This window comes from Symphodus melops (genome assembly GCF_947650265.1).
Source record: "Symphodus melops genome assembly, chromosome: 1".
In the NCBI taxonomy this organism is placed as follows: Eukaryota; Metazoa; Chordata; class Actinopteri; order Labriformes; family Labridae; genus Symphodus; species Symphodus melops.
In genome coordinates, this window is record NC_136691.1 from 31495335 (window position 1) to 32072050 (window position 576716).

Below are 576716 nucleotides of genomic sequence, written 5' to 3' on the forward strand. Positions count from 1 at the left end.
TGGTAATCAAGCAATAAGTTGGGGTTCAACAGTACATTTTTACCACTGTGCTAATATGTTTTGCTGTATGTTGTAGTCTGCTGTTTATGAAGCACTGAAATTCTTTTCTTACAGTTGAAAATTATCAAGAAATCAAAATGTAGGTTAGGACCTTTGAAACATGGAAAACATTGTTTAACAAGAAAGTTTCACTTTTTCTGAACACTAAACTTCCAATACTGTGAAAATGTTCAAATAAAAACATTGCCAGTTATTTGTATCATTTTATTTCTCAAAAGGTATTTAATATACTCCAGCTGATAGCCCTGTCGCTTGTCTTAGCCAAAGGAAGACTGGTGAGGTGTTTTAAAGATGTCACTTGCTCACTCCCCTCCCATCCTCTGTCTGATGAGAACTTCGTATATCTCATTTGCCTCTGCAAATGTACAGGGTGTAGGAATTGTATTCTTGTTCATGGCAGTGGTGAATTCTTGGACTATCATGAGGTATGCAGCAAGACAACCATCTGCTGTGTTTGGAAAATGACTGCTTTCCAAAATGGCATGGCACATGTCTCGGAACTCCTGGTTTGCCACCATTGATGGTTCATCTTTCTCACTGACAAGTTCTTTAGCGTAGTCGAGGAGGTCTGTGTCGACTGGGCACAGCATGTCAGCAAAACCTGCAATTGGGGGAACATTTTCCATTAGAATGACAAGTACATCAATAATTGCAAAGCTGTTTCAGAGCATGCATATAAATCAGTTCACCATGACCTACAATGCTTTAAGCTGAAGCTTCAATGTCTTTCCTGCATGTTAATTTAAATATGAAATGTTTTAAGTAGGTTTACAGATTTAGTAATATGAAATTAAAAAGATAGGTAGCCAACACTAAAACATAAACAAATATTTACAAATTTCAGAATTTGTTCCTATAATCTGTCAGTCTGATGCAATGGTGTGATTACATTGGCAAATGACGTGTGTTTTGTTACGTTAGAATTAAGTTAAATAAAGATTATCAACTTTTGTTGCAACTTGCAAGTAACATACCAGGAGGTGGGGACGTGTAGAGAACATCTGGCTTCCCAAATGGACCTGCAGCATAGCGTTGTTTGCGGATGTCATGGGTGTTCCATGTTATCTGCTCAGTTTTCAAATCTTTCTGAAGGAGTGGAAGGTGTGTGTACTGCAAGCAGTTGCTTTGGAGAAAGAAATGGAACTCAATGTTAACATTAAATCTGTTAGTGACATGCAATTAATCTGATCATTATTGACTTACATGTGTACAGGGTTGTCAAGCTCAAGGATGCCAGACTCCATCATGGCCTAAGCATGTGATTTTGAAAAAGACAGAAGTTGTATGTTTTAGCATTACATCAGTGAACCAAATTCTAAATTTATGTCAATCAAGTCTATGATTACAATAAGAGTGAGGAAATGCCCAAAAACTACAAGATTTTAATTCCCAAAGATGAGTGGGTTTTTTAAATAAAAATAAAGTCATGTAGCAAAGTAACTAGAAAATCAGGGTATGCAGCATTTATTTTCTTTTATATTAAGTCAAAACATCCTCATGCTTTTCCTTAAATACGCATACACAACAGTTAGGATCACTTCAGAAGGCAATAGAATAAAGCAAATGCTCCTGCTTGACGAGGACTTTTTTGATCTTATACTCTACAGTTTATATGTGTTTCTTGGGGACAGATTCAATCAGCCTTGACTAGCAACACATTACATTTAGAAAACTATCTAATCCAAGATATGGTCCAAAAACAAAAGAAAGTCAAACATCTAAATTGTCAGTTGGTGTTGGATGTTCATTTTACATCAAGCTGGTGTAAATGTCAAGCAAAAAAACATTAAACTTTAGGAGCGTACTTTTTTTATTACGTCTGTATTGTTAAATCATTTGCTTTTATACCTCAAATGTTATCAGCCATTTCTTGATCCATGCCCTCTTTAAAATGCTGTTGAACCATTCGGCTCTCTAAACAATGAAAAATTACACTATTATTTTGAATGCCATCAGTGCCGGTCTAAAAATATTTGTGTATAAATGTAAAAACTTTCCTGGTTGTGCACTGATGTCCCCATTCTGAAGCACTGCTGTGCCTGGTTCCCCTGCTCACGCATGTGAAATGCCATCTGCATTTGACCAACAACAAGGTTCTCCTTTCCTCTGTCACCTCGAATCAATTTGGGACAGCCTGAGCATACAAAAAGAAAATCTTTTGTTTGTGCCATAACTGTTTGGTATTTGAAACCATATCAAGGACATTCTATTGTTACCAAAACTTAAATCTTTCGCTTGGTAACTGTTTTCTAGGAATTCCAACCAATTAAAAACAATACAGTGCATACCACCCTGCTCCTGAACAGCATCGTAGAAGTATCTTGCAACAAATCTTTGCTTGCGGTTGGAAGTGCCTAGCTTCAACCAAAGAAGTTTCCTAGAAAAACTGAGTGGACAACAACAGAAAAGGTGCACATATTCACATTACTATAATAGGACTGAATTACTGTTATGGCACGTGTAATCATAGCAAGACTTTTACTGAAAGTCTACATGGCCATATGTGACAAAATCTACATCAACACCTAATCTTCATGGAACATTAAATTATCAATGAATTTACAGACTGCGAAGAAAATGCAACATACCCATCAATACCTAGATGTATCCACATGCCAAAGAACTTCAGTTTGTCATTACCTGTATGGAACAATGTATGTTTCTGAATGAGTATAAACTTACCATCTTAGAAGTTGATCACTTAAATTTAAAAGATAAGATATGTACCATCAATGTGCCAGGTGTCATTTGGGCCATGGCAGAAGTAATTCCTCCGGTGAATTTTCTTCTTGCCAGGAGCTCTTTTTTGAAGACCACTTGCATCCAGATCCCTCATTATTTCAGCAACATCATTTCTATATTAACAGGAGATTACAAATTAATTAAAATGACCTACAAATTAATTGAAATGAGCTTCTACCTCATAACATTAACAGCAAAGTATAGAGACCAACCTGTAGCAAGGCTGCACTCCTCTGATATCCCGAACCCGTTTCAGCATTGCCCTGATGCCTTGTTCAGGTGACCACTGTCTCATCTCACTCTGTAAATCAACACATTGCACAACATATTAAACCATTTGAATTATCATAAGGAAAAACACTGCAAATACAACCTGAGCAACTAACATTTCATTACATGTATTCAATATATCGGCAAAAATCCTGCAACAAAGGTTCCAGAAAAACATATTAATATCTTAGCCTTATTGACGATACTTGTTTTATTAAGGCTTACCTCCACAGCTTTGCGGATTTCAGTGAGAGGTCGCTGGGGGTCTCTCCGCCTCAATCCCAGAACTTTCAAAATCCTTCTCATGTGTCTCTCACTGTTAGGTCACAAAACAACCACAATACATGCTTTCCTTATAAAAGCACATGCATTGTGTCTTGTCCACAAGGAAAAGACTTTTGTAATTATAAGACAATGTGCATATCAGAGATGTGTCATGTCAATGGTATCTGATACAGCAACACATTTCTCAAAATGCAGGCCTACCTGATTTCATGTCCAGATGAAGCCAATACAGAGCGTATTTCCTTCTGTTTCAAGCCATTTCTGAATAACAATATTATCATATCCTCTACAAAACGTTAAGTGTGACAACCATAGGTTGAATGATATTCTAACACCTGTACTGATGCAAAATAGCTAGCCAGTGGAATTATGGACATTTCTGGGTGTGAACATTCTACTTAAGAGGTAGTAACTTTATTCAGCTAAAACTCATACATACATAGCCTCATAAGTATATTGATGATTGTGGATACTCCTTTCACTCTTGCTGTCAGTTGACATCTTGCACCAATGTCTGAAAAAAAGTAAACAACAAAAATGTTATTGCAAAATAATAGCGTTAGGCAATTAGTAGAAATCCACAACTGACAGCTTTCTATACAATACGTCATTTGAAATTTAACGAGCTATAATTTTAGGACTAATGGTCAGTATTTACACTTGGTTCATTTTAAATATCAAACAAAATGTGAGAATTTGATTTACTACAATACACGACCTAATCACTTCACTGTTTTAAGTGCTTTAATAGCCTCACAGCGTTAATCATTTAAAGCCTCCCATAATCATTTAAGGGAGCTCAAATATGTGTCTGCTACAAACGTATGCTATGTACATTTGTAGCAATTGCTACTACTGAAGCTAGCTACGATTAGCAAGACACAATAGTATCGGCCTAATTTTACAATTTAAAAAATATAATATAACGCTAGCTCTCTTCCTACCTTTTAACCATAAGTCAATAAATCAATATATATAACAATGGCATAAGCAAAAGAAACAGAACGGCGAACGTTAACTAAAACTTACTTACTGTATTTTCATTCCGCGCCCATAGACGCGCCAGGGTTGTTGTGGTCGCATCTTGATGACGTTTCATGTTCCCCGGCAACGCTCCGCTTCCCCCCCAATTTAAAAATATATAAATAAATAAAATAATTATATCTGAGGCCGTTTAGTCACCCCCCCACCCCTCGAATTTAAAAATAAATAAAATAAATATGTCTGAGGCCGTTTCGTCTGAGGCTTTTTCGTCTGAGGCTTTTTCGTCTGAGGCCGTTTCGTCTGAGGCTTTTTCGTCTGAGGCTTTTTCGTCTGAGGCCGTTTCGTCTGAGGCTTTTTCGTCTGAGGCTTTTTCGTCTGAGGCCGTTCAGTCTGAGGCCGTTTCGTCTGAGGCTTTTTCGTCTGAGGCCGTTTCGTCTGAGGCTTTTTCGTCTGAGGCCGTTTCGTCTGAGGCTTTTTCGTCTGAGGCTTTTTCGTCTGAGGCCGTTTCGTCTGAGGCTTTTTCGTCTGAGGCTTTTTCGTCTGAGGCCGTTTCGTCTGAGGCTTTTTCGTCTGAGGCTTTTTCGTCTGAGGCCGTTCAGTCTGAGGCCGTTTCGTCTGAGGCTTTTTCGTCTGAGGCCGTTTCGTCTGAGGCTTTTTCGTCTGAGGCCGTTTCGTCTGAGGCTTTTTCGTCTGAGGCTTTTTCGTCTGAGGCCGTTTCGTCTGAGGCTTTTTCGTCTGAGGCTTTTTCGTCTGAGGCCGTTTCGTCTGAGGTCTGACGCCGTTTAGTCTGAGACAGTTTCATCTGAGGCCGTTTAGTCTGAGGTCTGACACCCGACGGAGGTTTTCCTGAGAACTGATGCTTTTTCGTCTGAGGTCTGACACCTTCGTCTGAGACCTGAGGATGTCCTAAAATGTATGCCGTAAGACAGACAGTGGAGAAGAAAGGAGAAAGGTGGAAAGGAGGTAAAGCCCTTTAATGTTTTTGTGGAGGTGCTGAACTTTTGGAGTTTTTTGCCTTGGTTCTCTGGATCTTTCAACCACTGTGGGTTCTACTGGGATTGTTGAGGGCTGGGATCTGCATGATCCAGTCGGCATGGATCAGTTCATGTTTGAATGACTGGGAGAAGACGACTGTCAACTCAACCTCTCTACTCCAAAAAACCCTGGACAGGTGATATCCCCCCCCCTCTCTCTCCTACCTCATCTCCAGACTTCCCCTGTTTTCCCAAACCAGGCTCCCCTTCCTTTTTCCCCACTATAAGATACCCACACACACACACTCCCCCACACACACCCTCTCAGCTCTCAAGCCCCTTTTGCTTCATTAATGTATTTTTTCCTTTTTTGAACGGACATAAACTTTGGACTGTTTTTTGAGGGTTATAAAACCCCAAAGTGTTGGGACATTTTTGGTTATGTTGTGTTTCAAAAGTTACCCAAAGAATGAAATGTTTGTTTGTCCTGAATTGTGTTAAATATATGGATTTCAACTTGATTTAATTTTGCTTCGTAGTGTGCTTTAATTTACTTTCATATAATGTATTGACGGACTTAGTGGTCTGTCTGGCGCCCAATTTAATACACCCTTAAGTTACGCTACAGCGTGTAAACAGATACGAGTTATTCAGATCGAGGTAATCCTCTCCACTAGATGATATGTAAAACTCAATAGGTCCTGTGTCTGTTATAGCTGAAATCGGGGGGATTTCAACAAATGTTGATTTCTCTATTGACGTTTGAGTGAACGGCACAGTGAATAGATCCAATTCAGTCTTTGTGCATTCTTTTGACTGATTGTGAATGAGTGCCATGGCTGCTCACAATAATTTGTCTAAAATATATCTTTTGACAAAACTCTACAGCGGCTGGCAGATGATCTGTTGACACTGGCGGCACGCTTTCTTTTGACACCTCTCCGAGTGTTACAAGGTGTTTTAGCCTTTTTAGAGGTCGAACGGCTACGCCCCTGCGTACTCCTGGCTGGCGTTTTTTTTAAAGGCCTTCTAGTATACATCATCATCCCGTTCCCCTCCTGTTGTCTCGAAAAAGCCTTTTTAGTGATATTTGAAACAACGTCACCCACAATATTTGTAGCAGCGGTTTTTAAATGAGGCTTCACGATATTAAACCCCTTCTTTAACAGCGGCACAGCCACTCTAAAAAAGCTTCGAAATATACCCCATAAACCCTGACCATATTGTGTACTAGCACCGATAAAACCAGGTAGTTCACCTCCGGCCTGATTCATATAATAAGAGACATATCGCCCCTCATCACAAGTGTACGGGGTACGCATTATGTCGATTTACTCATTTAAAAGTTGTGTTTTACAGGTCTGAAGTGTAGTTTAACAATTACTTTCCCGTATTGAAATGGTATATATTTGTTTTGATCGTTTTTTATCGAGATTTCTATGTCACCTATAACTGACTTGGACAACGATGTGTAATGCGGTCGGTCATACATGAGAGTGGAGATACGACGGTCGTTGTCGGCCACATTTATACAACGCAGCAGTGGAACAAATGAGTCGCCTACTAACTGATAGTCCACAACATCACTATAGAGAAACAGGTTGTAGCTCCCCCCATGGATATCTGCAGGGTGGGATGCGAAAGTGCGCGTTTTATGGACAACTGAATCAGGCACGTAAAAAGCCACACCGGGATCAAACCCCAGGAAGGCTGCTAGTTTTCCTTTAAATGTTATTTCTGTGCCTCCTAAACTATTAAAACAAACGTAATTTTTGTTGTGATGTAACATGTTGGATGATGAAGTGGCCTCAAAGTATCTTGTATTAAATTCTTTTACTATGCTGTGGACAGTTTCGTAAAAGCCAACAGTAAGTGTTATGATTAATGTCGTCTTTCTATTTATATCAACAATAGTAACATCACAATCTGACTGTGGAAAAGTAACCCATGCTCTAGGGTATTGGAATTCGATTACCCCACCTCGTATGGCTCGGTGAAAATGAGAGGCTTTGCTAATTTTGTTCGATAATTCCATGTTTTGTTTTTTGGAAAAACATCCAATGAGGCATTACTTGGCAGTGTTACAAAAAAAAACGTTTTTGTTATCCAGTCTTACTCCCTCAATATGGTATCGCTACTGATGTGTAAATCACAAACACTGTTCTTTTAAGCACTATCAACAATGTCATTTTCAGAGATGCAAGAGTTGAATTTAGCCGGCCATCCAAGCCATTTCACCAGGACGAGATTTCGTCTCCCTACTTTTTTCTACTCTACTTTTAGCATTGTTCACCCCACAAGTCCTGGACTGCCAGATCAAAAAAGTGGTGGAGCACTGTTTTCACACCGTGATACAGACTGCTTTTTGCGCATGTGCTGGCACATACAGCTTCCTGTAACCACTCTAGGTGTGCAGCGTCTGAGATGGGTCCATGGACAGGGATCTGCTGCTGTGGTGAAGGGGGTGGGAGTGTTGGGTCGGCTGGTGAGAGGAGGTGGGGGGTGAGGTCATTCAGTACAGCCCCAGGGGGGATCATCAGCTGCTGGAGTTGACTGGGTGAATTAGGAGGGGTCGGAGGCGTCTGCACTCCATCCTGTAGAGAAAAAGAAGATACATTTTATATGCTGTTAAACCATTCACTCCAATGCTTGTGATACAAAGCATACTAAAATAAAGCAACCCACCTAGCGGTTAATCAGAAGTGGGTGATGATCTTCGGGGTACACAGAGGAAGAGGTCTCGAATTTTGCGTGACAGGCGTGACATCACCAAAAAAAAGACGTTTTCGAATGCTCTCATAGCAAGTATTGATTCTGTCTCGTCTGATAATCTCATCAATTTCACTGAACACTCTTTGCAAACTCCTCCAATCACACCACTGGATGAAAAAGAATATTTTAAACCAAGAGTCACTTTCTTGAGGTGTCAAAGGATATGGGTGTAATCTCCATTCTTCATTGCCTCTGCCGGCGATTGCTTTTCCCCGATCATCACACACATGCAGGAATATAAACCCCTCTGAACTTCTTGTGTAGCGATCAGCTTCAACTCTGTAAAGCTCAGGCCCTGTGGTACTCATCCACTGTGCAGCATACACTGTCTCAGGGAATCCACACTGCTCCAGGTCTGGGCACACAGTGAAACACTTTCCAATCTTTCACTGACAGCGATGCACAGTTCGGATAACCGTCTGACAAATCTGCATCGTTACCACCCCTAACCCGCATTTTAACATAGCCATCCCTATATTCAACAGAGTACGCATACCCATTCAGCCCGACAGTGTCAATTGATACTGGCACCGATGAAGTAAGCCCCCGCTCTCTACGCCGTCTATGTGGTGCGTCATTACATGTCTCAAACGGCTTGTCACCGGTAGACATACCTGCAGCATGGTTGTGAGCGAGGAGATCCAAACTTCCAGAAGCTGTCATGATCAGTGTACTTTTCGGTCCTTGTCCAAAAATAGGAAAAAAGGCTTGAAAAAGAGAAAGTGTGTTGAAGATGCCAAAACTGCTTGTTTATATTGTCTGTAAAATTCAAACACAGCCACTAAGGAAACTATCCTTGTTGACATGCATTCTGATTGGTGGATAGAAATTCTACTCCTCCCCTTCCTGATCTAAAGATTTTTAAAGATTTTTAGGCCTTTACATGTGGGCTTTGGTCATACAGAGGCTGCATCTTCTCCCCCCGGTCCTGCGTCCCTGTCACTCCTCAGGACATTTGACTTTCACTTACCTCAGAGTTACCTCAGTTTCCACAGGATGTATGACATCAAAAGGTCACAAATCACGGGGGTGTAGCTTCTTCACTCTCCCCCCAATGTATCCTATGGGTCTACCTTTTACTCAAATAATAGCAAAATGTTTATCTTCCACAGGATGTATGACCTCAAAGGTCACAAATCACAGGGGGGTTGGGCCCTCAGGGCACACACACCGGAAATGCCAAAATAGATAACCAGGATGACGTCATGAAATAACGTCATGAAATAACGTCATGAAATCCCCCCCCCCCCCTCCCAGAAAAGTCACCATTCTTATTCTTCTCATTCAGTTGGTATAGTGTTCTCTCGTTGACAACTTTGGTTTTTATCGGGTGACATGAAGGTAAGTATTTATAGTCAAGATTAAAGTACATTATTGTTGGATAATGATCAGATATATCAATGAGTAAAGCTCCTGATTCAAGTTTGGCATTTCACACATTTGTGATGATGTTATCTATGATACTTCTTGAGGTATTTGTGACTCTAGTATAGATATTTATGGTTGGAAAGGAAGAGGAGGAGTGCAGTGTGTTAATGAAGTCATTCTTTGCTGCATCATCCTTGGAGACATCAATATTGAAGTCTCCGAGGAGGACGCAGTCTTTGTTTAATCTATTTATATATAGTAGGATTTCTTCCAGTTTGGTATTAAAATTTTTTAGATCAGAGTTTGGGGAGCGGTAAATTACACCCACAATAGTGTTTTTTCCGTTGTCATTTTTTGTTTCAATAAAAAGAGAGTCAATGTGATGAGTCATCAATAGAGAGATCGCATACATCGGCATGCATATTAGAACGTACATAAAGGCATACACCACCACCGGTTCTGCCGAGTCTGTCCTTATGATGTAATTTATAGCCTTTGAGGTTCAAGGCATCTATGTACGATTTTTCATTTAACCACGTCTCACTACAGCCGATTATGTTAAAGCAGCATTCAGTATTTAAGAGTAGGGAGGCAAGCTCATCGTGATGTTTAGTCAAGCTTCTTATGTTTAGATGCAGAAGAGAAAAGTTATTTACCAAATTCAGACATTTTACATGTTCAGGGTTATAGTATTTACATGTTATGTTATTATCAACATTGATACATTGGTGAATGTCATCTCCATCGTACATCAAGTCGTTAAATCCCATGTAAAATTAAAGAAAAACATTTTTCCGGGATCTCACAGACACAAACAGGCACACGCACACACACACACACACACATACAAGGCCACACTTGACCTTAGGAATGCCTATCACCCTCTGCACATCAGGGAGGGGGATGAGTGGAAAAATGCATTCAACACTCCCCTTGGACACTGAATATTTGGTAATGCCCTTTGGTTTAACTAATGCCCCAGCATACTTTCAAGCCATGGTTAATGATGTGCTCCAGGACTTCCTCAATCGCTCAGTTTTTGTTTACCTTGATGATATTTTGATTTTCTCTCGCACCAAGGAAGAACACACCCAACATGTCCGTCAGAGGTTACTTGAGAACAAACTTTACATTAAAGCTGAGAAATGTGACTTTAACGTGGCCTCTGTAAGTTTTTTTGGTTACATCATTGAAGGCGAGCAGGTGAAGATGGACCCAGCCAAGATTCAGGCAGTGGAGAACTGGCCAAGACCTAACTCTGTTAAACAGCTCCAGCGTTTTTAGGGATTTGCAAACTTTTATCGTCGTTTTCTGAAGGACTATAGCCAGGTGGCAGTGCCACTCACTCATCTAACCTCCCCAGCTGTCCCCTAAAGTGGAGAGGGCCTTTATGGAGCTAAAAAGACGCTTCACAACAGCCCCCATTCTGGTCCAGCGTGATCCTACCTTATTGTGGAAGTTGATGCCTCTGATACTGGAGTTGGAGCAGTCCTCTCCCAGCATTCTGGGCCCAACCAGAAACTCCATCCTTGAGCACAATTATGATATAGGCAACCGGGAGCTGCTGGCAGTCAAACTAGCTTTGAAGGAGTGGAGACACTGGCTTGAGGGAGCGGAACACCCCTTCATCGTATGGACTGATCACAAGAATTTGTCATACATTCAAACGGCTAAATGCCTGAACTCTCGCCAGGCTCGTTGTTCCCTGTTTTTTGGACAGTTCAGGTTTACCATCACCTACCGTCCAGGGTCCAGAAATATTAAACCTGATGCTCTCTCTCTCTGCAGTTTCTCACAGAAGAAGTAACTTTGAGGCCTGAAACCATCCTCCCTCCATCCTGTATCGTGGCTGTCATTACCTGGGAAATTGACACTAAGATCAGAGAGGCACAACATACACAACCTGACCCAGGTACTGGACCCGCTAACCGCCTTTTTGTGCCCGACTCTGTGCTCACCTTCCTCAAGCGACACTTTTGGTGGCCTACTATGGATGCTGACACTAGATAGATAGATAGATAGATAGATAGATAGATAGATAGATAGATAGATAGATAGATAGATAGATAGATAGATAGATAGATAGATAGATAGATAGATAGATAGATAGATAGATAGATAGATAGATAGATAGATAGATAGATAGATACTTTATTGATCCCGAGGGAAATTCAGGCTTTTAAAAAAGCTGTGCACTTCATACCTCTACCTAAACTCCCCTCTGCTATTGAGACTGCAGACATTGTCGTTCAGCAAGTGTTCAGGCTGCATGGCATTCCTTTGGATATTGTGTCTGACCGGGGACCCCAGTTTACCTCTCAGGTATGGCATGCCTTTTGCCGTACTTTGGGGGCCTCAATGAGTTTAAGCTCTGGTTTTCACCCACAGACAAATGGACAGTGTGAGAGATCTAATCAGGACCTTGAGGCTGCTCTCCGTTGTGTCTCTGCTAAGAATCCTTCTGGAGTGACCACATTGCATGGATTGAATACGCCCACAACTCGTTGATTAGCTCAGCAACTGGTAGATTACCATTTGAGGTGATGTTGGGTTATCAGCCTCCCTTGTTCCCTGTGCAGGGGGATGATGTGGCAGTTCCTTCTGTCCAAACTCTGCTTCGTCGCTGCCGCAAGGTCTGGAGGTACACCAGGGCCGCCCTTATTCGCACTGCGGCTCGTAATTGTCAGATTGTTGATCGCCATCAGGTTCCTGCCCCTGCTTATGAACCAGGTCAGAAAGTTTGGTTATCGTCCAAGAATATACCTCTAAAGACTGAGTCCAGAAAGCTTTCGCCAAGGTTTATTGGCCCTTATGAAATTACCTCTGTGATTCACCCCACTGCTGTCAAACTGAAACTGCCCAGGTACCTTAGGAGACACCCCACTTTTCATGTCTCCCAAATCAAGCCAGTCTCATCCAGCAACCTGTGCCCTCCTGCCGATCCCCCTCCACCGTACTTCACAGTACGACGTTTGTTGGATTGCTTATTGGATCCCACTCTCATCTGGGATTTCTATGAGGCTCATCCTGATAAGCCCGGCAGATCACCAAGAGGCTCCCGTTGAAGGGGGGGTACTGCTACAGCCTTGGCTGCTACATCAGCCTTTCCTGTGTTGCTTACCCCCGCTTGTGTCTGTCTGTTCCTGTTTGTGTGGCAGGTGTGGCTCATCACTCTCCGGTCCTGCCTCCTCGTTACCTGGTCAAGACTCTCCACCTCCTCCTTGCTGCTCACCTGTTTCCAATGCCACTATCAAGCCTGCAGTGTTCATAAGCCCAGTTTTTCCTCCACTCTCTGCCAGATCGTCTGCTCACCACCAGTGGTAGATAGAGTCGGCTTCTTTGAGAACCAGTTGTATCTTTGATGGTTTATGAAGAATTGTTCCTGTCATCTAATACTTGTTTTCTTTTTTGTTGTAGTTGTCTGCCTGCCTACCTCAACCTCTTTTCTTGGATTCTTTTTGGACAATAAACACCCCTTACGCCAACCACTGTGTTTGTCTGTTGCACTTGGGTCCCAAAGTAGAAATCCTAACAAAAATGACTCATTCTTGACACAAGCCAAAAGAGCTGTGCGTGTGTGCACATAATAATGTTGGGCTATAAACTGTACATAAGTAACCAACTGAGAGTTTCATGGCGATATGTATTATTTAAAAATAAAATCCCTATTCACCTGTCGTGTCTCACCTTAAGTTCAAAATACAGGACTTGTTTGTTCATAAGATATCAGTGTTTGATATCCTAAAAAAAAAAAGCCTGGTCATAAAATACGTTTACTAACCTGTAAATCAATTTTATGTAATTGTAATTTTCTTCATTATTTATTTTCATATGTAAATTATTATACTGAGTATTGTATTGTATATTTTGCTTTTGGAACACGTCATGCCAATAAACCCATTTGAATTTAAATTTGACAGAGAGAGAGAGAGAGGTCTCTCTGAACTAAAGAAACAAATCAGAAGTGGACCAATGACTGTTAGAACCACACTCATAAGGTTTAATCCAGATTAAGTCATCAGATTTGATTATCCAGAATCAGGTGACATGGCTCACTTTGATCCTGTTCAGATCACCCTGATCCAGTTAGAGATTTAAAATGGAAATCAAATCCAGTATTATTAGAGCTTTTTTGTCACTTATTTTATTGATTGGGGAGATCAGCACAATAAACACAACATAGAAGGTGGTTCATTGTTTTTCTGTAATGTACAGTACAACATTTTACCCCCATTCACACCACCTCCCCTCATTACCATGCCCACCAACCATGCAACAGACCAACTGAACTGAGTTGATCTTCAATCAGCAGTGTTTCTCACAGGCTGACACAGGCCACAGAGACACAGAAGAATCATGAGACCAGAACATAAACCCAGGAAAAAGAGGTTCGGTGAACGTGGTGTTGAAAGTGTGGAGGTGGATCAGTGTGTCAGAGGAGACTTTGTAGAAGGACAGAGAGCCAGCAGGACAGTCCACATACACTGCGACTCTGTGAGAGACAGAGGAGATGGAGGAGGAGGAGGAGGAGATAGGTTTTGTTCTTTTATTATGACAGACGGAGTAACCTTCATTAGAGTAGAACAGACTCCAGGACTGATCATTATGTCCAAACACACATTCATCGCTGTCTCCTTTCCTTCTGATTCCTCTGTAAGTCACTGCTACATCAACATCTCCTCTGCACTCCACCTCCCAGTAACAGCGACCAGTCAGTCCAGTCCTACACAGCAGCTGAGGACAACAGTATTCAAATCTGTCTGAATGGTCAGGATATAACTGATTCTCCTCCACACGTGTCACCTTCCTGTTGTTGTCAGACAGTTTGAGGTATCTGTTCACTGTGTTTGTGTCCAGTTCCAGCTCACAGGTGTCTGATGGAGAGAACAAGACAACACAGTTTCAGGTTAGCATCTGTTCATTCATCGACAACTTCACCAACACTTACTTCATATTCAACACTGAATAATGTTTGACACCACTGAAATGTAATTTGCCAGCTCTACTCAAGTTTAAATAGCATGTCATGGCAGTCAGGATGTGTGGAGCTGGGAAGAATGGAGATCCAAATCAACAAATGCATGCAATCATTAACGTATGACTAATCAAAGTGCAGCACAAAGAAGTTGTGAACCATCTGCTGTTCTGTTCTCAGAGGTTTCCCGAGGAAAATTCAAGGCATCCAGTCGCAGTACAAGACATGCAGAACACAAGACATTAGTTTCAATAAACAGTAAACAGCCGCTGTCCCCCCCTCATGTCAGTATATAATAACCCCAAACAAAATTTAGGAGGCCCCCTATGTGACTAAGAGTAAAAAATTACAAATTAAAGTTCTGCAATTAAAAATAAACTCATACTTATATAAAGAAATGTACATAACCTAAGCAGAAGAAAATGTGTGATTTAAGAGAGACCTCTAAACAGTTAAGGGACCTCAGAACAATTGTAATTATGCCTGTGCATAACCATTAAAGAGTGCTGATCTTCTGAAAGCATGTGCTGTATACATGTACAGTGGTGTTTGAGATGTGGGTAGTGTAAAAAGTGTGAGAACAGACATTAAACTGTCAGTGCAGACGGAGCATCATCAGGAACCTCATTCCCACTTTCAATGTCACAAACGATGTGAATGTGCATGTGTGCTGATGACCTCAGCACACATGCTCACACCAGAGATCTTCATTGATATTTATTTGGATTCATATTTTTTAAAAATGACGTCATCATAATTTAATATGAGCAAGCCTTGTTGACCCGTCAGTGAACAGAAAGATTTAGAAGAAGAAGAGAATTTTCAACCCACTGTGATACATCAGCTGTTTCATGATAATTTATTCTATTAACTAAACACATTTATTACTTAGATAGATAGATAGATAGATAGATAGATAGATAGATAGATAGATACTTTATTGATCCCGAGGGGACTCTAATGTCATATATGTTGTAGTTGGGATCACTGTGTTCTAAAATCTTACAATCCTCAGAGATAAAAACTAAATGTCAATTCTGACTGAAATGTATCTTTTGACTTGAATTCAAAAGTGAAGAGTCCTCTCAACAAATACCAACATAGACATTTAAAGAAGTTCAGGTGGATTTGATCCAAATGGTTTGATGAAAATAAAGCCAAATGTAATCATTATCATTGTCTTTCATTCATCATGGATCATTCTTAACACAAACTTGCTCTGTGCCTCGTGGGTGGAAGTCACAAAAAGTAAATGATAAAAAGGAGATTAAAACTCATGATTTGAAATATTAAGCAGTAAATGGGTTTGTTTTCTGTCTATATACAGTGCACCCTTAAACTTGTGACATGGCCACAATGGTTAGGAAGGAGTCTGCTGTATTGTTATATAAAGGTGATTAACTCATTCCCCGCCATTGACGAAATTTTCCGTCATTTGGAACCCAACCGTTACCCGCCATTGACGGAAATTTCCGTCAATTGGTGTTTTCAGTGAAATATGATAGGGGGCGCTCTGACGGATGTTGTGAAAAAGTTACAGGACTGTGGGGTCAAAAACCAACAAACAAGAACACCCGCGGGAAAGTAGAGAAAAAAACAACATCTTCTTCCTCTTTATTTTCCAGCGGGCAGAGTTCTATCAATCTGTATGTGAGTTTGACGCGCGTCATAAAGTCAACATTAGCCGTATAGATATGAGATAAAAGCTCTTGAACAGTTCAAACATGCTGGCGCCAGCAAGGAGATATTCGGCTGCGGAAGCTACAGAGTTAATTATCGATACAGACTCTGATAATTCATTTTTTGACCTCCGTGAAACTGATCTGGATGAAGGCAGCAGCGGAGGGATTCAGGACGTGTCAGAGGTAAGATATGATCACGTTATTTTTTGATTCACCGTGATAGCAGACGCATCTGCTAATTCATGAGATAATGTGACGTCGAAATAACATATCTCTCAGTTTTGTACATAAACTATGTACCAAACGAATTTTTGACGGACTTTTTATTGTAATTTCCAGACACAGAGTCCAGGTCTCCAAGGTCCAGGTCTCCAAGATCCAGGTCTCCAAGGTCCAGACATACACGTAGGTGCAAGAGGTGAGTCATGATAACATATTTTATTTAGTTTGATAGTATGTTACTTGGATTGTATGATTATTAGATACTACAAGACAAGAGCATCTGCTAACTTGTGAGAGAAGATAAAAAATAAATAATTTAGCTTTCATTTTGTACACAAACTATTTACCAAATGAATATTTGTATGACATTTTACTGTCATTTTACACACAGAGTCCAGGGATTCAAGGCCCAGGTGTCCTTTATACAGAACTACCCAAGGTGAAAGAGGTAAGATATGATACGAAGAGGCCGAAAAATAACGTTCCTCTCTTTGTGCACATCACACTGTTGAATAAAAAAAATGTCATTCTAATTATTTACAGGTCGAACACAGCAAAGAGGCAGAGGTCGGACCTGTGGATCTTATGGGTGTGGTGGAGGTCAAATACCTGCTGACCAAGCAAGAGGCCCTGTAAACCAGCCAGGTGCAGGTCCTGGTCCAGGTAATCTGATGTGGAAAGAAATGAACTGGCAGCCAAAAGACTTTTTTTCACTGAGAATCCTGGACCTCTAAATGATGCTGTTGCTCTTCATCATATCATTCGTAAGCCTGACCTTGAAATGTACTGGTCTACAGATGACCTTTAGGCCACCCCCTACTTCAACAAGGTCATGTCCCGCAACCGGTTTGAAATCATATGGAGATTTCTACACTCCAATGATTATGAATCAAGGCCAGCAAATAGCACTGACAGGTTGTACAAAGTCCGCCCTGTCTCATATTACCTTATATCTAAATTCAGTCAAATGTATCAACCTAACACCAACCTTTGCATTGATGAGGGTATGCTTCTGTGGCGTGGACGGCTAGCGTTCAGGGTATACAATCCCCAAAAACCAGTCAAATATGGGTTCAAATCCTTCATCCTTTGCGATTCTGACGCAGGTGTTACAACATGAAACCCTGTTGCAGAGAAGGCACTTCCCTGGGAGACACAATTGTCTCTCTTCTTGATCAGGTTTTTGTTCAACTAATGTTTTATTATTGAAAATAATAATGATATTTAAGTGTTTGTAAAAACAAAGTATTTCTGAGTGTATAAGAGAAGAAAAATGTATAATATAGTTTGTAAATGTTGTAGTGCTACACTATTCAAAGAAAATTTATAATTTTATGTAATCATTTGTATTTATTTTAGTTATTTATTCTAAAATATAACTGTAGTTGTCAAATGAAAGTAAAAAGAATCCAAATGTAAACTCAAAATCACTTTTTTTTCTTGAAAATAAATGTGTTTTACAAAAGTGCTGTTTTCTCAGCTTTTTGTCTGGAATGTTGTTTTTTTGTGAAAATGGCCGATATTCAAGCGCTGATAAAAAAAGATTGAATGAAGTTTGAATTAAATAGTTTTTTGTATATGAAAGCAGAGACTCTGATCTTTCTTTTGATGTATTCAATATTTACATATTCAAAGAACAAAATATTCTGTGAGTCTTGAAAGATTGGTGAAAAAGGCTGGCGCTGGCTGGCAACAATTCTAGAATTCTCTGGCGGGGAAAGAGTTAATTCCTTGCTCGGTTAAATCCCTTTGTGATGTCTCTTTCCCTGTATATCATGGTCTTTTTAAGTCTGCTATCAGCCTTGTCATGGTACTGGCTTCAGCCAGGTAGACACAGATGTGTAGGAGAGCAAAGGGAGAGGAAAAAATGTTTGTGGGTATATTTACTCTGTGAAGAGGGCAGAGGAGAGTCTTGGAGGACACCTTGGATTTTGAGAGCCGCTCACAAAGAGACCGCAATTGTGGGACAGGAGAGTGCAATTTTTGCAGATTTTTGGCAATAGATTGCTTGCCATATTTGCGTTTGCTTGGATTACCTTTGTGAGTTTTTGAGACCCATCCATCGAAACTGTATGGATAACAGGAAAGTTTCCAGGAAGGAATTGAGACATTAAATGTGGACAATATTTGTTTTTCGAAGACAGTTTTTTTGGTTGGTATTGCTGATTAAATTGACTGATTAAGTTGTCTTTTTGGAATTATTTACTGCTAACAGGGTGACTCCTTCTTTCTCTACTGAATTCCTTCTTGTTTAAGTTCCTTATCAGTTTATCATCAATTTCAGTAGATTCGAATTAAATATTACAACTCATGCTTGAAAATTAAGCTGATTGTTATAAAGTAATACATTTATAAAGCTCCAACACATTGAGAATGTGGGACATTGTTGTCACATTTAGAAAACAACCTGTGCTTGTCAAAGATTCATGTAGCTCATTTAATGTTGCTGTTGGCCTCTTTGTAGCCTCAATTTTCCTGTTCTTGATAGTGTCACTGTTGTGCCATAATTTCGTCACTTGCCGATGACTGTGTTCCATGGTATAGCTAATACTTTGGAAAAAAATCGTGTACACTTGTGCTGATCAATACCTTTCAACAATGAGATCCCGCTGCTTCTTTAAGATCTTTGCGGACTATGACTTTTGTGATAAGATGCAGCTCATTGAATGTCATGAAGGTCCTACCTGAACAGCTAAACCTTAATTATGCTTAGTCAGTTGAATTTATGGCAAGCGTGTACTGATTATTTAACCTGAATATGAACGTAATTGGTTAAAGATTGAATGCAACCATATCCCCAGTAGTTAGAGGGGGTGTGCACTTCTAAAATACTTTTTTTTTTTTTTTTCGTGGAATAGCACAGGTTACAGGTCACACTAAAGGTGGAAAAGGTTTGGAAAGGATCTATCTTGGTCTCTTTTTTTTCATCACAAAAACTGACATTTTAACAGGGTGTGTAGATGTTTTATACCCACTGTATGAAGTGTTGAAATTATTGTAAATTGAGATTCAAAGTGATAATCCCCATTCATCACATCCAGTTTAAAAGAAGATTTTCTAATCACTAAATTTTGTATTTTTGCTTTCACCATAACTTTGTGTTACTTCCAGCCCTTGTCCAACATGTGAAGCTGTGTTCTGATGGATAGATAGGAAAAAAAATGCTCACACTTGATCAGATCAGGATCCAGTCTGTGCAGTCCACCATGGTCCAACCTGGAGGAAGACATCAGATCAGAATCTACTTCATCTTCATTTAAATCCACCATCATAAAAGAAGCAGAGTTCATCATTCAGAAACAGTGAGAAAGATTCTGTCTGTCGGTCTGTACCTCAGTGTCTCCAGTCTGCAGTTGGGATCCTCCAGTCTAGCAAACAGCAGCTTCTCTCCTCGTTCTCCTGGATGATTGTAACTCAGGTCCAGCTCTCTCAGGTGGGAGGAGGAGCTCAGAGCTGAGGCCAGAGATGCACAACCTTCTCCTGTGATCAGACATTTTGACAGACTACACATACACACGCGCGCACACACACACAGTGATAATTTGGTAACATACAGTAACTAAACCATTATTACAGGAACATTTAATACATGATCAATCAAGAAAACATGATCTTAGAGGAATAATCTGGATCAGCTACCTGAGAGTGTCCAGTCTACAGACTGGACTCTTTAGTCCAGCAGACAGCAGCTTCACTCCTGAATCATGCAGGTTGTTGTTGCTCAGGTCAAGCTCTCTCAGACTTGACTGGGAGCTGAGGACTGAGGACAGAGCTTCACAGCTACTCTCTGAGAGATTACAGACACTGAGCCTGGAGAGGATTTTAAACCAATCATTACGTTTGATTAATGCATGAAGTGATTAAGTGCTTAGATTGTCATTATTTTGCTAAACCTGCACAACAACCTCAGAGTGTCCAGTTTACAGAGTGGACTCTTTAGTCCAACAGACAGAAGATTCACTCCTGAATCATGCAGGTTATTGTTGGTCAGGTCCAGCTCTCTCAGACTAGACTGGGAGCTGAGGACTGAGGAAAGATCTTCACAGCTTCTTGCAGACAGCTTACATCCACTCAGCCTGAAGAGAGGTTTTGTGTAGGTAAATGAACTTATCAATTAAAAGAAGTACATGCACACTAACTGGGTAACCCTCTGTCTGAACAAGTCCTGACCTGGCTGTTTTCAGTGCACAGTGCAGAGTCTCTAATCCATTACACAGCAGCTTCACTCCTGAATCCTGAAGGTTGTTGTTGCTCAGGTCAAGCTCTCTCAGACTGGAGGAGTGAGAGCTTAGGACTGAGGACAGAGCTTCACAGCTTCTCTCTGAGAGGTTACAGACACTTAGCCTGAAGAGGAGATTGAACCGTTCAATAATTGGGTTAATACATGAAGTGATAAAGAACTTGCAATTTAATTACTTCAAAAAACCTGCACACTAACCTAAGAGTGTCCAGTTTACAGAATGGACTCTTCAGTCCAGCAGACAGCAGCTTCACTCCTGAATCCTGCAGGCTGTTGTTGCTCAGGTCCAGCTCTCTCAGACTAGAGGACTGGGAGCTGAGGACTGAGGACAGAGCTTCACAGCTTCTTTCCGAGAGGTTACAGCAACTCAGCCTGAAGAGGATTCAGAAGAGGACAAATGAACACAAATTCAATAGTTATTTCTGAATAAAAAGAACTACATTTGACCTTGATTGTTATGTCAGCACGTACAGAGCTTTGTTTGAAGCTTTGATCACCGGAAGCAGTTTCAGAAGAGCCTCCACTGAAACAGAGTATTTCTTCAGGTCAAATACATCCAGATCTTTTTCTGATGACAGTAAGATGAAGACCAGAGCCGACCACTGAGCAGGAGAAAGTTTATCTGTGGAGAGACGTCCTGATCTCAGGGACTCTTGGATCTCCTTCACTAGAGAACGATCATTCAGTTCATTCAGACAGTGGAACAGATTGATGCTTTTCTCTGCAGACAGATCCTCACTGATCTGCTTCTTGATGTACTCGACTGTTTTCTGATTGGTCTGTAAGCTTCTTCCTCTGTGTGCCAGCAGACGTCGTATGTCATTCTGATTGGTCTCCAGAGAAAGACCGAGGAGGAAGCGGAGGAACAAGTCCAAGTGTCCATTTGGACTCTGTAAGGCCTGATCCACAGCACTCTGATATAAAAATGTTGGGTCAGGTATTTTTCTGAATACTATAGACCACCATGAGGTTGTTTGTTCTTTTAACATCAGATTGACTCCAGAGATGATAAAGGTCAGATGGACATGAAGGGCAGCCAGAAACTCCTGAATACTCAGATGGATGAAGCAGAACACCTTGTCCTGGTACAGTCCTCTCTCCTCTTTGAAGATCTGTGTGAACACTCCTGAGTACACTGAGGCTGCTCTGATATCGATGCCACACTCTGTCAGGTCTGACTCATAGAAGATCAGGTTTCCTTTCTGCAGCTGCTCAAAAGCCAGTTTTCCCAGAGACTCAATCATCTTCCTGCTGTCTGGACTACAGTGTGCATCTGTGTCAGCTCCTCCATCATACTTGATGTTCTTCAGTTTGGACTGAACCACCAGGAAGTGGATGTACATCTCAGTCAGGGTCTTGGGCAGCTCTTTTCCCTCTCTGGTCTTCAGCATGTTCTCCAGAACTGTAGCAGTGATCCAGCAGAAGACTGGGATGTGGCACATGATGTGGAGGCTTCGGGATGTCTTGATGTGGGAGATGATTCTGTTGGCCTCGACCTCATCTCTGAATCTCTTCTTGAAGTACTCATCCTTCTGTGGGTCAGTGAACCCTCTGACCTCTGTCACAATGTCAACACACTCAGAAGGTATCTGATTGGCTGCTGCAGGCCGTGTGGTTATCCAGAGGCGAGCAGAGGGAAGCAGTTTCCCCCTGATAAGGTTGGTCAGCAGCACATCCACTGAGGTGGACTCTGTGACATCAGTCAGACTCTCGTTGTTTTTAAAGTCCAGAGGAAGTCGACACTCATCCAGACCGTCAAAGATGAACACGACCTGCAACTCTTCAAACCTGCAGATTCCTGCTTCTTTGGTTTCAGGAAAAAAATAATGAACAAGTTCTATCAAGCTGAACTTTTTCTCCATCAGCACATTCAGCTCTCTAAAAGTGAATGGAAATGTGAAGTGTATGTCCTGGTTGGCTTTGTCTTCAGCCCAGTCCAGAGTGAACTTCTGTGTTAAGACTGTTTTGCCGATGCCAGCCACTCCCTTTGTGATGACTTTTCTGATTGGATCATCTCTTCCAAGTGAGGCTTTAAAGATATTTTCTTGTCTGATGGTTGTTTCTGGTCTCTCTGGTTTCCTGGATGCTGTTTCAATCTGTCTGACCTCGTGTTCATCATTGACCTCTCCAGTCCCTCCCATTGTGATGAAGAGCTCTGTGAACATCTGGTTCAGAAGGGTTGGGTTTCCTGCTTTAGCAATCCCCTCAAATACACACTCAAACTTCTTCTTCAGGTTGGATTTGAGTTTACGACACGACTCTGCAGCAACTGTTCCTGAATAAAGAAAAAACTGAAATCAATGAACAGATCCTGATATACAGTAGGTACGGAAAGTATTCAGACCCCTTTTTCACTCATTGTTTCATTGCAGCCATTTACTAAAATGAAAAAGTTCCTTTTCTTTCTCATTCATGTACACTCAGCACCCCATCTTGACAGAAAAAAACCCCAGAAATGTAGAAATGTTTGCCAATTTATTAAAAAAGAAAAACTGAAATATCACATGGTCATACGTTTTCAGACCCTTAGCTCAATATTAAGAAGATAGATAGATAGATAGATAGATAGATACTTTATTGATCCCGAGGGAAATTCACTGCATCCAGTAGCAGTATACAGACAGGCAGGACACAAGACATTGGTTACAATGCACACCCGCTGTCCCCCCTCCCCCTGTATACAATAATCCCCCAAACAACATTTAGCAGCCCCTATGTGACTAAGAGTAAAGGTTAAACCTGTGCAGTTGGCATTAGCATTAGACTTAAAACTTATATAGCATAATGTACATAACCTGTGAAGGAGAGAAAAACATGTGCTGATTAAAAGAGACCTGTAAACAGTTAAAGAACCTTGGAAACAAGGGCTGACCTTCTAGAAACTAGTTACATGTGTATGTACAGAGGTCTTTGAGGTAGTGCCAGAGGTGTGAGTACAGTCATTAAACAGTCAATGCAGGAATGCAATTGGGCTCAGCAACATAAAGGAGCAGTGATTAGCATTAAGTGTCCAAAACAATAAGGTGAAACCAGGAGTGATTAGGGTGATTGCCATTAAAGTACCCAACTATTGAGGAGCAGATTAGCATTAAGTGTTGAAGACAATAGAGTGAAACTTGACCTAGTTAGGGTGATCATGTCAACCATTACAAATGTAGCATAACACAACAGTAGGATGAAACCAGACATGATTAGGGTGATTATCATTAAAGTGACCAGTGCTCAGAAAGGTGACTATCCATATGCATTAAAGTGTCCAACTGGGGGCTGACTCTGAGGTCAGCAGTGCAGATGAGGAGTGGGAAAAAAAGTGGGGGTTCACCGTGTGCTTCTTCCCTGCCGTGACAGTGAAGTGTTGTACAGTCTTATGGCCAGGGGGACAAAAGAGTTCTTGAGTCTGTCCGTGGCGCACGACTGTGACAGCAGTCTGTCACTGAACATGCTCCTCTGACCGGTGAAGGTGCTGTGCAGAGGGTGGTGTGTGTTGTCCATGATGGAGAGCATTTTTGTCCAGAGACCTCCTCTCTACCACTGTCACCAGTGAGTCCAGCTCTGTACCCACCACAGAGCCAGCCCTCCTCACCAGTCTGTCCAGGCGTGCTGCGTCCCTCTTCCTGCAGCTTCCTCCCCAGCACACCACTGCGTAGAAGAGGACGCTGGACACCACAGACTGGTAGAACATCTGCAGCAGCTTTTTGCAGAAGGACCCTTTTGAGCTAGTACAGCCATGAGTCTTCTTGGGAATGATGCCACAAGTTTTCCACACTTGCATTTGGGGATCCTCTGCCATCCTCTCCAGTTCTGTCAGGTTGGATGGTGAACGTTGGTGGACAGCCATTTGCAGGTCTCTCCAGAGATGCTCAATTGGATTTTGGTCAGGGTTCTGGCTGGGCCAGTCAAGAATGGTCACAGAGTTTTTCTGAAGCCCCTCCTTTGTTATGTTGTTTGTTTATGGAGATTATAGAGGCCACTGTGCTCTTAGGAACCTTGAGTGCTGCATAAATTGTTTTATAACCTTGGCCAGATCTGTGCCTTGCCACAATTCTGTCTCTGAGCTGCTTGGGCAGTTCCTTCAACCTCTTGATTCTCATTTGCTCTGACATGCACTGTGAGCTGTGAGACAGGCACACACCTGTCTATATAAGACAGGTGTGTGCCTTTACTAATCCAGTCCAATCAATTTAATTAAACACAGCTGGACTCAAGTGAAGGAGCAGAACCATCTCAAGGAGGATCTGAAGAAATGGACAGCATGTAAGTTAAGTGTAAGTGTCACAGCAAAAAGTCTTAATACTTATGACCATGTGATATTTCAAATTTTCTTTTTTAACTCATTCCCCGCCATTGACGGAATTTTCCGTCATTTGGATCCAACCGTTACCCGCCATTGACGGAAATCTCCGTCAATTGGTGTTTTCAGTGTAATACGATAGGGGGCGCTCTGACGGATGTTGTGAAAAAGTTACAGGACTGTGGGGTCAAAAACCAACAAACAAGACCACCCGCGGGAAAGTAGAGAGAAAAAAAACAAACATTTTCTTCGTCCTTATTTTCTAGCGGTCGGAGTTCGATCAGTCTGTATGTGAGTTTGACGCGCGTCAAAAAGTAAACATTAGCCGTATAGATATGAGATAAAAGCTCTTGAACAGTACAAACATGCCGGCGCCAGCAAGGAGATATTCGGCTGCGGAAGCTACAGAGTTAATTATCGATACAGACTCTGATAATTCATTTTTTGACCTCCGTGAAACTGATCAGGACGTGTAAGAGGTAAGATATGATCACGTTATTTTTTGATTCACCGTGATAGCATATGCATCTGATAATTCATGAGATAACGTGACGTCGAAATAACATATCTCTCATTTTTGTACATAAACTATGTACCAAACGAACTTTTGACAGACATTTTATTGTAATTTCCAGACACAGAGTCCAGGTCTCCAAGGTCCAGACATACACGTAGGTGCAAGAGGTGAGTCATGATAACATATTTTATTTAGTTTGATAGTATGTTACTTGGATTGTATGATTATTAGATACTACAAGACAAGAGCATCTGCTAATTTGTGAGAGAAGATAAAAAAAGAAATAATTTAGCTTTCATTTTGTACACAAACTATTTACCAAATGAAAATTTGTTTGACATTTTACTGTCATTTTACACACAGAGTCCAGGGATTCAAGGCCCAGGTGTCCTTTATACAGAACTACCCAAGGTGAAAGAGGTAAGATATGATATGAAGAGGCCGAAAAATAACGTTCCTCTCTTTGTGCACATCACACTGTTGAATAAAAAAATTGTCTTTCTAATTATTTACAGGTCGAACACAGCAAAGAGGCAGAGGTCGGACCTGTGGATCTTATGGGTGTGGTGGAGGTCAAGTACCTGGTGACCAAGCAAGAGGGTCTTTAAACCAGCCAGGTGCAGGTCCTGGTCCAGGTAATCTGATGTGGAAAGAAATGAACTGGCAGCCAAAAGACTTTCCTTTCACTGAGAATCCTAGACCTCTGAATGATGCTGCTGCTCTTGATCATATCATTCCTAAGCCTGACCTTGAAATGTACTGGTCTACAGATGACACTTTGGTCACCCCCTACTTCAACAAGGTCATGTCCCGCAACCGGTTTGAAATCATATGGAGATTTCTACACTCCAATGATTATGAATCAAGGCCAGCAAATAGCACTGACAGGTTGTACAAAGTCCGCCCTGTCTCATATTACCTTATATCTAAATTCAGTCAAATGTATCAACCTAACACCAACATTTGCATTGATGAGGGTATGCTTCTGTGGCGTGGACGGCTAGCGTTCAGGGTATACAATCCCCAAAAACCAGTCAAATATGGGTTCAAATCCTTCATCCTTTGCGATTCTGACACAGGGTATTACAACATGAAACCCTATTGCGGAGAAGGCACTTCCCTGGGAGACACAGTTGTCTCTCTTCTTGATCAGGTTTTTGTTCAACTAATGTTTTATTATTGAAAATAATAATGATATTTAAGTGTTTGTAAAAACAAAGTATTTCTGAGTGTATAAGAGAAGAAAAATGTATAATATAGTTTGTAAATGTTGTAGTGCTACACTATTCAAAGAAAATTTATAATTTTATGTAATCATTTGTATTTATTTTAGTTATTTGGTTTAAAATATAACTGTAGTTGTCAAATGAAAGTAAAAAGAATCCAAATGTAAACTCAAAATCACTTTTTTTTCTTGAAAATAAGTGTGTTTTACAAAAGTGCTGTTTTCTCAGCTTTTTGTCCGGAATGTTGTTTTTTTGTGAAAATGGCCGATATTCAAGTGCTGATAAAAAAAGATTGAATGAAGTTTGAATAAAATAGTTTTTTGTATATGAAAGCAGAGGCTCTGATCTTTCTTTTGATGTATTCAATATTTACATATTCAAAGAACAAAATATTCTGTGAGTCTTGAAAGATTGGTGAAAATGGTGAAAAAGGCTGGCGCTGGCTGGCAAACATTCTAGAATTCTCTGGCGGGGAAAGAGTTAATAAATTTGCAAAAATTTCAACATTTTAGTTTTTTTTCTGTCAAGATAGAGTGCTGAATGTACATTAATGACAAATAAAATGAACCTTTTTTGATTTTAGCAAATGGCTGCAATGAAACAAAGAGTGAAAAATTTAAAGGGGTCTGAATACTTTCCGTACCCACTGTAGGTCACATGACTATATGAATTTGGAATTTTAACCCTCTTTGTTCTTTTTCTAAAATACTGTTCTGGCCAGCAAGACAGGCCTGTATCCCCTTTTAGAAGCCCGACTAGAGATATTTGGAGGAAAATACAAAGAGTCTTAATGGACTCGTACTCCCAGCATCCCCTGCAATACCTTACACCTACATGTAAGAAAAAGGGTGAGCCCAAATTGTCTATCTTCTCATTGTAGTAGACGTAAGGTAAAGCCCGAGAGGGGTTCCCATGAGGCATGTATTTTTGTATTGGACCGCCGTGGTTTGGGTTTTACATGTTTAAAACCCTTCCGTTTCTTTATTGGGCCGCTGCATCCAATGTGTTTTACCATGAAGTTCTGCTTTATAACCTGGGGAAGACCTGCATGATCAGATACTACTTTCATACTCAGAAAGACCAGTGTAAATATAATCTAACTTGAATTTGACCATTGGCTGGTGGCAAAATGAATCTTTGAATTTGAGATTCTTCAGGCATCTCTTTTCCTTCTTCTCCAACTAATGCACAGACACCTACACACACCCTGCCCCATAGGCGCACATCTGGAAACCAACTCTGCAACCGTGCCAGCACCCACACGCATCTTGCTCTCTATTTGTATTAAATTCATTAAAGACTGATTTTGTAATATTTGGCTATTTTTCCCTGATTTCAGGGTGGTACCCTATTTTTATTAACTCGGTTTAATAGTCTTGTTCATTTATAGAAATAATTAATTTGACTATCTAAAAGCCAACATAATTGTTGGCCAGGTATTAGCTCCGCAAAATCTTAACAATACTAAATCTGTTAAAATGGTCTTACGGCTCTGCAGACAGTTAGCCAGATCCTCCTGCTTCATGCTCCTCAGGAAGTGGAGAGTGATCTTCAAAAATTCGTCTTTGCAGCTTCTCCCCTGCTCTTCATCCTGACTCTGAATCTCTAAATATTTTGGGTAATCTGGACTCAGAACTCTCTGGACTGTCTTCAGCTCGTTCTTCACAAAGGTGACGATGTTCTCCTCCAGCAGCTGGAACACAAGGAGACACTGTATATTTAATATAAACTGATGGAGCTCAACATGTCAGTTGGTGGAAAAAAAGCATTACATTCTTGTATTGATAGTATATTAAATAATAGTATGTTGAACACACCATAAAAATGGATTCCAGGTCTGGATTCTGCTGGTCCAATTGATCTATTTGAACTTCCGAGCTCTTCTGTTGAACTCTGTGACAGGACATATTATTCAAGAAAATAATGGCTTATATATTACGAAGCTGTGAGCCAAGATATGAGTCGTTGTGAAACAAAGATATTACATTAACTTGATTTGTAATTCTTACCCTCCATTAGCAAGATGTCCATCTTTAAAGTCAATAAGACGACCCTTAGACCGGTCACTCTTCATGGACACACAGCTGGGTCCAGGACAGTCTGGTCTTTGTTCCAGCAACCTGATAGGAAGAAACTGCATATTATTGTCTCTGAAGTCAGCTGCTGCTCTCATTACTGGATGAGATGTTGTCAAAGACTCTGTCATGGTTTGGTTTTGTTTCTGTATTTGAGCTTGTTTTCATTTTCCTTCTATCCCTCGTGTTCTGTGTATGTATGATTCCTAGTGTGGTTAATTTAGTCCTTAGTCTTTCCCTGTGTCCTTGTGTCCTTCTATGTTGTCTGTAGGCTTGTTTCCTGTTGCTTGTGTTTTTACTTTGGTGTTTAATGTATCCTAGTCTTGTTTTAAGTGTTTCCAGTTTTATTTTGTGATATCTTGTTTTAGTTCTAGGGTGCGTTCGGATTGTCCCTCCTATCTACATTCACTATCCACTTTACCTTAACCCTGTGAAAACGTCACAGGGTTAAGGTAAGGTGTTAGTAGAATTCATGAAGGACTTAGGAAAAGGCGATTTTGACAATACGACCGCACTTTCACTAGGTGACATCATAATAGTCTAACGGCGGCGGAGGTTAGTGACGCGAGTCTGCCATGGTGGAACTACAGTTTACATCTTAGTCTTAGTTTACATCTTAGTTTACTCTTCGTCACATAGGGGCTGCTAAAATCTTGTTTGGGGATTATTGTATACAGAGGAGGGGGGACAGCGGGTGTGTATTGTAACTAATGTCTTGTGTCCTGCCTGTCTGTATACTGCTACTGGATGCCTTGAATTTCCCTCGGGATCAATAAAGTATCTATCTATCTATCTTTATCTACAGAAAATGGACAACAAAAAGCTCATCTACAAATGTTGCCCTTGTGCCTTCTTACCGGTGAAATAATCCTAAAAACCACAGGGTGTGAATAAAAATAAAAGGTAGGCTTTATTAGATACCAGGAAACTTCACTTTGATGGTTTTAATAACATAACTATGATCTGCGTCTCTTTTCCTTTTTTTATAAACAAGGTTTTATAGACCTATTACAATTTCACGTATTAAATCATCAAATAACAGCAAATAATCTCCACAAACATGATACAAGAATGTATAAAAGCAATGCTCACCTTCCACACACACAGACACACACACACACACACACACACACAAAAATGACAAATACAAAGGCTGTAAATAATAAGTCAAATCTATGTGCAGATTGTCTCCACATTTCTCCTCTGACAGATCGTTAGTTGTCGTGAACGCTCTGATATGGGTCGGATGTGCGAGTCACTTTAAAAGTTGCGGCCGCAATGAATTGTGGGGCAGCACTTTCTTATCTTCTTTCGTAAAGGATGGTCCAGTGTTTCCTATGCAAAAGGAGGTTATAAAGGAAGCATTGAGCCACCTTTCCTTAACTTTTAGAGAATTCGAACGGCTCTTAACATGGCCGCCACTTAACTGCTTCCGGGGGGTAAAGGAAAAAACGCTAGTGAAAGTGGATAGGAGGGACAATCCGAACGCACCCCTAGTCTTTTCAGTGTCAGGTTTTACTTTGTACTTGTCCTCAGTTGTTCTGGTCTTGTGTTCTTTGTTCCTTGTGTTTCCCGCCTTTGTGATTACCCTGATTGTCTTCACCTGTCTGAGTAGTCTCACCTGTGTCTGATTACCCCTTGTCTATTTAGTCTCTGTGTTTTTCCTCAGTCCCCTGTCGGTTCATTGTCTTTTGTAGTTTGTCATGTATGGTCCGAGTCTGTCGTGTCTGCTCCCTGAATTTACTTTGTTTTTCTCATCGTGGATTTTGGATTATTGTTTGTGTAGCAAAGATCACTAGTTCCCCACAAGTTTCCTCCTTATTATTTTACTGCACCTCACTTCAGAACACTTCCTGGTGTCTCCCTCCTCCCTGATTGCATGTGGATGCACTCTGTCACTAATTAGTTCAATTGCATTCACCTGTTCACGGCTTATTTAAGATGGCACTCCCCATCACTCACGTTTGGATCTTCACATGGGGTGGCAGTTCAGAGCTGGTAAGGTGTTCTTTTTCCTCATTACTGTTTTTAGTTATCTAGTCTACTTTAATTTTGCTTAAGTACTTTATTTCCTTTTAAAAGAAATTCTAAGTTGAACAGTCCTGTTTTAATTATTCTAATATTGTTTTATTTTGTCTTTCAGAGCTGCACCAACATTTCATGTGTTTTTTTCTCCTGTGGTCATTATTATTTAACGAAATAAACCCTTTTGAACCTGCTACGGTCTCCAACTCGTGCATTCTGGCAGATGCCCATGGTGACAGCCCCTCTCCCCCTGAACCCCCTTCAAAACATGGTCCTTCGAGCCGGAGCTTGACTGTTTACTATGGATTCCTCAACAAACAATGAGTTTTTAAGACGCTCTGAGCGTACCCCTCGCCTTCCAACTTATCTTCAGGACTATGACGTACAATATCCTCAAGTTAAAGGTGCGTCATGCCAAACTGAATGTACCCATCCGGTAACAGACCAACCACAGGAAAACACACATGAGATGCAGGACAGACTACAAGAGCTCCAGAGACATGAACCTGACGATAAATATGAAGAGCATTCTCCACATCCTGTACCAACTGATCAGACTGAACTACTGAAAGAACTGCTTGTAACTATGAGGAATGTCCAAAGTTTCATGGATAGATCGTGTACTCCATATTCCTCAAAATCCGCTTCATCCTCAAGAAATCGACCCTATGTATGTAGCGAACCAACAGTTTCTCCAGTAGATCAACAGAATGTCAGGTCTCTGGGTGCTATACCCAAACAGTACCATTCCTCCTCCTGTCCACCAGAGGTCAAGCGTCATCCTGCTGCTGTTTCTTCTGCCCTACCCCATATCCAAAATGTATCAATCCTGGATGCTGCAGTTCCTTTAACTGGTTTACCTCAACCTATCCTTTCTGCAGAAGAATTGCCAAGATCCGGCCGACCTGCAGCACCCCAAGATTGCAATCCTCAATTTCCTAGTTCTGAGCCATTGAATCCTTGTTTTAACCCTACACAGCCTCTAGTTCCCCTTTCTCCCCTGCCAGATATTTCATCCTCAGTTCTTCAGCCCCCTATATCTAGTGCTCGCCAGGAGCAGAGACTCTTGGCGTCCACTGCTGGCCGAGCTCATGTTTACAAAGTTGAAGGTCCATCTTTCCCCGACCTAAGAAAAGAAGATGAGATGCAGTACAGAATGTTACGTATGGCACAAAGTAATCTCCTAGACCCCAATGAGACAGAACACTTCAAATATCACATTCTTCTCGATCATCTTAAAGTGGATCAAGCCAAAAGACTGGCACTTGCTTTCTCCTTTGCTCCTGACCCTTATACACAAGCACTCAAAGCACTGGATGAACGATATGGACAGCCGAGACAACTGGCATTGAAAGAACTTCGAAACATCATGGATCTTCCCCCCATAAGAGCTGGTGACGGCCACACTCTGGATGACTTTGCTCTTCGTGTTCAAGCACTAGTTGGTCTTCTTAGCACAATGAAAAATGAAGGACATGCTGAACTTCTCTGCGGGTCTCATGTAGATCGCCTCCTAGAAAAACTTCCAGCAGAACATTCCAGTCGTTTTAAACGCCATGTATGCCGCAATCAGGGTATCCTAACATACGATTTACAGATGTTTTCATCCTGGTTACAAACTGAAGCCCGTTGTCAACCTAGAAAGGAAAACTCCATCCCATATCTCAATCAACAGAAACAGCCCTATAAGTCAATACCAGCAATGACAACAATTCTACATGGAATAAACAAACCCAATGAGACCAGACAATCATCAGAGCTCTTTCAGAAGTCTACAGCAACTTGTGCATATTGTCATTCAACAGAACACCACATCAGCAGATGTCCAGAGTTTACTGTTATGACCAAGGATCAGAAGATCAACTGGATAAAGGAGAACAGACGTTGTTGGCGTTGTGCTCGGACTCATCAATCTGTAAAGTGTGATCTAAAGAAATTCTGTGCCACCTGCAAAAGGAGACATCTGCAGATTCTCTGTGACGTAAATCAGAGAACCAACAACTTCCCTGGTCCTGCTGTCAAGACACTGTACCTCGACAGACCAGGTGACAGTAATGGTGTCCTCCTGAAAGTCGTCAATGTGATTCTTCGCAATGGGGACCGAACCTTAAAAACATGTGCTGTTCTTGATGATGGTTCACAAAGAACAATTCTGCTTCAATCAGCTGCTCAAAGCCTTCACCTGGTTGGACAATCAGAAAAATTATCACTGAGAACAGTTCGCCAGGATGTTGAAACTCTTCATGGTTCATCTGTCAGTTTTCAGATCTCTCCTGCTGCACACCCAGAGAAGACCTTTACCATCCAACATGCTTTCACTGCAAGCCAGTTGGCACTTTCCGACCACACTTATCCCGTACAAACCCTCCAGCGAAAATACAAGCATCTAAGAGACATTCCGCTACCATCCATGGAAAAGGCATCACCTCTACTGTTCATTGGCTCAGATCACATCCACCTCATTACTCCTACAGCTCCAATCCAGTTAGGCCCTTCTGGATCCCCTGCAGCTGTCAAAACTCTGTTAGGATGGACACTCCAAGGTCCCATCAGAGAAGTTCAGTTGCGCAATTCCTCAGTGTCTACCCAATGCTTGTTCTTGTCCATTGGATCCCCTGCAGAAGAGTTGCGCTACCATGTTGAAAAACTTTGGAAACTTGACACCCTTCCTGTACACAGTGAGAAAGTTGTCATCAGGTCAAGGCAAGACAAACAAGCCATGGAGCTTCTTGAAACAGCAACAAGAAGAATTCTAGTTAATGGTGTTCAACACTATGCCACTCCTCTTCTCAGGTTAACAAACTCACCCCTTCTGAATATACCTCAAACAGCAGTAATGTCAAGACTCCATAACACAGAATCTCGACTATTCAAGGATCCAGACAAAGCAAGCTCATACTGTGAGCAAATTTCAAAGCTAGAGGAAGCTGGATATGTGGTGAAGCTGACCCCTGACGAAGTTTACAACACCAAAGAAGCTTGGTATATTCCTCATCACAATGTTACTCACAATGAAAAGGATTGGATTGTTTTTGATTGTTCATTCACTTTCCAAGGACAATGCCTCAATAAATATCTCTTACCTGGACCTATCCTGGGACCATCCCTCCTTGGTGTGCTACTACGCTTCAGACAACATGCTGTAGCAATAAGTGGAGACATTAAAGGCATGTTTCACCAAATCCGCCTCCTGCCCCAAGACAAGCCCCTTCTTCGATTCCTCTGGCGTGATATGAAAAAGGATGTTCCTCCAACAGTGTATCAATGGCAAGTTCTTCCTTTGGTACCACCTGTAGTCCCTGCTGTGCGATTTATGCCCTGCAAACCCATGTGAAAGATGACCATCAATCAGACAAAGACGTGCTGTATTCAGTAAACAAATGTTTCTATGTCGATAATTGCTTGCAAAGTTTTCCTTCAGCTGTGGAAGCTCGAACCCTCCTTGATAAACTAAGAGCCACTCTCTCAGCAGGAGGCTTCGACCTCTGTCAATGGGCAAGCAATGATCCTAATGTCATCAACCACTTACCTGCAGAAGCAAGGTCTGAAAGCAGTGAACATTGGCTGTCTGAAGAAAGGGCTGATCCCCAGGAGCGCACACTTGGACTGCTCTGGAACTGCAAACCTGACCGATTTGGTTACAAATTCAAGTCTGTGGAGACACACCTCATAACCATGCGGCACATCTATAGAGTCTTGGCACATCTGTATGACCCTTTAGGTTACCTCCTACCTTTCACAACTCGTGCAAAACTCCTGGTTCAACAACTGTGGAGGAAAGAGAGGGATTGGGATGATCCCCTTCTTCCACATGACATTCTTACAGCTTGGAATTCCTGGGAGCAAGAACTACACCTATCTCAAATCACCTTTCCTCGCTGTTATACTTCCAAGAAGATGGATACAACAGAAACAATTCAAGACATCCACATCTTTTGTGACGCTTCTGAACAAGCCTACGGAGCGGTTGCATATTTGCGATCAGAGGATTGTAAAGGCCAAGTGGAGCTGAGTTTCCTACTCGCTCGTTCCCGTGTCTCGCCAAAACGGCAGCTGTCAGTGCCGAGACTGGAACTATGTGCAGCATTATCCGGTGCTCACATCTGTGACCTATTAAGAAAGGAACTGACACTACCAATAAACAACATAACACTTTAGACCGATTCAACAACTGTCCTTCATTGGCTGCAGGCAGACTCCTGCCGATTTGAAGTGTTTGTAGGAGCAAGAGTGTCGGAAATCCAAAATCTTACAAACTCACATGATTGGAATTATGTTGATTCAGCTAACAACCCCGCAGACGACGTTACAAGAGGCAAATCCTTGCAAGAAATCCTCAGTCCTGGCAGATGGACAAATGGGCCATCATTCCTGTATGAATCATCAGAAAATTGGCCCAAGCTCAAATCTGCAGAACTGGATAGTGATCAAACAGAGTTGAAAAGGTCTCACTTTTGTGGTGTCATCAACACGATTGCTGATGCTTCTAATGGTAATAGCTTCAAGACTTTTCAAGAGCTTCTGGATTGCCACAGCCAAAGCTCTCTCTGTTCCAACATCTGGAAATCCATCAGCAGCTGACTACCTGAAGGCAGAACAGGACATTCTGCGTAACGCACAGTTGGAAAGCTTTGGTGAGGACCTAGTTTGTCTTCAATCAAATAAACCCCTTCCCTCACATAGTCGTTTACTTTGCCTATCCCCTGAGCTCTGTAAAACCTCTGGACTCATTCATGTGGGAGGGCGATTAAGACAAAGTCATAATCTTGAATCTGTATCGATGCATCCAATTCTACTTGATCCTACACACTATATCACAGGATTGATCATTCAAGATTATGATGAGAAATTACACCACACTGGTTCAGAAAGACTCTTTGCTGAGATACGTCGAAAGTATTGGATCTTGAGAGGACGAGAAGCAGTGAGAGAACATCAGCACCGCTGTGTATCATGTCAGAAGTGGCGTGCAAACCCAATCATCCCAAAAATGGCTGACTTGCCTGCTGCTCGTCTCAGGCTTCTTGAACCGCCTTTCTATTCCACTGGAGTAGACTGTTTTGGTCCATACAATGTCAAGGTTGGCCGCAGATGTGAAAAGAGGTGGGGTTTAATATTCAAATGTCTCACAACCAAATGTGTACATCTCAACCTCGTCAATAGCTTGGACACTGACTCTTTCCTGATGGCTCGTCGAAGATTCACCTCCCGAAGAGGAACGCCAAACGAGATCTTGTGTGATCAAGGAACCAACTTCAGAGGAGGAAACAAGGAATTACAGGAAACCTTTAACAACCTCTGTCCCACTCTCCAATCAGTACTAGCTAAAGGGAAAATTGACTTCTGTTTCAATCCACCTCATGCCCCCCACTTTGGTGGAGTTTGGGAATGTGAAATACGTTCAGTCAAGAATGCTCTAAAGACGACCATTGGTGCACAGATGGTCACTGAAGAGGTTCTGAGAACAGTCCTAATTGAAATAGAAGGAATCCTTAATTCTAAACCACTTGGCTATGTATCTTCAGATATCGCAGATGTTGATCCAGTCACCCCCAACCTTCTTGTTATGGGACGACATGATGCATCACTCCCTCTGGTATCCTATCCAGATTCTGAACTCCTCAGTCGACGGCTTCGGCGCCATACACAGATACTGTCCGATCATTTCTGGAAACATTTCACTAAATCCTACCTACCATCACTACAACCACAGCAGAAATGGAAAAGGGACAAACCAGAGTTGAAGTTGAACTCTGTCGTTATGATCCTTGATCCCCAACTACCAAGAGCTCTTTGGCCAGTAGGAGAAGTGACCCGGCTTATCCCAAGTAAAGATGAACTCATTAGGGCAGCTGAAGTTCTAGTAAAAGGAAAGACCTATATCAGACCAGTTGCAAAACTAATCCCACTTCCTGCCCTTCCTGAGGACGTTGTTTAGTGATCTTTTTTTTAAATGTATATTTCTCTCTAGAAATATGGGGCGATTGTAGCAAAGATCACTAGTTCCCCACAGGTTTCCTCCTTATTATTTTACTGCACCTCACTTCAGAACACTTCCTGCTGTCTCCCTCCTCCCTTATTGCATGTGGATGCACTCTGTCACTAATTAGTTCAATTGCATTCACGTGTTCACGGCTTATTTAAGATGGCACTCCTCATCACTCACGTTTGGATCTTCACATGGGGTGGCAGTTCAGAGCTGGTAAGGTGTTCTTTTTCCTCATTACTGTTTTTAGTTATCTAGTCTACTTTAATTTTGCTTAAGTACTTTATTTCCTTTTAAAAGAAATTCTAAGTTGAACAGTCCTGTTTTAATTATTCTAATATTGTTTTATTTTGTCTTTCAGAGCTGCACCAACATTTCATGTGTGTTTTTTCTCCTGTGGTCATTATTATTTAACGAAATAAACCCTTTTGAACCTGCTACGGTCTCCAACTCGTGCATTCTGGCAGATGCCCATGGTGACAGCCCCTCTCCCCCTGAACCCCCTTCAAAATATTTGAGTAAGTTTTAGTTTGTTGTCCTGGTATTTTAGTTTAAATCACTTCTTTTTATCTGCACATCGGTCCTCCTCCCTGTTTTTCCTACTTCTGATCGTGACACAAACACATTGGCATCATGGTTTATCATGATGAGTTTAATCACTATTTTTTTTGAAAGGTGACTGCTGTACAGGTAAACTATGGGCTGCCATCTCCAACATTATATACAACATCTGTCTTAAAACAAAGTCAGAAGATCTCACCTTCCATCACCAGGAAGTCCATTGTTAAAGTTAACAGAATGACCCTTAGACCAGTCACTCTTCATGGACACACCGCTAGGTCCAGGACAGTCTAGTTTCTTTTCTTGCATCCTGATACGAAAAAAATGCAGATTATCGAAAGCATTTCGAACAAAGATTTTTTATCAGATGGTTCCTGCTAAAAGTTTCAGATGGATCATCAGTAATAAAGAGGCAGAGCTGAAGTTCTCCGCAGTTCTCTGTTTCTATCAGAACAGTATCTCACTCAGAATACAGCTTACACTGTCCTCAAATTGTTTATACTGATGAAATCAAAGTGAACAGACGATGACTTTAACATAAAAACAGCTCAGAAAGATAACACCATGAACAATAAGGCCAAGAACTCAGGCTAGTCACAGACAGATGTTCATGAAGATACTGTCAGTGGCCACCAGGAGAGGGGCAGAAGGAAGACCTTGACATGATGAGCCCCAGGACAAGGATGTATTAAAGAATGAATGAATTACAGATCAAATGATTCCCCAGTAAGGCCCACAACTGCAGTTCAGAAGGTAGGGTAAGATTTCCACGAATATCATGAATACATACCTTACTGTAAGTCCACAAGCTGCCCTCAACTACAATTAGGCTACAGAATAGATCAAGGACTTGTCCATAAAAACTTCATTGACCTCAGCCTGGAACTTCTGGGACAAAGTCTTCAGACTAACACCACTTCTGATGGGAATAAACGCTGCTTGCACCATCACAATAGTTTTTATCTTATTGATCCAACAGGTCCTTTGTTCTTCATAAATACAGAGTTTTGTTTCAACTGCAGGGTGCCGGTTAGATTCAGCTCAACAGTTAAACGTCCCCCATATTTAGCAGCTAAAGTCCTCAACACAACAGCCACTGGTAACATTCCCAGTCACAACCCCCTGCTACATGTCATGTCACACTTTTTTCTCCTCACAGTTCTCGTCACTCCTCAGCTGTCCTGTGGCAAATCCAGTAAATAAAGCTTTATCTGTGCTAATACCTTTGGATCAGATTATTTTTAGTGTTCACAGTTCAGTCATTTGTTCACTCAGTTGTTTAAACCAAAACTCTATAACATGATAACCTCTGATCAGCATGTTCTCTCTTTGCAGTCAGCTGCTGCTCTCATTACTGGATGTGATGTTTTCAAAGACTCACAAACACATTGGCATATGGTTATGTTGAGTTTAATCACTAATATCTTTGACATTTGACTGTCAGACCTGTACAGTTGCTGTACAGGTAAACAACGGGCTGCCACCTCCACCATTATAAACTGATGATATTACAAAGTGCTGAACCACCACATCAGTTTTCAGATCTTACCTTCCATCAACTGGAAGTCCATCTTTAAAGGAAATAGGAAGACCTTTAGACCGGTCACTCTTCATAGAAACACAGCTGGGTCCAGGAGAGTCTGGTCTCTGTTCCTGCATCCTGATACAAACAAACATTATTAGTTGCCACAGATGATGATGGAGTGATAAAGGCGGAAAGATGCTGAGTTGTGACATGGTGAAAAGTAATGGACAGTTAGAGATCCTCATCTCACCTTAGAGCTTCATTTTCCCCACACAGAGAGGTTTCAGAGGGAGGGACTCTCTCCTCTGGGTCCTCACGTGGATTCATAGCTTCCTGCTGGAAGAGTTGCACTCTGAGAAGAACAATAATTACACAATAGTTAATCCATTTTCCTATGAAACTTTTCAAACCCTTCTAAATCATCCTAAACTCATCATGTCTGGAGCTTGACTGGGACAAAAATAAACAGCCCTGTATTTGCACTGGACCCTCCAATCAGTACTGTGATCCATTACCACACCATCCTTTCAGCCCCCTTAAATTCACATACTGCAGTATGCCACAAAACCACTGTGCAGCTGAACTGTTAGCAGCACGGACAAGAGAAGCAGTGGTTACTCTCTCTTTTGACTGACTTCCTGAGCACCAATTTATTTTTCTGAGATTTATGGGCAGCAGTCAACACTATAGATCATGCCATTTTAATTCATGATGAGTGACTAATTTTGAGCTTCCTTCATTTTCTGAACTATCTCAGATTGTGAGTTCATCACACTCAACAACCTGCTCATTGGATCCTCTCCCTTCTTGGGTCATAAAGGAGCTCTGGTCTACACTTGGCCCCTATGTTTTATCGATTTTAAATTACTCCTTGTCTACAGGTGTTTTTCCGTAGTGTTTTAAATTAGCAGTGTTTTAAAACCATTACTAAAGAAGTCTGGACTAGATGCTGAAACACCATCTAATTACAGACCTATATCAAACCTTGCTTTTCTATCAAAAGTGGTTTCAAAGCAGTTGGTCCAATATCTGACTGAAAATAATCTCTTTGAGCCTCTTCAGTCTGCTTTTAGGACAAATCACTCCACTGAGACTGCACTGATCAAGGTGGTTAAGGATTTGTTGATGACCGCCGACTCTGATTGTACTTCAGTTTTATTGTTGTTGGACCTCAGTGCTGCTTTCGATACAGTTGATCGCTGTATTTAAATTGAAAGACTTGTAAAACATTTTGGCATCTCGGGCAAGGTGCTGTCATGGTTAAAATATCTGACAGATATAAAATATATGTCAGGAAGATCTCGATGTTTTATTTAATAATGTCCTGTCTGAGCCCTGCGCAGTGAAGCATGGGGTTCCTCAAGGTTCTGTCTCTGCTTTTTTCACTGTATCTTGCACCGGTAAATTATTACATTCCTTTGAAATTCATTTTCACTGTTATGCAGATTACTTGCAATTATACATGCCTTTGAAATATGATATTGGGTCAAAACTTTTAAAAATCTAGTGTTGTCTTTCAGCTGTCAGGAATAGGCTCTCTGAAAATTTCCTTTTCCTTAACTCAGCAAAGACTGAAATGATGACCACTGGATGCCAGAAGTTACATAATGCATTCAATAATGTTTCTTTGTCTCTTGATGACTGTGTCGTTCTTGGCAGGGACAAGAGGAAAAATCGTGGCATTATATTTGATCAGACACTTGCTTTTGATAAGCACTTCAAGGAGGTCACTAAAATATCATTTTTCCATCTCAGAAGGATCGCATAGATCAGGCCAATCCTGAGTGAAAAAGATGCTAAAGTCCTCATCTGTGCTTTTATTACTCGTTTGAACTATTGTAACGCTCTTCTGTCAGGATTACCCAAAAAAAGTTTCCGAGTCTTGCAGATGGTTCAAAATGCTGTGACTTGGGTTCTGACAGGAGCCGGAAAATATGAACATAATTATCCCAGTGTTGGCCTCTCTTCACTGGCTTCCATGTCAGGTTTGTGTCACGGTTCGTGTCACGGTTCAGATGAGGAGACCCAAACGCACGACTCCAGGGCAAAAGGCAGTGTCAAAATCAGTATGCGTCGCCGCTCTAACGCCAGTATCCACTGGCGCCCCCGGTAAGCCCTCAGCCCACGCAGTTGCACAGACGGAAAAGAACTAGGAAGTCTGGCCCGTCCCAAACTCAACAACCCAAAAGAAGGACCCTCGTCTCCCCCTTCAGGTCTCCCATCCCGCCGGCTGCGTCAGACAAGCTTCTACAAGCAGCAGCTTGGACGGCGCCTTATACGCAATAGCCAGCTCAATGAAACAAATAGACGCTCGTTTGTGCTCATAAGAGCAGGCTGCTCCGACCGGCACAAGGCCAGTGGGGGATTCCTCAATCCCATCCTTTTCACTGATCCCCGTCATTAATCCTTCACAGCCATCCACTTCTTCAAGAACCGGAACAAGCATCCATTCACTCGCCTCAGCCGTGCCAGCCCCTGCTTTAGGTAGGCCTTACATGACTGCTTACATTTCTTCCAAGATGAGAAAAAAAAATATTAGATGGGAAGGACATAAACTTAGTAAGCTTTCTCCTTCCATCTCTCGAATGTTAGAAAAGCGTAGCGACGGGAGAAAACTTCACAAACTTTTTTAAAGCTTCAGATCCCTGGCTCACAAAAGACCTAAACTTCGGGCAATTCGTAGTAGCCTTCTGAGTTTTCAGGGAGGTAATTTGTTCTGTGTATGAGGACAGAAGGAAAGAGCTGGACGCTTACTTAGCGCTAATCGGGGATTTGAATCTCAATTATGGGAGAAACATCTTCTACCTTTACCATAAATCATTCTCTCGTAAAGCCGCTCTGTATATCGCGCAGCACACCATCTGCTTGGACTGGTCTGTTCTGGACACCGAACTACTAGTAATGGTCGCCGGAGGCACCCAGGTCCTCTCCTGCAACTCGTGCGGGGTTTTGGGACATCCCCGGTCAGTCTGCCCCTGCCGGATTGTTTCAGCTCGGACAAATCAGCGGCATATGAACAGACACGGTTCAAAGAAATTCTGAGCAAGCATCCCTCAACACCAATAAACACTAAGTTACTAGCAGCAGAACTTTCATCTCATCCCGATTCTGTCTTTGTTGATCATGTACTTACAGGGCTCTCTCAAGGTTTTCAAATTGGAGTATTAAAACTGCCTACCGTAACTTTCACAACAGAGAGTTGTGTGGTTGAAAACGGAACCCCCCCATGGGAGTGTTATAAGTCCGACGCTATTTTTAATCATGATCAATGACATTTTTGAGAACACCCCAGCAGGTATGGGCTGAACGCTTTTTGCGGATGATGGAGCGCTGTCGAAAAGGGGAGGAAATGTGGAACATACAGTTAAGAAGCTCCAAGAAGAGATAAGTAGAGTGGAAAGGGGGGGCTTTGAATGGGGTTTTAAGTTCTCGGTGGAAAAAACAAAAGTAATGTTCTTTTCAAATAGGAAACTCAAAGAAGGTGTAACATTGAAATTGTATGGGAAAGATCGAGAGAAAGTAGACTGTGTCTGCTTCTTGGAAGTAAAATTTGACACTAGGTTAACTTGGAGAGAGCAGGTGAAAAGTATAGCAGAAAAATCAAAGAAGGTAATTAATATCATGAGTTATCTGACAGGGTTAAAATGGGGGGCAGATATTGTGTCTTTGAGGTACATATATATTGCGTTAATTAGATCAATAATAGATTATGGATGCACAGCATATGGATCGGCAGCAAAGTCAGTGTTGGTGGATCTGGAGGTGATTCAGGCGAGGGCCCTGAGAATCTGTTTAGGGGCAGTGAAAACAGCCCCAGTGTGTGCCATGCAAGTTGACTTCGGAGAAATGCCACTGTGGCTCAGAAAGAAACAACTCATAGCAAACTATTGGGTAAATTTAAGAGGACATGAGGGTAATCACCCAACAAAGAAGGTTTTAGAGGCTTGCTGGGAGAGGGGGAAAAAGCAGAAATCAAGCGTTGGGTGGATAGGAAACGATGTCGCTAAAGAAATGAAAGTGCATGAAATTAAGTTTAGTCCAAATGTGCTCTGGCCTGCAAGACCGGAGTGGAGAATGAAAAGTGCGGTTGTAGATATGGAGCAATTACATCTTAAGCACACAAGCAGAACAGTGGATCTTGTAAATGAATTCTATTATCATAGAGAAAGATATTACAGTAAATACTAACAGATCTTTACAGATGGGTCAAAGGATGCTATGACGGGAAAAACGGGGGCAGCAGTAATTGTTTCCAGCCTTCAGTACGAAGTGAGTAAGAGAACCTCAGATGATTTGAGCGTCTATGCTGTAGAGTTAGGTGCACTTCTATTGGCAGTACAATGGGTGGAAAACAGTAGAGCAGAAAAAATTCTCATATGCAGTGATTCAGTTTCAGCATTATCAACTGTCAAGACCGGAGCAGCCACATAACGATTTGGTGTATGAGATATTATATATGATAAATGGAGTAGCAGAACAAGGAAAAGATATTGTATTTATGTGGGTTCCAGCTCACATTGGAATTTCAGGAAATGAAAAAGCAGACAAGCTAGCAAAGGAAGCAGTAAAGAGGGAGTACGTAGAGTTCGAGATAAAACTTTCAAAATCTGAGGGAAAAAGCAAAATCAGAAAGGAGATGGAGAAAATATGGCAACAGTACTGGGATGGTAATACAAAGGGGAGGCATTTTTATAAAGTTCAGAAAACCATAGGAAAAGGTATAAGTAAAGGAAGGAACAGGAAAGAGGAGCTTATAATGAGTAGACTGAGGATGTGGCACAGTATGCTTAACAGCACTCTTTACATAATGGGAAAACATCCTACAGGAGAGTGTCAGTGTGGGAAGAAGGAGACTGTGAATCATGTGTTAATGGAATGCAGGAAATATGAAGGACAAAGAAAAGATATGATAAACGCAGTCTCACTTCGGTGTGGAAGTGAGGATGAAGGGAGGAAAGTGATCGTCAGATTTTTGTTAAAGACTGGACTTATCAAGAGACTGTAACTCCAATAATTCAAAAGGTGGAGAAGACATTAAATTCAGCAGAGGGCAGTAATGCAAGGATGCCAACTGCCGTAAAACTCCAGAAGAAGAAGAGTCTCTTGTCAGATCGTTGTCTTTTCTAGTTTGTCATGTATGGTCCGAGTCTGTCTGTCTGCTCGCTGGATTTACTTTGTTTTTCTCATCATGGATTTTAGATATTTTGGGTTATTGTTTGAGGAAGTTTTTGTTTGTTGTCCTGGTATTTTAGTTTAAATAAATCACTTCCTTTTTCTCACATGGGTCCTCCTCCCTGTTTTTCTACTTCTGATCATGGCAGTAACAAGGTTTGTTAAGACTGAAATGTAGATGTCTGACATTGACATGTCCAGCTAATATCCCTTTTCAGGTTTTCAGAAGTGTGTCCAAATGGACAGGAATCTGCTGGCTGTACCTATCTTAATACTAAATTAGATTAAATCAGAATTGATTCATGACATGAAGCTTGTACTTTAACTTGCTTTGTTTTCCGAACCGAACATACATACATCTTTCATGTGACTTGTCTAACAAATACATGATATTCCTCCTTTTCTTGGAAATCGAACTTTGTCTAAACTTTCAAAGTCCTCTTTTGGTCTCTGAGTGACCCATTGTCTGCGTGCCTGCTTTCAGCACAGTGTCCTCAGTTCCTCTTTCCTTGTCCACTCTGTGTAAAAATCAGATTTTCTCTAAATGTTTTAACTCTTTTAAATGTATCCCTTTCTGTATTAATTTTACTTTAATCTTTATTAAAGTAAAATTATAAAGTAAAATTTGACTTTAGTCTTTATTAATTCCTCATCCTTTTAAGGTTTAACTATTTAGCCTTCTTGCTTTATATATTCATTTTAACCATCTCCCGTTTATTCCTTCTTTTTATCTTCATTCTGTGTTTACAGCCTGTGATGTGACGTCGTCTCACTCTCCTTCAATGTGTATTTCAATTGTGTTCTCTCCAGTTTGACTTTTAACGAATTTTCCTTCATTGTATTTTTTTTACATCATTAACTGCTTCTTCATACCTGCCTGTTGTATCTCTCTTAATCCCATTATTTGCATTTATTATTTATATTTATTGTTGTCCTCTTTGTTTGGCCCGTCTGTTGATGTCTGTTCTGTTATTGTGCTGACTGTTGATGTATTTACTTTGTCTGTCAAAGCACTTTGTAAAAGTGCCATATAAATAAAGTTATTATTATTCTAGGTGATCACACACTTTCCACCTCCACCTGTGGCTGCATGTTAGTAGGTACTGCTGCAGAAGAAGAGTATGTTAAACTAGCACTGTCTCTATAGCTATTTTGGCACCCAGGCGGGATTTTATGATTAGCTGGCCAAAACATCCCAACCCCAGCTTCTCATCATTGCCTTGGAGAAAGAAATGACACTCAGTAATGCTAGCAAAGCATTTTCTTTGTAACAACGACTTGCACAGTAAAATCCAAACACAAGAATTCAATCTAGACCTATTAGTTTTCTGCTTTCTGTGATGTGTAACACTACGAGGACATCATTGAACCTTTTGAGGGTATAGGAAGGGGGGTCTGGGGGAGTTTCAATGTTAATTTATCCCTCTGATTACTTGTGTTAGCATATAGCTAACTGTAATATTTGATTATTATGCTTGTTTACTCCTCGACACTCAAACTCACATATTCAGATACAATTTCTGTGGTGCAGTGTTGCACTGTTGACCTTCTGTTAATGGCCACTATTTGTATTTCAGCTCTCTTACATCTTATACTGACAGCTCATCTTCAGAGATCATAGGTTAAGAAACAAGATGGGCTCACTTTTCTGGGAATATCAGATTTTACAATTTGTCACTCATTGTGTTTCATTTGAGCGCACAGTAATCCAGAATCACCTAAATAAAGCTGATATCTATCGTACAATGTTCTATAGTGTGAACACATGGAGGGGCTTTCTGAGGGTGAAGTTTTCTATCATCACTCTCTACTTCGATGCTAATTTATGCACTGTGCTCACCTTATTTAAATTCAAATACATTTACATGAGGTTATTTAATCATGGATGCCTACCAGCTGTCATTAAACATTTAATGATGAGGGTTGAACATAAAGTTAAAAGCCTTAAATTACAGTTGCTTTAATAACCATTAATTTGTTCCTATAATCACACATTTCCAGATAAGATTTCATCAAAAGAATCTGTTTACAGTTTATTTTATATTTGTTTGCCCATCAGGCAGACAGACAGTCTGTGTCTGCATATCTGTTTGTCTCATGTAACAGCGCACTTGTCAATACTTGCTCTCATCTCAAAAAACGTATTACATCATCATTAAACGTTCTCATGTTACTTCAGGGTTCAACTTCTCACCCTCACTAGTATTTTTTTTTATCTGCAAGGTTCTGAATGCTCTCACATTTCTCCTCTCTTCCCACTGCAGAGTGAGCGAGAGCTGGGGCAAATCAGAGAGTTGTCCCATTCCCTTCATAACATGTGGTATGCAAGATGGTCAGTCCAGCTGTGAACTTATCAATAAGAAAGATCTCCTTATGTAACAGATTACAGGTCAACATTACACTGTTTCTTCAAACTGAACAGAATCAGAGACCCGCAGTCCTGTCTGAAGAGAACACGCTCCCCTTTCTCACTCTGCTGTATAACTAGCCTGCATGCTAACTGAGAGTTATTGTGTTTCCTGCATTTCTCCTGTAATAAGAGCAGCTAATGAACCTGGTGACTTACTGTTAGCTTCCAGCTCTTTTGCCACCTAAATCAAACAGAGAAAGATGAGTCTTAGCAACAGTGAAAAAAGTCTCTTACCTTCAACACGGAGAACGGAGAACAGATCTGAGTTACGACAGGAGAAAGTGAAAGCAAAAAGTCCTGCCAAGAGGAAATACCACGAAGTGTTTCAGGTCACTTCAGTTTATTGCCATTTGCAGTATAACATCACACTGGAAAGCCCGTACATGAGGTAAAACAGTACAACTGGGCATAGACACAGGACATTAAGTTTAAAAAGCAGACAATATAAATATAGATCAGAAAGAGAAATAAGAAAGTAGGGCCACATGAAAAAACATATTTATAGATCATACAAGCTGTTTATCATCATAGAAAGGGGTTTCAAATGTTCCAGCCTTCATTTTAATTTCTTAGAGATAAAAGTCAATCAAACACTGACAATAATGAGAAAATGAAAACAATCATTCAGTTATAAATGCACCTTCAGTCTGTACTTTATGAGGTAGGATAGGTTCAAATCTTCCTACCATATTAACAGTTCATGTGTGTGTTTGGGTGACTTGAATCTTCAGCCAAACATGTCTCACTTGCAGCTGTAGAATCGTCACACTACTGCTGTGGCATCGAGTTTCAATATAAGCAACAACAACGCAAAGTGAAATAAAGGACTTCACCTTCTTGTTGTTGCTCTCTTCTGGTGGTGCAGTGTTTAGTGTGTGCCCCCATGTATGGAAGCTATGGTCCTGGAAGCGGGTGGCCTGGATTCAGGTTCAACCTGTGGCTCCTTTCCCGGATGTCACTCTCTCCCTGATTTCTGACTCTATCCACTGTCCTGTCTCTCCAATAAGAGCACAAAAGGCCCTGAAATAACTATAACACCAATAAAACTTAAAGTTGCTCCTTGATATTTTTACCCCCTGTTGCCAAGAAATTGTCCACAGTGCAATGAATTAGAAAACGTAATAAAAGTTGTACTGTAGACAAGATAGACATGATCAGTACATCTGTAATCTTCATTGTCGTTCAGTTAGACTATTTGACCGTTTAATACAAGTTAAATATTTATTCTCTGCTGTAATCCTAATTTCAGAATAAGCAGGGTACACATTAAAGACATTTGTTACCTAATTTGTGTGTTGTACCATTGAATGCCTTTATCATTGTGTGTATGTGGCCAGCAGAGGGCGCTGTTTGCTAACATTACAGTCACAGCAGCCACTTTCCGACGAAATGAGTTGACCTGTCATCCTGTTGTCTGTTAGTATACATTTTTATGAATTCATTTATCTTGGTGATTTTGTGGACATCATTTTAAGTCTGTCAAAAATCAAATCAAATGAACTTTATTTATCCGTTAGGAACTTCATTGCAGGGAAAGCGCCAGTACAGAACACAAGACACAACACACACAACATTTACACTTTAAAAATAAATAAATAAATAAATACAAATTCTGATTGGTCATGAAGTCCCTAATAAATAGCTTAAAAAATAAAATTTTAAGTCTGTGTACCATCTGTGGGTCGTTCTTTGTTTAGGTCTGTGTATCTGTAGCAGTATGTGTAAGACTCTCTTAGCAGCAGATCAACATTTGGAGAGGAGCAGAGTGTATGTTGTGAGCTGAAAAAGGTAACTGTCATGGTTTGGTTTGGTTTAGGTTATAGTTCAGAGTTTTGATTTTGGTTTGATTTAATCTCTAGTGTTTTTCCGTGTTACTGTGTTCCCTGCCTCTCTGGTTTCCCTCCTGCGTTAATTGTTTCCTTTGTGTGCTTTAATGTTTCATAGTCTTGTGTTTACTTTAGTTACTTTAGTTTCCCTGTGTCCTCCTATGTTACCTGAAAGTTTATTTCTTGTGTTTTGTTTTAAGTCTAGTCTTTAGTGTTTCCTGTTTTATTTTGTAATATCTGGTTTAGGTGGTGTTGTCAGTGTTGAGTTTCACTTTGTACTTGTCCTCTAGTGTTCTGGTCTTGTGTTTCCCGCCTGTATGATTGCCCTGATTGTCCTCACCTGTCTGATTAGTGTCTGATTACCCCTATCTATATAGTCTCTGTGTTTTCCTGAGTCTCTTGTCAGATCATCAATATAATTATGTTTACTCTTAGTCACATAGGGGCTGCTAAATCTTGTTTGGGGGATTATTGTGTACAGAGGGGAGGGGGGACAGCGGGTGTGTATTGTAACTAATGTCTTGTGTCCTGCCTGTCTGTATACTGCTACTGGATGCCTTGAATTTCCCTCGGGATCAATAAAGTATCTATCTATCTATCTATCTATCATCTATTGTCTTTTCTAGTTTGTCATGTATGGTCCGAGTCTGTCGTGTCTGCTCGCTGGATTTACTTTGTTTTTCTCATCATGGATTTTAGATATTTTGGTTTATTGTTTGAGGAAGTTTTTGTTTGTTGTCCTGGTATTTTAGTTTAAATAAATCACTTCTTTTTTCTCACATGGGTCCTCCTCCCTGTTTTTCTACTTCTGATCATGACAGTAACAAGGTTTGTTAAGACTGAAATGTAGATGTCTGACATTGACATGTCAAGCTAATATCCCTTTTCAGGTTTTCAGAAGTGTGTCCAAATGGACAGGAATCTGCTGGCTGTACCTATCTTAATACTAAATTAGATTAAATCAGAATTGATTCATGACATGAAGCTTGTACTTTAACTTGCTTTGTTTTCCGAACCGAACATACATACATCTTTCATGTGACTATTAGAATAATAGGCCTCTTTCTACTTATAATCAAAGTGTTTACTGCAATAATGTATTGTTGTATAAAGGTTTGATCACCAAATACAAAGGAATGATTAGATATCCATTGTATGAATGATTGTTGCTCACATTTATATTATATCAGTTATTATATCATGTTTTACTCTAAGTGTTTTAATCTAATTGATTGAGATTTTAGTTCAAGGTTAAAGGTATTCTGTGAAGAGGGCTTGCAGAAGTGAGTGCACATTCCAACATCTGTTTGATGTGACCCTTTAAACTGAATCACTCACCACCGCACATTCTCAAATGCATTATTTGGTTAGATATTCTCTGTGTAATGTATAAAAGGGTTCAGGGAAAGATAGTCGGGGCTCAGACTTCATGAACTGACCAGGTATCTGTCTGTTGTCAGGGACGCGTAGTGTTGAACCCAGAGACTCTGTAACTTCTATACTTGATTCATCGGGTTAATAAACTCTGTTAACCTGAAAGAGACGTCTCCAGTCATTCCTCTCATCCCATCAAAAGAATGTGCAGAGAGATTTGAGGTAATTATTTAGAGGAGTCAGATTTCTATTAACAACATAGGAAAAGGATTAAATAGCAACTTTTATCCTTATGACTTGTCTAACAAATACATGATATTCCTCCTTTTCTTGGAAATCGAACTTTGTCTAAACTTTCAAAGTCCTCTTTTGGTCTCTGAGTGACCCATTGTCTGCGTGTCTGCTTTCAGCACAGTGTCCTCAGTTCCTCTTTCCTTTTGTGTACGTTGTAATTTTACTTATATCTTTTTACAGGCGTTCTCCAATAGCATGCTCTACTACAGCTTGATTTCTTGTCTTGCTCACTATTCTATCTGACTTTGTGTTGAGCAGGGTTGTGAACTTGTCCACTCTGTGTAAAAATCAGATTTTTATTTTTTGCTCAGCATCTCAATCACGGAACTCCAGTTTTGCTGTGCATGATGTCTGGTAACTCTCTGCTTATTTTTGAGTTAACGAAAAGCTCAGCAGGACTTTTCCCTGTTGTAGCATATTCTATGCTTCCATATACAGTCACTTATTTTCTCAGTTCAGTCCCTGTGCTTGATCAATTTTTATTCTTTTCGTCAGTGATGCATTTTGCGCTAAACTTCATTTGCTTGATGCCATTTTGGAGTACTTCTGATGTGCTTAATTTCTTTAGTTTTGCAATAGTGTTTAAGTAATTCAGACTTCAATGGTGGTCTGTTATCTGTCGTGCAGGTGACAGGTAATCCATGTCTGTTGACAGTGTTTCCTGGCTGTTCATAACCTTTTCTGCATTTGTAGAAGTCAAAACATTCTACTCATAGTTATGGCTGTAGTCGTGGTCTATGGCGACATCCTACCAGGGTTTGTCTGGTAGGGGTGTGGGTGTCAGTCATTCTGGTCTGCATGGCTTCAATCTAACAGTTCCAACATGCTTTACAATATTTCTCAGCTGCTTAGTCCATACCAGGCCACCAAACATTAGTTCTGATATATTGTTTTGTTCTCACTGAGTGCGTTTACATGGACTTAAGTATCCCGGTTATGAGCCTTATCCCGGTTTTGATCATATTCGGGATATGACGTTTACATGCTCACAGAGAAACCTGGTTATTTATATTCCTGTATACATGATCATTTTTCTTTTTTACAACACAACACCGTGGACATTTAGAAATATACAAGACATGAAAACACAGTGGCTTGTAACAAAAATATCACTTCAATTTATCCCTTTATGAATCCGAAATAAACTAAAAGTCCCAAACAAATGTAAAACTAAAGTTAAAATTGTCTTTTTAGTCCAAAGAAAAATAAGACATCCGCCAACGCAGCCGTTTGCTCATCCAAAACAAACTCAGTCCATCCACAAAGTAAAAAAAAAAAAATCAATATAACAAAGGTCAATCTCTGATGTACCAGAATGAAAAAGAAGCGATCTCACCAGGATGCGTGTCGGACGAGCCGTATTTATTTTGCCTGCATGCTCTATATTATAGCCCACCTTCAATTATGTTTTATTAGCGAAACATAAGTTATTCCTCTCTCTAGAATAAGACGCACTCGTTGGCACCGTCATGTTAGTTTTGCGTGTACGTCACTTGGCTGAGTGCGCAGGTGTTGACAGCTGTCAGAAATCAGGGTAAGGCGTTTACATGCCACAGTCTCCCGTTTTCTATCGGAGTTCTCCAGGTAGCAAAACCAAGTTTCTCACAGGATACTGCAGTGTCCCGGTTTCTGAAATTGGGATATGATGTTTACATGCACAAATACAACAACGGGATATTTAAAACCCCAATCATTACCGGGATACTCGAGTCAAGTCAATTTAAACGCACGCCGTTTTGGCCGGGAAACTCCTGTACCCTAAAAACTAAAACTTCAGGTATGATCGGAGATGTTATGTTTCTGCATACTCAATGCATCATTTTAACCATGATCTTTCCTAACTATTTAACAGATAGTTAAAGCAATGGCTACACACACAATGTTACATTAGTAACTTATAGTATAATTATAACTAAATACATAACAGTGAAATATCATCTATATGCATCTATTTTAGATATAAACATGTTACAGCTGGGTGGAGCAGAGAAGGAACAGCATTTGTTTAAAATAACTATTGAAATGAAAAGAATTCACAGAGATATTGAATAATGTACAATCCATTGACTGAGGGTTTTTTTTCGGTATCAAACCACACCATGCCCATGTTCTCCTGCCGACTCCCTAAAGTAAACAAACAAACAAAAACCCATTAAAAATCCAAAGATAAAATTTAAATAACAGCTCATACTGCACACATCTGCAATTAATTATTTAGCCTGACGCTTACTGTATTTTATTTCTTTCAGGAACGGCTAAAACATGTAGACAGTAGGTTAAAGATATACTGCAAGTCTGAGGTCAACTTTGTAATGTAACTACAAGGTGTCAGGCCTGGACAATAAAAGTCTTTATTTTTCTTGCACGCATATGACCACAAGACAGAGAGATAAATAAAAAGGCTATGAAAACCTGAATATATAATCCAAAACGCTGGAAAAAAAACAAAATCCCTGTAGAAGGCAGGCAAACAAGGCATGAAAATTTATCCAAATTTAAAAAAAAGATTCAAACAAAATCACTGCACGAGGCAGGAAGGAAAAAGGCTATGAAAAAACTAATCTCTATAACTAAAATCTATCGAAAATAAAACTAGCCACTGCAAGGCAGGATGAGAAGGCTAAGAGAAATAAACTATCAGTAAACTATCAAACACAAAAATCGCTGCAAAAGGCAGGAGACTAAGGCTAATAAAACATGAACAAAACTTACAACAAAAAATCACTTTCCTTAAGAGGCAAAATGCAAAAACAATAGATACTTAACAAAGACAAGACAGGAACGTGACGAGGGCTATGGACGAGACGCCGGAGGTACATGGATCACACAAGAAACTGGCAAAGAACAAAGGGAGACAGACGATAATAAGAAACATGAGGATAATGAGCAACAGGTGGAAACAATCAGGAATCAGGGGAGACATCAGACTGGTGATACAAGAGGAAGGGCAAGTGACCTGAAACGAAAGGAGTATTACTTTTAAAAATAAAATATGAAATTCACAAGACAGACAAATCATGACAAAACAACCTCACCGCTGTGTGACACAAGGTGCACCCATAGAAGCATCTAAGCCAAGTTAAACAGCTAATAAAGACAACAATATTCACAAAGACAGACAGACAACAATTAAGTTGTATTAAAACTGTATTGGTTCATAGTTTTTCGAGAGCAAAAACAGCAATTTCAACACATATGAACATCATGTGTCATTCTACGTATAAAAAGGTTTGTAATAAAGCAAACCGTTTGTAAAGCCGTCAAGTTTTTTTTTGTTTAAGCTTATCACTCACCTTCCATCTGCTACCATAGAGCACGACCCGTCAGCTGCCTGACCCAAGATGGCCGCTGTGTAGCTATGCTGGAGAATCCCGTATGTGCCATCTTGTGTTTATATATATATATATATATATATATATATATATATATATATATCTTTGGATCAGGCAATGAAGGAAGCTCAAAATCAGTTGATCCTTGTCCATTGCTAAAAGAAGGAGCAGAAACATAATAGATCAAACTGAAGAGACTGTGGAACTTGCCGCCTTATGTCCATAAGCTTATTATTAAAGAATTAAAGTAAGTCTTGTGCTGTCAGTTATGAACAGACAACCTCCTGATGATCTGGGTGAGTTTTGACATAGTATCAAACAACAACTTAGGATCATGTCTATTACTATCAATCAGATGTGAATAAAATGATGCCATTGCAGCTGACATGGTAGACTGATATGTTGTGAGACTGTCCTTGCAGGCTGGGTAAAAAACATCTAACCTGGATTGATGCCACTGACGCTCAGCTTTCCTGCAGGGTTTTTTTTTAAGGCATAAAACATTGTCATTTAGTCAAGGGCTCTTTTTTAAGACTCTTCTTAACCTTTGCTGGGGCCACCGAATCCAGTAGGTTTAAAAGGACAAGATTAAATTGTTCAGACAGATTATCGACTGAACAGGCAATACTGAAAACAATCAGCCAAATCAGGCAGTCTTGAATTCAAATTATGTAAGGCATTTGAAAGGATTCACCGAGATGTCCTTGGTGTCGCCGTTCCACTTCCTGAGATTGATGGGATTGGAATTAAAATGTCAAATAAAATTTGGTAAAACGCAGAGGTCATTAACTGAAACAGACAGTCGAGAGCCTAAGATGAGATCCAGAGAATGTCCACGGCAATGAGTTGGTCCAGACACAAACTGTGTAAAATTAAAATAAATTAAGTTAAAAAAGTCTTTGAGCAGTGGCTTGTCCTCAGAGCATAATTGAATATTAAAATAATCCACAATTAAAATCCTACTTCTCACCTGTGCGCTGACACGAGTGGCCGCACATTCAGTAGCTCCGTCCCTGTCGTACTCGTCTTGATATGTTATTCGTTTGTCTTGGCTCTGTGCCAACTTCTACTTTTATAGTTTTTATAGTACACTTTCAGTGTATAACTTTATGTATCCTATGGATACTTTTTCGTGTTTTCGTGGAAATAGCAGAAAACTTGCTTATTCAAGGGAGAAGCTGCTCTCACTCCGGACAGCGGGACAAGCCGGCATCGTTCACCCGATACCTGAGGAGGCGGTATAGAGGCTGTAGAGCCGGCGCGAAGCTAAAGGCTAGGCTAGCGGTTAACCGATGGAGGTACAAGCCCCCGGTTCCGGTGATAGTTATGGGGAACGTAAACTGTCTAACCAACAAGACAGACGAGCTGGCTGCTCTCGTGAGGAACAACCGGACATTTAGAGAGTGCAGTTTAATGTGCCTCACAGACACCTGGCTGACTCAAAACACCCCGGACGCTAACGTAGATCTACCGGGTTTCACTACAGTGAGAGAGGACAGAGACACGAAACGCAGCGGCAAACGGAAAGGAGGAGGACTCGTGCTGTTTATTAACACCAGATGGTGCCACCATGGACATGTTACTGTGAAGGAGGCATCGTGCAGCAAAGACATCGAGCTGCTGGCGGTAGGTCTCCATCCTTACTACATGCCCAGGGAGTTCTCCCACGCCATTGTTGTTTGTGTTTACATTCCTCCGCGAGCGCACGTAGAGACTGCGTGTGACGTCATCCACTCGAACACTACCGGACTTTCACCAGTTTGTAAGCTGTCCCACCAGGAAGAACAGGACAATAGACCTCCTGTATGCAAACGTGAAGGACGCCTACACTGCCACCCCCTTACCACCTCTGGGTAAGTCCGATCACAACCTGGTCCTACTCAAGCCACAGTACAAGACAAAGATCCAGAGACAATCGGTAAACACACGCACCTTCAGAAAGTGGTCTCCTGAGGCAAAGGAGGCTCTCAGAGACTGTTTTGAGACCACCGACTCGAGTGCCCTGCAAGAGACTCATGGTGAGGACATTGAGGGGGTCACACTGCACAACTGACTACATGAACTTATGTATGGACGTTGTGGTTCCCACTAAAACTGTACGCTGCTTCCCGAACAACAAGCCCTGGATCACCAGCGATGTCAAGGAGATCCTTAACAGGAAGAAAAGTGCATTCAAGGAGGGAGAGCAGGCAGAGCTGAAGCGTGTGCAGGGGGAACTCAAGGTCAGACTCCGAGAGGCAAAGGAAGGAGTACAGAAGACTGAACTTTATTGATCCTTTTGGGATGACTCCCTCAAGGAACGTAGGTAGAGAGAGGTCAGAGGCGTGGCTAAATGACTCAGTGGCTAAATGACTCAGTGGCGCCCCCTTGAAAATTTCAAAAAGGCCTCCCCATTGAGGTTTTTTTGTCCTACATACACACATTTTTTTATGCTCATTGGGCATGTCAGGAGCTACATAAAATCCTCTTACACCTATCGTCATAACCAAACAGGAAGTCCGCCATATTTTTTTGAATGCAACAAAAATGGCCGAAATTCACGTTTCACAGGTTAGCTATTTGAACGAACTCCTACAACAGTGTTTATCCGATCATCGTAAACTCAGTGTCAGTGTATTCTAGACATGTTGAAGATCTCTCGTTGTGCTCCGCACGTTATTTCGTTTAAGGGCGTGGCCATGGCGTACCATCAAACATTGATGTCTCGGCTCACCCCTATTTTACCTTTCTGAAAGACCTCCCCATAGAGGTTTTCTTCTCTGACATGCATGACAATTTTTTGGTATGTTAATAGTGTCAGGAACTACAATAAATCCTCTTGCACACAGTCAAAACTAAACCGGAAGTCCGCCATATTTTTTTTTAATGGCGAAAATTCGCGTTTCACAGGTTACCTATTTGAAAGAACTCCTATAAAAGCGTTTATCCGATTGACAAAACGTCATGGTCTGTGTGTTCTAGACATGTTGAAGATCTCTCGTTGTGCTCTGCACGTTATTTCCTCAAAGGGCGTGGTCATACGGACGCGTTGTTCGTCACAAACAGGAAGTAGTTTGTTATGGGTCTTAATATAGGTGTAGAGTCACCAAACATCAGACACATGATCCCTGTAGAAAAATTAAACTTGTCATGTTGTTATGATAAGTGGGCGTGGCTAAATGACTCAGTGGCGCCCCCATGAAATCTTAAAAATGGCCTCCCCATTGAGGTTTCTTTGTCCTACATGCATTAGATTTTTTATACTCATTGGGCATGTCAGGAGCTACATAAAATCTTCTTACACCCATAGTCAAAACTACACAGGAAGTCCACCATATTTTTTTTAATGCAAGAAAAACGGCCGAAATTCCTTTTTCACAGGTTAGCTATTTGAACAAACTCCTACAACAGCATTTATCCGATCATTGTAAACTCTGTGTCAGTATGTTCTAGACATGTTGAAGATCTCTCGTTGTGCTCCGCACGTTATTTCGTTAAAGGGCTTGGCAACTGTATATCATCAAACTTTTATGCCTAGGCGCACCGCTTTTTCACCTTCAAAAATAAGGCAATGCTTCCATCTTGTGGTTAAAACCGGAAATCACCGTAAAAAACTGAAGTGGCTGTAATTCTTTTATATGTAGCACGGCGTATCTGGCTCAATTTTAAACCTACAGCAGATATATAGATATCTATTGAAAGTCTGTGAAGTCCTGAATCCAATGCTACCAAAAATGACATGGTATCATGTCAAGAACAGGGGTTAATAATGCCCTAGATTCATGATATGTTCAATAGGCACTTTTGCTCCTTTACACAAATCAAAGCGTAAGGCCTGCTGCTTGGCCACGTGTCGTGGCTGCACTCCCGCGGTCGCACTCTCGCGGTCGCGACACACGCCGACATGCGCGGGGTGCTTCGGTCCCTTCATCACCGCTTGCGGTTTTAATTATGTTTACTCTTAGTCACATAGGGGGATTATTGTATACAGAGGGGAGGGGGGACAGCGGGTGTGTATTGTAACTAATGTCTTGTGTCCTGCCTGTCTGTATACTGCTACTGGATGCCTTGAATTTCCCTCGGGATCAATAAAGTATCTATCTATCTATCATAGCAAACGCTTCTTGAGCCAGCTAATCAAGAATTTCCATTTCAATTATTTTTTTATACACATCCTTGTCCTTACACAGCTGTAACTCAACATCATATGAAAAAGAGGGGACCAGAAATGGAAACAACCACTCTGAAATTCAAAGATGAGCTGTGGGAAGAGGCTGGAGAAGTGACACTGGCTGTATCAAGTGAAGAGATGGGGGATGCTTGGGGTGGTATTTGTGAGTCATCTCTCCAAATAATGTGCAAGACTGCCCTTTCTGCAGGCAACTCTGCAATGTCCATCAAGTCAAAATAGATACTAAAGTTTACAAAAATCAACAAACCATATACATCAAATTTCACAAGAAACAACAAACAAATGCAATTTCAAGACAAAAAGCCAGCTTACTTGACATGCCACTCTTTGACGCAGTTCCTCTTTGGTGTAAGGCAGAGAGGGACCTGGAATTTTACATTTTTGAACCCAGCCTCCTGGCATCTCATGCAATACCTCCTAGATGTTTTTCCATCGTCCCCATAATAATCTGGGAGGCTGGTGGCGGGGTGGGTTGTGCTTGGGCCTTCGCAAACTGAAGCATCTCTGCGGCAAGTACTTCTCTGAAGCGCTTCTGTCTTATAGGTTTTGTTTTTGAGGGGTCAGTCTGTTTTTTACAGAGTTCATTGTGGATTATGAAACTATTTACAACAGCATTGTCCATAAAGTGGAAAAAAAAAAACCCTGTTTTGTACCATTTCATTGTCTTGTGGTGTACACTGTAATATCCGATCAGAGCGTCTGATAAATCCACCACACCCATGCTCTGATTGTATGACTGGATAGCATCAGGAATTGCCACTTTCTTTACCTGCCAAGCCCCAGCCTCCTTGACTTTTGTCTTTGCAGTCTTACCACTAAACGCTTCATGTACTGTGGAGCAAACAGTCACTTCCCGTGTGTCCATCCATTTTACAAATAACAATTTGTCATTTCTGATCCAGCGGATATCTCCCTGCTGTGCATTTTCAGGGAGGTCATTATTGTTCGTTTTAGGAAAACCAATGCATTTTTTTCTAATTGTACCACAAGCGCCTGTGTTGTGCGTTTCCAGTTTTTAATAAATAATTGTCCACAAAGAGTGTAACCCTGACCGAGGAGAAAGAACTTCATGAGGTTCATTACAGAAGTGAAGCTCAGACCTTGACCTGGAACACATAAAGTCTTGCCCTCCCTGTGTAGGCAGTGGAAGAGTCAGCCAGTATAACCCCATTGTGTTGGCTTTGCCTTCATGTACTGACTCATGCTGATTCGGGCCTTTGATGCTACCATTCGTTCATCAATTGCAATGTTTTGATGTGGTTGAAAGTTTGCCATGCAAGCATTCACAATGTCAGTATATAATGGCTTGATTTTGAACAGCCGGTCGTACCCTGCATTGTTTTTCTTGCAATTGTTGTCCTCATTCTCTGCGGGGTCACAAAGATGCAATGACCACAAAATGGCTTCAAAGCGATCATGTGCCATGGTATCACTGGGGAACCAGAAGTTGTATGGCCACTCCTTCCTCCAGTAATCACCTCTTTCATGCACCTTGACAAGACCAGAGAAAAGTATAATGGCCCGAACAATGTAAAACTCCCTGAGAGTAAGAGTCCTGCAAAGAAACGTCTTTTTTGAGCGTTTGAATTTGCGTACAACAGAGCAGCTGATAAAAAGCTGAAAGAGGGTCAGTGGAGGCCATGAGGCGTACAGGTTAAGGGTGGGACCAGGATCCTCTACGGGCAAGAACTCTGCTGCTGGAGATGGCTGTGATGGGGAGGTGGAGGGGCACACGAACGTTTTGTGGATCACTTAAAGTCTTCCTTACTGAACTTACGCTAAGCTTCTCATGTGCACCAAGTAGAGCTGCGTTGCTTTGACCGAAAGGTTGGAGCAGAAAAAGGCCCTAGAAGGTTGTCATCATCATTGTCTTCCCTTTGAGAAAAGGGAAAAATTTAAATTTAAATTTATATTTTTATTGCCCAATGCATGTGTAAACGTCTGCTGACGATTTCTGCCTGTTAAAGGGAAGTTCTTCTGAAGAAGAGCTGTGCTTGAAACGTTACTCACGGGATGTTCTTAACATAAATGCACAAAAAGGGAGCAAGTGTGCAAGAGGCTTGGACTCAAATCTCATAGTCCTCAAATTCACTGGAGGTCCAAAGCAACGTCTGTGACGTGCACACTGTTCAATAAAGTTATGTTAAAAAAGACACCTGAAGTCAGGAAAGGTTTTAAGAAGTAGCTTCCAACGGTCAGATACTTTACCCTCCAGATAACACAGTATTTCATCTGACAGTGTAGTAGAGACAATAATCTCTAAAATTCTGTTCCAATCACAAGAGGTAGTAAACGTAAAAGTGTCCAATTTTCATGTCCATTGCCACTTATTCTACAAATACTTCACAAAGCTGGCTTTTGTGATTTGATGTGGTTTGTTGACCATATCAGAATATTTATATTGGAACAGCTTTATGCATCTGTTTTGTCACATCAAATGTAATGAATCCTTTTCTTACCAATTCTTTCAGACAGAAACAATTCTACTGAGATTACACCTTCAAAGAATTCATGTAAAATATCTGATACCCAGTAACAGGATGGAAATATGACAAATGCTTACTGAGAACACAGGTCTGTTTAACTCCATTAGCACTTTTTTTTATCACTAGATTCTTGCTCCTCTAAAAAGGTGTTGTGTTCTTCGACCGATCTCAGTTGACAATACCTTGCCTTAACAGTTGTAATTTGGTTTCGACTGAATCTGCAAAATTTTTCAACATTGAAAAACTCATGAAATCCTGCTAGGCTGCGGACTCCAAGGTTATCTACCTTTTACAAACTTGTCCAAAACCTCAACAAACACCCCATTCTTTTCCAGAGACTGTATATCTTTGATTAGTGGATAGAAAAATGCATCAGTTTAATATCAACACTCTTTCCAAGGGCAACAAGATGCAAAGTAGAGCGCAACTTTGCTGGAAAATTGAGCAAAACCCAATAAACAGCAGTTATCTAATGCATTTTTAGATGTCCCCAAAAGATCACATACCTCAAAATCATCAGTGTATAGTCCAATTAAAGTGAATTATGAACTGCTGATGAGCAAGGAAACAAACACGAGGAGTTAAGTACAGGAATCTTCAACAAATAACCTTGTCTAACAAAGTACGGGAGCCAAGATACTAATTACCACTTTTGTTGACAATAATCCAGCAGGGACTGACAGTTGAGCTCAGGCTTATATACTGGGGTTGATGAGAATGAGCTGCACCTGGTACCACGCCTGCTGCTGCTGCTACAGACCGGGGGAGGAGACACAGGAGGAACAGACAGACATGGGGAAAACAGACAACTGTTGCGTTTAAAAGTATTATTTATTACGTGTTAAAATGATTAACACACCTCGTAAGAAAAAGGGGCACCACCTGGCTTACCAGGAACAATTGTATTAATTATGGAAATTAATAAATTTTTATTAATTATGAAAATCAATAAATTTATGGATTTATCATTTTTAATCAATCTCAAATCTCAGTTATGAGTTACCCAAAACGGTCAACCACTATGAATCAATACGAACACACTTCTGAATTTTAAGCGTGGTATTTTAATGAGTACAAATAAACAAGAACAGAAAAAAAACGGAACGATCTTTAAGATGCATCAGATATATGAAGAAAAACCAGGAATTACAGATACTATCCTAACTAATTGAGTATGGTATGGTGTTTAACGTCTGTCTAACAAAATTATTGATTAGATTCGGATCAAAAGTACCGGACGGCAAAAAAAATAAAAAGAAAAGAGTTGAAGCTATATTACGGATGAGATGAGCTCGGTAGATTGGACAGTGAACGCCTCATGACACGGAGTTCTAAGTTGACAACAAGCTGCGATGTGTCTTACTCACTGAACCAAGAGTCCGCCAAGATGGTACTGAAGTCAAGAGAATGGGTTTTGGACGGTCCTTTCCCCTTCCTACAGCCCGGGGTCACTTTAGTGAACAGGTCGGAGTCGGGTCAGCTCTTCATTCAGAGATGTGTCGGAGCGTTCACGTCCTTTTTTCGAAGCTCGGATGATTTGTCCAGAAAAAGTTTGATGATAAACGATCGTCAACTTTTGCCACTGAATTGGCCGGTTCAGTTGGTTCAGGTAACGAGTCGTTTCAAGTCACTTGTTGGAAAGAAAATCCAAAAATTGTCCAGAGTAAAAAAAACTTTCAATTAGAAGCTGCGCGTTCACGAGCCTCAATATAATGTCTCTTAAGCGTGTAAATATTGAATCAAACAAGAAGCAATTAACGTCCAAAAATATAAATCGAACAAGAACCAGAGTTAGAAAAACAAAAGCAATCGCTCTGGCGTCAAAGTTCAAACAAAAACGGAGAAAAACAAGGAAAAGTATACGAGTTGCAAAAAAGAATTACTAAAAGAAAAGTCGGGACCAGCCTAGCGACAGAGAGGCGCGCTGGGCATTTTAAGAGAGTACCGAGGATGACACGCCCACCTCGATGACACGTGTCTTTAGGCGGACCGGAAACATGAACTCTCTAAAGTTTCAAAAAAAATAAAAATCTAAATTAAACGTAAACACTGCACCATACCCGAGTTCTTAATTCTATTTTATATAAAAGTGAACATGTACAGTTTTAAAATTGAAAAGGAACATAACATCAAACCATGAATTGATTTATTAACGTAGAAGTGATGTCCAGTCTAAAGGACTAAACATCGATTTAAAAGAACCAATAGATGGCAGTAGTATTCCATGTAAATCTTTGAACCAAGACAGTGAGATGACAAATGAAAGAGTGATTTCTCATAACTTCGCGATAAATGGTCCGATTTGAGTCCTGTTTGGATGAAAACGTTAGTTTAAATGTTCTTAGAAAGATTATTCACCTGAAAATTCAACTCACAAGATGTAACAGGCTTGAGTTGGGAAACGTGGAAAGTAGGATGAATCCTGAGGGCAGGAGGCAGTCTGAGGCGGACAGCCGAGGGATTAATAATTTCCACAACTTCATAGAGACCAATATAACGAGGAGCCAGTTTCTTAGACGCTACATTGAGCGGAATGTCTCGAGAGCTAAGCCAAACCTTCTGCCCAGGGACGTACGTAGGTGCAGGAACTCTGCGGCGGTCCGCCAGTCTCTGGTTGCGCTCTTTTGTCCTCAAGAGAGCCGCCCGAGCCTCCCTCCAGACTTTACGGATCCGCCGAAGGTGGGTTTGCACAGAAGGAACGTCAATATCCTCTTCCTGGGCAGGGAACAGAGGAGGTAAGTAACCCAATGAACACTTAAAGGGTGCCATACCTGTGGCCGAGGAGGTGAGGGAGTTGTGGCCGTACTCCACCCAGGCCAAGTGCTGGCTCCAGAAGGTGGGTTTCTGGGCGCAGACGCATCTGAGGGTCGCCTCCAGATCCTGGTTAGCTCTCTCAGTCTGACCATTGGTTTGTGGGTGGTAACCTGACGATAAACTGACTGTTGCCCCCATTGCCTGACAAAATGCCCTCCAAACCTGAGATGTGAACTGTGGTCCCCGGTCCGACACAATATCCACAAGAATGCCATGTAGTCGGAAGACATGTATAGTTATCAACTCAGCAGTCTCTGTGGCAGATGGCAGTTTGGAGAGAGCAACGAAATGGGCAGACTTTGAGAACCGGTCAACAATGGTGAGTATGAAAGTCTTACCGTCAGAGGGTGGTAGGCCAGTGATGAAATCCAGTGCGATGTGCGACCACGGACGACCAGGCACTGGGAGCGGATGGAGGAGACCCACAGGGGGACGATGAGAGGCTTTACTCCGGGAGCACACAGAACAAGCTAACACAAACTCCTTAACGTCCCTAGCCATAGTTGGCCACCAGAAATGTCTTTTTAGCAGGTCCAGGGTCCGAGACCCTGGATGACAAGCAAACCTCGAAGAATGACCCCACTGGAGTACTTGCGAATCTGGGACAAAGAGGCAGTTAGCAGGGCCCCCACCAGGATCGGTTGATTGTTTTGAGCCGCCCTCACTACTGACTCAATCTCCCAGGTGACTGCTGCCACCAGGCACTACGCAGGGAGAATAGTGTCAGTGTGGCTCGGAGTGTCGTTCCCAATGTCGAACTGTCTCGACAAAGCGTCAAAAGCGAGAAAAGAACGCACAAGGATGAAGCTTGTGGTCCCCTGGCGATCTCTGTGACAGGACTGCGCCTACTCCTACATCCGATGCATCTACTTCAACAATGAATTGGCGCTTGGGGTCGGATTGAATGAGAATGGGTGCCGATGAGAACCTCTCCTTGAGGTCCCTAAATGCGCTCTCGGCTACGGGAGACCATGAAAAGGGAGTGGAGAGTGAGGTAAGTCTAGTGAGAGGGGCTACTACCTGACTGTAGTTTCGGATGAAATGTCGATAAAAGTTGGCGAATCCCAGAAAACGTTGTAGCTGTTTACGAGAAGTCGGTGTGTCCCACTCCATCACCACCTCGATTTTAGCTGGATCCGTCTTCACCTGCCCGCTCTCTAAAATGTATCCTAAAAAAGACAGATGATGAATGGAACTTGCATTTCTCTGCCTTGACAAACAGTCTGTTCTCCAAAAGTCTCTGTAAAACCTTGCGGACATTGACGATGTGCTCTTCCATGTTGCGAGAAAAGATCATTATGTCGTCCAAGTACACAAAAACTGAGTGGTTTAATAAGTCTCTGAGCACGTCATTCACCAACGCCTGGAAAACGGCTGGAGCATTGGTTAGCAAGAATGGCATGACCAAGTATTCAAAATGTCCGAGAAGTGTGTTGAACGCCGTTTTCCATTCGTCCCCCTTCCGGATGCGAACAAGATGATAGGCATTACGGAGATCTAGTTTAGTGAATATGGTAGCCCCATGGAGGGGTTCGAATGCGGAACTGATGAGTGGTAATGGGTATTTGTTCTTTACAGTTATGTGGTTCAGACTTCTGTAGTCAATACAGGGTCGTAATGATTTGTCTTTCTTATCTACGAAGAAAAACCCGGCACCGAGTGGAGACGATGGAGATGCTCGAGTTAAGAGACTCTGTGATGTATGTCTCCATTGCCTCACGTTCTGGTGCCGAGATGTTGAATAGTCTACTCGTGGTCAGAGGAGCCCCCGGTAGTAAATAAATAGCGCAGTCATACGGTCGATGTGGAGGAAGTGAGAGAGCTCTCTCCTTGTTGAAGACCTCACAAAGATCGTAGTAAACTGAGGGAACCGAGGAAATGTCAGGGGTACTGAAGGATGTGAACACGAAGGAAGTTTATATAAGGGAGAGGCTGAGGTGAGACAGTTTGCAAGACAGTGATTGCTCCAATTGATTATCTTACCCGCTGCCCAGTCAATGAGGGGATTATGCAGTTGTAGCCAGGGTAGGCCTAACACCATGGGTGCATGGGATGACGGCATGATGTGAAAAGTTAATTGTTCGCGGTGATTACCAACGAGGAGTAATGGCAATGTTTCAGTCTCAGCTTCGACACGAGCGAGCTGTTGACCATTTAAGACATCGACTATAAGGGGCTGAGAGATAGGTCGAATATGGATGTGAGCTTGTTTAACTAGTTCACTGTCTAGAAAATTAGAGTCTGCACCTAAATCAACTAGGGCTAACATGGTTAGGGGTTTACCCTCATCAAAAATACTAGCCTCTAGATTGAGGCGTCTACGGGGAGAACAAAGAACAGCAGCTCTACTCACCAGAACCCCGGCTGTGACTGGTGAGTCTAGTAGTTTAACCGGCTGGGACAGTTTGTTAGTCGGTGACCCTCCGCGCCACAATAAATACAAAGCCGACGCTGGAAACGTCTGTTTCTCTCAGCAGGGGTCAGTCGATTCCGCCCAAGCTGCATCGGGACCTCGGTTTGGTTCTCAGAGCATGAGAACTCTCTACTGTGGTTATCGGAGTCTCTGGCTCCACCAGTAGTGGATGAGCAGGAGGGAGCTGGACAAGGATCTTGTATCGGGAACTCCTGTCCCTTTTCACGCCGTCTCTCCCGGAGTTGGTTATCTCAGCTAAAATGATTAGTTCCTGCAGATTGCTGGTTTCAGGTCGACCCACTAAGCCAGACCTGGGCAAACTACGGCCCGAAGGCCACACCCGGCCCGTTGTGCATCCCTGTCTGGCCCACGCGATGCCAATCATAAATCAATATATACTGTATATTTAAGCCGTGCATGCAATACAACGCTGACGCTACGTTCGTATTACTTCCGTATGGACGGACGCAGTGCGCGTGCGAGTGAAGGTAAACTACGTTGCTAGCAAAGCTGCAAACCCAACAAGGGGTTTTTACAAAACGTTACACAGCCAGACCATAGACTGTAAAAATAATGGACGGGACAAGGTCCCCTGTGAAGTGAAGCTTTTTTTTTTAGATCGCCCCCTACTGACTGGCTGCAGTATAGGTCATAAACCCCGCCTCCTCAATGATAACAGACGGGACTTGGGTCAAACTGTTAAGTTAAAATACTCGTCACATAATTTTTTTCCAGACCTAAACTCTGCTGTGATCATTAGATATTATCACCCTACATGGTGTTCAAGTGCTCATTTTTCTGTGAAGTTTGTTTTAAATAAGTTATTTGAGGTTAAAAAACGGGATTTGACGTCATACATGGCGATGATTGACAGCCGCGGATCTTGCGTATCGCTCTTGGTAAATAAGTAGTTACGTCGTGAAGTGAAGCCGAGACTCCACGGAGCTTTTCTGTTGAGTTTTTTCGTCTTTTTTGAGCTGGTGAAAGCTGTTTTTTCTGCAGTAAACTAATGTCACGGACCTGTGGACTCTAAGGGAGCTTTGCAGTTTTTACAGTAAGTAATAAAGTTTGATTTATGTGTCATTGCTTAAAGCGCTATCGAGCGAGCTAACATATTAGCAGGCTAAGCTAGGTTAGTTATCAGGTATGATTTATCCATTTATTTTACTTTTTAATATGAGCAAACCTAAGAACTGACATGATATGTTTCTTGATATTGTTATATCGTTTTTGTGAGTGGAATTGTATTTAAAATAAAAAACATGGTAATTAAAATCAGCTCATAGATGCCGTTCATTGACTGTACAGTTATGTTTCAGTAAATAAGAAATAGGTCTGGTAAGGTTTTTAAAAAACTAAGTGTACATGTTTACAGTCTGTGTAAAGAGTGTGTTATGCAGAGATTAACATGTCACCATGCAGGCTGATATTTATAATACTGTATAATGAGGTAGAATATTTCTCTAGATATCAGGATCAAACTAAAGTAAGCTCTGATTTAACTTCTGTCTGATTTAAGAGACTGACAGAAACGTGAACACAAACAATCAGCGGTGGTGTAATATAATATTAACCAAGCATCACGCTGCTTAAAAATGCCAAATATTCAGCATGAGTTTACACACACACTACCAATCCAATAATCACATGTTGATCATGTTGTACATTTAATGACGCTTATTAATAAATGGTGTTATAACTTGACAAAACCTGACACAGACTACAAAACAGGCTGCTTGTTATGGTGGTTAGGAGGAGACAGACAGGCTCAATAAAAGAAGGCATAAAGATCACGTTTCTCACAAAATTATATATTAATGTTTCTTATTTTGCATATATAATCATTAATGAAGATTTTATGTCTTTTAATAGGTATTTCCCTGTTTTCACCAACATATTATACATTAAACTGAGGATTTCCTTTTTCTCATGTTGTCTCTCTCTTCCAGCTCGTCCTCGGAGGATTGCAGGACCTGACCACTGCTTCTCTTACCAGGGCGTTTGGTCTGATCTTACACTGGACAGCGGTCTGATGTGAAACAGTGGGCCGAGTGTCGCGCCTGAGCCACAGAGGACGCAGCTCGCACGTCCTGAGCAATGTTTGACTATTCATTCAAAAGATGAACGGAAGAAAAGAGAGGCTGTTTAATACCGAGGTTTTTCTTATAAGCCACATTTTGTTTTTGTTATTTTTAGATTAATCTGCTTTAACTTTAACATACTGTGCATTCATTTGCCTCTTTCAAACCTGTATAACCCACAAAAACCTTAAATACTACATTCATCTAACTGAACAATCAAGTGAAAGAAAGTATCTTAAAATACCACACTATGTTTTTAAGCACAATATGTATTTGTTAAAGTTACAAGACTAGTGTTACATTTCATGTGATTGAATAAAATATAATAATGTAATTGCCTTCTCAGTCGTGTCTGTATCATACCACTCTACTGTCTTTATGTGCATGCTGTCTTTAACACTAACCTGCATTAAATGTTCAGCACTCGAGTGTTGATGTACTTTTAAAGCTGATTGTTTCCCAGCTGTGACTTCTGTCATTGCCCTACAAGAACATGAGACATTCTATGTTTTTACAGCTTAAAACAGGAGAGAAAAGGTTTAAATCAATAAACACTTTATTTGATTTATAACACATAGTGTGAATGATGGTTCAGTTATAAAAGTGAGGAGGTTACTGGTTTGAATCCCTGTCTGACAGGAGTCTCTCTGTGAGTAGTTTGCATGCTCTCTTCCTTCCACAGTCCAAAGGTGTTCACCCAGAGGAGAACAAAGTAAGGGAGACCATCAGGTGAGCTGGCAGGGGTATCTGTATCAGCCATCTTTCTTCTTCCTTGTGTCTAAAATGAGGATAATAAAAAAACAATGAGATAAACATCTTAGACAAGGAAAAGAACCAGAGAAAAGGTCCATACAAACAGAAACCTTAATGAAACAGATTCATTTACCAACTCCACAGTTATGCACAGAAACACATACTCTGTAAATGTACATAGAACTGAAGTAACTACTGACAGCAGATATAACTTTAGTACTATGTGCATCACTACTTTCAATCATATAACATATTTTCACCAGCATATGTTCGATCTGTACACAGCTTATGTTGCTAACTTAGCTTAAAATAGTTTTAGTTCGTTTTTTGCCAAAAATAAAAGGTTTAATAACCCACACAGTTAAAGAAGATAGATAGATAGATAGATAGATAGATCCTGAGGGAAATTCAAGGCATCCAGTAGCAATAAACAAGACATACAGGACACGAAAAAACGTTTAAATTCAATAATTAATATAAAAAGTGTGATTTTCTTAATTTCTGAATGAACTACGTTTAGATATTTGACTTGAAATATATGGTGGTTTTGTACTCACGTTTATGGTCGGTAGATGAATTTCTCTCCGTAAAGATTCTTAAGTTCTTGGCGTAGCTGGGCTGCGTAAGCTATCAGAGCGGTACGCAAAGTGGGCGGGGCGTGTTGCCAGGGCTCCTCCCGCCGGACCCTACTGCGCAGACTCTGGTTGCAAAATTCCAAGATGACAGCGCCCATGAGGGCCGTAAAAAAGCTTCACGAACGTAGAACGGAAACAGCTACAGTCCACACCCACTGAGCCAGACATGCAGCCGTCAGGACGAGTCACCGGAAACAGTAAGGCCTTTTTTGACGGAGAGTTTTTTAAGGAGTGTTAATTGGACTCTTTTGCACTGACGGAGAAAAAGGAGCACTTGACAACGTGCCACTCTCCTGACGCACTGTAAGGAGGCGGGTTGAGGACATCGCTGTAAACTTGGAGCTTCAGCTGAAGGACTATGACTATAATAATTTTCAGAAGATGCTTGTCCTTTTTGTGCACAAACATTCTCAGTGATGAAGTTCAACAAATCCAAACACAGATCCTCTATCAGTGATGAGCACCTCTCAGCTGTCATTTACAGAGCCAGATTTAAATGTCCTTGTAGAAGCCCAAGATAGAATCAGAAATCAGTTTTATTGACCAGGTATGTTTAACAAAAAGGGAATTTATTTTTGGTAGCCTGTGCATCTGTGTACAATTTAACATTAAATAATAACAATGAACTAAAAATAAACAGGTAATTAATGACTAATGTGTACAAGACTAAGAGACTGGATGAAAATATACTGGATTATTCTCACTGAAGTGAATGAGATGAAAAACAAAGTTATTGTTTGGACTTGTTATAAAGTTTTTATAAGCAGTCCCCCATGTTCTCGCCTTACCCGAAAGCAACCCTAACACATAAGCTATTTTGGCGCGGTCGTTAGCATAAGTTTCTGAGTTGGCTGGGTCCATGTTGGCCGGATTATTCTGTTACGGTACACTCACGTGTGAACAATTTCGGACCCAGACGCACAACTCAGAGACAGGTAACGGTGTAACAAGTCGTTTTAATAAACAACTAAACAAACAATGCACGGTGAAAGGTGCAAAGTCCTCGCTCTCCAGTGAGCGGTGAAGGTGCGTGAAATCCCGGTGACCGTACTCAATTCCCAAACGCGTGAGGTGAAGGCTTGAACTGAAGAGCAGCAGGCAGGCAGGCAGGCGAGCAGGAGTGAATTATTAACTGCTGATGAGCAAGGAAACAAACACGAGGAGTTAAGCACAGGAATCTTCAACAAATAACCTTGTCTAACAAAGTACGGGAGCCAAGATACTAATTACTACTTGTGTTGACAATAATCCAGCAGGGACTGACAGTTGAGCTCAGGTTTATATACTGGGGTTGATGAGAACGAGCTGCACCTGGTACCACACCTGTTGCTGCTGCTACAGACCAGGGGAGGAGACACAGGAGGAACAGACAGACATGGGGAAAACAGACAACACACACAAGTGGGAGGGCACTAACAGAACCAGATCATGACAGGAAGTGCATCTTAAAATAGAGATTCCTCCTGTGATCAGTAGACGGTGCACTTTGTGTCTCATTAGCTAAGATTAGTAGGGTTATTGCATCATTAATTTCTTGAACAATACAATGTACCTCACTCAATCTACCTCAATACTTGGTTTAGTAAGCACGTCTTTGATTGTTTAAAGGGAATGGAATTTAGAGAGGTGCAGAATATCATTAAATACACTGTACATGTTTGCATATTTTTATTAGATTATTGATTTTATTTTCTGAGATAACATATCACTATGAAAACATTGTACACGAATTATTGAGCTACCTCGCCTCCGTGCTGAATTTGTTTTCGTAGTGTGCTGCCCGTGTGCGCTTCAACACGAGCCGAACTTATTGTCTGTGTGAACAGACAAGCGAGCCTTCGCTCTTTACTCTCCACACAACGCAGAGTCGAGGGGTTTAATGAACAAACCAGCTGCTATGGACAACAGGAGTGTGGAGAACAAGAAATCCTTCCTGCATCTTATCCCATCTTCCCCTTTATCATTTTTCTTTTGTAACACGAGTAAGGTCTTCTACCTGCTCGATTAAAAAATGAATTAGCGCTACTCAAATATTTATTGATTAAAAACAAGACCATCGTAACTATACTTTTACAAAGGGCAGGTTGACACATTTTGTCTTTCTCTTGCACCTTTTTGTTCTTTGTAAAGGCCGAAGTGAAAAGAAAGTATTCCTCTCTATTGTTTATGAAACACCCAAAGTCTTTTCTTTAAAACAAACTGTTTTTATTGTAATACAGTTGACAGAGAAACACCTGCTGTTCATCCAGTTATAAACAAACAAAACAAAACAAACTTAACTTACACAGGCATTCTTTAGAAGGTCAGTGGTTTAGTATGCTGCTGTGGCAAAGGGGGCAGGTTGGGGCTGGGGGACGTGGGGTTGGGGCGGGTACAACAGTAACTACTTCTCTAGATTTGGCCCGTTCAAACACGATCATCAACATAAGCATAGAGACCTCACAATGTCGAATGGAGTTCAAATTTCAAATTAACCCTTTTTCTTTTTCATGTATTCATGAGCATCTCGAGTGTCGACAACACATAGCATTCTCGTGCTCCACATATATATATATATGCACTGTATTCACATTTTGCAAAGAGGAGGGAGATGTGATCACGTCATTTCTATGATATAATTCAAAACAGGCCCCGCCTTGGATTCATAAGAGAAAAGAAATAAGTGAAGCTTTTCTTTGATCTTCTTAACTTTTTTTTTTTTTTTTTTTAAACACAATACTGTGGTTCGAGCATGATGCATTCAAGCGCTCACATAATAAATGGAAACACTTTCCATCTACTTTGACATGGGATGTGGCAGGTTAAAATACGTTTTCATACAAGATTGTTTTTTGTTGCTGTTGTTGTTGGCTTGTTCTGCAGGAGGGGAGGAAACCCGGCGAGGATAAAGTGACACTTAGACGAGTAAAGTTGCACAAAGACAAACAAATGGCAAGTTAGATGGAGAAATCTGTCGTCTGAGCAATGCCATCTAAGGAGTTTCCTTTTTTTCGAATCTTTAATTCAGATACATGTACAGTACTGTACAAGGAATTGAATTTCTATGACAATCCAGTTGAAATGTCAACGCATTATCTGCTCGAGCAAAGAGGCCATGAACCTAAACAAGACCACATTGTTCTTCAAACAGCCTGTCCATTCTGTGAAACCCCAAACGTGGCGTGAAATAGAGAACTGTGTTAATTACTGTACACAACAAAAGACCCAAGCTGCACTTCTCCTCCACACAAATGCTGCAACATGAGAGTCAGAATCAGGTGAGATGGATTTGCTCTTTTTGGTGCATGTGTAGAACCTGTGTGGGCTTGATTTAAGTCCAGTTTGTAACATGCACATCATTTCATTTCCGCACTGGAAGCATTTCCACAACCATAACACAGAGGGAGGGGCTCATGGAGTCGATGCTGATCTGAGAGCAGATGGGAGGAGGGAAGATGTGTTTGGGCTCTTGGCAGAGGCTTTGGTCGCTGCAGGGTGTGTGGGTGTTGGAGTCGAGGTGGTTTCTGGGTAGTCCGGACAGAGTAGTAGCGTGTTGTTGTTCTTCTTCTTCTTGCTGTTCCTGTTGGTGATGGTGGCTCGTTTATGATCGTTTCCTCCTGCCCTCCAGGTTTCTGAAGTTGGATGGCCTGATCTTCATCTCAGCAAACTCAATCGAGTGCTCGTGGCCTTTCCAGTGGAACCAGTTCACCCCCTGCAAGAAACAGGATAATGATGATGTTCACTTTACAGACAACCAGCAGGGAACTTTGGCAATCACTCGCCTGCAAAGGACAACCATTAAAAAAGCCATGAGATCGTAAACCCTCATAGCTGATGTGACCTTTGACTCCAATGCAGTGTAGTGCAGTAACCACATTTGGGATTAAAAATAGCACAAAGTACAGCAAAGGCAGTTACTTACCAGCCATTTCAGTTAATGAAAATCAGTCAGATTAAAACTTTCAATAATAAATTATTTACCTGTGCGCCGTGACACCTGAGTAACTCCCTCATAAGGACTCTATAGGAATGACTACACCGCCGCACTTATTAAGTAAAGTTCAAGCAGGAAGACTGATTATATAGTCTCACTCATTTTTTATTCATTCAAATTAGACGCTCCGTCTCCTTGCTCTGGTGATCAGCTGATTAAAGGCTTTTGACTTGTTAAGTAATAATCCAACCAGTTCTGTCACAAGCTCTCTCAGCCAATCACCCTGCTGCAGTGCAGTCACATTGTAAAACCTGTTTTCTCTCTTCTGCAGGAAGTTTGTCATTTCAGCGATATCGCTGTGACCCTCCTCCGCCCCGGTCATTTCCATTCAGCTCAGCAAAGTTCAGATACAGCCTCATCACATCCCGCATGCTTCTGTCACTACCACCAACACCAGACTCTAGACTCCAAGGGAGGTATCCTATCCTGCTGTGGACATCACTAAATGGATCTAAGGTAAGGACCCTTGATGACCCCAGTAAGCATTAAAGAAACTGTCTATATTAGAGGACATGCAGTGACTGCACTATGAATTGTGTTGTATGTTAAACAAAACGTTACCTTGCTGTGACTGTTATCTCCATATCGTCCCATGAGGTTGACACGGTGGCAGTTTTTATACCAGAAAGCTCCCTTGTAGGACAGGGCACAGTTGGTGACGGCAATGTCGTTGTCGTGGTCATAAGTGGAGAAGGGACGGCCATGATGGTAGGTCATGGAGTCGCCTGCAAAAATACACAGCAGAGAGATGGTTGGTCTGTTACTGTCGGTATGAATATTTCTACTGAGATTTAAAAATCTAGTCCGCGTCCAATTTACCATTCGATGGTTTAACCCATTCAGACCCAAAGACACCTAAATAACACCCTCTTAAACATAAATAACATTTGAAATCAACCTCCCAGAACCTGAGGGTTTTCAGAAAAACTGCACAGAATTTAAACGTTTACTAAAGTCTTTGCTTAAAAATAAAACATTTGAAAGCTTCAAACTGCTGGCTTTAGATTTACTCTGTAAATTGAAATTTCCTTTGCACTCATGTTCAACTCATGCTCATTGCTTTACGAGACATAGACATCTTAAAGGTTCCATATTCTTCTTTTTCAGGTTTTAGATGCTCTACAGTGTGTTTTCCAGGTGCCATGTTCATGTTTAGGCACATCTATGTGCACAAATTCTAAGTCCGCAGAAACACGGCTTCTCATACCTCCTCCTGTTAGCAGTAGAAGCATGTAACGCGAAGTCCCTAGCACCCCCCCGACTGAAATTTGCGAGTGTGATATCACTGATTAAAGCCCTTTGGCTCGTAATAGCAAGACCAAGCTCATGCTGCACGACCATTTGACATCCAAACTGAGCGACTGACCAATTACGTCAGAGCAGAATGGCCGACCAATCTGATCAGACGAGGTCCACGTGTGGACCCTGATTGTGGGGGATTTACTAACTAACATACTTTCGTAGACACACAAATTAGATATATAAACCCCCAAAAGAGTATAATATAGGACCTTTAAAGGAAGAAACACATTTGCTTCTCATCAGGTCTAAATGGCTAATCCTGACAAATATTTAAAACCACCATTGCAGCATGCAGTAACTTATTTTGCATCACATTTGACGTATTCCATATTCTAAATGTAGGTGTATGTAGTACACACTTTGCATGCCTTTTAAAACAACCTTGACTTTAGAAAGACTGTAAATAATTAAATCACGGTTCCGTCCTGTCGTTTACCAACTGAAGTTTGTGTACCACTTTGCACCTCTGGAAAAGTCTCAGTGGGTCCATTCTGCTCAAATAAAGGACAAATGAAAATAACACACCTGCTGATCCACTGTATCCTCCTACATGGACCTTGTAGCGTGTCCGCGGTTCAGAGACAGAGAACTTGTCATACTGAGCGTAGGCTGTTTCTCCCTTATCTCGCAGGTCGACTCGGAGCTCATACTGACCTCCAGCTGTTATCTTATGCAGGTTGGACAGACCTGAGAGAGGAAAGCCGTGAGAAAAACTTGACGGACACTTCTACTAAAAACATAATCATGGCTTTACAAGTTATTATTATGCTTATGTAACAATAGTACATTACCCTTCATTTGAATAAATGAAAACACATCACCTAGTAAAATACTTTAGGACAGAAAATATTTAAATAATAGAGTTGACGCCATTTAAAATGTATAAAAATCGAATTAAATTGGGTAGCATTATCTCAGTCCGTAGAGACTTGGGTTGGGAACCCAAGGTTCTCCAGTTCAAGTCCTGGTATGGACCAGGTCTGGAAATGATAGCTGCAGGTGCCCACTCACTTCCTGAAGTACCCTTGAGCAAGACACAGAACAACCACTAGCTCAGGAGTGCTCGCTGTGGCAGCCCCCTCGCTCTGTTTTTCTCCATTAGTGCATGTGTGTACTTCAGCCGATGTGTGTTTAGCATGTTCAACAACAGAGTGTAAAATTGCATTTTCCCTCACAGGACCTTTTAAGTATAAAAACATGTTGTGTGTCTTCCATGGACTGCACATGACAGGTGGAAGAAGATGATGGATCAGAAGACTTTTTTAAGGTAGAAGTGATTGTACCACTTAAAAAGCCTTGTTTCTAATAATCTCCAGCAGCAGAAACCTGCTCAAATTAGGATCACTGTTGTAAATGCTTTTGAAAAAATGGAGAGAGGTTAGAACACAGAAAGGTTTACAGACCGATGCAGAACTGGCTAAACACTGAAGCTTCAGTGCCCTTCACATGGTGACCTGCGTGAGCATCCACTCTAGAGAGGAAGGTGTGGAGGGAGATAGATCTCTACAATGTTTTAAACTCAGACTACATAACTCATTTTAAATACTAGCCAGAGTTTAATGACAGTTGATTAATATAAATCACTTAATGTGTGGCCAAACACTGGTGTGTGCTCTGATGTTTGCTCATAATTACCCAGCCAGAATTCATCATTCATATCACCAAAGCCAGCAGTGTAATTCTTCCAGTTGCGGAAAAACTCCAGTCTACCACTCTGACGTCTGAGGAAAATCTGAAAGTCAGAGACAAAAATACAATTATTTTATTTTTTTGTTTTTCATTTTCTTAATTATGAGACATTCACTCTGCAAATGTGCAATGTATAACTGTTAGCATTGAATGTTTTTTTTCAACTAATCACAATCACAATTTCTCAGGAAAATAATAAAATTTGTTGTAAAAATGTTAAATAATTCTTCATGATGTTAAAGCTGCATTTTGTGCAAATCACTGTATATTCAACATGAAAGGTATTTTTCCAACCATTTTGCCTGTGAGCTGAAGAGAGACGGGAAGCATTTGACAGGGGAGAGAGAGTGGGCTAAAAATGCAGCTGAACCCATAAAAAGCATAACATACTTATTGTAATAATATATTATAATAATTATAATGATGCTTATTTGAAGGACACATAAGTGTGCTTAGATCTCAGTCATTTGGTGTTAAATAATGTTAAAAATGAAGCTATGAATTTAAAGTGTGCTAACATTAGCATGCTAACAACAATGCAGGCCACAGGTGCTTAATTATGGAGCCTTCTAATTGATAACTCCTGGTGTGTCGCTGGAGGAGAACGGAGGCTTCAGGATGGCGGAGGTGACGCCTCAACAGCAGTTTGTTGTTTGTTTTGGTTTCATGCTGGTGCTCAAGAGCGGCATCTACTGGATCAAAAAGTCTCACATTATTCCTTATAAAGCAGCATCTTTGTGTGTTGTGATCATCAGCAAATCACTGACAATGTTTGTCATCGTGCTGGCAGCATACAGGAGCTTAGTTTGCTGTATAACAGTAGCCTGCTTTGATGATCTATGTTTTTTGATCGAAAGAAAATATTTTAAAAATAACGGGAAGTAGCGGGAAGGTCCTAAAATGTCCCACATATAACTAAGATCACTCTTTGTGGGTTTTTTTTTTTTTACTGTGATGAACCTCTTTTAAGTCGTTGTTACTAAAACGTTGTAACTGTATAAATACTGAATAATGTGCTTGCTGGCTGCTGACTTACTATCCATCCACCTCCATCAGTCGTCATATCACAGTACACTTGGATTGGCTGGCTCTCATCTCCACCCAGATAGATGGTGTACAAGTCTGATGTGGTGTCGCCATTCAACAGGGCCTGGGAACAGTCCTTGGGGAATTTGTAGAGCACGCCAGCTTCTCACACACACACACACACACACACACACACACACACACAAAGACACAATAATCACACCAGTGGATAAGACAGACTCTGCAACTAATGAACAACAACAAAACAAAACAGAATGACTGCAAATTATTATGTTTGCTGATATATCCAGTCTAAATTTATCTTTGTGAACGGAGTTCAATCCACATAGGCAGCAGCTTACTTTTCACTTTTATTATTTTTGGGTTAATGTGAAGCATTTCTGACACCGAGCTTATGTGCAGCCCTGACAAGAAGAACAGTTCCTAGTTGCTCTGAGTTACCTAACTATCAAATTCCAATTCCTTTCAATGGTAATAAAATCTAAGCAGATGTTAAGTTTCTTTTTTGTTTAACAAACATGTCTTGCACTGATTGTCACCTATATGTCATGATACGGCCTGAAACGTACTTAATGTTTCACAGCTGGTCAGTGTCAGCTAAAAGAAGTAGACATGTAATTGAATTATCCTTCAATATTACAATTTATACAGTTTTTCTTTCTTTGATGTTGTCCCTCCCCCATGATGAAGAGGAATTGAGACTGTATCTCACAGTTTAGGGTCGTCACTCTGTTTTTTGCTGGTCTTTTCTGTCATTCAGAACGTTTGGCTTCAGTAATTGCTAATAAATGACAATGAAAAATGAATCCTTTAAAGGAAAAGCAGAAATAGTCAGTTTTACATAAGTCAATGCTTGCTGGTCATTGGAATTTAAAGCAAAATACACTTCACTATTTTTCTCTTATACTAATATGTGTCTGTAGTCTGTCTACAACCTCCCTCCCAATTACAAACAAATTCCTCTCTGCCTCTTGCCTGCTCCACTTTTCAGAAAATGTGTGCTCAAACAGGCTGTTTGGAGATTTTCCCTATATGACATCACAAAGGGCAGTAACCCCTCCCCCAGGTGGGTGACACTCCCACAGCTAGGTGTTTGTTCTGTCCTCTGAGTCTGCCTTCTCACCGTAAACAATACGACATGGAGCGAGAAAGCCAGAGTACACCCGAGCTCTTCCAGTGACGGGGTGTGGCTGACACTCATTTACATATTTAAAGCTACGGGCACAGAAACAGCCTGTTCTGAGCAGGGCTGAAATGGAGGGGTGTTTAGGCAAGATCAAATACAGGATCAGAGTGGATTTACAACAGGAAACGTCACAGACATGTTTTGAGGAGCTCTGAGACTTTTTTAAAGTGGTTGAAAAGGAGGAGAATATGTGACCCTTGCTAGTTTGATTAAAGGGAAAGCTTTCTGGGGCCCACTCCCATGGGGAGTGTCCATGGAGGTAAGCAAAAAAAATATTGTTTTAATTTAAACTAACAATGAACACATTTTATTTATTTGTATGTTTCAAAATATAAACCCTCTCTTCTTCAATTAATCTGAGACTTATTTGTAATTTTATAAACATAAGCGGCTCCAGTGAATTTAACTGTTATGTTAATTATGTTGTAATCAGTACAGCCATAACAAAAGAAGGAGAAAAAAAATGAGGGGGCTGGCTCGCACATTTGAGCCCAATATGAACTTGTTAATAAACTTAATAGGTCAGCTCCAAAGGCTGATTGCAGCTAATGTTAGCCTAGCGTTAACAGTACTGATAGAAAGTACTTATTAAAAATATGAAATTAAATCAAATCCTGAGAGGGACCATTCCCTGAGGGGCCCTGCCATTATTGCTTCAAAATTAAGTCTGAAAAATCTAACTGCTGTATTTGTATGTGTTTTACACTAGACACACACCCTACCAGTGTTGGAACGAGTAAAGTGTTAGTGTGAATCCACTCACTAGTAGTGAAGACAGTCGTGATGACTCTGCTTCTCTTTGGTCCCGCGATGGCCTGCAGCTTGACCGAGTACTCTGTGGATGCGCTGAGCTGCGCCATGTTATAGGAGACAGCAGTGGGACTCAGGACCACCTCCTGCAGTAGAAAGATGTAGTCTAGTAAACATCTTGTAAATGTTTCATGCAGTTAGACCATTATCTGTGTAGTTCTGGACTCACCCGGATCATGCCGTCTGCAGACTCGAAGCTCAGGATGTATCCTGTGATGTCAGCGCGGGGAGGCTTCCAGGTCAGCAAGCCGTTCTCAGTCTGGATGTTACTGGCTGCCAGGTCCTGAGGGGCATCCACGTCTGAAAACACAGCAGCAGTTTAGACACTTTCATATTTCACATAATCTGTTTCAGTCTCATCCAATGTAATCCCTTTTTACTGATGTTTTTTATTCCTTTTAAATAAAATTATTTACTTCCTTAAAAAAAGAAGTAAGGATTCTATCATGAATATGTTGCTATAAATTACTACAAACATCTTCTTAAGAATGAAATGCAGTTTGTTCAAAAGATTCTCTTTCACGAAGATGATACACAATAAGTAACGTCAACGATCATAAAGGGTTTACACTTTCTTTGTCTTTAGTGGTTTTTCTTCTTCTGCACAAAAACACTTTGATAATAACGTAATTTTACTATTTTTCCTTCAGGTGAAGTTTAATTCATGATTAATATCTAAGTCCTTGTAAATGTCTGTGTACGTGTCCTGCTGAATCCACAAGGTCTCATGTGAAGTCACATTCTCGTGACCCGTGTGTCCTGATATTTTGTTTTCCAGGATAAACCTGGGTGACTATACAGGGATTAAACAATTATAGACAGTGGTGTAGTGCAACCAGGTATACGGACTAGTCCCACTTATCTTTTATTCTTCATAAATTGTTGTTGAAATCAGGTGGGGTTTTATGAATTAAATTTCAATCAGTTGGAATCAGGTGGGGTTGTTGAACAACAATTCAAACGATTCAAAAATGAAATGACATCATGGATTTTCTCTCTTTCATGGTAACAATGGGGGCAGGGGAAATATTTTAAAGTCTGTTTGCTTATTTCAAAATGTAACTGAATAACTTGTTAACTCAATTGCATACCACTGTGACATGTATCTCGTTCTAACACAAAGTAATCTGAGTACTATAGTGTAGTGCTTCCCAAAGTGTGGGTTGCAGCCCCCTGGTGGGCTAAGTGGGAACTGCATGCCAGACGAAAAATAAAATAAATATCACAAAAATTAGGATTTACCATGACTCCGCCCTCCATGTGATGAGTAAGACCTTTTCGTGGCTATTTACGTACAACAATTTACCTTATTAAAAAGGACAGCCACAGTCTTGAAACATAATGTTCCCATTTCTTCAGGCACCACAACACCACTCGTTAAGCTTATGCTCAAATTCATTTCTCCTATTCGAGTAAGTGAATAACAAGGACCTTCTGCTGGTCTCCAGCCAACAGACAACATTTGGGATGTTCAATAACTAAAGTACAAAAAAGAGAAACAGTGAAACTTTCAGATGGATGTCCTCACCAGTGGTAAACACAGTTGTAGTGGCTGCACTCTTGGCCAAGTCTCTCACAGCGTAGACCTTAACAGTGTAGAAAGTTGCTGGGGTCAGAGAGTTCATGTCGAACTCAACCACGTTTCCTGAGACACGCTCCATCACTGGAGCCACTGGAATGACATACGCAGGCAGAGCTTAAGTGAAAACATCAACGAGAAGGAAGCAGGAAGGAAAAAAAGAGAGACTGGATTGATGTTTTAGAGAACTCTGGTTTCAAACTGAAACTGAACTATGTTCGATGTTGTTCCCCCTTGGATCAAGATGTCTCCCTTCTACCTGGAGAACTTCAAATGAAATGATTTCAAAAGTCAAAGGCAGAATTTTAAAACTTGATAATCAGTGGAGTTTTCAGCTTCTTAATCCTGATTATAACTTTAATTCCATTTCATTTTAAAATGTGCATTATTTTCTATCATGTGTTTATTCCTGTATCTATGTGGTACATTTACTGTATATCACACATGATATGCACATGCATCAGATACCTGAGTCTGCACTGTACGTGATGACGTATCCGTCCACAGTGGCGATGGCAGGCTGCCAGAGCAGTAAAGCTTCTGTGTCTGTGATGTTGACTGCCGTCAGGCCACGAGGCTTATCGAGAGCTGTGACACAAACACATACACACACACACACACAGTTGATGAAAAATGGAAAACGTATGTTGTCTCAATGAAGTACAGAAATTCCCTGAATATCTTTGTGAGTTCTGAATATTTGACACTAAACTGACTTTTGATGTACAGGCAGCTGATAGGACATCCCTGGTGATGTTATAGTCTAATTTTGAAAACTCTTCTGACTCTTCCGTTATTGCAGGCTGCTCAGCACGATCCCGACGGGCTGCTGTTGGCAAAGGTTGTGAGTTTAAGACCCAGTGACTACAATAACACATCTTCTGGGCACTGTGCTGCATGAATTAGAGATTAGAGGCCATCGACAGTATAAAACAATGATGAAGTCTCAGTACGTTACACTTTTGTTTCTGAAGCCAGAGGCTGTCAGTCACCATACTGAAAATGCTATCTTAACCTAACATTTGATCGGTCTTCAAAACGGATATATTCATTAAAAAAAAAACCTGTGAGTTTGTCCTAGAAAGAATGAAAAACATTTTTTTTTAACAAGCCAAATGTTTAGTACTGTTGTAAAAATGTTTACATTTAAAAATGGGTGTGTTTGTGACTTTCAGAGATTTTGAAGCTAATGTGGGCACTCGAGGAACTGCAGTTTTTTTCTCGCAGAACTCCGTTGACGTCATTTTCAATAACATAGTTTTCCACTTGTTAGAGTCACATAAGTATACTGACCAGACTAATTCTAACCATTGAGTTAGAATTTCCATTAAATTGTTCAACCTGTCAGTTATTCCATTGATAGTTGTGATGGTACATTTTAAAACTGTCCAAAAAGCAAACTATCAATGACATGTTACTTCTGGGTAGAATAGTGTATTTGAATGTTACTTAATCATGATAACAAACACACAATGAGACATTCAGTAATGTTTGTGTTGGTGTCGTATACCTGTGGTGACGCTGTCTGATCCAGGCTCACTCTCCCTCTGACCCTTGAGCGCAACCACGGTGACCTCATAGGTGACCCCGGGTGTCAGGTTGGGCAGCACAGTGTGAGACTCAGAGCCATCTACCGTCAGTGTCTTTGCAGTACCTGAAAGTAAGAAAAACGAAGGTAAGACTGCAGCACTGTCATGATGTGATTTTGATTATGTTGTATTTCAGTGTTTTGAGATCTGTTTTATTAATTCCTTAGTGTGGCCTCTTGTGTGTTTCTTAGTTCAGTCTTTAGTGTTTCCTGTTTTAAGTTGTAGTTCTGGTCTTCAGTTTTGTCTGGTTTCCTGCCTCTCTGTGTTTCCCTCCTGTCTTGATTACCCTGATTGTCCTCACCTGTCTGATTAGTCTCACCTGTGTCTGATTACCCCTGTTTATTTAGTCACTGTGTTCCTGCTCTCATGTTGTCAGTTCATTTTTGTTTGTAGTTTTTCATGTGTGGTCTAAGCATATCATCTCCCTTCTCCTGTGGATTTACTTTGTTTCTTCTCCGTTTGGTTTTTGGAATGTTTTGGATTTATTTTGAGTGATTTTTTGTTTTTGCCTTTTGTTTAATTGAACCTCTTTTTACCTGCAATTGGGTCCTCCCTCCCTGTTTTTCTACCTGGAACATAACAAGCACAGAGCTTTGGAGCTGACTTTTTAACTCACAGAGGGCTTTTTGCTCATGAAGAGATGAGACACAACTGATGCTGCTTTTAGTTTATTTCGTTTTTTCCTTTAAATTTTTTTAAAAAAACATTAATTTTCCAGATAGTGTTAAATTCATAAACCATTTAATTGATGTAATTATAAGTTGCATGTATATGTCACTATTAAAATGTCTATAATGCTGACGGAGAGACAGTTTATTGCTTCATTGGTCCCTGTTACTGAGAGGCTGGCTCGGTCGAGGCTGTCAAAATGTACGACACATAAGTCTGAAACTGGCTCTCATACCAGTGTTCTTTTGAAATGTGTCAAAATACAAGATGAAGTGGTCACCTTGACTGGATAGGATTTGAAGCAAACACATCTTCAATGTATGCTAGCAGCTAAAGTGGACAGCGTAAGGAACAACCACTATGACAAACTGATGGGGAATTTTCTTCCATGGAAGTCTATTCTCATGTCCTGGATTTCTGAGGACGCCCAAACATTGGTCAATTGATACAAAGAGCTTCTGGGAAAACTCCTCCTGGAAAAGCTAACATACGCTGTACACCCTTCAGGACAACTAAGACAGATTTGTTAACATATGGCAACCAGTTTTGGAAATGGATGATAACTCTGGACTGGACTTTGCTCTGCCTGGTTAAAAACACTGACACTGGTGAGGTCGAGTCGATTTTAAAACTATGAAATTATAAAACTGTTCAAACTTTGTTTTGTCAAAAGCAAAAAGACATCTTGCACCCTGCAGGGCTCCGATATTTCAAAAATGGAGTTTACCAGGTTAATGTTTTGAGCAAACCTGCTCTTCATCACACTACGATTACAATGTACAGAGACAAAGTCAGGTGATCAGTCACATGATGAAACCGAGGTAAATCACATGTATGTCACAGAAAAATGTGTACCGACAAATTGTTTTGATTTTATGTTTTTTTGTGGGATTTAAATTGGAAAAGATTTGAATATGTAGGTACACATCTTTCTGTGACTACTCTGATTCATGACCATGACGTTGACGTTTCTCAAAGTGGTGATGACCTTGTTATTTTATGGCAGCATACTCTTTATTTTCATTTTCATTCTATAATGCTTGTTTTGTTACTACTGACCCTCTGATTATTTTAGTTTTTGTTTTTGTCCTGGTCTTTCAGTTCCTAAAAAAGTAGAAGTATCCATAACCTGCCACAAGGGGGCAGTCTCATTCAATCCTGCAAAAAATGAGCATTCAAGTAAAGGCAACATAAGAGACGATAAAGCAGCAGGATGTGTTTTCTGTCATGTCATTAACATGGAACAAGTTTTTGTTCAATATCTCATCAATTTATTGGTAGAAATAAAATCATAACTTAGAAGAGTCCTTTTCTTTTTGAAGTTAGAATATCATTGTAAAACAGCTCAGAAGCTTCTTCTGTCTTTTTGAATAACAGTCTTTATTGTTGTAGCACTCAAAGTCGGTCTAGGTCTCGAGACCACTTTTTGAAGGTCTTGTCACGGACTTGAAAGCATTTTTACTCGACCTCGTCTCAGTCTCAGACTGGGCAGACTCCAGATTTTAAATCAAGACCTCCACTGACAGGCAACTTTTCCACTCCATTACCGTGATTAGAAAGAAAATGCCACTTTCTTGAGGTACAAATAACTTCAATTCATTTTAAGTTTGGTTTGTATCCCCTTGTTACAGCTGCAACCTTTCCTGTGTAACAGTCTAAGAAACTGGCACACCTCCCTGAACACAAGATGAGAATTTTTCTGTGATACTTATGGTCTTGGTCCTGATCCCTAAATGTCTCGGTCTTGTCTCTGTCTCAAAGCATTCTGGTCTCTGGTATGTCTTGGTCTCGGTGAGTGTGGTCTAGACCACAACACTAGCTTTTCGTGTTTCTCTAGTTCAGTTCCACTTTAGGGTAACTTTATACAGTGTGACTGTGCTACAATAATTGGCTGCAGAGTTGTTTCCACTTGAGGACACTGACCTCCATGTGCAGGCACAAACGTGACCCTGTAGCTGTCCACCCGTGCTCTTGGCACCACCCAGTGCACCGTGGCAGATGTGTCGGTGACATCAGAGAAGCGGATGGCTTTGGGTGGACCCAGATCTGGCACAAACAACAGGGAGACAGCAAATAGGGACAAAGACACACAAATGTTATAGTTAACATGTCTACTCATCTTCGAGGGGTGAGGACTTTAGTTTAGTGAGCGTTTTCCTCTTTAGACAGAAGCAGCAGACAACAAAAGACACACAGATTGTGTTATTACAGACAGGAGCGCTCCACCACTGAAAGGCACTGGTTTTAGGACAGACAGAAGAGAGAGAGAGTGTAAAAGAGAGAGGTAGACAGACAAAGGGGGCCAGGGGTGGCCCGGGCTCTCAGAGAGAGAGACCCTTCCCAGGCTAACTGTGAGCCACAGTATCTTGCGTGACAGACCTGAGGAGATTAACTTGCCCCCATTTCATGGCAACACAAAAGTGAAACATGCGCCACGCAACCCAAGAGTAAAGCTTTTGCCCCCAGGGAGGACAGGGGGCACAGCCATAGACACCCGTTCTATGTTACACAGGCACCACCCCCCCCCCCCCCCCCCCCCCCCCCGACCCACACACACACACACACACACACACAATCTACAAAGAGCGACTCTGACACATGGGGCCAGGCAGTCAAAAAAAGACAACATTTGGGAGGACGACCGGAAAGAGACCACACAAAGAAAGGAGCAGAGTAACTGTCCTGAGTGGGGGGTTGGCTGGTATGAGTTTTCAAAGCTCTTCTGATGGTTATGTCTGAGTCCAATTTAGTTAAAACCCTGAAATGATTCTTGAAATTAAAAAAAGTCAGCTAGTTGCTTTTTAGCATGCTAATTATTAGCATACTGGCTGCTTATTAGTACTTCATAGTGTAAGGCCATTTGTCTGTAGCTGATAGGACACAAAGAGTTTGCCCTCCTATATTACTGTTAATTGATAAAGAGTTACAACGTTGTTGAACATGAATAATGATCTTAACATGCTTTGCTTAGCATAAATCTGGAAAACACCAACATATTGAAAATGACTACAGTGTTATTTGAAATGTGCACAGCTTAATTCTGCCAAAGCTGATTAATGTGACCATTAATATTATGAGGATTGAAGCAAATAAAGAAACGTTTAAGTTATTTTCTCATGCAACTCGTCCCTTTTATAAAGCAGTAACTCTGTTATTAACTCAGTTCTCTTTTGAGTCTTGACTAAAACAAATTACTTTTTCTTAGGAACGTGCCCAAGACTGCAAGCCGCCAGCAGCATGCTAATAAGTAACACGTTTATGGTGAATATTGTGACCTTGATTTAAAGTGTTTAAAAATTAAATCTGAGTGAAAACATAAACTGTGAGACAATCTGTAGAGCAGATTGGAAATGTCTCAGTTTACTGCTTAGACTTTCTCTCGAGAAATTCCTCTGTGTGTTCTGCACACAGCAGTGGTACGTGCCAATTAGCCTAACATGGCTCTCTGACTACAGTCTGATTTATAAGAGCAAGCAGAAACCCTGACATCTGAACTTATTATTTTCACTCACTAATCACTGAATAGTTACAAAAGTTTAAAAATGCTTTAAAAATGCCAAGGCCACTATTGTTCCTTAATGATGTAAGCTATAAATGATGGCCTACCAGAACTTAAATCCCCCTGATGCCAAAAAATAGATGACCGAAGTTTAAAGCCAATACAAATGAGTGTTAACTTGCTTGGCCTACAGATAACTCTAATGCTTGTGTAAACACCTCAATAGCCCCAAAATGACTTTACCCACTATGTTAAACTAATTGTGTTTCCTCGAAATCCAAGCTCTGGCAGGTCCAAATCAGAAACTTAATTTTTGTAATCTTTTGGGTATATTTTCTAACAGATAGTTAGTCTACGGTACATACCGTAAGACCTACAGTACATTACAGAGGCCTTAACATCTTCTGTGGACATTTTTCCAAACCCAGGATCCATCCAAAAACATTTAGACCATCATGGGAGGAAAAAATGAGAATTTTTCCAAATAAGTTTGATTTCAGTGAAACAATTTATCAGCCAAATTTTGATCGAGTACCAGTCTGGTGTCCAGAGATCAGCAGCACGTGGTCTGTCTGAACCCAGAATGGTCCACGTTACTGCTGGAACCCTGCTTTCTGCTGGAGCCACTCAAGAGCACAGACACACAGGTTTTAAACACTGAACACTCAACACATAACAAAGGCAAACAATGACACCAGAGGTGGACATCACTGACAAATACTCTACATTAATACAAATTTACTTTTGTCAATTTGGAGCATTCAGCAGCTTGGACGAACACCACACTTTTGTTACCAGGTTAGTGAACAAAACATCTGTGATACAAAGGACAAATGTTAGATCACGAGTATTAATCACCTTGCTCCATGCTGTTACCATAAAAGACATCCACATTGACCATGTAGATAAGACCTGAGCAGCTCAAATTTCAGCTCATAATTCTTGTTTCCATCTGCTCTGCATGTACCTGTTCTGACCTGCTCCCTTACAGACATGGAGCGTCTCCCCAAAATGAGCCCAAAGACTTCGACTTTGTACTCTGTGTCCTCGTCGAGTTCTATGATGGTCGTGCTTCGCTCATCCCCACCCAGCACCAGCTCTTTTGGTTGGCCAGGGTCCTCAGTCTTGCTGACCATAACGACAAAAGTGTCAAAGGAGTCCTCTTCAGCCGTCCAGGACAGACTAAAGCTCTCTGTCGTGAGGTCGGAGATTAGGAGAGCCTGCACCACTGGTTCAGCCTCTGAGCAACAGGAAAAAGTCAGTTGTTCTTCTCTGAGTCAAAGTGCTTTGACATTTGAGGAACATGGAATCGGAAGAGAATGCATCAGTGAACGTGCAAAATACAAGCATTGTTTGTGTGTTTTTAAATACGAGCAACAGTCAACAATAGAAGAGTTTGCAGGACAGAAAGAGAAAACCTTCACTGCATTCTGATCAAAAATCACAGAAGGAAGAACTGAACAGCAGGCAACAAGGAGAGGGTTGCTAAGTCAAAAAAAGAAATGCTTAATAATGTTATTAAACCTATATTATCTGTGTAATTTACAGTGTTCAAGAGCAACAGACTGTGTTTCTTGCTGACTACACAGGGCTGTGTCCATTGGGTGTCCAGGGGGGAATGAACCTTACTCTTATTGGTCACCCAGATGCCTCCCAAAAAATCCTAAAATGTGATTGGCTTTTTACCCTATTAGAAACAAGACTTCAACCAGTAATCAAGTATTCTTGCTTCTTATTCAAGTGGCTGCTCGTAGTTTAGTTTAAATGTTAATGTACCATATTTCCTTTAGTTATTATTAACTTGTAAATAAAATACTTTGCACATTCATCTCTTTGTTTTACTTGCAAAGAGGTAATCAGCAATGTGTCACCACCAACAAATTGCTAGTAAATTATCTATTCTTGCAATTTAGACAGTGAGCAAGAGAGATGAATTAAGCTAAGAACACAAACATGTGATATGATGGATAAGATTGGTGGTGTAAGAAAGGCTATGTAATTGATCAGGCCAGTTGTACCACCCCAGTCAAAAAGTCTGGACACGCCCCTGTTACTACATAACCATAAATCAGGTTAACAAAGGTCTGTGTAGTCATGCGAGGAAGGTTTGGGGCTTGTAAAGCACAGATTTTCCTGCCAATAAAATGTGGATATCGCAGTTAGGATAATTCAATGTAAGAGGAAACATACACATTCACATTGATTTATATTAATTGAATTACTCTACATTGTTGGGTAACTCAGAGTTTTAAACTTAAAGAGTTTTTGTCAAACAACAGCCGCTGGTCAGAATAGTTCTCAAAGTAACTAGTTGCATACAGATAAGAATGTGTGCATGTGGTGCTGGAGAAGCTGGTAGTTAAGCAGTCATTAGCAGCAGCAAATAATGGCGGTGATAGGAAGAGAGGCTGAGAGAGCACAAGACTACAGCTGTTGAAGAAAAAAAAAGCTCTGTTTCTCCAGAGGATGAGTCTGCTGAAGCTAATTAGCTGGTGAAGCTTCCGGTAACACAGATGGATGCACGGACCGGACAGACCTTTTAAAGCAGTCTTGGATAGAAGCACATATAAGTGGGCTCAGGAAAGCCTCAATAAAGCCCAGCGCCACTGCTCATTAAAACACTACACCAAATGTGAGGGTCTCAGGGGTCCTTGAACTAGCCTGAAACCCCCTTTTATATTGTGAGGAAAAAACGCATGAGGCATTTGTTTTGAGAAGAAGCAGTGGAAACGAGAAGCAAAGCAGACAAATCCGAGGGAGCTGTCACTCTTCATTAGCCGCCGGGCAGCTTTAGCTGGTCAGTGGAAGAGAGGGAGGGCCACATCCATCAGCTAACATGTGCTAGCTCGCTACTGATTTCACCCTCCCTCCACCACGTCTACCCCTCTATCCCATGTCCCTCTACACCCCCCAAGGCCTGAGGGAACACAATCCCCACTCACAAAAGCAAGCCTGTTACTGGAGGAGGTAAGCGGCGGCGCCAGCTAACCTGCTGAAAACGGGGTCTGCAAGCAGAGCTGGTTCCAGTCTTGCCTGATAACTTTACGAGAGGAGCTTGTGGTCACATGAATCACAGCTGAGTTGAGCTTGTTCCATGTGCTGTCTACATTTCTTTGTGAGTCCATCAGTCAGTCGATGTATTTAACTCCCTCTCTGTTCATCAAAGTTTCCTTGCTCCCCTTTGAGAGGAGGACTTTATCTTTCCTAGCTCTCTCCGGCAGAGTGACGAAGACCACCGTGCATAACATAATGAAATTAGTCAGTGCTTGTATTCACAAGCTGGAATGTTTTATTTATTAACTGATGCTAATGAAATATGTTAAGATGGTTTCACCAGTCATTAGCATGCAGACAATGGGCCGTGTTGAGCTCATGCCATTTTCTGCGTGGCCCCAGAAGCCCCTGGCACCCTAGCACCAGAGCCCAGGGGCAATGGCAGCATGAGAATGAAGAGCGGTCCAGGCTCGGGGGAAGTGGGGATGCATACAGAAGAGAGGCCTCACACAAAGTGACAAAAGCGCCTCAGGGATTTTTTTTTGTCCTCTGTCAGTCCTCCCATCTTTCTTCCACTTGACTGATCCTCGTCAGTGAAATGCTGAATGATAATTCTGTAAAAGTTGCTCACATAAAAGAAATTGTCAGCTCACCAGAAACTGTTTATTTTTGACCTTCTACTCTAGTCAAAACAGTCCCATGAGGTCACAGTGAGGATATCAGTCCTTTAAAAGGTAAATAGTTTTGCGTATACAAAGAATGCTCAGAGGCATCATCCGAAGATTGTAGTTTCACTGTTAACAGCCTCTTATTAGGCACGTACTATAATTGACACTATGTTAATCACTGATAATGACTAGGGTGGGTGGAGAGGGTGGGAAACCAGCACACCTGTAGGGCCACAGTTAAAGAGCACACTGACTTTTTTATGTGTTTCTGCTTGTTCACATAATAAACCAGGTGTTCGTTCAGCTGGACTTGTTAGGTGTTGAAAAATGACGCCAATGAGGAAGTGCAGACAAATGAAGTTCCTCCAGTACCCACTCGCTCCAGAAGACCCCGAAGTTATGACGGAGACTCGTGTTTAAAGGTAAGAGTTTTTCATAATTAGTGCACTGTAACTGTTTATGGCTCAGCTGAAGCTCTTTGTCTGTTACGAGCTTGATCCAAAGTTAGTTAGAGACAACTTCTCGAATATGGCGGCTGCAATCAGTGACCTTAAAAAGCCCCACTCAGAAACCAATTGGTGACGTAATTTAAACTTAATCCATGTACTGTATATACAGTACATGGTATAAGGACCGCATCTACTTTTACAAATGTTTTTCCAACCATGAAGCAAGTCATTTATACCCAGAAAATCAGAGCTGAGATTGTCCTTGTCCATCGATATGAGCAGAGCAAGATAAGCATCTATCTCTAAGTAAGCATGAAGAATGAAACACTATAGTCCAATGGTTTCATGTCCATTTCTGCTGGATCCCCACAAGATGAGATATTGAAGAAGAACAAGTGTTTTTATCAGAGGCAATGTTACTGTAACAACCCGTCTCATGGCCAGTCTTAGAAATTGTTAAAAATGTTGTTCAGGTTGAAAAATGGAGAATCCTGAACACGGGCACATTTGCGTGTCTTTGACATGGGCATGAATTTCAATGAAACATCAACTTTCACTTTGTCATTTGCCTGCAAATTGATTATCAATTCACTAAGCACATTACCAGCTCAGCAGCCTTAAATATTTTCTGTTGCAAATTTTCCTTTTCATTTCATTTTCTCTTCATTTTATTCTGTTTAAGCAGTACAATGTAGATGCTTCCTTCCTTATCATTTCATTTCTCCCTTTGTTACCACTGCTCTTGCATGAATGAAACTAACCAAAAGCTGCTCTCATGGTATCTTATCCCAAACAAAACACTTTTGTTTGGTTTGTGTTTGTTCAGAAAGTGTTTTTTTTTTTTTTTGTATGACATGATGAAATGGGAAATGTTTCTGAATACCATTATTTAAGAACTATTTGTACAAACGGCCATGTGACAGAGTTGCACTTGGACAGTGCTCAAGAAAGAGGCTAAGACCATTGGGAAAGGTGGAATAGAGAAACACTGGATATCTCACTTTGTTCAGCAGAAGAAGAAGGAACAAAGGAAAGAGTGAGGCTCAAGCGTTGACGGCGTGGATACCTGTGATGGTGTCTGCAAACACAGGGTCTAAGAGGGCCCCCCTGAACTGCCCGTACAGATTGGCCCTGTACCAGGTGGTGGGGGTGAGGCCAGAGACGGCAAAGCTGCGAGCATCGGCGGGCACCGTGTGGTTTTGCCACTCGGCACCCGACTCTGCGTCAGTAACCTCGATCAAAAAGGCTTCGAAAGCCCCATCCTCGGCAGACCAGGACAGGAGGAAGCTGTCCCACGATACATCGCTGACGGTGACATTGGTCACCACAGGTTTCTCCTCCTCTGGGTGATGACAAACACATCAACATGAGTTACATGACTGGAACGACATACAGAATGAGGACAAAAGGTTGGACTGAAAACGTTTCCTCGAACCAATCCTGGAATATTTTCCCGAACTGAAACTCAGCAATGAGTTGACGGCAGAGATAATCGACGACAATCAGCATCAGGTGTCAGTCCAACCTTGACAAACAAACATTTACAGGTGAAATAAATACTTGAAGTTGTTTTGAACCATACTTTTGACAAAATGTTGAAACATAGAACACACACGATGGAGCATCTGTTCAACAGGAAGAGTCCTCAGTGACATTGATGATCTCTCATTTGTATTTCAAACATTTCATTTTGCTGTCATGAGGGGGAAAAGAAGAAAGGCCTCCTCTTTGTCTGGAGTGGAAATATTCCCTTATTTCCACCACAAAAGGCCAGAGGGAGAAAACAGCCTCATTATTAACGGCTGCCTATAGCCATCTCCTCTGTATTTCCATATAAGTGGGAAGACTTAAAGGTAGAAGCAGCAGGCAGACATGCTGATGCAGCTCGTGCACATTAATGGCTGTGAATGAGCCATTAACATTTGAAGGCACAGCGTAGCCCTGCCAGAATGGCAGAAGTACGCCGTCCACTTCAAACCTATATTGAGAGCCACGTGCAGCAGCCTGTAATTGGAATCCATTGAGTGTGCAAGCATTCAGAGTGCAGATTAGAAAGAGACGGAGATAGACGGTGCAGGTAAACATCAAGGCTTCCATTATCCTCTTTTCACTGTGTGGCAGAGAGGAGCACAAATGGGATGGTAGACAATGTAATGCGGTGGGGAGGAAGCTATGCTGGAATCGGCTGATCATCACTTGTGAAGCTCAAATTGACGAGAAAAGGCATTTGCTGTATGGTGTGTGTGAAGAGTTCCTGGACCTGTAGTGCTTTGGAGGATTTGAGTCAGCATTGTATTTACAGCTGTAAAATGTCTCCTGAAATCATAAGTTCTTGTTGTTGTGAAATGTCACATAAAACGGCAACACTTGACTCGGTTAAGAAAGGACAAACATTGGGGTGCTGGTGGTCTAGTGGTTAGTTCAGGGACCCCATGTACAGAGGCTGTTGCACTTAAAGCTGACAGCCAAGGTTGAAATCAGACCTCTGGCTCTTTTCCTGTCTGCAGTGTCCATACTGTCTACCGCGATTCAGGATGAATTGCTTTGCGGAAATTGGTGTTCTTATTTATGTGTGGCTCTTTCATAGAGAGCAACAAATGAAACTGGACCGCTGACATCCTGAAATACACCTGGAAGTGATTGGGAGAATTCTGCAGCTCTTTATCAAAAGGAAAAATTCCATGTGACACATGAAACTTTTTTCACTGCATGTGGACCGACACCAATGTTTGTTTGTTTTTTATTAATGGAGTGAAAGAACCACAACATCAACTGACTGCTCGACCACTCTGCGCGAAGAGTGCGAGACGTTTGCTCAAATACAGCAAATTTTTGCAATGAATGGGAAAATTAACGCACGTGTGCACGATGCCTGTGTTTTTTTTTGTTTTTGTTTTTTTTTCTGATTACAGATCCAAAATAAGATGCATCCAAAAAGAAAACAAACTCAGTGTGCAAAGGCCCTCAGGGTCAGTGTGACCAAATCACAAATGATAACGTTTGTTTTCAGAGAAATGTAATGATGCTGACTTGTTGTTGTTTCATTTATTATAACATATATTGTTCAGAAAACTGGCCACATTTGAGTCAGTTCAAAGAAAATGAATGCCATATGCCTAATATACTGTACCTTATTCTTCTAAGAAAATAACATCTGAAATTTGAACTGCAGGCTGTCTGCCAGAAACATACCTCAGTAAACATTTTATGCTGACTTTAACCTACCATTTCTGACAGCAGCCAGTTTTATGGGAACTAGAGGCATTGGGAAAGCACCATAAATAAATCAAATAATACTGAAGTAAAGCTAAGATACCAACAGGTGTAGACCTGTAAACCAATCCTTTCAGGAAGTCTTTAGTTCTGGTGTCACATGCAGGGGAACATAAGTGTCGGGACTAATCAAATGGTCTCCTGAGATATCAGCGTCTCATTGGGATATCTGCCATTTGATACACATTCTTTCATATCAAACTACAGCCGAGCATTCATCAGGGTGAGAATTGAGCCTCTCACCCAGGCAACGTCTGTGCTTTTGTCTACTGCTGCCCAGATCATGTCAGTGCATGCAGGACAATGATCGGGCTTTTGACATGCTTTGTATTTTCGCTCCAGAATAGTCAGCTGCTCATGCAAGATCAGCGTATAAACTAAGACATTTAAAAGATGTATACATCGACTGTTGTGTTTGAAATTGTTGTGAAATTCAATGGAAAATGTTTACATTGCACTCAAAAGGACACTGAAAATCGAGATAACTGCTGATGGTATCAAATCCAACTGTTGTTTCCTGAATCCTAAGACTGATTATATACTTCTGAGTTGAATCATTCAGACAATTTAGTGATAATCAGTTAAAGTTATGATAATATGTGCTGTCATTCTACATTGTTCTCTGTTTTAAAATGTGTATCATTTCCGTTTCTTCTGGTCTCCTTGACATTTATCTTTATTAAGGCTTTGAACTGATTCTCACAAACACCTGAAGAAGAAAAAAAAAAAAAAAAAAAAAACCTTTAATGTTATTTATAACCTGCAGGGCCAAGAGAACCCCCCGCCTGAAAACTTCAAATTCGTCTCATTCAGCTCCACCCCTCGTCTTTTCTTCAGTCCCTCCTGTAAAGCCAGCGTGATCCGTGTTTGCGCTACGTGTCAGGAGACGATAAAGAGTGAAGATTGGCCGGGCCGGCTGTGGATTAGACGGCTGCTGCTGATTTTGGAGACAATGTTTTAACAGGAGTCCCAGCATGTGGCCTTTTATCTGAGACCCACAGTTCATCGTGGTCAAATCACACAAAACCAGAGGGGAGCAGGGCTCACGCCAACAATTATCACATGAATGAACATTGTGCAGGGCGCACACATGTCCATACCCCCCCCCCCCCCCCCCCCCCCCCCCCCCCAACCCCCCAACACACACACACACATAAAAACACACACACCTTCAGTTTCACTCATTCTGACTCTTTTTAGCCACTCAGTCTCTCAGTCATATGTGCGACACGTGAAAACACAGACAAGAGGACATCCGGTTTGCACACTTATGCACTTGTGCACTCATCCACCCAGCCACAACACAAACACACAGTCGGTGTTCTGTTCTTGTTGGCAGAGTGAAGTCCAATAAATGCAACTAAAGGCAGTTTTGCTGCTGCTCAATGATGTCTCCTTCATGCCATCGATTTGTGACTGTGGCCATGTGTTTAATGGGCGTTCATTGCATAACAAGAAGATTTGCTTGTGAAATGTTTGTCTTGGATTCACTCTGGCTGTAGCATGAAAAAATATGGCACAATCGCCTCATTTGTCTTTTCTTGTTTTTGTTTAAAAAAAAAAAGAAGAAGGGGAAAAAAAAAAAATCCCACATGCTTTAAATGAGCCTTGGGGGAGGGAGGGGAAGGCGGGTAGAGACAGAGTGACTTACATTGAGTAGCTAACAATGAATTCAATTCATTGCCGCGGTTTGGCTGCAGTACTGAAGGACAAAAAAATGAACCTTTGGTTAATGAGTACTTCTCTTATTCCCGCGGCTTGTGCCACCAGCTCGAACGCTCATGGAAACAGTGGGCTACATTCAGAGAAGCGTCTGTTTCAGACACATTGTGAACACCATATCTGACACGCGAGGTCACAGCGTAGCTACTAATACAATCAAGGTAACTCCTGCAGCTCAGCTATATTTTTAAGGCACCCTTTTTATATGTAGTCAATATAGTAAAGATAACGGGAAACTGGAACCTCTGTTTCCTAAGAAAACACTTTGGATACAGTTTGGAAAGTGGTACAAACCAACAGTTTGTTCTAAGGGCCTGATTCACTAAGAATGGATCGCGGCTGGTTAAACTCCAAACAATTCTGCATCATCTGCTCAGTCTTGAAGTCTAATTGATAAAGCACATAGCATTAATGATATCAGGCCCAAACATCCCCAGACAGTCTGTCCAGTTTGCTCTTGTTTTGCGTCTGAGTGTGGAGAGAAGCTGTCTGCACTTTAACTCTGCGTGTGCGCTCATGCTGACGGAGCTGCTTTGTCCACATAAAGATTATGAGCGAGGAGGGGAAGGTGAAACTTTTTATATACTAGACTTGAAAAATGAGATGCAAGTTTCACTCTTTACAACCAAACTTCAACTTTGAATAGAGCATGCAAAGGGCACCGGTGTTGAGCCACTAGCTGCCAGAAGGATTTAAATCCTTGTCATATTAATAGCAGTAATGTCAAAATCATATTTATAAACGTGATATAAAGATAATTTATTTAGGAATAGTTTTCTGACCACTGGATAGTTTGTGCAGGACATCTCTTATAAATAATGCAACGCAGTTACCTCCACCACAGTTTTTGCTTCATTTTAATTGTGCGTGCCAATCGGCACCAGTGTTTGTGTTTTGTGTTTAGTTTTATTTGCAATGCAGCTTATCACATATACACAGACTGTGTTGCGTTGTCTTTATGAAAAGTATTTGTTGTTCGCTTGGTGCCTGTTCTCACGTAATGTTGATGAAGCGATGAAAATACAATCTTGCTTCTGTATATTTTATTTGACTTCCTGTCTGGGTTGTCATATTCTGTCCAGCTTGATGGAAACCTGCAGCATATTCAGGTGAGAATAGACTGAGCGTATTTGATACTGAGCAGAGCGTAGTGGCGCTGGTGGCACGCTCCAGAGACAGAACGCTGATGGACCGCAGTGTGCACAGTGTAAACTGGAAATTGGGGGTTACGGGTGCATTAAACGCCCTGTGTGTGTTTTGTTAATTAGAAGGTTTCATATGGATTTCGTTGCACAACTTTAATGGCCGCCAAAGGCACCCAAGCCTTCTGTGAATCAGACCCTGACAATGATCCTGAAGGGCTTCAACTGGAGATTAAAACCTCAGAGTTACTAGGAAACTAGAACTGTCAGCATCACTGCCACCTGAGGCGATGGGAAAAACAGAGTTTTTTGATAAAAAAAAAATGTTATAATGATGGACATTTTGAGGTGTACAGGGTATAATTCAAAGTCTGCTGCAAAAGTCAAGACATTTGTGAAAAAAAAATCTACTCAGTCTTCCACTGTTTCCTCCCAAACATTATAGACACAGCAATATAGAACACTTTACTGACCTGTGGGGGCTGAGATCGAGGTGGGTGCACTGGTCCTGCGGCCCCTCTCAGCAGTGACACTGATTGTGTACAGCATGCCGGGTGTAAGGCTTCTCAGGGTGTAGGACTCAGAGCTGCTGGGGACCACCTCCTCCTCTCTGTGGCCATCAGCTGATACATAAACCAATCTGTAGGAGTCCAGTTTGGCTAGTGGGCGCTTCCACTCCAGCATCATGGTGGTCTCTGTCACCTCTGCAACCGTCAGGTCCTTGGGAGCATCCAGGGCTAACGGGAGACGTAGAGAAAAGGGGAGGGGGGGTCATGCTGACATCTCTAAAAATTGCTGTTGCATTTCTTTCTTTTTCTTATCTTCACGTTTTTATCTTTTTCCATATTTTTGTCCTGTTGGTTTTTGCTGCTCCAATTACCGGCTCACTGACTAAACGTTTGTCCAATGTACATCTCTTAACACTCACTATTATTTCTATGAATCAATAAACACTTCTGTTTTTATTTTATTATCATTATTATTATTATTATTATTATTATTATTATTATTATTATTATTATTACTGATATTCTTCTTTTATTTTGATTTTGAATACATGACAAAGACTGTGGATGTAGCTATTATGAGGAAGATGCAAAGCTCACCCGTCACTGCGTTGGTGGTTGTCGGCAGACTCTCCCGCTCATCCTTCACCGCTGTCACACCCATCCCGTACTCAGTCCCAGGTCTCAGGCCTACATCACCAAGCAAATTAAGAGCACTGTGATGTAGAAATTAAAAGCTATGTCATGTTTCGTGTGTCACCAAATAAACGATGGGGAGGCTCTGTAGTCAAGTGGCCAGCTGTTTCGGTTGAAGGCTTCCGTGCCTGTGGCATATAAAAACTCTCAGATGGCCTGATTGCACAATACTTTGCAGCCTAATTGCATTTCATGGTAAGCCTGTGCTCACTGTGTGTTGTGTTTCCATTGATGGCTCTATAGGGTCCTTGTCGCGGAGCAGAAACACTACTTGCTATGATACAGCAGGCTCTGGAGGCCCTTTGGTCTCTACAATTAAGCCCTCTCTCAGCCTGATCGCCTCTAATTCCTTTATTAACTCCCACAGAGGTCATCACACACAGAGTCTTGCAGCATGAAATTACACCTAATGCCCAGGAAACTCATTATCAATAAAATCACGAGCGTGAAGGCAATTACAGATAATAACTGTGTGAAAGAAGTGCTGAGGTGTGTGGGGCGGAGCGGGACGTCGGCTGAATGGACACAGTGCTTTATTTCCATGAGATGGGCCCCCCAAGGACAAAGAATTGGTCCAGACAAAGACACTACGAGGACGTTTTTTGGAAGCTTTTTTTGTTTTTTTCATGGTGTCTAATCCGACCACGCTGCAGCACAGTTTCAGGAAAGAAAAAAAAAAAAAAAAAAACACATCCGCCTCAAAGCATGGCTTTATAATGTCAGCGGTGCAGATAGATGAAACACACCCGCTTTCCTCCCTTAAACAAGATCTCACAGTGAAACAAGCGGCAGTGTTATTCAATTTAAAGTCTGAATGCCAAACCCCCCTGGGTGGTTTTCTAATAAAGTGGACCTTTTGTAGTCGAGCAAACATTTCACAACACCAAACAAAGGCAACCCTTTTTGGAATGAGCAGGCTGAGTATAACACTGACCATTTAAGCACAACAAACACTTGCCTGCAGAATTAAGAGAATAAACACTTCACACTGTATTTTTTTTCCCACAGACACTTTTCAGCTGTGTCATTTGGATGCAAAGTGCTAATGTGCTGGTGTGAACCAAAGCACACAAAAGAATGAAAACACTGAGTATGTCTGCTATGAAGCAGCCTAATGGTTTTGACTTAGCAAGATTTTGTTTTTCAGTGTTGTAACCATTATGGTCTTGGCCTAATTGCACTGGCATGGCTGCCGGATCATACATTAGTTAAACTGAAGTTACTGCAAAATCCCTCAAGCCTTCAACACTGAAACATACTAACACCAAACATTCCTGCGTCACATACCCTGGCCTCCTCGTTAAAGAATATAAGGACCACTTTACAATGAAATGTATAAAACAACCCTTCTTTGATCGTAATGCTTAATATCAGAATGGACATTAGAGACATTTTAAAATAAACAAATAACCTCATTTATCACCCAATGACGACCTTGGGATGTTGAAACCATGGGAAAACTGCAGGTACGTTATGATGGCGGAACTTTGTAAAGGTGCTGTTGTGGAATTGCAATGTGTAATGGACTTGGATGTTTGTGTGTCTGTACCGATGATTTTGGCCTGACTGCTGTCCTTTGGCCCCGGCGGGAAAAGCAGCTCCCCATGCTCGCCTCCAGACAGAGGGCCATACTTTATGCGGTAGTTTTCAACGTGGGCCCGGCTGTTCTTCCACTCCAGGGTGATGCTCTCATCCGTCAGCTCCACTGTCTGCAGGTCCGTGGGAGCATCAAGGTCTGAAACACAGGAACTGACTTTAGATAGATATAACCTAAAACTTAAAGATGACACTTAAATGAATCCTTTTGAGAAACCAAGGCTTGGTGATTTCCTCATTGTTGAATTTTGGTCCTCCATCCAGGATGTCCTCCTTCGTAGATGCATAGACCTATGTAAAGTCTGTGTGGTCCAGTCCCCCACCCCCCCAGCTGACACACAGCTCATTAAACCTGGCTAAAATAATCAGTTGATGGCTGGGACTGTTTTTCATCCGGAGAGAGGGTTGTAAAGTTTGATGTCAAAATTCAGGTTAATGTTTGCCCTGAAGGAACAGCACTTTAAATCTTATTACCTGTGAGGAAAGATTCATAGACAGGAGCGCTGGTTTGCTCCCCTCGACGAGCGGTCAGAGACACCTCGTACTCGGTGTCAGGGTGGAGGCCACCCAGGTGGTACTGGGTGTCAGTAGATGACAGTTCCACCACGTTACGATCAGCAGGTTCAGAGCTGGGTCCATATGCAATGCTGACCCCGTCCACCTGAGCAATGGGCTGGAACCATGTCACCAGCGCTGTGGTGTCAGTCACATCTCGCACATTCACCTGGCTGGGGGCATCGATCACTGCAGATTTAAGGGGTTACATAGGTGGTTGTTATGGGAGCTTCAGAAAGACGGTTGATGATTTCGCACAACAATAGATCCATCGTAAACAGCTGAGTAGAAGTCAGAAAGTGAAAATGTTCTCATCAGGTGATCTCTTTCTACCATTGTCTGCCATTGATTCATGATGATGATTTACAGAACACCACAAACAATATGCAGTTGTTTTTGCTTTTAAAATAATTGTGATTTAAAGGTAGGTTTAGGTATAGTACACAGCCTACGATTGCTGGGACTGATGTTTTCACATATTGGGTCATCAAATATTATAGCCCCTTTGCCCCCCATCCGCCCAACCAGGATTGATTGGTGGCAATACCTATATCCTTGTCCAGTTATGGTCATTTCCTGCCTCCTAAAAGCCATGATGGCAGCAACCCAAAAAGACTGACAAGTTGTAAAATGTGGGATCAGTCAACAATGGGTGACACCCCGTGTGGTCACGTCCACTTCCCATCGACAGTCTGCTGTTAGAAATGTACTGTGTGGACTTTTTGTTTCAAAGCATTGTGTCTTCGATGCAGAAATTATATGTTTCCTTGTATGTTTATTTGAGACACTGAGGGGCTTAGAAAAGTGCTGGCATCTGACAACTACGGCATCACAACAGGCTGGCTCCCAGCTCCGATTACTGAGTAATAAACAGTCTCTAAATAGAATGTAAATGGTTCTTTTTATTGTATATTGAAATAATGTCATTTCTTGGTAAGAAAAAATAGAACTTCTTTCTAGATCCACTCTCTGGGCCATGAAGGGCGCCTTCTTACCAATAAAATTGATTTGTCACATGCGAGCAACTCCAGGGGAAGTCAACACTCTGTGCAACGTTGATAAAACACAGAATTTGCATTAAAGCTTAACACTGATTTGTCTTTAGAGAGGGCTGAGAGGGTTTTTTTTTTTTTATTGGAGTCACGATACCATTCTCCTGGGAGGTTTGTGTCCCTCTGAACATGACTGGTGACTGACTGGTGCCTCCCACACATGGTGGATTCAGTTGCATGGGGAGAAGAGGGGAGGGGTGGGACCAAGAATTAGTGCCTCAGCATGCAAATCATATAGTTCAATATTGCAAGCCGTTGTAATGGGAAATGTTGAGACACCCTTACTGACACGATGAACTCTGAACCTCATAAGTACCGACAAATCTACAAGTGGGCAAACACAAGAGGAGTATATATGAAACAGTCAGTGCTTATTTTGGACAAACAGAATATGAATCATGAAGAAAATATATTTTTTGTTTAAACCTTTTAAAATTGTCTATTCAACAAATATGGTCTATCTCCTGACTTTGCTCCGCATTTGCGCAATAATGTGTGCATACTTGTGCAACATGCAGAACATTTTCAAGCTATTTAAACTTAATGTTGACACTGTCATGAATAGTGCTGTGCCTCTCTTGAATCTGCTGTGCTGAAAAGAAGGACTTTCCAAGGGGTAAGAGCTACATGTAGCTCAGTTTGAGTGAAGGTTTAAGTTTCACCCTGGGGAGCCAGCTGCTGAGGCTACGTTTGAAAGAAAAAACACATTTAATCGCTTCAACAAGACCAGTATATTTACCTAATCCCTCAAGTGAAGATACCTTAAAAACACCTACAACAGTGAAGCAGTGGTCTTCTGTCTCTTTACTGATCCCTGACTCCTTCACCCAATTGCCAATGGACGTTACTGGCATTTATAGCCTGATAAGATGATATAGATGTCTTATAACCTGCCAATAGGGCTGGAAATTCACATCACTTTTTATTGCCCTTGCAAAATCACCACAATGCAATGAAATTTAATGAGCCAATCAGTCAAGGTTGGCATGTCTGGCTGTTTTCAATATGCGGTTGGGGTCCACAAGATGGATTGCCCGTATTCCACTGATCCAACCTGGTAGATGTAAAGAAGTTATCCTGCTTTTGCTGCTTCAACCGAAAATATATTTCACAAAAAAAGTCATTTGAAAAAGTCACCTATCATTCTGCAGCACAGACTCAGAACAATCAAAGGATTAATTTAAGTAAGGATAAATTTAAAGGTGGGAAACCCACATTTGAAAAAAACGTCGATAATGGAAGAGACCAATGAATTGGATTGAGAATGAATGGAACATTCCCAAATGTGCAGATTACCCATGCCTGGTGCACTAGTACACCGCTATACCATCACAGAAGCTGGCTTTTGAACGTAACACTGGTAACAAGCTGGATGGTTTCTCTCCTCTTAAGCCCAGAGGACAAGGCATCCACTTGCTTTTGGATCTGGTCAATATGTGGTTTCCTCTCAGCATGGTAAAATTTCCAGTTGCCTTTTTGGATGCAATGGTGAACTGTGTTGTGTTCACAGACTATGTTTTAGTTCATAGGCTCATGTAGGGATGTCCACAACAGAACCATGTCTTTTTTTCATGCTGTAAATCTAAGGGCGAAAGAACCCTTAGTTTATTTTATTTCAAATAATATTTGGCCTTGCAGATGATGAAATCTTCAGATTCTTTGTAATCTTATTTTAAAAAACAAAAAACTGTTTAGAAATTGGGGTTGTAAGGCATCGAAGTAAGTCTAGAGAAAAAGAATGGTAAGCCAGTTAACAATGGGGATGCATAAACTTACTAGTGATGACGTTTTTGGAGGCAGGCCTTCCAAGCTTGTTGTTCTTCACCACCTGCAGTTTGACCTCGTACTCCTGGCCAGGACCCAGGCCTGACTGCTCAAAGGTGGTCTCTGGACGGCCCAGGGAGTTAAGAATCTCACCATCCTCCTCTTTCTGCCAGTACCCAAAAAAACATCAGTCATCAACCACTACAAAGCCTAGCTCTGGCATCATGTGTGGAGTGGGAAGAGAAAACTGTCAAATCATACATAATGGTGCTCTGGGTACCATTTGCATGCAAGGCTTGACAGAGGGCTCAGTTTAACAGAGTGTGACTTTAAGCAGAACCCAGTAGCACTGTTTGAAAGAGTTGCTATATGCTCTCAAAAAGTAAAATAAATAGAGTAACATTGGCTCGGTGCTGTATTGTCATTGGCACTGTTGGATGTGCTAACAGTTTAAGCTGCTGTGTTTTTGCCTTCTGGCTTGGCAGCAGGTTTTTCCACAGTGCACTCAACTTGATCCTCATGTATCCACATATTGCAATCACTGAGTTTGAAGCAGGGGTTCTGCAGTGGGTCTTTATGTATTTTTACCAAGGGATGACATGGACAATGAGTCAGGCTCTAGAGTTCAAAAACCTCACAGAATACAAAAGCTCTATTGACATATCTAGTAGTAGGACTCACCGTGTTTCTGAAGATGAGGTTCCAGCCATCAAAGGAAATGTCCAATGGGTCCCACTGCACCTCCACTGATGTGTCCCGTACCGACTTAAACTTGAGTCCCTCAGGCTCAGGCAGATCTAGGAGGGCACAAAATATAACTCTCACTACACTACATCTGGATGTATACATCGCTTTAAGAAAAAACTGATATAGAGAAGATTGACATACGTGTCGCCACCCTAGCACTGACAGGGACACTTCTCTTGTTGTTAAGCACAGCGTAGACACTGATCAAGTACTCCACACCAGGCTCAAGTTCTCGAATAGTGGCCACCTTCTGGTCTCCAGGCACCTGCATGTCCAGCTCCAGACCTCCCGGGGCAGTGGGCATGTAGGTGATCAGATACTCGGTCACACGCATCTCATTCTCCCAGGTCAAGTCAACAGTCTCTGGGCTTACCTCCACAACTGTTAGATCCTTTGGCGGTGAGACTGTGGAGAGACACTTAGAATCAGTCTTTTGTAGCACTGTACAATTGTATTGTTTGGTAAGACATGTTAAAATGGGTCGAAATTTGATTGCTGAATATTTACATGAGGGACTTGATAATACAGACAAGTTGATGACTGAAGAACTTGGAAAAAGTAACTTCAACTCAACTCCTACTTTTGACATGTTGATACATCCATCAATACCACCAAATTCTTTTTGTTAATATTTAACATTAGTTATTACAAAGACCCTTATTTAGTTCTATTCCATTTGTTTTTATTGTGATTCCACTTTAATTACTTTCACAATCAAAGAAATATCCCACTGCTTGTACAATAAACAAACAATATGGCAAACAGCAGATAATTACATTCTGTAGACTTAAACTGTTGGGCTTAAAGAGCAGATGTCTATATTTTAATTATGCATGCTGTCTTACCTCCAGAGCAGTCCTCTCCAATGAAGCCCTCGTCACAAACACACACACCATTTTCACAACGTCCCTGGTCCTGGCAGTCGTCTGGGCAGGTCAGTATGGAGCAATCCGGCCCAGTGAAACCTTCATAGCATACACATTTGCCATCGACACAGTACCCTCTATCAAGACAGTTCATGGGACACGTCTTCTCACTGCAGTCCTCACCAGTGAAACCTTTATGACATACACACTGTCCATTCACACAGTGACCACGGTCCAGGCAGTCATTGGGGCAGGTCAACTCACCACAGTCCTTCCCAGTGAAGCCAACAAAGCATATACACTTTCCATCAACGCACTCTCCGCGTCCCATGCAATCTTTTGGACAGGTCTTGATGCTGCAGTCCTCCCCAGCATAGCCTTTGTCACATATGCAGAGTCCGTAAACGCAGCGACCACGATCTTGACAGTTGTTAGGGCAGGAGAGGTCACTGCAGTCTTCACCTTGATATCCTGCATCGCATACACATTCTCCATTTATGCACTGGCCCCTATTGTTGCAGTTGTCAGGGCAGGAGAGTATAGCGCAATCTTCACCCTCAAATCCTGGATCACAGATACACTTTCCATTGAAGCAATGGCCCCTCTCATTGCAGTTCTTCGGACAGGTGAGCTTTGAGCAGTCCTCTCCAGTGTAGCCGGTTGGACACACACACTGGCCGTTCACGCACATGCCACGGTTGTTACAGTTACCAGGACAGGTAATCTCTCCACAGTCTTCACCACTGAAGCCCTCATCACAGAAACAGGTTCCGTTGACGCAGCGTCCGCGGTCATAGCAGTCGTTAGGACAGATGAGTTCTGAGCAGTCAAAACCTGTCCAAGGCTCATCACAAACACACTCGTCTTCCACACAGCGACCACGGCCCAGGCAGTTGTTGAGGCAGTTGGTCTGACCACAGTCTTCGCCAATGAAGCCATCCTCACAGAGGCAGGATCCTTCAACACAGTGACCATAGTCACCGCAGTCCAGCAGGCAGAGCTCAACACTGCAGTCGTCTCCACCAAAGCCCTCAAAGCACTCGCATTTGCCATCCACACAGCGACCCTGGTCCTGGCAGTCACTGGGGCACTCAGGTTCTGTGCAGTTGGGGCCCTTCCATCCAGGTTCACACACACAGCTGCAGGTTTCTGTGCTCCAGTTTCCACGGCCATTACAGAACGGTTTTGTGGACACTTCACCTGAAAAAGAGAAAAATAGAACATTTTTACATTTCTAATTTTTATAATTAGGCAGCTTTCCCTGTTATCAGCGATTACCGTAGGGAAGTAGCCCAAAAGACAGACATTGTTCAAACTGATTTAATACACAGCACTTGTTGAAGTTGTGGCACTGCTTTGTCTTTTCTAAAATAAATCTTTTAAAGGTATTGTTTGCCTTCACATGGTCATTGTCATGCATGCAGTATTACCCGGAAGTTTCCTCCAACCATATCTTTTCCTGCATTCTGATCAATGATTGACCAGTTTTATAATCTATATAAATGTGTCGTCTTTCTATCGTAATGATGATCTGAAACATTTTTTACATCAGTGACTAATACATTCATGTTTTTTTGTTATTATTGCAGCATGTCACCACCCTGATTATATATTTTTTAACAGTATTATTAACAGTATTATTGGCAACATTTTTCCTGATCACAACAGATGAACCTTGTGTGAGAAGATATTATTATTATTATACATTATTGATAGCGTAGCTGCATAGGTCAGCTGCACAAAACGATTAAAACAGCAGCCTTAGTCGTTTCGTATTTAACATGAGACACCGCACCCCAATCAATCCATTAAAGGTAGGAAATAATAGCAGCACACATTTCCTGTCTGTTCAAGTTCAGAACATGCAGCCTATCAGAAGTTACTGGCAGAAAAATACTGAAGTATCTCATCCCTTGCCTCGGCATTTGTAATGCTTTGCAGCATTTTCTCTTTCATTTAAAACCTGAGTCCACTACATGCATTGTAAACTGTAAACACACCACCATTGTAAGACATTTAATCACCGTACAACAGCATATAGAGTACAGGTATAGACTTACCTGTAACTGGAGCCCCACAGCAGCTGGACCCACTGCTGCACTGCTCTCTCAGACTAGACAGCTCCGACTCCAGCATCTCCAGCCTGTTTAGGATATCCTTGATGTCTGGCAGCTGGTTGTCACACCCACATGCTTGCTTGGGTATACTGATGCGGTGTGTGAAAACAATCTGATTATCTCCATCCTCTGTGTGCTCAATGTGCTCGGTGTTCTGCATATCCATTGGAGCGCTCTTGTGTTGGACTTCAGAGCCTCCTGGGGAGTCAAGGTCTACGGTGCAGAGGGAAGTTGAGGGCACGTTGATGTTGTAGACATGGTTAAATACTACAGGCTGGTCCGGGTGGGGTAGGGTGAGGTTCTCCTGGGAATTCTTGGGGATGAGAGCCTCTCTACGGTGGCGGATTATCTTTTTTACCAGACCAGCATTGGAGAGCTCGAGCAGCAGTCCAATGGTCAGACAGCCTAAGAGCAAGCTCTTCATCCACATGATGACTCCCTGGTAGTGCAGCTTCTGTCTTGTGTGCAGAATAGAGTCTATCAGGCGTCGAATGGGGTTCCTTTTAAATCCTTGAGTGAATCAATAGAAAGACAAAGGGATGGTATGAGGAATTAGAATTTACTTCTCAGACATATAACTCATTTCTTTATGTGAAACATACTCATAAAGTAATCCATGCAGAATTCTGTTTGATATCTTCTTTAGTTGGTTGATCTTGCCAATTGGGATAGCTTCATCAACACAATCCTACCACACATAGACATGATCGTTTAAATAACTTACAACAGATTGTTTTAAGTTTTTGTGGAACCTAGAGTAGAAACCATATCTAATAGTGAAAAGGAAAAGAAGTAGTATCTTTAAATGGGTTTCTTCTTTACAGCCCAAACACTGTAGCATCCTGTAGCATTCACTTACACAAGAGAGAGGTGTCATGGCATGCCACTTGGTTCTCTAATTATTTGAGCTAAATGCATTGAGCCTACAGGCCGCAACTTCTGATCACTGTTAAATGGCCTAGATTAACTTCAGCTCATATGTAGCTTTTCTAACTTTGTGACTACTCAACATGCTTTTTGCACTGCAGGTTAAACCTACTGTATACATTCACATCTGTTCACACACTGAAGGCAGAGGTTGCTACAGGATGTAACGAGTCCATCAGAAATAGCTAATCCTATTCAGAGACATTCATTACACAATTTCTCCAAAGAACAAGAACTGCAGTTACTGCAGACGCACATCTGATGCTTTCTGTTGCTAACCATGCTGTGTTGTCAAAGCCAGTCCCAGCAACACCTGCATGCTGAAACCAAGACCACATCCAAGGTCCAAAGAATAATGGTTAGACCATCTGTAGGCTTGCTATAAAGCACAGAGGTCTGCACAAACTTTGCTCACTGACAAGTCAGCATTCCCGGCTGTTTCTCTTCAGAGCCACTGGGTTAATTTTATTTCTGTAACATGATTCTTATTGCATTTACCCTGCTTGACATGATTGTTTTAAAAGGTCTGCAAGGAAAACATGCTGACTTTGTTGTCACCTTAAAACCTGATGTGTTATTTTTTTGCCATTTTTTTTTATTTTAATGAAGTAAGCGGTTTGGTCAAGAACTGCTGTTGCTTCTTCAAATGTCTGCTACACGTAACATTTTAAGGAGTATTTTATATATTCTGATTCTGAGAACCAGAATGAGGGAAGGTTTTTTAGCATCTGGCTTGGCCTGATCTTATATAATTCCACTTTCCCTTACCTTGTCTGAGATGCTGACACCAATCATTTTATACTTCTTAAAAAACCACTGTGTGCTTTGGCTGACTTAAAGGTTAACGTTGGCTGCAAGCAGCCAACAAAAAAATGTCTGAATAAGCAGACGTAAAAATCCACTACTGCAGGAACACATACAGTATTTAACCCCTGCAGTGGAATATGTATGAAGTAGTTTAATTTTCTCTGCTACATCTGACTTATTCACACTGATGCATAAAAACAGGGCATCTTTGCTGTCCATTTCCATATGGCAGGAAGAGGGAGGCTGCCTGTCAGCAGGTAATATTCCAGGAAGAGGTACTTGGTCTCCTCATCCCGGCCTGACATGTGATTAGGCAAGCTGACAGATGAGCTCAGCTTGCAGGGATCCCACGGCTTCACTTCAACCCCCCCCACCCCCCCACCAAGCTCTCCCCAGCCCTCTGATTAGACAGGCAGGGATGAGCGCCTCCATGATGGGTAGACTGTAAAAGTGCTAATGTAGCTTGCTGATGGGAGCGCTGAGGATCTGGGCCCTAAGGGGTCCGACAACAACCCTCAACCCCCCCGACACACACACGCACACCAATACAGTCACACTGCTGTGCTCAATCTTCACAAACTAGGGATTAAATCAACAAAATAGCCAGAAAATTGCTTTGAGTTGCTGCTAAGGTTTTAGTTCTGGGCGGTTGGTTGGCTTTCTCACTCTGAAGGCTGGCTGCTCTCCACATGGACCTCTGAGCGAGGCAACCCCGAGAGACCAAAGCAGGCCTTTGTGTGAGAATCTGTGGCTCTGGCAAAATTCAGCTTAATTCAAAAATAGATAAAGAAAAGACACTTCTACAGAGTTGGAGTAAGAGTCTGATTTGTAATCTTTCTCCTCTTATCTGCAATCCACTATTCTTCAATATAAACATGAATCTGAGAGTGATCCTAAGAAACATAGAGCTGATCCATGGGTTTGGACTTCCTTCATGAGGACCCTGTGGCCCTGGCTCTATGTTAATGCAGCTGGTAGCTGGCACTGTAGACAAGGCCTTGATACAATCTGACTGCTGCTGCTTTGTTACTTTCTTACTTGGTTTCGGTCTATAGTTAGCTTCTCAAACAGCAACAAAGCTTCTAGCATGCCTTGTAATTGAATGTGAGGAGAATTATACCAAGGTAATCTTATTGGCACACACATTTTGTGCAAGAGACATCAAATAAACCTGATGTGAACAAGTACTATAGCAAAACTCTTTTTATTCCTTACACAGTGAAGACACTTGACACTCTTCAAATGAATTTGGGAACCATTGAAGAAGCTCTCTTATTGTAGAGTTAAATTAATTTGATTATATAGTTTGTTAGCGATTCAAGAGAATAGTCAGGATAAATAATCAAAAAACATATACCATGACGTGGATCTCAACAAACCCTAATTTAAAAAATGAGCTGATAATTGGTTGGGAACCGGAGGGTTATCAGTTCAATTCTTGGTCCGGACCAAAATATGGAGGATGTTCCTTGTGTAGCAGCCTCCTGACTATGACATCTTCCAACTAATGCATGTCCACAGGTCCTGATTGTGCATGTGTGTGTCTGTGCCTATGTGTGTCCCTCAATAACAGTGTATACACAAGTATGTAAAAAAAATAAAATAAAAAAGATCATAACAGGCAGGTTGTTAAATCAAAAGCAAAGGTAATATTGTGTGACAAGCGCCCCCCCCCCCCCCCCCCCCCCCCAAAAAAAAAGCAATACATCTAAACGATTCTCTGACTCCCAACATCCAACATCCAACAATCAAACCTGAGACTCTGAGCAACAGAGACAGTAATTGGTTTATTAAAATGGAAAAACAAACAAACATGTAAACCACTAAAAGACCAAAAACCCTCTTAAAGAAGGAAATAAACCCAAATGGAAACCCATTAGTTCAGGCCCAATGGCCCTTCAGATCTACAGGCAGAAAGAAACAGAGAAGTCCATAATTTACAAGCAGTCCCTTTACATAACTATGCTCTGACAGACTTGATTTTTTCCATTAGTATAATGTAAAAACCATTTCCCCTCGAACCCGCTGAGGCAGCTGAAAACCATTCCTAGAAGAACAAGTGTTTTAAGCTTCTGTTCCACATTTTCAGGCCAAGAACCAGGAGAAAAAAAACAGGAGAGTCCAGTTTGTACAAGTGTTCATAATCCACAGTCCCAACAGGCGTGCAAACATCTTTCTATTGGTCTATCACTAAGTATCAAGGTTGTTTCAATTTGACAAGCTGTGGTTCAGTGGAATTCAATAAATACCCAACTGATGATCAGTTTGTTCATTTCTATATATTTCCTCCCATCTTTCATTTTGGTTGGTTGAGAGGTTGATGAGCTGACTTTCTGTGTTTGGACGTTTGCACACATCATGCATGCATGCTTGGACCCAGAAGTCTGGGTTTCTTTCAAACTCAGCCAACCCCCCAAGGCTGACAAACTTAATCGTCACTGCGTTTCACCTTTGCTGAGTCTACCATATGGTGGGTCCAAGATAAATCAGAAAGAAAAACTCTCAGTCTGCAGGCGTTATCTGTGTTGCTGCTCTGAAGAGAAAAAGCAATTTGACTTGGCACAATGACGGCAAGTGTTATCAGGCTGTACAACAGCAACGTAGTGGTAAGTTATTTAAAGCAGTCCAGGATGGAGGTGCATTGAGTGTGTTTTATGAAGGGAGAAGAAAGATTAGCTAACCGTCGGTGGATAATCGCAGCAGTGTGAACAGACAACGCACCATCAGTCTGATAACTCGACAACAAACAAACTGAATAATGAAGCAGCTTGGCCCACTTGGTGTGTAAAAGCTGTAAATATTCAATGGCTACAACTACAACTCAAGTCCCAGGACTGTATGTTAAACAGGTCTGATAGGATGCACATGCTCTCTTTTCAATTCTGAAGAATTTATCAAGCTTGCTTAATTTTGTAGGTCATCTATGACAAAAACTCAGCTTGCCTTCTTTGGTACAGAATCTAAATGTGGGTCGCTGGAATAAGGACTCAATGAAGGGTTATTGTCTGGGGCTATTCTCACCTTGAAATACAGTAACACTCAAACAAGAGGGAAATGATAAGGAAATGGGGCTCGCTCTCGTACACTCACTCACAACAGTGTCACTGAATCCTGCTGATAAACATATTTATCACAATCAACCTGCCAGCGAGGAAAATGAAACCTGCCACATGTATGTCTTGAGCTAGATCTAGTGAGTATTGATTGTGATCCTGTATCTCCATCAAGGTCGTTGCCAGTAAGATAGTAAGATGCTGAGGACAGCACTATGGCCGTGAGTTGTTATCATCATCAAACACAGAAATTAATTTCCAGGAAGAGGCATAGCTTGAGTTGACTGCCGATGTGCGATCAATTGTTCTGTTGTTGCTGCTGCTCAGAAGAAAGGTTTTTCAAATTTTATAGTTCACACTCTGAAAGGTCGGAGGTTTGTGCTGACCTAAACACAACCTTCATCTCAGAGTGAAGCAATAAAGTGTTCACTTTAAGGCTGATATGAGGGCTAGAAAACAATACCAACAGCCAATCAGTTTCAACTCTTTCATGTAAGGGAAATAACTGAGCAGCCGACACAAGGTGAAGAGTAGGATTTGGTGTCAGATATATAGCAGTCATGTAGCCAGGCGTGTATCAGATGTTGATGAGAAGTCGGGATTTTGATTGGTTGAAGAGGGAGAAGTGACATTGATGAGCGCCGTGCTGCTGAGAGCACTGTGAGCACAGCGTGAAAAAACAGCTGACCCTGAGGTGTTTTACTATTCTGGATGCTCAAAAAAGCTAAAAAAAAAAAGAAGCTGGTCCAGAAAATGGTCCAGCTTCTGTCCCGTTTGACAGATGGTTACTTCTAGGGCAAGTTGGGTTCAGCAGGTCAGTGCATGCTCCACAGAGCAACATGAATGGCCATAACAGATAATATCTGAGCTCACACATCTCTTCTTTCCACAGTAATGGAACCAGCTTCATCGATATTTCATTCAATAGTATGTTTAAAGTCTGCAGCCTGTCACATCTCAAGTTGCCAAAGAAACCAAGCAGGAAAATGGTCTGGCTTTTTAGAATGTGACTGGAAGTATCACTTGAAAGTCCCGATATGCTTCATCTTTTCATTGACAATATTTGATACCAAACCAATAGTGAAGCCCGTCACAGGGTAACACATAGACAGAACAGGAGTTACATCCAAAACTGTGACCATAATGCCTCTACTCAAAGCGTCCCTGAGTGGGTGGGGTCGTCCCTCCTCCTCTACGTGTTATTCACATGAATGAAACATGTTTGAGCCTCAGAGCGAATCACACGGAAGCAACAAACCCCGCCCCGATGACGCAGAGCCGAGAACAACAAGCCCAGAGGGAGTTTGACTTCACTCTTTTTTAGAAAGGAATTATATTTAAACATATTTACTTAGAATATATTTCAAATCTGCTATGATGACGTTTAAATTGTTGCATTTTATACTTTTAAATGTTTTGTTTCAAACAAACACGGGACAGTTAGTCATCAATAAAGACACACTTTCCAAGTGAGGCTTTTTTTCTCAACCAATACTTTAAGGACTCTTCAAAACAACATGTGGTGCATTTTCTAAATTATAGCTTTTTAAGTAAATTAGATGATTCAAGTTCTAAACTGTTTTAAGTTTTCTGTCACCACTTTAGTCAACCTCATTATCTGTGAGACAGATCAGACAAACCTGCAGTATGAGTCCTTCCCGTCACTGAACAGAACAAAGACTGAGACTTGTTAGCTTTAAAAACTGGACTTACAAGTTGTGAAGAAGCATAGTTTCCAAAAGTGAAAGTGTGGATATCATTTCAAAAAGCTGGGAAGAAAATCAGATACTTTTCTTGAACATTTCACAGAAAGAGTGCAAAGAAAGATGATGATTAAGGAAAATTACTTAGCACAGCCTCATAGACTTACAGGTATTTTTCATTTGATTGATTGATTGATTTGATGATTTGCAATCTTTTATATTTCTCATTGATGAGAGGGTTCTAAAAGGTTCTACTCAAAGATATTTTTTGGATTAACATCTTCATCTCTCCTCCCACCAACTAAAGGCACTGGCACAAAATCAGTGGAGCATAATAATAACATTTGCACTTCAACACTTTCTAATTTTTTCTCCCAAACGGTTAAAAAAAGGGAAAAAAACGCAATTTGACTTGCAAAACAGAAATGAGATTCTTTTCTTTTTTTGGATGGATGAAAAGAAGACTGGTTTCATCAACCCAAGCCTGCCCTCATTGGCTCTCCGCTGTGACCCCATTGGATCTGATGACACAGATAGTGCAGGAGTGGTGGGGGTTAGTGTGTTCATGGCTGATAAGACAGACAGGGAGGCTGGATCTAGGATTCCTGCAGAAGCACTTATCTAGATACTGGGAGAAAACGCTCTGCCAAGGCTGAGCTGTATCACTCTCACAGAACCGCCAGAGTGATTTGGAGGCAGAGTTGACATCTCTGACTGATTCTGCCCCCAAAAACTATATTTCTTCAAGCAAAACCAATTTCCGACTTTGACACTGAGATACGGAGAAAATAAATGTTGATCGAAAGGGGTCAATCGTACAGCAGACAGTTGTATCTCCATTTAGATTTCATTGCATTTAACTGGTGGCCTGCCGTGACGCCCATCAATATTCTTTATTGCTTCTGTCCCTTGCTGCCGCCATCTAATGCTGCAGTGCTTGTTGGGTCCAGATGGAGAGCTTGGATGCAACTCATTGTTCAGGAGCTTTTTAACATGCTGGGTGCTTGTGACCTACTGTTTATTGGCCTAACCCCTTGGTGGTGTGAAAGCTGGGAAGCCTCATGCACATCATTTTCTGCACATACACCTGCTGTTTTCTCCCGACGCTGGTAATCGCGTTACACATCGTTCTACTTCCTGTCCTCAGCTTTCACACTGCATTGCAAAAACTATAAAAATGTGTCTCGTACCTGTCAGCTGCCTGTGTCGTAATGAGGTGTTGATGTCAATTTCAGGTAGCTGTCTAAACTTACCATGTAACTAACACCTTTCCTCTCAGGTTATCAGCTTTAGATGAGAACACAATGACTTAATCTCAATAGAGCTTTTGGTTGGTCGATGTAGCATGATGTCATTTTCTGAGCGTTCAACGTTTCATTCACAGGGATCATTTCCATGAACGAAGAAAGTCAGCGATGCAGAGATCTAGAGTTTTCTTATACCCCTACCACTGAAGGAGGACGTTTTTTTTTTTGCCATTTTTTGGTCTAAAACGTTGGGTGAACATGCAAGAACGTTTGAAAGGTTGTTTCAAAGACTGCATATTTCAGCACTTTACAAAGGAGGTTTATTGGTTACTTCCATTCAAACAGGATTTTCTCTCTCCACTAGACATTGAAGCATGTTGGCTGTGGTACCCGGACATCTGTTTGTCCTTGTCTGTGATGAAAGCCTGAAGCGTGTTGCGTGTCCAAATTGGGAGTGCCTTCCATTCAGACACTTGTATGAGCTTAATGACCCCCGGCCCCGGTGGAGGCTCTTCATTGGCTTCCCCGTTTTTAACCATTTTCCCCAATTTAAATTGTCTGTCCCTCTCAAAAGGGCCCCCATCTTGTTCCAAGAACATTATGGCTCATGCATTCCAATGTGCGAGGTCACTGGTAGAGGCAGAGTGTCAGAGCAAAGAGTCTACCACATGTGCTCATCTATTGGATGGCACCAATGGAGGGCTGGGCAATACAAAGGCATCCCGGATCCCACAACTCCAACACTTCCACTCCTTTCCCGTCACAAATTCTTTAAAACCATCTGGGATGCTTAGTACCGAGGGGGTCTGAGTTCTGTGGTAATGACACATCTGAGTGGGACAGAGGAAAATATTAGGGTGACTTTGGTGGAGTTCAAGCAAATTCACAACCTTACAAGCAATTTTAAGAACGAAAAATTACACATTAATAATTGACGTAATCCCTAAATTCAGCCAGAGTTAGATAAAAATTATTTTCCTCCCATAACCACATCTATCAAAGACAAACTAATTAATCGTTAGAGTAAGATCGTTTGAGATATACTCAAGAAGGATTTGGCCTCTCTCCCTCAGTACGTAGTATGTTTAGCAACCCAATGTAGTTGTGTCAAAATTTACTATTTTTTGAAGGTGTATATCTGGACTTTTTATGTCTTTATTTGGAGACAGGACAGAGGACAGAGTTGGAAATCAGGGACAGAGAGAGTGGGGAATGACATGTAGAAAAGGAGCCACAGGTTGGATTTGAAACCAGGCCTTGCTAAATGGGGCTCACGCACTAACCACCCGCTGCCCTTGAATGGAACTACTTTTGCAGGTTTTTTGTGACCAAGTAAATTATTTTGCTTGCTGTAATGATTAGAGGTTGAACAGTACGATCTCTAATCACCTCTAATCATTCATCTTAAAAATGTCTGTTGATACCTGAACTAAAGGTAAAGTTCACTGATCTACTGTTAGACCAAACTCTTTAAATCTCACCCCCTCCCTTTAAACACTACCTCCCTTTCAATGGGCTAAAGACAAATTCCAGGGGGGACGGACGTTGACAAGCAGCAATTACTGCGGCTGCAGATGGTGTATGTTGTTGTGAACAATTTTCTACTACGACCATTTCTTTCTATGTAACTCAACTTTGAACAACAATAGAAAAGACCTCAGGGAGAACTTTTGGAGTCCTCAGCTTCCCTAACAGGCGTCAAAAATGTTAAAATATGAGCACAGAAGACAGAGTTTGTAAGTGGACACTTAACACACATTCACTGACTGCGTAGAGGACTGAGATGTTCTTCAGAGGTGAATCAAGAGATGAATTTTATAAATATAAGTTATTGTTGCTCTCTGACAGACCTGAAGATGGTATTTAGTTGTTTAGTTGTTCAACAAATGGTTTCTGAAGAAATCTAAACAAAGCAGGTGAAGACCTTACTCTTTGTAAAATATCGACAAAGACCCAACAGTGATCCATCATGAGAACAGCAACACAACTATACAATACAAAGAAAATACTTTCTAAATCGATATCTAAAAAACTTTGATGATTAAAATAGCAGTTGAATAACATAAGCCTATATGACAGCACTTCTTCCCAATTTTGTAGTCAATGGTTGAGTCTTTGATATTCAGATTGGTGTTGTAATATATTAATTAATTAATAATTAATTTCATATATTAAATCTAAACATTAGCTCTCATGGTTAAGATACCTTCATCAGTGTCTGTGTGACACTTTTCATCTATCCATGCTACAGACCCATCACAGACAGCAGCAGACGCCGTGGTTATGGGTGGTTATCACAAGATGGAAGCGCCCACAAATCAGTCGTCAGATTCGCCTATGTTTCTTTTGTATTTCTATATTCAAGATATTGAGAACCTTGTTGACCACAGGTGGTTATTTTTTTTTTATTTCCAGAAATTCCAGTTTACACTGTAATTAAGATACAAATTATGTAAAATTGGACATGCATTATAGAGAGACGTCGGAGTAGGGCTACATTACCACCCAGGGGACCAACTTCCATATTTTGGTCTGCGCTAGGACTTGAACCGGCAACTCTCCCAGCCCAAGTTCCTACAGACAAAACTGTTGCTGCATGAAAATATATATTTACTGGACAGCAAAGTCACATTGAAATGAGCTAAAAACATTGCCAAGAAAGGTAATCAACTCTCTCTAAATTTCCTTTACCATCATCGTATCAAGAGCCAGCGAGACTTCTCAGCAGAAACCGAGAGCAACGTCAGGAGGGGAGCAGCAATGGGAGTTTTGATCTTACTGACTGGACATGACATTTGTTTTGTTCCAACCAAAACATCTCTGACTCTCCTGAGTCTTGCCCAGCATGGGTTGTCTTGAACACCCATGATCACTGTTTGCTCTACATCACCAGTGGAGGAGCTAATAAGTGGGGTTAAAGACAGTCATCCTCTACAGAGAGAATTGTCAGGCATTGAGCATTGGAGACCAACAGCTGTCCAAACAAAGGCCTGTTTCCCACTCAGTGTTACACCGAGTGTCACTGTCACTGGCTACTCATACGCGTAGCCAAACATCATGAAATATTAATTGGCCAAGCCTTCACTGCCACCTACCATGGGGCAACCTGCCTGTCACGCAGGCGTAGCCAGCAGCCTTTTTGATTTTTTAGTATGTGAGAAGACACTTGTGTTGGACATGTTCATATAAGTGATGAAAATGAATCAAAATCAACAAAAACTCTTTCAAACAAGCCTCCAGATATCCTGAATTCAAAGCTCCCAAAACATAGCCAGCCTCCTTCAGCGTGTCAGCATCTCCTCGTCATACACAATTACCATCCAGCAGACGCTACCCTGGTATCCTGTGGGTCTCCTCCATCACAGCCCACCCTATAACTCCACACACACCCACTTCTCCCTACCGCTCTCCCTCCCTCTAACACTCACATAGGGTTCTGTTATCATGTGGATATGATTTTCCTCAAACAGCTTCAGGGGTATACAGTGTAATAAATCCTGCTTTGCTCTGCCTTAAAGAACTGCTGACTTACGATAAAGAGCTTTCAGGGGAGAATCCCACTCAAAGTATACGATTTGGGGCTAAACATTTAAGTGGGACTTAAAATCAATTTTGAAGAAGAACCAGGACATTTCATGCAGCTAAAATGTCAAACTTGAGCTCAGTAAAAAATGCACCGCTTCTCATTCAGTGGACTCAACAGTGTACTCCTTTACATCTGCTATGATCCAAAGGAGTGTGTTTAAATATGTTAGTGAGCATTTCTGACGTGTAATCTTTTGAAACACTCTCTATGAAAACTCTTCATGATGAGTTCACACATCCTGTAATCGATCCCTAAAGGTTCTGTTGGCTAATCAGCATTTGTAAAATGTTTTTAGGAAACATTTGAATTCACATGACAGGCAATACAAAACCAGCTCTTAAACACAATAATCAGTGAATTTCTCAGTGATCCATCTCAAACCCCGTCCTACATGTCCTTTTTCTCTTTGTGCAGTCTTCACTGTAGGACACAACTGACAGACAAACTGACCTGATGAAAGGAGACTGGCAAGGACATGGAGATGAAGAGTCACTGAGTGTGGCGTGTGCATGCATATGTGTGTGTGTGTGTGTGTGTGTGTGTGTGTGTGTGAGAGAGAGAGAGAGAGAGAGACAGAGAGAGAGAGTGAGACAGAGAGAGAGAGAAGCTGCTAGTTTACAGGCAGCAGTGTGTAGGCTGGAGAGGAACCAACCAGCAGCATCTAATGCAGAGCAGCTGTCTGTCTCCTGGGTTACACAAGCCCACTGTCTGCTGGCAACCATAAAGTGTACAGCTGGACCTTCTCCGAGCAGTCCACACACTCACACACACACAAATACATGGACGAACATGCACACACTACCCATCGCTCCTCTGCTATCCCGTCAGATGAAAACTCGCCCTAATGCATCAAGAATAATTCAGTAGCTCATCATGGACTTCCATCTCTGCACACATCACTCTTTTTTTTCACCAGCTCTATTAAAAAAGGAAATTGCCAACAAGAGGGAAAACTTTCACAGTAAAACCTAATTGGCATCCAGGTGCATGCAGTAAAGAGCAACATTCAAAGCAGTCGATAGGCTTGTAAAACATGAGGATGAATTAAATCGGCTGCTTTGATGAATGGAAATGATTGTTAAATTCAATCAGCCCACATTTTTCACTAAAGGTGAGAAAACGGTATCCAGCTTGGTTACAGACAGCGGATCAGCCAGGAAAACCCTGAGTTGATTAATTTATGACTAAATAGTCCACGAATAATTACATTCAGTCATCAAGCAGAAAGGTCAAATGTCAGGTTTTGTCCCGTTTATATCATTGAAAATTCAATAATTTGACTTTTTTCACAAGGATTACGTGAGCAGAAAATAATTCCTCCAAAAACTTTTTATTCCAGTTCTTATAAGTTGAAACAAAGCTCAGAATATGTAGTTAATAAGTTGTCGAGCGATTTAATTCAATCATCTCTGCTGTCTTAATTGGATAAAGCAATTGGCTCATTCATTCTGCTTCCATTCACACTCTCCGGCAACATGCAGGTAAAGAAAGTGACTTACCTCACACACAATGCTCAGAGCGTTCCCACTGATTAATAAAAAAAAAGAACCAGGAGCAGTGCTGAAGGGAGAGCCTCGTCAGCCAACCCTGACAAATGTTCTCACCAGTGTGTATCTCTCAGAGCGCTGACAGCTCTGTCATCTTCCCTCTCCTCTCTGTTCTCTTAGAGTGTTTACTCGAGCCTACCTAGAGAGCCGGCTGATGTTGTGCAGCCAGTAAGGAGAGACACAGAGAGAGAGAGAGAGAGAGAGAGAGAGAGAGAGAGCAAGGAGGAGGAGAGGGTGAGACTGGCGGAGGTAGAGAGACGAAGAGCAGCAGAGAGAGAGAGGAGAGAGAGGGGGAGAGTGAGTGAAAGAGAGAATTCCCTTTCTCTTAAACAGTAGACCCTCTGCGGTCAGACTCCACTCCCACCTACTGCTCTCTTAAATGCCCCCCACCCATTCACCCTCTCCACAGCATTGTAACTGAAAGCAAAGGAGCTGAAACGGGACGCCTCAAGGCTGGAAAGAAAGAGAGAGGGTGACTGAGAGAAAGAGAGTAGGAAGGGAAAATGGGGAGGGGAGCTGATGGTGGGGGGGTTGTTGGACCATTAGCAGCAAATTTCAGCAGGCAAGCCGATGGAAAACAAGATATGAATGAGCAGTGTCTGCATTAACATAGTATTAAAGAACTTGAAAGTAAGAAGTAATCAGGGACCTACACTGCTTTATCGCTGAGACTGATGAGATTACAGAGCCATGTAAAACACTGAATATATGTTTAATTAAAAAATCTTCTAAACATGTTAAGAGAAAAAAATGAAAGTCTTGTAATTTTGTAGCCTCTTTTTGTTGTTTTAGTCTCCAAACTATAACCCACCTTTGATTTGAAGCCAAAGGGACTCGTCTTCTCAAGGTTTGTTTTTCTTCGTGTTGGTTTGCCTACACGTGGGAACACTTTTTAGTTTAAAAGTTTATCCAAATATGTCATTTGTATCACCACTTGTCTACTTTGCATAACCCCAGTCCCATTACAAACTGGCTGTGAGATGAGTTGACAGGCGTGCTTTAAAGCTAGCATGTTAGACTATAATTTCACTTTTTCCTCAGAAAGAAATCCCCAACAATTTGAGGAGGATGCAGAGCCCACTGAACTCTGAAACTTTCGTCCATCATTATTTTGTTGATGAGAAGGTTTCTGAAATTTGTTTTTCTGGACCAAATATGCAAATATGGCACCAACATGAAAGTTGTAAAAAGGTAAAGCTCTTTATTAATGTGTGGCATTATGTGTGGGCCTTATTGGCCTGTGCTCACCCATTTGTGCAATCAGCCCGCCCCACACTTCACTATCCTTACGTTAACATTGTATTTGATAGCTTTGAGTGCAGTTTCGCACCTAAAACATGCTTACTGCTTACATGCATACTGTAGATCCATGCAGGACAGAGGGGTCTGACTGGAGAGAGAGGGACTCACACTGTACTCTGGTAAGAGTTTGTCAAGTTCTCAAGAACTCATCCACGGTGACTGTGGCTGCTTCTGGTGAGAGTAACGTCTAACTTCATAAATATTCTTCACATGTCCATTTTCCTACGATTGGCCAATTTCGTAGGACATTTGAGTGAGCTTTCAGGTGGCCTGTCTTTCAAAGAGCTGCCAGAGTGAGCATGTCCTACAGCTTTGCTGCTTTGCTCCAATACATCAGCAGAACTGGATGTATAACCGCACAAAGTCCGTCAGTACCACCGTTTTGCTCCGTGGAACGCGTACCCTGCCTCACTGGATGATGCAAGAATAAAAAGAAAAACGTGTGACTTTTTCTTTCTGAGGTCTTTGTTCGTTTGGTGTCTGTTTTGACATAATGTTGTCACTACTCGAAAAATAGACCTGCAGAAAGGGTGTAGAGCTTGGCGGGGCTGGTGGCACGCTCCAGAGACGGACCACAGTGCTCGCTGTGGAGAAACAATGTTTGATTTGAGCGGCAGAGAATGGCGGTGTTGAGTGTTGTGCTGACGGACCAAAGTATGTGGAAGTTGGGGGTTAACACATGTAAATGTGTTTCTATTATATTCTACTCAGTTGAATTTCTTAGTTTGGACTGACATACCTTCTGTAGATAACACAGTTGGGGATCCATTTTCACTTACATGTAAGGATCTCAATCTGACCCAAATTGGTCTCGGCATTCTGTGCATGCTCTACTGTCATCGTGCCAGGCTTTAACCCTGAAGTGAAACAGCATAAATCTGTAGCAGAGCAGAAGTTGCGCTGTTGTATGCCTTCAGATATCACTAGAGTGCAAAGCATGCATCACATTTATACCAAAAGAAAAGCAGAGAGTGTATGAGATGAACAGAGCTGTAAGGTTGTACATTTGTCCTGTCAAACATAAAACTAGTTTTGCCACTTGGTAGCTTGTTAGCGAGGTCATCAAGCTGAAGGTCCAAAAGAAACCAGCTGAAATGAGACAAATTGCCATCTCGTGTTTGGAAGTGAACATACTTCAATTAATCAATTTTCCCCTGGTGATTGGAAAAGGACAGTAGTCAATTTAAATGGTCTATTTGAGAGATAATGGTAGCTCGACGTAACTTTGTACGTAAATGTAATGATTGGAAATTATCCCCAAAGACACACGTCATCAAATAGCAGTGGAAACCAATGCTCATCAACATTTTCTTAGCTGACTAAGTTGATGGAATAGATGAATATTGGTTTTTAAGTAACAGACTCATCCGTTTAACTGCTCAGGCAGCGACCACCTAGTAGAGTCATGGCTCAGACGATCAAACAGTTGGGTCATAGCCACCTCTATAGAGATTGCTCGGGGACGTTAATGTATGCTGGTTGCAATTAGCAGCCGTTGTGCGCTCAAGAATATGATGTAAACAGTCAGGACAGCCTCAAATAAACAAACAAAACAAAGAGCTCAGGAGCCTCCTGTTCCATATGGCTCATATCGACCCCAAGTTCTGAGGGGAAAAAACACTGACTTCAAAGGGCAGAGAAATGCTCATCAAAAGAGCCTCGACGGGAGCCAGCCAGGAGGATGGTGTGACACTCATTAAGTCAGAAGATGACCCCTCGCACTGATCATAAAAGGCTGGTGGGGAATGATAAAGTCCTTCACAATCACACCTTTTCTTTTATGTATGATCATTTGAGCCAACACTGAAAGGTGCAGATGGGATGGATGATACATGTCTAGATAAACACGGCATGTTTAAGCTGAATATATATTTCTTTGTCAAATATTTGAGGAAACCCTTAAAGGAAATGTGTTCTTTCCAACCTTACCACTTAAAATGAGGATGTGAATGAAGATCCACACTGAACATCTGAAGGGTATGTGCTGAGGGGTTTTGTCTAGAAAAGGAAGAGAAGCCGAGCAGAGGATTCTCATCTTGTCGCTGAGAGCTGGTAGCTAGTCAAGCAGAAAAGATCCTCTCTAATCCTATACACAGCACAATGGCACATATGTAGCGCGGCTATCGGGCGATAAAAAGCAAATTCAATGACTTGAGGGGCATTAAATTCATTTTCATCCCAGCTCCCCAGGGAGAGGGAGGAAATCTATACAGTCTGGGGGCACAGCTCTTTTTTAATGACTCCTGGCTGTAATGATATCATTTAGATGAGATGATGGGTGGAAAGCTTGGCTATGTATAGCACCTGTTTTAAATGACTGTAAAGGCAGATTCCCTGCATCCCTCCATCTGTTCCTCTTCTCACCTTCCTGTCACACTCTTTCTCTCCCTCTCCTTCCTTCACAGCCTCGCCAGGTTTCGCAGAGAATTGCTGTGGGAGTTCTCCCGCCTCCCTGTTTGCAAAGGCGTACCTGTTCACCGACTTTCAGAGCAAGTGAACTGAGCAGGTTTGATTTCCCAGATGACATCCCGTACGTGCATCCTTGCCTGTCATCCAATTTCTTCAGCTCCGGAACCAGACGTCTGCTTGAGGGAACCCATTTTATTTCCATTAGAGCAGCAACAATGTTCACTTTTATCGACTGTCATTTAACATATACACCGCCGGAGACATGCTACAATAATATGCCAAGCGAAAAGAGAGAACTACCTGCTACTTGCTCTGAGTGCTGCAGTTGCATAAGATTTGAAAAATCACCAGGTACTGAAAGAACAGCTTTTTCTTTTCTTGTTAAAACATGGTTTGAATGAAACATTCCTATTTGAAATTCTGTTTATGTGCACCCAAAGTGCGATGAAACTGATTATGGCACCAAACACAGCAACTTAATCGTGGTGCTGGTATTCACAGTGTATCACACACAGCTGCAAAACTTCATCTAGCGGCAGCAAGAGGAAAAGTGAGACACAAGGTTGCCTGGAGCACTAATAATAAGGTCTTCTTGCTACTGTGTAATTGGTGGCGCCTCACTTGAAGGAAAGGAAAGGGACTCAGTAGCAAGAGAGGCAACTACTGTCAATGACAGAGAGACCTAATTATACTATGGAGCCCCTGCAGCCATGAAGGATGTCAAAGCGGGCAGCAATAAGGAAGGCACACCACCCGCGATGGGTGTGTGTAAGCTCACAGGTGACCTGGAAAGACCTGTTTATCTCATTAAAAATGAATCACAAGGTAATAAGGGCCCCGCTCCTATTCCACCTCCCCACCCTCCCAAAGTCTGTCCTTCATCCATAATGCAGAAGTGAGGTGGGACAGTGTGGGTTAAGTCCTCAGGGAGGGTCACTTGGCCAGAGACCTGCTCTACCTCCTCCTCCCTCAACATCTGAAGCCCCCGGTCTCTGTAATGCAATAATAATAGAATAACATAGTGATAGGAAGTATAATGTATGCGATGCACACTGAGGTTGTGAGTCCAAGTAGAGGCAGCCATCAGTAAAAAGCTTGTGACCACAATAAGTTAAACAAGAGAGAAATTGCCTATTAGCAGTGATCCATTATTCATAAGTCAGGGAAAAGGATGGACCCGGCAGTAGCTTTCATGAGACCTGAAGCACAGACAAGCCAAGCTTTTGTTTTTCTTTCTAGCGTGTGTTTGAATAGCAATATGCATGATGTTTGTGAAAGAGACTGTCTCGTTGAAAAGGGATTTTTTTAGGGGTCATGGACACAGATCTGAAGTCTGGAGGTCACTTGTTAGGATATCTGCAATCCTTTTTTTCGTAGAACAAATGTATTATGAGACATCTGTACCATGGTCTGTATAAAACACGTAGTCTTAGGGATGTAAGCCCTTGGTTTCTGAAGAAGAATTTTAAAGCTGAATGACGGCAGAGCCACCGCCATTACATCATTTAATTAACTTTCGCTCAGAGGAGTCCATTAAATCCACCAGCCTATCTTCTACCAGCGATGGTTCTGTACCCTTTCATCGCAACCCTTTTGGGCAGTCAGCTTTCTGTGTGAAAGCAACAACTCAGCGGTCTCGCCTCTTTGGGCTTTTTATGCCATTATTTTAGAGATAGGACAGTAAGACAGAGCCACAAATCAGAGAGAGAGAGAGTGAAGTATGAGATGTGGGAAAGGAGCCACAGGTCGGATTAGAACCTGGTCGGCCCGCTCCAGAGGATATAAGCCTCTGTACGTGAGGCATGCGCACTAACCGCTAGGCTACCATCGCCCCAACCATGTGATGTTTTAATTGGACCTGCTGAGGGACAGCAGATGGAAACTAGCTTGAAGCTAATTCTGGTACAATCATCAAATAGCAATATTTAGGTTTATTACTGTCATATACCCCTAAAAAGAAATTAAATTGAATTAATTATGCCAAAAGTAGCCATTCTTAAACACTATCTCTGCTGTACTACTGTCCTTAGATGACAGACAGACTGAGGGAAGAGGAAACTCCTCATTAAAGTACAAGCAGTCATTTTAATGTTTGGGTTATAGAATACATGACTCATCAGGATGAAGCACGTCAACATGCTGTGTCGATGTATTTTACTGTTGAAGAAAGTCAATGAAGCTGTCCCGCTCTGTCTCCAGTTAATAACAAGCCAGGCAGAACACGGTCTGAAACGTGCTCAGAAAGAGAGAAAATGACTACATTTTCAAATGTGAAATGAGGTTCTCTGCACAGTGTGGCCTGAAAATAAAGACTTTACTTTCTATTCGTCAAAACTGTCATGTCTGGAGCATGCAAGGGCACTGATTGTTCAGACCACACACAGTCACAACTGCTGTCCGTCTGCATTAATGGCCAATAAACATCCTCAGCACAGCGTCAGCACCTTGTTTCTGTGCTGCGGTCCCTGACCTTTGACCCTGCAATCATTCTCCACAAACCTTTTGTGTTGCTACAGTTGGCACCCTCTTCCAGTGACCCTGGCTGTGTTTGACAGCTGCTTCAGCCATCCAAGCTAACACTGCTCATTAAATATATCCACAGTGAAACTATTTGATACAACAGACATGATGCCTTAAATATGGTCAGGATCTTCAGGCTGATTTATGAGCCCAGGTACAGCATTTAGTCTGGTCCTACGGCTCATAAATGCTTTTTATTTCATTTCAATTAATATTATTATTATACAGGTAAAGATTAAGTCAAGGAAGGCTTTATTTACATTTCATACACAAGGCAACACAAAGTCATTAAAATGACAAATGTTCAAAGTCTGCCAGCTCATGTTGCAGGCTGCAGAAAATCAGTTGATGCATTTTCATCTCAATAGATAAGACGATGCGGGTTGTTTATTCATTTGATAGTGTAAAGTTTTTATTATCGTGTCATACATCCATTTATATGCCCAGCCTACATAGATTTACATGACTTTAAATATTCCAGGATCAGAGTGTATTGTAGGTCATTTCATGGCCATGGAACAGATAAAGAAAGCTGAATATTGAATCTTCTTTTCAAAGCTTAAACACACACTGCCACCTTTAATTCATGAAACAATAATTCTCTTCAGTCATTATCTTTTGCAAATAATGCAAAAATAAAATTGGACTCTGTTTCCACTTTATCCAAAATCAAACAACTCACATACTGTAGCTGTTTTCACATACACTCCTGAACAAATATCCAGATAAGGAGACCATCCCTGTCAGACAGGAGGGGTCTCCTGAGGTATCAGTCCAAAGTGTAGTCCAATGAAGACACAATATCAAAAAAAGAAACACATAAACATCGCTTCCCACCTCCCATTGGCTCGAGGTGAATTCTCCTGATTGTATCCTGCTGCGTACTCACATCAGCTCACTCATAAAACAACATATCTCCAGGTGAAGCATGAGTGAAAAATGTTGCTGTGTGCGTTCACACATACAGCTCCTCTGGGATTTATCAGGAGTTTTTCAGTGTTTTCTGCAAGTGTGAAAGCCATATATCTGTTTTCTTGTTGGATATTTTTGAATTGTCTGACCTCGACAGCGAGAGGAAGAACAGCAGATCTTAGTTAAATATGCGACCGAGGATCTTTGCCGTCTCGATGAGCGAAGTGTTACATATATCTCAGGCATAAAGTTCTGTTTGATGTGCACATATTTACATAGTTTGGAAATAAGATGGGATGAACCACTGAAGCAGTAGGAGAAGCAATTATTTTGCTGGTTTATTGAAAAGCTTTTTATTTCGCTCATTAGTGTTTCGTGTTGTTGAAACGATCAAATGTTCAGCCTGACTTCACTGGGAATTCATTTCATTCACTGGAAAACTGAATTTTCCTTTAAATGGCTTTAAGATAAAAGGGAACTTTAGGGTAGAGATCTGTTTAATAAGAAAAACAACTGCTGTGTATGATGCTATTTAGTTATTGGTGGTTTGTAATACCAAGTAGACTCTATTTTGCATGAGCAGAGTTATCTCTAGAAACCTCTCATTTTCAGCTCACAATTCTGCGCGCCTCATTTCTACATATATCATCATCCCACATCTCTTTTTTTTATTTTGTAATATGTAACAGCATGTATGCCTCCTGAGACTGGGTCCTTATCTCTTCTATTTTAAGCTGTGCTGAGCAGCCCCTATAGAACAGTATGGCAGATCCCACCCGTTGTCTCCTAGCTGAACCCAGCTCATATTTTACACCACACAGGTGGAGACAGATACACAGCTACTGCATATGTCAGCCTGAATTGCTTTGTAGATTACCATGTCGGGGAGTTCAGAGTATTTCTACAAGCCTATAAAGCCTGAGCTACAGTAATGTAGCTTATGGTTTAAATATGATGTGATTTGTGCCACACACCATAACAGCTGCATAAGCTGCAGGATTCAATCTGACAACAAGGATCCAGGGTTGAAATTTCACTATCACAAGCAAGTTGCTCTGTCGCAGAAAAAAGGATTTAAAGTCTTGTATCTTGCTTCCTCAGCACACTAACACAGAGCGCAAACACTCATCACTGTTTGCCACGGTGGCCCTGAGAACTTGACACTGAGATTTTATATTTAGAAAAAAAAAACACGTCTAAATAGACAAGTCACAAGAAATGTAGATAATCTTCTCCAAGTCGACAGGTCAGCATTTTTTAAAGAACATGGAAGAAATTGTTTCACGATGCAGTTTCAAAAATAAATCAGAAATAAACATGTTTATACTGCTGCTTGATCAGAAGGTCATGGGATAGGATATACATATATATACAGGGCGCAAGAAGGCTGCTCTATGTCCCTTGATTGTCCAAATGTGTTTTGGGAATATCATGAATAAAACCAATCAGGGTGTCAGCTCTCATTCTCTTTAGAGCCAGCTGCTCCTGCATGCTGCATGTGCGTTGTTACACACAGATTTCATTCCTTACTCTGAAGTATGACCCAACCAGTGCCGGCTCATTCCAAGTCTCTCCATTCATTGTGCACATGAACACACAGGACACACACAGTGTGAACTATGTATGAAATATGTTGATGGCAGAAGTTTCTCAGAATCATTTCCACAACACCAGGACATTCTCAGACTAAAGGCAGGGTTGGTCATTTTCAAAAAACTAGTTGCTTCACAAGTTGAGTTGACCTCAGCTCATCGCTTGCGTTGCATCTTCTCATGTCTCATTCAGCGGAAAGTAACCTTGCAGTATAAACTCTGTCAAAGGTGATGTGCTTTGAGTGCACGCAAGGGTTAGAGGGCGAGCAGGGAGACAGGGAGGCGTATGATTGGTTCATCAGATTGGTACCTCATCGAGCATCAAGCTTTTAGAGTCTTACAACTGCTACAGATGATGAATTTCCTTTGTTCCTTATTGGAGCTCATGATTAATGTCTGTGAGGACTTAAAGACAAATTCAACTGAAATCTTTCCTCTTTATTCATTGAAGTGTCGATACAGACCGACAGATAATAACATGATCTATGTTTAAATGTTCTGTGTGCTCAACATCAAATGAAGGTAGACTGTAAACATTAATGAATCTCAGCTTAGACCATATGATACCTGTTCTCTAATGAGGGCATATTGGACATAGTTTCAATATCTGTGGGCTCGATGGTTGGTGGCATGCACTCATAGTTTTGTGTACGAGTTTATATTATAAATCCAACTTTCCACTGTATGAGAACATGTGTGTGTGTGTAGACTGAACGTGCTCTGGAGTGAGTGTGGAGGGTAGGAAGCTTGTTATCTGTCACTCTGTCTTGCTGACATTCAAAACTCAATTTGAATGTATCAGTAAATGCTAAATGTTATACAAGTGAGCGATGGGATCACTGCTGTGTCTCCCTGTGCGTATGAGCGGTAGAGTGGAAGTCTCTTATGAACTCATATGTGTCTGCCTAACTTTCTTATATGTGTCTTCTAAAAAGCAGAAACACACTGAGACATACTTAGTCTATTAGCAGTCGCTTTCTGCATCCTCAAGATATGGACCTGTGCACCTGACCACACCTCGGTTTGAGACAAACACAATCCTAGATGCTAACATCGGTGCAGGCATATTTGCTTTTTGCACATTGTGAGCGCTGCATGAGAAAATGACAACTGTGTCAGGTGGAAAACCTGAAAGCTACCTTCACTGCAGGCTCAGAAGCTTAGCGCCTGGTAGAAGAGAGGACTCTGTAGGTTCAGAACAACTTCTTATTCAGGTGACAACAGAATACCTCTGGTTTCATCTTTGTTTGGTTTGAAGAGCTTTAAGACAGACAGTCTGCTGGTTGTCCATCCCTTTATTTGGGCCACCGACACAAAATGCATTTGTGCTAAGTGACAAGAAAAGACTCTCATGTTTACGGAGAAGAATTCATTTTCAACTGAAAGTAGTTTAACATTTGAGCAGAGTGACACAAATATGGCAAGTAGATGTTTGTTTTATATCTGTTTCTAAGCTTGTATCCAAACTGCTCTTATCATTGTAGGTGATTAAGGTGATCAAATGCTCCTGGTGTAAGGGTTAAGTCAAGATGACCTCTACAGTACACACACAATTATGATACGGAGCAGCGATGTGTGGTTAACAGCAGTACTATAACAAACCAATCACATGTGAGAACCTTCACAGCTCCTCCTGTATGTGTGGCAGCACACTGTTGAGTGATTAAAACCGCTCAACATCGTCCATCCCATATGGGATTATTATGATGCATTTAATGACTTTTTTTTCTCTAGTGCAATCATTGTCAAATGTGTTTTGAATGTTGTCAAATGTGTCGTCTTTGATGCAGTGCATTGAGTGATTACAGCGAGCGAAAACATGCCCCCAACAATTGGCACCTCCTTCAACACAAATTGCAGATATGAGAAGGGGAGGACATCCTCACAGACAGAGGCTATAGTTCAAGATAGAGACCCCATCACAGCGCAGCTCCATTCAAGCCCAGCATCTCTTTATGGTCGCTTTACCACAGTCTGTCTGGGCAAAGGGTTCAGGCCTGTGTCTTTTCCTCTTTTGTCTGCTCTCCTGGGGGACATGAATGGGAGGTTGGGGCCCGAACAAAAGGCAGATCATGGGTCTATTGGGGGGGACAAATGAGCTTAGTTTGGGTAATGGCAGCCAAAAGGGAAGGGAGGTCTGGGGAAGTATTGAGGCTCACCTAGGACCGGAACGGGAGGGGAGATGAGTTCCCTGGGATGAACAGCTGAGATCCTCCTTCCCACACTACACATGCTCCGTCACTATCTGACAACAACAGGGCCTGTAGTGTCTACAGGCAGCAGGAAGGGAGCTAAACGGAGGAGCGGGCTGGGGAGAGAGGGAGAGGGAACACCAGCTGATTGCATGCTTCTCCATAGTTACGGTCTGTGTTGATTTGTCATGTTGGATAAAAAGAGTTGGGAGGCTGAACTATGACCCCCTCATCAAAACAAAACCAATTACACAAAATTATTTCTGCCTGCCTTTTACATGCTTAAATTTTCAGCCATGACACTCAATGTTACTACTATAATCAATACCGGATGATCGTAATGAATAATAAAGATCATCACTTTTCTTCCAGCTAAAAGAGCAACAATATTCTCAGGATAAAAAGGAGACAACAGACATCAAGCAGAGAGTCATTTGTGGGTTTACTGATTCTTCAAGCTTTCTGGACAATTATATGATCCAACTGTTCAAAATGTCTCTTGGTTGAATGTATGAACCTTTACCACCAGCAGCTCAGGAACAAAAAAAAAAAACAGCTTTTTTTTCCTGAATCAAGATAAGACCTTTTTTCATTTAAAGGAGATAGAGTTCAGATATCTGTAAATGTCACCTTATCACAAATGCCATTTCAAATTCCAGCCTTCCATTCGCCTTTGCTGCTTCACACTTTTTTATATTGTTGTTGTGAGAAAAAAATCTTAGTGCACACCCCTACACCTCCATTACAGACACACAGACACCCCCCCCCCCCCCCCCCACACACACACACACACACACACACACACACACACACACACACACACACACACAAAAACACACACACTCAAAACCACATCTCCCTTGTGTCTGCTGCTTGCCTCCGAGTCCTTCTCCTGGAGCAATAATCCTGCAGAAAGATGCACAAAGAGCAGATTTACAGCCTATATGAGCAGAATCTTGACTGAGCGTGATACAAAGAGAGGAAAACATGAACATGAAGAAGAGCGTGGTTCCCCTCATGTGTAATGTGTATTAGTGTTTAACTTATTATAAATCTGTTGTTGAATCTTTCTTGTTCCATATAGGCAACCTCTTTACCTAGAACATACCTGAATGAAGGTGTCATCAACACAATAATAAATTTGGCTTTTCTAGAGATTTAGAAGCTTAACAAGGACTTACAACAAAAACAAAACAAAATGGTGAAACATTACAACAAAGACATAATGTGAAGGAGGACGAGAGTTGAGATTGTTGGTGGTTGTAGGCGATGTTGAAGAGGGGAGTTTTTAAGGATTGCTTGAAGGAAGAAGTAAAACATTAATAATTTGACTACAGGACATGTGACTTCATCTGGTATTTTTTCAAATGTCTTTAACAAATTTTATTTTCCCCACAAAATCTCAAAAGAATTATCTATACATTTTCTGCTCTCTTAGCTGAATTTTAAGGTCCTCTCAACGTGGAAGTTCTCCTGACGCCTTGTGTTCATGTGATAAAGGTTTTGTAATCCATAAGAGAAAAGCAGCAACACAAACCCATCCAGTGTATCTCCACAGCAGGTTTTTATTCAGTCTTGTCTTTCTTTATGATAATAATCACCTTTTTTATATAAACCATTTAAAGACACGGTATTACTAAGTGCTTTAAAATGTAGCACAAGAGAAAGAAGCAAAATAACCCAACCCACAGAAGTTTACCCAGAGGAGGATAAACAACAGCAGGAATATAGACAACGCAAAATAACAAGGACAAAAAACAAACAAACAAAAAAAAAAACAGATCGCAAAAGAGCACGGCAAGATACCCGAAGAAGCTAGGCAGCACAAGAACCCAACAACAGAATATTGCGTCAGATGTGCTTCTTTTTTGTGGTCAGATTATTTATAACATGATGATGATGATGATGAAGACGAGGTGAAGCGGCCTCTTGTGGTCAACCGTCTAAATAGTGTTTCTCAAAGTCTCTGGCTGGAAGTCAATCATCTGCAGATTTACATTTTTAAGACGTGAAGAAATTTTGACTTAAATAAAATATTTTAGTGAAATGGATGTCGAGTTATTTGTTGAACCAGTAGAGTCAGCTGTTGCTTTTGGTGTTAATTGATAGTGTCTTACTGTCCTGCACTCCTGAGTGACATTTAATAGCACCTTGTTAAACAGATGAAAACACAGCCTGGAGCCTGGCTATAATGATTTCAGTGATGTGACCGATGGCGACCTCTGCCTACGAGGCTGGCTGACGGGCTGACAGGTGATGTGTGAAGCGACAGCAGATGAGCTGCTGAATAATGGACCCTTGTCAAAGTCTTTTTTTTCTCTTTCCCTTAGAAGAGCGAGCACAGAAGGAAGCGCAGCCTGAACTCTCATGATTGATGTCCGCAGCTCAGGACTGCGCTGTGATAGGCTGCTGGTGGTCCCTGATTGTGATTGAAATGTAGCTCTCACAAAACAACAGCTATCGAAAACATCTTCATGTTGCATTGTGGAGAAGGCACTAAAAAAAGGTGCAATGTTTTGCAAATCCTTTGACGCCCTGTAAGGAAGTCTGTTAGGGAAACGGTCTAAGTGAATTTTAATGAACGTCACTCTCTACTATAAGAGCGAGGTATTTTAAATGGAAACAGATGCATGGGGATGTTAACTTTTAAAGCTTATCTACACTGTTTATATGACCCAGCAGCAGAGCAGGAGAGACGTACACAGCGAGGAAGCCTTTGTTTACCTTCTCTTCCTTTTTTTTTGTTTCTCTGGCCATCCTTATGTTCTCCTTTCTTAACTTTACATTACCATCTTTTCTCTCTTTGCTTTCATCAAGCTGGGAATAAACCCAGCATGAGCCAGACCTTATAATATTCCACAGCTCGGCACTGTTATTTACCACTGTCTGTCTTGAATAAATATCCTCCAGCTACAGAAGAACAGAGAAGCCTTTCTCTCTCTTAAGAAAACTCAGTTCATCATAACAGTGCTGCAGCTGTGATGCTGTGATGGATGGAGGTGAAAGGTGAGGGCAGGCAGGTCAGTGGGAGCAGAAGGTCCAGCGGACAATAGAGTGGAGAGCTTGGTCTGAAGAGGCAGTGTTGGACTAATCACATTAAGCAGCTGTGAAGAGGTTTCGAGTGCTGCTCTATACTTCCTACATCCATTTAATTTTCTCCACCAGTTTCTGGGATGACCTGTTAGGGATGTTGCTCCATGTGTCATCATTGTGCTCTCCAGAAAGACCAGAACAGATGCTCTCACAATAATTAAATGAAGGTCATTTGAAGCTCATGAGTCACACTTCATATTCTGCCATCTTTGTCAAGTGCATCATTTCAGCCTTTCATAACAAAATGTCTAAACCTAAACATATTGAGTTATTTTATTTTTAAACAGATAACTCTTGTTTTTTATTCTAATGATGTCTGTATCTTCAGTGGTTTCATTGAGTGAGTAGTTATATTTAGATGTAAATGGAAGCTGAAGGGGATTTTTTTCCCCCAGAGATACGTCTAAGGAAAATGTGTAATTTGTTATCATAAACTAACCGTGTATTCTCTTCTAAACAGTTGTGTGTGAAGCTAAATCAAGTCAGGTATAAAGCTGGAGGAAGTGTGGCTCACATCGTGTTCAGATCAGTGAATGTAGTCAGTGTAAAATAGGTACAATGTGCTACCAGGGGCCCCGCCAGGGATTTTGGGCCCCTATAAACAGATGAAATTAATTTGATTTCAAGACAAATTAAATACTGTTCCATTATTGTGTATGGACCCTTAGAATCGTCCTTACCCCCTATTCGAGTAAGAAGGTGGAACAGAAAACACGAATCAAAGGAAACCATTTTTGCCTTTTAATAGCATGAACTAATGCAATCATTTCCCATAAAAATACCTTAAAGATATTTATATAAGACATGAACTTCTTAAATTGTACAATAACAGCTGACTTTAGATTTAGAAGATAATCTGCATTGTTAGCTCCAGGAGTGGACCCTGGGGTTAAATTAAATGCCACCACGCCTGCTCTATGGGCTAAATGATCAGACACTATCTGTAAGAGGAGGGTGATAAAGTCATTTTCCACTCAGCAGCTTTTATAAGAATGAATCAGACCCATCGTCCAACTGTGTATCATGTTCTCTTTAAAAGTAATTAAATGTCCCCCTGATCTTACTCTCAGCAGAAATTCAAAGATCCACATCATGAACCATTTCTACCAATCATTAAACTGTATCTAAAAAAAAAATTAAATTGGCCACCAGAGTGAGAAAGTTGCATCCTTGTTCTTATAAACAATAGCACATTGTCATGGCAAACCCATACCAAGGCAGATATTGTGGTATAATGTATGTAGCAACAGACTGGTTACACATTGTTGTCTGTGCCAAGGTCATGGTTTCCATCTTCACAGCAGATTATTCACAGCCACTGTGAGATACTTAAGCATTCCTGATCAGACAACATCACAAATAAAACTGCTGTTTGCAGATAAGTGTGGACTGATAAGGACAGTTTTGTCTTTGTTGTGTGTTAGGAAACAAACTCTGTGATTGACTTGCAAACAGTCCAGGGTGTGCTCCGCCTCTCGCCCAGTAAGAGCTGGGATTGGCTGCAGCCCTATGCAGCACAAACAGAATAAGTGCTACCAATAACTAAAAGATGAATAAATAAACTCGTTGATAAATGGTGTGCTCCATTTACCTTGAAAGTTAAATGACAGAGCTGGAGAGGGCGTCACACCAGTTGACCAAGTTCCAGTTAAGAGTTGGAAACAAGCAGAGGTGTAAAGTAACAAATTACATTTACTCACGTTACTGTACTTGAGTTGTTTTTCGGTGTACTTTCTACTTTTAAGTCGTTTTTCAAAAAAGTACTTTTACTTTTGCAGAAGTCGGCTTTCTGTTAAGTATTGTAATTCGCTACATTTTAAATCACATCCGTTACTGAGAAGAAAATGTCGGCGTGAAAGCTCATGTATTGTCTTTTTTGTAATACAGTGCTATTCATCATCTGTAGCAGTCGTAAGCCTTTAAAAACTTCTGTCAATGTCTGCCATGAGGGAGCAATTTAATGAACCAATCATGAACCTCTGTGTCTTCCCTTGTGTTCACTAGTCCGCATTCAAAGCAACTTTATACTTTGAGTTTCTCATTAGCCTATGCGAGTAATGAAATATCCCCCTTAGTCACATGTATTATACTAAAGTTTAGTGTTTACTTACCGCTGAATGAGACGATGCAGTTTTAACACAATGCAAATGATAAGCAGAGGACTAGTTCTGGAGAAGCGGCACTCGTGCATGTAAATGAGGGGCGTGGCTTCTGAGAAAGCACAAAGGAGATAAGGTGGGTGTAGATGGAGCACTTAGGGAATGCCACTTACAAAATCTAATGACCAACTCTTCCTTTAAACGACCGATAGCATAATACAGAAGATTTGGCTCTGGGAGTGTAGAACGATTCACTCAAGCACGTCACACCTACACAGTTATTCACTTGTTTTTTTGTTTTTTATAATTTATTTGTACATTTTCAGTTTTATAAACTCAATGTACAACAATAAAATGTTCCTAAGAAAAAGTGGAATTAGAGAAATAAGAAACATAGGACAGGGCGAAAATAAAACAAAACAACAACAAAGACAAGCTCTTGTAGGATATCTTATAACACAGTAAGTCACAATTTCAAAGAATGATCACCAACTGATAAGAGGTCATGGTATGTCTCATCGGCTTTGGTAATGTGTAAGTACATGGTGTCTACAGTATCATAAAAGTAGTGTGGACAACTAGTTACACAAAGTTTTTTCAGCAAAATAAAACTTCAGGTTGTCTTTGATAAGTAAGACAAGAATGGTTTCCACATTTTATCAAAGGTCGAAGAGACTCTATATCGAACCCTCTCCATGTGTAACAAGTTGGTCATTTCATGTCCTGAAGTAGGTACATCTCCAATCTTCCAGAGAGACATGATGTTCCTCTTTGTCACAAACATGCTGTATTGTAGTGATTTTGGTTGTAAAAAAGACAAGTTTAGCGAGTGTTGAGTTCTGCCACAGATGGCTGTTAAAGGATCCAGTGTAAAGTCAAAGCCATACATAACCGAGAGGCAATTAACCAGAACTTGTTTACTTTAGGGCAAGACCAGAACAGGTGACCCAGAGTGCCCTCAGCTGATTTACACTTTCGACAGGTTGGAGAAACAGACGGGTCAAAGGAGTGTAATTTGGTGCAGGAGTAATGAAGCCAGTGGAAGTATTTTAAATTGAATAAGTTGGTGTCTGGAATTTATTGAACAACTATAAATGTTTTTAAGGTAGGTTTCCCAGGACTTGTGACCAATTGAAACACAATGTGCTTTCACACTTATGTGCTGTGAAAAGATATACAAATATGGAGACTAATCGTTTGGAGTCAGGACTCTGGTTCATAAGATTACAAAATTCGCTGGGGGATGGCATCGACTGAAAGTTAGAAATATTTGTGCAGATGTCTCTAATCTGGAGAAAGATGCATCTGGCAGTGTATATTTTTCTTTCAACAGTAAACAAGTGGCAAAAGTTTTATGAACATATACGTCTGTGATGGTGATGATGCCTTTATTCCTCCAGAGAATGGAAGTGTTATCTGTAAGGGAGGGAGGGAAGGCATGGCTGCAGAAAACAGGCATATAAACTGAAGTTTCAGGTAATTTAAATGATTTCCGTATTTGGTACCAAATTCTCAAAGAGTTTATGATTATGAAGTTATTGTCTGTAATGGCTTCCGGTCGATCTGTTTCTTTTTGTTCTGTCTTTTGATTCTTTGTCTTTAATTTTTCCTCTTCCTCCCAGCTGGACAACATGAATTCAAAGTTTGCACTTCACATAAATCTAAATCAAGCTTTCCAAGGCACCCTTGCTTCTTCCTTCGCCAGCAAAGTTTTGATAAGAGTTAGATGAAGGTGGTGGGCGCTGGTGGCATTGACTTTGTGTGTGCTGACTGTCTGCATGTGTATTGTTAATTCCTGCTAGTACCTGCTTATCTGCTTGTTGATTTGGTTGGATTTGTGCATTTAAAAAGTAATTTATTTCTCTGGATTATTATTATTATTAACTTTATATTTCAAAATAGATCCATTCAACACTAATCTACAGTCTGAAGAAGCCAGATCCTGCAGGAAAGATGTGGACCTGTCAGCCCTGCTGGCTTTTAAAGAACAACAGAAAGAGTCACCTTTTTTTACTGATGGTCTCATTTCTTTTGTAGGTCATATGGAGACATTTTGTTATTGCCGCCTCCTCATAGTACATTAAAATGTCATGTTAACACTCAACTCATAGTTGTGAGCGACACACAACTATTACCACCACACCCCTTCCTTTGCACTTAACCCACTATAAAGGGTTATTGGAATGGTGCATTAGACTCAAAGCTGAAGTTACACTTTAACTGATTTCCCAGGTGTTGTATTTTTATATTCTTCTTCATGCTAAATACGTAGATGAAAATGTTGCCTTTGCTGTATGGATGTGTATAGCACTCTCTTTCCTCTCTCAGCTTGTAGGCATGTTCGTCTGTAGAAAACACTGTTAATGATTCATCTCCTATGCGGAGATGGAGACTTGGAGGTACAGAGGCGGAGAGGGAAGGATGGAGGGAAATGGGGACTACTAAGTGTTTATTAATGATAAACTAGCTTCAGAGACTCCAGAGGGCTCAGTGATCTCCCGAGGTGCAGAGTCTGCTCTATTTATTCTCACAACCTGTCAGCCATTTGAAACAAAGAGAAAATATCTGGAGCCCTGCTGTTCTCACTTATAGCGCATCGCAAACGTCTCACAAACATGAATTACATCCAAAATTTACCCCAGAGCTTTTCTGTAATGATGGCTTGGATTCTAATAGATTCACATTATAGATGGAAACATGGATGGAGTGACGATGAACACAAATGCAGGCTTTCAGTCATAATGGTAGGGTTACTCGTTTTACTGATGCAGCTTCAAAAGTCATGTGATCTCAGCACATTGAATACAAGCAATATTCAAAGCTGGTTTGAGGAACCAACACTGGCCCAACATGGCATCTTCACTCAGTGTCAGTTTGTGTCTGTTGTCCTCAGGACTGAGTGTCCTGCTGCATGTCGTTGTATCCATTTAATCAAGAACAGAGGAGGATGTAATTAATTACCTGATGGTACAGAAAAGCACTTTCTGCACCATCAAGTAACTAATTACAACTTCTGTTCTCGATTAAAGGTCCAATCTGTAAGATACTGAATTAAATCATAAAATTACTTTACTATATCATCAGATTTAAGACAAGATGAAGTGCTGGCTTCTCTGACGAGAATGCAGCAGCCACTATGTCCTCCTCCTTAGTTTTGATTCTGGTCCTGAATCATCTGGATTTGTTTGGACCAGAGAAGGTAGGTGCCCCCCACGGTTTTTTAATTTTACTGTTATCAACCTTTTACTTTGAATGTGATGTTACGTTGTCATAGCTTGGTCTACATACTGAGCTCTGCATCTTTTATCTCGAGAGTCTTTTATGTTGACTTTTTTTACTTTTCACCAGAATAATGTTAGTGGTAGATACTCGCTAGTTAACCAGTTGTGTTATGCAGAGAAAGCAACGCCCAAAGTCGCCAAACAATTTGCAGTTCTCGACCTCAGAACCAAATCATTTGGGCTCAATATGAAGGTAGGAAAACTTACCAATCTACATTAGATTCCTCCTACCTCTTATAAAGGAGAGATTCACTCCCCTCCTGAGTGTACATTTAAATATTTGTTCGTTGTTTTACTCTCACCGCTCACCCTTGTCTGACCTGGATCTCTATAGTCCACATCTGTATGCTGCCTGCGCTGTCAGCCTGAAGCACGGGGAAAGCAGTCTGAACACAACACAGAGAATAGCTGAAGGTTTCTGTGCTGCCCGTTCAGGATAATAATCACACACTGCTGAGATGCAGTCTTTGGAACAGCAGCAGGGAATGTAATGGCTTCCATGTGCATGTGTAACATACACTATGCTGCTGCTGCTGCTGCTGCAACAGTCATTTGTCTCAGCCATGTCTTGTTGTCTTTATCTTCACACTGACAGCACATGGGATTATGTGCATGTAGAGTTGACCTGTATGAATGATGTGTCCATAATTTCCTACACATTCCTCAGCTCTCTCTCTCTCTCTCTCTCTCTCTCTCTCTCTCTCTCTCTCTCTCTCTCTCTGTGTGTGTTCATGGACATCTGTGTGTGCACATATATACGTTTCATACACAAGTCTGGTCGGCTGAGAGAGAAGCCATAGGCTCGCTACCAGCAGCCTATAATTACAGAGGCAGCGTCAGTGTGAGAGCAGAGAGCCTGCTGGGTAATTGCCACTAAGAGCAAGAGGAGGAAGTGTGGCTCCTTTACGTCCAGCACTTATTCAAATGGATCAGCTCAGTCGTTGAGCAGAGAGGAAAAACACCTCTGCAGCTCTTTGAGACTGATTGCATGATGAGCAGAAAAGTCAGCGGAAGTCAACTTTGTCACTAATCACTAATAAATAATGAACATCAAATTAACTACTACTTCTTTGGTTAAAAGAGACAACATTTCGAGGCTTAAAGGTATATTATTATTAAACTGTTTACATTAAATTAACAAAAAATTTAATTAAATATATATGTTATATATATTTCGTTGTTGAGTACTTACATTACCTTAAATATTTCAAACAGTGTCCTGTTGTGGCGGCCATGACAGATTTCCATTACAGACGTATGTGTGCTACTCTGAGTGCTTTAAGTCATCATGTCCGTTTAAGAACACTAATCTACTGTCATTAATTGTTGTTTCTTGATAACGTATATAAAGTATTAAGTGCTACCATGTTAACTGGCGACATGTTTTGATGCATCTGTGATGATCGTGGTTATTACAGAGGTTGAAGAAAGAAACTGTCTCTGCCATGAGTGTGTACAAAAAATGTCTGTAACTAAGACACCCACAGACACATTCGCCTGAGAGTCACCAGTTAGCAAAGTATCTCTTTATTTCATAACACCAGTTAACATTCATGCTAATGAATGTATTGACTGTTTTCCAGAGTAGATCTGAAAAAAGACGATATCTTAGTGTTTCAGGAGAAACTTGTAATTTGTGCACACAAGCTCAATATACATGTTTTACTGTTTTGTGGTGATTAAGCTGTTACCATCCTAAATATGTTGAGAAACACATTGAAATTGTGATTGATTTGGAGACTCTGAGTGAAAGGAGCATTTGAATGCAGGCATATTGATTGAAAAATGACTTATGAGCTGAATAAAAAACAGTCCAAGCCGAGTGTCGATCCAGGTGCCAATACAGCCGCAGGACTGTGTTATTAAAGAAGGTCTCGTGGGAATTTAGTGCTGCAGCTCCATAAAGATGATATAGATTTAATGAGGATGGAAACTGAGGCAGCAGTGGACATGGTCACCTGTCTTTCAGTCGCTAGTATGGTCTGTGTGGTTGGTTCCTTTTTCGCATAGTGATATATTTAACTGCAGCATTTGTACTTGTATATTCCTATTTTGCAGCTCAGTACTTCACAACAACTTCAGCAGGTCAGTATTGTTTGTAAGTCCTCTCACTCTTCCAGCTGCCTCGGGGTCTAAACACAGCTTTCTGCTCACTTCTACATCTATTTGTTGTTTTATTCTGCTGATGTAAGAAAGCATCGCCTGAGGCTCTGAGGCGAGAAGTTCTTCTTCTTTTCAACTGTTTGGTAACTTTTTTCTGAATGATACTTCAGATGGAGCACTATACTTTTATAGGCCCCAATAATAAGGTGACAATAATACCACTGGACTAAGGTTACTATTGTCTCAGTATTTAAATGGTAAATGAACTTTCACATTAACACTTACACATCCGGTGTGGATGTGTAAGTGTTATGTATGTACACACTCATGGCAGAGGCTGCTATACATGGAGTTAAGTGTCTTTCCAAAGGAAACATGGGACATTTGGCTGAAGGAGCTGGTGATCGAACCCCTGACCTTCCTGTTGAGAAACGACAGACTCCACCACTGATCCACAGCTACAATGAAACCCAGCCCCATGTAGACCAGTTACAGCTACAGTTTGGGGATGAATTGAATTTCACAATCAAATAGAGTGTTAGAAAACAAACCAACCTCGATTTTCTCTTAAACTCTGATAATCATGGTCCGCTGTGCAACAGCTGCGTCCCTGAGCCCCGCTTCATCACTGTAACATTAATGTGTTCTCTTCAAATGCAGGTTGATTAAGAGCAACATAGTAACTTAGTTATTAGAGCCCTGATCAGAGAACTGTTATACATCTCCAGGGAGCCGATCAAACATTTGCCTCAGAGTTGTTGCTGAATGGTTTAGTCCTGAAATGTAGCCGTGGAGTTTCAGAGCTGCTCAGATTAAATGTGTCAGCGCTTGTAAACACCAGCCCATGTTAGATCATATTCCATGTAAACAGTTGACCTAAAAATTTTCAGCTGGAGAGATTTCAATCAGAGTAGAAAAAATATGCATGAAACTGCAGCTAGTGAAATGTTAATAACACACTGATGCAGCAGCAGGGTGAAAAGATCACATCATAACTGATGTCAGTCAGAACATCCAGGACTTATATTTGCTGTTTCTGTGGACTTTTTGTAAATATTTCCCCTTCATGGCTGGTAACTCAAGAGTTTTTGATATCCAACCCTCCATGTTTGTAACGCAGGATGTCATGGTTTGATAGTAACCCTATTCAGACGTAGACATTTCAAGCCGCTATATTTACCCCCTTGGGAAGTTTCGCTTTCATTACGACTATCATGGAGGCGTAATGGGGAGATGAAGAGATCTCCAATCTGTACCGTCTGAGGTGGTAAAGTAGGTGTTACAGAGATGAGATGTTACAGCTGAGCCAGCGGGGGAGCGCAGCGCTCTGTGAGTGTTCATACCTGATTGGTGTATATATGGAACTCCAGCTGTACCTGTTCTGTCTCGTGCTGCAGCAACGGCGAGATACAATGTGAATCCACAGACTAGAACACTTCATTTTCTGACTCTCTTCAGATGTCCTGTTTAATAAAGGCAAAAATGCCAGAAATGTATCTTTACATTTTATTTTAAAAATATAGCAGGATAAGCCCATATTTGAAACATTTTTCGCCCTGGAGAACTCCAGTAGCAGTTTGCGTTGTAAAAATTAAGTGCCTGCACAAGTACGAGTAATCAGAAACTGGGATTTTAACATTTATCATACAGGGAAATAAATAATAAGGTTTCTTTGTGTGCATCTGGCACCATAACATAAATATGATCAAAACCAGGAAGGGGCTCATAACTGGGATTTGTGTGTCTTTATGTGCAAGACTGATTCCATCAAGTGTCTGTGAAGGGACTGTATTTGAGATGCCTTTTATGTATTAAGCACTCATGATGCTGTTAGGGAGTATACAGTATATAAGAGCAGTATAGTGTATGCTCCATGAAACATGCAGTGAACACATGTTCACACACACACACACACACACACACACACACACACACACTCTTAAAGAAACCCTCTTGGGGTCTAATTTGCACCAGCACCACTCAGACGACTTTGTCTCGAGTTACCAGCAGAATCCTTTGAGCTGCGTAAGCAATAAAACGGCACAGAGTGACCTCCATCCTTCCTGCTCTGACCCTGAACCCTTTCACAAAAACTGGTTCGTTCTACATCAGGACCCCTCAATCTGGACGGCAGTAAATCGTGTTCTATCGCTCTGCCATAAAAAGACAGACAGGGCACTGAAACAAAGATCCACACAGGTGAGGCCGAAGCCTGGAGAGGATGAAGGAGATCAGGTTCAACAGCAGTATGAGGGATTTATGAGGGACACTGATGTGAATGTAAAACACTGAAGGCAGCCCTCCGCTCGCCTAAGCTTTCAGCAGCACTTTAAGCACAGCTGCAGACACAACTCAATGACTCTTCTGACTTTCCCACTTTCTATATCCAGACATATTTCACAATAAGTCACAATTTAGAGTCGGGGTTTGATTCAAAGCTTTGCATGCATTCACAGCTATTACGGTGAATAGATGTAATCACGGATATTCCACTTTTATCTGTTTTTTTTTACGCTTAACATTTACAGCCGTGAAGACGAAATTATCCAGAAAGCCGTTTTACAGTTAGAAATAAGTTTAAAAAAACTTAAAGTATAAATTAAAGGAGGCAAGTATGACATGTAAATAAATAAATAAACATCAAAAACATATTCTTTCTGCGCTTTCTGAAGCAGTCATTAACAAAATACAATACATAACAGATTTCAAATTTGTGTCAACAGAGACTTTTTTGAAACTCCAAAAAAATTGTAAAGTTTGTATTGTTAAACCTCAATCTAAAATACAGTTTTTTAAATTAAATTGATTGGTTTGAAACTCCAAATAAACTGTTCTATCTCTCTCTCTCTCTCTCTGTCTGTCTGTCTGTCTGTCTGTCTGTCTGTCTGTCTGTCTGTCTGTCTGTCTGTCTGTCTGTCTGTCTGTCTGTCTGTCTGTCTGTCTGTCTGTCTGTCTGTCTGTCTGTCTATCTACCTACCTATCTACCTACCTGCCTACCCACCCACCCACCCACATAACCATCCATCCAGGTGGTCAAGGAAGACAAACTAAGTACAGATTGACTGCAGATTCCTTTCTGACCAATCAGCTCCTTTGTCTTAACCCTGTGACTATGACTGAGGTAGCTCGTGGTCATAATTTGGATGGTTACGACATAATGGCGAATATCCAAATGGAAAAAAATGGATTTAGGGAAACAGGATTTTTACTTCCAGAACCAGACTGAGCCCTACTGGATTTATGCTCTTTAACAGTTTCTTCTTTCCATGGCGGACGATCAGTTTACTGTTTAACATGATAGCTATTCATTGGGATTGTTTCGCTCTGTCAGGGAGTAAATGTTGTAATGTTATGCTAAATTAGCCTAATAGCTCTTGAAGAGTTTCAGCTAACGTTTACATTAGCTCATGTTATGGCATATGTTAGCAGCTGAGTGTTTGAATAGTAACTTCAGTCCACAGTCATGTCAGACAGACTGTGGTCATCTGTTCACTGGTCTGAGTCCGTGATGGACAGAAAGAGACAGTTGGTTAGTGTTCATAAACACAAACACTCTACAGTCAGTACTGTTAATCACTTCATGCACACTATGTAGGAAGTTATGTTTAAGATTAAGAACCAACACAGGAATATTACATGCTTGTTTAAACTTTACCATCTGATTATTATGCCAATTAGGAAAGCCAAAGCTACTACTTCAGCCAAGCAGGAAGATTTTCCAGCTCAGTCAAACCGTTTTTTCTTTTGGTCTTTGTTGTCTGGGACTTCACGAGTGACCTGGTGTCTTCAAAAATGCAACTGTAGGCAAACAGTAAAGGCTATGCTTTCTGCTGAAGTATTTTTCTATTTGGACAAGCTTGAATTACTAAAATATTTATTAACTGATCCATCATTTTGATACATAAATTAAATTAACGTAATACTGTCTACATAAACAAAAGTTCACAGGCACTATTGCATCTATACTCTGAGGGCCTGATTCACAAAAAGAGTGAAAGGCTTTCCGACTGTTAAACCTGTGCAAAAGAGTCAAGGATCATCTAATCACGAAGCAGGCCCAAACACTAACACTGTGTCCTTCTGCAACAGAATGACAAGAGTGTTGAACAACAGAAACAACAATGGCGTACCGCGTCACTTACAGGCTTTTAGGAGACTCAAATAGGGAGCAATAGAATCCGGCTGATTCTGTCACTAACGCTTGCTAGTGTCATGAGCATGTTGAGATTTGAAAATGTTGTATTTTTGTCCTCCTTAACTTGGAATTTGAGATGTGCCATCTTTAATTTATTGAATATTTTGGGCATATTTGCACCTGCATATCATTCGCTCTTTATGTTGGATGAACTAGACAAAAGGATCCATTTTTATTTAATCAGGATCTGAGTGTGCTAAGAGTACTGCAAAGAAAAAGTAGGCTTTTACATCCTTTGAGAAGCTCTGTACAAACCTGTGAGTTATTCTACTGATATTATGGCCTGGGCTTGAAAAGCAGAAAACTCAAAATCAGGTATAGTGTGAAACCAGCTGGGATTTGTTGAATCAATGTATTTTCAGCAGTTCATCTTTGCAAAGTGAGTCTGCGATGGGCTTTTGAGCCTCGCAACATGATCTCACCCCACTGGGCCACAGCAACGGTTGAAAGCATAAACTTGAGCAAACTTCTGCAAAACCCTGGAGAGGCAAAACTTTAGCCTCAACTGCAGCACATTCATAACACAGCGGTGCATGCTAATCTTAACTTTCAAACTGCGTGGTCACCCTTAGATGACTACGCTGCCGCTTAAATCACCCATGAATATTCATGCCTTTCTATGTGTGTGTTCTCATATATAAACGCTTCAACAAGTCTGCATATTTCATTGTTTTTTCATCAGTGAGCACCCAGGAGGGTCGGGTATCACTCCGACTCCTGTTGTGTGATTGGCAAGCACTGCTGCGTCTGTAATCTCATTGCATGGCTGACTGGTGCGACCTGTGGAGTCAAACAGAATAAGGCCTTTACATTGACATGCCAGGAGAGTCCCAGGACTGAATGGACAGAGACCAGTGGTTTCCTTGCTGTGAGTTCCCCTTTCTATACCATAGAGCCAGGCTAATGCCTGATGATACAAAGAGTTCAGTGTGTGAATGTCGAAATAGAGAAAAGACGAAGGATCTTGATGTATACAGTACACTGGTTCAATCTTAAACATAGATAAACTTTTAGTATGAAGACACATGACTGAACAGATGGTAAAGGATTTCAAACACCACAATACACTCACAGCTACTAGCTTTTTTTTTGAGAGATTTGGACAATTTCTACATGTTTCAGCATTGGATTTCAAGGTTGTTAGATCTAGGGAACACACCATGCATGATTAGTTGCATCTGCGGATTATATAACGACCCAAGTTCTGATCCTGTACAACCCATAATTCTCTGGAAAAACTCCTGATGCTTCACCAAACTGATTTAACTCTGTAACCAGCTTACGCTACAGATGGCATTTTTTAAAATAAATGCATTGGAATTAGGAAGGAGAGATCAGAGACTTGAACCTTTACACAATGACGTCTCATTTTGAGAATCAGGTTTGGCTAAAATGTTGCCACGAGTCCTTTAAGTTGTGCAGGCTCATCATGGAGATTGTTCAGATTGATCACATACATTTTAACCTAACTGAACCCTGTGAAAACTACATTAAAAATTGAGACATGTATGTATAAAAAGGAACAAATGGTCAAAGATTCACAGCCAATTCAAATTCAATGCACAAAATCACAATGACTTAAAAGTCCCATATTCAGCTGTTTCTGGTTTTAGATGCTCTTTGCTCTTTCGTGTGTTTCCAGGTGCGTTGTGCATGTTTAGTTACATCTATTTGCAAAAATCCAAAGTCCCCGGAAATGCGGCCTCTCCTACCTCCTCCTGTTAGCAGTAGCAATAGTCGCATGAAACCCCCTCGTTGAAAATGTGACATCACAAGTCAAAGGCGTCACTGATCCAAGCCCATTGGGTCGTTGTAGCAAGCACAAGCTCCCCTCTGACTGACTGTAGCATTCCCAATATACATTGGGACATATCCGAGAGCAAAGCTGGACGACTGATCAATTACGAGAGAGCAGATCGGCCGACCAATCAAAGAGCCTGCATGGAACAGCAATACATGAAAACAGACACTATTTTTCAAACATTAGCAAATGCAGATCCCTCGTGGTGCCCATTTGAAGACTGAATTCATTACAGTGCCACGTCAAAGGCTCTCTTTTCAAATATGGCCGATAATTGTGTCCTTTTCCAGCCAACTAACGAACGATCAGGTGCATCGTGCGGGGCACAGCATATCCATAGATCTATGGTCTGTCTCTGTATGTTATGAAAAGCTGAATCCTTCACAGGCTGCTAAGCTGAATTGAGACACCGTGTATTTCACAGACAAAGTCCCATATTTTCTTTTCTTCTTAGTTTGGTATCCTTCAAAAGATCTGCCATTTAGAAACTGAGCTAACAGTTACAGCCTCACTCTTTAGATGACCAACACAATCTGAGCAATTGATAATGCTTTTTTATATTCATATTTAAAACAGACAAACACACAGTGTGACAGAACAGTCACACTGCAGTGAGTCAGGAGGAGTAGATCTGCTTCCACCGCAGCAGGATAGAAATGGGATATCTGGTCAAATAGCTGTGAGCACCCAGCCGTGTCTGATTGAGGGGCTCTTCACCGGCTAAGCAAAGAGCCTTTTCCCAGAACTGATCCGCTGTGATGATGTGTCAGCCTGAGCTGAGATGGATCATCCAATGTCTCTTCAATGCCCCGTTACCAAAAGACTGGCTCATCGATTCAGACTCCATCCTCATACATGCAGGCCAACAGTAAAATAATTTATAAAAGAAAACAATCTGGATTGTGTCACGAGAGCTGACACATCGTGCTATGTTGTGTTTCCTCCTTCACATACCCACTCATCTTTTCTTTCATCGTACTAAGACGAAAAGAGCAAAAAGAGCGAAACTCTTGCACATTTATACCAGAAGACGTCCCTCTGGACTTGGCAGCAATATCCCACCTTTCTGGAATCTGATCATTTGTGGACATATGAAGCTTTTTGATCCCTAAAGCTATTATTGTATGAGCGCTGCATTAACCATTTCTCCAACAGGAAACAAAAAGGAAACATCACTGAAACCTTTTAGAGCTTTGTGTTGTTTGGTGTTGTTGGTATAAATGGTATTATAATGTGTTTTTTAGGGAAGGCAGGTATAAAAAAGGTTCCATCTTAGAGCAGCATGTGTCCGATAGATATTTACATATGGTCGGGACGTGAGCTTTAAGCCTTTAAACATAGCCAGTCGGCTGCTACAGAGCAGCATTGTTCACATGCTTGGTCAGGCTCAGCACAGCTTGCCGTCTTATTTCTTGGATGAACACCAACATTCCTGTTTATCATCTTAGCTGCAGAGCGCCTGTAGCCATTAAGTCTACCTGTCATCCAGGATAAGGATGTGACCTGTGTCCACTCAGTCATTAAAATTGGCTGATTCTGGCTCCAAAAATAAATGAGACTGCTACGACCAAATTGCGAAGCTCAATGCTAAAGGGTGTTTAACAAACTACCAGGTGATGTCAGTGTAGTTTCATCAGAGGTGGGCACAGTTTATCAGACATGTAACATCTTTAACTGATGATCCAAGGCGCTGACTTCAAAAGCAGTTCATCCGTTATGGTTTAAAGAGTGACTGTGTTCACTGGTGACACATTTAGCTAAAAGTTTCCAATTAACACTTTTAAACCTTAACACCAAAAAACAACATCAGCTCTTTTCAAAGTCAACAGATTTAAGTCAAATAAGTCGTTATGAATGAGAAAACTCAAAATGACTCGTGTCTGAATGGAAAATAAACCAAAAAAAAATGAAATTAAGAAGCAACACATTTGACTCCGGTCTTATACTCCCCTCCCACACAGACACCTATGACTATCTTTATAACTTTTTATTCCAGCAGTGAGCAGGGATGTAGGACAAAGAAGTGATTAGTACCAGCTCCTTAAAGCAAAGTCTTTATAGAGTTCAACACATTTTAAAAACACCCTGGGTCTGGGTGAGGAACAAAAATCTGCTGTCTCCTGCAACCGCTACGTCCTACATTATACGTCATGACAGAAGGAAAATAAACATGTGGTGTTTCTGTTTTGTTCTGGATAGAGTCTCTTCAAACATCCAAGTGGCATAACAACAAGCAGTGTTAAATGTTGAATCATGCAGCTGCACGTGTAAGAGTAGCTCAGTCATTAAACCTGCTAGTTTAAATATAGAGTTCAAGTGTGTAATCACCAACCATGAGTCTTAATCTTATTATTAATCTTATCGGACCAGTCACATGGGGGACTCTCAGTTATTATTCAATAGAAAAATGAAAACATATTTCACACCTAGAGAAAAGTTCTTTTTCAGACTTCACTCTTTCAACTGCCTGCAAGTTTAAGGACAGCTTAAAGCATTTTGTAAGTTATGTTGTTCATTGTGGAAAGTTGTGAAAGCTTTCCTGTGCAGACAGCCGCTACATCGAGTGTCAAGACTGCTACGATTCTGTTCTGTATAGTGCCCTCCCACTTGTGTGTTGTCTGTTTTCCCTGTCTGTCTTGATCCTCCTGTTTCTCATCCCATGTGTGTCTCTGTGTGCAATCAGCCAGCTGATCTTCATCAACTCATCAACCTCCTTCAACCACTCCCTGCCGGATTGTTGTACTATGTAAGTGGTAGCGTACTCAAATCTTGGCTCCAGAACTTCTTTGTGAAGATATTAGTTTTACATGTTCCTCATTACTAATTTCTTTTTTTTCTCGTGTTTCTTCCCTGCGTCATCAGTGTGTGACAACTGGTCTCACCTGCTGCCTGTCTGCCTGCTGCTCTGCGGATCCACACTCCCTGCACGTGTGTTTTTTTCCTGTGGACTTCATCAAGACACTCACAGTGATCTCACTTCACCTCCCTGGTTACTCACTGTTCACTTTGGAACATTAAAGAACACTGTTTATCTTGTAGCCTGTCTCTGAGTCCAAATATTAATCACCTCTGTGCATCATAACACAAGACCACACGAACCGACCGTTCGAGTTACAGTCATGACGTGGATGAATAGCCTTTCAGTGGGGTAAAATCCAGAATCCACGCAGTCTGGGACCATACTAAGACTGCAGAAAATGATTTTGAATCTGAGACGAGGTGTGAGACCTTCAAAAATTACACTCAAGACCGGTCTTGAGACCAACCCTGATTTTGAGTATAAACATTGGATCTAAGTGTGCAGTGTCTTTAAATATTTTGGGTAACCAAGTAGCTTGCAAAGTAAGTTTAGAATCTATGTGAAAAGAAGTTTATAGTCCATGGCAACACAACATCTATCGACTCTTCTTCTACTGTATCTGGGTATCAAGGTGAAGCAGCAAAGGCACAGTATTTCATCAGCCTGTTCTGCACGTTGTGCTTCAGCTCCTGAAGCCTCTTGCCTAAATAATGAAAAAAAATGAATCCCTCTGATAAGATCCCAAGAGTTGTATGCAGGTGTTTATTATGTGTATTTATATAACTATTAAATTACACTTGAATACAGCTGTTACCCCACAGGCTGCCTCCGCTCTCAGGTGCTGGGGGGTTGAAGGTACATATGTCGTGACTGGCTCAAAGGCCATGGCAAATAATGGGAGAGACACCGAAGTAATGCTTAAATAAATAGATTTATTTACAAAAAATATGAATTAAATTGCAAAAGGAATGAAGTGTGGATGTTAGCAGTGATGAGTGAGTGGGTGTGTGAAAATGTATTGTGCCAGTGTTGGATGGAGAAGAAAGACAAAGTAAGAAAACAAGGCGCTAACAGAAAGTCTTCTCAAGCCGACTGACAGGCAGCTTTTATCAGGACTGTGAGCTCCAGGTGCTCTCAGTCAGACAACCCAACAGGCCACAGAGTCCTCACACGTACAACCAAAACATAAATGACTCATGGCACACTGAGAATATTTTTTCTGGCATTTCATTGTGTGCGAACAACACGCTTCGTCAATAGCTTCCTCAGGATCGGCCAGCATAATCACATAAGCAAACACTGGTGTAACGAATGATCGCATGACCAGTCATCACAATAACATGTTTTCAAGGATAACAAGAAAAGTAAATAGGTTCAGCTTGTAGCGAATCTTCTGACTACTCACAGCTCTTTTACATGGCAGGTCACATCCCCACACTGACAAAGGCCGCTTTGTAAAGTGACCAGAAGTAACTAATCCCGTTCTTACACACTCACACATGTGGCTGCAGAAGCTGGGACTCAAACCCTCGACCTTTCTGTTGAAGAAGACAGACTCAGCCTCGACTGTATAAGAACCAGCTTTTACAAATGTGAACATTTGTTTTTTTAAAGAGTTTCATCTCATGTCAAAATACATAAATCTGACAATATTATGTGAAACGTGATCCCTCATTGGAGCAGCCAGCAGTACAGGAGCATCCTAACTGCTCTGTCAGTAGAGCAGGAACAAAGCAAATCCTGTTTGGCCTGTGCAGCAGACTGATTGGATCTGTGAGTGCAGCTCTGCTCCAAACATGAGTGCTGAAGGCAATACACATCAGAGGGAACGACAGTGATCAGCAGGCAGGCCGGTCACACCAACACACACTGGGCCACTGGCAACGCAGCCTACTGTCTGACCTTCCGCACATCATCACTTGGCCATTAACCAGGCGGAGAGGAGCAGAAGGGGCCGGCTTTCAACAGCCACTTAGTGAGAATGCACTGTGAACCAAGCGTGCTATGTAAACACATTTATCCAGGGACGTGTGTGTGTGTGTCTGTTTGCTCGTGTTGGTGCATCAACACTTCACAGCAGCACTCGGATATCACTCAGGCTTACACTGTCCAATAAATCAGCAGACAGCGTCCCGCAATGCCACGGTTAAAGATGTGAGAGTGATCCTCTGGCACATGCCTTTAGATCAGCACAGTAAAATATTGCCCCGAAATGGACTCTGCTGAAAAGACACATCTTCTAACGAGAACAGCAAACATATCTGTTGGTAAGTGTGGACCCAAGCAGCCTGGCAGGACGATAGACGATCCATTCTAGAGAGATGGCAGCCTGAATAATGCAGGCGTTTGTTCGTCTGACTGAAAAAAAGAGTTGGCACCGGTCTAACTCTGCTGGCAGATGATCCGATGGCAGAGTGCCGCCCTCTCTCACGGAGAGGAGAGGGGGTAAAAAAAATAGTTTAAGAACAGAGTCTGCCTTCAGACTGAAGGAGGAATGAAAAGATCACACATTCCAGCAGTCCTCACCTTGCTGATAAGTGAAATAAAACCTACAAAGACGTGATTGAGCACAGAGGAGGTCACACTGGAGTATATACCTGTTAGGCTCCGACATTATCCCCCCTGGAGGGCTTGTGCCCATGGAAACACAAGCCTGAGAAAAGCGCCGTGTAAGGTGCTTTATTGCGACCCTTTTCCTTCCCCTTTGCTAACATTAATTGGTTGCCAGCAGCACTTGACTGTAGCGAGTTGAGGCCTCCATCTCGGCAGGTCTTTAGCTCAGTCCAGAGAAAGCCGGGGGCCAGATGAGTCGGGGGATTTGCCAGCTCCCAGCGCCAAACCACCAGGGAGCCGGATCGTTTGCATTCAGCGTGATTAGATATCTGTTTTGTGCAACACAAGCCTCGGCTAAGTCTGGTGCTACTTTTCTTTCTTGGTGTTGTGTAGTGGAGGAAATTATTTTATCTCTTAGTCTCTCACAACTGGTGACAAGGTGGGGGAGATCATCAGCTTCCTCCAAACTAGGTCACTGTGCTATTCAAGTCCAGCAGGAGCCTGGAAGCAGCATTAGACTGAATGTTTAAACTCCTCCTCACCCACCACTGCAGATCTTGTTAAAAGATGACACACAAAACTAAGAGGGGAAAATGGAACAACCTAAATTCGAAAACGAACATACACGTAAAAATGGCTCTGTTGTGTGCACCGAGCACAGATCATCCAAATGAACCTGTACAGTAACCTGCCAAGAATCAGTATCAGGAAAAGGTGCCATTCACCATCACATAGTCTTTAAACTGATGTGCTTTTCTGGCTTCTCTGAACTCTTTAAGGTCAGTATTCTCGTCAAGCTGAGGATCATTTTACAGAAAAGCACCAGACGGCTGTCACTGTCAAGAGCCTCGTCTGGAGCTTAGAGCCAAAAGTGAAATCATTAGCAGTCTTTGGCTGGCCAGTCAGAAAGCCCCCATTTTTCATGTGAATCATTTATGATAGAAAATAAACCTCTTCACAAACAGCCGACAGCCGGCGTCTCCTGCTTCAGGTGCCGGTGCCTCTGAAAAGAAACACTAAATTGCCTGTAATAAGGTCGCTCTCCAGTTAAACGCTGTACCTCTCTGCACGATCGTCTTTCGCCACAGTGGCTCGAGAAAACTTCCTTTTAACAGGCAGAAATCTTCAGCAGACCCGGGCTCATGACATGACAGGAACAGCCATCTGCTAAACTGTGCTGGAGTGGAGTGGGATGGGGGAGATGGGACAAGAAACAAGTGACAGTGTTTGTAGTGTTTATGCTTCGTATTATTTAATTCTATTGTATTACTTTTCTTTATTTATTTGATTAATATAAACTTGCTTGTAGCTGTTTTTCTTTACTTTTGTGCAATGGATGGGTTTTTTTTAGCTGCTGTAACACCCAAATTTCTTCTTTTCTGGTAGTTTACTTGGACTGTAATATTGTTCCTCCAGTCATGCTCATCACTCTAGGCTGTAAAACTTTGCAGCAGTCACCATGATCTGACATTTTGCTGCTTCTTTCTTTGGCTGATCAGTGGTCTGATCGGGATCAGAGCTGACCAATGGAGATGTCCTTCTCTCCCAACACTCTGAGTAAACAATGTTTGCAAAAGCTTGTCGCCTCCTGAGCCAGCACTGCCTCCCCCAAGGATGCCCACCCCCAGAAGTTGGTGCAGCTTAGAGGCATGCAAAGGTAAGGGGGGGGGGGGGTTTCCTATGCCTGCAGCGCTCTCCCAGCTTTGTTCTGCCTGTTATCTTTTGCGACAGATAATCCTGTATGTGCTGCATGGATCACAGCTGCTTCGCCAGGAATCAACCACCAGCTCATCATGCATGTTAAACTCATTACATATTCAAAAGGGAACTAAATCTCATGCATATCTGCTCGCTGAAGGGGCCTGTGCTTAGTGTGCGCTAGCCCCAAACAGACTTTGCTCACGGCGTTTTTTCACCCCTCGTTATAACCTTCTGCTTTCATCCCTCCCCTTGCTCCCCAAAGACTTGGAAATCATTTTGTCTCAAAAGTTTACTCTGTGGAATTTTTTGAGCGATGAGCTAATACAAAGTAGCCGTTGACACACGATGTGGAGATATCGATAGATGAGTGTGTGTGGGTGTGTTACGCAGGGTCAAGACTCCAAGCACAATGTGCTCCCGAGGGACATGAGAGTATCTGGACAGATTGGAGTGTAACTGATCCCTCAGGGGTCAAAAGCCAATCAGACCAACTTCTGGGTTTCACATCATCAGGTTTGAGACATTTAGTGACATGCAGCTTGTGAGTGCAATTCAGTGTTCACAGGACATGATTTGAAAACTTCAGCTTCACTGATGAATGATTTTCACACAGAATGAATATCCGCAAACATTCAAACAACAACATGCAGGTTTAAAGTGTCAGTCAGGGTGTCACACACACAAGAGACTACAGAGCCCTCATCCACAAGTGCCATTCTTCTGTGCATTGTTCTGCTTTTAACAGTCTATAGCTTTCCTGCCATCATATCCCAGCTCTCCATTCAGCCGAGCATTTCAGATGCAACAAGCTGATGTTTTCAGCTAATTAGCTCCCTTATATAACGTTACTCTACCTGCCGTCACCAAACAGCAGGCACACAAAGTTAGTCAAAAACATCAGATATCCACAAATCTCCCGCAGGAGTCGATGGGACCTTCTTATAAAACATAGATAACACATTAGCTGGCGTCTACAGTTTGTTTGTCTACAGTTTGTAACTCTAAACACAAACTGTCCTCAGAGGAAAAGGTAATCCTTGTGACTCAGTTTGAAGATAAAATGCTTTGTGAGAAGTTCTGGTGAGGGGCCAGAACAGTGAAATCATAACTCCTGGTCGCCTTTTAGCTCCAAACAGTGTTCAGGGACACATTTGTTCCTTTAAATAAAGTTTGTGTATTGAGTTCAGAAAATACACATTCACGTGTGGCTGACGAAGCAGCTGGAGCTGGGCTTAAGTGTCTTGCCCAAGGACACATCGGACCTGTTGCTGCAGGAGCTGGGGGATCAAACCCCCAACCTGCACTCTACCACTGAACCACAGCCGTCCACATTTACGAGTCACATGGCCAACTTTTGTGCAAACATGAACAAGCTGAATGGAGCTCCGTCCATCCTGTAAGAACGTAAAACAACAAGCTCAGACAGCGTCTGAATTCTGTCTTTTATAAAACGGCGTTACCCACCGACATATTAAGTTTAAATATATGTGATAACTGCCATGTGAACGTTCACGTAACACCACATACCTGTATTAGACCTTCAGCATGAAGCATGTAACTCGCTCTTCACTATCCAGTGTTGTGCAGTGCTTGCAGAAAAGCTTCATGTGTGTACTTTATTTAATTAGTTACTGAGATGTTTTCGGGATACTTTGACTATTAGCAGAGAACCTCAATTAATGAGGACAGCTAAAGCCAGGCCTTAAATGAGATAAGGTGAATACACGCTCTGTATCCCATCTAATTACACTCTATCCCAGCTAGATCTTATTTGGATTCTTCATAAGCAGGATGAAGGCTAATCTGGGCTTTGAAACAACAAAATGATCATGACATCGGCTAATTCTAAAATGTAATAAGTGGATGTGCTCAACAATAATAATATCTTAGAAGAACAGAAGAGACATTTAGTGTATTGACCACATTTGGTTCAAGACATTAAATGAATGACAGTAGATTACTACACCTACAGAAAAACTTTATGTGACTGTTTTAGCATGGTGTGTAAGTTTACTGATAGCCAATACATTTTCTGTGCTCGCAGTAATCACATCACATGCTGAGATCTGCAGCGAGGGGATTAGATCGACGTACAGCGGACATGTGCTGCCTAACGTTAGGTAAATTAGCCCTGTTGATAATGCGTTTGTTTGCATGTGCAGCTCAGTCACTGGCCGTTTATTTTTCTGCAAGTCTTCACCTCCACACTCAGCCTCTAATCCTGTCCCCAGACAGGCTGATGCCAGATCAACAGTGACTTCAGGCTTGAGGGACCCCATGTCTCCACAAATAAGCCCTCTGCCCTGAGGATCAGCCTCCATGAGTTACCACTGTAATGTTTATTTGTCAAGATCGAGAGAGAGAGAGAGACACAGGTCTTCTATTTATGAAAACAAACAGGGATCAACTGAACGCCCTGACATGACTCCTCTCCTTACAGAAAATGTTTCAAATAACTCCTAAAATAACCGTCTTCAATGCTGATTCTTCTGCTCACGGTCTATTCACTATAGTCTCTGGAGGTGTCACTACAGAATCATCTGTTTCGATAAAGACTCTCTGAGGTTGTGTTCAGGAAATCAGGGCCCGACAAAGTGCTCAGACCAGATAAATTCACCAAATTACAAATGAAAGGTTATTGATGTATTTTACATTTTAGCATCTTTTGTCTGCTCAATTTCACGTTTCTGTATTTCTTTTGTCTCTTTCTTGTTTATATCTTGTATTTTCACATTTAATCTTCTCTGTGATTATCAACGTTTTGTTTTAAGGATTTTAAAATGACTTGACTATTGTGCTTTTTTACTTTTGAATAGTTTATCATTAATCATGATAGCGAGTCCTCACAAAGGAGCATTATGGCCACATTAAGGGGGCATAAATCGTACATTTACGAGAATAAAGTCTGTTTCCTTGAGTCGTGTGAAGTTATACTTTAGTAACAGTGAAATGAAATAAGGAGATCCTTCTTTGCATCGCCTGTGGAATGACCTGCTGTCAGGTCTCTAAATCTCTGATTAGTGCTTTAAATCAGTTCATCGACGTCACTCTGGCAGCTAGAGTTGAAGAGTTTTTTTTAACAAAAGTTATTCTTGTTTTTTAAACAGCACGATTAATCTCTTATTTAACCAGGTTTTTTTTTTTTTTAGCTTTTTACCTTTTCAGGATTTTATACCAAACACCCCGTGTGTCTGTCAGATGTCGTGACAGAGCCACAGTATATTGGCATTCAGCCACGCTAACACACATCAAACCTACTTCTCCAATCTAAAGGCTCAAATCTAAAGATTTAACATTCCACCCAGGTCTGCTGTCATTACGCTCCCTACACCATCCATAACTCAAGGCTGAAAGACACCCAAATCTGTCAAAACACACAAAGCAAAAGTCTATAGCACAGGATCAATTTTACCTCCTGACATTTGGTTTTTACGAGCTCTTATTGGCTGCTCGAAGATAAGCAGAGGCACTTGCCCACGAGAAACTCAGAGTGTGTGTGAGCAGAATAAAATTGTCTTGAACTGAGAGCAAAAGAGCAAACAATGGGGAAGAGAAACCTAGAACTGCCTCCAACACAAAGCTGTTTTTATTGTGTGCAGGACTTAGTAAACCCTCGGCTTCTTAAGTACTTCTGAACATGCACACAGATCAGAGATACTGCATGCTTGTGTTTTGGTTTTAAATGAAACAGCCGTCCTTCTTCATTAAAGACTTCCTTCCTTGTTTAAATAGGTCAGATTACAGTGATGAGATGAAGGATTCTTTCATTTATAAGACACATATGGGCTGGGATTCACCAGCACCCAGTGCATGCCCAGAATTCCTATCAGGTGCTCCTGTCAGACAAACACCCCCCCCCCCCCCAATCTACACCCTCAGTTCAACATAAATATGTCATGCCACTCTTGCCATCATATTATAATCTGTTGTTTGCGGAGCTCACAGAAGGATCAATATCCAATAAGAGCAAACAGCCAGTGTAAGGCTTTTGAATTTAAAAGCTTGTCAGACGCTGCATCCAAGCTGCCAGAATTAAATGTAGGCTACATCTGCTATATCTGCTTAGCACAGGTTAGAGGCTCCACAGAGCCTTTGATTACACTACAAAGTCTTTAAAAATGCACCCGGGTCAATGTAACACAAACTTGGATCGATAGCGCGTCTGAATCAACAGCCTTGAGGGTTTGTCTTGTCAGCCTGATTGGATTCAGAGGAAAGTGGGTTGATGAGTAAACATGACAGCATCAATATTGCATGAGACTGAACATCCAACGATTTCTTTCTTTAATGTTTGTAAGAGATCTGGGTCGAATCCTCTTAATACTTTGACATGAAACGCACTTTTTTTCTCCTCCTGGATTAAGCAGCCACATTGCAAATAGACATGGAACACATAAAAGTGTCAAAAGCAAGAAACAGCAATAAATGAACCACAAAGTGTGCGATATGCAGAATGTAAAGTCAAGTGCTGATACAGCTGCAAAATCAAACCATCTGCATCAGTCGAGTACAGAGTCAACATTGATAAAAGAATAAAAAGCCTGAAACAGAAATCCTTTTAAATTAATCCCAAAAAGGAAATGAGGCATCGCCTCTCATTTGGAAAACTCCAGAGCCATAAGAAGTTGAAAGAAAAGTCTACCTTGTTTATATGGATCCGGGGCACTTCAGTGGCATTGTCAGGGCAGTAGCTGCAGGGTGCTTGTGTTTCCCCAGTGAACTGAGGCAGATGTCAGCAGAGACACCTGCTCTGGCTCAGCCTCCTCCTCCGCTGCCTGCCAGCCCGGGTGTCGGGGGTCGCCGCCCTGCCCCAAAATACACCCATCGCTCAGCCCCCTGGCATGCTATTGTCTTAAGCACAGCCACGGATTAATGGACTCATTAAGACATTTTTCAGCATTTCTCATCTGTTGCAGGACTTTTTAAATGTTAAACATTGAGGGAAAGACAGTTGTGAACTTGGATGCAAAGAGGGGCATCATGAATGTTGTTGTCGCTTCAAACAATATCACAATGATCGCTTTGATGAAGAGACCTAAATTAGTGAGAAGCATGAAAAAAAATCTAAGGAGCTTACAGTCTCTTACCAAGGGACTAGGTCCGGGCTCGGGCTGAGTGGGGGTGCAGGCGTGTGGTAGTGGCTGGCCATCTGTTTGGGATGTTTCCTGGTGGGCTTGTATCATCGCCTGCATGATTGATTGACAGCTGGGTAATCCAATCTCTGCTTTTCTAAGTGGTAGTGGAGGAGGCGCGGCACTAGGATTGTAATGGGGGGGGGGGGGGGGGGTATTGAATCACGCAGCCTTCGTAAATGCAAAAAAAAAAAAGTCAAATGTTGTGTAACTTGGCAGAGATGGTCGGGCAGAGATCTTAGGCCATAGGTTGCTGCTTTAATCAGACCCCTGCTCAGCAAAGACACTAGCAACCGTGACCTACATTCATCCTCATCTGAATGACAGATGTCCCCAGTGTCTTTGCTGCAGAGTAGTACTATGTGCTCATTCTTTAGTGATTAACGCTGCACGCCATATAGCTCAGGCATTCACAGCTTCTACAGCAGCCCAGACTCTGAAGAAGCTGACAAGTGTAAATACACATGATGGTCAAAGGACACTTTCACAACATCATGTCGAATGTTAACATATTTTTATTAAAAAATCGATACGTCTTATTTCTCTTTTGCTAAGTAAATAATCAGAGAACAGCACCATGGACCCAGGGGGGCGAAGGTTTTAAATTTAAAATGACTTTTTTGTAAGATTTCATTCTCAACTGAAGTGAAAAAAAGCCTGTTGTCCACCAAGTGTTTTTTTCTAAGAGCCAGCGTCTTTATTTGGTTGTTTTTTCAATGAGGACGAGCCTTCGCAGCAGAAATCGTGCGTGGAGAAAAAGCAAAGTGCCTTTTTCTGAGCACTCTGCTTTTTTTGTGCAGCCTTTACGAGCACTCAAATTGAAAATCTTTCATCTTTTCAGAAAGGTGCTGTTGCCGTCACCGGCCACCTTTTCCTAATGTACTGATGTTCACCGTAGTTCTGTCGTCTGCTAACAGATTGCTAGCAGACTGCTCATGAACCCACATCCTCTTTGCGGGGTAAACAAAAAAAAACATCTCATATGAAAAACATGCACTAAAAGTACCAGAGCGGTGTCAGTCATACAGAGGCCATTGTCAATAGACAGTTGTCATGGTGACAGGACGAGCGTGCAGCACTTTTGATCTCATCGCACAAACTCTGCATGCAAACACTCCAGAGCGCACAGCCAACACTTTTCTGAAGAAAAAGACACAAGATGGAAACAGGAAATGATTGAATTATTTATGAGGACGTGGATGCTTGGACAAGTCGAGCTTTAGAGAGTTGATGCTTTACGTGCAGTAGTGAACGAAGAAAAATGTTTTTTTATCACGTGTGCATAGAGCAAAAACAGCAGACTGAGGAAGAAGATGTGACCGCACACTCGCACGAGAGCCACCAAAACTTATTTTTTCCATCACAATCACAACAATTCAACCAGAGGTCTTCTGCAGGTGATGACTTGAATCAAAGTTTAGATCTCGCTGGTGAAATGTGAAAGATGGAGCGTTTCACCACTCAGCCGTACACACTTTAAACTACAAAGAGAAGAAGAAGAAAGGATATGAACACCTCACTGTTGTAAGACAATACATCTGCCACTCTTTATGGCTGAGCTTCTGTTACTTTTCCCCAGCTTTCATGTCACAGCTTGTAAGTCATGATAAACGTCATGGCTTTTTTTTTTATTATTCTTTTCAAACGACTGAACTGCTTCATTCATCTCCACAGTCATTACATCAGAAATCTGGCTGTTCAAAATGCCCGGCTACTCTGTGGGCCTTCAAGTAAGGGGATCACATCTATCATGTTACACACCTGTGCTGCTGTTCTTCACTGAAGAGGCAAGGTCAGGTTTCACACAACACACACACACACACACACACACACACACACACACACACACACACACATACACACACAACACACATGCACATGAAAAGTAAGTCTCAAGCACTCTACAGGTGGCCAGTGGATGAAAAAGAGCACTTTGTTTACAACTTTTCTTTCTACTTCAAGCTGTCAGCCGATAACTAATGCTATCTGCTGCTGCCGTAAACACTGTGTCCCAAAGCAAGCCAGTGTCTGGGTACTGCATCAGACTTAGAAAGGAAAGGAAAGACAGCCCTGCCTGAAGTTGCCTTCATTTTTACTGTCTTCCTGTTTTGACCATGCACATACTGGTTTTTGTCAAGAAAGTCTCAGTCTGTAATTTCAGACCTTACAAAGGTTTGATTTCATAACAGCACAGGACAAAGTAAATTAAAATGAGACTAAGTTTTACCTTATTATTTTCAAAGCATCAGCCTCTTCATATTCTCATTGTCAACATGTTAGCGTGTCGATGCACCACTCAGCCAGAATCATTCTTGAATCAGCTCATGCAGCAACATGTCCAATGTGTCCTTGGGTAAGACGCTGTACAAGTCCATTTACCATTTACCACATCTCGCCAGATGATTTAGAGCTCCCCCTGCTGACTGGCTGCAGTTTTAACAGATGGGACTTGTGTATTTTAACTGTATACAGTTAAAATACTGTATACAGTTAAAATACAGGACAAATACGTTTCTATCAAACCTGTCTGTTGTGATTAATCATGCTGATTGATGAAGTGCTTTTGTTTTAATTAAAGTAGTTATTTGATGTAAAACGGCGGATTTAACGTCCTGATCGACAGCTTTGTTGACGAATGGAGCTTCTTGAAGTGTTAGCCTGAATTGCAAAGCAGATGAGGAAAGGCGAAAGATAATGTTACAACAACTAACAATCCAATCATTTAGCTTTCCTTAAGTGTCGGCTTGCAAACAGAAATAAGTATCTGTTCTGCTAAAGACTGTATCGACCTCAGGGCTCTTGGTGAGTGCAATGTGTGCTTCGGTTACAGAAGGGACATGATGTTTATTCCACAGTTTCACCAGCCAGCCACCTTCTGCACGTCTGGACAAGAAATAATTCATAGGGATTGTTTTAGCCTCACTTTTTAACAACAGGAGGAGACAGAGACATGTAGTCCATTTTAGTATCCAGTCCATAGCGTAAATCGAGGCTATTGAGGCTTTGACTCTGGAACATTGTTGGGCTGAGTGGCCGACCAGCCTGTAACCGGCTGCCTTAGGGTGCGATCACACTGACTCTCCGTACTTTGCCCAAGCACGCTTCATCCTTAAAGTCCAGTTGGTTTGGCCAGTGTGACCGCTTCATGCAGGTCACACTGACAGCCTTTATTATGGAGAAACAGAGTTTTATGTATCTGACAAACATGACTCAAAATAAGTCAGTAAAGTAGCTGCCATGTTCTCCGATGATCGGACATGGTACGGATGGTTGGTGTGACCGCGTCCTTAAAGGCAGAGTTTGACCTTTTAAAAAAAAACAACTAGGATGATTTTGAAAGTCGTATTCCCCCAGTGCTCCGTCCACACCCCTCCTCTCTGCACTCTCCTTAAAAGCCACGCCCAATGCCATCGCTCCACAAGTGGACCTTGCTCATCACTTGAATTGAATAGAAACTGTTTCCAAGTGGTAGAGAACGTGCAGGGAGACAGGGAGGCGTGTGATTGGTTCATCAGATTGGTAGACATTGGTTGAAGTCTTTACAGGCTTACAGCTGCTACAGACGATGGAATTTTCTTTGTTCCTTTTTCAGAGCACATGAGTTATTAAAGTCAGTTAGGACCTTAAAATATCAACCAAAGTATTCAAATATCTGAAGACAACAATGTCTTAAATTGGGGGAGAAAAAATGGGATTAAAAAGACAAATATTTAAAAAGATTAAATATTATTAAAGATTAAAAAGACAAATATTTGCTCAGATAAAGGACAATTGAACTGGAAAGAACTGTTTATTAAAGACATGTTGGTTCATCAATGTTGACATTTGAACAAAAATCTTCTTTCCTCACATTTACATGTACATTATTTCAGAGCCAGGGACATACAACAAGCAGAGCCTGCAGGAAATAACTGAGTTACTCTGTGAATTGTTGGACAAATTGAACATTTAATAACCTGTTGGGGCCAGATGATATGCTGTTCCATGTTAATTGAGAGATATTGAATCAGTAGATTATCTAAACTTCTCAGGTTTGTAAATTAATTTTAAGGCGAAGCTGTTGGAGTAGATTGCATACACACAGATAACCTGAGCCTGATTTTTACTACTCTCTACTTTACCAGGGAGGAATAAAAGTGATGTATTTATCAAGTCCAATGCTAGGTCAACAACGCCGAGTGAGAACGTATTCCTCCTATTTCAATCTGCATAAAACACACACCTCACTCCTCTATCTCTGAGCTCCAGTCAGTGGGTCTTTGTTTCTGAACCACACGACATTACTTAACCAACATTTAATACAAGACGTTTAACATCTAGACATCACGATAAAAGATAAAATGTTCAGAAATATTCCCTCAGAAGTGGAAAGCACAGCTGTCGTTGCTGCTCAGCTTTAGCGCTGAGGGTCATCAGTGTCCTGACACAAACTGGCCAAGCAGATGGTCATTTGTGAAATAAATTACCCACCATGCATCTCCCAAACGAGGAAGGCCTGAATAGGTGGAGGAGAATTTATGATGCAAGAGGTTTCCAGTCCAGCTCATGAGGCTGTTGGAAGAGGTAAGAGGGGATTATACTTTAAGAAATGACGATCAATCAATCAATGATCATTTGTATAGTTGTTGTCTTCGCGTCCTTGCCGCTGAGATGGAGCTCGGAGCGGGCTGTGCATGAGTGAGGCTGCCGGTGGTTGGGGACAACACTGTCCAACGAATGAGACTGGGTGTCAGGGACGACGGGGGGTATTAGTGCCCGATCACCTCGCTGAAGATGTTCTGGTTATTCAGTGATATTAATGTCATATCATATTTTACACATACACACTTTGGATGAATTGTATTTGTTATAATTTATATGAATTGTTAATTGTGAATTGTTTTTCTAGTTCAATACATATACATATTTATTCAATTAATTTCCCACTTATCCTTAAAGCAGGTGGCCTTGGTCTGAATCCCACCTGGCTCCTTTACTGCGTGTCATTTCCCATTCTCTCTCCCTACACGATTTCTGACTCTACCCACTGTCCTGTCTCTAAAATAAAGAGTACGGGTTAGCTTAAAGAAGAAATGAAGCCACATACTCAAAACATAATCCTTTAAATGTCCACATCACTGACCGTTCTAAACATCAACTCTCACAGTGTGTTCACAGCTTTGTTGAAGTCCACACTTCATGTCCTGCATACGCACACATACATACAGGCCTTCATACAGATTGTGATGCACGTTTGCACTGGTATAAATACTGAATGTGAAAGAGAACAGTGTGAAGGAGTAGGACGAAAAGATATGAAACAAGTTATTGAACATCTGTTCTTACAGAGCTACAGTCGGTGAGCTTCAATAATAAAACTAACTTTAGCTGCCTCGAGTTCTAACCCTTAATTCTCTGCTGCAGTCGACAGACCTGGACTTCTTCATCAACCTGAGGCGTTCCTCAGACAACTTTTTTATTAACCAATAATATTACATATAGGAGGCGTGTTCATAGGTCAGTGGAGATACTGATGAACTTCTTTTTGTTTCTTTTTGTCTTACCCCCCTGACTGAACGGCCTCTCCTCACCGTCTGTCAGGAAACAGGACATGAAATACAAAGGACGCTGCAGAGGTCACTGTGCAATGCCTACAACACATGAGTCTAGCCCAACAATGGCTGTTTGTTTGTGCTTGTATATGAATACTCTGTGTAATTGGACTTATTCAAGAAGCTCCACAACCTCCACAAAGATTGCTTCAGTTTGTGTGAAGGTTGCAGGATTTCAACGCCATCACCAACGCTCCTGGTCCAAACGCTCACAGTGAAATGGATATAACCTGCTGCGTTCAGCTCAACCGTACTTACTGTGCAAATTGTACGAAGAGGCTGGATGGAAAGTGTGCTGAAACAAATCATACGGTTGTATTCACAAATGCCGCCCACAGCAATGTTTGTAAATGTTTATGAGTGCAGAGCATGTAGAAAAGGGGCATTACATATAACACCTACTGGTGACGTAAACAGGGGCCTTCTGAAAAGTTGGGAGATTTCCAACTTGAAGATTTCAGAGCAGCACCACAAAAAAGGATGAAGCCCTCCGAAAAATGACACTAAGCGCTGCGCTTTTCTCTGCGAGGCTGCCTGCTTCTGCAAACGCTCTCTCCTCATTAGTAACTGTAGCCACAAAAAAAGGTCGATGGACAGATCGTCATTTGAGAAAAAAATATCCCCTTTGTATGCAAATAAGCCTCAATGCAAAGAGCCTGTAATTGACAAACAAGCAGGTCTAAAGGTCAGTCACAGGCGGCACAGAGGCGTAATGATGGCGTGAAGTCGTTCCTCCCCTGATCCGCTATCAAAGGTAGTGACAGAGGTGTAATGGGAGGCGGTGATGTCGGAGCCGGTGAGGCAGAACGGCGCTGTGTGTGTGAGTGTGTGTGTGTGTGTGTGTGTGTGTGTGCATGCCATGAATGTGTGTGAGTGTGTAGAGCTCTCGCTGTGGGCAAACACGCAGTTCCTCTTGTGCCACTCTGCACGTTATGCAAGTGTGCATGCAGTATGTGAGGCCTTCCTGTCACCAGTAGGTTCAGAACAAATCTATAAAAGCATCAAACTCGGACGTGCCTCTTTTATAGGATAGTTATTAAACCTGTAAACAGAAATATTGCAGAACAAAGCAACATTACTGGTTTTTCACCTTATTGTCTTTTAGAAAAGATTAAATGTCTCGAGGCTATCGGCTTGTCATTTCCAAACAAGGTTGGAAAAAGGGAATGAGCGTTGACAGCTGCAGACAGAGCTGTATCAGAATCACATTAAAATGAATGAGCTGCTGGGGTCAAATGTTTTCTATCTGCAGCCTGTGGGAATTACAAATTGATTGAAAAATCTCAGATCTCATGACTGGTCTTGCTGACTCCAAATTTCATTTTCATTCACAGATATGAAGCTCTTCATTGATTGTTCTTAATCAATGAGAGATCAATGCGAATTCAAGCCCACTCTAATGAAAGACAAGGATTTATAAAAGATGATCTATTTATAGAATCACCTCAGACAACAAAAGGACTGAAGACAAAGGTTTATGATTTTCTTTAAATGATCTTTCCTTCATTAGCGTCGTTGTACTCGAAATCTGTCTGTAGTGGTCTTAAGACCACTTCTGGAAGATCTCTCAGAATCGAAAGCATGTTTCTCGGTCTGGTTTTGGTTTCAGACTCTGCAGACTTGACTCAGATTTTGAGACTGATCAATACCTTCTCTTACTATTTTTCTATGTTAGAAGGAAAACACTCTTTTCTAAAAGAACAAGTAACTTAAATTCATATTAACCCCCGGTCCCAGTGTTACGGTCTTAGTAAGTGACACACCTGATGCACACACAGTGATACTTATGGGCTGGGTCTTGTCTCGGTCTCGCGCTGCCTTGATCTTTGACCGCTTTGAAAATGACACTTTGAAATAAATATACTGTATCTATCAAAATATATCTTGGACGTTACTCGACTTAAATGATCCCTAAATGTCTCAGTCTCGGAGAACTCTGGGTATGTCTTGGTCTTAGTTTGGTCTTGACTACAACACTATCCTTCATTCACACCTGTCAGGTTCTACACTTAGCGTCACACAGCTTTAAAAACTCCATGGATGATTGACAGCTTCTCTCAATCACCACATTGAATAGGACCTAATAATAGACACCTATAAGTATAGGTCTCTCCATCCGAACACTTACAAATTGAATAGAAATCCAATCACACTCAATGGCTGGGTTTTTGTTCATCACGTTCTTTCACAGTTTATATCGAGACACAGAGAAAAACCATCATGCTTCATATACAGTACTTTGTTTCTTTGTGCTCAACCAACAAAACGTACCTGACAGGGTTGTTGTGATATGGAGAGTTGATCCATGCATTAACTTCCAAATGAATTTTAATATAGTCTAAATATAGTAGGGTTTTTTTATTCCAAATTTAGGTCAGTGGGACACAGAGAAGTGTCTTGTCTTAAGCTGTTCTCCCTCAGGGTTTGTATTCTCGACATCAAAGAACTGGCAGCGGGAGCTTCAGAAGACGATGCACAGTTTTCTTAAACACACACTTACGTTTCTTTCGTTCTCTCGTGTGAAGAGAACAAGCCTGCGGGCAAATTCAGCAAAGGAAATCTGCATGAAAGCTATTAGATAATACAATACGTTTGGATTTTTATCAAGCCTATCAAATATTCACACTACGCTGTTAAAATGTTATTTTTCATATTACTTCTTCATACAGACTTTATTGCTCGTGCTGCCATGTTTCCCTGAATTTTGACACTCCGTCTAGACTTGAAGACATGACCCTTGTTTTCCAAACCGTCTACTATGGTGGTATAATACTAGTGTTGTAGTCAAGACCACGCTAATGGAGACCAAGACATATTCGAGACAAGAGGGCTCCAACACCAAGACCAAAATCATCAGGAGAAAAAATCATCACTTTGTGTGCAGTGGACGTGTAACTCACTCAGACCGGAACACCGGGAAGGTTTGCCATAGTAACCAGGGGGGGATAAAAATCAAACTACAAATGAATAGAAGTTAACTATTCTCTTTGAAACACTTTTACGAGAACTGAGACAAAGAGAGCAGAAGAGTTTTACAAACAAATTCATAAACGACAGAATCTTGACAGGGAATGTGCCAAATGCCGAAGTGCACATCCTTTCGTCTCATCAATGTCCTTTAAAAGTTCGAGAGACCGTCCACATGAAAAGAGAAACTGACTCAAGTGAGTTCAACAAAACGGCCAAAAGATCTTTCTGTCTGCACAAACTCTGCATCACTTCACTGTTCCACAAAACTAAACAAAATGACCCTTCACTCAATCATTTCCAAAGTTCTGTGTTAGAAAAGCTTCCAGGTCTTCCATAGATATAAAACATGCATACAATTGTTTGTTATAACGATGCTTCTTGGTCATAAATCTTTGCCATTGGGAAGCCTGTTTATTTCCATTTTAAATGGTGCCACATTTGTGAGGAACAGCATGTTTGGGATGTCTGTTGATTCTTGGTTAGTGGATTGGATTATTGAAGCCTGAAGAAACTAGACATACTGTCAAGATTATGTTGTATGTAAATGTGTTTAGGGACTGGTAAATGTGTTTTGCGAAAATTTAAAAATGTGTTTCACACTTTGTAATTTTGTTTTACACTTTCCAGCCACGGTGAATATGCACGTTTAAAGATCAATCGTATTTCTATCTGTTCAACGAAGCAAACACAGAAAGCAACATCAGTGTGAACAAACTCACTGACAAAGACTTTATTCCTCTTTAAGACAGAAGCCCTACAAGTCACCGGAGTTGTCTATTCATGCCTCTTCCCAAAACTAATGAGTGTGTGCATATCCCTGACATGTTGGTCTACGTTCAACAGAAGAGTGTTATATGTCCCTCCAGAGAGATGCAGCAAATTAAATTACTCGATGAGATCAGATTTTGTCCAAATTTCTGAACAAGAAACTCAAAATCTCAGCCTTCACGAAACAGACACGACCTCCAGCAAAGTCCAAACACCGAAAAACAAAAGTGCCATTGTGATGAAAGTAATGTAGGCCAAAGGAATAAGGTCACACTTTAGAAATGATAAATCCACATGGCTTTTATTACTCTATTCAATCTTGAAACAGGTAATATGATGCCCAAGCTTCCCATCTGCTTGCTCAAAGTTTGCCTCAGCAGCTCTTCTGTACTTCAGCTCGTCAGACGGTGTGATTCATGCACGATGACTGCATAGTCTGACTCACACACAGTAGACGAGTCCGACCGCAGCTCATATTTCAAAATCATTCATGCTTTCATCCAACAAAGGCCATTCATGTTGAAAGTTTCCTCTGCAAAGACAGATTGGCTGTGTGTCTTTGCCTAAAAATACATTTCCATGTCATGAACTTGAGGAGTGTATGACGTGTCTCCTTGAAGTTAAACCAGTAGAATTTATATCTTCCAGGCTTTGTTAACCACACCAGGCCAGCACAAGGCTCTCTTTTAATAATATAAAATGTTTAATTATATGGTCATTAGACTCAGCATCTGACTTCCCTTCAAACTAGGCTGATTAGCAACTGTCTTGATTGGATGTTGACCATAATTTGGGTAAAAAACAACAACTTCCTGATTAGTAAAACCTTGTTAAAATGGATGAGGTCAATGTGAAGTACCCAGTTAGCAACATCAGATGTTCCACAATCGTGTTCTTCGTGTTTGTCTCCAAGCAAATAATCTCAGCCTTTAAAATGTTGTCTGTGATGGAAAAAACAACATTGTTGATGTCAACGATTATATTTTATTGAGAATCCAGAAAAATCTGACTGAAGCAAAATGTTCACATAAACTTAAAAACAACAACAATTTTCTTGATTCATTATTTCTTAACATCAATCAATCTTTATTTCCATATCGTCAATTCATAAAACATGTTATCTCGAGACACTTTGCAGAAAGCAGATAAAAAACTCATTCTTACTCATTCTTATGTTACAACATAACAATGGGATGGGGGAGGTGGGATGAGATGCAGGAAGAAGGACTGGGTGGATTCTATGTGACTATATGTAACATGCATATGTTACATATGCATGTTACATAGCAACATGCATATATATGATGTGAGTGCACGGAGAGAGAGAGAGCACTGAAAGTGCCAGTGCCCCCGTAGTCTAAGCCTGTAGCAGGGTATGCAACATAGTGTGGTGTCGATATTGTCAATATTGTGATTCATTTTAATATTGTAAATATCTGAACGTTAAAGCAGTCTTGTTAAGGAGGTACAGGTGGTTTCACCCTTAGGCTAAGGTAAGCTGTTGGTGCCTCGTGCCTTAAGGGTCCTCAAAGTTATGGGAGATGGTCGCCCAGGATGCAACAGAGCCCGCTGAGGGGGCGCTGTTGTAAAACTGAAACATTTTGATTTAGCCTAAAATATTGAAGTCTACAATTTGCTAAGAACATCATATCAAATGTAAATCTACGGCCAAATTCTCCACTCCTTTTTCTTGCCTCTGCTCATTCAGTGTCAGTTTGCTGCTCTCTCTCTCTCTCTCTCTCTCTCTCTCTCTCTCTCTCTCTCTCTCTCTCTCTCTCTCTCTCTTATTTCACTCACACGACATGCGTGACGACACAAAAGGAGAAGTGACATGTTGAAGCTTTCATGTCCTTCAGTCTTTTATGACTCTTCCAAAATAGAGGCAGTCTAAAAGTCAGAAGTTAGATCCTCAAGTAACTTTTTCCAAAACAGACAAATGAGATTGTTAATATAGACACTCAGATTCATTCATTCATACGGACGGACAGACAGCAGATAGAAAACAGAGAAACCCCAACAGGTGACGGATACAGACACAGAAGAGAAGTAAAGAACAGACTGAATTTCATCTAATATGTTTTAATAAGCTGATGTTTGCACAAATGCACTGAGCTTACTCATCAACACACATTAAATATTTCATGTAAAAAAAAATGTTTTAAAAAATGTGAGGAACACCTGTCAGAGTATTTTCAATTATGTGCATTTTTATTTATATAAGGCACACAGTGCACTAAAAAGCACCAAAATATATGTGTACAATAATCTCTGGGAATGGCCCCGCCTCCCAGCTGGTTCAAGCCCCTTCAAAACAATTACAAAATCACACGATTTACTCTTCTGGGAGGTAATATAGATGAATTATGTATCTTTATTAGGGCTGAACATTTGGTTTGTTCTGTAAGTTTTTGGCTGGAGGGGGGTCCATTATTCTCTTCCTGGTGCCTCAAAATTACTTAAACCGCCACAGGATGGGTGTAAAGTGTTTGTATTTTCATTTATTTGAGGTTATTTGTTTGTTTGCTCTTCCGTGGGAGTAATGAAGCTGAGTAATAAGTTCTTACCTTATCTAAATTCATCTTATACATGATGTGAAAAAATATGATAGGCCCAGTGCATGTCTGAGTACACATACACAACTCATCAGTCGTTAAGCCAGAAGAATTTAATCAGAAACAAAATTTGTAATAAAACGGAGCCTAGTGTTTGTTTAGGAAGAACCTTGATGTCATGTGTATCAAAACATTTTGAGTCTTTTTTTTTAATTCATACTTCAGAAAAATCTGTATTTTACATTATTCAAACCCAAACTGAGGAGAAAACACAACTTCCTGTTGAGGAGAGTCAAGAGAAAACCGGCCGAACCATTCAACACATCTGCTGCAGGAAAGAGATGTCTTAACTTTCTGTTCCATTTTGTTGTTTTAAGCCTTTATAAATATGAGCCCCAGTTTTTGCTTATTCGTGGATTTCACACGGTGAGTAATCACTTTGAATATTTCACACTACTGGAGAGGCCCTGAGACTGTCCTCCCCTCTGCTGAATCCTCATGTCAGCTTTTGTCTGCGTCATATGTTTTTCTCATTTACAGCGCCCACCTGCCGGAAAATGCCAAAAGACGACTTGACCATCAAGCCGGAGCGGAAAGCCCAAGGATGGACTACTGAGTCCTCCTGGGAGGCCGTCATCCTCAGGTTACCTCACCGAACATAACTCTCAGTTTGGACTAAAGAGGCAGATTAAAGCCAGAGACAGAGGAATGCAGAGCGAGACAGAAGCTGGAGAGCTGAAAGGAAGAGAAAAGAACTCAGATGAACTCAAGGCAAATCTTCAAACAGTGGCAATGAGTCAAAGGTGAATCATTGTGTCTCCTTCTGTCTTTCTGTTAACACTAAAAGACAAACTGGAAAAGGAAAGTTCCTCTTATTGGCAAAAAAAAAGACATTTTTAAACAGTAATGGAAAATTGAACATCATCCAGGCGTCAGCGTTTCAATGCATGCAGTCATGCAACCAATACATCTGAGTAGATCAAAGAGCGTTCTCACATGGTAGCAAGGTGCCAGTAATGCTCACAATGGTTTTCCAAATGCTATTTATTGTCACATAGAATCATCCTTTTTCAACCAAACGTGTGTGGGAAGTTTCTTGTTCTAAATCCACTTTGATCCTGTGTTTGATCATGTCTATAAACCCCTCTATTTCAGCCCTGCTCAGAACAGGCTGTTTCTGTGTCTGTAGCTTTAAATATGTAAATGAGCGGTGTCTGACCACGCCCTCTCTCTGGAAGGGCTTGGGCTTTTGTCACTCCATGTCCTATTGTTTACGGTGAGAAGGCAGACTCAGAGGGCAGAACAAACACCTAGCTGTGGGAGTGTCACCCACCTGGGGGAGGGGCTACTGCCCTTTGTGATGTCATCAAGGTAAAATCTCCAAACAGCCTGTTTGAGCACACATTTTCTGAAAAGTGGAGCAGGCTAAAGATGGAGAGGATGGACTTTTCTCATCATTGGAGAATCTGTAGACGGACTAGGGTCATATGTTAATGTTAGAAAACCATGGTAAAGTGTACTATAAATATTATGTAACCTTTAAGAAACAAATACAAAAGAAGAAGAGTAAAATAAAATGATGACATGGAGGAGACCTGCCTACTTATTTAAATCAGTAGACAAATCAAACATCCAAGATTCTGACAATCATGATCAGCAGAGATCTTCATGGCAAAGGACTAAAAACAGGTCCACAATTTATCACTGCTGTTTTTAAAAAAATCTCTGGATTTGAAAGCAGAGAGGGTTAAAGACATTTACCAAGCTTGTATCTTATTATATCTGTCGAATGGCTAGACATTTTTAATCATTTTGTTTATTTTTTTTCTCTGTTTTTGTGTAATGTTCAAAGGAGACATCTGCAAGATATCTACTGACTTTACCTTCTGGTCGTGGATGGTCTGGATTTGTTTGGACCAGAGAAGGGAGGCGGTTTTAAGGCACCCCCACCATTTTGGGGGAGACAGCTCTCTCCTATTGGAACTTGGAGTTTAGTAGCTATTTTAAACTCTACATGTCAGAGTTAAATATTGCTCCTTTATAACACCACAGGCTGTATAACTTACAAAGGTATTTCTAAACAACAAACCATTGCTTTTACTACTGTTGATAAAAAAATACATTCTCGAATGTGTGTTTAAGAATTTTTTACACTTCTTCTTGTGCAGAGATGAAATGTGATCTTTGAGAACTCTTATAACGTGTGCTGCTGGCCCCTTGGCCCCTTATTACTGCTTGTCACTATCTTTATATTCTAACCTCTCCTTTTTCTGGGAGCTCCTGAGCTCTCTTAGGTTCCTTGGGACTGTTGATGAGGATGGCCTGCCCAAACAACCCCCCCCCCCCCCCCCCCCCCCCCCCCCGCCCCCACACGAGGATGGCTTGCCCAAACAACCCCCCCCCCAACCTATTCTATCCTATCCTTCTTTCTGCATCTTGTCCCATCTCCCCCATCCCATTTTCAAGCCCAGCACAGTTTAGCAGATGGCTGTTCCGTCATGAGCCCGGGTCTGCTGAAGATTTCTACCTGTTAAAAGGAAGTTTTTTCTTGCCACGCCATGACGGATTAAGCTGGGCTCTTGTAATATAGCCATAAATAAGGTCCTTTACCTGCTTTTTGTAAACATAACAATGAGCATGGTCTTGTTACCTGCTCTTTTGTTAATGTTAACAGACAAACAGTAAGGTCCTTTACCTGCTTTTGTAAAGTGTCTCGAGATAACACCTGATATGAATTGATGCTATACAAATAAAGATTGATTGATTGATTGATTGATTGAAAGGGATGTGAATGGGTTAATTACCCGGTTATATTGAAAAAAAAAGTATCACACCCTTAAAAAGTAGACTTAAGCCTAAATACACTAACGGCTACAAATAAACACAACTTATTTTTCAGCTATAAACACACGGCGAGTTTCTTCTCTCTCCATCACTCCTCTCCTTGTGCTTGTTTCCTGAAGTGTGCCTTACGAGAATATGAACGAGGTTTCCATTTAGACCTGTTAATCCTCATCCTCCACCCCAGGAGACCAGTCGTGTAAGTCTCATGCCTCACCTACCCTCAAATGCTTTTTTAACATGTGTGACTGGGACTAATTTGTGACCTCAGCCAGTCCTATAAGGAGAGGAGGAAGGTGTTAACTTGTACCTCCAAGAACTTCTCTGGTGTATGATAAATGATGAGGGTTAGTTGTGGTTAACATCTGGCAGGAGGACAAGGAACTAAGGGAGACCTGAAAGAACTGGGTCAGGTAGTAGCAGCAAATCATCCGGTATGTGTTTAAGTCTGCATTCACTGCCAGATGGTTGAGTTTTACTTCAGCTCAGGCAGTTTTCAATCAGAGGAACGTGCACTTATGTGACTTTCCTCTTATTAGAGTGATTTCCGGCACTTACACAGAGTCATAGCTCAGTTCAAGGCTGGACAGAGGAGAGGTTAGCACACATTTTAAATGTAAAACATTAGTTTTTTTACAAAGGCAGCTAAATGAAACAAGGTGAAATCCAAATAAGAGAGGGCCATTGACTGATTGGAACAAGATTTCATTGTAAGAAGGAGAGCCTCCAACCTCTTGTTTTTAGTTCATATTGTCTGTTGTTTGTCAGCACCACTGAAAAACTGTTACCTTTATTCTCATATAACAAAATAGAGGAGTTATTTACAACTTTTGAAGTCAGCACGATAAAGGAAAATACATTTCTTTTTTTTTTGACGTACCCTCATTGTCTGTTTGCTCTCTGAGGGTGCACTCTCACACAACACTTCATACTCAGGCCCAGTTACTCCTGGAGCAGTGTGAGTGCAGGCCAGGGGGGGAATGAGGATGGAGAGACTTAAGCACGGGACGACTGGGCCTAGTGTAAATGTGCCCAAAAACTATGTGGTTAATAGGCTATACCTCCAATGTCTGATTGATAACCGACGTTTAAAAATGGTCCAGATATAATGTAACATACAGAAAACGGATATTACATTTTAAATCTTAATATATCCTTATACTAAGTCGTGTGCTGGGCCATCAGACCAAGTGTCTCATTTTAACATGAAACAGAACAATAGGGGACTACTTTACACCTCTCCTGGACTTTAATCAGACTGTCTGACTGGAGGAAATGGACTGTAAACTGTAAGCTCAACATGGACTGCTTGTTCTGCATATTTGCACCATAGACTCAGATAAGCATATAGAAGAGCCCTCGTGAGAGCAGTTTGAGTACGCTTCCTTTCAGTGGACAAAAAGATGACAAACTTTACACCAGATGTCTCTGCATAGATCCAATCTGCTTTAAACAGTAATTCTGACAACCTTAAAGTGCTGCTGGAAAGCCAGCTCGCAGATCCCCCGTCTCTTGGTACATTTATAAAGCGTCAAAGTCAGCAAATGACACAACGTCTTTTTGTCTTTGCTTCCCGCTACATTTTTCAATCAATTTTCCACTGGTGTCAGCCTTTTTATATATTCTTTACCAGTCTCAAAGGATGTTCATATTTGTAGATCCTGCAAGCGTGCACTCAAAATGTCTGATTTCTTGAAAGTCATTTAATCCTGCAGATTTGTGAATTTCAAAGCTTTGTCATTCAACTAAGCTTTCATTTAGCATTCTGATACACTGGTGAAGGGACGGATTAGCTTAACCCGATTACTGACTTGTCCTATGTATAAGAGCGTTTTCTTATTTTAATGTACACAAGACAAAGTTCCTAATTAGTATGCGTTGCATTCTCCAGAGGTTATATGCTGTTAATAACATCAAAGGTTAAACATGCTTCATTTCTTCAATCAATAATTTAACAGTCACATATCCGTTTGTGTTTGAAGTGTCTCTGTCCTTCTTCTTTTCGCTGAACTTTAGAATCTGTAGTTGCTTTTTTTAATTAGACATATTTTAAGACAGTTTTGTGCTTCTGTCAAGTTTGAATGAAGAGTGAGCCGCTGGTTAAACTCAGTCGGGAAAGCAATAGATGCTTAAGCCCCGTTTCCACCAAGCGGTCCAGCTCGGTTCGTCTCGGTACGGCGCACATTTTGCGGCGTTTCCATAGACTAATCCCGGGAAAGATTCCCAAATAACTGATCCGTACCGTCCCACTTTTTGGGGTCTGCTGTGTGGAAACGGGGCTTTAGATAGTCGTCTGGTTGCAGGATAAACTCCTGAGTGTGTTAGTACTTACGCCCACAGACTCTTACTAGTTTGATACAACAGACCACTTCCTTCTTTTGCTGTGTTAGGAGACCCCACTACCAAAGTTGCACACGACTACCAGGACAGTGTTTGAGGAGACAATGCTCACACACAAAAAAACGAGGTTTCTAGTGATAGTTGGTGGATGGCCTGCCTGGTCTCTATTCTTCTTCCTGCATCTTTTCCTATGTCCCCCATCCCCATTTTTCCACTGACACAGTTTTGGTAGATGGCTGTTCATCATGTGCCTGGATTGGATGGGCCCAAGATTTCTGCCTTTGAAAAGGACGTTTTTTTCTTGCCCCTGGAGCTTTACTAAATGTCGGTAAGTTCTTCAATCATGATGGATTAACACTGGATCTTTGTTACATAACAATGAGTCTTTTCCTGCTTTTTAGAAAGCTTCTCGAGATAATGTGTAGCCTAATGAATTGGCGATAGACAAGTAAAGATTGATTGATCGATAGTTTTTTGTTTTTTTTTATCCACAACAGCACACATTTCAGACCAGGGATGTTTCAATTATTAACCTTAAACCTTAGCAAGCTAATTAGCATGTCAATTCAATTAAAAAAAACTCTATTTGTCCCCGGGGCGCAATTCAAGGGCACACAGAGCAGCAGATAACAACAGTCCAACTATACTAACAATTAACCAATCAACAAAGAATAAAGTGTCAAAGAAGAATAAGTGTCAGGGGTGTTTGTCCAATCACAGAGTTAGATACGAAGAACAGCAGAGAGTAAAGTGTCTAGATGTTAGTACAAGTTAAAAAAACACAAGTCGCAGAGTTAGATTCAGAGGACAGCGACGACTTGAGATGTAAAAGGGCATGCATGTAACATGAGAGCAAGCAAAATAAACAACCTAACCAAGTTAACATTATTGAACTGTTTAAAGTAAGACAACAAAAAAGCAACATTGATCAATACACCTAATGAAAATTACATTAAGAGTCATATGTTTAGATATGAAACATAATGTTTCCTCGATAATTCAAAGTTTCAACCACTATGCAGTTGTAACTTCATGTTAGTGTCATCCAGCCTGCTGGTGCTCCTGTGTGATGTGTCTTTGGGTCGTTTACAGTGTGTGGCCTATTCTTAATACTACAGTCCAAACTACTATCACTAAATATTTCACACGAACCTTCACATATTTTTGCCTTTTTAGAAGTCAATGTCACCTGTTTCAGGAACTCTGATAAAACAGCAAGGGAAGTATGTTACAGGACAGCAAAACATTGTCTTTGACATTTTCCATGTGTTTTCCATGACTGGAAAATAGATTTTCTAGGATGCGTGTAGACCCTGAGCAGGACCTGAAAAATGATGACACAAAGAGTGAAGGAGACCTTCAGAAAGACAGATGTGTAGATTGTGACTGTTATGTCGGTTGCTTGCTTGAAATGGTGAACATAGTCTGAACCACAAGAACTTTCTACCAATGTACAGAAGAGTGGTACAGACAGAACAGCAGTTGTTTGGATGGTGTGAAATGTGTAAAAAACAAACTAACAGCTGGGAGTGGTGATCAAAACGTTTCTATTGTTTGTGGATCTTCAATACAGATATGTAAGTCATCATGGCCTCTTAAGATTTATTTTAAGTTAACACATTAGTTAATAGAAAACAACTAACAGAGGTCACTTATTGATTAACTGTGCCCACTTCTGGAGTTCATGTTGCATTAGGGTGGAGCCGAAGCCCAACCTGTGATGAAACAGCAGGGGGTTACACAACATACACACACTAGGACTTTCACACACACTTTTCTCTCTCACTGGCTCAGCTGTCCAAAGGTGATCATGTCTCTCAACCTTCGATGCCGGGTTTAAATGTTACGCCTTAAACTGGAAATATGAAAAGGATAAAAACGTCAGAGTACTACAGGGCTGCATCTGCTTTGCTGCAGAAGTTATCGAGATGATGTTCGATTTGTTTAAAATTTAAAAAAAGATTCTGCAATGTGGAGTTAGAGACCATTTCATCAACGATTGATAGGCTGCACTGTGTATAATGTGGGAGAAACAAAATAGTCGATACTCTGATCTTCCTCAGGTGGCTAAGGAGGCAGACACAGTCAACTATCAGGAATGACTGGAAGGAAGAGACAGTTGCTATGGTAACAAGTCTGCAGATAGCTTTTATAGAGGGAGCTGAAGTACTTAAAAGTAGAGAAAAAGGACAGTTTTAAACACAGAACAAAATATGTGTAATTTACTCTTCTCTTTGACATGTTAGGCTGTCAAAAAGTCTCCCGAAGAATTTTGCTGAGTAAAATATGAACCCCGCAAGTATCTCTGAATCATACTCAGCAGGGACCCTTGAAAATTTTCATTAGAGGCGTGAGTCCTGTGTGGGGTCACAGCGGTGGCATCGGGAAAGCAAGGGGGGCGGCCCAATTTTTGGCATGTCTTTCATATTATCATTGAACTTGCCCTGGATAATGACCTAATTCTCATTGAGCTTCCCAGCGCGCCACTGTGCTTCCTTCTCCAGCAGCTGCCCTCATCCCTGCATTCATCGACTTCCAAAAGATGCAAGAGGACGCTCAGCTCGATAACGGCAGCATGGGAGGCAACACTCACGTGTGTTGGGTCAGTGAAGACCGTCACGCCTGGCTTCATCATCATAGCTCTGCCCAGCTGTAAGGGATGTGTTGTGAAAATCAAGTGCGGCGGGGCAGGAGGAACGACCTTCTCCTGCTGTGAGTTAAAGGACATTGTGTGATTGAGAGGCCTCTATCTCTGTGAGTGCCACTTACATCTACTCACACATTGTCATCATATCTAACACCACCCTGTCATAAGATGTAATATTAAGTGATTTACTGCAGAAGAAGACTCCATCCGATCCAAGTGTGTAAGCTCTTTTCTTTGTCTGAAAGCCTCATCATTCCTCAGTCATGCAGCAGTGTTTGTGATGAAGCACCCTGATATTTCCACGCTGAAGACTGGAGGAGTAATCAAAGAATAAATTGTCCAGACTGCGGGCGACCCCCTGCCTGTCTCGCTGCCTGTCGTTTGGACTAATCCCCTGTCATCGTTTGGAAAGTGTAATGGACGGGAATCCTCTGAAGCATTCCACCAAGTAATATTCTCAGTGATGAGACTATCTTCAAAGAGAAGAATAACACTGACACCTCAAATCCCCTTACATTTCTCACTATAAATCATAGTATGTTTCTTATGCTCTAGTTTAGATTTTTTTAAGGTGTGTGTGTGTGGGGGGGGGGGGGGGGTCAGGAGGCACATTATCAACTGCTGCTGACAAAGCGTGTGTCAAATTGATAAAGAATGTATTTAAAACGGCAGCGCGGGTGTACAAAGGGAGCGAGATCGTCATAATCCTCCGATAGCAGGAATCCCATTAGCTACGGGTCTGTGACTTACAATAAGAAGGGTCAGATTATTGCTGCGATCCTTCATCATAAGCTGCTGACACCATTCTGCAGACTTTCTGACATACACTGTCCGATTTCAGGCTGATTTGGGGTCGTACCGAATTTTAGCCCGATGGCACTTCATTAGTCGTGTAATGTACAGTGTGGGCACAATGGCTGATCGCAGCCCAGTTAGCTCCAGACCGGTGGGATTTTTTCATATGTTTGAAATTTTGGTCATACAGCTGCACATGTACAGTGTGAGCAAAGCAACGAGATGACTCCCCAACTTTCTTTCCCTGATTGTGCAAGCACAAAATGCTCAAGTTCAATCAGGAAGCCTTCATAGTTGTATTCAGCATCGTGTGTCTCATTCATCCCTTTTTGTACGCTCACTCACGTTTCATGTTGTAATCCTCGATCCTCATCTGGTCTCATCAAGTCATCGGCTTCACCAGCAGCAGGGTCTGGACTCCACGTGGGGGATTTATTCTGTCCACGCTCAGACCGTCAACCATAGAGTCCAAGCGCCAAAGTATTTTTGTCAAGACACATTTCCATGTTATTCATTGTCACAACTTATTTTCCTAGTTCACGTGTTTCTCCTGACTGAATTGACAGACAGTCTGAGCATTCACCATGGCAACAGCAGGCATGAATGGAAAGCGTGTTAATCCTGCTCCTGTATCAAAAAAGAAACATTGGCAGGAAATATCTACCTCCAGCTGAATAATTGTTCTGATTTCGCTGCTTTCGGCTGTGTTTATTGGTTATGGAGTTCGTGGCTGTGAGAAAAAGTGAGAGTGTTTCCTATATGGTAAAAATGAGACAGCTGAAACACACGTAGATCTAACACTCAGTCCTGATTTATAGCAGACAAAAACAGAATAAACAAACTCAGGAAGACCAGTTCTATCATCAGGACTGAAATTAATCTGAGAGGAATGCTTTCAAAAAGTCCATTTAAATAAACGTGGCCCACCCACTCCACACTCTGGATGTGATTCAACAGAGCATTTTTAGTCACAGCTTCATCACACCGAGGTGAACGACTGAACGCTACAGGAAGTCCTTTCTCTAGCTGCCATCAGACGGCCTGCTCCGACCTCCAGCTCAGCAGCAAGGAAGTGGGATCAACAGGAATGCGAGGAATACAAAGGAGAAACTCCTCCTGCTTATTATCCCTTCTGCTCTTATATAATGCGTCTCAAGGTAATACTTACTGTGAATTGGTGCTATACAAATAACGATTGATCAGAAAAACAACAAGGCACACAGCTGTTTGCAGGACATGTTTATGCATTCACTTCTACACACAATATTCTTGTTTTATTGTAGGATATATGAGAAAAGAAAAAAATTTTAATGTCTACCAAAGGTGGAAATTTGCCTTCAAGCTCTCCAGATAAATAAAACAGCTTAAAAAAACATTCAGGCTGCCAGTAACAAAGACGAGCTGCAACCTTCACTCATAAAGCTATACACAGTAAATATACAGTATGTAAGGGGTTAGAGATTTAAACCCAATAAGCTGAATCAGGAAGATTTGTGTTTTATACATTTCTTGTACTTCATTACCTGTTATTGATAAAGGATAAATGTTGAATATTTCTTATAAAAGTACTTAGTTTAAGTTACAAATGCAGGGTAACTTATTCATCTCCATTAACACGCGGCCTGCAGCTGACATCACTCTGGCCCACAGATCAGTTCTATTTACAGTTAAAAAATAAATAAATGATAAACTTGTAAACGACTGTCATTGTTGCCACAGTGAAGTGTTAAGAGCAGGAGAGCACTCCTGTTTAATAGAACATCTTTGGTCCTGTGCTTGCAGCCTATCACAGGCTTTTTTTTTTTCTTCAGCTGGACAGTGACATCTCTGAAATGACCTTTTTTATTGTATTGTTGTACACACTTTTCCAGCTGTGCAGTGTGGCGTGTTGCCAATTTAAAATCTGTATGTGTGGAAATGTCGTCTCCATGTGGATTTACTATTTCCTTTCAAAAGGAGGTCTTACATAACAGAGGAGACTCCCTGACGGCTGTCTTGCACTTTCCCCTCTTCCGCAGCTCAGACATGCATGGAGGACTGTATGTATGGCAGCAGGAACTGGAGTCTGGAGAAGAGGTGGGGGAAATGATATTAGAGAGTTCTGTTCTCTCTCTGCAGGGATAATAACCAGACCAGACTTCTGGCAGTTTTCAAGCCAACTAATTCCCACTTGGCCAAGACCAAAGCCAGAAGGCTGGAAGCTGAGGTACACTGCTACTGTGTATTGAGCAGGAAAAAAACAGTACAGTTTGTTCACTGAAGTGAGGAATCAGGTGGGATTATAAACAGAGACATTTTATCCATTATTTACCAAAAGTAGAAATCAGTTTATAGGACAACCAAAAACTTGACCCTCATTGCTCACCTTGCCCTTCTCTTCCCTTCTTTGCATTTATGTGCATGCTTTGAATCACCGTCATGAAGAGTCAGAAGATCAACAATGTGCTTAAACCTAGGTGTGCAGGGTATCATGGGAGTGATTCTCTGCAACCCCCATGAAAATGTGGGATAATTAAGGATCATACGTCTGCAAAATGTCATGGAAACCAGTCAGGATAAAAGTGGTGCTAACCATTTAATGTCTGATCAAAATTGTGTTCTTTTATTTGGTGTTTGCACACTGCTGATGTCTTTATGTACAAAGGCAACACTGACTGAATATTAAAGATGGAACTCATTCAGATTTTCTGTTCACTTTAGAAATGTTTTAAATACAAACTCTCTTCAACCCCTTTGAAATACAACTGAGCATGTTTAATACAGAAACTGTAAATATTAATGGAAGTCAGAGTGACGTCGGCCATCTGTTCCTGCAGGGGGCGACGGAGGCTCTGTTGGAAATCCTGTCACAGAAGTGAAGCTGACTCTTGACGAACCATTACATTGTGCCCAACTGTCAATCATGTCAGCTCCATGCCTCACTATTGATAACCTGTGCAGTGTGTGTCAGTGATGACAGTAACTAATCAGACCCATTTGATTTCTTTTGTACCAGGCTGTAAACATGTTTATTTATGCTGTAACGCTCTTTTAGCAGTGTTTTGAATCTGACCTCCAGTGATCCTGGAGACAGCCTCAAGCGGACACTCGACAAACTGCAGCATTTTAGACTTTTGCGTTGGCTGATATTTTTAACACCAAAGGCTTGGTTAGATATTGAATCATCATCATAATGTATTTCTCTAATAAGGAAAACAAAGTTTGATCTGTTCTTCTTATAGGTGTGTTATTATGGAACTGAATACATTCTTTCAGTCGTATTTAGGATCCATGTACTTCTATTATTCTAAATATTTTAACTATTTATGATGATTTTACTATTTAAATGTGTCACCTTGTCTTTGTTATTCTTCTTATAAAGACTATGCTAATACGTGCTTTGTGCTGTGTGTACTGTATGCCTGCATTTAAAATAAAGCAGACAGTCAGAGAGGACAGTATTTAATAAACTGAAACAATGAGAGCCAGTGTGCGATCTGGAATCTCATTTAATCCTCAAAATGTGTGCTATTGTACAAATCCCCTACCAATATACCGTTAATCTCTTGAAGGCTGGTTTTAATATAGAGCTGGGTATCAGGCACAACACAAGTCACCAATAAGCTCTCTCCATTTCCTCAGTCAGTTTGCAAGAGGTTCAACAGGATGCTGAGTTTGTAGCCGGAAGCTCTGAGACAGGCCGAACTCAGTAATCCTGTTCATGCTAGCCGAAGGGCAGAGAGCAGGTCTGGGTACAGTGTGGCAGGGAGACAATAGTGGCACTGTGAGGCAGACAGCTGGGTTTCCACCCCCTCTCTCCTCCCTACCAGCCCCCACTAACGTGGCTTTGTTCCACTAGCTTAGAACAAGGCAGAGCAGGGCTTCCCCGGACCCTCTGACATCACTGCCCAGCTGATGGGGCACAAAGGATCCTGCAACCAAAAAAAAAAAGGATGCCTTCTATTTATAAACCGTGAATGAGTGTCATGACTCCTCAGCCTCAGTCATTTGGTCCTTGGACCTTTAAGCGAAACATTATATTGCCGACCAGGCGAAATAAAAAGCTTGGCATATTCCCAAAGGAAAACAGCCATATTGCAAACACCTGCAGCCTGAAGGGTTTCTCTAAGACACACATTTAATCATTTTAGAAGAACTGGGAGGTCCAAAGACTGCTTCTGGATGAAATACAAGTAGAGGTCATTTAGTTTGTCAAGATTTAAGTGCAACATATATCAAGCAGGAATGCAGGGGAGGTTGAATGAACATGAACACCCTTCACCCAGGACTCTGATGTATATTTATTTACAAAATACTCGTACTGAATTCAGAACACTTACCTGCAATGACATGATGTACATTAGGCACTGTGGTCCAGACAGTCTGGCAGTGTGCCATGAAACTTACAGATACCCATGGTGCTCAGGGAGAGAATCTGGCATAGAAGTATAAGAACATGGTAAGGACAATATCACTGTTCTTCTTCCTATCAGTGGCAGTATTAGTGGTAGTATGAACATACATTTCCCTCGGGATCAATAAAGTATCTATCTATCTATCTATCTATCTATCTATCTATCTATCTATCTATCTATCTATCTATCTATCTATCTATCTATCTATCTATCTATCTATCTATCTATCTATCTATCTATCTATCTATCTATCTATCTATCTATCGATCTATCTATCTATCTATCTATCTATCTATCTATCTACATTCAATAACAACCAGTCCACTTACGAGTAACTTGCAAATTTGGCACGGAAAACTCACATACTTCTGTTTAAAGTTACCTTTCCTTTTTTGCATTATATAATAAATGTATTCTGTACTAGCTATAGCTGCACTTCATACGTACATGCAGATCAGCTGTTGATGGTCTGCTACTTTAAATTGTTGTTATAGGTTGAACTGTTTTTCACTCCACTTTGCCTTGTTTACTCACTTAACTATTTATAGCCACCTTCTTATCACTACATTTTATCTCACATTGCTGTGGCTCAGTGGGTAGAGTCAATCCATCTCTCAACCAGAAGGTTGGGGGTTCAATCCCCAGCTCCTGTAGCTTGTTTGATATGAGGTCTCAACAGGCAAGAAGCTTAACCGCAAGTTGCTTGCACTGCTTTGTCGGCGGCAGATGAATGTGTAATGTGTATGAAAGGCATAAGTTACTTCTGATGGACACTTTCCAAAGCAGCCTCTGCCATCAGTGTGTGAATGTGAAGTTCTGACCTGCAGAGTACAAACACTCTGAGTTTTCAGAAGACTAGAAAAGCACGATATAAGGACACTTGCATTTACCTCATTTATAGGGCAGGTGACTACTTTTGGCAATTTCTGTACACATTACATAAGGCCACCCTTCTGCACCTCAGTAAGGTCGAGAGGCATGTGATCCTCACTCAGCCAATCAGAAGAGATCACCCAACGTCACTGATCCTGCTATTGTGGTATTTGAACCACGTATGGTGACTTCATCAATAATTATTTTTCTACGTGAAATGAACATTTTTGGAAGAAGAAAAAAAAGACGTTATGGAAATAAAGTTCTGTTATGTCCCCCAATAACACTCTGAGGTTGAATTTTTGAATTTCAAAGTATTTCTATGAGTGCCCTGTAAAGGGTTTATTCTCAATTATCTTAAGATGCATCACAGTCCAAGAGGAAAAACATTTAATCTCACAGTGAATCTTGTATATGTTCAAGATGACAATAAAGAGAACTCAAGCGGTAGTAGTAGTGATGGATTGTCTGTAAACTCCTTCTGAATATGATGAATATACAGTGAATATAATGAGCTGATGGTGAAGAGCTTTACTGAGGATGTCGCAGAATCAGAAAGTCTCTGGTTACTGTCTTAGAATTCCTTAACAAATGGTCTTGGTTTTGAGGAAAGGGCATATTGCTGGTGGACGTCATTTTGACTTTACTGGAGCACCAAATAAATCTTTCATTGTTTCCTGTTGTAATTCAGCCCATGCATCTGTGTTTCCAATAAGTCCAGTCTGTCTCTAAGCTTAACCACACACACACACACACACACACACACACACACACACACACACACTGCAGACTGGTTATTGTTCTGCTAACTGGACTTAGGCCTTTTGGACACTTTGAATGATGTTGGACGGAAAGATTTCATGACTAACACTGAGTTTTTTGGCATTTCTGGATGACATACTATAAACTCAGGCAGCCGCGGGGCTGTGTGTGCTCCAGATAAGAGAGCTTGTAAGAAGATTGCGCCTGGAGGCATTCCTCCTTCTCCAAAGTGAAGTATAGATAGTAAAGTGCAAAGTTAGTCCATCAAACAGAATCTAGACTGTGTTTGATAGAAAGAGCCCTATTTCTCATCCCCTTATAATTTTCTGCAGATAAACATCTCTGAGATAACCATCTTTAAGTATTAACAGATAGACATCTGGTGGAGACTTGGTTTGTTAAACATGGCAGGCCTGGTTGCTTCTTTAGGAGTATAGTCTCTTTCAGGATTTAGCCACTTGAATGCCAAGGCTCATCTGACCACGAACAATCCTTCCATAAAAAAAAAGTTATTTCACAACATTTTGTGGCTCTCAAACAATCTGCCAGTGTTGCCCAATTTAGTGAGATAAACATGCAATTGTACTTCTATGAATGAATCCAAATGAAATGACAAGAAGACATGGTCAACACAACATAACCACAGAAGGTCACAGCAACTCAATTCAAAAACAAGCCAAGCTGCCTGAGCTGGGCAGAGACCAACAAGGAGATAACTCTGAACAACATGAAGGGACCAATATTTATCCCCACACTGGCTGAGTTACTACATTTGTCACAAGCCCCCTTTTTGTAGATATGGTTGTTATGTGGGTCAAAAAAGTTGATGAATGCAAAACTGCCACCTGTGCGTTGAAAAAGAGGAGGGGGAGGTTGTTGATGGAAATTGGAAAAATTGCGTAACATTTTCAAAACATAGAGTTTTAGAGTTTTGACTTTATTGTCCCCGAGGGGAAATTCTTTTTCACCAAAAGAGTACAGTACAGTTTAAGGGCTGCGTGCCGACAGAGAGTGACAAAGAAACATACATGGGGGACAACAGGACATACAGTGCATATGGTTATGAGGGGACTGGGAAATGAAACTGAGGTGGATCTATGTCATGCATTTTATTGAGGGCTGAAATGACTGCGGGCACTATAGGCTTTTGCCGTATCACGTCCTCCTGCACAACAGGGACCTGTACAGTGTACAGTGTACAGGGACCTGTCAGCTAAGTCTTTGGTTGAACAAATGTTCTTGGATGTCAAGATTGAGTTCTGTAAAGAACCTTGTCTCTGAGTTGTGCATCTGGGTCCAAAAGTACCACCAGGGTGTATCCGAACAATGAAGGCATTTTGTTACTCAGGTGTAGAGGAGCAGCAGGAGACCAACAGAGAGCAAGTCTAATAAAAAGATACACGTTTTGTGTGATGTGATTATTATGTGATTGGTTTGAATACATTTAGACAATAAAGAATATTTTCTTCATTTTGTCTGTTTTTTATAGGTTCAGATGGACAGTTGGACCTTTGACAAAGCAATGATAGAGTTTTAATGGAGGTGTGGCCAATTCTTGAATACCTAATATACCAAATGTGTAAGACCAATATGACGTATAAAAAACACTTATACAGAAGACCGCCCAAACAAAACAAACAAATAATTAAAAGCTTTGTATTGACCACATTACCAAACAAAATGTGATTAATCATAAGTGTATCTCGCCTATCCGCTTCCAAACTCCCAGCTACCCGTAATTCATCCTAGAGTTCCACAACTAGGACCAACAGCTTAAGATAAGTTCAAGAAAAAGGAAGCAAGGGTACTGGATAAAGAGTCTAATTTCATTTCCTAAACATATCACAGCGGGCAAAGGAGACATGATTCTTTGAGAAAGCTTTAGTTTAATTATTATTAATTTTCCCCCGTACTTTCCCAAATAATTCTCCCATTACATCCACAACAAGTGGCTTCCTTACTTCATGATATCCCCTGATTGTACAGTGCATGTTCACTGCTCCATCACTTTCAGTTTTTGCATTTAGGTCCCTCAAATTTCTCTTCACTGGGGGTAAGTTTCTGAACCCAATTTTAGTTACAGGTTTAAACGACCAATATGTAACATATGTACTGACTTAAATCATAAAATGAACTTATTGTATTTATTGTCTGGTCATTTAGGAGAAATAGAAGAAAGCTGGATGAAAGGAAATCCTCCCATACTTTTGATCACCACAATGCACAGAGAGAAAAGAGGTGATGACTTATCAATGAATCCTCATATCTTACTTTGTCAATGCTGGATTCAGTCTAATGATCTGTCAGGGAATTTCAACCAACTTCATTATTGGTCACTTGTCCTCCACTCGATCATTTTTATTATTGACAAAAACTGTCAAGTCCAGTTGACACATCTCATAAATCGTGAAGTTCAGTCTTCAGTTCAAGCAATTGTTATCCAAATATTTGTGTGCACAGTGAAAAGCAGATTATTTAATTATAAATCAGAGACCATGTGGTAATAATTGATTATCCTTATGTATCTTCAAATGTATGATGAAATCTGGCAACTCGTTTTTTTTTTTATCCTCAGGAGATCCCTAAACCAGGACCGCCATTTCAATATTTCTTCTAAAGATAAAAACAGTCCAATAAGTAGGTCCTCCACAGATTACAGCTCCACAAGTCAGGAAATCAGCAGTTTGTCCTCTGGGGACCATGAATGTCTGTTTAATAATTATTGGCAAAGCATTGATTAATTGCTCCACAAAGGAAAAGGTCAGATGATCATAAAGGTTGGTATAAATCACCCTGGAGGGATCTTAAAAGTGCAAAATTGAAGTTTTACATCTCGTCGAAAAATTAGATCAACCGAACACAATGATACTTGAACTTTTTAGGTGATTTAGATGAATGCCTGATCGCATCCATCAACACAATTGCAGGATCAAATGGATCATGGTGTCGGCCCTCTAGCCTGTTAGGTTGAGCCTTCTCTTCTCTTGGGTTGCAGGTTTGTGTAATTAGGTGTGGCTGTCTGATCAGCCTGACTGAGAGCACCTGTTCCAAATGCTCACATAACAGTCACTATAACAGCATGCACCTTGTTTGGGTGTGTCATCGTCCTTTTCCATCCAATACATAACAACAGAGCACATATCCAACACATACACCTTTCATACACTCACTCATTACTGACTGAAGTTTTAGTGGAGCGGCTGTGGCTCAGTTGAAGAGTCAGTTGTCCCTTAACTTGTCCAATGTGTCCAGCTGTTCCATCAGCTGCGTTTGAGTGTTTACAAATGGGAATATTTACTTATGAAGGTCACTTTAAAAAGCAGCCTCTGAGTGTGAATGTGAAGGTGTGACCTGCGATGTAAAACTCTTTTGAGTAGTCAGTAGGCTATAAAGGCGCTTTACAAGCTCAAGTCCATTTACCATCCATTCAGGTGTCTCTCCCTTTCTTTGCCAAGGCCTTTGAGTTGGTCATGACAAGAGCATGGTCATCGTCCTAATTCTGACAAGCAGCCACACTCTTGTCACTATTACAAACGCCAGTCCTTTGCATCATCATTACTTTTCAAGAACTTCTCTTCTCAGGTGAATTTGTATTTCAGTTTCACAAATCAAATTTTCAGATCAAACTTTTTTCAGACGTGAGGAGAAAGAGGGTTGGTTTGCCTAACTCATAAAAGACATTCAAAGCTTATTCCATGACCTTCGAGGATCAAAGAAAACATGACTTCACTCTCTAAAAGCCATGTTCAAATAACTGCTTTATATCAACTTCTGCTACATCCAATGGGAACAATTATGGAAGAAACAAATCGCCACTGTAGGTGAGCTGAGACTGTTCTGGAGGGTTTTAAAGCAGCATCGAAGTTCTGCTCAGTGGTGCAAAGGGGAGATTTAATTTTGATTAATGGCGGCAATTAAAGCGATGAAAAGAAGTGGTTGCCTAATGAATCCATCAGCCTTTAGTCAGGGGGTGTAAAGGGAGGTTCTGAAACCGGTCCCAGTGCCTGACACCCTAATGTGCTAGCATAAATCACAAATTAGGCTTTAGTCTGTTTGACCCCTTTTTAACACTAATGGCTGAAGCAGAATGCAATTAGACCTCACCAATTAGCCTTACCAAGGTTAGCTACTAATCTGTAATAATGACCATATGTTGATATAACTGAGCCTAATGAGAAGTCCATTTGTGTACAAACATCTGCAAGGGGCAGACGGTGTTGGCAGTAACAGCACTTTAAAAAGCATTATAGCATATTTTCAGTAGCGTGATGGTAGCATCACTATTTTCTTAGTCAAATAGCTCTTAGTTGTTTTACTGATCAAGCAGTGCGGTAGCGTCTGAAATAACAGTGTCATCCGACATCAAAGTTAAAGCTCAGTGCTCCCAAATCAAACTTCAAAGTTGTGTTGTAGTCAAGACTGCACTCACCGAGAACAAGACATCCCCAAGACCGAGACATTTAGGGATCGAGACAAGTCAAGACCAGTACCAAGACCAAGACCAAGACCAAGACCAAGACAAGACCATGAACCATATCACAAAAAAATCTTCATCTTGTGTGCAGCGGCTGTGTCACTCACTTCGACAATAACATCGGGAAGGTTGTGCCCGTAACTAGAGGTTAAAAATCAAACTACAAATGAATTTGAAGTTATTTATTCTTTTAGACAGAAGCAAATAGTGACGCACAAGAATGACGTGAAAAAAAGAGCCTGTCAGTGGTGGTTTGGACTGGTCTTGATTTAAAATCTGGAGTCAACCCAGTCCTAGACCGAGACGAGTAAAAATGCTTCAGATTCCAAGACAAGACCTTCAAAAAGTGTTCTTGAGATTGATCTTGAAACCAAGACCAACTTCGAGCTCTACAACACTAATTAATTCTGCTTAAAGATTGTTTGAGTCCAGCTCGAAGACTTGAGCTCCCTGTGGAAGGAGTGGGTGGTCCAGAAAGCAAAAGGGATCATTAATCAACCAGGACAAGTTCTCTCATTTATCTTTTCTGATAATAATGCCCTCCAGACGTTACTATCTTGTCCCTTAAAGGAGAACCAACAGATACTCCAACTCTTTTATTCCTTCAGCAATCGGGCTGCTAATACGGAACCATTCTAATTAAACGGATTTGTCTGCATTGGCTGCTACTGAGTTGTGATGTACCTGAGGACCTGTTCACCAGCTAAACTGTTGTTACTGACATGTGAATGTAAATGAAAGTGATGTGTTTGTCTCTTTTATGTTGTTTTTGCTTATGGCTCGGTCAGCTGTAAAACCAAATTGCCCTTCTGAGATAAATAAAGTTGTCTGAATCTGAATCTGAGTAGAAGACACCAAAACACAGACGCGTAATGGTAGAAGACACTTACCTGCATATGATAGTTACATCACAGTCTAATCCTTGATGACCATGATGTCCCTTTGGATGGGGATAGTACAGGCAGGCCAGCAAGGTTTTACCTATACTGAGCAATACAGATGCTGCTAATTCCAAACAAGCTACCATGAATACAAAACGTTTAAGTCAAGAATGACCAGGTCAGTCTGCTCACACCACAACTTGTTAACAGCTAACTTAAAACATAGAGATCTATCTATCTATCTATCTATCTATCTATCTATCTATCTATCTATCTATCTATCTATCTATCTATCTATCTATCTATCATGAGTCAGATTTGAACACAGGCTGGCCACTATGTGGACCATCTAGCCTCTGTACATGGGACGTACGCACAGCCACATAGGCTACTGGGTTTATTTTCATCTGAAATTGTCACATATTTAAAAAGAAATCTCATCTTGTCTCAACCATATTCACTGACTCCTAAACTTTCATCCATCATTATTATTTCAGAACAGGTTGTTGTGTGGTTTGTGTGTGTCTTTCTCAAACATACTGCCAGATGCCGTTCAGGAATCCCTTGGTCTTGTTTTCAGGAGTGGATGGACCTAGTGGGTTTTTTTTTTTTTTTATGGAGTGAAACTCCACAAAGTCGTTGTTACTGCTTGATGAATACACTTAGTCTTGTACTTATTTCAGTACACAGCAGACAAACTAAACACTCAAAAATGGCATCGACTTCCAACAAAATGGGTTCAATAATAATAAATAACCTGCAGCTTTCCCAACACTGGTGGCAGTTAAGCGATAACATGACAGATTCAATGTTTAACTGTGCCACAGACATACTGGCTCTTTAAACTGAAAGGCAGAGGAAGCAGAGAAAACCAGAGCTTTTTCCATCTTCAGAAACGATTAACCGCCCCCCAGGGAGCTCTCGGTGCAATGGGAAAATCTCCCGTACGTTGAGTGGACTCTGTCACAGGCAGACATCAGTCATCATGTTGCTCTGTGTATCTGTTTTTACCACATGTGATCTCCTCCCCAGACACATTCTGGGCCAGCTACAGGTCACCATGTGGGGCCTCCTTTACAAAAGCATAATACCAGAAGTTTCCTCAGCTCCCCCTCAGTCAGCCCCCCCAAGAGCATCAAAGCATAGCTTAGCAATGATGTCAGCTAAACAGCTACTAGTTTGTGCACTGATTTACAGAAGCAATAAAAGGCGAAAGGTTATTTACACAGGAGTGATAACAATCAAATTCGAAATCTTAATGAGTAACATTTGAATTATGTTACTCAATGACGTGTAATTCAACTAACCGTTTGTGTTCATAGTTCATTGAATGTGTGTAAATGTCCTCATGTGGGGATGATGTCTGGTGACACAGGAGGCAGCACAATGACAAAGTGATAACACTATTCAAAAAACAAAAAAAAGTTTAAATGAACAACATTCAGCTACTAGCTGCCACAAAAGATTCAAAAAGCTGGACCTTTTCTGCAACACATTCAGAATCTTTCATCAGTTCAAAGATGTGTTCCTCTCGTACTCCCCGAGTATATACCAGGAGGGGGACCTCCTGCCCAGGTGATGAGCATGGGCATTCTTTCTCCCACAGAGACCCAGGACCAGGAGGGGGGGGACCTCTCCTTTAATCTACCCAGGTGTGGAGCTCTCATCAGCGGCCACTCTGCTCCCACAGACACCCAGCACCAGGAGGCACACTGTGCCTCCTCTCTACCCGCCTCCGCAGCCCTCCGAAGCGGCCACTTCACCCCTCTCACCACCCTCCGCAGCACCCCCTCCAGGGACCTGGCGCACCTCTTGGTCATGCGGGCCCACTCGTAAGCACACCTCCTGGGATAAAGCCAATCTACACAGCTTGCAGCAGCTCCCGCCCCTGGTACAGAAAATTTGTCTTCACACCTGTGGTATGGAAAAGTAGAGAGAAGTTTTTCTAAAAACTTTTTCTTCGTGCCCCTGGTAAAGAAAAGTAGATAGAATTTTTTCTTAAAACACTGGACACTCTGCAGCTGGCAGAAGCCGCGCGCACTACCGCTGATATCCTCCGTGGCACCAGGGGGACTTCCTCTCCATTTCTATCCGCCCTTTGGGCACTCTGCAGCGGGCATAGGCCGCGCGCACTACCGCTGATATCCTCCAGAGCATCAGGGGGACGTCCTCTCTATTTATATCCGCCCTTTGCGCACTCTTAGATCTAAAATCCTTTTTTTTATTTTATTTTATGCACCTTTTTCTTTTACTTGTCTACCATGTATTTTCTTAACTCTGTTGTATTTGATTTTAAATTATATTCTTTCTTTGCTTTTATTCTTATTTGATCATTGAATACAACATGCACTTGCTTGTCTCCTAACTAAAGGATTTAGTCTGAAAGGTTGCACATTATGCAAATTACATTACCTATGTTTTTCTATGTTTCTCTAAATCTAATATGTGTCTCTAGTCTTTGTACACCCCCCCCAATTCAAAGAAAAGTCCATCCTCTCCATCTTTAGCCTGCTCCACTCCACTCCATGTGTGCTCAAAGCCATTTGGAGATTTTCCCTTCATGACATCACAAAGGGCAGTAGCCCCTCCCCCAGGTTGGGGACACTCCCACAGCTAGGTGTTTGTTCTGCCCCTTTGAGTCTGCCTTCTCACCATAAACAATGGGACATGGAGCGAGAAAGCCTGAGCCACCTGATCCCTTCCAGAGAGGGGGCGTGGTCAGACACAGCTCATTTACATATTTAAAGCTACAGAAACAGCCTGTTCTGATCAGGGCTGAAATAGAGGGGTTTATAGACATGATCAAATACAGGATCAAAGTCGATTTAGAACAAGAAACTTCACACACGTTTTTAAGAGGAGCTCTGACACTTCTCTGAAATTATCGAAAAAGGAGGACAACATGTGACCTTTAAGATAGAGTATTAGGAAACTCTATGAATCTTTTGTTTATTTGAAAAGACTTACTTTACGTAATATTCCTGGGTAAATGAACAACACATTTGCTCCATTCAAAAATAAGATCTGTGAATAAAGAAAAGCAGATAGCTGCTTGCCAGGGTTTGGAATCTCTTCCTCACTTTCTTTTAAAATCTTTCCACTGCACACAAGTACTCCAGAGAATGAGGTTTTTTTTCCGAATGGATCTGGGTAATGAGCATGAGACAAAAAAACCTGTGGCTGACCAATCGCAGGAAACGTCATTAATCATTAAAAAACAGAAATCAACAGAAAATGACGCCATGATAATAGATGTGCACAGTAAGAATAACACAAAAGCTGACACTACATTAGACTAAATCTGAAGAAAAATAGATGGGGACGTCTACAGTACAATTAGTCCTTCAAACGTGGCCTCTGATCAGCCCCATCAGGATAGTTCAGGGTTCTCGTTCATGCCTCCCCTCCAGACCTCGTGCTTCTCTACGGACTGTTTATTATGATGACTACCTCCCACTCTTTATTTGCACTAGTGACCTTTGAATTTTGCCCTCAAGATCTCAAAAGGCCCATTGTGCCAGTGAGGAGAGGTGTCCCAGAGGGGTGCTTCCTCTGTGTTATGTCATAGTTTACAGTCCAAGCAGCAAATCTAACATCTCACAAACTGTCTCTCTGTGAGACTGTTGTACCGAGACCCCCTCAGCCGGGTCCCTGAGCAGCCAACATAAGGGTCTCTTAAGGCCTGCAGAGGTTGTGCTTTGTCTACATGATAGAAGATCTCAGAGAACAGAGAGTCTTTGTGCCCAACAGACCCCTGGCCTCTCCTTGGTTCTGTGGTGTGCCGCAGACATGCAGGAAATCATCAAGTATTAACATGAGGCGACTTCGCCCACGCTGCCACTCGCTGTATGTTTGTGGAGAGCAATGTGCCATGTCACCGCTTTTTACTTCCACGGTATCCATAAATCCTCCATATACCAACATATTTCTCATCACATGAAGTTGTCCACTTCACAGCTGAAAGCGATGCTATTGGACCGTTGCTTTAAACATTTCCTGGCTGTTTCATTTATTTATTTATTCCTTTTCTTCAGTGCAACACCTCGTTCTCAGTAAGGTGGAAAACCTGCTGAAATGCATTTAATACTGATTTAGAGAGGTAATTAAATTCTTTCAAGTGTCCCTTTCCCTGCCCTGCCAACAGTCACAGCATCAGATTTATTTTTAATTGATTCTTAAGTTCAACTGTGCAGTTCTCCATCAGCCATAAATACAGTGTATACTGTGCTATTAACAGATACCATTTGTTCCCTGTTTCTCTGCAAGAAGAGTATAACACAAAATATATGACAGACACATTTCACTAATGTCTTATTCTCTTTGCACGTTTTTTTAAGACTATGAAATACAGATTGTTTTTGTAATTGTTATCTGTTTTTATTGTTCTTTATTTATTTAATTAAAGATCTGTCACTCTGTTATTCTAGAGACATGCTTCTCACACACACAGGCCTGAAGCACGAACACAACCTGTGGACATGCATTATTGGAGAGATGTCAGAGTGCGGGGGCTGCCCACAGGAGACACCCCTGCGCTGGTGGGGGTTCGGTGCATTAGGGCACCTCGGCAGCACTCCAGAAGAGATCCGGCACTCTCCAGCTACCAGACCAATTTCCAAAATTTTTTGGCCAAACTTCAACCGGCAATCATCCAGTAACCAACCAAATCCCTACAGACTGAGCTACTGTTACAAACAGACTAGAAATAAAAATGTAAACCACTTAATATTAGTAGTGTGGTTGATGGATCCATCCATTTAAAATAAAGAGTTAATAAATTAAAAAACAGGTTGAAAGGATTGCTTTATTTAGTCATTAGTCATTTATTTAGTTGTAAAAATTCTATAATCTCTCGTCATCCCCGTCAACACTTTTCACTCAGAATGTTTGCAGTTAGAAAAGCTGCTTCACTGTGTAAGTCGGACTAACACCATACTTTTAATTTTACATGTAAACCTGCCGTCTTTGTACCTCTGCCTGAACTATCTGACTACCTGTGTACCGAACCCAGCCTGATTAAAGGACCTGTTTTTGCCTACTCTGAGTCGAGCGTTTGAGTCTCTGTTTCTGGTCGTGATACAGTGTATTTTAACATCTTCCTCATCTCCAGGTCCATTCTTCCAAATATGGGCAAGTGTCGTAAAACACCTCATAACCGTATAGCCCACAAACCAATGGATGATGTCATAGTAATGAACAGTCTCTGTCTGGCTTTCAGGGCCGTCCCTACTTCCTGCTTAGTAACGCAGTCTCTCCTGCTGTCACTGCAGTGTGTGCTCTTTCTCCTCCTCACTGCCGGTGTCAGGGCCTCTTCTATGGCTCCCCAGGGAATCCCTGGAATGACTGCAATTTACAGGGTCTCACCCCTATAAATTGATTTCACTGAAGGGGTCAATGTCAAAGATCTTTTAATTACTGAAGTAAAACCTCTGTAGAGTTCTGGGGGTCTTCATTGATTGAAACATGTTTCTCTGCCCTGCTAACACGGGTAAATGCTGTTAGCTGAAGCTGCAATGACTTTACAGCAGCAATAAAAAGCATGTGGAGGGGCCGGCTGACACACAGCTAAGTTTGACAGAGAAGAGGGGAACTGGAACTCGTACTACCCTGAATCTGTGCCAGTAATCTGTTCAACACATCCTTGAATTCATCTATGATACATGAGAAACCTGGCCAAGTCGTACGGTTTGCCCATTTAAATAAAGAAGAAAAACGAACAGGAAGGGACATAGTGCTGCTGAATACCAGAGCTGCTGGCTTTTATTTAATCAAGTGAGTTTCCATTGTGTGACCTCCTCAATTAATTTTCTGTCAGGACTCAAACATAAAAAAGGAAAGTAATTACTGTTGTGCGGATGGGCAAAAGGTGTCTCTATGAGATCCTCTCATTTACATCAACACCCTCTTGTGTTACATCCCCCACCTAAAAAAGAAAAAGTGATGTAAGCGTACAGTTTGCACGTTGCCTTCTGTCTAACCTCTTGTGAATGCTTTCACCATTTCTGTTTTGAAACTTAATGGTCATGTTCAGCTGCCCCCATTCCACGTTAACACCCACCTTTCATGCAGCAGAAGCTGCTTCCAATAACTATTATTATCATTTCTGCCACATAGTTGCACCTTGTAAACCATGAGGAAGATCCAGGTGCTCGTCATGCTCCAGTCTTTGAACATGAGCCATCAAAGTGTTTAGGGAGGGCTCCAAATGCACAAACACTGTCCTTTAACATGTGAACGACAGCAGAGAGAAACTAGATATATGTTGCCTTCTACATTATCAGAACTATTGCCTGTGTGACATTGAAAGGGAAGCGTGAGCTCCATATTGGTGGTTTCTCTTATATGTGGAGAGCTGGAAGGCCACAGCACATCAAGGCATGTTTAGTGAAGCTGTAAGTAAGAAGGTAGTGATTTAGAGGCAGGGCGTTGAAAGTGAACCAGCGTTCTCAATTTTGTACCTCTTATACTACATCACCCAGCATGCTCCCTGTCTCCAGGTGTCTGCCTGTAGTGTCCACTTAAGTCTCCTCCAGGGAACAGTGGTGAAGCCACCCAGTCTCTTAGTTTACTGAGAAAAGACGGGAGCTTGACTTTTAATGAATGAAATCAGTTAAGCACAGTCAGCCCCTCTGTAATGTCATTTCACTACTGTAAAATACAGCTGATATACTTCATTAAAAAGGTTGAATTATTAGCACATGCCCCTCTCTCTCTCTCTCTCTGAAGCTTCGTGTGCATCTTTTGATGTGGTTACATCGCGAAATGTGCTTGTCTGGATTTTCCCGTGTTTATAATCAGTTCACTGAAATAGTGACATTTTTGCACATTTTGCCACAGACAGCATGTGTGATAGTTTATCTGGTTAAGGTTGAGGTTAACTAATCTGAACAGATAAAGCTGTGATTGTTTACAGCCTCTGCAGCTGCCGTACGTCACTGGGATGTCAGTTTTAAGGCCACATTGTAAAACGGATATTCTGCCTGGTGTAAAGTATGTTAATGATTTGTGCATGTTGAGCGCTTTACAACAGGGTTTGGGTTGTCTGATCGTTTACATGTAACCTGCTGAGAGAGAGAGAGAGAGAGAGAGAGAGAGAGAGAGAGAGTTATCTGGGGTGTGGAAGTTCAGCATCTGTATGATATCACTGTGTGTAAGACAGGAGCTCCAAGAGCACATCTGGTTACGTTACATTTACTTCTACAGCAGCAACATACTCTGTGACCCTCCCCTTTCAAAAAAAAAAAAAAAAGGCTGTGTAGATTAAAGGTGTTGTCTCGCTCACTGCCGAGGAATCTAGACGAACTCCTGCTCCAGAAATATTCTGTTGTTGACGCAGAAATCATCTTACGGGGCCAAAACTGATTGTGTTTTTTTTTTGTTTTAAAGGTTGTGTATGCATGCTGTAAAGCTGTTTTGTCATAAATTTCAAGATGAGGCATAAGGGCATATTTGATTTAATGAGTAGGAAACACGAGACACATCTTGAACTTGAACCTTTATTTTACCCCGAAGACAAAGACAGAAAACGTTTTAAAATGATGTCAACTGTAAGAAGCACTGAATAAAGCGGTCTCTGGAGAAACAACAGGACCTGATGTTTGGACAAAATATATGAGGTAGTGTTGTAGTCAAGATCACACTACCCAAGACCAAGACATCATCGAGACCAGTGCTCCAAGACAAGACCAAGACATTTAGGGATGGAGATCAAGTCAAGACCACGAGGAACATTTTAAAATCATCAACATGTGTGCAGGCGGCGTGTCACTTAGACCGGGACACCGGGAAAGTTGCGGATGTAACCGGAAGATAAAAACCAAATTCTGAATGAATTGAAGTTACTTCTTCTCGTAGAAAGAGGCTTTCCCTTCTAATCACAGTAATGACGGCGACAAATGGCCTGTAGGTTGTGGTCTCAACTGGTCTTGATTTAAAGTCTGGAGTCCTCCTCAATCAAGACGAGACAGCAAAAAATGCTTTCAATTCTGAGACCAGACAGAGACTTTTAAAAGTGGTTTAAAAAAGACTCCTGTACAAATACAAGGAGAATTCATGCTCTGAAGTGTTTTAGTTTCTATCCTAGCGTTGCTTGTTTCCCTCGTGTGTTGATCGTTTACTTGTTTAGTCTTTAGTGTTTCCTGTTTTGTCTCCTCCTTGTATGTAGTTACATTCTTCAGTTCTGTGTGTCCTCAGTGTTTCTGGTCTTGTGTTCATTTCTGCCTCTCTGTGTTTCCCTCCTGTCTTGAACGCCTTGATTGTCCTCACCTGTCTCATCAGTCTCACCTGTGTATGATTAGCATTGCATCTGTTCCGTCTCTTTCTTACCCTCTGTGTCGTTGATGTTTTCCTGTGCCTGGTGTTTCCTTGTTTTTGACTTTTTGTATATAGTTTTATTTGAGTAGTGAGTTTTTGTTTTTCCTTTTGCCCTTTCAGTTCAAATAAATAACTGTTGTCATCTGCACTTGGGTCCAGTTATCTGTTTTCAACTCCTGACATGCTCAGTAACTGAGGTGACAATAGACAATAAAAAAATTAAAAAAAATCCAGATATGCTTCATAAAAGCTTGGATGTCCGTATAAGTGGCAAACTGATTCATTACAAGCTGAAAACTCCTAATGAGATCTTTAAAGAAAGTTAAAACAATATGTCTGTCTCTATCCGCATAGCTTCTATACCCTCAATAACATGGCGGTGCAATTCTCTGAACAGACAGTAACAGCTTGGAGGAGTTAAGAGATGTAGCTGGAAAAGTTTGTGACCTATATCCTGTCTGAATGAGGATGTGAGTGTTAATTTTTAAAATAGGTTACACACATCTGCAGGATATAAAACACTCAGCCGTGCCTCTAAAGGACCAGAGTTACAAGGCCAAGCATAAATTAGATGACTTGAGCCAGTGAGCATGATTTACGTCCCTACATCACATGTGGCAGGCCTTCACTTCACAAAACAGGAACATCTGTGTGTCGGTCCATTCAGGGCTCATAAACTGCAGCTTCAGCATTGAATGGGTGATAATGAAAACCATGCAGGGGTCTCTCCTTTGGATGGAGGATTTTTTTTTGTTTTCCTCCACAAATGTCAGTCGGGGGAAACTCTTCACCTCGTGCTACTGCTAAACTATCAGCGAGAGCACGAGGCCTCGAAAGAAAACAGTAGCCGTTGACAAGGAAAACACGACTCTGGCGAGAGACCCGATTCTTCAGAGGATACTGCTTACAGCAATGAAAATAAAGCCGGTAAGTCCAGACCATTTAGAGACAGACAGAGCCAAGCCCCCCGAAAGCCAACCACAAGGCGATCTCAAAGGAATGAATGTTCTGACAGTGACAAAACCATCTGAAGAATAGAGGAATATAAACACATCAGTGCCACCAGCATAAATGCACATTGTGGGTTGAAGAGAATATCTGTGGAGCAGTCGAGTGGTTCTGCTAAATAGGAGCCTTTGTCTTATAAGCACAAAGAGAACCTGGGTTGAATTAGTTGACTGTATTGTCAAAGAACATACAGTCTCAGAAAGTCTCTATCATAGCCGTGAAACCCTTGTTCATACTGTCACACAAAGATGGATTACATTAAAGCTACACCGATCTCTGAACCCTGCAGTCATCGCCTGTCATCACCTGAAGTCCTCCGATATGCTTTGCATTAAACGACTTCCAGAGCAAAGACTTCCTTTTTCAGTGTCAATTCTTTGTCCCACAACATCTGCGTCAATTAACGGTTAGAACGTAAGCTGTCCTTAACTCTGGATCACTTCAGTGGTGTGAGCCTGAAAAACAAAGCAATTTCAATGTGATTTACTTGAGATTTAGGGGAATTAAGTTTGCCCAAAATAACAACATCATGATGCTGACTTCTCAAAAGCTAAATTGAGGCTTTGTCAAGTCAGTCCTCAAGAGAAAAAGAAAACGTTTAAAATGTTTGTCTGTTGAATGGAGCTTCAATCCGCTTCTCCAAAAGCGAAGAATGAGTACATGCAACACAACATCTTAAGTGCAGTGAAAACATTTTCTTCTTCCACTTATTAAAAGGTCGTGTTTCCAGTCACTGGAGCTGGTGAGGTAAAGTTGGTGTCCTCCTCCCTCTTGACTCTCTGGTCTAGTTCACTGAAGATAATGTCAAGAAAAGTGAGTGACACCTTTCCCTGGTAGTACTCCTCCGAGCTCTGGGCTTCTTCTGTGGGAGAGACTATAATTGTACCTCTGAGGTACCTTTCTGTGTCCGGCCTGTTCTTGTATATTATGAGGAACTCAAGGCCTGCTGCCCCTGCTTGCTCTTCCACTTTTAGTAAAAGGACATTGTGTTGTAGAACTGAGATATTGTGATATTTATGACATTAGTCCTAAGCAGGCCCGCCCCTCCCTACACACAGAACATGCGCTGTGCGTAGGGCCCCGCGATCCATGGGGGGCCCCATTTTGCACAAGTCTCTCTGGATCAATAAAGTATCTTCATTCTCTGCAAATGCGCAAAGGATGCGCGTGCATTTTGCCGAGAGGTGCGCGTAGAGCACTAAGTCAGCCCGAGGCAGGAGAGAGAGAGAGAGAAAAAAGAGACGCAATGATTGAAAGCGCGAAGCATCACCTTCTGACCAATCAGCAGCCAGATGGGCCGGCAGTTGTTTGCAGGTAGAGATTAGAGAGAGAGAGATGGCTTCCAAACGTCATTACGATTCGGGAGCTAGCAAAAGAAAGAAAAAGTCCAAACAAGATGAGGCTCGTGCTTCACTTGAAGGTGGGTATGTTGTTAAACTAAAAAAGAAAAAACTTTTTATCATATAAACATAAACTGCTGGCATGTCTGCTCGTGCTAATCATGAGACAGAAGAGATGATAATTGTGTTGAGAGGACTGGAGATTACATTTTGAAGCGGCCCTGATGACCATTTATTCAATGTCTTAACTGGATATTTTCAGCTTTATTGAAAAAAAGGAGTTTTTAAATTGACCAGTTGGTGGTCATATGTTGGCTCAGGTTTATAGCCTATCAATCTATACTTCTATTGTTCCACTGTTGATCTGTAAAGTTCTTGTTCCACTGTTGATAGAGGCTGTTCATTTGATTCGTTAGTCATTGTAATTTATTATTATTATGTTATTGAAAATGGGGCCCCAAAATAAAATCCTGCTTAGGGCCCCCACTTGGCCTGGGGCGGCCCTGGTCTTAAGTAAAAGATATTTCCTTAAATTCCAGTGTTTAAGAGTGTTATACGTTGGCATCATCATCGCCTGTTACAGGAGCTTTTTAAATAGGCTGAAGAACCGGACACAATGTTGACGTGATCTGGTGATCTAAATCAAGAGTTGTTTTGTTTTTATCTAAAGTCTCTTAAGCGATGTTTGCACTGATAGAAATTTGACACTGCAGTAAGACTGCCAAGTGAAACATGCAGCCTTTCAGAGTGGACAACGTTAATCCAGTTTCATTTTGGATCCACAGTGTTTTACACTCCAGACGTGAGAATCACCTTCTCCTTTGTTAGAGCTAGTTTTCTTTTTGGCACAAGTATAATCTGCGCTTACAAAAACCTTATTCATTTTCGAAAACTTCTGTTTGTACAAGTGGGACTTGGCTGGCTGGCATTGTCAAATCCAATCAAGCACTGAGTGTAGGGTCTTTGCCGTAGTCCCATCTCAGCACATTTGAGTTTGGAATGGGTTGTTTTATGAAAGGAAACTTTGACTTTGAGATCGACAGTTAATCACAAAAAAGTGCAACGAATAAAGAAGCAATTATATAAGGTTATATATTATCTTTATATGTCGTTTTTTGACAAGAAGTCAATAAAGGATTTTATAACCTCCTGAACACTTGGTTTCTCATTACAGCCTCAAAAAGCAAAGAATGACAAAATCCATGCTCAATAATAACATTTATTATTAATTACCATTTTTAAAAAAATGTCCACAGTGTTCAGGCCAAGCAGCAATCTCCGATGTTGTCAACTGAAGCCAATGAGGAAATGCATAAAAACTGTAATTCCCTGAGTGTCCACTTAAGGCTCCTCCAACAGTCCAATGATATGCTTCTTCTTTTTTTTTCTTTTTTTTTTTAAGATTTATTTTTGGCGTTTTTATGCCTTTATTATAGAGGGAGGAAAGTGGATAGAGTCGGAAAGGGGGAGAGAGTGGGGAGAGACATGCGGGAAATGGGCCACAGGCCGGACGCGAACCTGGGCCACCCAGCCCGCTGCGCCACCGGCGACCCCGAATGATATGCTTCTTTATCCGTGACTCTGAATTATGTGCTGGTGTGAATCGAGCATAAATGCTGTTCTGACTCTATACATCCTCCCTGTGATTGACTGGTGGACAGTCCAGGGTGTACCCGCCTCTCACACAATGACTGCTGGGATTGACTCTGGTCCGCTGCGACCTCAAAAAGAATAAATAATGGATGATATCATTGACATGAAATATATAAGGGGATGGGCAGAACATGGATACAATTATAATTTGTAACTTTTTCTTGAGTCTTTGCAGTCAGCAAAAAGATATAAACTTACGCAGCTGGCCTTGTGTGTCTCTTTAAAATGAACTTCCATTATCTTGTCAGATAAATACATTCACAGTCCAGATTCTGTAACTTTTTCCTTTAAAATCTGTCTAAATGAGTACCATGAATGTGTACAAATTATTTTAAATAACGGTTAGTTCCCATCTCATAAAGTCTATTTATGTTCAGAAAATAAATGATTTCCATTTGACTGAGGAAGATTTGCGTGTTTCATCTGAGACTAACTCTCTTTCCGTAACCGCACATCTAAAACAACAAACCCATTATTTCCTTAAATCATCCGTCTCAGATTCCAGTAACAATGAAAGTCAGATCTTAAACAGTCCTGGTTACAGACCTTATAGATGTTGGAGTTTTGTGCATTACTAACAACACTGTGCAAGGTGGCAACACTCAGGAGAACGTTCCTTATTATAAATGAAAAATTGCACCGACTCAGTGTCTTCAGGCAGCTGCTTTTTCATCTCAGTTCACCAGAGACAAGACGCCCTCACCCAACTGTAGCCAACTTCAATCACCTGAACTCATCTGCTCCTGATTACCATGTTGTCCAGTCGAGGGGAAACAATCAGTTATGTTTCCACTTTCCCCATCTGACATAAAACCAGTTTGCTGCTTGCTACCTTGTTAGTAAGGTCCAGTAGAAGAAGGTTCAATCGTAACTCGCTGAAAAGAGGCATATCACCACCGACTGTGAAGAAGTCAGACATACCATCATTAAATTGATTCTCCTCACGTGCTTGTGTACTAGAACAATGACAGTAGTCCATTTAAATGACCTGATCGAGCTTGGGTTAACTGTGCATGTAAACCTTACCACCACTATTAAACGGCACAATACGATAGATAGATAGATAGATAGATAGATACATACATACATACATACATACATACATACATACATACATACATACATACATACATACATACATACATACATACATACATACTTTATTGATCCCGAGGGAAATTCAAGTGGTTTTTTACCCTTGCATATGTGTTGCAGTATGTTCTGGGGTGCCATTCGATAACTCCTTCTTCCAGGTAATCACCAAATCTCTCCTGGCCGTAGAGCTCAACCCTATCATGATGTTTGCATGGTCACCTGGTTCAGCAGGTCAGGCGCATGCTTCCATGTAAAGAGAATAACATGCTGACTTTAAACATCACTGGTCACTGACATCTGAAGTTTTTTTATTCTGGTTGAGGAAATTGTAGCAGTTGTATTGCTCTGCTTTACCATGCTGAGCAATACAAGAGGAGAGGAATGGCCTGAGCCTAGACAGGAAGACCTGAGGAATCCCATGATGTTTTACTGTCATGGATATATGAGAACACCTAAATAAACACGGAAACATGTTCGTATCTGACAGCCTGAATCCAGATGCTTGAGAAACGCCTGTCTGCACAACTGTTTGTGGAAGGACATCATTCATCAGGGAACCAAGGATTGTTTCTCAACGTTTACGATGTTGTTGCCATGGCACCAGGACCAGACAGTTGAGCTAAGCAGATTTTTTTAAGGTGTGAAATGAGTCCGACCTCCCGTCAACTCCAGTTTGTTCCATTCACAGGAGCAACAGTGTGTGCGTACATCTGTCTCGTAGCCTTCATCTGTGGGTAATTGCAAGGACTAATGAAGAACATTGTGTGTATTCACCACATTGGCAACGGGAAGCCAAGCCATGAGCTGGAGTCTGGAAGTGAACTAAGGCCACCAGAATGTGGGCTACACAGTCGAAACACCACATGAAAGGGGCTCCTCTGGCTTTTGTGGGAGTCCATGAATTTATGCCAACACTGCAGGAGTTTTCCAGCCACAAGCTCAATGTTAATCATGGGTTAAAAAGTGTTGCTGAATGATACATAACATGACAGATAAACTACTGTTCATCTACCCGTATGCTGACGTAGCTCCACAGACCTTATAATGACCACATTGAAAAACAGATCCCATAATTGATAGATATTAGTGAGGATGACTTGCACATTGCTCCCTTCTTCATCTGTCAGACCATCTGAACATTGCCATGTTGACCCGGAGCCAAGTTCTACATTTCCTGATGTGCAGCACGTACAGCCTCACACCCAGGTGTCCATCAACATTTTCTAGAGTGACCTTCAGACAGTCCAATGTTTCATCATACCCAGGTCATCAATCAATGCTTTTTCATTGCTTCCTTTAAGCAGTTGTCACACATGCTCTCCAGAAAAAAGGACTGCTCCAGACCTAGTTGTTCACATATGCACCTCACAGCCGGAGACTATCCCGGGCAGACAGGGAGGGCGGTGGGGTTTCTCGACGAGGAAGTAGCAGACGAAAAGTCTGCTATACCACGCTAAAATGAGAATATTTGCCTTTATATTGATTCTGTGTTTAGTTTGATGAAATCTTAATATCAACGACAGGTCGTAAAACAACATGAAACATAATGCAGCCATTTAATTACGTGCACAGAGACCGTAGAGGTCGCGTGCAGACAGTCTATGCAGTGACTCCAGTCTCCGAATATAAACGTCTGCGTTCTCACACCAGCTCACTCGGACTTGCTAAAGAAAGAATACTCGGGGTCACTGGCAGAAGAAACTCTGGGCGAAGTCAGAGTGAAAAATGTGGCTGTTCACGCTTACACATACAGCTCCTCCAGGAAATATCAAGAGATTTCAGGAGTTTTCTGCGAGTGTGAAAGCCCTTTTACAAGCACATCTTCCTTTTTTAACACATGGTTGGTTCTTCTTAATCCTGCAGAGAATGCTTCCTGCCTTTGTAATGTTTGGTTGCTATCTAAATACTGTTTGTGTTTGTTGTAACAACTAGTAATGAGTTGTTTGATCCATTTAACGACACTGAGATTAACATCGCACACAAACTATGTTGGTCTTTCCACCACGTCACCTCCCTGCACCTCAGGTGAGACCTCCAAACTGCTACAGTCCCTTACTTTGCATAGGTATAAATGTGAACAGTAAATAAGAACAGCCTGTGTGTGTAAAAATATCAGAGTTTAGTTCAAAGTGAGGGCCGATGAGGGAGTGTTCAGAAACAGCCCGGCTGCTCAGCAGGTAACTCTTAACGGTAATGACGAACAACACAGCAGGTAGAACCTCAGAGAGCCCAGCGGCATCTCCTGAATGCCATTCACTATTTCCATTGAGTAGTAAAACAGCTGCTGGCCTTAAAACAAATATATCAGAGAAAAACCAAGTGCAGCTTGTCTTCTTGAGGGCCCCCTAAAAGCAATAACAATAAGTGATTGTCTGCATCAACCTGATCTAAGAAAAACACAAGAGCTGAGAATAGTCCAGTATATCTCTGCCAAGACAGACACCAGGGGGAATGAGATAGTAAAACTTGATATATATAAAGCCTCTAAGAAGAAAAAAATCACTCTCAGAAACGTTCACATTTCATCTTGTCTCTCCCAGCAGATCACATTCATCCATATGTTTTTCATAGGTAAGTTTATCATTGTTAACATGAAGCAGAGCTTTAGAAACAGTGCCAAAATATTTCTGCGTGGGGTCAACGGTCTGTTTATTTCTTTACTGAGAAAGCAGATTTCAGGTGTGGAAAGGAAGTCACAACAATCTTACATTTGAATGAATGCAGAGACTCATTACATTAATGAGGAGTAAGTTAATACACGGCTGTTTCCATCTGGCTGTGGTATGCATATTTTAATTTGAATCAAAGAAAAATCTTACATGGAGATCCAGAGTTATCCCCTGAGTCCACAAATGTACTTTTTCTTATCAAATAAAGCATTAATTAGCATTTTATATTTCAGATGTTCAGGAAACATTTTCAGGAAGAAAATGAATCCTGTGTTGATTTCCTGGAGAAGAGATTAAAATATAAAGATACACTGAGTATAATTTATGCTGTATAAACAGCTTGTTTGCCTGTTGTCTGTGACTTCCTGTGTTCCTGGAGCCAGCCTCAAGCAGGAGCTCTATGAACTGCAGGGTTTCACACTTCCATATTTATTAATTTAGCTCAGGACCCCAATCGGTCCATAAACCCAATCAGTAAAGTTTAGGTGTCTAAACGTCTTTTTTTCTGTGGTGACAGATGAGAAAATGTACTGACACCAAATACTTTCTTGATTAGGAAAAGGAAGTTTCATGGTTTGGGCTAAAATAATTTATCTGTGTATTTTGGTATTTCAGGAGACATTGCGTTCTCCTTGTTAACATTTTACTGCTACAGTACTTTCTGCCATTCCTCATCCAAACAGGTAAATAGACCAAAGACTGTAGAAATGATGCTGTGTTGTCAGGCAGTAGTTTTAAAGCACAGAGAGGGTTGAGAAACGCAAATTCATTGAAGGGGACATGTTATACCCTTTTTTCACCTTCTCAAACAGTCCCCCTGTGCTCTAAATGAAACATCTGAGCTGTGCTTTGGTCCAAATATAACATGAATCAAGCACCAGAGGGGTTTGGTGACCCTGTAGAAACCAGCTCTCTCTGAACGCTTTTGGTGTGTGTGTCTCTTTAAATGCAATGAGACCCCTGAGTTTTCCTGGTAGACATCACTCCTTCGCTAACGAGAATAAAAATGGCGGACACAAAAGTTTTACTCTAGACTGGAGGTGGAGTCAATGGGTGGAGACACCAGGAGGGGGGAAATGGTGCATTTTTCTCTGTGTGGTAAGACTTACGCAGACCACAAACACATGACTGGATGGATTTATCTCAAAGTTTGTGGGTCGATACACACCCAGGTTAGCCAAATAAGAATAAAGAATACGTCCCCTTTTTAAAAATCCCATATTATGCCCTTTTTGGGGTTCATAAATGTAATTTATTTGTCTACTAAAGTACGTTAACAATCACTAATGTTCAAAAGTATACTGCCGCTCCATGCAGGCTTTCTCATCTGCCTGTCTTTCTAAGTCTTAGAATCCCCAACAAAGAAAAAAAAAACAAGCAGGTTCCCCTTGTGTGCCAAGTCTGATCTGATTGGTCGGCCGATCTGTGTCTCATAATTGGTCAGTTGTTGGGCTTTTTACTATTTTGTGAATGCTACAGTCAGTCAGAGGGTAGCTTGTGCTTTCTACAACGAGCCAATGGGTTTGGATCAGTGGCGTCTTTGTCGTGTGATGTCACTCAAATTTTCAACGAGGGGGGCTAGGAGCCAAGCGTTTCATGCAGCTATTGCTACTGCTAACAGGAGGACATAGGAGAAGCTTTTGAATTTTTGCAAATAGATGTGCCTAAACATGAACTAGACACCTTGAAAACACACTAAGGAGCATCTAAAACATGAAAAAGAAGAATATGAGACCTTTAAAGCTAATAATATAGCTTTTAGGTTTGATTTAATTTAATATGGTTCATAAGATTAAGTTTTATTAACTGTCACCATTATTGAACATGTTATGTTGGATTTTGTTAGGCATTTGATATTTGGCCTGATGGGAACTAACTAAGAGGCAACCTCTAATGTTGAAAAATAAGGCAGATGCAGAAGTGCAGAGTGTCCCCTTGAGGCTGTCTGCAGAAGCACAGGAAGTCGCATACACAGGAAGTCGCATACACAGGAAGTCGCATAAACAGGAAGTCGCATACACATATACAAAGCAACAGTTTTAACAGCAGAAATGAGCAAAAAAAAAAAAAAATTCAGATTACATAATTTACATAAGCAAATATACATTTCTGTTGGCGGCTGTGGCTCAGTTGGTAGAGTTGTCGTCCCTCAATTGGAAGGTCGAGGGTTCGATCCCCAGCTCCTGCGAGCAACATGTCCGATGTGTCCTTGGGCAAGACACTTAACCCCAAATTGCTCCCCCTGCTGCGTCTGGGGCGTATGAATGTGGCGTGAATGGAATTAGTTACATATAACCAGCTATCAGTGGGAATGGGTGTGAATGGGTAGGTGTGATCTGCGGTGTAGTCGGAAGACTAGAAAAGCGCTATACAAGCTCAAGTCCATTTACCATTTACCATGTCTGATTTGTTCATGTTGCAATCGACACACTGTACAAGGGGTACATTTTTTGATGAGTCATCTGTTTTGATTTTATGAAGGATAAGCGTTATTAGCAAAAAGACTCGTAGCTGACCAGAGTGACGGGCAGGTACAGTGTAACATTTAAGCCCATCTCAGCTTTAGCTCTCAGCCTGGGCTAATGTTAAAAGTTATAGGACAGCATTTCCAGTATGAAGACCAACATCAATTGGACTCTGAAGCCCCCCTACAGTAACAGATGGGTGCCGGGACTCAGGCTTCGTCCATTAATAGTTACAGTCCATAGAACTGACGATTTGTTTTGGAGGCAGCCTCAAGTGGCCACTGGAGGAACTGCGGCTTTTGTCATTTCAGTGTTAGTCGTGGTAATTTCCAGCAGAAACAAATAGCTCTTTTACGGGGTTCCTGTTTCCATGCAAACCAAACTTTGAAAAAAATGAGGACACTAAACACTTGTTTGTTGTAACTTGTTACTACATTATCCTAAAATGTTTACGCTTTAACAGAAACAGAATAAACTTGATGTCCTCTCTAAAACACTACCTAAACACTATCTATAGAACACATAGAAAGAGTTGTTGTATTTTGTTGTTGAATTGTTTGTTTTTTCCCTCCTGTATTTATAATGGAGTCACATCCGTCCTGCAGTGTAGATTAACGCAGCAGGGAGATTCCTCAGTGGCCACCCACTGTTTGTCTTTGAGATGGAGAATGGCCGCTTGTGCATCTCACAGAGGAAACACAAGAGACGTCCTTGAAGAGCTCTTCGTCGGTGCCGAGCTTGGAGAGAAATCTAACTTTGATTTGGAAAATATAGACCCAGAGGACCAGAGGAAGCGGTTAAAATGATATCACTGAGAGGAAAAAGATTGAAGCCTGCTACCCACCAAGCCTGATGACACTGGGCTGTAGTCACCACGCTGATGAGGTGACAGCAGGGAGGGCAGGAGAGCAGGATGGATAGAAAATGTCTTTCCACTAACATTCATCATTCTGCTCTCATGTGATGTGTCAAGTATTGCTTCCTCATTGCATCTCCACAACTACACAAGGGGGAATACTTGGTCAAATATTGTGACAGTGGTTATATCTACATAAATCATACAAGAAAATAACTGTGTTTTTTTATGATATACAAACAAGAGCATGATAGATTGATATGGTTTGCTTTCAGTCATATTTGAAAGTTGAAGGGAAACTGAGACAAGCCTGCCCTCTACTGAGCAACATGATACATATGTGCTCTTGACAGCTCAGGGTCGATCATAAGAGTTGATTTGGTTTTTTTATTTGGGGCATTGTTGCCTTTTTAATAGGACAGTGGATAGAGTAGGAAACCAGAGAGAGAGAGAGAGAGAGAGAGAGAGAGAGAGATGCAGGTCAGACTTGAACCTGTGTCGGAGTAAAACCTCCGTGCATGAGGCGTGTGACCCTCAGCACCCCAACATCAAAGAAATCTAATGCCATCTTTAAGAAGTAAGTTAATGAAGGGTTTTTATTTTTAATTAAAAAGTAAATAGATTCACATTCTTCCATGAATTTGTGTTCTCCCTGACATGGAAGGAAAACTGTAAACATAAGGGCTTTGCAGCTTGGTTAAATGTTTGAACCACATTTTAGAAGATAATAAGTAGATAACCACACAGTACAATTATTCTCTTTCATCTAATTAGCTTCTTTGTTGTTGTATATTAAAACAGTTGTGAGCTGGTTTTTTAAAGGTTTATTTTTTGGGGGGGGGGGTTCTGCCTTTCTTTGAGACATGACAGTGTGGATAGAGTCAGAAATCGGGGAGAGAGAGAGAGAGTGAGAAAAGAGCCACACACTTACCACTAGGCTACCAGCTGTTTTTTATACAAGTGTGAACATCTATCCGCCAAGCCATCAGCAGTCTTGAACATTTGGTTTTGATGAAACTGATTCACAGTTAACTTTTATTAGTTCACTTTTCGCCTCATTGTTAGCTCCATTTTTAAACAACAAGGGGAAGAGATATCCATACCCAAAACAGCAAGTTTCCCATTTTGTAGTTGGCAGGACAGATAACCTGCTTTACACTCAAACATGAAATAGTACACGATAAGTTCATTATTTCATCTATTTTTTTAATAACAACCAAGCAGTGTCTGACCTTTTGTGACATGAGATTTGTTTATTTTTAAATAGATTCAATGAAATAGATGTCCAAAGTATAATTCGTCTATAGCATCGTTTATTTTAAGCATGTCTTGCCCTCGAGAGCTACTTTCACAATGACAGTGATAAAATAGTATCAAGTAGGTGCTCTGCCCTCAGACTGGAAAATGATTTACAGCTAAGCATGTCCCACAATGCCTCTGGGTTTATAGAGGAACCCTCCCTCCTCTTGATCACATGTGATAATCCACATATTAGACCTTGTGTCCCGGCTCGGCTCACTGACTGCAGAAGTCCTCATTAAGATTCTAATCTCGAGCACTATGTGATTACTCTGGTATAGTCAGTGACGACCACCCATTGAACACACTGGACATACTGGGTGATAAAAGGCCTTTAACACTTCTGGTCACGCAGCATGAGGACTGCAAAGTCAGCACAACATACAGACAAGTCCTGGTCAAGACCAGATCCTTGTGAGATCAAGTCAAACGCTCCAAGTAAAATAACCTTTGGGCACTCTAAGAAGATTTAAAAGAGCATCTTTTTCTAATTTTTTCAGCTGACAAAAAAAGTTTTTGTAATGTCAATAAATACCCCGTTGTATAAGATATACACATACTCCAAATGCTAACAGTTTGCAAACAACAGGATGTCGTGGCTATCAAATCCATATTTGCCCAGAATCCAGAAATATTATTGTGTCTTGTCAGTCGACGTGGTTGTTTGCTGAAACACGATGTGTTTGCAGTTTTCGTGTCTCCTGCTTGTGCACGTTGTCTGAGGTGTAACAGCACTATGTGTTTTAAAACATTGCAGTTGCACTCAGAGACCTTCTGTGGGCGCCAAAGATTCAACACACTTTTCTACATATTGTTGTTTTAATGTGCTCGTTACAAACAAATGTTCTTAAAGTTTCTAGACCTCTGTACTTATTTTTATTATCTGTAAATAACAGGTCAAACTCAGAAGTACTAAAACTTTAATGTAAACCAAACCACTGTGGACCTGAAAGTATCCGTCCAAAAGACTTTATATTCTAGACAGAAGTTTATCCACATTAAGAAACTTTTAATGAGGTATGCACCCTGACACGGCCTCTTCCAATTATCTCTCCAGCTCGTATGGTATTAGACAGCATATTAGCCTGGATCAGGGGAGAGCTGGAGGACACACTGCACAAAGATCAGCCTGTTCGGACAACCATAACCTCATTCATAGAAATGGCAGGTAATATTTCCTCGTTCTTAAGATGAATTTGCTGTTTTCCTCTGTGCCTGTCACTGGTCATTTCCTCTGTCTCAGGGGTGCTGCCTACTCAACGTGACCCTGTCTTTGAAGCTATGCATGCAATACTTTTTCCAAACTAACAAGCAAAAAGCCAAAAGAGAGGTCTTTGTTAAGGCCACTTGGTAAACTACTTAAAGGAAAGTTTCTTTCTTTACCACATGGAGATGAAAAGGAGTACGGCATTGATGTTGATTTTGAAGGACCTCTACTTTGAACTCAGAGTTTTGTGTTCTTTAATGTGTGGAACATTTTTATCGACCCTAAAACTGTTTGACTTGTGACTTATTTCTTTATGATTCAAGGTAGCATCATTTTATTTCTGCCTTAGAGAGGACATACACATTATAAACCATTGCACAAACATGTCAATCAATGCCATTCCTTGCTGCGCCCGCTGCCTTAGAATATGACTTACTGCTTGATCTATGATTACACAGGCAGGGGGAGTCGTACAGAGGGAGAGAGTGAGCGCTGTACTCGATTGGTGGAGGTCAGCTTGCAGTTCCAGTGAACTGGACTTAAACTGCTTTTATTAGGATGTTGTGATGAAGAATCATTGATGCGTCCGATACAAACAGGTGAGATCCCCTTTACCATGTTAAAGGAAGAAACTACATCCTCTCATGTCTCATTCAGCAGTAAGTAAACTCACAGTATAAGATCTGTCATCAGTGACACACTTTAAGTGTGGGCTCGTGCCCACAAGAGATAGAGAACGAGCAGGGAGACGTGATTGGTTCATCAGATTGGTACCTCATGGCAGACATTGGTCAAAGTTTTTACAGGCTTACCGCTGCTGCTACAGGTGACAGATTTTCTTTGTTTCTTTTTCAGAGCACATGAATTATTAATTCCTGTCAAAGACAATTTTAACCAAAATCTTAAAAATACACTTTTCTGGAGAAAATTACCAACCCTGGCTTTAACTAACAGAGTTTTCTCGAAGGAGGTATTTGATTTGCTGTATTTAACTTTTAAGAGTATGCCAACATTTCAACAAATTCAATATAAGGATAAGGGAAAAGGATAAATGTTATTGATCCCTCATGGGGGGAATTTGGTTGTTACAGCAGCTCCAAAAAACAGGAAATATAAACAGCATTAAGAGCAATAAAAAAAAAAAAGTCTAAAAAACTGCTACGTATGAGCAAGTTTACATGAATTAAATAATGGAAGAAAAGAAAAATATGCCGACGACTATGGATGGGCTTTAAAACAGCCTTAAAGAAACCAATGGGTGATGTCACTTTGCCTTTTATCGGTTGGTTTACAGTCGACAGACTGCACTGGTCCCAGTGAGTGCAGCAAGCCCACTAAAGACTCATTTATTTGAGAATCTGCTTCAGTTTGTCTTAAACTAAAATGACCCACTCATTAATGCCTGTGGTCACTAAAAGGTTGAATCTCTTCATGTCACAGAGTCGTGTATATCAGATCTTTGACCACGTGTAAGTTGATGTTGTTCTCATTCATTTCTATAATGGGGTTCAAATTCTTTGAGGAACCCTTTAAATCAGTTGCCACATCAAGGATTTTATAAGCACAACTGTTCTCACATCTTGTCAGATGAAATCCACTTTTGTTATCATTGAGTTATGCTGTAACGTGCTCATCAATATACTGGTTTCCTATGAGCTAGCTTGTAGTTAGGGCAGCTGACTGGAAGCATCAATGCAAATGAAATTCTTCATTTAACAACCTTTCAGCACCGTCTCTTAAACATCTTTTAACCTGTAGATCCATACATCATCTCACTGACCTGAGCTCATTTAAAAAAAACACATTCAGTAGAAATCAAGATAAAAACATTGGTTTGTTGATTTACTTTTGCTGAATTTTCAATATAAGCCTTCCAAAAGTCAGAGCTGAACTGTGGAGAAAGGCGTTTAAGTTTCCAGCTCCCTTTATAAGAAAAGTGTTACAAAAAGAGCTGAAACGAGCTGCTCTCATTGGACACTTTGAAGAGGATGTTAAAAACAGACACATCGGGCTGTAATGTTCTCCCTGATGTGATGTGAACATTTGCTGTTTGTATTTGTACATGTGGCTGCTCGTTGTTTGTGTGAAAGTCTGTCAATTTCAGCTGTCCTTATATTATCCTTACTCCTATATTATCCTCATTGGTGGCGGTAGCAGCTCAATCCGTAGGGACTTGGGTTGGGAACCAGATGATTGTCGGTTCAAGTTCTGATGCGGACCAAACTATGGAAGGTGGTCTGGTAGCTGCCAGTGCACTTCCTGAATACTGCCGAGGTGCCCTTGAGGAATACACTGAACCCCCAACTGCTCTCTTGTGCTCCCTGTGTAGCAGCCTCTCCACTGATACATGTCCACAGGTCCTGTTCGTGCGTGTCTGATTCAGGCCTACGTGTGTGAGAAACATGTCTCTAAAGATAACATGAGAGCAAACCTGATTTCCCCTCTGGGACCAATAAAGTATATCAACAAATCTAATGTTTATACCACTCATGTTTTCTTTAAATGTGATTTGATTGGCTTGCAGCATGTGTGTCCTACGTTTTGCCTGCATGACAAGCGTGCACTTCAACTAAAGTTGGTTACTTTAAAAGTCATGTGACAGTGAAGTATCCACTTTTAATCACGATGAAGCCTTCTCCCCGTCATCTTTCATGTTCATTGGAGCTTGACCTCAGCTTTCATGCATTTTTCAAACTCTATTTTCAGGTTTGTGATAACGGAGAACACTCCATCATATCGCTCCCTTGCATTTGCACAGAGCTCCCCCATGTGGTGAAACTAGGTTTATAAAAAAAAAAAAGAGATTTTTTTTCTGAGATTTGTCTACATGTAGAAAAGGTGTAAACATTCAGAACAAAAGAAGAGACATGTCACATCTTTTCATAGAGGGCATCTTTCAAACTTTAATAAAACACAAGTCAATACAAATATGGAACAAATGTCCTGCAGTACAAAGAGTTTACCAACACACAAATCACGATCCACACAATATGTAGCAGAGAGAACGAGAACGATGCAGTGTGATGTCATTGCTACAGATGAAAGCTCTTCATCTTAATCTCAGTACGGGCTTTAAGACAGATCTGTATACAGAGAGAGAGAGATATGTAAAGAAACATCAACCGACCTGCTTCAGTTCGACACTTCTGAAGACTTATTTGAACTACATACATCACATTGACATATTGTTTACTCTGTTGCAGTAACAGTGAGGCAGTGTGGCATTTCTAACGTCGTCTAACATCGCTGATACAGCCCAACATCAACGGGCTCAGATGTGATGTCGTTTCCCCTGCTGCGCTTCTGCACACGTTTCTGTCAGATCCCTTCAACAGACGCAGCTACAGCGGGCAGAGAAACACTCAGACAGGCATGTACAGTATGCTTTACTTTGACATTTAGCAGATGGAGTGAAATGTGAAGCCCTTTGTGATGTAGCTATGAGTACAGCGAAGTCCCAGTACACATCGGGTAACACATGAACGAGAAAGAGCCGACAGAAAACGTCCTCCCAGCGCTGCTCGGCTGAGCTGTCAGCATAGCCTTCCAGATAAGTGTAGCAGCTTGTTGAGTTGAAGCTGCAGTCATGCATGCAAAATGTGGAGCAGCAATGATAATATAGATATTATAAAAGAGGGAAACAGAAAGCATGTGTTTTTTTTTGGAATAATCACAAAGACAAGGTGACTTCAGGAACATGAGCTGCAGCTTTAGGCGTTTTCACGTTAGGCACGATTGTTTCCTATCGCGCCCGAGCACGATAACTCCCCTCTGGTCTGTGGTCACATTAGTACCACTGATCCGTACCCAAGTAAGGTCGTGTATGTACACAGTCCAATACAGCAGGGGGCAGTATGCACTCAGTTGGTGAAAATCCTCCAAAAAAGCAAAAAGAAGTAGAAGCCACCATGGCAACCACTCGCTAACTGAGTCCATCCTGCTGACTGTGCATGTTTTATTATTTCTGAGACTACGGCCCTCTTCCTACATCCACATGTACCGAGCCGCTCAGAGGATGAAAGAGGGCCGTGCTCCGTGGATACACAGCCACAGGAGCTTTTTAGAATGGCGTCATATAACCACTTCTTTGTTTGAGCACGGATGCGTTCACTTCACCCACGGACCGTTCTCGGGCACACCAAGCGGCCTCGGGCATTGAACCCGAGTACGGTACGTTTGTGTTCAAACTGATCGAACTTTGCGGTCAGGCGTGTTCTGGTCCTGGCCCGGGTCTCTAGTGTGAAACCACCCTGACTGAGGTCACACCGCATCTACTCACAACCAGCCAAACGATCCAACACATGCTTTGAAACACTCTCAACTTACAAAATAGTTCATATATTCTATTAATAGAGTTCATATATCAGAGATATGTTCATCACAGCAGCACACCGCTCATCAAACTCAAGCCTCAAAGTAACCAAAGCACTCCCTCATTTATTATATATATCATCAAATCATAACAACTAGGATCTGCTTCACAGTGAGAACCAGTGATTTACATCGGTATAAATATTGATATTTTTCTTACTACTGAAACGTCTCATGCACAGAGAGGTTTCAGAATTGTTGAGAGGATTCAAAACATGATGGATGTGTTGGGTGTTTCTGGGTTTCCTGACTTCAGTCGATCTGTCCGTCTAAAAAGTCAATCTGTAACATTCATTCATTGTTTGTTAAATTCAAAGGGAAACATTCTTAGTCTCTTACATTTCCACACACTGAAGGTTTATAAAGGACAAGACACCAAATCAAACACAAAAATCAAGAGATTCACATTTCAACATAAAACAGGTACAGGCACTTAATTCTTCTGTAGGTCAGTTCAAAGCTGTAAGGAAATCCAAAAAAAGGAAAGCATTATAATAACGTCCACCTGGAGGCCTGCACAGCTCAGTTCCAGCCTCCACACGTCGGTGTGTCTAAGCACGCCCACAGGCAGCACCCATATGGAAATGTCACTCAGTGTCTTCACAAATATCCAGATGTTTTCTCACTTAGTGTGTGGCTTTACGAGCAAGGTTAATTTTAAGGTCCAATCAGTAAGATACCTACAGTTTAAAGTGATAAAGTGATCTTTCTCTCTGATCAGACATGAAGGAAACATGCAGCCAGTATGTCCTCCTTCTAACTTTAGATTCTGCTCCTGAATGCTCTGGATTTGATTGGACCAGAGAAGGCGGTTATTAGACGCCCCCACACGGCCGTTTTGGACGCCCCTCTGTTTGCCAGATATGAGAGCAGTTATCAGGTCAACAGGTGTTGCAGCGATGGAAGCGGGCAGTGGAACTGCTTCAGATAGAAGTGATTGTACCCGAGCTAAAAAGCCTCTGCATGTTTCTAATAAGCTCCAGCAGCAGAAAGCTGCTCAAACTAGGATCAATGTTGGAGATGAAACATGGAGAGAGGTTAGAACGCAGAAAGCTTTACAGACCCATGCAGAGCTGGCTAAACACTGAAGCTACAGTGTCCACCACATGGTGCATGAGCATCCACTCTAGAGGAGGGGGACAGATCTCTGTAATGATTAGAGTTTAGACTGCAGTACCCATTTTAAACACCAGGTGTCATAGTTACATCCTGCTCCTTTCAGAAGGAGATTATCTGTGAAGACACTGCGGTGAACATATCTGAGTAAAACCTTTCATGTCTGTTTAGAAATCGGTGTATGCACATTATTACATTTACAATCATTCAACTGCATACCAGTAGGTAAACTGGATAACTGCATACTTCAAATACTTAAAGTTTAACATCAAACAATAGTTATTGCATGTGTCAGATCTTATATGCAAATGTAGTTTTTATTCTAAATAAAATACGTCTTATTTCCATTTGGGTCAACCATCTGTTTCCTAAACCGACAGACCTGACACTGCTGCATCTACCAAACGTGCAAACAAACACTTCAGATAACATGACAGGAACTGATCAGATCCCTCCCTCATCCTCATCCTCATCCACACACACACACACACACACAACTGAAATACTGCACTCAGAATTCATGGAATTCAAGCAATGTTCACCACCACACATGATTACCATTGAACACGGGACTTTAGAGGCATAGATGTTCAAAACAGTAAACAAGTTTTAAAGATCGACTGCACGACAAACTTTGTGCAAAGCGGAGTGATACTCTGAAGGCTACATGTGTGTCACACTGTTATTGAGGGGGGTGAAGAATTATAAGTCGACTAAATGGCAAGCAGCACACACGGACAGTGAACTCGAGCGCCTAGATCTATTGTTATATTTCTAGAGCATTACATCTAGGATGTCACTGGTGTAAGGCTCATTATTTTCAGCTCGTACTGTATGTTTGAAATGACAAACTTAAAAATATAAAAATATAATACAAAACCAAGGTGAAAATCTGATAACTAAAATAACGTCTGCATCAGAAGCACTGTACTTCTTCACACGGTTTTCTTTAAGCTGCACTATTAATATAATATTAATATTATTATATTATTATCTGCAAATTGACTGTGAGAGAGAGAGAGAGAGAGGCAAACGACATGTGGAGAAGGAGCTACAGGTCGGATTTGAACCCTGGACCTCGTCTTGCAGAATTACAGCCTATGTACACAGGGCGTGTGTACTAACCACTGGGCTGCTGGCGCCTCCTGTGCAGATGTTTTTTAAAGTGAAGTAAAACATTCAAAGATGCAGCAGTGGACTTCTTTTCTATCACTGTGACTACAAAATAGAATTAGCGATTAAAAAAAACAAAATATGAAAAATGATCATTTGGGTTACAATAGGCTCCTTCGCACTGGTTAACTTCTGACCTTAATTAACTGTGATTTACACAGTCCTGTAGCAGCACTGTACACATGGATTATTTGTATCCCAATAGAATTTGTCTCATCAGATATTGTCAAGGAAAGCGATTATGTCAAACATCAGACTGCTGTTTGTGTCCTCTGACTCTCTCTGAACCACAGCCTGTGTTTTCAGCCCCGATGACAGGCATAGCTTCGTTATGTTTAGCCTCAATCGAGTGAAATCAAAGAGTCAAAGTCGACTTTGACAGAGTAAACATTCAGAAGCCTCCCGTAGTCCTGGCCAAGAACCTCAGAGTCATTGCAGCACATTACGGATGTACATGACTGAACTCTACACGGAGAACAAAACCTCAAATAAAAAGTGTGTTTCAATAGCGGGAGAACACAATATAACAACTAGCCTGCTTAAAGTCAGACAGCGCTAAACAGCGTGTTTACATATTAGCCAAAACAATAAGTCGTGAGTTATGCCTTGTTTTCAAGTTTCCAAACGCATGTGTGTTTTTTTACAGGGACTCCCAATGCTCGATCATCCAGCTACAAGTTTAGGTCCAAGTTTTAGATTTTTAGACGCAGCTAAATACAGAACACATTCAAGTGTGAGGAATGCTAACGGATCTTTTATCCTGCTAATGAGGTGAAACGACTTCCAGTTCAGTCTGTGTTTAAAGCTCACAGACTGTTTTCAATGGGCTGATGCTGCGTTCCTTTCACCTCGGATCTCAGGGCTGGGAATGACATCACACTCGAGTTGCTCGCCTTCCAGTTGCGAGTTGGCAGAGTCGGACGAGAAACATGGACGCCTCGAGGAGTACCTATGTTTTTTTAAGCTAATATCAGACGACTGTAACACTCTGTGATCGTTTGCGTGCACAAACAAAATGAGATGTCCACTGATAGAACTTGTACGGTACTATCAGTGTGGCTGATTTAATTACCCTTACAGAGGACGAAGCTGCTAATAATCACAGCTAGTGTTACAGCTCAAACATCACTAGTGATACACGGAGCAGCCATGTTGGATTTTAACTCAGGCCACTCAGAAGTTACGCCGAGTTTCAGAGCCAAATTCTGAATTGAGGGGGCCTTCCTGATGACGTATCCGACTGGTAAAACTGAATTTCTGACTTCTGAGATCAAATGAAACGCACCATCAGCTCTTGCTTTTCAAAGAGGAGTCAGAGTTAAAGAGCCTGAAACCTGCATTCACAATTATGGCAGGAAGGGGGCGAGACTCTTCTCTGCTAATGGTATTGAAAGTCTTCTTTTTAGTGGATTTATTAGCTCAGTAAACTTTTTTCTTTTAAAGTTACTCTGTCTTCTTCAACACACATGTTTAGATCTCAGTAGTCTTAGCATGGAAGTGATAAGTTGCGACCATGTCAATCCTTTTCAAAAGGAACTAGGGAGGGCTTTGCATATTCAACCTGTCCCCCAAATGTGGGTCCTTTTTTTTTGACTCAATCAACAACAACAACAAAAAGGGCTGATGGCTACCATGCCAGACTGGGAATCTTAGAGCAGAAGTCCTGAAACAAACTGAGGACGTCACGGTAGCTCCGTCCACTTCTTACATACAGTCTGTTGGAAAACTGAATATGACTCGTCTGTAGTTTTAGATACCACAGGATGATCACTGGATAGTAGAGACCTTGTCATCTAGGTTGTCTACCTATTTTACAAGCATAGTATCCTACCTAGGCTCTTCATCCTCTCGATGAGGGAAACTGACGCCCCTCACATATACAGCACTGTGTGCAGTCATTCGGTCCCTTTGGTAGGTGGCCATTGTTTCAGAATAGATGCAGTTATGAAGGAGATCTTAAAAAAAACACTGCCAAAAGAAATGTTTGTTTTCTTGTCTGATGTTTCACACTCAATGTATGTAATGTACGTCACAAACCTGAAGCAGAAAACGCCAGCTTCTGGAGGACAGAAAGCATGTAGAGTAATCTCCCATAGCAACCAAAGGGCGGGTTAGATTCATGCCCTCATTGTTCGACTAGAGCCCTGTGAGATCTACAATGGCCTTGATGAAGATGGTGTCGTCGCGTATGTAGGAGTTTTTAGAGTCCAGTTTTGAGAGCGGACAGAAGAGAGGACATCCGCTGGCAATGTTCATGTCACTGACCGGCCTCTGGAAAGACGAGGACGAGATGTCGGGCCGAAAGGCATCGATGATGTGCTCCCTGTTGTTCTGGTCAAGCAGCATGAGGGTGACCTGAGGACACACGTTAAGAGGAGTCGAGCCTTACTGCTCTGAAAAGACCCGAACTTACCAAGCAAGGCCCCGTGTCCACCTAACGTTTTTCTCTGAGCAAAAAGTCACTGGCTGTGCGCCCAGGAACTCTGGCCTGAAGCGTTTGTGCGCTGAGAAGAAAAGCACAGCATGTCCGTCCTGTCTCTATGACAACCGTGTGTTGACAACAGCCGCTGTCTGACAGACACTGCTCCGTTACCTTTTCCTGTGTCTTATTTATTTTAGATAGATTATTTCCTGATTTCCTGACAGAGAATATAGTTAAAAGACACAATCTATAGGCGGCAGAACTACATTCGTACATTTGGAAAAGTGCCGTGAGTGGCTGCACAAAAAAATGTTGCTGGACGCGGTGCTTTTTCTCCAGGCTTCTGCTGCAAACACTCTCTCCTCATAGAAAAACAACTGAAAAAGATGTTGGCGCACAGAAAAAACGCTAGGTGGACAGACTTTAGCATGATGAAATAAAATGCATGTTACTATATGATAAACAGTTTATAGAGAATAAAAATGCACTATTAGAAAGATTACATTTATAATAACTCAGAAACATGACTCGCCATAAAGATCTACTTACTTAAAGAGTCTTGATTTCCTCCCTGACACTCAGGCTGCTAACACTCTGGACGATCTGGGATCATTTCTTATGATCTCGGACTCATAGAAAGCTCTACAGGCCTGCTAGCTTCCCTTCACACCTCCATCACCACTTACAGTGGTCCACAAGAACATCATGACAGATGGACACATGAGGCAACACAGATTTCTCCTCTGCTATGATCTTTATGGTGAAACATGTTTTAGATGTGAACCTTGACTTGGGGTTGCGTATTCCAGTCTGAGTGCTTTTGTGCGATGGAGACAACCTGGATGTTAAAGTGTTTTAAATCTGAGAGGTGAATAAAGTCTCTGAAATGAATACATGTTGTCTACTCAGGTTAATGACATGAACAAACAGAATTTTGAAAGATTTCAACAGATATTAGTCAACTTAAATCTAAGTACCGTAAATTCCGTACTATTGAGCGCACCTGGATATAAGCCGCACCGGCTAAAAATAAGTAAATAAATGTATTTGTACATATATAAGCCGCACTTGATTATAAGCCGCAGGTGTCCACGCTATAACAAGAGCTATTTACACAGACGTAGGCTACCGGTAACATCCGCAAATACTGTAGCGTCCGTACGGACGTTAAAGGACGACGAGAGCGTTCAAATAATAACTTTTAATAACCCGATCACTGTCGGCCGTGACCACGCCGTTTACAGCCGAGAGCAACACATAACTTGCCGTAACAATCCAACTCTCTCCCCCAGCGTTCTCTCATACAGCCACTCAACACGTTCTCGCTGGTGCATTCACTGACTCTCCACATAATCGGAATTATGAACACATTATCAACTACTGACTTTACAACATGAACCGTTACAATACGAAGCCTAGCCGACGGTGTCTGTAACACGGCTGATGAAAAAGATGACCGTAATATATTTCACAAGAAAAAGTCCATCCATTCACTGCCTCAGAATGACTTCATTACTCACTTCCTCAGTCTCTGTTGTCGCTGTCAGTGTCATCTTAACGTGCAGCAGCTCTGTTAGCTTCTTTGACAGCCAGCTCGATCGCCTTTAACTTGAAAGCTGCATCATATGTATTTCTCCGTGTGTTTTCCATCATGAGGGTGCGTGCATGAAGCGCAAAATGACTGATATTAAGATCCGACGTGACGAAGTCAAATGTTTTTGCGGCAGAAGCTCATTGTCCCCCATAAAAAATCCACGCATTAGCCGCACCGGAGTAGAAGCCGCAGTGCTCGAAGTGTGAGAAAAAAGTAGCGGCTTATAGTCCGGAATTTACGGTACTCATCTGTGATCTATCACCTAGGTTAGGGCTGTAAAGATCCGTCCGCGGCCCACCCGCAGCTACGCAAAATCAAATCCTACATGTAATCCGCTGCAATAAATACAACAATGGCATTAATTATGTCTTTGGTCCAGAGTTACCAGCAGAAGGATTTTTAAATAAAAAGGAGAGTTGTGTTTGATCCTCACTCTTTTCCTAGTTACAGTGATGTGTTCCCTTATCAAGTGAAAAACACCATCGTTGACGTCTCCTGTGTTCTGTTTCTGTTTCCCCGTCAAACACAATAAAGGACAAAGAGACGTACGTTGCTGGCAGCACGGCGAACTTCTTAAAGCGCTTAAGACCCAGATCTTTCAAGAATACCTCCTGAATAATAATAATGATGATGAAAAAAAAAAGAAGATGATGATGGTTTTGTGTGATAACGACGACTTAAAGTTGACGTTAGAGCTCTTCAGAAGCAAACAGAAAACATGCGTGCACAGACATCTACTGCTCGTGTGCAGACCAAACGTCAACCCGTCTCCTGTTGGCTCGAGGTGAATTCTCCAGATGTTATCCTGCTGCGGGTGCGGTGTCTCTATTAACATTATTTATTGATTCGAGTGGAAGCAGCTGAATGTTTGGTAGCACTGTGAGTCAGAGACAAACTTCCCCCAAGGAGACAATAAAGTGGGTTGTATTCAAAATAATTAGCATTGTACATAAGAATGTTTTTGTGTGATCACTTGTTTCCATGTGAGATACCTTCTGGTTGAAAGGCCACTTGAGGAGTGCGTCGCTGTGTCCTCTCATCACCACGAAGAACAGAGACAAGTGGGTGCCGCGGCCCGTCCCGTCCCCGTTCAGGTAGATCCGCAGGCACATCTTGTAGCCATATTTGCTGGTATAAAAGGCTACAAAACACAACGCACAGACAGAGTGTCACAAAGCTGATTCAGGCAGCTCATAGACGACAATATAACACAGGTGTTATAATAGGCTGTTACCAGGAGAGAACATAGCAGGGGCGCGGCCTGCCACGGCATCCTGTCTCTTCTTGGTGAAATCGGAAATCTTCCAGACAAAGATGCCGTCATATGTGGCAGCAGACATTTCCCTCATTTTACCGTCCATCTCCACGATGGACAAGTCTCGCAGGCTCACCGTCCTCTCCAGCTGACGGACCTACGACACAGAAACAGAAACACGGTCAAGACGTCAGGACAGCTAATGAAGAACATGAAGGAAAGGACAGTTTGTGCACATCTCTAAAAGAGGAGAAGAACCAGTTCACATCTGATCAGATTCTGCTTATCCAAAATAAAGTTGACTTGACTCCTGTTTCCCTCTCATGTGACCTTTTGGATGTTAAACTGACCTGCACGACTCACAGAACACCTCTGTAAAGTCTTAGTCTGTACAAAAGCATGGCTCCCTCTGAGCTGATTCCCTGGCTCCTCTTTTAGGTGTATTCACACCTACCTTGTTTAGTTTGCTTGAACTAAAACCCTGGTACGGACCTTTTTGGTAGGTGTGAATACAAACCATCAAACTCAGGCGCGCACCAAACAGCCGGACCGAGACCCAGCTAAAGAGGTGGTCTCGGTTTGCTAGTATCAGTACGGGTCGTTTGAGGTGTGAAAGTGACTGGACCTCAGTCCAACCCAGTTCTAGAAGTCATACACCTTTTTGGACATAACAGGCTCCCGTTGTTTAGTAAGCAGTAAAGTACCGTTGTCTGCTTCCATCACCTACCTCTTTGACATAAGACGCGGAGGTAATTGCCAGTCTATCTTTCAGACACTTTCACTGGTGTTTCATCGCTCTGTTCTTTTATTATCCAATACTTTTAAATCACACAGACTCAAACAGAAAAACAGCTTCAGTAACATTTTCCAGGCGCTTCACTTATTTACCCCGCGGCAGTCTGATCCTCCTCCTCTCCCCTGCGCTACACACTTCACTGATAACCTCGACCACATTCATCATAACACCTTTTGATTGCACACACATACTGTAGGTCTACTAAACCACAAAAAGAAACATTGTATTTGGTCCGAACCAAAGAGAGAAAACTAAACGACTTTCCTGGAGAAAATAAAAATGGAAAAGAGCTCATTTGATGTGCTAAGACAAAACACGAGAGCCTTACTAATATGACATTTCAGAGTGACGCTGCAATGTTCTCACTTCATTTACTTTTTATGCACTTACTAGAACAAGCTTCAATTTCGTGATCCAGCTGTGATATTGGAAATCACCAAATAGACAGGAATGAGCCCTAAAAGAAGTGAGTTAGCATTTTAGCGCCATGGGTTCCTAACTCTAAAAGTCAAAGTGGATTTTGAATGTGTTTGTGGTTAGACGCCTGAATGAGGTCTGTGGTTAACACAAGCTGAAGAGATGTTGATGTTTTGTTAGACGAGATAAACTACGCTAGCTAAGAGCCTCACTTGAATTTTAAAGTTTTTACGCAAACTTTAAACGGCGGTTGCTAACGAGTAGCTAACTGAAACTACAGTGGTTGTTGCAGACATTAAACGTCATCACGCCAGGAACTCTCTCATTAATCCTCCTTACAGCCTCTAGTCATGTTTTTCAGAGCTCTTGCAAATATTAGGTTAATAAACAACTTATTAAGCTAATGTTTAGCTAGCTCGTCAAAACCACTGATTAGATCGATGACGCATAATGGTTGTGATGTCATTATAAACTGACCGCGGTGTAGTTAGCTTGAGCATAACGTTAGCTTTTTACTTTTCTCGACTGCATTAACTCTTCAAACTTCATATAAATGGAGTTCATGTGTAAAGATTATCCAACTGAACAAAACAGCTACAAATCAGAAACGTGTGAGATTATTTTCTTGTGATCCAAAATCCAATACAAAAATCCAATAGGAGAATTCTCAGATAGACCCCATGATGAAGCTATTTCCGGGTTGGCCTACAAAAATACATCATTACTTTTGTTCTCTATTGGAGCGGCTATATATTTGGATCTAAAGAACGTCATATTTGGAAATCAGCCCAACATATCTCAATCCCAGCTCTCTGGGACAAACTTTATTTTAGTCCATTTCAGGGGACACCTGTACCTGTCACTCCAGCCGGGGTGAAGTTAACCCTGCCCAAAGACGTCACGTACATTTTTCCTCATAATGGATGTTGTTAATCATTAAATATAAAAGAAGAGGCTTCAGAAGAGGGATGGAAGGAATGAAATGGACACAATCATTAGCAGCGAGTCTTGACTCCTTACTCTAAAACAGGGATATACCACAAAGATTTCTCTCTCGCTCTCTGGTCCTGTTATCCCTTTTTTCGCCTCATACGTTACCCTGAACACTTCTTCCCCCTGCTGGCCAGCCAAAGACTTCACAGTTAAGGCTTGAAATGCTTTTAAAGACTCGCTGTGCCAGTGTACCGAGGTAGTCTGAGACGCAGCGTTTATCCTGAAGGTCCTGAAGCGAGCATTGTTACAATGAGAAAACAAAGAAAATCTGTAGACAGTCTTACGGGTCAATGTCTGCTTTTTTGATGCTGGCTCCACACCAACATCCGAACATAAGACCATAGCACATTGAAAAGTTGGCTGGGGGTGAAGCAGTTTTTCACCTTGTTGTTGAGGATCTCGATCTTGTCCTGGTCCAGACGGTGCTGGCGGTTGTACGCCTCCATGGTGGCGCAGGAGCGCTCCATCTCTCGGTTGAGGACGCAGACGATGTTCTCGAACGTGCTCACTTTGAGCTCCAGCTCTTGGCAGCGCCGGCTCAGCTCGGCCACCTTGGTCTTCTCACTCTGGAGCTGCAGCTCGAGGGCGGCACCCATGGCGCTGGGCAGCGGGGTAAAGGAGGTGGTCAAGGTCGGGGCGCATGCACCCTGCATGGGCGCTGCACCACCTCCACCACCCAGTTGGCTCATCTTGAGCTCGAGGTCCCTGAGGGACATGTGCAGCTCCTGCAGTTTGTGGCTGGCCACCTCCAAGCTCTGAGGCTGCAGGCTCTCCAAGCTCACCTTGATGCCCATGATGAAATGTAGGAGCAGGTTGAGGTGCTCGTAAGAACATAGCCGCTCGTGGTCATGGATCTTCTCTTTCTCCACCTTGGCGTCAAAGAAAGACGAGCAGACAAACATTTACAACACATCCAACAGTTTTCATCCACAATGTGCCGACAGAAACTTTGTGTTGATGAAGAAGTTGTAGCAAAGGAGAGGAAAATAAGAACAGCTGTCATATCACGGAGCAAAAGATGGCTGTGCACGAGAGCAAGTATTCATCCCCAGAGTTTGTCAGGGTTTCTAATCAAAGGTTCAATCGAGACTGTCAGGGGATCATGGGAGTTCTCCCTTTGTCTGAAGAATAGCACAGCCTCAAAGTCCTCTTCTCTTATTGTTTGGATTGAGAGCCCCGGGGCAGAGAAGCCTTCATGCTGTGTGTTTAACTCTGAAATACAAGCGTGATCCCAAAAGGAACAAAACGTTCCTGCAGCATGAAGCAGACTCTTCACCCTGATACAGACCCACCCACAGTCTTACACTTGTGTAGTTATGTGCGGGTGGTGCATTGTGGGTGTTATTATTATGCCAACATTATCCGAACCAAAGCCTGAGGAAAGCCGTGCGGGAAGTTGATCCTGCAGCCTCTGGTGTGCAGAGACAGCAGGGCAACACTCAGACTCCCAGTCCGTTCCCACCAACGGTGCCTGAGAGCGTGAGGGCAGCCACATCACATGAGAACTACAAGATCACGCGGGAATACAGAGAAAGAATGTGAAACAACATGTTGATTTGTCTTTCTGAGGTTGATTTGTTCTTTCGCCGCCTGTTCTGATGTAATGTTGATAAAGTCATGGATACGTTCTTGAATCTTTATATTGTGTTTTATTTTGAAACACTCCCTTGACTGACTTCCACTGTGAGGCTTAGTGGCGCTGCTAGCACGCTCCGGAGATAATAACAATAGCTTGGGGGGGGGCGGGATACCGTAGATACAGGACGGCGCTCGCTGTGGAAACACTATCATTAACTAGAGTGGCAGCGAACGGTGGCGACGGGCCGTGGCGAGGGAGACTCGGGCATCACTTTTTCACACACTGACTTCAATGTTGGAAATGAAACACTGGAAGCAGGATGAATACTTGTCGTGCGATGAATGTGCGTCACGTACCCAACAAACAGGATTCATCGACAGGCATGAATGCAGCCCACTCTGATAACTGAGGCATCACGTCATCTCCGGGCAAACAAAGGCCAGATGGGAAACAGAAGACAGACTTTTCTGATCAGCCTGATGTGAAGGTATCACACTTGAGTTAATGTACCGACAGCAATCAGCCTGGTACGTTCAGTTTCTTTACACATGAACTCCTTCTATCCACAGCTGGTACATTGAGTTTGACTTTGCCACGTGATTCCATGATCCCCAAGTTATCTCTGTTCAAAGAGCAAATTATGACAAAGATGTCTACTTACAGACGTATCGCAGCCAACAACATGAAACCTGCATGGTGCTTTAAATTTACTGCAGAACTTAATATGGTCCACATACTGCAAAACAAAAAAATGAAAGAAGCTAATGAAGTCCTGGATATGTCGCAGAAATCGATCCCTATCAGAATGACCAATGAGATCAGTCTTCACAGAATTATGAGAGAAATCAAAGGTGCGGGGGAGGGAGAGAGGGGGGGGGGTACCTTTTCTCGAGGGATCTTTTTCTTCGCACAGCCTTCACAGATCATCGGGTACTTTGGACAGATTTCATCGTGAGCCTAAAAAACAAACAAACGTGAAGTTATTTCACTTGAGGAGAAATGTGTCAGTCTTTAGCTGTTGGCTAAATTCAGCGCTTTTCCTCTTTTTTCGTATCTTTCCTCGTATCTTTCCTCAACACGTGGAGACCCGACATTGGAGGAAGTTTATTTTTTATTGCTAACTTTACTTTACTACGCTGACTTCAGAAGAATAACTTCACATCCATCCCTCGATCGTCTAACAATGGGTTTCTAGATTCTCTATAGGACCAGTCAGGCTCGACGTCTTTGAGGCTCTTCATGATTTTGCTGATTAGTTCATCATCCAGACTTTGATTCAGCCTCACTCAGAGAAACCTGAACCAAAGAGGGATATAAAAAATGTTCCCAAATGTGTCTTCACATTCAATCAACGTCTTCAGACAAATCTAGCGTGTTGAGAAGATGCGGAGCGGCCTTACCTTGATGTTCTTTAACAGGAAAGGCTCTTTGCAGTATTTGCAGTTGAGCGTCCTCTCCGGACATTCTCTCTCGTTGTGGCGCTCCTGTTCGTTGGCTCTCATCAGCTCTTTGCAGGAGGGACACAGGATGATCATGAAGTCACAGTTGCCCTCGTGGCTCGCCTGTTGGACACCATCAATAAACATGTTCAATGTTTGTTTGTTTACGCAGGACTGTAGGACCTATGCACAAAGGTGACGCGGCTAAGCTCTGCCATCAACACGTCTCTGCACATTCATGTTGATTCCACCACAACTGGAAGTACACACACACACACACACACACACACACACACACACACACACACACACACACACACACACACACACACACACACACACACACACACACACCTGTACTGACATTCAACTGGTAGCATGCTTTCATTACCCAGAATGCTTTGCAATCATTTGCACCTCAAATTCTTTGATAGTTCCCGTCCACGTGCATCCTTCATTTGGACAGACCGCTGCCAAAGCCTCCACTTCTCTCCGTGCTGCGTTGTCAGGGAAAGCCTACACAGAGAAGCAGAAGTGCTGGTCAGTTGCGGCTCCTTTGTGTTTTGGTTCCAGTCGGAGGAGGATTCTGTGACGGACTGTGAGCGTCGGTTTACTGAGCGTCAGGACACCTGGATCGGACTTTGCTCTCCTGGCTCTCATTTCTCCAGCACATATGCTCGTTGTCTCTGGACACATGACGATCAGAGCTGCTCCGTCTCCGCTGCCAGCTCAGTCATGGAGCAGCCACAAAGCTTTAAGTTGTGCTGGCGCTACACTTCAAAACACTGGATTTTAAAAAATGCAAACAATGACTGTGACACAGCGCTGACTCTCAGGATCACTCTGAGGGTCCCAAAGAAAGTTGGCTCTCATCACCTGCGACCTAAAAATACCAAACATGGCTGAAGTCCTCCCCGAGAGACAGCCTCGTCAACATGAAGTCAAAGTGCAGAGGAGAGGGTTGTTTAACGTAGCCAGGAGACAAACATGACATGCAGCGTAAAGAAATGTACTTACACCACCTTGCTTGAGAATAGAGGTGGGCTCCTCGAACAAATCTTCTTTGATACAAGCGCTGCATTTCTGTGGCCCAGAACTGGAAAAGGGAGGAAAACAAACATCGGCACTATTTGAAATAAACAAGGAGAAATAAACACCTCTTCATCGTCTGTTATATGTCATATTCATATGACATATAACGTCCAAATACTGTCTCAGTCCACTGGTCTCACCTTTGACCCTGAAATCTCAACACAGCTCTCAGAAACACTGAAGGAGTCACACTGTAGGAGTCCCACTGTAGTTGTCACACTGCAGGAGTCACACTGTAGGAGTCACACTGTAGGAGTCACACTGCAGGAGTCACACTGCAGGAGTCACACTGCAGGAGTCACACTGCAGGAGTCACACTGCAGGAGTCAGACTGTAGGAGTCAGACTGTAGGAGTCACACTGTAGGAGTCACACTGCAGGAGTCACACTGCAGGAGTCACACTGCAGGAGTCAGACTGTAGGAGTCACACTGTAGGAGTCCCACTGTAGTTGTCACACTGCAGGAGTCACACTGTAGGAGTCACACTGTAGGAGTCACACTGCAGGAGTCACACTGCAGGAGTCACACTGCAGGAGTCACACTGCAGGAGTCACACTGCAGGAGTCAGACTGTAGGAGTCAGACTGTAGGAGTCACACTGTAGGAGTCACACTGCAGGAGTCACACTGTAGGAGTCACACTGCAGGAGTCACACTGCAGGAGTCACACTGCAGGAGTCACACTGTAGGAGTCACACTGTAGGAGTCACACTGCAGGAGTCCCACTGTAGGAGTCACACTGTAGGAGTCACACTGCAGGAGTCACACTGCAGGAGTCACACTGCAGGAGTCACACTGCAGGAGTCAGACTGTAGGAGTCAGACTGTAGGAGTCAGACTGTAGGAGTCAGACTGTAGGAGTCACACTGTAGGAGTCACACTGCAGGAGTCACACTGTAGGAGTCAGACTGTAGGAGTCAGACTGTAGGAGTCACACTGTAGGAGTCACACTGCAGGAGTCACACTGTAGGAGTCACACTGCAGGAGTCACACTGCAGGAGTCACACTGCAGGAGTCACACTGTAGGAGTCACACTGTAGGAGTCACACTGCAGGAGTCCCACTGTAGGAGTCACACTGCAGGAGTCCCACTGTAGGAGTCACACTGTAGGAGTCACACTGCAGGAGTCAGACTGTAGGAGTCAGACTGTAGGAGTCACACTGTAGGAGTCACACTGCAGGAGTCAGACTGTAGGAGTCACACTGTAGGAGTCACACTGCAGGAGTCACACTGCAGGAGTCACACTGCAGGAGTCACACTGCAGGAGTCACACTGTAGGAGTCAGACTGTAGGAGTCACACTGTAGGAGTCACACTGCAGGAGTCACACTGCAGGAGTCACACTGCAGGAGTCACACTGTAGGAGTCAGACTGTAGGAGTCACACTGTAGGAGTCACACTGCAGGAGTCACACTGCAGGAGTCAGACTGTAGGAGTCAGACTGTAGGAGTCACACTGTAGGAGTCACACTGCAGGAGTCAGACTGTAGTTGTCACACTGTAGTTGTCACACTGTAGGAGTCAGACTGTAGTTGTCACACTGTAGGAGTCAGACTGTAGGAGTCAGACTGTAGGAGTCAGACTGCAGGAGTCAGACTGCAGGAGTCAGACTGTAGGAGTCAGACTGTAGGAGTCAGACTGTAGTTGTCACACTGTAGTTGTCACACTGTAGGAGTCAGACTGTAGCTGTCACACTGTAGGAGTCAGACTGTAGGAGTCAGACTGTAGGAGTCACACTGTAGGAGTCACACTGTAGGAGTCACACTGTAGGAGTCACAGGAGTGTAAGGAGTCACACTGTAGGAGTCACACTGTAGTTGTCACACTGTAGTTGTCACACTGTAGGACTCACACTGTAGGAGTCAGACTGTAGGAGTCAGACTGTAGGAGTCACACTGTAGGGGTCAGACTGTAGGAGTCACAGGAGTGTAAGTTGTCACACTGTAGGAGTCACACTGTAGGAGTCACACTGTAGGAGTCACACTGTAGGAGTCACACTGTAGTTTTCACACTGTAGTTTTCACACTGTAGGAGTCACACTGTAGGAGTCACACTGTAGGAGTCACACTGTAGTTTTCACACTGTAGGACTCACACTGTAGGAGTCACACTGTAGTTTTCACACTGTAGGACTCACACTGTAGGAGTCACACTGTAGGAGTCACAGGAGTGTAAGGTGTCACCTTGGGTTCTGCTCATGCTCCTTACAGGTACGCAGCTTCACTCAGAGGTCAGGTGCTGCCAGACAGTTTAGTTTCAGTTCAATTGTGGAACTAGTTGAGTTGGAGGAGTTAAAACAATAATTTGATGAGTTTTACTTTCTTTTACTGTTTTGTGCTTCTATGATTGTTCATAAAAACATGTTCTAGATATCAGCGCTGTTAAATGTAAAGATTTGGCCGAATCTTTACATTTAATAAGCCCTACAGCGTCACTTTCACTCCTGTGACATTTCTAAAATCAGGATCAGGATCAGTTGCCTCTAAACCGGAAGGTCAGGGGTTCAATCCCCAGCTCCTGCAGCCACAGGTCTGACGTGCTGCTTCGTACGAGTGTGAATGAATGGTATTAGCTACTTCTGATGGTCACTTTGCACAGCAGCTGCTGTCATCACTGTGTGAGCTACAGTGTAAACACATTTTGAGTGGTCAGAAAACTACAGAAGACTTTTACAAGCTCAAAGCATACGAAGAGTCTTGATCATATGCATCCTCAATGTGACATCATATTGAGTCAGTACGTTTTCAGACACAGTAACGACCCATTAACTGATGGTTAACTTTTATTTTTTCCCCTCGTAACAATGCAAAATGTGTTTATTTAAGCATATATTTCTCTGTGTTAAGTCATCTTTACTCTACAAGAGGAGGAGTTACTATCTACCCATTATTGGTTAACTAGTAGTTAGTTACACAAAATGTGTATACCTTATTGTGCTGTATTACTCTTTAATTATTTAAAAAAATAAAATAAAATACCAAGGCAGAAATAAAAAGTGTACATCCATCACTAACTGTCCAATTCAGCCAAAATCATGAAACACAAATACATTTTTTTTTAAAAGTATCTCTAAATTTAAATTAGCTATAAATAAATTGAACTTCTGAATGGTACATTTGCCTGTAAAACTTTATTATTTTTGCTGATGTTAATATATAATGTATGTTATAGTATCTACTGCGAGATTTTGATCAAAATGTCCCGATATACAGTATATGTGTGTGTGTGTGTGTGTGTGTGTGTGTGTGTGTGTGTGTGTGTGTGTGTACACACACTACAGTACATGTACTATGATATGTGTACTTCTCTTGTTGACTATAGAACCCTGGTTTTTATAAGATAGGACGTATACATGCACTCAGGTCAGAGAAGCTGCTTGTCAACAAGCAAGGCAGGCAAACATTTGGGGCCCCAGACCAGTAGGGGGCCCCTGAGTGCTCACAAACCTAAACCAAAGCAGTGGCCCAAAATGTGCAGAAGACCTTTCTGAGGGGGCCCCACCTGATAGCACTCACTCTCAATGCCCTGTTATGCCTTTCATGCATTATTACTGTGAAAACCAAAGTTAGTCAGTGGGAGTCAGTGAAGATATGAAAAGAAGAACACGCTGTCTGTACAAGCACTGACTCTGGTACTGTAAAAACTATAATAGTACCTGCCATAGTAGCACCCTGGTATCATGTCTGATACACTTGTAGTCTCAGTATGATAGAGTAACATGGTAAACCTTCCTATGGGTATTTAAAACACGAGTTTGATTTTGTCTTAACTTAAAAGACAGAGATAAATCTTTTGTCACGACTTAACAAGCTGCAGACCTTCTGGTAAATACAGCAGATACACTGATGCTGATCTCCCTTTAAAACGGAGGTAAAGCTTCATGAAGGACATTTGAAGCTGACCTGATTTAAATGTGAGGACACCTGAACACACCATCACATGTGAGATGAAGGGTTGAGATGAAAAGCCGACTTGCATGTGGTCGGAATTATTAAACTGGTTCCTTTGTAATGTCTGTCTGTATCATCACGTTAAGGGCCACATGTGACTGAAAGCAGGGCAGCAATATTACACTGACATGTATTTGAAGCAGATATGGTGACAGGCTCTCTCTCTCTTCAGTTCACATCGAGCTAGCTCGCTAGCAGCCTCGACACTCACCTCACTGTTTTGTTGAAACAGAAAGAGCAGAAGCGATGACCGCACTGAGCCTGCAGAGGCCTCCTCAGCACTTTCTGACACGAGTTGCACAGATGCTTGTCTTCCAGGTTGTTGGCGAGTATTTTCTTTGGGAAGCCAGGTTTGTTGCCTTCCAGGGAAGATGGTGGAGACGGCTCCTGTGCAGCCATTATTCCTCTTGAACAATATCGGGGTGCTCAGCGGGGTGTGTTCAAGACAGCAAATGAAGCTGAATGCAACATTAGAAATCATCGCCAGCGACGTCTCATGGCAGTTTGACAGTTTTCCCCCACAGATCCCTTTTGTGTGTAAAATGCTCGGTTTGATCTTTGCATGCAGAGACTAATATCACCAGGCATATGCATGTGGTGCCGTGACAGCTGAGGATGCTGCGCTTAGGTGTAGCTCTCCATGTCTGCCGCTAGGTGTCGCAAACTAGATAAGAAACAATCCAGAGCCTGGTATCACGATGAAAGCAGGACGGGCCCGTGTTATGTCGAGAAATGTCTCCCTGCACAAAATGTGGTCGGGACAAATTTACTCTACCTACCCGTAGATATAAAGACTAGATGACGCAGGCGGGAGTCTCCGGCGTCGCTTTATTACAAACCGTATTATACGTAGGTATGACACATGATGTTTGTACATGTTGAAATTGCCGCTTTTGTTTTCGAAAAAACAACTTAATTGTGAAACATGGTTGTGTCCAGCCTAGTTGTGCAAGTTATCATGGCTGAGACAACAATCAACATTAATTTATAGACTAATACGAAACCAATAACGTTTTTATACAACCTCATTGATGTCTCTGTAGAAGTTGTTGTATTTATTAGCTGTCTAACTTGGCTTAGAGGCTCCCGTGGGTTTAACTTGTTACATTACAAAGTTGACTCAGTTTACATCAGAGGTGTCCAAAGTGCGGCCCGGGGGCCATTTGTGGCCCTTGGGTGGATTTTTTGTGGCCCTTGACTTCAAATCGAAGAATCAGAAGATTTTGGCCCCAGGCCTCATCAGATGGCATATTTCATTCTTTTTTTCTTTTTCATGTTAGCGAGGGAGACCTATAAAAGCCTGACTATTCTTTCCAAAAAATTAGAACACAACAGTTTCCCACTGCAATTAGTTATTGTGTATTTACATTATTTTTTGAAGAGGTCAAAATACAAAATGTTCCTTCCAATATAAAAAAAAAAACACCCTGTGGCCCGTGAGCGATTCTAACGCGACAATTTTGGCCCGCAAGAAAAAAAGTTTGGACACCACTGGTTTACATAGATATAAGTCTGAGGTCAGCTGAGTCAACTTTGATTAACGATATTTAATCTGTTGTCTACATGTTTCAGCTGGTCCTGAAGAAAATACAATAGGGTAAGTGTCAGGCTAAATAATTAATTACAGGTGTATGTGTGCATTGTTAGCTGTAATTTACTTTTTATTATTGGAATTTTAATGTTTGTTGTTGTTGTTTTGTTTGTTTACTTTAGGGAGTCGGCAGGAGAACATGGACATGGTGTGGTTGGATACTGAAAAGAAACTCAGCTAATGGATTGTACATTATTCAATATCTCTGTGAATTGTTTTATTTCATTAAAGGTATTAGAAACAAATGCTGTTCCTTCTCTGCTCCACCCAGCTGTAACATGAGGCCGATGTTTATATGTAAAATAAATACAGAGGCTATATTTCACTGTTATGTATTTAGTTATTAAGCATTTGCATCTTCTCTTGTCAGTCTTGTTTTGTTTGCAATTCTGTTTGTGTATAAAAATGTATCTTCTTTGTTATTTGCCTACCAATAAATGTTTCTCTTCTCCTGTCAATCAATTCAGTATTCACTCTAAATCATCAAGAAGAGAAAGGAAGATACATGATCGAGCTGTTAGGATTTCTGCACAACTATTGTTCTTTGGGTCAAAGATATTATGACAGAAATGAAAAGCAGCCTGAGAGATTCAAGCTGAACTCTGTGGTTTTAATGTGTCTTGGACTGATCTGTAAACAGATGTCCTCCAATCATCATCACGGGCACTAATGATGACCCTTGAACTCTGACGTTTTTGTGCGCTATGATTTGACTGCTGGAGGTCTCCTGTCAGTCTCAATATCTTGTAGTCCGTGTTGTGGAAACTATAAACTACATTCAGATACTGTGTTGCCACACACGGGAGATAATGAAGGTAAAGTGTCTAGAAGACCTGCATTAATGTTTAAAGTAAGTGTTTTCACTTTTTAGTGAGCTGTTTCACTGTTAGCTGTAGGCTAACGCTAGCTAGAATGGAACTGCTAGCCAGCTCGCTTTATGTAGCGCTGTTTCCATAGAAACATAAAAACTGTTATTTTCGTTAAAAGCTGAGTTTATATTTGTAGTTGTTCACAGTTTAAGGTTTTTTTCTGATCTGCAAATGTTACGCACTTTGCAGATTGCAGTTTGTCGCGGGGGCGGTTATGGCAAATTTGGTAGAGCGTTCGACTTTCAACCGCAAGGTTGTTAGTCCGAGTCCCGCTGTGTCCTTAGGCAAGACACTTAACCCCGTATGCCTAACATGAGCGTGAATGGGTAGCAAAAAGAACTTTTGTCAGCACACAGTTGATCCGTGATCGATACGACCGAGATGGGAACACGTGATCCGGTCAAACGTTCGACTTCTCTCCGTTCACTCCGCAGACAGAGATACACGTCTGATAATGAGCAGGCTGATTATATGAAGAGTCTAATGTTGTCAAAACTAAATCAAGAGAGAACTTGTTTTAGTTTTTATATATTTAAAGTGTCTCAATTTTCTGATCTGATAAAATGATTGATTCTGTGATTGATTAAATGTACTGTAACAGATGTGTAGGCTACACAAAAACACCATTTGTTATTTCAGCCATTAAAACATGTTTGGCCTGTATGTTTCATCTACCTGCCACCTTGACCAGTGAATCAGAAAGTGAATTATGGACCCTGTCAGTAATATGGAGAGCATCAGCAGCTGTAGAGCAGAGCGTTACCATGGCAGCTGCAAAGACTACAAGCAGGTTTGTAGGGACGACCTGAGACGAGTTAAACCTTAATGAAACAAAAGTATGATTTATTCGATTACTCGATCGGGATATTCAATAGAATACTCGATTACTAAAATATTTGATAGCTGCATCTCTACGCTGGACAGCAGTCTGATGTGAAATAGTCAGAGGACACAGCTCATATCTCCTGAGCAATTCATTCAAAAGATGAAGGGAAGAAAAGAGAGGCCTTGTTTAATACTGAGGTTTTTCTTATAAGCCACATTTTCTTTGATTTACATACATCTGCTCTAACTTGAAAATACTGTACATTTATTTGCCTCTTTAAACCTGTATAACCCACAAAAACCTTAAATCCTACCTCCATCTAACTGAACAACCAAGGGAAAGAAAGTAGCTTAAAATACCACACTATGTTTTTAAGCACAATCTGTATTTCATAAAGTAAGTTACAAGACTAGTGTGACATTTCATATGTGATTAAATAAAGTGTAAATGTAATTGTCTTCTCAGTCATGTCTGTATTATGCCACTCTACTCTCTTTTGAGACCTGCAGGCCTCAATGGACGAGCAGTGAAGCTTTGTGTTTTCATATTATGATGTTCTGCAATGTCATTCTTTGAATTCTGAAAACTCGGGGCTTGAAGATTCCTTATTGTAACCCCGGCAGCAGACGACAGCACCCAGATGATCACCTTGATGATCTCGGCCTTGACCGGCGTGTGGAAATCCAGGGCCTTGATTGGGTGGCACACGGCCACGTAGCGGTCCACGCTCATCATGGTCAGGGTAAAGATGCTGGTGAACATTTTTTCTTCTTCACCAATTCTTGTTTTAATCCTTCAGAAAACCGCACTTTTCCCTTTTTTACTCAAGATTTACTGCAGTTCAAAACAATGACATTGTGGAACGTCATTTTTATGAACACAAACCTCTGCTCGTCCGTTGAGGCCTCCAGCAAGTCAGTGTTCACCTGGAGTATGGAGTTAATTAAGAGCCAATAAGTCACAAACAAACAGAAGGCCATTTACAAATGCCCCAAGATCCACAAATGTAAAATTCAACTACAACTACACTATTTTTATTTGTGGAGCGCCCCCTTCTCTCACTCTTATTTCGCCTGCATGATCAAATGTAATTGTGATCCACAAATGCGAGCTTCCTGAAGTAACTACACCAAAACAGCAGAGGGCGCCACTGCTCTGTTTTACCCAGTAGGCATGGATTGTAGCCAATTTAGCTTACTGCCTTGTTGACTATGCAACCCAGCAGTGCCAAAAATGGCTGATAAAGATACAGGAAGTAAGTGTAGTAATCAGGGTTATGTCTAAACGTTATGTATCCCATCATGATGCATGAGGTTAATTATAAAAAAATGTTTGAATGTTTCATATATCTTTCATGCTGTACTCCTGCCATCTCGCCTGATGGTCTCCTTTACTTTTTTCTCCTTACAGTTAACAGCTTTGGACTGTGGAAGGAAGAGAGCAAACTCCTCACAGAGACTCCTGTCAGACGGGGATTCAAACCAGGAACATCCTCACTTTTATAACTGAACCACCGTTCAGACAATTTCTCATGTTCTTCAAGGGCTTTAAAAGTACTTCAACACTTGAGTGTTTAACATTTAATGCCAGTTAGTGTTAAAGCATGTAAATAAAGAGAGTAGAGTGGCATAATACAGACACGACTGACAAGACAATTACATTTACACTTTATTTAATCACATGAAATGTCACACTAGTCTTGCAGCAAAAATTCCTCGAACAATTTTTGTAATTGAATTATTGGAGTTATTCGAGGAATAGTTTCAGCTCTAGTCCAGCGCTGTGTATGATCGGACAAAAACGAAACGCTCTGGCAAGAGAAGCAGTGGTGATGTCCTCCAGTCCGTCGTGTCCTACAGAGCAGCAGCAGCAGCGGGCTTTGGAGAGAGGAGAGGAGCACACTAGAGGGGACGAGCTGGGAGAGAGAGAGACAACACATGAAAAAGGAAATCCTCAGTTCAATGTATGATCAAATGTAGGTGAAAAGAGGGAAATAGGAAGACAGAATTGTCAATGTTGAAATCAATTTGAATGCAGAGGCTGACAAAGTGCAGTTTATCCTCGGCTATGAAAAGACCACAAATCTTCGTTAACGATTATTGAAGCAAAATAAAAACCAAGGTGATTTTGGCAAAAACGTGATCTTTATGCCTTCTATATGTCTCCTAACCACCATAACAGCAGCCTGTTTTTGTAGTTTGTCTTGTGAAATATTCTACCTTAAGCCTGGTTCACACAGCAGGATAATTAAGCGGATTTTGGCCCCGATTCTTCCCTTCAAATAATCTTAAGGATCGTCATAAAAACACAGCACAAACGATCCCTATTACATCCTCTTCGTCCGAAAACAAAATCACGTTTGATCTTGAGAGGTTTTGCGAGATTTCCTGTCTGATCGGGGGACGTTCGTGAGTGAAATCGGTTTGAGTGCGGTGTGTTGATGTTGCCGTGTGGCCGCACACCACACACTGTACGACCAAAACTGTAAAACCTCCGATTATTTGTCGTCATGTGTGTGGTTTCTAAAGTTTGGGAAATAAGCCGCTAATTTTAAAATCCTGCCGTGTGAAGCAGCCTTTAGAATACAGTACTATGAACTTCAGCCTGCATGGTGACATGTTACTGTCTGTATAACACACTTATCACTCAGACTGTAAACATATACACATTAGTAATGATACAGTAGCATCTCTTTCACATTGGGTCCTTATTTATCTGGTTTGTTTTTGCTGTTAAATATTTAACCAAAAAATAAATTCACATAATAATAAAAAATAAATCTTTCACTTTTACCTGGATAATGTCTATGATTCATCTCTGTTCAATAAAATGACAAACTATCGATAGTAATCCTTCTGGTTGAAAAAGAAATCAGTGTTTGGACTATGTGGTGATTCTAACAATCAAGTGTTATGTATGACATATTCACTCAACGTATCTTTTGCTACCCATTCACGCTCATGTTAGGCATACGGGGTTAAGTGTCTTGCCTAAGGACACAGCGGGACTCGAACTAACAACCTTGCGGTTGAAAGTCGAACGCTCTACCAAATTTGCCATAACCGCCCCCGCGACAAACTGCAATCTGCAAAGTGCGTAACATTTGCAGATCAGAAAAAAACCTTAAACTGTGAACAACTACAAATATAAACTCAGCTTTTAACGAAAATAACAGTTTTTATGTTTCTATGGAAACAGCGCTACATAAAGCGAGCTGGCTAGCAGTTCCATTCTAGCTAGCGTTAGCCTACAGCTAACAGTGAAACAGCTCACTAAAAAGTGAAAACACTTACTTTAAACATTAATGCAGGTCTTCTAGACACTTTACCTTCATTATCTCCCGTGTGTGGCAACACAGTATCTGAATGTAGTTTATAGTTTCCACAACACGGACTACAAGATATTGAGACTGACAGGAGACCTCCAGCAGTCAAATCTTAGCGCACAAAAACGTCAGAGTTCAAGGGTCATCATTAGTGCCCGTGATGATGATTGGAGGACATCTGTTTACAGATCAGTCCAAGACACATTAAAACCACAGAGTTCAGCTTGAATCTCTCAGGCTGCTTTTCATTTCTGTCAGTTGTGCAGAAATCCTAACAGCTCATCATGTATCTTCCTTTCTCTTATTGATTATTTAGAGTACAATCAATACTGAATTGATCGACAGGAGAAGAGAAACATTTATTGGTAGGCAAATAACAAACAAGAGAGATTTTTATACACAAACAGAATTGCAAACAAAACAAGACTGACAAGAGAAGATGCAAATGCTTAATAACTAAATACATAACTATTTATTTTACATATAAGCATCGGCCTCATGTTACAGCTGGGTGGAGCAGAGAAGGAACAGCATTTGTTTCTAATACCTTTAATGAAATAAAACAATTCACAGAGATATTGAATAATGTACAATCCATTAGCTGAGTTTCTTTTCAGTATCCAACCACACCATGTCCATGTTCTCCTGCCGACTCCCTAAAGTAAACAAACAAAACAACAACAACAAACATTAAAATTCCAATAATAAAAAGTAAATTACAGCTAACAATACACACATACACCTGTAATTAATTATTTAGCCTGACACTTACCCTATTGTATTTTCTTCAGGACCAGCTGAAACATGTAGACAACAGATTAAAGATCTTTAATCAAAGTTGACTCAGCTGACCTCAGACTTATATCTATAAGCTGAGTCAACTTTGTAATGTAACAAGGTGCACCCACAGGAGCCTCTAAGCCAAGTTAGACAGCTAATAAATACAACAACTTCCACAGAGACATCAATGAGGTTGTATAAAAACGTTATTGGTTTCGTATTAGTCTATAAATGAATGTTGATTGTTGTCTCAGCCATGATAACTTGCACAACTAGGCTGGATGGTCTCAGTAGACACCCAGGTTACCCAAATAAATGTTCAAATGCACTGTAAACGTGGATTTTTCCACATTATCTCCTTTTTGATCGTAAACCTGAGTTTTATTTTGAAGGACTGGGCGGAAGTTGTAGTTTATTACGTCACGCTTTACGCTGGGTCGCTGCTGTCTTTGCAGAGGAATGTCGCTGCTCTCCGTCGGGATGGAGGTGTGACAGATGTGTTTCAGATAAAGATGTTCGGCCTGCAGTTTCGTGTCTTGATACATAACCGTGAGTATTTGGAGCCGAGAGAGAAAAAAAACACGTTTTCAGTCACGTGGCCGTGAAAAGTCAGTGAGTGTCCAAAGCTAGGCTAGGCTAGCTTAAGCAGAGCCTGAGGATAACGTTACCTTTCTGTCAGGGTAGGTAACACACCGAGCTGCCACATCACTGTCTGAGAGCTGAGTTTACCTTCAACACAGGCTGGAGGAGATCCTCTGACATGTCTTTTATTTATGTATTTATTTAACATGAAGCCACAGCCGAGCTAACAGCTTGGTGGCTAACGCTAGCGCTGTGCTCAGCTGATCCATTGTGTCATTTAAACAGATATAAAGTGGACCCTGTTTGACTTTGAGCTGCTGCCTTTTACAAGATAAAAAGAGACGTGCATTGTTCTGGTGATGTTTAATGGAGGCAGACTGTGTTGATAGTGAATAATGGAAGTCCTGCTTTCTGCTCCCTTTACGGATTAAACGGGTGAGAGTCATCAGCTGGAAAGCAAGAATTAGATAGGATGCTCCAGTTTCTTTTAAATCAGAGGTGTGAAACATTTTGTCTTCAAAACAGAAAATGAAAGAGGTGAGAAGATTAAAAAAAAACCCGAGTGTAAATATCACAAGAACACAGAGAACTACACAAACAGCACATGATGCAGCTTTTAACGAGGAGCTTTAATTACCTCCTCTTGTTGAGAGAGGTCAAAAACACTGACAAACCGGTTTAAATAATCTTTATCATCTGTCTGCAGTCTCAGTTTAAGAATCGTCAGGTTCCTTTCAAACACTGCAGTAAGCCTCCCTGTCAGGGTGTCGCTCGTACATTAAAGCGGTAAATAAATCGTCTTCAACGAACATGTCAAGACATCTCGTCTCGGGTTTTGCTTTGGTGTGATAGCAGGAGGTTCCCAAGTGTTGCCATGCCAACGGCCCCCATACACTGGTGGGGAGTGTAAAGTGTCATAAATCCATTTTATAACAGCATCTTCACATGTTTCCTTTGTTTGTTAATCATTAAAAAATACTTTCATAGATTTGAATCAACAGTCAGAAATACTTTATTCATCCAGAGCGGTGACATCAGTTTTTCTCCCTCGTAAGTCGCTCATGACTTTCACTATGTTGTTGTGTGTTATTTTTAAAATGTTGAAAGATCATCGTAGAGACAGAACAGTGGCGTCTAAAAAGACGTTTGAAGATGTTTCTTTATGTTCGTACGAGGAGCGCCTGATGTAAACGATGTGATATGGAGTCATAAAATCCAAAGATGGATCTTTTAACAGACTCTGTATTTCCCTTCATCCCTTCAGTCTGTCCGTGCTGTGAGCCACTTTAAAAACACTTTGTCATAGGTTGAGTCTCTCGCACTGTCTTTCATGTTGTAAATCAGCAGCAGTCTTTAAAAACCAGCCACGTCTGCTGTTTTAAAGCGTTTTCCACAAACGTCAGACACTGAAACATTTCAGCTCCTCAGTGTCACCTGTCTGTGTCTCGGCTCGTCTTTCTGCTCCAGGAGTCCAACACTCTGATTATTACTCCAGTTAACGTGCTTAAAACCTAGTCATGTTGTGACGTGACTGGAAACACATGGTGACCTAAACAGCTGTTTGTTTGTTTGATTTTCTGTGTCAGCTCGCCGGTGTTTGGTGAAGTCATGATCACTGGTGGAGCGGCTCGTTGGGACGTCAGGTTGATAAAACAATTCACGACGTCGATGTGTGAAAGGATATTTTAAGATGGTAGAAGAGTCTTTGAGGTTTTTAGAAATACAGCATTAAACACTAAATATGTATTAAGAGAATTTGAGGCCCTTATTGTGTTTATTGGAGAAGACAGCTGCAGGGACAGGAAGTGTTGGAGAGAGTCGACGATGACGAGCCACGCTCAGGTTTGAACACGGGCCGCACGTCTTAACCTCCACGCTATCGTCGCCCCTCCGTTAAACCAAATGAATCAATCATCTACAACTGACGTTATCCGCTCATTATTTTCTATTTCAAAAACCGTTAGCTTAGCATGTCTTCTGTAAGCCGACACTCTATCTAATATACTCTATATCTAATCAGTGGAGTAGAAACCTTTTTTTTTTGTTGTTTCATATTGAATGTTTAATGAGCAGATGTGTTTCTACAGAGTAACTCCATGTTTCTGTCCCATCTCCATCCCTAACCTCAGTGTTCCTCCTGTTGTTCGTCTTTTCACAGATGATGCTCAGAACAACATGGTAGTCTCCTCCACCTCAGACGGGCAAACAAGAACCTCCGGTTGGATTTAAGAAATCAGCGCTGCTCGATATCCGGTGGTTAAGCGTGGTATTTGCTTCAAAGCATGGACCCTTAACTCATCATCTACAAACACTGCTGCACTACTTGAAGTTGTGATTTTCTCCTCCACTCCCCCGTGTCACTGCTCAAGCGTCCAAAGCGTGGTCACAATGTTTTCAGCGCTTAAGAAGCTGGTGGGATCGGAGCCAGGGCAGCTCAGGGACAAAAACATCCCGGCTGGCATGCAGTCCATGAACCAAAGCCTGCAGAGACGCTTCGCCAAAGGGGTTCAGTATAATAGTGAGTAAGACGGCCGCTCAGAGGGACAAACATTAAACGTGTCTGACCCACTTCTGAATGTGAAATGCTGCATGTCATGTTTGTTTTCTGAAGAAGCGAATGCTCCATCTCTTTCCCGCCACAGTGAAAATTGTCATCCGGGGGGACAGAAACACCGGGAAGAGCACTCTGTGGCATCGACTGCAGGGCAAGAAGTTTGTGGAAGAGTACCTTCCCACCCAGGAGATCCAAGCCACCAGTATCCACTGGAATTACAAAAGTAAGTGGGAGTCACTCAGGTCCTCTCAGAGTGATACCGCCACCTTTCATCCTCTCATAAGTGCTGCTTCTGTTGTGTGTTACATGCTGTGAGTCTTTGACATCTGACGTTGTGTCTTGTGATGTTTCAGTGGCTCCATATCAAGGTAAAAAAACAAAAAAACTACAGACTGCTCCTTTAGATGTAGCTTCTGCAGAAACATTTTAGACTCCATGTTCTGTTGTTGTGTTAGCAGACGTTTCCCCCACTGCTTCTTCTTCTAGTGTTGTATTAGCTCCCGTCTTCCTGGACCTTATTGAAGGTAGAGACACCAGTGAGGATCTCGTGACGCGTGACCTGAGGAGAATTTAAGCCCGAAGCACACAAAGTCACGCGTCTTCACTGCTCTCACGATTCCATCACCATTGGGTTGTCTCCTCAGTTTTTGTGTATTACTGCACATAGCTGCTCTTTCATCAGTGAAGACAGACAGATGTGAACTTCAAGTTGTCCTGTAGACATCAAGTCAAAGTACGTGTCTTTGAACCAGAACAGATGAATGACATCGGTCCTGCCACGGCGGCAGAGATCGATCACGTTCTGTCACTGCATCGACGCAGGACTCCACGTCTGCCTCGCCATGCGCCGTGGTTCTCAACTCGTCTGGCTTCAGGACCCGCCACCACATCCTCCCCGAAAAAAAAGTGACCACACGTCATATTTACTAAAACGTCTGCATTGACACAGCTCTATGATGAACGTTTAAATGTATGAGACTGGCTCAGTGTTCACAAGTCTGAAAAACATCGCCCCTTCATGCAGCCACAGATACAGTCCAGTATTTTTGTTATTGTTGAGGAATACATTCATCTGTTTGCATGTACTGTCGTTCTTTATCAGTTTAAAGCAACAACTTCAGATGTAATTCCCAAACACTAAAACCTTCCAGAGTAAAGTGCACACCCCGGCTTCAACAGATTGTACATGTTTTGTTTATATTCCATGTGCACCCCTGAACCTGAATAATGAGTCTGCCCTCCTGTTTTCTCAGCTACGGATGATGTGGTCAAAGTGGAGGTGTGGGACGTGGTAGACAAAGGTGAGTGTTGACACACGTGCTGGTCTCAGAGCCAGACGTCCCCTCTGAGGAGTGACTCTGTTGTTCTCCTGCAGTCCTCCTGCTACATGACGTCAGGACAGCAGACACCAGCATGGATGCTTCTTTGTTTCTCTGTCCTCACTCTTGATGTTGTCTTTTTTTTGTTTGTTTTTTTGCACCTCTCTTGCACTCATCTCAGGCCAAAAATATCCTCTTCCTGAAGGTGTAGGTGAGCGTCACCATAGAGCGTAGACATTGAGCGTGCTCGTGTGCTGTGGGTTTGCCCCGCCGAACTCCTCCCTTTATCTGAAATGTCAATAAGTATCCAGGTGTGGCTGTTCCCAGGTTTGCTGTGTGGCTACATTTCAGAGTTTGGCTGAGTCTTTTTGTGCTGAGTTTAGCTTAGAGCCTGAGCGTGTGCATCATGTGAGCCGTAACTAATCACCAGTAACGAGTATTAAAAAGAGCCAGCTACGCTGCAACATGCTTTTCAAGAAGAGAAGCGGCTGTGCTGCCTTGCCTGCTTTACTTCTCACAAACTAATGTCAAGACAAACAGACGTGAACTCCTTTCACTTCCCCTGTCTTTTCTCACCTCGACATTTCTCCATTCCTCTTCCTTCAGGCAAAGGCAAACGGCGTGGAGACAACTTGAAGCTGGAGAACGAGCCCCAAGAGGTGATCGTCACATGAGTGTCATGTGTTGACTTATAGCATGCGTGGGTCACGGAGGGAATGTGCCAAATAAGTCTTTCAGGGTGCATGAGATCAAAGATATGTGTGGAGAGTTTCTGTGTTTTTTTGACTGTTTCCCTTTTCATGCGTGGTGCAGTCGGACGAGGTGGCGCTGGATGCAGAGTTCCTGGACGTGTACAAGAACTGTAATGGAGTCATCATGATGTTTGATATAACCAAGCAGTGGTAAGAGTCGTGTGTCCTGTGAACTCGAAATGCTACAATATGCATGGACAGATAAGGTTTCAGTCAGACTGCATGGGAAGTTTCCACTGCGGATTATGTTCAACGTCACAGTCGAAACCCTCCAGAAACACGCTCTTCTTCTGGGTGTTGTTAAAGAGAAGAGACGCTTATCTTACCAAGAGGGACACACTCCACCAGTCTGTATGTGCAGCTGAGCCATGCTCCTGTTGCTTTCCTTAAATGACAGGACTCTGATCCATTTTTTGTTTCAGCCTGTAGCATCTTTTTTTATTTCTAGTCATCGGAAAGTTAAACGCAGTGTCAAATTAACTCTCACCCAGTGCCACACGTGGTTCAATTTTCAGTTTGGAGATGAAATATCCCATTGCTGATTTCAACAGGCGTCATCAGAAACACCTTCCTGGAGTCGGATTTCTGACCTGGAAACACAGAGAACCTCATGTCGAGTTAAAATCCAACATGGCGGCTGCGTGCATCAACAGCAACATTGTAGCTGTAACTATTATGTTTAACAAAGTCCTCTTTTAGGGTAATTAAATCAGTCACACAGATGTTAAGGTCCATGTTCTCTCTGGACTTGTTGTCATGGTTTTTTTCCCACACACAAACTGTCACGTAGAATGACGTTATCACCAGGTATTAGCTAAGAAGGTCGCCCTGAAGACATCAGTGTTTCTTGTACAACATGTTTCCATCTTGGAACTGAAACACAGTTTACTGATGATGTCATTCCCAGCTCCGAGCTCGGAGGTAAATGGAACACACCATCGTAAGCGTGTTTGTTGAAGCTGCAGCTTCTTTCTGCTGCTCCTGTCTGCACACCTACACACACAGGACCACCAGCGGCTGTGTCCTCTCAGCTCAGCAGGTCACAATTGATCCGTACAGACCGAGTCTTTATGATCGGCTCTGCAAGTGATCCGATCAAACGGCCAATTTGACTTTTCTCCCCTCACTCTCACCGCGTCTGTATTTACAATCAGTATCTTAACATGTTATCCCACAGCAGCCTGCAGTCTGTGAACTTCTGTCTCCACACAGAAGATGCAGTGCACACTTCTTAGTGCACACTTCATAATGCACACTTCATAGTGCACACTTCATAGTACACACTTTGTAGTGCACACTTCCTAATGCACACCTTGTAGTGCACACTTCGTAGTGCACACTTTGTAGTACACACTTCATAATGCACACTTCATAGTACACACTTTGTAGTGCACACTTCATAGTGCACACTTCATAGTACACACTTTGTAGTGCACACTTCATAATGCACACCTTGTAGTACACACTTTGTAGTACACACTTAATAATGCACACTTCATAGTGCACACTTTGTAGCGCACACTTCGTAGCGCACACTTCGTAGTGCACACTTCATAATGCACACCTTGTAGTACACACCTTGTAGTACACACTTCATAATGCACACTTCATAGTGCACACTTTGTAGCGCACACTTCGTAGTGCACACTTCATAGTGCACAGCAGCCATGTTAAAAGAAAAAGCAGATTTCTGACCCTGATTTCTTTATGGTTGTGTCCGTCAGACTGATGTAAGAAAGAGATTGGTGTATTCCTCCTTTCAGCCCCAGATTAATGTTGTCATCTTTTTTTTTTTTTTTTTTTTTGTCTTGGTTTCAGGACTTTTAACTACATACTGAGGGAACTTCCCAAAGTCCCGACCCATGTGCCGGTTTGTGTGTTGGGAAACTTCAGAGACATGGGCGAGCATCGGGTCATCCTCCCTGACGATATCAGAGACCTGATCGCTGGACTCAACAGGTAGAGATTAGCTTCAAATAAAGTGACAGGAAAAAAACGGATCATTTGACATTTCAAAGAAAGATAAGCAGTGAAACGTGTGTTTTACAGGCCGATGGGATCCTCTTACATCCACTACGCTGAGTCCTCGATGAAGAACGGCTTTGGCTTAAAATATCTCCACAGGTTCTTCAACATCCCCTTCCTTCAGCTCCAGGTTGTTATTCTACCTGTCACGCGTCTTCTTTTGCGTCATTATTGTTTTTAATTTATTCTCCTCCGTTTCTTGTGTGTGAGGATTTCATTAATCTCTGCGTCACATGCTGCATTGTTAAGCTACAGAAGCACTTGTTCTAATCATGCTTTCTTACAGTGTGACTGCAGAGGCTTAATCTGAGCCCTTGTTGAATCATTCATGTCAGGTTTCTGTGTGTGTGTGTGTGTGTGTGTGTGTGTGTGTGTGTGTGTGTGTGTGTGTGTGTGTGTGTGTGTGTGTGTGTGTGTGTGTGTGTGTGTGTGTGTGTGTGTGTGTGTGTGTGTGTGTGTGTGTGTGTGTGTGTGTGTGCGCAGAGAGAGACGCTCCTGAGGCAGCTGGAGACCAACCAGCTCGACATGGATGCGACGCTGGAGGAGCTGTGTGTCCAGCAGGAGACTGAAGATCAAAACTATGACATGTACCGTCTCTTTTGTTTTCTCTGTTTGTGTTTGTATTGTACCGAATCCACGAGAGGGCACGAGTTAAAGTTTAATTTCACAGAATGCAGGGTGTGACTAAACCTCAGCGAGCTGTGAAAACAAATGTCTGACCGGATTAGGATTTAATGACTCATTTAGTTTTAGTGTTTGTTTTTGTTTCTGGGCCTCCTCGTTTGGTTTCAGAACGTAGTGTACAGTGGTCAATCCTTTAAAATCCATTTTATTTCCGGCTCTTTGAACACTATTTTTGCCTACAGTAAAGTTATGATGCTTAATTGTAATCTTCCATCCATCCATCCATCCATTTTCTACCGCTTATCCGGGGCCGGGTTGCGGGGGCAGCAGTCTAAGCAGAGACGCCCAGACTTCCCTCACCCCAGACACCTCCTGATTGTAACCTAAGTGTCTTTTTTCCACATTAATCGTTGCTCTTTGTGATTTCTGCAGTTTCCTGGAGAACCTGGAGTCTCGCAGTAAGGGCTACGGCTCTCCTGGTCCAGCCAACGGTCAGAGTCCTTCCTCGGGCTCCCAGTCTCCGATCGTCCCTCCCAGTGGGGCGTCCACAGGCAGCTCCAGCCCGAGCACCCCACAGCCCCCGATTCCCTCCCAGGTTATTCCACAGTCACCGTCCGTGGTCGCTTCCTCCCCTCCGCCGTCTTCGACCGTCCTCAGTGGGCCGGCTTCGCCCGTTGTTGAGTCGAAGCCTCCAGCTCAGTCGCCGGAACATCTCCAGTCCTCAGCTGCACCCGGAGCCGCGGCCCCCCAGAAACGCGGCTTCATGTCCCGCTGGTTTGGACCGTCCCCCGCTCCTGAGAATTCTGCTTCTGCCCCCGGTGAGTCTCCTTCTACACACTCTGCAGCGTGAGCATGATGCACGCACACACACACACACACACACACACACACACACACACACACACACACACACGTTCCTGCGTCACAGTGCGGCAGCTGCCCCCACTGGAAGCTCCCCCAGAGCTACAGGGCGTTCAGTGCCTTGCTCAAGGGCACCTTGGCAGTGCTCTAGAGGTGGTCTGGCACCTCTCCAGCTACCAGACCACGTCAGGACTTAAACCAGTGACGCTTGGGTTCCCAACCCAAGTCTGTATGTGTAGATAACATAGGGACTTTTAGCGGGCACTGGTGGCACAGTGGTTCTAAGCGGACGGCTTGGGTTTGAATCCTTCCTGTGGCTCTTTTCTGTTTTCACCTCTCCAGTGAAGAAAGAAAACTCTCCAGACCTTTAGAAGTAAAGCGTTCATGTTTTCATCGTCTTCCTCACTGAGCATCAGTGAGAACACTGAACGATTTAATGTAGCTTGTCTTGTTACATTCAAGAAATTAATATTAATCAGATCTTAGAAATAGAGGTTGTTTCCATGGTAACGAGCACAGACATTTCTAGGGCGTTCTGACTTGCAGAAAACTCTGGATATTTCCAGGAGGGGCCACATGGTTCAGTCAGACTTCACCCCTCCTCCGAGTCCGACTGAGCTGAGAGGTGACGCGCAGAGTGTCTGCACGCCACTCCTACGACCTCCGCCCGCGTCCATAAATGGCTGCACTACGTTTCCTCTTCTCCACTCTCTAGTTCAGATTGAACCAGAACTACATGTCGCTCTGATATAAAGGACAGTCATGCAGACCAAATCTGGACTTTAGTCTGGTGACTGGAGAGGTGCCAGTTCAGTCCTGGGCAAGGCACCGGACCCCCCCCCCCCCCCCCCCCCCCCCCCGACGTGACACTCTAAAGCATCCTGTGTGTGCAGCATGTCTCATTAATGAAGTATATGTTCAGGGAAAGTCTCCCGCTGAGCAGACCTCCGGACATGATCTAAATATGTGTACCAGTGTGAACACGGCGTTAAAGTGCAGAGATGCTTCACACTGACTGACAGAGAGGAAGTCCAACATCTGTCAGCACTGGAGTCACTCTAATGGTCTTTGTGTGGCGAGTCCCTGCTCGTTAGTTAAATGTGTAGGTGTTCTGGCTCATATCTTCAAGGTGAGTTAACTTTCTTAGTTCCTTATATGGATGCAAAAACAACTCAGTTGTCGAAAAATCTGAAACTTGTCTGCTGTAAGTAGTCACAAGATTAGAGATTTATCCGTGGAGTAATGTGAAGCTTTTCAAATGATCAACTGAGCGGCTGCTGTGTGGATGTCATGTGATTTAACACTTTGATTGGCCCTCATTGTGCGATGAAAGCACACATGGCAGCGCTGTGCGCACGGCGAAGGGTGGAATAATTATCGAACAGCGACTCAGAGAAGCCTTGCTCCATGTTTTCCTCAGAGGAGCCGTCTGCACCCGTCTGTCCTTCCAAGGTTCAGAGTGTGGATGATTTCATGCCCGATGAGAGGCTGGACAAAAGCTTCCTGGAGGACAGCCTGCCCTCCAGGAACAAGGCGTCTCAGCCTGCGCCCGCTCCGGCTGTGGACAGCGACAGGTGAGTGTTTACCTTTAAACTCTGTAAGAAGTCATCTTTACACATGCTTAAGGAGGCTTCACTTAACGCAGCCTTGTTTAGATGTCACACAGGAGCTACATTTATCAGATCTGTGAGCGCTGGATGACCCAGGAGCTCCGGTCTGAACCACAGACAGTGTTAAGTTTGTTCTTGTCACAGTTAATGTAGCTCTCTGATACGTGACCGGAAAGAGCTGGGAAAAAAAAAAAAGATTTGTTGATTTGTTGAAGACACTTTAGCTGTAAGTCTTCCAAAGAATCAGAGACTTCATATCCTGTGAGCTCTCTGGGGTAACTCCAGGTTAAACAGGAAGTGTTGACATTTTTACTATCTCCACAATCTTGAATGATTTGGTAGACTGCTGATTGGTACTCTCATAGAATGTGAAATAATGCTTCCCTCCACACACAGCTCGTAGAGGTCTTTACTGATCCACTTTTTCACAGGTTAAAGGAGACCTGTTGTCCTCTCTATTCATCTGATTCTGGCGTCAGTAAAATCCTTTGTGCTGCCTGAAACGGTTTTGTCAGTCGCTGTCTCTTTAAGGCCCTGCTTCCCTCTGATTGGCCGGCTCTGTTTGCAGTCACATGCAGATTTAAATGAACTCCTGGTTGGGCGTGTCGTACAACTGTGCTCCATGCTTTACCCTGATCCATCCCCTCGTCAGCTGACGAGGTTCTGGACAAGTCCCACAAAGTTCTCGTAACGTCTCGTTCAGAGCAGCAGGAACCCACATCCAGCATCATGTTTGTTTAAAAGCTCCCATATTATACCCTTTTTGGGGTTCATATATCTCATTTATGTGTCTACTAAAGTACGTTCACCATCTCTTGTTTGAAAAAAGTGTCTGTTTTCATGTTCTGCTGGTCCATGCAGGCTCTCTCATCTGCCTGTGTGTCTAACGCTCTGAATCCCCCATGAAGAGCAAAAAAAGCAAAAAAGGGTCCCCACATGTGCCAAGTCTGATCTGATTGGTCGGCCGATCTGCTCTCTTGTAATTGGTCAGTTGTTCAGTTTTATTTCTCGGATATGTCCCGCCCCTTTTACCATATTGGGAATGCTACAGTCAGTCAGAGGGGAGCTTGTTGCTACAACGAGCCAATGGGCTTGGATCAGTGACGCCTTTGTCTTGTGATGTCACTCCACACGTTTTCAAAGAGGGGGGCTCGGGACAGAGCGTGTCGTGTGACTATTGCTACTGCTAACAGGAGGAGGTAGGAGAAACTGTGTTTTTGAAAATCGACGAGCCTATACGTGAACAAGACACCTGGAAACACACTAAAGAGCAAAGAGCACCTAAAAGCAGAAACAGCTGAATGTGAGACCTTTAAATGAAATTGATTTCATGATAAATCTTTTTGAGCTTTCAGAACTTCACGTGTTTGTTTCCAGCCACAGACTGTGATTTCCCTTTTTACACCCTAAATCCTGATGTCTCAGTAGGACGTGACTTTAGGGGACCGACTGTTCACCGACTGAAACATTTGTCTCCCATAGCGACGGTGAAGGCAGAGGAAACCCCATGGTCTCCGGGTTCCAGGATGAGCTGGATCTGGACGACACCGAGCCCAGCCTTCCCCAACCGAAGACGCTGCCCCCCAGTAAAGACATCACTCTGACCAGTGATGAAGAGGACGCAGCCCCCACCATCACGCAGGACCAAGACCTGGACAGTGAACCGGATCTCAAAGCGTGAGTCTTTTCTTTTTTTCTTTTTTTTCAGTCCTTCAGGTAAGTTTGTATGTCGAATGTGACGAGAAAGTGAAAGTGAACTATCAAGGGGATCACCGATGAATCGCAGTTTATAGCAACAACATATTTTATTTCTTCCTACTCGTCTGATACAGAATTTAAAAACATACTTTACTTAAAGTAGCGTCTCATAAAGATTTGTTATTCCTCCTTTATTTGTTGCTCATGTTGACTTGGATCAATCGTTCTCTGTTCAATCTTCTTTTTGTCCCATTTTTGACTCCATAGTTTACACTCGTGTGTTGCACTCTATGAGGTTGTGCTTAGTCACACTGTTAGCTCTGGTTAACGGTCGATGACTTCCTGCGTTTTTAAAGATTAGAAACCTGAACGTTCGAGCACAGATGAGCTAATGTTCGCTCCGTTTCAGGCCTGTGATCCACATCACTAAGCCAAAGGTGGCTTCCAAAGCGCCGGAGGCCCGAGGCCAGACGGCAGCACCCATCTCCCTCACCTTGACTCCCGCAGCCGAGCAGCCGAGCCGACACCAGGCCAAGAAGAAGGGAGGCACCCCGAAAGCTGAGGACTCTGATTCAGACCACGAGGCTCCCGTGGCCCAGCAGATGCTCTCGTTTGTCATGGACGACCCCGACTTCGAGTCAGAAGCATCAGATACACCCAAAATAGTCAAGGTGAGGTGGAACAGGTTCACCTGCAGAGACCTGCAAGTTTCTTTATTTGATTCAGAAATCAAAAAGGAGGCCGACGTCTGTCCCTGTAAACCACAGGTGTCCTCACCGGCTTCCTCAGACTATTAGATGTCTCCCTGCTCAGACGCAGCTGAATCCAATGAGTGACTCGTTATCAGGCTTCTGCAGAGCTTGATGACAACACATTGGTTTAAAGCAGGTGTGTTAGAGCAGGGAGACATCTAAAAGTCTGAGGAAGCCGGCCCTCCAGGACTGGAGTTTGACACCCCTGCTGTAAACCATCAGATCACTGTCAGACTCGTCTCAACCTCTGAACCTGGAGTCCTTGTGAAAGTTAGAAGAAGACAATGAATGAGATGTTTGTATCATATTCTGATAGTTCATGATTTCTATACGTTGACCCAAAAGTGTTTCATGAAAAAAACCAAAACATACGTTTTATTTTACCACTGAAAGTTCAGACTTTTATTCCTGAGTTTCCTTATTTTTTTCACATTTGCATTTGTTAAAGTCAGGGTAGCTCATTTTCTCCAAATACACTTTTTAAGAGTTTGGTTGAATTGTCTTTATGTCCTAGCAGTAATTAAGATCTTATGTGCTCTGAAAAAGAAGAAAAAATAAAATAAACACATAGTTAGCTTGTTGATGAAAGGGGTTTGTTTGGTGTGACAAAGCCTTCGTTAGCAAAGCGCTGGACGAGTCATATTGTTTCCAAGGCAGGAAACTGATAATTCTATATTCACTTTTTTCTGCCCGGCTTTTTATGTTTTTTCACAGGATCTATTTCCTGTCCGAGACGAGGTCCTGTCCGAGCTCTCTGACGACGACCTGCAGTTGGCCAAGGTGCAGGAGCCTCTGAAGCCCACTTTGATCTCCTTCAAACACAAAGACGATACCGACCTGTTCGGCCTCGGACTCCACAAGGAAGCTCCCGTCGCCAAAGACAGCAGCGAGGAGCAGGAAGGCAAGTCCTGAGAAGTCACTCAGTGTCAAACTCAAAGTGTCTGTGGAAACCTGAGATGATGAGGAGGGAAACAGAGAAAGGGGCTCTGTTTTACTGAATGAATGTCACTTTTAGAAACACGGCTTTGTCGTTTTGTTTCTTTCTCTGCATCAACACTTCGAGCAGAGGAACTCTTGTTATCTCCAGCACAGTGTGGCCTGTTTATCACATGATGTCATCACCTGATCTGAGCTGACAGGAAGGAGAGGGTTCAACGTTCCACCTGACAGATGTTGATCTCTGGGTGTTGACTGATCACTGTCAGTCAAGTTTAAAATGATGATTACACCATATTGTCCTTCTGCTGTGGTGATGAAGATCGCCTGTGATCTCCATGCCAGCAGGAGGCTGTTATGATACGAGAAGATCAAGAGCTGGAGGTGAGAAATAAAGAGATCAGATAATACAGCAGCAGGCTTGAACCTGTGTCGAGATCTGGAGATGAATGAAACCTCCCAACAGCCAATCAGAGATTACTCTCAACGACCGACCAGGAACTACAGATGAGCTCTCACCGACCGTCTCTTTGGTGTGTCGGCCTCTAAACCTTCATGTGTGTTCATCCTGTAATCAGGCTCTAACAGCCTTTTATTCTTCATAGCTTATCTGACTAAAATGAGTCAGTGAGGTCACCAAGTAGCTGTCATGGTCTCTGTGTTCTCCGACGTGCAGGTTTGGAATCAACGTCCCTCTTTACCTTTTTTTTCCGGAGTCCGTCTCTTAGTAAAGTGAGCACATAGAGCATTATGTGATGTCCCAGAGGTCTGCGGGTCGTGCTGTCCAGAGTGGGGACAACCGTGCTCGAGTACGACACGGTGCGGATGACCAGTGTGACCGCGCTCTGAATCCTGCTTGATGAAATGAAAAATGTCCACTCTGTGGCCATGTGTAGCTTTGTCCTACCACGTCTAGAAGAATCACTATCTACAAACCTCCAACAAGCCGCCCTGAGACTCCACAAACCGAGGCTTTCTTTCCTCCACAAACCTCCAACCAGAGACATCGAGTGCCACCAAGCAAGTTCTGACCCGTCTCCTGGTCTGGAGGTTTTTGTGTTTGTGTTTTTGTTGTTGTCCCGGTAGCACCTATAGCTTTAAACTCTGCTGCATGTAACATGTTTATACCTGGTTTCATTTCTAAGACCTGTGAAGCTGCTTTAAGACGTTGTGTCTGCTCCTCTTCCAGAGAAAGAAAGCAAACACTCCTCCAAAGACAAGAAGAAAAAGAAGAAGAAGAGCAAAGAGGTACGGTTCACACTGCGTACAGTCAGCAGTCATGTGTCTTACATAAGGTTTTTCAATTGGATGGCTTGTGTCCTTCTGTCACCAGGAGGATGAAAAGAGCAAAAAGAAACACAAACACAAGAAGAAGGACGAAGCTGCAGCCGTGGACGACAAGGAGAAGAAGAAGAAGAAATCTCGGCCCAAGAAAACGGAAGTGGACGAGCTGGAGGACTTCCTGGGTGGAGGAGCGGCCTCTGTCAAAAGAGACGACGGGGATTATGAAGAGCTATAAGAGCTTCCACTCTGACGAGGTCAGACGAGCCGCAGCCAGGCCGTTCAAAAAACAAGTATGTGCATAAAGCAGCATCTTCAAGCCATACGCAATACACCAGGCCTCTGACCACACCCAGGTCTAATACCCAAGGACTCCTGTTTGTTCCTTCTGATTGATTCCCCATCTTGCACTACCGCGATCACTCCATTCCAGCCAATGAGAAACAGGCGGGAGACTCAGCAGAACCACAGCGAGTGGTGACATTGAACCCTGATGATTGGCTCTTTGTACTCTTGACATGACTGACTTGTTTTTTTGTTTGTTTTTTTCTCGTATGTTTACGTTGGTTTGATCCACTCTGTAAATAGGCGTCATCATTTAGTCTGTAGTTTGGTTGGTGTAAAGATGGAGAGCATGCTTCAAGTGGCCACAGACTCCATCCTCTTCTCCTTTTCTTTCCTGTCGGCTCCAGCAGTGAATGATGCACTCCGAACCCTTTTCTTTACCTTTCCCCAAAATGTAAATAACTGCCTCCCCCCTGGATTGTGTCCGCACTAAGCAGCCTGGCTCTGTCTTAGATCCTATCTGAAAATGATCTGAAGGTTTAAAAAGTGACCTAGACGTGCTTTTCAGGAAAACTGAGATTGCAAGCATCTGTACCTCGTTCCGTGATCGTCGTCACATGTTTTCACTGTAAGACGCGCGATCGTCAGAGTTCTGCTTAAAGGTAGTGTGGAGGAGTTAGTGGCAGCTCGTGTTGTAGTACCAGAAGTCCATCTCGTCTCAGACTGGGTGGACTCGAGACCGGTCAGGACCACCACTGTCAGACTCTAGTCCTCATCATCACTGTGATAAGAAGGTAAAAACACTCAAAGAATGATTCACTCCATTTCATTCACACTTTCTTCATCTTCTCCCCCGGCTGTGGCCAAAAACCTTCCCACTGTCACAGATCTAAGCGCTTGACCCTGGTCTCCATCCCTAATGGTCTTGGTCATGTCGTGGTCTCGGAGCACTCTGGCCTCGCTTAGCTTGGTCTGGACTTCAACACTAGCGGCTCCTGCTAAGTGACAAGAAATGAAGAATTCAAGCTGCTTTGTTTGGATCACTGTCTCTCGTGAGTGAAGCAGAGGAGCGTCTATTAAAGCCGTTTTACTGCAGAGCAGAAGAAGAGTTTTAAATTGAAAACAAAGAAAGCAGTGACAGGCGGAACTGCTGAGGAAGAGAGTGAGAGGAGGTGACGTGATAGGAAACTAAACTACTGATAACACTGATCGTCCGCGGCTGTAACTCTTTCCCACATGAGGAGAATTCATGAAACCAGCTGAAAGCATTTAAACCAGTGTGGACAGTCTTTGTGTGAAGTTGACATCGGTCGGCTTTGCTCCCCTCCGAAACAAACAGCTGGTTGAAAGCGACCTCTCCTGTTCCCCTGTTAGCGTCCATTCAAAGAGCCCCTCTCTCTGCCTCGAGGCGCCACACATTTTGTCTTCATGCTCTCTGCTGTTGCCTTAACAGAGGTCGCTACAGGGGAGCGATGTGCCGCTGTCCTCATAGAGCGTGTTTTTAAGTGTTCTTATACTGTAAAGCGTTAGCTCGCCCAGCGCCGGTTCAGATGGTCGTTAGCCTCTCTAGCTGTTTTCACACTGCCGTGCTTTGTTGTTTTTCTTCGGCTCTCGTTGGACAGCCACGCGTCATCCTCTACAGCACTGGTTCTCAACTGGTGGGTCGAGACCCAAATAGTGGGTCGCAGGGGGCCGAAGAGGTTTCAAAAAGTCTCCCAAGCGCTGTTTTAATCAGAGCCCGACCGATTAACCTGCCAGCCGATAACATCGACATATTTAAGAATCTCAAGTGATTACCGCTGTCGACTGATTTCATCACACATAAACTCCCATATTACTAACAGTCCTCTGCCGCCAGCAGAGGGCGCTAAGTGTCGAGAGTTTTGTTCCATCTTGTCTTCATCATGAATCTTTCCCACACTGCACTGAGGGATAAACACGACAAACGTGAATATTTCAATCCGTCTCAACAGATGGAAGATTGAGATAAGAAAGGTCCTCATCTTCATTTATATATCAGCCTGAAACGACCCGTATCGGTCGGACCCGAGTTTTAAAATGTTTGTTCTGTCACATGGTTTGTAAACGGTTTTTTATTCAATGAGTGGGCTTGGCTTGTTGCTCCACATCGAGCGGTCGTCGGTGCGTCGCGACGCTACAAAGTCGAGAACCACAGCTGTAGAGGAGTCATCATGGAATTCAAACGTGTGTGTGTGTGTGTGTGTGTGTGTGTAACATTTCAAAGATCTCCCTGCTGTTTTATCCTCCTGTTATTTATTGCTCCTGTTTTTTTGTTGCATAATGTTGAGATTTTTGTGTGATTGTGCTTTAAAAAAAAAAAAAGGAAAAAAAGTGCACTCAGCGGTTTATGGAAATCCTTCCTGTCGAACATTCCCGCCGGTTTACGTCTCGCTCGTCTGCTTTGAAGGATGTTTGTGGTGATTGAACCGCTCAGCTTTTCTTTCTGTTTTCGTCCCGACGTCTCCGATCGCCTGCTGGACAGAAATGATGTGCCGTATCTTCCATGACCAAAATGTTTCACAGAGATAAATAAAGTGAGGCATTGTGGCACCTTTAGAGAAATGACCTGTACTTTCAGATATGTTTGGACAACTGACGGATCTCACCCTGGTTCATCTCACACTCGAATGGTCACAGTCTGCTGGTTTACAAAGAAACCCTGTTTGATACTCCCTCTAATGAAACTATGCAGCATTGATCCTGAGCACTGAACGCTCTTTTTTTCTGGCCTGTCGTGGGATTTAAGGATGAATGCTACAAGTGCAGTTTCAAGCAGAAGCATGAGACTTCAATGTACAGCAAGAAAAGAATGTATAAAGTCTATAAATAAATCTCTATATCTGAAGAGTTTTGTTCCAAAGATGACGCACACACCACGTGGAAACGTAGGAAACGAGCGATGAGATGTCACAGGAGGAGTTGGAGCGTGGCGGCGGCGGGGGGAATGTGATGGTTTCCACATGGACGTGTGTGACGTTTTGGAGTGAAACACTTCATTTATTTTTCACCCCATGTCATGTTACATCTTTACACTGTGTGTGAGTTTGCCTATGTTTGGTTTGTCAAATAAATGCAAACTTATTTCTTCATGAAGATTTCTCGTGTCTTCCTTCACAGAATAAAACTCCTGTGAGGAGTTCATAAACGCTTAAGACACAGACGTGACGACCGAACGAAGCACAGCAGACCATCATCACTGTTACTTTAATATGCTCGTCACGCCTGCAGGTGTCAGACAGCCGGCTTCAGAAACATCCCTCTCTGTTTTTTAAAGGTATGCTTTGCCTTTATTAGCCAGGACAGCTGAAGAGACAGGAAATGTTTTGAAGATAGTGATGAAGCACATGCAGCCGAGTGACTGCTGCGGTGACAAAATCAACACAGCCTGAAAGTTTCTCCCAGGAGCTTTACTTCGATAATTTAAGAACCATTTCTGTGGACCTTCACAGAGCAGTAAAGCCAATCCCTCCTACGCCGTAATTTAAAGAGGACATATCCCCCTTTTCAAACCGTCTCCTGTGGTCTAAATGAAACATCTGAGCTGTGCTTTGGTTCAAATATAACATGAGTCAAGCAGCAGAGGAGGTTTGTGACTCTGCAGCTCTCTCAGGACGCTCTGTTTTGGTGTGTTTGTGTGTCTCTTTAAATGTAATGACCTCCCTGAGTTTACCCCGTAGACATCACTCCTCTGTTGTCTGAATAAAAATGGCGGACCTTTAAAAAAGTTTTGCTCCAGGCTGGAGGTGGAGTCCATGGGCCTTTCTCAGTTCCCTTATTTGCACCGAGTGTCCTCCGAGTTGTCTCCTCCACTTGCGTCTTAGTCCCGCCCACCAGAGATGCACGGAGGAAACGAAGCCGAGGAGAGAGGACCGAGGAAATCAGCTTTAAGACACATGAGACGTCGTTTCCTCGACAGCGTCACATGACGCGACATCAGCTGATCACGTTCAGCTGTCAATCAGCCGAACAGCTGTTTATGTCCACACACACACACACACACACACAAACACGTACTGTATTATTTCTAATCAAACACACACAGCTACAGTGTTTAGTGTCTTTACCTGATAAAAAAAAACATCTGAAGAACAACCTGCAGTCTGTTTCAAACCAAAAGGACAGTTTCTACTGACTCAAAGATTTCATTTTGAATTGTCTATAATTATTGATTATTATTAAACAGTTTGGACTTAACCTAGCCTGTATTTAGACAACCAACTCTGTATTTTATAAACGGATATTTATGTGTCAGAATACTGAAAATGATTGATTAGAATCTAAATGATGAAACGTTCAGAAGATCAATAAGTGAGAATATAAAACGGACTCCTCTTCATCAGACTCTTTTTAATCCCAGCTCATCACAGAGCGACTCTTTACAAACTCACTGATGTTCATCATCTGTTTAAATGTCCCACGCTCCGTTTAGCCTCTTTTTAATGTCCGTCTTTTCTCCCCTATTAAACTCTGCTCATGTTGAGAAGTTTCACTGAAGTCTGATCCTGTGCAGCGTCCAATCAGTGAGTGATATACGAGAAGGGGGCGTGTCTGTCAGTGAAAAGACTTCCGTGAAGTCAGCTCTCGTGTCTCCTCGGTCATCGCTCCTCGGATCAGCCTCCTCTCTCCTCGATCCTCTCTCCTCCGTTCGCTATTAGAGCTTTGGGACGATCCTCAACATGGCGGCTTTGGAACTACTTCCGGTTCGGCCGAGGACCGAGGACCGAGGAGACTGCAAATAAGAAAAGTGAGATGTACCCCATGAGTGGATTTATGAGAGGAGTGTAGGGTTTTCTTTTTATACCAGACAGACTGCACACTGTGACATCATGAGGAGACGCAGACCACAAACAAAAGACTGGATGGGTTTATTTCACACCATGTGGGTCAGTAAACACTCACACAAATAAATGTTCAAAAACACTTTAAAAATCAAATACTCCCTTTTAAGTTTTAAGTCTAATGGTGCTGACAGAAATAAAGTGATATTTCACTTCCACACATGGAGGCTCGTCACAGCAGAGGCAAAGACAGAGTGACATTAAAGTGCAAACAGACTGTCAGTATAAACATCCAAAGTCTGTAACTTTACCTTTTCATGCATCACCTGAAATTATCGAGCATGATTTTTGAATATTATCTTTTATATCTGCATGTCATTTTTATGAACTTTAACTTTGTGGTTTTGAGGAAGTTACTGAAGAGCGGAAATCAAGCAACAAAAATATTTTCCTTTTTTTTCCCTTTATCAACATCATCTTCAGTTTGTTAAGACAGAGTATCATTTTAATAAAGAAAACAAATCTAGATGTTCAAGTTGTAAATGGATTTAAACCAGATTATGGTTAGAATAATTATTCTGAAAGGTTGTATGAGAAGAGCAGCCCTCCTCCAGCTCAAAGATAGTCCTGTTTCCTCCAGGTCAACATGCATCTCTCTGTGAAACCTCCAGTTTCATTCAGAATCTTCTCAGGGTCCCCATGCTGATGACGATGTGACGCCAAAATATTCATTATTTTCCTTATTCATAAAATCTTTACTGAAGTAGCCTACATGTTAACCAGGTGATCCACGTTCTTTATATTTATATTGTGTGTGCGATATAACGATAGGCTAAAAGAACGACTTTATCTCGTAAGTTTCTGAGTTTATATTTGTTAATCTAAGACTTTAAAATCTCAGATGTGTTCCCCCTTAATGTGGCCCTTTTACTCTTTTCTTAGTTTGTGTCACATCCACTGAGAATCACTTTGATTTCTTGTTTGTAAAATTGGAAAAAATCCTCTTCAGAGATCAGAGTTCCTCAAACGATGGTGAATGTTATGGGAGAGCAGCGATTTGAATCCTGGTTCGAGCTTTTTCCAAAGAAACACACTGAGGGACACTGATGAATGATAATAATCAACTGATTTACAGGGGAAAATACTTCATCGATGTGAATTATTTATGGAATAAAGTTCTCTATCTGAATATCATCTGTCATTGAAAAAAGGAAACGTGTGTATGACGTCATTTTCAGTGGACAGCTGATCAATCATCAATCTTGTTTTACCTGGAAAAAAATGACGTTAACACAAAACCTTGATTTAATATAAACATTTATTACAATCACAAAAAAAAACATTAGCTATTGCATTTTCACCTCGGAGATCTTTGAAGGTACACAAGGATGCTTGAACCATAGCCCCGCCCCTTTGACCTGCACAGACCTGCGTGTTATTTCAGAGATGTTTAGATATTCTTAACAGCAGGTCATCTTTAATCCATTTTATTATGTGTATTTGTTTGTTTTCAGTGATCTATCTGTTGTTGGTCTCACTGTTATCATACATTGAAAATGAAAGGTGTGTTTTGTAAAGCTTACTACATGACTGCACGCTCGCTCCTCCTCTTCATCTGACGAGCAGGACACATTGTATAACAGAAGTCGACATAGGAACATTTGATTATATTTTGGATAAGATGCAATGACGCTTAGAGACACGTCACAACGTCACAACATGAGCTGATGAGAAAAGTCTGGCTTTTTAAATCCAGATGAGTCACTCCAGTTCATAGACTGGTTCTTCAGCCGTTGGAACAGCGATATCATCATAAAGCTCCTCTTGTGTCTAAAACAAGAAAAGACAACAACGTTTAGTCGTTTGTGCTCAAGCAATACAGGAAGATGTGAAAATATATTGAAATGTAAAGGTCACATATTATTCAAAATACACATGACTGTGTTTGTTTTAACTCTTACTCTAATATGTGAAGTTTACTTAACATTATACACAACAATAACATCATGTGAAAGATACGACAGTACTTCATATAAAACATAGACACAAAATATACAAATGTAATATTATAAAATAGTAGAAACTTAAAACTAAAAGCTTTTAAGAAAGTAAATGTTTAATGCTTGTTTTTCAAAGTAAAAGTTGTAGCAGATCTTAGAGCATGTGGTGACTGAATAGGCTGATTTAGAGTGGATTCTTGGATTCGTCTGCGTGTCAAGGAGTGTGTGACTTCACCAGGGAAATCTTAAATGTCCCAGTAATGGATGGACCAAAGTTCACGATTTTGTTTTTCTCCTAGTTTTTCAGTAGTTTTGGAGCATTTTTATAGGCTCCGCCCATGATACTTTTTTTTCATTTTGTTAGGGATGGCACTCTTTGATTTGTCATGTATTGTCAAATGTTGCTCTATTTTGATGATAAGCACTTTTTATTCTGTATATTATATCAGCAGTGGACCAAGCAGTGACCTTTGAGGATCTCCACATTAAATGCTGACTTCATCAGATACAACATGACCAGTGGAAACTGAATCTGCCAGTTTAATATGATGAACTGGGCCTCTGAGGTGTAAACAGTGCTCCAGGCGCAGAAACAGAATTTGATGGTCGACTGAGGTGAAAAAGTAGCAGGATAGCCATGTTATCTGAGCTAGTTCTAAGATCATGAAGAGTTTTGATGAGGGCAGTCTCTGCACCGTGGTTAACTCCAACACCAGACGGATTCATGTCAAACAGATTGTTGTATGAATGAAAGTGCACAACCTTTTCAAGGTTTGAAATCAGTCTATAGTTCTCAATTGCGAATGGATGAAGAGTGTTCTTTTTCAGCACTGGTGTAATAACGTTTTTGACCTTTCGGGTAGATTACGGTACGAAGGACGTCATCTAACAGACAGGTGGAAACATCTTTAAACAGTTCAGTAGTATTGGGTAAAGCGCCCATGCTGCAGAGCTTGTCAGATATTGTAATTCTCGACGTTGAATAGGAGTGAAGTTGGATCGAGTGTTGGCAGCATGCACAGTGAGGAGCAGAAGTATTTGAACACCCTGCAACATGGCAAGTTCTCCCATTTAGGAGTTATGGAGGGGTCTGAAATGTACATCGTAGGGGCGTTTCTGGAACTAATCAATTTTGGATTTAGAACAAAGACACTTGATGAGAAATGTTTTGAGGAGCTCTGAGATGTATTTACACTGAAGAGGAGGAGAATAACGTGACCTTTAAAGTTATGTATTTGTGGGGGAGATGATGGGTGCTATCTTACCACGAACACGTATCTGGATTTTGCTGTAAAAAAAAACAAAACAAAAAACAGCTTGGTTAATGTCTGCCTCCCAGCCGCACCCGAAGTTTCACATTACATAATTTACATATTAAGCAAAACTACAGTTCTGTTGGGCAGTGGACCCATCAGAGAATAAACCGTCATAGAGGCAAATAAGGTGGTGAACAAACACATCTGGAATGACCTACACAAACACAACAATGGACATCTGTCTATCTAGTCACAGGATTCTTCAGACTGGTATCTTCAAAAAAGAGGAAAATAAAAAGTTGTACAAATGGTTATAGTTTCAAAAAGTAAGACAAGACAAGGAACACTAAAGGTTAAACTTGAAATAAAAGCAATAAATAAATACACACGAGGGAAACGGGCAACACGTAGGAAGAAACTACTGAAAACAAGAAAGAAAATCGAAATAATAACTATAATAATAATTTATAATAAATAAAATAACTGTTCTCTCTGTTCTGTGTGGAGAAATGTTGTATTTGCTACTTAAATGTACAAAACAATGTGCTGATGCTGTTACTTTAGCTCACAGGAACAAATTTAACAAGTATTGTTGTCTGGTAGCATTTTTCGGTATGTTTGGTCTTTGCTCTGCTTGCAGACTGCTGGCTTACAGTAAAGTAAACGTACACTTCCTGTCATTGTAAGTGAAGCCGCAGTATCACTCACCTCTGGAGTAAAGGTTGGTGAATATGACCACCATGTTCAGCAGAAGCAGCAGAATCCAACGAAGGACGCTCCAGATGTGAGGAGCGGAGGCTGCAGCAGGATGGAGGCGGGGAGAAAGAAAGAAATGTTCATCAGCTGATGCTTCTGATTGTGCAGGAGCAACAGGACTGCTTTCTTAACATCTCAATGAAAAAATAAAAAAACTTTATTTGTCCCCGGGGGGAAATTCAATCTGACCTGAAAGTATCACAAAATTAAAACCAGAATCAGAGGCGCTGCCAGCTTTCTGATGCACAGCCTCAGCCCATCCTGCAGTATTAGCTAAAACCACACCTCCATTACACAAGTTAAACCTTTAAGAGCTTTTACATCAGGCTGCCGAAAGTGACCACACCTTCAACAACAGACGTTCTCTACTGACATTGTTGGCTTGATAGTGTGTAAATGTTGTTCAGTCCTGAGAGAGGAGCTTTTTCTTTTGGTTAAAATGTAATCCTGTCTTTATGTTTGGAACTCAGATCAGATGTCTTTCTATTATTTTCTTTACTTTGATTGTAGTAAGGTAGTTTGGGCTTAAAGTAGATGTTTGTGGGGGGTTTTTTCCAGCGCACTCTCTGAAGTTTAGTTCATATTGTTTTGTTTATAATGACATCATTCAAGTCTTCTTTTTACTTACAGCGTTGAAGGTTGCCTTCAGCCAGCTTGATGATGGTGTTATTTTCGCCCAGCACACCACACCAGTACACTCCCTGTCCATGACTGGGCACCAGCACTGACACGTTGAACGAGCCCACGCCTTGAGTAACCTCCAGTTTGCCTCCATCCAAGGAGCGGGCGCTCATGTTGAAGGTGAAGCCGGTGCAACAGTGAGGGGAGATCTGCCTGCACCAAACCCTCTGCAAGCTCTCATGGATGAACTCATAGGGACATGTCAGCTTCTGTAAATACACTTCTCCAAAGGCTCCTGTGTAGTGATTAAAAAACAACACACAGCTGTAATCTGCATTAAAGGGAAAATGGACTCGAGCTTTTCTAGACTCTTTTTTCCTCGGCGGGTTTCAAACCCCGGGTGAGAGACGGCCAACTCTACCAGTTGAGCCACAGCTTACAGTTTAACGTGTATCATTTCCTACTTGTTAGAATTGAATCCCTCGTTCACTTTTTATGAGTGTCTATTTATTCTGTGTAAAGAGGCTCACGCCACAGAGAAACCTCACCTGTTTTCAGATTCTCATGAACATATTACAGATTTTTGTTTTAATAAACATTTAGACAAAACCATTACTTTCATTTTTTTTTTAATTTAATTATATATTTTTTAATATCAGAACAGACACGTGAAGCCTTTCAAATCAGTGTGTGTAAGTGTTCAAATTGTAATGATGTTTTATGATGAAGAAACTTGATTTATTTACTCACCGACAGCAAAAAGGAGAATCAAAATGAGAGCATGCATAATCCAAGCCATGTTGGTGGTGAGGCTCAAGTCAGAGATGTTAAAGAGGAAGAGAGGCTGCTTCTTCTGACGGCAGAGCTTCAGGAAATGTTAACCCACACAGATAAGTCTGAGGTTAAACCAGAGGGCTGTGTAATCACTTTGAGATATCCTGTTTGGCACATATGTTAAATTATACATAGTAATCGCATCGCAATTACATCACTTGTTCAGGTCACGATGTGACGAACAGAGACATGTTCCTCTCACTCTCACTCACACACACACACACACACACACACACACACACACACATCAGTGGAGAGATGTCAGAGTGGGGCTGCTACACAGGACTGTTGGAGGTCCAGTACCCTGCTCAAGAGAACCGTGGCAGCTCTCTAGCTACCAGGCCAACTTCTATATTTTGACCAGCACTTTTAGCTGTGTGCATGAATTAACATGGACTTGACACATTGTGTTATTTTAGTGCATATTTCAAATATAAACAGTGTTGATTCTCGAGTCTGTTGGGGTCCTTGGCAGAAATGATTTGGGGGCTGCGCCAACCACCATTATATCCGACACCTTCTTTCTTGTTTTACTTCCAGACAGATAATTCCTCTTTTCATTTTCCTTTAATGTTTGAACTGTAATGAGTGAATAAAACACGAGATGCTAAGCTGGGTAACAAGTATACGTGCTGTCAGATACCTACTTTTAATGTAAAATTTTCAATTTTGAGCGACTTTTAAGTTTGTCAGCCTTTGGGGGCCCTTACTGGCCTGGGGCCCCAAGCTTGTGTTATTTGCCTACCAATAAACGCTTCTCTTCTCCTGTCAATCAATTCAGTATTGATTGTACTCTAAATCATCAAGAAGAGAAAGGAAGATACATGATCGAGCTGTTAGGATTTCTGCACAACTATTGTTCTTTGAGTCAAAGATATTATGACAGAAATGAAAACCAGCCTGTGAGATTCAAGCTGAACTCTGTGGTTTTAATGTGTCTTGGACTGATCTGTAAACAGATGTCCTCCAATCATCATCACGGGCACTAATGATGACCCTTGAACTCTGACGTTTTTGTGCGCCAAGATTTGATTGCTCGAGGTCTCCTGACAGTCTCAATATCTTGTAGTCCGTGTTGTGGAAACTATAAACTACATTCAGATACTGTGTTGCCACACACGGGAGATAATGAAGGTAAAGTGTCTAGAAGACCTGCATTAATATTTAAAGTAAGTGTTTTCACTTTTTAGTAAGCTACTGCTGTTTCACTGTTAGCTGTAGGCTAACGCTAGCTAGAATGGAACTGCTAGCCAGCTAGCTTTATGTTGCGCTGTTTCCATAGAAACGTAAAAACAGTTGTTTTCGTTGAAAGCTGAGCTTATATTTGTAGTTGTTCACAGTTTAAGGTTTTTTTTCTGATCTGCAAATGTTACGAGGCTACTTGGATTTGAACTCGACCAATTATTATTCTTCACTTTATTATTTTCATTATTTTTTCACTTTAAATTTGCTGTCAGTTCGAGCCCCGCTGTGTCCTTAGGCAAGACACTTAACCCCCGTATGCCTAACATGAGCGTGAATGGGTAGCAAAAGACACATTGAGTGAATGAATGACGTGAATATGTCATACATAACACTTGATTGTTAGAACCACCACATAGTCCAAATGTGACACACTGAAATGTGTTGTCACATTTTGGTTATTGTGTTTGGTGCTTTGTATAAAGGTTACACAAACGAATCATTTCTGTTTTTGTTAAAGATTTTCTTTTGGAGTAATTTCTGTTTAACCACAAGGGGGCAGCACTTCCCCTGCTGAGCGTGCTGTGTATTGTTGCTATGGTTACAGCGCTCTGTTTCAGTCTGACAGAAGCGAGAGACGCAACAACAACAGCCGACTCAAACTGTGTTTTATCTTCTCCAGGTCAGTAGTTTAAGTTTAAAGACACACATTTCCGGTGGATTATGTGTAATAGTCATTGTTTTGTTTGTGTGAGAATACGTTGTAAAGATTAGTTATGTTTACAGAGTGTTAACAGATGAGAGAGCTTGCAGACGAACTAAAGTGGCTCGTGCGTGACCGTTAATTTTCCGTTTTAATACTTTGTGATTTTATGTTGGTTAAAACCACTCTTTGTACAGTTAAATGTTCAATGTTGTGTTTATCTAGTAGTTGCCAGTTAACATGGGCTTTGCCCATTTATAATATTGCAGTTGCAAAATAGTAATTTAGATAATTTGATTTTATGCTTGTGTATGGGTATGGTATTGGATATGTTGTATTGTAAATTTGTGTTTGAATTGCACATGAGAATAACTAACATACATTTTAGTATGTTTTTAATCTAAACATTTGTTTAAATAAATAGTCTGACAGAAGCGAGACGCAACAACAACAGCCGACTCAATCTGTGTTTTGTTATCTTCTCCAGACACTTTAAGCTGTGCACAGGTACATTCCTGTACCTGTTACACAAACACTGATTTCTTTTTCAACCAGAAGGATTACTATAATTTTGTTAAGCAGAGATGAATCATAGACATTATCCAGGTAAAAGTAAAAGATTTATTTTTTATTATTATGTGAATTTATTATTTGGCTAAATATTTAACAGTAAAAAACAAACCAGATAAATAAGGACCCAATGTGAAAGAGATGCAACAAGATTAAAACCTGTATTTTACTATATTTCAAGAATACAACTGGAAGATAAGATCAACCTGAATGATCCTCAATGCTGTGTTTACAGCTGCTCAAGAGTCAGGGGAAATGAAAGAGAAGTGAAGATAGATGTTAATATTAGGATGATGAGCTTTCCTGTGACTCAGTGGTCAGCTGCACCAGGTGAACACTGACCTACTGGAGGCCTCAATGGACGAGCAGTGAAGCTTTGTGTTTTCATATTATGATGTTCTGCAATGTCATTCTTTGAATTCTGAAAACTCGGGGCTTGAAGATTCCTTATTGTAACCCCGGCAGCAGACGACAGCACCCAGATGATCACCTTGATGATCTCGGCCTTGACCGGCGTGTGGAAATCCAGGGCCTTGATTGGGTGGCACACGGCCACGTAGCGGTCCACGCTCATCATGGTCAGGGTAAAGATGCTGGTGAACATTTTTTCTTCTTCACCAATTCTTGTTTTAATCCTTCAGAGAACCGCACTTTTCCCTTTTTTACTCAAGATTTACTGCAGTTCAAAACAATGACATTGTGGAACGTCATTTTTATGAACACAAACCTCTGCTCGTCCGTTGAGGCCTCCAGCAAGTCAGTGTTCACCTGGAGTATGGAGTTAATTAAGAGCCAATAAGTCACAAACAAACAGAAGGCCATTTACAAATGCCCCAAGATCCACAAATGCACTCAAGCGCCCATGAGGGCTGTAAAAAAGCTTCACGAACGTTGAACGGAAACAGCTACAGTCCACACCCACTGATCTCAACACGCAGTGATACAACGACTGTAAATATTTAGCAGAGATTTCTAATGTATCATTTTTAGATATAAACATCGGGCTCATGTTACAGGTGGGTGGAGCAGAGAAGGAACAGCATTTGTTTCTAAAACAATTCACAGAGATATTGAATAATGTACAATCCATTAGCTGAGTTTCTTTTCAGTATCCAACCACACCATGTCCATGTTCTCCTGCCGACTCCCTAAAGTAAACAAACGACAACAAAAAATGTTAAAATTTCAATAATAAAATGTAAATTACAGCTAACAATGCACACATACACCTGTAATTAATTATTTTGCCTGACATTTACCCTATTGTATTTTCTGCAGGACCAGCTGAAACATGTAGACAACAGATTAAAGATCTTTAATCAAAGTTAACTCAGCTGACCTCAGACTTATATCTATGTAAACTGAGTCAACATTGTAATGTAACAAGTTGCACCCACGGGAGCCTCTAAGCCAAGTTAGACAGCTAATAAATACAACAACTTCTACAGAGACAGACATCAATGAGGTTGTATAAAAACGTTATTGGTTTCGTATTAGTCTATAAATTAATGTTGATTGTTGTCTCAGCCATGATAACTTGCACAACTAGGCTGGACACAACCATGTTTCACAATGAAGTTGTTTTTTCGAAAACAAAAGCGGCAATTTCAACATGTACAAACATCATGTGTCATACCTATTACCTAGTATTTTTTGTTTAAGCTTATCACTCACCTTCCATCTGCTCCCACAGAGCTCAGCACGTCAGCTGCCTGACCCAAGATGGCCGCCATGTCGCGACGCCGGAGAATCCCGCCTGCGTCATCTAATGTTTATATATATCTATGGGCAGACCATGGAGGAGATTCACAGCTGGAAACAAATCAGGATGAAGTGTGCGAGGGGAAGAAGTGTGTTTCTGTGAGTGTTGCTTACTGAACAGTGTTTTATTTAAAATAAAACAAAACAAATTGTTACAATATACGTATACAATTGAATGCATTGCCTTTTTTTATTCACTTGTCTATTTTCTTTTTTTGGTAAGTTAATGTAAAGCGGTCTGTCATGTAAGTAGTTAAATACTCCAGCACAGTAGGTGGCGGTATGCATCCCACCCAAAAAAAATCAAGAAAGGAAGATGTATCGATCGCTGTGATTGGCTCCTCTATCAGCCAATCAGAGACAGAGTCTTGTACGCATGTTCCTGTGTTTCCATGTGTGTGGCGCTCTCCTGCTAGTCAGCCTTAACCTGAAGAACAATCATGGTGAGTTAAGATATGATTAAATGTGTTATTTTGTTTAAATGGTCGACAGCTTTCACTGCAGCGCACTGAGAAGGTTTATACGTAACCATGGAGATAGAGCCTTACAGGTTGCGCGTGGGCTTCACATCATGTCTGATGTTAGCTTCACGGTCTGCTCCTAAAGGAGAGTTGTTCATCAAGCTGGGTAAAATGTATATATACATTAATATATAGTGTGTGTGTATATATATATATATATATATATATATATATAGCTTTAATGTTATGTTAACTGATTAAATATGAAGTTAACTACAATCTTCCCGTGTGCTTTAACGGGAAAACAAACTTTCTCTGTGTTAATAAACGTCCAAGGTGAAGAGCTTTGTTTGGTTATAAAATGAACCTGGACTGTAAATATGAAGGTTAAAAAGACTAATCGAGTTGATCAATGAAACATCTTTTATACATCGATAATTCAAAGTGTTTTAGTTTGTATCGAGAAAAAGGAAACGTTATAAATATTCTTTACAAAAACAACACATCCATACAACTTAGAGGCAGACCGACATACAACACATCATATATAACTCTTTACTTTCACTTCAGTTCATTTATTTTGATCTTATAGCTTATTTAATAATTTATTTCCAAGTTGAAAACTAACATTTTTTGGTGCACTTCTTTTTATACTGACCGATAAACGTTGTTAAAAAAAATTAGTTACATTCATAAGACATCGGTCATCAAAATGTCCAACCTCATTTATTGTTTGTGTTTTAATGTGGAGCTGCTCCTTTATCACAACAGCCTTCATCCTGATTATTACTAAACACAAGGACTCGTTGATGTTAAACGTCTGGATCACAGGAAACTTAAACATAAACGTTTACACACAACAAACAGGAGTAAATAAGTGACTACATTGGGGGTCTCGGGGGGGCTGGAGCAGATCGCAGCTCTCATTGGATGATACGCCCTGGACTGTTAAAAATAACATGTATGACTAATGAATACATTAAATGTTCATGAAGTTGTGTTGATGTGCTTTTGTGGCCAAAATATAACACAAAACTTTTCATTACTCCACATAACCTGAGGAGTGATCAATTCATCTGGATGATCTTATTTTTATGATCGTGGGAAAACAAGATCATGATTGAAATTTAAATTGAACTCATTCTCTGGCCGTGCGGTGAGAGTCTTCCTCTCCTGTGTGTCAGGGTTGAAAGAGAAGTCATGATTGATGAGTAATCCACTCTGCATGGCTGCCGGCGTCCTCGTGCTCTGGAGTAACTGCCTGAGAGTGAAACGTCGATCTTCAGATCATTCTCATAACGTTCTCGATGTTGTCAAAGCTTCGTCGGGAGGTGAGACTGAGACGGGAGTACCTGTACAGGAAGGCACAAGAGGACCGGCTCCGAACTATCGAGGAGAAGAAACAGAAGCTGAAGGGCGCACTTGATGGTAGGATAACATAACGCATCAGTTCCCTGCTCTGGACTCTGTTATTATTACCCAAACACAAATTCTTCACGTTTTTTTTTTCTGTCTCTCTGCAGAAAATCGTCTTCTTCCAACCGAGGTGCGTAAAGACGCTCTGCAGCTCCAGAACCTGCTGGAATATGACGACGAAGGGGCCGAAGGTGAGTTGATGATCACTTCCTGTTCTAAAGGGCCTGATCCTCACACTTCACACGGTGGATCTTCATCTCTTCTGCAGGTGTCAGCTCACACATGGACGATGAGTACAAGTGGGCTGGAGTTGAAGACCCTAAAGTCATGGTGACCACCTCCAGGGACCCGAGCTCCAGACTCAAAATGTTTAGCAAGGTCAGCTGTCTTCTTCTGTGGTGGAATGAATGCACATTTCGATCACCACCACGTGTGATGCTCGAGCTCTTCATCAGACGTCGGAGATGATGAAGGGCGAGAACCCGAAGCGTCTCACGTGGTGATGATTTCCATTGGCTGTTACTTGGAGCAGCTTCTGCTGTGCTGTGTTTTTATCTGTGACATGGTTTTCAGTGAGCAGAGAGCGTTTGGGTGGCCGCCTGGAGAAACCAGCGCCCGGCGTCTTTTTAAGTGGCGGCCGCTCCGTGTGCTCAAGTTTGAAATCACTCTCCAGTTTGAAATCACTCTCCAGTGTAAGACGACCCCTACGGATCGTGTCTTGTACCCTCATCCTCTCTGCTCCGTGTTTGATCAGGACATAAAAAAACAGTCTAAAATAAAAAGACAGGCAGTACAAACGGAGCAGCGAGCGTTGTCATAGAGACAGGATGGACGTGCAGCGCTTTTCTTCTCCGCGCACAAACGCTTCATTAAGCACTTCAGGCCGCACGGTTGGCACTTTTCTGCCTGGAAAAACTAAACCGGTTGGACACGGGACCTTGGTCTTCTCTCTGTCTGTGGACATTGTTTTTGTCACTCAACGATTTTTAGAAGTACGTGCTGTTTGATGTCTTTGCACTGATAAAGAAATGAAGCTGCTGCGACGATTCGCCGGCACAAAGGGAATGATGTGAATGTAGCCACGTGACCTACTGTTCTAAAAGCTCACTGAGTGCCTTTACATGGACTATCCCGGTTATGATTGGGGTTTTAAATATCCCGTTGTTGTATTTGTGCATGTAAACATCATATCCCGATTTCAGAAACCGGGACACTGCAGTATCCTGTGAGAAACTTGGTTTTGCTACCTGGAGAACTCCGATAGAAAACGGGAGACTGTGGCATGTAAACGCCTTACCCTGATTTCTGACAGCTGTCAACACCTGCGCACTCAGCCAAGTGACGTACACGCAAAACTAACATGACGGTGCCAACGAGAGTGCGTCTTATTCTAGAGAGAGGAATAACTTATGTTTCGCTAATAAAACATAGTTGAAGGTGGGCTATAATATAGAGCATGCAGGCAAAATAAACACGGCCCGTCCGACACGCATCCTGGTGACACTGAGCGTCACAGCCCGTCAGCTCAGTGCATCCTGTCGTCATCACATGCTGACTGCAGTGTTTCTATGACTCACACTTGTTGCGTCTCCTTCCAGGAGGTGAAGCTGATGTTCCCTGGAGCTCAGCGCATGAACAGAGGAAACCACGAAATCGCTGCTCTGGTCGGAGCGTGCAAAGCCAACAACGTGACCGACCTCGTCATCGTGCATGAAACGAGAGGACAACCAGGCACGTCTCTTTTCTCCTCTGCTGTTTTTACTTCTGTAAACTTTGACAGACGTTTTCCCACACAAGCCCCCTCTGAACGTTTCCAGAGAGCTTCCTCCTGATGTGGTTGTTCACACATGAACCTCAGAGCGGGTGGAGGAGCGTTGGCATACACACAGAAGAAGTCTGAATTTATTGCAATATAAAACAGAAAAAACGTTTTACACCGTCACACGTCGGCGAGCCTCAGATTAATTCAGTGGTGGAAAAAGAAACGTTTTGGGATTTATTTTGGATTGAAAAGAAACATTTTACAAAGAGCTTTAAATGCATGTGTCAGTCAGTTATACGTCAGTTCATTTATCACATTTCATATCATTCTCAGAAGATTGAACAACACTATTACACATCACATGTCATGGTCTTATAGCCTGCAGGCCTCAGATAAACAGAATAAAGACCAGATACATCGGACATCGTTCAGTGGATTCATCCAATCAGGAGAGGACTTATTGTGGTGAACACGGCCTCTGCAGAAAGAACAACTTTCCTATCACTGAGGACTTTTTTAAATGAAAGGTTGGGACATATTCGGTCACTCGTGTTAGTACAACACAGGCACAGAGGTAGAGAGGAGGAAACACGGACAGGAAGTGACGAGGAAAAGCACAGTTTCTTTTTTCTTATTTGAATAATAACTTGATGTAAACACTGCCTTTAATGACACCGGTTTATAAAGTGACACGGAACAAATCAGAACAACTAAAACACAATATTTATCCTCATCTTCATCACGAACAAAATATCATCCTCGTCAGTGACGTCATGGAGTGTGTCTGTGTTCATGAAGCGCTGGGACTTTAGATTTTACCATGGAGTTAGGTAGAGTTTGACCACCGGGGGGCGACAGAGGAGCAGAGTGTGAAGTGATGCGAGCAGCTCATATATTTGAAGCTCTTTTCAAGGCGACTGCATCCAAAGACTTTTCAGCACCTTCAAGGAGAATTCCAAACTTTTCCCAAACTGGATGATTGAATCGTTTGATCTTTACTACAATAACCTGGTGCTTCAAAATCTTTTCTGTGAATAAATCCCTAAAGCTCCACCCGTATGGAAATCTGCCCTCTCTGACTGACGAGCAGTAAAAAGTACAACCCTACAATCATGTGACTTTAAACAGAGTTCCTCCTGTAATGAGAGACAGTAGAAGATGAAGTGTCTGATTTGCTGTCGCTCCGTCCCTCACAGATGGCTTGGTGGTGTGCCACCTTCCTTTTGGACCCACGGCTTATTTCACACTGTACAACGTGGTGATGAGGCACGATGTTCCAGACATAGGCACCATGTCAGAGGCCTTCCCTCACCTCATCTTTCACAACTTCACCTCTCGACTCGGCAAGAGGGTGAGTGAGTGCCGGACCGTGACGCTGATATTCTCTTTCACCGCTTGTTTGTGCTTCTGCTGATTAATTCTGTTTGTTCAGGTGTCGAATATCCTCAAGTATCTCTTTCCAGTGCCCAAGGAGGACAGCAGGCGTGTCATCACATTCGCCAACCAAGAAGACTTCATCACTTTCAGGTGAGTGGGGGCGGACTGTCACAGTGCAGGAGTCACACAGATATTTGTGCTTTTGGCATGAATCATTTCATGTTTATTTTCTCTGTTTGATTCGCAGACATCACACCTACAAAAAAACAGACCACAAGAACATCGAGCTGACAGAAGTAGGACCCAGGTTTGAGATGAAATGTAAGTACTGATCAGTTAAAGACAGAGAACAAGCTGAGGCGTCCTATTGAGTCCGCCGCTGTCGCCCCGAGAGTTCTCACTGTTTACGCCAAACTGATCGCAGCCGACTGGCAGTTTGTGCAGACTGCAGAGAGGCCAAAAACCCCAACAAAAACCAGGGTCGCTGGCTGAGTGCCAATCAGAGTGAATTCTCTCCACATATTGAATCGGGCAGATGTGACGCTGCGGTTTACTCCACACCAACTCTCTCTTTGTGTGTTTACACATCGCACTCCTGAAACGATCATCTGAGGAGGACCGCGCCTGAGATTCTCCTGACATAAGCACCTCACAGCGGGAGACGACGCCTGTGAGGAACAGAAAACGTAGCACAGCCGTTTGAATTATGTGCACAGAGATGGCAGCGGTCACGTGCAGACGCTCTATGAATCAGTCACGTCTCTCCCCCTCCCATTGGCTCTAGATGCTGCCTTTTCACATCAGCTCACTCAAACTTGTCGTGGAAAAAATATGAGGGGTCTTCAAGGAGAAACTCCGTCCGGGTTACGTTCACACATGCAGCTCCTCGGGGAGAGTTTTCTGCAAGTGTGAAAGTAAACCCCCGATGCTTCCCAAAGTCGTAGCTCCTCTCAGCACTGCTAATTACATGAATGAGGGTAACATGAAAATGAATGTAGAAGTAGAAACCGTGAATTGCAGTGCATAAATATGATAATCTTGCCCTTAATTTATGATGATGTAATGATTAGTGAATAAGGCAGAAGTGTGTCACCAGTGTGAAATAAGGGTTTCTGTAAGTGGTGATGTGTGTGAGGTGTTCGGTCTGATCTCTCTGTTGATGTTTCAGATGTTTACGCTCCTTCTCTCTCTCTTTCTCAGTGTATATGATCAAACTCGGCACCCTGGAGAACGAGAGCACCGCAGATGTTGAGTGGCGTCACCATGCGTATACACACACGGCGAAGAAAAGGAGGTTCCTCAGCGTGCAAGAATAAACTAACTTTCCCCCGACTCTGAAACTAAACCAGCATTTTACAGAAGTATTTAAAGGAAAATGTCTTCTGAAAGGACGGTGGTAGTTTGTTGTAAACAGTGTTTTTTAAGTATATTGAGACTTTTTTGACAAACCCATTCATTCAGTGCTCTCCTGCAATGATTGTGTAATTTTGTAATACATTGTGTTTAATCACCTGCATTTCTTCCTGTTTATAAAAAGAGAAAACACATCAAAGATCATAATCTTTCCTGTAGTTTATTTATTAACCTGTATTTATGTGTGTTATTGAAATAAGTAGGGGAACATCCGTGCTGCGACATGTAGCGTATTACTGGAGTCCTTATGCTGCGTTCATGTTGTTTCGGACACATCGGAAAAACGGGTTTCAGATTTGTAAAATGCGGATGAACTAGCTGTTCTACTCGGAACAACAATTAGGAAAAGATTAAGATGCCCGACTAAGCGACTTCTCGTCATCACCTGGTGGGGGGGGGGGCACAATATGTTTAGGTAATGCTAACGTTATTTTGTTTTAATCAATTTACGTATTACACAAGCTTTTTGCGTAAATATAACTTTTAAGAGTCACATTTCACAGATCTTCAGAGCATCAATGTTTTTGTTATTGTAAAATTATTCCCACTTTCTGAAACGATATCACGTGAACACACTGAGGGCGGAAGAACGACTCGGGAAGTTAACTTTAGACCAACCGAGCAGCACTTAAATGCACCACTATTCCCACCCATGACGTGTATCCTGTGTCGTCCAATGGGAGCGCAGCTGGAAGACATCGACCAATCAAGACATAGAAGTTCCGAGAGGTTTTCCGCCTCCCCCCCTGAACTTCTTGACAGATCCGACTTCAGATTGAGAGAGAATTCAAGATGGCTGCTACAGGTAAGAGTTTAACTTGTATTTAAATTGATGAAACATGTTGATGCTGTTATCGTGTAGTAACAGCTATAGATTGATGTGTGAATCTTAGTGAGACATAAATGAAGTGTTATAAGAAAAGCCGACGCGGTGGTAAACCCCCCCCCCACCCCCACCCCCGGTGTTATGTTAAAATGTGCTACCTTGTCAAAACATTCCCCCTCAGAGCAGGAGCGTCTTTATCTCCTAATAAATAAGGATTAAATAATTTTAAATTAATTCTCTATACTGTCATTATCACTGTACAGGAAGAAAGTTTTGTTTCTTAATTATTAAAGTGAGACCTGCCTCCTCATCTCAGTCTATTCCTCCATACTCATAATTTACAAGACTGTGTTGTTCAGAAAATAAACTGCATAAATCTAAATTATTATCATTACTATAATTTAAGTGTTTTGAGAGGAAGCACATCCTTGAAGGACAGATAATGTAAAACACTTTGACTCACTGCATTTACACTTGAAATGATACTCTGTGAGACATTTTATTCAAGGTTTTACAGGAATCTTTTCAATTCAGTTAAATTAAAATACATTTAATTATCTTTTTTAAAATCAGAGTGCCAAGTACATTTACACATACGGGAAATTTGTCTCGGTGTATTTGTGCAAAAACAGTAATTTCGAAATAAAGCCAAAATAGCAAGAACATAAAAAAAGCAATTACAAATATTTTATATCATATTTAAAAACACTAAAATACAAAATGCGCAGTGAAGGAGCTGTGCAGACCGCAAAGTTGTTATAAATCTGCGTGAGTGCGGGTAAAGAAAATATATGTAAAGTTAGGGTTATTGTAACACAATAAAACAGTCTCAGCCTTCACTATTGGCATGAATGTATAAATATATGACCAAATCATACAATAACAAATAACACGACAACAATTATAATCAACTTTGATAGAGAACTGTTGACTTGTAACAATGAAAAGCACGCATAAAGTAATGTTCCTTGTACTGCAGAGTCGCATGATGGCACATTTTAGATAGGTAGCACTTTTCGACATAACACCCACAGCAGTACGTTAGCTACATAATCTCCACTCAGCACTTAGCTACATGCTAACACCGCGTCAAATCGAGTTTGGAGGAATTAAGACAAGCTTTTAAAACTACGTATCGTCAGTAATAATGCTAACTATTATTCAACTTAAACCTCTCAGCGTTTAAATGTAAAAGTAAGTCCAGTTTAAGTCGTAAAGTTGTCTGAGAGAAACACGGCCTCTCAAAACTACAAATGTCAAATCCCATGCTAAGCTAACATACGGCTAGCGTCAGCTACCATTAGCATCACGCAAGTGCGAAACTTTTAACCGTTTTTGTTTTTAACTTCATTTCAAAGTTCATCCAGGCATGTTAAGACACATTACTGAGAGTACAATTAAACATTAAGTGAAGGTGGCTGCACAAATGTTACGTTGAGATCTGCTACCTCTCTAAAGCCGGGCATGACTTTTAATTCAAGCCAGGGTTTTAACTTTTTACCTGTGTGAGCAGGTTCAAGAGTCCTTCACGACTCGTTGTATCTACGGACCTGCAGGATGCGAGACTCAGCTGTCAGCATTTTATTCCTCTTTATACAAATAAGGGCAACTCTCCCCTCCACCACACAGTCTCTCTTTATCTTTATATTCTATCTTATATCTATCTCTCTTTCTGTTTATAGCTCTCATTTGATCATATATCTCTCTTTATCTTTATATCTCTTATGTTCATTTCTCTCTTTATCTCTCTCTCTCTTTGTTTATGTATGTCTCTCTTTATCTTTACTTCTCTCTCATGTTTAAATATCTCTTTGTATCTCATTCTTTATGTTAATATCTCTGTATAAATCTTTATTTGTGCTGTCAGGCAAAAAAAAAATCTAATTAATTACAGGATTTGTAATTAATTAATCTAATAAATCTCATTTTAATCTCATATCTGCTTAAGGTCCCCGAATAAAGAATTCAAATTTCATGACATTACAAAGCTTGTAGTGCACGACGAATAAAAAGAATACACTAAGAAGAGAAGATTTGAAATCCACATTATTATTAGTGATTCAATAAAAAGTCTTGGAAGAAGTTCTTTTCATCATATGACATTTAAATTCACATGCCCTTTAATCTGATAATTATGACTCTTTTATTAAAATGTTCAAATCTTGTGAATTCTAAGTTTTTAATGCATAATCACGATTCACTATCTAACGGCCTAATTCGGACTTTTTTTTTAATAATATAAAACGTTTTTTTTTAAATTAATTAACAATTCCTTGTCTCGTTTCTGTCCTCAAATCTTTCATGGGGGAAATTTAGACCCTGGGTCTTTGCAGACACACAGTGGCCTGGTTCCCCGGTTTGGGTTTTGGTCCCAGCTTCTGTCCATTGTCTTGCGCGCTTGTCTCCGTCCTCTTGACTTTATAAATGAACCGAGCTCCGTCCTCCAGCGGAGTTGGCGCTGCTCGTGATGGGCTGAATGGATGCAACATTTTCACCTCAGTCCTGCTTTGTTTGGTTTGGCTAGCAAGGCATGTTTGAAATGACACGCCACTGACAAGTACGGCTCCTTCAATGGGCCAAGTTTGAAATGGGCCTTTCTTACAGTCTGTCGTTTCTGGATAAAATTTACAGTGAATTTTTTATTCAAGTGTGCTATAATTAATCTTGTGTCATTTTCTATAACGCGTTAATTTGCAGTGTAATTAATTAATCTAATGAATGCGTTAAAGTGAAACCTCTAATCTTTATATAAATCTCTCTCTTATGTTTATCTCTTTCTGTATCTATATCTGAAATATCTCTATTTCTATCTTTGTATATATCTCTCTTTATGTTTACATATCTCTCATTACATCTCTCTGTTTCTTTGTATCTCTGTCTTTATCTCTATATCTCTCTACCTTGATATCTCTCTCTTTATTTGTTTATAGTCTCTAAATGGATCTTTAATGATTGCTGTCGGGTCAGATGGTGAGACTGAGCGATGTGACTGAAGATGAGGAAAAGTGTATTTTGTAAAGACTAACTTGAAAGTATCGGGCTCTATTGTGTGACTCCAAAAGTAAAAGTCCTGTTTGTTTTGATTATTAGCCTTAATGTCACATCCATCGCAGGCAGAAAAAACATTTATTCGCAATATCAGGGCAAAGAACTACACTACCCAGAATCACAGAGTGCCACAGAGACATCTCTTATTGGTTGAGCTTGGTGTTACCAAGGCAACGTTTCCCACCCCTCTGCGCCGTCTGCGAATAGATGCGCTTTGCTCACTCGTTAGTGAGCTAACATGAAAAGTTAGACAAACTACAACACTGTCATCGTCAGTGTGAACAGCATCATGGGATGTGTAGTACTCCAGACAGAAATGACGTACAGTCTCGTACCTTTGCCTTTTTTCCTTTTTTAATGTAGTTTTGGTGCAGAATGAAATCTACAAACTCTGCATGGAGCTTTGTGAAGGATTGGGACTGTAACCCTGTCGTTTCCATGGTTACTCTACTCGGACATAGATGTCAGTGCTTCCCACAGAATGACGACGAGGCAGCCTACTCTCATCTTAGTGTATATTTTAATATTAGTTTTGAATGAATAAATGTTTTCCCCTCTGAGTGAATGTAGTTTTTCAAACAAACACAAAGAGGATGATGAAGAGGTTAACATGCTCAATGACGCTGGTCGTATGAAGGTCTCCTGCACAGTGCATCATGGAAGCCTTGTCTGCTCCTCCTCTGATAAGGACGACTTGGTGATGTGAAGTCATGTGGATTATTTTTTGTCGGCCTGTAATCTTGAAGGTACAGAGCGGGGTTAGCTTCAACCCTTCACCTTCACTTGAGGCTAACCTCGGCCCAGTGTGATGTCCTGTTCTCAACACCTCTTAAAGCCTGAAGTTTCAGCGCTGAGGGCAGCAGTCGACTTGACCAGAGAAACAGAACAAAGCTATTATAGAATCACACATATTTTGTGTGTGTGTGATCAGTCACTGCGGCTCAATGCTAACCTGTGGAGCTTTTCGCTGCAGCTCTCTGTAAATAAAGATCAACCATGCGATGATGTAAAACAAGTACAGTCATTAAAAATAAACAAAACTGCAGAAAAATAAAAAGAAATTGAATGAACTCGACGTGTCTTTTACAACACCTGTCTTCTGAATTCAGAAAAAATCCCCAAAGCGTTTAATTTCCCTCCATTACAGTGAGACTGAAGAGAAGGTGAACGTCACGCGGTTACCTGCAGAGTCAGACTGCACTCAGCCGTGTTCAGAACGTGTTCTCGTGTTTCTGTTCACGCTGAGCTGCTCTCAAGTCAACAGTTGAATCAAACACGGGAAACAAACACAAATCAAGTGATGAGGACGAGACGTGTGAATGTCTTTGAGCTGTCGTGTCGTAACACCAGATTACCGAGGACTCCATCTACTCGGTTCTTCTTTCTTTCGTGTTTTTTCGTCTTCACGCTGAAGGATGTCTCTCATGTTGCAGGTTGGGAGTAAAGGACTGACTCTGGTGGATCTCAGTGTGCATGAAGCCCTCCAGAGGTCGTGCTGTGTGATTGCTGCCACGCCTTGCTCATCCTGCCTCTCATCATGTCCTCCACCTCCTCCTGCTACTCCTCCTCGGGAGAGACCAGTCCGGAGGATGTACCCCGAGGTGGGGGCACTATCCGAGTCTACCTCCCCAACAAGCAGAGGACAGTGGTAAGACGTTTGGCTTTTCATCCAGCACACTCGTTTTCACGCTGAGTGTCTGAGCAGTAAGTGACATCTTTCACAGCATATCAACGAGTACGCTCTCCAACACTTGGTGTCAGCTGTCACAGATGGAGCTCCACTCTGTTCTTCATTTGTCTCCTCACACATCAGACGCCTGTTTGCACATTCAGTGTTTCCACCTTCTCCTGTTAAGTTTTTAACTCTGCTTGTAAGATGTCCTTGAGTGTTTTTGAAAGGTGCCCATAAATAAAATGTATTATCGTTATTATTATTATTACTTTTATTTTATTTGTTTACTATTATTATTATTACAATTATTATTATTTTATTATTACTTTTTTTACTATTATTTTTTTATTATATATTTTTTTATTACTATTATTATTATTTTTTTTACTATTATTATTATTATTATTATTATTATGATGAGGATTATGTGCAGATGCCCCGGGCATGCTGGATCAGCACCTTCAGAAGGTGGAAGGACAAATCTCCCGTTCCAGCTGAGTGAATATGCTCTGTTCAAATTAAAATCAAGACAAAGTAAACGCTCGTTTGTCGACTGCCTCGGTTTGAGCAAACGTGCAGCTTTCTACATTTTGACGACAAACAGAAGCGTTTTATTCAGAGCGTTTCTCCACTTCTTCAGGACTGCTTGAGGTGACTTGTTGATCCTGACTGTGTCATCAGCAGCTCTTTGTCTTTATGCCTGTGTGGCTTTAATTTGAACGTATGTCGACGTTTCTTCTTCTGTGGTGCTAATGAAGGCTCTTTGCTGTCCAGTGTGCAGAGTGTGTGAGTGTGTGTCTTTTACCCGGCTGAAGTTCCTGACGGGCAGATGAAGTGATTTGAATTGGTTGAACTCTCCCAGCTGTGTCGCTGATATCGCCTGTTAGATTCACATTTCAGACTCTGCTGTTTTAAACAATCACTTCATAATGAACCCGACCTGGAGACGTCACATGCAGAGGAACATTCTGCACTGTTTGCTTGTTACTCGGCTGTAGTTGACGTGTCGTGTTTGCTCCTCTGGACTGAGCTTCTGTCTCAGGTGGGTCGACAGCGCTCACTTTTACAGTCTGCCTCCGTGTGGCAGGAATGTGCCGGGCCGATGAGCGTCCTGTCAGTGTCACTCTTGTTTAAATAAAGTTTTGTGTTTTCAGGTGAACGTTCGCCAGGGACAAACGGTGCACGAGAGCTTGGACAAAGCCCTGAAAGTGAGAGGCCTGAGCCAGGAGTGCTGCGCTGTGTTTCGCCTCCTTGAAGGGTAAGATTGATTTTTTTATTCTAAGATGAGTGAATGTCCTCGTCTTCTGGATCCTTCTCTAAATGATGAATTATCTGCATGAAAGAGGAAGACGTAGCAGGAAGCGACCGTCACGTCACGTCGGCTCTCATTGTGCTCAAAATCACTGAAGGAGCTCCTTAAATCACATCAGACCGTCATCAGCTGTCAACATGACGGACACGTGAAAGCATGCTCAAAATCACACCAATAAAAAAGACGGGACCTGCTGATGCAGCTCGTGTGAGTGTTATCGCAGCAGCTCGTCATGAGAGCGCTCGTGTGTCCGTCCCCGGCGTGTCACTCTGCGCTCTGTGGCCGGACTTGGGCGCTGTTGTTGGACGCAGCGATAGAACGTCCCGTGGGTGCTTCATTGGATTCAGTTCAGGAGGAGGAGAGGGCCGGTTACATCAGGGGGCGGAGCTTAACCAATGACACGCGGGCAATCAGTGTGCAACACTGAAGTTTCTCTGTGTTGTCACAACGATTTAGATTGATGTTGGGATCACAATAGTTCAACTTAAACACTCTAAACACTTCAGAGCAATCCAAATAAAGAGGTCAAGACGTGTGAAGATAATCACTGAAGTGTTACAGTGCTGATGGACTCTTATGAACAACAAACCTGTGAACACAGTCCAACAAAAGGAGCGCAGCATCCTTTCATCTCCATGAGCCAAACTCCAAACGTCCAGTCACACTGACGACTTCTCTGATTGTTTGCAGCAGTGTGTATCTGTGCTGTCCTCACAGGATGTGTTACAGAAAAGAATCACATTTTAAATGATGTTGATCTTTTTTTTTTTACCATTGACAGAAAAACTAGTAACCCCAGATAAAGGTGTGAAGGCTGGTTGTTTACATTCTGCAGAGCTGAACCAGACACTTTGTAGCTGCTCCGACCACACCTGGCCATCTTTTCCCGATGTAAAGATATTTACACGCTCTCTGCTCCGTGTCTGATCGGGTAGAAAACGATGGCACATATAAAACATGCAGTAAAACGTATGGGAGCAGTGTCTGCCATACTGTCACAGTAATCACTCCTGAGCGCACGGCCCGCACTCTTCTGCTCGGAAAAAATGCTGGATGGACATGTGGCCGAACACAAGAACATTTAAATCAGTTCAAAGCAGAGGTGATCACATCATCCAAATGTTCACTGCACATCTGGAGCGCCTGCACACCATGTAAAGAGGCTATATGTCTTCACACGTGCGGCCCGGGTTCGACTCCTGCCTGAGGCCCTTTCCCACACGTCAGAACCCCCTCTCTCTCTCTCTCTCTCTGTCTCTCTCTCTGTCTGTCTCTCTCTCTCTCTCTCTCTCTGTCTCTCTCTCTCTGTCTCTCTCTCTGTCGCTCTCTCTCTCTCTCTCTGTCTCTCTCTCTGTCGCTCTCTCTCTCTCTCTCTGTCTCTCTCTCTGTCGCTCTCTCTCTCTCTCTGTCGCTCTCTCTCTCTCTCTGTCGCTCTCTCTCTGTCTCTCTCTCTGTCGCTCTCTCTCTCTCTCTCTGTCTCTCTCTCTGTCGCTCTCTGTCTCTCTCTCTCTGTCGCTCTCTCTCTGTCTCTCTCTCTCTGTCGCTCTCTGTCTCTCTCTCTCTCTCTCTGTCTCTCTCTGTCGCTCTCTCTGTCTCTCTCTCTCTCTGTCGCTCTCTCTCTGTGTCTCTCTCTCTCTCTCTGTCGCTCTCTCTCTGTCTCTCTCTCTCTGTCTCTCTCTCTCTGTCGCTCTCTCTCTCTCTGTCTCTCTCTCTCTCTCTCTGTCGCTCTCTCTCTCTGTCTCTCTCTCTGTCGCTCTCTCTCTCTCTCTCTCTCTCTCTCTCTGTCTCTCTGTCGCTCTCTGTCTCTCTCTCTGTCGCTCTCTTTCTCTCTCTCTCTCTCTCTCTCTGTCTCTCTCTCTGTCTCTCTCTCTGTCTCTCTCTCTGTCGCTCTCTGTCTCTCTCTCTCTGTCGCTCTCTCTCTGTCTCTCTCTCTCTGTCTCTCTCTCTGTCTCTCTCTGTCTCTCTCTCTGTCTCTCTCTCTGTCGCTCTCTCTCTCTGTCTCTCTCTCTGTCGCTCTCTGTCTCTCTCTCTCTGTCGCTCTCTCTCTCTCTGTCTCTCTCTCTGTCGCTCTCTGTCTCTCTCTCTCTGTCTCTCTCTATCGCTCTCTCTCCCTCTCTCTCTCTCTCTCTCTGTCTCTCGCAGATAAAGGCAGAAAAGCCTGAAAAAATAATAATAATTAAAAAAAAATCTGCACACCAAGAAAGAACAACAAATTAGATTTACATGTCGTTGTCAAACGAGGAGTGCACCATGTGATGTCGTCCAATAAGAAGGCAGCATTATCTTGAATGGAACATTCTTCTTGGTTGTTGAAGAGTTTTTGAAGTGAGACTGTGTGGACTGTCTTTTCTCACCTTCCTGTCCTGTCTCGTCCTCTGCAGCCGTAAGAGACTGACCGACTGGGACACTGACATCACTCCTCTGGTCGGAGAGGAGCTTTTAGTCGAGGTCTTAGACGATATTCCCCTCACCATGCACAATTTTGTAAGTAACTGTCAAACACATCCTGAGCGTCAGCATCCTGCTCCCTTCACCTGACATGTCTCTTGTTACGTCCTCGTCTGTGCAGGTACGTAAAACCTTCTTCAAGCTGGCTTACTGTGATTTCTGTCACAAGTTCCTGTTTAACGGCTTCAGATGTCAGACGTGTGGATATAAGTTTCACCAGCACTGCAGTAGCAAAGTCCCTACTGTGTGCGTGGACATGGACACAGTGAGCAAACGGTGAGTAGAGGAAGACGCCACGTTTACTTCCTGTCCTTCCACGCCAGCTTTTTCATTCACAGTATCTCACCTGGGAGCACTAAGACTAAAACTAGACTCTCAAATCCTCCACCGCTGTGTGATACAGAAACATTTCTTCACACAGAGGAAATCAAAGAGCAGAACTATAATGGTAGTTTTTCTAGATTGGATATTTGAGGAGTCTTTCCTTGAATCGTAGAAAAGCTACAAAACTGACTCTACAAACACCGAGAGCTGCTTTCAGACTTTGACATGCAGCAGTGCTGATGTGTCAATCAAAGAAAAGATGGAGGGCTTGTTGCTGGTTAGTTAAAAAAAACAATCTGGAACATTTCGGCCCAGAGATGAAGACAGTGAGGAGCGTCTCCTCTGTTGAAACATGTTTACATCATGACGTTGTTGATTGGTTGTCTCTTTCGCCATCGTGTTTCTTCAGGTGTGATTCCACTAGCTGTACATACGAGTACCCACAGATACTATTGCCCGATACCTCCCCATCGCAGAGCAACCTCGCCTTAACCCCCGAGCCTTCTGGGTAAGCACACACGCTGAGACCGTTACAAACAAACACGTAGAGTCATCATCATTTTGACCTCGGTCTCGTCCTCTCCCAGGATGGACCTCCTGTCCCCGACCTCGGCGTTCCACTTCCCCCTGCCGGCTGGAGACGGACAGTCTCTCCAAAGGCATCGCTCCACCTCCACGCCCAACGTTCACATGGTCAGCACAGTGGGCCCCGCTGGAGTCAGCATCATAGAGGTCAGTGTCTCCTCATCCACCATGTTCGGACCGGGCCGGCTTGTTGTCACTATTCAACCTGTATCTCGTATGTCTGTCCAGTGTATGAGAATGTTGTCCTTCACTGACCTGTGTATGATAAGAAATGAACACTGACAGTATTTCTTCCTCTTCTTTTCAGGAAGCACTAAAGATGAACAACACGATAGGTAAGTTTGGTTCTTTTGAAGTTGTAATAAACGAGCCTTCTCTTCGTCACGTGTCCTATTCACCCGTGTCCTGTCCCTGCAGGTCCCGAGCCCTCGCCGAAGCCCTCCACGAGCCCACCCTCTAATCTGGGCTCACCTGGTAGGAGGCCCCCCAAGTCTCCCTCAGAACACAAGGAGCGCAAGTCCTCGTCATCGGACGATAAAAAGAAAGTGGTACGAGTCCGTTGACCCTCCGACTGACGAATAGAGAGAGAGAGTCCTCACTTAACCACTCACTGATGTGAACTTTGATTCCAGCACCGAGGGGGCTACAGAGACTCGAGTTACTACTGGGAGGTCCACTCCAGAGAAGTCAACATCCAGAAGAGAATAGGAGCCGGATCTTTTGGAACAGTCTTTAAGGGCAAGTGGCACGGAGACGTGGCCATCAAGATCCTTAAAGTGACAGAGCCCACACCCGAGCAGTTACAGGCCTTCAAAAATGAGATGCAGGTCTTAAGGTGACAAAACACTCTTCTCTTTTTCCAACATCATCAGAATGAAACTTTTAACTGCTGCGTCTCAGAGATCAGCAAGAAACGTCTCTTTTAATCTCTTCATTTTCTTACACTCTCTGCAGGAAGACCCGCCACGTCAACATCCTGCTGTTCATGGGCTACATGACGAAGCCCAACTTTGCCATCATCACGCAGTGGTGTGAAGGCAGCAGCCTGTACCGCCATCTGCACGTCACGGAAACCAAGTTTGACACCATGCGTCGCATCGATGTGGCCAGACAGACGGCTCAGGGCATGGAGTAAGACTCGCCTTTCACCGCCAGAATGACAAACACAAACCATTCAGACTCTTCAGATCAGCCGTGTACTTTAAAAACACTTTGAATCATTTCTATTGTTGATTGAAAAGCTGCGCTGCGTCTTTTTAACCGCTGCGACAAATGCATGACATCAGCAAAGAGTGCAGCCGCCACTGTCACGAACTGCACGCCACCTGAGCCGATTGAATATTTATCCCTATTGATGGTTTTTTTGGACGCTGTGCTGGGAAACGACGCAGAGAGGCTGTCCGCCATGTTTCCTCGATTACTAAAACTCTCGTTTGATTCAGCGTTTTCCTTCATCTCTAAATGTCACAGTCTGTTCAGAAACATGGCGGAGTAATCCAGCACACACATTGACCGCGTTTGTCTTAGTGCTTCCTCAGGTGAGCTCTCTGATTGGTGGGCGTCAGGTCTCTGTGTCACCAGCTGGTGTGACAGCCAGAGATTGAATACGATGTTTGAGTGCGTTACGTTTTTGGACGGGTACAAAGTGTGACACGATGACACGTGTGTCATCTCTCCCTTTGAAATGTTCAATATTAGCGCTCAATCTAGAGTTGAGCTCGCTCTGCCTCAGTAACTAACCGTGAAAACAAAAGATGACAACTTGTCAGTGTCTACTTTTTGGTTGTCTTGCGGATCAGCGCGATTCTCTGTTTGTGAGCCGTAACCAGGATTCCACATGTTCCACCTTCACGATCTGTATATACAGTGTATACTGTGTATATACTGTATACAGTCTGTAACAGTCAGACATGTTTATTGTAGATGAGACGTGATGAGACCTGAGGTTATGAACAAACTGTCCACACTTCAGTTTGAGCTCTTGAACCTCTCCTGTTCAGGATCCTGACCGACTCTTCCTCTCCTTGTTTTCTTCTCTCTCAGTTATCTTCACGCAAAGAACATCATCCACCGAGACCTGAAGTCAAACAGTATCCTTCCCGTGCTCAGTCCAGCTTTCACTCATAAACAACCACATGACTGTCCTATAACGAGAACATGTGGAACCACTCATGCTGTGTAGAGACACTCATATTGTTTGTCTGTGTTCAGCACTTTGGCTTCATGACAATCTGTGTTTGAAGTTCCCTTTAAAGGTGGACATTGTATCAGTGATCTTAAAGAAGTAAGAGCAGGTTCTCTTTACATTCATGTTCCTGCTTTAATGATGTGTTTAAGGTTTCCTCTCTTTACCCCTCCCTCCTCATTAACTTCTGTTAAAATGTCCTGAGCTCAGCTGCTAGATATTTTTCTCCACGAGGGCTGGACCGTCAAGATCGGGGACTTCGGCTTGGCCACGGTGAAGTCACGATGGAGCGGCTCTCAGCAGGTCGAACAACCCAGTGGATCCATTCTGTGGATGGTGAGCCTCGGGGAGGGGGGAGCAACAGAGTCGGCTATAATGAGACTATTTGCCTTGATGTCGATGCTGTGTGTAGTTAAGCAGAATCACACGGTGAACAGGAAGAAGGGACAAACAGAAGATGTGACGCAGCTGTTTAATGGCGTGCACAGAGGTCGTAGTGCAGACTGATATCCTGCTCTGTCTTTACATCCCTGCTCACACATGCAGCCCAGCCTGAACACTTAGTCTGAAGACGCATCACTGAAGTGACTTTCTACAACAAGGACTTAAACGGGATCAAATCGTTTAGAACAGAAAACTCAGAAGTGAAATCTGGACTGAAAGGAAGCTTTTCATTTGTCTTTCCTCGTCATCCGCCTGAGCCGATGGAAGTCGATGAATATTCTGCTTCTCTCTTCTCTTTTCTATGAGTCACAGTGAAAATAAAGAAAATCTAGCAACACTGGATCGATCCACAGAAAAGAGAAGTGGAATATTTCTCAGGCCTGTCGGTACAGAGTGAGTGGAGGACATTTAGAGGCAGACTGTTTTATCCAGTAGATGTCGCCCTTGAGCTCCAGCATGAAACCGATCCAGTCCACCACAGATATTCAGTCCAGGTTGTTCGTCACATGTGGTGCAGCTTAGTGAAATCCTTACTTTGACTGGGCTTAAATAATGAACTCACAAGAAGTGGACTGATGGGTGGATGTCGTGATGGTGGAGTTCATGTCCGTCCCGTTCTCAACTGTTAGACGAGCTTAGATAAAGATTCAGTGCCGCTCCACCCTCTTAGGCCTTGTTCACATTGCACCTCCAAATCAGATTCTTAGCACATCCAGATTGTATCTGGGTTGATTTTTTTGCACAAAAAGCCACATGAGATCTAATTTTTCCAAACCACTTATGGAGGTGGTTTCAAATTCTGGTTCCTACAAATCCGACTTCATCTGAACACCTCAGTCTCCTCAATGTGTCTCCTGTGTCACCCTCAACGCGACACAACCGAAAAATAACAATGACGTAGATCCGGCAGGCCAGAAGTTATCTTTGGTCAGTGAACGAAAACAGCAAGAATCAAAACAAACGTAGTCAAACGAGCCCGCGGACAGACTGCTCCACTAGATAGTTTGCATCAGAAATAATCACACTTCTCTGTCATCCATTTTGCTGTTGTTTTTGCTGGGCGTAACTTTTTACCATCGAAATCAATGTGGATCAGACCGTGTCAATATGGACGGGCAGATGGGATCTGTGATCAGGGAGGGCGGGACAATCGTGCTCATTTACTGTTATTTGTTAAAGGTCATTACACTCATTGTCTCTTCTTCTTTGTTTTGTTTTCTAAGGCACCCGAGGTGATCCGCATGCAGGACACCAACCCTTACACGTTCCAGTCTGACGTGTACGGCTACGGAGTGGTGCTGTTTGAGCTGATGTCAGGGACCCTGCCTTACTGCAATATCAACAACAGAGACCAGGTCAGACACACATTCACACAGCGCCTAACCTAGAAACACAACTCTGCACATGGAGGGTTTTAAAGGCAGCAAAGACAGCAGACAAAAGGTTCACCTCACAGGAAGTCCAACTTTTTGTGGCCTTTGAGTGAGTGTTTATTCGTCCTCATTCAAAACACCTCGACCACACGCTGTGCAGCGACACTTTCAACCGTTTGACTTCATGCTTTAATATTCAGTTATTGGGACGGACAAGTTTGCACATTTTCAGACGCCAGTGAAACAACGAAGGGTGGCCTCTGTTTTGATATCTGAATTCACGTGTTTAGCAATAACAGAGTATTTAAAAGAAAGAGTGGAGCACTAACCATCAGCTACACTGATGGACTCACACGCTGTCTCCTTGTTTTCCCTCTCAGATCATCTTCATGGTTGGACGCGGCTACTTGTCTCCAGACCTCAGCAAGCTGTCCAGCACGTCACCCAAGTCCATGAAAAGGCTCATCGTCGACTGCTTAAAGTTCAAACGGGACGAGAGGCCGCTGTTTCCACAGGTGAGAGGTTTCAAAGTAACACATCTCCAACACACGACCTCGCCGTTACCATGGTTACTACAGAGAGAGAAGCTGCAGCCTGCACACGGCAGCTGTAATCCTACCTCTGCATTAATGAGACAACTTACTGCCTTATAGTTTGTTATTATCTTAAAGGCAGGGTTGGGGAGTTTCTCCTGATTCACTTTTGGAAGATTTTGGTGTAAATTTTCTTCAGGTCCTGACAGACGTCAGTAACTCATGAGCTCTTGTCACCGATGAGTTTATACTGAGAGTTTGTCGCTGGCTGCTGTGAGTAGTAAAACAGCCTGTTTTTTATGGATTATAATTAGGGCTGGGACTTTAACGTGTTAATTACGATTAGTTAATTGCCTTTTTTTAAATGCATTTAATCACAGTTTCCCTCATAAACAGCACAGAACTGTTTGTCATTACTACGCGCTAGCTTGGTGCTAGCTTGGTGCTAGCTTCGTGCCACATGTAAAAAACAAGAAGCGTTTGCAGCCTAAACTCGACCAGATGACTGTCTTCAGGACCCAAATTAGTAATTCAACGTCTGATAAACTTATAAATTAACTCGCTAAATGTATTACTCTGGACTTTAGACCACTGTTAGTGGTAGAAGATGAGGGGTTAGAAAATGTGCTACAGATCTAACTTAACTGCTGTGCAGAAAAACTATTTCAAACCAGATCCAACAGCTTTATGAAACTGAGAAGCAAGTAAAACTGGATGCATTGACTTCATTCATCCACCAAAATCCATTTAAATAGAGAAATTTTGCTTTTAGGGCAAATATTGTGATGCACTTTAAATGTGATTAATTTAGATGAAATAATTAGAAAGCCCTGAGTTAATTACCGTAATTTCCGGACTATTGAGCGCACCTGGATATAAGCCGCACTGGCTAAAAATAAGTAGATAAATGTATTTGTACATATATAAGCCGCACTTGATTATAAGCCGCAGGTGTCCACGTTATAACAAGAGCTATTTACACAGAAAGACGTGACACAAAAACATTGTTTTAACTTTTAATGAAATACGTACTACTGGTAACATCCGCAAATATGAAGCCTACTGTAAATCCTTTATCAAACAGTGTCTGTAACACGGCGGATGAAAAAGATTACCGTAATATATTTCACAGGAAAAAGTCCATCCATTCACTGCCTCAGAATGACTTCATTACTCACTTCCTCAGTCTCTGTTGTCGTTGTCAGTGTCATCTTAACGTGCAGCAGCTCTGTTAGCTTCTTTGACAGCCAGCTCGATCGCCTTTAACTTGAAAGCTGCATCATATGTATTTATCCGTGTGTTTTCCATCATGAGGGTGCGTGCATGAAGCGCAAAATGACTGATATTAAGATCCGACGTGATGAAGTCAAATGTTTTTGCGGCACAAGCTCATTGTCCCGCAAGAAAAATCCATAAATAGGCCGCATCGTTGTAAAAGCCGCAGTGCTCGAAGTGTGAGAAAAAAGTAGCGGCTTATAGTCCGGAATTTACGGTAGTTAAAAATGAACACCCCTAATCATAATTAAGTTTACTCACTGCTGAATGAGACGACGTAGTTTCTCTACAAGCGATGAGCTGAGGGGTGTAGACTCGAACCAAAGTATGTATGAAATCAGAGTAGTCTGACACGTTCTTTAGTCTAATAATGTCCTTATAAAAGCATGAGCACTGTTGGTCATTTAGAAACACTCTCTGGTATTCCCTCTTCAGATCCTGGTAGCCATCGAGCAGGTGCAAGATCTGCTGCCAAAAATTGAGCGGAGTCGCTCGGAGCCGTCGCTCCATCGGGCCGTCCATGCTGAGGATCTGAACCCCCTCCTGTTCCACACCACCAGGCTGATGCCCCTCTAGACTCCCCACAGCTCTGAGCAGAGAGGCCGTCAAGCTGTCCGCAACTTGAGCATTCCAGTGCCTCAGAGAGGCCGACTGTCCTGACAGACCACCAACCCCACACTCACGCTCCACCGCCGCCGCCAAGCCCTGCAGCTGCAGCACTCAATGAAAAACACAGTAACTGCAGAAATATTCCAACCACAGAGTCTTAAAGAGTCGAGTGTTTCCCCTCAATCAGGTGACGATGTGAGCAGTCCACGTGAGAACACAAACTGGTCGTTTTGAACGTCTTTAATTATTCCCGTTGCACAGAAGCAGCTGAAGGCGTTAAGCCGTGAGCAGAAGTATCTGTCTTATGAGGCACTTTAACGGTGACCACAGATTTGAATCAGTCCACGAGCACCGGCATCAAACGCTCACTTTCAAACCAACCTCAGTGTCAAGTTTGAGGCGGGAAACATTTCTCCTGCAACAAACGACTCGTCGCTTCAAGCTCGACCTTGAAGCGACGAGTCGTTTGCTCCACTATGCAGTGATGCCTGTGCAGTGAATCAGTACAGAAGCTCCTCGGTCTGATGGGTTTCCATGTTTGGGTGTGGACGTGACGTTAGCTTAATCATGCACGAGCTAATTCATGTAAGCTACAGTTTACTGAAAGGAAAGGATGTACACACTGTCAACTCTGCCACATCCCACGCTCTGCTCCGTCTCAAATGTTCTCTGTTTGACGGAGCCTCACGTAAACCTCGAGCTGGATGGGAAGTCGAACAAGGAAACGCACAGAGCGTCAGGCTAATTTCAAAATAAAACACAATATACGGACTCCTCACTTTCTCAACATGACGTCAAAACAGGGATGGAATAAACAACAAATCCTCCTCAGAAAGACAAACAACCTGCTGTTTGCTCCTTTTTCTCTTTATTCCCGTGTGATCTTGTAGTTCTCGTGTGTAGTTCTCAGGCGCGCGCTCTTTGTAGTTTTAGTTTAAAGCTCAGCACGGTTTGTGCCGCCTGCGTCACACGAGAAGTATAAAAAAGGCTGGATAGTTGGCCTGTGTGTTTGGACGTTATCAAGGAGACGCTCGACTGTTTGTCATGTGACTTTTAATGTTCTTCTTTCTCTGCTCACGTTTAAACTCGTCAAAGTCAAGTAAGGAGTCGGGACCCCTCTGAGGACGATGACACCTTCGTTGTTATGTAACTGAACTTGTTCCTCTGCGACTCAGCTCCACTTCTAAATATGCCGTTTATTCTGGATTTCCTGATATTTTTTAAATCTTTGCAGGTTGAGACATAAAACCCTTCAAACATCAGAAAATATTGATTTTTCAGAATAACAATGTTGGTACACTTAAAAAAAAAAAAAAAACTTTTACTTCTGACTTCCATGTTTTATGAGTTCAAATTCATAAAGACTTTTTCTGTGCACATGAGAAAAACACAGTTCAGATAATCGGTGCAGCACAGAAACGTGTGCGCTCACACTAAACGCACACACGCAGTATTTTCAGACCAGACCGACGACGAAACTGACGAGTTCAGAAATCAAGAACTCTGTTTGATTTCAGATTTCACGAGTATCGGCGTCGCTCTCCGCGACACAGTTTGTCTTCGCTCTCGTCCAAGCTTGAGGACAGAAGACGATTTCTGCTTCTGAGTGTCACACTCTGAAGATCGGTCTTTACCGCGCCGTGAGTCGCACATTTCCACCTCCTAAACAAGAACACAGGCTCAGAACCTGCAGTCCGACCTCCAGCTGTATGAAACATGAACACATCAAAGATGAATCAGACAGAAACGGGACTGGACACCCCGCCCAAAAAGACCAAACACAATTGGCCGTCGCTGATCAAACAAAGTTCCATCAGCTCGGTTGTTCGTGCACGCTCGGGGAGACTTTGAGCAATAACTGAGCTTACGAGCCGCTCCGCAGAGCATCAGACCAACACTGACGAGCTTCATGCTCTGCTCCTCACACACACACACACACACACACACACACACACACACACACACACACACAGAGGCCGGTCTGTTGAGTGGACAGAGTCAGTGACGTTCACCTGGTCAACTCGACTTCACTCCTGGATTGTAAATGAAGCTTTGAGGGAACAGTTGTGTTTTTGTTACTGCAGTGCAGCCGCAGGTGTGTGTGTGTGTGTGTGTGTGTGTTTATTCTCCTGTGAGTGTGGACCAGCAGCAGCTTCAGGATGTGCTTGGCGGTCTGATTACTGACCTTGCTTCTCTGTACATTGTTTGTGATGCGTGTCTGCATCAGTCCCTCGTGCTGACCTGCAGAGCAGAGGCTCTACATGCTACATACACGTGGTGAAAGTCGGGGCTGGGTTCCCTAACTCTGGTTTGACCGTGGTCATGCGGCTGTGGGTGGGGGTCGGGTAGGGATGTATTCCTGTCACTTTTTATTTATTGACGTGTGTGCAGATGTGTGGTGGTCTGCAGATCTTTGGGAGGTGGATTTCATGTTTACTGAGAGGACGTCGTGGACGGTCGCTCTCCAACAAGAACGTTTCCTCTCGGCGTGCGGTACTGTCCACTCCTCTGAACGACTCTCCGTCTGACGCCGTCTCCTGTCGGGGCATTTCTTCCCACTCTTCCTGTAAAACATCCTGAGCTCAGACTTGTGATCAGGCCACGTGTTGTTCACTGGGTTTCACTACGATAGCATTTATTCAGAATACTGTAACGTGAACGACTTCTTCTTAGACGGTGGGCTTTTAAAAAGTGAACGTGATTTGTGAGCATAGCTAACGAATATTTTCCTAAATGTTTTCTAAACGAGCTGCTTTTTATAACTTTCTCAGCAATAGCAAAAGACAGAATGTCTATTTTTGAATTTCCGTAAAAATCAGGAGTGCTTTATTCTGAAGTTGCACCAGCTTTTGTAAACTCAGTGTAATAAGTGCGCTCGCTGCAGTGGAGGACTCTTTTTATTTCCCCGTTCAGAAATAAACGTTGGATCATTTCGGCTGTGTGTTAGCGCTCCCTCCTCTGTGAGGACTGTGTGTGTCGCGTCCTCGCAGAGGAAGGAACAAAGTGCCACAGGTAGTGAAAAGCCTGCAGTGCTGTCTGCACCGCGGGGAGGAGGGGGGGCAGACTGCTGGGTCCAGAGAAGAAGAAGAAGAAGAAGAAGAGATCTGTATCAGAGTAGTTTTTTTGTCTTTCATATCTCTAGGTGAATTGCAATACTTGTGTGTATAGTTTCTGAGGTGTCAGGGGTGTTCAGTTTGCAATAAATGGTATATTCTGCTGTGTACAGTTACATTTTTTTTAAATTACAACAAAAAAAAATTGTACTTGTTTCTATTTTTTGTGTGATGGTTTCAAAAAGAACAAAATTATTTTAAAGTGTAAAGGAAATCTTAGTATTTTTTTAGTTGTTTTTTTTTTGTCTTAAAATATTGATGCAGGATTTATTCTTTAAATAAATGAATTCATATGTGTAAGTCGTCTGGTGGTTTTCTTCTTCATGTTTTACACTCGTGGTGTCGCTGTCTTCACGGATCACTTTAAGTCTTCATACACACAGACGCTTCTCTGAAATGAAAAACACTGCCTCTTTAAGAAGCAGCTGTGAGAGGAACTGAACGGATGAAAAGAGGAAGTGGTCTCATACAGCCGCAGCACAGAGCAGTCAGCTGCATGTCGGTGACAGGAAACCTGAAGTTCTGACTACAAAATGGAGGATACGTCAACATATAAACAAACAGTAACACACTGAACTCACTGGTCCTGACCTTTTTTAGACTCGTGACCTTTAGCTTCACTCAGCCCAGACGTCCAAAACACATTCAGACATTTTTCAGTTACGTCAGTTTCGCTCCTGTCTTCGACACATTTGATCAGCTGGGAGGAGTTTCTGATGTTCCTCAGTCGTCTGTGTTCACTATCATTATTCCATGTGACCCCACGAGGTCGACTGGTGCAAAGTGGATTTACTCGCATTTTGAGTTTGGGGGTTTTTTGTGAACTTCGAATGCCCAGGTTTTATTTTCTTATTGCACTTTAAACTGTAAAGATTTGCCTTAAATTCAAAACATTTTCAAAGATACTTTTGGGCTTTTTGTCCTCGATTGTAAAAAAACAGCTGAAGGGAGACTGGAAATGTTGAGGGGCGGTGACATACAGTGAAAGGGCCGAGGTCGGATTCGAACCCTTGACCACTGCACTGTTACCTCCTTACCTGGCAACACATTTACACACCTACGTACGTCATGACCACTAGCCTGTCGTTGCCCTAATTTAAAAAAAACCCGTTTAAATCCTCTCGTTCTTTTTGCGCTCTGGAGAAATCCCTTTAAAAAAAAGAAAATTCACTTTTACTATTTGTTTTAAACGAGCTACTTTTTACTGAGCTGGTCATTTTACTCCTACTGAAATAAAGTTTCATCAAAGCACTTTAATATTAGTGTCACTCTTTCTACCAGTGGGGTCGGGACCGAAGGTTAGGAAAGCCTGACTTAACTTGACTTTGTCATGTTCATCTGTAACATTTTAAAATAGCTTTTTTAATGATCATTTCTTTCGATGTTGAGTTTTGAGGAGTTTAAGCCCAATAAGGACAAAGTCGTGTAAAACTGCTTTCATTTCTCACAGGCCATTGTGTTTATATATAACACTTGAAAGATATTCTGAAACCTTTTTTATTGCATTTGTAAATAAGGTCATTACATAAAAACAAAGCTCATCTAACTCCCCATGTACACAGAGAAATCATCTTTGCTCATTCAGAAACCAGCCATTTCTAATCTTACACACAGGATTCTGTCCAGCAGAGAAATGTACAAAGCAAAGTCTTCAACACAAACAGATGTTGATACAGTAAACAGTTTATAACTTGTAGCCCAGTCCAGATCTGCTGATGTGGCAGAAAAGCGTCAGGGCGAAACACATCCCCAAGACCTGTCAACAAACCAGATAATGAAGAGTGAATAACCAACATGACAGTTTTACATATTATGAAAAATTCCCTTCTCCAGTCTTTTTGAACATTTATGGGGTTATCCTGAGTGTCTACTGATCAACAACATGTGAAATAAATCCATCCAGTCCTTTGTTTGTGGTCTGCTTAAGTCATACAGAACAGACAAAAATGCTCCGTTTTAAATTTCCTCTCCCTGTGACATCACAGTGGAATTGTGGTTAAAAAAAAACAAAAACCCAAATCCCCTCCCCTCCCCTCCCCTGGTGTCTCCCCCCATGGACTCCTCCTCCAGCCTCGAGCAAAGCTTTTGAGCAGGTCTGCCATTTTTATTCTCACTAGCAAAGGAGTGAAATCTACGGGGAAAAGTCAGGGGGGGGGGTCTCCATTTAAAGAGACACACACACCAAAACGGAGTGTTCAGAGAGAGCTGGTTTCTACAGGGTCACCAAACTCCTCTGCTGCTTGATTCATGTTAAATTTGGACCAAAGCTCAGCACAGATGTTTCATTTAGACCACAGGGGGACAGTTTGAAAAGGGAGATAATATGTCCTCTTTAAATGTTATTAAGTTCTGTCATAAAATAACATCCTGTCCTTAAGTCTTCTCTCTTAATAATAAAATATTTGTGTTAAGTGTGTTGTCCATTCACACCCAACAAACATTAACGACACAAACACAAAAAACACAAGTAAATAAACATCAAACACCATCGAAACATTTTAGACACCACTAAATCTTAACCTGTCTTTTAAAGTTTGACTCTTCTGTTCTTTTTTGCTACTTTGATATATCTACAGGCTTTCTTTTATTTCATCCCTTCTTGCCTTAAGTGATGTTGTCTTCTTTACTTTGATATTATTGCCTTTAGCTTGTTGATCTGTTTTTCTTTAATTATATAGCTTTACAGTCTGAACTGTCTTTTGAGACCAGCCTGTTGTATATTACCTTATTTTCTTTTTACTTGTTAGGAATTTCATTTGTTTGGACAGTAACAAACAATAAAGTCTAAAGTTATTTATGTGAGTCTGGGGTAATGGCGATCCCAGATCCAGCCCTCATGTTCAGCTTATTGACCCTGTGTTTATTATTCACACACACACAAAAAAATAAACCTTTAAGGGGACAGCAAAAGAAAAAAAGTTTACCTCAATAACACAGAGCATGATGACAGAGATGCCAGTAGTTAGGAAATTCTCCTCAAAGAAGTTCCTCATCTTCGACAGACAGCCCTGCGGACAGAGAGCATATTCATGAGATCACATGCTACCAACATTCAGGTGAAGTCATCAGACCTTTGACCTCTACAGTCACAGAGGTTATGCTTGTTTACATCCGGCCAGTATGGAGGCTTTGAGATGTCACAGTGGTCCTTGCAGCAAGATTTAGGCACGCTGTCTCCCCAATCCGACACGTTGCTGACTCCACAGCAATCAAGCTAAAACAAATCATGACAAAAAAAATGTCAAAAACACTCAAAGAACACTTAGTTTACAGCGGCCATTATGTCTGATAAACTCACATTCGTCTGAAGTAGATCCCACTCGCTCATCCTATTGGTTGAATTTCCCATCTTTGCCTCTACCAGGCTTTTCTGAAGGTCTTCTTTCAACAGATTGCCAATCTAGATAGAAAGGTGAGATAAACTGATTGTACCTGGTGTGTGTATATGTGTGACCTTCATTAGTACATTTCAAAGTGGGGTACTACCTCTTCGTCATTTAAGAGGAGCAAGCACGCTCCAGTCAGCTCCACCAGCATGATCAAGAACAGCAGCAGGAAAAACTGTCACGAATGACACAACAGTCACAATCACACACAGAAACTAATAAAGTAAACACTTCAGGATGAACTCTACAGGCATCCAGTCATCTATTATTTTAATAGGTTATAACACTGCATTCAGGTAATATTGACCTGCAACCCTGCCTCCTCATAGAGGGGCTTTAAAGGTCACATGTTGTCCTCCTTTTCATCAAAGTTTAAATAAGTCTCAGAGCTCCTCTTCAACATGTGTGTGAAGTGTGTTGTTATAAATCAACTCTGATCCTGTGTTTGATCATGTCTATAAACCCCTCTATTTCAGCCCCGCTCAGAACAGGCTGTTTCTGTGTCTGTAGCTTTAAATATGTAAATGAGCTGTGTCTGACCACACCCCCTCTCTGGAAGGGATCAGGTGGCTTGGGCTTTCTCGCTCCATGTCCCATTGTTTATGATGAGAAGGCAGACTCAGAGGGCAGAACAAACACACAGCTGTGGGAGTGTCACCCACCTGGGGGAGGGGCTACTGCCCTTTGTGATGTCATGAAGGGAACTTCTCCAAACTGCCTTTTTTGAACACACATTTTTTGAAAAGTGAGCAGGCTAAAGACGGAGAGGATGAACTTTTCTCATCATTGGGGTGTTTGTTGACAGACTAGAGATGCATATTAGAGTTTTAAAAAAAACTTGGTGAAGTGGATTTTGCTAAATATGTGTCCTTTAAGCATTTGGAATACTTTTCACCATCGACTGTATAAAATATTGCATGCACGTGTGTGTGTGGTGTGTCATACCGTCAGGAGGAGACAGCGGTTCTCCTTCAGAGCACCCAGGAATCCCAGGAAGGACACGCAGGTGATGACGATGCCACTGATCAGCAGCAAGTGGGTAAACTTGAATTTGGTCAAGCTGGGTGTGAGTGGGCTGATGTGCACCATCAGGTACACGCCTAAACCCAGCACAGCCACACCACACACCTGAAAGAAGACAGTAACATGCTCTTCTTGGTGTAATGTACTCGATTTACAGATGAAGATATCAAATACTTTTACTATGACTTTAGACAACACAATGACCACTCATTGTGTTTCCAGGGAAACCATACTTACAAAACAAAGGAAGTTGGCAAGACACATGGTGTACTTTAAACACTTGAGGCAGCTTTGAGCCATCCTGCAACGCCTCTGTTCAGACCTGCAACAAGAAACAAGCAAATAAGATAAGATAATCATTTATTCATCAAATTATATTATCATCACTGATTGTTTATCTAACACTAGTTATTTATATTTCCAGGAGTTTTTGATGCTGTTGTTAGGACTTCTTGTTTTCCTTGTCAGGAGGTTTTGTGTCTTTTTTGAGGACCTTTTTTTTTCTGTTGTCCGGACAGTTTGTTCACATTGTTGAAGCTTCTTATTGCTGCTGTTGCTGGGCGTTACGTTCACATTATCAGGACTTTTTGACCCCATAGTTGGAGTTTTTACTCTCATATTTGGGACTTCTTGTTCCTCACATTGTGAATTCTTGTTGTCATTGTCGGGAGGTTTTATTTGTTTTTGGGACTTCTTGTTCTTGTTGTCTGCGTTGTTGTCGTTCACGTTATGGGGACTTCTTTTTCCGATTTGCCGGATTTGTCAGGACTAATGTTCACATTGTTGATACTTTTTGTTCCCAACATTGGGACGTCTTGCTCTCATTGTTGTGATTTTTTTTTTCTGTCTGTAATGTAACTGACAAGAGAAATAATTTCAACATGTGGAGAATGACTTTTAGACATGTTACTTTTTACCTCAGCTGCCTAAATGTAAAAAGGGCTTCGTAAATTTGATATCCAAACACAAATGATGGTTGAATTTTGGGCTAGGACTTAGTTTAAGGTTTAGTGAAGGTCAGATTGAGGCAGATTAAGGCACGGGCGTCGACAGTTGTAATATGAGTTGGTTAAATCTATACCGGAAAATGAACACATCAACAAAATGTGCTCAGAGGTGATGAAATGTGTGTGTGTGTGTGTGTGTGTGTGTGTGTGTGTGTGGGTGTGTGTGTGTGTGTGTGTGTGTGTGTGGGTGTGTGTTGGGGGCGCGACACTAAAAAAAGTGTCATGGTCATACTGCAGGGAGGAAGATGCTCACACATTTAACTTCCTGTTCTTTCTCAGTTTTCAAGCACAGTTGAAACTTGTCGAAGATGAAAAGCTCCTCGCTAAGATGACATCACTGTGATTAAAATCAACGTTACTCATGACATCATGAAGCAGACAGTGACCATGACGTCGAAGGAATACTTAACCTCTGAGACAAATTAATTCTGAGACATGAATTTCATGGAGATCATTTCATTTTTGATCTTTTAATAACTGTTGTTTGCTGTTATAATGACACATAGAGACAGATACTCAGTACTGAGAAACAAAATATAGCAGATGTAGATTTTATGTGAATCCTCATAGCACTGTGTTTAGTTTGGAGTTGTTACGTGGTATTTAGATGATATAAGTGTTTTATTTTACAGAAAATAATCTGTCCTTATTCTCTCCTCTTCGTTCAGGCTCACGATACTTCTCAGGAGATTTCACGTCGACACATTTCCTCCAAATCAACTTCTAATACAGAGATGTTTTTTTTCAGAATTTCAGGAGGTGATCAAATTCAGTTCAGGTCTTACCTTTTTCCGGAGAATGATTGGCTCGTCTCTGTTTTTCTGACTTGTGTTTCAGTGAACTTCGCTGTTGTTCGCACTTCCCCTCGTCTTAGCACTGTGGACCGTGCATCGCTTCATGGGGCTTTCAGCACCTCCCTCTCACTTCCTCTTTCTCAGCTTTAGCAACACGGAAAAACCTATGACCAAGAGAGATCAGCGAGCAGGCGGGTAACAAACTGAAATAACCAAAATAACAGCCGCAAAGACAAAAGAAGCATGTCGGTGACACTCTTATATTAAGACAAAAATGAACACTCAGAAATAAAAGCTGCCGTTACAGCCTCACTGTGGTCAAAGCTGTAGAGTCGACTGCATGCTTTAATCGTTTAAACAGCATTTCAGCTGACAATGCTCAGCTGAAAACACATGGTCACATTTATGTGAAGGTAAAATGTTGTGGACAGGTATGTTCACAAGGTCAAGGTCAAGGTCAAGGTCAAGGTATTCTTTAATATCCGAGAGGGTCAACTTGCTTTACAGCCAGAAGTGAAAAGACAAAAATGAAATACACACTTAATAATAAAATACTTCTTGTATAAGGGAGAGGATTTACATGATGCTGTTGAGGAGACCGATGGTATCAGGGAGAAATGAATTTTTAAATCTGCTGGTCCTGCAACATGAGGTTATTGGCTCTTTTCTATCACAAACTTCTTTGAGCCTGATGTTAATTATTGACCTTTAATTGAACATCTCTTGTTTTATTGGATTACCTAAAACTGTAACCTGACTGTACTGTAAAGTTCAAATTTGAATGATAATAAAGGAAGTCGAAGTCTCTCTAAAACCTCTTTTGCCTTGCACCCCCGAGACCAAACCTTGGTGCATTAAAGCGTCACATTTCGATGAAACAAGGCTCTAAAAATACTTGGGTATAGGTGTGGTTAATGATAAGGAGGTAGGTTCAGCTGTCTCTCTCTGTGGTGTCTCACAAGGGCGTACAAAAGATGGCCTGTGGTTGCTGCTGACAGGTAGGAGTCAGAGGAGGTGGCGATATGCAGCACCCTGCTAACGCTGCCTCTCTCTCTGGCAGCCGCAGGATTTCTTTATATAAGAAAACATCACTTTGAATGCACAAGACAAGACAGGAAGAGGTCAGAGGTATCGGTCTGTCCACCGAGGTCGTCAACATCGACACAAACTGAAAGCTCACCAGAAGCTTGTACAGGTCATTGTGTGAGTATTTATTATCTTAATAACTAATCATGTGAAACCTAAAGCTGACCTATTATGCTGATGAAATACATCTGTAGTGCAACAATGCAGGATGCTCATCCTAAACAAAGGTTTAGATCATGATGTAGTAATCCCAGGAGAAGTCTGCAGAGGGCGCTAAACAGCTTGTTCTGCGAATCATGCAATACTTCCACGAGACGGCTTCACGCCTCTATGTTAGCCGGTTAAAACTCACACATTAGCTCTCGTCTCCCAGCACTGGCAGCTCCCCTGGCAGCCCTGCAGCGTCCTGCCCCCCGTAAGGCTTCCAGAGAGCCGACCTGTCAGAAGTCCTTATGAAGCTACTCTAATGGTTTCACAGACTAACATCATGAGAGGGGACATGATATGGGATCTTTACTTCTTAGAAATGCCCGTTAAAGCGACACGTTTAAAAATGTACGATGTAGCCTTTAACTTGCAATCAGTTTCTTAAGACACTTTTGTTTTAAATGTTCTTCTTTCACTTGTACATTTCAGCTGAAAGTGAGAGCTTTCTGAGAACTGAGATCAAAGAGGGAACACTGTAACACACGATCGAGCTTCAACAGACGTATTGAAGAAATCACTGAAGGGCTTACTGAATGTGAAGAGCACCACACCCCGGGCCGGGTCGATGAGGGGATCAGTGCCTGTAACGAAACAGCTGCTGAGAGTGATTAAAGGAGAATGGGAACCATTGTTGTTACCAGTATTATTCCTCCAATAATCCTTCATGAGCATCAGCACATCAGCAGTCAGACCCTGGATTACTCCAGACTAAAGACGCAACAGGTCTGACCCTTTAAGCCCACCGGCAACAATAGTTACAGAAGGTCATGACTGTCATTACTACATTTCTAAACACTATACATGTTTCATGTACGCTATTATACTCTTTAAAAAAAAAAAACCCCACAATGTTTTCATGTACGTCCTGTCACATGACAGTGATGAGTTCCTGATCCGTTTTACCGAGGCCATGGCGGTCACAGACACGCCCACGGTAAGGTCATCTGACATATATCTACTTAATCACGAGAGTCTCTAGAAACTCATATATCATCAGTCATATTGTTTTCTCTGAGTTTAGTAACATTCCTCTGTGTTTACTTTTCAAGTGAAACACGTTAATCTCCTGTTAAAATGAATCTTAAAATGTTTGTCATTATTTTCTCAGGTGTAACCTCGGTCCATTATCATTCAATCAAACTTGATCTGTATTGAACTTTATACAATGGTGTACCACAAAGTGCTTTATATAAAGATAAATATAAAAAAACAACCTTTGACCTTTGTGTTATTCTGGGTACTCTGTCACTAGTAGAGAGGCAGACACAAGGTGTGTGCCAGCGGCAGCAACACAGTGATAGCTGCCCATTGAAATAAGACTTTCACGTTCATATGGGACGTCACTGATACATGAAAACATTTAAAAAGGGTTTTAAGAGGAGACAGACCACTGAGCCAGAGCCGTTTAAAAGTTTGAGATAGATAGATAGATAGATAGATAGATAGATAGATAGATAGATAGATAGATAGATAGATAGATAGATAGATAGATAGATAGATAGATAGATAGATAGATAGATAGATAGATAGATAGATAGATAGATTAGCTGAAAAATCCCACTTCTCAATTCTTAATTTGATGCACATGCAAGAATCAGAGGAAATCAACAAAGTAACATTTCCATCATTTCTGGATTATTTTAGACATTTGTTGTTCTTGGAATCAGTCAGAATATTTATTTTTGAATTTACCAGAAGCATTACAACTTTCTGCTGCAGTTGTTTAATTTTCTGAGGTTCACTGTGCTGAAAACCAGGAGCTGATCCTTGGCCCTTTACTTTTCATCGATCCATTGTCTTCTGTTAAAGATACACAAGTCGAGTGTCCGCTTGAGGCTGACTCCAGGAACACCAGACGTTACATACTGAGTCACACTTTTCCAGCATAAATAAACATGTTTACAGCCTGGTTCAAAAAAACTAAACAGGTCTGATTAGTTCCTGTCAAAAGGTTTAGCCTGCCGTTAGGGTGACTGAAAGTTAGACTGAGACAGGATTTCCATTTTCCAACATGGCGGCTGCCGATGATGAGGATCTGCAGGAACAGTGACGTCACTCAGACTTTGTCCTTTAATATTTCCAGTCTATGTGGAGGAAAGACAACAAACTGGTAACCCGAGGGAGGACACAGGGATTATATTCACTGAAGATGAGAGGATGATGAGATGCAGGAAGGTTCAATCAGGGCGGGAAGCACAAGGCGTGAAAACCAAGAGACAAGAGGAAGTACAACATGAAGTAGGAAATGACAGTAATATAAAAATAAATGGACAGAAACAAAACATGACCTTATGTAACTTGACTGGCTGCATCACAGGCTTTACATTTATTAAATTCATCTTTCATGGTCTTCACGTCTTTTCATCGTTTCTTCTTTAACATTATAATCATCGTCTTCCACTCTTTTCTTTTAATAAGTAAAGCACTTTGTTACCCTGATTTGAAGAGTGCTTTAAATAAAGTTGAGCCTTAGTCTTCATATTGTCCGTCAGCAGCAGAGATACATGCAGGGTGGCCAGAGTTTTTATGGTCGTGTTGGTTTGCAGCGAGTGCGCTGAAAGCTTGAGGAGGTGAACTGAACTGAGAGTTGAGTTTATACGTTTTTGTTTTTGTTTATTCAAGTTTCATATCAGAAGACGCCATCAGCTTGTGTGTTTCTTTAAGGTTATTCATTTACAACATTGTTCTCTGTGATTGTTCTCTGCTGAACTTTTTCTTTGGAAATCCTTCAGACTCTTTTGTTCTTTTCCTGGTCTCAACTTTTACATTCTGTGTTTCTCAGGACGACTGTTCCTCTCACAGCCAGGACGTTCCTGGTTCTCATCCCAGTCTGACAGGATCCTCTCTGTGTGGTTCTCTCTGGGTAGCTACTTCATGTCCTCCCACACTTCACAAACAGGCTCTTCGGGTTATTTGGTGACTCTAGATTAGGTGTGGATGTGGATGTGGCTGGTTGTCAGCCCTGTGATTGACAGGCGAACAGTCCAGGATGTAAATCCACCTCTCGGAGCTGTGATCAGCTCCAGCCCCCCTACGACCCTGAATGGGAAAAGCAGTACAGATAACAGATGTTGTTCCTTCACCCCCGATCCTAACTCACTAATATTTAGAAATAACAATGACTAGCAGACTGAGATATTCAGATCATTTTATTTCCACTTGGCAATGGACAGTTTCTTCTAAAATTAAAAATCCACCAAAAAAAACTTCTGGACCTTTTTTATTCTACTGAACAGCTTAAACACCATAAAAAAGTGCATTTCACCTTTACCATCCAGTTTGTTCACTAAAAGCAGTCAAAATGATCAAATCTAAATCATCTCACAATATTTGATTCAACATGAAAATAACACCAGAACAGACTCAAAATGAGAGTTCCAGTTTGTCAAAGGCAGCGTCTCATATAGTGGCAACTATCCCTGTTAATAATACAAAATCATTGACAGTCATCTATGATCTACCACATAGATCACTATGAGACTTTTGAATAACTTCAACGTCCCGTCATTGAAACGATGAAACAGGAAGCGTCAACACGACAGATCAGGTCCGACTTTAATGATGTCACTGACGTTAGGAAGGTCTGAGTCCAAACCATAGTACTAACAGGGATCACGTCTTTGACTTTCAATCTATCAAACAGCCTGATGTATAAAGGTCCAGGCACCAGGTGAGCAGCTAACCACACGTGGCGTGTGTGTATGTGGTTTATGATGATATCTTCAGGTTGTGGCTAAACAGCGACTCTACAGAGGTTAATTTATGACATGCTGGCAGAGAGAGGTTCGAAATATAAAACAGCTAACTGGAAAAAGACAAGACCTGGTGTGGCATGGATTTACTTATTTATCTGTACACACATAAATAAGACACAACTTGGGTTAGATAACTTTCTGCACGAGGTAAAGCTGCTTAAATGTTACGTCTGCATGTATGAACTCTCAAAGTATACTACGCTTACAAACGGACAAAAAAAACTAAAAACTTAAGCATTAAATATGATCACTAACGGGGACATCGTTAAAACGTCTGCCATGAAGAGGACTATGGAACATCTAAATGTCTACATGAACATGTCAGCGGGACGGACACCCGTTATGTTTGTACAGAGTCTCTCATGTTCACATCACAAATACATTCATGAATCACATCCAACGTGTGCGTTAATCATGTATGAATAAAATATTATCACAGTGCTCATTACACCTGGCACAGAAATCCCTTCATCATCGGACACATGTAACACTTTACAGTTCTGTGTGCGCGTGTGTGTGTGTGTGTGTGTGTGTGTGTGTGTGTGTGTGTGTGTGTGTGTGTGTAAATACATGCAAGTATTTATGTATGATTCCTTTTTAAAGAAGGTCAGAAGTTAATCAGGCACTGTTATTTTGTCCCAACCACTTAGTAAAAAATATGAAAATGTTTTTATTTTTATTAGTGTGATGTTAATCTGTGTTTATAAAACGTTAGCTTACATGTAAACAATGCTGTAGTTCTCTGAGGTTATTATGGTAGGAAGCAGCTAAAAGTTCACATGCATTCCTGAAAATATCTCGACCATTTCAGGAGGACTGCTCCGGAGCTTCTCCCATGGCTGGGGGCGGGGGTGGGTGGGGGGGGGGGGGGGGGGTGGGGGGTCTCCTGAGGTAAGACGTGACGTAGAAAAAAGAAAAGTAGCGGAAGAAGAAACATTCTCTGCTGTTATGAGAATATTTGTCTTTACATCAATGTCATGTGTAGTTCAACTGAATCACACTACGCCTATGCAATTACATTATAGAAACGTCACTCTCCCCCCCCTCTCCCCCCCCCCCCCACCATTGGCTTGAGCTGAACTCTCCGGATAATATCCTGCTGCGTTCTCACATCAGCTCAGTCGGACTTGTTGCAGAAAGAAGTCGAGAGGTCTGACAGGAGAAACTCAGAGTAAAACCTGTAGCTGTTTGCGTTCACACATCCAGCTCCTCCTGGAAATATCAGGAGATTTTCTGGAGGTTTCTGCAAGTGTGAAAGCACTAAAAGATTGGCACTTGAAAAGGTGTGCGTATGTTTATGTGGTGTGTGATGTTCTTGCATAAAGACATCAATCTTTGACACTGTTTCAAGGCGATCAGGGTGCAATTCCCTTAATGTCCCTGTTTCATTGCTCAGCTGAGCGAGAGACTACCAAACAACAAAAACTAAATAATGAAGTTAATGGGTTTTAAAGTTAAGATAGATGTGGGCCGTATGAGAGAGAACCCCTTCTGAGACTGCTGAAATGTGCAGAAAATAAAGACACACTTCACTCCTCCTTGTGCTCGCAGGTTTGAGCCCAGAAATCCTCATCAGTTCTGTGTCCTGCACACTGAGCGTGCTTCTTGTCTGCAGGTTTGTAACACACACACCTCAAAGGTTACCAGCTGTCTGTGCAGCTTCTCAAGTCAGAGTAAATTCAAAGCTTGATCCAAAGGCGACGGGACTTGGTTGAAGATCTGGAGGATGTTTCATCTCTTCTCCAAGAGGCTTCTTCAGTTCTAAACTAACTGGAGGGCGGAGCGAGAAATGTAGGCCTCATCGGGTGGGTCGCTAGCATGCTAACGATCAATGACGACCAGCGTGACACAGCTGAAACATGTGGACACACTCCGCAGCTCTGACAGGAAGTCAGAGCAGGTGTCATGGACGTCATGGCTGAGAGCTTTGGGAGGGATTCTTGGGCTGACGTCGGTGTCTGATTTGAATTTCTTCATCCTGTGAAAAAACAGAAAAGTAATAAAGACGTTTACTTTAAGATGATTGCTTTTCTGTAGCTCGGGGATGATTACATATTTTTGAATGAATACATGAAAGCGCTTTAATTCATACTGTGTCTGCTGTCTCTTCTCCCTCAGTGTATTCACTGCCAGCGTTGAATGCCTCAAAGTCCGACAGGGCGCTTTCCACCGCCTCCTCATCGTAGTCGGTCTGGTACTCATCAGAAAGCTCCTCTTAAAGAAGACAAGCGCACACAACATGAACAGAGTATTATCATTATTTTAAACATTTGTATCAGATGTTTTATTTTTTCCAAAAGAACATTAGATGAGGTGGAAAATGTGACAGACTCAATATTTGACTTGTTTGAATGTCAGATTTAAGGACGGATAATAATCTAATAATCTTGTGTTTAAAATGGATGAATGTGGAGTAACTCAGTGGTTTCCAAAGTTAAGGTCAGGACAGCCAAGAGAGGGTCACGACTATGTCACCGGGAGCAACAACACTTCAATGTGTGAAATGCGAGCTAGAGGAAGAGCCGCCAACCTCACGAATGAGAGACGACCGACGACCACTGAAGCTGCTCCGACCAACGAGGGGACACGTCTGAGCTCGACCGGCCCTGATTCCACACTTCACACAATCTTCCTGAACTATGAGTTTGATTGTTTTTGCATTTTGAGGGCAACACTTAAGAGAGCAATTATGACCCCTAGTAAACTGTAGCTTCAGTGTTTAGCCAGCTCTGCATGGGTCTGTAAAGCTTTCTGCGTTCTAACCTCTCTCCATGTTTCATCTCCAACATTGATCCTAGTTTGAGCAGCTTTCTGCTGCTGGAGCTTATTAGAAACATGCAGAGGCTTTTTAGCTCGGGTACAATCACTTCTATCTGAAGCAGTTCCACTGCCCGCTTCCATCGCTGCAACACCTGTTGACCTGATAACTGCTCTCATATCTGGCAAACCCAGGGGCGTCCAAAACGGCCTTCAAAGCCCCGCCTACCTTCTCTGGTCCAATCAAATCCAGAGCATTCAGGAGCAGAATCTAAAAGTTAGAAGGAGGACATACTGACTGCATGTTTCCTTCATGTCTGATCAGAGAGAGGAAGCTGAGTTCATTCAGTCGGTGTCTTACAGAGTGGACCTTTAATATATAAATAATACATACTGTTAGGTAGGTTTCATCCTGTTAGTGACTTACCATTAATCGTGGCAGTTTTCACAGGTTCAATTCTGGACACTATCTCTGCCAGGTCAGTGAAGGAGGCGTTGGGACAGGTGACCACCTGAAAGACACAAAGTGCACCACACCAACACAGACTATAAATCTACTTCAAGTTCAACATATTCACTGAATCAATTATATCACAGAAAATGAGATCCTGACCGACAGATCTACCATGACGTTCGATATTAGCACATCATGTATCAGTATCAACCAATGTTACAACATATATACACCAATGTTATTCCTTTTATTTGTGTATCATTGTATTACACCATTAGATCTCTGTCACCAGCAGAGGGCGCTACATGGATTACAACAAGCATCATCAGTCTCAAGTGTCAAGCGGTGATGCTCGTACCAGCGCAGTTTTTTCCCCATTTTTTCTTATTAAATAAATTTTCCACACTTTTGAAAACATAATTTGAGGGATCAAAGCCATAAATGCAGATCGAACGTAGATCTAAGAAAGAAATTCTCTCCCTAATATTGATACCGGCCCAAAACTCCCATGTTGGAAGTGAAATACAACAAATGCGTGAAGTGCATCTCCTGGTCAGTGACGTGTGGTTTGCACTCACGTGGCCAGTTTTGGTCTTGTGGAACTCCTCCTGATGCCTGTCCTTCAGCATGCTGTCCACCACGGTGCTGCGCTGCCACACATCGAACAACGTCTTTCCGTGCTGGTATCCCACCTCCTGCAGCCGCAGTGAAGAAAGGTTAGAGCTCCAGTCGAGCCGGGGAGCAGAGGAGGTCATGAGCATGGAGGAACAAAGGGGGGAAAAACTCACAGCTATCTCGTCGAACTTGCCAAAGTCCAGAGTGCCGTAGTGGTCGATGGGAGGTCGAATGTACTCGCAGTAATCACATTCTTTGACCACTTCGAGCTGCCGCACACAGCAGACGTAAGCCAGCCGGGTCTGGATCTCAGCCATGTTCAGGACCTGGAAGGTACAGTGAGTTTATCTGGGGTCAGCTGAGGTCAGAGTAAAGGTGGCTGCTCTCCTGAGGACATCGGACGTGAAGGTTACCTTGACTTTCTCTGCCAGAGGATTGAAGCGTTTCCACAGCAACCACCATCCGTTCAGATAGTCCCCGTAGTTTGTCAGATCGGTTTCATCCCGGCTTCCAACATCAACTGCGATCACGACCTTTGCCCCCATGGAGCGAGCCACGTCCGCTGGGAATTATAATGAGACAAACTCTTTCACTGACGGCCGTCTTATGCAAACTCCTCATCATCACCTCCGTAACCTGCTCTCAAGTCTGTGGTAGAAAACGAGCAGACGGTCGGTGAGTCTCACCAGGCAGGTTGTTGATGTATCCTCCGTCCATGAGCAAGTGTCCATCTTTGGGGTCGCAGAGAGGCGGCAGGTAACCAGACAGAGACATGCTGGCCCGAACGTATCTCCACAAAGAGCCTGAGTGGAAGGTGAACATGTTCACAGAGATGATTAAAATCACTTTCAGCCATTTGTTCAATTTAAAGGTTACTCTGAAAAACATCTAATTTGACATGTTTACACTTTATTTTACACAGCCTGTTTTATCCATCCATCCACTTTCTGCCGCTTATCCGACCCAGCCTGTTTTATTTACAAGGAAATCATTTTTTCCCCCTCAGTCAGAAAACATCTTCACAGTCACATACGAAGCTTTATGACCTCTTTTTGACTCCGTATCATCATCACTACTCTCGTCTGCTCCCATCATTTATACCACTTTAACGGTCCGAGGCCTGAACAGAAGGGATCTGGAGCCAGAGGCAGGCTGCTCCCTGGACTGTTCACCAGCCAATCACAGGGCTGACATGCAGAGACAGACAAGCAGCCACACTCACAGTTAACCTAACCAGCATGTCTGTGGACTGTGGGAGGGAGCTGGAGAACCCGGAGAGAACCCGCACATACATGGGGAGAACATACAGAGGTCAGGTGTCTCCTTCTCCCCTCCACGACAACAGAAAGTCTCTCTGTCCTGTCAGACAGCGGAGCGCTCGTGTGACGGCTGACCTTTAACTCCTGTTTGTTACGACACAGACGGTCAGATGTCTCACTCGTTTCATTAAAAAGGACACAAATCTCTTTGAGTGTAAAGCAGAGATCTCAAACAGAGGTTAACGCCGCACAGACCGTCAGTGTGAACCCTCATGGAGGACGCCGTGATGTCTGTGGTGATGTTGAAGTACGGCAGCCAAAGATCCTGGGGAAGGAAAAAGACAAAGACACAACCTCGTCAAGTGTTCAATCAGGGAAATGGGCTGAAGAGCCACAAATACACAAGCTAGGAGCAAAGTAAACTAATGCTTTTTCTCTACACAACAGTGAGCGTTACAAATGAAACGCTGACGACAGAAGCAGAGGGGGATACCGAGGTGGTGCATGAAGACTGACAAGCTCCAGAAAGGATGAGCCGTACTAAAGCCTCTCTTCTTCTTCAGCTCCAGGACATTTAGGTTCATGTATGGAAGGAGCAGACTGTGTGTGCTGCGGACGCTACACGCTGCTCCTGATCAGAGACTGTAAATATTAATGGACCAACTCTGAGTGACGTCAGCCGCCTCTTCCTGCAGGAGGCGCCGCAGTCTCGTCATCAGCAGCCGCCATGTTGGAAACTGTCAGTCAGCCTGACGACAGGCTGAGAGCTGGAGGCGGGTTTTAAGCCTCTAGACATCACACCCACCTGACAGTCATGTCAGCTACATGCGTGACTATGCAAAACACCTATCGCTCATTAAATATTTAAAAGAATGTAATTTCAGGAAATCTAGCATGATTTTAAAAAGCTGCATTCCCTCAGTGCTCTGACTTCACGTAGCCCCTCCCCTCTGTGCTCCCTCACAAGCCCCGCCCCTCACTTTGAGCGTGGGCTAGGGAGACGTGATTGGTTCATCTGATTGGTACCTCGTGGCCGACACTGGGCGACGTTTTTACAGGTTTAAAGCTGCTACAGATGACGGATATGTCTTTGTTCCTTTTTCAGAGTAAACAAGGTTTTTATTTCTGTCAGGACCGAGATACAACCAGAAGTGAATCTGGAGAGAGTTACCAACCACCCCCCCCCTTTAATGTTTAAGTCGTACTCTTAGGAGAGCCTGCTTTTAAAAAAATGCACCTCTATCTGTTTGTCCTTGAAGACGGAGCTGATGCCGGAGTTAAAGGAAGCTCCAGAAAACATGGAGGTGATCGGGTAGGTCAGATCCAAGATCTTCTTAAAGTACGACGTCATATCCTGAGAAAGGAAGAGAGAAACAAACTCGGTATGACAGGAAGAAGAGGTCACAGCTGGTGTAAAAAGAGAAAACACAGTTCAACATAAAACAGTATGTGTCATAAGATACACCGTTAAACTTCTGTTCACCACGGCTTCTATTCGCTCGGGACCATGACACAGATACTCACCATGGACCACTCTCGAGCCCGGACCCTCATGCGGCTGCTGCTCTTCTCCTCGGCGTACAACGCTCCGATCAAGGATCCGATAGACGTGCCGCCCACCATGTCGACGGGGATCCCCGCCTCGTTCAGCGCCCGCAGGACGCCGATCTGAGAGCAGCCCCTGAAAAGAGACGGACCACCTTCAGCTCGTCTGACTGCTCCTCTACCTCTCGTCTCCTGAATACCCGGCCACACCTCCACATTCACTCACTGATAGACGTTAATGATCCCAATCACACACGTGGACACACCGCAGGTCAAGACATTTGGGGTGAAGTGTTTGGCTCAGACGGGTTTGGACACTTTAGTCTTTAAGGATCACCTTGGAAAACGTGATGACTGATAAAACAGGTCATTGGTAGCAGCAGTGAATACCCCGCTGTGGCTCACAGCTCATACAGGATAGACTGATAATGAGTCACAGGTCTATCAGGAGTGTCCAGTCGAAGCTGACAGGAATACAGTCCCTACCTTCTCTGAGCTCCAGGAGAAGCCACAAAGCAGAGATTAACACTGAGGATGACCTGGAACTAAAAGTAGTCAAGTATAGTAAAGTAAAATTTATTTATATAGCACTTTTCGCAGGCAGGGGCCACAAAGTGCTTCACAAACAGGGTTTAAAAACATCACAAGCAATATACAGACAGTACAAAAATCATAGCAGCCCTAAAAGAGACTAGTCTTCAGTTTGAGCTGATGTGACATTTCTTCTTTCATCTCTTGTGCTATAAAGAATTACACACCAGTAAAAAAATAAAGCTGCTCGGCGGAGGGAACAGTTTAGCATGACTGAGATCTTATTGATGCTTATTCTAACAATCCAGTACTCAGTGTGAGTTTAGAATAAACTGCAGCACCTGGCTCCGCCTCCTCCCAGCACCAGGGCGATGCTGTTTCCTGTCAGGATCCTGGCCAGACGGGAGAAGTCGGAGTGACGATCGGGACCCTTTTCAAACACACGCTGGTACAGCTCTCTCTGAAAACACACACACAGAAATCAAGCATTGGTTCACCAGGCCGGAGACTTTACACAGAAAGGACTTGGTGGGCGGACATTGTTGAGTACCAGCTTTGGGAGACTCCTCTTGGAGAAGACTCGGCGTGGGCAGGACAGGTGATGGTGTCTGGAGATCCAGCTCCGCATGTTCAGCCACTCGGCGGTCCCTTTGGGAGGCGGGCCGTCCTCCTTGTGCAGCAGGACCAGCTGCTTCTGAGCACGGACTGCGCTCCCCTCCAACATGCGCTCCAACTAAAGGTGGACAAAGAGAAGGGGAAGCTTCACTCAGCTCATTGAGCCGACGTGACACGAGACAGACTCCATGGTTTAAAAAAGATCAGGTTGTAACTTAAAGGCAGGATTTTAGAAAGATATCAAAAGTGAAATCTCTTCACAGTAACACTCCTTCCAACACGACGCCCTCTTGTAAATATGCACGAGCGCCACTAGATCTCAACCGCTCTGTAACTGAACAGAGTCGATCACATCGCTTTCAAACTGAATGAAAAAAACAAAAAACAGACATGGCGTCACGTGTCAGCCTCCTCAGTGGTCACCATCACTGAAAGCTTCATGAAAGCTTCTGTCTGTCTGTCTGTGTTTAGCAGGGCGAGCGGGGACAAGTCACTGTGGCAGTCGTCATGTGAGGCGAGCTGTCTCTACCATCGACCTGTAGACGTGGAAAACCTCCAGCAGCTGTGAAGCGCACAGGGAGCCAGGGACGCATTTGATTGGTCCTTCCCATTCGGAGGCCACGGCAGAGATCGGCTGGAGCTGTTTTTACAGAATGACAGCAGCTCGAGATGACGGACCTGATATCCTCTATCGGACATTAATCATCCCGGTGTTGTGGCGCTAACAGCTCCTGATCACAGAGAACAACTTCATCCATCGACACTCGCTCGATAACGAAGGCAGCACATCCTGTTTACACTGACCTCGCCCACTGTCGGCTCCTGCTCACCCAGTCCCACGATGATGATGCAGTCAGCCTGGCGGAGGCAGCGCTGCGTCCAGGGCGTGAGGCTGGGGTCAGACTGGTACAGGACGATCCGATGGATGTCCTCCTGCTGGCCGAGCCAACTGGACAGACGGTACTCGTGGACACTTTCAAAGATTATAAAGCAGTAAAGAGCAGGTTGGAAATGTGTCACCTGGTTACGGCCTGTTCATGTCACATCTTGTGATCAAGTCAGCAGTTCAGCAGAGACTTTAATGACTGCTGTTTTTCTGCTGAGGAGTTTAAACTACCTGAATGTGATTTCTGAGAATCGTAACACGTCATTTCTACCTGTCAAGAGCTGCAGAGCCGAGTCGCTGTTTGATGGAGTCACTGGTGAGGAGGAGCGTGGGGCCTTCAGAGAGCAGAATAAGAGGACAATAAATACAGTGTAGTGATGCAGATACACCGTGCTACATGTTATCATCTTTCCCCTCAAATCTTCTCTGATGACTGAAGTCTCCTAAACCCACTGCGGCTCTCTCTCTCATCCCACGCTTCACTTCCTGTGTGCCACACGTCCACATTCACACAGCTGACTTTACAAATTTTTTAAATCATCATTTGTTTACTTTCTAACAATACTTAATTATTATTTGACTGAAATTGTTCAATTATAACCCGATCATCAAGAAGACAGAGATCTTTTGTCACTCGGGTGAGAACATACGTCCTCTGACAGATTTAACATGTATGCTCACAAGTCGGCCATCTTTGTCTCTAAAGCCTGGAGGACACGTCTTTGGTTTTTCTTATTGATGAAGGTGTCTTAAATGCCCTCTTTTTGTCTGGGCATACGTTTTAAGCATGAAACTTTAATAAATATAAACAATTCAATGATTTGTTTTATGTCAAAGAGTTTACGTTTTACAGCAAACAAAAAGGTTTAAAAAAGCAGCGCAGCACTTCTCATCTCATTATCAAACTTGTTCCATAAACTTGCTGTATTTCCTGCCAGTTTATGTGACTGCTAGTTTTAAATGTTATTTATTTATTTCAGAGCTAGAACAGTGGACAGAGTCATAAATCAGGGAGAGAGAGAGAGAGAGCGAGAGAGAGAGAGAGAGAGAGAGAAGGAGGAGACAGAGAAGGAGAGAGGGAGGGAGGGAGAGAGGGAGAGAGAGAGAGAGAGAGTGAGAGAGAGAGAGAGAGAGAGAAGGAGGAGACAGAGAAGGAGAGAGGGAGGGAGGGAGAGAGGGAGAGAGAGAGAGAGAGAGTGAGAGAGAGAGAGAGTGAGAGAGAGAGAGAGACCAGACTCTTCCTTCTTTAATCTACTTCTCTTGCTTTATGTTCCATGTACAGATTTATTTCTGATCAGGGTTTGAGTGTTAGCTGTTCCAAATCCCTCTTTATAGTTTATTATATTGTGTGCCGGCTGCCATCAGGTGAACTGCTCAAACATGTGTGGTATAATTTAGGCATCAACACTTTGAGCAGCAGGTTGATTCTGACAGCAGGATGAAACAAACAAACATTTTGTGATGAATCCCTGCAGGCTTATGTGCAGCTGGTCAGATCAGTGAGTCTGAAAACAACAGGGTGGATCTTAACATGTTTCTGAGGAGCTGGGTTATCTCTGCTGATTCCTCGACAGCCTGAAGTCGCTGTGCATTTTGTCATTGTAGAAAAGTGGCACGGCGGGATCTCCACATACACACGCAGCCAGACATGAAGAAAGACAGAGAAACAGTCTCTGCTCTGGAGCAGCATGGAAATCATGATACTTCATGTTACCTGTGAAAGAAGAGTCGCAGTGTGTGTGTGTGTATGTGTGTGTGTGTGTCTGTGTTTGTACCAATTCCACTGAGCGCGTGCTGCAGCTCCAGGTTGAAGGCGGTGAGGGGAACCTCCTCAGACACTGGCAGGATGGCCACAGTGGACAGGTTGGAGGCTGGATTCCCAGCATCCCACTTACTGGTGGGGGTTTGGAGACCCAGACTCCGGGCTGCAGGCAGAGGAGGGTTTTTAATCTCATTAGATATGAAAGATGAAGAACAGTTACATGTTTACAATCCTGTAAGTGTCCTCCTGATTAACATCTCATTTGAGAAGTGCATCCCTGAAGGCCCAGTCCTGATCAGCCGGCTGGGAACGGTGCTGATATTCATTGATAAAGATGTTCTGCTTACCAGCAAGAGGTCCGTTGACCTGCTGCATGTTTCCCAGGATCTTCTGTCCCAGCAGGTGAATGAGCCGGGTGACCACCTGAGGGTACCGTCTCTTGATGGAGTTCAGAGCTCCTTCAGGCAGCTTGGCCAGCTCCGAGTCTCTGACAGCGTGGACTGTGGTGGCTCGGTTCATGTGGGTCAGGGCCTCGACCTGGAACATCCAAACACAGCAGGTGTCGTGCTGCAGTATGTAGCAACTGAAGTATGGCTGTTTCAAATTCTGTTACTTGTTCATTTTATTCAAATTAAAGAGTTTCTGGTTTACTTACAACACCAATAAGATCCCCTCGGCCATACTCTCCAGCCAGCTCCTTCTTCCCATCATCCTTTGCAATAACAGAACGCAGACGGCCACTGAGGACAATGAAGGTGCTGTCCGACTTGTCTCTCTGTCTACAAACATTCAGAACAGGACAAAATCCAACATGGCGTTAATAATAAACCAAAGATTAAAAGTTTTTCTATTTTAAAAAAAGACACGTTTTTCTTGTTGGTTCCACAACAGCAGCTGCTCTCAAGTGGAAGGTCGAGGGTTCGACCCCCAGCTGATGAACATGTTCGATGTGTCCTTAGACAAGACACTCAACCCCGCACTGCTCTGAGCAGTCAGAAGAGTAGAAAAGAACTAAAGAAGCTCAAGTCCATTTCACATGAACTCTGGGCCTCATGTTTGTTGTTGAATTTTGATCCAGTAGATGTCACTCTTGAGCTCCAGCATGACACCAAAACAAACTGCTGTTTGGAGACACCTCCAGCCCCTCTGCACTCACGTCCACACCAAGGAGTTATCAGTTAGATCGCACTATAATTAAACAACATTTAGTGCAAGCTGTGTTAGCAGGCTAATGCTAGCACATTTCAGTTAACTCAGAGCTTTACATTAAACATACATGGACACAGAATGACAGAGATATAAAGAGACTTAATCCAAGTCCCGTCCATGTAAACAAGATGTAAAGACAGCTCTGACAACAACACAGCTGACTGACTCACACGTCTCACTCAGAGACAGTCAGGACACTCAGAGAGACATCTACAGATATGTGATTACTGCTTTAAAGGCAGTGTGCCAGATTTTACACGAGGGATCCATGTAAGTGTGACGAATGTCGAGTCTGTTGCTATGCTACTGGATATGTTGATTACTTTCATACAATCTAAATGGGATGGGAGTTTGTACCACATATATAAACCGATATGATGGTAACATGACTTATTCTTTTAAACTGTGATCTCACAAGGACACGTTAGATAGATGTGAGTGATTGATAAAAGCCACAACTGTTCTTTGTGTTCAAGCTCAGTTCAGTTCTTACACGTCGTTAAAGCAGGAGGCTCAGAACTGATGAGTTAGTTTAGCCGTTTCATCACAAAGTCCATCAGATACCTGTAGACCGCCCGTCCTGCCTCCACAGCCATCCAGTCCAGGGCAAAGTCAATCTGCCTGACGAATGGTGAAACCCTCTTCACCACAGTGTGAGCTACGTTCAACACCACCCTGGGCTCCTCACGCATTATCCTTCAAAATAAAAAACAAAAGGACAGGTGTGTGTGCTCGTCATACGCAGGGAGGAACCCACATGGAAGGAAATGAGCGGCTGGTTTGTGTGTGATCTTACTCGTAGAAGTGGGCCTTAGAGATGGAGAGGAAGGTGCAGTCTCTTTGAGCACGGACACTGAAAATCAGGGGCTCTCCTGTCAGGACAGCCAGGTGACCCACCATCTCCCCCGGGTGGGTGACAAACAGCAGGGTGTCCTCCTCACGGTCTATCATACGCTGGTAGACGTGGAGTAACCCCGAGATGACGAAGGCAATGCTCACATCCTGCGAAATGTTCATACGCACATAAACATACGCACAATATTGCAAACATACAGAAGAAGCCCATAAGTACAACATGTGAAACATTGAAGGAACCGTGTTTCCATATTTCAACAGAAACTTTTCAGTTTGTTGTTTGTTCACCACAAAGCTTCAGCCGACACCTTTTTAACATATAAACCAGGAAGTAACTCTGACACCTGGTGTTTAAAACGAATACTGCAGTCCAAATTCAGAACATTAGAGATCTGTCCCCCTCCTCTCGAGAGTCGATGCTCACACAGGTTGTCATGTGGTGGACACTGTAGCTTCAGTGTTTAGCCAGCTCTGCATGGGTCTGTAAAGCTTTCTGCGTTCTAACCTCTCTCCATGTTTCATCTCCAACATTGATCCTAGTTTGAGCAGCTTTCTGCTGCTGGAGCTTATTAGAAACATGCAGAGGCTTTTTAGCTCGGGTACAATCACTTCTATCTGAAGCAGTTCCACTGCCCGCTTCCATCGCTGCAACACCTGTTGACCTGATAACTGCTCTCATATCTGGCAAACAGAGGGGCGTCCAAAACGGCCGTGTGGGGGCGTCTAATAACCGCCTTCTCTGGTCCAATCAAATCCAGAGCATTCAGGAGCAGAATCTAAAGTTAGAAGGAGGACATACTGGCTGCATGTTTCCTTCATGTCTGATCAGAGAGAAAGATCACTTTATCAGTTAAGTCAGATGACATCTAACAGATTGCTCCTTTAAATATATAATTTTCTAGATGTCTCTTCCTTGATCTTGCTTCCCTATGAAACATGGCAACATAAACAAATAAACAGTGCAAATAATGAAAAAATAAACAATAAAAGGATTACAAACATGTACGGTAATTTATTGGAATTATAAAATGGAGTGACAGCTCGTATAAGAACAAACCTACACAAGCATGTGGTGCCTTCAGGTGTTAGAGTAACAGACTGACCTGGTCTCCCTGGTTGGCTACAGCAGAGCCGGCCTTGACTTGTCGCAGAGTCACCCTGCCCTCCAGCAGACTGGGGTTCTGTTGACGTGATTTAAATCACATTTAAATGGACAAACTCTGTCTGAAGAATCTGGTCATAGCTACTTTACTAAACGCAGATTCATGATGACAAACTATTTCTAAATAATGATATCTTTTTAGGATCTGTTAGGTTTAGATTTCAACGTTTGGGCTCTTAACAGTATGAATACCCTGAAAGATTTTAAATTGTACAAAAAGTAAAGATGTAGTTCATGTGCTACCTGCAGGGGGATGACTTGAAGCAGATCTTTTTTGGCTGCTTGGAAAATTGCGTTGACTTTGTTATGGTTGGCGTTTCCTCCTCCAGCTTCACTGTAGTGATAAACAGCAGACGGAGTGTGCAGCATTGTGACGCTCTTCTTTAATATCGACTGAGGAAACAAAAACAACAGCGATGTCTTTATGAACAACCTTAAACCACACGCTACACGCCATGTTCTGAGCAGCAGTCGCCTCTGTATGCTGAAAATGATCAACTGTATCTGCATGTAGTGTGCAGCAGGGCCGGGTCCAGAGGGGTGCCATGCCACCCCCCTCGAAATCTGACAAGCAACGCCAAAAAATCCTAAACAGTGATTGGATATTTGCCCTGTTAGAGGCGGGACTTATGCTTAAACCAACTATTAGGTCCATTTTTGGCAAAGGCACCTGAAAGGCTCCACCACCAGGGGGCTCTCCATCTAAACAATAACAAAAGGTGAGGCTGGATGTCACCACCTCATTATTAAATGAGACTAATAGTCATTATTTTGTGCCATAAAAGAAGATGTGATTGGCCGTCCCAGCATAATTCAGAGCCCCATATATAGTCTGGACACGGCCCTGGTCTGCAGAGGCCTGAGAAGCAAGTCTGGTCTACATGTTTTCCCCTCTGTGTTGATGAATCACAAACAGGAGAAAATGTTTTATTCCACCAGCAGTATCTTCAAATATGATCTTTCTCTTGGATCTTTATCTGTAATTTATGTTTCTTTAATCTAAGAAAAACAGTGAGGATGTTCTGTCACTTTAATTTATGTGCCATCTCCCTCGGACTGTGGCGCTCCCAGAACCACCGCTGTCCTCATTCATGCACGGCGTGCTCTGACCTCCACCTCCAGCAGTGAGGAAGTGTGGACAACAGGAGTGCAAGGAATACAAAGGAGAAATCCTTCCTACATCTTATCCCATCAGCTCTTTTTTAAAATGTCTCGAGATAACACTTGTAGTGACTTAAGTCATCTTCCATGTGAGTTTATAGAAGCAGGAGAGAAATAAAACTGAAGTCTCGATCCGTGTGTTGATCTTCTTAACAGCTCCCTGCTCAGATTCCTAAAAGTTTGCCAACACACTTTTTTTACTTTTCTTTATATGGAGTCAGGATTATTTTCTGAACTGTCAAATTTATAAGACTAAACTGGGCAGAGAGATCAGTCAAAAAGCATCTTTGAGAAACTGGACCCAGATGTTTAAACTCTGGACTCAGACAGGCAGCATGTGGGACACAGAACAACGTTTTCCACTGACCTTCACAGGACTGTTTGACACCGTCTCCTCATTGGCTACCCGAGCCCTTTCATACGCTCTGTTGAGGTCGTCTGACACATTACCTGCACCACACAAAGTCATCATAACGTTCATTAGTAAAAAGTACACACTGACACAGAGGACCAAACATCTGGAGAAGGTGCCGTGTCTTTGTGGCTGCAGAGTCACGTAGACCGGCTCCAGCTGGTGACTAAACTTCAGGACCACTAAAAAGGGATTTTAAAACTGAGATAAAGAATCAATAGAAAGCTTTATCGTCATTATATGTGTGCACAGACACATTTCAGCAGAGAACATATATTATCACAGTGAGAAATCTAAATAATTCAAAGGTAAGAAATGTGTATGCTGCAGAAGAAAACTCTGATTTCTACAGGTTAACAGAGACCGATATGTGCATGCCCAGGTAGAAAGTGCAGAAATAATGTTGTGTTTTTTTTATTGCTAGTAAACTACATGTAAAGTTTTCTGGTTAAAATTCACGACGTTTGATTCAAGTTTGGCAACTTCACTTCAGATTTCAGCAGTGTGTTTTATCTTTAAACAGAAACTAGGGACAGTGCACATTGATGAACATGAACATGTTAATATATCAGATTGTAGCGATGGCTTCATTTCTATGAAGTAGATTTGTGTCTTTATGACAAGCAAGAAAATAATAATAATAATAATTATTAGAATTATTCACAATTTCATGCCGTTTATTCGCATCGCCCTCGTGTTCAAAGGCCTTTAGGTTTTGAGAGAGAGAAGACAAACATTTTGAGAGAAACACGTTTTTTTAGAGAACATTTCTTCACATAAGATATATATTTGAGAGTTAAAAAAATATTTTGAGAGATTTTTTTCCTCAGAAATAATTTTAAAAATGTCTAATTTATATTTCTTATGTTCTATGAGAAACATACTGTCTCTCATAACTAATTTTAGTCTCAAATATAATTGTTTACTATTGGTATGAAAACTTTTTCTCTCAAACATTTTTTCTTAGATCATTTATTTTCTCGCATGTAATAAAGACAAATCTAACTCCACACATTTCCACCTGCAGTCCTTCGGCAGGTTGGTGGTTCACACATTTACATCAAACCACAACGACAGGCAGAAACCAAACAAGAACAGAAAATGTACTGTAGCAGACAAAGACACATGTTGTTCAAAACAAACCAGGATGAAGTGACCTTCACACTTAACGTGCTCACAGTGCAGCTGCGGGACGTAAAGTGTCAACGTATGAAAGTGTGCATGTACTGGAGGACTGTTCATGATGATGAGGTCGTGATGTAAAGTGCACATCTGTCAGATTATTTATAACATAAGGGGGTGAAAGCTGTTTGGGGCGGGCCCCCCCATTTGAGTTTTTTTTGCCTTTGGCTCCGAGAGACTTCAACATGGCCACTGTTTTTTGTAAAAATGCTAAAAATGTTTCTTCCAAATCGCACTTTATTCAACAACATAAATATCGGAGTCTTCTTCTTGTCAGGCCCGACATCTTTTTCATACTTTGAAGACAAACGTGTGCTCTGAATAAAATGATGAACGTGCATATTCAGGCTGACACTCTGTGTGTGTATACCTGTCACAGCCATCGGGGTGGAGAGGGAGCGAGACTTTTTGTGCTTGGATGTAGGCACTTCAGGGAGGCCCGACTTTTCTGGGACACAAAGAAAGAAGATAACAGACAACTTTAGACAAACCACACACACACACACACACACACACACACACACACACACACACACACACACACACACACACACACACACACACACACACACACACACACACACACACACACACACACACACACACACACACACACACACACACACACACACACACACTCACACTCACACACACTCACACACACACTCACACACACTCACACACACTCACACACATCAGTGCACACTGACAGTGAAATAACCAGAGAGGGCTGCTCTGTCTGACCTGTGTCCGATTTTTCAGAGCCCTGATCATCAGAGTGGGAAGGCTGCCTACGGAGGCCTCTGTGTGGATGACCTTCACCCAGAACATGGGCCACCGACACCAGGGAGATGGCCTGGCTCTCCTGCATAACACACATGAAGAAAGATTGAACCACACTATCATCACTGTTTTACACTCCAAACACCAACCAGCTGATTTAAAGATGACAAATATCAGTGTTCTCCACACAACGATAATGTCGCTGGGATAGATGTGAAAATCAAGAGCACATGTAGGACTACACCAAGGGGTGCTGATTAGATCATACCCCATATATGGAGGCTATAGTCCGCCAAGTGGGCGGTCCGAGTTCAGGTCCGACTTGATGCTCCTTTCCTGCATGTCTCTCTCCCAATATAACAATAATAATAATAATAATCTTATAGTGTGTAGGACCACATTAAACCAGGAGAGGGCGCATTGCAATTACAGTAGGGAGGTACAACAATAAAAAGTGTGTTACTTTCTGTGTAGAGATCATGTGACAGTCAGTAGTCTCGAGACAGAACAGAAAGAAACAAGAACACGAGGAGGAGAGCGAGGACTGATAATCCTCTAATCCACTAACTGTGGGGTCATTAACTCAGATGGATAAAGACACATAAACCAGATGTAAAGTCCCTCCACACTGCTGATGTATCACATTCAGGAGCTGGGACTGACATTAAGTCACAGAGAAACAGTTCATCCTTGAGTACCATACTACTCCGTGAAGAACACCCGGCAAACGGCTCGTGCTGGAGCGAAGGTTTTTACAATGTTTGCGAGCAGAACAGGATATCATGATGATGTAAAAGAGGCAAACATGCCCCGCCCCCATTTCCTTTAATTTGCTGAGCAGTAAAACCTTGAAAGATCTCATCAGAGGAGATAATAAGTCAGAACCGTCTCACCCAGAAAGATAGGCTTTTGATTGACAGGCAATGAAGCAAAGTGCCTCATTTTTTCAGATGTGTGAACTGACATAATTTTCTTCTGAATCATGAAGCCTGCGTCTGCACTGCTACAGACAGTATGCAATGTATTTAATCCTGCAGGTTTTGATTTGTCTTTTCTGAACATAAGAGAGTCGATACGTCCGCTGCCTGTGTTTGTTTCACAGCTTTCAAGAACTGGACACTGACTCGATGTCTTTCACTTTTACACCACCCTCGAGCTCTTAGTGAAGCCTCCTCGATGATGAAATCCTGCATAACAATTATGATATTTAGGGGTGGGACTTGATTAAAAAATGTTAACTTATTAACTCAGGGCTTTCTAATTAATTAATTAATTAATCAAAATGAATCGCATTTTAAGTGCATCACAATATTTGCCCTAAAAAGCAACACTTCTCAATCTAAAATGATTTTGGTGGATGAATTACTTGCTTCTCAATTTCATAAAGCTGTTGGAGATTGTTTGAAATGTTTTTTCTGCAGCTGAAAAGTTGGATCACACATCTGTAGCACACTTTGTAACCCCCTATCTTTGACAGTCCAGAGCAATCAATTTAGCGAGTGAAGTTTATCAGACGTTAAATTAACTTTGGTCCTGAAGAGTCATTTGGTCGAGTTTAGGCTGCAAACGCTTCTTGTTTGTACATGTGGCAAAGCTAGCGCGAAGCTAGCACAAAGCTAGCAAAAAGCTAGCACAAATCCATCAATAAGCTAGCGATAAGCTAACTGTGATTAAATGCGTTAAAACAATTGTACGTGTTATTTTCTTGTGATTAATGTGATTAACATCTGTTTACATGTATGTCCTTTTACCGTCCTCTCAATCTAACTCTGTAACTTGTGTTTTTTAACTTGTACTAACATCTAGACACTTTAATCTCTGCTGTTCCTTGAATCTAACTTTGTAATTTTGTATTCTAACTTTGTACTAACACTCTTGACACTTATTCTTCTTTGACACTTTATTCTTTGTTTGTTGACTCTTATCTTGGTTAAATGTTTTAGCATAGTTGCACTGTTGTTCATTTACTGCTCTGTGTGTCCTTGAATTGCCCCCAGGGGACAAATAACGTTTTTTTAAATTGAATTAAATTCAAAGCCCCACTCCTAATAATAATAATAATAATAACAATAATAATACAAATATACAAAAATACAAATAAATGAAGCCAAGCTGATTAAAAGACTAAGAGGACAAGACATTGTGAGGTCAGACATGCCAGTGAAATAAGAAAAAAAAAAAAGTAAGGAAATCCAACAAAATATAAACCTTTAAAAAGCATGAAACTAAACCCAAATGGTGAGACGTTCTTTTTGAAAAAACAGAGGAACCATCTCTATATATTGCACTCTTTGGTGTGGCCTCTGTGGACGCCCCTCTTACTAGACTGTAAATCAACATGCCAGGAGACTGGTACTGTGTAAATGGAAAGACCTACGCAACCAACTTATAACATGGATCAAGGAAGTCATGTACTATCTTGAATCAGCTGTACTGTCAGAAGGTCGGTGAGGAAATGTCAAAGTACTTAGCAACATGTTTTAATCTGAGACGAAGATATGGAGGCCGACAACATAATGGGACCTTTTTATGGGATTTCTTTGTATATTTATTATTTATTAACTTTTGGGTAACCCTAACCTTTTATTAACTTTTATAAATAACCCTAACCCTAAATAGATAAGTACAAAGTTTTTACGTGTGTTTCCAAGGAGGGAGGATTCATTTTGGTTTTTCTCCTGGTCTTTTTGGTTCTGTGATAAAATTTTGAGAATGAAAATAACAAATATAATTTAAAAAAACATACCGGGTTGAAGAGCTCTGTGGTCAGGCCGAGGTAGTTGTGTAAGGCAAGGAAGGTCACTCTCTGCAGACGCACCATGATTATCTGCAGTACAGACAAAACAAGAGAATTGTTTGCATGTGGTGAAGCTGCCTGAGCTTCATCTAATACAGACCTAATGCCTGTCGCTCTCTTGGTCTTTACCTGAATGACGCGGACCAGAGTTTCAGGATATTTTTCAAACACGGACTCGAAGGCTGCAGCTGGAAGACGCAGGACAGTGGAGGGAATTGCAGCTCTTGCTGAGACTGTTTTGTAAGGCGCTGGATATCCCTGAAACACAAAGTGTGAAGACGAGCAGAGAAGTGAGGACAGGTTTAAACTTTCTCAACTCAACATCCAAACAAGAATGAAGAAGAAGACGAAGGCCATGCAACAAAGATGATGCCATACATTTGGTGACAAATAAAAGCTCCTTTAATTCAATAAATTGATCAAAGGTCAACAGGTCAGCATCATCATTTGTGAGACGCTACAGTTAGCCTGTTAGCATGGGTTAGCACGGAGGAGCTCAGAGGGCATTGAGCTTGCAGCTGCGATGTTTTAAACATGGTGGGTTATCAAACGCTACAAGTGTCTGACCAATCAGAGACGTTTAGCATTGCAGGGGTCCCTGGACCGAAGAACTAACCCCCGAGCAGGGTCTTTTTTTAAGGGTACGTCTTTTACCCCAGAACCACATTTACACGCTGCTTCCTGAGGCGTGCACATCGGTCCTCGTTCAGAGGAAGTTCCTGCAGTCCAAAAAGAAGTTTATGGTACAATTTGGGGATTCTTTTGTGAGAGCAGACAGTTAGCTTGCTACGAGGATACTTTTTAAACCTGATGAGGAGTCCACTGGATTAGGATTCATACACTCCACCTTTAAATTATACTGCAACACATTCAAATGTTGACTGAGAGTGAATCAAAGAAGAGATGATTTCAGCTCAATAAAATATTATTTAAAAGCTAGATGGGATGAGGTCCCATTTACTTCTTTTTCTGGTTTTAGATGCTCTTTAGTGTTTCCAGGTGTCTTCTGCATGTTTAAGCCCATCTATGTGCAAAAATTCAAAGTCAGAGGAAACACAGTTTCTCCTTCCTCCTCTTGTTAGCAGTAGCATTAGCCACATGAAACGCTCAGTCCCTAACCCCCCTCGTTAAAAAAAGTGACATCATGGGTTTGTGACATCACAAACCCATGATGTCAAATCCGACATGTGGCACGTCATTCCTCACTCTCTCTTCTTCTGATTTCTGACATTACCCACTGTCCTGTCTCTACAATAAAGTCATAAAAAGGCCCAAAAGAAATTTAAAAAAAAAGAAATAGAAAAAAGAATGCTTCATTGTCCAAAGTAGAAATCTCTGAAACCATACAAAGTCCAAAATATTTCAGGTCATTATGTGCTATCTGCAGTGACAGTTTCTTTTTTAGACTGATTTTATATCAGCGTCATATCACATGGGAGACTTACAGTTATAATGTCCATGATGCTGAGCAAACTGTGAACGCTGTCTCCTGGTAAAACTTCCTTCACCACAGCGTCTGTTCCATCCTGCAGGAGAAAAAAAACAAAAAACGCTCAAAGTTCAACATGAGAGCAGAATCCTCGCTGCAAACAGAAGACCAAAGTCTTCTAAACGCTCGACTGATCGATCCGCCGGCCGCGGTCAGTCCTGTGGTCTTACGCTCTCATGGATGCACAGCTCCAGGCGGCCATCTTGAACCACGTAAATACTGTCATCAGTGTCGCCCGGTCTGAAGAGCGCCTCTCCCTGGTGCAGCGGGATCAGCAGCATGTGACGACACAGCTCCAGGAAAAGAGGCTTCTCAAAGTGACCAAGCACCCTGCATACAACACACAAGTACATCTGAGGCGGTCAGGGAAGAGAAATACCATATATTCAATACTTGTTATTCAATCTTTGACTGATACATTCTGTTTAATGGTTTTAGAGATATTTTAATTAACTGTATAATATTACTGTGATGATTCTGTTTTACAACAAATAGCTTCTCTTTATCTGTCTTTGGATTTTTCACACCCCTCTCGGTCTTGATCCCTAAATGTTTTGGTCTTGTCTCGGTCTGGGAGCACTCTGGTCTCTGGCATGTTTCGGTCGTGGTTACTGTCGTCATGACTACAACACTTGGGTTGTGGGATGTGAGGTATGTGGTTCGTGTCGGATAAATGAATGTATTTTGTGTTTGTGTGTTGTGTCTCGGGGTATAAATGTATAAAGTCTCATGAGATCCTGTTTTGAACGACAGTCTTACAGAACGTTACGTTACTGCTTCAGCTGCTGCTTGTATTCAGTTCAGAAGAAGATGGAGATCAAATGGCACAATTTTCTCCAACTCGGAGCAGTCCAACAATCTGTGGACCGACGAGGCTTTCTCTTGTTGTGTCAGTGAGGAGGACACCTGCGCTACCATGGTAACAGCAAACTTATTCTTGATTGTTTCCCTTCAGTATCGTGTGTCAGGTAAAAACACATTTTGTCATTCGTACAACTTCTCACTTCAGACATTAATACAGGTTTCCATATAAAATGTGAGCGTGTCCATGTGGGAGTAATACATAAATAAATGATGTCGTTCTCCTTACCTGACATTTTTCAGCATGTACAACACCTCTGAGGGCAGGTGGGAGTTCTGCACGTCGAACTCCGTCAGGTCAGCCTCCAGAAGACAGGGCGGGGGCTCCTTGGGCTGCAGGGTGGGCGGCTCCCTCCTGATGCGCAGGATCCTGTCATACAAACACAGATTGTTCATCCTCTGTGTTTTCATGTCATTCCTTTTAAATGTAGTGAGTCTTTATTCTTTAAATAGTAAAAGAGCATCCTCTACATCAGAGGCGAATAAAAAGAGAGACTACGAACAGTCTCGGACACACACACACACACACACACACACACACACACACACACACACACACACACACACACACACACACACACACACACACACACACACACACACACACACACACACACACACACACACACACACACACACACACACACACACACACACACACACACACACACAGAACTGGTGTACACGCTGACTGTAAGGACGCAGCGTCTCTCCCTTTGAGGACAAAACGGGCTTCATTGGCTCGAACTTGAAGACCACCCATAATATCCATGAAAAGTCAGAGTTACAAACCTCTGAGTTACAAACCTCTGACATGAACAAAGGTCAAACTCCATTTACTCACCAAACCTGGAACCAGATTAATTCTTAAATAACTATATAATAATAATAATTCTATATAATAATAACATCACGTGTCCTCTAACAGAGAACAAACATGTACAGTCGTCTTTCTTTCGGCCCTCGTCTTCTCTCTCAGCTGCTTCATGACCATGTCTCATGTATGTATGTGCAGCGTTGATCATGACTATGACTGACCTGTGCAGATAACGGCTGATGCCTGATTCTATATCATGGTCAGTTTTTTAGTATATTCTTACCGGTGATATTTAAAGGAGCATTATGTAACTCTCTACTGCAGTCTAAATTCAAAACACTGAAGATGAGTTTAAAAATAATACTTTTTAAATCCAAGGAACAGCTCCTTATCTCGAGGTGTTTTTAGAATTTGTCCTCTGAAGTATCTAGCCGAGCTGGCTCTGACAGTGTGTCATGATTAATGTGCCTGCTTATCTGCATGGACCTTGAGTTAACATGAACTGGGATCAGACTTGAGCCCGTTTAGTGTATTTACTTGGCAGGTCACACCTCCACATTCACACACTGATGACAGAGGCCGTCACAACTAACTCATCCATTCATCCACTGATTTGATTTGTCAATTCATTGTTTCCAGGGTGAAGTATTAAGTGTAACCCTCAAATCTTATCTTGTTTTTCAACCCATTGACAAAAAGAAATGACTCACTTGCGTGCAATCGAGAGGACTTTGGTCCTCTTCCTCACTCGCTGTCGTGAAGCTGAGTTGGAATTTGAGGCCGGGGCGGAGGACAACGTCTGGACCTGCACAACAACAACATTTGCTTAACCATGTTTCAAGTTTGTACATTAAAAAAAAACCCAAGACATTAGTGAATGATTATGCAAAACTTCCATTTTAAGTTGATGAAAGAATCTGAAGTTTATCATCAACAGATCGCTCAATCTCATCCGTCCGTGAGAGATAAACTCCTGATGACCTTTGACCCAGGCCACTAAACCTCAGCAATTTCTTTTGTTGACATTATTGTGAGTCCTCTCTGTGCAATACAAAAATCAGATTCCTGCTAAATAATAACAAATTAACTCCCATAGCTGCATACCACAGAAAACGATTTGTTTCAATGACTTTACAACATCAATTATTTTAATAAAGAAAAACAAAAAGCCGAGTTTCTGCAGGAAGACAGAAAATGACTGAAAGTAACTCAAGCCTTTAACGGAGCTGCATTTAAAGATCCCATATGATGCTCTTTTTGGGGTTCATATATGTAATGCATGTGCCTACTAACCAGAAGAAGCATACTGTAATATGGGACCTTTAAACAAAGCCAAGCTGATGTGTCACTCATCACTGTGACCTGGAAGAGAAGGTCGGTTGGCGTCACAAACGTTGGTGTTGATAGATTTTGAACACCGACCCGACCCGTCCTTCTGATTGGCTTGTTCTTAAAGTCTCTCGAGCTTTCAATGAACTCGGTAGAACTGCACTTTGTTTTAATGCCACAGATCTTCCCTCTCTCGCAGAGTTTGAAATGTTCAGAGTTTTATTGGATCTCTGTGGTTTTTGTGGTTGATTTGAAGTATTTGTTGTTCATACTTGTTTTACTGTGCTTGTTTTATCTGGATGGCATTAGGAGTAAGGGAGACATCAGTGTCCTTTAAAGGTTTGATTCATTGAAGACTGAATTCTCTGGCTACCATTTTTTATCTGGATTAGAAACAAAGTTCAAACTTCTTTATCAAGTTTGTGCAGCTTTGAAAAGTTGCTGGTTCTTTTATCCGTGATAAAAACGAGTGTGAGATGGATGGATCCTCACAGTAGGGTGTGACACGCATGCTGGTTTGCTTCTTTAGGTGAGTCCGGACAGGTGAGTCCGCTCTATGACTGAAACGGTCGGTGTGATAAGAAGAGAACTCTACAGACCTTCCTCATGATCTTCCTGCCGTAGAACATCACCTTATCCCTCTTACGGAAGCGATAGTGGGGAACCCCGGCCTTCTCCTCTGAAACACAGCACGCGGCCTCTGTTAGAACAGCTTTAATGGATGCACATCATGTCTGACGTGGACACTCGTGTGTACTGACTTGACAGCTTGTATCTTCTGTAAAGAAGGAACACAACAACTCCAACGACAGAAATCACCGTCACAGCTCCGATCAGCACCGCCGTCCACTGCAAGACAAAACACACAGATCCATTTGTTCCTCAGAGACTCAATGACACAATCTAACCTAAAAAACACCCCTCATATACTGTCCACATGTTAAAGCCACGTTTTGTACCAAAGTCATTCATCTAATTCAAACCAGTCAAACCAGTAACAGTTACCAGATTGGCTTCTGTCCTTTCTTCCAGAAACTTCTCCATCGTGTCTTTGATCCCACTGCCGAGTGGAATCGGGCTCTGGAAGAGACATCGAGCGTGGGAAGCAAAAACAAAGGCGTGAAATCAAACAGACTGTTTAAAAGAACTGTGAGAGCAATATGATAAAACTTTTTTTTTTTGTAAGGCACCTTACATTTAAAAGAAAATCTCAAAGTGCAACAAGTACCATAAAAACCAAACAGCAAAGAGTCAGACTAAATCAGGTAGAGTTAAAACCTGAGCAGAAAACCAGACCAGCAGTGGTTATAGAGACAGGGTTTGTTTGTTTTCTTTATGTTTTTTGTTTTTTTTAAAGAGAAAAACAACCAAAAATCTGTCTGTAATATCTCTACCATACTTACCGGGTAAATACTGCAGCTCCCCTCTTCATCTTTGTCCTCCATGCCTGTGTTTAAAAATGACAGAGTTTTAAAAAAAGAGATGAAAGACAGAAACCTTCGATCAAAATCACACAGCAACAAAGTGTCTGTAGAGTTCAACATGTGGATTTCAAGCTGTGAATGAGGGAAACCACAGACAGAGTTATTTCAGAATGAGATTTTATCACATAAGCTCATGTAGACCGACCTTCACACAAAACAGTTCCTGAATCAAAATGAAAAAAACAAAAACTACTAATGATTCAAAAACATTAGTGTAAAACGCACATTAGGAAATAAATATTTCAGTTCAAATGTGGTCTTGTTAACGGGTTATTAAAAGTTAGAAGAGTATTACTGTATATTTGGTTGATTAGGGTCAAATGGTCTCTCAGCAAGAAATCCCACCCCCAACTCAATACACTGATAACCTGAAGTATTGACTATAAAGAGCTCTGGACTCGCAGTTTTGAACTGTGGATCAATACTGTTTATATACACTCAGCAGCCTCCCCCCAAAAACTGAACAACACAGAGTCCCAGAGAAGATCTGGGTTAAAGATCAGCTCCAGAAGAAGGAGTCACAAGCTCGCTGCTTGTAACCAGACACTCACACACACACACACACACACACAGACACACAGACACACACACACACACACACACACACACACACACACACACACAGTCCAAAACACGGTTCAGTGTGTGAAGGCTCAATGAGAATCATGTCAGCTCATTTATTAGCTTTAGACTGAATCTTTCTTTAGTGCCAAACTTCATCTAAAAATAAAACATGGTATGTGTTTGTGCACGCAGGATATTCACTGAAGAGCACAGCAACAACTCATTAATTAAACCTAAATATTGATTTATGAGTTCTGATGCATGACACACAGCTTCGTACTGAATCTGATTCATCCACTTGGATTTATTCTAATATCAACCGAACGTCAGTACGAAGAGGTCCAACATGTTTAGTTGAATCAAAATAAGCAAACATAATACTGGTGAACTTTGTCAAAGACAGTCTGCAGGTTGCGCTTCTTTCCGCAGACTGTTACACACGAAGAAGAACAAAACAAACAAACAAACAAACAAGTCGAGAGAAAACACACAGGTGTACCTTCAGCCAGCCCTCACACACTGAGTCCGCCACAGGCTTTTTCCCACGTACCTTCCTTGTGTCAAAGTTTTTGTGTACGACTTCATGCCTCAAAGAAGGAGCTGCAAAGACCCGCCGGTCCACGCAGTCTTCATTTCCTGTCATTGATTTCAAAATAAAACCATGGCCATAAACGGACCGAGTACAAATGACAGTTTCGAGTACAAGGAACGAACATAAAGACTATTTTTGGTACAAACCAATCGCTGTGTTTGTTTTTTTAGCTTTACAGATTATATCCATAATTCAGGTAGAGACTGGCGAATTTATTTTTAATTTGCACACCTGTGTGTAAGGTTTAAGTTTTTATTTTGAAGGGTTGTTCGTCCGTGGTTTACTCGACTCTGCCGCCTTGACGCTCCTCAACCAGCGTCAGTATCTCACGCTGTGATTGGTGGATGGTCCTGCCTGTAAGCCAATCACAAAGCGTTTCATTTAAAAAACGGATATGTAACGCCACTGGTACCCGGACAGTCAGCGTGCTCAAGGTGAGAGATGTCGACATTTATATCAAATGATTAAAGTACCGTCCATCTGAATCTGTGAGCGTTGTAGTCTGTAGAACATTTAAGCTGTTTCCATGGTTACGGTGCAAAACAGCTTCATCCAGATAGTGATGTGTGTCAGCTGTCTTTACTTCTGCAGCCTGCTGAGGGAGGATTTATGTTTCCTCTCCTTAGTTTTAAATGTAATGCACATTTTGTTTGACCAGCCTCACATCAGGACAGGCTTTCTCAACCTTTTATTGTTTACAGTCTGTATTTATTGATCAATAAAACTGCCTTAAAGAGGGACATAGTCAATGACAAAACAAGAAACATACAGGATCTCTGTCATCCATTGTCCAGCAGAAATGTCCTCCCAGCCTTTCTTCCTCTATCTTTATATAATATATAATAAGTACCAAAAGATCTAGATGTAAATGTCTAAAAATGAAGGTGAACCTGCAACACAGCAGAGAAACTGAGACGTGGTTAAAAACACATGTCCAAACAAGCAACTGTATGTGTTCTGCATTTGGGTGAGGAATAAAAGTGGTTATTCTGAGAAACAATACTACTAAATGTTGGACTAAAACAAAGTAAATTTAATGTATTTCTTTTTCTTTTAAAGTATCTGTACTTGAGTATTTGTTTGGGTAGAAATGTATCGCTCTAAATACTTCTTACTTTTGATTCTACGTCATTTGTGTGTTCTTGTTACTTCTCCTCTGAAGTCAGCGGATGAGTTTTTGTTCCTTCTCTAAAGTCTGATCTCAAAGACAATAAACTGTGTTCATGTAGTTCTACATATGGTTTGTCTCAGTGGTGTTGCTGTACCTGTACAAAGCACTGTAGTTGAACGTATGACAGTCTGTGTGACAATCTGTGTCTTCACAGGTTTTTCTCTGTCCTTGAAGGGGAAGCGCTCCGACACCATGGGTGTGTTATCTACGCTGGTGAGGGGTCTTGTGAGAGGAGCGGACAGGATGTCTGAGTTCACCAGCAAGCGTGGATCGAGGACTCATAATAAAGGCAGAGGAGCGAGACCCACCGGACTGAGGCTCTCCAGCAGAAAGTTTCTGTCTATACGAGCCATGATCCCAGAGTTTGTGGTGCCTCACTTGGAAGGATTCAAACTCAAACCTTACGTTTCATATCGTGCCCCGAGAGGAACAGATCCCCCGGTGACGGCACAAAGTGTGTTTGCTGAGGTCGTAGCCCCTCAGATCAAGGCGAGCTTTGAAGAGGGCACTTTCAGCAAAGACCAACTGGAGAAATATGGATTTGATCCAACACAGAAGGGGAGGCTCTTCAAGCTGTATCCGAAGAACTATGTGCGTTAAAGGTGCGCTTCGATTATGATGTATTTACAAAAACACTGAAAGCTGGAGACAATTAACGGGACACTATGAGGAAAATCACAAATGTGACTTTGTGTTGGTGTGGTTGACGTCATGGTTTCTTGATAATCTGACACAATAAATCTTAACTGGGACTATATTCAATCCAAAACAATATGTGTGTATCTCTGTAAAGATCAGTGCGTTGAGTAAATCATTTATGAATAAAACTTAACGTTTCTGGGATGATTGTGGGAGGGAAAAAAAAGTCTATGAATAATTTCTCAGGAAAGAATACTTTTGCATTTGGTGTTTGCACTATGACAGAATGCTAGCTGTAGTGAAAGATGAAAGTGAAGAGCCAGTCAACACTAATCATAAAGGTAACTTATAAAACCATCTTCACATTGACTTTAAGGGAAATACCAGTTACCCATTTAACTTTAATCCCCTTAGATTAAATAACCCTAAATTTAAATGGCAATTAATATGGCATCCACTAAATTACTTTTCCAAATACTTATCATGGGGAAGATATTTTGAAAAGTACTGAAAGTTAAAGACAGAACAAACTTAAAGACAGAACAAACACCTAGCTGTGGGAGTGTCACCCACCTGGAGGAGGGGCTACTGCCCTTTGTGATGTCATCAAGGGAACATTTCCAAACAGCTTGTTTGAGCACACAGTTTCTAAAAAGTGGAGCAGACAGAAGACAAAAACAAAGGGCTTTTCTCATGGGGGTGTATTAGTGTTAAAAACATGGGGAAGTGTTTCTTTTTGTAATAAATCAGAATGTGTGTCTTTAGGAACAGAGAAAAAAAATACTAAACTGGATTATCTTGAGGGTTATTTCTACAAAGCCTTTAAACTAAAAAAAAGAGAAAAAGCCTTTGATCAGCTGACATGGACGAAAGTAACAAGGCCTGAAACGTCAACCCTGTCAAACTATTGTTCACTGAATCCAGGAAAGGGATTAATAAAGTGACTTTCCCTTTGAGGACAAAGACGTCAGACATGTTTAAGCACCAGATTTGATTCAATGTCCAGGTCAGGTTTTGAAAGGAATTTAGAGTTGGCAGAATTGTACAAATGTTAACCACAGTGTGAAAGAACGAGGTAAAGCATGAATTGAATTATTTATTTAATTGAACATAGTTTCAAATACAAAGCATCAAACTGATGTGCTGCATAGAGAGTATAATAGGCTGTAGCTCATTTCTCACACAAGGTGAGCCTTTGAGATTTTTATATTCATCAGGTTTGTGTGAAGTTAATACATCTGAACAAGCTGCATATTCATCCGTACAGAACAGCTCCGCCTCATGACCGCTCTGTGACCAAATGAATATGAAAGAACTGAAGTATGTTAAGTCTGAACATGTCACAGTTGTGATGTAGTTATCAGGAGGGAAACCAGCCATCTGGTCTGTTTAATGAGTTTAAAGAAAATGATGCGTTCACTGTCGTTTCCACGGACAATGACAAAGCTACACAGACTTCATTGATACTAAATTATGTCTCTCTTATTTTTTTTTCGTGCTCTTTTTAATTTATTTATAAGTAACACTTGGTAATACGGCTGGACATTAACATTGGATTTATTTGGCCAGAGAAGACATCACTTGAAGGTAGCAGCGGTTCGTATACTTCCTCTTTACAAGTTGAAAATAGAAGAGCAGCCTCAACAACCACAATGGACGAATACCAGTGTTCAGAAGGCCGGCGTGACAATATGATACCAAACGTAGAGATAACGTCACAGACATGTCAACACTTGAAATTAGGGCTCCACCAAGATGGGATTTTGGGGCTTATACGGAAACTGATACCATGTAAAATTAAATAAATATCTGACTCAGATCTGTTTGATCTGTAGAGACAGAAATACACGCTCATTGAGTTGCTCCCTCTAATGCACTTTAAGACTTGTGGAAAAGAGAAATAACAAAGACAAAATGGTCACTCTACAGGTAAGTAACTGTGCATGCACGTGCATCATTAAGGCTTGTATAGCGCCCTCTCCTGGTGGCAGAAAACTGCTTGTGTAAAACAATGATACTCAGATGAAATGCTGTTTGACAGGTGAATAAGAGGTATGATCCACACAGATCCGTGATAACATTAGCCGATACAAAAAGTTTCTTAACATGCTCATATTGTCCGATATTATCGGTCAGGCAGCTCAAATGTAAAACCATCTAATACAGTCTGAAGAACTATCAAATGGAAATGTCAGTATTAAAAAGACTTGTATTTGAAGTGTACACACTACAAACGTTAAGATAATTACCTTTAGTAAAAACATGCGTGGAGCGGGTCGGGTTTAGGTGTCGATGAAGGGAGGTGTAGTTGTTTTAGAAGTTGGATTTTAATGATGTTTTTGCATTACAAGGTTTATAATATAAGCTTATAAAAATCAACATCATTATGAAAATAGATTTTCTTTCCACAGTTACATATTCATTGATATCTTATTTGAAAGTGCGGGGACTTCAAAGTGAGTCGGCCTGTATCTTCTGCTTCATGTTACCACGGTGATGAAGGATGCATATAGCCATAGTTAAAATTCAGCCATTGGTCCAGCCTGGTCAACACTGCTGAGCGTCCTCTGGAGCCCAGTCCCAGCGCCACACGTGCAGCATGTGGTCGTAGAAGGAGCAGCTGGCCATCAGGCAGGACTGTGCTGAGGCGTCCTCAGTGGAGCTGACGAGCAGAGCTGCAGGAGGGCTGGTACACGCAGCTGTAATGTCCTCAGGGATGTACCGTCCCGCATCGTCCTCCAGCGACGTGTCAAAGCTGGCAGTGGGAGATTCGTACTGAATCCTCAAGTGTCCTCCGCTCTCCGCGAAGCTTTCTTTTGGCTCTGCAGCAGGAGGGGAGCCCGGAGCAGCTTCCTCCAGGGACAGCTGGGACCAGTCGGCTCCATACGCCAGGGAGTTGTGGAGGATGTAGGAGGCTAAGATGGGACATGGTCCTGCACTGCCCTCTGGGTAACATCAGGACACACAGTGTACATTTAAAACAGAGACATTCGACAGAAGAACACCCAGCAGTTAACACATATCTCAGCTGACCAGCCGTCAACATTACCTGCACAGAAAGGAACACCTAAACTGCTCCGGAGGGTTTGATCAAGTTTTAAAGATGATCTCACTGTACCATTAGAATCGTATTAATGCCCCCCTCCCCTCCCCATTCCCCCGCTGACCTGCACTCACACTGATCCAGGTCGAACCGGGTCTGAGTACGGTTACCTCGTAATAAAACACACAAGCACGACTTTAGATCATTTGAAGCATGCAGAGTTTACAAGACAGGCGGACTCTAGAATAAAAGGTCGAGTCTGCGTCCGCACGCCGGAGAACAACACAGAGAACACGACAGCTACTAAACTGACTCAGTGTTTGTTTTCAGTCTTGTTAATCTGAACACTCCTGGATGAAGTCTGTCCACTTTGTAGCCGTTCTTGTTCTCGTGCATGAACTGTGCTGAAGCACAGATCCTACTCACACTGGTCAAATGAATACGTACCGCCAAGTGTGAGTGCACAAGCTTCTTCAAAAGATATCACAACTGTGGAATTCAAAGGATTAAAACAAGCATCATCAGTCCATCTCTAATGTTAGAAGAAAGTATAGTGTAAAGAAAAACAAACTATCCTCCCAACGGAGGAACTGTAACTGAAAGGCAAATGTTCCAGATCAATACTCTGTTTATTACGTTCTGTCTGTAAACCTGAGGGCTGAACTCCACAGGCAGGAAGTAGCACGCTCTGAATGTCGCCTCTTTGTTTGGTTCACGCTCACCTAAGGCCTGCTTGCAGTGAAGGATGTGGAAGTCGTTGTGCATGCAGGCTGCCAGCAGCAGGTGGTGATGGACCGGGTGCCACTTCAGCCTCCACACACCCCCACCTGTGGGAGTCTCACTGAGAGGCTGCCGCATGTTCCTTTCATCCCACAGCAGAATGAGCTCATCGTAGCTGCAGAGAGGGAGGGGGGGGGAGGACAGGGAGCGAGAGAGCGAGAAGGAGGGAGAGAGAGAGTGGCCCATGGGTGAGGGAGGAGAGGAAGTAAGCAGTAGTGGAGTTACCATTGGCCCTGTTCTTTGGCATATTTACCTGCCTGTGGCCAGGATGTGTTCCAGGTGTGGGTTGCTATGGATACTGCACACGCCCATTGAGTGCCTTTGAGGAGAACAGATTAAATACATGCTGTAAGTTCTTTTCCTAGTAACATGAAAGAGTGTGACAGCACCAACACCAGTCCTCACCTTTTACTGGTGAAGGTGGGACAGGACGGACCAGCCCTGAGATCCCAGCCTTTCAGTTTGCAATCATCACCGCCTGTGAGGACAGAAGCACACGCAGAGGCACTGCCAGCCATGAGCAGAGAGATCTGTAGTGACTTCACTTCAATGACATCATTAAATAAACATAGGGAGGACACGTTCTCCCCCTGCAGTATGAACTTTGTGTTACCAGAGTAGACCAGCTGAGTGTCCCAGTAGGAGAAGGCAGAGATCCAGGCTTCATAATCGTGAGCTTTCCACTGTGACAGCGCCGTCAGTGCGCCCTCGGCTGGCTCCAGCACACTGACGCAGCCTGCAGAGTCGCTGCACACCAGCCGCACGTCGCTGCTGCTGACACACACACAGGAGGGTTAGTATGAAGACCTACAGCAAGGAGGAGACGCTCGTCCCAGGAGACTCTTTCTTATTTCTATCTGCATGGAGGTGTTTGGACACATGCACACATAAAGGATCAGGTAAATACTGACAGTTTTACTTCTACAACATGCTACATTTACTGCTGTATGAACAAAAAGACAGCTGTAGATGTTACCTGTCCATTCTCCCAGTGGACCAGTCCAGTGACAGAGCCAGACGCTCCGCTCCCACCTCCACACTGCTGAGAGAGCGCAGGCTGCGGCCGCTTTCCTACTGGATTCAATCCAAACATTCGTGAGTGCAGACAACCACGCCTGAGTCACACTAACACTCATGGTGACGACGCGTGTAAACACACTCAGCCGCACCACTTCTTCACATCAGCTGTGACCACACAGCTGTTTCACACCTGTGTGGAACCCCGAGACTGGAAATATTAATGGATGCACCTGAGTGACGTCACCTGTCTGTAGGGGGCGCCGGATGTCCCAACGATAAGGAGGTGGTCATGTTGGAAATCCTGTCTCAGCCTAACTAACAGAACCTTTCCAAATTGTCACAATTCAGGATGCAGTGCAGACTTCTGAACAAATCAGAACATCGAGCATGGACTCATCTCAATCCTACATCTGGAGATAACGTCCCTTTTAAATCGCTCTTCTTAATGCACAACAACAAATGTAACAAATGTCTGCATCGTTATAAACTTGTTCCCCTTCTATTTAAATCGTGATTTTCATATTATGTATTAGTCTTTATTGGTTTATGCCTTTAAACCACCTCCGCTCCCACCTTATTATTATATTTCTTTTCTGTATTTATTTTATTTTATTTTATTATTTTATTACTTTTAACTTTATTTACATTGATATATTGTTTTGGTTTACCTGACTGTATATGTGTTTTTACTCTTGAATAAAGCTAAACAAAAAAAAAAAAAAACAACAACAAATAAACGAGGATGGAGGCAGCCGGTTCGGGTAACGTAAATGACTCCACTTCCATGCTAAATAAATCAAACGAAGTACGCACAGATATCTGCCTACTGGACATTAAGCAGAAACATACAGAGCACAGACAGAAGGTCTGTGTCCTGACAGACTGATGTACCTTCAGCCAACCTGACGACAGGCGGAGAGCTGGAGCTGATTAACTGATACAACATGCCCACCTGTCAATCATGTCAGCTACGTGTCTAACTGTTATTAACACACATCATTCATAAAAAACAAAACAGATGTGTAGAAAAACACCAGTGTACAGTGTGTGCGACACTACTTAGACGTTTTCTTGTGTCGGGCTGTAAACATGTTCAAGTTTGTGCAGATGTTGTGAACGGTCCTGACATCATGTTCTGTTACTTTATTTTATATTTTGTATTTTAGGGAGTTTTTATGCTTGTTGGAGTTTCTTCGGGTTACTCAGCACTTTTTCAGACCTTTAAAGTCTCGTGTTATTTTGGCCTTGGTCACACAAACATCAGAAAACACTTGTTGATATCAACGTCCCAGGCCGTGATTCTTCTGATGCCACATTTCTCACCTGACTGCTGGACAGCGAGTACAGCTGCAGCTCTCCACTGGCAACAGCCATCCCCATCACTGGCTCCCCTGACAGCGGCACGTGACACCTGAGAGGAGGCAAGAGTGAGTCCGCAAGACGGCTGCAGGCAGGGTCATCCAAAGCCTCACGGGTCAGACCCCATTTCTTTTCTTACCACTTCATATCTAAAATGGCTGCTGTGTCCATGCGCTGTAACTCAGTGAGAGGAGGTCTCAGCAACCCCTCCCGTCCAAATTCAAACAGGTACAAGCGACCTGTCCGACTGGTGCCGGCCTCCTCTCCGCCCGTCTGAAGTAAGAAGGTAGCATGAACACGCATCAGTCATGTGGGAGAAGGAATGAGTTGTGTTATTGTTCCTGCTCCAGTCATTAAACTCACAAGACAAGGAGTGGGCAGAACTGTGCCTTACATAACTGTATTTATTCTCTCAATGAGATCACCTGTCTAAACACATGTAAAAACAGACAACAATAATACTAACTGTAAAATCATGGACAGTGGAATGCAATGTATGAACGCTCCTGATCATTTCATTCAACCAAAAACGTCAAAGAAAGAAACACACACCAAGTTAGCTGTGTGTAAGATGTGACATTAAACTTGATTAATCTCGGGGGTTTGTATGTGTATATGCGCGTGTTACAGCTGCTCTTATACACAATATAACTTAATGAAGTGCCACATTACAGAGTAACTGAAACAACAGCAGACGGAAGAAGACTATGGACACAAAATAAACAGAAGTATGCAACATGTGCAGACAAAGTCCTCCAGTTTCTGATCAGGAGTGCACCCATGGGTGACACATTGTTGACAGGTGTGCAGATAGACTGCACCATATGGATGTGTATGAATGAATGCGTATTACTCTGTTTAGTAAAAGAAGTGGAGTTACGTGTGAAATAAGTCCAGGAGGCAGACAGACAGTTGATGAAATGACAAAGAGGACTGATCGTAGGAAGTCTCACCCCTCTCTGCAGCTGGTAAGTCCCGCAGACCAGGACGTCTTGGTGGGGGGACACAGGACACCACTCCACGGTGTCAGCACTCAGCTCCGTGTCAAACACCTGCAGGTTACGAGTCCTCGACTTCCAAGCCATGACCACCTGCTCTGCATTACTCTTTGAGCTGAAACACAGAGTAATGTCACTGTTGAACGTGTTATCAATAAAACAAAGTGTGGACTCAAAGCAGCTACTTCAGCTAGCTAAGTAATCTTTAAACTCTTCGCCGTCTCGTGATAAACTGGTCCCAGCAAGACCATTAAGAGGATTTACACACACTCAGTAGATCAGTAAAATATCCTAAATCAAGCTTTCGTTAAATTCATGCCCAAGGGATTTCTAAAACAACTCATTATCAACAGAACTCACACGTGAGCCAGCTCCGACCGTCCCAGCTCGAGAACGCGGTGCGTCATGACGTCACTGCTGGGCTGAAGTGTATTCAAGCACAACTGGGAAAAAAGAGAGATGCATAAAACGATCAGAAAATATTTACTGATCGTTACAAATTATTATTATAATACTTACATTTATAATTATACTTAATTCATCTTAATATACATGTAAGAGCAACGTTACATCTTCAACTTGTATTTTGAAAGTTAAACTGAAACTGTTTTTAAATGCTTTAGTATGCCATAATTACTTAATTATGTGTTTTATTTTTACTTTAGAGAGAAAGAGAGAGAGAGAGAGAGAGAGAGAGAGAGAGAGAGAGAGGGGGGGGGGGGGGAGGAGAGAGAGGGGGGAGGGGAGAGAGAGGTCAAATCACGAGGCCTGGATCAAAATGTAGATATAAATAAACCCTCATTGACTGTTGTATTGTCTGCTCACAGATAAAGAAAACATGGTGTTTCTTATAAAGCATCATAACACCAGGACGTTCTCATAAATACTACTCATTCATAATCATCTTGTAAAATGGTAAAAAGAAAAAAAAAGAAAGAAAACATAAACTCAGGACTGAAATTCAATCCCTCAAAAGTCACTATTTATCGAAATTGGACGAAGAAAGTGACTGCAAAGTCGACGTTTATTAAATAAATGGTCAGATTTAAAATTTAAATTGAATGTAATTAGGTTTTTTATGTCAGACATGAGTTGTGACGTAGCAACGCCCAGTCATGGCAGTCACGTGACTGTTGGTGTGTGCCGTCGTCACATCCAGCCGCTGTGATCGTCGGTGTGTAGTCTGCATCGGTCTGTAACATCAGTATATATCCAGTCAGACTAATCATCATGGACTTTAACGTGAAGAAACTGGCCTCAGGTGCCGGACTGTTTTTTACACGAGCTGTCCAGGTGAGTAAGGTTACACTCGTTTAAAGCGCTGTGCTTCGGCTCCTTTCTTTCTGACAGCCAGCTGTTACTATCGTTACTAACCATGGCAACAGTGCAGTTTCTGACCGTAAAGCATCGTGCTCTGCGGAGCTAACTCTCCAAAATACACATTAGGAATGAAAGGCTCTCTGTATTTAGTAAAAACAGTTTATTCTTGGTAATAGTTTAGGCCTACGTCGTTTCCAGATGCTACAATTGGTTGTTTGCTTTTCATATAACGTTGTCTTTGACGAAAGGCTAACGGAGCGACGTCTGGTAAATAGTATGAATGGATTCAGTAGAAAAGAGATGAACCATCTCTATTAGATGTGTGAACTTTTAATGTTATGGTGGCTAAGTTTGAGGGTGGGCAGGGGACGGAAACTGCTGTCAGTCGAGCAACACGAGCAGGAACTGGACCGTTGGACGACGTCGTGATGTCATCACGTCCATCTACCTATCTAGCTTAGTCTCCATATCCTCTTATTGTTATTGATAAGAATGCAGTGTCTTTCTTCCTATCGTCTTTGTCATAAAAACTGTTCCATACTTTTTGTCAATGTTATTGAGAGAACAGAAGGACATAATTTAACCTTTTTTAAATGTTGTTTACTGTTAATTTAAAAAGTAATATTTAATGCAGAGTCCCTCTACTCAATATTAAATACAGTAAAAACGAGCGTGAGACAGGACTATGGTGTACCTTAGGAGTTCACCTTGTAGACCTGTGTGTGTGTGTGTGTGTGTGTGTGTGTGTGTGTGTGTGTGTGTGTGTGTGTGTGTGTGTGTGTGTGTCTCCTGTGCCTCAGTTCACAGAGGAGAAGTTTGGCCAGGCTGAGAAGACAGAGTTGGATGCTCACTTTGAGAGCCTGATGAGCCGCGCAGACTGCACCAAACTCTGGACTGAGAAGATTTACAGACAGACCGAGGTCCTGCTGCAGCCAAACCCAAGTAAGACATCGATACAGCCATCGTGACAAGTAGACAGAGACAGTTTTTCTAGACTACATTTGATTCTGTTCGAGCACAAGCACTCCTGTCCTGATTTATTTGACTTCTGAAGAGAAAAACAAACTTGTACAAAGCAACATAAAACAATAATAAGGCGCTCTGATCTGTGACACACTCCTCTCGGTTTATGAAATAGAGATTCAGTTGAAGATGTTTTCGATGTGATAATGAGTTAAACTACTTCATGTACTATATAATAAGAAGACATGTAAAGTAATAGTGGAGGAGGGAGCTCTAATTTGTGACTTTTTGATTCTCCATGCTACAGTCGATCACACTGGTGAGTATCTCCCTGTCTTAGCGCTCTGCTGTAGGTAGATGATGAGCATTAATGAGTCAAATCAGCACGCGATTCATTGATCCTCTTTGATTTTATTTAACCTCTCCTCATTAGTGTTTTCTTATAGAGCTGTTTCATTCTGTCTTTATATTTTAAGAACAATGTTTTATATCACACCTAAAAGTAGCCTGGTCATCTCTCTTTGTTTGATCACATGTGAAGTTCAAAGTAGAATGATTCATTAGTTTAGAAATCAGAACCAAAGATTTATTTACCATTCATCTTCATTTTTTTAACACGTTTTCTGAAGGTATGGACAGAAATGTGTTTGATCCTCTCTTTCATTAAATGATCAAACACAGATTATTGTGCAGAGTCTCAGCTTTCTCTGCCTTTCTTCCATTACTACCACTCCCATAGTTCACTCATCCTTCCTTCTTCATTCATCTCATCATCTCTGACCAGCTGATCTGACGTCCTCATGACCCTCCTCTGGTCACTGAGCAATCTGTGACGTGTCTTCTTATGTCTGTGTTTGTGGACTTCTTATGCACACACTTGGATTTCAGTCGTGCAGACAAGTACCATGCACCAATCGTGAGCCAGCTATATTTTATTTCTCCTTAATTTAATTCTAAATAAATCTCCTGCACCACTTTTTGCACAACCATGTCATAACCAGTTTTACTATATAAGAAAAGGACGCTACCAACAAATATTGATTTGTTACAACGATGTGAGCAGTTCATAAAGAAACAACTTTCACAAACTAATAAGTTCACTGACAACGCCCTGATCAAGCTATCCTCGAATGTTTAGTGTTTCCTCTCCTTAATGGAATAAATGTGATTGAAATATTATCGACGTTATATAAGGCTGACAGGACAGTAAATAAAAATGGAAGTCAGCTACATGTTGTGTTGTCATGTGAGGTTAATGGAAAGATATGAAAGGACAGATAATTGAATCAGTTTGTTCCTGAGAAACATCAACATCCCAGCTTCTACTTCTTCTCTGCGCGTTGTGTGCTTTTGGAAAACAGCTTTCCTTTAAATCCAGCTGACTGACTCATCCATCATTATTTTATAATTCATCTCTCATCACAAAATTTAGACTTTGGTGATGTGTTTTTTTAAAAACCCTGAACAGATAATTCACTCGCAGTGCTGACCGTCAGGAAACACATGAAGCACGTCACACGGAGGCATTTTAGACCCTTACATTTCATCTCTGTATCTAATGATTTTTAATATACGACATATATTTTGTGAGTAAACCTTATAATATTTTTAATCTATCATTCTGAGTGAAGTAATCATCATAATACAGTTTTTTGTAATTCAAAGTCCAATCTGTAATATGTGCAGTGAGTGAAAAAGTGATAATCTTACTTTCTGTGATCAGACATGAAGAAAACATGCTGTGTTGAAGTGCCGTCTGTCAACAATGCAGCAGCCAGTATGTCCTCCTTCTAACTTTAGATTCTGCTCCTGAATGCTCTGGATTTGATTGGACCAGAGAAGGTAGGCGGGGCTTTGAAGGCCGTTTTGGACGCCCCTCTGTTTGTCAGATATGAGAGCAGTTATCAGGTCAACAGGTGTTGCAGCGATGGAAGCGGGCAGTGGAACTGCTTCAGATAGAAGTGATTGTACCCGAGCTAAAAAGCCTCTGCATGTTTCTAATAAGCTCCAGCAGCAGAAAGCTGCTCAAACTAGGATCAATGTTGGAGATGCTTTTGAAACATGGAGAGAGGTTAGAACACAGAAAGCTTTACAGACCCATGCAGAGCTGGCTAAACACTGAAGCTACAGTGTCCACCACATGGTGACCTGCATGAGCATCCACTCTAGAGGAGGGGGACAGATCTCTGTAATGATTAGAGTTTAGACTGCAGTACCCATTTTAAACACCAGGCGTCAGAGTTACATCCTGCTCCTTTAAAAATTAACGTGTTGTAAATAAATAATGTACATCTAAACTGTATGACATTGTTACACCCCACCATAAAGTGGCCATATGGGGAAAAACAAACCCACAGATTGACTCAATAAAACAAATGATAGACCTTACCATAGTCAAAAACAAGGGGCTTATTATTAACAAACAAATGAAATGATTACACAGCGAACAACTCAAAAAGTAATTCTATTAGACAATCTCTGACTGAGAGGCAACAGTCCTAACTCCAAAGTCTCCTCCTGAATCCAGCGCTGGGCTTTGAAGCTCTGAGGACAGGTGCACCTCGATGTGCAATCAATAGTAGAAAAACATTATTTTTGAAGCTATTTGGGTATGAAAACAAGATACCACCCAAGCCTAATCCAAGTGGCCATCATGTTGCACGTTAAATATGGGTTGGACATTTAAAGAGCGCCTGTCCTCTCTTACTGCTCCACTATGAAGCTCATAATGTTGGGCTGTGTCAGAAGTCTGATTTCACCCCATTACGCCTTTGTTACAATAGTGTTTGTTACTGAATCAGCTCATTACTAAACACAGACCAAATAACAAACCCAAACAAACACTCTGTCTGTTCTCTGTTGAAAAGCCCGCAGCATTGGTTCAGCGCTCTCTGTTGTGCCAGTGATGCTGTTTGTGAGAGTATCTCCTTTCACAAGGATCTCTTCTGTTGCACCTGTTATAAGGTGTGTGTGTGTGTGTGTGTGTGTGTGTGTGTGTGTGTGTGTGTGTGTGTGTGTGTGTGTGTGTGTGTGTGTGTGTGTGTGTGTGTGTGTGTGTGTGTGTGTGTGTGTGTGTGTGTGTGTGTGTGTGTGTGTGTGTGTGATTTTATATGCCCATGTTGTCCTTATATGTAACAGGTCATAAAACAGCAGATACAATAGAAAATGTGCATTATTTGAAACACATTGCCAGATACCACACAACCATGGTTGTTGGTAGAGATCTAAAGATACCTCACATTACAAATAAAAACAGATATATGGATAACTTAAATGTTTTTTTGGTTTTTTTAAAAGATGTAATGATCTTGTTGTAAAGGTCACATTTTATGTCCCAACCAACCGTCTCCATTGTGTTGGCTAACTGTGTTGAGCACAATATATCAACCACGAGAGTCACACTCATATATATGATGATGTAAACATTCAGGGAGGTCTATTCACTCATTCTTTCTGTTCACTTTGACTGCTCAAACAGATCCTCAGGCCACCGTGTGCTCCCGATGTACAGGCCAGGCCTGCTGAGAGCGATCAGTAAACTCAGAGTCTCAGCTGCACTGATTCTTTCTCTTTCCCTGGTTTTCTCTGCAGGTGCCAGAATTGAGGAATTTCTTTATGAAAAGTTGGACAGGAAGGCACCATCCAGAATTACCAATGCAGAGCTGTTGGGTCAATATATGCAGGATGCAGCAAAGGAATTTGGTCCTGGCACTCCATATGGTTAGTATTCCAGACGTTTAAAGGGTTCCAAAGATAAAGAAACAGTCGCCATTGGATAATCCTGAACACATCTAAAGATGGTCCGGGTTGCAATGCTTGCAAGTCCTTTCCAGGTTAATTGACACTGACACCACATTCCCATGAACACTGTCCATCCATCATGATGAAAGGTCCCTTCACTCCATCCTATCTACAGCTGCCTTTGAAAAAAATCCAGTCAAACCTGCCAGCTACACCCCTCTAATATTTATTTTTAAAAAACTGTATCTGTCAAAGAACAACATTAGATCAAAGAGATAAATCTTCTTCTTTCCAGGGAGCACTTTGATCGAGGTGGGAGAGTTTGAGAGGAGATTAGGAGCAGCAGAGAGGGAGTTCCTCCAGACATCAGCCATCAGCTTTCTCACCCCACTCAGGAACTTTCTGGAAGGAGACTGGAGGACCATTTCAGTGAGTTTGAGAGCATGCACCGAAACAACAGAAAGTCTGTTCACTTTAGTCTTCTATGTTTAAGTTAGAGGGATTTACACTTTCAGGTACGTTCGATCAGTTAGAGCTTATCATGTTTTTTTAAGCAAGTGGAATTCAGTAATCGTGCTCACAGCAAAGTGTCTTGATTATTCTTCTTCACCCTGAAGACAGATCCAGTTCTTCAATTACATGAGGCCTATATTTAAATAGCCTGACATACTTTTAATATATGATCAGAAAGATTCATAAATAAGTCTGTCAGTGAAAAGTTTCTACTGCTCTCTTAATGTATATTATAATGATATACATATACATATGTGTTGTCAAGTCAAATTACTTCATCTACTGAAAGTGTAAGTGAGACAAATTATAATTGTATTTATTTGATAAATAAAAAGAAACCAAACTGTTTGACTATACAGCTTATTAGATAATATATATATATTTTTTATATTCAACATTTTTATTAATTTTCAAACAGGTAATAACAAAGACAGAAATTAAAGCAGCACATTAAACAAACAGGAAGAAAAGAAAAGAAAAACAAAACAAAATAATCACAATGACATTAATGATAGTAGTGCACACACTGTTTCCCCAAAGTGAATAAATCCGAACAATGCTAAAATAAATCAAATGACCAAGCTGACCACTTAAGTTACAGGGACTGATAGCCAAGCAATGAAAGGGCCCCACGTAAACATGTATTGATCCAGTTTGTCCAACAGAGAATATGTTACTCTCTCATAAGCAGCTAATTGAGCCACAGTTGTGGTCCATTCTTCATAAGGAGGTGGATGTTTCCTCCTCCAGTGCCTTAGAAGTATTCGTTTAGCTGTCGTGAGAGCCAAAATAATCCATCGTTTTTCGAAGGAGGACAAGTCACAGTCTTTAAGTTCTGTTGTCGAGCCCAGAATAGCCAGTTTAGCAGAGACTTGGAAGTTCTTTCCCAGTACTTCGTACATAACCTGTTGGATGTTATTCCACCAGTCTTTAATAGCAGAACATGTCCGAAGTATATGAAAGATAGACGCACCAGTCTCCCCACATCTCCAGCAGGAGTCTGTACATATTAGTTTCCACTTGTGTAATTGTTGAGGTGTCCGGTGCCACCGATGAACTATCTTCAATTGAATGAATTTGTTGCCCACTTCTTTAAACATGGTATTTGTATTTTTTAAACATGAATCCCAATCGTCTGGTGATATGTCGATAATATATTTTTTGATTACAGTTTTACATTATGAAACTGGGACTTTTGTTTGTCAGGTTGAAGTTCTCCGCTGCACAAAAGGTTTCATAGCTAAGACTTTGATCTTTTAAAATGTATTTTCTCCGCACACTTTATCAGTAAAAAAAACCCACAAAATAGTATTTTGTCCCAGTTCTCAAGAATGAGTGTTAGGTAGACTTCTTGTAGCTAAACTTCAACATACCTGTACTTTATATCACAAGTTTCTCTCTTCTTGTGTAATATCTTTTCCCCAAAACATTCTAAACGTGGCCACCAGAGGGCAGCAGGGTCTTGCTGCCTCTGCTTGCATCGGTTGTGCTTGCTGACTGCTCAGCACCACTGCTCCCTGATTGTGTCCTTCTGTGTGTACTCAGAAAGAACGGCGCCTTCTGGAGAACCTTCGGCTGGACCTGGACGCCTGCAAGACCCGTCTGAAGAAGGCCAAGCAGGCCGAGGCGAAAGCTGCTGTGAGTCATCTTAGTGAATGTCACGTTCAGTTCTCACCCCCCCCTCACTCATTCTAAATCAAGGAAAGTGTTTGTGGTCCCTTACTAACTGTCTGTATATGCACAACCTTTGCAGTGCGAGGGTGAAGTGAGTATCAAAGACATTCTCTCAGTATGTTACAACATGTTGGGTTGTTTTTCTGTCTCTTTTGCTTGGAATCTTTTTCTTTAAATTATTGGTTTCAAGCAACCAAAAGTCAAACAGACTCAGCAATGGACAGGAAAACATCTTGGACATGATTCTGCTTCAGCTTTATTCATTGATAAATACAGAATCACACACAGTACATGGCCCTGCTGTGACCGCTGTAGGCTCGAACAGTTTGTACTTATTTCTTGTGAATTCTGCACAAATTTCAATTTAATTTGCAGACTTTGTACGACACGAGTACAAACTTATTTAAAAAGGATGGAGACATTAATGTGCCCTCCTGTGTGTTGTTGAAGTTTGTTCTCGTTTCACTCTCGATGACGATTATAAAAAGTCTGACTGTAACTCAACTTTCGTTTTCTGTGCAGCACTGATTAAAAAAAAAAACCTGACAGCTGACTCATAAAGTCAGACTTTTGTGACACTGTTGCATGTTGGCATGTGCATGATAAACAAACTCCTCCTGACTGGCCTTGAGGCTTGCAGTACGTCTGACTGTGCTTTTCTTTGGACCGATTAGTCAGCTCGGTTAATTCTACAAATGAGTAACTGGTTTCTAGGTTGCTGGAGACAATGTTTACAAACAGTTGTGTTACATCACCTCTCTGCACCTTCCTTTCATCAGTCGAGGCGCACCTCTTGTGAAGGTGTTCCTACAGGTGTTATCTGGCAGCCACAAGCACTCAATGCTGCACTTAAAATAAGAAATGACTTAGAAGAGTTGGTATTTAACTCTTAATATTTGAGCTTTTAATATTATTATAAAGTCATCACTTAAACTAGGGTCTCTAAATGTTCAAACTTATTTTGGGGTTTAAGTGGCTCATGGGCACAAAGTGCTTGTGTTTGCCACTCTCAGGCTCAGATAGTTATTTGAAGAGTCTGAATAAATGAGCACAGGAAACATCCCAGAGATGCACCTGTATGGGTCAGAGTAGAGTCGTTTCTTTTAAAGTGAGAATCACCGCTTTCCTTGCTCCCGCTCTACGGCCGCCTCCACAGATACTTTCTCTTTGCTGTTCTTGCATTTTTGGTTAATTTAGCTCCAACACATCATCTGTTTAACACAGATTCACAAACCCTTGTTAAAAAAAAATCTAGAAACATCTCTCATGCTGCTTTCTCCTGACATCAGTCTTAAGAGAAAAGATTTGATTTCCATGAATGAAGTGTGTATTTATTATCTTTATTCTCTTCTTAAGTTTCTTCCAAATAAAAACTTAAGAAACGAGATTCTTGACAGCAAAGCTCTTAAACGTCTCGGTAACAATCTTCATAGCTTTTTTGATTTTCAGTTTCATGCCTTTACATTTATTCTTAATTTCATTTTGACACTGAGTTTGTGGTGCGAGTCTCATGTCTCTGCTTCTCTTGAATATAGGGACATTTGACAGCTCATTTTAATCTCATTTGCCTTTACCCAACAGCATATATTAGAAATAGGATATTACCCTGAGACAGAACGTATGATGAAATGAGTCGTGATCTTCCTGTATATTATATCCCTGCCCTGCCCTGCAGCGTCTGAGAGAAGTTAGTAAGTAGGAAAATAAAAAAGTTAGTAAGAAGTGACACTGTTCGTAAGAGGACAATCAATCAGTCTTTATTTGTATAGCACTTTTCATACAAGGTCGCATCACAAAATGCTTCACATCACAATAAATCACACAGAAACAACACAACTCCCCCCCTCCACCGCACAATTCAAGAACTAGGTAAAATAACGAGATTAAAACCGGTACTGACGGACCGAGGAAACGCTATCTCTAATTCTTAAATGAGGAAACACGGGAGGTTAAAAATGTAGTTGAGGTAAAATGATATTCAGTTTAAAGCTAGACTGAAAAGGTAGGTGTTGAGTTTGCTTTTAAAAATGTTGACATCATGTTGTGCCCTCAGGTCTCCAGGTAAACTGTTCCACAGACGGGGACCGTTAGAACAAAAAGATGCCTCAGCGGAGCTTTTTGTTTGGACGTGTGGAACAGGAACTACACTGTGGCACAAAGTCTGGATGAAGATTTTATCTCAAGAAAATGTTTATGAAACAGGTTTTTTTAGACTCTGTGTCGGACCAACCAGATTACTGACAGCAAGACACCAACGCAGAGATGAACAACTCATCGTCTGTTTCTGCTGCGTGAATTATTGTATTTCTTCATTTCTCGTGTGAACTGAATGCATGCTGACGTTGACTGTGCTTTAGAATAAGCGTTGACGAACAGTGACCTTTAACCTTTTACTCTCACTGTAGATGGCTCCAGACTTTCAGGAGACGAGACCTCGTAACTACGTGCTTTCTGCGAGTGCTTCTGCGGTAAGAACACAGATCTGTCAGGTGTTTCCTGAGGAGGTCGACTCTTTCCCCATCATGTTCAGTAACTGTGTTCATGCAGTCTTGTCAGGAACAGTGGAGTCAGCTGGAAAAGGTGTGTGTGTTTTATTCTTGTTCAGTCAGAGCATGAAACCTTGTGGTAGGGATGCAGCGTAAGGTGCATAGTTTGTGGTCCTGTCTGAGGATATGAGGGGATGACAAGTGAAATGTTGGTCATTAGCTTGTCATCCCTCTCCACTGAGTTATTAAGCAAGAAGTTGCTCGATTGTTTTCCACACCTCCTCAGGTGAAGCTTAGAGCCAAGTTTTTATGAGGTGATTGCTGAATGGAAGTTTTGATGTTGAGCAAAAGATTTTGAAAAATTTCAAGATTTTTGGAGCCGATACCAGGGTGGAAAAAAACTCTGAGACCGATGTAAGGAGTGACTATCTTTCTTAAATCCATCTTCGATCTGTCGAGATACATATATAGTATATACACACATTTCTTGTGTTGATCCATCAGATGCTGCGATCAAACACAAAAGATATTTAATGAAGACAAAATCTTTTTTTCTCACAGTTGATCGAAAGCCTTTGTTGGCAAGAATACGAACACTGCACTGAAACACTAAACTAACAACTATAAAAAAACAACTACATAAAAATAAGTAATGAACTTAAAATGGAATAAACCCATTACATCAGCACATATCAGACGTGAAATTAGCCGATGTCTATAGCCAAGCTAATTTTGGTCAGTCTGACCTGCTGAAAGTAAAATGATCAATATCAGCTAAACACGGAGCCTAAACACTTAGGCTACAGTTTTCAAAGAAATGCTAAAAAGCAAAAACACAACTGTTATAATATACCTGGATATATATATATATGGATATTCGAATCCTGTAAACTCTAAAAATGTATATCCAGATAAATGGAGACAAAACTACAAGCACAAATAAGATCTCTGTGGAAAGTTACGAATTTGTATATTCAGAATGTGATTAAATTCTTTCACCATTTACAGGATGTTAGGTATGGATTAAAGCAGCATATTCTTGAGTGAAGAATATTATTGGCAAGAATAAACGTCAGTCATCGGCACAGACACAAGCAATTGGCTGGCTGTGGAAACATCAGAATAGACTCTTCCTTTCAACTCAAACTGTCATTGGCTATTGTAGGCACTAATATGTCTCCCTCATTAAGAAAAAAGTCTGTCCGTCTTACGCCTGCTCCACTTTTTAGAAAAATGTGTGCTCAAACAGGCCGTTTGGAGATTTTCCCGTCATGACATCACAAAGGGCAGTAGCCCCTCCCCCAGGTGGGTGACACTCCCACAGATGGGTGTTTGTTCTGCCCTCTGAGTCTGACAACTTCTCACTGTAAACAATACGACATAGAGCGAAAAAAAGCCCGGATCACCCGAGCCCTTCCAGAGAGGGGGCGTGGTCAGACACAGCTTATTTACATACTTAAAGCTACAGACACAGAAACAGCCTGTTCTGAGCAGGGCTGAAATAGAGGGGTTTATAGACATGAACAAACACAATGTTTCGTCATGCAGTCACATATTATACAGCCGAGGGGAGAGCGGGGTAATGTGATACACTTTTTACATTTGCTCCCCTCGAGCTGAGCTAAAATGATATATCAGTAAAATTAACACATTTCCCATTAATTCAGGATGTTTCCTAGCTATGGAAATGACCAGTGAAAGTGAACCACTTTAAAATGACCATAAGGACACATGTTGTAACAATAAAAACAAGACTGACAACCACACATTCCCAAACTAATGTTGGACTAGTAACAGAATCATGGGAATTGGTCAAATCAGCATTTTTTTAAACGTTTGAAAATTATCAAAAGTAGGCTAAAATCAAATGCAACATAATTCCTTCAAAATGTTTTGATTAACAATGACAGTGTGGGGGTCATAACAGTTAGTGTCTGGGGGTCAGCACAGAGCAATCAGAACCAGCTTGTACACAGTCTTGGCGTCAAATAAGCATTTTTAAACAATGAAAGCGTTCCAAAGTCGGCTACTGTAAATGAAATACAACATAATGACTCAAAATGTATTAATTAACCTTCACAGCGTGGGTATCAGAACAACTGGTGTCTAGGGATCAGCATGAAGGGCAATCAACACCAGCTAATAGCCTACACAGCCTCTGGGTCAGAACATGGATGTATAAGTCAGAACCAGCTTGTACAGTATTTGGCCCAGAACATAGGACCATCAGAACCTGTTAGGTTAGCCTTGGACTCAACAGACAGACGAGACCCACCTGGATAACATAAGGCTCATACTCTGCAGACAGACAATGTCTCACTTTACCCCGTAGCCACTTATTTAGAAAGAACAACCTCTCTCGCAATTCAGGCTAATCTTTGACTGGCATCAAGCACATGGCTGTACATGTTGGAAGTTCATCAACTTGTATGATATAAGTTCTTCTACCTGAAGCTATTTGCTATGGCGCAACACTTAATAATGTTCTCAGCAAGAAAATGTACTTTTAAATGTGAAAAACACATTTTTGTGATAAAAACATACTTATCAGTGCACCAACTTTTTCTAACTGGGAAGTGTGGAATGGGAAGGACTTGAAAATATAATGGTCACACGACCACAAGTGTCTTCTGTTGCCTATATACAGGGGGTGTCCCACATTACCCCGCTCTCCCCTGATACGGTGTTTGGGCCTCTCCTTGTGTAAACTTGTTTGTTTCTTATTGTGTTCTATTAATATTTTGTAAACTCTAATGCTCTCTTTTTCTGCTGTTTTTCTCTCAGCTGTGGAGTGAGGAAGTGGAAAAAGTAAGTCCAGTAATGTTTTGGTCATGAACTTCTGCCTACTGTCGGCCGGGTTCCTGACTATTAGCCCATTTGCTGTAATAGATTACACATACTGACAAATGTTGAAACAATTGAATGTATTTTGTAATAACAACTTGACGTGACATGATCTGTTTGGGAGCCATACTGTAGTCTATTCTCACTCTCTGTGGTCCTGTCTAAAAGCACAACTCATTGACCCGTACCATTCTGCTGCTTTTTCTTCATTTCACAACGTAAAAACACATTACTAATACAAACACAACTCAAATCTTTCATTATGGAAGTTGCAATCACACATCATCAGGAATTCTCTTTGTTTACTTTCTATTTCTCCATTCTTCCGACCCTGCCACGTTAATGTGAACGGATGCTACATGGTCAGAATAAAATGAAACATGTCTGACTGAAATAGAGGACGACCAGAGGTATAGCTATAAGGATAACTTGGGCTTATGTAGAGACCGTCTTGAGGCTTTTGGGACAACTTGGTCCGTATAATAATTCAGTTAGCTTCATAATTATGTTATGGCTGGTTATCTCAAAGGATGTCAAATCTGAGCCTCAGGTGTACAAAGGTAATGTGTACATTGTTTCTGCTGTTTCAGGCTGAACACGAGCTCCGGGTGGCCCAAACAGAGTTTGACCGCCAGGCAGAGGTTACGCGGCTGCTTCTGGAGGGCATCAGCAGTACACATGTAAGTCGGCCATACTTCTTCCACTTCACGTATCAGTAGCCTCTTTCAGACCAGGCAGGATTTTTACGTACCTGAGACGTTTCACCTTCCATCTGATTGTCTCGGAGGCGTGATGGGGGGACGAAGTGTTTACCACCTTTTTTACCGTCGTCACAGGGAGGAAAAGAGGCTCACTGTACTGTGGCGGGACATTTGAGCTGCGATGCCAGCAGGAGAGCACGGAGCTGTGTGCGTGCTCATGTCTGGCTGTGTGTGTACGTGGAGCTCCTGCTGTGCTCTGCTCTCTTACGCTACCACTGTGAATCCAAAGACTTTATGAATGAACTAAGACGTGATGACGGCTGAGCTGAGTTACGGCGCTATAAAGGAAAGGCAGTCAGAAGAGGGCGTGTGTCTCTTTCACACACTCACACTATCAAACAACACAGTCTCCCACTTAGTGTAGTGTAGCCTCAGCTTTTCAAAGCACTTTAGTGGGCAGTGTGTTTTTGTTCTTTCTGTGGTTTGAGTAGATTTAAGGCTCATACTTGTATGAACTCAGTGACGTTTAGGTAAGGAAGTGACGTTCTTCCTTCCTGTATTACAGAATCAATTGTCTACTTACCGGATGCGTCAGTGATAAGCAGTCATAGAAAGTGTGTATTATATTCCTGAATTTCCCTCTGGATCAATAAAGTATCTATCAATCTATCTTATTGGACACAAAAGTAACTCACATTCCTGCATAATGTTGTCTAACTCTGAATTCTTCCGCAGTATTTGTTTTACATTGTGGTCGTCGTGTCGGTATGAATACCTGAGACTTTCATTGTGACTGTTTTCCTTCTGCAGGTGAACCACTTGCGCTGCCTGCATGAGTTTGTGGAGGCCCAGGCAGCTTACTATAAGCAGTGTCATTTCCACATGCAGGAGCTCCAGAAAGAGCTGGGAAGGTGAGAATCAGATGGGGGATAACAAGACTGTCTGCATCACAACGTTTCCCGTGGCTCTACAAGCCAGCCAACGAGCTCTCACATCAGAGATCCTCTTTAACCCATTCAGACCCAAGGACGCCTAAAAAAAACGCCTGCTTAAACCTAAGAAACATTTGAAATCAGGGTTTTCAGAAAATCAGCACAGAACTGAAATGTTTACTGAAATCTTTGTCTCTGTATAAGATAGAGACCTTCAAATAATAAAACATCTGAAAACTTCAAACTATTGGCTTTAGATGTAAATTTAAATTTTTGCTCCCATGTTCATTGTCTTACATAGACGTCTCATCAGGTCTTAAAGGTAGAAGCACGTCTGCGTCTCATCTGGCCTCATGGGTTAAGATGATGCGGCCATCTTAACCGTAAATCTAGGAAATAAGCCCACTTTATACACAGTCCTCATCAAACTCTTCAGACCAGTTACTAAATTGCAAGAATTTTCATTTTGCACTGATGGATCTTTAGAAGGTTCCAAGTAGAGATTCAAAATGCAAACAGAAGAAGAGGGAGCAAGAGACCAAAAGTTTTGAGCTGGGAATTTTTTTGAAAACAACAAATTTAATCTAAAGATCCAACAGGGCAAAATGAAAATTCTTGCAATTTAGTAACAGGTCTTGAGATTTTGGTCAGGAATGTCTCATTTTTAAAATATTTGTATCCCATAACCTCCCAGACGGCTCAGCTGACGAGTCAAAAGTCAAATCAACGTCATGACACCAAAGGACACCTTCGGTCGTGCTCAAAAACGTTCCTAAAGAGCTTCAGCCAGGAGAGACGAGCATTAAATCATTAATGAAGCTTCAACACGGCTGAAAGTTTCAACTTTACAGAAATACCATGAACGCACCGCAAGGAGGCTTATAATGGCCCTCCACACACACACACACACGCACGCACAAAAACACACACACACACACACACACATATTAGGAAAAACTTGTTTTCTAAATGTGTTGATAAGAAATAAAGGAGTGTTTGTCACTTCAGTCAGGGCTGTTGTTGTTGTTGTTGACTTTATTTTCTGACTGTCTCATCCCCTCAGCTCGGGTGACGACGTGTGAGTATGACTCGTCACCGTGTTTGCTGGTGTGGTTTGTTTGGTTTGTTATGAAGGCAGGATGAATGGAAAACACTGTGTAGTGTTTAGTGTACCAGGCCGCACTGAGAGCTGCTGTGGGTTGAGACGAGAACACATGATTCATCAGATCTGTTCATCCTTATTCACAGTTTGATGTTGTTGTTGAATTCAAACGTATTGCAGGCAGGAAGAGGGTTTTTCTTTTTCAAAATAACTAATTTTAATCCTCTTCAGTCTGTGGAAACATGTCGTTGACGTGGTCTGCAGTGCTGTGCTTCTACTCTGTTGTTTTCTATCCGTTTGATCAGACCCTGCTTTGTGGTTTCTGATATATAAACAATCTCCTCTCTCTCTCTCTCTCACTCTCTCTCACTCTCACTCTCACTCTCACTCTCTCTCTCTCACTCTCTCTCTCACTCTCACTCTCTCTCACTCTCTCTTTCTCTCTCTCTCTCTCTCTCTCTCTTTCTCTCTCTCTCTCTCTCAGGCTCCCCAATGCTTTTGCACTGAACTCCGCTCCCTCCATGGTTCCTGCTGAGCCCGCAGCAGACACTGACAGCAGCCCCGTGGAGACGGACACGCTGAAGATTGAGGAAGTTCAGGCACCAGCGACAGGAACCCGCAAGGCCAAAGTCCTTTATGATTACGACGCTGCTGACTCGAGTGAACTCTCCCTGTTAGCCGATGAGGTGAGATTTCATCATCGAGCTGCAGATTGCTGATTCATAAAGAGTGGTGGCTGCTGGCTAGTAATGGGAGTATAGTTGAGAGTAGCCTCACGCCTGTGATTAGGCTCGTTGATTGTTTTACAGCCTTGATTTCTCGGTTAACCTTCGCTCTGAAGCCACTTTCACACGCGCACACCCTCGAATCAGCCGGATGGTTTTTTTGTTCACACATGCACTTTACAGCTGGAGACACTATTCCTGCCATGAGTTCATATCTCCTCCCTCTAAGGGGGCGGGACATGGAGTCAACAGAAGGATGCAGAAATGGTAGATGAAGCCACAGATAAGATAAAGATATTCGGGCGTTGCAGCAGCGAGAAGTCGGCAATGAAGAAATGAAAAGTTAAAAATGAATTAGGTAAGATAAATACAGAAGAACAGAGATAGTGAGGTGAACTGTACAGGACAGTGAAGAAATGATGGGCTGTGAGTTTTGTAAAGAGCACAATGATTTGACAACAATAAGATACTATGTTCAGGTATATACTACAGTGCAATACATAGTGATCCAAGGAGATTTCAACTGTGCCTCACTGCAAACATAAAAGCTAATGAAAGAGCCTTCCTCTTCAGCAGGATATGAACGTCTGGTGTTTATCATCTAACTGTGTGTGTGTGTGTGTGTGTGTGTGTGTGTGTGTGTGTGTGTGTGTGTGTGTGTGTGTGTGTGTGTGTGTGTGTGTGTGTGTGTGTGTGTGTGTGTGTGTGTGTGTGTGTGTGTGTGTGTGTGTGTGTGTGTGTGTGTGTGTGTGTGTGTGTGTGTGTGTGTTGCAGCTCATTACAGTTTACACGGTGCCAGGAATGGACTCTGACTGGCTGATTGGAGAGAGAGGGAACCAGAAAGGAAAAGTGCCTGTCACATACCTGGAGCTGCTCAGCTAAAGAATACACACACACACACACACACTCTAACACACACACATATGCATGTGTGTGAGTGGGTACAACTAAAAGCCATGAAGATTTTTCATTCATCTAAATAGTTTGACACTGACACACTAACCTGTAACCTGCTCCTACAGTCGGCATTATGAGAGGTTTAAACACACACACACACACACACACACAGCCCTGTGCTTTCCCAGAGCACACTGAGGTGAAGGCACAGCAGGGAGAATGGAGACATTGTTACAGTGAGAAGAAGAAAATCCCCGAGTGCAATGTCAACATTCCTTTCAGATGTGTTTGCTGATTTATTATTGAGATGATGTTTTGTTTTTTTCTTTCTTTCTTCCTTCTATTTATTTTGTATTTATTGTCGTGCAAACTAAAGGTTCAGGTCAAGCCTTTACACTGTTGATATATGGAATGTTAATCTGTGACACATATAGAAAGATGTAAGCCTGTCCAAATCATGGCCTGTTTCTAAAGAACTCTGTGATCGTCTTTCCCACTGGATGAGTGACGTCTTCCTCCTCTCCTTCTTTTATTCTTTCTTCTTCCACCGGACACTAACACTCCTCCATTTAAAAACGCTCTGTGTTGCACTGATCTTTTCCTGAGTGAGGAAACGTATTTAATTTTTCTTGATAGGGTGCAGGTCCGTTCAAGAATAAACGCTCGACGCCTCCTCTCCCCGCTAAAGGGGCGATTAAGGCTCTATCAGTCAGGTTATCTGAATAGCGTGCACCTGCGTATGACATCACACGATCGTGACCTCATCATGACCAACGGCTCCTCTGTGACCGCCCTCTTTATTTGAAATGCATGGAGAAACAAGTGACATGAAGTGTTGTCGTACTCGAGACTGGTCTTCACTCTTTGAAGGTCTCGTCTCAGCGTTCATGTTCACTTGGTTTAGTTTCATTTTCAGACTGGATGGACTTTGGATTTTAAATCAAAGCCGATCAAGACCACCTCTGACGGACAGTTTTTCTCGTCATCACTGTGATCAGAAGGACAACCTCTTTCTAAAAGACCAAATATAATATAATAATAATTTGTGGTTGAATTCTTTTCTTGGCAGTGTTACAGTCTAAGTGAATGACACAACATGAGGATGGCTTTGGTCTGGTCTCGGTCTGGAAGCCCTCTGGTCTCGGTTAGTGTGGTCTTGATTCTAACACGAGCTCACTGACGTGGACAGAGTTTCATTTCTGTGTTTGATATTTTGTTTCGATCACCAAAGAAATTCTGAGCCCATAAACCGCTCTTGGGGACAAAGTGGACAAACGTCAGCAGATTCGCCTTAAACTGCTGACTGACATGAATGTAATCTATTACATCACACTAAAGTATCGTGTGTCGACGGTACAGAGGAACATCCATACAAACAGTTTGACTCCATTTTTTGTTTGTATTCTAATGAGTCTTTTCTTTTTTATTCATCATTGATTTTATTTTTTTATTTTTTCACCACCAAAAAGCTTTCAGCGATGGAGTCAGGAAATAATCCAATGAAAGTGGAGATCTGAAGAGAAACGTTTAAAAGAGTAAAGAAATGTGGAAATAAAGACAAAGACTCTAAAATCCTAGGTTCACTATTATTATCAAATAGAACAAGTTTATCTTCTTCATATAAACATGTTTAAACATACGGTGCTTCCTGCGATTTAATGTGTCTGAAATTATTTCAGAAAAAAGAAAACTTCATCAGAATGTGCTGAATAACTCAGTATATTTAATTTATTTTAATGTTTTTCTTTTGGAGAGGGAGAGAGAGATGGTAAATGTCGGGAGGAGAGAGAGAGAGGGAGATGTATAATACAGTTTAACAAATCCAGTTTGGCTGTTTTCTTTAGAGCTTGTTTTATCAGGACTATAATCCTGGTTTCCATTAAAGACAGGTTCATTTATGTCATGACGTGAGAACACAGCTGTAGCCTACTCGTTATCAATCAATCAAATCTATGCATGTCTTTGTAGGGCTTCTGTAATCTAACCATATATAATTATTTAATGACAGATTTCATTCCCTTTTGTAAATGCTTTATTTCTACATTTTTTAACTGACTCCTCTTCATTTGTGCACTTTTTTTTTTTTTTTTTTTTTGCTATCCTCTCTTCTGTCATTATTATTGTTTGGTCTCTTCATGTCCCATAAGCACTCTGTGAAGCAAATACACGCCGACACGCTCTCGTCCTAACTGCCTTAAGATGATGGGTGGGATGATCTGCTGCACGCCGAACATGTGCTCTTCACTCCTCAGCATCCACACGACAAACAGCATGCAGCTCCGTCACTCCTCTCAGTGTGTGCGTGTGTGTGCGTGTGTGTTTGCTCTGGAGTGTTATTTGAATTTCCTGGTTTCTTCCTGTCTGCTGTTGTTTTGTGTGCTAATACTTTAAAGTGTCTTCAGTCTTTGTGCTGCATGTGCTAGCATGTAGCTGGAGCTGTGTGTGTGTTTACGATGTCGCTCTGAGTATGTTTGTGTGAGCGCTCTCTCTCTCTCTGTCTCACGTCCAGTATGTGTACATGCATGCACTCCGTTTTTTTAGTATGAGGAGAAGTGACGTTAACCCGAGACTTGTGTTAATAGTTGTCCTACATGAGTCCACGTGACGAGCAGGTCACGATGTGATACTCTGGTCTGGAGCTCGTAGTTTTCTTTGACTGACGCTCTCGTCTTTTGTTTGTTCCTCATCTTGTATTATTGTTTTATTTGATAAGTATTGCCTGCTCTTTAATGCTGAGTGAGAGAAATGTTTGAGATTTAATAAAAAAGAAGAAGTCTGATTTACTTGATTTCAGTTCCTTTTGGACAGCAGCTATGTGTTATCATTTTTAAAACCTCTCAGTGACTGTCAGTGGTTGATGGTTCCCTGTTGACCACAGATGGAGGAACCAAGTGTCTCAAGGTGTCATTGCTGAACATGACCACAAAGAAACTTTCTTTTTTTTTTTTTTATAATTAAAGCGACCTCACCTCCAGGCCATCTGTGATCCCTCTAGGGACGTCATGGGTTTGTTTTCCTACTTTATACAGACCTTTTGAAAAACAGCTTACAAAGTAGCATGGATTAAGATAATATAAAACATAACACATGGACATAAAAACAACAGAGTAACTTGTTTTTACAGTAGTTCTGAGGAAGTGCACTGGTACCTCTCCAGCTGCCAGAGCTATGGAACCGATGACGCTGCAGCTCCCGAGCCAAGTCCTTACAGAGGATCATCTGGCTTCATGAAACCTCGTAGGTGGTCAGTAACAGTTACAATGTCTGGCATTAATATAAACCCTGAAAAGTTTCCCTTCACTCCGAGTTTATCTACTATATGTGAACAGAACCGCTCCATCAGCAGGAGAGCTCCTCACTTCTTCATTCTCAGTGAATCAGACCTCCTGATCTGTGACACAGGCTCCACACACAGGACCTCAGAATCAATGCACTTTTATCTCTGTCTTCAGAATGAAATGAAAACTCATAGAAATTAGGCTTTTCAAGGGTTACTTTGACATATCAAAGACGGTTTTAGCCACACCTCTTTCGTCTTAGTACTATTCATGCTATAAAGAATGTTCCTTTGTTGTTTTATGCATTTCATATGTATTCTTGGTCTTTCTCATGTATTTTTTTTTTTTTTTACATATGTAATCCTGAACTCTCACTCGTGCCTAGCTGTAAGTTCGTCTCTAAAGGAAAGTTTGACATTCTTTATCTGAGTGTAACCAAGCTGAACAAACTAATAGTCTACTGTTCAAAAGTTTGGGGTCACCCTGACAATTTTGTGTATTCCATGAAAAGTCACACTTTTTTTTATCAAATGAGTTGCAAAATGAATAGAAAATATAGTCAAGACATTGATAATGTTCGAAATAATGTTTAGTATTTGAAATAATAATTTTCTCCCTCAAACTTTGCTTTCGTTGAAGAATGCTCCATTTGCAGCAATTACAGCATTGCCGACCTTTGGCATTCCGACTGTTAATTTACTGAGATAATCTGGAGACATTTCACCCCATGCTTCCAGAAGCCCCTCCCACAAGTTGGATTGGCTTGTTGGGTACTTCTTGTGTAACTTGCGGTCAAGCAGCTCCCACAACAGCTCAATAGGGTTGAGATCTGGTGACTGCGTTGGCCACTCCATAATAGATAGAATATCAGCTGCTTGCTTCTTCCCTAAATAGTTCTTACATAGTTTGAAGGTTTGCTTTGGGTCATTTTCCTGTTGTAGGATGAAACTGGCTCCAGTCAAGCTCTGCCCACAGGGTATGGCAGGGTGCTGTAAAACAGAGTGATTGCCTTCCTTATTGAAAATCCCTTTTACCTTGTACAGATCTCCCACTTTACCAGCAACCCCAGACCGTCACATTACCTCCGCCATGCTTAACAGATGGTGTCAGGGACTCTTCCAGCATCTTTTCAGTTGTTCTGCGTCTCAATGTTCTTCTGTGTGATCCAAACACCTCAAACTTAGATTCATCTGTCCATAACACTTTTTTCAGATGTTCCTTTATCCAATGTCTGTGTGCTTTTGCCCATATTAATCATTTCCTTTCATTGGCCAGTCTCAGATATGGCTTTGTCTTTGCCACTCTGCCCTGAAGGCCAGCATCCCGGAGTCGCCTTCACTGTAAACATTGACACTGGTGTTTTGCGGGTACTATAATGAAGCTGCCAATTGAGGACCTGTGAGGTGTCTATTTCTCAAACTAGAGACTCTTATGTACTTGTCTTCTTGCTCAGTAGTGCAGCTGGGCCTCCCCCTTCTCTTTCTACGCCTGTTGGTGCTGTTCTCTGAAGGGAGTGGTACACACTGTTGGACAAAATGTTCAGTTTCTCGGGACTTTCTTGCATGGTAGGTCATTCCAGATGTGTTTGTTCACATCTATTATTTGCCTCTATGAGGGTTTATTCTCTGATGGGCCCACTGCCCAACAGAAATGTACTTTTGCTTATGTAAATTATGTAATCTAAATTTGACCTACCATGCCTTCATTTCTAAGAACAAGAATAGACTGTCGAGTTTCACATGAAAGTTCTCTTTTTCTGGCCATTTTGAGAGTTCAATCGAACCCACAAATGTGAAGCTCCAGATCCTCAACTAGCTCAAAGGAAGGTCAGTTTTATAGCTTCTCTAACCAGCTAAACTGTTTTCAGCTGTGCTGTCATAATTGCACAAGGGTTTTCTAATAATCTATTAGCCTTCTAACGCAATTAGCAAACAATGCACCATTAGATCACCAGAGTGATGGTTGCTGGAAATGGGCCTCTATACATCTATGTAGATATTTCATTAAAAACCAGACATTTGCAGCCAGAATAGTCATTTACCACATTAACAATGTATAGAGTGTAGGTTCAAGGTTCAAGGTTCAAGGTTGTTTATTGTCAAATATGCTCCATGTTAAACATACAGCACAGATGAAATTGCAATCCCCCCCAACCCCCAGTGCAAACCTGCAGTGCAAAAGAAGAGCACTAAAAACTAGCAATAAATAAACAATACTATAAAACAGATAACTTAACTAAAGACATTTGGACAACAAATAACGAACGACAGACAATCGACAGACAAGGGCACTTGTGAGTATTTCACTATGAGGTAGTATGTTTGATAAATTAAAATATTAACAATATAAACAGAGTGCAGATTAAGCTAAAAAGTGAGGTAGTGCGTTGAAAGGTGCAATAGCATAAACAGTATAAACAGTAAACGGCTGTGCAGAGTTTTTTAGGGTGCGTGAATTAGTGGAGCACGCGGGGGGTGGAGGTGGAGGGGGGGTGATGACCGATGCAGTAGGGGCTGACTGTGGCAGGGTGCAGGGGGGGGGGGGGAGGCAGAGGGTGGGAGGAGGGCTGAGGGGATGTGGGAAATTACCTAGACTTTCAAGAGACACCAAATGAACAGAGGTGTCAGAGAGCCACAGGAGGGCCTCCTCCTTCGCAGACAGTACCATACGAATGTAAATGTAATTTGATTATCACAGAGTCACTGTCTCCAGACAGACAGAATACACTAAACTTCAAACAACCATTGTAATGTAAGATGACCATTTGTTAAGTGTAAGGTCACCTCCCCATATCTCTCTGTATTTCATAAAAGGACTTGTAATGTAAAGGTGAGACAGAAGACGCTCTGCCTCTCCTCCGTGCTGCACGTATTAAAAGAGATCTGATTCAATCGCCGCAGTGAAGTTTCTTCTTGAGAATTAGCAACTCTCCACCTCGAAAAGGGAAATTTCCACGACATTATGGCGACGAGGATGGGATAGACGTTCCGCTGATTGCTACCTGAGACTGAACTGAAGGAGCTGCCGGCCGGGGAAAATTCCGCTCCGACAAACGGAGACTTTGGATCCCACCTGACGTCAGGTACAGGGTGCAGACAGCGGACGCTCTATCTAAGTGAGTATGGCGTTTGAATCATTTGCTCAATTTGCAAAAGCCTAGGTAGCTGAAACATAATTTAAGTCCTTTGGGGTGGTTTCAGTTATGCATTTTCGGGTCCATATAAAGCTGTGTTTATGGACGCCATGCCCATGTAATGCCGGTCTTGGAGGTTTATGTTTTGGTAATTCCCATACCCTGCGCGGTGATGGAGGTTGATGTGTAGTGCGTTTTAAAAATTGGTAATTCCCATGTAAATCCTTTGTGGTCTTGGATGTTAATGTTTTGTGCGTTTAAAGGGTCATTCCCATGTAAATCCTTCACGGTTTTGGACGTTGATGTTTAGAGTGTCTTAAAACGAGAAAAGTTAAGAAAAAGAAACAACGAAAAATGAAACTAAAATATCTAACGAACAGCACGAGGCTGTCTGCACTTAAAGAATAAAACATGCGAAACAACGATTATTATATATATACAAGGCCCCACTAAAATAAAATGGGCGTATGAGTGATAATCAAAAATAAAAACTTTGTTTGCGACATTCAGTGTCTGGCATGCAGATTGTATGCTATTAAGGTGCGTTGCTCTGAACGAATGTGTCGTACAAACCACCTGGCTGAAAAAGTTTGCGCAAAGTTTTAGTGTGTGTTTGATAAGATCCAACCATACACAGTATGGGAAGATCAGTGTGATTGTGAAGTTGTGTGAGTGATAAGCCCATTGAACGTTTAAGCACATCTGTCCCAGTGAGTCACTGAAAACATGAAAAAACTAAATGGGAAAAATAAAAATTTATATCTGATTTTTTCTCTCTCTGACAGGCTCTGCTGAATTAAGAGCAGACAAATGGGGAATATGTGATTTGGAGATGTTCAATTTTAGCAGCTTCTCACACATGAGATGTCTTCTATTTAAAGAAATTAAGCACAGAATGTTTATGATGGCGTTGAGTATGTTAGACTAAAAGGTAAAAATGAAAGTAGGGAAGAAAAGATAGACTGATTTTTTTTTTTTTTTCAAAATTAGTAAGAGATTGAAAGGAAAGAGAAATGAGGTTTTAAGTAAGAAAAGGAGAGTTTAGAATGTAGGGTTAGATTTTAAGATGTGGACCTTCCTCCCTGCTGTCTCCACACATACAACTCTTCAGCAACACCTCCTCCACAGGAGGTCAAACACACCAGAATGACTCTTAGAAAGAAGGGGGGCAAACCAACACACCCGGATTTAAAAGCCTTCTTTCTGTCTCCTTAAGCAAGTAACTCTGTTTCTCCAAGAAAGAATTTTTACACAGGCCATGTCAACCGAACAACATGAAGGAGGTTGCAGAGGAAACACCTGAGACAAAGACTCGAGATTGGTGGGCCACAGAGTCCTGGACAGAGGTTGCCACCAAAAAGCAAAAGGAGAAGAAGATGGGGTCCATATCGAACTGAAAAGTGCAACGGCACTGACTCCAAGAACAATGCTACAAGAGGGAAGGAGATGGGAATCCTGAGTTTAATACAAGATCCAGAAGAATCCTGGTCACATGTACCACCTGAAGGTGTCTGTTGTAGGATTCCTCTTGACACAGTCAGAGGAGACAGTGGAGGAAGGTCCAAGTAGTGAGCAGCACATAAAGAGACACACACACACACACTCACACACCCACACACACACACACACGCACACAGAAACACTGATTCGACTGAAAAAGAATAAACATTGCAACTAACACTGTAATGATAATTAAAACTTTAAACAATTTTGAATTTTAGAAATATAATAGATGCATAGTATATTGTTTTCCAGTCAAAATTTAATTTTAGACGAGATTAAAAGATATCCATTTAGTCCTGAGACTGTTTTGAAATCATTGTTTTATAAATTAAGGTGCTATTGTTGAACTTTTCTAAATCTCACCATACCTCCCCCATCGTGCCTGAAGAAAAACCAAATTGGGGTTGGAATTCATTAAAATACTTAAGGGATGTAAATAAGGGTGGTCAGCATCCGGCAGATGTCTGTAACACCAATGTTAATCAGCTTGGGTTTTTTAGTTGTTTTAACAAATGCAAATTCTAGCATTTCTTTTCATCTTGACTCACAGTTCTGGGTTGCTTTCACAATCAATGGAGCATTTTATTCTTGGATGAAGATACCATAGGGTGTTTTTCTCCAATTTTCACTCTGGATTGAAATAGAGCTGAGAAATTAGTTTTTTATCAACCATTGTGTATTAATACACTTGTTCAGTATGTTGACAGTGTCTGTGTATATGTTTCCCTGTGCAGAGGCATTGTCAAGCTGAGACAGTGTTTGTTGTTTGTCCATTTTTGTTTTCTGGCAGAAAACGGTCTTAAATTTTGCAGGACAAGTTTGCAAACTATTTTAGTTTAAAAAAAAAAAATGCATTATTTTACTCCGGAGTTTCATAAATTTGGTCCTGATTTACGTCCACAATCTTGGATGTTAAAAAAATGCAAAAACAAACAAACGGTTGCCTAATTGGTTTTAACAGGCTATTGTTGTCCATGGATTTTATAAAATGGTGGAGATCTCCCTACACCCACACATGGGGGTAGATATTTGGCCATGACTGACTTTTTTGACTTGAACTCCTGACACAGATAAAGCTTCAACTGACTTGACACAAGCTTTATCGAGTTGCCTCTGTCTACGACTACCAGACACTACCAACCTTTTTAAATCTTTTTGTGCACTCATGTGATTTTAAAATGAAGAACAGTCTTAACCTTGCTCCTTACAGCTCAAAATGGAGAACCACACCCCTGTCTGTGTCAAAACCAAGAGATGCACTCTTTGACACTCCTTTCATTAATCTTGATTTTGTTTTCTTTATAGATGTTTCTGCTACGAGATCCAACAGATCGATCCCCTTGTGTCTCATCTATGTACTAACCTTGCTAACCTGTCTGCTCAGGCAGCTGTGCTAATTGTAATAACTTTTGTTTTTCCTTCTAGGAACCGGGAAGAATATTACAGTACATACGGCTGTCCAAAATGATGTTTTTACCCCTCAAAGATATCTCTGTGCGTCAAAAGGGGTGGATAACCATGTTTTTTAAGTTGTCTTCCCTAAGGTGAAAGCGGCCCTTCTGGGGACTACATTGGTGAGACTCCACAACATCCAGCCTGGAGATGCAAAGGACCTGAGAAGGAAGCATGGACGTTTTAACCACGGTGGACAGAACCAGACCTGGAGCTGCTGACAACAACAACTGCTGTCCGGATAATTGAGAGGGACACCTGGAGATGATGACAACATCCACTGACGATCGGATAGCTGAGAGGGATACCAAGATCCATACATCACTGCAAACCTTTTCCGAGCCATGGCACTGAAGGAAGAACAGCGATCTAACCTACGGAGTGCTGAGAGAGGACGCCGTGGGACGATTACATCACCAACTGATTCACTACACTGATACTTAGACACCCCATCTCTTACAGAAGGGTAAACATGGACTGTGTGCAACAACAGATGAAGACACAAGATTCAACACAGGATCGGAGCATCCAACAAGAACATGATCTAAAAACTTGCCACCGAGAACGGTTTCAACTACATAAGTTGCCTATTTTTTTTCTTCTCTCATTTGTTTTTATTGTTTTCTTTTTGTTTTATTTTTGTTTTATTTTTTATCTGTTTTCACTCATTTTCACTGTAACGAACAGTCTGTTTATAATGACCTTGTATGGTAATTTCTACAAATGTTGTGTTGACACTTTGTGTCAAAAAGGGAGGAATGTGGGAAATTACCTAGACTTTCAAGAGACACCAAATGAACAGAGGTGTCAGAGAGCCACAGGAGGGCCTCCTCCTTCGCAGACAGTACCATACGAATGTAAATGTAATTTGATTATCACAGAGTCACTGTCTCCAGACAGACAGAATACACTGAACTTCAAACAACCATTGTAATGTAAGATGACCATTTGTTAAGTGTAAGGTCACCTCCCCATATCTCTCTGTATTGTATAAAAGGACTTGTAATGTAAAGGTGAGACAGAAGACGCTCTGCCTCTCCTCCGTGCTGCACGTATTAAAAGAGATCTGATTCAATCGCCGCAGTGAAGTTTCTTCTTGAGAATTAGCAACTCTCCACCTCGAAAAGGGAAATTTCCACGACAGGGACGAATGGGGGGGGGAGCAGGAGGGAGTTAAGTCTCCTGACAGCCTGGTGGAAAAAACTGTTCTTGAGCCTGCTGGTTCGAGCACGGAGACTCTGCAGTCTCCTCCCAGATGGCAGCAGGCTGAGGAGGCTGTGAGACGGGTGGGTGGGGTCACCTGCAATCCTGGTGGCTTTGCGGGTGAGACGTGTGTGGTAAATGTCCAGAAGGGGGGGAAGAGAGACACCAATGATCTTCTCAGCTACTCTCACGATGCGCTGCAGAGACTTACGGCAGGACACGGTGCAGGCGCCGTACCACACGGTGATGCAGCTGGACATGATGCTCTCAATGGCGCCTCTGTAGAATGTGTGCATGATGGAGGATGGGGCTCTTGCTCTCCTCAGTTTGCGGAGGAAGTAGAGGCGCTGGTGGGCTTTTTTGGCCAGTGATGCAGAGTTGAGGCTCCAGGACAGGTCTTCGGAGATGTGCACGCCCAGGAACTTGGTGCTGCTCACCCTCTCCACTGCAGCACCGTCGATGGTCAGGGGAGCATGCTCGGTGTGCGTTCTCCTGAAGTCCACAACAATCTCCTTCGTCTTCTCCACGTTCAGATGGAGATTATTGTCCTTGCACCACAAGGCCAGCCTGCTCATCTCACTCCTGTAGATTGTCTCGTCGTTGTTGTTGATGAGACCCACCACAGTCGTGTCGTCTGCAAACTTAACGAAGAGGTTGGAGCTGGAAGATGGGGTGCAGTCATGGGTCAGCAGAGTGAAGAGGAGGGGGCTCAGCACACATCCTTGGGGGGCCCCCCGTGTTCATCATGATGGTGCTGGAGGTGTTTCTGCCGACCCGAACTGCCTGTGGTCTCCCTGTCAGGAAGTCCAGCAGCCAGTTGCACATGGAGGTGCTTAGGCCCAGGTTGTCCAGTTTGTGGATGAGCTGCTGCGGGATGATGGTGTTGAATGCTGAGCTGAAGTCGATGAACAGCATTCTGACGTGAGCGTCCTTGGTCTCCAGGTGGGTGAGGGCTGAGTGGAGGGCAGTGGAGATGGCGTCGTCAGTCGATCGGTTAGGCCGATATGCAAACTGGTAGGGGTCCAGGGTGGAGGGGAGGGCAGACTTGATGTGCTGCATGACCAGCCGCTCGAAGCACTTCATGAGGATGGGGGTAAGACCGGGCGGTAGTCATTGAAGCAGGATGGAGACGGCTTCTTGGGGACCGGGATGATGGTGGTGGCTTTGAGGCATGTGGGGACAACAGCTTGGCTCAGTGAAGTGTTGAAGATGTCGGTGAGGACATCTGTGAGCTCCTCAGCACAGTCTCTCAGGACACGTCCTGGGATGTTGTCAGGACCTGGCGCTTTCCGTGCATTTGTTCTCTTGAGGGATCGCTTCACGCTATCCCGGGAAAGCGTCAGTACCTGGTTGCCAGGGGAAGGTGGCGTCTTCTGTGCTGGGGTGCTGTTGTCTGCTTCAAAACGAGCAAAGAAATTGTTAAGGTTGTTTGGCAGAGAGGTGGAGCTGTCACAGGTCTGCGGAGGGGGCTTGTAGTCCGTGATGGTCTGGACCCCCCGCCACAGGTTCCTGGTGTCTCTGCTGTCGGTGAAACGGTCTGCGATCCTCCTGGAGTATTGCCTCTTGGCCAGTCTGATGCCACGTGACAGGTTGGCCCTGGCAGTCCTTAGGCCCACCACGTCCCCAGCTCTAAAGGCAGTGTTCCTGGCCTTCAGGAGCCTGTGGACTTCACCCGTCAGCCATGGCTTCTGATTGGCCCGAATGGTGAAGGTCTTGGTGACCGTGACATCGTCCATGCACTTTTCCATGTAGGACGTGACGGTCTCTGTGTACTCCTGGAGGTCAGTGATGTTGATGTTGGTGGCCGCCTGTTTAAACATGTGCCAGTCAGTGGTGGAGAAGCAGTCCTGGAGTGCTTCAGTGGACCCCTCAGGCCACACCCGTACCTGCTTCCTAACTGGTTTGGTGACTTTAACCAGTGGCCTGTATGCTGGCATTAGCATAACAGTGGAGTGGTCTGAGGCCCCGAGGTGGGGGAGGGGCAGGGCTTTGTAGGCCCCTTTGTTTACAGTGTAAACATTGTCCAGAATATTATTACCTCTAGTGGGAAACTTGATATGGCCATGAAGTTGTGGAAGCACACTCTTGGGGTTTGCGTGGTTGAAATCCCCAACCAGGATGAGAAAGGCATCAGGGTGTGCTGTCTGCTGCTCACTGATGTGTTTGTGGAGTTCATGCAGAGCCTCACTCCTGTTGTTGGTGGAGCCAGGAGGGATGTATGCTACCAGCAATATGGCACTAAATTCCCTCGGCAGGTAGAATGGCCGGCATTTAATAACCATAAACTCCACAACTGGAGAGCAATGCTTACATAACACCACCGCGTCTCGGCACCAGGCATCACTGATGTAAACACACAGACCCCCGCCGCGAGATTTTCCACTCTTGACGAGCTCTCTGTCTGCCCGGTAGCATGTTAGCCCGGCTAGCTGAATAGCATGGTCCGGGACACTGTCATTAAGCCATGTTTCCACAAAAACAAAAACACAACACTCACTCACAGTCCTGGAAGTTGTTCGGAGTAGGCGAATATAATCCAGTTTATTGTCCAGCGAGCGTACGTTGGCCAGAGTGATGGTCGGGATTGCCGGCCGGTGAGGGCTAGCCGCTAGCCTATACCTAGCCTATACCTGCTCGCTTGCCCCGCTTTTGCCTCCGTAAATTTCGACAGTGGCGCTTCCACTGTGGGCTGGTTGCAGGAGTGGGGGTCGGTGATCGGGCAGGCCTCCGGAGCAGACCGCAGTCCCGTAGCTGATCTGCTAATACTGGATTAAACTCCGTATTTGTGGTTTTCCCGATGTCGAGCAGGACCTCACGGGTGAATGTGCGCCTTGGGGTTAGTGGACGCGATGAAGACGGACAAATACACAAAGATACACAACCTAAAAAACATAAAAACGCAGGTTTACGCAGGGAGAGAGGAGCCGCCGCAATCCTTCGCGCCGCCATCTTGGATTCTATATTTCTGATTAGTTTAATGTTATCTCCATTGAAAAAAACAACAGTGCTTTTCTTTCAAAAATAAGAACATTTCTCAGTGACCCCAAACTTTTGAACGGTATTGTAAGTCTTAAACATACAAACTCGATGTATGCATTAAGTTCATGCTTTACTTCTGTAATTAGATAGTAAAGATGTGATGACCTATAGAGAAATGAAGGCAGCTGTTGGGGTTTTCCCACGGCGGCAACATTATGTTGGGGTTTTATGATGTAACATTTAGTTGTCGAATTGAATTTAATAATTAAGTTTACTTAATTATTAATATAAATCAATAATTCTTATTAAACTGAGTTTAATAAACCTCGGGGCACCACCCTGTAAACAGGGAACAACCAAAATATTACAAATATCAGTCTCAAATTAGTTAATTAAATACCAATATCATTAATAATTAATAATCTGTATTTAATTGAAGGTGTGAAATCCGAACACAAAGCCCTTTCACCCAGCCTAAGTCACAATGCAAATACACAGTAATCACAAACAACTGCTCTTTAAATTATAACAGAATTTATTTAACAAAGAAACATCAAGTTAATCAATGAAACTCAATCAAACAACAACTGTTATAAACTAAACTACAGAGACAAACATAAACAAACAAGCGTGGCACGTGTGTGTGTGTGTGTGTGTGTGTGTGTGTGTGTGTGTGTGTGTGTGTGTGTGTGTGTGTGTGTGTGCGTTTCGGTGAGAGAGAGAGAGAGAGAGAGAGAGAGAGAGAGAGAGAGAGAGAGAAATCGAGATCGAGATCGAGATCAATCAAAATGGATCAAAATGGATCAAAATGGATCAAAATGGCCACCACGCGTGGTCACGTGATGGTGGACACAGAACACAGGTCTCCCAACCTGGTCTATTGTCTAGAGACGGAGTCAAACTCTGTCTCTACCTGATCTATGTTTCTGCAGCGTCTGGAAAGCCACAGATCTCTATGTGTGTGCGTCTGCCGAAAGGTGCGTGTGTGTGTGCGTAAAGGGAGAGAGCGAGAGAGAGAAACGAGCGCACCTCAGAAGCTCAATCTCAGCCTGGAGCTCACGCACAACTTAACAGTTAGGGCACAGTTAACTTCACTACCAGAAGCCAGCGGCCAGATTTGTATCAGACGGCGTTCACACTAGTCTTTCTGATAATGAGTCTATTACCCGGTTGTGACGCGAGAGTTCACAGAGAAACACACGGGACGTAGCGGCCCAAATAAAGAAAACAAAAGAGATTTTACTCTCATAAACCAAAGACACAGTGGTCAAACACCAGGCAAATATTATCACCGTTTCACAATAATAACTCAGTTATTAAACACACTCTATATCTAACTGCCCAGACCTAGCTAAGCCTCACTTGTAACCGTTTTGTCCACGGTTGATGGGGTCCTGGGGATGGTCTCCAGCCATCTCCCTGCAGTTGTTTGGTGATGGCGGCGCGTCCCAGAGGGTGAGCAGGGCCGTGGTGTCCTCCGTCGAGCGAGGTGATCTCTGTGGATGTCCTTTCTTTAAAGGACGGAACGAGACGTAATCCTTACAATCTCTCTCAATACCGTTTTAATACGGGAGAAATAAGACGCTCTTCTTAGAGATGCGTTCAAATGGATGATCTAAGCTCGGAATTCAGGACGTCGGTATGCTTCAAGGCCTTTGGATCAGCTGCGCGCCAAAACTTTTAAACAAAGAGAGTCATGCTGCGAAACAGGAACAGAGTTGATGTCCTCGGACATTGCCAGACGACGTATGAAAGAGGCAGAACACTAGTTGTCCTGGGGTTTTATCCCTCCCAAACTTCACACCTATGTGTTAGGTGTGGCAAAGCCTTCTAGGAGTACCTGCAAGGCATGCTGGGATAAAGAGTCTTTTGTCCTGGTTCTCCAAAGAGACACAGCCTGAACTTTGTCATCCTGGCTGGACCCAACACAGCTGTGACTCAGTGGTTAAGCAAGAAGATTAAGAAATGTCTGATGTGTCCTTGAGCAAAACACTTGACCCCAAGATGTTCCCGCTGCTTCACCAGTGGTGTATGCATTAATTTATTACTGAGCCTCGACCATCAGTGTGTGAGGTTTAGGTGTGAGCTGCAGTTTAAACTGTGTGCTGAGTCATCAGAAAAATAGAAAAGTGATATACAAATTTAAGTCGAAGTGAAAGTGGTTGTTCAGGTTGAGCCGTCATCAGACGAGAGTGAAACGGTTTGCCTGCAGGCACCATGACACGGCGTTTGACAGTAAACATGTTTCACCAGGGGTCCATCATCTGTGTGCGACCCAGCAGCTTGTCTGTCCACCTGAGCTTATTAACTAGCATGGATCTGTGCGTAAGGAATGTGTAAGAACATTACCAGTCAAAGAGTGGAACTTTTACTCAGAAACGTGTGTAAATATAAGCACAGCTATGAGCATGCTTTTACACACTAACAGTAATATTGGAACTAAAAATAAAAAGCACTTATACGAGTGTCAAGGCACGCTTAAATCAGTCTCAACGTAGACACATGTTCCGAGTTTTCTTTAAGTAAAAACACCAAATTAGTGATTTTGTCTAGTTTGAAACACCTAATTGGTCTCAAAAATGAAAAAGATCGCTTCAAGTTCAAGTTGTTCTGTTGGGAGAGCGTCACCGATTTATTATATTTCCTTGTAAGAGCTATGTCGCCGATGACGCTGTCCCTGCACCGTTCAATGATAAAACTGTGTTTCATTCTGTCATCCTCCAGTTACAGTGATGCGTTTCTATTTTTTGCACTAATCTTATTATCAAACTTTATCTTCGTGTTTTCTTCGTGACCATGAATTAGAGAAATTGTCACCTCCTCTCATGCAGCATTTGTTCTTTAGTAACTTTGAGTATGTGAAAAATACAATAAATTATTTGGTTCAGTCAGTGCGAGAGTTAACCTCCCTTAATATTATCATTTATCAGGAGCGGCACCAAGCACCAAGTTAACAGCCTGACCAAGCACCAAGTTAACAGGACCAACGAGGGGGAACCAGGAGGCAGAAAGACCACAGAGGGGGGGACAAGATGTAGACAAGCTGAAGTTGGTCAGACAGCCAAGGGAGCCAGGTCGTGAACAAGACAGGTGTGACCAATTATACAGGTGAAGACGATTGATGGTGGAAAACATGAGGCAGAAAATGAAACAGCATGGAAGAACTAGAAATGAAAACAGGAGACACTACAGACCAGATTAAACAAGACATGACATAAAAGACAAGAACTTCTAAACAGGAAACTCTAAAGACAAGACGAGGAAATGGAAAAATGCACAAAGAGGGAAATTATGAAACGGAGGAAAAAATCTGAAGAAACAGGAAGTCTAATAATAACTACACAAGAACAGTTTATAGATGATTTAATCTGAATTACGCTGACCTTAATGCCTGTCGTTTGATGGCCCTTCTGAATAAAGACATCATCATTCATGTACAGAAGCTATAGTCCCCCATACAGGTGGGTTTGAATCTGACCTTTGGCCATTCCAGTGTGTCATTCCCCCCTCTCTCTCTCTCTGTCTGTCTGTCTGTCTGTCTGTCTGTCTGTCTGTCTGTCTGTCTGTCTGTCTGTCTGTCTGTCTGTCTGTCTGTCTGTCTGTCTGTCTGTCTCTCTCTCTCCTTGAAAAAAATCTTTCTTTTTACATTCCCCTTATTACCAGGCTTTAATCCGGTAATGGTTATTGTGGAGCATTATGGTGTAATACCACTGGAAATAAGGAGGTAATTACTGGGAAAGTAATACTTATATGGTAATACATTTTATTTAAAGAGGACACAATATACCCTTTTCCCACCTTTTCAAACAGTCCCCTGTGCTCCAGTCTAAATGAAACATCTGTGCTTTGGTCCAAAGATACCATGTATCCAGCACCAGAGCAGGTTTGTGACCCTGTAGAAACCAGCTCACTCAGAACGCTCCGTTTTAGTGTGTGTGTCTCTTTAAATGCAACGAGCTCCTCCCCTGTCCAGTGGACATCAACCATTTGTAGCAAGAATAAAAACAGAATCTGAACAAAGATATCAGAGGACGGGACTTGCTTACCAATATCCCACTTGTGATGTCACAAGGAGAGAACACTTGAAACGGAGCACTTTATTCTGACGTTTGTAGGACTTGTGCAATCAAAGAACTGGATGGGTTTATTTCACATTTTGTTGGTAGGTGGATGCTCATGTCTCATTTAAAGGCCCCTTTTTAAGTCAATCAAGGTCACCTTATAAAGCAGAGATAAAAACCACAAAGTAACAATACATCATTAAATTAACTTGAGAGGGAGGTCAAGGAGAAAGGTTGCAATGTAGGATGTAACCAGGACGTTGACGAGGATGGTGGACTGGCAGAGGGCGATTTATGTTCTGTAGATGGAAATAAGCAGGTGACATTATTGATGTGAGCTTGGACTGATATTGTGCTATCGAAGATGACACCCAGACTCTTAACCTGAAGGGGAGGGATAAACCGAGAATGGAGGGATCAATGGTAAGAACAAAGCTGTCAAGTTTTGAAATTGGGGATTTAATGCTGATGAAGAAAAACTCAGTTTCGTCATTAATTTGAGGAAGTTTGTTACGATACACTGTTGGTTGGACCCAGACACACGACTCAGAGACAGTTATCAGTGAACAGTAAATTTAATAAACACAGTCGAGTGACAATTAATGTGTGGGAGTCCTTGCTCATCCATGAGCAGTGCGAATGAAAATCTAGTGACAGTCTTGGTGAAAAAATCCTTAATCCCGAATCCCGAATCCCGAACGCGTGAGGTGAAGGCAGGTGAGATGAACAACAGGCAGACAGGTCGACAGGACGGAGGAGCAGGAGAGTCTTTGTGGGGAGCGCTGATGTAGGGAAAAAACACGAGGAGGGTAAATACACGATAGTCACAAAAACAATTACAAATCAAAAATACAAGAGAGCCTGATCAGAGAATACTACCACTGTGGGGAAGATAATAATCCGGCGCCGACTGTGTGTGGAGAGCGGCTTAAATACTGAAACTGATGAAGATGAGCGGCACCTGGGAACATACCTGCTGCAAATCTAGACAGTGGGAGGAGACAGGAGGAGCAGACAGACAGGGGAAAACAGACAACACACACCAGTAGGAGGGAACTAAACAAAACCAACTCATGACAAAGTTACAAGAGAACCAGGATTTTATTTGTTGTATGCAATTAGTCAGGGAAGTAGGCGGAAAGGTTTGGTGGACAGGTAGAGCTTGGTGTCATCTGCATAGCAATGTAACTGTGTGTTATACAGTACCTAGGGGAGATATGGCCTAGAAGAAGAAGGTAGAAGATGAACAGAAGGGGGCCAGGGTTGAATGAACTGTGTGCGAGTCTGTCAAGGAGTGTGTTTTGAGAGACGGTGTCGAAGGCTGCACTCAGATCAAGGAGGATGAGGATGGTTAAAAGTCCAGAGTCAAATGTCATGAGAAGGTCATTCGTGATTCTTCCCAGTGCTGTCTCTGTACTATGGAAGAACAGAGAACAAAACCAGAGGTGAGGATGATATGATGACCATTATTAGGGAAGACAAAGGGGGTAAGCAGGCTTTTCCCAGGACAGGAGGAGGAGGGTCTAATAGACAGGTAGATGGTTTTGATTTACAAATGAGGTCAGAAGGAAGTTTGAACTGTGAACGTTCAGAGAAACCAGTTCATGGGGGGGGGGGGGGGGGGGGGGTCATTACCACTGGTTAGTTAATGACTTCTGTAGTGCAATCAAGAGGAGTAACACCAGAACATGTGTCCTTTGCAGTGAGTATAGGAACTTAAATAAATTGCTGTAATCCAAAGCTGTCCAGGCAAGATGTAATATAATATAATCCACTAACACTGATTATCCTCACCTGTGTTTGATCTATTTAGTCTATGTGTTTCTTCCCACAACAAATAGTTGATAGCTAACTGCTGTCAGGTGGTTTCCCAAAGGCACTTAAGACAATCGCTATTAAGCCACTCCTTAAAGATAGAGCTCTACATGCATCTGTGTTAAAGAATTACAGACCTGTATCTCTTATCTTCCTTTTATTGCAAAGATTATTGACAGTTGCTTTTATTCAACTTTACACCTTCTGGATGTCTAGACACCATGCTAACAAATTTCAATCAGGCTTCAGACTGTTGTGGAATTTTTCCAAAGAGTGAAAATAAAGAGTGAGAAGATCTATTCAAAAAAGAACCCCAAGATCGATCTGGTCTCAATGAACATTTATTTGATGGCAGAATCAGCGTTCGAAGACCTCTCTCTCTCACACGGTGAGGAGAGAAAGAGGCCCCGAAAAAAGGCAAACATGAAAACTTATACATTTCCATCACATTACACAGAGCACTCCCCCATCACGCCACATAGAGCCACTGCCCACCTGGCAGGGCACGATCTATCCCCTAGTGCAGGGGTGTCCAAAGTGCGGCCCGGGGGCCATTTGTGGCCCTTGAGTGGATTTTTTGTGGCCCTTGACTTCAAATCGAAGAATCAGAAGATTTTGGCCCCAGGCCTTATCAGATGGCATATTTCATTCTTTTTTTCTTTTTCATGTTAGCGAGGGAGACCTATAAAAGCCTGACTATTCTTTCAAAAAAATTAGAACACAACAGTTTCCCACTGCAATTAGTTATTGTGTATTTACATTATTTTTTGAAGAGGTCAAAATACAAAAAGTTTCTTCCAATATTTAAAAAAAACCCCACAAAAAACCCTGTGGCCCGTGAGCGATTCTAACGCGACAATTTTGGCCCGCAAGAAAGAAAGTTTGGACACCACTGATCTAGTGTGAGAAAAGAGACTACGTGACTATTTAGCATCTCCCAAGGCTGAGAAGGAGCTGGAGTCTAGTGAGAGAGAGCGTGGGTGACTCTTCCCACATGTACACACAATGAGAAACAGAATAAAGGGAGAGAAATGATGGAAAACAAAATAGGCTGTGCATGTAGACACATTTTAGATTCTATCAGACCTTTTGTACAACGCATATAACACAGTAAAATTTTCCATAACAAGACCCAACCACAGTACTGAAATATAAAGATCAATACTGATTTAGGGGAAGTGTCAGTTTTGGTGTATTTGGATCTCATATGACACCTTTCTGACATTGTAGATCATAGAGCGCTGTTTGACAGGTTGAAAAACTGAATTGTACTTCAAGTGACACGTCTTCATTGGTCCAGGTCTCTAGAAGACCACAGTGTTTGTTTGTTACTCTTGGTAGATATGAATCTGATAAAGTGTCTTTGACATGCTGCATCCCCCCAGGGATTAGTTCTTGGAGCCAGTGTGTGAAATATACCGCGGCTGTCGGGGGGGCTCACTTATATGGGGGGAGGACTTACACAAAACATCCATTATTACAAGCCTATACATCTACTTGCCTTGTGTCAACACATGTAAGCGTATGTAACGGGTGTGTTTCTGTCCTGCTGAAGTTCTAAACTTCTCTGGGTGCACATCCGTTACTGGTCGTGATATCTGCGTTGTGTTCTGTTGTGATGTTGATGGAAGATGGAGGACTCGGATCACAATTTGCTGGCGACTTCTCATTTAATAAGAACTGAGCTGGCTGCAGCATCTGCACAAATCAAAAACACATTTCTGTGACATGCGGTTCTTTCTCACACAGGTCTCCAGTCCCCTGTTAACAGAACACACGGGAAACCCCGTAGCATTTAGCAACACGTGTCCGCTAATAAACTTCTAAAAGCTCAATGACGAAGTTTATATTCGGAATGCAGCTTGCTCTGCATGCTCACAAAGGCAACGAGTGAACCATAATTGCAACTATTGCATTTTATATTGTTGTAAAAAGAAACAGTGCTAAACCGTGAATGGAGCAAAGTAGCCTTACCTTCCCTCAGCGCGCGCACATTACACGTTACTCGTAATACGCACACAGCAATCTCTTAAAGGGACAGTACAGGTGTAACAGTTTGGGTACAGTGAACCTCAAAATACACAAAGAACATGACAAAATGAAAATATCTTCAGTATTTTTAAGGATTTGGTGAAGTTTCAAATAAAAAATAAATATATCATTTTAACCTGGTTACATTCACCCCTCCTGAAATTCACCAACATCCTTAAGTGACCAAAAACAGAAAAGGCAATGTCTTCACTGGCAAAACCTGGCACAAGTCACAAGAAAGACCGGGTCTCCCTAAACAACTCAGAAGTTACCTCACATACAAGGATCAGGAAAGAAAGAGGTTGATCAAGTCTCCAAACTCCCCTAGTAAAATGCGACGCCTAATACGCCACACAAAACTTGGCCCTTTTTTCAAACCCATAGACACTTGCCACACCACAAAAAAAAAGAGAAGAGCGGCCTACCAAGACCTCTCACAGAGAAGAAGAAGAAAAAAAAAGAGTCAAATATGTATCATCACTTCTCAACTCTCAAAGGCAAAAGGGAATTGAGAACGATTAGCAAATGAAAGTTTCGGACCCCTCAAAAATGGTTTCTGAACCATGGATTCTATCAACCTATTTACTGACTTCACTAATCTGCCTGCACGTGTCCTGACCTCACCATCAGCCCCAGCGTTCGTGCACGAATCAAGTTCAACTGAAGTGTCAGCATGCGGTGCAAGTGAAGTAGATGGACAGTTAGTAATGGCAGTTGAAGGACTGGGCATTGGACTAGACTGGATCTGCACTTCTGAACCCACCAGCTCGGACACAGACGAGACTTCAGACTCCATTTCATCTCCGGAACAAGAGAGAACTTGTGCGTCATCCCCCTGAGTCATAACTCCAGTCATCGAAGCAGCAACCTCATCTGAGAGGCAATCATCCTGGTCAGACTCCCCACTGTCCAACGATAAATCTGTCACACGGGCATCCCCACATTGGTCAATCCCAAGGAATGGCAGGAAGTTAACCTCAAGCAAGAGGTTTCTGTGTACAACTCTTGTGTGTCCCGCCGCATCTACCACTCCGTAAACATGTATACCGGGATTCGCATCAACAACAGCGTACACACCATCCACCCACTTGTCAGCTAATTTCCTCTTGTTAGCAACCAAGACACGGTCACCAACAGACAGGTAGGTACCCTTGACGCGCCTGTCGTATTGCTGGGTCTGGTGCTGCTGCTCAGTGGAAGAATATTTCTGGGCAATCTCCATTGCACCTTAGACATAATATTTACTCATCAAATTACCCGAACTGCAACTAACTTAGTATCTCGAGTCACAAAACAAAAAAAAAATCCTTGCTGTTTCTTTCTCCAATAACAATCAATACAAAAAAAATGCACTAAACCAGCAGGTGCAGTCCAACAAAATACCTGAGTAAATAAAAAATAAATATATCATTTTAACCTGGTTACACATATATCACATCCAACCTCCACACATGCATTAAATCTTAATCAAATCTAAATCAAAACCAAAACATGTCAGCCTGTCTACAAGAGATCAAGTCCGCAAAATAACCTCTGAAATACTATAACACGAATCAACAAACCAATCAATGACAAAACACACACGACCATCATAATTAAAAACTTTTTTTTTAAATCGGCCAGGCTGTGTAACGCCCGCCAATGTAATAATATCCGCAATCATTATAAAAATGTGCAGCATTTAATGCAATAACCAACAACACAGTGCTAACAATTAATAATACAGTTTATAGGCCTACAGATTAGCGCTCACCATAGAACAGAAGTGACCACACAGGCCTGGGATCAGCAACCTTTGCTGTTGGTCCAGAAGCCCAGGATGTGGACAGGCGATGTCCTGATCTAATCCAGGATTTGATGAAGGGTGTTGGGTCGAACCTCTCTAATGGGGGTCCATTAAGATCCACAAAAAGGAGCGATGAGAGGTTGTTTTCGCACAGTCTATTGCGGGTTTTGCTGTCAGTGTCATGAGAAGTGAAAGTGAAAAACCCCTCTCACACTCTGATGAGGTGGGGAGATATGTTCTGCTTGCTGTACAAAGCTTTTCCAATGTTTTGCCTGGTGCTTTATTTTGCAACTTCCATTCGCAGAACTCATCCACCGCCTCTCTAGCTGACTCACTGAGTTTTTTTAGCAAGTGTCCGTACTTCATTTTCTCCGTACAGGATCAATGCGTTGCGGTCCTGTGGCCAGAAGTGCGTATCCAGGGGTTTTAACATGTGGACAAGGTCTGATTCTGGCAGTCGCCTTTTAAGGCCGTCAATCACAGACTGATAAAACTGACGCTGGTTGATTTTTCCCCTCAACAAGTGGAACGCCTTTAAACAGGCCCATGGATGGGCGCTGTTCAGCTTTCAGTGTGGATTTACCGCCACTCTCTTTGATGGTCGTCAGTACGTCAGTAGTCTGCTGAATCTGGCGAGTCTCAATCACAAAAGGTCCAGCACGGTCTTTTTTTCCGATGTCTGACTTAAAGTGACGTTTAAGGCATAGCGCCCCCACTCTTGAATGGTAAGGACAAGAACTGCATGCAGGCCGGCATCTTTATTAAAGTGAAATAGTGATGCGCAAATCATACATTGAAAATAGCATAATTCTACACATGATCCATCATTATGATAACACAAAATAATAATAATAAAATAAAGGACAACCACGGGAAAAACAGCATTTTGCCATTATTTAAGTGACCCCCCAAAATTTCACAAATCATATTTCCAGGGGGGCTCATGTCCCATTAAGGGGGGGCTGAGACCCCCTTGCTCCCCCGTAGTTCACACCATGCTTGGAGCCCTTCTCTTTAATCGCTGTGCTCCCTCTTTTTCAAATCCTGCAGAGGAGCGATAATGATTCCCACAGTTATGTAGAAGATACTCACCTACTGCGCTCATATAGACTTTTTGAGCCACAAGTTCGTCTGTGAACTGGAGCAGCTTGACAGACTGCTGAGTGGAGGTGCAGCTGTTAGTGTACAGGGAGAAGAGCAGAGGAGAAAGGACGCAGACTTGATGGTCCTGCTGTCCGAGACATTCTTCCCCTGCTGACTCCTGTCAGACAGGAAGTCTGTGATCCACCTGCAGGCCAAGTCGGGCACATTCAGCTGACAGAGCTTGTCCTTGTCGGGATCATTGTGTTGAAGTCCACATGCTTGAGGATGGAGTGGAGGGCCAGGCTGACAGTGACGTCAACAGACCTGTTGGCTCTGTAGGCGAGGGTGAGGGCTAGAGGGCTGTTAGGGCAGACAGTGTTAGAGAGACCTGTGTCTCTGCAGTGGTGGGTGAGGTAAGTAGTGAAGTGGAGTCTTTGCTTTCTGAGTTGTCCCATTGTCTTTCAAAGCGACAGTAGAACTCGTTCAGGTTGTTGGCCAGACACAGGTCACTTACAGAGTGGCTTTTAGACTTGTAGCTCGTGAGCTGTCTGAGAACTGTTGTTGTAGTTTCTCAGTAAAGATGAGTAAAGAGTAAAGACACTTGGCTTCTCTGTTTCTCTCCATCAGTAGCCGAAGTTCGTCGAGCGGTCGTTGGAGAGAAAGATGCCTGGTAGAGCGATGCGTAGTCCGCGTCCTTCGTCCTCTTCTACATCGTCATCTCACAGCGCCGACAAAGGTGAGGGCACCTTTGACCAGAATGTCCAATAATTCTGCAGATTCCGCCAAAAAGTGTGAAATTCGTCCGGTGGAGTTGTGGCCCTTATGCTCATAAGCTCTTCTCTGGTGAAAGAGCTCCATGTATTTTGACATAAAACTAAGTTAACGCACAAAAACAAACAAAACAACGCACACCAACACGTCAGGACGACCGTCCGTGGCGTCATCTCCATGAATAGCATCCATGTTGTTTTAACATATTTGTAATAAATATAAAGAAATCAATTTGCTTTAAAGATCACATGTTATGCAAAATATATGTCACCATGTCTCTCTAACACTATGTGTCCTTCATCTGTCCACAAACCCCCTCAATTATGAAAAAGTCCATCCGCTCTACTTTTCATAAAATGTGTGCTCAAACAGGCCGTTTGGGGATTTTCCCTTCATGACATCACAAAGGGCAGTAGCCCCTCCCCCAGGTTTGTTCTGACCTCTGAGTCTGCCTTCTCACCGTAAACAAAAGGACATGGAGCGAGAAAGCCAGAGGGGGCGTGGTCAGACACCGCTCATTTACATATTTAAAGCTACAGACACAGAAACAGCCTGTTCTGAGCAGGGCTGAAATAGAGGGGTTTATAGACATGATCAAATACAGGATCAGAGTGGATTTAGAAGAAGAAACTGTACAGACTTGTAGGTCTGAGACTTCTTTAAACTTGATAAGCGAGATAATATGTGAACTCTAATGGCTGCTGGCAAACCATAGTGGGGCACCTGGCATTTTTCTTTTAAATGATTTAACTCTCCTTTGGCATGATTTTATCTTTATTTGAATATTTTAGCTTTGTATTTGTTTAAGCTTGTCCTCCCTGCGTGAAGCACATTGAGCTGCCTTTGTCTATGTATGTGCTTTATAAATAAGTTACCTTGATATGCTTTGACTTGGATACATTTTGAGGCATTATTATGTACACTGTGTCATTTTTCTGCTTTCTTTTCGTGTCAAATGTTGCACATTCTTCCTTTAACACAAGCAACATCATGCCATTCGATGTGAAATACTAATTGTCTTAGTGCAGGGTGGTTCACATCACACAGGGGTTGAGTGCTGAGCAGTTAAACAAAATGTTTTCAGACCAGTAAGACCCTGACACCTGTGGTCTCCCTAAAGTGGTAATGCAGTACACGCCAAAACAGCAGCACTTGGTGTAATTATGTTGTAATCAAAAAGCTCTTTATTATTTAATGATTTACCAGAAAAGTAAAAACCCTCCTCCTTCAAGTTTGCCCTTGCAGCTGTTTTGAACTATTGTCTGTCATTACTGGCAGTATTACACAACTTGATATTACTGGATCTCTTTCTGACAATTCGACAACGTTTTCGTCACCATTATTTGGAAGAGTTCATGATCTTAGAAATATAGCACTTTCATTTCCCAGTTTGCAGTTTTTGTCATCAGGTTACAATTGAACCGTGACTGTTTAATAAGTTGTGGTCTGAGGTTATGATAAATCTCAGTCATGATGACAACAAATCATGAACTCTATTGTTTTAAACATTTCCTTCAAATGTGTTTTTGTTATAATAGCGAATTACTGTCCTCACTTCTTCAGATCAGGGAAACACCCAGTGAACCTGCGACTCAGTTGAAATAGTTGGTTGTCTCTTCACAAGAAGGTGAGGGGTTCAATTCCCAGCGCCTGCAGTCACAGGTCTCTTTGGTGAACCCCAAGTTTATCCCACTGCTGCGCCCTCATTCTGTGTGTGAATGGATTAGATAATACTGATGGACTCTGTACATTGGCTTCTTAACGGATCACCAATCCCAACAATGAAGAGGCCTTAAAGCTGCAGCTGTGGTGACATTTCTGCAAACTGAGTCAGCAGTCACCCACACCTTCAGGAAGCCTTCTTCAGAGTGTACTTGGATATGAAAGATCAATCAGGAAACACTAAAGACTAAACTTGGAAATAATGCACCCACCCCAGAAAAATAATCAAACAAGAGTAACAAACAACACAAAGGACGAAAGCGACAAATTAAAACAGGAAATGAAATCCAGACGTGAAACAAACAAGAACAAATACTCGCTGAGTATTTCATGTTGAGAGGAAGTTTAATACAACAGCAGAGAGAAACTGCTTTCCTTTTCTTTCAATTATAAACCGAACAGAGGTGTAAACCTTTTATGGGCTGAACTGCTGCTGACAGGAAGGTGATGGGTGTTTATAAAAAGGAATTCAATCGTCATTACGGTTAATGATTGCTGCTCACACACCCTGACTTATACAGACAACAAACTGCCAAACACATTCCTGACATTCTGGCGACATGCAGGAAGTGCATGCATGGAGTAAATTTTTCAAAGGAGACACAGCAGTAAATCCTTCAAAGACGACTGCAGGAAGACATTTGTCAGACAGAAGTCCGCTCTCAGTGTTCCCCAGGATGTTGATCCAGCATCTGTCTGTCAAAGAGAAGCTGCAATAATCTGAAACAGAACCTAAACAATGAGCACCTTCAGACACAAAGTCTTTAAACTCACCAAACGGTGCATGCCCAGTTTTTGCCTTGTCATCATCTTTATGTCTCTGTAAGCCCACACACAAAAGAATGCATGCCGGAAAAAATCCGAGCTTAATTCAGGAAAAGGTGTAGGTGTCAAGTGAAACCCAGTGTAGTTTATCAGAGAGGATTTTTAAGTTAATGCTTCCTCAGAAACTTCACAGAGAAACGAGATACAGTGTGGGCAGTTTAATTAGCCGATCTTTTTGTTTCTAAGGAAGTTTAAGAAGAAACATCAACGAGAGGATGTAGGGAAGAGGATGAGTTCCTCTGAATTTTGTTTTAAAAGCTTTATTTAGAAGCAAATTCGCCTTTTTTTACACCTTTTTTAGAGATAGAGTCAGAAACTGGGGACTGCCTGCTTTGAAGACCACATGGGTTGCACGTACTAACCACTATACTCACTGACGCCCCAAGGCCACTGAACTTGATCGATATCTTTTTTGAAGGTGTCACATTCTTTTTTTTCTAGTTTTATTTGCTTTTTTCGTGTGTTTTCCAGGAGTCTTGTGCACATTTAAGCACATCTATGTGCAAACTTTCTTTTTTTTTTTTTGTCCTGAGATATCATTGACACTACCACACGTATACACAACACAAACGGTTTCATGTATCTCAGTCAAGCTCTGTGATGTCACCTGCAGTCTGTGCTGTGTGTGAGTACAATGAGAAACACAACAGGGCATCATTTTTATTAGATATGCACAGAGGTGTTTTGACCTCATTTAAATACCTGTCTTTTAACATCATTGATCATAAAGTTTAATGTTTACTGTAAATTGTATTGTGAACTATATTTCTAATGCTGTCTTCTCAGTGGGATGGTTTGTGTGGACTGCATTGTTCACTGTCATTGTGTTTTTAATGTAGAAAGAATGAGCGTTGAATCAGTGCACGGATACAAAGAGGGGACAAAATAGATATTCATTACTCTTGGCTCTGATCCTGGTCAGACTCGAGGACCTCATCCTGACAACCGGCTTTCAACTGGTGGGTTGGGACCCAAAAGTGGGTCACAGAATCATATTCGGTGGGTTGTGAATATGTGACTGAAAACCAAAAGGTGTCTAAAAGTCTATAAAGCTCTTTAGACATGCTGGTTTGGTTCCTTCTCTTTGTTATTCCACATGTGTCGTTCTATCTGAGGTCCATACTGATTTAATTAATTACATACTTGAATCTTGCTTATTTAATATCATAATGTTGTTAACAAATCCTGGTCTCAGCTCTGTAAGATAGCAGTCACATTGGTATAATTGTCTTCCACCTATTTTTTAACCTGTGTGTTGCTGTGTGTTGTTCAAATGGACCTTGAGTCTTTCAATAAAGAATTATTATTATTATTGTTATTATTATTATTATTGAACTGCCCTTTCACCTCCCATCACCTCTCCCTCTTAAAGGTACCGTCTCAATCATTTAACGATAACTTGGCTCTGTGCTTTAACGATTTCACACCCTGTAACCATGCGGTGCAGGAGGCGACACACATAGAGACTCACAGATTTCATCATCAATGGCACGATGCCCACACAGAAAGGAATGCACACATGAACATGAAGTCATTGAATGAAAGCGTAGGCAGCAACGAAACCCAATCAACAAGGGGAGTGATGTGAGATTCGAGGTCAGGCTTCCTTAAATACTTTCAAGGAGAAGGTGGCATGAAAGGATTTCCTGGAAACAATTAAGGGCACATGATATTTTATTTGCTTTTCTCTCAGTGGCCCTTCTCTGTACGCATGGAAGGGTGTGAACTCAAAATACACAAAAGTGTGAGGATGGCAACATAATATCCCACATAATATCCCACACTGTGTGAAAGTGGTTTGACATCATGAGACACAGGTGAGCAGGTACAACCAGCAACACTGTGATTTAATCCACACACATCTGGACTGTTTAATGAAGAGACTGTGCTGCTCAGCCTGAAAGAAGAAGAACACATTCGAGGTGTTAGTGTGTGCACCACATGTTCACAGGCTGTAGTCCTCCCGGTGGTGACCCGGGTTCGGATCTGACCCGTGGCTCCTTTCCCCCGTGTCACTCCTCACTCTGATTTCTGACTCTATTTGAAGTAAAGGCATGATGTATCTATTATCATTAACACTATCACTTATCGATTACTCTACATGAGCAGTTTTTCTTTTCTTCTGCTGAGTGGACCTGAGTAAGGGGCGGCTGTGGCTCAGTGGGTAGAGTCGTCGTCTCTCAACCGGAAGGTCGAGGGCTCGATCCCCAGCTCCTGCGAGCAACGTGTCCGATGTGTCCTTGGGCAAGACACTTAACCCCGAATTGCTCCCCCTGCTCTGTCAGGGTGTATGCAGTTCGCTGCTCCTTGGTGCGCTAATTGCCCCTCGGGGATAAATAATAAAAATAAATAAAATAAGCTGAAGGTGAGATGTGTTGTTGGCTCACAATAAAGTGACAGTAAAGTCCTCTTCAGTTTGCTACCAGTTGTTTCTTCCGGCTGTGCACAACCTGTTAGTCCTTTATATTGAGAGTAATATTGAATAAACTTGTTTTGAAAAACTGCCTTGCTTGCTTGATAATCAAAATAGAAATCCAGATGATATTTTCTTTGAATGTGATCTGTTTAATGTGTAAAGAAGATGCTGGTGGCTCTTTTTAATAATGAGTTAAACTTTAACAACACTTCCTGAAATGACATCATTGTCTTTGTTAAGTATTTAGGGGATTAGTAAACCAGAAGTATCTGAATCCCATTTGTGATTGTACACTCGTTGCTAACAGCGCTCGTTGTTGGAGTAATAATATTTTGGGGTTGTCAGAAGCAACATGATGCTCCTCACTGTTTGGACTAAAGCCAAGAAACATGATTCTTTGATACGCTTCAGAGCTCCAACAATAACAAACGCACTGGGTGCTGAGAGACTACACCCAGACTGGTGACCCTCCAACATTTGTTTGATTTGTTAAGCTGTCAACAACTAAAATAAAAATTAATCATTTTCCTCTTCATCATTTCGTCCTTTATGAGTCTGAACTGTCATGTACAGTCAAAACTGACAAATATAAACGTGTTAACAAGCGTACCTACGTAAGCTCTTTAAAAACACAGAGGGACCCAGTGGAAGAACAAAATTAGAGATTTATTTTCAACAAAAAAGGAATACTTCTTTTAAAGCTTCAACCAAAGTCCATCAAAATCCCAAACTCTGGGGAAGCACAGAAGATGGAGGGAAGCCCGACACAGGAAGCAAGCGAGACAAGACGAAGGAAATGCACACACAGGTAAAAATGTTTACACAGGGAATAAAACATCACGAGGGATGAATACAAAAATAAAACAAGACATTAAATCCAAACAAATTTAAGACTAAAGAACATGATGAACTCAGGTAAATATGAACGGATGAGTGACGTCAGCCATCTGTTACAGCCGGGGGCTCCGGAGCAGCCGCCATGTTGAAAATCCTGTCTCAGCCTAACTTTTAGTCAAGCTGACGACAGGCTGAGAGCCGGAGCTGAGGCGGGTTTTAAGCCTCCTGATGAACAGTTACATCACGCCCGTCTGTCAGTCAGATCAGCCTTATTATAGATAACATGCATCGTTCATAAAATCAAAACATTTGAGTTATTAACTGCACTACGTGTGGTTACTTTTTTACATTTTATATATCCACTGGCGATTCTCGAGTCTGTGGAGCCAAACCAGCGTTCATCACCATCATGTCTGCCAAGTGTCCCAAGGACTGCTGACGGATCATTTCTCTTCATTATTGCTTTGTTGACTTTCACTGATAAACTTTGGTTTCACAGGGAAAAAAAAGCATGCAACGCTGAGCAAGGCAGCAAGAGTGAGTGCTATCTGATCGGCCCAGCTGGTTAATTTTCCCACTTTCATTACATGTGCTCATTTGATCCCATACTGCTCCATATATGCAGTATCTTAAATACCCTCTTCACTATTTTTAGAGCCTAGGGAGAAGTTTTCATGTTAGCTGCTTTGATCAAACACCAACCACGAGTCAGACTGACACGGGAATTGACCTCAGTTGATTTAGTCTAAATGAATATTGGGAGGAAGTGCGTCTTTGGGAGTAGGAAATTATAACTTATTACTTCACTGAGAGAAAGTGATCCTGCAGTCATGCAGACACTTGTAGCTTACAAGTTTAGTAGCTTATATACTTTTTATGAGCAGTAAAAGTAAAAGGAAAACTTATTCTGGGAGATAAAGGTGGAATTAACCCCAAAAAGGAAAATCAGATTTAGCAGATTATATTGTAGTCATCCAGACTGATCATTAAGGCACAAGTTCAGCACCAAAGAACACCAGCTCTTGTTTCCTAGAGATAAGCTCAGAGTTTGAGGACATCACTCTTAGCCTGCTGTTAGCTTCTAGTAAAAAGAGCCCGGCTGTATAGAGAGATTTAGACCACGGTTTCCCACTGCAAATCAGCGTGTCCTCTGATGAGAGGAGAGGCACATCTTTACAGTAATTGTCCTGTGACAAAAACACTATGTTGGAGAGATTCAGCTGCTCATCATTTTCACACGGTTGTTTGCTACTCTCAAAGGTGATCTGCAAAAAGACTCTGTAGAAGCCCTTTCTGGGCACCAGCAGGCTCCCACTGGAGTAGTTGAATCCTCCGCGACAGTAAGCGTTTCCAATCTCACTCTCCCATTGAAGAAATCCTCCTTCGCTTTGGACGCCTTGGGGAGCTGAGAAGGAGAGCAGAACAGTCATTCTTTGTTTTCAGGATCATTTCTGACCCTTTAATCTTTAATAAAATACAAAACAAAATGTTGCTTTTTGACTACTTTTGGAAATATAACAAATTAAACTCTGTACTAATAACTTTAAAAAAGATCACTGAAGTAATAACTAGGAACTGAAATGGTTAAACCAATAAGATTGTGTGCAAATCATAAGATCTGAAAATCATTTAAAACAAAACACACATTCAAAAAGATACAGTCCAATGTTTGTTTGCAGATATTTACACATAACGTACTGTAAAACTTCAGATTAGATTAAATAAATGGAGAAAAAGCACCAAAAAAACCCCCAAAAAATACTTGTTGATTAGTCAGAAGATTAAATTAAACGTTTGGATGAAAAGCAGCAAGTCAGCATATTTTTAACCTCAGGTGATCATGCCAGCTACCTGTATTACCATGCGATCCGTTGTTTACTCAAAGACTGCCTCTGATGTGCTTCGAGGGGAAAGTAGAAAATACCGCCAAATGAAAGCATTTCCACCTGACCAAGTGTTAGTCATACGAGACATTACAGACAAATAATTGCTCATTGGGAGATGATTTTTTTACCGGTTAGCATGGCACTTGGACTCTGGAAGGATCTTGGTTGCTCTTGAATGTCGCTGAGGGCTGCACAAGAAATTCAAAGATGTTGTTAAACACAATGATGAGCTTTAACATACTGTATATACTGGCCAAAGAACAATGTCTGTACATTATAAATCATATTCACCTGCTGAATGTCTGTAGGGCTGCGTCATTTCCTGGACGGAAGCCAACACAGATGTATTAATCATTTCATTAATCAACAACCTAAAAATTAAACTTTAATCAGAAGCAAGAGCGTACTGTTCAGTTTGAATCAGACTATCCCAAGTTTATCCAAATGCAAATTATACAGCATTATTATTATTGAAAACCAGGAATTCTGCATGCCTCCAATTATTTGGAGTAAGTATTGATGAGTTGTAAACATCTTTGCCTTTGTTTTCTTTTTATCTTTTTAATTTAGTCGTCATTTGTTTTTATCTTTATCACTAATTTCTCACAGAAATAAACTACTTAGACTTTTCCAAGATTCAAGAATCTTAACGTTTTCATTTTTCTTTATGATTTAACTCAAGTTTATATTGATCAAGTAAAAAACCTGGAACCATCGATTAGTTTAACGAGGATATATATTTTTTAGTTTATACGTGTTTCACATATTTTCGTATTAAGAAAACACATAATATCAAGAAACAATATAATTATGAAATCCCGAAGATACCTCCTCGTAAAATCAGAAGAAATGTCCCAGATATGGTGCTCAGTTTCCTAAATGTTTTCAGATTTAATCTGGGACAAGAGTTTAGAAGAGAAAATAAAGAAAGGCTGCTTTGATTTGAGCATCAACTGGCACTTTATCATGACTTGAGAGGGTTAATAACATTACAACAGGAAATGAACTTTGACCAGAAAGTGTGCTGATGTTAGCGAACTAGTTTTAAAAGCAACACTTCTTGTCCCTGCATGCCTGATCAGGTAGGAAAGGTGCAGACAGGTGAGCGTGTATCTGCAGGTGTACAGCCTACCTCCACCCCGGTGCCCGCTGGATGACCCCGTCCTTGAATCACAGCCGCGCTCAACAGACCCAAAGCCGCTAAAACCAGAAGAAGAGTCAGGACCACAAGCCGGGACATCCGTATCGATCTCACTTGTTCCTGTCGGAGGAGTTGGACCAAAGAGTTGTGCACATAGCCGTCCTCCATCCCTCTGGTTTGTTTGAGTCAGTGCGCATCAGCAGCAGCAGCAGCATGCTCCCATCCTCTGCCTCCATTTATCAGGGTGGAGTCGCCCACGTCAAACAGTTTTTGCATCAGTAGGAAGTGTCTCGATTTTAAAGCGAGTTTCAGCGTGGGACTCCTCGAACTTCCTCTTTCTGAGACTGAGTGTTTAAAAACCGCAGTGTGAAACCAACATTCCTACAAAAACTAACACACACACACACACACACACACACACACACACACACACACACACACTGATAACAACAAGCCAACAAACACTGAGTTTATAGCCTACTATACCAAAGGACAATAAAGACTGATGATCGAACAAGTAGGCTAATTAAGAGGGATTATGATGATATTCTTTGTTATTATGCTTTGGCAGTATTGTCACATTCATGCCATTAGAGCTCACTGACTTGATAAACCCCTCAGTGCTGAGTAAATGATGATAGTATAGTATTTCAGTGAGGTTACTGTCATCACAAGTGCATAAGAAAAAGAAGTAAGAATACTTCTAACAATAAGAAGGCTGCACGAATACAACCTGATTGAACAAGTATGTAGGCTAAAGATCTTAAGACAAGTACCCTGCAGTACACTGGTCACCAAAGTGGGGGCAGGGGCGCTTCGAGGGTCTGTTGGGGCCCTAGGAAAATATTCATTGGGGGCCCCTCCAACCAGCATCCATTATTATTTTCCCAGCAATAATGCACACAACACTTAGAAGGGCATTGAGAGTGAGTGCTGTCAGATGGGGCCCCATTAGGGAGGTCTCCTACTGTCATTGCAATATGTGCACATTTTGAGGTAATGCTGTGGTTTAAAGTTTGTCAGCCGTTGGTGGCCCCCTACTGGCCTGGGGCCCCAAACAGTTGCCTGCCTGGCCTGTTGACAGGCAGCACTTCTGATTGTGGGTCGGGCCACCACGTGTGGTCACAAGCCAATAAGAGGGGGCCGCAAGATGCCCGAAAAACAAAAACCCAAATACCATCTAAAATCGTCTGTACATGGAAATAACTGATATTCTGTTTCTAGCCTTCCTTACAATAAATGAACATACACAGTTTAGTTCTTAGGATGTTTAAGTCTTTTGTGTTACTAGTGTTTGGACAGACCTCTGAATGTGGTAAAATGAGATACTAAAAGTTGAGGAACAGTACCAGCAGAAGATAGCAACAAATGTAAAAGCAGCATATTTACAGTAACTAAAAGAAGAGAGATGAAAGAATACAACAGCAAACACTTTTATAATAAAAATTTCACATGTGAAAGTTATTTTTCAGATGAAATGTCACTATGTGTGGTATGTGATGACTGAGGCTATGTGTGTGTCTAAGGCTATGTGTGTGTGTGTCTGTGTGTGTGTGTGGGTGTCTAAGGCTAAGTGTGTGTCTGAGGCTGTCTCTGTGTGTGTGTGTGTGGGTGTCTAAGGCTATGTGTGTGTGTGTCTGTGTGTGTGTGTGGGTGTCTAAGGCTAAGTGTGTGTCTGAGGCTGTCTCTGTGTGTGTGTGTGTGGGTGTCTAAGGCTATGTGTGTGTGTGTGTGTGGTGTCTGAGGCTAAGTGTGTGTCTGAGGCTGTCTCTGTGTGTGTGTGTGTGTGTGTGTGTGTGTGTGTGGTGTCTGAGGCTAAGTGTGTGTCTGAGGCTGTCTCTGTGTGTGTGTGTGTGTGTGTGTGTGTGTGTGTGGGTGTCTAAGGCTATGTGTGTGTGTGGTGTCTGAGGCTAAGTGTGTGTGTGTCTAAGGCTATGTGCGTGTGTAGGGGGTTTCTGAGGCTATGTGTGTGTGTGTGTGGTGTCTGAGACTGCGTGTGTGTGTGTGTGTGTGTGAGGCTTTGTGTTGTCCTCCTGTTGTAAATGCTGACTCGTTGTTGCTGCTCCTGTCTGATTGTTCTGCTGATCGTTGTTTGATGGACGGTGATGAATGTCAGACAGTGAGCAGGTTGTGATATGAAAAGTTAAAAGTGATTTAATGGAGCTGTCGTAGAAGGCCGTCAGGAGGAAGAAGAGGCGTTGCCGGGACTTATCTCTACTTAATGCAAATAAACGAGTATGAGTATTAATTCATCACTGAATATTAAACATATATTATTATTAGAATTGTTTTAGTGAGAATGTGAGTAACAAAGTCAGGACAGTTTTCACACACAGCTGTGATTGTGAGTCGCACGTCTCTGTGTGCGGGTTTGATCACCTGATCGATGATGATGATGATGATGACGATGATGATGGTCGCCTATAAAAGATCTGCTGTAAGTCCATGACACAGATCCTGGATTCACAAGCCGTACATGTCTGATTGTTAAAGAGCACTCTCTCTCTACAACAGTGCGAGTAGAATAAACCAAACTGTCCATGTGGTGTTGGTGTAAAGTCATCTTGGCAGACCGTTATTATCAGTCTCTTTTTTTTTAAATCATTCAAATGGTGATTAAATCAAAAACAGCACGAGACACAAACACAACAGTTAAATCCATGTTTTTATTGGAGAGTTGAGCTTTGACTTTGGGAGATTATTTACATCATTGTATTCTTGGTTTGTGACGTGAGTGGTGCTTTTTGTAGTCCTGCAGCTGTGTTCATGGCATAGTCCGCTGAGAATAAGAAATCAAAGAAAAACTACAAAAAGCTGTGGGCTGACTGCAACGTCACACCCGGACAGAGTGAAAGGTCGGGAGCTTGTCGAGTGACAGTGTACACAGGATTCTAGCTGTACAATAATAGTGCTACTATTCACATTCATCTGTACAATAATTATATTTACAGTGATCACATTAGGGAAAGAGCCAGTACCTGAGGAGTTAGTTCCATAATTAGCTCTACTCATTCACTGTGGTTAAATGAAGCGCACCCAACCAATGCCAGTCCAAGCAACACATAAAACAAGGAGCCGCGTCCAGGACCGGCTGTGGAGCTTTGGACTCCGACAGCCGACACCCTCTCTGAGCTGATGCAACTTGATAGTAGGAGATGAGAGCGAGCGGCAGAAAGGTGGAGGGCGGCTTTTATTCGTCTGAGGCGCCGAGTCACAAAGCCGACCTCGACACTAACGATCGTAAATGATTTGTTCAACCTTTGCTGAGGTAGACAGCAAAGAGCGGATCAGATGAGCACTGGGTTATGGTGGTGTAAAGCCAACTGAGGATGAGTCACTACCCCTGCAGTAGCGCCAAGTGGTGTGAGTTTGTTGTAGTCTCTATAGAAGAAACACTCCTCGAAGATACTTCAGGTGAGCTGGCACACTTTAAAAAAAAAAAAACTAAACAAAACAAAACAAAAACTATTAACAAAAGAGGAGGTGATCACGACGCTCGTGCCAGCAGCCTTCTCCTCTCTCTCTCTCCAGAAACACAGAAACTATACATAAAAACATACTGGCCAATTCAAGTGACTATTCGACAGCACATCAGATAAAACACCATGAATAAACACGTCATACATGTGCAGCATTTCTCCCCAGAATGAAACATCAACCAATAAATAATAGCAGAATAAAAATTCATTAAATAACAATCATTGTCTTCAGACCACTGCTGCAGTGATCAGGTGAGAACCTCAACAGTCTGAAGCTCTTTTTAAAAATATCTGAAACGCTCGGCTGCTGCAAGTCCTCCAACTCGTGTTTCAGCAGACAGGTGTGTGTGTGTGTGTGTGTGTGTGTGTGTGTGTGTGTGTGTGTGTGTGTGTGTGTGTGCGTGCGTGCACCTGACTCACATCAAAGCCAACCACCTAACTCATCTGCACAACAGCGCCCTCTGCAGGCACAACTCCAACTAAACACTTATGTCTTTGGACCCATGTCACTAATTCCACACAAAACCATATCAAAATGGGAAAATGTTTCCAGTGGAAATCTGTCTCTCTTCCACGTCTCTGATCACGCGATCAGTTTGACCTCACTGTCGCTTGGAAACGTGTTGGGGAAGCGCTGCAGACCAGCGGGGCAACAAAAAGCAGTCAAACATGTGGAGCTTTGGATTTGGTACTTTCCAGCAGCTTTGTGTCATCGGTATATCTGGCTGTGCAGTCTTGGGACAGATGCCATGCTAAGCCTTGTAGCAGTTGCCCTGCGTGGTGAGAGCCAGCTGGCCATTGGGCGCCACCTCGTTGGCTTCGTCCTCCAGCAGGCCCGACACGTCGGCGTTGGGGATGCTGTCGTGGTAGCTGCTGAAGCTGATGTTGTCCTCCTTCAGTTCTATGGTCCAGAAGGGGGCGTTCAGCTTGCGGTTCTGGTACTCGCGGTACATGTACACGCCTCCGACGAAGCCCAGGAGCAGCAGCACCACCAGGATGATGACGGCCAGGATGATGATGTTGAACTGGGTCCAGGAGACCTCGGTCAGGGCGGCCGTGGTGTTGTCAGTGGGGCTGCTCAGGCTGGTCAGCTGAGTGGTGGCGGCGGTGCTCAGCACGGTGCTCGTGTTGCTGCTGGACGTGGAGGCGGCGCGGCCTCTCGTTGTGGAGGTGGAAGTGGTGCTGGTGGTGGGCGTGGAGGGGGGGGAAGTGCTCGAGGTGGGGGCCTCTGTTGTTGTGGTTGTAGCAGCTGGTGTGGGAACAATCCTGGGTGCTGAGGAAAGAAACATCAGAGTTAACTTCAGGGACAAAGTGTAATAAAACGTTCACATTTCATGCAGCACTGTTTGTTTTGCACTTGATAACAGGGACTCAATAATAATCTTTTTGTTGACTCTTTATCTTTGGTTGCAGTTTCAGTATAGCTGCACTGTCGTTCACTTACTGCTCTGTGTGCCTTTGAAAACCCCCCCGGGAACAAATAACGTTTTTTTTAATTGAATTGAAAGTATACTTTAGGTTTCCTGAGACGCTTTTCAGTAACAGTAAAAATAAAAGAATCCCATAAAAGAGAGAAGTCCTCGCAGCTCGACCTGACCCTTTGTTTAAAGGTCAATCAGGAGCCGTCCCGTTGGATGCTGCACTTCATGCATCTGTCCACCAGCGTCTTAAAATACATTCACCTTCAACAGGCTGAAGGGATTTCACAGTGTATTCTTTCCTTCCAGTGTGCATGGTGTTTTACTGACATCATGAACCTTCAGTTTAGTTCAAAGCCCCTCGCTCTCTAACAGGATCACTACAGCTCCATAGCTTTAAATTTGGAAAAAATGTAACACGATGTACCAAACAAATGAAATGTTTTTACTTATCATTAAGTGAATTAAACAGTATGTACACACTTCTTTAGGCATCACTGTCTGAAGTGTTGTCCAGTTGGAGCTCAGCTTTAGTTATTAAAAGGATTTCATTGCAGAGCAGATGAACGTACCTCTCTAACAACAGTCTGGTCTTCAGTGTGACATGGAGGTGCATCTGTCCCTGATAAGGTTCAGGTCTATTTCCCTCCCAGTATGAAAACAAACCCTTTGTCCAAGCAGACGTTATGATGCTTACTTGGGCGGGTGCAGTTGTGTGCCCGGGCGTCCCCGATGAAGCCCGCCGCACAGAGCTGACACCGGGGCCCCGTGGTGTTGTTGATGCAGCGGAGGCAGTCGCCGGTGTCGGGGTGACAGAGCTGGACGGGCCCCTGAGGGTCTGCATTCCCGCTGCAGTCACATGGAACACAAACACCCGAGGATTTGTAGAAACCTGCGCTGCACTGATCACACTGCGGCCCGCTGTACCGAGGAAGGCACTGGTCACACACCGGGGAGCCACTGGAATCTGCAGGGGGGAGGGACAGCGCACATTCAGCGTGACAATCACACAGACATCATGACACTCATGTTATGATACCGCTCCTTCTTAAGCTCTGCTGGTGTTTGATTTAAAAAAGGTTGTAGCTCGATGCAAACACACAAATCAGAAAACACAATGTGCAGCTTCAACATCAAGGCTGCACATCTTTAGAGATCTACCTCCGCTCTCCTCTTATCCAGAGAAGTCGAGTTGTTTCGTTTTGTAGGAGACTTTACTTTACATTTGTTCAAATGTAAAGTCGAAGCTTTTAGATGGAGTTTTCGGGAGAACACGTCCGAACATGCTGCTTTCTGAATGAACAGCATGTCTTCACTGAGCCACAAGGGGGCTCCAGAGGACAGGATATGGATCATGGTAGACCGTTTTCTCCGCAGAGAGCAGCTTTCTCCCTTTCAATGGCGTCAAAGAAAAATCAATGAGAAATGAACATAAGAGTCTAACTCTAACTTTGGGTGATGGGTTCAAGCTTTGAATATCTTCAGTCTGAGAACAAAATGTTGTGACACCACGCCGAGAGTCGTAGTGAAAATGTTTGAAGTCTGGGGGCCCATAAAGGCTAAAGACCTCGTCGCAGTTGCTGTGGGTGTGAATCCTGTGCTGCATGTCACCCCTCCACTTTCTCCTCCAAATGTTTCCTGTCTCTCTTCAGCTGCCCTGGTCAATAAAGGCAAAAATAAATAATAATAATTAAAAAAAAGCAAAGAGAATTTTTTTTAAATCAGAGAATTGACCTTGAAAGTTTGAAAATGAGGTCCAACTTTCAGTCTCTGAGCTATGAGAACAATGAAGATTAGACCGTACGGGGAAAATATTTAAACTGAAGAATAAAAATCATCTTTGTCTGAACTAAAGGGAGAATCTCACCCTCAGCTGCTTCATGATGAATAATTATGAACACATCTTCCTGACGTGAGACGTGTTCATATCTCAGATAGTCGTGTCATAACTGTGATACACATCAGTAGACAGGTTGGGTTTTTAAAGTTGATACTTTAAATAATGAAAGAGGCTTCATACATGGACGATCAATCAAACACTGCTGATCTGAGTAGAGAAACATCTAGAAGTAACTGAGGCGGGGCGTTACTGTGTATAAATCCCCTCAGAGGAACACGACACGTCAGCAGATCTCTTCACACTGACATGTCAGACGGCGCTCTCCATGAATCAAACACCAAGTTAAGGCTTCTGGATGAACGCTGCTCATCCTTTGAGTCTGGATCCACACATCTGAAACTCTTCTGAATGATGTGTGTGAAGCTCTGTGGGTCGTCTAACTGTCTCACTGTGGTCCTTTATGTTTGAGATTTTTTTACCTCTCTTACCTCTCACACTGTGCAATACACGTGGTGTTGTTTCCTGTTGGTATGTTCACAGGTGGATGTGTTTTTGTTATTGATTTAAGGTCCAAAGGTGATGATAAAGGGTGTCGGATCGTTGACGCTGTTCTGGCGGATTCAACTGGAGCAATGCTGACGTCGATGCCAGCGATCTCCGTACTGCTCACACATCATTTTCTAACGGCTCTCGTGTGTCTCCATGGCTCTGTGAAGATCACACGATCATAAAAGTGGAGCGTCGTGGACTCTGAATCGATCACACTTCCCTTCGAGACGCGTCATTCTTCATCAGAAACGTACGCAGGTCGTTAAAAAGGGTCCGTTTTCTCCTGCACCCTCCACTTCCTGGTTACATGATCCAAATGTGATCAAAAGTATGTCTTACAGTTGACTCCCCTCACGGTGTCCCAAAGGACAGCTGATAATAGCATTGATACATCTTCTGTTTGAGCATGCTAACAAGCGCTCGTCTTATCTGGGAGGTTTGTAAAGGCTCGTGCTGGTCGTCAGCTTGTTCAAAGATTATTTGACCTTGAGGTTTGATCCTGACCTGAACCCTTTCTAATTTCTCATCAATAAACACAGATTCCCTTTATCCTGCAAACTTCCCTCTGGATAGAAAGATGGAATAGAAACGTCATCTGGATCAAAATGTTCCTGTCAGTCGATATCGATAAATATCATTATTTCTTTCATATGTAAAGTCGTGGTTTAATTCTTCTTTATTGTGAGAACTTGACAAACTTGAACAGAGGAACATTTCACCACCATGAGCTCAGTGCACAGAGCTGGAAAATATACTCAGAAGTGTTACATCGCCATGGTTACGGTTGTTGTTTTAAGGCCCAGGCTTGGTTGGATAGAATGAATATTGATTGATTTTGATTGATTGAATTCATTTTTCCTGTCATGCACACTAAGTGCCCAACCCTCATGGGCTTATAAGCTCCCACTTGGTTTCAGAGGTTTCCATAAAGATTTGATCACATGACACAGTTGCAGGCGTGTGATCAAATCTGACTCAACAAAAGTTCCTTTTTCAAAACTCGACTTTTTCATCATCCTCGAACCAAAAGAAATCCCTCATACGATCAGACATCGGACAGTAAAACAGGAAATGTCTCTGGGACGGCATCAAACCTGCCGCTCTCTAAAAGCTGAGGACAAAAATGAAGAGTCGCCAAAACAGAGCCAACATGACAGCTCATCACAGGAGCTGAAACAGGAAGTCAGGAATCTTCCTCAGGATGGTGAAACAATCACAGACTTCTGATTGGTTTACCGTGTGAGCAAAAATGAAAACAGACGTGCATGCTTTTTTAATTCTTCTATATAAAATAATAATTGTGCGTCTGTATGTTATAGTTCCATCTTTGTTTCTCCTCGTGTCTTCAAAGGAGATTACTGATGCAGGACATCCAGGCCGAACAGAGAATGAACATATTATATAGAAGCAGTACCTGATCATGCAGCTGGATGAAGTGCTGGATAAATATGTTTTTAGTCAAAGTAACATTGTTGTATTTTCACGAGTGGTGTTCACTCTGCTGCGTTACTTCAGTTTATAAATCATCATTTACATTTTAAACTCACATTTAAGGCTCCAAAGAAAGAGAGCAATAACAGGACCATCCACACTGTGACACTGTGCAGCTTATTCTGATCCATGCTGCTGCTTTGTCTTTTCCTTTCTCTGCAGTGTTGTTAGCACCAACATAAATGAAAATATATCAAAGAAAAAGAGCCTCTGTGACAACACCTGTACTCCACTAAATTAACGGTGTGAACTGTTTGACGCTTGCTCGACGTGGAGACGCACGGCGTAAAGGGTTTTAACGAAGGAAAGAAAATGGATTTGCTGACTTCAGAGCAAAAGAAAGTGAGCACCAAGAAAATTCATAGAAATGTAGAGGACAAAAAAGTCAGAAGCTTCCCTCTTAAAAATAAAATTAAAGTGCAGATACTTCAAACATGTTGTCCTGCTTGTGCACTCACTCGAGACTTCTCTGGGAAGGATTCCCGTTCACCACCTTCCTCTGCAGCGCCGTGCTCCAAGTGATGCTCTGCACGGAGACTCTCCTCTGCACGGCCCCAATTACTGAATGATTTAGACACAGATAAATGACTTCCACTGGCCTAGATGTCGGCGGTCACATGACTGTGTTGTATTCCAGCTCTGAACAGGCTGCTCCTGATAAGCTTGACTTAACCTCTGCTGGAGGTTCAAATGCAGCCGGCCTGCAGGAGTTATATAAGCAGGAAGAAAGAGGAGCTGCTCTGCACAAGGCCGGAGGACGTGACCTCTTTGTCTTTCCATTGTCATCCACTTTGATGACACACATAAAGGCCTAGAAACACCTGACCAGGTAAACACTCACAAAGGAAACGGTTCAAATGAGCCGATGTACCTCAGGATAAACTGAGAGAGCCCAGTGACAGAGTACAGGAGCGATCATACAAGCCTGATTTAACATGTGTGACCCACATTCTGAACTGGTGCGACGCTCCACTTCACCTATCTCTGTGTGTGTGTGTGTGTGTGTGTGTGTTAGTGTGGGGGTATTCATTTACTGCAACAGGCCTCATCAGCACATTTAGAAAGCATCCATCCTCCGGTGTGGAGCTCCGATGCTGCATTGTGGCATCTTCTCATCTGTCACTGTTGCCAGGGCAACCGCTACTTGAGGGCTGCTTCTTCGTTTTCCACGTCCAGGGTTCGGTCTGAAAGCGTCGTCCACAGCCGCACACTCCATTACCACGAGCATGATTCAGGGCATATTTATGAACACGTGCTCGCCAACGCCGCTCTTCCTATGGTTTCTCTCGGTCGACACGGAGGATGTGATGCGGCCCATCCCCCCCCTCTGCCTCCGCCCCCCTTCCCCTTCCCAGTCTGTTGCTGCCTGACTGGCGCTGAAATGGCCCAGCTGTGTTCATGCTGTCCCAGCTCAGCTCAGCCTGGTTCGTGTCCCTTTCCCCTCCGACGTTGTGCAACCTTCCTCGGCGGCCCCTGGTACAAGCAAACAGAAGCTGACAGCCTAAGTGCATCCATACCAGGCTGTTGCCATGCAGGCCGTGCTGCAGGAGGGCGTCGGGACACGGTGACGCCGTCATTGATTGGTCCAGAGAGAGGAAGGGTGAGGTGAGAGAAAATGTGATGAACTTTCCTGTGAAGTGAACGCAGTGATGCAATGCAGGGCTCAACAGCCGACTGACCAGGATAAGCTGTGATCTAAGCCGCCGTGTCACAGCGTGATGTTGGAGCCAGGTGAACTGAAACCATTAGATGCTGAGGACACACACAACACGGCGTAACATGCCCTCCCAGCCACACCGTCATTAAGGTCGACATAAATAAAGCCAGATAACAGGAAACGTGGACGGAGCTGGGCTCAGACTCCAGGAGAGTCGATTCTCTCACTAATATTTTGTCCCTGATGTCAAACATCCCGACAACTCGGCATTTCAAAACACGGACGCCATGAGAAGATTTAAGGTGTGTGATTATCTGGGGCTGCAGGGGGAAACAAATTAACCATCATAAAAATCCACCAACTGCTCCAGTAACATTTTACAGAAGGATGAACATGTAAAGAAACCTAGTTTCAACACAATCAACACTTTTTTTTACTCCCTCCATGTTTGCAGTATTTAAATGTTTTTATTGCTCAGTAGATATTGATGTTTGTTTCTATATGTTACATGTTGCCGTTCTGACACACTGCCTGCAGCTGGCAGAACACCACTTTCTCTTTTTTTATGTCTGCAGACACATTAGAAAACGGACAGGTTGTGGTCGGCTGTGGATCAGTGGTAAAGTCCGTCGTCTCTTAAGCGGAAGGTTGAGGGTTCAATCCCCCTAAGCTACATGTCTGATGTGTCCCTGGGCAAGACACTTAACCCAGAGTATATAAATGTGTATGGATGGACAAACTCTACCATCAGTGTGTAAATGTGACCTGTGGTGTAAAAGTCCTTTAAGTCGTCTGAAGATGTGAAAAGCTTGAGTCCATTTAAAATGAACTAAATCTTGACTTTGATCTTGAACTGGATGTGAGACTTTAAATGTCCGTCTTATCAGACATTATAACATGTAAAGTGAAGCCCTGTAGACCCTGTCCTTGTTGGACATTGTCCCCTTCAGAAGCACTGACTTGGCCACACTGATAGTTTAGTGGTTAGTGTGGAAACATTTATTCCCTCAGGTTTGAATCTGACCTGTTTTTTTTTCCCCTCTCTCTTAATTCAATTCAATTCAAAAACTTTATTTGTCCCAGAGGGGCAATTCAAAATGTCTCTAATTTCTGACTCTATCCTGCCCTGTCTCTAAATAAAGAAGAAGTACTGACTTAATCCTACAGATTTTAAATCCTGAATATTTAAGATGTTTGAACCAACCAGTGCTGTCCTGATGATCTTTCAAGAGGTTTAAGACTCTATCTGCAAATCCCTCATATTACCAGATAATCCAGGCCTTACATTAATTCAGACCAAGGTCTCAAATCAGATTTCTCAGTGAATTTTATGGAGAAGTAAATCGTGTCCAACACTAAATGTTAAGTGTATCTGGAAACATGTGTTATGAAAGATATCCAGGCACAAAAAATGAACCAGCAACTATTTCAGATAATCAAAGATTTGAGTGAGTAAAGGCTAAAAGTCAAAACTAGATCATTTCAGTCCTCACACGTGTGATTTGTTGCCTCTCGATTTTCATCATCAAAGACTTAAAGAAATTCTGATGTGTAGTTTTTCCTGAAACTATAAGAAGACATAATTAAAGGAGCAATCTGTAACTCTGACACCTGGTGTTTAAAATGGGTACTGCAGTCCAAATTCAAAACATCACAAACTCTGTCCCCCTCAGGTCAGCATGTGGTGGACACTGTAGCTTCAGTGTTTAGCCAGATTTTTTATTTTTTACAGATTATTTTAATTCAATTAAATCTGCCACATCAAAATATGAATAAAGCAGAACGAAAACGAGCTTTCTTAACTTAAATGTCCTGTTGCCCCGGGTAACTTAGCAACAACTTCAATGTTGATTTATTACACACACTTGTGTTGTGGTGACATGTCGGAGCAGGCAGGAACACGAACACAAGAATCTTTAAGCTTTCTCTGTCACACATCAAACTCTGTGTGTAGCTCACAGCTTTCTTCCTCACCAGGTGCAGCCCTCTATGGCTTATCAATCTAGGCTCAAATCAAACTTCAAGCAGGACTGAGATGTGTTTGAGAGCTCGTAGATCAACCCAGATCTCAACCTGAGAGAGCCCCCTGGGTGTGTGGTGTAAGTAGGGCAGCAGCAGCAGCCTGAAGGTGGAGGAGGTGGGGTCATACAGGGAGGTCACAGTTATTCCCACACAGATTGAAAGCACCTTCGTGCAGTTCCTCCTCACTATTTTGTCTTACATGAATAATAAGGGGAATGACTGCAGCAACGAGAGACAAAACTCCAGATGTCGTACTTGTAGATCAACGCAGTACGAGTCAAAGCCGACCTCCACCTGTTCAGACATGAGCACTGTTCACGTCAATGTTCTTTAGAGTCAGAAAAAGCCGTTTAGTTCAGGAGCAGATTTGAGATTTACGTTGTGTTCGCTGTTTGTGCTCTGATTTAGTCTGTCATGACAATTAAAGCTGAACAATCGGGTTTCACCAGACGGTAAGTTCATTAACCAATTACACGCTCAAAGTAAAATGAGAGGATTGTGTTGATTTGAAGACATCGCCTGGGGAGCTGACAGTTTATAGACTCATCCAGTTTGGATGGGGAAAATAACTTTTATTAAAAAGTCATGAAGAGTAAACAGACATTTAATCCTTTGGAATACACTGATTGGCTTTCTGGCAGGGAGTGAGGTGAGAAGACATCTGTCCTGTTCATGTCTCTCATATGTCTGAAGATTTCAGTCCACATGAAATGAAAAACAAATGTTCCTGCTTTTAATCTCGCATTATATATATATGTATCTGCCAAATATATTTCAATAAAGTTATATCTGAGAGGTTTTATATCTGAATGACTCTATTTCCTCCTCCTGTAAAACTTTTCAAATGTCTGCTGACTCATTGTCGACCAAACTGAAAGCTTTGTGGTGTCAGGAACATCCGACACCACCGTTTTAGTTTTTCTGAGTTGTTCAAAAAAACATGAGCGCCTGCTTGAGTTGGAACAACCACTCAGAAAGTCGGGGAGGAATGAGATCCCTGACTCGCCGACTTGATGTCATATTCGTCGTCACGTGTGGGGCAAATGATGTTCTGTGCATGTTGAGATAGTTTTGATTCATTCAAGTACTGACCATCATCGTTCCGCTCAAATATAACACACACCTTTTTAGCATCCATGCTGGTTGTTGTTGTTACTCTGAAGTCGAGACAACGACTTTCCAACTTGGAAACTGGAACAATCTGAGGAGCTCCTGGGCGCAGCGTTACACACTCAGCTTCATGGTGACTTTAACAAAAGAAGAACTTTTCTGACGCCATAGTGGCAGTTTTTTCTGATCTTTTTTCAACAGTGTGATCTTTCATTTCCCTCTAAACTTGGCCTTCACACTCAGAGTCCCCACGTCACTTCCAGTTGACCTTCCTCAGACTGAATGCTTCCAAAGAAAGCTTCAAACCCTCCCCTCTTTTCAGGACCAGACAACCTGCCTGCTAACAGGTTAGGTAAACAAACAACACTGTAAGGAAACTACAGCGACTGAACGGACCCGTGTGTTTCCTTGTTTAGTCGATTCTTGGGAACTGAACGCTGAAGAAACGTTTTATCTCTTGCTTGCAGACATTCATCCCTCAGCTTGATTCTGACACAGCGTGTCAGCTTGACTGGATGTGTTGTAACTTGAAGAAGACAAAGTTCTGTCTAACTGCTCGATCACATCTCTCTTAGATCTATGGACAACATGCTGCCTCTTCGAGGTGTTTACAGCTCTGCTGCAGTCCAGTTTGACAGTGAAGGAGGTTTTTGAAGACGTCATCATGTTCTGCTCGTGTCAGAGATTTTCAAAATAAAGCTCAAAGAAAATGAGAATAGTCATAGAAAGCACGAACACCATCAGGTGAATCAATGTGTGTGTGTGTGTGTGTGTGTGTGTGTGTGTGTGAGCAGCAGGGACTGACCGATGCGACAGGTGCCGGTGGAGGTGGAGTTGGAGCAGGGACACGGTGCACAGGCTTCGGTCAGGGCGGTTCCAGGTCTGCGGTAGAAACCGGGCTTACACTCCTCACAGTTGGATCCCTGCGTGTTCCCCTCACAGTTCAGACACACACCTGGAGGACAGAACAAAGGTGTCGAGATTACAGGAGTATCCACACTACACACAGGAGACCGGTTGGTGAGAAAACTCGGCCTCTTTGTTGATAAAATTGAAAGGTTAAAGGGTTCAAGGTTTTTATGATTCCTGTTTTCAATGGTGCTCATATTTCATTTCTCTTTGTGATCAGCTGCGGTCCAGGCAGGGGCGTGTCCAGATCCAGGGGACACCCAATGGCGCCGGTGGTTCCAACGAGAATTCGCCTCTGGGATTTTTGCATTAGATTTTGGATTTGGCTTCTGATGTGTAGCTGTTTAGTTCAGCTGGATAATCTTTACACATAAACACCATTTATATGAAGTTTGAAGAGTTAATGCAGCCGAGCGAAGTAAAAAGCTAACGTTATGCTCGAGCAAACTACCCCACGGTCGGTTTGTAATGGCGTCACGACCATTAAGCTTCATCTATCTAATCAGCGGTTTTAACAAGCTAGCTAAACGTTAGCTTAATAAGCTGTTTATTAACTTAATATTTACAAGAGCTCTGAAAAACACAACTAGAGGCTTTTTGTCTTTTGAGTCTATGAAGAACGAAGTGTAGAAAAGGTCCATGATGACATTATCTTGTGTCACTTAAAAGTCGATGTGATTGATGCAGACACGAGGGGTTAATACATGCACACAAACATCAGGCCACCCGTGCACATGTCAGAGCCCCAGTTGGGCCCCCCCAGGTCCAAAAGGTCTGGACTCGCCCCTGGGTCCAGGTAGGATAATAATGACCTTATTACAGCAACAGGAGCTGCTAAAAGGCTCAACGTCACCTTTAGTCTATTGGATGTTTTTCATCATGATAACTTCTGAGAAAATGAAGCGCAAGATACAACTAGATAAAGATTTAAAGAAGAAGTCATTCTCATCAGTAACATGTCGAACCTGAACGCTCATGTTCTGAGTTTGTTCTGGTTTTATAAAACACGTGAAATAATAGACTTAGATGCTATTAGAACACTTTAGTAAGGTCAGCATGGCGTCAGACGTTAGTGTAATTGTGTAAATATCTGTGAAGGTGTCGCCTCCGCTGCATGTTTTTGGTTGAGTTGTTTTGCCTCCATGCTCGTGTTAAGTCATGCAGACGTGACTGAACCTGTCCGCAGGCTGCACATGACATCACGGCTTTACGTAACAGCCGCTTCAAACCTTGCATCTTAGCATGAGTGTCAACAGACGAGCAGCTGATGTGTGGAATCAGCTCCAAACAGACCTGAACATTACAGGTGGAGGAGGGCTTTCACCTGCTTTTTTGTTTTAACAACAACAAACAAGCACGTAGCATTCAAGTGAGAAGATAAAATCTGCAAAGATCATCATTGACACTTAAATCTTAAAAATATAAATCCTGATCAAAATCATGTGGAGATACTGTGGACTAAACATAAGTGACTTCTTCACCCATCAGTAACTACAGAGTGCTGTTCCTGTCTCAGTCTTTCTTTTAGTCAACCTGAGGACAGGCCGAGAGCTGGAGCTGGGGCGGGTTTTAAAACTTCCTTCCTGCACCGCGCCCGCCTGTCAATCATCCCAGCTCCTCTCCCTCGTGAGAATAACTCTTATTCTTCATCAAATCAAAACGGATGAGTTCCACAAAAATTCACCCCCGCACTGCAGCGTGTGCAGATCGAGAGCTAATCCCACCTCTTTTGTTTTTTGAACCAGGCTTTAAAGACAGACTTTTCTTTGAATGGGGGAGTATGTGACTTTAGGTGATCCTGGAGCCTGGAGCCTGCCTTGAACGGACAAACTGCAGGATTTGACACTTCCGCATTGGCTCCATTTTTCAACACTGGAGGTTATCCTTGTGTCATTAGATAATAGAGATGGTTTGGTTTTGTCGCTTGTTGACTAAACGCCGCTCTGATGTGCCAGGAGCAGCTGAGCTGATAAATGTGACGCTTCTTAAATACATTCAGGCGGTTAAGTTATGGCGATGGCTGAACATATTATAAAGCCCACAGAGTGTTGAGCCGAGAAATGCAAACACCTCGTAACTCGTAATTCTGAGAAAAGTATTTCTTCCTCAGGTGAATGAAGAAACCTCAAGAAGCCTCCGTGACCATGAGATGAGAATAAATCAGCCTGAAGAAGCAGAGTCAGGTTCTGTGAGACAACTTGTCAGACGTTTAAAGATCTACTTCATCAGAGCGACGTGTTTCGTCTGGATGACTCAACTTCAAAAACAGGTTTGAAAGACACAATGTGTCTGTTATCATATATCAAATCATCTTATCATTTCCTCTAGAGGCGTCATTTTTACTGAACACTATCGGTTAACGTCAGTCTTTCTTTGATAAAGATAATTACAGGCTGAAGAGTCTGATGTTTCACACACAATGTTTCTACATTTTAGCATCTTTAGTGTTTCCCTCTGGATAAATTAAGTCTATTTAAGTCCATCTATACTGATGAATCTTTTGGCAAAGAGTCAGGAAGCTGAACTCTCTCTCTCTCTCTGCCCCCCCTCTGATCACTAGTGTCACTTTATAAGATCGTCTGTCATCAGCAACACAGAAGCATCAGTCACTTCAAAACAAAAAACAAACAAACAAACAAACAAACAAACAAACTGATGTTTACTGATTGTTTTTCCTGCTGAGTTGGTACCTTATATTTATTTGTCTATACAAGTCCATGCACATTTGTTTTTCTAGATGCACATCTTTCAACAGTATCTTCTCATTTTTGTATTTTTATTTCCATCCTCTATATTTTGTATATTAAATCTGTTTACACAGCGAGGTTCAGAGAGAAACATTTTTCTGTGTTGAAAAACTGACTTGACACTCTGAGCAGAGCAGATTCAGCTCTTATTTTACAGCTTCAGTTTTGGGCTTTTCTTCTGCCTTTGTTTTAGAGTTAGGACGGTAAACAGAGTCCGATATTAGGGCGAGAGAGAGGTCACACACTAACCACTAATCCAGCAGCACCCCAGAGCAGTATCTCCCCTGAAGGCTTCAGCTGAGCTCTTTGGTTTACGAGCTGGTCACCAAACTCAGCTTGTCCCTCTCATGTCTAAAATAAGACTGTGGAACGAGTCGACATGGAAGCATATTCTCTTTCAACCTGTGGAAACCTTTCCTGATAATGCTGGATACGACTCACCTGTACGCACTGATGGGCTGTTCTGCTCTCTTTATACCATGTGGACACACTGAAGGGCTCTGTCTGTTTTTGTTTAGGACTGTTTTTAAGAGAGTCTCTCTTTGCCGGCTCTTTGGACGTCTCTGCGTCTCTTCTGTGTAACACTGCTGGGTATTTTTGTCTATCCTGTGTCTCTGTATTGTATAAAAAGCTATAAATAAAGTGATACAAAAAAAAGATTGCTTAATCGTCCAAGCAGCCCTGCTACACGCAGACACGTCATACATAACAGGTCTGAGCTCTGAAGGGTCAGAGGGGGAAAAATCTAAACAAACAAAGCTTTAAAGTGGAATCCATTCTTTCGTCCAGTCTTTAGACTTGATTGCAGTCGAAGTGTTTGCGGACAGTCTGTTGGAAGTGGCGAGTCCCCGTCATGTTTATTCCAGGTCCACAGTGTTTGGTATAGTGTATAATTTGCGTTTGCACAATGTGTTCCAGAGCAGGCGGCCCCCCCCCGGGGAGAGGTTAGGGTCAGGCTTTAAACGGAGCTGTCAAACCTGAGCTATGTAAATCCACAGCAGCCTCCAGCTCTCCATCTGCCCCCTGCTTTATAATGGAAACACATACAGCTCCTCAAACTAACCCTGCCCCCCCCCCCCTCCACCTGTCCTCCTCCCTGTCACGAGCTGGACCTTTAAAGGAAATCAAAGACACAGAAGAACCTTCTTGTGATTTCTAAAGCACCCGTCTTTTCGAACCACCTGAACGTCCCACTTCAGCTCTGTGTCCACGGTAAATATTGACTCTGCAGACAGACTGGAGGCTTGTGTACTCCCAGACTGTGGCACCAAATACAGCACGTTATCATCAACATTTAGCACACAGGCGTTAACCTGCACTGGAGGCCGGACTCAGACTCATTATTCGGGCTGCTCCCTGAAAGTTGGCCCTCGATAGTCGATGAGCATTAAATCCCCATGAAATGAAGGACACAGTTTCCTGACTTTAATTGTGCTTGTTTGCTGTTGTCGGTGTTCATTCATCATGTTGGGGCATCATCTGAGTGTTTTTACATTTTAATCAAATGTTTCAAACGTCTGATGAGTCGTCCTGCACTCCGGGGCCGTTCACTCATTTTCCACCAATTAAAAAGCGGTGTTGAATTTTTATGCAATGTTCGCCGACTTTCTCAACGATCCAATCATATTCTTTCCAACGTTATGTCCCGCCTTTCTGTCTTGTGATCGGTTCTATCCAGTCTCGGTAGGTAAATACATGGTGACACTTCAGTTCTGTTTCATAGTGAAGTCTTTGCACACGGAGCAAAGTGTCGGGACATGACCGAATCTGAATCCTCCACAGAGATCTAACAGGGCGAGGGACAGAACGCAGATCTGTCTGCTGCTCTTTCTGCAGACTCACCTGACTGAGGATGGCAGGAGTTGGTGTGGTTGTTGCACTGGCAGGGCCGGCACCCCGTGCTGCTGAAGTGGAAGAAACCCGGGTGGCATTCATCGCACTTGGGTCCGTACACTCCCATCTTGCAGACACAAATCCCTGAGCTGAAAGAGGCAGAGCACAGGACACGATCAGTACAGGACCTGGACCTGGACCTGGACCACATGCAGACCAACACAGAAGCAGTTCACCATGTGTCCGATGAAGACCTCTGCGACCCCCCCCCCCCCCCCATCTACTTAAACCACAGGAAACCACCAGTCGACCCTCCTTCTTTTTGTCCACAGACGCTTTTGATTGTGATTTCACCAGGTTTGTCCCATTGAGATTACGACGCTCTTTCCCCAAAGGAGACCTGGCCACAGACAGTCAGCAGAGAAAAACACCAAAGGAACAGAAGGAGAGGCAGAAACATCATAAGAGAGCCATCTGGGAGTTCAAGAAGTCCTTATAAAAACATGGAAATCCAACAGAATCTGATGGCACACAGCAGGAAGTGAGAGCTGGAGAGGGAGGTCAGCGTGCTCGCTGTTTGGATCGTTGTCATGACAGCTGATGTCCAGACTGGACTTCCTGCAGGTTCTTCAATTCATCCATCTGCCTTCTTTATCTCTGCTCCAGGTTCAGAGCGTGAGGGAATCTGTTACTGCGCCATCATGCCTCGTATGTCGGCCTCCTTTCTTTTCTTTACTGTTTTATTATATCAGCTCCTAAAGGGCAACAATTATAAAAAGCTAAATAGCAGAGTGTCTCTTCTTCACGTCACTTTAGTAGTGATTAGGGATCTCATGGGCTCACGATGCCCAGGTCAGTTGGGGACATTTGTTTCCATAAGTATTGAAGCTTTGGAGGCGAGGCTTTCTGTAATGCCACAAATCAGAGGCTTGTCCAGATACAACTACACTGTTACATTTAAAAGCACTATATTTGTTACCTAGTGTGAAACGATCAACAACACCAGCAGATTAAGTGTATTGAAATCGATTTGTCGGGCGAGGTTACGCTAACGTCAGCACAGAGGCATCCTGGGAGAAAGAAGGTCACAGGCTGTAAACACAAACGCAGGCAGGTGATCAATCCACCGGGAGCTTTCTGTCCCTAAAAAAACCCACATTATTTTTCCCTGTTTGAGTTTAACAACAAAGAATGAAGCGGATAGTTGGAGTCTGTGTGCTGGAGGGAAAACTTCCTTTACAGGAAGAAAGCACCGAGCTAACAACACGCTCAGACGTGTGGATGTCAACCTGCACAGAGGACTGCAGGCTAGCAGTGCTAATGTTGCTAACATAAGCCACACTAGGCAAACCAAACAACAATATTTACAGGCTTTTTGAATAAATCAGATTATTGTTTCTCTGTGTTTTATTTCCTTTAGACTGGCTGCTTAAACAAGTTTCATTTATCTGATTCCAGGTAATTAACATCCCCGCTTTGTACTGTTACGTCCTCCAGGCGTCCAGGGGACGAGAGGAGTCCCAAAAAAGAAGTAGGAAGTAAAGATGAGCAAAGTATAAATGGATCTATGAATCATCCCACACACACATGCACACACACGCACACACACACGCACATAAACCAAACAGTGAAATACGAGTTGTGAGAGTGCGTCCTAAACAAACGATCTCCCACAAAAAGGTGCACATATGAGAAGCAATTGTGAAAACCTCTGGACCTAAAGGTTCCCACATTGTGGACAAATTGTCAGAAGTCAATGTAGAAGAGAGGCTCCAGATCGAGGCTCTGAGAGCTGACTGAACAGCCTTTTATTGGCCTCATGTGTTTTATATAACGGATTATGATTGCTCTTGGTTAATAACACTTCCAAGAAGGCTCCAAAGTTAAATCCAATTAAGTTTGAGTTCTTAGGCAATAATAAAACACATGATTTATTTCTATTTGTTATTGTTTTTTTCCCCAGGTTTCATCGTGAGCAGCTGGCACTCAGTAGTAGGAGATGCAGCAGATCTGAGTGGCAGTGAGGGATCGTATTGTCGAGGTAATATCAGAGGAAACGTACGACACTGAAGCCGGATCCGCCCACGGACTCAAGACAATGGACTCTGAACCATAATCCGGGGACAATGACTTCAAAACAATTGAAGTAAATCAAGAGTGACTGGAAGCACTTTGCTTGGAGAGTGAGCGTGGGTCTTCATACAAGCAGGGCTTTGTTAAAACAACTGCACTTAATGCAAATGAAGAGGCCCACGGCGATGCTCAGCGGGGCGTGGGCACGGCTGAGGACGAGGCTGGGAGATCAACAGTCCTCATTCTTCTGCTTTAATACACACACACACACACACACACACACACACACACACACACACACACAGATACATAAACAAAGCAATATTCCCATGCAGCATTGTGACCCTCATGTAATGAAGTCAGACAGATAATGCCCAACTGTCACAGAGACAGTGAGAAGAACGTCCACGCACTCAGTGAAAGTGCTTCGTCTCAAAACACCATCACGACACGCAGACGTCTCAATAATTACAACGATTCAACAGAATGAACGTTAGAAGAAAGGCGTACATGGCCTAGCGGTTAGATTACGCCCCATGTACAGTATGGAGGTTACAGTCCTCCAAGCAGGCGGTGCGGGTTCAAGTTCGTCCCTGCATCATCTCCTGGTGTTCTACTGTCTCTAATGAAGGCAAAATTACCCTCCGAAAAGATTCTTATAATTTAAAAAGAAGCTGACAGCAGGGAGAATATGTTTTTTATTATTATAATATATATATATATAAAATATAAATGTTTGTTTTACAATCTCTGAACTGATTATTAGATCCAATTGGAGACATGTGGTCAGTCAGAGTAGTAGAGAGGAAGAAATCGTCTCGTCAGATCCAGTGAGCGTGTCGTCAGAGGCGTGTCCATCCTCATGGAAAAACACAGGCGTGAGAAAATGAACATATGTGAACTCAAACTCAACAGGAAACCAGTAAGCATCTCCCAGTTTAAGAAAAGCTGAGAGACAGTTCTTATAGTGGGGAAGCTTCATATTTGACCTTAAAGTGGAAAAAAAAAAAACAGCCTTTACCTTCACGCCATAATGAGAAGCGGTTTGCTTGACTTGGTATAATTGATCACCTTCATGTGTGAGCGAAAACAAAACTCCTCGATGAGACGTTGGAGCGACGTGCTGTGAACTGAAGAGGGATTTTAGATCAACATTCATTTACATAATTGAAGCCCCGTCTTGTTACAGAAGGAGCAGCGATGTAAAGAGCGTCCTGGGGGCGTGGCCCTCGCTCTGTTTGCTGCTTGATTGACACAAATATCTCAACAAAGCTTTGGACCTCCACACCTCTTCATCTATTTAAACACGTTAGCATCTTCGCTAACGAATGACGCATGGAAGAGAAAATGTATGTTTATATTATTACATTTAATTAATTATTAAATTTAAGTTTCTTACTTTGAACCATCGTGGATCAAATTTTATTCATGACGGACAAAAGAAGCAAACTTCATGCTCTGTAACAATGAAGGACTCAGGAGGATTAGTGTTAGCACTGCTCTCCCTCCCAAAACAAACAAGCCGCCCGCCCGCCCGCCGCGGTTTCTTAACCGTTTACAGTCAGCATACAAACGCCACTCGCCACTTAAGCTCACCTCCATCTACGGCTTGTAAGATCAGACAATAAAGTAGCACATGCCGGACACACGCCTGGCATGTCCAAAGACTGAATGATAGTTTAAGAAACCCTGAGGGGCAGAGATATTTATAAGATGCAGCCATATCTGAATGATCGTCTTGTCTGCGTTATCTTTTCCACAAATGTTTGAGAACTGACAGATATCGGCCGATATACCTGAATCACATGTTTTTATCCCCATTATCGACATCGGTCAGGCTCAGATTTACAGCTACACTTAAATATCTCAGTAATGTTTCTCACCTCATGAGTGGAAATAAAAGGTGATTAACTTCTTCTTTAGTTTCAGCCTCTGTTAACACATCCTTCACTGTGACTGCTCATCATCAGCTAATGACGACTCTCTGCACACGCCCTTTTCTCCCACTGAGTCCAGACGGTGTGCTTGTCTGGGATTCATGCTTTTCATATAAGAGACAAAAAACAATCTTTAGCCAGTCATCTCTGCAGAAGGGTTCAATGAATGAGAAAAGTCAAAACCCCACCACTGTGTCCTGAGAATATTAAAGAAAGTTTTCAATAACTTTAAACTTGTCGTCTCTGATTCGGCATCTCCTTTCCTCTTGAAAGCAGAGCTCCGTCGCAGCAGACCATCGTGAGTCTGCTTAACGTGAAGGTTTTTCTTTACCACCGTACCTTTGATAAATGTTGCTAATAGGGGTGGGACTTTAATGCGTTAATTACAATTAATTAATTACAAGAAAACAACGCGTTAAATTTTTTAAACACATTTAATAACAGTTAGCTTAACGCTAGCTTTGCGCTAGCTTCGCCACAAGTAAACAAGAAGCGTTTGCAGCCTAAACTCGACCAAATGACTGTCTTCAGGACCCAAATTAGTAATTCAACGTCTGATAAACTTACAAATTCACTCGCTCAATCGATTGCTCTGGACTGTAGATCACTATTAGTGGTAGGAGATGAGGAGTTAGAAAATGTGCTACAGATAGCAACATGCAGAAAAACTATTTCAAACAAGCTCCAACAGCTTTATGAAACTGAGAATTTATTCATCCACCAAAATCCATTTAAATAGACAAATGTTTCATTTTAGGGCAAATATTGTGATGCACTTTAAATGCAATTGATTAATTAGAAAGCCCTGAGTTAATTAGTTAACATTTTTAGTCAAGTCCCACCCCTAGTTGCTAAGTGTTTGGATCATGGTGGACTCATGCTGCGTCTCTGTAAATATAACACAGACTTCAGTCTAGACCTGTTATTGTGTCTTCAGATAATGTTTGTTGTGTATGGGCTCTGGACAAATAGTTGGATGGTTGATTGATTATTTAACATGGATATAAAATGTGATCATGGCTTGAAACTTGACAGTGTGGTAAAGATCAAACAGTCCTGAACGTCCTGCCATGACCTGTTCTCAATTCACCTGGTTTAGGGCCCAAACACGGACAGATCACAGAGCTCGACAAGGAAAATTAAATCATCTGTCAAACACAGGATATCGTGGATGTGGCCCACAAAAACTATGAGGAGGGTTTCTACTGTATTTCAGCTCCCGTCGGCCTGTCTGTCTGTGTGTTTTCACCCCCCCCCCCCCCCCCCCCCACACACACACACACACACACACACACAGACAGACAGACAGACAGACAGACATCAGAAGAGACTGAATACGACTGACTGGACCCGCAAGAAGACAATCATAAACAGAGAGAGGCCGTGTGAGAGCGAGAGCTCATCACTTCAGCAAACAGTCCCTGGTGCAGACGCATCGGCAGAGGCAAGGCGTGAGTCCGTTACAGACTCGGTGACTGTCTGTGCGAGAATCAGTGATTCCTCTGGAAAAATTAAGCATTCTGCTGAAGCGGTGTAAACAAAGAGGAGCGCTGCAGGACAAAAGGAACGCCTCCGTTCAGGTGACAAAATGTGTTTAAAACAAAAAAAACAATTCAGATTGTTCAGACGGATGTCATTGGGCTTTAATCTGAGAGTAAGCAGCTCAAAATTAAGACCATTATTTATGAAGAAATGTGTCATCTTATATGAATCCTGCAGACCCACCCAGTCGAGGGAGGGGAGGGGGGGAGATGATAATCTTGGATGCACAGAAATGATGCTTGTCCGATGCTTAAACCTTCTCCCTCAGTGATCAGTAATCCTGGTGTTAATTTGCGACCTCTGGTCCAGGAGGAGGGGGATGTTATTGTTTTGGTGTGATTTCACTGCTCCGTGCTGTGTCGGCCCAGCCGCTCTGCGTCAGATCTGCATGTTAACTAGGTCAGTATTACATGGGCCACAAAGCTTAACCCCATTCTGAAGCTGCGGCGGCGATGGCGGCCCGTCGGCTGTTCCTCGTGCAGACAGTCGAAAACATCCTCTCTGCAGCATGCAGGGAGGTGATCACCAGTTTAATTACCGAGCGGTGAATAGCTGGCAGAAATAAAAAGGGAGCTACACTAAGCAGGTTTAGTTGCATTGCTTGGTGTGCTGCCAAATCCTGAAAGGGTGTGTTAAGCAGCCGAGCAGCAGGACTTGTGATCCACTGTTCCTGGATCACGGCGCACTCTGCCAGAAGTCCTGAAAACAAGCGTGGACAGGACAGGACGTTTCACAGCACTCAGCTCGCAGCAGCAACATTCAAATCATGTAGTTAAGGTGAATGCTGTTGTGTTTTCTGAACTGTTTGATATGATTACTTAATTTGGATTTGAGGAGGCGGAGACTGAGAAGACATTCAGCAGGTCTTAAAGTTTCATGTTATTAGCTGGAAACATTTGTCTTTTCATTTTTCACAGATTACAGTTCATAACACGTCTTTATGGTTTTTTCTTTATTTACTCCTGAAAAACCCCCGCTGCATGTGTGAACACAAACAGACACATTTTTCCAAACTGGACCCGGACTTAGTCCTGCCGGCCCCCCTCGTAAACCTCCTTCATGGAGTCAGGGGGAGCTCACCTGAGAACACTGCAAAGCTTCAGGAAGATTCAGAATTTGAAATCCTTTCACATTTTCATTTGGTTTTATTTTAGTGCATCCCCCCTGACGCCTGAAGTACTGTACACGTGAAAACAGCAGATCTTTAAACATGTTTAAATAAACACAGACTGGTTTGACACCAACACGCCTGTCCAACTGTCCATCTTTTAACTTGTTTTTTAAAACTGGTAACAAAACATGTATCACTACCGTCCTGATAGCATGATGGACGTTTATAAGATGTCTCAAGCTCTATTTGTATATTTCACATGATGATACAAATGTTTACCTGTCTAAAGTCTCCGTTTCTACAGCGAGCACACACAGACTCAGATGGGATAGTCCAGTCACGCACTGACTGCAGCTCTGCTGAGTGCCACCATCAGTCAGGACTCAGACATGTGGCTCCGACCCTGCAGGCTGCTGCTGCTGCTGCTTTCCAGTGACAGCAGGACACTCGTAATCAGTTCACTGCTTCCTTATTTCTGAGCAGCAACGCACGGAAGTCAAAATGCTCGACTGAAAACAGATGTTGCTGCATTGGATTTTGTTTTAAAACGGTGACCTGCTTCGATGGTATGCCTGGGGCGTGCGTTTGTTTTCCAGACTTGTCGGCCAAAAATAAGAAAAAAAAAACAGCAAACTGAGGATCTAAACATTTTATTTTCTGGCATCATACGCTGATATACTTAAGGCCCTGTGAGCTCAGATAGTTTGGATTCATGTCAAAGCATAAACATGTCTGTTTTTCCCCTCGGTACGACAAACAGAACGCAATCGATGCAAAGTAAAGACACATTGATGGCAAAGATGCATCCACAGCACGGTGACACACGATGCAGAGGCGGAAACATCTGCACCCACAATCAATATTTCATTACAGACTGAGGCTCGTTCATACAGTATTGTCAAAAGGAAAGCCTTACAGACAATGCCCACAGGAGCTGACCCAAATACACAACTGATACCAAATGACAGAAACAAGAGGTTAAAGCGCCGCTTCTGTCAAGTATTGGCTCGACCTCCCTCAACAAATGGGGTACCAGCGTGTGTTTGTCTTACATCACATGATTTGTAGAGAGACTGAAAGCCACATTATGAGGACAAGAGGAGGAAATCTCATTAGTGTTGTGACAGATTACACACGTCAGCCACCTCCAAAGAGCTGCCAGCACTGAGGGAATTTCATGTGCTTGGGCTTTTGTTTTTAGGTCTTTGCTTTAGAGTATTTCCACATCCGTGTGCACACGAGCAACACTGATCAGTGAATTATCCAAAGTCCAACATTTGATCCAGGACATATTAGCTGGCAAACTCATAACTATCTGCAAAATAAGAGAAATCAGATGATCACTGTTTTCTGAAGAGGGTTTTTAAAAGTCAGAGACCAAAATGTCTGTTGATGCTACAAATAATGAAACAGTTTTATTTTGTAATAATGAATGATAATACTTTTAGAAAGCACCTCACCAGCTTGCAGACAGAACAGTTTAAAGTGGCCTTGTATAGTATAAACCAAGAAGCAACATCTGCTGTTTAAGAAACCAGTAGTTTTCTAGTGGCTGCATGCAAAAACCCTGGAAGTCGCATAAACACTTATTTATAATGTCCATTTTTACAGGGGAAAAAATCCAACACGTTTACAGTCAGAGTTCAAAACTGGTTTGGTGTGAATACATCATGTGTGCACTGGCTCACGCTGTACGGAGGTGAACTCTTTTACTAACTCATCTTGTTTCATTACATTAGAGCTGACAGTTTATATACTTAGGGGTGTGTCTGACAGGTGGGTATATTGGAGCTGTTTGCTAAAAGGCTAACGGCCTCCATCTCAGCTCCACCTCTTTGTCTGTTACAAAGTTAGTTTGAGACAACATTTTCAACAGACATCGTTGGGCTTCAAAACGGCACTTAACAAACCAATGACCGACCCCACTGAGACTGCGTCCATCGTCCAAGATAAACACGACAGACTTTAGAGCCCCAATCATTTAACATTTCTGAGTTTCAGTTAGTTGTTGAAAAAACTATATTAAATATCTATGGTCTTACTCTGTTTCCATGTGTAGTCTCAATATTTCTCTTGTTTTATTTCTCATCTGTATTACGAGGACAGGTGTATAGCATGTCAGCGAACGCCATAGACTGATGATTTAAGGACTTTGATTTGGAAACATATTAGTTCTACCTGAAGACTTTATCATGTGCATGTGACAAACATAGCATGACTATGGCCAGTCAGTTCATTAAGGAAGAGGACCAGGAACAGAACCCTGTGGTACTCCCATTTTAGTCTTTGGGGAAAAAAATATAATCTAAGTGCCAAACATGAATTTCTTTCAATTTTGATTTAAGAGCAATTAAGTGAAAAATTAAAACAATCTCATGAGCGAAGCTGTAATCTGGGTTTAGTGCCAACAGGGGTGTACATGCTTTGTCGGTTAGACTTTGTCACCCTTGCTGGCGATTATTAGTTGGAGATAGTTAACATCAATATTTTATGTTGACACTCGAAACCAATCAAACATTATCCTCAAACTGTAGCACAGCCACTGACTGCAGATGTCTCCAGAGCAGCACACTGAGCAGACAGCATCTCGTAGGAGCAGCCGGTTTGGAAGTGTTTTGATGTAAAAAATGGAGATAATAATGTCGCCTGTGTCTACAGGTTAAACTGGCACATCAACCACAGCAATCGTGCTTCACTATATTTAGAACAGGAATGTGAACACTGACATGCAAGGAGGACCGAAGGCCTGCAGTGCTGCTACGGCTAACTTAGGCTGCACTTAGCAAAATAAATTCTCCCCCCCAAAAAATCTATATTTCTGACCTTTGTCTGGCTGTTAAATGTCCATATAACCAACAAGGAAAAAGTTGGCAGTCAACCTCCTTAAAACCAACCAGTAAATCTAGGCATGCTGCCAAATGGAAATAAAATGGCAAATGTTCATTTTGGGTTTTTTTAGGAGTTTTGTGTGAAAGTGTGAAATCTACTCCATCAAAAGTGATTTTTCACTTTTTCAGTGAAACAAACACACACAGCTCATTTTGACCGTGTTGGAAGTTGGGCACTTGTGTCTCCAATTTCTTTCACTTTGTGATCTACACATGAATCCAACACTCACAGCCAGTCCTCACAGTTATCATGTAGCTGTGGATGAATGTCTATCCCTCATCCACCACACAACATCTAAATTTAAATTCTAGAAGAAGAAAGAAAATCAGGCTGAACTTTGATATCAAACAGACTCATCACAGTTACATGAAGCTGTGAGTGTGCACAGCCTCAATACCAAAATAAAATGAATCATTTCATATAATGGTGATGTGTCCAAATCCCATTTTCACAACGGATGTTTGATGCCAGCCCGAGCGTGTGGTACATTTCCCCTGTAGAGTAGGAAATGGGTCATTGATACAGATAAACAAACACAGACACTGTTCTAGTAGCTTATAGGTGGACTTGAACCACCTACACATCGAGCATAGGTCATGTTGTTATCAGCAGTTCTTGTGAAGGATGAGTTAATCATCAAGCTAAAATGAGCCTGAAGCCTGCTGGTTGGATATACAGACTGAGATCTACTGGGTGTTGTAAAATGTTACAGCTGGTTAGCTAGCTGCCTCAACTTCATATTCAGACACTTCTTTTATCATCTACTGTGTAAAGAAGGAGCAAATGTAAGAAGAAAAGACGGCATGTATACAGCCCATTACAAATAACAGACTTTAACAATCAAACCATATTATTATTAAGAGTCACTTTTAGTGAGTCATTTAGATAGGACAGAGGATAGAGTAGAACAAACAGGAAGAGAGAGTGAGAATAGGGAGCTCAGGTCAGACTTGGAGGATTATAGCCTGTGTACAAGAGGAGCGACCACCAGCGCCCCCTATTCTACTCTAAACATGACGTTAAAGGGGATTTACATACATTTTAAAACTCGTTAAAACGTGAGTCTAAATGAGTAATGGGTCCAAAAGGAACAACTCTGAACAAGCTCAGAGTATTATTGTAAGTTTGTGACACAGAGAAGCCTTCTACACATTCTGGTTTTTTTAAAACCAACAACCGCTGAAGAAACTGCTCCCAAATATAATCATGGAAAGTATTTTTTTTAATATACCACACCAGGAACAGAACCATCTGGAACTCCTGTTTTAGTCTTCGGAAAAAAGCTCAAAATATGAGCCAAATGTGGGTTTTTACAATATGTGTTAAACACCATATAACTGTGAAACAAAAGGACATTATTATTGGATGGACCATTAGCTTGTTTTTAATGCCAGGGTAGCGCTGTGTTCAGAAGGGTAAGCCTTGGTCCAACACAAAAACACAAAAGCAGCTGGAGACTAAGGAACATTTACGTGATGTCACTAAGTGTAACTGTCTGTGTGTACATTACATACATACACCGTTCATTAAAAAGCTTCATAGTGTAGCGATTGTTCCTGTAACGTTGCCAGACGTTGGAATAACAATGTGGAGCTGTCAGAAACAAGAACATTACAGGACGCACTTTGCCCGGGCTTATTTGCCCTAAAAGATTACGTGTCACACATCCCAGCCTGTCCCGTGGTTCACGGATTAAAAGATCTACTGGACGCAGCTCCACAACTTTTAGTACCTGTTGGTCATTAACACCCAACTCCATGTTACCCTCAGGCCCGGCTTTTAAACTACTCTATTTATGCTGAAAAAACACTTCACATGTGTTTGCTTTAAGAGGACACACCTGCGTTGTTTTCTTCTTCCTGTATGAGACGGCTGACTGACTGAGCAAAGTCATTCCTCTTTGATTTGCAGCGAGTGACGGAGGACTCGCAGCTTTACACTTGACGTTTCACCAAGCTGAAAATAAGCATTCTAAGACAGTCCATCCGAGCTGCTGAAAATACATCTCCTTGTGGTGTCACGTCGTCTATATTTGGCCGGTTATCCAGACAAATGCACGACCATACCAAAACAAATGAGTCAAAAACTGCAGCGATGATTATGAAGGCAGCAGCATCACGTCATACCACACGCCACGCACACATCCAGATCCCTGGTTACACATCAAAAGAGAGGGAGCCTTCTACAAGAGAGCGCCGTCTGCCTTTGAGCTATACATATATATATATATATATATACAGTTGTGCTCTTATGTAATGATGCCTCAGACAAACTGTGGGGCTGCTCCATCACAGCGAGCAGACTGTTTGTGTGTCAGTCGGGTATCTAACAGTGAACCTGCCTCTATTGGTGAGTGTCTATCAGCGCTCCTGATAACAAATGAGGCTGATGGAGTGACATCATAAGGGACTGATCAGCTCTTCTCTCGGTATATATTAAAGGCCATGTGATACACTGACAGCTGCTTCAGGCTGTTCCAGCTCTTCTTCTACCTGAAGTGTATCGTCCGTCTCTCGTGAGAGTCTTTCTTACTGAGGCAGACAGCAGCAGCCATCTGCTCCCTGCATGTATGATTACACTCTGTCATTATCCCTGTGACAGTGCAGCTCCCCTTCCCTTTACTGGTCAGCTCGTGACCTTGTTTTCCCTCCACTTTCACTTTCTGTAGCTGCTTACTTGTCCTTCTTCGAGGTAGAAGCTCAGTTACTGCTGATGTTCAAAGTCCTCACACTGTTAGGACCCCGCCTGGCTCCTCTGTTCACCCTCAGGGTTGACTCAGCCTTTGGACTCAAGGACCTGGAGTCGAGGTTAACGGGGAGACAACACCACTGCCTCTGTTTGTGTTTTTATCTCCTAGAAAACGCTGAGGCAGGAAATAAAGGTGCCACATTGTTTGTGGAGATAAAGAGAACACATCATGGTTCTGTCAGTGAGCTTCATCTCCGATAACTGCCATAACATGGAGAATGAATACAGGGCTCAGTGTCTGGACTGTCCTGGTGTCTGTTTGTAGTCCAAGCTGTATTGATCAATTACACATCAATATGATGAAATAATAATTAAAAGATTTTAGATCCGTTCTGTTAAGATTCCCACATGTACTGCTCCCGATGCTGACCCTTTATAAACGGATGCTGTGAAGCTGACGGTCCATGACAGATCAAACTGTCTGCTGGACGCCGTGTCACCAAGGTCAGACAGCGTTAAGATCTACCAACGCATCAGAAAGGATCAATTCGACCTCCATTCAACAATGTGTACCTCTCGACATCATCTGCCAACGCTTGCCTGTTTACTTATTTACTAATCTGCATCATGATGTTTACATTTAGGCTTAATTTATCCCATTAAATACAAAGACCGGGGGGGGTGAGTCAGAATGAAGCTGCTTTGTGACTTATAGTCGCCTGTTGAACTGAACTGACACTAAACAGACGATCGGGCCTGACTCCAGCATGTTCCAGGTACAGAAATGATGCAGACGTCAACACTAGCTAGCTAACGCACTGACTTAGACATGAACATCCATTCTCAGAGGCATGATCGTCCATCACAGACGGACAGAGGACGATTCTATTAAATGAAAACTAGACCTCCGTGTGTCAGCGTCCTGACAGGACGATGGCAGAAACCATCTCACAAACAACCCCATGGTTGTTAAACATTTGAGCTCACGTGTAAAAATCATTGTGTTGTTTGTTCCTTTTTTCACGGTCGCTGTAAAAGGACACAACTGACGCTCCGCCTGGCTCCGTCTCAGCTCGACTGCTCATTACTTAATGGGAAAGAAACTTAAAGCAGCGGGCCGGGGGGTAGGAAAGCTTGCTAATCTGTATAACTCACAGTGATAAGCTCCTGAGGCGGGGGGTGGGGAGCCTTGAGAGCGATGCTAGCAGGGCTAGCAGTGAGCAGGCTGGGCTCAGACTGTCTGAGACGGGCTGTATTAGGTGTGTGAGAACGCTGAAAGCCCTGAAATAACCCTCCTTCATCATCATGCACCTTCACCTACATCCCACTCCGCTCCAAACGCAGCATTTTAGACCTCCCAACATGAGAACGGGTTCACCTTTCAGGATTCAGCTTATGTAAAAGCATGTGTACAGTGACAGGGGTTTTTTTTTTCTTCTTCAGAGTATGACAACACAAATCCTCCACACACTGTTGAAAAGAGGCAACATTCCTTTTCATGGTTCGAGACAGAAAGTACAGGCGCTATTTTTACCACGTTCCTAACCCACACACGCAGCCTCCTTTCCAAGTCGCAGCTCCGGCGACTTGTGGAGAAGCTGCATGCACGGCCTGCTGTTTTGTCTCCTGGCTCGGAATCTGACGGGGAAGCAGGATCTGAACACTTCTGCTGCCTTCTGGGCGGTCTGCAGGGGGGAAAGTGGCCCTCGACCCAATGAACAGAACACGATTGTGCAGGTCCGTGAAGATATGATGAACACTATCCAGAACATCTGAGCCAAAGAACAGCTTGTCTCAGTCTTTATGAGATAACACTAATTCACTGCAGACAGTCTGTTTAGCACTGCAGCTGCTGACGAGGGCGCACGAGAAAAACACCTCATCTTCCAGAGGCCGTGCACACCTTTATTTTGAAAATCTGTCATGCAAAAAAATAAAAACCACAGCGAAGGAAAGCATCTGCGTCTCTGGATGAATTTTCACGGTGTGATGACTCGTTTCAGATCACAGTGACATAATTAGCCGTCTTGTTTCTCCCAGCGCTCCGTCAGTCATCATGAACTCACTCTGCAGTCACACTATTATCCCTCTATCATTTACTCACAGATAGGTGTGCCCTCACTGTTTGTACTGTTGCGTGCTTGCACAGCAATTCAGGTGCAGGTGTTTGGACCAATCAGACAGTGGCATGCAAACGAATTCCAATCACATGTTTTTTGGATGCAAATCGTGTCCAACCTCAGCCGACGTATCGAGTCAGCATGACGACACGCATGAATGATAAAAAACAGAAGCTTTAACCTCCTTCAACGCGTTTCTGTCTTCTCCGTCTGTGTCAGGCTGCTTCACAGTCGGGTGTCACATGTGTCAGTTAACGCCCGTACACTGCCGCAGCAACATCCAGGCTACTGCGAGAGATGGGAGTGTGAGGAAAGGCCCGTCGGCAGCCAGTCAAAGAAAGACCTCTCCAGAGCTGGAGTTAGTGGCTCTGGTTCGCCCACAGGGTGCCATCTCCCACGTGAGTCTCTCAAACAGAGTCTCTGCAGAGTGTCTTAAGTGTGCACATACGGTTCATTAACACTTTGTCCTAATCAACAATCTATGCAAAGACTTTCTTTCCCACAGTGTGATTCATTTTACCTATAGAAGAAGTGTCACCTTCATCATTTCTAAAAAGGATCCAGGAGAAGAAAGAGTCCTAACTAACAGCTGAGCATCAAACACTTAACACACACGACTTCCTGTCAGTGAAACCTGCGGAGACCATCACCTCCACACCAGCAGCGTCAGTCTGTGTGTCCTGTCCAAAAAACACTTTTTCTTTCACTCATCCTGAACTTTACTGGCTTTCTACAAATATAGTAACAAAAAAAAGATTCAATGTTTACATCCCTTCCCCAAGCTTCCCACTCCACCAATGGCAACCGTTTTTACGTCTGCACTTCTGAAAATATGGAGATCATTTCAGGAGGATCGCTCCCGAGATTCTCCCGACCTGGCTCTTCACATGTGCTATACTCTGAGTGAACAATTCTGGGCTCAGTATCTAAGAAGAAGAAGTCCATGAGGAGGTGTGCTCGTGAATGAAGCGAACTCAAGGAACAAAAAAAAAAAAAGTTCATTTAAAAAAAACAACACATTTAAGAGTAATTGTTTTTTTCAAATCAGGCCAAAGACAATGAACGATTAATGGATGAGCTGACTTGTGCCAGGCTCTGCTCACAGTCAAAGTCTCCATGTTGTGCATTATTTACACCAGTCGAGTTTCTTTTTCTAAAAGAAAATCACATAGCAACCAGCTGCCAGTTACATGGGTATTAAAAGGCTCTTTGACAAACTGGTTTGTTTTCCAGGCCGTTAAACTCAAGTCTTACATGAAGTTTCTTTAAGCTCTGTTTTGGTCTCCACCATCTCGTGAGAACGATATCTGGCTCTTTGCGTGCTGCCTGCTATGTTGCAACTGGCGCTTTGCAAGTTGTTAATGAAGGGTTTATCTGAGACTTTAAGTTGATTAAACAGCTTTCAGTTGCTTTGGAAAAAAAATAAATAAAAGTTTGATGGAGCTGAGATTGAAAGGAACGCTTATGTAGCCGGCTGTGAGAGAAAAATAAGAAGCTTATGAGGCTCTCAAAGAGCTCCAGAGGCTGATGGAAACTGCACAATTGAGCTGTGATTATTCTCTGTAGATTCATCTTTATGTAAAAGTCCTCCCATTAAACTAGACTGCCTTCATGTCGTGGTAATATATCAGCTACAATCAGCAGCCTTAGAGAATTTAGGACGACAGGGAAGCTGTGGACGGGACAGGAGGAATATTTGTACTCTGAGAGTATCAGAGACACTTCATTACACTGATAACAAAAAGACAGCAGAGATAGAAATGAGACCTTCGAGTACATCTCTCTCTCTCTCTCTCTCTCTCTTCTCTCTCTCTTCTCTCTCTTCTCTCTCTCAGAACAGAGAGAGGGGGGTTGGGGGTTCTCGACACATGAATTCAAAGAAACACAGGAACGATACGTCACATTCACATGCATAGGACAGAGGTGAGGTCACAGTGACCCTGACCTTTGACCTCTGTAGTCTGACCAGTTCTTCCTTTAAACAATATCCACCGAGAATTCCTGAGGTGTGGTTTGGATTTTTGCAGGGACAGAGCAGTGACTCGGCTGGAGTTGCGAACACGCTAAAAGAATCTAAAGACATAAGCAGTCTCATCTGTTGGTGCTCAAACAGACACCAGAAGCTATGGCCTCCGTCACAGGTACGCCAGGGCGAGCTACAAAGCCCATCAAAGGAGAGAGAGAGAGAGAGACAGAGAGAGAGAGAGAGCCTCACCTGTCACAGAGGGGGTTGACGGCGCCGTACGAGTCGCAGGCGCAGGGCAGGCAGCCGCTGGTGCCGTTTGTGAAGTATCCCTCCTCGCAGTCGTCGCACTGGAGCCCCGTGTAGCCAGACAGACACGAGCACTGACCGCTGCTCTCATCACACTCATCCGGATCCAAAATCCCCTCACTCCCACTGCTGCAGTTACAAAGTGTCTCTGCGAGGACAGAGGAGAACAGGTTCATGAGTCGGCTGGAAGACGAAGCTAAAGCAAAAAGTCCACCAGTCCATGGACAGAAACTCAAATGAAAATGGATAAAAAATAAAAAATGATTTTCATCATGAAATGCAGTTTAAAGTGTACAATGGTGAATCTGAGTGACACAAATAAGATCCATCCTGAGTATAAAAACACTGATCGCTGATGGAGCCAACCAGCCAATGTGTGACCTGAACATTTCAAATGTGAACAATTTATTTGATTGTGCATGAATCACATTCACATCGTGGACTTCTGCTTGTAAAGAAGGAAACATAGAAGACAAGACGTTATATTATAGGATTAAATGTGTGAATGGACTCTTAGTCTTGAGACCTGGTCAGGTCCCACCGTCACCTTCACACACTGAGGCCGACACCTTCGCTTCGTCACAGCTCATCTCATTCAAACGCCCCCGCTGAGTCTGAGCCGGGGATCGAGCCACGACCGACTCCACCCACTGAGCCACAGCCGACCTGCATGAACACTGTCTCAGTTCAGTGACCTGTTGAAGGGTGTTGGGCGCTGTATGTGAGAGGGGAATCAAACAGGGAACGACTCAGTTTGAAGTAAAAGGAGGACACTGCTGTTTACAGTTTGGCTCCTGTTAACCCTTCATAAGGCTTTTCACAAAACTCATCATGTGATCCTCACTCAGCCAATCAGAAGAGATCACCCTACGTCACTGACCCTGCTATTGTGGCATTTGAACCAAATATGGTAACTTTGTCGATGTTTATTACACTTACAATGTATGAAAAATGTTATAAGAGAAATAAAGTTCTGTCATGTCCCCCAAAAACACTCTGAGGATACATTTTTGAATTTCAAAGTATTTCAATGAGTATCCCGTAAAGGGTTAAAAATGTAAGAATGAACACTGAAGTGTGGCAGCGGTCGTTTTTAAAAAGAGACCACCGCAACTTCAGATGTGTTTTCTCTTATTGAATGGACCTGCTGACGAGGTGGGTCAACATGGGAACCGTGGTAAACTGAGAGCGGCGGCGAGCACGGCTCCTGTTCCCTTCATACGAGGCCTCAGGATATAATGACACACATGTGGATGACCCTGTAGAGCACGCAGTGGCAATCTATTATTCATCTGATCTCAGGTTAGGTGTGGCATGTGACGAGTGAAAGGCCTGACTCTGCGTCTCCTTTTGGTGCTGAGCGGGGCAAACAAAGAGAAACAGAGGACGAGAGGAGATCTCAGATGGAACTGATAAATGTTCCTCAGACGTGGAACGCACGCAGGTTGAGCAGGAAGCGATAGGGAGGAAAGGACAGCTGGGTGTTTCTGCCTTTCAGCCGAGGCCATCCCACTCAGACTACGCTCTTCTTCCACTGTTGCTTGGATTTTTTTTATGTAACCAAGAAAGGCCCGTGGTTATGCAAGCCTGTGGAGCGTGCTGAGCTACAGTAAAGGCCACCGACGAAGAAACGTCGGGGCCTATCACGCCGGGGAATGTGTGAGCCAAGCTGAACGCTTTTCACCTCTCACACACACACACCGCCGTTCATTGTTAGAAGCAGGCGTCCTCCAGGTGTGTGGGATGTGTGTGTGTGTGTGTGGGATGAGGGGGGGGGGGGGGGGGGATCTGAAAGGCATACAGCAGGTTTGATTGTGATTGGACTGGACCTGTGTGTAGTGGAGAGAGAAGGGCGAGAAGAGTTCACCTCAGTCCTATCTGTCCCACTGCTGTAAAGTGAAAACGACAGCATGGCTGGTGTTCAGACACACGCTCTCACGTCTCCTCTCAGGCTTCCACAGAGAAAACACCAGCAGTGGGAACAATTACTGCACTTTTCATGTCTGCTCGAGTGTCAGACCACCGCAGCAGCTCTGTATGAAACGTAAACCTGAGGTGCTTTTAAAACACCCCTCCTCTGTGTGTGTGTGTGTGTGTGTGTGTGTGTGTAGCGCCAGAGAGTGCATACTGTATGTGAGGCGTTAACTCAGGTGACGCCCTTTGCTGCTGACGTGATGTCATCGTGTAAAACACCTTTAGGCTACAACGATGACGAGCGCTGAGGATCCTGGATGAGCTCTGAGTCTGACCTCAGACAAGGACGCAGGTTTCATTCAGACTCAGGGGACCAAAGAAACTAAGCCATAAATAACACTGGCTGATTCACTATGGAGAGTGACAGGCAACACGCCGCCATTTTGGCTCCATTCATCGGTAATGAGGAGGATATGGTCCACGTGTGTGTGGATTTTTTTTTCTTCCTTCTGTTGAATTAAGATGGGGTTTTTTCTGTGAGAATCATTCAGAACTCCTCTCCGTGCTTCACCTGTAGCTCTTCTAATGCCTGCTCCATCCATCACTCCTGTAATGTCCTGACATGCTGAAAATTGAAGCTTCCTTTCCAGCGTCGTCACGTACTCAGACGTTTTACCGAGACAAAGAAAAGCAGCAAATCTTCTCAGCAACCACGCTGGAAAAAAAAGAGTTACGATATACTTGGAGGAAAATCTAAATAATGACAATTAATGTCTCTTAATCCTGTATTAACTTTGTGTTAAAATATATATATTATGTTGCAGAGAAACGCTGGGGTTTTATCACTGAGGATTCAACGATTCTCAAACAGAACAAGAAAAAAGAAAAGTGTGAATGAGAGGGACGAAAGAAACAAAGAAATAGATCCAACCGGACCTGCTTCATGCACATGTTCAGAGTTTAGTTTACAATGAGGAGGCCCATCATCACAACGTTCACAGCCCTGCTGCTTTTTATGAGCACGGCAAAAACAGCCAGTTTGATCATCTTTTCTAATCCCCCTCCTTTCACTCAGGGTAATCCAGGCGGTGAGGTGCGGAGCATGGAGAACAAAGGGTCAAAAACATGCGAGGAGCCAATATCAGTCAGAATATCTCATGTGAGAGTCTCGCTTTTCTGTTCTTGTTTGAGGGCTGGAATAAAGAACGACTACTGTGTGGACATTTCTGGTCATGGACTGAAAGGGAAAATATTTTTAAAAAAAAGTGAGAACATGTGAAGCCATTTTTATTTGGATTCCACATAAATTATCAGAATTTGCTTTCAAGTATACATAGTAAATGAAGCGAGAATGAATGAGCTCCATGTTCTGATCACAAGGGGGGGGACCTCCTCTCATGAGGCTTTAGCAGACCTCCCTGTAACACTCCATGACCCGCTCTAGATCCCTGCAGGAGAACAACACATCCACATGGACACTGGGGTGTGTGTGTGTGTGTGTGTGTGTGTGTGTGTGTGTGTGTGTGTGTGTGTGTGTGTGTGTGTGAGAGAGAGAGAGAGAGAGAGAGAGAGAGAGAGAGAGAGGAGGGGCTCCATCGTCATTGCTCATTCATGGCTTTGCTTGGATCTGCCTGGCCATTTTTGCTTGGATGGCCTTGTTCTGTACATGCCAAGCAAACAACAATAGAGGGCATGCAGCAGCTATGTGAGCAGCTTCTTGTAATTTCCTGTCAGTATCAAACACGCCTGCTTCAACAAAGAGGCATCACGGGTCAGTATGGTCTCTGTGTGCGCTGATGGATTGGATAAATTGAATGAACAACAAGAGGATCAACCTCACACCCCCTCAAAGCCCCCCCCCTTTTTTCCAGCCCACTGTAACAGTGGCATCCTATAATAAAAGGCCTCTGGAATATAATAAAGGCTACACAGCGAAATCCACGGAGGATACGTGGTGCATGAATAACGCTGATATTAGACTGCAGGGTTTGTGATATAGGATGGATCTATAGGGGTTCACCGTGTAAACTGAGGGGTCTGCCCATTGTTGTAATCTGGTTTATTCAGTCGCTCTCTGCGTCAAACCCACCGTGCGACCACCCTGCTCCTTCTAGCAGGCTCTATATCAGACACTGATGTGTGTTTTTTTCTTTTGAACATCAATGTGCCTCAATAATGGATTCATCCCACAAATTCAACACCAGCGGTGTCGGCTAAGATTTGGACCTGAATTCTTTAGATTGACCACAGCTCTCCAGTAAACACATGTTGTTGATGCTCTCCCCCGGAGCTCTGCAAATATTAATAAAAAAAACTCTCACCTTGACTATTCTCTATTGAGGTGCCAGTATGATCTGCAGCCCAGGCATCGTTTGCTGTGCGCTGGGAGACCATGGACACCATGGTCTGCAGCGTTTTCTCCGCTGTGAAGAGTGATGTCTGAGCATCGGTGGATCTCTTGGAAATCGGCGCTGTAATTTCATTTTTAGAGGCTGAGATTAATCGATTATCGAGGGCGGTGGTGGTGGTGGTGGTAGTAGTTCTGGTGGTGGTCGGGTCCGGTGCACGGGGGGGGAAGGTGGCCGCAGGTTTAGAAATAGGGCCAGTAGTGGTGGTCGGGCCGTTCGCCGGTGTGAGTCCTGCTAAAGGCCCCAGAGAGACGCTGCTCCCGGGTAGAGGAGGAGGCATGTCGGTGTGCAAGGTCTCCCAGGTGTCGGAGGCTGAGCCGGGCTTCCTGCTGATAGGAGACGCATCGTAGGGGCGGATGCGAGGTGCAGCTTCAGAAAATCCAATAAATACATAGAAAATAACAAGCAGAACCGGAGATATGTACATCATTAAGGATGTTTGCCTCATATTCAGTCTCAGCTCTCCATGTAAGCCCCAGTAATGGTCTTCCTCAGACCTCTCCCTGAACAGACGCGTACTCCACCATTGATGTCCCCCCGGCGAGCCTACGCTGCTGTTTGTTGCCCCATGAACCACAGTCAACACTTCACCTGCTGCGCAACCTACCACGAGCCGCTCGTGACTGACGCGCGCACCAGCCAATAGGAAGAGGAGCTGCGAACCGCACGCGCCGTCCGCGATTGGGCAGTCGATGAACTACCCACATGGATACACTGTATTTGTAAATTATTAAACGTCCTCACTCCTCTGAAAATAATCAAAACATAACCGTTTTCATTCATAAAATGAATAGAATTGTATTTTACTATTAATGTGGGTTTACTATGTTTGATACTGTGCACTTCCTCCCTGCTGGGTTTATTATGGGGAGGCTATCTGCTCATTTGTCGTGCGAATTTGATTTATTAAGCTTAAAATAAGAATAGGTCGAGTTTGTCTATCGTTTCACATCAGTGTGATCATTTCTGGGATAATTAATGCAGATTTAAAAATCTGAGTTTAAGGTATGTTAAATTCTAAAACCCTCAGCTGTGTCTACTATAAAAGAACATGTATATGCTCGTACAACCAGTTCTTGTAAGGCAGTGCCCACATCCTTTCAGCGTTTGAATCATCTATGAATGTATGTCCGCTGGCTACAACATGTTCCGACCTGTTCTTTTAGACACGGTTTCAAAATGTTTTATTTTGAAAGTTGTCACGGGAAGTGATATTATTCTTTTTCGCTTATCTTGACGTTTGAAACGCTTTTCATGAACGTCTCATTGAAATCAAACTCATGAGACAGCTGCACTTAACTAGAGGATAAATGTGATAATATTAACGTTTATATTTCTCTCAATGAAAGCTTCCTGACATGATTTTTAGAGTGACAACCGGAAGCGTTTATAAACATGGATTTGGTTTATTATTACTCTACTGCCCTCAGGTTTTGATATTGTGCTACTGCATCTTATTTAATGTTTTTTTAACCGTCGTTGACATATTTAATTAATTACTCCAAAACAAAAAGATATTTTTATTTTATCTAGTTAAATTCTGCATTTATTCTGGGACATTAATAAACTCTTATCTGCAACGAATTTTCCCCAGGGATTAGAAAAGGATTTCCTTTTACAAGATGGTGTGAAACTCTTTGTCTATGTATGCTAACCCTCTGAAATATACATTCACACGTCTGTGTATGCAGTAGAGCCATGTGCAATCGAAGTAGCGCTTTAAAGGACAAATGTGCAGTTTACAACAATATACCTGTTAAATATGTGCAATACTCTAACACTGTGACACTTTAATACTCTCACACGTTATCTCCCTGAGCAGCACTTTAAAGTCTGCAGGTCACTTTATGTTCTTTATACTGGTATGTGTCTCTAACTAATGTGCAGTATATGTTGTTGTTTCTTCATTACTTGTTTTATTGGTGTTGCTTGTTACAGTGATACATGCAGCTACTGATAGCAAAACAAAATAAGAACTATACTTGTATGATTTTAACTTCTTATTTTGTGCCATATGGACAAAGTATTAACTAATATATCACTAATATTTAATATTTCACTAATATCTCTTTCAAAGTAAAATATATTTAGTTATCCATAAAGTTAAACAAAAAGTTTAACAAAGTTTAAAGTTTAACAAAAACAATAACAGAAACTCTTGTCTTCTAATGTATTGCAAAACAAAACAAAAACCTTCAGAAATGAAAATATTTCAGAAATATTTATATTGTTCATGTTCTATGCAGTTGATCTTTGTGCATGGTGTCTTTTTAAGCATATGGTTGAAATCCCCAGGGCAGAGTCAGCATGTTTTCTTCACTGTATATAATAATATAATACATAATACAAACGCACATAATATAAGGAATAAGTGTTTGTACTTAGTCTTTTGTGTCTTGAAATAACATTTGTTTTGAATTGGTGCTATACAAATAACGATTGATTGATATTAGATTCAGCTTTGATTGACGAGGGCCACTCACTTTATGCTACCAGTGCTGTGTTCATGTTAATCAGTCCAGGCCGGTGTGTGCGTGGTTAATGGGAGTAAACCTGTCAAGCAACACGACGTATCTGATATACAATAAAGACATCTGCTTGAATTATCGGAGCAAATAAAACACAACAGAACTAATGCTTTAGATTCGCTTTTCTAGTTTGATAAACACTTACGTTCTGGGGAGAATCACTTCCAGAGTGTTAAAACGAGACCGTCCGAGGGTCCCTGAATGCACCATCGTCTGAAGCGTGTTGCAGGAAGTTGCACATGACGACAGGAGAATAATGGCGCCTCTAGATTTGGATAAATACGCTGAGATTGCAAAGCAGTGTAAATACCTCCCAGAAAATGATCTCAAGGTAACTGTGGCTACAAAAAAATGTTTGTGTTGTTTCTTTTGTTTGTGTGATAACCTTAGAACTGGCTAGTAGCTGTTTCAAGTTGTAACGACGTAATTAGCTAGCGATAGCATCGGCTAGCTCGTCCTGACTTCATCCCGAGCGTTTCTTTAAATGTCAACAACATCGAAAAGCAAGCCAGCATACAAAATGACAATCACTTCTCAGGTTGGCCCTCTTTGACACGTCAACGCTATCTAATGTTAAGTTACTGGATCACCATAGCAACAAAATTAGGCAGACTGTTATGATGACAGTTGACTGATGTAAACAATCAGGACTCGCTATAACACGACACAGACAGTCTTTTTAATGAAGCCTGTTTATGAGAATCAGACTGTCATCTGAATGACTCTTTAACTGTTTGTTTCCTGAGTTCAACACTGCAGCTTCAGAGGAGAAGCTCAAAGGGTGATGAACATTAAAAAGATAGTCATGTATAATGGGACTGTTTCCATCTGGACTCGTGTGTGATACTGTTGACTTGTTGCATATTCTCCTTTGCTTATGCTCACTCTTTGATCCTTCATGTGACTGTTTTCACCACACTGTAAAATAGTTTGACTCAGGTTGATCAAGGTCCGCTCTTCAAGTTTTCAACACCAAATTGGCAGTGATGGTGTTAATTTGACCTGCTGCTACAACATCTGATCATTATTTAAAGCAGTAAAATGATTCCTAAACCGGGGGGGGGGGGCGATATTCTGCTTTACACTTTGTTATTGAGCAACATGTTATTCATCCATATAGGCCTGAAATACACACACATAAACAGGATCTGTGGACATGCCATAATGGAGGGGTGTCAGAGTAAGGCTGTTACACATAAACAGGAAGTGCAACAGTAATCTGGACATGACCTGACACCGCTTCAGCACCTAGATCAACTTCCAGACCCGAACCGACGACCATCCGGTTCCCAAATCTAAGTCCTTACAGGTGGATCCAACCCCCCCCCCCCCCCACACACACACACACACACTCTGACATGTAACAAGTATCACCAGAATGTAAAATGTCTGAGCGATGTTTCAGAAGCAGAACAGGATTCTCTTAATTGACTCAAAGTGGATGGTTCTGCTGTGATTAAAGAGCGTTCTGAACCTGCGTGCTTTGTGTCTGTTAACAGAGGTTATGTGACTACGTGTGTGACCTCCTGCTGGAGGAGTCCAACGTGCAGCCTGTTTCTACTCCTGTGACAGTCTGTGGTGACATCCATGGACAGGTAAAACACTTGATTCACCGTCACTTGGTTTGCACTTTAGATGCTGTTTTATTGATGCTTCTGTTCTTCTCAAATACAATCACACCAACATCCAACCCGTCTTTCTCTTTCTGTCTCCGTCTTAGTTTTACGATCTTTGTGAACTCTTCCGAACCGGCGGCCAGGTTCCAGACACAAATTACATATTCATGGTTTGTATATCCACAGAAGTAACTTTTAACTACATGTTCAATCATGTAGTGATGGTTAGTAACCTGTCTCGTCTGTAGGGGGATTTTGTCGATCGAGGTTATTACAGTTTGGAGACGTTCACCTATCTGCTGGTGCTGAAAGCCAAATGGCCTGACCGCATTACGCTTCTACGTGGAAACCATGAGAGCAGACAGATCACCCAGGTGTACGGCTTTTACGGTGAGGACTGATTCAATCAGCATGCGTTAGTGCTGCTGTAAACAAGCCTCACTTCCTGGACAGTAATCACAGCCCGCCGTATGAAATAAGAGGGTTCTTTGTTTTGTTTTACAGATGAGTGCCAGACCAAGTATGGGAATGCAAATGCCTGGCGTTACTGCACCAAAGTGTTTGACATGTTGACAGTCGCCGCTGTGAGTATGGTGTGAAGCGTCAGTGTGTTCATGTGTAGCGAGTAAAGATGTGAGACGATCGAGGATGTGACCTGATTAAAGACAGAAATTCAGCCTGCAACGATAATAATGCATTTTATTTAAAGGCGCCTTTCAAAACTCTCAAGGTCACCGTACAAAGCAAAGAGATAAAAACAGATGATATATATAAAAGCAAAGTTAAAATTACATCAATAAAATAAACATTAAAACGAAAAAATCCCGGATGTAGTGGGTTTATGAGACTGGGGAGAGAATTTTTTATTTTTTTTAAATATATGTTGTATGTCTGCCTATTGGGCTTAGAGCCTGTAATAAAGTTTATTTATAATAAGGGAATGATCAAACAGAATATGCCAATTTATAAAGGTGACACACTTATTGGCACGGTTGGTCATTTTTCACTTTTTAAGATTTTGGTTGAAATTGTCTTTAAGTCCTGACAGACATTAATAACTTATCTTATCTGAAAAAGAAACTCCATCATCTGTAGCAGCTGTAAGCCTGTAAAAACTTTGACCAATGTCTGCCATGAGGTACCAATCTGATGAACCAATCACACGCCTCCCTGTCTCCCTGTTCGTTCTCGACACCTTGCCACACTCTGAGCTCCGACGGCCCCATGATCTGTTTGATATCTGCTTTAAATTGGACAGACTACATCTTCTGCTTGCTGAGCTGAATGTGTCATGTCCTCTCTGATTTTGCGTTCCTTTTGAAACCGAGAACAGGATGTGGTTTATAATGTGGCTTATCTGTCACTATGGGAACAGTATGGCTCTCGTAGCGTGAGGTCACTCTGATGTCAGTTCAAAGGAAGTCGTTTAACAGGACAGTATGAGCTCCTGAATCCCTCCATTGGCTGACCAGCTCCCAACCCAATTCGTCACCAGCCTTCCATCAGCAAACTCTGTGAGTCACGGGGAGGTCAGGCCGAGCAGCTGGAGGACGTCATGAGGAAAACCAGAGCACTCTTACTTTTCAGCAGAAACATATATCTAACAATAAAACATAAATCTCATAAATAGTCCAATGTCCAACACTTTCTAATGCCATTGGCCTGACATCACGTGCATGTAATTACACATTCAGACTAGTTGTTCCTGTTGCAATAACTTCCTTCAGTAGCTGTTTTAATAGATGTGAAGGATGAATGAGATATATAGACTCTGTGCATTTCTCTGACCTCATCATCAGTGATCTCATGTGCTGCTGTTATGTAACATCTGCTTTATATGAGTCATATGAGTGCGGTTCTCTCTCCTTGGTGTATCTGTCAGCTGATGGACGAGCAGATCCTGTGTGTCCACGGAGGCCTCTCCCCAGACATCAAAACGCTCGACCAAATCCGAACCATTGAGCGGAACCAGGAGATCCCCCATAAAGGAGCGTTTTGTGATCTGGTGTGGTCGGACCCTGAAGACGTGGACACCTGGGCCATCAGTCCCCGAGGAGCCGGATGGCTGTTCGGTGCGAAGGTCACCAATGAGGTACAGCGCACTGCTGCCGTTTAGCTCAAATCATCCACGAGAGTCCACAGTATTCACTGAAGCACAGTGACGTGTGACAGATTTACTTTGGTTCTTCACGGTAGATTCAGATAGTGACCACTCACAGTTTCACTGATGACATCACAGCTACAGTGTCTATATCAGCATTTCCAGAAACCCCCAGCAGGTGGCACTCTGATGAAGCCCCTACAAACCTCCTCAGATACTGTCCACTCAAACCCAGATAGAAGTCAGGTTAAAACACGGGGTCAGATAGATTCAGCAGATGCTTACAGTCCTTTTGGGACTTTTTGTTCTTTACTTTGAGATAGGACTGTGGACGGAGGGACAAAGAGAGTGCGGAATGACATGTGGGAAAGGATGCATAGGTTGGGTTTGAACCTGGGCCGCCTGCTTGAAGGACTACAGCCGTGTAATAACAACCAGGTTGATATTTGTTATCAAAACTGAGCCCCAGCGTGTCTGGGTTTTTTGACTTTAGACGACATTAAAGCCTGTGTCCACTTCTGGGTTTGTTTGTTTTTTGCACTGGCAGCATCTTTCTATCCAAAATCCATGCATGCAATTTCAGCGCAGAGCCTCCTGTGTCAGCTGTTTTTGTTGCTGCGCTCACAGATCTAAGTTGAAAATCATTCTACTTTTGTTACACTTCCATCCTGGTCATCAGAACTTCTCCTTCACCGACCGGTCACAGAACAGTGCGGGTGAGTTCTTATATTAAATACGGTGGAGAGGAATGTTTGAGGATAAAGCTGCCAGAGCTGGGTCCACTACAGAAGGAAGCGAAAGTCGCAGTAACAGAAAGAGCCGGTGAGAAGCACTCTGAAACGAAGGTGGTGGTTGCTACCAGAGCAAAAAAAACAAACAAAGGCAGTCTGTTGAAACAGGCTCTTAATATTTGTATGCAGGCCACAGAGCCTTTTGACAGACGCCTATTACAGTTCAATGAACCTTTGTGGCCGCAGAAGAAAAGAAAAGTAACATGTTGTGTCATCTCTTTGGCTTCATCTCTTAAACGTTTGCCATCTTTCTCTTTTTCTCTGCCCACCTCCGTCTTCACAACGTCCTCCAGTTTGTTCACATCAACAACCTGAAGCTGATCTGCAGGGCGCATCAACTCGTGCACGAAGGCTACAAGTTCATGTTTGACGAGAAGCTGGTCACGGTGTGGTCGGCTCCCAACTACTGCTACCGCTGCGGCAACATCGCATCCATTATGGTCTTCAAAGATGCAAACACGAGAGAGCCCAAGCTGTTCAGAGCAGTGCCTGACTCGGAGAGGGTCATTCCACCCCGAACCACGACACCTTATTTCCTGTAAAGCTTCAAAAAACAAGCAGCGTTTTGTTCATGGCACAGATACCGCGCTCAACAGCAGCATTAGCACTTGTGAACTCATATACATTTTGTATAGAACATTTAGATTACAGTGTGTTTATTAGTGCCAACTGTCTGTATTCCCACACTGCAGGTATTAAAGCCTATCGCTCTGCAGCTCCAATCACAGATATATGTGCAGCGAAGGATGTTTGCTCGGCAGTATTATTGCTGTTATTGAATGTTTGAAAAGAAGGATTGAATTGACATTGAAGTCAGCAGACCCTAAAAGTGGTTTGTTATAATGAATCAGAATTCTACCTTAAAGTTAAGAATCACTGCACTTCTCTGTTTCAGAAACATGAAACCTGCAGTGCTGTATGAAATGTTTTATTTTGTTATATTGATGTATTCCATTACATTTAGGTGTATAATAACAAAGCACTGTACAAAAGCAAGAATCCCGCCTGATCGTGCACACTTCAATCGACTTCTAGACTTCCTGTTATTATGTGATTCCACATGATGAAAACCTGAGAGTTTATGTACAGCACTTACCTTTTGTTTTCTGTATGATTAACCCTGAAGTACCTAAAAAAGACTTTCTGTTGTTGCCAGATTTGAACCTTTTCTTGTAATTATTCCTGTGTGTGTGTGTGTGTGTGTCAATACAGTTTTTAAATAAAGAAATATAAAAATGTCTAATTGGTTGTACTTGAAGTTAGAATATTTAATGGGTAAAAAACATCATTAAGATGTTATGGCTGGGAGTTTTCTTATCTGGAAAAAAAACAGGTTTAAAAACTGCCTGTTACCTGAGCCAGCAGGCCATGAGGCCTCAGAAGTAAAGAAATGCATACACTTACTGAGCATACAAGTACAAGGGGAAATGGCAGTGACTGTGGTTCAGTTGGTAGAGTGGGTCGTCTTAGGTTGGGGGTTCGATCCCCAGCTCCTGCAGTCTCCTTGGGCAAGACACAACCTCATGCTGCTTCATCAGCAGTGTATAAATGTGTATGAATGGGATTAGTTGCTTCTTCTGTTCTTCATAGTTTCCATTTTCCTTCATTATTTTTCATCAGTAAGCAAAGAACCACCAGTTCATTTCCTTGGATGTTTTAATGCACTCTGAAATAAAACCCAGTTCTGATTCTGAAGAGGTTCAGAACAATGAACATTGCAGACACTCAAGACATGTTGTCATAATAATAATGTATCTATGCTGTACTTAAACATAATATTAACATAGCATGTTTTGCTACAAAAGCTCAAAAACAGGCGTGTACTTGGCAAAAATGGCAAAAAGTGGAAAATTAAGCAAGCGGAATACAATAGAGATAAAACAATACCAGGCATATAGCTTTAAGATTTCATACATTTGATTACACACAGACATTATAGGAAAAAAGGAAAATTAAAAATCTGCACCAGCTTGTCTGCATTGCTCTTCTGGCCTGTAGGTGGCGCATGTTGTCGGCTTATTTTTACAGTCTATGGCTCAGACCATAGACTGTACACCGGGTTCTCGATTTCTTCTAGCCAATCAGCATGCACGCTGATGTGACGTCGTCAATCGTCTCTGTTGGGGTGATTACGTGTAGCTCACCAACTAGCAGCAGGAGCTAACCTGACAGACGAGAAGAAGACAGTACTCAAAGAATTAACATCGACTGTCAGCGACGCTACAGCAGCTGCTCTGTGCTCAGAGGACAGGTGGACGTCCTGTCGACGTGTCACCGAAGACAAGACGGTAAGACAACAGGCGACTTTAGCTAACGCCAGGTCGCCTCACCCGGCGGTGTTAACTCTCATTGTTGTTACTGTAGGAGCTAGCTGCTGCTTAGCTGGCTGTCACATCATAATCTGACAGAGCACTTTTACGTTTCTGAACAATGAAGACAGAACAGACGGAGCTAACTCACTCCTCAAACACACTGCTGCTCTGTCTTTAAATGTCACTTATGAACTGTGTGTTAAAGGAGCAGTATGTAGATCTTATAGTGACAATTGAAAGCAGTGTCAGGGTTTTATATTTGTACAGAAAACAACATGTGATAATGTTGGGAGTATCTCAGCAGCCCAGTCCTTTCCAGAGCCCTGCTGCTGGTTTTAAGTGTTATAGACTTTATGTAAATATGGACATAGGGTCAGTGACGTCACATATTGTTTTCTGAAAGCTACTTTTATTTATCAGATATATGTATCAAAGATTGCATCTGAAGGTCATGTTATCGTATAAATGTGGGAAACAAATGGACTGTTTTATTAATTTAATGTTTATTTTTATAGGAAGGATCTTAAAAAACCCTCAAACTCTACAATTGACTTGTGAAAACATAACCAAAGAAGCATGACGAGAGCAGACGGGATACAGACTGTCCCACAATAAAACAAAGTAAAACAGGAAGTGTAAGATCAGTCATGACCATCCTCTATGAACAGAGCCAGCCCAAGCCTCCATGGGGCCCTCAGCAAAATTTGATTTTGGGGCCCTCTATTTCAGCCAATAATATTGATTGTTGATCATTCACACACCTATTATAAACTCCATGTGGCTCTGTCAGTGTTGTTTACATTATCCTCTTGTCAGCCTGGCATGTCTTTACTTATGACATGTAATTTATAAAGACATGTTGGTGGCCCAGTTGAGAACATAAATAATACCAATGAATGATGTCCAGGGTGCCCAAACTGTTCAAAATGTAAAACATTCAGCTCCAAGCGTGGCCTGGGGTTGAACGTTCCAGGTGATAAAGCTTTGTATTTACTGTAAAAGTCATCTTATCTCATCAGTCTTGTACATATTAGTCTTAAACTAACTGTTTTTATTTTTCGCTAATTGTTATTATTTAATATTCACTTTTTACAGAGAGAGCACAGTCTATCAAAGTTAAATACCTTTGGCATGAATATTTTGCTCTTTGAACGGCCAGTTAAAAAATACATTTTGCTCTTTTTTAAAAATGTATTTATTTCAGATTTATTTTTGGTCGTTTTACAGCCTTTATTGCAGAAAAGAGTCGTGGATAGAGTCGGAAAGTGGTGAGAGACATGTGGGACCGACCGCCACTACCCGGAACGAAACCGGGCCGCCCACGCGAAGACTGTGCAATAAATAGAGACACGAGCAGTTCCACTGTGCCACCAGCAACCCCAGAAAATTACTCACAGTTTTTAAACTCGCTGGTTAATTTGTTAATTACGGCTCCACATCTCTCTGATAAACGTTTCATCACCAGGTCATGCAAACATACCTTTATCTTGGCATCTTTTTCTCCTCTTCCACTTTCTTTTTTCTGCACCTGAAGGATATGTGCTTGTGCTTTGGTCGTACAGTGCTCACTGCACGACAGTGCTCTTGGGGGCCCCCTAGTGGCTGCAGGGCCCTAAGAAAGCGCTTAGTTCGCTTATGCCTTGGGCCGGCTCTGTCTGTGAAAACATGTTTCAGTTGATCTCTTAAAGATTTTTAAGACAGTAAGATGTCCCCAAATATGTGTGTGAGGTTACGGGGTGGTCCTTTAGGAAAAAGAAAAAGACCCAGCTCTTTTATGAACACCTACGCACTTGATGATGAAGACGATGTTTAGGAGGAGTTTTGATGCTGAATAGAAATCACAAGATCAGCTGTCGATGTTGATGATAGAGAGACTTTCATATTCAAAGAGCTCCACACAGCCGCTCGCTCGTGTTGGACTTACTGCCTGATTTGAAAGCGTCTGCTAATTGAATTGTAGATTGTCGAGCCTACAGAATAAATGTGTGTTAAGTGATAGATGAAGTGATTGAGCTCTGCATTTGACCTCTTGACCTCTTTGTCTTGTAGATGTAACGTGATGGAAGCAGCCGTACGAGCGGGTGTGGACGGTTGCGGCGTGAGGACGTGGCTCGTCCTGAGAGCGTGGAGCGTTTAAACTCAATGCGTCGGGTGAAGCTACTTTCTCTCCACAAACTGCAGATTGCACTCACGAAGAGACGCTGAAAGGAAAGACGATGTTTGCCAAGTTGAAGAAGAAGATCGCCGAGGAGGCGGCCACAGCCCCGAGGAGCGGCGTTCGTATACCACGCACGATCAGCAAGGAGTCCATAACCTCGGTGGGAGCGGACTCGGGGGACGACTTTGTAAGTACTCCTTCATACGCTCACTGCTATTCTTACTTCAGCATTAGTTTTCTCAGTTTCTGAAGTTTGCAAATCACAATGATCTATTAGAGCAGCCGAAACCAATAAAGTGGACAGTCTTTGTAAACGTGCTCAGGAGTTGTGTGGAGAGGGGATGGACAGAAGGAGCAGAGTTTAGACACTAACAGTAAGCGCTCCTGTCGATGCTGACGCTGCGTCACACGTCTGCACCCACACACACAGAACAGACGTGAACATGGCTGCAGGACGAATGTTTCACGGACTGTTTACACATGTTCATTTGATGTGAATGCTGCATAAAGAGAGTGAAGGGTTTGTCTCAACTCCTCAGTGTCTGCATTTAATTGAATTATGTTCATCAGTGTAAAGAGTGTGAATGTGTCTGATTGGATCAGTCCGGCAGGGCTCGGTCATGACAACGTGTGGCTGGTGCTCCTGCTGGGTATATACAGAGCATCTTATGTTACGGTCTCCACGGCGACAGAACTCGATTCACTCTCTAGTAAAGCTCATGTGTCGTTCTCTTCACCTGATTCTTCTGCACTGCATGCTGGGATATTTTTCCGTAGTTTTCTGTCCATCTTTGGCGCATTGTTTCAACAGAAGTGTTTTGTCCTCACTGTTAAAGGAAATCAATATCTGTGCTGAAGCTCCGCTGAGTGCAGCTAAGCGGCTCCAATCCAAAGCTCCCGAGGCCGGCCTCATGTCTCAGTTTCACTCGGCTGAATAATTCAGTGAAGTTGCTGAACAGCGTTACAGCTGATGGAGCGCTTTGAGTCAGCTGAACTTCCTGCGTCCACGTTCAACGCTTGTGAAGAGTCGAGCGTCTCATTCAATGAGACGATTTATTTATTAACCACGTGAGGAGAAATGTTGTTTGACTTTCTGCTGTTCACACACACACACATGCTGAAGTACACACACACACACACACACACACACACACACACACACACACAGGATCCTCTACACACGCACTAAAGGATCGAGTGAGGGGGTTTCTGATTTGAGCTGGGGGGGAGGGTTCGGTTCCTTGCTCGATGGCACCCTGGCAGTGCTGAGGGAGTGAATTGGCACCTCTCCAGCTACCATACCAATTTCCAGATTTGGTCTGCACTGGGATTTGAACTGGCAACCCTCCGGTTCTCAACTCAAGTCCCTACAGACTGAGCGACTGCCACCCCCCCCCCCAAAATCAGGAGATTCAAACCCTCACCTCCATGGGAGACTGTAACCTGAAGGCCACAGACGGCGTTGGCGCCACAGAGCCTGTTGTCAGACCTTCTTACTGTGATTTCAAACTTCACTCGTCCCCAGTCTTTCTTGTCAGGGACATACGACTCCTGTGCTTTAGATTTAAATTCCACTTTGTCCTCTGTGTTCGTGTCCTCAGGCATCGGACGGCAGCAGCTCCAGGGACGACCTGCCGGCCCAGCTGATCAGGAGGAACGATCAGATACGGAAGCTGGAGGCCAAACTGACAGGTATGAATGAAGCATCAAAGAACAACACTATCATCCACTCAACTCTGAGCCTTCATCACAAAGGTCCGTTATCAGCTTGGAGACAGAAACCTCACCCCCCCCCTCTCATTGGCTGGAGGTGGACTGTCCGGATTATTCCCATCAGTCTGACAGGAGAGATTCAGGGTGTCGTCTCACACACACGGCTTCACTGTAGCTGTTATCAGTGTGTGTCAGCGCTCACTCTTTAAACATGACACACGGGTTTGTCCCGTCTGCTTTTAGAAGTTAAACAGCTGGAAACATGAAGCCGATGAGGAAGTGTGTCGAGTGTCGGCTTGAGGTTGACTCCAGGAACACAGGAAGTCCCAAACACAGCACAGCTAGAAGAGCATGAATAAACGTGTGCACTCACTCTGTGCAGGGCTCCATTGGGAAAAAAGATGCGTGTCGTTAATATGTAGGGGTGGAGCTGACCTGATTGACAGGCGGGTGGCGATGTAACGGTGCGTTAAGAGGTTTAAATCCCGCCTCAGCTGCGGCTCTCAGCCTGCCGTTCAGTTGACTGAAAGTTCGGCTGAGACAGGATTTTCCAACATGGCGGCTGCTGAAGATGAGCCTCCTGCAGGAACGAGACGGCTGACGTCATCTGTGGTCGTAACTTATTCATAACGTCCTTATTTACGTTTCTCAGTTCAAGTTTAAAATCTGAAGCACTGTCGACGGCGGGCTGAAGGCCGCCATGACGAGCACAGCGGTCAGCCTGGAGACTTCCTGTTACCGCGCTTTACATCCGTTTGTTTAGGACTTGACCACACTCGGGAGGAGTGAGGACTCTCAGCGAGCGAGGATGTTTCAAAGGCTGATTAAAACAGAAACACAATCAGAGGGGAAACCTCTGAAGATATTCTAAATATGAATAGCTTTCTGTCTTTTTCTCTACTCCGTCTCAGAGCTGCTTCAGGTGGCGTGACGTGACGTTGCAGCCCTAGATCAGGTTTCAGGTGGCTCGTCTTCCTGCAGCCTTCAGACCCGTGTGCAGTTCTGCCTTCCATTATTTCTCAATCATGTTTTTCCCTTTTGCTTTCTCCCTCTTCTTTGTTCACTTTCTCCCCTCCCTCCCTCCCTCCCTCCCTCCCTCCCTTTACCGTCACCTGTCTGTCCCTCCTTCCTGTGTGTTTATCTGTGTGTGTGTGTGTGTGTGTGTGTGTGTGTGTGCTGTTGATACCCCCGTCCTGTCGCCCTACTTCCCGACACTAGACTACGCTGAGCAGCTGCGAATTATGCAGAAGACCAAGGACAAGCTTGAAATTGCATTAGAAAAGCATCAGGATTGTACGTACCTTTACTCTCCTCCAATCAGCTTCTTTCTCCTCTCTCCTGTCTCTCCGCTGCTGTAGCATCATCAGCTCATCAGATCATCTAATATTATGAGTTTTAGAGATTAGCTTTGGGCAGCTCTGCGCTTTTTTTCCTTCTCAATCTAAAAATCCACCCTCAGACATTTCACACACTTTAATTTGATGTTCACTTTTGTCTCTGTTATCTGTTGTGCTGTCGGCGCGCCCGCCCTGTTTCACACTCACACCTGCATGAAACGTCCTGCATCCACTCGCTGTTGTAGCCTCGCAGACTGGGTTTAGTGGCACGCCCTTTATTTAAACACGGCTGTGACGCAGGCTGGACGGTCGGGTTTGTCTGGCTGCTGAGGTCTGTGTGACATCATCAGCGCTGGGTGGACGATCTGCTTGACTGGATCTTTAAGGTTGAGCAGGAGATACGTTACAATATCATTCCTGCTGCCTCCGTCCACACCCTGCTGTGTGTGTGAAAGCCACATCTGATAGTTGTCACAGTGTTAGATAGATCGATCGATCGATAGATAGATAGACACATTATTGATCCCGAGGGAAATTCAAGGCATCCAGTAGCAGTATACAGACAGGCAGGACACAAGACATTAGTTACAATACACACCCGCTGTCCCCCCTCCCCTCTGTATACAATAATCCCCCAAACAAGATTTAGCAGCCCCTATGTGACTAAGAGTAAAGGTTAAACCTGTGCAGTTAGCATTAGCATTAAAAAAATAGAATTATGCTTATATAGCATAAATGTACATAACCTGTGAAGGAGAGAAAAACATGTGTTGGTTAAAAGAGACCTGTAAACAGTTAAAGAGCCTTAGAAACAAAGTGCTGACCTTCTAGAAACTAGTTACATGTGTATGTACAGAGGTGTTTGAGGTAGTGCCAGAGGTGTGAGTACAGTCGTTAAGCAGTCAATGCAGGGATGCAGACTGGGCCATTAAAGTGCTCAGCAACATAAAGGAGCAGTGATTAGCATTAAGTGTCCAAAACAATAAGGTGAAACCAGGAGTGATTAAGGTGATTGTCATTAAGGTGTCCAACTATTAAGGAGTTAAAGTTGGTGCACGAGATCTGAACAAGAAATACAGCAGATAGGATTCACTCACATGAAAAAGGCAGCTGTAGATCTCCCTCTCTGATGAAGTGCTGAAAGGTTCACCTCTCTGCTGCTCATTGGAAGAACAGCGTCTTATCACTGTGGAACAGCTACACTGAGTTTTTATTATTAATATTGTTATTATTGTTGAACTATATTGATCCTCGGAGGTGTTTTCACTGTTTGACATGCAACACTAATAGGCATACTCATGCACAGGATCCTATGGACATGCACTGACGGAGAGACGTCAGAGAGACAGGCGCTCCAGAGCTGTTGGGCGGGGGGGGGGGGATTCGGTACCTTCCTCAAGCTCAAGGGCACCCCGGCAGTGCTCAGGAAGTGGTCTGGCAACTCTCCAGCTACCTGACAAATTTCCAAATTTAGTCCTCACCGGGATTTGAACTGGTGACCCTCTGAGTTCCTAAGCCAAGTCCCCACGGACTGAGCTTCTGCCGCCCTCAAGTCCCCGCTCTGCGCTCCATGAACTGAGGCAGTAAATACGAGCGGAGGACGACTGTGGCACAGGTCTCTGGGTTGTGATGACACTGTGAGCTGTTTGTGAAGGCGCCTGGGAGCGAGAGTGCAAGCGTGAAAACAGTCCAACTAGACAGAGAGACAGTAGAGCCACATGACACTGTTGACGACGTTATATTCAGCTGGTCCCGATCTTTACTCGACAGTGGAGACAAAAAGAGTCCAGGGTGGATTTTTCTTTGTTTCTATTCTTTCCTGATCCTGCAGCGATGATCTAGCTTTCACGACCTGTAGTTCAATTCCCGTGCCCTGCTTGCCTCTGCCTCTGGGACGATCGCTCTCCTGAATCAGGAACGTTTCACAGCTACTAACGGCTCAACTCTGTCTGCTTATTAACAGCCCTGTTCTTACTGGATGCATTGAAACCTCTCTGTGTGGTTTCCATCTTTTCCCCTTTTTTTCTCCCCCTCTGCTCTCTCCCTCTCACCGCCCAGTGTCCATAAAGAAACTACAAGACCAGAACGAGTCGCACCAAGCCAGCAGGGCCAAGCTGACGGAGGGGATGGCTGTGGCTCTGGAGAAGAAGGAGCAGGTGAGAGACTTGACTTGACTTGACGTGTACGTACTGGATTGCTCTGTGCAGACTGTGTCCTCACCCCGTTCCTTTCTCCACAGGAATGGATGGAAAAGATGGAAGCGGTCGAACAGGTTAGTCTGTACATCCGTGTCTGCTGACCTCGAATACCTTCTCCGACTGCTGCCTGATCAAAGCCTAGTGGGGACCAAACAAAAACAGTGAACATGCTGGACCACAACGTCGACAGGACAGAGATGAGATCAGATGTACTCACTGTAGATCATCCGTCAGATAACACACAGTTTATTATCAGAGCAAAGCAGAAAAAGTCAGAGGAAACGTGTAACATGCTTATTCTCCTGTGCTCTGCAGCTGTGTGTGTTTGTGGAGTTTCAAAGAGTCACACAGCCTCATGGTTTCATGATGGTCATGTGATGTTGGCGTGAAAGTGATCGGCTGATCTCTGCTTTGAGCCCAGCGTGGATTTGATTTCTGCTAGTCTGGTGTTTGTGTGGTGACACATGTCACATGACATGTCACATGACACATGGCATGTCACATGACACATGGCACATGTTGATAGCCCGAGAAATGAGACGTACCTGTCAGCTACTACACTGAGACACCTGAGTGCTAATTGTTCATACTTTTGAAGAAGATAAACTTTATTGATCACGTGAGGAGAAATTCAATGTTACACTGTTGTTGAACATGCTACACACACACGCACACACGCACACACAGAGCTCAGGAAGTGAACTGGCACCAGTTTCCAGTGGGACTTAAAGCTCTGCTCTCTGTGGACCGAGCTGCTGCTGCTGCTGCTGCTGCAGCAGCAGCATTCTTTGTTATCATGAACATTTGAAAGAGGCAGCAGTAGTTGGTGACACAGAGACAGAAGATGGAGGGGGAATGTTTCTGTCTGTTTCCTGCTGAGTTGGGAGTAAACTGAGCATTTGGCTGAACGAGTGTAGAAAACAGACAACAGGCAATGAAAACGTTTAAAAACAAACCAAGTGCAGATGAGTCTGTGTGAGGGGGGGAGAGTTTGGATCTGCACAAACACACCTCTATGTTTCAGATTGCTTTTCATTGAAACGTGCACACACACACCCTTTAATGAAACTGTTGTGTCTGTGTAGGAGAAGGCTGCCCTGTCAGCCCGACTAGAAGAGATGATGGAGCAAAGCTTCGCACTCTTCCAGAAAAGAGATGACTTGGATGAGCTGGAGGGTTTTCAGCAGCAGGAGCTCGCTAAAGTTAAACACATGGTGCGTACGTGTTGGACTCCAAACAGAAAAGTCGTTTCCTACTTCCTTTTTTTGAGGAACAGGGTAGGAGGTTTTCTTTAAAGGAGATCTGTTATTCCCACTTTAGCTGTTGATAATGTCGGTCTGGGACTCCTTTAGAGTCGCCAGATGTGCAGCTCAAAAATCTACTTATTGATCCAACACTGGCGTCAGTAAATCCATCATTTCAGCTGCTGTCTCTTTAAGACCTCCCTCCCCACATGGCCACTTTCCTCCTATTGGACAGCTCTGTCTGCAGTCACAGGGACGTTTGACAGTGAGTGTCAGGTTGGGCGTGGCCTTGAAGGGGGGGGGCGTAAGGTTCTGGCCAAGTCTCACAAAGTGTCTCGTAATGTCTCTTTTAGAGCAGCAGGGACGTGTTGTTCCTTTTTTTAATGCATATTTTACTAACTCTTTAATTATTTTCGATGCATATTTTTTCTACACTTTAATATTTTTTTAATATTTTTTTTATTTCTTGCACTTTGTGATTTTCTTCTGCTATCCTGCTTTGCTGCTGTAACTCTGTAAATCTCGTCGCTTGCGAGATGAATAAAGGATTATTTTATCCTATCTTAAATACGCTAACAACTGTACATCAGCCGGGGTTTAGTATGGACATCAGATCATTCGTCGTACGTAATCTGGATGGGCAGAATGGATCTCCTTTAAACACTAAACTACCTGGCTCCATAGCAGCACTTCAGTGAAGCTCATTTTCTTAAAGGTTCCTGCATTTCCTTTTCTTGTTGGTCAGCTGTTGAAGAAGGAGGAGCAGCTGAGCCAGCGGGAGCAGGAGCTCCAACAGAAGGAGGCCGAGGTTCAGTCAGCGAAGCGAGGGCTGTCTGAGGCTCGTGGGAAACTGCGATCTCTGGAACGGCAGCACGAGGAGAGCAGCAGACTGAACTCTGAGTTTGAAATCGAACGGTAAGAAGTCCTTCATTCATGCTGCTTTGAAACAGTCTGCAGTCTGACTTTCTGTTGGACGGAAACGTCAAACTGTGAAGATCTAAAGACAAGCGTGTTTGTGTTAGAGAGGAGCTGCTGCTGCTCCGAGAGGAGGCCGACAAGAAGGTCAGCGAGCTGGAGGGCCGATGCCAGGAGCTCCAGTCAGTGATCCAGCAGGTCTCTGAAGACTTCCAGAAGGTCAGTGCTCGGCACGAGACGACTCGCCGTGCCTCGATTATTCCTCACCACGCCTTCAAAAATGCTCCTTCAAGCTCTGCGATTAAAGGAGTTTACCAAACGTTTGTTTTTCAGTCTCAGAGTATCGTGTCGACTTTAGAGAGGTCCCTCCTCGATTTACAGACTGAACACGACGCCCTGAAGCTGCAACACCAAAAGGTAAAATATCAAGTCATCAACATCATCCAGATTGAGAGCGTGTACAAAGTGTCTGCAGCGGTCAGGAGGATGGCACGTAGTCACGTCACAGGTGTCATGCGTTCTCTCGCCGTCATCAGGCCGCCGTCATGGAGGAGGACAAAGAGCGCGTGTTGGCGGAGCTTCAGAAGAAAGTGACGTCTCTGGAGAGGCGGCTGCAGGGGAACCTGAGCCAGGATGAACATCTGCAGGAGCTTCTGCAGGAGGTGGGGACGGTCCGAGCAGAGCAGGGCTCTGATGAAAGGGTTCAGTCAGAGGACACAGTCACAGTATAACAGTGTAAAAAATGTGTTTTCAGTTTTGCTTCTTTAACTTTTAGCTCTGCTGAAACAGGACGACAAATACTTGAAACACTTATTGATTATTATATGACATGTTGGGGAAGTGATCTTTATCTGTTTAAAATGATCACCTGCCTCAGTCTCTTAAGTGCTTTAGTTCCTTCATGCAAAACTGTACAATTATTTATGAGATGGCATTTTTCCAGGCTGTTCCAGCTGTCAATCATTTCATTAAAAGCTTTCGATCCTTAGTTGGTTAAAAAAAAATTGCCATCACAGCTGTTAGAAAGTGTAGAAAGTGTGCGTCTGTTTACATGTATTTACTGAAGTCTAGTGTCAGGAGAATCACTGGGAGCCAATGTTGTCTGTTTGTAGAAGTCGAGCGTGGAGCGAAGTCTGGAGGAGACTCGAGCAGAGCTGCTGGAAGTCCGGACCAATCACGCTGACACCGTTTCCTCTCTGGAGACTCAGGTAAACACTGGCCTCTGCTCACCACTGACGACACGTCTGATCACTGCTGAGAAGTCACACATTTATCTGAATTATTGGAGAGTTAAGAAGAGAGAGAGAGAGAGAGAGAACCTGGGCCGCCCACGTCGAGGACTATGGCCTCCACATATGGGGCGCGTGCACTAACCGCCGCTCCAGCAGCGCCTCACAGCAGCAGTGTAGATGCTTTGATACAGAAGTGAAAATGTGAGCATCATATAGACTCTTTAGAAGCAGATTTAAAATCCCAGCATACATTTAAACAGAGAAGCTCATGTTCTCGAACCTGTTCAGTCCAAATGGACTCAGTTTGAACAGTTAGTGCGTTTTCTCCGAGGCCGTCAGTTGAACCCTGCTGAGAGCCAAACAGCTCCACACGTGTGTGTGTGTGACCTCACTGCAGGAAGCATTGCACTGTTGAAGAATTAAAGCAGCAGCCGCTCCACGCAGCGTCCTGAGCCCGTTCATTAACCTGCTCCTTCAACGACTCCAGCACACAAACGCATCCTTTTCAGACTGTATGCTTCCCCTCCAGTGATAAATGTAAACAATGTCAAAACTGACCACGACAGCGACATCAGTCCATGCAGGTCGGCCATTTTGAAAGTGTTCTGGGTCGGCCACAGCCAGGCTGGAGGAAACGAGTCTTTGTTTACTTCCAGGATTTCCCTTTCTGACCAATTAGAGCCTTCTGCTCACTCAGCACATGTTGTGTTCCCTGTCTGAACACACAACAGCGTGACAGAGAGGTCCACCACTCAGACCAAAGCAAACGACCTGTAGGTGTGGAAGCGCTCCAAGAAATGAAACATGGTGAACACAAGTTTGTTTGTGAGTGTTGCAGAAGTCTCCTCTGTGTTTGTTGCAGGTTTCAAGGATGAGCTGCAGCGTCAGTGAGCTGCAGACTCTGCTCCGACACAAAGACGACTCGTCCCGAGCGTACAGAGAGCGAACAGACGCTCAGGTAGGCACGCACACGCCCAGCCAACGTTACACTCACCAGTTTGAAACAGGAAGGTGTTTGTTTTGTGGGGTGAGGTCATGGTGGAAACGTCCTCTTCTTGTTTCATCTTGACTGGTTCACTGATGTTGAACAAAGTAAACTAGGAGGCTTTAAATGGATCCTAAACTCATGGCGTCCTGTGACCTGCACACACACTGACCTGCATGTCTACAGAGTCGAGCTTTAGTTACACTCTGTCATTTTCACGTTTTCTGCTGCAGATCGCTGATCTGGAGCAGCAAGTGTCGGAGTGTGGAGAGAGAGTGAAGCGGGCCGAGCAGCAGGTGACGGAGAAACAGCAGCAGGTGGAGAAGATGGTGAGTAGCAGGGTAAACGTGTGTGTGTGTGTGTGTGTGTGTGTGTGTGTGTGTGTGTGTGTGTGTGTGTGTGTGTGTGTGTGTGTGTGTGTGTGTGTGTGTGTGTGTGTGTGTGTGTGTGTGTGTGTGTGTGTGTGTGTGTGTGTGTGTGTGTGTGTGTGTGTGTGTGTGTGTGTGTGTGTGTGTGTGTGTGTGTGTGTGTGTGTGTGTGTGTGTGTGTGTGTGTTCCAACAGCACAGAGTCAGGCTGACACTTTAAATGAAGCTCACAGTAGTTAGTCAGCATTAACTAACATGCTAATGAGTAGCACACTGGGTGTTTGTTAGTCATTATGAAGGACATTAACTAAGAGCCTGACGTCCAAGTGAAACACAGGAGGACGAGAGCACAGCGAGGACTTAATATTATTATTATTATTATTATTATTAACTGATGTGACGACACACTGGCTGATGTGCAGACTGTCGAGAAGACAACTTCAGCGTACTCGATCATCACAATGCAACACTGTGCACAATAAACCAGCTCAGGTCCAGTGTCCTCTGTAAATGTCTCTGAGTGAGACGTGTGAGTCAGTCAGCTGTGTTGTTGTCAGAGCTGTGTTTACATCATGTTTACATGGACGGCCTTGAGTATAAAGCTGTTTGAGTCGAGGACCAGAGAGAAGAAGAAGAACATTAAATGTTAGTGTTTGAGTCTTTATTTCTTCGATCACATCGTCTGTTGTGTTGCTGTGGATGTTGTGATCTCTGAATGCATCGTACAGCACTTTGATCAGCCGGGTTTTAATGTGATGGACTTGACTTTATATCTCAATGTTCAAAGTCTGCTAACGTTAGCCTGCTAACACAACAGTGGAGGACACAGAACTGCTGGTTAATTATGATGGGTCCTGATTGATGACTCCTGCGTGTGAACGTGAGTGCAGGCGGGGTGGAGCTGAGTGTCGCTGGAGGAGAGCTCAGGCTTGTTTTGGTTTCGGGCTGGAGCTCAAAGTCTCCCATTCTTCCTTTAATAAAGAAAGCTGTATATGTCTTAAACCTGTTTATAAGACATCAAAGATATATGTTGGTGTTAAACAGCCCAGATTGTAGTTAGCATGGAGACAACCTGGATTTTATTTTTATTTAACCTTTATTTATCCAGGAAAGTCCCACTGAGGTTAAAAACCTCTTTTTCCACTCACAACAAACAGACAGCATTTCAAATGATCCAAACAGTAACAGGAGGAGGAGGAGGTTGTCTCAGGTGTTCTCAGCCTGGATTTAAAGGAAGGTGCACAATGGACGAAGGCCCTTTTTTTCCCAGTTCTGTGCGGGCAAAGAAAGCCACCTGGATGTGTGTGTGCTCGTGTTTAACCATGTGTGTTTGTGTGTGATCGGATCAGGAAGGAGAGTGGGTTGCAGAGAAAGCCTTCCTGGATCAGCAGCTGCGTTTGTTGGAGCAGCAGAGTCAGGAAAAGAGCCGCCGGCTGGAGGAGAGCGTCGCCTCTCTACAGACAGAGAGACAGACGCTGCAGGAGCGCCTGGTGTGTTGTGTTCACTGACTTACATCTCTGTAGATCTCTGCTGGAGGCCAGCTGTCGTATGACTAACACTCTGCTCTCCCTGCTCGTGTGTGTCAGGCCGATCTGAACAAACAGATGGACGAGTCCGACTCCAACCTGAGGACGCAGGCAGAAGAGCTGGAGCAGTGCAGGGTACATTTACACACACTTCTAAAATCTTTGTCCCACATATGGGACTTCCTGCAGGCGGCTGCTTTGGGATATCTTTTATATTTACTTCATTTTCAATCCATGTATTTTATTTAGTCGGGACAAAAGACAAAGAGAAAAGATGGCTGCACCTGATTTTCTCTGTAGTCTCAAATATAAGTGACGCAAGAAGACAAACGATAAAACTCCACCTTACAAAGGACAAGAAAGAAACACTCCTGACAGCAGAACGTACTTTACACTACATTATAAAATCATTGTTGACACGGCTTAAACCAAATAATACATATGTTTTTAAAATGATTGATTTTACACAACAGGTAAGAGAAGGACAATAACACACACTGCATGATGTCAGAGATGATGTAATAATAATGATAATGCAGCTTCCTTACTCCACACAAACCTGAAGTGCACTCTGAGGAGTTATGTCCCGCCTTCTTTCAGTTGGACGTCACATCATGTCAGTGAGATAGTACGAAGCCTGCTTCTGTCCTCAGTCTCGTCTCTGTCTCGCTGTGTTCCTCCAGGCGGAGCTGATCAGCCGGCAGACGGTGAGCACAGAAATAGCCAAAGCTCTCGAGGACTCCAGAAGACAGAAGGAGGAGCTCCAAACACAGGTGTGTGTGCTCTGACATGCTGACTCACATCATCCCAGCAGTTTATTATCCCCATCTGTTCACTCTTCACTTGTACATGATAAGACAAGTTGTGTGTGTGTGTGTGGGTATAAAAGCGTGAGTCATGTGATTGACAGTGCCTGACTTTTGCTCGTCGTCAGGTTGCCGAGATGACCTCGTCTCTTCAGGCGTCGCAGCAGGAAGTGTCCTCCGTCAACGACAAGCTGGCAGAGAGAGAGCAAAGCATCCGGAGACTTCAGGAGGGTACATCGACACATGCAAACCTCACACCCCAAAGAAAGCTTAAAAACTGACATCATTTTATTATTATTTACCGCTGAGAATTTAAAGGAGCATGCAGGTGTTTTTAACCTGGGCATATATGTGGAAGAAAAATAAATAATAACCATCATGGCCTGTCACAGCTTACTGGTGGTCTACCTCATGCTGTCTTTGATCCATCACTCACATGTTTGTGTTGTGTGCGTCTCAGAGGTGCAGCTTCGGCAGGACTCCCTGCTCCAGCTGCAGCAGGAGGTGGAGCGGCAGCGGGCTCAGATGGAGCACATGGAGCTGGACAAAGACTCCCAGCTGCTCAGCCTGACGCAGCAGCAGGATGGCTACCAGGCCAGGGTGAGCGGCGGCACAGACACACTCCTGAAAGATTCATTTCATTTAATCTGCTCAATATGTCCACGCACAGACTAGAACACGACGACTGCGCCTTGTGTTTTGAAAAGTTCTGCTCGATATTCCGTTCATTATCAGAGTTCAGCAGCAAGCAGCTGTACGGGAACATTTTTCAAATGAAGCCGTGAGAAGCTTCAGTTTTGCACACAGAGAGAGACAGTACAGGCACTCAGTTATTTTAGATAGATAGATAGATAGATAGGTAGGTAGGTAGATAGGTAGGTAGGTAGGTAGGTAGGTAGGTACTTTATTGATACCGAGGGAAATTCAATGAATAAATTAAAATCAATCAAAACAGTTTGCAAATAGACTTTTGCCCCCCCCCCCTCGTCTGACAGTATAGACTGTCTGTAAATATCGGGGAGAAAAGTCTAATTCCGATATGTTGGCTGATATCTTTCTTCTGTGTTCGATCTTCAGAGAGAGAGAAATAAATCAAAACATTTCTGGAGATGATTCCTCAAACAAGATGAAAGACAAGATGGCGGTCTCTCTGATTGTCTCATCACGTCCTCTGTGTCATTCTAAAGTTAGTCCGAGAGCTGAATAAAGTGTCAGCTTTGTTCTTTTTAAATTGGTCTCCAGATCTCGTACCTGGAGGTGGAGGTGGAGACTCTGACGGAGCAGCTGAACACTCCTGAAGTGTGTGAGGAGGATCAGAACGGCAGCGTGACGGTGGACGATCTGGATCACCTGCAGAAAGTCAACAGAGAGCTGGAACAGCAGCTGAGTGACAAGAACAGGGTCAGTGATCTTTGAAGCTCCCTTCACAGACTCACCAAACATCCCGAGTGAAAAATCAACATTGCTGTTTGTTTGTTTTTTTTCCTCGCAGACCATCAAGCAGCTGCAACAGAGACTTGCAGAACTGAAGAGGACGCTGCAAAAGGAACTGGTGAGACGCTGTGGCTCTCATGAAGGCATCCACTCATCTTTTAGAGATGGTTAAAAAAGACACTTTAAAGATGATGCACATCCTTCCTGTTACTAAGTTCAATTAGCGCCTCATCACTCCTCTCTATCCAAACGACTGCAGGAGGATTACATGTGATTGTCCCATGCTGAACACGGGTCGTTGTCTTTGTGCTTTCTGGGTTTTAAAGAAGATGAATAATGGATTTGTGTTTCATTCTGCAGAAGCTGAAACCTGAACCCGAAGCAGAAGGAAAGGAGAAGGCGCCTGAGAGCAGAGCGGAAAAACCAGAGAGGCTTTGTTTGGACCCGCCGCCGACATCGTCGCCGAGCCCGCCGACCTCCAACACCACAGTGACCAACACATCGGACCTCAACGACTCGCGGGAAATCAACTTTGAGTATCTGAAACACGTGGTCCTCAAGTTTATGTCATCCAGGGAGGCTGAGGTGAGTCCAGCTCCTCCTGCTGTTTGTTTGGCCTCACCGAACCAGTCTGAATGAGTCTCTGTCTCACCATCAGGCGTTCCAGCTGATACGAGCCGTTTCTGTGCTGCTGAACTTCACTCGGGAGGAAGAGGACATGCTGAAACAAACTCTAGAGTACAAGGTTTGTGTTTCATTCCTCTTTAATTACAGATTCTACGTAGAAGATGAAATGTGTTTGTTTCTGTTTGTAGCACATTTAGAGTGCGAGCTGTGTTGAATGATTACCTCTCAGCAGGCTTTTAGGGGTGCAGGAAAAACAAAAGTGCACCTGGACAGCAAAAAAACAGGCAGAACTTTTAATCTGTGCTTTAATCCTCGCACTGATTTATTGATCTTTATGAACAGATATCTGCATAAAGGTGCAGCTAACAATCAATTACAGATCCAACATTTGACTTTGAGCTGCAAATCTGCTGGACCCTGTGTCACAGAGAATCAGCTTTCAAATTTCCCGACTACCTGGAATGCATCAGAAAGGATCGATCCAATCTCCTCAGAAATTTAAGTTAGGAATCTATAAAATAGATTTCAGTCTTATTTTGTTAACATAACAAGATGAAACCGTTCGAGTCTCTTTAAAATGAAATGAGTCCCACGTTCTCTCATTGAAGCTGGTTTTTACTGTAAACTAACTTTACTACTGGTGTGTTTGCTGCTCTAGATGTCCTGGTTTGGATCCAAACCTTCTCCAAAGGGTGCCATCCGGCCTTCAGTCTCAGGCTCTTCCACTCACTGGAGCTGATGAGCAGCTCAAAGAGCTCAGGTGATGGAGAGACAGGAACTAAAGACCACCTCCAGGAGGGGGGGAGGAGTCCTTCCTCTGTGGATCCCATCTCTGAGCCGGATTCTAGCTTTAAACTTTGAACAGGCCTCCACTGTTGGCTGTGTGTGTGTGGGAGGGACTGTTGTTTTCTGCTGCACATGGTGGGAAGTAGGCATAAAGGCCTCTTCATAATCAGTAGTGGGTTTTAAATTGGAGATGTTTTCTCTTTAATAGTGAAGGTAGATGGACTTTTGACCACATGGTAAAGATGGTCAACAAACACACACATCATCGATACTTGAGTATCATATTTCCTCCCAGACCTAAGACGCAGGACGGATATTTTGTAGTCCACGTAAAGAGCCAACAGTCTAGAAAAAAACAGTCACTTTATTTTTAATTTAAAAGTTAAATATTCTGCAAAATACACTTCACCATGTTTCTCTATCACTAATGTGATCTGTCTGCAAACCCTCCAATGATGAGAAAAGTCCATCCTCTCCGTCTTTAGCCTGCTCCTCTTTTCAGAAAATTTGTGTTAAAAAAAGGCAGTTTGTAGATTTTCCCTTCATGACATCACAAAGGGAAGTAGCCCCTCCCCCAGGTGTATGACACTCCCACAGCTGTGTGTTTGTTCTGCCCTCTGAGTCTGCCTTCTCACCATAAACAATGGGACATGGAGCGAGAAAGCTCGAGCCACCTGATCCCTTCCAGAGAGGGGGCGTGGTCAGACACAGCTCATTTACATATTTAAAGCTGCAGACACAGAAACAGCCTGTTCTGATCAGGGCTGAAATAGAGGGGTTTATAGACATGATCAAACACAGGATCAGAGTGGATTTATAACACACTTTACACACATGTTGAAGAGGAGCTCTGACACTCAATTAGACTTGATGAAAATGAGAAAAATATGTGACCTTTAAGGAACTGAATCATTTCTATTTGAATTAGTCATAAAAGTGTCACTTTCATACTACAAAGAGAGAATGCATGTTCACATCACTCTGTCGGTAAAGAAATCAGTGTAACGATGAAGCTTTTCTCACAGTTTAAGGAATCCCAGGCGGCCTTTCTGTTCACCTCCAACCCTCGATCCCTCAGTGGTTGATAATAAAAAATTCTGGTAACTGTGTTGAAGTTCACATAATCAATCGAGTCACTCAAGGAAACTTGATTTCTCTCAGTTACCTTTTCATCATGTTTCCTCACATCTTTGAAAACATCATTATCTGAGCCCTGAGGTCAACACCAGTGCTAGGATGTGACGGCCTGTGTTTCATTTTACTGTGTTCTACATTCATCCACCCTTAAGCCAAGCGTTTTAATGGTGTTCATCGGAAACTTGGACCAAGACTCCTGCTGGACAGAACATATCAGAACACTCTTCAGTGCCCCCTGGTGGATGTTTTATGTAACACTACTGTGTTGTGAATGCAGAAAGAGTATGTTAACTTCGATACTTTAAATTGGTCTGGCTTTGGTTCAACAGCACATGTATAAAAAAAAAAGGAGATATGAATCCTTCCTGCTCGGCCATTTGACTGTTATAGGTATGAATCAAGCCTTCCAGCAGCCCTGAACCATCTGTAACCCAAAACATTTAACCAGTAGACCTTATCTCAGATACGCAGAGGAGGGGCTACCTCTGTGAGGTCTCTTTATACAACTGATGTAATAACTCTGTTATTTTGTTTCCTCTACCCCGAATGAGAACGATTCACGCCATGTTTGTCCACTCAGAGTTCAACAATAACAATGTGAAGAAAGAAGGGGCCCCTTTTGTAAACGACTGGAGGACATCTCTCTACCTTTACCTGCCTTTGCTAATGTAAATGAAAGTACATTCCACATGTCTATTTATACATAGAAGTATGTACATACTGTATGCTTTGAGAACTTTATAAATCAGTGGATGTAAATGGTTTGATGTGACCAGTTTACAGTATTTATGATCATTGTCATGGTGCATAATCCTTACATGTGTCCGCCTCAGCTTGTCCCTCGTTTGTCCTTTTTCCCCCCTCAGTGTGATGAGTCTGAACATATTTAATAAAGTTCATTTTGACTTTGGAGGAAGCCCAGGGAATCTGCATGCCTGCTGTTGAACTGCATTGTTGAGTTTCTGGAGCAGTTGGTCAGTTTTTGTTGCTTTACATTTTAATTTCTGTAATTGTATGTATCCCAGAAATATGCACACAATGTGAAGCATATATGTTGTCTGCAGAACATAATCAGTCACATAAAGGAAACCTGCATCCAGGGAGTGACCATTGTCTTTCTGCCATGTGCGGTTTCATCTGCTGAATACATGTGTGTGTCAGGATGCAGGAGTCATGTTCAGTGTGTCACTGATGAAGCTGCCAGCAGTCTATTGAACCATATTCTGTCTCTGTGAGAAACGAGAGGAAATAATGAACGCACTTTTTCACCCCTGTACAAAAATGTTTCTTTTTGCTGTTTATGATTTTAAAACGCCTGCAAGTGCAAATGTCTCTGTGTCCCTCATTTATTAACAATAAAGCTCAAATTCATAAATCATGTCGACCTAATGACACATCTGTCAGGAAGAATTATTTTTCTGTTTTGTTATCCATTTTTGAAAGACAATGATCAGTGTAATTTGTTACTTTATTTATATAATATATATATATATGTGTGTGTGTGTGTGTATGTATGTATACACGCACAATATTGCGTTTGTTCATAGTTTTTCCCTGGTTGTGTACTTTTGTTTAAAATTGCACAATTTACACACAAGGTCTAACAAAATAATACAATACGTGAGAGCTGTTCAACAAATTAAAGTAGTATTATAAAAAACATTCACATATATCAACATCATAATAAAGCACATATGGTTGATCACCGCTATCACATTTAATATTGTTAATATTACAAACATAAAATTCATTGTTCACCCTGAAAACCTTTTTAAAGCTTTTTAAGACTTTTCTCCGTTCTGTGGAGAAAAAAAAGACTTATAAACGACCTGATGTTATATAATTGTACAGTAGGTGGCGGTATTGTTCGATCCGCCAAGAAAGCATAAGGCGAGAAAAGCGAAGAAGAAGAAATTCACCGGAAGCTCCTTTTTTTGCAGCACGCGGTGCGTCCGGCCTTTCCGACAGGGCAGCGAGAGTGAACATGGTGAGGCTCCGACACTCTGTAATAATGAGGTTTATTCACCGTGTTTAACTCGTCTCAACGCGGACATTTTGGTGTCTACGCTTAGATAATGCTTTTATGTTGTAGTTTGAACGTTCGGTGTGAAGTTAGCTGCTTTATTTAAGATTTAAAATGTTATAATCTGTAGCGCTGTGTGGAGAGAAGGAGGCTTTACGTGGCCTGCTAGCTTTACATGCTGTGATGTTACCAGCGTGTCTGTGTTATCACTACTGACAGCTTATATTACAGATAATTAAGATTTAACCTGTAGATTTTAAATAAAAAGTTAATGCTATGTCTACAAACTTCATATAGCCGTGTTAGCTGTGTTAGCTTTGTTAGCGCGTGTCGGGGATACGCGCCGCCTGTCAGCGGAGAGGTTTAATGCGTTTACAGTGAATAATTGTTCTTTTAAACTTGTTTTCGTGGTCCAGGCTAAGATCAAGGCACGAGATCTCCGAGGGAAGAAGAAGGAGGAGCTGCTGAAGCAGCTGGATGACCTGAAGAATGAGCTGTCTCAGCTCCGTGTGGCCAAAGTGACCGGCGGAGCTGCCTCCAAGCTCTCCAAGATGTACGTACAGTCTGAACACCATCAGCAGCTCTGTGCTGTCTGAACACCATCAGCAGCTCTGTGCTGTCTGAGGCAGTCTTATCAGCAGGCAGGCTCAGGATTAAGGATGTTTTATATCCAGGTGGAGAACAGCATCCCTCATTCAGTCAAACAGATCTATCAACTGATTGATACACAGACTGTTTGTGGCAGTTTAAATTATAACCCAGTCTAAAGTTTAATCTTCATGAACCACATGTTTTAAAGGTTTATTTATAATGCCTTTATTGTAGAGATTGAGGGAGAGAACGGGGAATGACATGCTGGAAAGGAGTCGCAGGTCTGACTCGAACCCTTCAGCCCACTTAAACCATTAAAACCTGTTTACATGGTGCGTGCACACTAACCACTAGGTGACCTGCAGCCCTGTGAATAGTCGAGGCTCAACTTTTCATTTGTTTTAAGGCAGTGATCTAAATACTGAAGATTCCCAGATAGATAAATAAAATCAGGGTTTCATTCTGTCTGTGTGACATTTTCTTTCATGTTTGACTGTGCAAACAAATCTGAGTTTGTTCTACTAAAATGTCTCTGAATCAGAAGTTAGATGTGCTACCTGTCAGCAGCATGAATGTGACCGCTCAGTATAAACTCCACGGTGACGTCTTCTTCACCCTCAAACCAAAAGGCGCTCTCGTCAAAGATGATCCTTGTGAGCTGATGTTTCGCTGATGCATTCACAATGCTTACCAAAAGACTGAGACTTGAGACGACCTCGATGTTCACGGTGACGGCTGCCTCCGTCCCGCTCCTCATGTGGCGTTGTGATGCTACTCGGGTTCATGGTGTCACTTTAATGAACTGGTGTACAGCTCTTCTTCCTGGAGCTGTTTGAATACTTAACTGGAACACGAGGCCTTGAATAGTGTATGACTTTCTGTTTGTTCGTTTCAGCCGTGTCGTGCGCAAATCCATCGCCCGAGTCCTGACTGTAATCAACCAGACACAGAAAGAGAACCTGAGGAAGTTCTACAAGGTGAGAACACACACACACACACACTCACTCACTCTCCTTCCTGGGACTTGGTGCTCTCGTCAAAGATGATCCTTGTGAGCTGATGTTTCTCTGATGCATTCACAATGCTTACCAAAAGACTGAGACTTGAGACGACCTCGATGTTCCCATCATCACCACTCTTTGCTGTACTCGGGATTTTTAATTGAACTATTTCAGTCGCATTTCAAGAAGCAGGATGTCTCAATGACAGCTGATGTAATTCCTTTTGTGACATTTGTCACAGCTGCGATGTTGCTGTCCTCTAGTTTTTCGATGAAGTGAAGCACTGTGACGTGTTCATGTCTGTGCTGTAGCTGCTCAGAGAGATGACCTGTGTTTGTAAAGTGCAGTCAGTGTGAACGTAAGGAGCTTCACTCTGATCTCCTTCTCCTGCGGGACATGCCATGTGTATCTCAGCTGGTTCTAACTCACACACGTGCTGTTTTCCACCTCTAAACGCAGTGACTGCTGATCACATGAAATCACATTATGCTTCATCAGTAAAGCTCCTGCTTTTAGTCTGAAGTTTGATTTTGATGGGATTGCTTCCCTGACTCGTCAGTTTTTCCTTCAAACAGATTGACTAAAACGTTCTCGTCTTATCTTACAGGGTAAGAAGTACAAGCCCCTGGATCTGAGACCCAAGAAGACTAGAGCTATCCGCCGCCAGCTCAACAAGCACGAGGAGGGTCTGCGCACCAAGAAACAGCAGAGGAAAGATCTCCTCTACTCCATCCGCAAATTTGCTGTCAAAGCTTAGAGGCTTTTTCTGTTGTTCAAATAAAATCAGTAAAACACCAGAAATGTGTTGTGTACTTGTTCTTCTAACGGTACGCTCCAAAGTCCCACATGGAGCCGCTGCTTCAGAAAGATGCATGAAGACTTGTGTTCATTATGTAAATGAAAGGTTCTCCACATTTCAGTATATTTCTTAAGGATACATTTCCCTCCTGTAGTATGAACGACTAAATTATGACCTTTGACCTCCCTGTTAAAGGATCTTTCTCACTCTGAGGTTAAACTTCAAATAATTAAAAATTGGTTGCATAGAAGTTAGAAACTGCTTTTGGTCACTTCTGGTGAGTGAGTAGACTCAGTCAAAATAGCAACACACGAACATGAACTTGATTGCATAGACTGTAAATGCCAATATTGGCAATGATAATGGTTTTGTTTTTCGTGTATCTGACCCAATCAAATATCACTGAAACAGATTTCCTTTTGAAACCAGGATACTGTTCGGATAGTGCAATAAGTCTTCTATCAGGAGAGCTCTTCCTCTCCTCTCCACCTCCCAGTAACAACGTCCAGTCAGACTCTCTGGACTCAGGACCTGAGGCCATCCAGTGAATCTGTCCGGGTGACTAGAATAAGACTGTTGTTGACCTGTGTATGTCACTTTTCTGTTCCCACAAGTTAATAACAGCTCTGTGTATGCTGTGTTTGGATCCAGTGTGATGTCACGTGAATATTGTAAGAAGTCAGCTCTGGTCTTGGACTCTGGTTTTGACAGCAAAACATCCACTTCAGTCACTCTCTGTGAGACGTTTGTCCATTTCTCTCTCAGGACGTCCTCTAGTTTGTCTCTGACTTCTGACACAGCTGCCGTCACATACTCAAATAACCTCTGAAAGTTTTCTTCATGTGATGCAAAAAGCGTCATTTTGCATCACATGAAGAAAACTTCCAGGATAAGAAAAACATATTTTTCTCGTCTCAGGGTGAAATGAGGGCTGGACTCACAACCATTCAACACTACTACCATGTTTCTAATGATACACAGCTTCATGTAAATGGGTGAAGTATCCCTTTAAGACCAACCATCACATTTCTGACCAACACAAAGAAAACACAAAACATTAGTAAGTAAAGTTTATTTATTTATATAACACCTTTCACAGCACAAACAGAGTGTGATACAGACACAGTCACCCACCCGTCCACCCACAGGTCCCTCCGGCGGAGCCACAGCACCCACACAAAACCATCACAGGTACATAATGACATACAGTAGTTACAATGAAGAAAAAAAAGATGATGATATTAACGGGGTGAGAGAAGGGCTGTGCTGAGGTCCTCTAAAGTAACGGTTCCCAAAGTATCGGTCACAAGACACAAGATTTCTTTCAAAGAGATTTCAAATTGCAAATTTCTTCCGTTACTTTGAACATATAAAGTAAACTATGATGGTGTCTGGGCTTTAGTGTGGTGTTCTAGTGTTTGGAGAGGCCTAATAGTGAGCATGGCTGTGTGCAATGTCAGATGTTTTCAGCACCAATTGTGATTTTATGAATGATAAGTTATATCCATGTAAGGCGTGGAGCTGACCTGATGTAAGAGTTTGTTAAGAGGGTTAAAATCTGCCTCAGCTCCAGCTCTCAGTCTGTCGTTAGGTTGATGGAAAGTTTGGCTGAGACAGCATTTCTAACATGCCTATGATTATAAATCCTTGTACTGATAAATTTACTGAGAGGCGAGGTCATTTTGTCATAAGTGCTCATAAATTTATGAACAATCTGACTTCTTTAGTGATGATTGAAGTCGCCCCCTGCTGGCTTTTAGAAGAAAAAAAGCAGGTTTAAGACACTTCCACCTCTTCTCCGGCTTTGAAATTTGAGGAGACCTTCTAATGAACTCTATGACCTCTATTCCTCTACAGAGGAGATGAATGAATGCATTTTAGTTTTTCAGAAACTGCCTGCTGACATCTATAAAACATTAGAGCATCACGTCTTCAGGAAACATTGTCCTGGTTAGTCTGAGTAATCCACAGTCCCTCTGTACTACAGGCTGCAGTGGTTGCCCGTCTGTGTTTTGCAGCATTTGGAAAGATGTTGATCTGAGCACGGTGGGCCTCCGGAATGCCCGGAATGGCAATCACCTTTATTCTAATTACTTTCCTACCATCACCACGCTGTCAGCTGCTCTGTCGTGGCCTTACAACACACAACTTGTCACTTTCCTCCGCACCGGTGCACACTGTCACCATGAGCCTTCAGACTGTCCTCCTCATGCTCTCACTTTGTTTTTACACGTTTCCCCCGGCTCTCTCCCCTCATCCCGGCTCTGCAAAGAAGTCAGGCTGCTTCAAAGTCAACAACTGCAAATGCATCATGAAGGATGGCAGCGGCGTGATTAACCTGAAAGCTATGGGAGACGCAGACGGTTTCCTGGGGCGTTTGAGGCCTGTGTCCGCTGAGAACCTGCCGGTCAGGGTGGAGCTCCTCCTGTCCTTTAGCCCCTGCCAACCCTTCTCACAGCCGGAGGACACGGCAGGAACAAACTGCAGCAACGTGGCTGCATGCCTCATCGTCAGGTAGAGCAGCATCAGCGCTGACACTCACAATATATCCCTGTGTGCTTTTCAGCTTTTACACTAAACAAGACATTGTTAGTCAGACTTAGTGTTAGGAACATTTGTTAAACAACCAGTGTAGGAGTTTAAAAAAAAAAAAAATTGAAATAAATTATGAATGACAAAAAAAATGCAAGCTTGACCTCGCTCTAACACTGAGTCTCCTTCATTCTCCCCATTTGAGCCTCAACACTGTGTTTTATCTCAGATCACAGACGAACTTCTAAAGATCTTCCTGCTCTGAAATTTCTCAACTTTTGAAATGGTTCAGATGATTTGACTTTAATCTTCACTCTACAAACATTTCCTAATGCATTTCATGAAATGCATTAATCAAACTCAAATGCTACGCTATAGCTTGCTAGTTATGGGATGTGGTTAGTAAACTATCATGTTATTGATTTTAATATGTTCCATTAAAAAAACCCACAAAAATGTGTCAGTCTATTTCTGAATACTGTGAGTCAAAGCCACAAACCCATCATTTACTAACAGACTTCTGGTGATCATGGCTTTTTTTCAAACATTGGTAAAGCAGAGAGTAACTGTGCACATGTTAGTTACTATTTATAGCAATGTATAAGTTTAGGAAAAGAGGTCACTTAGGTGAAGGGCAGTGCAAAGACAGCAGACTGAGGAAGAAGAGATGACCGCACACTTGCTCAAATGCCACAACTGTGCCGGTAATCTTCTTCCTCAGCACTGGATTAAGTCCCGAAAGTAAACGTCTGAGGCAGCAGGATGAGGAGATGTGGGATTTAGTATAAATAAATGACACTATGTGTGTTCATGTTTCCAGCGTCTCACTGATGTAATGACGGACTTTTGGACAAATAGAGCTCCATGGCACAGAGGAATAGGATCCATCTGGCTTTAAATACACAAACACAGAAAAACATAGAATCCCACAGGCCTTTTATTTAAGTGTTAAATGAATCTTCAAAAGTCCAATATGTTGTCTGTTTTCAACTGTTTTTACAATAATGAGTTGATTTCTTTTTCTTTCCAAAAACTCTTTCAAACAAGTTGAGCTATTATTTTACTTCTCAGTGATAAAATCAAGGTGAACTTCTGCTAAGGACGTTGTATGTAGGAAATACTGCCAACACGAAATACTGGCCGTATACATGAAGCTTGAGACTTAGGAGGCTTTGAACTGTAAAAAAGTGGCAGAATATTTTTGTTTTTGTTACAAACATTTGATTATTTAGACTCTTAATTTACTGTAGATTTGAATGTGAGTGTGCTTCATTCTCTGGCTCTTTATCTCAGCCCTGATTGACTGATAACTAATCCAGGGTGTAACCCCGCCTCTCCTCCAATGACAGCTGGGATTGGCTCCAGCACCCCTGCGACCCCGAGCAGGAAGAGCAGTAAAGATAATGGATGGATGGATACATCGTGACATCAGTGCTGTAACATTTCACCATGCACAAGTCCCAGATTCACTGCTGTCAGTGTTTATAGCAAAATGCTAATCTGAAACACTTGTCCATTTGAGGCTTTTAGAAACAACAGGCAGAGATAACAAAAAAAAGATAAAGAGAGGAAAACATTTCAGTTATGAATAAAAAAATGGATAAAAGACAATCACAAAGGGAAGGCAATAAATACAACAGACGTGTGACCTTGTGGAAACAATGTTGTTTCTCCTTCAGCCATGATTGAATACACGTCTATCTGTTGAATATACAGTCCGAGCTGTGATCTCTAAGTTTGAGAATAGTAACTGCACATGTGTCTCCTTATAAACAGGTATCATCGTGATCTCAACAGATTCATAAACCGCTATTTCAGCTACGGAAGACATGAAGGGAATGAGTTCCACTACAACGACACGCTGAGGACGCTGTCGGTCTCATACTTTTGTAAGCTCAAACATGACGTCTGTTGTCCCGGCCCTGATCATTTGTCCCTGTTTTGTGACGAGCAGGTCGCTAAGTCATCGTCTCATTCTTGTGGTGTCCCAGCTCACGAGCAGAAGCCGCTCACAGTGGTGCACTATCACTGTAATCCCAACCAGTCGTCTTCTTACATCCAGGACCTGAGTCTCAGCACAGAGGAGCCCCTGCAGATCTGGGTGGAAAGCCCCTGTGCGTGTCAGAATGCCTGCGCCATGGGAGATCTGGGCGTGGGTACCATCTTCCTCATCATCCTCTCCGTCAGTGCTGCTGCATACTTCATCCTCGGTATTTCTTTTAATTCAACAATTCAGCCCCAATGTTGAAAACAAAACTAAAACTAATTACAAGAACGCGACTGAAACGCCATCCCTTGGTCCTTACAACCTACATATTCATATCTTGGTTTTGCAGTTTCAAATTTTTTCATAGTGAAGGTTTTTTTTAAGGTCAATAATCTGGTTTAAACAGGGAGCGAGTTAGTCAGTTTATATTAATATAAAAAGTGCTGGAGAGAAACATGCTCCACAATAAGTGGTCCCATGGTGGTGCAGTGAGCTGAATGGAAAAAGAAGGCCTGAGAGTGCAGGTTGGTGTGTTGATGTGCAGGCAGTCAGAGAAGTCAAGCAGAGCGAGGTTATGAAGAGAAGGAGCAGAGTTTTTAAATTGAAGCTGCTTGAAGGACAGGAGTGATGTGAGTAACAGACGGGCTTCTGGAGATGATGAGAGCTGCAGAGTTGTGGACCAGTGGAAGTTTATGGATGGACTTGGAGTGAAGGAGTCAATGTGGGATGTAACTAGGGCGTTGAAGAGGATGGTGGTACTGATGGGAGGAAGGAAAGGGAGGGGAGACAAAGTGAGGGGGGTGATGGAGGCCTGTCAGGTCATTCAAGGTGTGTTGAAAAGTAGTATTTATTTTTGATGCTACCACATGTATGAACCACGCATTAGCTATGGATCTTTAAAAACCATTTGCAAGAGCCTTCCACCTGCATTCTGTCTGATGGCCTGCAGGGGGCAGAACTGTGCAGGGTTTGTGAGTGTTTCAAAGCAGATGAGAAAATAACCCACAGCTTCCTTCTGATCAGGGGGCCACAAGCTGCTTTATAAATATGTATATTAATCATATTTCACCCATTATGTAATGATAGACAAACAAACGAGTTTAATTTAAAATCATGAAATGAAATAATGTGTAAAAATAATTAAACCGTAACATTAAGAGTAATTTAGTCAACCCCATGTTGTTGATGTCTTTGTTATTGTTGTTGCTCATGGACAGGCAGCAGCCTGTTAGATAACCATGTTAGGGCACCTGTGGCTCCACCTTCTGCTGCGACATGTCTGATGTGTCCTTGGGCAAGGCACTTAACCTTGAATTGCTCCGGCTGCCTCGTCGGCTGTGTGTGAATGGGATTAGCTACTTCTGATGGTCACTTTTCAAAGCATCAGTGTGTGAATGTGTAGGTGTGACCTGCGGTGTGAAAGCACTTTGATTAGTCAGATGACCAGAAAAAGCTCTACAAGCTCAAGTCCCTTTATAATATTCCACTTTAAAAAACCTCCTGTTGGACTAAAAAAGTTTAATATCACATTTTTTGTTTAAAAATGGCAGCTTCAGAACTGTTAATCTTAAATCAGTGATTGACTTCATGATGCTTATATGCATCATCAGATGGCTTCAGATAGATTATGGATTACAGTTTTTATTCCTCCCCTGATCATCATATCCAGGGATTTTAACTTCACTCATCGTTAAATGATCTTAACTGTAATCCATTTAAAGTTTAATGCATCTGTGAATATAACCATTAATGTGATAAATTAAATCCCATCTCAAGGAGCTGGACTCAGTACTGACCATGGACAGAAGATGGTGAAGGGTTTGTGTAATGATTATTAGAATAAGCATCAAGCAGCTGTATTAACCCACAAGGGAATGAGATGAGATTTGTTCTCTGTGCTCTTTTGGGATGGATGCTGAAGTTGATATTCAGTGTTTTCTCGATGCTTTGAGTGAAGCGGTGCTGTTTTTGCCTGCCTTCTGTCCACAGGCTCCTGCGCTCTGAGGCCTTTTCGGAGCAGCAGCGGAGTCCAGATCTCTCCGGAGCACAGTGTGTGGTGTATGATCTGCTACCTCTGCACTGAGAGAAGGCCAGCAAGAGGACACTACGCAGACATGACACACAGCGAACGACAAGCAGCTGCAAGCCTCTGCAACGCCACAGGAAGCCTCAGCGTGTCAAATGTTTCGACCTGAAGGTGTCGAGTCCCGCTGATGGTCCGCACTCAGAACGGTGAAACTGATTTACAGTTGAGCTCAGAGTGACAGGCTTGTGCTCAATACCTTCACACAGTGGTGAGAAAGAAGAAGAAGTAAACAATACATGTCTTTTGATTGGATTTTATTGCAGAACAATGAATTTGCTTTGATAGCTTAAATTTACTCGTAAAATACCAAAATAATAGTTGCAACATGCAGAATAACATATACGGAAAGAAATGATGTAATTAAGGATTCTTTGTCAGAAAAAAAGGTAACAATGCATTAAAGGTCCCATATTACGCTTTATTGTGTTCTCTGTTACTAACGTGTCCATCTTCTGTCTCCAAACCCCCCGATGATGACAGCTCTGAGACTATAACTGATATATGCTGTACATTATGTTTATGTTTTTCCTTAATTTCATGATGCAAACGTTATTATTGTTGGTCGACAATCTTGAAGCTACGCTCAGATTATTCAGTGATTGTGCTTGAAATATAAACACCTTGTAATTGTAATACCATACGGTGCAGAATTCTGCTATTAGATCTCTTTAGGTTTTCCAGCTTCTCATTTTTCTTTGTTGATTTGTTTTCAAACATGACTTGACAGATGACATTTGGTGAGTATGACACATAAGAAGTGTAAATGTAGTCGTACATGGACAAAAGTGTCACAAATTCAGACAAAACAGAGGTCTCTACATTTTGAAACACTGTGTGAAGTCACAGTGAAGCCTCCACGTGATAGTGGCGTGATGTCATTGTCTCCAGTGCAGATCTAAAATCACAATATGTTCAAACATGAGATATAAAGGAGCGCATGGTGATGCAGTGGTTGGTCATGTCACAGGAAGGAGGTTCCCCGTTAGACAGGACCGCTCTGTGTGGCGTTGTCATGTTCTCCCTGCAGGTACTCGAGCTCCCTCCCACAGTCCAAAGACATGCTCGTTAGCTTCAGAGCTGTGGCTGCTTGTCTGTCTCTATACTGTAGGGTTTAACTCTGCCGCTCGCTCGACGACAGCTGGGATCGGATCCAGCCCCCCTGTACGGGGAAAGCGTTGTAGAACATGGATGGATGATATTTAATATAATGTATGTCTGTGGACGATTAGCAAGAATTTCTTTTTGTAGTTTTTCTCTGGTTGCTGTAACAGTTTTGATCTTTGAAGTAAATTTGGAGTGAACTTGTTTTGTTTGTGTGGCTCTTTATGTTCAGAATATTTTTGAAGCATTGGTCCCTTTTTTTTATCAGTTCTGTTTCTTCTCTTTTTCCCCAACAGTGTGGGACAGTTGTTATTTTCTGCAGCATCTTATTTTGGAACGTGCAGAGCTCATCAGCAGAGGTCTGCAGCTGTCTCACCGCTCTTCTCTGTCCGGTCTATCTGAAGGCTCTTATAAGAGTCGAATTGGCTCAATCTGTTTTCTGGTTGAAACCCTGCTGTCCTCCATCCTTCACACTTCAGCTGTGCTCAGAGTCCTCCTGTGTAAAGTCTTCAGGAGCTGCTCTGTGGAGCGCAGGTCCTGTGTTGGTCTCATCTGGAGAGTTTGGGAACATTTGGGGAGGACGTGCATTGGTCGTGTTGTCCTCAGATCCCTGAGTGCTCGTGTGCTCTGCTGTAGCCCTGCGATGAACACAGAAACATCACATGCAGTGACAAGTTCAACTTTGGATTTGTTGGTCGTGAGTCTCCAACCCACCCACCTCTGCATAAGCACAGACGGCAACATTTCAATTTATCCGTGTCCTGCAGAACTGTCATCAAAGAGAAGACCAAAGTGTTGGGGATTGGGAAGTGCGTTAAGATCATCAGCAAAGCAATTCAATACAAACAAATTCAATGCAAAGTCGTGTAAATACACACAGACTGCAGCAAGAGCCACAAACCACGAGGATGTAACAACATGAATCACTTTAAAAACACACGTTGGCTGACAAAGGAGTGAGAAAATATCAAGAGGCTGTGTTACGTAAGTCTGAATGTTGCTATTCTGCGGACCTGAAAAGCCTTTTTTAAATTGTTTATATGAAAAAGCTCATCAGCTTCTATAACAGCATCATGATTTAGAGCCAGTCGTGGTAACCAAACCATTGACTTTAGAGTCATGATCCTGAGGAGAAACAGACTGCAGCTGTCTTTCTACAAACATTAAAACTACCAGAGACAGATGGACAGGCGCTTCACAGCTGAAACAGAACAACAACACCAGTTAAAAAAAAACAAAAAACCTCAGAGAGATCTTGGCATCAAGCCGAGCTCAGCCTGACCTGCTTAACAAGTCACCAAACTGGGCAGTGGTCCAGTCTCAAGCAGTGCTTAAAGCAACAATATGGAGGAATTTGGTTCCCCCTCTTAGACAACGAGCATTTGTTAATAAGCAGAAAAGACATTGTGAGGAGCTAAACAGCCATGTCGACTAACGATGTACAGAAATATTACCTGATTATGCATGAACATGACCGCATGGTTCTTCAGTCTGTTGTTTGCAAACCGTTTGCATGTGGAGCGTGTCTATTGAACTGTGAATGAAACTGTGGTTTCACTGGACAATCTTTTATTTCATGTATGTACAAGCCTGAGACGTAACTTGTGTCCGAGGACTTTCTGGTGAAGCTGCTGACCGTGAGACAGCGATGACGCGGAGGACGTTGAGTCTCAGCCTGTCAGGGATGACAGATAAAGGACACATCTTATGGATGCGCTGGGACGCATCATCAGTGATGTTTCTGGTCCCACAACATCACACACCCTCACCCAGGCGACGCAGTCGAGGTCGATCGAGCCCTGACATCACGCTCTGTCACTCTCTCTCTTTTCTCTTCCTCTCAGCCTTTGTATCAACCCGTACAGAGACGGGCTAACTGGTTACTTTTTACTACTGAAGGCTTGTAGTAGAACTACTGCTATCCGTACGCACTTCTCATAGGTGACGTCATCCTTCTGCCAAAGGGACATCTATCAGGCTGTGCTGTGACATCAGAGATTCACCCTGCTGAAAGTTATTGTGCTTTTAATTCAACCTTTGGACTGTTTTGAAGAAGGAAAAGTTGGATATTGTTTCTGTAAAGAGACAAATCCAGACAATCTCTGCAGAGGGAAGTTTCAATTCAGAATGATCTTGAGGCGTGAACATTGTGTTCAAACGACACAAATGATCCCTTTTTAAATTGACCCTGAGCAAATGTCTGCCTGTCACTGCTGATTTCAGGATGTTTCCCAGGACTCTTTTTTTTTTACAGATTGTTCTGTAACTGCTTCCTCTTAGGGTTTTGAAAGACCCCATGGATTAAACAGATCTGTTTTAAAACTCAGTGGACATTCCCTTTTCATGCACTGCAGTTGTTCTAATTGCTTGGGAAAATATTTGTTGTCCCCCCCTCCACCCTCAAGCTGACATCACCTCTGAGAGTGGGATTCTGTAGCAGTGGTCCAACTATTGGAAAGTAGGCTGAAAACCCCAGATGTGACGTCAAAGATTATCCGAGGAGCACTTTGTGAAAACGGTGCTTTCCTTTTGCGCGCTACGGCCTCCACGCCCCGAACGCCGCTCTGACAACTCATACCTCATGTCTGCTGTCTCTGTGTCCTCCTCCTCATCGTCACAGAGCGATGAAGGCAGATACAGATGGAGCGCTGACACTTTTGTGGCTCCGGTCAGTGCGTGGAGACCCTTCCTCTCGTCGCTGGGGGTTGTGGGAGTTTCTAAAAAGAGAAGAATGTGAGCCGTGGTCAGCCTTTAATTCACACACATTCATGCTGCAGATGTCATTTACAGTGTGCCAATAATCCAACCAGTATGATCTGGGACTGCAGAAAAAAAAGGACCATTACAACATCTTAACAACTGTGTCAGCTTTTCACTAGAAGACATCCAAAAGGCAATTTCCCCAAACAAAAAAACATTCATTGCCCTCAATCCAAGTAACTGAGAAAGGATCCAAAACAGGGAAACTTTCATGTCAACTGGCGTTAAAATTGGATTGTTTTTTTCTGAGTCATCAGAAAACAAGCACAGCTGTTCCAGCCTGAAGCCAGAAGAAGAAGAAGAAGAATTCATGTCGTCTGGATGCGGTTGTGGAGATTTGCTGGCAGATGGAAGCCGTCATGTTTGTGTGTTTCTCAAAGAGGCCTTTAAAGTGGTGAGCAGTGTGCGTAAACAGCAGCTTTAGTCCTCATCATGAAAAGAAGGCGTCCATGTCAGTACCACATACAGTAAGACAATAAAGATGAGCTTGTTTCTTTTCATCAGAATTTACAGTCTTCATTATAACAGCAACATGTATCAGTTAATAATTTCACCAGTTTCTAGTTCAGTTTTATATTTTAGGTTGTTTTATTTAGTCTTTTCCTCTCCTTGTGTTTCTCCTCCCTTGTGGATTTTGTTTCTACTCCGAGTTGTCAGTTCGTCTTTAGTGCCTTTTCTTCTGTACTATTTTTTGATCTGGTTCACTTGTCAGGGACGGATGCAGCATACATGCACAACTGAACGACACCTTTCCAATGCACTGCACCACAGCATTTCACAATCAGCTTTATATGCCAGGTATGTTTAACACACAAGGAATTGAACTTCAGTAGACTGAGCTCTCTCTGTACAGTGTAAACATTCAAAAATAACAGTTATCATAAACAGGTAATTAAAGACTGATATGGACAAGACTAAATAAGATAATAGTGCAGTGGTGAGGAAACGGGAGGTAGTTATCTTTTCAGTATTTACATTAAAGTGTGCGTAGCTGATCATTTAAATTAAATAATATTTGTACATTGTGACAGTAGACTGTGACAGTTTATTTCACAGCAGCAGGTCTGACACTCTTTGACTCCAGATCACCAACTAACATATGTGTAACACCATCACAAACGTTGCATATATAATAAAACATACTTCCCATCAAAATATATGAAAGTACAACAATACAAGGCAAACTAAAGTTCTTTTATTTCTCTTTACACAACGTCTCATAAGGAGAAAAAAAAGGTGTCGTGGGGGGATCCTATAAAAAGGCTAGAAAATTACTGAAAAATAAAGGATTGGTTAATGAAAAATTCCAAAGAAAAAAGAAATGATGGAGCTGGGAGTTTGTTCTGCCCGTGTACCTGGGACATGTGAGCCTCTCCCTGCATCACTGACAACTGTGGGAAATATTTTACTCTCAATCACTGATGGTCAGGTGAAACTCATCCTCCTTCTTTTACATGATTTGTTGTAATGTTGTCCCTCATTTGTTTTGTTGTGGTTCTTTGTTAAGCGTCTTTGAATACTCAGGAAATGCCATAAAAGCCTGATGCATTATCATTTTTATTGTTAACATCTGTGAAGTGGGTCACAGCGGAAAACACATGAACAGCAGGACATCAAAGTTGATAATAAAAAAAGAAGACATTTTAATCAAAGCAAAAAAAGACAAAAAAGCGATTGATAGCCCACGACAAAGATCAGACAGTGATTGACCGATCATCTCACGATGCGAATGCTTCTTCGATCTACATCAACTCCCAACCAATAGAAATGCGGCAAAAAAAAGCTCTAATCGGCACAACCACACAGGGCTGCCAAAAGTGTATATATGGTAAGAACAATGTGACTCATTTTAAGCTGTCCTTGTATCTTTGGGATCTCCATTTTGCCTCTCTTCTGTGTCCACATTTTTCTATTCCTCCTTTTTCACCAACGTCCGCTCGATCAGGTTGACACACAGTGATGAAGCTAATGAGTGTTGAGTCACCTCACAGTCTACATACATGTCAGAGCCGACATTATGAGAGTGTCCCACAGGGTGGATTGGAATATATTTATAAGGTTACAAAAATCCTCAAGTCTGTTGGCGGTCTTTTACAGAACTGACAAACAGTGTTGGATTATCATGTTTAGAAAGTTCAAACGATTGTTTTTCTCTTTATTATAATTGTTTGTGTGAGAGAGTTTTATAGCTTGTCAGAAAGTGTATTCTCAGCCCAAAGGAATACATGATGATGCTGTTTAGTAAAACTGATTCAGTCAGCAGGTGATGCAGTGATACCAACAAAAAAAAACATAAATGTGATTTACTCACCTGCTGATTCACTGATTGGATCTCTGTGATGGTACACGCTGGGAGCTCCGCCTCCTGCGGTTATCTCTGGTCCGCTCCAACTCCTGGACCTGGAAGCTGGTTCTTCTCTGCCGTTGAGCAGAGTCCGGCTCCCCCCTCTGCTCTGTGGTGTCACCCTGTGTGTCGTCCTCCCGCTGCTGGGCCTCTGCTGGAGGGGACAGCAGAACCCTCGCACTGTGTGATAATGATAGATAAAAATGTAACATTGAAATAACATCAAACACAATGAAATAGGAAGACCCTCTAATGCTTTACAATCAAATAACCCAAAATAAAAAAAAATACCCTGACAAAGTAAAACACTGAATAAAGTAACAAAACAGCAACAGAGCAAGAAAAAAAAACCCAACCAACTAAAAGTGACATTTTGATTTATTACTGGTCAGCATGGAGATTTGTTTGGGATCAGACACCCTCAACCTTCATATAAACATGTGTAACAGATGGGTGACATCACTGAACTCAAGCGTCGCCCATTAATAATAACAGTCTATGATAAAGACTTGATAATCCATAAAACAGTAATTCTTTAATGTCATGGCTATAGATAATTATGTCGTGGTATATGATGTTTGCATGCTGCAGCGTGCATCCATTTAACAGATGTGGTCACCTTGCAGACCCAGGAGATCGGAGGCTGTGGAGGAACGTCCCGTGTTTCCAGAGGACCAGGCTCTTGGTGGAACCAAAGAGAACCCTGTACTGTCATGAAAGGGTTTAGACCGAGAGTTCCTCCTCTGCACGCTGTGGACGGACATCATGCTTTTATCTGCATCACACACACCCCATGTTATTCTGCAAAGACACAATGTACACAGTGTTCAGCCCGTTATACCTTCGTGACTCACGGTACATTCAGTCTGTTTATATCTGAAAGTTTAGAGCCAATAAATTAACCTCTTTTATAGCCTTGTCATGGATTATTATGTTTCAGTGGATGACATCTTTAAAATGGGTGTTTCCCTTGTTTTTTTTGATGATTTTCAGTATGGGATTAATTTTCTTTATTACATAAAGAAAATCTCATCAAAGTTTCTCTACAGAATCTGCATTGAATTTAGATGAAACATTCCTGAAAAAAATGTGGCTCCATTGTTTGCATCCACTAAGTGAAAACAGCATGTACACCACATTCAATATGTTCTTGTCATGTGTCAAGCACATGGTCTGGCCTGAGTATTCCTGAGGCTGCATGAAGACCTTCATGTTCAATCTGCAATCTGTAGCACTTTTACAAACAGAGATGGCGGACAGAGGATGAAAGGTTTCTGTGTTATCATAATACTTCAGAACAGCTTTAGTGCCTGCTGTCATTATTGACTTAAGAGGCATGAGAAGCAACTGTGAAGAATAAATCAATTAAATGAGCCGCACTTAGTGTTTAAAATGGGTGCTGCAGTCTGAATTAAAAACATGAGAAAGAGCTGTCGACCTGCACCCTCCTCTCGAGAGGCGATGTTGCTATGTGGTGAACACTGTAGCTTCAGTGTTTAGCCAGCCTTTCATCAGTCTGTAAACCTTTCTGTGTTCTAACCTCTCTCCATTTTTAAAAAGCATCTCCAACATTGATCCTAGTTTGAGCAGGTTTCTGCTCATTGAGCTTATTAGAAACACGCAGAGGCTTTTTAGCTCGGGTACAATCACTTCTATCTGAAGCAGTTGACTTTCCCCTCGCTGGTTTGCTGTTTGCCTGGTAAACTGAATCAAAATGGCCGTGTGGGGGCGTCTAATAACCGCCTACCTTCTCTGGTCCAAACAAATCCAGAGCATTCAGGAGCAGAATCTAAAGTTAGAAGGAGGACATACTGGCTGCTGCATTGTAGACAGAGAAGCCAGCACTTTAACTCAGCATGATTCCTTAATGCCTGATGATGTAGTTGGTATATTGTATGGTAGTAAGGTCAGTTTATCATTTAATTCACAAGACATCTTAGAAGTTGGACCTTTAATCCTGTTTGCGATGATGGTGGATTGAGAGCACAGTCTGAGGCAGAACTCTAAGTTTTTTCCCATCAAATCATTCCCTTTAGAAAACTTATTTCTCCTCCTTGAATTAAAGAATTCACTTTATCAGATTCAACTGCATGTCTCAAAATCACGTGTACATGTAACAGTAACACTGGTATCTTTGCTCTCTGGCAGCTTTCAGGATTGCTGTATACACTTTAGCAGTTCGTATACAGTATGTGGCTGAGAGGCTCATTATGAGCTTTACATTAAGTGTGTAACTGGCTGCAGGGACTGTTGACACTAAGTTCTGAATAATGTATTGTTGTTTGAAAAAGGCTGTTAAATTGACTTAATGGTCCAAGATAATGAATGCCACACCACATAATTCTGAAGGCAGAAAAAACATTTTTTAATTGCAGGAGTCAGCGAGGTCTTGTGAACTTGGTCTGGTTGTGCAGACCGGAGGATATTTACAATATGTAGTTGACAATACGTTGTCTTTTGTGCATACCACAAGAACATCAAATTCATGTCTGGTTTTGGTTGTGAATCCATGTTTGAAGTGGTTTCTTTGAACATCTAAACAAATGCCATTTCTCAAAGGCATTCTGTATTAAGTTATTCAATATGATTTGTTTTAAAGTCTGTACATTTGCACAACACAGAAAAGAAACCCATTTTACCCTTCAAGGTGGCCCTGAGTGCTGGACTCAGTTTGAAACACAGAAGTGGAGAGACAAACCATGAACAAATGTAGAAAACATCTTCATCACTTTGACAACACGTGAAAAAAAACAAAAAACCTGCTGCAAATAAACAAACACGACAAATAAAACCTCACAACCACAGCCACAAACGGCAGCAGCTCTGGTAGTCATTTACTAAATGCTACTTTGAAGATGTGTTTTAGTTGGTTTTTCTGTGTTTTCCTTATATCAGTGAACGCCTAATAATCTGCACTTAATCTGTTTATTTACTGAAACACACCTTTGTTTGTTCTTCCTTATCTTCTTCTGTTTTTTACCTCCCACTTACTTGATATAGATTTCAGTTTAATGGAAGGAATGTTTAAAGTTGATCCTTTTATATATAATGGTCTCTGGTGTGAAGGTATGGCCCCACATTACACCAGGCTGTGTTGAGCTAATAGAGAACATACTGATGACAAAAAAAACGTAAGCAGCCATTGTCACAATGTTCCCTACGAAAGTCTGTCAGATGCAATTTAGAACAAAGCCTCTTTGTACGTCCCTATTAAACAGAGTTTGTTTTAATCCTTGCTGTATTGATTGGCTATGGCAGCCTCTCTGTGTGTCAAGTATAAAGCTTGATTTCTACATGGTGTAGCCTAGGTAACCTCAAAAATCCAACCAAATCTAATCAAATTGACACAGACTGCAAGCCCTAATATTGATCCACTAGCTTGCATTGTTTTGCCCAAAGGCTTTTTGTACATTCAATCTCCCCCAATGTCTCCTCTCGTTTCTTTTTTGCAATATTTGCAGTTTAACTGATGCTCAATATTGATCAGCTCTAAATACACTCTGTTTTAGTCGCCCTGGTTTCCTTGACACAGACAAACAGAGAATGTGGATGAACTAAACACTAGCAGAGAAATCACACAGCCAATGACTGTAGTGTTTGTAGACAGAGTCTTATAGAGCTATGCATACACACCAACGCAAAAGTTTGTAGTGTTCACACTGGAGTAAGTCACGACAGCGCAGCTAAGAAGCAGAAATGTTAACCAAGCCCCGTTTCCACCAAGCGGTCCAGTTCGGTCCATCTCAGTATGGCACACATTTTGTAGTGTTTCCATAAAGCCGGGAACGATTCCTAAATAATCGATCCGCACCTTTCTGTTGGGATGCCAAGAATGTCGATCCGACCCGAAAAGGTGGAGCTAAACACTGCAGTCCGTTGATTGGTTGAAAGAATCATCACTTCCCGTGTGATAGCAGAAAACACAACCCCGCTGTGTTTAAATACACAGCGCGGCTCACAGCCTTCTCTGAAACAAAGCTTGGCTGAGTTTTTGTAATAAAGAGCTACACGTCAGTGACAGAGTAGATGAACTGCTGGATGTCTTCCATTGTTGGTTTTGTTTGTGTCACGTTTTTCTCCTTTGTTAAATTTATTAGCAGGCTAGCTGTTAGCGGTTAGCTGCTATCATGTGACTCTATTACGTAGGTGACGTGGTTATCGGCATCCAGCCTACCAAATAGGGCACGGTTGGCTGTGGAAACGCAAACAGGATCGTACTGATCCATACCGGACCGTTTGGTGGAAACGGGGCTTCAGACTGTTGTATACTCACTCCCAAAAAGTGAAGCACATCCAGAGCTCCCCCTGCTGGCTGACTGTAGCACATGTAACATAAAGGTCAGATGGGAAATGGGTGAAAATAAAACCACCACGTCTTATACAATGTTCTCAAAGATGGTATCTGTTATTAAAGTTAGCACTTATCTTGTTGATTTATTTGAGAGTGTAAAACTGTTATTTGATGCTTTAAATGAGATGAACTCTCTAAATCATGGGTGCAGTGCTTGTTGGTTTGGGGTATCTAAGCTTAATTTCATGTAGTCCATCTTTTATACACTACAGAGCACAAGATGATTCCTTCTCGTTACACAATACTGTCCAACAATTCTCCCAACCATCACTTTTTACAAGCCCATTTTAACAGCCTGACACATTTAAAAGAAAAACTGAGGGCACACAGCTCTGGAACTGATTCAGGTCGTTTAGTTTTAGCCGCTTGGACAGGAAAGGTTATCAACCACAATTTAACAGAAAACATGTGTGTGGTTAGGGTTAGGGTTACAGTTCATTACATAGCCTTTCAGCAACTCTCCCACAGTGATTAAAGCTCTGTCTCCGCTCTTACCTGCTCTCATTTACACTTTCAAGTCTCTCAACAAATCTCCCCGAGGAATTGTTCACACATAGCTGAAGGAAATCCCCTTTTTTGTAATGTTCCTCTCTGAATATGGATCCACACCCGAACACTGATTTTTTTTACTGTAGCTCCTCTCAGCTGTTGCCATGGGAACAGTGAATTCTCTGGGTTTGTTTGTGGTTGGTAGGGGAAGTAGGGGGGGTTGAGAGGTTGTATGGTATCACAGTTACAAGCTCTGGTTTGTATGACACAATGGCATTTTTGGTTGATATTTGAACAAGTCTCTGAAGAGTTGTATACTGCTCTCCACAGTTCCAGCTAAAAACTGTTCCTGGTGTGAGTCTGTGGACTTCTCTGGAGTTTATCTGACCTCTGCGGTGTGTCCTCCTTCACTCTAGCTGTTTTCACATATACAGTCCTGGAATATCTAGATAATTTAAAAAAAGAAATGCTCAAATTCTCTTGACCTGTTGTCAAATGCACCTCACTGTAAACGTCACAAAACCAGTGACAGGATAGAAACGTTACTCCCCCTCCCATTGGCTCGAGGTGAATTCTCCACGTAATATCTTGCATTCTCACATCAGCGTACTCAGACTTTTTGCAGAAAAGAAAAACACTTGGAGAAAGTCAGAGTGAAAAATGTGGCTCTGTGCGTTCACACATATGGTTCCTCCAGGACATATCAGGAGTTTTTCAGGAGCTGTCTGCAAGTGTGAAAGCCCTGTCTGGGTCATTTAGTAGAAACTGTACTGTTGTAACAAGGCCGCAGTAAATAAACACATGAAAATGCCTGTCAGTGCTCTGCCAATAGAGCTGTGGTACAAGTTGCTAAAGAGTGAAAATTAAATCCAAACCAACAGCGGTAAACTCGCCTCAAATTACAGGCTTCATGAGACAGACAATTAGAAGCAAGCCAGTGTTTGTAAATGTGTCTGGAATAAAGTCTGGATGTTTTTTCTTCATCAGAAAAGATGTGGCATCAGCTTGGATCAATCTATTTAATGACTAGGTTACAATAACCATAATAATAATGATCTAATATTATATCCTTTCCCTAAAGTAAACAATTAAAAGATGCTTAATTATAACTCGTCAGCCCAGTTGACAAGGATCGTCCCCCTGCTGTTAGATATTTTAGAAGTTATTTTATTATTTAGATATCTTTTTTTTACTTCAATATGTTTTTATTAAGTTTTCAGTAAATCACACGTATCGAGAAAAAACATGAAAGAAGAAATAAGTAATCAAAGTAACAGAAGAGCTTTGCTATACGCTTTACTTGAACATAATGTTATTTTCCTTTGCACATAATACGTGTCTATTTGTAATCACAGCAGGATGAACAAATGAAGGCACATTTAGTAATGGTTTGCAGCCAATTGGCAGGAAAGAGTGAAGAGCAAAGGGAGAATATTGGAGAGAAGATGAGGAGGGCTACTCATCCAGAGTGTTGGCATCAAATTTGTTTGTATAATAGTCTAGGAAAGGCTGCCAAGGTTTATGAAAGATTTTCAGTGAGCCCCGAACCATGAGTGTGATTTTGTTTTAGTTTGAGAACTGGCATAATCCTTTGAATCCAGCGGGTGTGAGATGGATGCGTTGGTGATTTTCAGTCAAGAAGAATATGCCTACGAGCTAAAACTGTTGAGAATGCTATTGAATCTGATTGATGCCTGGATATCTCACTGTGTTGCTAGGGGCAACACTAAAAGTAGAGATGACAGGGTCTGGAGTGTGGCGAAAATGTTTGACCAGAACGTGTTTCATTCTGGGCATGTGGCCTAAAGTAGCAGGGTGCTGCTGGCCTCTGATACCAGTCGGGTCTGAACCAGGAACATGGGGAGATCCAGGTCATAGCTTTACACTAATGATGGTGGTTAGGGATCTTAACCCTTTAGGGCAGGTGACTATTTTTGGTAATTTCCACAGACATTACATATGGCCACCCTTCTGCACCTCAGTAAGGTCGAGAAGCATGTGATCCTCACTCAGCCAATCAGAAGAGATCACCCTATGTCACTGATCCTGCTATTGTGGCATTTGAACCAAATATGGTAACTTTGTCGATGTTTATTACACTTACAATTCATGAAAGATGTTATAACAGAAATTAACTTCTGTCATGTCCCTGAATAACACTATGGTTGAATTTTTGAATTTCTAATTATTTCTATGAGTGCCCTGTAAAGGGTTAAACTGTAATCATCATGCAATTTCCTCAGAAAGCTCGGTGTCCAAGTCCTGCTCACAAGTGCCTTCCAGTGTCTGAAAAGAACTACACAAGTGAGTCATGTAGGGCTCAACCTTCAGACACTCATCAAGTGGCCTAGCCAGTGGTTTGAATGCAAATGATGTAAAGAAATGTGTGTGTGTAAAATCCCAGAAGTGTGAGTATCCTTCCTGGAGAAATAGGATTTTGCTAGGTTGTGTTGCCTTACAAAATGGTCCAACAAGTCAAACGGCAGGTAAAGATCCCCCAAACAATGGGATCCTTTGTCAAAAAACCTTCATCTGTACAGATGAAGCTGTTCGTTTGTCTTTAAGATTATTTTTAGGCTTTTTGAGCGGAGGATGAGATGCACCAAATAGCACCAGGATCAGGAGACCAACCTGTGGCCAGTGTGACGACACTTAATATTGCTACTGCTCTACCAACTGGGCGAAAGCAGCACGCTTGATGCATTTATTGTTGATCTAACTTAAGCATGTCGGTAAGCTAACTGTGATATCTCAGCTAAACAACACAATGTGATCGTGTGAACATGTTTCGCTTGGCAGGATTGAGTGGTTTGATTGAACAGCTGTCAGCTGTCATATTTTGGGGAAGAGATTGTTTTTAGGCGTCACCTTTGATATGTCTTTCTGCACATGAAACAGAAGTCCACATCATTTCGCTAAAATCAAACCTGGGGTGTTTTAAAAGAGAAACATGTCGCTCAGCTTGGGAAATGAGGACGTGTTCACCGAGAAAAACAATAGATTTCATCTGCACAATCATTTTGTTTCCAGTTTAGAAGATGGCCTCAGGCAGTGAACTAGCAAACGAAACAAGCGAAAAATAACTGTGATGTGAATGTGGTGAGCGTTACTCATATCCAGGTGATGACATTTAAGTTCTACTATTTTAAAACATACATTTTCTAGTGTTTCCTCAGTCCCTGTTTTTATCTAGTTATTCCTGACCTCGTTCAGGGATTTAGGTGGACGGGTGGGGAATTATTGGTGGGATCATGATGTTGCTGTTTGTTTTCTTTTTATGTAAAACAATTTATGCTACATCACTGTATGAAAAGTGTTAATACAAATAAAGTTTGATTGATTGTTGAAAAACAGACAGAATATGATTTGGACTTAAGTCTCACCTCTGATTAAGCAAATAGCCAAACGTATATTTGGGACTTGGGGTGGCCGTTTAGATTTCATGGGGGTCACCCGTAGCCACCCGCTGCTCATATCTGAATTCTCAACATTATTAATCCACTGTTCTATTCCTGATAACCTAATCTCCAGTGGAGCAGCAGGCTCCACAGTGGCTCCAGTTGTTGTCAGGACATGTGTGAAGCAACTGCAAAGCCTCCACAGTTGTTGTTTGTTTATCGACTGATCCACATGGACTTTATTGTACTGTGCACAGTGACAAGAGGCTGTCTCATGAAGCCAGGCTGTTGTCAGCCGTGGGTAATAATTCAAAAGCTGGGAGTCTTAAATAAAAGGTCATGCGTGAGGAGTCAGATTAACATTACTCAGTGGATTTGGGGCTCCTCGGCGATGCTTTTATCACCACATCATACTGATCTAACTTAAAAGGAGGACAGGTGCAGAAAGAATTCAAACAGTCTGCGGCATATCTGTCTTCACTTTTACCTTCACTTTTGGGACTGAGTCCAGGAGAGGAGTGTTTGTGGCTTTCAGGGGCTGCTGTCTGTTTTCATTTATGTAGACCAGCACAGAGCTCGCCATCTGATGGTCTCCAGGTGAGATCTGATGCCGAACACAAAAGCTGAGCTGACAGGAAAGCCACCATCATCCCAGGGCTGAGTTTGTATGTGGACCTTTGTTAAACCACAGACGGTTGACTGAACAGGTGTCTCATATTAGACACATGTGCATCTACTGTGGGAGCTGAATTCTTCCTTCCATACGTTTTCACCCAGAGGCAACGTCCAGGTCAGAAACCTGCATTTCCTTCAGTGGCCACTTGGGGCTACTGAATCTTCATCGAGCCCCATGGCCAAATACCTAACTGAAAAGGACGAATAAGAAATGTCTTTAACTTGGGACAAAGGAAAGTTTGGCTCCTTTACGTATTAGACACGCTTATTAAAATCAGAGTCTTGAACCGCCTAAAAGCCGGTATAAAGTCTAAAGTCTGTGACACGCAAAGATATTATAGAGGATAGAGTAGAAAGACATACAAGGTCACAACTTACGGCACACTTACTCTCTACTATGTTTAAACTTGTAAATAGGACAGATGACTGAGGGACCCGTGTGCCAGTGCATGTTCTCATCTAGCGCACCCAGAAACATATCCGAAGCACTCACACTCACATGCAACTGAGAGTTGTGTGCCAGCAATAATCAAACATATATATATATATATATATATATATATTTAAAACTCACCAGTGTCCATTAGAGAATACAGACAAGGATTACAGCAAAGACTCAAGACCTTTATTTTGATGTTGAGGACACAGAAGACGAGCGTACAAAGCTCTTGTCCGATTTTGTTGTTGTTGTGCCCCTAGCTAATTTACTGCACTCTTCTAATGTTGAGAGAATAATTCTGTGGAACATTAAATCAATCTGCCATCAACATATTTAAGACTGTTTTCTGTGTGCTGGGGGCTCAATGAGAGGAGAGAAGCTAAATAAGCCGCCCTGAATTCAGTCTACGTCAGAATAAGAAGATTGAAATCTGCAGTATAAAAAGCAACCTGCCAGCCTACAGACGCACCTGGCTCTTGAAGGTAATAAGAGCAGACGCTTTGATTGGTTTAAATCACCCAAAATTGACTTAATCGAGTGACTCACTCCAAACCATTTGCAGTCGGCGTCTGGCTCTGAGCCCAGATTGTGCAGACGTAGATATGGAAATATAGCTAGACGGGTCCCAAATCAGTGTGCTCCATGCGCTTTAGACGACGCCGTCAGAAAAGGGTCTTTATTAATTATACAGTTCAGTTGTTTTTTACATAGTGATATATGTTCTTCTCACAGCTCCACGACTTGTACGGCCCTTATAACAATAAAATGATCAGTATTTACATGCTGGTTTGTGGTCTTTAATAAACCCTGCAGCCTCTTGGCACTTAGCTTGTCTTCAGACTGTAAACTTCTTTTTAGAGCCCTCTGCTTTGGAAGCTATTCAATGAGGATGTTTACGTTTAGCACATTTGAAAATCAGCCTTGTCGACAAGGTTGTAATAGAAAGCATGTGTGTGTGGTTTCCACAGGCCTTTGGGGACAATATTTCACATGACCTTTCACGGCTGCTGCCACACAAATAATGCTCTGCAGTACTTCTTACCTGCTCTGGACTTGTTCAGGCAGCTGGATGATGTGCAGCTTCACTGGAGGAACAGAGGAGATAAATGTTCTGACTGAGGCAGGTCAGTGGCAGATTGAGGGGTGAGAGGGTTTTCTTCATCAAGTGATGTAAGAGCAATCTCAAATTGTCCCTGTGGGAAAATCCTGTTGCTACAGTAATAAACTTGATCAAAATATAGTTTCTCCTTATTCCTTTCTTTCCCTTTGTCAACCCACACGGGCTTACACCAATCCTCCCCATCCAGACCCAACCCTTTGGAAGCCCCTCTCATCAAAATCTCCCTCTCTGTCGCACATTTTCCCCATTTCTTACCTATTAAAACAGTCCCCCTGTGGTCTAAATGAAACATCTGTGCTGAGCTTTGGTCAACATATAACATGGATCAAGCAGCAGAGGAGTCTGGTGATCCTGGAGAAACCAGCTCTCTCTGAACGCTCCGTTTTAGTGTGTGTGTCTCTTTAAATGCAATGAAGCCCCCGCTGAGTTTTCCCAGTAGATTTCACTCCTTTACTAGCCAGAATAAAAATGGTGGACATGCACTAAAGTTTTGCTTTAAGCAGCTCTAGTCCATGGGTGGAGATACCAGGGGAGGGGAGGGGATTTTTTTTTTTTTTTTTTTTACCAGAATCCCACTGGGACGTCACAAATACAGGAAATTGGAAACAAAGCATTTTTCTCTGCGTTGTGAGACTGATGCAGACCACAGTCACTGGGACTGGATGGATTGATTTCACAGCCCACTGTTACACACTGTAACAGTGGATTTTTCATAATATGTCCCCTTTAAATGATTTCCACAATTACTTCCAGATGAGCAGGTCCTCTGGTTGATGCCTGAATCTAAAAGGTGAAGCCCTCTCTTTTTTACATCTACTCCCCCTGTAACTGTGTAGACCCACCTGTTGTCTAAGGGATGAATGTACTGTCAAGTTGAAACATGATGTGCTTGAGGGATCACTTGAGTACACTTTGTTTTCTGCAGTATCTTCCTCTTGTACAAACGTCTGAGGCACAATAGTGGAAGGAAGTACTTTTAGACTCTCTCCATCCGTGTAAGGGTTGATTTCAGGATTTGATCGATGGTTGTTGTTTTTAATAAAGCTCATAGTTAGGGATGGACCAGCTCCTATGCTGATAGGTTCATTGAGCTCTATCTATCATTATGCATTCACATCATATTACTTCATGTCATTATCTGTGATTCTTCATGTACCATTTAAGTTACGAGCTGTTTATCATCCAGCCTCCTTGTCGCGCCGGCTGTTCAACATGAGTCTGGTTCTGCTCGAGGTTTCCACTCGATCCTTACCTAAATCTTTCTCAGGGTTGTGCTCTTACAAATTAATTGTACTCTATACATAATACATCACCAAATACATAATAGACCTGCTATGTTTGAATGAATCTACCTTAAATAAACATTATGGTGTTATCACTACACAACAACAATGTCAGTTTTGTTTTCAATGTCAATAGATTAGAGTGATTTAGATGCCATGATGGGTGACATAAGTTAACATCACACATGTTGCCTTCTTGTAAACTTCTTTAAATATAAACATTTTAAATTACAAAGCATTTAACTACGACACTGCTGAGTTGGATTAATTGTTGTATATTGGTGTAACAGGAGAGAATGGGATGAGATAAGGTGCAGCAGGGGGGCACTGAGGTCATCCTCAGCAGGCCTGATCATCTAATGGCTGCTCATAACGCTTGGTGACACCACAGTTTCCTCCGACATAAAGATGCTCGGCAACACAACTCTTCCCGAGACAGATCTGTGACGTAACGCCCTCAGAAATCCCCACGTCATCTGCAATGCTGGAATCATTTTCCCTGTAGCTTTTATTCTTTGGGTTTTATTGGACTTGACAAGTTTTGTTGTTTTCCTTGCACTTCCTCTGATTTGTGTTATTGCATAATCCTGTACCAACGATCCAGAGACAACCATTTGGAGCAGATTAGGTCACTAAAGTCCTCCATCATCTCAGTTTTCCCTGAGAGGTCCCCTCTGTGAAAAAAGAACAAGTGTGTACTGATGTGTGAATGTGGAAATGTTTGCCCTTGTCCAAATGATCTTCATGCTATTCCCCTCTCAACATCGTATTGGGGGGTTTCCTGCTCTGAACCATGATATCATTGTGGTTTCCTCACACTCAGCATGTTGGACACGTTGTTCTCAGTGGGTGGGGGCTAATGAAGCTTCTCTGGGTCAAGACTCCCACCCATCCCTCTTGGATCTCCACAGCGCTGACGAGGTGTTTCATTACACCTCGAGTGTGACTTCAGCAGGGAGAACGGGTTCTTTGTTACACCCTCTGAGCTGCTGCAGGTGTTGGGAAGTGAAGCAGAAGCATGAAATCTGCTGTTAGCCTGAAGCCGTGTTAGTGATGAGACACACATGATCTGCTGTGGGCATGGGTTACTCTGAACTGAGTGCCAAACAACAAAGTCATAAAATTGGGCAACAGTTTTACACAAAAACACTTAAATGTACTCTGTTACACATAGTTAAGTGTATTATTGCCAGAGCTTCAAAAATGCCAAGGGACCAACTTCTTTCTTTCCAAGCCAATAAGTTATAAACCAGATTTTCTTCAAGTGTTGCCCGTATAGTATTTCATAAACACAATATGATTGGCTGACAATACAGCATGCTGATTTGACTGTTTCTTCTTAAGTGAAAAGTTACTAAGATGCTGCTGCTGACTTTGGTTGCAGCTTTCGTGTTGAACATCCTTTTCCTATTAGTGACATACAGTAGTGCAAAACAAACAGACGCATCAATGATTCCAAGAACAGAAGAACTTTGGTTCTCTGTCTTTTATTGACAACACAGTCTAATATGGTTTGTAATCTTCATACAATAGTTTTTTGTTGTTTTTTTCCTGGTGGTTTTGCTCCATCTGATGGCATGCACCTTTCATCACTATTGGTCAGTTTCTTAACTGAAGCACAAAGGAGCACAGCCGTGAGAAGCTGAACGCACAGGTTCACAAGGTCACAGAACTACAACATGACACCAAACAAAGACAACAACTTGTTTTACTTTGTCTTTCCAAATTTAAATTGCTGTTTAATTTGTATTTAGTTAGTATTTTTAGTATTTTAATCCATATTAGAAACACAAGAACATCAATGTCTTCCCTCGTCTGTATTCCAGTTCAATCTGCTCTGCTCAGCTTCTTGCAGCAGGATTCATCAAGAGCAGAACAGTTGTAGTGTTGTAGGACTTGATATCGTAGTACTCACTTTTTGAAGGTCTCCGTCTCATCTCTAAATCATTTTGACTCTGTGGAATCCAGATTATAAATCTAGACTGGTCAAGACCACCGCTGACAGGCTTTTATTCCACATCATTACTGTGATTAGAAGCAAAACCTCGCCCTGTCTTGGTCTTGACTTGGTCTCTGTCCCTCAACGTCTTGGTCGTGTCTCAGTCTTGCAGTAATCTGTTCTCTGGTATGTGTCTTGATCTCAGTTAGTGGGGTGGTCTTATGTTCCAACCATAGACTGTAAAAATAATGGAGGGAAGCTCCTGCTGACTGGCTGCAGTATAGGTCATAAACCCTGCCTCCTCAATGATAACAGACGGGATGTGGGTCAAACTCTGCTGTGATCATTAGTTATTATCAACCTACATGGTGTTCAAGCGCTCATTTTTCTGTGAAGTTTGTTTTAAGTTAAAACTGTTCAGACTGTACAGTTATTTTTCATAAAAAATAAATAGGTCTGGTAAGGTTTTAAAAAAAGTATCTAAGACAAATTACAGCAATTACAGGTAGCCTACTAATAGGCAATAATGTCTGATAAAAAATAGAAAATGGCACTGGTGTTAAGTAAAATAAGCAAGACAAATAAGGAGAAGTAATGGGTCAAAGCATGGATACTGCAGTGTCATACTCAAGGAGCTTTCCCGATCCTGTGTTAAGAGCTGGAGTTATATGAACCTTCCGACCAGCCAATCAGAGGCCTTAATGATCTGGAATTTGTTTGGTGATTGAGGAAAAATTTGGGAAAATATTTATAAAGTTTTTTCTTTTTTTTTACCATCAGTAAAAAGAAAGCACCGTCAGTACTTGTCAGATTTGATCAGATACCGAGACTCTAATCCAGAAGAAATGGATCCCAAGAAGGCTGTCTTCAACTACCAGGAGCTGTGGGGTAAGTTGCCGTTCCAGTATATATGTTTTATTTCAGTTTCTCATCTTTTGTGTCCAGAGCTAGAATAATTTAAGTACCGCAGTCATGTAAAAATGTGTATCAGGTTTCTTATAATGATTTTAAAACAAGATATTTCACCAATTGCAACACAATAACTTTTGAATAAGTGTATAATTTTGGTAAGATGATGAAAGAGTATTACTCAGTGTTTTGTAAGAGGTGCAGGCCAGTTTAGAATCTGAGATGTAAATCCTACTATTTCATTATTTTGGAGTCTTTTCTTGCTTACTATCTTCTATATTGCAAAGTGAAATGATGAAAAATAAAGGACAATAATTCAATAATTCTACAATTTGGAAAAGATGTATCGTGTACTAATATCATGTCCTTTTTCAAATTTCCTTTTCCAGAGATGGATTTCTGGAAAAAAACAGAAGACTGTAGTATCTCAGTGTTGTCAATCTCCGGATGAAGTGGAGAAGAAACAGAAGACTCTCTTAACAAATGTCAAAGAAGCCACAGACAAATCCAGCACAAAGAGCCACAAACTAAGAAAAAAGATTCAACACCTGCAAATGTAACAGGGTCAAGTTCCAAAGCAGTCAGTCTGCCCTCCAAGCCCCTTAAAAAACCCACTGACAATGTCCCTAAAACACCCGAAACACGGCAGCCCATAGCTACCTCAACTCAGAAAAAAGTTTCAACACCTGCACATGGATCTACGACAAAGTCAAAGGAATCTGCCCTTCAAAACCCTTAAAAAACCCACTGACAAAGTCCCTAAAACCCCAGAAAACGTGATTCCAACTCAGAAAAAGGTTTCAAAACCTGTAAATGGAACTACGTCAAAGTCAAAGGCAGTCAATCTGCCCTTCAAAACCCTTACAAAGCCACTGATATTGTCCCTAAAACCCTGGACAGCATGTGGAAAGTACTGTTCCAGCGAGTGCTTACATCCTGCACCAGCATGTGTGACGGTGTGCCCATTTGCTGCTGCTTATCCTTTAGTTTGGTGCATGCTAGCTCGCTCTTCTTAAAGTGTTCAACAAGACATCTTGCAGCAGCTACACACTTAGAGATAGCCTGGTTTTTCTTCAGAGCGCCCTGCACCACCAAGTTAAGCGTGTGTCCTGCACATCGCACTGATGCCCATCCATGTTTTTCAGCCAAAATCTTAGCTGCTGCTACAACATTAGCACCGTTGTCATGGACAACAGCTTTGATTTTCTCTGGTGGAATGTTAAACTTTGCAATAACATAATAAATCCACTCTGCAATATTTGTAGCTGTGTGTCTCTCTTCAAGTGGCATTGTTGTCAGGCTGTGGGACTCCATTCCCCAGTCCTCCCCAAGAAAGTGGCACGTCACACCCAGATATGCTTCTGTAGCAACGCTGGTCCAGATGTCGATTGTGAGAGCGATGCTGTCGGTCTCTTTTAGCATGTTTAACTTGCCTTTAATGTCCTCGTACTTTTTCTCCATCATTTTCATGAAGTAGGTTCTTGAAGGAAGCGCATAGTTTGGATTGAAAGCGAAAATCATCTTCTGGAATCCTTCATCCTCCACCATGGACAGTGGACGCAAGTCTGTGACAATCATGTTTATGTGGTAGAGTCCAACCATGCTTCTCTGAAACGCAGCCTCTCACCCGCCCCTCCCCCTTTTGCTCATTAATCAGGTCGGCCTATTTAATGCACCTGAGTTCCTGAGATGGCCTGGCATTTGTTTGTAAGGGTTCCTGGTGAGTAGGGTGGCTTGGTTTTACTTTACACTTTACCAGTGTTTTATTAATGGTTTCTTTCTTCTGTTTTAGGTTTTTTAACTGCTGTTGTTTTGCCTAGTTTTGCCTCAGTTTTGATATTAGTTTGCTTTAGTTTTGCCACCATCTGAAGTTGTTCTTTTTCTACTCTGTTTGGTTTAATTTGTTGTGCTTTTCTTTCAGCCACTGAGCCACTGTGTTTAGAGGCTAGTCACCCAGGGTGAGGTTCCTCCACTTCGCATGAGAGTTAAGAGCACTGGGTCACTATTACAAGGCACTGACGTTTTTGGTTTGCTGTGAGGTTTGCTGTGCTGCACAACGGTGAGTATGTGGTAGCACCCCCGCACCTTCCTCAGCGTAGTCTGCCTCTTAACTAAGTGGCTTAAGCTCAGTTTTGGTTTGTTCCTTTTTTTTTTGATTAGTGTTTTAATCTATTTAGTACATTTTGATTTTGACTATTTTAGTTTGTATTAACATAAACAATTATTTTAATTCACTTATTAGTATTTGGTCCTTGTTTAATTTTCCCTCCCTGCAGCTTTGGTTCAACCTACATTTTGTTTCCTTTTGATTTACTATAATAAATACCTTTTTTTTATTTTGGTAAAACGACTCTGCCTCTTCAGTTTTTTCGAACTTATGTGTCTTTAATTTTCCTGTTTTGGTTTCAATATTTGTGTATCTCCTGGGGTGCAAGTACCCAGGTGGCGTTGTCCGTAGTTTATTTTATTGTTTTAGAGAAAATCCAAAAAATCCCCACGCCCGCCCTGTCACATTCAGAATGCGGTCTGTGAAGTCAGCAGCTTGCGCAGTTGAACATGACGGAGCCCTCTGTACAAAGCTGTCCAAAGTACCACTGGAGAAAAACAAAAAGTAGTAGAGTATAATTAATTTTGTTATTTATTCATTGATTACTTGGCCTAAATTAATGGCAAATGTACATATTATGATGTGATCTACAACTGATGACCCTACTCTCTGCAATAGAATTAAAATGAATAAAGCCAATATATTGTCATAAAATAAATACCTAAACAAATAAATAACATGTTGACCAGGTCTGACAACCTTGTGTGAGTGAGAGAGCGTGGCATAATCATAATAATCTCGTCATGTGGCCACAACAATTATGTCCCCTGTTAATCAGCCATTATTCGGCTACATGTGTGTTATTTACGTGACGTAATCTCCAATCACTGACCTAAATTAAATACTTCTGTGAACGTGACAATAACATTAGACCAGGGGTGTCCAAAGTGCGGCCCGGGGGCCATTTGTGGCCCTTGTGTGGATTTTTTGTGGCCCTTGACTTCAAATCGAAGAATCAGAAGATTTTGGCCCCAGGCCTCATCAGATGGAATATTTCATTCTTTTTTTCTTATACCTATAAAAGCCTGACTATTCTTTACAAAAAATTAGAACAACAGTTTCCCACTGCAATTAGTTATTGTGTATTTACATTATTTTTTGAAGAGGTCAAAATACAAAAAGTTCCTTCCAATATTTAAAAAAAAACAAAACAAAAAAAACCCTGTGGCCCGTGAGCGATTCTAACGCGACAATTTTGGCCCGCAAGAAAAAAAGTTTGGACACCGCTGCTTTAGACTTACCTGTTGGATCCACTCGGCAGACTCGATGCATAAAGCGGATGCTTTCGGCTCAGGTGTTGTAGCAAGTAGTGCTGTTATGGTATGCTAATTCTGTTTTGCAGTACACGCATTGTACTGTATTTTGCTCCCGATTTTAATTTATAATGGTCCCACACTTTCGACAGTTTACGTCGTTTTCTTTGCTCTCCTTGTCGCTCGTCTCCCTCGGTCTCCGTCTCCATTTTGCATACCGCACTTTGCGCGCACATGTAGGCATCAAAAGCGGAAGTGGCTTAAATGAAGCATCGAGTCAGAGAATTTTGCCTCGATGTATTTTTGTAATCGAATTACTCGAATAACTTGAGGAATCGTTTCAGCCCTAATCCCTTCTCTATGGATCGGCATCCTGCCTGGCTCGATACCGCCGCTTAAGGCTGAACGATTTATCGTTTTCTGATCCAAATCGCGATATCAAAAAAACGCAATCACGTGATCGCCAAAGGCGCGGTTTTTGTCAGTGCTTCTCCTGACTGACCCAGGAGCTGTGAACTAATGTCCACACGCCGTCTATTCTGCCCCTGCGTGTGTGCGTGACTTCTTTAGCTTGATACACAGCTCGACAGATAGCTCACAGTTTTCCTCCAATAAAGAAGCTGAAGTTTCGGTGTCCAGTCTTTAATAAAAGAAGCACTGTAAAACTAAACGGACATAAAAACATAACTTATTCATGTCCGCTAGCTTGATGCTAACGTCTATGAGATTTTGAATAGGAATGCTAGCGGTTAGCATCGCAAATGTTTCAATTGTTGTCTCACGTTGTAACCTTATTAAACATCCTCAAAAGAAACAATGCAAGACCTGAACATGAAATGATGCTCACAGGCAAATGTTTCAGTTGTATGGCTAGAAGAAAATATGGAGACATTGTTGGCTTCTCTTGTTGCTTAACTTCTGTGAACGAAGTCACCTACGGCAACACCAAAGGCACAAAATATATTAACACTTACGACCAGATTTCTGTCAAACTTACACTAAAACCAAGAACATTACACCGTCAGAGTGTTTCTTCTTAATAAATACATTTTAAATTAATTCTTAACTTTAGTTTTCATTCTATTAATTTAGAGTTCTGGTATTTAAAGTTTTAACTGGTATGATGTAATTTAGGGTGACCAAACGTCCTCTTTTCGCCTCTTTTTACGTCCTGTCTGGGCGTCTGTTTTTTTTTTTTTTATAAAATCATGAAAATGTCCGGGGTTCACTGTCTTTCATGGAACCATCAAGCTTGTACTTAAATTGACCGGCGCAAAATACTTCGGTAGCTACTTCGGTAGCTACTTCGTTGCGTGACGTAATTCTCGAGAGACTGCTTTGTGGGCGGCTCTGCGACGTGCACAGGGAACAGCAGACAGCGGCAACAGAGCTGACAGCGGAGCAGCATTAATTGCACACAAAATGCCGAAACGTAAGTGCAGCTTCACAGATGAAGTACAAAAACAGTGTAAAACACTACAGCAGCTACACAGCTACAGCAAAGAGACGTCTTGCTAAGACTTTTATGCTTATTTGTTGAGCAACTGGAAACGGCTGGGAAAGACCAGTTCTGCAGAAAATATGGATGTGCAGACAAGGAGGATGAAGAAGAAAAGCAGGATGAATAAGAAAAAAAAAGATTAAAAGTAGATCATTTTTGTTTGTTAAGTTAGTATTTTTGTGAGCATTTGTTCTAATTTATTATTTATCTTGTTACCTTGAAAAGGGTGATATTAAAAGCTGGATTTTCTAACACAAAGAGGTCATATTTTCACATTATTTGAAAAGAGAGCTATTATTTTGTTACAGGTAGTTACATATTTCATTTGATTTCATTACAGAAGTTACATTTGCACCATTGAGGCATAATAAATCATGATCATAGACCTCTGAGAAGCCTGTCTGAATTTGTGTCTCATGGCCGTCCCGAGTGTCCTCTTTTTTGGAAATCAAAATATGGTCACCCTATGTAATTTCCTGTCATGTTTGTAGATAGATAGATAGATAGATAGATACTTTATTGAAGATTTTACAGCCCCTATGTGACTAAGAGTAAACATAATTACAGGTTAAACCTGTGCAGTTAGCATTAGCATTAGACTTAAACTTATATAGCATAAATGTACATAACCTGTGAAGGAGAAAAACGTGCTGATTAAAAGAAACCTGTAAACAGTTAAAGAGCCTTAGAAGCAAAAGAAACATTGAGAACTTTGTACAAGCTTGATTTGAAAAAAAAATAGTGATAAAAATTGAAATCGCAATTTCTGCCAGGAAAATCGCAATTCAATCTTTTCCTAAAATCGTTCAGCCTAACCGCCGCTGCTTTTCCTCAGCGCTCAATGGTCCCTGTAACTATGATTTGCAAAACTGATCTCAGATGACAGCAACTTTAGTTAACCTATTTCATTTGAAATGCATGCAATCATGTAAACTAATATTCATCCATTCATTATAATATTTAAATTCATTCATTCATTGTATTCTTTTAATTAACAGAACAGAGCATCAGAGGGCACTAGCCTACTCATTGCTGTTACTCTTTGTTTGAGTAACAGCAATCAGGGTAACAGCAATGAGTTTTTAGGATAAAATTAGCAATTGTGTGAAATCTAGCCACTTAGCATCTATACTAATAGCTCGAGCACATTCTTAAGAGTTAACCAAATATTTTACTTTTGATATCAACTAATATTGTCTTCGAGATAATTTAGGTAACAGGACTGAGTTTTTAGATAGACCGTGTCTGACACAGCTAATATATCCTTAAATTTAAGTAAAAATTAATGAGATTACTTACTTTTGGTCTTGCCATGACTTGCAGAAGACCCAAATGATGTCACTTCCTGCTGAACATGTCGCGGATGAAATGTAACAATGTTTTTAGAGGGGGGAATGTATTTGGGTAACAGCAATGAGTGAATTTTAACCAAATTATAATGACGTTTTTGTAAAACTTTTGTCTAACAAGTGTTGGGCGTGTTGTGAAGGATAAAAGTTTCTATTTAATCCTTTTCCTAAATGTTGTTAATAGAAATCTGACTCCTTGAAATAATTACCTCAAATCTCTCTGCACATTCTTTTGATGGGATGAGAGGAATGACTGGAGACGTCTCTTTCAGGTTAACAGAGTTTATTAACCCGATGAATCAAGAATAGAAGTTACAGAGTCTCTGGGTTCAACACTACGCGTCCCTGACAACAGACAGATACCTGGTCAGTTCATGAAGTCTGAGCCCCGACTATCTTTCCCTGAACCCTTTTATACATTACACAGAGAATATCTAACCAAATAATGCATTTCCTTCCTCCGATTGGGCAGCTTTCCAAATTCCCGCTTCTGCCATTGGTGCATCATACTCCCGAATCCTTTGTCCAATCTGTTTCCTGCTTCCTACCTGTTTCTTATCACAACTTGACATCTCGTCTAGTAACTAATTCAGTAACAATTTAGGTGATTAAGAATCAAGGCTCACTCAACCTATATAAAAGTGGGTGAGTAATTAACTGTTCAGGGCCTTAAACTAAACCTATGTTTGAGTTGGTGAGTGATTCAGTTTAAAGGGTCACATCAAACACATGTTGGAATGTGCACTCACTTCTGCAAGCCCTCTTCACAGAATACCTTTAACCTTGAACTAAAATCTCAATCAATTAGATTCAAACACTTAGAGTAAAACATGATATAATAACTGATATAATATAAATGTGAGCAACAATCATTCATACAATGGATATCTAATCATTCCTTTGTATTTGGTGATCAAACCTTTATTCAACAATACATTATTGCAGTAAACACAGAGTATAAGCAGAAAGAGGCCTATTATTCTATCAGTTGCGAGGGCTCCTCCTGCCGGTCTCTACTGCGCAGACTCTGGTTGCAAATGACTTCAAAATTCCAAGATGAAAGTAAAAAGACTGCATGTCATGTTGTACATTTCTTGTCTTCCATCCAATCTGCATACACACACAACAACGCTCGCTCACAGAGCAAAGGACCAACAAGTTTAATATATTTAACAAGAACTTCTCAGCATGCAAACTGGAGCAACAGACACCCTGTGCTTATTCCCAAAGCAATTTTTCTTACCCAATCAGTTAATAATGCACCTTAAAAAAAAAAAACCACACACCAGGTTTCACAATGTTAAATGTGTCTGGAATGTCTGCTGCTCACGGTCCAACAGTGATTTCGTTTCACTGACAATTCATGGCCAAATAACTTTTACGAAACTATTACGAAGTAAACACACAGCAATAAGCAGGTTAAATGACATGTACTAATACTGCTCTACTTTTCACAGCACCCTGTGTATGTTAGCTTCAGTAGGATGGAAGTAGATTTTGTGAACATGGAGCAGGACATGTAGCAGAGGAATAATTAATCAAGTTAATTTTGGAGTGTTTGGTTTCGACTCACATGAAAGTCAGAGTGATTGTTGGCTGTGTTTCAGAGCACTCGGGAGGAGGGATGTTGACGGAGGCTGTGGGAATAAGAGATTGTGCGGGCCTCTCGGTGGTACCTGCACTCACTGAGGACAGATTGAAGTTTTTATCAGTAGAGACAGACTCTTCTCCTGGGAGGAGCGTAGCAGGCAGGGATTTCCACACGTTCTGTCAGTGTGAACAGAACATCATGAGTGTTATAAAAACCCCCGATGTTTTCTGACCCCAGATGAATTTCACATAAAAATCTGTGTTTCCATGTTGAGCTTTTCAATGAGTGAGCTTTTCTTTTGGCCATCCATGACGCGCCAGCTCTGAGAAAATAACCTTTAACAAAGTGCAGGACTTCGTTCCAGATCCTTGATTTATGTCTTATTGGGAGGTCAGTTCTGCTGGGACAGTCGGGGTCGGGATTTCTGACAGTGTGCCAAAAGAGAGCTGTAGAGGAATGTGTGTTTGTGTCTGTAACTGAGCGGGAATCCAAAACAAACAACTCATATCCCAATGAAGCACTGCTGTGGTCTACAAACACACATCCACACTTTGGCATATTCTTAGCCTGATTTCATAACTGCCCTTCATCTTTTGAGCCACTCACTAAAGACAGCATGTGCTGCTTTATAATCCTACGTACTGAGGCATGTTGGTAATGAAACAGGAAAGTATTAAATTAAATGAATAGATTTCCCCTGACATATAGAGTTGCTTGTTTATCTTGGAAAAGTATTAGGCCTACATTATTCTTAGCACTTTTATTATACACGTTTTGTGCCATGAACAGTTGACTTCATTGAACGAACAGTCATGGCCTCCTGGTCCGAAGAAATGAGACGATACAAAACCGCTTTAAACGCACAGCATGTAAATCCCACCTCCAGAGGGCTCTTAATCAAAACAGTGACAAATGACAGTGAAGCTTGCAAGGAATCATGAAAGTACTTCTCTCTGCTACTCCACCCCCCCCCCCGAGGAAAACGAACGCCGAGTTGACTGTAGTCAAGGTGACCAGGTGAAACCGACCTGAGAAAGAGAATGTTTACAGACGAGCCAAATGTAATTTAAATGACACTTTTATCACAGCAGCACATATAGTGGCAGCAAGGACGCTTACAATATCAGTCCCACTTTCTTATGTAGCATTATTTGATGTAACATCCTGTGTTTCCACGGCAACAATACACAAGTCTTGTGTGACATGGTGGCTCTGTCAAGGCAGTTGCAGGCTAGTTAGCTGCTTGTCGTGATCTTTAGCTGAACCCTGCCGGTCCAAGAGTCTCAGAGCGGCCGTCATTTCTTTCTCAACAGTCTCTGATACTATGGACCGCAATTTTGTCAAACTTTGTTGTCCATAGTCCGTCCATCAAGACTGTGCTGGAACACAGCATATCTTCCTGGCATTGGGCTTCTCTGGAGACTCAGGCGCGGGGGACTGGTGGTGTGGCCTATTAGACTAAGCAGAGACATACTTTTTCTCAAAGACTCGCTATTTATCTCTGAGCATGTCCTACATCCTCCGGGCTTACCAGAAGTCCTCGTGCTACTAAGCTCTATTTTTTTTTTCTGAAGGTTTTTTAACAACCCAGTCCCCGTCACATGACCCAAAATAACTGATGATGGTATTGTTAGCTTCGGCTAGCAAAGAGGAGGCTACGTGGATGTGTAGCTATGTGCAGGAGAAGGATGACTCTGACGAGGAAGATTACACTTATCTTCTTTACTTAAGAACAGCAGGTGTACAGTTCTGTGGTCGCTCTAACTCCGGTGCAGACGACTTCTTAAGTCCACACCAGAGCCAGCAAGCGACATACGACATGTATCAAACAGAACTCACTACTTCCGCAGAAAACGTGCTTACGTAGTTCCGGTAGCAACACAAGTTACCATAACAACCAAATTAACTAACATAACCGATACAAAAGAACATGGGGTATAAAACAAAGCAGTAATTGTACTCGTACTACACTACCCCCCTCTTTCAAGCATGCCGAGTCCCTTCGGCTCTAAACGATGCAACACAGTCCATGAAACAATCAGGATTCAGTCACTTACACTACATTGAACTAAAACTTTTACTTGTTTTTGTTTTTGTTTAGTTTCAACAGTCCTTTAACTATGTGTCTCTTACTTAAAGGAACAGTCCTCCATCTCAAATATCCTTGTATCGAGCTGGGGCTCGAATCACTCTTCCCTTTAGAGTTTTCCTTGTAGGTGGCTCTCGAGTCTCTTCATCTGGCTCTGAGGTATGCACCTCTTCCTGGTGTTCTTGGTGTTGGTGTCGGGCAGTCCGTCTGCGCCTGCGTGCAGCAACCTGCCGTTTGCCCTTTCTCATTTGTGGTCTCGGGGCGTCCGACCCAGACACGTCCAATCCATTGTCGGTAAGGTCATCAGAAGACACTGGCTGTGGTGCGATGAAGGATTGTCCTGGTGGTGCGACTGAGTCTTGAACCTGTGTTAGGATTGCGTGCCTTTGTCGCTTGGTCCATGCAGGAATCACATCACTTGCGTAAGGCTTGAGTCGATCATGGTGCATGATCTTCCTCTCACGCTGTGTCTGGATCTCATACAGCACAGGGCCACAGCGGGCCTTGACTATATGTGGGCCCTTCCAGGGGGCTTGCAACTTGGGGCTGAAACCTTTCTTTTTTGTGCTGTCCCTTACATAGACCAGGTCTCCGACGTTGTAGCTGTGCTGCTGGGCTCTTAAATCGTAAGTCCTCTTTTGTCGGAGTTGCGCTGCTCGGAGATGCCGTCGAGCCATATCGTGGGCCTCACCAAGGCTCTTTTCCAGGTCATGCACATATTCGGCAGGCTCCTTTTCACCATGTCTCCGTTCTGCCACACCTAACCAAATGTCCTGTGGTTGATGGACCTCTCTTCCCAGCATTAGCATGTTGGGTGTTAAACCAGTGCTCGTCTGCTGGGCACTGCGGTATGCAGCTGTTAGAAGGGGTAGGTGCTCATCCCAGTTTTCTGGTTTTGATCCACATAGCAGCGAATCATCTGGAGAAGTGTACGATTAAAACATTCCACCTGTCCATTTGAAGCAGGGTGGTATGGTGTGGTCCTGGTCTTGGTGGTTTGAAAGAGTCTGCAGATGTCCTGAAACAGCGCACTCTCAAAGTTACGGCCCTGGTCTGTATGTAGCTCCAAAGGGGCTCCAAAACGTGAGATGAAATCATTGACCAGTGTCTTAGCTGTTATCTCTGCTCCTTGATCTGGAATTGGGAATGCCTCCCCCCACCTTGTGAACTGATCCATGATGACCAGGATGTACTTATTTCCAGAAGATGAGATGGGAAATGGACCAAGCACATCAAGATGCGACCGGTCCATGGGTGCTCCAGCCTGGTAGGTTTGCAGCTTGGCTCTCTGTGTGGGGCTGCTCGATTTCTGGGCTTTACACTGAGGGCATCTTTGAATGTACTTGTGAAGGTCACCTCCCATGCTGTACCAATGGTAACTCTGTCGGAGGCGCTGCAGGGTCTTTGCCTCTCCCAAATGTCCAGACTGCGGAGGGTTGTGACAGGCTTGCATGACTTAGTTTGCAATGAGGCTGGAACCAGCAGCAACAAGGATGAGTTACCTCTGTCAGCATTCTCCCAGCGGTAATACAGGACTCCCTGATGAAGCTCTACTTGTGGCCAGCAGAGCCAGTATTTTCTCACTGGTGGGCTCTCCATTGTAACTTGATCTCTGGTTGGAAGGATTCCAGATTCTTTCCAGCCAAGCAAGACAGACAGTACTGGGTCTTCCCTCTGGGCTGTCGCTAGTTGCTGGCTACTCGGAGGTTGAAGCCAGTTTACTGTGGGCGTATGGGGGTCAGTTTCTGCTTGCTGCTGGCCTACAATGGTGTTCTCATCCTCCTGTATGGTGATCTGCCTGACAACCAAAGGAACAACATCATCCACGTCTTCTTCAAATCTGGCCCACTGCTCCGGTTCGCGTGCTCTGGTGCCACATGATGCTGAGAGCTCACTGAGCCCTGTGCCTCCACAATCTTTGGTTACCGGCTGCAGGTGCTCTAACTTCAGTTGTATCTGCTCCACTTTGTCCATCAGCGTCTTAAATTGATCCTCAGTCACGTACCTGGGGCTCTGTAGACGTCTGGACGCCAGGAAAGGCTCGTCAGGAAAGTCAGTTTCTTCGTCTGCCCAGGAGATACGTCTGGCCCTTCCTGTCCTCATCTCTGCGTCATGGCCCAAGGTTGCCCTGAAATTATGTTCGTGGGCTTCAGCCAATTTTTGTGCCTCGGCCAGTGTTTGAGAATCACAATTCATTACCTCATAGGCTACTTTTTGGTTCCTCAGTCCTTTCAAAAAGGCATCAGTAGCTAGCTGGTCTTGTAGCAATAGATCTGTGCCAGGATAGGCCAGGCTCACAAGGCGTCGCACTTCCTCAGCAAACTCTGCTGGGGATTCCTTGGTCTGACACAGTTCTCCCAGATTCCTGCGGACAGTCGTAGGGGGATCTTTCACTCCAAACCGTTGGGTAAGCTGTTCTTTAAGGAGAGTATAGTCCTCACGAATGTGTTCGGGCAAGGAGCAGACATAACGAATAGCAACTCCGCGAAGGCATTCATGGAGTCTGTCAACTCTCTCTGCACCAGTCCATCCATATTTGCATGCCTGGCGCTCAAAGGGCAACAGAAATGAATCCCAGTCTTCTTTGCCATCATACGTGGCTAGCTTGACTTTGGCAGCCTCATGCGGTGACGGTCGCCCCATATCCGGTCTATTTCCACTGCTGCCATGCATGCCATATCCATCAGGTGGAGCCATGCGTGCTGGGACAGGACGTTGAAACATTTGTTCATCTCTGTGCCGCACAGCTGGGTCTGTTAGGGGGCGCTGCACTGTGAGACCTCTGCCGAATTACCTCCAATTCTGCTGCAAACAGCATATCAGCTTGACTGTTGGGTTGCTCCTGCATCCCTCTGAATGTTGACGAAGGATTAATAGCACCTGTAGGCTGATTTTGCTGACTCGACACTGTAGTTTTTTCTCTCGTTCCCCTTTGCTCTGTTGTCACATGCTGTAAAACTGGTGCAATAAGTTTTTGAAACTGCTGCGTCTGATGCTCCAATAATGTCCTCAGCCATTCTGGTGGTTCAGCAGGCGCTGCTGCAGCTCCCAGCAATTCCTCAGTTTCATCCATTTTTTACAGTGCAGCTTTTTTTAAATTTTATTTTGATAATGCAGCTATTTATTTTCACGTGCTTTACTCAGCTTGTAGTTATTAGTCTTATGCTTTAATGTCCTTTATTTATCCAGTCTTTGAACAGTGCAGTAGATTTCGTTTCACTTTTTACAGTGCAATGAGACGCGACTTACTTGGCAGCTTGCCAGCTTTTGCGCACACAGTGTATCGTTCCACTTTTCTTCGTTGCCACTACTGCAAGCTTGCATCTGCAGTTATTGTTTATTTTTCTGTCCTTTGTCCTCTCTTTTCTCTAACGTTACCTTCGTCCTGCTGAAACCGCTCATCCGACATGACGCGGCCGTTTCTCCACGTAAGAATCTGCGCCGAAGACCCCACTTCTGACACCAATTGTTAGCTTCGGCTAGCAAAGAGGAGGCTACGTGGATGTGTAGCTATGTGCAGGAGAAGGATGACTCTGACGAGGAAGATTACACTTATCTTCTTTACTTAAGAACAGCAGGTGTACAGTTCTGTGGTCGCTCTAACTCCGGTGCAGACGACTTCTTAAGTCCACACCAGAGCCAGCGAGCGACATACGACATGTATCAAACAGAACTCACTACTTCCGCAAACGTGCTTACGTAGTTCCGGTAGCAACACAAGTTACCATAACAACCAAATTAACTAACATAACCGATACAAAACAACATGGGGTATAAAACAAAGCAGTAATTGTACTCGTACTACAGTATGATGTACGAGTTTGCTGACCCTCCTCTCCAGCTACAGTCTCAGTCGCTTGAAGAGCTATGTACTTGAGTGTCTTTTAACTTTAAACGCTAGTGTCTTTAAATTCACTGCTTTAAATTACATTTAGCAGCTCTCATTAGTCTCCAGCAGCAGTAGACAAATAAAGAAAACAATATACTGATGACCACAGTGAAGCCTTTCAGAGGACAAGAAGACACGCTTCCTCGAGGGAGGTATTCATCTTTTTCACAGTTGTTCTTTTTTTACACATCTTACAAAAGAGAAATATTAGAAATGAGAAATTCTCCTTTATTAATCCCTCTGTGTAGAGACATTAAAAGGCTCACACCAGCTGTTGCTTTGGTGTTGTTATATCTAATTATTGATAGTGGCAGACAACCTCACAGTAGCTTCTGGTAAAATGTGTGTGTGTCACGCTGCCATTGGATATACTGTAGACAAACTCAGCTGGTGTTTACAAGCCTGCTGGTATAAACTGAATGATATGTTAATGTGTCAAGTAAAAACTCACAAGATGTGGAGCCAAAGTTGTCAAACCTGTGTTGCGTCTTTCACACTTAAACAGGAAATATGAGTTTTGGGGGATTGTGGAGTGTGAGCCAGTTGATCAGAAGAGCTTTGCGTGGCTGGGTGGAGGGCCTTTGCATGCACACCAGATGACTCTGTAACTTTCCCATCTCACTCGTGCAGAGGGTTAATTTACACATCATTTAGTGTTTCCCGATAAATAACTGTAAAAACACTCAACATGTCCTCAGATGACTTTTCCCTTTACGGTCTGAAGTACTCTGCAAAAAGTGTGTGTGTGTGTGTGTGTGTTGTGTCTCTTGACACACACATTAGAGCAATCAAGCATGTTTCGACACCAAGAAAAGAAATGCTTCCACAGAACATTGGAAAACAAACAAAGCCTTCATTCCCTCATTTCACCAGAAAGAATGAAGAAACAGAAAATCGCACACGTCTGTCTTAACGGTCCCATTTTAAACCACATTTTTTGCCCTTGTTCTAATTCCTCTTTGGATTTCTGAATCAGAATAAATACGACTACCATATACAAAACCCAAAAATGCGCAGAGACACATTTTACACCGAGAACATTTCGGACTGATCGATCTCTGAACCCCTCTACAATCAGACCAGTGATTACGACATCGTCGCTTGTCATCATTTAACCACTATAGGGGGCCCACATAGATATAATAACTGGAAGTCTTTCTGGGCAAAACAAGAAAAGAAATTCATCCCATGGTGCTTATTAGTCAAAAAGCAGGTTGTAAGGTTTGGTAATAATAATTGAATTTGGTTCTGAAAGGTTAATTGGTCAGTATCAGGTTTTAGAGCTGTTTCTGCCATGCTAAAGATCGAGGAGTAATATGCACCAGTTAAGGGTCATAAAGAAGATTGATCTGTAAATCGAGAGCTTTGCCTTCAAGCTCAGCTCCCTCTTTATCACAACAATTCAGTACAACGCTCCTAATGACTGCCCACACGGGGCCAATCCACCTGTCGATCTCAGGGTCCATCCTCGCTCATGAACAAGACTTGAGATAATTACTTAGGAGAAAGGACTCACTCCACACCCGGAGGTTTCAATCCTCTGTGACAGAGAGAAAATAATCCACATGTAAAGAGTGCCATTTCTCTGTAACTTCAAATATTACCATGGTTACAGTAATTAACTGTCATTTAAGTCGACCTATAATGCTGATCTACATTTAAAAACTCACCTGTTGGGTTACAATGCTGGATGCTCAACGTGTGTGCTTGAAGTGTCGTGTTCTGCTAAACACACAATAGTTCCTAGAGAAATCAAGAATGTCACATGATGGCTTCAAGCCTCCAAATAAGCCGGTGAGACCTCTTGCATCGGTTCTCTTCTCCCCACACTAGAGAGCAGCCATCCGCTGGCAGCCCTGCAGCGATCTGCACACCAAGAGGTTTCCAGAGAGCTCGGCCCAAGTTTGAACCATCATGAGGCTCCTCTGTCACATTCCCCACTCTGTCTCTCTCCCAGATTTGTGACACTATCCACTCCATAAAAAGTCATAAAAGACAAAAAATGAAACAAAACAAAAAGTGTTTCCACTGGAAGTCATGAAGGAATGGTGCAGTGAGCCAAATTGGCACAAAATAGAGTTGTCTTTCTTTTTTGTATGTCAATATGTGACCAGCTATTCAATAATCGTATCACTTGGGTCAGGACAATGATATTGTGCAGTGATGATATTTTGTCTTATTACGACTAACAGTTCTATCATGATTAAAGGCAACAATAAGCATTAGGGAGGCCTAAAAAGCAGAACAATATAAAAAAAAGGTCGAACTTTTCCTTTAACTTTGTGTCTGTGAAGTTTTCTGTCCTCTGCAGACGCCTCAGTCTGCTTCTGCTGCCGTTTCCTCCATAAGACAACTGAGACAATTTCCCCAGAAAGGACGCCCTGGAATTATTCATGCTTTCATGCTCACTTTGCTTTCCTCTCTGTTTTACAAGTGAAATGAAGCACACTCTGCCAACATCTGGACGTAAATCTGCTTTCATATTTGACTCTTTATCATTCAGCGTGCTGGGATCCGCCACATGATCTCCGTTCCCGAGGACGACAGGATACAGAAACTGGATTCCTTTTCGTTGATATGCTTGGCATGGGCAACTGAATGGGTGAAATCACTGCCACGCCGGACGTCTTTGTTCCCGTCCCACGTCTCTAGAGGAAGAATTACTGCTTACTTTAATCCAAAGACCTGGGGCTGTTAGCTGACAGCGGGAATGTCTGCTGTGTATGCTTCAAGGCCTGCACATACGATGACCACGGGCTGCACATTTCTCTTGTTCTAAACGCTTGTTCTCTGAGGTCAGTGCACAAGGCCACCTGTAAAACGACAGAGATATGATCCCTTTTGTTTTTCTTGTGCTCCATATGTGTGTAGGGTGTCTCACACAACATTCCCCAGTAATTACATTAACCACATCTTGAACGCAGATGAAGACAAATTATAACATTGAAGAACACGAGGTGTGCGTGGCTGTGAGATACATCAGCCGACTTTGTTCACTAAACAAAGCACGAGTCATTATAAGGCTGATCGTGCACCTCACCTCATGTTTCACAACACGGTCCCTTCCCCAAGCTGTCTTCTGTCAGCTCCACAGTTTAAGCGTTGGTTATTTGACATCTGTGAGAGGCAGCATTGGTGTTGAATATTTGACACGTCCCCATGGCCCTGCAGGCATTAAGTGCATTAAAAACGCCAAATCTAAACACTTCCAGCGGTGAAAGTGATCTGCATCGCTGGATGAGTTTCGGTGTGAAGCTGCCAGAGGGGATTACTCAGACCAGGGTTTTTCCTTTCTGACACCAGGGTGGAATTGATGTAAGCAGCAGTTGGCCTCGACGCATCAAGTTGGCTGTCAAAGAGTGTGACCATGCTTATTACAGAGAAGTGGCGCTCTTCATATGTGGGTCATTTTTGCCAATTCTACAAGGCGGACATGTGACGAGGTGTTTGGCTGGTAGGGCTCTGTTGATTCCTGTTTTGTCCAAGTCTCCAAGTACCCTGTCAAAGTTCAAAGATAGGCAACATTGGGTTTACCCAAAGCTCCGGAAAATGCCCATCATGACAGTTATAGTAATAAGTCGGGAGGATCTGAGTCAACACAAACTAAGCATGAGTGCACCCTCAGTTTTTGTTTACGTCATTCTACAAAGAGAATTAGAGAAGCATTAGCAGGGCATGATGTAAATTATACAAACAAAGTCTCGAAATTATCTAAATCTTTATCTAATCTAATTATCTAATCTAAACATTATTTTCATGGCAACTGTATTGGTAAAGAAAGCCATCAAATGTTGTAATGTACTGAAATTACAATGATGGCCCATCTCTCCATCTTTGGTTAACAGCATCACCCCATGACTCTGTATGATAATCATCAATATCAATAATGTTACACACTGTGTGTGTTTTTAATACCTGATCTGTCTTTCCACAAGCAAAAGTGTACATATAGTGTTGATGCCTTGTATTATTTAAGTCTATTGATTTTTTTTAACCCCTTAATTTAATTAATGTAAAGTTGCTCATAGCTGTTCTTTTTTTCCTTTTTGCTCTTGATGCTGTTTATATTACCTGTTTTACTGTTTTTTGGAGTTGTTGTAACACCCGAATTTCCCCCATTGGGGGATCAATAAAGTTTATCTTTATCCTTATGATGTTTGCGGGTACAAACACACAAATGAATTATAGTTTTTATAACCTTTTCTATCCCCACTAACGATAAATAAGTAAGTACTTAAGTCCTGCCTCTGATTAGACAAAAAGCCAATCATAGATTTGGATTATGGGGCGGCCGATTAGATTTTAAGAGGGGGTCCATACAACCCCAGGCCCCCCCCCCCTCTGGATAAGCTCCTTGCTGAATTTTCCACAGAGGTCTCCAAAACAAACAGACTTAAAAACTACCAGGAGTGTCTTTGAACAGAGCATTTCACAGTAATAATCTGATACTATGAATAAAAAGAGGGAACAACATGTTCAGTGCCCTGCCAGCGACGGACGACTAGAGAAAACTCATGGAGCTAAATAAAGGAGTTTGTTGTGGTGCTGAAATAGAAAATAGGAGTGGGAAAGAAAAAGATGAATATCAAATAGCCAAGTAAGACTGAAGTTTGACAAACTCATTCATCTGTGTTCACTGAAACAGCCGACACCTGCTGTCTGTCCCACAGACGCTTTTTAAGCATCAGGCAACAATCCTCTTGAACTCCCTGCCCATCTTGTTAGGTCTTTCTGACTTTATTGATTCTTTTAAAAGAAGTTAAAAACACTGATGTTTCGAGGCCCATGTGTGATCAAGTCCACCCAGTCTACCCACTGATCTACAGTTCACTGTGCCAGTTATTGTTTCTGGTCATCACAAGATTTTATAACGCCGGTCCATGAAGTACACATTTTTTTGTTGATGTTGATGTAAAACACTTTGTGACCTTTGTCTGTGTAAAGAGCTCCATAAATAAACTTGACTTACTTACAAAACTCAAGTAGAGCCGAAATTATCTGACCGGTTCCTGCAACTATAAAGAAAAAGAAAAAAAACATTTGATGAGAAAGTTTAGTACAGAGATGCACTTTGACTTTCTCTCATGACCTTCATCAGAATATGAAGCATCATATTTATGTTCATATGTTTTTGGATAACAAAGGAAAACAAGCGTCGTCATCATTACGTCGGCTGAGATATTTTACCTCAACATTGTAAAAAGGTTTTTGAAGCGTTATCTGTTGGACAGTCGTGTTCAGTGGATTCATCAGAACTTGATGGGCTGAGATCAGCTTCCTCTTCCTGCTAGACACCATGTGGACGAGAGCTGTGACTGAGGACTGTGAGAACATCAGCTGTCCATCTGCTGGGCTTTGGATCCTTTTTCACACAAGGCACAGACTTTATAAAGGCGAGCTAAGAACTTGTGATCACACTGATTTATTCTGTGAAAGGGAAGACGGAAATTGAATGTTATCATTTGAGATACACAGAAACATTCTGCATGCATCATGATTTATTGGTTTATTAAAAAAGCTGTGTTTTGGTTCTGCTGCTGGGTTTGAAGCAGACACATGACTCCAGTCATGCTGGTCCCTCTCTGATGGCAGACATGATAATAGCTTCATTCTCCTCTCAAAATGTGCAAATGAGGAACTCGATCACCAGCCAGGACTAATGCCAGGACACAGCAGGCAGGGGTCAGAGGACACGTGAGAGCAGACCTGGTTGATGAGTGTGTGAATGTAGGAGTTTATGGTTAAATGTTGTGGGATATGCACACAGAATCCGTTAACACTGAGAGATTTCTCTTTTATCTTCGGAGATTTTCTTTTCATCTCCATTAATAATTCGAACGGCATCAAACCACTTCCAGAAATCCCCTCGAGTATTGTCCATGAATAAAGCTTGTGTGAGTGTGTGAATGCAGGACAAATATGTGTCACAGCCTTTAGCCTCCAGACAACAGCTGCCTGTGGTTAGCGCAGTGGACAGAAAAAGAAGATCTGACTGTCACCACAATGGTCACATTCTTTATTAGCTGAGATTCAGGCTGCTGTCAGCCGGCCAGCATTCCTCAAGACCAGGGGAGAAGCTGGCTTTGTACTAAATGTCAAGTATGTCTGCGATTGCACGGAACCACCAACAAAAGCCTTCATCAAAGAAAGTACATAAAATTCACTTTCAGCACTGGTCACACTTTCACTCAGAAACTATTTAAAATACTCTGATTTTTAGGGGGATTTATTTTGAGGTTTTTTTTTAATGGCAAGGTCTTCCACTTAGACTTTGATGATTGGATTTTGTAATGTTTTCCTTCATACCATCATACTCAGTTTATCCCTGCATGCTCTGACGCAATGTGGCTGCCACTTTGGCTCTTGTAAAGTCTGCTGTCAGAGCTTTTGTAGGACTGTTCACTGCTCTTAAAGAAAGGTGAAGTCCCTGTTACAATTCAGGGATAATTTCATCAGTCGTGATTTCATTTATTCTTTCCATTCGTGGGGGGATTTCAACCAGGATGTTGCACACAATCTCAAAGGGCAGTCTTAGTGCAAGGAGAAGGGCTGAAACTGTAGTGCTCTATCAAACTAACAAAGTCGGCAATAAAGGTTACGCACAGTCAAAGTACAAGCAGGTTGTCCTGAAGAGATGGGCTGAAGTCGGGAAGCGAGGAAATCTATGCAAGTCCCAGTACTTGCAGACTTCCAGTTTGACACGCTTAGCGAAACCAGGTGCAAGCGTGGCAATGTGTCAGTGCAAGGACGGAAGCTGCAACACAATCTGTGAAAGCAATAATAATAATATCTGAATGCAATATTACATTTCTGAGCACACACATATGCATATCTAACCTGGAAGCAGGGCGTGTTTGAGTACCAGGAAATATGTGCAAGCAACAATAATATCGATTGCAAACTTGCAGTGGAGGCACAAGCAAAGCAAACGCTATAGCATCAGAGTCTCTGCAAGGAGAAGGGCTAAAGCTGTCCGCCCCATGAACAGCAGCTGTAGTCCTTGTTGCAGTGACTGTGGGTTCAAATCTTACCTCTGCCCTTTGATGCATGTCATCCCTATCTCTCTCCTCTCAATATTTCCTGTCTCTCCTACAGCTTAAAAAAGAGGAATTTTAGAGTCATGAGACAGCATTGAGCAGTAAGACATCAGAAGACAGAAAAAGATAATGAATAAGGACTCCATGTTTGTTGTAGAACAGCATGCTTTAAACATGTATTAAAGCATCACAAGGATTACTGTTTCACAGTACAGCAGCTGTGGTAGCCTAGAAATGTACTGATACTAATGAAGTCCAGCAGAAGTTCAAGCAGGACGACTGTTCCAAATGCATTCACACTACACACCAAGCAGATCCAGCCTATCAAGTCCTGCTGTCGCCCCACCTTAGCATCTGTGACCCTGCTACAAGCCCAGTCACCTCCAATCCAGCTCAAATCATGCATCTCATCTCGTCACATCCTGCATCCTTCCTTCGCCACCACCAGTGACTCCATGAGACGGGTTCCATGGCTGCAGCCTAAAATAAATCATTTACAGCCTTTACAACTTAAACACGCAGAAGACTTTGGTCTTCAGTTTTGTGAATTCATTTTGAGTTTGTGACGCTGTTTTTGCAGTATTCATTTTCGCTTTGACCATGAGAGTCTCGAAAACATCCTCCTCACTTATTGTGGCTGGAAGCTGTTGAGTCCTTAGAACAAGCTTGAATTTGATCTTACACTGATCTGATGAGCTCAAAGTTGTTGTTTTGTGAGTGAGTGAGTGTGTGTGTGTGTGTGTGTGTGTGTGTGTGTGTGTGTGTGTGTGTGTGTGTGTGTGTGAGGCGAGGCTGTGAAGTTGCTTTGTTGTTGTTGTTGTTCTTGGTGTCTCAGAAACCTCCTGTTCATCAGACATACATTCTGGTTAAGATTGTTCTGACTTTTACAGAAAATAAGTCGTGTTTCCAGTGAGGCCTCACACTCCGCACTCCTTTGCCCCCCAAACAGCTGCAGAGTGGTGTTGATCTTTGTCCTCAGAGGAGCTGGCAGCTTGTGCTGGGTGGGGCAGCGTGACGGATGGCGAGGCCTGTGAGGCTGGTGGCTCTGCTGCCAGCTGAGGGCAGCTGTTGGGATGGACTATGTGGATTACACTAGACCTTCTGGTGGGTGTTATGTCTATGAACCCTGTGGTACATCGTTGTTGGCATAAAGGATGACCAGGAAACTGCTGCACCATAATGAACACCCACCTTCAAGGTATCCCACCCTGACACATTTCACTCCCCCTTCACTCATCAAGCTGAGCCCAGACAGATGTGTATTGACAACTTTCTATTTGCTTTGTTTCTACCAACTAAGAACAAAAGGTGTGGGCCATACAAATGTGGTCTGGAAGTAATCTGTAGGCTTTTTTTTTCAGGGGGATTTCTCTCTGCTTTCGCTCCGTGTTTGTGTTTCTATGGGCCTGGCTTGTTAAAGAGTCATCACAGTTTCTTCAGTTCTCCTGGAGAGAAAAGAAGAGTCCGATGACGTGATTACTGTACATGCATGGAGACTGTTTTGTTCACTCTGACCACAGAGTGTGTGTGTGTGTGTGTGTGTGCGTGTGTGCGCGCGTGTGTTTAGGACAGTATACCCACTGACAGTTTTTATACGGATAAAGCTTTGCAGGGGGCTGGAGTCATAGATGGGAAATGTGGAGTGAAACCTGAACCCTCGCTCTGAGACAGAACAAAAACATGACAGTAAAAACAGCCCGTGGGGGGATATTTAATGTTCCACATGTAAAGAAATACATAAGTCTCTTGTCAAATCAGACCAGTGACAGCAGATGAAAATTAGCCTTTTGGCTAAGTCTGGCATGTTTACTGAAATGCTTTTTAATATGCATTGTCCCTGTAAAATCAAATTAAAAAAATACATACATGAGTAACGTTACAGAGAGGTTAAGAAAAACAGAAGGGAACACAAATAAAATGATATACAGACATTATATCACACAAGAGGGAGGGATGTTATACTGAACATCATGCACGCCTGCAGTGTACGACATCATTCCCTCTTATCTGACGTTGTTTTCATGTCATAGTATGAATTACCACAAGCTTTAGTGACGTTCTCTTTTTCTTTTCCCCACAAATTTGACTGCCAGTCAGAAAGCAGATGCATGGAGTGCAGCTTGGGTTTTATTAAACTTTTTGTCCCTCTGGTGCTCTTTAGTGTTCAGTCATATTTGATCCTTTAAAAGTCTATAAAAAAAGCAGCTAGCAGTGTTTCTGGTCTCCACAAGCCTTCTTTGCTCCTGCATGAGCTGCTAGACAAACACAGTTACCTAACCATGTGACCTTTTTTTTTAAATAAATCATGGTCCCATTCAGAGTGGAATAGATGAAGCTTTTAGGGAATGACTAGGCTCAACAGTTGATGTTTGTCCTTTGCTTGGCAAAACTTCTTTTAAAATAGTTTCTTTAAATCACTGATGCACCTCTATAACCTTTAGCGACCATTAGCTTGTACGTCATCCTTTGCTCCTTCTAGCTCCACCCTCTCCTCCAATGATGTGTCCAGAAGAAGGAAGATTATGAGGCGATGGTCCAATGGATGATGTCCTGAATGTTAGGTTCACCTCTTATGTACAGTCTATGTTTCTGACACAAACCAGAGGCCAACAATGACCTTTAACACATTTAAATTGGCGTGTCTCTAATAGAAGCTTAAATGCAACATAGAGGAGAGCGTGTGAAATAAAAGAAACGTAAAAAACATTTAAGACGAGAGCTCTGATGAAGAGTTTTGACTTCATGTCTGCTGAGGAAAGTCTGGTGGACAGACATCCTCACCTCAGACAGCTTAACCCCGCTCTGGCAGCACGCTGACTGGGTAGGATTTTGTGGCACTGAGTATTCAACAAAGAATAGCCTCCATCTCGTTTTACCTTCCTATTTTTTTTTTCATCGTTCCATTTTATCTGTACTGGATGCAGCGCCAGACTTATCATCCAGATGCAGCAGCTCTATTGTTCCTGTTTGTTGACTGATTTATTTCCTTGTCGCCATAGTGAACAGATGGGGCTCTGATGCTTGCCAAAACGTTAAGCCATATCTTTTATCTATTTTGGAAAGGACAAATTCCATTTGTGATATTATTTAAGACTGTATCTCTTCACCCCATCTGAACAACTATCTTATATTTAGATCAACATGAATCATAAGGCTAAGAGTTAGACACTTCATCAGGGTGATTTATGGATGTCGGTGGAAGAATTTTCCACCTTATTGTGACTGATCCGTGTTCAGATCTGTTTATGCCCTGCAGTCAAACTCTGTGGGTGTTTTTGGACGTCTTTGTCTGCGCCTTTGCAACAAAATGTTGATGTGAGGTCCTGACACAACCACTCCTCCTCCATCATTTCCAAAGGCATCCATTGTCTCTGATACAAAGGCCTTCTTTGGTGTGCTCCTCGGTCACTCGCCTCGACCTCAGGAAAGCCCCCTCTGCAAAGACCATGAGGCATTATTGAACGTGTGCCAGCTCCCATAGACAAAGCTAGGAATAAAGCACTTCATGATGGGATTGTTAATGACTATCAGACCCTCAGGCTTTAATTTACACATGAGCTTTCATAAAGCGCAGGAGATTGACAGAGGGTTGACCAAGCAGAAGTTTCCATGCAGCCTTGAAAAGGATTGTGATGCATGTGCTCTGCTCTTACATCCTGTTCAGCCAACTCTCTGTTCTTACTGACTGTTTGAGGAAACAGTCCAATGGGTCTTAATTAAAGTCACGCTGAAGCTCTCCACATTCTGTTAAGCACAAAACTCGAGCTGTCACTTGTCCCATTTCCTTTAACACACACTTCATTGTGAGCACTAATGTGTTTGCAATATGTCATGGAGGAGTTTAAAATGTGAGTCCCTCAGCATCCTGCTTATCTTTACAGGCTCCACATGAGGAATGTGTCACTCTGCACAGTGCTAATGGCTGTCTTTCTGAAAGCTGTTACATTTTTAAAAGCATTTGTTAACACAGAGTTGCATGAAGTCAGATGCCACGTCAATCATCTTTTCCTTTGTCATGTGTTTCCAACAATTCTGGCAGAGGAGGGTCAGAGTCAGTATCTTGGATCCACAGGTATGTCTGGGCTGTCAAATCCCAGAGTCAGAGCCAAGAGGAGCTCAATCAAATCCTAAACTTGTTTTTGAGTCTGTATGCCTCCCTAACAAATATATCCTTTTAAATGTAATGAATACAGTGAGAAATATACATTTTACAGATATGAATTAGACATTAGACATTGGACTAGCTGTTTGTATGATTTGTGATATTGAAAATGTTGTCTACATCAGAGACTGGTGTTTAATTATTCAGTGTGTTAGGTTTGTAATGGTACAGTTTACAATCTAATGGCAAAACATATCAACAGAACAAAGGTTAAAAAAAAGAAACATCTTTACTTGACTTTCTTTTTGCAAAGACACCAATGGCAACTTACTCTCCTGCAGCTCAAAATAAATGAGAAGTTTAGGTTAAACTTCAGAGCTGGAAACAGAGCAGAGCTCATCCAAGGATCTTCATCAACAGAAGAATCACTTTTATTAAAGTCTAACTTATTAACTCAAGGCAAGGGATGTCAATCAGTACATTTTGATATAGTTAGAAAAAGTCAATTTATTGTGTTCATCCTCCTAAAAACTGGACATTTAAGTTACTTTGATTTTCTCAAAGTCGCATTAACTCACCAAGACGATGTGATTGGATATCAATTAACTCTTGCGAGAATAAACCTCCATTGGACCCAAACTGGACAAGACGCTCTGAGTCACAGCCACAGTGGAGCCACAGTCACTTTGACCTGGAAGTTAAACAGATCTGAGTCACTGTTCATTATCCCGTCAACATGAGCAGTGCAAGGCGAGTGCAGCTATCCCATGGCATCTATTAGGACATGGGGGGTTGAGTTATAAAACTCACGACAGACTTTTTCCGCTGGAAATTTTATTTCATAGCACAGACGCAGCTGCTTTCAAGTGTTGTTATATTTCATGAGTTTTATTTGAACTTTTATTGAAATCAGGGTTAGTGTAGTTTATCTCGTCTAACAAAACATCAACATCTCTTCAGCTTGTGTTAACCACAGACCTTATATCAGGTGTCTAACCACAAACCCATTCAAAACCCCCATTGACTTTTAGAGTTCGGAACCAATGTAGCTAAAAATGCTAACTCACAAATGCTAACCTGTGCCAGTCTATAGATAAATAGAAAATTAAAACTGCTTCTTGTTCTGTATTTAATCTTGTTTTAGTTCATTATTTCCCTCGTGTTCTGTGTATGTATGTTCCTAGTGTGTTTACTTTAGTCTTGAGTGTGTTTCCCTGTGTCCTCCTATGTTGCATGCTAGTTTATTTCCCGTCTTGTGTTTTAAGTCTAGTCTTTAGTGTTTCCTGTTTTATTTTGTAGATCTGGTTTTGGTGGTGGTGTCAGTGTTAGGTTTTACTTTGTACATGTCCTCAGTGTTCTGGTCTTGTGTTCTTTGTTCCTTGTATTTCCCGCCTTTCTGATTACCCTGATGTTCCTCACCTGTCTCGTTAGTCTCACCTGCGTCTGATTACCCCTTGTCTATTTAGTCTGCGTTTGCCCCAGTGTCTTGTTGGTTCATTGTATTGTCAGTGTCAGTGTCTTTCATATGTCGTCGTTTTTGGTTGCTGCTTCTTCCTGCTCCCTGTGTTTTCGGAACGTTTTAAAGTAAACACACTAGGAACATACCTACACAGAACACGAGGGAAATAATGAACTAAAACAAGATTAAATACAGAACAAAAACCAAACCATGACAGTACCCCCCTCTTAAGGGACAGCTCCCAGATGTCCCCAAAAACTCAAAAAACCACCCCAGGGTGGGTGGAGGGGGCCTGGAGGAGGGACTCCGGACCTTCAGGCATACAGGCCTTAGTCAGTTCAAGTGGACGGTCCGGAGGCCGAACAGACTCAGGGGAGAGTTCTGGGGGTTGGCCCGGAGGCCGAGCAGGCACGGGAGAGAGCTCTGGGGGACGGCCCGGAGGCCGAGCAGGCACGGGAGAGAGCTCTGGGGGACGGCCGGGAGGCCGAGCAGGCACGGGAGAGAGCTCTGGGGGACGGCCGGGAGGCCGAGCAGGCACGGGAGAGAGTTCAGGTGTCGGGAGGACGTCAGGCATCGACTGGGCCGCCGAGGAAACGTCGTTGGACGTTGGCCAGACTGCCGAGGGAAGCTCAGGCATCGGCTGGATCACAGAAGGAATGTTGTCAAGCGTCAGCCGGACCGCAGAGGAGACGTCGTCGGGTGTCGGCCGGACCGCAGAGGAGACTTCGTCGGGCGTCGGCCGGACCAGCAAGGAGACGTCGTCGGGCTTCGGCCGGACCAGCGATGAGACGTCGTGGGGTGTCGGCCCATATGCCGAGGGAACCTCAACATGATGACGACGGCGTTCAGCAGGCAAGGGAACAGGAAGCTGACAACGCTCTGCTGAAGCTGGTGGCAGACGGTGTTCAGCAGGCACGGGGAACAGGAAGCTGACAACGCTCTGCCGAAGCTGGTGGCAGACGGCGTTCAGCTGGAACGGGAACAGGAAGCAGACGGCGTTCAGCCGGAACGGGGACAGGAAGCAGACTGCGCTCTGCCGGAACGGGGACAGGAAGCAGACGGCGCTCTGCCGGAACGGGGACAGGAAGCAGACGGCGCTCTGCCGGAACGGGGACAGGAAGCAGACGGCGCTCTGCCGGAACGGGGACAGGAAGCAGACGGCGCTCTGCCGGAACAGGGACAGGAAGCAGACGGCGCTCTGCCGGAACAGGGACAGGAAGTAGACGGCGCTCTGCCGGAACAGGGACAGGAAGCAGACGGCGCTCTGCCGGAGCTAGTAGCAGACAGCACTCTACCGGAACAGGAACAGGAAGCAGATGGCGCTCTGCCGGAACAGGGACAGGAAGCAGACGGCGCTCTGCCGGAACAGGGACAGGAAGCAGACGGCGCTCTGCCGGAACAGGGACAGGAAGCAGACGGCGCTCTGCCGGAACAGGGACAGGTAGCAGACGGCGCTCTGCTGGTACAGGGACAGGAAGCAGACGGCGCTCTGCCGGTACAGGGACAGGTAGCAGACGGCGCTCTGCTGGTACAGGGACAGGTAGCAGACAGCGCTCTGCCGGAACGGGGACAGGAGTCAGACAGCACTCTGCTGGAACAGGGACAGGAAGCAGACAGCGCTCTGCCGGAACGGGGACAGGAGGCAGACAGCAGTCTGCTGGAACAGGAACAGGAAGCAGACGGCGCTCTGCCGGAACAGGGACAGGAAGCAGACGGGGCTCTGCTGGAACAGGAACAGGTAGCAGAGGCTCTGAGGCACCATGAGGCTGAAGCCTGGACTGAGGCCTGAGTTGTGGTCTGGGTTGAGGACTAGGCCGATTCCTGGACCTGGCCTGAAGCCTGAGCCGAGGCTTTGTGGAGCCTTCTGGCTCCAAGTACAAGTCCATTAAAAAGTCCACCAGAGCATGAGAAGATATGGAGTCCGGACACCGTGTTGCCCGGCCTTGTCTCCTCCTACCTCTTGTACCAGGGAAAAAAGCAAGCCTTGTCCCCTCCCAGGGAGAAGGGTTATTTAAACAAAAAACTTCTGCTGGGTCCATTTCTGGTTGGTTCATTCTGTCACGATCCGGGTAGGAAACAGGGAGAGGAGGACCCAAGTGCAGAATAACTAATAATTTATTTTAACAAAAAGATAAAACAAAAACTTCCAAGGAAAAATCCAAAACTTTCCAAAAACCAGGAGGCGAAAACACAGGGAGCAGGAAGAAGCAGCAACCAAAAACGACGACATATGAAAGACACTGACACTGACAATACAATGAACCAACAAGACACTGGGGCAAACACAGAGACTAAATAGACAAGGGGTAATCAGACGCAGGTGAGACTAACGAGACAGGTGAGGAACATCAGGGTAATCAGAAAGGCGGGAAACACAAGGAACAAAGAACACAAGACCAGAACACTGAAGACAGGTACAAAGTAAAACCCAACACTGACACCACCAAAACCAGATCTACAAAATAAAACAGGAAACACTAAAGACTAGACTTAAAACACAAGACAGGAAATAAACTAGCATGCAACATAGGAGGACACAGGGAAACACACTCAAGACTAAAGTAAACACACTAGGAACATACATACACAGAACACGAGGGAAATAATGAACTAAAACAAGATTAAATACAGAACAAAAACCAAACCATGACACTTCTTCCACATAGCTCTTCTTCTTTAATTAATTTCAGGCAGAATTAATCCTTTCTTGTAAAGTTGTGGTATTAAGTGCAGAGACAAACATCAGCTCAAAGTTACCATGAAAGAGGAATTTTCAGGTTAGAGATCCAATTAAGGTGTAGATACCAGAGGACTGAAACTGAAAAACAAGAAAACCTTGATGTATTCATTTGGTGTTGCATAATGCTGAGAGTGGAGCAGGCTGTTGTGCTTTGAAAGTTTGTTTTTTTATCAAGCTGATACGAGCTCTTTGAGCCTTTAAATACACGTAACATCGTCCTGAGAGGTTAGAAACACCGTATCAAGACTTCAGGTAAGACCTCTACTAAAACTTCAGATTTGTCTCTTTTTATTTCTCTATCATATCCATGCCCAGTGGCCACTACTGGCCCTAATGTTCACGTTTTTAGATATAATGATGACTTTCTTCATCGGGGCTATAGATGTAAAAATGTAAGAAGAAAATAAATCTAATATCCCTGCTACATGCTGACAGTGTTGTCACTCTTCTTGTAGTGATGAATGTACTTAGTAAAGGAATTTTATCAGATATCTGGAACATCTGGCAACTAATTCCTTATCTACAGATTTCTTTAAAAGTGTGTTCATAGAAGTGTCTTCTAACATGTATACAAAGATTTAAATCCAACTCTCCGTCCGTGAGAGATGCTCATTTGTGAAAAATGAATAAACGTTACCTTTTTCCTCAGGTAGCTTGTGAGGGGACGAACTACGGTGTCATTATTATTATGAATCTTTTGCAAATAATTTTTTGCCAAAAATTCCACTCCTTGGTGGAAAAATGTACATTTTGGACGAGATGCCTGGTCACCGTCTGCTGGCACTTGGTCTGTGTTGTGAAAAACTAAACATCAGGCACCTGCGCTAATAAGAATCAATCAGAGACTGGGATATTAATGTTATCATGTAGACAGTGATATGAGGGAACAGTTACAGTTTCTCCGTTTGCATGTAAACAACACTTCCAGACTATGCTCAAGTATATCCATGATGTAAACACACTCACAGATCTGGCAGCATTGAGTGCGTATCTTTTCTCAAACATGACCTGGCCTACCTGATTCATTGTAGTGAGTAAAGAGAGTTCCTGACCCAGGCACATATAGTCAAAGGTCAAAACCTTTGACTGATGTGTGGGCGTCATATACAGCGCTCATCTACGTTTCTTTTTAAACCTGTTCACAAACAGCTACCAGGCTGGAAATGAAGTTGTGATTATTTCTCATTTGTCATCAAAAGAAAAACTCAAACTTTTCTTATTTAAATGTATCTTAAAAGAAATGCTGAATTACTGAGCTCTTCCCAACACATGCTAATGTATCAACACTTAAAGTCTCCTTACTTAATTATACATTTTCTAAACTAAAGTTAACTTTAATCATTGTTCCTGTAGAAAGGGTTAATGAAGTAATCTGAAGGTCAACATGTGTGTTTGGGACAGTTTGTTAAATTTAGTAGAAAACAGTAGAAACAGTCCAAATAGAAGCAGATGCTCTGGAGCTAAATGTTCACACTCGCCTCCTGACTGGAAAGAGAACAAACAGGTTCAGCTTATCTCTAACCAGGGGAGTTGTTATTTTTCAGCTCACAGCAGTAGCTGCTACAGACGCTCACCTGTTGTGCCTCAGTAACACAACACTCACACCTGGATGTTAAACACACCACAGTTTGTTAAACTCCTTTGAATCTTAAAAAAGACGGTCTCTGTAAAACTTTCTTATAAACAAGTTAAACTTCCTTTTGTCTTGTCAAACTTTGCTGTGAGCATGAAAAACTTTCACAGGAAATAGTTTCAATCACAGGTTAGTTTGTTACGGCAGAGGAATAAGGTTGGGATTTTTTTAAATTCTGTCTTTTTTCTTCGAGGTCTGAGTTTGAAATCAGGATAAATAGTTCGCACAAGAAAAATGTTTTTCAGAAACCTGAATCATCTAACTTTTTCCTGTCATTGTCCCTTCAGTGGCTCCTATAAAATTTGAAAACAAATTGTGAAAAGGTGAAAAATTATGAATTAAAAAAATCCTTTGTTTTGTTTTCTCCTCAGTGTTTTTGTGCAGTCATGGCCTCCTCTCTTCCTCTCCTCCTGCTGCTCCTGTGCACTCTGAATGTGGCCCATTCTAGCATCAGGATCTTTAACCTGAGGGCCAGCGGTCTCCCCTCTGACCTGTTTGGAACCACAGACGGCTACATCAAGGTTTCCTTTGCTTCAGTCTATCTGGGGAAAACGTCCGTTCAACACGACGCCATCAACCCGTGGTGGGATGAGGAGTTCAGCCACTACGATGCTAAGGAGAATGACGTGCTGAGGTTTGAGGTGTTTGACAGCGACCTGATCTTCGATGACCTGCTGGGAGTCTGCCAGCGTCCAGTCAAAGTGGGCACCCACACTCATGACTGCTACCTGGAAAAAAGTGGCATGTTCCATTACTCCTACACCCTCCAATGACAGAGGCTCGAGTAGTTCTGTTGTCACCATATCAGATTGGTAAACTTCAACGCACCCTCGGCTGAAACAGTCTTTGGCCATGTGTAGAAAAAATAAACAGCTCATGTTGTACAAGCAGCCTGCGCGTCTCTCATGTTGTCATCCTAAAATGAATTTTCTAACGATTTCTTCTTTCAAAACACTGAAGGTTCAGGTTTGATCTGGGATCATTCTACCAGTCTGTTTCTAAACTTTTCAATAAGTTATCAAATTCTTTGTTTTTTGTGTTTTTCAAAAGGCAATTGAATTCAATTAAAAAAAACATTATTTGTCATTCTTATTGTGGCTGTTGCCATTTTATTTTCTTCTATTTTTGGGATACAAAATGGTATTGCAGTATTTGGATAAAGAAGTTTTAACAAATAACTGAGGCCTGATTCACTAGAGGATTACGCAGGTATGACACACTTCGTTGCAAAACTAAACCAAAAGACAACCATTCATCATATTCTTCTAACTGGTCGGTGCATTAAAAAAAGTATTAAAAAAAATGAATTAAGGTGATAATTCATTTAAAATTGGGGGCCACACCCATACATGTAAGGATTGTAAACCGATAGGCTGATATGATCACATCATGGTCAAATATTCAAAACACCCCAAGGTGAAACATATCTATCAAAATAATCTTTAAAATACAAACACAGAATATGCAAAGAAAACATTCACAGTACAACACATTGCCAAACAATTATATTACCATATTTGTAAAACAGATAACACAGTATTTCTGTGGCACAGAGAAAGGGTCAGACATACAGTATCTTCTTCTTCTTCTTGCACTTAAAAAGGACATATTACAGCCTTTTTCACCTTTTCAAACAGTCCCCTGCTGAAACATCTGTGCTGTGCTTTGGTCAACATATCAAACAGCAGAGGAGGTTTGTGACCCTGTAGAAACCAGCTCTCTCAGAGCAGAGTGTACGGTATGGTTCTGTAATGTAGTCTAATGTTTCCATGTGGGAATGTCTATTTTTGACCTTGATTTCCAGTTCAGTTGTACAGTAGGACTTTTTTGCTGATAGTTAGTGACACCAGGAGATGTGTCATGTTGCGTTGATTGAGAAGAAGAGTGGATGTGTCTCCAAGTAGACAGAGGGATGGGAACATTGGGATGTGGCAGCCAAATAGTATATGTTTTGCTGGAGTGAGAGGTGTGTTTGATAATTGGTTCCACCAAGCTGTCAGAGCTCTGGCTGCTGTAGGCGCTTTGCAGAGTGGACTTTCCTTTATTGATTGATTGATTGAAAAAGGGTAGATCTGATATTTGAATTTTATTGCATACTGTTTGTTCCGTGTCTACCCAGGTTTGGTCAGATGGTTTGATTTGATGGATCCATTTGTGAATAAACTGTAGGTGATTGGCTAATGAGCATTGGTAGAAGTCTGGCGCGTTGAGGCCTCCTTGTCATTTGGGTTTCTGTAGTGTTGTGAGTCTGTGTTTTTCCAGTTGAATTTATTGATTGCTGTATCAAGGGATTTGAACCAGGCAGAGGTCGGTTGAACTGGGGTCCTTGAGAACAGGTAGTTGACTTTGGGGACAATAGACATTTTGATTATAGAGATTCTGCCTGTAATTGAAATGGGGAGATTCATCCAGCGTTGTAACTCATCTTCAGTTTGTTTTTCATGGGAAAAAATTGAGGGTGAAGAGCTCTGACAGCCTGGAGGAGATCTTTATCCCCAGGTAAGCGATACTGGTGGGGGTGTGGCTGCCACTTTCCAACTGTGTGTTGGAAAAGTAATATTGTGGATTTATTCCAGTTAATTGAGTGTTGTGAGAGTGTAGAGAATGATTCTATGAGTTTTATAGTGTGATGTAGAGATGATGGGGGGTCTTTTTTATGAGTTTTTTTTTTTTTTTTTGTGAAAAGAGGATATGACAAATCAACCTAACAAGACGTCACAACTTTTGGTAATAAAACATAACTTAAAAGCCATTATAATGCTGGAGCAGAGAATTTGATAAATAATTATCAGAAATAGATTTAAAAAATATATATTTTGGTAAATCCAGAAAGGATTTAACTTTATATTCTTTGGTTAAGTTAATGTTTAGGTCTCACACTAAGAAAATGAAATACAATTAACCTATGCATTTAGTGTTGTTAAAAATATTTATAATTGTTTTATTGTTTTTTTTAAGTTTAAGTATTTATTCAAACATTTAAATCAATTCAATTCAAACACATTCAAACCATTAAAATGAAAGCTCTGTAGACTCTCGTCATACCGTACAGTATGTGTTGTTCCTCCTCCTCAGCCTCCTGTGAAGCCATGGCCTCCCATCTGTCGCTCCTCCTGCTGCTCCTCTGCAGTTTGACTGCTCATGCTCAGCTCAGGCTGTTCAACCGGAGGGCCAGTGGCCTCCCCTCAAACTTGCTGGGAATCAAGGTGTTCTGTAGCTCCGCCTCTCTAGGTAAAACAACCAAACCTGTGGTGGGAGGAAGAGTTCTCCTACTTTAAGGAAAGAGAGAACGACATCCTGAGGCTCGAGGTTTTCGACAGTGACATCCTGTTTGACGACCAGCTGGGAGTCAGAGACAGATCAAGGTGGGAACCCACAGCCATGATTGCTTCCTAAAGAAAGGGGGAATGCTCCATGACTCCTACACCCTCCAAGGGAAGAAGCACGAGTCATCATGATACCCGATTTGTAAAAACCAAACGATGTTGACAAGTTTTAATATTACAGCAACTAAAACACAAGTCCCAGATAGCCAATGTTGGGTAATTTCTTGTATGATTACTAAAATGTTATGCATTGCAGTGGCAATGTATTTTTCCAATTTAATCCATTAATCCAGCTGAAGCCACCTGTGACTTTCAATGAAACTGGCTGTAATGATTGTTTTTCTGAAAGGCATATAATAAAGGCATTTTGCCTTTATTATAGAGGGAGGAAAGTGGACAAAGGTGGAAATCAGGGAGAGCGAGTGGGGCGAGACATGCGGGAAAGGAGCCACAGGCTGGACGCGAACCCGGGCCATCCGTGTGAGGATTATAGAATTGACACATGGGGACGTTGACACAGTCCCTGCACCAGGCTTTGACCTGGAAGTCCAACAGCACAAGTCATATTTTTGACTGCTTCCAGTATATGACCATAAGCTAGAGGGATGGCATGCATCTCATTTGAACAATCTTTCCACCTTAAAAATAGTGCAGTTTGCTAACTTATTAGCAAGGTCAACCACAAGAGTGTCAGAAGAAACAATCGTGGTTAAAAGTCAGACATTTGTTTGTCATTATAACGATTCTTCCTCGGTGCTTGCATTTCAAGGACAGTATTCCATTTCAGTGGCCTGATCAAGCTATAACCATAGCTGGACTTAACCATGCATGTAAACGTACTGACTAATCCAATGTATCCTTGCTCCTTTGGTTGTCCGGACATTAGCCTCTTCCTATGTTAAACCAATGACCTCTTGAACATTAATGATATGGCTCAACAGTGCAGTTCCTGGCTTCACAACAGCATATAATGTAGGGACAAAGGATTTACATCCAGGCCCTGTGAGGACATGATGGTACATGATGACGGTGATAAAGCAGAGGCCCTGCTGATGTGAACAGGATCAAGTTGAGCGCTGATTTAACAACAGGACAGCCTTTGTGTTTGCCGTGAGGCCCTGAGACGGAAGCAGCATAGGTCATGTGAATTGTCAGTGTTCATCACCACAGCTAGCGTGGACATCATTGTTCCATTACAACAGCATGTCAACATTTCGTGACAGAGTTCATGATTGGGCACACCATTAGTGTGGCCCTTGTAAGACTTACGGCCTTGCCTTGCACTCATTAATGAACATTATTATCTGGATGTCAAAGGGAACAAAGTGAATGCAGAGCTTCTTTAAATAGAAGTGGGAAGTTGCTTCCGCTAAATGAGGATCACACTTGTGGACCTAACACACCTACCGTTCTGCTCTCTCAAGGTCTCCCTCCAGAATTGCAAGCCTTGAATCTGATATCCGAGATTTTCAAATGCACAGCCAAGAAATCAGGCAGCCATGACCTTGTTACCATGACCCGAGCTGCTCCTTATTGTGTACTTTGAGAATGAAATTAAGCAGAGCATGGTGACCTTTGCACCAGAACTAAACACAGCTCATGAGCGCTTTGTTGTCCAGGAATCAGAAGATCTGAGTCACTGTTCATTATCCCGTCAACATGAGCAGTGCAAGGCGAGTGCAGCTATCCCATGGCATCTATTGGGACATGGGGGGTTGAGTTATAAAACTCTATAAAACAGACTTTTTCCACTGGAAATTTTATTTCATAGCACAGACGCAGCTGCTTTCAAGTGTTGTTACATTTCAAGAGTTTTATTTGAACTTTTATTGAAATCAGAAAACAGTTATGAATAAACAAAACACTCCTGATTATTTGTGAACAAGCTTAATAATATAACTGTAAATCCTGAATGGTGTGCAAGACCAACACATAGTATAAATTGCTCTAAGAGTTACCTCATGTGTCTTAAAGCTCACGTCTTTGAGTCGATTGCATCTTTACTTGGTCTTGTCTTCATTACAGACAAACAGAACTCACAAAATTGCATAACCATTATGTAATTATGTCATTTATAACATTATTTCTGTGAATTGATGCAACTGTTCCACTTTAAGTGGAACCAGTAACTTGTTTGTGTTAAACAATTACAAGATAGGACATAGAGCCAAGTCGCTAACTTTCTGATTTAAGACAGTGAAGCTGATTTCAGCTGAACTTTGTTTTAATTTGTTTGCTCAAAGAACATCACGAAGCCATTTCTAATGGCGCACTAATGTATACAAACTGTAGAGACAACTTTTTATGGCAGTAAAAGTGGTGAAGGTGGAGGAAGCTAAAGTAGCTAAATGCTACTAAGCTAAATGTATTAATGGTATTTTGGGAACCATACTCTTTTTTTGTTTCACTGATGGTGTTACAGACTCTCTTGGACTCACTAGTCCTGGTCTTACTCATGACTTGGTCTTGGTGAGGTAGCCCTTTCTAAAAGTCTCTCAGTCATTCTCAAAATAATGACGTACATGGTTTATAATGTCCATTACTAAAGAAAACACAGCTAATGGCACAGGGGAGTGTTAGTTTGACTTATCCTGTTTTCCAAGGTTAAAGTGTTCAGATATTAAAGAATTACAACCAATTTAGTAGTTATGCAAATATTACTGACAAAACAAACGCTGAATACTTTATACAAAACAAAGAAACTTTACAAGAAGCGTTGAAAATGAGAAAAAAAGAAATATGGTAAGGTCAATGATTTTAGCTAAATATAAAATATTGAGTTTAGAAATCTGTGCAATTGTGTTTTATTTTACATCCCTCTACTAAACCCTCCAAAAAATATCAGTGAAAAAGAAAAACAGGCAAGCACAATGAGGCCGGAATAATAATGAACGCAGATTCATGATCAAAGTGCTTGGTGATAGGATGGAGTATAGATGAGCAAGTGAAACAAAAGCAGATACTTAATTTTAAAAATAGTCTGGTTCAGTTTGTCCCTGTATGGTACACATGTTTTGGCGGTTTGATTGTCAAAATTTGGGAACGGTACCAAAATAACGGATCAGTATCATCCTTTTTTAGTAGCCTTCTGTTGGGGTGCCAAGCCAAAGCTGTTTCTGCTTTTAGCGACTCTGTCAGTGCACTGCCCCCGTACAACTTTGGAGATGCAGACATTCCTATGAATCATTTATCTTTTTTTTATTAACTGTGTCACCTTTTATTTTTGTTGAATGTATTGGCTCTCTACACTATGTTGTGCTGCTGTGATTTAGTGACGTGTAAGGGTACGGTTGGCTGTGGAAATGTAAGCAAGATTATGGTTTATCGCACCAAATTGTACTGAACCAAATCTGACCACTAAGTGGAAACTGTGGTTTATTGGGTGAGTTAGATGTCGAGGGCAGAGACAAATATTGTTAGCTTTGTTCTTTTAAAAGGCAAAGGATAAAAAAGGAGGGAATCCAAAATGTGAAAACCTAGTGATTCTCACAAACGCTAGATGTGCTACGTTAAACAGAAGTCTAGCGGGTGAGGTCATTGTTACTTATGACTTGTTACTAGGTCATTGAGTGACTTTGCAGTCACTCACTTTTATCAGTGTTTCGATGTCTAATGCTCTATTTTTGCTGGGGCGTTAGTTCCTTTATTGACTCAAGGATGTTTCTGATTAAAAAAACAAAACAAAACACTAAAATGATATTAAGAGAAAAATCCAAAATGCAAGCTGTGAAGTGTACTGACTGAAATTAGACGTTAAATATATTTTTCCATTTGATGCTAACTTTTTATATCAATCTGAAGGCTTGTTGATCAACCATATTAATGTACAAATAAATCTCTCTGCTTCCCTCAGTTCACTTTCTTCTTTCATAAAGTTTGACTCAACCTTTGAGATTTTTTTTTACTGTCTGCTCTCTTTTCTAGACATAATGTACAGTCAAATCCCAAAACACATTTAAATGTATGTATGAGCATTACTCAGTGAGGTCAGTTGTTTAAATAGCATGCATTGGTTGTGGAAGGCTGGTGTAGGTTCATCCTTTGTCTTGTTGAGTCCAATATGGCTGCTTCTAGGCTGTCAAGTCTGAGTATGTTCTTTTGATTAAGGTGCCATAATGGCAGGCCAACTCGGAGCACATCTGCAGTGTATCTGTACCTCACTGTTCAAGGAAGTTCACTTGATAAGTGAGCTGATGGCCATTGTCCCAGGCGTACAGAACCTTCTCCTTGGGATTGTAGTCTATCTGAGTGGTGAAGGAGTACTCATTGGTGAAGGGCAGACGTGGGATGGCTTCAGTGTTGGTGTGAGTGTCATAAGCATAGTTCACCTCACCTTCCTTTTGGTTATACACATCAACAGCGTACAAGACACCACATATGATAAAACAGTTCCCATAGGAGTTCCGCTTGAGACCTGTCCTCCAGGTTGTGTCCTTTTTCAATGACAGGTCTCCAGGATCTAGTTTACTGATGACAATCACCTCCTGTTGGTTGTAATCGTAGTCCATAGAAGGGTAGATAACCCACAGGCCGCTCTCATCCACTGCAAAGTCAATGTCTGAGTGGCCCCTCCATTTCCATGGGGTTGTGTCCTCGTAAACCACGTCATGCAGTAGAGTCCAGGCAGCCACATATCGCATCCTCAGGTCATACTTGATGATGTTTTTGGTGAAGGCTCTGTTGTAGTAGAAGGCTCCGTTATAAACCACATGTCCTGTGCCAATCCAGTTGTAAGGCAGTTTGAAAAGGTTGCTCCATCGGCCTACAAGAAACAAAAATATGTTAGCTATAGATGTTTGTGTTATAAAGACGGGCTAAAACTCTAGTGTGTCACCTCTGATGCATCTCCACTGATCAACATCCACAGCTGCCCATGTGGAGATTTTCTATTAGATAGATAGATAGATACTTTATTGATCCCGAGGGAAATTCGAGATATTATCAAAAATGGCTGCTCCAGTGTAGTTCCAACAAAGACAAGACTGTGATCAGATATATTTAAAAAGTTTTCCCACACTAATACATTGTAGGGCTCAAGTATTTGCCAAATCTGCATATGGCAGCAAACGAAATCCAGGTTTTCCTGTACAAACAGCGATGCAAACAACATATTTGGACTGTTGTATTAATTTGCAGTTCCTAGAAAGATTAATCTCTGATACAGTTGCTATGTACACAATCCAATACTTTCAAATAAATCATACTCAGTGTGACTTCACACATGTGCTCATAGTATGCAATTTTGTGTATGCCTGTACTACTGTGTACGACTGTGACTCAGTTGTAGTCGGTTGTCTATCAACAGGAAGGTCAAACGTTCCATCTCAAGCTTCTGGAGCTATATGTCGAAGGGTCCTTGGTCAAGACACCTAACTTTCAAAATGTTCCCGCGGCGTGTGAATGTGCATTTCACACTGCCATTACTGTGTGAATGTGTAGGTGTGACCTGCACTGCAAAAAGCGGTGTGAGTAGTCCGGAGACTACAAGCTCAGGTCCATTTAACATTAACTGCCATAAAACGCATTGCAGCAACTCAGTGGAGCTTGCCAGCCAACTAACAAGTAGCTTACAATTTCAAAAAGTACATAGATATAAACCATCACAAAATAATTGAATGACTCTGTAGATGTTTGGGTTACGGATAGCTTAGCCTATAGGTCACGCCTCAAATTTGGAGTATTTTGGTCTTCCATTTAGTTTTATCATTTATTAACATTTTAAGAATTATCTATGGGACAAGCAAACAGTCTACCATTCTTTGTGCCGGATAATATTTGATCGAGGTTTCTGCCTATTAAAAGACAGTTTATCAGCTTTTTACCTAAAACTTCCAACTGTTGTGCAACATGGTGGATTAATATTGAGTCTTTGTAAATAATATAACAAAGAGTAGGTTTAGACTGGCTCCTTTTATAAAGTGTCTTGTGATAACATTTGTTATAGATTGATTTAATTGATCGGTTGATGTAGCAAGCTGGTTATGATTGCAGCACCACGAAAACCCCTGTAATGTTCAAGATCTATCTGCTGTGTTATTGTGCTTATCTATTTAGTATCTCTATGACGAGTTCAATGCATCCAACAGTTTGGGTGCTTTGCTGATATTATGCCCTTCAAAGAGCCAATGTCAATGTTTTTACAAAGCCAGACTGTGTACACACTGGCTTCATGTGAGAATGACAGCTTTTTTTAGCGGTTCACTCCTGAGCAAACACGTTGTGTACTGTAGGTGTCACTTTCTAATCACATCCTATCTGCTGTCCTAACCTCCAACCTCAGGAAGTGCGATTTAGATAATGATAATAAATGGAAAGCCAGTAAAGGACAAAAACAACGAGCTGCAGAACACCCCCTCTCCATCCCCATCCCCAAGTCCAGCCCACACTCCTAATCCCTCTCCGCTGTGCCCAGTTCAAAGGAAAGACCAGAGCACATGTCAGGGCGCAGCGGGCATCACTGCAACTCCAAATACCTAGTCATCCGCACACAGCTGTGAGCTCACCACACTGCAGGATGCCTCACATGTAAGTGCATTTAGAAAGCCCATTGTCCAAACACATCTAGATCAACAAGCCGAGTCCTGTGAGGGGAGATCATCTTAACTCTCTTAGAGAGTGTAATCCAATTCCTCAGTTGATTTGGATGTGGAAGGAGTTGATTTTCCCACCCAATGGAGCCGTGAAACAACCCGAACCTACATTCCTCAGATCTCATCAGTCTCACAGAACTCATAGGATAATCAACTACAATCAATGTCAACGATGTTATGAGAGAAAACTCATGGCTTCATCAATGGATCAAGGTGATAAAGTTAGAGCAATATGTTCAAAAGATTGGAGAGTTCAAGGTTGAAAGATAACCAGTGAAACTGAATGTATATCTTAGTCCGTTGACACTGAAATGAAACCTCCTTTGAAGCCATGCTTGATGTGTCTTAATGCTAAAAGACATGTAAACTCTGGATAATGCAGTTTCAAATTTGAAATGGATAAAAAAATGCTTGCGCCCTAAGAAGAATAAGCTCTCACTGAAGACGTCTGTCGTCCCAATTATGCCCCTATGCCCAATTTATAAATTACACAACCAACCACATGGTCCTTAATTGCCGACTGTACCTACAGTACTACATGGCCCACACAACCAAAACGCGACTATTCCTGGTGCCAATGTTACACATGAAAAACAACGGCAAAGAGAGCACAAGAGAAAATAGGAAAACGCAGAGTGAGATCGCAGAAAGATAGATCATAAAATGTGTCGCCTGGACGCTCTGTGGCGGGTTGGTGGTCAAGCTTGGGTAACTGTAAACAATAACTGGATTAACGTGCATCCTTAATGTGTTACTTATTACACTATTAATGTTGTAAATCAATGACTGGGCTGCTGTTGGTATCTGTGGTGGGACTTCTGATACCTAATAGGGCTATAGTTGATGACTAAAGCAATGTCAAAAGACACCGGCAAGGCCCACCTTGCTTGAAGTTGTCCAGGTTGCGGAATTCCACCAAGTTGTTGCCGTAGTAATAGTTAGTGACGTAGATTTTGGAGTCTTTAGCCAGAGGATCCTTCATCCAGGCTCCCTCATTGCGTCCATAACTGTGCTGCTTCTCTGGCTGCTCGATGGATGCCAGGGTCCCTTCACAGTTAAGGATCTTGCCTGGAAGATACAAACAAATGAAAATCCCCCAAACAGAATGACTCGCATTAACACCAGCTAAAATCAATTTCACACTAAAATATTTTTTGGCAGGCTGTTCAAGTTGTTCTGCTGCTAATTTTGCCTGGGGCATGGCAGACATATAACCATATACTGAGCTTATCCACAGAGGGGTATTCATCACGTACCTGCTCGGTGCAGACTGGGGCGACTGTTGTTGTTGGAGTTGTCAAGCATCAGCACAATAGTTGGAGCTGGTCTTTCAGGTGCTGATGCACCTTGCGTGGTGATAGTTGTCGGTGCAGTTGTGGTGGTGGCAGTTGTGGTGCTCCTTGTAGTGGTGGTAGTGGTGGTAGTGGTCGTGGTGGGGACTTCAGTGGTGGCAATGGGTTCAGCTGCAGTGGCATCCATGGCCTCGAGGATCATCTCAGCTCCTCCATCCTCTGCCTGGTTGTCTGTTATGTGATGGACTGTGTATGTTTTTGCAGGCTGGTCTGGGAGGGGGGGGGAGGAAGTTCAGAGTAAGATAAGAACAAATACAACACTCTTAAAAAGCTAGTTTACATTCAAAACACAGCAAATGGCAGAGATTGGCCAGGCAATGTTCGAGATGAGTGGTGGTAAAGGGGAGTAGTTGTCAACAAGCTGTTTGTTGTTCTTAGTGATGGTCAAGTTGTATGATGGGACAAATCAAATGCAAGGCTGTCATGCATTCCCAGAGCCAATTGACTGTCATGACATTAGCGTGATATTAGTTTCTCTAAAAACTGACATTCAAGTTTCGAGTTGTGCTCTTAACAATAAAAAAAACACAAGGAAAAATAGCATTTAAACCAGAAAAACCTCTACACCACAAGCCCCCTAAAATATGCTGTTTCTCCCAAAGGCCAGATCTCGGCTACAATATCCAACAAATGTGTTCTGAAGAGGTGTAACCCCTTATCAATCAACTGTTCCAACAACAATTGGGCAACTACCCAAAAAGCAGTTTTCTCTGTCACTGGATGTCGTCGGTGTCTGTGCAGGCCAAGTCATTACAAGGCCATCTGATGGTTTCTGTAATTTCATCGACAACCCATGCATGCTAGTGTTTCTATCACTTTCTTCTGTGTATTATTTAGAAGTGGAGCAATGCTTCTTTTGTGTTACAGTGACCGCAGATTAAAAAAAAAAGCAGTTCTGCCTTCCGACTGATAGACAGCAAACTTTATTCACAAATTTGTTTGAATTATTGTCCCAGCCTTAAGCACTCATTCAATTAAAAACTTCATATGAAAATGGGCATTCATTTTTAATTTACAACCTAAATTGGTCAGATGCTTGTGTCTTGCGTTCTGGTTTTCACACTTCAAAAGTATCTTGCGGTTGCTGTAAAATAGGCAGCAGTCTCACTCAAATACAAGAGTCTTCTCCCCTTCTGGTCCTCATACTCCGACGTCCTGTGCTGCCAGACAGATGTGGGGATATTACATCAGTGGTTCAAAGCACTGCATCTTCCTGACACACATACTCTGAACATATGGGCCAGATGAGGGCAGGACAACCAAAGAATTTTTTAACAGCATGGAGATTTAAGAAAGCTCTACAGTTCTTTTAGAAAGGATTGAGAAGCTTCAAATTGTATTTAGATTAAAAAGTAAGCATGATGTATTTTCAGTGAGTTAAAAAACATTATATTTCTGATCTAGTGTACTATTGGCTCTATGTGCTGAGAACATTCAGGATGCCGCCAGTTCATTGTTGAAAGACAGCTTTGTTTTGAAAAGCAGATGTAATGCATATTGTTCTGCTTTTGTTTTTTATTATAAGGCAGATTAAGTCCTTGACAATTTTAAATGACATTGTTGTTTGGAAAAGCAGCTTGACATCAGATGGTACCAGTTTTGTTGATTGACTATGGAAATAGATCCAAGTCCCCTTTAAATCATGCTGATACTTCAATAAATATTTAAGTGGTTCTTAAAAAAGAAGAAGCTTTTTATGTGATTAAGTCCTCATGTCAAGGCTCAGTGATGGACACTGGATGTATGAAAGGCAGGAGCAAGACTGATTATATGTCAGCAGTGGACAGATGCTTTTCTTGCATGTAGGACAGCCTCATTTTAAGGGAACCCTGCATCCTGCACATCACGTCTCCTCTACTGGAACACCACCATATAAGGGCTCATTATCAGATTTTACATTGACAGAAACACATACATAATTTCTTATCCAATAGAAGTGCACCCATTGAGCACTGTCCAACATTTTCATCACTGAGAGGTCTCACTGAAGGGCACTTTACAACATCTTCCCCAGTGGGAGGGTTTGTCAGAACATTGTTTTGCAACCAGGGGTCTGAGCCCCCCAAGAGTTGGTGCCAAAGATCTCAGAAGGGGGGGTAGGGAGAGACTTTGTCTGCTCTGAGGTTGTAAAAAGTAGATTTACTCTCATAACTATAACGGTCTTTTGGGAAGAACAACTGTATGTGGGCCTTTTCTGTTGGGATGTTGAAAGAGAAAAAACCAAAAGAGACATTTATCATTGAAACAAATTAAAACATGTGTTAATATTGACAGTAATGTATAATATTTTGAGTGTCTGCTCTGGGGGCCCAGCTTTTTAAAGATAAAATATGAATAGTGGAGCTCCAAGGAAAAAAGGTTGCGAGCCACAGCCTTGGGCCCCTAGTCTACCAAGCATTTTTTCAGCTTTGTTGCACTGAGAAAAAAAGCGCTCCACGTCCCTCCTGTCTCGATGACAACAGTCTGTTAAAAACAACTGGTAGGTGGACATGGGGCCTTAGAAGGCACTTAACCATGTATCCTCTGATGGACGACTTCCCTCGAGGGTTTTTTATGAACTTTTCTTGAATGGAAATGAATCTTGGAGGGCCGGTCCCGGTGAAAAGTGTGTCACTGTAACTAAAGTTGAAGAAAGGCATGTCAGGAGTTGTATCATCCCTCACTGGATGAATAAAGGTTTCAGCATCCTTCTTTCTGCCAGAGATTATGGAAATGCAGCTGAGTGGTTTCAGCACTTTGACAAGGGCGGCCGAGATCGCTGAAGGTCACGTACATGGCAGAACACACGGTCCGACAGCATTGTGCGTGTGCCCTGGGCAAACACTGCATACCTATTCACTCAACTAGACTTAAAGAGGATTGGAAGGAGTCAGGAAATGTTTTCTCTGCATTGGTGAGGGTCCCCACACATTGTTGTGAAGAGTGAAGCTGAGGCATGTCATGGACATGGCAGTGCACCATTGAGACAGCATTCCATCAGCTTTATGTACTTTGTCATAAAAGATTTGGATTTCCTGCTTGCTAAATGAGTACCAGCTATCCCACCCCTCGCTCACCAGACCAGCTGTGTTTAAAACAACACTGGAATGAATCTTGTATTGAGGGGATCTTGTGTGCCGCAGTGATTGATTCCCTTTCTATTGCTTTGCGCTCCAGTGTTAAGTTTGCAACACAATTACTGCCTTATCTCACACTTGTGTGAAACAACATTGTCCAATAAGCCCCCATTGGAAACTAATCTAGCTAAATGGATCTTAACTTTGGCTGAATGCTCCTGACAGCTGGCTGATCCTAATCAGATAGCTGAGAAACTAATTTGGATCATTTTCAACATCAACAATGGATCAGGAACACATGATCGCACACAGATGGTAATGCATCTTCAGCTCAAGTGCTAGGCACATATAGGGTGGCTTCCTCTGATCACTGGGCTGCTGGGAGATGTTCATGGCCAAGCTGAGATCACTCACCTCCTCTGTGCTCATCTTCATCGGGCTTTGTTGCCTTGTAGTATGTGATGCCCCGCACCACGCCAGGCTGGTGGCCAACCACCTTGGCTCTGGCCGTCGGGTCAGGCTTGACCAGTTTCCCAGCTTTAACAACTTCTTTCTTGGGCTTTATGACCTTTTCTTTTGGCGGCTTGGACGGGGGTTTGGCTCCGGTGTTCTTTTTATTGGGTGTTTTTACAGCCTCCTTGGTTTTCTCTTCATTAGTGTCCTGCAAACAAAAATAGTTAGGTTATGTCAGGACATCATACTGGCCTCATGGACCATGTTTATGACAGACTAAGTTAGGTTGTGTACTATCCCTGTTGATGATGTGTTCAATGAAACTATCATAACTAATGTCATCAGTCGGCCTGTCAGCATAAATGTGTTTGTCCTGATGAGATTAATCCCATTAACCACACACTATTTTGTTCACTTTTATTGCACTGCAGTAAAGCCTCTCGCAGCAGCAGAGATATAAAATAACAGCACCCCTGTGACATTACATGGCTCATTCCACTTACAGCTCAATTGATCAGTCAAAAGTAATATGCACCATGTGACATCAACCATTTTACTTTTTACCGTTCCCTTTACTTATTTTCATTTGCTTTTCAATCTGCAGCCAGTTCCCTCTTCCATGGCTAAGTTACTGTTGTTTCCATAGACTGTAAATATTAATGGCCGGCACAACATGACCCCCACTCTTCCCTCTCCCAAAGCAACAAAGGTCAAGTTCAGACTTAACACAGCAATTCTACTTTTCATTGTTTTTATAGTTTCTGACCAATCAGGGAGTGGTGAAAAAAAAAGTCTGTAATGTGTAACACAACAGTGCCACATTAACCTTTTCATAAAGTAAACTGAGATTACCACCTTTAAGACAATTGTCAGAATACGAGAACTGGTAGGCACTGCTACCAGAGGTACTGTATTACATGTTCATGTTCTTCTGCTTACACATCCTGAATACAAAACCACAGAACGTGATGCTTCGTACCTGAGCTTTGCTCTCGGCTGAGTCTTTCTGGAGCAGCTGCAGGCTGAGGCTGGAGATCTCCTTCTTGATGCTCATCATAACGTTGGAGTAGTTCTCGTATCTTTTGAACTGGTTGGTGAGGCTCATCATGCTGTCCCGAACAAACTCATTGTCTCGTGTGAGGTTTGTCTTGATTGTCTGCAAGATAACAGTTGGCACTATCCATCACATGGTAAATGAGCAAAAACCGATCCTGTAACAACAACATGTGGAAGAAGACGAGTCGTAGTCATAGCTGTTTGCCTACCTCTTCTAGTGTGTTCATCTGAGACACCACCTTGTTGATGTAGGAGTGCACTTTCATTAGATCCATGCTGTAAAGGGTTCCCTCGAGGAGGTCCACCATAGATTGCAGCTGATCATTAAAGCCATGAAGGGAGAAGAAACTGTATTATTCACTTTCCACTGAATACAAACCTGACAGTTTTATGTGCCTCAGCTGCAGTAATAAGCTTAAGTTCCCTTTGAAAAATGTGCTGTGATTCCCAATATTGACATCCGTACTCTATCAGCGGCAAAGTTGAGTGCTCTTGGTCTCGGGCCTTAATTCGTTTATACCTTTCCTTTTGAATATAATCGTGTCCCTCAGAGATTTATTGGGTTAATCCATAGTTTAAAGTGGAGTCAGATCAAACATCTGCCTTTAGTTTTACAGCGTCTGTAAGAAACGAAATGTGCTTTAAGTTTGTGAAAAGACGTGCTAACGTGTCCACATGAGACGTCAGATGAAATGAAACTAAAGGTCACAGAAAGTGAAAGAACAATCTGTTATTCTGCTGAAACTGTCAGGGCTCTTTGTTAAATTAAGTGTCTCACTTTTGTCTTTTTTATGTTCTCTTGTGTTTTTTTCCCATTTTATATCTTCATGGTAAAAAACTTTACTCACATCTATGCGTTATAGATTATTAAATGTAGTTTACAAGGACGCTTCAATCATCACTTTATTCTGGAGATAGGAAAGTGGATATAGTGGATATATACGTGAGGCAAAGGAGCTACAAGTTGAAGCCACAGCACACTAACCAGTAGGCTACTAGCATCCCAGGACGCATGAATCACCGAGAACTCAAACTCATGAAGAGTGCTTACATGAAAATAACCCACTAATGAATCAATTGATTATTAATGGATAACTATCAGGAATGCCCAAGAAATGAGAATAATTCATGCATGACTTAATGCAAGACCATGACGTACACTAATGCACAGCTGAGGTCTTCGAATGCCTTTCCGTCTATGATCAATCATTTGTCATAGGTAAGTCTGCAGATAAAGCGCAAGGTGCAAAACTCGACCATGCTAGTAAACACAGGCGCTGCTTGTCAACAGGCAAGTCAGGCCCTTGTTTGGGGCCCCAGGCTAATATGGGCCCCTGAGTCCTTACAAACTTTAAACTGCATCAGTCGCTCAAAACGTGCACATTTAGCAAGCACAGCTCCCTGAGGGGGCCTGATCTGACACCACTCACTCTGAATGCTCTGCCTAGGTGAGGGATAGTATTATTCCTGTCAAAACCAAAGTTCATTTATGTCACTGAAGGAATATGAAGTCGAATTATCTGGGAGGGAGTGATAAAAGAAAGCGGAAGGGCGTCAGGATAATGGCAGACATAATGGTGATTGGAGGGGACCCCTGTTGATCTTTGCCCAGGGGCAAACAGACGTTGAAAATGGCCACTGAATATTCTGTTGGATTTATTGTGTTGTTGAAATGAAATACTTTTTTAAAGTCATGAAGTTCTGTTATGTCGGCGTTCATGCATCCTCTTAATGTTGTTATATGCCTTATTAATCCTGAAGAGGAAATTGGGGTTTACAGAACCTGTCCATGCACTAATGGGGAAGCATCAGGGTGTGGGGTCTGCACACAGGGGGTGACCCAAGCTTGGAGTGAATTCTGTTAATATTTAACTGAGGTTAAAAACCCACAGATTGCTTCAACATTTCTGCCATTAATCGACTGTATTCTCTGTACTAATTTATGCACTCTGACCTTCTGATTGACACCTCATTTGACCAATCAGGACCTTCACTGTCCTAGACTACTCCAGTTAATGAGATTAGAAACAGCTGCATTCCTCATGACACAGATGTATCTGTTATCGGTTATTCAAACGATTCTGGATTCATGATTCAAATTCTATTTTTGAATCAGTACATACTTCACGATCTCCTCCAGTAATCTGTGAGTGTGGATGATTTTTTACTGCTTCATTTTGCATTCTACTGAGTTAAAGAGCAAGCCTTGAAGAATCCATGTAACTATGATTTTTCCCCACACCTCTATACAGATGTGTCAGTTAAAAAAAGGAGAACAGGGTCAGAAGTCTAATCTCATTGGGAGAGTCAGGAGAAAATTAGTAATCTATTATTAATCTTTGACTGATTAACGGATATGTGCCCAGCTCTGTAAATGGACTGAGCAACCTGCATCTTATAATTAAAAAAAAAAAGCATCCAAAAATGTTGAAAGATGCTCTGATTTTATGTTTTGTACAAGTCTTTAAGTCCCTCTTTGCTCACCTTCAGTAACTCAGGGGCCTGTTTCTTCAGCTTCTCCATCTTCCACTCATTCTCACAGGGGTTGAGAGAGGAGGGCGGGGCCGTGCAGGAGCACTTACAGTCCGATCCAGAACTGACCGTCTCCACCGTGTAGAAGTCCTCCACACGTACACTGCCGCTCCGCAGCCGCAGGCAGGCGTCCTTACTTAGAGGACGCATGATGCACTTACAGCGACAGTCCGAGCCCTCTGATGTCATCCGGACAGGCTCTGTCTCCCCAAAGATCTGAAAGACAGGACGGGAATTTTTCAGTTTCCAATCAAAGGTATTTTGAGTCCTTTTTGTCTCGCCACAATAATCCCTTTCTTTTTCATTTTTTAACTGAAACGGAGAGAAATGTTTCTCGTCACTGCAATGTTAACAAAAACTTTCAGGCCTGAGCCAGATGTGAACACCTGCATGTTCTGGATCTCACTGTATAATTATCCAAACCCAAGAGATTGTTTTCGAAGTTTTTATCCGCACATGCTTAGGTGTGCTGTTTCTCCTTTCTCAAGTGAATCTGGACTTCTTTCAGTCATCGTTTCCATTTGTCTCACCTCTTCCATGAATAATAAATCCACTTTTTATTGCAGGAAACCAAAACAAGGGAAGGAAAGTGATCCTGAAGAATAACCGCATGCTTCCCCTCTTTTGAATGTTAGCCGGTGTGACTCAGAGGAAAGCCTCCGAGACAAACATAACTCACAAAGACTTCTGCACCTCCAGCTGGCCTTTGGCTGCCATGCATGATGACAGAGCTTTGGCAGGGCCACGGTCATGGCTAACTTTATAAACAGGAAGCGATGCAGGGCAGCACACATTCTCCTCTCTTCCTATGAGAGATGAGTGCAAGCTGGCAGTAGAGATCGCTTTTACACAAGAATTCACCTTCAAAGATTTACTGCCCAGTTGATGGCGTGTTTATGTGGAGGGCGAGACAGCAGAGCGAGATAAGGACTAAGGACTCTTCACTATTTCTGTGAAAATCCATTTTACATCACTTCAGGGAGGATTTACGGTTAATTAGATGAAGAAACTGAAAACCATTTTAAAATGAGTTGCAACGACTGCCTGTCATATCAAACAGCTGATTTATCTGAATAAATGTATTTTCAATGAAATGAGATTGTGTGAAACCTTCTTATACTTACTCATACTAAGAACATACTGCCTGCTTGATATCAGAAAATCATGGGATGTGCGACAACATTGTTCAATAATATGATAACAATGTAATCAGAGAGTCACCTAAAAGCTTGTTTAGCTTCATTTATGTTGTGAAAGTTTGACTTTTATATGCCTCTCTAAAGGTGACCTGTGTGATTAAAGGTACAATATGGAGAATTTAGTTTGCATGTTTACATTTAAACATCTCAAATCACTAAAAATGGACTTTGTTAGATTGTTTGTTGTTGTTGAACGCCTCAAATATTTCCAACAGTTATCAAAGCCAAATAAATCCCTAATTTTATAGCTATAGCTGTTGGCCATGGTGAGCCGCTATGATCAACAGTTTGTTGTTGCCATGGAAACACTGCATGTTACATCAAAGACCGTATACCTAAAGCAGCTAGAGCTTCTACTGAAAGCTGCCGTTCTGTCGCTGTAAATGCTGCTGTGATAAAAAAAAAGTCAATACACAGGGAGACCTCGTCGGTAAACATACGCTCCTCCTCAGGTCGGTTTACCCCGTTCATCCTGATTGTGGAAAACATGGAGTTAGTTTTCAAATGTGCAGCCTTATCGTCATCTTTTGTCTTTGTATTGATTGAGAGCCCCCTGGTGGTGGAATTTACATACTGTGCCTTTAAGCTTTTTACATTATTTCTCTGATTAACGGCGATCAATTGAGGCTTTTCCACCGTGTTTGTTTCAGACTGCTCATACTGCAACAACACAACTTTATGCAATCTTCATACAGTACAGCCTTTTTGTACATAACCAAAGTAAACTAGATACATACTTATGAGTCATTCAAGTCATTAAAAGTGCAACCTGAAATCACATTGAGTGTGATGAGAAAAATAAACAAAACATGAGGCAGTATATTTTCTACATTACTATTGAAAGCTGATTCAGGGTGAGCTCAGTCACACTGTGTGGGAGTGTGGTGTTGGGATCTGGTCATGTTGGTGTTACATTACTTCAATCTGAACAATGCAAGAAATCTTTCAGCAGGGCAGCAGCAGGAGGAAGGTAATGGGGAGGTGGAAGTGGAGATGTTGTGTGTGTGTGTGTGTGTGTGGGGTGGGGGGGGGCTCATTAGTGAAAGAATGCAGGCTGGCTGAGGGGGGGAGATGTGAAAGGGATTCGTGCTTCCCCTTCCATTACAACTGCACTGGGAGGGGGTCTGATACGGGGCAGGTCTCCTGTGTGCAGAGCCGGGCCAATCCTGACCCATGTCAAGCGAAAAAGGCAGCAGGTTGACAAATCCTGCAGCCCCATGAAAACAGAGTGGATTAGCAGATTAAACTTCTTTAGCAGAGACTATGCCTACGGCCACGCTGAGCTTCATTGTTCAACCCCAGTCAAACTCCGACTGCTGCATAGCAACATCAGCTTAAGTTGCTTTGAGTTGGAGAAGTCACAAATTCCATCAAGATTTAGTTTTGGTGCTTCAGGTTTTGTCTGGTCAAGAAGGTCTGGAGCAGAGCAGGCGCTTCTGCAGGAGAAAGATGTGGCTGCATCTCATCAAGAAAATCTGAATCCTTCCACATTTCCAAGCAGCTTCTTCCTCCTGCTGTCAAATCAAATGTGCCGCTATGTCCAACTGACCATCCAGCATCTCATGCCGAGCTGACCTACCAGCGTGAGAACAGGCAACAATTAAGAGTGCTAATAATTAAGAGTTCGGACTATTTAACGCATGCTTTGAGCTTTGAGTCTTCGGCTTTGACCTCTCAAGTGCAGTCAAGTTTCGGGTCAAAAAGAACACGGCTCAAGCATGAACTCATGTCTGCACAAAGGGAGGAAAAGAGCTTGCGTGCCGCAGAGAGCTCTATTAGATCAACCGCTGCAGCCTTTAACAGCTAACACGCCCTGACAGTGATGAAGTGAAACCCCAGTTGTGCTCCAGATTGCTAAAAACACAAGACGTGTTACACAATGGCTGCCGCATTCATTAGCCTCAGAGTTAAAGTCACTTTTTTCGGTAGCACCAGCCTGTTATATCTGCAGCCCCGTTCATATAAACAAGGATATCCTCTGCTTTTTAGTGGCCTGCCAGCTGGCCATCACGGCGACAGCTGTGTGGAGAAAAGGGCAGACAGTGCAGGTATCCTGTGGCAAAGCTCAAACATCTAACTGCCTGTTCCAGCCTGCAAACACAAACATTAATGCTGTGACTGCTGCTACGTCCTGCAGCTAATCCAACCACAACACTTTGCTTTTTCAACCAGTTTCCCACATCCAACACACAGAACAAGCCTCCATGAAAACCAGCTCTAATCAGTCTTAAGCCCATCTACCCCTTTAAAAGCCACATCATCTCCTGTCAGAGGTACTCAAGACCAAAAGCTGGATCCACATTCCAGTCCAAAGAGTCCGCCTGATTTTTAATCTAATTAGTGGTGCTTATGATAAACAGTCTGACTTGGCCACTGTAAAGATTAACTTTGTACAAAGAGAGAAAATCTATCAAAGCCTTTGGCCTGACTGGAGATGAAACAGGAGGTCGGGGGCTCAGACTATAAACAACAACACCGGCATTAGCACTGGGATGTTAATTAGCTCAACACAAAGTGTATCGAGCACTCGCTGCTTTTTGGGGTACACATCTACATTCCTGCTGGGTCTGTTTATGTGTCCTGATACTCTGCTTTCAGTCATATCAGTGCAGGATCACTCATCATAGGACTCACACTCTTTATCCTCTTTTCTAAAAGTCAAGGGACTTACAGGCTATGTTTCCACATACTGAAGGGTCTGCATGAGGGGTGGGAAAAAGTTGTAGAATTATACAGTATAGATTGCTTCAGTCAGCAATCTACAGTAAGACAGTGTATTTTTTTATTCAAATCAGCCTGCGTCAGTTTTTACATTTCTGAGTAATCTAAATTGACATAAACTGCATGATGTAACCAACTGTATCTTTCTTTTATTTACTTTCATAGCAAAGTTCAAGCTCGATGCAAAACGTCAGGGCATACATGCAGCAGATACTGAGTGGACAACAGGACAGTCCAATCGGCTGCTCAGCCGTGTGTGTGTGTGTGTGTGTGTGTGTGTTGTTTACTTGGATGACTCCAAAACATTTTCTTTTAAATAAACACTCAAATGTATGAAATCAGGGAACATGTCTTAATAAATCCAGAAATATCCTCTTTAGGGACTGACAACATTTATGTGTTCACATTTAATGTAAGAAATCTGCTGAGTGTCAAACTCCTGCTTCTGTAATGAAACCCACTTCATATTATGATTCCATTGTCTGCACAATGATGCACCTTCTAATTCATCAAAATTAATTAATTCATGGTGACCTCAACTACGAGTGGAATGACAGCGTTTGCCAATCCCTTTCCTCCTGATGATTACTCTGTGCAGATGTTTATGGGAGGTGTTAAAAGCTGCAGAGGTTGTTAATGCTCACATTGCTCAGTGAGAGACACTGACCTCTTTTCATCAAGCTAGCATTATTTGAATATCAAAACTTTTAGAAAAAGAGCCCTTTGTTGGGTCGTGACTTCAACAGAAAGAACACATGATTACTGTATTAGTACAAAGTCTAATCATAGGTGGCAGACACTTAAGTTGCAAAAGATTATCTGCTAAGAGCATAAACTGCGGTGTCTTCACACTTGCACAAAACTTGGTGTCCGCTCACCAGAAGCTGATGATTAAACTCCATAGAAAGTGTAGCAGCTTGTGGTGTGTTGACTTCGTCTTCCTTCTGTTTTTGGTTGAACTTTTTGTCCAGCATCCAGCGCTCAGCCATTCGGGCGGTTTTGATGTTTTTGTATGAACACAAACAGCTGAAAGTTTCCTGCCTGCTCCTTCGTATATTTTCTGTGTTAAGTCGGGGTGAACTGATGTGAAGTCAGGCTGAAGTCCGAGAACACGCTAGGAAATGTTCTGTGCTCTGTGCACATAAAGATACTGCCACACTGAGTTTTCTTTTCTGTTTTTCTTTTCCCACTCTGAAGTGATTGTTGGCAGTCATCATCATTGTCTTATTTTTTTCATAGATGGATATTTTTTTCAAGATTAAAATGACCAACTTTTATTTCAATATTACATAAAAGCTGAAGGCACATGAGGTTTTCTGTTCACCAGCATGTTCTTCTTCACTCTTTTGTTCAATTGACACTTTCAAGTTTTTCTCTTCTTATGAATAAAACCCGGTGAAATGATTCACTGAAGTCCTTGAGACGAGTCCGATGCTGCGACCTCCTGAATTGTTGTCGCTGAGAGGTTTACAAGAGACTCCACAAAGAGTCTTTGCTCAGACAAGACCCCCGCAGCCCCCTGTCAGACCACAGACTTCTGTTTGTACACTGTTTGTTTTTGTTGTTGTAGCTGTTTCTCTTGTTTTCACTGTTAATTTGGATCTACTGGCAGACGGTTCTTATTAACTGTATAAACACGACGGTGCCATTTATCTTCTCAGTTCTCTCACAGCAGCTGAGTGTACGTTTATTCACATTCTCACAAACATCACACTGGAAAGAAAGGAGACAACAAAAGTACAAAAACTTCATTTTAACGTAGGTTTTTTAAGTATCTGAGAGATTTTATGTTCCTGACAAGTTCTTACTTTTTCAGCCCCTACATGTTAACAAACATCTCTTTCTGTCTCTTATCATGCTAACACACTATCAATACTTTAACTTGAATACATTTTGTTTGTGTGGTTCAGCCTTCAGTTATCAGGTATGTCAGATGAAACACCAGGGACATGCCATGTTTTAAGATGAAACAAAAGGTGGAAACTTTTCCTGAGAACAGGTGTCTGATTAATAAAACATCTTTGACCAACACGAGGTTAAAGGTGAATAAGTCAGCTGTTAAAGGTGAATAATTTGTTGCTTTCAGTCTCATTTGCCAACCTTTATTAAGTTCTTTAATCCTGCCTACAAACTTTTGAAGAAGATTCTGGGACTCATAAATGTTTTCAACCTGTGGGATATGTTCCTAAGAACCACAGACTGTAAATATTAATTTACGATGTCTGAGTGATGTCACCCATCTGTTCAGAGGCTCATCAGCAGCCGCCATGTTGGAAATCCTCTCTCTTTCAGACAAACAAACGACAGGCTGAGAGCTGGAGCTGAGGCGGGTTTTAAGCCTCTTGACGGAGCATTACATCACGCCCACCTGTCAATCATGTCAGCTAAGTGCCTAACTATGGAAAACACGTACAGTTTTAAACTAATAATTGAGCGGTTTGAAAAAAAAAAAGTTGAAGACTGGAGGATGCTGCTTGGTGAGAACAAAAGTTATGAACACTCAAAAGCACTCGTACGCTCATTTCAGTTCTGACGAGTACGAGCACAAGGACTGGTTATTGCTTTAATTTAAAACTGCAGATGTTATTTTAGGCTTTACATTACAATCACAGTATGATCATATAAATCAGAGTGGTCTTTTAAAATAAATAACGCACACATATAGTTGATATACATTATGTTCACTTGTTTGTGTTCCTGTGTAAGCGTGCCTGACGCTGATGGATCAAACAGATTGTTAGCTGCTGGCCTCCTGCAGGAGAACATCCACTTGACAACTCATCAAGTTTCTTCTCCGTCAGCATCCGATGCTCCAATCACAACATCTTCAACTGCCCGGTAAGCATCTCCACGACCTTATCTTTTACTACAAGCATCTCTCTGCTCTCATGCCCTTTTATGGGCATTAGTGGGGGGCTACCTATGCTAATTGGGAACAGCAGAAGTGCTCTTTGAAATAAGAACACGAGAAGATAAAAATCCAGCTGTGAGAATATCGCTATACATCATCATAAGTCTTCTTTGAAATCTTCTTAAGAAAAAAAAGAACTAATGTTGTTCAGGAGATACTGGTGAGGTTGGCCCAATGTTTTTAATGGGATGACTTGACATTATTAGTCCTCTAAATACAACTTGAGTGACAGTTATTTTTGCAGCAAGACAGCAAGCAGGAATGACCAAGAGAAGGACATGTTTTACTTTAAATACTGTGAGGACATTTCAGATTGTGGTGTTTTGCACTTAGTTGAATCAGTATTTCTATCTTTAACAGTTTAAAAAAACACATCTGTACTCTGACTTCAGTTCAAATTCTGTGTACTTTTCTGGGTCATTGTAAATGCAAGCTTGACCTGAAAGTCAACTGGACTTATTTAAACCTTTAACTAAGTCCAGTTGCCTTCTCCAGCTCACGTGTCCTCCTCATGTGAAGAAGAACGGCCTTACATAAAATATCCATATTGATATTTTTGTATCAGAGCCAACAGATGTCAGACTGTGTAAAGCCGTGGTCATGTGCTAGTTTATGCATCCATGTCAGATAGCCAGCATTAAACCATCCCCTTCAAAATCGTTTCTGTTTCAAGGCCGTTAATGTTTCAGTGAAATGAGGTGTTAGTCGCTCAGCTTTGTTTTAACCACAAACAGGGAGATCTGACTGTCTGCAGTCTCATAATGTTTACACACTCATCAAACCTCCCTAATTAAATGAAGTCATGTTGGCATAACACAGCATAGAAAAATGTTATTTCATGGTCATTGTGGCATTCATCCATGCATACAAAGTACAATAAAGAGCCTGTAAGTGACTATTTATCATGGAGCCCCTTCTCTCTCTGCTGGCTGATTTCCTGAGCATCCCAGTCTGCAGTCTGCTTCTCTCTAGCCCCCACATGACCTTGAACTGATTGTCCTCTGGTTTGTTTACAACCAAAACAAGAAGCAGGTGCACACGCTGGTTCCCACGCCACCCTCTGGTGCCCTCTGTGCCCTCTTTCCAATGCTGCTTTGTCTCCCAGCAATGCCAGTGCAACCAGCCTGGCTACAGAGACTATGACTGGGTGTCTCCTGTGGCCATGAGGCAGGGTGTGGGGGTCCTGCAGGATGTGGAATGGTGTTGTGAGGAGAGACATGTTGATGCTGCAGAAAAAAGCTTAAAGTTTTACAATTCAGTCTTAACAACTGAAGGACGTGACAAGGGCTGTTGGAGTAAACCAGGAAGTGAATGTACGTCAGGAGGCAAGACATGATGTCTGATGAATGAGGCACAATTGGCCCGGCGATGCAACAGAGAACGATGCTTTAATGACAAATGTTGCCTTTTTATCAATGCTTACTGAAGGAAAACACATTCACAATATCAACAAGAGAGCAGAGAATAACATACTGTAGTGGCGAACGGAAAACATGATGGTACAGTCAAAAGAGTCTGGCCACGCCCTGGTCGCAGGAAGTGTCAACGCCCCCTCCTGCTCGCTCGGGGTGAGTTTTTCTTACACAAATATTTCCTCCTGTGTTCTCACATCAGCTAACCCAAATTCCCACCGAATGTTTGCTAGGGGACTGGCAGGGGGGGGGGGGGGGACAATCCAGAGTTTTTCAGGAGTTTTGTGCAAGTATGAAGGCAGCTTATTGTCAAATTGTTTCCAAAGCAGAGGCACCAAATCTGTGAGATTGACATTAATCCTTTAAGAACAGTGAGCCAGTGAGGAACTTGTTGCAAATATTCGTTTGGATTCAAAAGGTGCTGATAGGGTTAAACCCATCAAAACACTCCAATGATCCATAACTGTTTGTCTTTAAAGCAGAAAGGGGAGGATCCAGAGGATTCAGCGTTTTCTCAGGGTTTCGTTTTTTATAGAAAAAAAAGTCAGAATGGCGATCAAGAAAAATGTAATAATGGAAGCCCAGATCACATCTTCTATTTAGTAATGACAAATTAGCTTTCATCTATATAACATAAAATAATATATCATGACATACAACCAACCCAACTTCATCAAGCATAACCTAATCTAACGTAACATAGAACCCAACCCAAACAAGCATGACGTGATACATAGTATAATGTAAGGTAACATAACCAATCAAACCCAACCTAACCTAAACAAGGGCCCTCTAGTGAAGGACAGAGGACAAATATACATCAAATACATTTGGGGCGTGGCAGATCAGTGACAGGCAGGCGGATCATGGCTGTGAGCCAGCAGGTTCAAGATCAGCCTCAGCTGCCACACATTTGCTGTCTCTAGGTTGATCACAAGTTAGCTGGACTGCACGTTCATTATGGTGACTTTGAGGCCTTCACAGGGCTTCAGAGGTGAGCTTCAGAATGCCCCTGAGACTACGCTCATATTTTATACAGTCTTTGAGTTGAACTCAAAACAGGGCCGCTGCAATTAGGACACACCTCAAATACATTGTGCAGATGATGAGATACCAAGTGCCCACATTGTTAAACATATGGATACATTCAATTATAAACTATACTTCTGTCTTGTTATTAATGTTCAAATGTGACGCATAATCAAATTAGCTCATAAATGTCAATATTAATTAAATATAGGGAATAAAATGGTTTGTTTACCATCTTATTATTTCCTAACTAAATCTGCCTCCACTTGTTTCAGGCTCCAGATGTTGGAACCTCAGGAGGGAGTTTCTCCCTTTCAGACTCTATAGAGCATTAATGAGGTCACACACTGATGTTTGGGATTTGGTCCGCTTTGCACTCTGTCCCCACAGGTTTTGAATGAGCTCGTGCCAGTCAGGTTCTAATAAATAAACAACACAACATTTCCTTTTGTAGCGTGCTTTGTGCACTGGAGCATGTTCAACAAAAAACACAACACAAGAGTTTGCATGGCACTACAAACCATGTTGTCAAACATGTCTTTGCAAGTTTAGACATTAGGATGTCCATGCAGTGTCCTGCCACTTGGGACCACGTATTATTCCACACTAATTTTTTTTGGCAACCAAAACCCCCATGTGCTGATTCTATGCTATACCACGAGCACTATACCTCTTATTATCACTGCTAGGTCAACTACTGTATGACACGTTTACTCTCTGATTGCATCCAGAGCAGCAAATGTTCAGCACTTAAACACCATACATGGCCATACATGTATGATAGCACCTCTGGTCTTCTATGCGTACTGTACATGTGTTTTGTCTACTTGTGTGTGTGTGTGTGTGTGTGTGTGTGTATGGGGGGGGAGGGAGGGAGGGTGTATGAGTGAGTGATTGTAGAGCAGGATTAGGCTGAGGGAGAGTGAGGGGTTGCTAGAGTCCAGCAGCTGTACAAACAAGAACAGCCAGATATTACTGAGTGCCATCTCTCCCACACTCTGCTGGCATCAGGCCTGCTCACCCTGGAGCTATCATTACATGAACCTACTGTTAGTTGGGTCACACAAAAGCCCTCATTGGGGAGATTACTCTTAAAGCATAAACAATGACACGTAGCCTGAACCATCTGCAGGCATTAGACAGAAAATGTCCAGGTCTGGCAGAGGAAAATGTTGGGTATTGGTCAGGTCAGCAATTTGTCTGAGGCGCAGGCACCATAACGCAGGTCGTTAAGCAGGTAAATACTGGAGTGAGGTTGAGCAGGACAAGAGTGGATAACGTTCATCATGAATTAGAGGCTAAGCCTTGTTTCAGTACAGCACAATGAATGAATGCACGAGGACATAAAGTGAACAGAAAGTATTTGCATGTACGTACCTTGCTCTGTGAAGACACATCCTGACACAAAACCAGCACACAAGCGAACAAGTTCGTGTATCTCCACATTTTCTCTCTTGAGTGTCTGCGCGTGAAGTTCAAAGAAATCCCAAAAGGCAATCACTGGATTCAGTCCATAAGGTAAAACTGGTCCAACTATTTAAGCTCCATTCTCTTAACACGCAGGGAGGATGATACAGTACTCGTCAGTCTGTCTCTCCCTCTCTGTGTATGGATGGAAGTGTGCGCCCTTTCTGCACCGCGCGCTCCGTCTTCAGCCAGGCGCACAGCGCGCATCATCTGTCATCCGCTGTCCTCCGCGGATGGGAGGAGTTTACCCACGAACACGGAGTCTGTCTCTCTGTGTAACAATATTGTTCAAAAATGCTATTAGATTAGACATTATTTTTAATTCCTTTTTGGGCTAATATAGACTTTACTATAATTCGTACTTTTCACCATCCAGAATATTCAAAAACATTTCAGGTATTTAACCCAGTGAGCTCGAGATCTCTTACAGGCTGAACATGACGGCAGCAGCACAGGTCATAATAGGCATCAATAAGAAACAGATTATTGATAACATTCTTCAACCATTTGGAAACTATCTCATGACACATATTTTAACCCTGGAGATAAAAAGAAAGAACCCATTGTTCAACAAGATTTGGGGCTTCTTCAAACTGTCTCAGCCTCTCGGAGATTCAACTCACAAAACTCTGTGAATTACTTGAGTTCACTGGACTTTACATTTATTTTCTAACATGAACTTCATTGCACCTTTTGTACACTTTGTCTGTTTTATTATTCTTTATATTTGACACATTTCTATTTTATATATTGGTAATTGCTAATTTTGTAACAAAATTAGATTTTTTTTAAACTATATTCTTTGTTGGTCAAAGCAACATCGACGGAACTTCCATCATCTTAAAGTCGTCGTTTTTACACAAAACCATCTATCGAGACATCATTCAGGTCGGAGGTATTCTTGAAAGGGTCTTCAGCTTTTTTTTTTTTTTAAACGTGCAAAGGGACTCTGCAGATCAAATAGAGACTGCTCCCGCACTGTGAAACACGCAACTCGGTTCACCTCTGCTCACTTCCTGTCATCACCTGTAGGTCCAATCAGACTTAAAGCTGTTTATAGATACTTACTGACATTGTTTCCTCTTTTTCTAGATCCTGTGTTATACGTACTCTCTGATGTACGTGGCTTTGGATAAAAGTGTCTGTTAAGTGAATTGTAGACTTGAAGGTGGAGGACGCGGCACATACACAATTCACTGAGCTTTTAGCGCCACCTGCTGGACGATTATTAGGCCTAAAATGAAACCTCTTCCAAAAACTGTGAGGGAGGAGAGACGAGACCTGCCTTAACAGAGTTACATATTTTATGGAATCTGGATGCCAAACAAATCACAATTAAAAATGTGGCACACCATGGTCAGACCTGACCTGACCTACATACCTGTTGGTTGTTGTTGTTCTCCTCTTCATTTCTGTGGTTGGAGTTTCTATCATTTGGCTTTTAGAAAATGCAGAGGAAGTCAGTTTTTTAATCAACACCATCCTGCCAACAGAATACACCAAGAATAAACTACTGTTTACAACTAAAACAACCACTGTAGTGTTCTTCGGAAAAACCTCATGCCATTGGAGGCATCAGCGGCGCCGCCAGGACTTGTGGGAAAAATGATCACAATGGGCCCCACACATCCAAAATCAACCCAGCACAATCAACATAACCACACGTCCTTTATAAAAAAAGAGTGTAAAACAAGAGAACTATAACTCATGTTCACAGACCATTTATGCCCCTCACACTCAGTAACATGAGAGCATTTCTGGTGTTGGGACTGGTTTAAAGCATGAAGCTAATTTTAATTGATAATTTGTAAAAAAAAAAAAAAAAAAATTAAAAAATGTCACAAGAGATCGTTTCCTATGGTATTGATTGATTCCCCTCTTTTCACCTTTCTCTCCTTTCTTCTTTTATATTCTGTTTCAATAATCACTATCAATGCACTATTATAAAAAACTGAAAAAAAACACCTTAATAATCTAATTAGCTTTTTTGAAACAAATTAATCAATTAAAATTGCTGTGTTGTAATGTGTAGAAATCCCAATAATCCCAACAGACAGTATGCACAGCTTGACAACAAAGGAATTACAGAAAGAGAACAGAAGATTTAGTCATATAGGAACCAAGCTGATGGACAGAGCAGAGATTTTTTGAACTGATTGGATATACTTGAAATAAAGGAAATGAAAACATCTGGGGCGTGTCGGCACCCTGGTCTATCATATCAGGTCTTACATTGAGATGTTGACTCTTGAAAAGCCTTCAGGCGCCAAGTGATGTCTAATTAATTGTGAACATTTTTTCCAATAACATGAGCACACGCGTAAACACTCACTGGATGTCTACTGCTTCAAACTGTGTCATTCACATCATTGAATCTTTATTTTTATTGCACCAACTCATAACAAATGTCACCTCAAGACACAAAAAGAGTAATGTCCTGTTCTGTGCTGTTGATCCACCAGGAGCACAGTACTCTGCAACATGAAGCAAAGTTACAGTGACAAAGAAAAAACTTTCATTTAGAGGCAGAAACCTGGAGCAGAAGCAGACTCAGGTAGAATGAGAGCTGCTCATTCGGACTGTCTGTCCAGTCCTGTGGGGGGGAAACGAAGACATGAAGGTCCAGCTGGGCCGGGCAGACTGTGAGATATCCTCCAACACAACAACTATATTATCTCTCAACAGCACTATCAGGTATTTCTTCAGAGTATCTTCATAGTGATAGCCAACAATCAGCACTGTCTCTGTATTAAAACCATCACACGTGTTGGTGTTTTAGATTTAGGCCTCTGTGAAGTAGCACTCTCCTACTCTCTTCACTCTGAAAGAGATGTGATTCTATGTGACTGAGGTCTAACTGCACTTCATCCAAAGGAACCTTTTAGTAAAGATCCTACTCATTTCATCTGGAATAAGTCAAATGATGAAGAAGCTTACGCATCGAGAGTTTAGTGTATTCCTTTCACACCTGTTGGAGCCAGAGTTAGCTATAAAGCTAATTTACATCAATCATAATAAGAATATTGTATTTGTATACCATCTTTAAGTCACAACACACATCGACAGTCGGGATAAACAGAAAGAAGTAAACAAAAGAAAAATAACAGGAAGAATAAAGATACTATCGGATTCAAAATGCAGTTAAAGCTTAAAAGAAATACAAATAAAGAACATTAAATACAAAATACCAAGTCAACCGGGGATGAAATAATACAATTAAAGAATAAGATGGAGATGTGAAGAAGGAAGAATAAAAGATAGCTGGTTAATAACAATTAAAAAAAAAACATGAGAGGGCAGACGATTAAAACATTAAGGGAGGGATTAAAACAGATTAAGAGCGACACAATGAATACAGGAAGGGATACATTAATCAAGTCATTTAAGAAGGTCTGAACATGAGTCTGCTCTCTCCTTTTAGGCAGGCTGTTGTAAAGTATTCCTTTGCATGGTGTTTGATGCACTTACAGTCAGAGACGTACTGGGACAGTTGGTCTGCTCTGATCCTCCTCCAGTTTAACATTTAGTACCTCCATGCCACAGTCAGAGTTCGTTGTTTTCCTGTGTGGGTCAGTACGCCTAATGTATGAGACTTATTTTTCAGTCTTCATAACAAATCTCCACTGATTCACACCATGGATTCACTGACAATAGTCAGTACTATGTGGCATTATTTTGCCTGCATGGTGAAGTGACGATCCTCTTTACTATGTCTCTAATTATCAGAGAGTATAGTCATGTCACTATGACAGGTCGATGACAGAGGCTGTGTATCATCTGCTGGTAAAGTATACTGACTTCTGCTGGCACCACTACTTATTGTTGTATCTATGAATACATTTTACAGCGTATAGGAGCATGTGGATTACTGGTTAAATCCTCCCTGCGTCAGACCATTTGTTTCTCGGATGTTATTTGCAGTCTGACCACCAGTCGGCGCTACAAACCCTCAAATAGATGACACAGAAATGATCGCAGTATGAAACTTGTTGCTGATGCTGAATGTGTTCTCTTCATTTCAAGTTTAAGATAAACAGCAGGAAAAGTACCAAACAGAACTACTTTCAATTTAACAGTCAATTTAAAAAGTAATTAAAAAAACTTTAAATGCAGAAAGTGACTCCATATCCCAAAGTGCATTGGCGTCACGCTGAAGTCCATCTGTTGCGTAATCTGTATGTTGGTTTGTGTTGCCTTCAGGCGATGTAGGAGTGACCGGACATGTTGATGAGATGATATGGCATCACGGTACGGTTGATGGGCAGCTGATTTCTGTTTTTAATCCATTTAAAACGTTCAAATTCAATGTGTAAAATAAGTAGGATGTCACACGTGGTGGGTTTTTTTTGACGCACGGAATGAGGCTAATTAAACAGCAAAATGTCCTTTTCTAAAAAGTAATAGTAATAATAATATTTGACAGACAGTTCAGTCTAATCTAGAAAAAAAATAAAAATACTTCGTCCAGTTTAATTTATGTGGTATTTTTCTTTGGCACGTTTTTATGAGAGCACTTTTAAAGTAGGCTGATGGGTTGTGTGATTATCTAAGGCCTTCGAACTTATTTATGAAATAAAGCTTTAAATAATGAGATGAAGATTACTGTAAATCCTACTTAAACTGTTCCATGGTCTTGGCCATTAACATAGCTTAAATAATGCTCAAACTTCTTGTTTGACTGCTATCCATTTGGACTGGAAACACCGCTGTCCTCAAGCCTCCTCGGAGTCCGTGAACGCACCACCCCTGGGGGTGTGGACCCAGTAATTCCCTGCTGACTGAGAGCAGTGAAGGCTCAATCATGGGACGGCGGTCCAAGCAGTGAGCAAGCCGGGCTGAGGAAAGGGACGAAGCAGTGAATCACCTCAGACTGCACCTGAACCACCGTCACGCGCAGCAGCACTGTCACCCCACCACCACCATCATCATCACCACCACCATCATCATCATTATCATCAGCAGCAGCAGCGTGCCGGGGTTCCGTGGCGGTAAGTGGGCTTCGTGGGGCTGACTCGGGATCAGCCCATGCAGGAGGATGGAGATAGAGAAGAGGACAAGTGGGTTCGACTACCCGGAGAGAAACAACAGCAAGTCCGTGAACGGTAGGCAAACCCGAACCGAACCGAACCGAAGCGTGCGTGTTCTCTCCCCCGTCACACACGCACACGCACACGCGCACACACACGTGCACGGTAACGCACCCTTCCTCACCTGCAGACATGACAGCGTGGCTGCACAGTTGTATTTTTAATTGACCAATCTCCTGCCACCTTCTGAAGCCTTGCCTGCTTGACGAGAGCAGAAAACACCATTTCTTCATGTTTATCTGCTGAAATGAAACTTTGAAATGATTTTTTCTGAAAGTGAAATGCTTTGGTTTGAATAACGGTTTTTTGTTGTTGTCCTGGACAAATTGTTTAATTTCTTGGTTATTTTTTTCTGGGTGGAAATGAATTGGTTTGATCGTGTATGTTTGTGTACGTGCTGTGTTGGCTGTGTGCAGCAGGAGGTGGGTTTGCTGGGAACAGAGGTCGGAATGTTTTTATTTGGAGGTGGTCAGTCAGGCTCGTAAAAGGTGAACTTTTGAACTTGGAGAAAAGCCCTGGAGCCATTCAGCTCATCCGTCCCCAAAATGGAGCTGCTTCATTACACAGGACGGAAAAAGATGCTGATGAAGGCGTGGAGAGATGCACCGATGACTGAGAACAGATTGGTTATTAGTGGATTACATTTCAGGTTTATTGTCGCTGTAGATCATCGATAAAGCCGACCTTAAATTAAGCATTAAGTCAACTAAATAAATTATATATATACAGAAAGCTGTCTTCATGTCTAGTTTGCGTACGAATTTGTATTTTCTTACAAGTTTAATATCGACCTGTTCCAGGCCCAAAATAAGCCCCACAATGCCTTGCAGCAGCGTCTGTCCTGTAGGCGCCAGGCTCATATCGTGCCCCCATGAGGGTGACTGAAGATTTATTGACTTTTCAAGATTAAAATTCCTCTAACTGTTCCTTCTCCGAGCACACTCAGGGTGACCTGCACATGTGCACGGACTCTGTATTTATGTGACAGTGCAGAACAGAACACCTCAGATTGTGTCTGCAGCAAAATAAATATCAGTTAATAGAAAGTGTTCATTTTGATCAACGATCCTCCCCGCTTGTTGTTTCGGTCTCCCTAAAATAAGGTTGAGGTGTTAAACAGAACTGTTGTAGCGACAATAAATGACGTAATTTAAAGTCAGCCAATCAAGTAACAGTCCTCAAACCTCCTTCGAGTCTGTGCATTATTCATTCAACAGGGAGAATTAGTAATGGAAGCTAATTAAATGAACCAAGGAAAGCTAAATATGTTTACACATTTTTTAAGAAGCCTTTAAAAATAATGTAAATTGGTTCATTAGTTCCCTTAAATAAATGTGCAAATTCACAAAGGACTATTAAAATGAGAAATGTTTAAATTATTTATCATTATAAATCATTACAGTTTTTACAACAATTGATTTTTTTTTTTATCTCTCTGAAGGAAAGAAAAATACTGAAATGATTTTAAGCACAGACTGGTACAGACATGCATGTTGTTTTAAAAAATAAAAAATAAATAAATATCAGACTAGAAAAAAGCAGCAGACATGAAACTTGTCAATCCATCTTTTAAGGTAGGCCAGTCTTGAATAAGATCCTTTTAATTCATGCGGGGACATACCCTTGATTTAAAATTAGTAATACAATAAAAAAGACTCCCTGGAGTTCAGGCTTTTTATTTGTGATTTTATTTATTTTGCCGACTGCAGTGCTGTAAACTGCAACATTTACAATCTTTCTTTTTCTCCCTTGTTGTTGAGAAAAACAACAGAAACGTAAAGTGATGTCAGAATGCGCTCTGGAAATCTGTGAAGAACTCAGGTTTCTCAGGTTGTCTGTTAATTTTCTTCAGAATCCCGGTGGACAGGCACCTTAAGGCCCGGGGATGCATTACCAGGCCTAATTAATCAGTACAGTTATTTGAAGCTATTACTTTCTTATAAGATGGACAGATGTTCCAGATGTTAAAGTCCAGCTGACTAGTGAGAAGTGTTGATGTAACAGCCTCTCTATCACCTCGCATTGTTGCATAGAAAACAAAGCAGCCTGACCCTCTTTCAGCCCCGGCTCCTCCACATAACCACATTTGAAGAACAAACTCAATTTCCATTGATCTTTGAATTGACCAGGAATTTGGCTTGTCATTCCCCCCCCCCCCACTCGGTGCTTGTTTTAACCTAATTGAACTCCGCAGAAGAGGAGGCAGCATAAAGCCGAGTGAAGACAGGCTGGGTGGGGGGGATTAAGTATTTGTGTAGATCGGTGTTTGGGCCTCGGGGGTTTGCAGGCTGGCACTGCGAGGCCACCAAGCTGAAAGAAAGTGCTTTGTCATCCTCAGCGCCGGTTGGTGCTGCAGGGGTTAGTTCTGTCCCTCGGGGTGAAGGGGACGGCTGGTAGTGGGTGGGGTAGGGACAGGATACAACCCCCCGTCCCTCCTGCTGTGATTCCTGAATGATGAGCCAGGAGGAGTACAGTAGAGGAGGAGGGGAAGCTGGCGGCAGGGAGGGAGAGGGGGCAGATGTGATCCATCATGTCCTCTTCCTCTTAACTTGACTCCGTCAGCTATCAGTGGATCTTTGTCAACAGCAGCAAGGTGACAAGAGCCACACACACACACGCACACACACACACACGCACGCACACAGACACACAGACACACGCACACACACACACACACACACACACACACACACACACACACACACACACACACACACACACACACACACACACACACACTAACCACTAGGTCACCGGCACCCCATAATTTAAATTTTGATTTGTCTAATTGGGACGATGCACTTGAAGATATTTTTAGTGCAGAGCACACACACACACAGTTAAAGTTACCAAATTACAATCACACTGCATGAGGATACATTAAAATACGTTCTGGTCCTGAAGAGTCCTCAGAGACAGATTTCAGATATCCAAAGTGGGCACGGCTCAGGTTTGCTTTAAAGGGACATTTCACATTTTAAAGTGTGAGATGAATTTGTATTTTACGGCCTTTGATGGAGAGAGCTGATAGTATGACATTTCTGACATGAGTATTTTCTCATTGACACCTCTCTGTTGGTTATCTGGAAACACTGTGCTTCTTGATACAGTGAAACAAAGAAGTCAAACACGGGGACTCCACCCTTCACCAGATAATTTCAGCAGACTGGAGAAAATTCTTGGGCCAGGCTGATTAGCATTTCAAACAAAGTGATTTATCTCCCAGCACGCTCCGCAGCAGATGGTTAACCATTTAAAGCCACGTTTTGATGAATGGAGGGATCTTAAAGTGTGCGATCACAGACGGCTCCTGTATGTGCTGTAAACACTGACGCAGCAGTGAAGAGGTTAAAAACAAACAATTTATCATCTGACGCTCAGGAATGTCGTCTTATTTTTTCATCGTGAATTAAAACGATGATATTCTTCATTTAACAAATATTTGTTCGTACTGTTAGCGGGGATTGGACGGATTTCTGTGAGTCGAGTTCACTTCTGAAGCTACGATAAAAAAAAACTAGTGCTGATGGAGCGATCTCATGATACGACACAGATCACATGATCAGCACATTGTTTCAACAGTTTTCTTTGATTTTCTCATTTTGTGTATAGAAATACAATTTAAGGGCCGCCGTTAGCTGAGTGGTTTAGCACGGCCCATGTTCAGAGGCTGTAGTCCTCCACATCTCGCGTCTCGGGTTAGAATCCGACCTGTGGCTCCGTTCCAGCATCTCCCCCCCCCCCCCCCCCCCCTCTCTGTCCACTGTCCTGTCTCTAAATAAGGATCAAAAAGCCTCAAAATAACAAACTCACTCAGGATGTGTTTTATCTTTGAACACGCCAAATCCTGTTTCTAAAGAATGGATTTATTTTTGTGTTCTGTGAACGTCGAAGCATTCGGTGCTCGTTGTTTTTTATCAGGGATGAATTGTTACAGCGAGATACGATGGAAGAAGGATTCAACTGAGTAAAGATTGAAGTCGATAACACAACAGAATATCAGCGAGCTGAGGGCACATTATGCTTTTGAAAATGAAAGACATTTATGTTTTACTCAAAGATTTAAATAGTCCAGTGTTTTAAACAGTAGGTGTGGTGTTTGTAAAGATAAGACAGGAGAGTCAGAAAAAAAAAAACAAGCACTGAAAAGTGAAATGAACCTGAATGCTTAAACACTCGTGTAAAATCAATTCTGTGTTTAAAGATGAACATGTACATGTTTTTGAAAGATTCATTTTGAGGCTTTTAATGCTTTTTTTTTAATTCAGCGACAGGACAGCGAGTAGAGTCAGAGACCACAGCCTCCCTCCTCCACCAATCACTGCGCTCCAGCGCCCCGAGGTTTGATTTCTGTAAAGATAGAATTCCTTTTTCAAACAACTTCTCAGTAAATGATTCAGAGAGATTGACAAAAAAAAAAAGACCTTCTAGATAAATCCAGTCTAAGTGTATTCATTTAAAATCAACAAAGAAAGTTGACCAAGGTGCTGAACAATAAAACACAGACCTGCAGGATGTATGAAATTAGAACTAACTCTCCTGCAGAGCCAAAAGCCAAGACATGAAGTTGTAGTTCGGTCAATCGTGGGACCATCGTTGGTTGGAGTCATCGTCCCGTTGAGTTCAAACAAAGTGTGTTTGGAATGAGAGAAAATGAAAAGACAATGACAGGACGGAATGATCTCTACACTTCCCGCGTGCTGCAGGTTGAAGGCAGGAGAAGAACGACGGGGTCAGGGATGTCGAGGAGGGTCTCCTGAACCTCCTTCAACCTGACGCTGCTGTTTCCAGGCAACGCGTGCGCTCAGGATGGAGAGGTTCAGAGAGGGGGAAGCCAACGGCTTCAGATCAATCGGTGAACCGTTTGTGCGGAAACACACGGCGGCCATTTATATTCTGGTGGAAAGCTCCAACACGTGTATTAACTGGACAAAGTTCTGACGACAGGTTCTCGCTTACGAGGAGTGAACGTTGGAAATCTGAAAAATCCTCAGGAGAACATCAGACCAGGTTAAAACGATGACCGCATTAAGCTCCTGCGTTCACCTCGCGTCCTCTACAGACGGAGCAGCAGGACGCGTCTGTGGGCTGCACGTCTCCATGACAACAATCTGTTTACACTAGCTGTATGACAGACACTGCTCTGTGTGACGAGAACTGACACAAACGGCACACACTGTATCCACACAGCGAGTACAAAGGGTTACTGCTGCTACGAATTCTCTGAGAACGCTCTTCGATTTCTGACGTTCTCTGTGAATGATCCTTTAATACGTTCATACGAGATCCTTGAAAATGGCTCAAGCTGTTCACAGTGCCCTACAATCTCAGCCCTGAAGAAGTTCCTGCCCATCACAGGCCGTAAACTGTTCAGGCGGCTAAGCATTACAACCTGTGTCCAGGTTGAACAATACACTCCAACGCTAACACGCCAACGATGCAGTGAATAATCTCCGTTCATGACTTTTGTCAGTCCAGAGTTTGATATCTAACCATCAAATCTCTTCTCTCCTCTGAACGTTTCGATTTGAGCCGACAAACATCTTCCGGCTCACGCTCGGAGCTCTTCCCCCGAGGCTGAGCTTGTGGTTTTGTTGTTGTGAGTGGAGTGAAGGACACGAGGGGGGGGGGGGGGGGGGGAGGGCGATGAGCGCTATGGGAACGCTGACCAGGGTCAGTGGGATGTTGCTCTTGAAGCATTAATGGCCCGCTCTCCGCTGACCTCCACGTAACCCAGGAAAGTATTTACAACCTCCACTTGATCCATGAGCTACAGGCCGGCCTGGCAGTGAGTCCTGGCGCGTTTGCAAGCTCGATCCCGGCACACAACCTGAGGCTGGAACAGCTGCTAATGAGCTGCAGGGGGCGTGTGGTGGAGGAAGCTGCTATACAGCATATTTGTGAAGGATGCATGTTTCAGCACAGGGGACAGTTGGTGATCTGTGAGCGGAGCTTTTGTCAAGGCTCTGTGATATTCAACACATAGCATAGCCAGGGGCCGTAAAACGTCTTCAATTTGAGTTTGAATTTGGGTGGAGGATGAGTTTACAGGCAGCTGTAAAACACTGAACTTGGTATGTAGGGTTGGGAAGGCTTTCCTGTGAAGCTGCCGAGCCGGAGGATGCAGTTGTCAGAGGGTTGTAAAAGAGCAGCTGAGGAGTTTCAGTTTAAAAACACTATTTCCATTTCAGAGGGAAAATCCAGGGCTCCTGTCAGCAGTCACAACATGTAGGTGACACTCATTGAGATGGGTGTCCCTCAGGCAGCTCTTTGAATGCAAATACAGCCTGACTGATTTTAAACATTTGAAACTAACGCAGCGAATGAAGCAGAACAATCCCCTGCTGACAGATTTGATGCTTTTTAAGCTAGGAGGAGCTAACATGTCCGTTTAATGTCCGAAATATCTCACCCACTTCAGACCACTGAAGACTGCTGTCTTAAAATACTTTCTAACATTATAGTTAACACATAGTGCCAGCAGCTGTCTACTTAGCGGAGTTGCTCAGTGACATGTTGCTGCAGTGACTCATTTTAAACTAGAGCGCCCTCTGCTGGACAACTCACGCATTGTTTACTTTCTACCGATATGTTGTTGTTGTTTTCAGATCGGTGCACATTCGAACATTTGTGGTCGCTGATCCATCTGTGAAAGGAGCACAGAGGCTGATGGTGTGTGTGTGTGTGTGTGTGTGTGTGTGTGTGTGTGTGTGTGTGTGTGTGTGTGTGTGTGTGTGTGTGTGTGTGTGTGTGTGTGTGTGTGTGTGTGTGTGTGTGTGTGTGTGTGTGTGTGTGTGTGTGTGTGTGTGTGTGTGTGTGTGTGTGTGTGTGTGTGTGTGTGTGTGTGTGTGTGTGTGTGTGTGTGTGTGTGTGTGATGAAGGGAATCTGTTGATGTGACCGCTTGTTGATCCTCACAGTCATTTAACAGTCAACAGAAAAGACACACAGCTCTGCACATCGACAGCAATCTGCTAAACACTTACTGTTCTCATTACCTAAACACACACACACACACACACACACACACACACACACACAGCTGAGGGCAAACATCCCCTGATGGCCTGCTCAATATTCTAACTGCTGTGTCGTATAGATCTGCAGCGTGGACGAGGCAGTATCTGATCATTCTCTACGATTTGGACACTTTGTTGGTTATTTGTTCAATTTTAAAATGTCAAAAGAAAAAAAAAGAAAAAAATTCCAAAAAAGTAAAGTAGAAAAACGAAGGAACAGCTCGTCACATCTGACGGCCTGAACATCACTTGATGATTTTTCTTGCAAGAGATAAATTAAATGTGATTGATCCGTGTGTGTGCGTGTGTGTGCGTGTGTGGCTCTATCTTCGATCTGCAGAGAGAAATACAGATATAGATGGACATGAATTGCATTGATCCCTCAGATGCAGTTATCCAACACTTCTGGAAAAGATAATGAAGACAGGATGCTCACTCAACTGGAAAGTAACTGTACATGTACATGCATCAGTCTTGGGGCCCCCAGTCCATTAAAGGGCCCCAGAGTAGAGGTCGAAAATTAACACATTTAGCAATGACTGAAACCTCCCTAAGGGCTTCCAAACTGACAGAACTGGCTCTCATTGCCCTGCTGGTTGGAGGGCCCCCCTTCATTGATTTTTGCCTAAGGCCCCAATAGACTCCAGAATCCCCACTGTTACTTTGAATACTGTACGAAGCCGCAATGAAGTTCAAGAGATTTAAAGAGCTGCTACCTGACTTGGTAGTTATAATTCCAATTAAATCTTTTTTTGTTTTTTTTCCTTTGAATTTTTTTTTTTTTCCTTTTGGAGATCTGACCGTTCAGAGCCAGCGGCCTGAGTCGGGTATATCCAGAGCTCTCGTGTAGCGTGCTGCCTCCACAGTCACATCCCTGTGGTTTGGGGCTGGGCTGCTTGTGTAAGATGATTATTATCAGATGGTTGCTGCAGGCCTGAGTTTGCACAGTGCAGTGCGCCGCTCGGCTCTGTGAGGCAGTAAAACTCTGACCCCTGGTATGATGAAAGGGAAGTTGCTCCTTTGAGTGTGTCAAGCGGCGGTGACGGAGCCTCCTGCCCCCCCCCCCCCCCTGACCACAGTGTGACCCTCAGCTGGGCTGCCTGCCGGGATTAGTACAGATAAAGAAGTACATTCATTAGTTTAACATATAACATACACTGATGGCCGCACGATCCAAGGCTGTAAAAACTGACCTTCACCTCATTGTTCGATTTTCAAAGACTGGAGTGAGACCACGTGACACTGTGACATCCAAGAAGACGAAGAAGAAGAAGGGAGGCACATTCACATCCAAATGGTGCATTTTTTTCAGGATGAAAATATTTGTATTAAATTACTTTTAATGTTGAGGTTTTGTTAATGTAAACTACAGTCAAAAAAATCAATATCTTCCACCTGTCAATATCAATTCAATACAAATACTCATCCATCACATGTATGCAGAATGAGATGCCTGATAAAAAGGGAGTGTAGTGTCGTATAGTGCAGGGGTGGAAATCTTTGGGTGTCTCACCATTCGATTTGATTCGATTGAGAATGTATTTTCGATTTCTAGTGATTCTGTATTCATGATCCAAAGTCTATTTTTACGCATTTGTCCATACTTCAGGATTCTACTCCAGTCATCTGTGAGACCGGATGAATTTCATGATTCTCCATTTTGTACGGAGTTAAAGAGCTTGGCACCAAGTAGGGGGTCAAAGTTCAGCCCCAAAAAATGAGAAGTTATGAATCTATTTAAAATCACAGAAGAAAAGAGTGTTTCCCCTCTAGTTTATAATATATATGTATAGATATACAGTCAAACGTTTAGACACACAACAGTAACAGTATTATCAATAATCCATATTACACACCTACTAATAGAAGCCTTTTTCTTTATTTGTACTATTGTCCACGTTTTAGAGTGGTAGATATTAAACAATTAAAATGAAACATTGAATTTCATTTTGTTTTGTAACAACTTCATTGTTTGTGTTTATATAGGAAACTCATGTCAGGGATTTAAGCATTATCCCTTGGATGGGAACATTTCAGTCAGGCGTGTCCAAAGGTTTGACTGGTAGTCTATATGTAAATAAATCTGCTCTGCGTGGCGTCATCAGCCCTTCCTCATGTTCTCGTTCCTGTCAGCTCTTCACTGTACAAAGTACGTTTTTCTGGAACATTCCTTTAAAAACAAAGTGCACTTTTTAAGACGAGATCAAACCTGAAGTCAAACATGCTGCTTTGGATGGCAGCCGTCAGTGTCGGACTGTTAGCCGTCTAACATCGCTGATTTAACATGTCAAATAAAGTCGTTGATCTGTTTGGTGTGTAAGGAAGTTTAAATAAATGAACATAAGAAAGTGCAGGTGTAACTATAGCAACAGAAGAGGGACAAAGTTCATGCTGCCTTTTATTTAGAAAGATGAAGGTATTATTCATCTCGTCTCAGTGTCTTTGTGTTATGTGAAGAATTCTTCCCAAACAACTAAAAAGTATACTTCAATATGTATCTTTGAGTTTCTGTTCATCATGTTCGCACTGATGTATTTGAACAAAGAGAAGGGCTCAGATTTGTGCCTCAGGTGAAGAAACAAAACGATGGAGATTGATGTCTTTAATTCTGTTTTTCAGGGAAAAGAAGCAAAGAAGCTTCTCTCCTGGCAGAGTAGTTCAAGTAGAAATGAGTGGTGCATGGATAGATCCAAAATGCAGTGGTGCTACAGTAGAAGGGTGTATAACCGGGTTTCCAGTTTAAAAATTCCACCAGCATTTCAAATGTTCAAAGGTCTAGTATGCTAGGTCAGGTCCTGAGGATGCTTTGTGGTAATGCTGGGGACGTGAGAATGAGACGCACGTTGTTGTTGTTGTTGTTGTTTAAAAACGATGAATAAATAAAACCCTTCTAGAGTCTTCCGCTCCCTCCGTCACTCCCTGATCGTGCTCTGTGAACTTGAGTGGCGCCGCGAGGCGGAACGGCGGGGGCCGTGCGCTTTGTCAGCCCAAAGCGGCGGGGAGGACAGAGCAGACATTGTGCTGCGCTGCATTACACACAGCGGTCAGAGGTCAAGGTGTAGAGGTCAAACTGATGACCACAGAGCCGCCCGTGAAGCCAGCGCTTGAGTTCCTTCACAATCTGTCATGTATATCTATGACGGGGCGCTGGGCGAGCCGCAGACCGCCCATCATGTTGGAGACCAGGAACAATGCTCCTCAGGTGGCGTGCTGAGGATGGAGAGCTCGACTGCTCAAATGATGCTGAACTGCTTTCACAGGTTTTTATCCTTTTAGCAATATAAGAAGGATGTCCACAGTCTGACTCGTCCTTATGACCACTGCCCAGGACTGACGGCAGCTTTCAAGACTGCAGCAGAATACTGAACTTTAATTTGATCCTTTGATCATCCTTCTGCACAAGTCACCACTGCACCATCACCTCTTTATATTTTTAGTTAACTGTTATTATTACATCTTTACATATTACAGAGAGCTCAGTCTATCAACGTTAAAGTCCTAGTGTGTGAAACACACCTGGCCAATAAAGCTGCTTCTGATATATTACCTAATAATGGCTCATTTCTTGATTTGATTCTCAAACATTGCAGGCGTCTCCTGCATCACTGGCAGGGTTTCAAAACATAGATTTAAATGAGATTACAGCCCTTTACGATAGTTTAGATCATTAAAGGGAGAGCGTGGCACTTTTTGATCCAGTAGATGTTGCCCTTGAGCACCGACAAAAAACAAACAAAAACTGCTGTTTGGCTGCTCGTCCTGCGACCTCCAGACGCCCTCCACCAGAGCTCGCCTGAAGGAGGACGGCGCAAACGGAGGACAAAATTGTCCTCGACTCGAGCTGCAATCGCCTGTTGCCTGCGTTGTTTTATCAGCGGGCTAATGTTAGCACACCTCAGTTACCTTGCAGCTTCACATCTGAAGACGACGACGTGACATTCAAATAAGCAGTGATGAGGCGTTTTGGTTGATCACTTCTGAAGCTGTGAAATGAGAACTTGCAGAGCAGTGGGACATATGAAGAGTGTCCCAGCTCGTCCCTGTGAGCTTCATGACAGGTGAAGCGTCCCTGACTCTTCCGTTTCGCTGTCGAGCCAGGTGGTGTCAGTACTCGGTTCTTGTCCCATCTGCTCCTCCGAGGCTGTCTGAGGCAAACTGAGACTCCTTGCGGTCATGCTCTGGTGTCTGTGCTGGAGGGGCCGTCGGATCAGGTTGGTGTCCGGGGAGGGGGGGGGGGGGAAGAGCGGCCCTCTCTGCTGCTCTGACCTCTCAGCCAGCACAGGATTCATTCTGTCCTGCTGCAGAGAGGAAACAATGAGCTATCTGTGGCTGCTGCTTCCTCTCATCCATCTTACAGTGGGGGGGTTGATTGATTGATTGATTGATTGATTGATGGATTGAGTGAAGAGCTGACATCAGACAACTGTTTTGTTCAAGTGTAAGCCTATAAAATGTTTCCCATCTGCTCTGCTCTCGATCCCTAAATACACGGAGCGTGTAGAGAAAGACTGTCGTAGAAGTTTTCAACCATTCTTTTGTTTAGCTTCAGGATGCCGAGCTCACGAGTGATGACTTGACCTCCTCAGGATGACCAAGAAACATCATCTCATTCTTTAGCAAGAACTTTCAGGCTCTATTCAAGGCTCATCGTGGAGACGATGACTGTGAACATGTCTCATTTTAATAACTCAAAGTGTTTTGAGGAGGTCCTTGGTCTGAGGAGGTTTCTGTACGCAAACGAGAGCTTGAATGAACAAGCTGGTCCTGATTTCGGCTTCAGTTGTCACATGAACATTATCCAGGTGACCCCGGCGTCTGAACTCTAAACACACTCACTGATTTCCCTCTCTGTCATTGTTTCCACTTTCCACCCTGGGCTGCGTCTGCATGTGACATGTGAGAGACGGGCACTGTGTGGTCTGGAGCTCTGAGATAAGAGCAGGGCCGGCCTGCCTGCCTGCCTGCCTGGCTGGCTGGCAGGTAGAGGCCAACCTACTCGGATAACAGGCTGGCGTTGCCCTCGGCTGGCCAAGCGGAACCCTGGCCATCTGGGACAGAGGAGCAGGGACAGTGATGGACTGAGAGACGGCCTGAATGGAGGAGAAACTGGGATTCCTGGGCAGAGCTGAGGCTTCAGGATCAGGATTTCAGAGGGATGCTGCTTTGTGCACCAGCAGCTCCAGCCATATGTCACTTTCTAAGGAGTAAGGAATGTAACTGCTGCTGTGTGGTTATACAAATGACTGGGTTGTCTTCTTAAGCTCAGCGGGGTGCTATCAGCTATCAGTGGGTGCTTTGAACTGTAATGCTGCAGGCTTACTTGTTGGTGCTCAGCTTGTTTGCAAGGTTCAGTTTCCTCAAGACTTAAAATATCCTGAAAGAGCCAAACAAACAGAGCCCTTACCTTGAACCAGTAGAAGAAAGAAAGAAAAACAAGGAAGTAGCCAGATGAAAGTATTTAAATGTCTAACCATCAGCTGTCACTTAAAGAGGACATTTAATCCCCCTGTGCTCTAAATGATCTGAGCTTTGGTCCACATATAACATGGATCAAGCAGCGGAGGAGGTTTGTGACCCTGTAGAAACCAGCTCTCTCTGAACGCTCCGTTTTGGTGTGTGTGTCTCTTTAAATAAAATGAGACCCCCCCCCCCCCCCCCCCTGAGTTTTCCCAGTAGACATCGCTCCTCTGTAGAGACAATAAAGATGGCGGACCTGTAGAAAAGTGTCGCTCCAGGCTGGAGGTGGAGTCCATGGGTGGAGATATCAGTGGAGGGGAGGACATTTTCTTTTTACCAGAGTCCAACTTGTGATGTCACAAACATGGCATTTTTCTCTGTTTTGTGAGACTCATGCAGACCACAAACACATGACTGGATGGATTTATTTTAAGTTTTGTGGGTCAATAGACTCAGGTTACCCAAATATACTGTTTGTTCAAACCCTGTCAAAGGAGATTTGTCCTAACATGTCCCCTTTAAACGGTGATTTGACGGGGTAGAGACTGAGCCTCATGCAGGCTGATAAACTGTCAGAGGGGCGCTGGACACAATGAAACACCCATAATGGAAAACATCTGCATCGGGTGAAGGTGCATTTCCAGGTATATATTTGTTGGGTTGGGGGGGGGGGGGGGGGGGGAATTGTTGCTTGGCGGCGAGTATGCTGCATTCAATTACCACACGAGGTAAAGACACGTCTTCCAACACACACACACCTTTTATTCAGTCTTCCTATTAGAGCTGCAGCTTTGTGACAGTACTGAGCCACTCGTGGTGAATAACACATTGAGCATACGTGCGGAGGAGGAGGAGGAGGGAGGGGGGGGGGGGGGAGAGATTCAGAGGGGACAAGAGGCCGTGTGTTATTTTGATTGGGAGCTGATTGCGCCGGAGGTTGCAGAGGTTTTTAGAGGTGAGGAGGTTAAAGATGCAGCCTTTCTTTGTCAACACACAATGGGTCTCAGCGGAGCGGGCTCCGGCTGTATTGGATGCTGCCTGAAGCCTTTCCAGCCTCGGGCTACAATGGTCAATAAAGTGTCATGAGGATTAGCAACAGAGACCACACACTGGAGAGCTCCATTCTTCTCTGCTGCCAGGCCATTATCAGGGAGCACTGCAGCCTTGGAGGATGGAATGAAACACGGTTTAATCCTGATCCCAGAACTGCTACTAAGACCTGACCTCGGAGCAGCGGGAGAAAATTGGGAACATGAGTGGGAGGATTGGTTGGCCTTTTAAACACTCCATTGGCCCCGTGTTGATGGATCAATTTAGCAAAAGACCTGACTCTTTCCCAAAGCGTGCCATCGTGTTTCAGTCCCGATATTATCGGCCTCCAAAGCATGCTGTGATAGTCAGTCATGGTATTTGAGATGAAGTTTAGCGCAGCAGTTTTTGAACAGATGACCGTCATGCAACGAAAGGCAAACACAAACTGTTGAAGGAGAACATCAGTGGAGTGTTTTGTGAAGATTTAAAAGTGTTGCTCCGCCACTTTTCGTACGATGAGGAAGTTGGCTCGGTCTCTCCGCGTCGTTGCAGATAAAAGCTCAGCTTAGCTCTGTTGGGTTCGGACTTGTGCTTCCACCTGCTGACTTCTTGGTGAAGATTAAAGGGACCTGCCTGCTTTATGTTCTTCAGGGAGATTAAACCAGCAGGAGCACCTTTTTAAATCTCTTTTCAAGTATAAAAGCCAGCGTGAAGATGAAAGAGCAGGAACCTGTGTTCTCTTGGTTCTCGTTAGAGTTCAGCAGCGATGCTGTTCGATGGTCCTTTTGGTGACTGAGCGCGTTAACGCCGCGTTCAAACGGCACGCCAGCCACGCCTTCATCGTGTCCAGCATGATCGCACGCTGTCCAGCCTGCATCAGCTCAAAATTGATTTCAATTTCAATCGACACCGAGAGCTTTTTTTAATGGAACGTGGACGAACTGAAAGTGTGGCGCTTTGTGTTGAGGAGTGAAGAAGAGCGCCGCGTTGCCTCATCGCTCAGGACCAGTTCAGGACCCTCCAGTTGGACCACCATGATTTTTTTCGTGAGCTGTTTGGACGGTGTGTAACATTTAAAGAGTGAATGCGTCCAAACGACAGACACAACAATAGTCTGTTTTCTTCCCCTTCGTATAACTGGGAACGTTTTGATTTGATTGGTGCAGTTTTAGAGATACGAGTTTCCTCTCTTCGCTCTGACACAATGACACTGAGTCATCATTATTATTATATATCAAAATATCCATTAATCTGGGAAATCCACAGGACACACTGACACAATGTTTCCTGGAGGATTAAAGTCTAATGATTTATAAGTCTTAGATTGTCCTGTAATTACCATCAACTAGTCTTAATTATAAACATCTTCAGAAGTGACGACAGATGTGCTGCTCGTGGGTTCAATTGAGTTTTTAATTCAGGCTCACTGACAGGTCTACAGGTAAAACAATGAGCTGAATGCATTGAGACTGTCTGTGTGGGTAAACAATGTGAGCTGTCATCATAGAGGAGGC

At 42.3% G+C, this 576716-nt stretch overlaps 24 protein-coding genes and 3 long non-coding RNA genes across 45 annotated transcripts in view; 14 read left to right on the forward strand and 13 right to left on the reverse strand.

Moving 5' to 3' along the window:
* The window catches only part of LOC306836684 (uncharacterized protein), a 5401-nt gene extending 4826 nt beyond the window's left edge, over window positions 1-575 (forward strand). For 6 of the 7 annotated variants that reach the window (XM_079363898.1, XM_079363894.1, XM_079363893.1 and 3 more), the window contains one exon: window positions 1-253. This exon is cut by the window's left edge and continues 432 nt beyond it. In XM_079363898.1, coding sequence (XP_079220024.1) covers window positions 1-6 — 6 coding nt within the window. In that variant the 3' untranslated portion in view covers window positions 7-253. Of the gene's footprint in view, window positions 254-446 lie in introns of those variants that run through there. The other variant, XM_079363899.1, reaches the window with a different exon arrangement.
* The window catches only part of LOC306836817 (uncharacterized protein), a 5963-nt gene extending 1425 nt beyond the window's left edge, over window positions 1-4538 (reverse strand). Inside the window, exons 1-13 of one of the 2 annotated variants that reach the window (XM_079364126.1) lie at window positions 4391-4538; window positions 3797-3871; window positions 3559-3618; window positions 3298-3388; window positions 3015-3103; window positions 2788-2915; window positions 2649-2700; window positions 2349-2446; window positions 2058-2194; window positions 1909-1974; window positions 1264-1310; window positions 1035-1183; window positions 447-661 (exon numbers count right to left, since the gene is read on the reverse strand). In XM_079364126.1, coding sequence (XP_079220252.1) covers window positions 447-661; window positions 1035-1183; window positions 1264-1310; window positions 1909-1974; window positions 2058-2194; window positions 2349-2446; window positions 2649-2700; window positions 2788-2915; window positions 3015-3103; window positions 3298-3388; window positions 3559-3618; window positions 3797-3871; window positions 4391-4440 — 1257 coding nt within the window. In that variant the 5' untranslated portion in view covers window positions 4441-4538. Of the gene's footprint in view, window positions 1-262; window positions 662-1034; window positions 1184-1263; window positions 1311-1908; window positions 1975-2057; window positions 2195-2348; window positions 2447-2648; window positions 2701-2787; window positions 2916-3014; window positions 3104-3297; window positions 3389-3558; window positions 3619-3796; window positions 3872-4390 lie in introns of those variants that run through there. The other variant, XM_079364125.1, reaches the window with a different exon arrangement.
* A 9077-nt stretch (window positions 4539-13615) lies between these two features.
* On the reverse strand, window positions 13616-39128 carry LOC306836527 (NACHT, LRR and PYD domains-containing protein 12-like). The gene is made up of 14 exons (XM_079363665.1): window positions 39031-39128; window positions 38805-38915; window positions 37455-37565; window positions 28618-28728; window positions 28426-28501; window positions 28097-28301; window positions 21046-22849; window positions 20773-20946; window positions 20505-20678; window positions 20234-20410; window positions 19974-20138; window positions 19667-19837; window positions 19504-19550; window positions 13616-14329 (listed from the first exon to the last, which is right to left on the reverse strand). The coding sequence occupies exons 1-14, from the start codon at window positions 39105-39107 to the stop codon at window positions 13761-13763; spliced, it is 3972 nt and encodes a 1323-aa protein (XP_079219791.1). The 5' UTR covers window positions 39108-39128; the 3' UTR covers window positions 13616-13760.
* LOC306836958 lies at window positions 16340-16942 on the forward strand. Its single transcript, XR_013780834.1, has 3 exons — window positions 16340-16530; window positions 16726-16782; window positions 16878-16942. It is a non-coding gene; the product is annotated as an uncharacterized lncRNA (long non-coding RNA).
* Window positions 39129-70763: 31635 nt separating the features above from the next.
* Window positions 70764-158114, reverse strand: tncb (tenascin Cb). 4 transcript variants are annotated; one of them, XM_079363597.1, is made up of 23 exons: window positions 158097-158114; window positions 105975-106541; window positions 103894-105114; window positions 103190-103453; window positions 102983-103098; window positions 102314-102467; window positions 99405-99674; window positions 98884-99069; window positions 97239-97328; window positions 96606-96869; window positions 91062-91337; window positions 86852-87124; window positions 84309-84431; window positions 81638-81781; window positions 80596-80715; window positions 80077-80220; window positions 78718-78848; window positions 78502-78634; window positions 76542-76693; window positions 75452-75548; window positions 74342-74503; window positions 73076-73239; window positions 70764-72232 (listed from the first exon to the last, which is right to left on the reverse strand). In XM_079363597.1, the coding sequence occupies exons 2-23, from the start codon at window positions 106459-106461 to the stop codon at window positions 72122-72124; spliced, it is 5082 nt and encodes a 1693-aa protein (XP_079219723.1). In that variant the 5' UTR covers window positions 106462-106541; window positions 158097-158114; the 3' UTR covers window positions 70764-72121. The 4 variants fall into 4 exon arrangements, with proteins under 4 accessions (XP_079219723.1, XP_079219722.1, XP_079219724.1 ...); XM_079363596.1 differs by lacking the exon at window positions 158097-158114 and adding an exon at window positions 118854-119334; XM_079363598.1 differs by lacking the exons at window positions 86852-87124; window positions 158097-158114 and adding an exon at window positions 118854-119334.
* A 61571-nt stretch (window positions 158115-219685) lies between these two features.
* On the reverse strand, window positions 219686-235273 carry LOC306836728 (TNF receptor-associated factor 2-like). 2 transcript variants are annotated; one of them, XM_079363969.1, is made up of 10 exons: window positions 234781-235273; window positions 230552-230630; window positions 229952-230050; window positions 229496-229657; window positions 228978-229052; window positions 228757-228831; window positions 226900-227385; window positions 224290-224467; window positions 224048-224196; window positions 219686-221394 (listed from the first exon to the last, which is right to left on the reverse strand). In XM_079363969.1, the coding sequence occupies exons 1-10, from the start codon at window positions 234966-234968 to the stop codon at window positions 221176-221178; spliced, it is 1710 nt and encodes a 569-aa protein (XP_079220095.1). In that variant the 5' UTR covers window positions 234969-235273; the 3' UTR covers window positions 219686-221175. The 2 variants fall into 2 exon arrangements, with proteins under 2 accessions (XP_079220095.1, XP_079220096.1); XM_079363970.1 differs by lacking the exon at window positions 228757-228831.
* A 7064-nt stretch (window positions 235274-242337) lies between these two features.
* Window positions 242338-386566, forward strand: rabl6b (RAB, member RAS oncogene family-like 6b). 4 transcript variants are annotated; one of them, XR_013780804.1, is made up of 17 exons: window positions 242338-242509; window positions 244701-245060; window positions 245185-245319; window positions 246350-246397; window positions 247022-247074; window positions 247229-247317; window positions 248986-249126; window positions 249217-249322; window positions 249676-249779; window positions 250249-250634; window positions 252098-252251; window positions 253770-253964; window positions 254395-254656; window positions 255452-255638; window positions 256863-256921; window positions 257007-260145; window positions 386553-386566. XR_013780804.1 is itself a non-coding variant. In XM_079363858.1 (16 exons), exons 2-16 carry the CDS (start codon window positions 244931-244933, stop codon window positions 257190-257192), a joined length of 2235 nt encoding a protein of 744 aa, XP_079219984.1. In that variant the 5' UTR covers window positions 242338-242509; window positions 244701-244930; the 3' UTR covers window positions 257193-260349. The 4 variants fall into 4 exon arrangements, 3 of the variants coding, with proteins under 3 accessions (XP_079219984.1, XP_079219985.1, XP_079219986.1); XM_079363858.1 differs by lacking the exon at window positions 386553-386566 and having other exon boundaries at window positions 257007-260349; XM_079363859.1 differs by lacking the exons at window positions 242338-242509; window positions 386553-386566 and adding an exon at window positions 242516-242640 and having other exon boundaries at window positions 257007-260349.
* On the reverse strand, window positions 265969-270548 carry LOC306834267 (uncharacterized protein). The gene is made up of 3 exons (XM_079360100.1): window positions 270303-270548; window positions 266679-266966; window positions 265969-266092 (listed from the first exon to the last, which is right to left on the reverse strand). The coding sequence occupies exons 1-3, from the start codon at window positions 270535-270537 to the stop codon at window positions 265995-265997; spliced, it is 621 nt and encodes a 206-aa protein (XP_079216226.1). The 5' UTR covers window positions 270538-270548; the 3' UTR covers window positions 265969-265994.
* imp4 (IMP U3 small nucleolar ribonucleoprotein 4) lies at window positions 272049-278297 on the forward strand. The gene is made up of 9 exons (XM_079364330.1): window positions 272049-272164; window positions 273502-273610; window positions 273706-273789; window positions 273867-273976; window positions 275197-275329; window positions 276557-276711; window positions 276793-276887; window positions 276985-277058; window positions 277938-278297. Exons 1-9 carry the CDS (start codon window positions 272162-272164, stop codon window positions 278051-278053), a joined length of 879 nt encoding a protein of 292 aa, XP_079220456.1. The 5' UTR covers window positions 272049-272161; the 3' UTR covers window positions 278054-278297.
* On the forward strand, window positions 278860-432737 carry araf (A-Raf proto-oncogene, serine/threonine kinase). The gene is made up of 17 exons (XM_079363957.1): window positions 278860-278955; window positions 283458-283672; window positions 284851-284954; window positions 287390-287492; window positions 287578-287732; window positions 288190-288288; window positions 288368-288512; window positions 288673-288700; window positions 288783-288913; window positions 288998-289200; window positions 289320-289496; window positions 290409-290455; window positions 290768-290886; window positions 292218-292349; window positions 292748-292882; window positions 294611-295439; window positions 432727-432737. The coding sequence occupies exons 2-16, from the start codon at window positions 283562-283564 to the stop codon at window positions 294749-294751; spliced, it is 1830 nt and encodes a 609-aa protein (XP_079220083.1). The 5' UTR covers window positions 278860-278955; window positions 283458-283561; the 3' UTR covers window positions 294752-295439; window positions 432727-432737.
* On the reverse strand, window positions 299379-304315 carry LOC306822706 (leukocyte surface antigen CD53). The gene is made up of 8 exons (XM_079341881.1): window positions 304099-304315; window positions 302544-302628; window positions 302229-302411; window positions 301384-301458; window positions 301196-301297; window positions 301007-301111; window positions 300822-300905; window positions 299379-299653 (listed from the first exon to the last, which is right to left on the reverse strand). Exons 2-8 carry the CDS (start codon window positions 302604-302606, stop codon window positions 299582-299584), a joined length of 684 nt encoding a protein of 227 aa, XP_079198007.1. The 5' UTR covers window positions 302607-302628; window positions 304099-304315; the 3' UTR covers window positions 299379-299581.
* On the reverse strand, window positions 308534-336596 carry pnpla7b (patatin-like phospholipase domain containing 7b). Its single transcript, XM_079363656.1, has 36 exons — window positions 336508-336596; window positions 336184-336320; window positions 335040-335083; window positions 334642-334716; window positions 334398-334485; window positions 334236-334315; window positions 333018-333112; window positions 331720-331860; window positions 330800-330959; window positions 330586-330666; window positions 329270-329398; window positions 329090-329170; window positions 326305-326425; window positions 325931-326008; window positions 324334-324416; window positions 323049-323198; window positions 322747-322824; window positions 321585-321790; window positions 321353-321484; window positions 320235-320358; window positions 319927-320116; window positions 319593-319742; window positions 318089-318152; window positions 317736-317904; window positions 316867-317049; window positions 316658-316776; window positions 315765-315921; window positions 315478-315594; window positions 314496-314565; window positions 313668-313784; window positions 313395-313543; window positions 313155-313307; window positions 312945-313061; window positions 312340-312424; window positions 311248-311369; window positions 308534-311133 (listed from the first exon to the last, which is right to left on the reverse strand). Exons 3-36 carry the CDS (start codon window positions 335079-335081, stop codon window positions 311068-311070), a joined length of 3972 nt encoding a protein of 1323 aa, XP_079219782.1. The 5' UTR covers window positions 335082-335083; window positions 336184-336320; window positions 336508-336596; the 3' UTR covers window positions 308534-311067.
* On the forward strand, window positions 336525-338219 carry mrpl41 (mitochondrial ribosomal protein L41). The gene is made up of 2 exons (XM_079364307.1): window positions 336525-336710; window positions 337622-338219. Exons 1-2 carry the CDS (start codon window positions 336621-336623, stop codon window positions 338045-338047), a joined length of 516 nt encoding a protein of 171 aa, XP_079220433.1. The 5' UTR covers window positions 336525-336620; the 3' UTR covers window positions 338048-338219.
* Window positions 339170-345737, reverse strand: dph7 (diphthamide biosynthesis 7). Its single transcript, XM_079364115.1, has 10 exons — window positions 345647-345737; window positions 345242-345401; window positions 344428-344561; window positions 344253-344340; window positions 342886-342980; window positions 342523-342680; window positions 342315-342387; window positions 342163-342228; window positions 341852-342024; window positions 339170-341031 (listed from the first exon to the last, which is right to left on the reverse strand). Exons 1-10 carry the CDS (start codon window positions 345691-345693, stop codon window positions 340634-340636), a joined length of 1392 nt encoding a protein of 463 aa, XP_079220241.1. The 5' UTR covers window positions 345694-345737; the 3' UTR covers window positions 339170-340633.
* Window positions 346382-363837, forward strand: LOC306836845 (endophilin-B2-like). Of its 2 annotated transcripts, XM_079364166.1 has the most exons (12): window positions 346382-346579; window positions 347407-347548; window positions 347877-347888; window positions 351161-351289; window positions 351606-351739; window positions 353369-353461; window positions 355903-355965; window positions 358768-358791; window positions 359418-359507; window positions 360339-360439; window positions 362047-362248; window positions 363062-363837. In XM_079364166.1, the coding sequence occupies exons 1-12, from the start codon at window positions 346517-346519 to the stop codon at window positions 363167-363169; spliced, it is 1161 nt and encodes a 386-aa protein (XP_079220292.1). In that variant the 5' UTR covers window positions 346382-346516; the 3' UTR covers window positions 363170-363837. The 2 variants fall into 2 exon arrangements, with proteins under 2 accessions (XP_079220292.1, XP_079220293.1); XM_079364167.1 differs by lacking the exon at window positions 347877-347888 and having other exon boundaries at window positions 346383-346579.
* On the reverse strand, window positions 363515-366388 carry LOC306836948. Its single transcript, XR_013780831.1, has 2 exons — window positions 364103-366388; window positions 363515-363580 (listed from the first exon to the last, which is right to left on the reverse strand). It is a non-coding gene; the product is annotated as an uncharacterized lncRNA (long non-coding RNA).
* Window positions 395025-397449, reverse strand: LOC306831604 (lymphotoxin-alpha-like). Its single transcript, XM_079355782.1, has 4 exons — window positions 397098-397449; window positions 396257-396287; window positions 396094-396153; window positions 395025-395484 (listed from the first exon to the last, which is right to left on the reverse strand). The coding sequence occupies exons 1-4, from the start codon at window positions 397272-397274 to the stop codon at window positions 395066-395068; spliced, it is 687 nt and encodes a 228-aa protein (XP_079211908.1). The 5' UTR covers window positions 397275-397449; the 3' UTR covers window positions 395025-395065.
* On the reverse strand, window positions 399759-437773 carry LOC306836773 (multiple epidermal growth factor-like domains protein 9). The gene is made up of 6 exons (XM_079364060.1): window positions 437029-437773; window positions 432737-432941; window positions 416171-416310; window positions 411478-411627; window positions 402701-402970; window positions 399759-401858 (listed from the first exon to the last, which is right to left on the reverse strand). Exons 1-6 carry the CDS (start codon window positions 437561-437563, stop codon window positions 401338-401340), a joined length of 1821 nt encoding a protein of 606 aa, XP_079220186.1. The 5' UTR covers window positions 437564-437773; the 3' UTR covers window positions 399759-401337.
* A 2064-nt stretch (window positions 437774-439837) lies between these two features.
* On the forward strand, window positions 439838-445394 carry LOC306824607 (serine/threonine-protein phosphatase 6 catalytic subunit). The gene is made up of 7 exons (XM_079344792.1): window positions 439838-439974; window positions 441143-441238; window positions 441364-441429; window positions 441508-441649; window positions 441764-441843; window positions 443142-443351; window positions 444445-445394. The coding sequence occupies exons 1-7, from the start codon at window positions 439900-439902 to the stop codon at window positions 444691-444693; spliced, it is 918 nt and encodes a 305-aa protein (XP_079200918.1). The 5' UTR covers window positions 439838-439899; the 3' UTR covers window positions 444694-445394.
* An 851-nt stretch (window positions 445395-446245) lies between these two features.
* Window positions 446246-466322, forward strand: golga1 (golgin A1). 3 transcript variants are annotated; one of them, XM_079343905.1, is made up of 24 exons: window positions 446246-446439; window positions 448513-448808; window positions 450223-450313; window positions 451553-451627; window positions 453730-453827; window positions 453911-453943; window positions 454955-455083; window positions 455859-456028; window positions 456136-456247; window positions 456362-456445; window positions 456565-456690; window positions 457141-457236; window positions 458123-458218; window positions 458479-458574; window positions 459962-460102; window positions 460199-460273; window positions 460822-460911; window positions 461073-461175; window positions 461405-461544; window positions 462187-462345; window positions 462437-462496; window positions 462739-462963; window positions 463037-463123; window positions 463664-466322. In XM_079343905.1, exons 2-24 carry the CDS (start codon window positions 448680-448682, stop codon window positions 463742-463744), a joined length of 2496 nt encoding a protein of 831 aa, XP_079200031.1. In that variant the 5' UTR covers window positions 446246-446439; window positions 448513-448679; the 3' UTR covers window positions 463745-466322. The 3 variants fall into 3 exon arrangements, with proteins under 3 accessions (XP_079200031.1, XP_079200033.1, XP_079200032.1); XM_079343907.1 differs by lacking the exon at window positions 454955-455083; XM_079343906.1 differs by lacking the exon at window positions 451553-451627.
* A 484-nt stretch (window positions 466323-466806) lies between these two features.
* Window positions 466807-469344, forward strand: rpl35 (ribosomal protein L35). Its single transcript, XM_079355722.1, has 4 exons — window positions 466807-466915; window positions 467368-467504; window positions 468438-468519; window positions 469151-469344. Exons 1-4 carry the CDS (start codon window positions 466913-466915, stop codon window positions 469298-469300), a joined length of 372 nt encoding a protein of 123 aa, XP_079211848.1. The 5' UTR covers window positions 466807-466912; the 3' UTR covers window positions 469301-469344.
* A 2020-nt stretch (window positions 469345-471364) lies between these two features.
* Window positions 471365-476056, forward strand: LOC306838960 (uncharacterized protein; the record flags this gene model as incomplete). 2 transcript variants are annotated; one of them, XM_079367399.1, is made up of 4 exons in its annotated part: window positions 471365-471856; window positions 473651-473763; window positions 473866-474084; window positions 475851-476056. In XM_079367399.1, exons 1-4 carry the CDS (start codon window positions 471402-471404, stop codon window positions 476054-476056), a joined length of 993 nt encoding a protein of 330 aa, XP_079223525.1. In that variant the 5' UTR covers window positions 471365-471401. The 2 variants fall into 2 exon arrangements, with proteins under 2 accessions (XP_079223525.1, XP_079223526.1); XM_079367400.1 differs by having other exon boundaries at window positions 473866-474056; window positions 475851-475919.
* Window positions 476057-476102: 46 nt separating this feature from the next.
* On the reverse strand, window positions 476103-482919 carry LOC306838976 (uncharacterized protein; the record flags this gene model as incomplete). The annotated part of the gene is made up of 4 exons (XM_079367416.1): window positions 476103-477686; window positions 479627-479765; window positions 482120-482332; window positions 482772-482919. The coding sequence occupies 4 exons, from the start codon at window positions 482917-482919 to the stop codon at window positions 477524-477526; spliced, it is 663 nt and encodes a 220-aa protein (XP_079223542.1). The 3' UTR covers window positions 476103-477523.
* LOC306838987 lies at window positions 481483-486475 on the forward strand. Its single transcript, XR_013781141.1, has 3 exons — window positions 481483-481636; window positions 482779-482968; window positions 486436-486475. It is a non-coding gene; the product is annotated as an uncharacterized lncRNA (long non-coding RNA).
* A 39449-nt stretch (window positions 486476-525924) lies between these two features.
* Window positions 525925-528395, forward strand: LOC306835641 (perforin-1-like). Its single transcript, XM_079362307.1, has 2 exons — window positions 525925-526124; window positions 527877-528395. Exon 2 carries the CDS (start codon window positions 527892-527894, stop codon window positions 528276-528278), a length of 387 nt encoding a protein of 128 aa, XP_079218433.1. The 5' UTR covers window positions 525925-526124; window positions 527877-527891; the 3' UTR covers window positions 528279-528395.
* Window positions 528396-532571: 4176 nt separating this feature from the next.
* On the reverse strand, window positions 532572-556813 carry LOC306833078 (olfactomedin-like protein 2A). Its single transcript, XM_079358148.1, has 8 exons — window positions 556520-556813; window positions 545823-546086; window positions 543548-543655; window positions 543262-543438; window positions 542244-542490; window positions 538678-538983; window positions 538304-538489; window positions 532572-535593 (listed from the first exon to the last, which is right to left on the reverse strand). The coding sequence occupies exons 1-8, from the start codon at window positions 556586-556588 to the stop codon at window positions 534989-534991; spliced, it is 1962 nt and encodes a 653-aa protein (XP_079214274.1). The 5' UTR covers window positions 556589-556813; the 3' UTR covers window positions 532572-534988.
* Window positions 556814-561526: 4713 nt separating this feature from the next.
* nr6a1a (nuclear receptor subfamily 6, group A, member 1a) overlaps window positions 561527-576716 on the forward strand; it is an 87296-nt gene continuing 72106 nt past the window's right edge. The window contains exon 1 of the mRNA XM_079364103.1: window positions 561527-561711. Coding sequence (XP_079220229.1) covers window positions 561645-561711 — 67 coding nt within the window. The 5' untranslated portion in view covers window positions 561527-561644. The remainder of the gene's footprint in view (window positions 561712-576716) is intronic.

Excerpts from the sequence above, each read along its gene's own strand:
- LOC306836527 (XM_079363665.1), bottom strand. The coding sequence starts at position 39,107 with ATGAATCCACGTGAGGACCCAGAGGAGAGAGTCCCTCCCTCTGAAACC. Across the intron at positions 20,411-20,504 it reads TGTGCACTGAAAACAGCCAG|GCTGAGTGGATGTAAGCTGT; the intron begins GTCAGGACTTGT and ends ACCTCTCTTCAG. Across the intron at positions 20,139-20,233 it reads CTGGACACTCTGAGGTTGTT|TGTCTGTAATCTCTCAGAGA; the intron begins GTGCAGGTTTAG and ends CTCCAGGCTCAG.
- tncb (XM_079363597.1), bottom strand. The coding sequence starts at position 106,461 with ATGTGGATGAAGAGCTTGCTCTTAGGCTGTCTGACCATTGGACTGCTG. Across the intron at positions 103,099-103,189 it reads CAGTGCTAGGGTGGCGACAC|ATCTGCCTGAGCCTGAGGGA; the intron begins GTATGTCAATCT and ends GTGCCCTCCTAG. Across the intron at positions 96,870-97,238 it reads AACCACCAACGCAGTGACGG|CCCTGGATGCTCCCAAGGAC; the intron begins GTGAGCTTTGCA and ends GTCTCCCGTTAG.
- LOC306836728 (XM_079363969.1), bottom strand. The coding sequence starts at position 234,968 with ATGGCTGCACAGGAGCCGTCTCCACCATCTTCCCTGGAAGGCAACAAA. Across the intron at positions 230,631-234,780 it reads TGTTTCAACAAAACAGTGAG|TTCTGGGCCACAGAAATGCA; the intron begins GTGAGTGTCGAG and ends TCCCTTTTCCAG. Across the intron at positions 228,832-228,977 it reads AAAAGATCCCTCGAGAAAAG|TATGTGGACCATATTAAGTT; the intron begins GTACCCCCCCCC and ends TTTGTTTTGCAG.
- rabl6b (XM_079363858.1), top strand. The coding sequence starts at position 244,931 with ATGTTTTCAGCGCTTAAGAAGCTGGTGGGATCGGAGCCAGGGCAGCTC. Across the intron at positions 247,318-248,985 it reads TTTGATATAACCAAGCAGTG|GACTTTTAACTACATACTGA; the intron begins GTAAGAGTCGTG and ends TCTTGGTTTCAG. Across the intron at positions 253,965-254,394 it reads AGTGAACCGGATCTCAAAGC|GCCTGTGATCCACATCACTA; the intron begins GTGAGTCTTTTC and ends GCTCCGTTTCAG.
- LOC306834267 (XM_079360100.1), bottom strand. The coding sequence starts at position 270,537 with ATGATGAGCGTGGACCGCTACGTGGCCGTGTGCCACCCAATCAAGGCC. Across the intron at positions 266,967-270,302 it reads TCCATTGAGGCCTCCAGTAG|GAGCCTTTGGAGAAGTGTAT; the intron begins GTCAGTGTTCAC and ends ATCACTACACAG. Across the intron at positions 266,093-266,678 it reads TGAAGGCAACCTTCAACGCT|CCTCCGCTCCTCACATCTGG; the intron begins GTAAGTAAAAAG and ends ATCCTGCTGCAG.
- imp4 (XM_079364330.1), top strand. Across the intron at positions 273,611-273,705 it reads GCTGAAGGGCGCACTTGATG|AAAATCGTCTTCTTCCAACC; the intron begins GTAGGATAACAT and ends GTCTCTCTGCAG. Across the intron at positions 276,712-276,792 it reads CCTCTCGACTCGGCAAGAGG|GTGTCGAATATCCTCAAGTA; the intron begins GTGAGTGAGTGC and ends CTGTTTGTTCAG.
- araf (XM_079363957.1), top strand. The coding sequence starts at position 283,562 with ATGTCCTCCACCTCCTCCTGCTACTCCTCCTCGGGAGAGACCAGTCCG. Across the intron at positions 288,289-288,367 it reads TTAACCCCCGAGCCTTCTGG|GATGGACCTCCTGTCCCCGA; the intron begins GTAAGCACACAC and ends GTCCTCTCCCAG. Across the intron at positions 290,456-290,767 it reads CCGAGACCTGAAGTCAAACA|ATATTTTTCTCCACGAGGGC; the intron begins GTATCCTTCCCG and ends CTCAGCTGCTAG.
- LOC306822706 (XM_079341881.1), bottom strand. The coding sequence starts at position 302,606 with ATGGCTCAAAGCTGCCTCAAGTGTTTAAAGTACACCATGTGTCTTGCC. Across the intron at positions 301,298-301,383 it reads TCCTCTTAAATGACGAAGAG|ATTGGCAATCTGTTGAAAGA; the intron begins GTAGTACCCCAC and ends CTTTCTATCTAG. Across the intron at positions 299,654-300,821 it reads TCATGCTCTGTGTTATTGAG|GTCTTGGGGATGTGTTTCGC; the intron begins GTAAACTTTTTT and ends GTTTGTTGACAG.
- pnpla7b (XM_079363656.1), bottom strand. The coding sequence starts at position 335,081 with ATGGAGGACAAAGATGAAGAGGGGAGCTGCAGTATTTACCCG. Across the intron at positions 331,861-333,017 it reads GTCCTCTCGATTGCACGCAA|GATCCTGCGCATCAGGAGGG; the intron begins GTGAGTCATTTC and ends TTTGTATGACAG. Across the intron at positions 321,791-322,746 it reads TAGCCAACCAGGGAGACCAG|GATGTGAGCATTGCCTTCGT; the intron begins GTCAGTCTGTTA and ends AACATTTCGCAG.
- mrpl41 (XM_079364307.1), top strand. The coding sequence starts at position 336,621 with ATGGTCCTGCCTGTAAGCCAATCACAAAGCGTTTCATTTAAAAAACGG. Across the intron at positions 336,711-337,621 it reads GGACAGTCAGCGTGCTCAAG|GGGAAGCGCTCCGACACCAT; the intron begins GTGAGAGATGTC and ends CTGTCCTTGAAG.
- dph7 (XM_079364115.1), bottom strand. The coding sequence starts at position 345,693 with ATGACGCACCGCGTTCTCGAGCTGGGACGGTCGGAGCTGGCTCACGT. Across the intron at positions 344,341-344,427 it reads GCCATTTTAGATATGAAGTG|GTGTCACGTGCCGCTGTCAG; the intron begins GTAAGAAAAGAA and ends GCCTCCTCTCAG. Across the intron at positions 341,032-341,851 it reads TCACTGCAAGCAGGCCTTAG|AGGGCAGTGCAGGACCATGT; the intron begins GTGAGCGTGAAC and ends GATGTTACCCAG.
- LOC306836845 (XM_079364166.1), top strand. The coding sequence starts at position 346,517 with ATGGACTTTAACGTGAAGAAACTGGCCTCAGGTGCCGGACTGTTTTTT. Across the intron at positions 359,508-360,338 it reads AGGGCATCAGCAGTACACAT|GTGAACCACTTGCGCTGCCT; the intron begins GTAAGTCGGCCA and ends TTCCTTCTGCAG. Across the intron at positions 360,440-362,046 it reads CTCCAGAAAGAGCTGGGAAG|GCTCCCCAATGCTTTTGCAC; the intron begins GTGAGAATCAGA and ends TCTCTCTCTCAG.
- LOC306831604 (XM_079355782.1), bottom strand. The coding sequence starts at position 397,274 with ATGGAGGACGGCTATGTGCACAACTCTTTGGTCCAACTCCTCCGACAG. Across the intron at positions 396,288-397,097 it reads CAGCGGGCACCGGGGTGGAG|GAAATGACGCAGCCCTACAG; the intron begins GTAGGCTGTACA and ends GCTTCCGTCCAG. Across the intron at positions 395,485-396,093 it reads TCCAAGTGCCATGCTAACCG|CTCCCCAAGGCGTCCAAAGC; the intron begins GTAAAAAAATCA and ends TCTCCTTCTCAG.
- LOC306836773 (XM_079364060.1), bottom strand. The coding sequence starts at position 437,563 with ATGAGGCAAACATCCTTAATGATGTACATATCTCCGGTTCTGCTTGTT. Across the intron at positions 411,628-416,170 it reads CTCCTGCCATCCTCAGTCAG|GTGTGTGTCTGAACTGTGAG; the intron begins GTGAGTCTGCAG and ends TCTGTCCTCCAG. Across the intron at positions 402,971-411,477 it reads CACCGGCACCTGTCGCATCG|ATTCCAGTGGCTCCCCGGTG; the intron begins GTCAGTCCCTGC and ends TCCCCCCTGCAG.
- LOC306824607 (XM_079344792.1), top strand. The coding sequence starts at position 439,900 with ATGGCGCCTCTAGATTTGGATAAATACGCTGAGATTGCAAAGCAGTGT. Across the intron at positions 441,650-441,763 it reads CCAGGTGTACGGCTTTTACG|ATGAGTGCCAGACCAAGTAT; the intron begins GTGAGGACTGAT and ends TTTGTTTTACAG. Across the intron at positions 443,352-444,444 it reads GTGCGAAGGTCACCAATGAG|TTTGTTCACATCAACAACCT; the intron begins GTACAGCGCACT and ends AACGTCCTCCAG.
- golga1 (XM_079343905.1), top strand. The coding sequence starts at position 448,680 with ATGTTTGCCAAGTTGAAGAAGAAGATCGCCGAGGAGGCGGCCACAGCC. Across the intron at positions 451,628-453,729 it reads ATTAGAAAAGCATCAGGATT|TGTCCATAAAGAAACTACAA; the intron begins GTACGTACCTTT and ends CTCACCGCCCAG. Across the intron at positions 458,219-458,478 it reads GAGAGCGAACAGACGCTCAG|ATCGCTGATCTGGAGCAGCA; the intron begins GTAGGCACGCAC and ends TTTCTGCTGCAG.
- rpl35 (XM_079355722.1), top strand. Across the intron at positions 467,505-468,437 it reads GCCTCCAAGCTCTCCAAGAT|CCGTGTCGTGCGCAAATCCA; the intron begins GTACGTACAGTC and ends TGTTCGTTTCAG. Across the intron at positions 468,520-469,150 it reads ACCTGAGGAAGTTCTACAAG|GGTAAGAAGTACAAGCCCCT; the intron begins GTGAGAACACAC and ends CTTATCTTACAG.
- LOC306835641 (XM_079362307.1), top strand. The coding sequence starts at position 527,892 with ATGGCCTCCTCTCTTCCTCTCCTCCTGCTGCTCCTGTGCACTCTGAAT.
- LOC306833078 (XM_079358148.1), bottom strand. The coding sequence starts at position 556,588 with ATGTGGAGATACACGAACTTGTTCGCTTGTGTGCTGGTTTTGTGTCAG. Across the intron at positions 543,439-543,547 it reads AGATGAACACACTAGAAGAG|ACAATCAAGACAAACCTCAC; the intron begins GTAGGCAAACAG and ends GTTATCTTGCAG. Across the intron at positions 538,490-538,677 it reads CCCCAGTCTGCACCGAGCAG|GCAAGATCCTTAACTGTGAA; the intron begins GTACGTGATGAA and ends TGTATCTTCCAG.